General features: G+C 38.6%; 3 protein-coding genes across 5 annotated transcripts in view; 2 read left to right on the forward strand and 1 right to left on the reverse strand.

Annotated features, from left to right (window-relative positions):
• LOC150083041 (CCR4-NOT transcription complex subunit 3-like) overlaps positions 1-35,457 on the reverse strand; it is a 592,625-nt gene extending 557,168 nt beyond the window's left edge. For all 3 annotated transcript variants that reach the window (XM_090377751.1, XM_090377752.1, XM_090377750.1), the window contains exon 1: positions 35,090-35,457. In XM_090377751.1, coding sequence (XP_090233877.1) covers positions 35,090-35,114 — 25 coding nt within the window. In that variant the 5' untranslated portion in view covers positions 35,115-35,457. The remainder of the gene's footprint in view (positions 1-35,089) is intronic.
• Positions 35,458-89,923: 54,466 nt separating this feature from the next.
• Positions 89,924-418,770, forward strand: LOC150083042 (uncharacterized). The gene is made up of 13 exons (XM_090376992.1): positions 89,924-90,199; positions 130,150-130,254; positions 155,157-155,228; positions 177,641-177,723; positions 200,459-200,520; positions 210,987-211,084; positions 238,158-238,268; positions 271,507-271,563; positions 277,008-277,070; positions 291,173-291,432; positions 345,821-346,012; positions 401,007-401,166; positions 418,593-418,770. Exons 2-13 carry the CDS (start codon positions 130,153-130,155, stop codon positions 418,668-418,670), a joined length of 1,338 nt encoding a protein of 445 aa, XP_090233118.1. The 5' UTR covers positions 89,924-90,199; positions 130,150-130,152; the 3' UTR covers positions 418,671-418,770.
• Positions 418,771-464,284: 45,514 nt separating this feature from the next.
• On the forward strand, positions 464,285-505,337 carry LOC150083043 (uncharacterized). Its single transcript, XM_090378369.1, has 6 exons — positions 464,285-464,350; positions 464,459-464,573; positions 481,275-481,310; positions 481,535-481,675; positions 495,125-495,267; positions 505,191-505,337. Exons 1-6 carry the CDS (start codon positions 464,285-464,287, stop codon positions 505,335-505,337), a joined length of 648 nt encoding a protein of 215 aa, XP_090234495.1.
• The last annotated feature ends 61,730 nt before the right edge of the window (positions 505,338-567,067 follow it).

The raw sequence follows: 567,067 nt of genomic DNA on the forward strand, positions 1-567,067 counted from the left end.
TTTCCATAGTGTCATCATCTACCAAGTTGTAGATATGGGATAACAAGCTAATTGGTCTATAATTTCCAATTTCCGATTTATCTCCTTTCTTAAGGAGCAAAACTATGATTGCATTATTCCACTGCTTAGGCATCACACGTTTTCTAATGCACTTTGTGAAGAGCCTTGACAGTTTTTGTGTTATGTCTCTTCCTCCCAATTTTAACAACTCTACAGTAACTTCATCTTCCCCCAGGGCTTTCCGATTCGTCATTTTCTTCAATGCATGTTCTACCTCATCAGGAAGAATATCGGGTATGTCGTATGTGTTGCTACTTTGCAATCCATCTTCCCCACTGCTGGTATCATTCCCTCGCTCCTTGTATAATTCTCTATAGTAGTCTTCTGCTATTTGAATTATGCCTTCTCTGCTGTTTATAAGTACACCATCGCTATTCTTCAGTTTCAGTATCATTTGTCTTTCTGTATTACTGCTCATGGCTGCTGATTTAAGTCCTTTGGTTTCCCTTAATGCTTGTTCTACTTTTCTTGTGTTAAATCTTCTTATGTCCTCTCTGAGTCTCTTTCTAATGGCTTTGCATAACTCAGTATACTCAATTTTATCCCTGTCAGTGTTTTTCTTGCTCTTCATTTGTCGTCTTTGGTTCATCATGACAAGTGTTTCTTGACTAATTTTTTCTTCTTTGGATTTCTGTTTCCCTATAGGTTTCTTGGGCTTTATCACTTTCAGAAAGTTGTAATATTCCTCGTCGATATCTTGGTCCTGAGCAGTCTGCAGAAGCTCAAACTTGTTCTTAAGTTCCAGTACATACTGCTTTTTCTCCTCCTCTGCTATTTCAAAGACCTTTGTATTATTTACTCGAGTCAGTTTTTTCCTTTCCTCTACACGTTCGTTGCCACCTAAGTGACGTAACAGGGCTTACCATCGAGAAGGTGTGCATGAGTGGATTTTAGGGAGGCAGGCCAACCGGACTTTTCCTAAATCTTCTGTAATAGAGAGATATTGGATCCATCATTGTTTTAGGCTGAGTGTCTGATAACACACAGGATACCTGTTCCCCTCTAAGCCCCTTTTCCAATAGACTCCATTTCCAATAGACTCCATTATATAAAGGGTTCCATTTGCACCTGTCCCTCCAGGAACCTAACCCCAACGTAAATCGAAGGCTACCTGTATATGATATCAAATTTATTTTTTGACATTCAGTTCCTTTGTGACCATATCATAGAATCCAATCAAACTGATCAGACAAGACATCCCTTTAACAAAAACCCATGCTGTGTCTTAACTATTACTCCTGTCTTGTCTAGATGATCCTGCAATGCTTCTTTAACCAGTGACTCCATTATTTTTCCCGGAACACAAGTTAAACTAACAGGCCTATAGTTACTTGTGTCACCTTTTGAACCCACTTTGTGAATTGGTGATACATTTGCACACCTCCAGTCCATGAGGACCTCCTCTGAATCCAAAGATGCTCTCATAATTATAGCTAAAGGTTTGCTTACTTCCCTCACTGCCTCCTTTAATATAACTGGATAGATCCCAAGCACCCCAGGTGCCTACCGTATGTTTAACTTCAACAATTTCTCCTCCACTTTGCTTTCAGTTATTACAAAAATCACTTAGCTCCCTGTTAGAGTTCGATAAACTTCTGGAATTCCCCTCATTGAATAACTCCTCATGTGTGAATGTAGATGCAAAATACTCATTCAATTTATCAGTTATCTGAGCATGATCATCAATATTCAACAAATCTATGTTAAGTGGTTCAATCTGATTCATCCCTTTCCTTCTAGAGTTTACAGTAATGAACTCTTTGCTGTTTTTCTTTGCATCCTTTGCCAAAGATGTATCATAATCTGCCTTTTCGTCTGCCTAACCTCCTTTGTGACTTGACTACAGACAAGCTTATATCCGCCATAGGCTTCTGTGTAACCTGATAATTTATATGCATCCCATACATTTTTCTTCTCTGCCACAAGCCTCATTAATTCATCTGACATCCATTCAGATCTGAACCTTGAACAGTGGTTCTTAGTTGGAATGAAAAGCCTAGTAGGCTCAAAGAATAATTATAATTATTATTAGCCTAATGGTGCAAGGAAGCCGGCTTATGCTGCACCAGGCAAAAAAAAAAATCTGAACTACCCTGTGAGAGAGAAAGAGAGAGAGTGAGAGAGAGAGAAGTAAAAGGGAATCACCAAGAAAGAGAAGAATGATGATATCCAGCTCAGGATCCTGGGTGTGCCAAACCCATACCACCAGATGTGAGCCCCTGGGGTTAAAGTACCTGAAGGCTTCCCATTTAGAATTTAACGTTGGTAACATCAGTTGATCCCACTATACAGAATTTAAAACCTGTCTGAGACCCCTGTAGTCACCTTTACGAAAGCAAAATTCCTTCCCTTTAGCTTTGATGGTAGTTACATCTTTAAGTAATTCCCATATCAGTACATTGTGATCACTGTCACCCAACGGTTCCTTTATCTGCAAATTCTTAATGCATGAATGTTCTTGCATTATGTGAATTTTTTAAGGGAACCAGCATAAAATAATTCGAAGCACTTTACGTTTGTTTGTTTGTTTGTTATTTGGTTTTTAGCAGCATTAGCAACTAAGGCCATATTGCTCTGGGGATCATTCCCTGACCCTTCCGCATCCTCTAACTCCGGTCTAATCAAGAAGTGTGTGCTACGCACTGCTGCTCCTGCCCACCTGGCTACGGAGGTGCCAAAGCACTTTACATACAGTAGACCAAGGAAGGTTCATGTTTCTTGACACACCTCTGGCACTACTGACTGGTAGTGTTTCGCATTCTGACCTGGAGGCCATTGCAACCGCCACTTCATCCACTCCGATGCTTGATTGTCCCCTGCCCAGAATTACACCCAACTCCCTGGTCGCTTCAAATTTCTTTATTAGTTTTCAAAGCCTCACTGACGTCAAAGATACTTTAAGTTTCCGATATTCACGTAGTGCTGCATTATCGTTACTATTATTCTGGTAGAACAGTTTTACTGAAAGAACACATCCTTTTTTGTAAGAGCCATAGTGGTTATTGACAGTGGTGTTGGACTTTCTGCTTTTATCTAACAGAATATCGTTTGTGTAAGAAGCATGTCTTTAAGTAAATGACAACTTTTACATATGTGCTGCGCCGTTTTCCCCCATGGTGGTGGAAGTTAACTAATTTTTTTTCTTCTACAAAGTGCTTCCCTATACCCTAAATGACATACCCACCGATTTTCACAGCGCAATCCTAACCATTTTGACACTAGGGTCTCCTGAACAGGTAAAATTATTTTATAACCACCCAGTACACACACACACACACACACACACACATGTATATATTTACATTACATACAGGGTGTCCATAAATGATGTTTCCAATTTTGATATTTTTTTTATTCAGAATTACTTCAAGCTGCACTCAAAAAACACATATCAGATGAAAGATCAATTCAACAAATTTTATGAAGGTACATAAATTCATTGGTAAAGTTCAATGCGGGCACCATGAGTAACTCGAACAATATCTTAGCAATATTCAATCTCCTGCCACAATGCTATGCATCATTTCGTGATCAATTTTACCAAGGGCCTCTATGATCAGTGTCTTCAGGTCCTGTAGTGGAGGGATGTACACACTGTGCTTCACATTCACATAACCCCACAAAAAGAAATCCATCGGCATCAGATCAGGATTCATGAAATGTTAACACATAGAACGCTCTCTCCTGCCCAGTTGCTATTCTGGCAAATAGAGTGCTACGTAGAAGGTAGAATGCAAAACTGGCAGTCGAGCGCAAATTGTAATAAAACTTATTAACCTTTCAGCTGGCACGTGTTTCGTGAGTGTAAATTGAAGTAATTCTGAATAAAAAAACTATCAAAATCGGAAATATCATTTACGGAGTGTGTGTGTGTGTGTGTGTGTGTGTGTGTGTTAAATGTAACCTCTTAATATGATGAAGAAGTAACTTTCATATCCATGATGGGTTAAAACCTGGAGTAGTAGTGGAAAGATAAAAATAATAAATTGGATATGACAGATGCACCAGAGCATGCAAAGCAGCAGTAAAGGATGCATAAGAGTGTGTGTGTGTGTGTGTGTGTGTGTGTGTGTGTGTGTGTGTGTGTGTGTGTGTGTGTGTGTGTGTGTGTGTGTGTGTGTGTGTGTGTATTTTAATAGATATGAAAGTTAAACAAGATGTCAAAAGCTATAAGAAAAAGGATAGCAGAAATATGAGAAAATGTAGGTGTTAAAAGGCAAAAAGAATGTGAATATCCTATAAGTTATGATGAATTAGGTAAAGTTATAGGCTGAATTGTAAAGCCAATTAGAGAGGAATGACCTGTAAAGTAAAAATGATAAATAAATAAATAAAATTGATAAAAAATAAAAGTAATGGTGGCTAGCATCAGATAAGGGTGGATAAATTTGGCTATAATTCAAAAGAGGGTAGAACAAATATGCAATTAAGTCTGATGTTAGCAAAAACAAATATTGATACATGATCAGGTATTTCTTCAGGGGACTACTGATCATGCATCAAGGACTGCATTTCTATACTTGTCCATAACTGTTGTAAGAGAATAAATTTAATAATAAATTGAGTGGGATCAAAAGCATTATATCTCTCACAAAGTATGGACAAGGTAGTCCCAATGCAGTGCATGTTGTATAAAATAATTAAGGTAAATTAAAATTACAGTAGAACCCTGTTAATCCAGACTTAATGGGACCACACTCAGTCCGGATTAACTGGAAGCTATCTTTAATGTACCAGTTTTTATTTAAAGTTACTAAATAACAAAATTTTAACTAAATTGGTTTTTATATTAAATTAATAAAATATCTTAAGGTAAAAATGATAAAAAGTAAAAGAATATGGTAAGTAAACAAAATACTGTATAAAGCAATAAAGTTTTAATGCAGAACATTAATACTACACAAAATTAAACAAAACTATTTTCGAGAAGTTTACTTGAAACAATCCTCAATGTTTTTTTGCTTTAATTTTGAAACTCTCTTTCAGGCCACACGATCTCGCAGACGCTTCAAGGTCAGAAGCAGATATGTCATCCTGTCTCTCAAAATAAATCAGTGGCTTCTCCAGCATCACGGTTGCTTTGGTGTGACTTGTGCTAGTTGTTTCCTCATACACTTCACCATCTGAGTTGTTTGCTTTATTAGCTTGAAATGATGATGATGAGCATACTTACACGATGTCTTCCTCAGTGAGGATCTGATGTTCTAGATCATTATCACACATTATCCATGGGGCAATGTCTTCATTTGTTCCGTCTGAACAACCCCCTAAACGTTGAAATAACTGAACAAAATCATTATCATCTTTGTCACCATCAGGATCTGAAGAAATATCCATTTCCTCCTAATGTTCCATTGGAACAACAAGCCAAAGTTTTTTCCAGCATTTGATAAGGGTAGTCTTGTCAGTTTCATCCGAAGCTACAGCAGAAAAATAATTGACATTTTTAAGTAGTTCGTTTAAGAAGGCCATAAAGTTTGATTTTTCTTCAAGCACCTCTTGTTGTTCTAACACTGAGATAATCAGCTTTTTTCTGTACAGTCACTTCATAGCCTCTATAACTCCTTGATCCATAGGATGTAATAGTGCAGTAACGTTGGGTGGCAAAAATTTTACAAGGATGTTGACAGATCTCAGTTGTTCTGCTGGATGGGTTGGAGCGTTATCAATGAATAAAACTGCTTTTTCTTCCAGTCCTTGATCCCTTAAATATATTATATTTTTTAACTAAAGGAACAAATGAGATGAAAAACTAATCTTTAAAAAGAGCTGAGCTCATCCAAGCTGATTGTTGTGATGTATACTTAGCTGGGAGGACATTTAAGGTCATATTTTTTTCACAGATTTTCCTATGACTAACAGCGGTAACTTTATATTCCCAGACGCGTTACTGAACAAAAGCAATGTCACTCTTTCCTTACTCGATTGATGTCCTTTAGCTGAAGAGTCAAGTTTTGAGGCAAGTGTTTTTTTGAGTAACATTTTGAAAAATAAACCAGTCTCGTCAGCATTAAAAATTTGTGATGGAACTAAACTTTCTTCACTAATAAACTTGAGAAACTGTACTTTAAACTCTTCACTTGCAACACAATCGCCAGAAAGACTTTCATCTGTAATTCCAAGCTGTCGGATTCCATGACGCTCCTTCCACCTTGATAACCACCCCAAACTCGCAGCAAAAAATGGGGCACCTCCGAACTTTTCATTAAGGCTAAGAAGCCCTTGATTGAAGGATTGGGCCTGAAAGGAGAACCCCTTAGTCTCATTCTTGACAAAACCAAATGTATAAGGCCTCATAAAAATTTTCATTTTTTGCCTGCTTAATGGTAGCTCTATTTCCTAAGCTGTCTTTGGCCACCAATTTTGCACAAAAGTTTGATTGCTTTTCTATTTTTTTTTCCCAATTGGAAACAGCTTGTTTTGCCACCCCTATATCGAGAGCGATCTTTTTTAAACTTTCCCCCCATATCAATGTGAAAAAGCATGTTCAGTTTTTGTTCCATCGACATGGTAACACTCTTTTTGCTGCCATCTTCTGTTAAACCAAAACCACAAAAAAATAAATAAAAACAAGTAAAAACACAAAAAACACACTAAAGAACTGAGGTAAGGTGTACATGTGGACAATGCTAGCGGCAGCTGTCAACTGAATAGGCCAGCACTCGAGATTACCTTATGATCGTCTGCGATCATACCACGTGGTCCAGTCTGATTTCTGGAGGTCACAACCATAATACAATAAAAACAATTAGCAGTCCCCTGTTTATTGGACTTTTCTGTTAGTGTAATTTATTATAAACGGATAGTAAAGTCTATCTTACTGAATTTGCGATAATACTGCCGGCTGGAATTCTGTGAGTTTTTACGTTATGGTGAAATGTGTTTCCCCTTCCTTCCATGAAATCTTCAATCATATCAAAAATATAAATAACTTTTCAGAATGTTCTCTTCATTCCCATTTTTTAAGTTTCATAACTTGTTACTCTGTTCTCACTTGTGCGTAATGTGTTAGCTGCAATTTGTGCATGCAGTGTTCTTTGTTATTTATTGCTCATCTTTTTTACTGTTTTAAATTTTAAACTCCCAAATGTCAGTGAACAGAAATATATATTTTTTTTTTATAGCTAGAATTTTTCCTGGCAGAAAATCCAGTCCAGATCAACGAGGTCTGGATTAACTGGGTTCTACTGTAGTTGTATATTGTAAGAAAATTAACTGAGTACAAATTCAGGTGGCAAATGCAAATAGAAGTTTGGTGGATATAATTGCTAGAATTTAGTATGTAGAACATATAGAGTATATACAGTATATAGAATATATACTGTATATACTACATACTGTAGAATATACAGTACATATTCTATGTAGAATATATATATAAAATAACTCGAAGGTAAGGTATATGTAGGTCGGTATAGTGTAGAACCATGGTAGCCTGTGATACGTCATAACCCATCACGTGCGTGTGTGTGTGTGCGTGTACACACAATGTTGCAAAATACGTTAATGAGAAGCAACAAAATCTCGCAAATCCAACTCAAGGCGACCAAGAAATTAGTAACATGCATTCAACTGATCAAAATTCTCAAATAGCAGATAAAAATGTTCACGATATCAGTATAAAGATAAAATTAAAATATAATAAATAAGAGAAAATATAATGAAGATTATATTAAATTTGGTTTTTAACTTCTTGGAGATGATGAGTATCCACTCCCAAAATGTGTCATTTGTGGAGAAGTGCTCGTGAATAGCAGCTTGAAAGCTTCTCTTTTGTCTTAACATTTACAATCAAATCAAAATTTGTACTAAATTCTAGAAATTATATCCACTAAACTTTATTTACATTTGCTATCTAAATTTGTACTCAGTTAATTTTCTTATGGTATACAACTAATTTTAATTTACCTTAATTATTTTAAACAACATACACTGCGGTGGGACTACCTTGTCCATACTTTGTGAGAGTTATAATGCTTTCGATCCCACTCACTTTATTATTAAATTTCTTCTCTTACACAGTTATGGACAAGTATAGAAACGCAGTTCTTGATGCATCATCAGGTGTAGTCCGCTGAAGAAATATCCTGATCATGAATCAATATTTATTTTTGACAACAGACTTAATTGCATATTTGCTCTACCCCCTTTTGAATTATAGTCAAATTTAACCACCCTTATCTGATGCTAGCTACCATTACTTTTATTTTTTTATCAATTCTATTTATTTATCAATTTTAATTTACAGGTCACTCCTTTCTAACTGGCTTTACAATTCAGCCTATAATTTTACCCACTTCTTGATTAGACCGGGGTTCGAGCACATGACCACCAAATACGTAGGATGCGGAAAGGTCAAGGAATGACCACTGCATATCTCGAAGCAATATGGCCTTAGATGCTAATGCTCCTAAAAATTAAATAACATAATTTTACCTAATTCATCAAAACTTATAGGATATTCACATTCTTTTTCCCTTTTAACACCTACATTTTCTCATATTTCTGCTATCCTTTTTCTTCTAGCTTTTGACATCTTGTGTAACTTTCACATCTTCACTCCAAACTTTCATATCTATTAAAAACATACATATATACATACAATGTTGCAAAATATGTTAATGAGTAGCAACAAAAGCTCGCAAATCCAACTCAAGGTGACCAAGAAATTAGTAAAATGCATTCAACTGATCAAAATTCTCAAATAGAGGATAAAAATGTTCCAGATATCAGTATAAAAGATGAACATTAAAATATAATAAGAGAATATATAATGAAGATTACATTAAATTTGGTTTTTCATTTCTTGGAGATGATGAGTATCCACTCCCAAAAATATGTCATTTGTGGAGAAGTGCTTGTGAATAGCAGCTTGAAACCTTCTCTTTTGTCTCGACATTTACAATCAAAACATTAAAACTATGTTTATAAACCTATTGACCTTTTTAAATGGAAATTTCTCATTCTGGTAACATAAATTGGCTACCATACCACAATCAGTAGATTTACCTGTTTGCAATTTCTTTTTATGGAGTTTCTTAAAATCCAAAGTCTATAAAAACTGTCCATGCAAGCTTGGACAATTGAAAGAAAAAAAATTGTAATGAAATCGAAAGAACACAACCAGACTCATTAAACAGAGCAATGCATAATACAAGAATAAAAAACAGTTTCCATTTGTGGTGATAGCTATTTAAGGCATTTTTTTCAAACATCAGCAGATTTCTTGTAATCTGCCTTTGCTTGCCTAACCTCTTTAGTGACTTGATTACAGATTAGCTTGTATCATCATCAGTTGGTTCCACGGTATAGAATTTAAAACTATCTGAGACTACCACAGTCACCTTTACGAGAGCAAATACCCTTCCCATCACTCCTGATGGTAGTTACACCTTTAAGTAAATTCCACATCAATACACGGGATCCCTAGCACCTAATGGTTCCTTTATCTGCAGATTCTTAATGCACAAATAATCACTGCTGTAATCAGATCAAGTATTACTCCCTCTGGTTGCCTCTCGAATATGCTGCTGTATAAAACAGTCATCGAGTAAATCCACAAAAGTCTTGCTAGTGTGCGAGTGACCAACCCACAAGTTCCAGTCAATATCTGGAAAGTTAAAATCCCCATTATAATTTACTGGCCTACTCTTATTTCTCTGTACAGCTGTTCATTGTATTCATCAGTCATTAGGCCTACAACACACTCCTACTCTAATTTTTGCTTTCTCAGTGCTTATGTCACCCCAAACTGACTAACATTGCACTGGCCACCAATATATGAACTGAATGCAATGCCTTAGATTTCATGTGTTTGTCTAGTTTTGATTTGTGTCAGTGATTTAGTACTCCTTGGATTATTAATTTTATAGCTGTTTTTTGACCATCTTCAACTGTGTAAAATATTAAGGTGGATACATGAATGTACGGTGAGTTTGGAGAGATACGTTTTGTTCAGAATGGTGAGGGGGTTGCCCAGTTTCAAGTGATTTTGAAACTGCATTTTGGCAATAAAAATACAGCTTTTCTCCCATAGACAGTACATGGTAGCAAAGATTACATGTTACAAACATGGCTCCCATATTCTACCTTACTACAGTCTGAATGTAGTACATAACCATTGTGTTTAAAACATAGAAGCCATTACTTCTTCCCCGTCGTGAATATTTTTGGTGCCAAACCCTGAGGACTGAAGTAATTTGGCCATTGCCATGCTGTCTAGAGCGCTTACTGGCTGAATAGATATGGGAAAAGGTTTAAATATGATTCTTATCATATTTAAACCTTTAATATGATAGGAATTTATGAGTGGCCCTTACTGCAGTGAATACAGCGTGGGTTAATAGTAAGGCTTTGGTGTTAAATTGAATATAGAAGGAGACCTCGTTATTCAAGGATAATTGAGTCGAGAAAATTCCACTTAAAATGGGGACCAAATTTTCGTAACATGTATTATGTACTCATACATAGTAAAAAATGGATTGAAGGAACTGAAAAATGAGACAATTATTATGTTAGACATTTTTTATTATAGGTTGAAACAATATGTTTTATTATATATGTTGAATAAGGTTAAGTAAACTTTATTGAAGTTATACTATTTTCCAGTTTACCGAATAAAGACTGAATCCACAGAGTTGGGTTTTTTTTTTTTTTTTTTTGGTGTATTTTTTCAGATAAAATTGTGTCATAGACCTTAGTTATGTCTTCAACTTCACGCTTAACTTTTCCTGCACGATCATGAACAGGGTTGTTCCCACAAAAATATTCAAGTGCTTGGTCAATTTTCTCAAAGGCTTCCAAATTTTGAAAATTTGATAATTTTCAATCATCATCAACGTCATCATTTTCAGCTTCGTCTTCTGTGGGTAGTTGGTCTAATTCTGCTAGCTCTTCATTTGTAAGTGGTCTTGCACTAGATTTAAGCAATTGTGCAATATCCCCATTATAAACTTCGTGGAATCCCACTTATTTTAAGACTTACAATTTCATTTTGTAATCCGGTCACATTGCATTCTTTGTATTGATGAACAGCATCAGGGTATAAATTTTTCCATGAGCTATTCATTAATCTACACAATTTCTTTCCAAGCTTCTGCAATCATTTTTATACTGTGTAGAATATTAAAACTTTTCCAAAAACCCTCCACATTATTTTCACTGCTTGTATTGGTGTCAGAAATTAATCCTCATAACTGCAGGGACTCTAATAATGAATATTTGGATATGGGGACCCCCTGTATATAAAATATGGGCTAGGCTGTGCGTCATAGCTGGCATTCTATTGGTCCTATGGAGGTGACACATGGTTGTTAGCCAACCCAGAAAAATTACTTATTTTATGCATATTTTTGCAATGCCACTGGGCAGCTCAGTTTCAAGATATGAATATCAACATTTTTGAAAAATTTTGTACCTTCCCTTCAATTATGTCCCATCTTCAATAAGTCAGCCACAGTCAAACTTCTATCTCATATAGACTATCGGGTAGGTTTTGGGTATACTTATTTTGACAGTTGCGACAAGGTGAAGATACAGAAGAGGATTGTGGAATTTTCTGAGTTACAAAAACTGAAGATTCAATATTAAATAAAGAAACTTTAATTTTACAGGATATATCAAGTGGATTATTATATTTTCTTGTTGTGTTTGTTGATTATTTGATAACACATACACAAACATCAATATAGAAACCAAAGCAGTAGGTCTTTGAAACAAGATGATAAAGACATTAAAAATTTTTCCTCAGGTGATCATGAGGCTAGGCCAGTATAGACGATGTTCCCTCCATTGCTGCCTCTGCACCCAGTCACTCTTTTGCCAAAAAAAAAAAAAAACTTAGTTGCATTGGCTAGACTGGAACAACAGACCTGTGAAGATGGATGGATTTAAATCTCTCGCTCTCTCTCTACTACATGTAAAAATCCTGGTAGTGACCAAGATGCAGATTATGTTGAAGGTGATAACCCTAGTACCAATGTAAATAATGTAAATATTGAAAGTCAGAAAGTTGTTTTGCCGATGGAAGATAACTTGGGTGCAGAGGTATCTAAGACAAATGTTGACCCTCAACCAGTGATTGAAGTTAATCAGCAATTCACTGGTTCATCTGTGCATATGGCAATGACAAAAATAAAAAGGCTCTCATGACTTTATGGCTGCTGAGTATAATAAAGTTATGCAGACCGCTTCTAATGGCATACATAACCTTTGGCTGGATTTTGAAACAATAACAACAATGTTAATTGAGAATGAAAAATTAAAAGCTTTGGAGAAAGAACTAAAGATATAAGCTAATCATTTTATTATTAGCCATATGGTGCAAGAAAGCCTGAGACTTATGCTGCACCAACCAAAAAAAATTCCCCGAGAGAGAGAGAGAGAGAGAGAGAGAGAGAGAGAGAGAGGAATCACCAAGAAAGAGAAGAATGATGATATCCAGCTCAGGACCCTGGGTGTGCCAAGCCCATACTCACCAGATGTGAGCCACATTGTGGCTGGTAGAGCTGACCTTGCCTTACCAATACAATCTTCTTTTGCTGACAAGGTTAAATATGGAGAAAGTGCTCAGTCTTCACAAGTTAGTGAGGATAGACGTTACCCCAGTGTAAGGTCATACCAGGTTGGTTGATAGTAAAGTTTCAGAGCCCCACAAGGATGTTTCTCAAACTCTGAACAGAATATTGCTATATTCGGACCAACTGATAATTCTAAATTAACTTCTGGTTCAGAAATCGAGGATGCAATCACTAAATCCTTAAGAGTATAAAGATGTCAAAATTAAAAACATTAGAATTTTTAGGAACAAAGGGATTTCTAGTTTAAACTGTAAATAAAGAAGATTTGGAGAGGATTAGACAGTCTTCTACTATCTCTGCTGAGGAACAGTATTCTGACAGGCTCAAATTATCAGACCCTACAATACTAGTATGACGTGCCAAAAGAAATGTCAAAAGAAGAGATTCTTGAGGATATTTTCAATAAAAACTGAAGAGACTATGGTTTCACCATGGAAGAGGTTCAAAAAGAGGTTAATTTGAGATTTAGTTCTGGGAATAAAATGGAAGTTGTAAATTGGATCATCAGTTTCTCACCTAGACCTCTTAAACATATCAAGGAAAACGACAAACTGTATTTGGGATTTTCTTCAAACAAATTCAGGAGTTGTACTATTGTAACCAAGTGTTTTAGGTGTCTAGCCTTTGAGTATCAGACACAATACCGAACACACAAGGATCTATTGAATGGGCACACCGTCTGCTGAATTTAACTGACTGCCCGGCTAAATGTTAAATTATGCAATTAATGTTTGCTCTGAATCACTTAAGTCACATTTATAAAAAACAGAAAATTTTATAATATTGCAAAGTATTACACTTCCCCACCCAGCAACTTCATAATGCCACCCAGTCGGCAAAATTTTCTGGGAAGAACACTGTGACACCTCATATTGAGGTTGGGATGTGAATCCTGAAATTTGTAATAACGACCACAGAGCCATTTCATTTAAAATTACTACAGCTGTTCAGGGACAGACAAACATTAACTTTCTTCAAGACCTACGAAGATTCTCTAGCAAAACTATTAAATGGTCAAAATTTAAGGAATTTTTGAACAATAGCCTTTCCGAAGAAAGATTGATTCAATTGAATGGACTTGCTTCTCTTGAATATGCCAACTATCTACAAAATACCCTTTTTAGAGCTTTGGAATATTCTGCTAAAAGAAAGATTAGAAAACCAGTTTCCACTCCCTGCGAACCTCCAAACTTTCAGAGCTTAGAAGAGTGAATGTCACTCAGAAAAATTATCAGCATCACAGATACAGTAGACTTTCGTAGTAGTCTACTGTACAGTAGACTTTCGAAATAATGGCAGCTTTGGGAATTCAAAGTGCTGTTATTTAAATTTTTCCATTATCTAGAAAGTTTTATTTTTAATTTATTTAATGCAGAAATAATGAAACCAAATAAGAAATAGAGGGATTAAGAATGCAATTTTATTAACTGCACATGAAAAAACAAACATATTGATGATCCAATGTTATATTCTGCAGTTAATACACTTCTACTTACACCCCGTTCTATTTTCTTTATTATATCAAGTTTAGTTTGCGCAGTAGCACAGTGATGTCACCTTCCTCCCCACACCCTGTGGTAAAGGCCCAGGTTCGAATCCCGTCAATGACACAAGGAACTTTTCTAGGCTTTTTTCACTGCATGACTGAGTTAGTGGGTCTTAGGCATAGATAGCAAGGTTTTTCCCCCCAGAAACTGGGGTTTTTGGTCCACCAAAACAGGCAAATCGACCAGAGAACATGTGCAATTTACAGACACAATACACAAGGGTATATGAATTAACTTTAAGGATGACCCTAATGTAATAGGTTGGATTATATCAAGTTTGTCACTAAACTTTTAACGTTGTTGTTCTTTTCTTCTCTGTATGAGGTTTACTAACTTTACAAGCCACAGTGGGGAGGGTTAATTTAAAATAAATGTAATGAAACGTGATATCAGTACACAATTCACTTTGAAAATGGCGAACGTAAACAAATACAGGAATCACGTGACTTGGTATTTCCTTTCCCAGCATTGCAAGACATCTGTGCTGTACGTATACATCTGATCTCAATGTGCCGTTATTTGGGGTGCCATTATTTTGACAGTCTACTGTACTTATGCAAAATGCTTTTAGTGCAGCACAGAGTATTTTTGAGCAATTGCTAAAGCGAAGAGCCTTTCGTGGCAGAAAATTATTTCTGAAGTTGGTAGTACTGAGCCGTGGGGTTTAATATATATGTAGGGACAAGATAGTATCTCCGGAAATTTATAGTACTGTTACACGTGGATCGAGCTCGTCTATGAATTATCATTCAACGGTAAAGGCTATTACTGATATGCTCATGCCTGAAGATCCTGAGTAGGAGTGATAATGTTACTTTTCTGGGTCCTGAAGATGTTGAACTCTTTAACAACATTGAGTTAGAGGAAGCAATATCTAGAATCAGTTTAAATAAATGTCCTAGTCTGGACCTTGTGGAGAATATGGCTATTAAAAGGTTGTATCAGCTGTTTCCCCAACTTGGGAAAACTATTTGAATTGCCTTTAGCTCAGAGAATCCAACAACTAACTACTAATGGTACAACTTCAACTTCCCAATATGGTTTTAAGAAGGGCTCCTCAGTGGAGGATGCATTAACACCTTTGTAAATCGTTGCAAGACTCCTACAGGAAAGTATGACATGGCCATTTTCATCGACTTTGAGGGAGCTATCGGCTCACTTTGGTGGCAGAGGACCCTCAGGTTGCTTCGACAGCCAAATTATAACAGGTACCTGTACTGTGTGATCAGATCATACTTTGGTAATCAACAAATGTTTACTCTAGATTTCTTTCCAGAGGGTGCCTATTTTGCACCCTTGGGCCCCTATTTTGGAACTTGTTCTGGAATCAATGGTGCAGGAACATCCAAATTGTACTAAAATTGCTTATGCAGACAACCTTGTTCTCTGCATTTCTTGTATTTCAAGGTGGTTCTTGGAAAACAGAGGAAGAGAAATATTAGATGATCTACAGGAATGGGCTTCAACAAATAAATTAATTTCGGAAACAAAAAAAAATGATATTTAATTATCTTCTAATTATCTCAGCAGTTATCACCACCTTTAACACCAACTTTCCACACAAGTTTGACTAACCTCCTGTAACTTGAAGGCCACAGTAATCCTAGTATTTCCTCAATATTTTCAAATTACGTTATATACCACTGTGTCACGTTTTCAAGTTATTCAAATTTTATGCCACACAAAGGAGCCTTGCCTCACATTCTGCTAAAAGTCAGTTATAAGTGAATATTCAATCATTCACCTCTGAAGTGAAACTGTAGAGTTACATATCCAGCTGAACCAGCTTAGCCAGATATGTATAACTTCAATGTTGAAGTTCATCCATCCAGTACAAATAGAAATTGGATTAAATTAACAGTGTTCATATCGAAAAGACATGTATGTCCTTTCGATATGAACTGTGATGAAATACAGAAACTCTGTAAAAAGACCTGATGTGTAATTGATGAATATATATGCAGTTTTAATAAATGTTTTGTAGTATGTGTTGTGTGTGTGTCAGGCCTCCTTGACACCAGGGAGCAGCCATCACCTGGACAACTGCTGCCCAGTGCCCGTCCTCGGCATGTGGAGAACTGTTTCCTGTCTTTTATTGCATCCATTGGAGGTAGTGCAAAACTAGTGGATATGTTGACCCCATACTTAGGTTACCCAGTCCTGAATGCTGCACTATCTTAGCACCTCTTAGTATTGAAATATATGGGGCATTGTTCTACTATCTAGTGCAAGAAAAGCACTGCAGATGCATCCACTGGATGGTAGTACAATACCAATGGATACACTATCTTCCATAGGATGACCAACTCATGGAAGAAAAAAAAAAAAAAAACTACAACTAGTGGTATTTACATGTACTTAGGTTAGTATTCCTAACCCCATTAAAGATGACCTTAACTAAGTTAGCAGTTCAGAAACAATTAAATTTGCGTACAGCAATATTAAATATTTACAAACATAAAATTTTTAATCTCATAATATATAGCATATATATCTGAAACAGATTATTCTGGATTTGAACTAACACAATTTGAACAAACAAAAAAAGTCTGTCCTAATAAGTGTTTTACAAGGAATAAATTTAACCCAGTTAAAAGGTATATATAAACATTATCTCTTTTAAAGACTTTTCTGTGTAATATCTTTACAATTATAAAGCAATTGTGTAATGGGAGCAAACAGTCTCATCACAAAAGCAAGAGTTAAATCGATCCGATTTCCCTCAAGTTAGACCAGTTCTGAAGGGCAAAAATTTGATTGAGGGCAGTTAATATTCCTAAAAACAGTATCAGCAGTCCAAAAAAAACTCTTCAGGAAAACATTTGCAAAATATTGATTTCTGCATGAGTGCTTACTATGTTTTAAAAACAGATTCTGGTCTGGAAGGACCAGAAAAATATTCTGACACCGTTGACAGCACAACAAATCTAATTCAGAAAACAGGGGAGGGCCTAGAAGGAATGGCTACTGTCAAAAGAAGCCCTCTCTTTGCTTTTGCTCTCACCACAAAAGTCAACCCAAAAGTTCCCTTAAAAATTACTTATTAATAAAACTGTACCTAGCAATATACTAAAACTGTATACATCAAAGAACTGTTAAATATGTTGATGGGTGAAATTGGGAAGGGCGTTATTTTTTTTTTTTTTTTGGCTGATGCTATATAAGCTTGCTTTCTTGCATCATATGCCTTACAATGTTAATGTAACCATCAGTACACAAAGTATGCAACTACATTGAATCTAACTCAGATGCATGCCAATAGTATCCAAACATGGTTTTTTAATTGGAAATAGTTCTCAGTAGAGTAAATCTTTTCCTAAAGGCCAAGTCTGAGAATCTTTGCAAAGCCCTAAAACAAATCTCACCCTGAATCAAGAGATTTACATTGTCCTCACAGATGTTAGGAGCAACACTATAGATTTCACTTCTAAACTCTTCATACATGGTACAATACAACACATTTCCAATCCTCTTGTTCACCACAGAAGCACTCAAGATTATTCTCCAAACCTAACTTGAATAATTTGTCTTTTAACAAACCGTGGCTCATCAGCATGAATGAAGTTTTCACAGATGGATAAAACCAAAGCATCTGTTTTTTATTGACCACGAAGAGAGCATCTCCAATAAATTGTCAAGTGGTTTGACCAGTTTTGCTGGTCGCCCATCTGTTTTTCCAAAAAGTCAGTCCAAAGTTTAAGTTTTCCCTGTTTGATAAGAACAGCAGGATCACTCACTCACTATGTTCAATATCCTGGCTGAAAGACCTTTCTTTAAATTGTATAACATCCTTTATATGCTATGTACAGATCCAATGGGATTAAGCCAGAAATGACCTGAAGGGCATTAGTGGACATAATTCTGCAGGAACAATAAGTAACAAGTATCAATCTTCTGAAGGGAAAGAAGTTTTGCATTCACCTTTACATGGGTTACTCTGGGAACCAAATTCCTACAGCATATGACACAATTGGCAAAAAATTAGTTTTATAGTAGAGGGCAAGGATTTTTGGCTTAATTCCCCATTCATTTCTTGAAAGATGAATAACAATTGTGGCGAATTTTTTAAATTTGTCAGTCAGACTCAACATGCAGGATAAATGAGAATCTGCCGTCTACTGTCAGGCCTATATATTTTGTGAGATACATACAGAAGTCGGATGTTATTGATTTTAATTGTAGGAGGCCGGTGATAATCCTATCTGTGGTTAAACATCATAATTTTTGTTTTTGTTTCCGAAATTAATTTATTGAAGCCCATTCCGGTAGCTCATCTAATATTTCTCTTCCTCTGTTTTCCAAGACCCACCTTTAAATTTTTCGAGAAATGCAGAGAACAAGGTCATTTGCATAAGCACAGAAAACATGTTGTATGAACTCACAAGTCTTCTATACTGTTAGAAACAGGTCTGTCTCCATATGCTAAGGACAGGCACTGGGCAGCAGTTGTCCAGGTGATGGCTGCTCCCTGGTAGCAAGGAGGTCTGACACAACACATACTACAGAACATCACTAACACTACATATATATTCATTAACCACATGTCAGGCCCATTTTCCAGAGTTTCTGTATTTCATCAGTGACACTAAATGGAGACAGACATTAGTTTGAGAGCCACCACAGACAGGCAACACATACATACATATCCTTTTGGTATACATTGTACTCCCCAAATTCAAATTCAGCATTCCTACAAGTATCTGCTGGTGATGTCACCAGCAGATGCTTGATATATATATTATTAAACTGTAATAACAATGAATGTGTTTTCTAATTTGCACAGTTGTCATTTCATTTTCAAAATGGGTAGTTGTTTTTGTCCAATCCTGTACAAAGAAATACCCACAATCCCAAATTTCAGACAACCAGGATTCTACTATATTATTTTGTGTAACATTACTAGAATCAATTATATATTTTGTATGTATAAAAATTAAAATCTAATAAACATTCATGAAGTAAACAATCAATGTAAGGCATCCTTAAACCAGAGTGGTGCTCAGTCACAAGATTGGTGACCCTCGAAAAGAACTATCCCACATTAACTGTTAATTAGTGATTAAAAATCTGAAAATTTTCTACTTCTGAAATATAGACACTTTTACTGCAATCATTCCTGAAGCAATTCTTTATAAGATTTCCCAGACTTACTAAGTACGAGAACCTGTCAGGTGACCAACCATTTTTTTCAGCTTTTAGCATGGCAAGTGACCTTCCACAAAGTTTCAAATTGTGTTTTAGTTCCACATTACTTGTTTTTACTCTCCCATTGGTTAAATAAACAGTCTTACCCCATTTGTTTTTTTTTCACATAGTAAAGATGGGAATGCAAAACCTGATATTTCCAAATGGCCACTACATTAAGGGAAGCAATATGCATAGTTTCAAATTTCACAGGTTGCAAAGCATGCCAAATTTGAAAATGAAAGTGAATAATAACATCTAATATACATATATAAATTTAATTTTTTAAACATACTTGTATAATCAGGAACGCACACATTTAAAATTACAAGAAAATGGGATGTTTTTATTATAGATTCATAGTCATTTATATTAATATAAAATATTCATATGAATGAATATTTACATTCATGTTCCTGAAACTATTTTTTTTAATTTATCAGAATTAATATTTTTTTGTTTTCTCTGAAAAAAAAAAAAAGTGTAAAAAAAAATAGCGATCTTTAAAGATCCGATTTTTTTTTTATATCCGATTTTATATAATTATGGCAAGGGTGTGCTTACTTCCTTTGCTGCCTCCTTTAATATAACTGGATAGATCCCATCCACCCCAGGTGCCTTTCTTGTGTTTATCTTCAACAATTTCTCCTCCACTTTACTCTCAGTTATTACAAGATTCTCTAGCTTACTGCCAGAGTTGAATACACCTCTGGTATTCCCCTCGCAGAATAACTCCTCGTGTGTGAATGTCGATGCAAAATATTCATTTAGTTTGTTAGCTACCTGAGCAGGATCATCAACAGTTGAACCATCGATATCAAGTGGACCAATCTGATTCATCCCCTTCCTTCTAGAGTTTACATAAGTAAAGAACTCTGCTGTTTTTCTTTGCATCCCTTGCCAAAGATGTCTCGTAATCTGCCTTCGCCTGCCTAACCTCCTTTGTAACTTGATTACGGATCAACTTGTATCTATCATAGGCTTTTGTGTCACGTGTTAATTTGTATGTATACCATGCATTTTTCTTCTCTGTCATATGTCTCATTAGTTCATCTGACATCCATTTAGGCCTAAACCTTGAACAATATTTCTTAGTTGGTATGTAAAGCCTAGTAGTTTCCAAGATAAGTTCTTTGAATGCTTCCCATTTTGAATTTGCTGTTGGTAACATCATCAGTTGGTCCCACTGCATAGAATTTAAATACTGTCTCAATCCATCGTAGTCGTCTTTACGAAAGCAATAACCCTTCCCTTTACCCCTAATGGTAGTTACCTCTTTGAGTAAATCCCACTTCAGCACACACTGCCACCTAGTGGTTCATTTATCTGCAGATTCTTAATGCATGAAGAATCACTACTGATAATCAAATCAAGAGTATTACTCCCTCTAGTTGCCTCCCGAACATGCTGATGTAGAAAAACAATCATCCAATAAATCCACAAAAGCCTTGCTAGTGTGTGAGTAACCAGCCCCCAAATTCCAGTCAATATCTGGGAAATTAAAATCCCCCATTATAAGACTCTCTGATTTACTGGCCCACTATTTCCCTGTACAGTTTCTTATTATACTCATCTGAGTCATTAGGCCTATAGCACACTCCTACTCTCAATTTTGATCTCCCAATGCTTATGTCACACCAAACTGACTCGACACTGCACTGTCCAGCGATGTCGACTGGCTTCATTTCCTTGGATTTTATGTGCTTCTTAACTAATAGCATAACCCCTCCTCCCTTCCTATCCTGTCTATCCTTTCTGTAGACATTGTACTCCCCAAATTCCAGTTCTGCATTCCTTATATCTGTGTGACACCACGTCTCAGAAATCCCAACAATATCTGCCTTTGATGTTTTGAGCAATACCTCAAATTTATTTACTAAACTCCTAGCATTGGTGTACCCACAAGTATACATGCACCTGTTTCTATTCTTAGCTACCCTAACACAACCCATGTGTTTACTTGTATCGCACTGACTCCCAGCAGTTTCTGAAATATCCTGCATCTTGTTTTTCAGGCTTCTGCTCATTCCAATAGAAGCAGTGCGAGAATCTCTTTCACCTCTGCCAGTAACTACTGGCAATCTATTAGTCTTTGTTTCTCCCCAAGCTAGCAGTCTTCCGACCCACCTAATACTGCCTCGATAGCATCAGCAAATATTCTTGCACCCAAAGAAATGAAACTTCATTTCTTTATTTCCAGATCTCGCACTCTCACTCTTGTTGATCGTTTATTGATTCATCATTCATTTTGTTTGTCGAAATTCACATATAATTTAGTTTTGTTAATTAGTAAGGTAATAAAAGTGTAAATTGGTGTTTTGTATCTTCATTTTTGGATATTTCTCCAATTTTCGTTTATTAGAATTGCCATTTTATAGAATCAAAATTCAATTCACAAACATGATCACAATAACCAGTGCTTACTGTAATTATTTTATGGCGTCAGGATAAAAAATAAATGCTGGCTCATTTGGATTGTTGTAATTTCGAATTATTGATGCTCTACTGTACTTATTATCACAAATAATAATTATTACAATACATTAAGAAAGAATGAGATATTGGTAATGTCAATTTTTTCCAGAAATTTAAAATAAAGTTGGTCACAGGTGACCTACCACCATGTTTGCTACAATTGGAGGTGCCGCCGCCACCACCACCGAGTTAACTAAAACTGAATTATGAATGTCTATGACACCTAAAAATAAAATATTTAAATATAGCCATAAAATACATAATGTGGGTATTACTTCTACAGTTAATTCAAAAATTATACAATGCACACTGTACCATATCATACGTAAAATACTATACTAAGCAGAAGAGCTTCTGATTTTTAACTTACATTTCCCTTAATTTTATCCGCTTTCCAAATAATAATTTTTTTTAACATTATTAATCAAAATTTCAGTTAAACAAAGCTATTATAAGAACACAAGTGACTTAAGCTGATTTTCTTCACTTGTAAAAAAAAAAAAAAAAAAGACAGAGGAAGTGGCCTTAATTTAATTTCATCCAAGGATTTCTTTAAGGATGTAAGATAACTTCTTTTATATTATTTAAATAATATAAAATCACAAATAATTACATAATACCACATTCAATCACAATCACAAATAATTACATAATACCACATTCAATCACATAATTAAACATTCCTTTACTAATTCATTACCTTTATCCAAATTTTTGTTCAAAATTAAAATCACCATATAATAATAATACAAAAGAAATAAAATAATAAAGCAAATACATATTTAATGAACATAATATTTGTTTTATAAAAATTAATCAGAAAAAAACTTATAATTATAACTTAAATAATATAGTATAATGCAATGTAAATTGCATTATACTATATTATTTCTTCATATCTGCTATAAAGCGGTGCACGCGTTCTTAAAAATCTCTGATTTATGGTATTTCACACATTAAAAACAACAGGGCTTAAGGAATAGGGAAAGAGCACTCAAAAAAAAAAAAAAAAGTTCATTCTGATAAGTAAAACACTAAAAAAAAGTTAGAAAACCAATTAAATTGCTAACACACCCATGGGCTCATATCTGGTGAGTATGGGCTTAGCACATCCAGGGTCCTGAGCTCGATATCATCATTCTTCTCTCTCTTGGTGATTCCTTCTACTCTCACTCTCTCTGGAATTTTTTTTTTTTTGGCTGGTGCAGCATAAGCCTGAGGCTTCCTTGCACCATATAGCTAATAATAATATCTTAAATTTCTAATAAATAATTACAGTAAAATAGCATTGTAATAGATACATACTAATTGATATTTCTGTTCACTGACTTTTTTTTTTATTGTAAAATTTAAACAGTAAAAAAGATAAGCAATCAATAACAACGAACACAGCACGCAAAAATTTCACAAGTGAGATATGAATTAACAAGTTTACGAAGCTTAAAAAACAGGAAAGAAGAGATTTTGAAAATTTGTTTTTTTATATGACTGAAGACTTTGTGGAAGGGGAAACACATTTCACCGTAATAACGTAAAAACCCACAGAATTCCAGCTATCGGTATTATTGCAAATGCAATAAGATTGAGTTTACTCTCCATTTATAATTAAATTGCACTAACAGAAAAATCCAATAAACCGTAAACTGCAAACTGTTTATTGTTTTATGGTAATGACCTCAAGAAATGTGCTCCTCTGCTCGTGCTATCACGCCTCACGAAATTTCTGTTTGAACAGAAAAATGTGAGCTCCTGTTATCTTGCGAATGTGAAAGAAAAATGTGAGCAAAATCACCTGTTATCGTGTGAATACACCGAATGACAACAGTGTGTCTCCGACAGTAATACAGTAAATGGGAATAGCTCTCACACATTTGACAATTTTTAAGTTTCATAAACTTGTATGTATTTCTGTGCGGGTCATTACATCCAACTTGGTGCTGGGTTTTGCGTTCACCTAGTGTTACTCATAGACAAAATTGCACACGAGCTAACGCAAAAAACGTGTTATACTCACACTTTCCTAATATATCAGTCGCGTTGGAGCAAATTCACGTTGCTAAAATGCCCATTATAGCAGAACTCACTGTATATATTTTTTTCAATTTTTTAATTAAATTATTTTCTTAAATTATTTAATTTTCTTTATTTTTCTAATTAATCAATCTGAAAGTCTGCTTCAAATTTCTGTAATAAAATTACCTGCTGTTGGAAATACATGTTCACTCTCAGTAGACAATAAATTCAAATTCGTTATTTATGTTCCAGGCACAACTAAGATCTGGATTTTTTTAGTCTTCTATTCATTATTCCTTCCAATATTTTGAATTCTCGATATGGCATTGTTAAATCTGCCTTAAGTTGTCACTCAAGTTATCATTTTCTTTCGTTCCTAGAACTTCACCTTCAGCAGAACATTTTGCAACTAAGGGCAAAAATCACTGCACTGGTTCCTCAGAAAAATCAAAGAGTGTTTTGAGCAAACCAGCAAAAAAAAAAAATAATCATTATCTTTGACTGATAGGTTCTTCAAAGACTTCAATAAGCATATGAGATGCTCGTCTCCAGTGACGGCTCATGACTGATGTATGGGGGTGATGCTTCTTAAAGTTACATTAAATTGCCTAGGTTATAAGACATATAGACATAGATGGTAATAATAATAAGCAAGTTAAAAATAATCTACAAACATTAACTGGACACTTACCATTAACAGATTGGGCAATCTAAAAATTTTATTTAAAAATAAAATCCATTCTTCGGTTTGGTTTTTATTTGTTGAAAATAGATCAATAACTTTTTCATTCAAGTTTGGTTCACTGTTCAACTCTGCACTACTCACTCCATAGTTCCTTTAACTCGTTTTATCACCTCCATAAAATGCGTACTGGCAACTAGGCACTGGTAATATACTTTCTTTTGTTAGTTTTTGGCACATCAGCTTCTGTGGCCATAATGCACCTCCCAAGGTTTTTGCATTTTACTGTGATCCAAGCATGAGGCGGGATTCAAACCCACAACCTTTGGGTTGCCAGGCAGGCACTTTACCCACCTGGCTAGCCCGGTCGGCAACTAGTCACTGAATGAACCACTGGGCCAAAATGTGGAACTGTGTAGCACATAATTCCACCTACGGTTAAACTTCAAAGTTGAAAACAATTTCATGTCTTTATTCATTAATTATTGGAAATAGAGGATGAATATACTATATGCAGGAGCTGTTAATAAAAATATTCATAGCATTGCATTGTTCTTCACAAAATTCCATATAACTCCGTTGACCGTATATTTAGATTTAAAATGGTTTAGATTTAAAGGTGCTGCAGTTCCACAGTTTCTACCAATGGGCCACCCCTGCTTGTCTCTGTGCTGTCCAATCCTTGTTTAAAAGAGTTTCATACACTTCTTTTGCTAATTCAGTATATACTTCTCTTTTTTTTTTTTTTTTCACAGAAAAGTAATCACTTAAGCAGTCAGGTTTCATTTCTATCACTTAACATATCACTTTTAATTTCAGGGGAAGAATTTCTAAAATATATTCCAAAACAGCAATAAATGATTCATTCCATTTATTGCCCATAGGTCAATCAAGCCTTTATTGTGCAATTTTCATGTTTCAAAAGACCTCACATCATAGCAATGAGCAAATTCTATCTTGTTTTTATGGCTAAGATTTTCCCTTCAGACTTTTTTTTAAATATTTTGCAAGTCTATCAGATTATAAGAGGGTCCCCCCACCCCCAAACACCTGTATCTAACACTTTCAGGGTCATCATAACCATTGTATTTCACCAAATCTTCGTATTGTTTCTAGTACAGAACATCAGAAACTGTCAGGTGTATACCATGACTTCTGCATATCACATTTTCTAGAGGATTCTCAAGTCTACTTTTTCTCCATCTGTTGCTGATACCACAATGTCTCTTTTGAAGATCATCCCAAAACTACTGCATACAACTTTTTTGTATTTCAGTGCAGCATCACATCTTCCTGAAATGAAAGTTAAGTCCTAAATTAAATAATTCTGCATTTTCAGTGTGGACAATAATATTAATATATCTTCTATTCCTTAGACTAGTCCAGTTGTCAAGCATAAGATGACATTGAGAATCAGCTGGGGTAAAATTTCATGAAGTTTTCTTTCTTCAACAAAATTTAATATTAAGCACGGGTCACTTACTTTTTTCAGAACACTCAAGAACTCTGGTTTAAAATTTTTTGAGGACCTTTTGTTAAAATTGAAATGAACCACATGTATTCTTTCTCAAGTCTGTATTCTTTCTCTCTTACCATTCCACTAGTATTAGATCTCTTCCATGATATTTATTTTTGGCAGTAATTCCACCGTGCTGAGCCTTCAATTTTACATTTTTTTAACATGCTTCCACACTTCTTATCAGTACCTATCATAGCTAAGTGGTCAAGCATGAGTACAAAAGTGCACTTATTTTGAGTGACAGCGGTTCAAGCCTGCTAACTACTAAATACAGTATAGTATTCTCTCTATCTTGTGAACTCTTCAATTTATGTAGTTGTCCCAAGGTATAAACAGAAAATTTATTTTAAGCTAGGATAAACTAATTTATTCAAATAATAAATGAACATATGATATATCATATATCCAACATACCTTCTAATTATCACAAAAAAATTTACAACAGTATTGCAATAGTAAGTTGTAATACACTACTCAACTAAAGCCATTAAAATATTATGCAAATGTCTATGCAAATGACAAGCAATGTTGCTTATAGATATAATTTTGAAATGTTATATCTAGATATATTATGTATTTCTTCGTTTATACATGTGGTGTATTTAACACACATTGTATACTATCTCATTTAATTATTACTATTTTTAGTTATTTTATTATTTATTTATTAACTGTTAATTTTATTTTTTATATAATTATCACTTTGTATTCCTAACCTTTTTGTCCAACCTATTTTGCTTATTAAAATAAACACTAAATTTTTATTTCAAACTAATATATTTTTGTTTATTACATTTTAGAAATAGAAACAAACATACACAGTGCATATACAGTGCTCAAAATAAAAGTTGCAGTTGTGTTCCCGAGATTCAAGGCAAAAATATTCTGAAATTCACACAAAAAGTTTTTTCAGAAATTTTTGGTAGCAAAGCCCTTTTAGTACGGTTTAGCTACCAAACCGTACTAAAAGTTCCCAGAATTTCATGCTTGTATTTAAATGGTTTGCACTACAGCCATAAGGCTTCATGGGGCACTGACACTGAACTTGGTGCATATACATGTCAAGTGGGAATTAGCTCGACCACTTCACTTGTGTCACAGCTGACTGATTGTGGAATGTCACAATTTGAACAGTGTGCTAATATAAAGTTCTTTAAACCTGGGAAAAGCGCTACAGAGACACCACAAGCATTGCAGAAAGTTGCTGGAGATAATTCTTTTAAAAAAAAAGTTTACAAGCAGTTTAATAGATTTAAAAACAGACATGGAACACTGGATGATGAAACTTGCAATGGAAGTCCTTTGACATCATGAAACAATGAAAATGTGAAGGTGTAGGAACTTGTGCAAAATGATGGGTGAATGATTGGTGCTGAGACATTGTGAAATTGGACTGTCTATAGGCTTAGAACACTCAATTCTGATGCAAGGTATAAGGATGCACTCATGCATGCAAGTTTGTTACATACTTGCTGTCAACCAACTAAATAAACTGCAAGAAAGCAATCAAGTGATTTGTTTGAAAAATTTAGCTCCCTAAGAAAAGTGGTCACTGGGGATGAGAACTGGGTGTTTGCCTACGACCAAGGTGGAATCATCCGAATGACACAAAAATGTCCCCACTGCCAAAGAAGTCTCATGCAACACAATCCAATATCAAAATCGTGCTAATCATGCTGAGCAAAGTGGACAAGAATTTGTGACTAGCGGAAGAAGCAATTACTGCTGCTTACTATTTTGAGGTTTTCACATGTTTATGCGAGAATGTGAGGTAAACACGACCTCAAAAATGGAGGGGGTAGCTGGATCATGCACACAATGACAATGTGCCCAGTCACATAGTGATGGCATTTCAGCAATTCTTGGCTGTCAAAAAATATCAGTTATGCAGCAGCCTCCATACTCTCCCAACCTAGAAACAGTCTGATTTCTGGATTTTCCCTAAACTGAAAATGGCAGTTTGGGGTCGTCATTTTGCTACAGTGAATAACATCACAGACAGCATCAAAGCAGCCTTAGGTGCATGTACATGTGTGTGTGTGTTATTCATACATTAAGGCATGTGGAGTAGATGGGATCAATCCAATTATATTAATGGAGGCAGGAAGGAAGGTAAGCAAACCCTTAGCCATAATTATGAGAGCATCTTTGAATCGAAAGAAGGTAGACTAGGGATATGGAAATGTATCCCCAATTCACAAATACGGATTAAAGGGTGACAAGAGTAATTACAGACCTGTTAGCTTAACTTCTTTTCCATGAAAAATAAGGGAGTCACTATTTAAAGAAGTAATGTATGACCAATTTCACTGGATAATATATGACAAAGGAACTAGATGCAAAAAAATAATTTTTATATCATATACTTGGTTTTCAGGAAATATATATTTTTTTTGATACTTTTGCACATAAAAGATTGCTGTACAAATTGGTGCACCATGGCATTAAAGGAAAGTAACTGCTATAGATAAAGGGATTGGTTGAGTGAGTGAAGACAGAGTGGTTAGTTATCGATGGACACTGCTCTATGTGGACTAATGTTATTAGGGGCATCTCACAGCATTCAATGATGGGCCCACTGTTTTTTTTTTTCTATATTAATTAATGATACTGATAAGAGTACAGCAGGCATAACGTCTAAGTTTGCAGATAATACAAAATATCATCTGCAAACTTAGACACTGCAAAGATATACTGCTGCAACATGATCTAAAAAAATTAGGCAGTTGGGCTGAGAAATGGCAACATTGATAAATGGAAGGTACTGCACATGGGCAGTAATCCCTGAGTAACATATCAACAATGGTGCTACACCCAAGGTAATGGACAATGTAAAGGGCCTGAGACATGCTGCTAGGACAGCTCATGATTTTTTTTATCATAGTTATATAAATAGAAATTTTGCTAGCAGGGGTAAGGAGGTGTTTATCCCATTGTATAATGCAATGGTCAGGCGACATCTTTGGGTACTGCATACAGATCTAGAGACCTCATTTTAAGAAGGATGTACTGCTGCTGGAACAGATGCAGAGAAGAGCAACAAGATTGGCGAGGGGAACAAAGGGGTGCTCTTCCCAAGGAAGGAAAAAACATTGATCACAAACATCGATCACTGTTTCAGCAGATACATTCTTGGAGGCCTCCAAGAGAAAACTTACTTTGCAGCTGGAATCAAAGCAATTCAGCATTGGTGACAAGTGTATTGACTCCTAAGGGGACTGTGCTGAAAAGTAACACGTTATCAGAATCCTCAAATAAACCCATTATACTCAAGCCAAAAAACTTTTCAAACATTCCTCAAACTTAGAAATAAGGGGAGCAGAGTTAAAAGTAGTTTGGACAAACAAGACTTAGTGGTTACAATTCACTCAGACATGAACTTTACCATGCAATGTAAACAAATGACTAGGAAGGCATATTGTATCCTGTCTATGATATATAGGAGGACATTCAAAAATAGGAAAAATGTTGCCACTATCCATTCATAAGAAAATGGTGAGAGTGGTTTTGGAATATTGCATCTGGAGGCTACACTTGAAGGAAACAGAGCTAGAAAGAATTCAGAGGTTGCTGACAGGTGCTAATTGAATGTATGGCTTAGCAGGCATGAACTGCAATTCTTGACAAGTAAGCATCTTGAGGGGATGACACCTACCTGATGGTGGTACATAAGGCCCTAAAGGGAATCAGTAAACTGAACAAGATATATTTTCAATGAGAGAAAAAAGAACCGGGGGGGGGGGGGGGGGCAAATAAAATTCAGTCATTGGCATGTATGACCACAAATAAGTTATGGATTCAAGACCATATACTACCACATATGCCCTAGGCAGAGAGTTTGGTAAAGCTGGTTAGCCACTTTCTGCCAACAGAGATGGTATTTTTCATGGTAGCATACAGGCTCAAACCCACAATCCCCTTACTAGACCATGGCCAGCCCAGTTTGGCAAGTGGGGAACAGAAATCTAGGAGTTACTTATAAGTTAGTGGGGGGGAAAGAGTTAAAAGAGGTTTGGGAAAAATAAAACATATGTCACAATTCAGTCAGATATGATAATTTTACATTTACACTGCTTGAAAAATAATTTTCAAAGCAACGTGTTCAACACAACATAGACATCCAGCAATTTTCATGAATGACTATTTTCATTATGTTAATACATTTATCATGTTTAGACAGAAATGTGTTTAGTTTAAGATATATGCTTAGTTTAATAAAATCTTAAGTGTTTTCATTCTTTTTCTAAATGAAAAAGGTTCAAAAGACGAGCATATACTTTAAAGGTGTATGTTTTCAACTTGTGGCTTTGGAAAAATAGCTTCCATGAAGGATTTCGCTTAGGATTCTCTCTGATGCTATTCCATTAAGTGCAATAACTGGGAGGGGGGGGGGGTTACTTAAAGTAGTGAATCCAGAATTTTTTTCTAGTCAGGGGGAAGGGGCAGGATTAGCTGCTTTGTCACCAGTTTGACTTTGAGAAAATTACTTAGCTTTTTGTTTATTCATTTAAATCAAGTCTCTTTTGGAGGGAGCTAAAGCAGCCTTGTATTTATTTGTATGTTTACATATGTGAGGAGTACTAAGTTTAGTAGTTGTTGGGGAGGGACTGTTACTCAGTCTGCAAAGAGGTAAAGGAGGCAAAAAAAAACATGAAATAAAAAAATTAACACTTTACCTTCCTTAGACTATTCATTTTCTTTATATTATTTCACAGTTTGCTTCCTTTCACTGTTCAAAGCAATCTCATCTCCATGGACTTATTAACGTTCATGTATTATTATTTTTTGGCTGTTTCCTTGCTATAATGCACAGAATGGTATGGCAGAAAGCTTTGTTTGTTTACTTACATATTATTTTTCATTGTTCTTAGTCCCTTAACTATCATTAATGGCTAAATGATGCAAGGAAGCGGAATTTTTTTCCACAGTATATATCCAGTCTTGCTGTCTTTTTGTATAAATGGATGACGACATCCTTTTACCTATTTAGGTCCTATATATATATATATATATATATATATATATATATATATATATATATATATATATATATCATAGACACCATGTGCCCGTTGTGACACACAACAGGCACTAACTAGCATGGAAATCAGATGAAAAACAGAATTTTAAAAATATGCAAGAGTTAGCAAATGCAACAATGAACAACTAGACACTGAGTTGTGAGAAATATCTTATCTTCAACAGGTTCATGTTAAATGTGAAATAAATAAACATATACCTGCATAAGGAATTTCTTCTATGAAGAAAACAAACTGCAAACATTGGTCTCTATCAGTCCTCTTCCAAAGCCACAATTCAAGAAAACTGAGGCTTACAATCAATTTTCTCCTTTTTGGGACTTTAAACAAAAGGTTTTATGGGGGGGGGGTGTTCAAAAAAGATTTCTATTTACCCAAAAGTAGTTATAATAGAAAGATGGGGGGGGTGATTCCTTAAAATCTCTACAGTAACCACGCAAATTTTGGTTTCAATCTGACAATTCATTTTTTTTTCTTTGATGTGCTGAATGAAGTAGTGTCACAATGAAATACAGATCACTGATTTGGTTCCTCTTTCTGCAAGGGGGAAAACACCCGAAACAATCCATGAACAAACGGTCGCTGTTTATTGAGAAGACTGCCAGTTTACATTTTTGCACATTGATATAAATAATTCAAATGTAGAAGAACCTCAGTGCATGACGAAAAAGATCTAACCAGGATGCCCAGAAACAATTGTAACAGAAGAGTGTTGCAAAAATTTGAAACATAAATCCTGGAAGGTTGCTGTATTAGCAAGAAATTAGCTGCAGAGCTGCAAACTAGTATAAGGCCTATGGAGAACATCATCCATCAACAGTAGCTGCATATGAGTAAGGTGTCTGCTAGATGGGTTCCCAGACTTTTAACCCTTTACCAAAAGAAGGAAATGGCACAATGTACACATCAAGAGGCATATGATGCAAGAAAGCAAGCTTAAATAGCATTAGCCAAAAAAAAAAAAAAAAACCCTATCCATTTCGCCCATCCATTCGCTCCAAAAATCTGTACAGTTCTTCCTTGAATTTATTTCGGCTATCAATATCCAAAAATAGACAAAGTTTGTTCCAGCAATCAACCACCCGCTAGCTAAAGGCAAATTTCCACAGAAAGTTGTCGATATGTTAGGAAAAACTGAAATATTGCTGCATTCTGCTTATTCCCCCAACCTTGCCCTGTGATTTCTTCCTATTTCCTACATGAAGTCTATTCTTCATGGAAAGCATTTTGCTACTGATAATGAGGTGAATTCTGCTGCCAAGTTGTTGCTTGAAGGGCAGTCAGAACACTTCTACAAAACTGTGTGTATTGAGAGACACAGAAATGTGTCATTTTGTCTGGAGACTATGTTGAAAAAGTAATACAAGGTGTTTGTTTCAACCTTCTGTCAAACACTACCGGGTGAATACAAATCATTTTTGAACACTCCCTTCATAAAAGGGAAAGCTTAAATGGAAGTACTGTGGCATTAAAACATGCATGGCACTTAATAGATTAGGTACATACCAGAAGAAGAGCATTAAAAGTAGGTTACCACTATAAGTGAGTGTTATAATGGGGGAGGCTACTGTATATAAATTATATGACCAAAGGTATTTGTACACCTATGTAAGATTAGCATTAGTAGAGGCATATGATGCAAGAAAGCCAGCTTATATAGAATAAGCCAAAAAAAAAAAAAAAAAAATACACCCTTACTGTTTCAGCCAACCATTCAATCCAAAAGTTTGTCTAGTTCAGCCTTGAATTTATTTAAGCTGTCAACTTCTACAACAGATGAAAATTTTATCTGTCGTGGAAGTCGTCTTTAGCCAGCAAGCAACCACCCGCTAGCTAAAGACAAATTTCTACACATCTATTCTAGAACTGTCTTTCCTCGATTTAAATTTGTGACCTCTCAGGTGTGGAATCTGAGCAAGAGGAAAACTCCCATTAGCATTGAGCTTGCTCAAACCATTCAAGACCTTATTATTTTTGAAATAGATCCCATCAGATTCCTCACACATACTGTACCCAAAGTTCTACACTTATGCATGGGCCTTCCAAGTGGAAATGCAAACACATACCAAATATAAATAAATATTATAGGTCTACCTGTGCAGCAGTAGTACATTAGAATTCACAACTATTATTATGATCACCATTGGTCCTATTAAGGGTGGTGGAATGAAACTTGCAATTTCAACATGGGATGGTGGTTGCATGCCACATCAGTAACATTTATGTGGTGTAACTGATCTCATCTTCCCAAAACCCACTGTGGTAGATGTTATTCAAAGATGGAAAACTCTAGATGTTACCTCAAGGAAAAATGTATGGATGGCCTCACAAAGAACATACTCAACAAACAATAAAGAGGATAGTTCACACATGTCATTTTTAGAAAACAGCAGAGAGCATGTTCAAAAGGTCACAGAAACATCTGTTAGCATGTCACCACCAACAGAGAACTGCACAGCTTGGAGTTCAATAGCAGGCAAGTACCTGCACTTAAGCCCAAATGAAAGTTACAGATGCAAGAAAAACAGTTTGGTGTGGTATTTTGCTAACGTTAATGGACTCTAAAACAGTGGAAGATGGTGCTAGTGAATGATGAATCTTGCTAAACAATATTCTGTTCTGATGATATGTGTGAGTAAGATTTCCTGGACAGCATTTCCTGTTAAAGTGTAACATCTCAACCATGAAGTTTTGTGGAAGTGGTATGGGACTATTTTGGACTTTAGTCCATTGGTTGCAGTGCTTGGAACCATCAAATCCATGATCTAATTGGATGTTCTGGATAAACAGACTAACTACAATGTGGAAGTACTACACAAATGGACCCTATCAGATTCCTGATTGGCAGTCCTCTAGCAGTTGAAGATAATACCTGTCCAAAATAGAGAAACAAGCTAAGACAACTAAAGTTAAAAAAATTACTTTAATGCAAAGTATGTGAAAATCACTGATAATACAAAAACTTGGGCCTATTTTTTTTTTTATCAGTTAACCAAAAAGGACCACATGTTATTATGAAAGGGGAAAAAAAAAAAACATATTACATTACACAGGTGACAACAAACTAAAGTAAATTCAGTAATTTGGGATAAACACTTTATATATATATATATATATATATATATATATATATATACACAGAGAAAGGGGGGGAGGGAATAAATTTAACTGATTTGATGAAATTGAGACTGAAAAGAATCACATTCAAAGATGCTTTAAATTGTAACTATAAATGCGTGCATGGCTTCAGTGGAATGCCCCGGATGAATTACTAGGTAAAATATGGTTTAAATACGAACTCGTATAGGCAATACTAACAAGAAATTAAACTTTTTAAATATCTTAAATGACCGCTGTTAACAAATATGACACGAAAACTGATGCGAACATTCAGACACTTATTTTTATTTCACCTTTCAGTATCCCTTTACAATTTATAAATCCATTTATTTAAAAGCTAATAACATGTCTACTGTAAATCGAAAGTGTCGATTTTCACTATTTGACATTATTTAAAAAACGCGGGGAATACGAAAATTATTTAAATGTGTATATTTACACTACATCTAAATATAGAAAAAAAGTATCTACATATCGAGATGCACAAATTCTTACAATGGTATAAAATAGTGACGTTTTTAAACCAGGCCAAACAAATCATGCACATAAAACTTCATTAAAAAATCTTCAATAACAAGATCATAAATTTTAATTGTTTGCAATATTTTTAAATTCCCATGGGCCGAATTTTAACAACAGGTACAATAAACTGCAATTTAAATGACAGAAAACTCACATAAGTTCATATAAGCACACAGATTGCACGATAAAAAATTTCCCTGCCGAAGGAACACAGTGACAGCTGAGGGGTCAAATATCTTTATTACACACACACACGCACACATATATACATACATACACTGATCTGCAAGCTCGGATAGTGCATCCTGCGCCAAGACACGCGAAGCACTTAACGCTAGGTAATATCTTACCTTGAAGTTTTCTCCTGTCTGCCATGACTATGAACAAATATGGGACAGCCTCTGAAGCATAGTAAATGACAAAAACCGAACACTCCGAAGTGGCCAATGCGTAAAAAAAAATATTACAAAAGATTTGAAACAGCTTTGTTTGCAATCAAGATGGCTACCGCCCGCTAAATATTGTGAACTTTTTGGAGTTATGTACCAATGCGCTATCTGCAGCTCTTGTGAATCCTTCAGATATAAATATATTTGCTTGCTTTATTATGAAGTACATTTAACTGCAATGCATGCTTCTCAGTACTATCAACACATTTAGGATATCCGAGAGACGTGCACACAAGCCACACGAAATTAGCCAGCGCGGAAGTAAAAAGCTGTATAGGGGCAAGAGAATGCCGGGATACCTTAGAATCCTGTGATACTAAACCGAATTACTTCTTCAGATGTAATCATTAATTTCACTTTATTGTAAAAGATTCAATTTTAAATTAATACTGTATTGTTGCATTAAACATGTATTTCATTCTGAAAGAAGGGTTTTATTTTTTCTTTAAAAAATCAAATGATTGTAGAGGGAACGTTCAGTACCACCAGTTCTCTAAAACACTTCACTGCAAACAATTTCGAACTCCTTGCAACATCTCTTACTTAAATAAGCGAACATTGGAAATATTCAAAAAATGTAATCGTACGAAATGGATAATACAAATCACAAAACAAATAAAGACACATCCAAGTCTTTCCTTTTTTTATAACACCGAAAAATTTTCCTACTCAAGATTATGCCACCTGCCGACCAAGAGAGCTAGCTATTCTTGGCTAGCTAGTTATGGGTTAAATGACTCTTACAGAATATTTTATAATGTTGATTTATAATAATATTGTTATTTGTGATAAAATCATATTTACCGAGGTTTATATCTAAGTAAATAGTGGCAATATAATAAGATGTATGGTCATGGTCACACATACTAAGGTAGCATTCTGGCGATATAAGATAGCGAGGATACTACCTCAGTATGTGGGTGTGACACTAACCAGAGTAGTGAGATTTCTACAGTCCACTACTCTGTGGACAGTAACATTTTCTTGCTACTTACGATGTAGACTGTGTACTATTCTGTGAAAAATATACAGGGCATTTCAATTAAAATGCACCGGGGTCTATTGCATATTCTAGGTTTAGACTATTTTGTCGTCAGATTCTTTTTCTCACATTTGTCAGAAATTTTTGAATCTGAAATTGGACTACGATACCGTTTACATTTTACGATTTCTACATTTGAATTTTGAATTATCAACTGCTTTTTTCTCAATGGAAAGGTTGTTCCCGTCCTTGGTTTAGTATATAAACATTATGGATGTATTTCTGAAACGAGTGTAAACCGATTTTATTTGAAGAAAAAACCAAAATACCGCAGTTGCTTTTCGCGTTTAGCTATGTCGAACAGCAAGCTGTAGGGAAAAAAATAGGAAATAACGACCCAGAAAGACAATTCAAAAAAATTCCGGGTCGAAGAGCAGCAATTTCCTGAAATAGAAGTTTAAAAAAAAGTACAAATGAACAATAATAAATTTATTATCAGGATATAAAAAGGGGATATATATATATATATATATATATATATATTTTTTTTTTTTTTTTTTTTTTAATGAAAACCTGAAACAAGAGAGGTTTAGAACCTACAGGGTGTCTCAAAAATATTGGTACAAACGTTTAGGGGAGGTAGATAACATCTAAAGGAATGTGAATCGCATAGGAACCCATAACCGGAAACGACACGGGAAAGTAGTAGCAGAGGCACAAGAAGTAAAAATGACACAAGACAGTAATTAGTGGCAAACATTTATTTCACATAATATTAACAATGTAGTACGAGATGGATGCATTTCATGAAGTTACAACAGATGTTCGAAGGTTCCACCATGAGACGCGATGCATTCGTGACACCGACGCAGCATGGATTGGCGGATACGGTCGAACACACCTGGAGTTTCTTTGACAGCATCAGCAGCGCAGACGAGTCTCGCCACGAGATCCATTTCCGTCTCCACAGGCGATTCATACACGATAGATTTGAGCCCCCCCCCCCCACAAAAAGAAATCAAAGCTCAATAAATCAGGTGAGCGTGGGGGCCAGGCAACAGGTCCACGCCCAAAACGCCTGTTCAAATGGTCACGAACACACCTTCCATAATGGGCAGGCGCCCCTTCATGTTGAAACCAAATGTTGCGTCTCACATTTGCTGGAACATCGTCAAGTAACCATAGTAAAACTTGTTCAAGAAAGATCCGATATTTAGAGTAGTTCATGCCGGATGGTAACAAGTATGGGCCGACTAAGCAGTCACCGACCATACCTGCACACACGTTTATTGCGAAGCGATGTTGGGGCGCACACCATGTGGGTTGTCTTGAGCCCACACATGAGCATTGTGCTGATTGAATAAGCCTTCCCGAGTGAAACAAGCCTCATCGGTGAACAAAACATAGGCTGGAAAATCCAAATCTTGAACATTTTCTTGGAGAAACAACTGTGCAAAAGCCACATGTGTAGGATAATCTTGGGGGAGCCATAACTGAACCCTTTGGAGACGAAAGGTGTGTAAGGAATCATCGTGCCAGACACGCTGTACACTCCTACGAGACACTCCTAAGGCAGAGGCAACGGCACGTGTGCTGGTAGTAGGATTATTCTGGACGGCAATCAACACACTTTCTATCATGGCTGGATTTCGCATCGAAAGTGGTCTGCCGCACTACTTCTGTTACCTCTAAATGATCCATAATCGCACAAATTTTGATGCACACGCGCAAAGAAACGCTGGTCGGGTACAAGTATGTCTGTCTGGGAAGCGTTCTCCGTAAATTCCTTGAGCGGTTCGTCCATTGCCCTCTGCTAATCCATACACTAGGTGCATGTCTGCCAGCTCACATTTCGTATATCGATGCATGTTCTTCATGCGCCGACTACTGCTTGAATGAGTAAACCAGAAATTTTCCCTCTTGCGAACTGATGAACAGCGCCGTCTACCGACTTACGGTGACGTTTCCGATTATGGGTTCCTAGGCGATTCACGTTCCTTTAGATGTTACCTACCTCACCTAAACATTGTTCCAATATTTTTGAGAGACCCTGTATAGTACTTAGTACCGTGCTTGGGTTGGAGGTTGAGAAGATGATAGAAGATATTTGTTCACATAAGACTTGAACTTCTGTAGACTGAAATTTTCAGGAAATACGTATGACGAACGGTTTTTCCAGAAAACGGGAGTTGAATGAATAAACGAGAAAGATTAAATTTGGTTCTGTGAGTTTCAAGTTGGGCAGTAAATGGATGTTGGCTGGTGGCTGCACATGTTCAGACTGTTCTTAAAGAGAGAGCGGATATAATAGAAGCCAATTGAGAAGAACAGTGCCCATGAAAGTATCTGTAGAAAAGGCAAGAAACAGTACATCTATGAGACAACGAGTGGAGAGATTCTGTTAGAGAAGAGTCATTAATTAACCTAATTGCCCTCTTCTGAATGGAATCTAGAAGCGTGAGAGAGGTTTTGGGGGCACTACCCCAATGTGAGAACAATATTCCATGATAGGGCGGATTTGCGATTTGTACAGAGTGAACAGCTGTTTGAAAGAAAAGTAACTCCGAGAGCGAAAGAGACAACCAAGTTTTCGACCAGCTGGGTCGATGTGACTAGAAAAAGAAAGCTAGCTGGAGTTGTGAACATTAAAATTACCTCACTGTTAGGAAAGTTGGACTTGAGAAAGTCAAGTTGCAAAGAGAGGAAGTCAAAGTGCTCCAGGTGATTAGTGGAATTGGGAGAACGGTAGAGACAACAGATGAATTTGACGCAATGAGGTAGAGAGATTTTAAGCCAGAAAAGATCAAAGAGAGGAGATTCCAAATTGCCAAGTCTCTGACAGGGAATATCAGAACGGACATATGCACAAGTACCACCTTTGCGGCGAAAGGAATCATACAGCGAATAATTTGGGCAACTGAAATGAACAGTAGTTGAAATCAAACAATAACTTAAATTCTGTCAGTACATGGGGTTTGGCAGACTGCAAGTCGAAATGGACATCGTTGAGATTAGAATTGAGACCTCTTATATTTGTGAAATGAACAAGTGTTTGGGAGGTTTAGATCTCTTCGCAGATAAGATTACTCTATTAGTTTGACATTTCATGATTTATTCAATAGTAAGAAAATGTGGGTGGGACATGCTGTATGAAGGAACGAAATTTTTGGATATGGCGTACAAATGGTAAAAATGTACCCAGATCCTTGACATAATGTGGCCTTGACAATGCCCCCCGTATACACACTACTCGGACTCCCTACAGTCACTATCTGGCAGAGTAGAGTTAGCAAAATTATACGGTAGCTGATTCGGAAGCGGCCTAAAGAGTTACCAATAGATTCGGTCCGGTGTACTAACTAGCGGATGGCCTGCAAACATCGTTTTAGAGCTGTACCCTCGAAATGTAAGGAAGATTGGATCTTGCCATAATGTTCATCATAACTTCAAAAGTCATCAGTCATACTACAAGATGAAAGGGTTGACTGGAATTTAGCTCTGGAGACAAAACATGGGTTCCACCACTTAAAGCCTTGAATAAACAAAGTTTGGGGTATTGCACCGGTTAATAAGAGTCATCTACCCCCCCCCCCCCCCAGTATTGGCTGGTATCACAGAGGAGCGGCATTCCTCCATGTGGTGTGGGCACCACACCTGGACCCCTGCTTACGTTGGTTCACCCCTGGGTGGTCATCCCACAGTGTGCTTGTGCATGGAAGATAAATGAAACAAGAATGAATATTTCGGTGCCTAACTTCGCGATTTTAGCTATTTGTTATTAAGGATCACTTATCAGTCACGTTCAACAACACTCAGGACCGGATTTAATCTTGTGGTGATCCTAAGCTATAACATGTATGAGGCCCTTCTCTCTTACAGTTCCCATGTTACAATATTAAAAAAGGAATTTGTAAGATGGAGGGAGGCGCTAAGCTGTAGTTCATTTAGTTTATATGTAAATCCGGCCCTGACAACACCGTATGGCTGCTGTTGTTATTTCCATAAATGAAAGGTAATAATGCAACTAATAACAATAAGATTCAAATAATTTTAATCTTATAACAAAATAGCAAATATAAAAACAAATAATTTAAAACATTCAATTTATACGAGGAGGTGATCATTTAATTCGCGGACTGGTGTAAAATCTTATCTTAATTGTCATCATCTGAATCTTGTGTGGATTTCTCATGGAAATTTGAACTTTACATACTTTCGCCACCGTTGTACCCACGCATTAAAAGCTTCTTGCAAGCTTTCGAAAGAATGGGATTTACTTCGGTTGTGGCTATGCGAGCATCATTGCGTCGGACCTAAAACGCTTGCCTTTCGGAGCTTTCTTCAGACGTGGAAACAGGAAGGTGCTTAGTTCGATGAATAAGAGGGATGTGGCAAAACCTCGCCACCTATGGACAATATTAGCTGTATGGAAGCTGGCATTGTCTCGATGGAGAAACCACTTCACACCGGAAAGTTCGGTCACACCAGAATATGGCCGTCCTACCAAGACACTCATTGCCCTATGCTTCATTGATCGCAGTTGTTATTTGTTATTATTATTAACCGTATGGTGCAAGGAAGCCTGAGGTTTATGCTGCACCAGCGAAAAAAAATTTCTGAACTACCGAGAGAGAGAGAGAGAGAGAGAGAGATAAAAGGGAATCACCAAGGAAGATAATAGAAGAATGATGATATCCAGCTCAGGACCCTGGATGTGCCAAGCCCATATTAACCAGATGTGAGCCCCTGTGGTTAAAACTGTTTCCGATGCAATTAAGCCTCGTCTAACATAATAACGAATCACATATCGCTATTCAATCAGCATGTCTGACATGATACTTACTTCTAAACGATCGTCAGTGATAAGTGGCTAAAATAACTCTCTTCATGCAACACTAGCTTGACAAGTACTGACATCTGCACACAGAGTCTGCTCAATAGCGATCAGGGAGAGCGCCTCCAGTGGCAGTTATCTATCTAGTTATCTATTGTTCGATTCCTCTTCGGAAGAGCTTTCGAGTTGTATTAATTTTGTGTGTAGATTTAGCGAAGCTTGAGTTAGATAAGATTTTAATTTTTCAACTTTAGCCACGGAAGGCTGGATATTTCAGTAACGGCTTATTCCACGCACCACTCATCCCATCAATTGCCTCCAGCTATGGCCAGCGAAGGTCAAACATCCACAGCAACGGAACCCACAGCTATTGCCAGCAGTGACCAAGACACCAGAAACCACACCCTGCTACAACAGGTGAGTACATCAAGGTCCAAAAGGTCAGTAACTGTTAATTGTTATGCTAATGCCGTATCTAATGGATTAGGCTTGACGCTAGCGAAAACCCCTCTCTCGCGATCAACAATAGTACACACGCTGTCGAACAACGCTCCTACAAATGAAACAACCGTTATTACTTCCAGGGAAAATGGAATAGTGATCTTTGGCACCAAGGAAAACACCACCTTAAGAACAGTACCTTAAAGCGATCGCTGAGAAAGTACCACTGAAAAATATTACTCATGCCTCCCGTGTGGCGGGAATTCTACACGAAGGATGGCTGTATTTCAGCCATCCCTCGTGGGAGCAAACTATACTACAAAACGGAATAGACATCGTTCTTCATCACCTGGAAGCGGCACCAATTGCACCAACGAAAGTTGCAATATCAAGCGTCCCACTGAAATTCCTCAGAAGAATTTCATCCAAATACGGATCCGTAACAGGAAAAATACGCACACTATCTACACCAGCTACGAAACCGCAATTTTCGAATATAAAAGCTTTCGAAGGCAAGTACTTAAGCACTTCGCCAAACGCAGCAAACAATATCCCTAAACTCATCAACGCCGATTTAAACGGAACCATTTACACCTTCTATACCTCCATTTCTTAACAATGTTTCTTCTGCCACGAATATGGCCACATCAGGAATAATTGCCCGCATATCTCCAGCCTTTCAGAAAGTAATAACCAAATGCAGGCATGACTAACCAGGACTAGGCCAGATGCACAGAGCGAGCTGATGGTTGGAGGAAATGGGCAGACTGAAGTATAGATACAAGTTGATCTGTAACCAAGTAACAAACGACGTTAGACAGGCGAAGGCAGATTACGAGAAATCTTTGGCAAGGGATGCAAAGAAAAACAAAAAAGAGTTCTATACTTATGTAAACACTAGAAGGAAGGCGATGAATCAGGTTGGTCCACTTGATATCGATGGGTCAACTGTTGATGATCCTGCTCAGGTAGCTAACAAACTAAATGAATATTTTGCATCGACATTCACACATGAGGAGTTATTCAGCGAGGGGAATGCCAGAGGTGTATTCAACTCTGGCAGTAAGCTGGAGAATCTTGTAATAACTGAGAGTAAAGTGGAGGAGAAATTGTTGAGGATAAACACAAGAAAGGCAACTGGGGTGGAGGGGATCTATCCAGTTATATTAAAGGAGGCAGCAAAGGAAGTAAGCAAACCCTTGCCATAATTATGAGAGCTTCCTTGGACTCAGGGGAGGTACCCACAGACTGCAGATGTGCAAATGTGACCCCAATTCACAAAGGAGGATCAAAGGCTGACACAGGTAATTATAGACCTGTGAGTTTAACTTCTGTTCCCGGAAAATTAATGGAGGCACTGGTTAAAGAAGCACTGCAGGATCATCTAGACAAGACTTCAGTTATAGCTCGGACACAGCATGGTTTAATTAAGGTGAAGTCTTGCCTGTCCAATTTGATTGGATACTATGATGCAGTCACAAAAGAACTGGATGCAGGGAATAACTTTGATATTATATACTTGGATCTTAGAAAGGCTTTTGATACTGTTGCACATGGACTGCTGCACAAATTGGAGCAGTGTGGCATTGGAGGCAAATTGCTGCTATTGATAAAGGGGTGGTTGAGGGGGAGAAGACAAAAAAGTATTGTCAATGATATACAGGAATTTTTCCAGCAGGGATAAGGAAGTGATTTTTCCCTTGTATAAGGCAATGGTCAGACCACACCTAGAGTACTGTATACAGGCCTAGAGGCCTCATTTAAAGAAGGATGTAGAGCTGCTGGAACGAGTACAGAGAAGGGGAACAAGATTAGTCAATGGAACAAAGGTGGTGCTCTTACGAAGAAAGGCTTAAGTTTTGCAAATTACAATGTCTGGAGACTAGGCACCAGCGAGGTGATCTGATAGCGGTGTATAAAGCCTTGAATGGTTTGAGCATGCTCAATGCTGATGGGATTTTTCCTCTTGCTCAGAATAATCACCTGAGAGGGCATAAATTCAAATTGAGGAAAGACTGATGTAGGATAGATGTGCGGAAATTTGCCTTTAGCCAGCGGGTAGTTTGTTGGTGGAACAGACTTCCATCCCTTTTTGTGGAAGTTGATAGCCTAAATAAGTTTAAGTCTCAGCTGGACAGGTATTTCGAACGAACAGAGGGGTGAAATGGAAGTGGTTATTTTTTATTTATTATTTATTTTTTTTTTTAATTTTTTGGCTGATGCTGCATAAGCTTGCTTTCTTGCATCAAATGCCTCTACTTAATGCTAATGCTAATGCTAACTATCCAACAGTGAGATGCTTCGTGTACCAAACTTGTCAGAAAAAGAAAATTCGACAACCACAGAAGACCAGGACGCATTCTCTTCAGAAGGCCCACCAACAGAAACAAGAGGCCTTTCTCTGAATCAACCCCCAAGGCGGACCATGTCCAAAGTCACAAAACATAAGAAGACAACCCACACGGCGGCAGTGAAAGAGCCCGCTAACAAAAATAACAGGATCGACGAAAAGAAGTACAGAACGCCACAGAAGTCAAACGGTCAGATCCCAAATAAGCCCATCATGCCATCAAGTATGGAAATAAATAAGCAGGTAGAAACCACCCACGATGCAAATGAAGAAGAACTTGAATTTCTGAAAGAAGAAGAAGAAGAGAAAAACCGTGATTCCCATTATTCAGATGCTTCAGAGGATGAGGATGGGGAAAGCAACTTTCCCTTCACTAAAGGTCCTTTAACTGTGGGAAAACTATGCTCCTTTCAAAGGGAAGTCCGCGGGGCTCTCCACAAACGCTGGTGACAACTCTGAAGTTCACAACTAACACACCAGAGCTCATCTCACAAATTAAAAATCTGCGATCTAAACTAAAAGGGAAAAAGGACAGGGCAGACGTGAACAGATCTAAGCGTCTGTACTACATGAATAATGGGCTGGAACAACAATACCATCAATCAGGATGCTAACCGCTCTCAAAATTTGCAAAACCTTTACCATTATTCCTGTAGAAAATGAGGATTTTTACCATGTTGTCACTTAAGGAAAGAAGATGCTCCTCTCATTGCGCAATAAACTGGCCCTTGACCAGGAAGAAAGACATCATGCCGACCTAGTACTCCTGCAAGAAACAAATATTAAAGCAGACACAAGGCCATCTTTGAAATGGGGAGACTGGCCATATGTATTCCATCATTCTCCAACCCAACAACACCATGGAGCAGGAGTGAGTATCGGCATTCATCGTAAGTCTGCCTGTAAACTCAATTTAGGCCACCCTGGATAGACCCCAAAAGGAAACTCTGCATATCTTTAACACCTATATGCCACAGCAGGACCAACATGCTATTCAAATAACCAGCATCATACACAGCCATATCTCTTCAATAGATTAGAAACACATAATTCTTGCTGGCGATTTCAACTGCGCTATTTACCCATAAATATACAGAACGCGATGTACTGAGCATCGCACAATGTTAATCAACAACCTGCAGGCTTTGGTAAACAACAATGAACTGGTCGATGCATTTAGACACAACCACCCAGAAGAAAAGTCCTACACCTGGATATCAACAAATACAGCATCAGAAAGACTCCCTTACCAAGCCCGATTGGACAGATACTACATCCCAAAACACACCATCCCCCTGGTCAGAAGCATCACACATATTCAACCTCTTATATCCAAGATCACTCCTTTGTCAAACTGCAACCCTCCTTCTCACCCAATTACTTCAAAAGTGGAGGTGCTTATTGGACATTTAACAATAGCCTTCTTGAAGACAGAGAATAAATCTTTAAACTACAAGACCTGATATCCAACCTTGTCCAATCCAAAGACAGATTGGAACCTATGAACGCATGGTGGCCTAGATTTAAAAGTCAACTGAGATCATTTTCACAAATCTACAGCCGTCAAAAGGGCCAACAAAAGCGCATTGACCTCTACCAACTTGAGCAAAGACTAAAGCAATTACCATCTGATAGTCTGGCCAGTCAGTCAACACTACAGGCCATTCAAACTCACTTGGAACACACAGCAAAAGACGCCCTACTGATATCAAGACACGACCATATAACTCTTTCGGACGCTCCAACCAAATACATCTTCGCTTTAGAACGCAGGCGACACAAAGCAAACACCATCAATGCCATTCAGCTCCAAGACGAAAACATTACTGAAAACCCGGAGTAAATCTTCTGTGAAGTAACCAGATCTTATCAAGAAATATACAGTTCTCAAGAAACCTTTACAAAGGCAACCGAAGAAATCCTTTCGGGACTCAAAAAAAAATCCACTCAACAGTCTAACACAGCTTAGAGAAACCAATCACCCTAAAAGAACTTACAGTAGCGTGCAAAGCACTTCCTAAAAACAAATCTCCAGGTCTAGACGGACTAACTTCCGAATTCTTCCAAACCTTCTGGAATCAACCCGGAGTGCTTCTCTTACAAATGCTTGAAGAAGCACAATCCCACGGCCTACCAGATTCTGTCACTACTTCTGTCGCACGACTGATACCCAAGAAAGAACATCGCACAAACCTCCAAAACTGGCGCCCAATATCCTTAATGAACACAGATTGCAAAATATTTTCAAAGGCCATCGCCAATAGACTAAAATCCACCCTTCCTAATATCATCGGTCATCAACAGACATACTCAGCACCAGGAAGATCAATATACAACAATCTTCATCTGATCCGTGACCTTCTCTCCGTTGGAAACAGCCAACAGGAATTTTTAGCACTAATTAGCTTGACCAGGAAAAGTCATTCGACAGAGTTGCACACTGCTATCTGATTGAAATGCTGAAAGCATTTGGATACGGACGCTACATCATCCGAAATATCCATCTGCCTACAAGGATGCCAAATTCTGCTTGAAAGTCAATAACCAGCTCTGCAACCTTCCCTACTCCAGAGGGATAAAACAGGGCTGCCCACTTTCTGGGAAACTGTACACAATAGCCATTGAACCTTTCCTCAATAAAATTGCCACCAATCTACAATCCCGACGAACACTGCTACCAGTGCCTCACCTTAAAATAACCTACTCAGCCTACGCTGATGACGTCACAATTGTAATTCGCTACGATAGTGAGTTTAAAAACATCCAAAACGCTCACGATCTCTATGCCCAAGCATCACGTCCAAATTGAACCACTTTAAGACCAGCGGTCTCTGGGCTGGCAACTGGAAAACCAGAACTGACTTCCCCCCATCCAATGCACATGGTCTGGTGAGGGACAGAAATATCTAGGTGTGAATCTAGGCAATACCCTCCTTTTCTCCCAGAAGAACTGGCCCGAATTGCTGAGCAATTTCAACAGGGTATACTCGGGAAATGGAGAAAAGTGTGCGCTACATCTTCGTTGAGAGGGAGAGTTCTTGTGGTCAACCAGCTGGCGGCAAGCGTTCTCTGGCACACCCTCAAAGTTCTCACTCTGCCTAGTGACTTCCTCCACCAAATCCAAGCATCTACCGGAAGCTTCCTTTGGAACAAAACCAATTGGATGTCATTCTCTAAACTCTGCCAGCCGCTCACTCATGGGGGTTCAGGGGCTGGTCTCTCTTGAACACAAAAATCACAGCCTTCAAGATCACCCTTCTTTTAAAGACATTGCAAATGAAAAACTCATATTCTGCCACCACCGTTAAACTACTAGCAACATCCACAATAGGGCTCTCACTGTCAACAATCTTAAGAATGGACATGGTGCCAACACCCCTAAAACTGTCTTTTTTCTACAAAGACGCATTGCACCGCTAAATGCAAAGCAGAAACACAGACGTCTGAAATCAGCGATTGCACAAGCTGTTCCAGACGTCACCACAGCTAAAGGGATTGGAGATGTCGCCGGATCCTCACCAGCACCTACATTCATCATCGCAACACCAGAAAACACGGTACCTCTGTCCCCTGCACCCTCCAAAAAAGTCTATCAATTAATCATATCTCGCCATACAGCCACGATCTTCCCATCATCTTCCTACCAGGCTGTCCCTGTACCCCTCTCCACAAGCCACCATCCAACTTTCAGTGGAACCTTCTGTACAGAAGGTTCCACTGAAACCTTCTGTACAGAAGGTTTCAGTGGAACCTTCTATAATTCCCGCTCTCTCTGTCAAAACTGTCCAAACATGCGCCGCCACCGGCCAACATCCATTTACTGTCCAACTTCAAACTCACAGAACCAACTTTTCATCTTCCTCATTTATTCATTCAATTGCCGTTTTCTGGAACAACCTTCCTTCATACGTATTTCCTGAAAATTACAGTCTACAGAAGTTCAAGTCGAATGTCAACAAATATCTTGTTTCTTCTCAACCTCCAATCCAAGCACGGTACTAAGTACTATAAGTTCTAATACCTCTCGTGTTTGGGGTTTACATTAAAAAAAAAAAAAAATTATTATAATTGTCCTTCCACCTGAATTTTCCAATGTATTTTTATTGTTGCATTATTTTATTATTATTGGCTGAATTAGTAGCAGTGGCATGTGATGAAAGAAAGAAAGTGTATGAGCTTATGCGCTATCAGCCAAAAAAAAAAAAAAAAAAAATCACACCATTCCCTCGAAATGCATGTCCAGTTCCTCCTTAAATTTATTCAACCTATCAACTTTCACAAAGACTATGGAAGTTTGTTCCAGCAATTACAACCCGCTGGCTAAAGGCAAATTTCCGCACATCTATTCTACATCTGCCTATTCTTAATTTGAATTTATGCCCCATTAAGTTCGTAATCTGAACAAATGGAAGGACCCCATAAAATATAACCGTGCTCAACCCATTCAAAGCCTTATACACCTCAATAAGATCACCTTGCAGGCGCCTCGTCTCCAGCCACTGCAATTTGCAGAACTTAAATCTCTCTTGGTAAGAGGATCCCTTCATTCCCCTCACCAATCTTGTTGCCCTTCTCTGTACACGCTCAAGCAAATCTATATCCTTCCTAAAATGAGGCCTCCAAACCTGTATGCAGTACAAAAGGCGTGGCCTGACCATTGCCTTATACAGAGGGACAATCACCTCCTTTTCCATGCTAGCAAAATTCCTATATATCATTGACAAAACCCAATGACCTGCCCTGGCAGCCTGTCTGCATTCTCATAAAACTTCATATCTGACTGCGCAATTACTCCCAGGTCTTTTTTCATTTTCTACCATGTTAAGTGTAGTACCGCACAGTTGGTACGTTTCTCTGGGGTTACTTCTACCCATATGGAGTACTTTGCATTTGTCAAGGTTAAACTTCAGTTGCCACTTCTTAGCCCATCTGTCCAAATTTTCTAGATCCTATTGCAGTAGCACACTGCGATTACTGTCATTAACAACCCTGCCAACCCTTGTATCATCTGAAAACTTTGACACTAAGCCTGATATACCTTAATCAATATTACTGATAAATAGACAAAAGAACAATGGACCCAACACCGAACCCTGTGGGACTCCACTAATAACATTAGTCCACGAAGAGCAGCACCCTTTGATTACCTCCCTCTGTCTTCTCCCACTCAACCATCCTTTTATCCATTGTAGCAACTTACCCTTAATACCATTCTGCTCCAATTTGTACAATAGTCTTCCATGCGCAACAGTGTTAAAAGCTTTCCTGAAATCCAAATATATGATATCAAAATTATTTTTTGCATTTGCACATCTCCAGTCAATGGGGACCTCCCCTGAGTCCAAGAATGCTCTCCTAATTATTGCTAAGGGTTTGCTTAGTTGCTTTGCCGCCTCCTTTAATATAACTGGATAGATCCCATCCACACCAGGTGCTTTTCTTATGTTTAACTTCAACAATTTCTCCTCCACTTTGCTTTCAGTTATTACAAAATCATTAAGTATCCGGCTACAATTTGATAACCTTCTGCCATTTTCAAACCTTAATAATTTCTCATGTGTGAATGTAGATGCAAAATACTCATTCAGTTTGTTTGCTATCTGAGCAGGATCATCAACAGTCGAACCATCGATATCAAGTGGACCAATCAGATTCATCCCCTTCCTTTTAGAGTTTATATAAGTATAATTTATTTTCTTTATTTATTATATGCAACCAACATACCGTAAATGGGTTTCATGTTGTGTATACTTTTCTGAAATGAAATAAAAAAAAATCTGGTGCTGTGGAAGAGGTAGTATAAATTAATTTAAAAAATATTACGCAAATTATTAAAAGGGATTGACAGAAGATCCGAGAAGTGATTTTTTTTATTTTACCTGATGCTGCATATGCTTACTTCTTTACATCATTTGCCAGAAATAATTCCTGGCAGGCCCTAATATGACAAGTTTCTTTGTTTTTTTTAATGACTCGAAAATGAGAATTGTTGTTGTCATGAGGTTTTAGGAGGATAAGCGACTAAGGGCATATTGTTCCGTGTGTGTAACGTCTGTAAATGAGGAGTATTCTGTGGCATTTTCTGTTTGCTGACGAAAAACCAACTAATTCAGCAACGTTATGAAAGGGGCCCATTAAAATTCCCTCCCCTCATCGACGGGACTCGAACTCAAGCATTTTCCACCCGGTATGGGGAGGATGGCGATTCTACCAACTGCACTACCCACCAGGGAGAAAGTGAGAGTTCTGGTCTCCAGTTTAAGTGTCCATATTGCCATTCAGTCACAATCGCATCTTTCAGTCACTGCTCACTGCTGCAAACCTCTGCAACTAACTCATATTATTGGAGATAAAGCCAAATTATCAGGATTTTTAATTACCTAAAACTTGGATAATCACTTCTAGAGCTACTTTTCGACATGGGCACATTATAGCCTTAGCTGCTTATTATTATTATTATGATTATTATCCATATGGTGCAAGGAAGCCTGAGGCATATGCACCAGACAAAAAAAAAATAAAAATTTCTGAATTACCCCGAGAGAGAGAGAGAGAGAGAGAGAGAGAGAGAGAGAGAGAGAGAGAGAGAGAGAGAGAGAGAGAGAGAAGAAGGGAATCACCAAGAAAGAGAGGAATGATGATATCCAGCTCAGAATCCTGGGTGTGCCAAGTGCATACTCACCATATGTCAGCCCCTGAATGCGCTATAAAACGACCAACCAACCAATCATTCCATATGTTAATCAATACTACAATGTAACAGGCCCAATTTAGCTATACTAGCCAGTGCACAATAAATTCTCGATCCAGCTTTTTTTTTTCTTTTTAATTCTATATACATTTGCGTGCGTATGCACACACACACACACACATATATAAAAATATCAATATCAGGGTATTCGGCTGAATTGTTCATTGTGCAGGACGCAACCCTACAGAAGTAAAGAAATGTAAAGAAAGTGAAAGTATAAGAACGGAAGATGCCGAAAGAATTTCAAAAATATTAATAATCTTATCAGTGAATACCCCCAGGGGCTCACATCTGGTGAGTATGAGATTGGCACACCCAGGGTCCTGAGCTGGATATCATCATTCCTCTCTTTCTTGGTACCATAATTCCTTTCTACTTCTCTCTCTCTCTCTTTCTCAGGGTAATTCAGAATTTTTTTTTTTTTTTTTTTTCTGCCTGGTGCAGCATAAGCCTCAGGCCTCCTTGCACCATACAGCTAATAATAGTGATAATAATAATAATAATAAAACTGTACATATAAACAATATATTCATGATCAATTTAAGTCTCCATTAAGCTGAACCACTCCCTTGGCCGAAGCCCATCCATGGCTATTGACTTAACAGGATACGATTCTTAGTTTTTATAACTCATATAATTTTGAATAAAATAAAAAATAAAAACAAATTATGATATTATGGTCCCCTATAAATGATTCAATCTACCCATATATTTACATTTTCTGTAAATTGCATGTGTTCTCTGGTCCATTTGCTAGACGAGAACACCCAAGTTTCCTGGGGAAAAAAACTTGTTATGTACACCTGAGACCACCAAACTCAACCACGGAGTGAAAAAAGCCACTAAAGTTCATCGCGTCATCGACGGGATTCGAACTCAGGCCTTTTCAACTGGATGTGTGAAGACGGTGACGATACCACTGTGCTACACGCGCAGACTTGAAAAAAATAACCATCAAATCAACTGAAATCAAACAATGTTAGTAAATTTCAACCGCTTAGCCTGGGATGAGAAACAATTTGATTTTGATCATACCCGCCAATTTCAATTTACCCCAGGGGCTCACATCTGGTGAGTATGGGCTTGGCATACACAGGGTCCTGAGTGTTGGATATCACCAATCTTCTCGTTCTTGGTGATTCTTCTCTCTCTCTCTCTCTCTCTCTCTCTCTCTCTCTCTCTCTCAGGGTCGGTGACTCGGGAATTTTTTTTGGCTGGTGCAGTATAAGCCCCAAGCTTCCTTGCACTAAATGGCTAATAATAATAATTATCTTGGTTTCTATCCTTGGCACTGTGAGCAGATTTAAAGAGAGAGAGAGAGAGAGAGAGAGAGAGAGAGAGAGAGAGAGAGAGAGAGAGAGAGATAATCTTTAATGCCCTTCACGGCCAAAAAGCCAGGGGTTTACATTTGTACAACTTCCCGAAACTTCCGGGAAAATAGAACAATTAATTTACAAAAACAGGTAATTTTACAAAAGAAAACATATTTTATACAAAGGAGAGAACTCCTTACGAGAGTTAGGTCTGATTGAGCTGACTTAACATCGAGATAAGAGCACCAGCTCAATCAGACAGGAACAGATGCAAGGTACACATGTCAATGCAGATTAGTCCTACTAGACATAATTTTTTTCCTGTAAGTCCGGTCAATAGCGAATTTGTTCAGGTCGGCGTCAAGTGCCTGGGTTTGCTTGAACATCTGCTGAGGAAGGAACCTGTCCGAGAGATGGAGTCGCGCTGAATGCGAGTAGAGCTCGGGATTTGCCCTAAGGGCAGCAGGGGGGATTCTCCAGCCACAGGTATCCCAGAATGAAGGTGTTGCGATTATGCCTGTTATCATCTTGACTGTTGCTAGGAGGCGTTGGTCTTCGACTAAGGTGGGAAGCCGTGGAATCCCGAGAGAGTTGGCAAGCTGCGTGGTGTGAATCAGAGCTGGAAGGTTGTGCTTCCTGTTGGCCCACTTTAGGAGCCAGAATTCTGTGGCAAAGAGTGGTTTCTTTATTGATGGTGCCGCTGACGCCCAAATTTCAGCAGCATAGAGTAAAGGTGGAAAGATGATTGCTCTTATGTACCTCACGGTTGTCTTTTTATCTCTGATATGAAGGAGATGCTGTTTTGCTATCCACCGGAGTCTTGAAGCACGTGTGAGGAGCATGTCTATGTGGGCGTTGAATCGAAGTTTGGAGTCGAATACAACGCCCAGATCACGATGGCTGGATGCAATTGGGATGAGGATGTTGCCGACCGAAGGCTGGAGAGAAGAAGGAGTTTGCTTCAATGAATACACCATGAATTCGGACTTAGCAGGATTGATCTTGAGCCCGAACTGGCAGAGGTAAGATGTGACTGCAGTGAGAGTGTTGTTAATTTCCGTTTTTACCAGATCAAGGTCTTGACTAGGGATGATGGGAGTCAGTATCTTGATATCATCTGCATAGCTCAGTAGACATCGAGAATGTGCAACCAGTGGGAAGATAATAGATGAGAACAGAAGGCCGGAAAGGACCCCTCCTTGTGGGACTCCTGCGGTGACGGATCTAGTAAGGGTGCGATCTCCTGTATGAAGCTTTATAACTCTGTTATTCAGAAGAGAGGAGAGAAAGCATAATATGTTCCCTGTGATCTGGAAGTGGCATTCCAGGAGAGTGAGTAGTTGGTTTACTTGGACGGCATCAAATGCAGCCTCAATGTCTAAGTAAGTCACAGCTAGTTCGTGCCTTTTCTCGAATGCTGACAAGATAGTATTCGTTGTGGCTAGCAGATTTGTGATCGTTGATCTGTTTGGAAGGGAGTAGTGAATTTGGGCTGGATTACTGGGCATGATCTGCTTGGTGAGGATCGGGAGTAAGGTCTTCTCCAGGAGCTTCAGCAGGCTGGAGGAGTTGGAGATGGGTCGAAAATGTTTAGGTTTCGATGGCGACTGAACTTTGGCTAAAGGTTTGATAAGATAGTTTTCCCATTGCTGTGGGAAAATCTGGTTCGAGAGTAACTGGTTGAAAATAATTAAAAGTGGCTGAATAATGTACGGACTTAGGCATTTGAGCATGAATTGGGGAACTCCATCATCACCAGCGGTTGACGAGGCAGGTAGAGAATTGATGGCGACGATCAGCTGTTGTTTTGTGATCTGAATGGTGCTCAACACTTCTTGCTGGGTGGGCTCTGTTAGTAGAGCCAGATCTGAGTTTGGCATAGGATTACGATTAAATCTTGTGACGAAATCGAGCCACAATTCAGGATCAAATTGCAGAGGAAAATGAAGGTTCACTTTCTTGTATGGAATTTTTCCTTTAGCCAGATCTCGGTTAACATATAATTTGATTGCCTCAGATTTCATGCGATTAAATTGAGCCCGTGCCCTAGAATAAACGATGCGATCATTGACATTTTGCGACTGTTTCCATGTGCGATGGAGCTGTTGCTTCAGCTGGAAACTCATTTTGAGTTCTGAATTCCACCAAAGTCTTGTATATGGACTGATTGTGATTTTTTTAGAGGCGGCATATTTGGCAACCGTGTTGATCCAGTTTGTGAGAATGTTCACAGCTATTTCTGGGTCACAAGTCTCTAAGGCCACCCAGGGAATGAGAGAGGCGGCTCTGATGCACTTATCTACGTCAGGTAAGTTGGGGCTAGTGATGTCAACCTTTTTTGTTGTCCTTCTGGTTTCTAATTTGGGGGCTGGCAGATATGCAGTCACATGTATTGGGACATGATCAGAGTCGAATGACGTTTCTGCAATGTAATCAAGGGTGCAAGGGATAGAGTCTAGAACTAGATCTAAGAGGTTATTCCCCCTGGTTGGAGCTTCATTAATAAGTTGTAGATCAGCACATCTCAAGTGTGCCAGAAGATCCTTTTTCATATTAGATAGCTGAGGAGGTAAATTGAAATCACCACAAACTACGTGAGAGGCTGTGGGATGCAGCTGATTGATTATCCAGTTGGAAACTTCAAGGATGATTTGCGGGGAAGGCGTTGGAGGTATGTACACCACACAGAGGTCAAACGTCACGAAGTTGTATCTTAACGTAACGAGGATTGCTTCATAGTTAGGGGAGTTACTGGATTTATTATCCAATAGCTTGAAAGTGGATTTCTTGTAAAATATTGCGACGCCTCCACCCTTGCGTGCAATCCGAGATGTGAATACGACCCCATAATCAGCTGGGGCAGCTGCTGCTAGGAATTCTTCATCGTCATTGAGCCAGGTTTCGGTGATGGCGAGCAGGTCAAAATATCCGGGGAGCAGAATTTGCTCCATAGTGTCAAGCTTGTTCCTAAGACTACGCACATTCTGATAAAATATGGTGCAGGCAGGTACTGTAGGTACTTTGATACGGACAGGTGGTCTCTGACATCGCACGACTCGATTCAGCGGGGTGTGTCTAGGACTGATGAGCACAGGGATCGGCATATTGGTGTTCCGTGTCTGTGGTTCTAGTTGCGGTAACGAGATCTGGGATTGCTATGAATCAGGGTACCATTGGTGGGAGTCCTTTCCATTACTTCTATATCGCTGCCCTTTATGCCCGAGATATGGCATAACAAGAGCTCCAGCAGGCCAGATTTCAGGATTGAAGAGTGCTTCAAAATCTGCATCAGCCACATCGATCTTAAAGGAGGCGTAGGTGGGATATTTTGTGGATAGCTTGGTGACTCTACCATTCATTTTGAAAGCAGCAAGAAGGTGTTCCACATCATCAGCTGTGGTAGCAGGGGAGAGCCTACTAATGAAGACATTACGGATCCGCTTGCTCATCATTCCAGTGTTCGCAATTTGCATCTTGCTGAAGTGCAAATTGGTTCCAATAACTTTAAGATTGGGGCTCAGTTCCTTAACAGTTGGATTACGGGTCAGTGTTTGTTCTTTTGTTCGTTGGCTTGCAATCATTGCATACGTTGTAGTGTCTCTATGGGTCTTTACATTAGATGCAATCGTAGTCCCTGCATAATGGTTACCTCTCACGTTGTTTGAAGCGGAACTACAATTGCGATGTACTTCAGCAGCCAAAGCATTATCCGGTTTTGAGCGCGAGGACCCCATATGTGAGTTTTGTGATCGGGAATAGGTGCGATTTGGCAGATTCTGCTCCTGATGAATTCTTTGGGGTCTTCTGTGAGGCAGTATTTCCTGAGTATCCGTTGGCATCTGCTGTGATTTCAATATATATTGGTCTAGTGCTACGTTCAGGGCACACAACTTCAGACTCACATGTTGTAAGAATGGGGGCTGGAGAGGGGTCAAGTGGTAATAAAGATGGGGTGGTTTGGGTAGGAGCTCTCGGTTTCGCGTGAAAGTGTTCGTCCGGAGGCTGCTGCTCATGATGGTTAGTTTGAACAGCAAGATCACAAACCGATTGCTTCAGGTCCTCAAAATTTTTCCGCAACACCTCCAATGTTTTGTGTATGCATTCATTGTGTTCTCGTAGTCGCTTGTTTTCTAGCAGTAGGTCTGCGAGGATATTATGAATTGGCGACAGCTTTATACATAGAGTTGTCTCAATATTTGTGAGGAGCGAGACCAGGAGTGGACTGTGTTCGAGTGATGTTTGATTAATTATTGCGGAGATCTCTGTTGATAGGGTGTTATACTGTTGGGAGCTACTAGATTTTTGCATGATGAGATCTGAATGGTCATTTTGTTCTTCCTGTAATGAGTCGGGTGTCAATTCCACATGTGCATCTGGCGATGTCAATTTTTCCGTGTCTACCTCAGGTTCGGGTTGGGTCCTGTGCTCAGGTGAATCCGAAATTTGGTTAACGTCGTTAAAAGTTTCACCAGTTGTTCCGAGTGAATGCATATAATTTTCTCCCTTACAGGGGGGACACTGCCAAACTTTCCGTCGCTGCTTTCCGAGCCTCTTTAGGTCCAACGCGAGACATTCGCTTCCGTATGTCTTGAGACAGGAAGTACATTTTATAGCTACGTCCGGAACAATTCCACAAATTACACAGCTTTCATTATTTGGGTGATCTTGCTTTAAAGGCATTTTCAGATTTTAGGCGCAGATAAAAGGATTACGAGTAGTGGGCTGGAAAAGAGTTTACAATTGTGTTTAGTAGTTGCCTTAACTACGTATCGTATTCCAAGTGATACGTTTACCGATTAGATACAAAATAAGTCAAAAATTACGGCTTATTTTAGTTGGCTAGACTTGTTACTGTTGGATGTAGAAATCCGCTTGTCCGAGGCGTGGATAATTGCTAGGAGGCAGTAAACGACGTGTGTTGCCATGGTCACTTGACCGCAAGTACAAACCCACAGCGCATTTGCCTGACCTTGACCTGTAGCCGGAAGCGATAGGTATCTCTGGTCAGCCGTGAGTAGCAAAAACAGCAAATTTTGCAGTATAAGAAAACTATAAATAATAAATACCTGGATGTCCAGGTCGCCACACAATGGATATCCTCTTGTTCAGCATCAAATTAGGAATACACCAACATAAAAATCATCATATAAACCTGAGCATAATTCTGTTAATTTAACTGATTAACCGGAGCAACAAAGACACACAGCCATACAACTGAACAACTCTCTCTGCCATGTTGCTTCCTAAATACTGGACTTACATAATCATTGAAATAAGAGAATAGACGTCTGTCGGCGAATAAAACCCAGAGTCTCTCTTTCTGCAGTATGACATTCCTTAGATCAAGATAGCAATGATATTCTAACATGACGTGTTACCCACACCGGGTGGAAAAGGACCGGGTTCGAATCCCGTCGATGACGCGAGGAACTTTAATGGGCTTTTTTCAATCCGTGGTTGAGTTAGTCGGTCTCAGGGGTAGATAGCAAGGTTTTTCCCCCAGAAACTGGGGTTTTTCGTCCAGCAAAAGAGGCAAATCGAATAGAGAACACACGCAATTTACAGACATAAAATAAAAAAAAAAAAAAACACACATGGGTAGATGAAATCAATTTGAGTTCATGACCCTAATAAATATATTTTTTTTTAAATTTAACATGACGTGTTAACAAGTCTTCTATCGGAGTAGGCTCGTGAGACGGACGTGCTTCTCGTAATTCTGTGGAATATCGCGTTTTCTATTATTTCGGATTTAATTATCCCACCTACGTTTGTGTGGTTGTATTTAACTTCTTTTTTGAGTTTTAATAATTATTACATAATTCAATTATTTGTGATATTTTATTACTAAAACAGTGCTGGTGTTATTTCCAACAGTGAAGTGAAAGTCTGTCATCATTGGAATCATTGTTGTTTTACACTGGTGTGCAAAACTTAAGGAGCAACACTATTTCTAAAGGTAACAATCACAAAATCTTTACTTAAGGTACTCTTTACTGATGAGAGTAGATTCAGTCTCAGCAGCGATTCTGGACGTCAGCTAATCTGGCGAGAGGTTGGCACACGATATCACCACGCAAACATCACTGAAAGGGATCGATATGGAGGTCGAGGTGTTATCGTCTGGGGTGGCGTTATCTTGGATGGACGTACACAACTCCAGATACTGGAAGGCGGTACTGTAACCGGTGCACGCTATTGTACTAGTGTGACATAGTGTGACATAGTGTTTTTTGACAAGCGGCACCGGTGCTTTCGCACAACTCCGCATTTGAATCTCTTGTGAAGTAAGACAGTACAGTACTGTCAAGGCCAGATATCATATGTTAGTGTATGTTCATGTTTGCTTAGTGCGGGTTATGTTGTTCATCTGGCCGCTTAGCCTAGGGTCTGTGGAACACCACAGACTGCTAGTTACCGTCACTGGCACTGGGAGCCGGACCAGGTATGTGGAAAGAGAACTCTGGCTGGCCGACCCTGGGGTTAGCCTGAGCTTCCCAGGGAGGGCCGAGAAAAAAAAAAAATAAATAAAATAAAATAAAAAAGAATAATAATAAAATAAAATAAAAATAAAAATAATAAATAATAAATAATATAAAAAAAATAAAAAAAATAAAATAAAAAAAAAAATTTTTTTTTTTGTACTGAGGTAATCCTTCCCCATGCGCGTCTGTTCGGAGGTGCCATTGGCCCCGAATTCGTGTTTATGGATGATAACGCCACATCGCATCGCATTGCAGCTGTTGATATGCTTTTGGAAAGTGAAGACATTGTTTGTAAGGATTGGCCTGCCCGTTTCCCGCCGATCTAAAACCCCATCGAACACATATGGCACGCTCTGGGGAGATGCCTAGCCGCACGTCCACACCCATCAGAAAATGTTCACCAGCTGAAGCATCACCATAGTTAGACGCATTATGGCCTTTGCTGCCCTTGCGCCGTAAAGCCTATATACAAACAAACAAACAACAAACCAGCTGAAGATGGCGTTGACAGAGGAATGGACGATGTTACCGCAAGAACTTATCGACAACATTGTTCTAAATATAGACAGGCAGTGCAAAGCCTGCATTGACATTAGGAGTGGCCATATATCCTACTGAGGGTCACCTTTCCCTTTGCTCCATCTTTGGCAGTGATGTATCTGTATCATGGCAGCCAGTGCTATGTTGCCATTTTTGAATAAAGTCCCTCTGTACCGTTTTGTTTCCGTTGTTGTGTCATTGTTATTTCCTTCATTATTCTGTACCTCATGAGGTTCCTTTGGTATGCTTTTCCCATATCCAGACCACTCCTGTGAGAAGTAGAGTGAAAACCTGTCTGGTCCTTAAATTTTACATCACCAATGTATTATAATCATGGAATGAAATATACATTCCTTGTGCTGCATTGTGAGTAATAATAAGTAGGTATATTATTAGAAGGAAGGAAAAGCTGGTATCTGAAACTTAATCTTGGATTGTCGAGTAGGATACGGTCAAACGGAATTGTGTTTGTCTCCTCTGGGTTTCTGCTGACAGGTATAGTTATTTAATGCGTTGGGTAAATTTCTTTGTTGTTGATCCTACTTGATTAGTGGAATAATGGATATAACTCATAGTAGAAAGGCCGTGAGAGGAGGGGCAAGGAGGATGGACGAGACTGGTGTCTTCCCCCTCTCCCATCTAGGCTTCCTAGAGTGAATCCTGGTGGACAAAGAAGTCTATAGAGTCAAAGCAGTCAAAGGGAAAGACATCTAAATCAGACACTAGTGTGGGACTAATAAGTCATCATATAAGTAGTAATGTATACCACCAGGCCAGGGACAGTGTCATGGGTTAGGTGACTGTGCTGCACAGCAGATTGAAGGGGTGCAGAAAGAAGGTTTAAATTTTATAAGAGACGGTGAGCAAAGTAAATTTGAAAGTAAATTTGAAGAGACTGTTTTGGGGCAAGTGGTGGTATATGAAAAGGCAGCTCAGGCTGGAGAGGAAGGTATAATTGATGTTCATTCATATGCTGATAAAAGCTCGGGAGATACTGATTTCCCAAGTGATGAGTTAGCATTAGACATTGATAGTTTTTTCAGTGAGGGGGTAAGGAAGAGCACAGGAACAAATGTGCGAGAGAATTAATAGTCATTAATATTAATATTAATAGAATCAATAATCAATAATAATCAGCAGCATACAGGAACAGAGGGACAGTTATGGAGACGTATCTACAATTTACGAGTTGATAACCAAATTAAAAAAACAAATTGTGGACTACCAATAAATGAAGGAAATAAGGTTACTAAGGCTGCCTCTAATTATGTCCTTGATCAATGGGTCGACATGGAGGTTATAACGATTGCTCTACTCACCGACAATGAAAGGTTAAAGTCAAAACTGGATGAGCTACAGCTACGAGCTCACTTATTCCATGACATAATTAGAGGTCAGTCTTCTCTAGTTGGCGATGTTGAACAACAGACATATGCTGATAAGGTCAAAGAGCATCAGATTAAAGAAGATTTGGAGGCAGGGAATATAATGATGGCATATTAAGGTTGGAGGGGTGAGGCAAAATGTAAGAAATCAGCAACAAAATAAGATTATACTAAGGGCAGGTGAAGGATACAGTTGAATTCTAGTAATGAGGTTAAAGAAATTGTAGTGAATTACTTAGGCAAGACTTCACAGACATTAAGATACGTAACTTGCGTACATTTAGGAACAAGAACGTTATTGTAAAAACTGAAAGAACAGAAGATTTAGAAAAATATTATTACTTCTGATTCCTTGGCTACTCAAGGGAGTGTGCTACACAAGGGATTAAATACGACAAGCCTAGATTGAATAATCCAACTATTTTGATTTATGACATTGCTAAAGAATTGACTAAAGAGGAGTTCATCAAAGACAGGCATAACAAAAACTTTAAGGAATATGACATCGAGGAAAGGGAAGTGCAGGAGGGGATAACCTTCTGCTTCAGCACTGACAATAAGTCTAAGTTGTCTAACTGGATTGTAGGTCTGACACCAAAGTTATTAAAAATCTTAAGTTATAGTGACAGAATATTTCTAGGGTATAATTCCCACAAGTATAGAAGATTTACTATAGTGGTTAAGCGTTTTAAATGCCTTGGGTATGGCCACTCCTCGCACACGTGCACACACAACACTGTCTCATGTGGGCACTGTGCTTAGGGTGGTCATGTATTCTCAGATCGCAAAAATAAAGAGAAACCTTTGTTTTGTGTGAATTGTAAAAGAAGAGGGCGAGCCTTTGATCATTCCGTGCGAGATATAAATTTTCCTGAATATAGGAAGGCATTAGAGCTATCATGTGCGCGGGAGTATGGTGAATAATTTTAATACATTGAATAATGCTAGAGATATACTTGACGACTCTTGTCTGAAAATTTTGCAAATGAGTGGTCAAAGGTCTCGCTCTGTTATGGATCAATTAAGGGTGGCTGCTCAGGAGGAGAAATTTGATATTTTATGCCTACAGGAACCTTACTCAATGATAATATCAGGTCACCATAGGGCTGTAAGGTTTCCTGTGGAGAGTTGGGTGGTACGTAACAAACAAAATAAGCCAAAATCTGCAATTATAGTTTTAAACAATAGTTTAAATGTTACCATTGTGCCAGTCTTGAGCACACAGACTTCTACTTGTATACATGTTTCTACTGGGTCTGGCCCAAAATCCTTACAGGCCAGAATCCCGACAAGCCAGAATCCAGACAGTATTTGTTATATTGAAAAAATATATAAATATAATTCTATATACAGTGTGTCCGGGCTAGAGGTATCCAAAAATAACAGCTTATAATGTGAGCACCACTCATTATATTTTCTTAAACAAAAGCACAGTCGATAGAAAATCTCTCCAAGTTTTGTTTCGTCACATTTTGCCGCATTTGGGGTGGGGAGAATCCTCACCAATTGATCGAAAATGAAAGGGACACACACCAAATGTCTGGTTAGGAGTGCACAAAAATGGCGTCATCGGTCCATTTTTTTTTTTCATAGATATGACTATGAAAAACAAAAAAAAAAAAAAGCATGGGGCTTTATTAAACACTGTGTGTACAAGAGAAAATTTCGGGATTTGGACGATTTGAAACTGCGTATCGTTGAAGCAGTTGCTATAATAACGCCTCAGATGCTGGAAAACACTTGGCAAGAGCTCGAGTATCGTTTTGACATCTGTCGAGCTACAAAAGGTGCCGATATTGAACTTTACTGACCTGCATAAAAACTTGGTGAGTTACTCAGTATAATAACAAAAAAATTATTTTAATACACCTTATAGATGCTGAGATATATGCGTGTATTTTTGGATACCTCTAGCCCAGACCACTGTATTTATTCGTTTTTTAGTAAGTAAAAATTTACCTTATTAGATTAATTTTGTAGAAAGAATACAAAAAATAACAAAAATTTTAACGACAAATACAACCTCTCTCAATTTTAAGATCATGTGTTCTGTTACAGAAGCAAATAGTTTTAAAATATGATCAGCAAATAAAAACGACTTAATTCCTTTTACTTTATTATATTGCATTTAATTGGCAATTTTTCAAGTCAAGTCGAATTTTGATATTTGTAGAGGGCGTTTTAGCAATAATTATAGGTGCAGCATTTAAATGATAAAGAGAAAAAACTTGAAATAAGAATACTTTCGGAATATGAAAATTTATAGCAATGTATTTTGTCAGCTGCGTAACATTTGTCATAAATATTATTAGCATAACTAAAACTGTAATTATACAGATATTAGCTGTACTTTCACGAATTTCTTTGACAAGTACATTAAACATGCCCCAAGAGCTCACATCTGGTGAGTATGGGCTTGGCACACTGAGGATCCTGAGCTGGATATCATCATATCATCATTCTCCTCTTTCTTGGTGATTTTCTTCTCTCTCTCTCTCTCTCTCTCTCTCTCTCTCTCTCTCTCTCTCTCTCTCTCTCTCTCTCTCTCTCTCTCTCTCTCTCTCAGGGTAACTGTTCCACAGGGGTTCACCTGGACATCTTTCTTCAAATGGAGATTAAGATAATCGACTCTTAATATTATTCAAAATGCAATGTGTACAATAAGGTTTCTGGGCAAGTTTATTCATTAATATTGATGTTCCAGAAAGCGCCTGTGTTTTTTATGATCGACTAGTGGTTTATATATTAGGACAACAATCTCGTGAACTCAATATCTATTCTGAAACATGGAGAATAGATTCGCGTTATCAAAATTGGCGTTGTGTTTATTCACTCTGAAATCCTCCTATAAGTTAGACCTTAGAATGCCGCAAAATTATGGCTCTTTTACTATAAAACTCGTGCTGTGGGTAACGTGTAGCAAGAGAATGGCTAAGAGGTAAGGATGGTTAAACAAAACATGGTTTATTAACTCTAGCATACAAACTCTTATCAAAAGGATAAAAAGATATATCATAAGGTTAATGATACATGTGTACAAACTTGTCTGTGTTCTTCATGTGATCTTCAGTTGGCACTGCTGCCCGTACTCTCTGAAGCCAACAATCATCCCGCAGTTCGAGTATCTGTGCGTATGTGTATGTGTACTATACAGGTTTAACAGTCATAACTTATGGTATTCCATTAATAGAAATGGATCTTGCTAATCTTAAACTCTCATTTCTAAGTGTTGTAAGATTGATGCTACCTTAATGAGTGTTCCTATGAGGAGGGTTGTTTCTCAGTAGACTCTATTAAATAAAGAGTTAGGTATTAACTTCTGAAACTTTCATTCTATTAACTATCGTGTTGTAAATATAGGGTGAAACTTACCAGAATAAACTTTTCAATGTTCAGGAATAGACGTCTAGGAACAGGAGCCAGCAGCAAAAGATTCTCAAGACGTTTTTACGAGATAGCCTCAAGAAAAAGAAGTGTTTCGCTCGGGACAAGACTCTCTTTGTCTCCTTCTCGGTTTCTCTGTGTCTCTCTGTGTATCTTTCTCCGTTATCTCTCTCTCTGTCCTCCTGTGTGTGTGTGTGTGTGTGTGTGTGTGTCCATCCTCTCTTTGTCTCCGATCTGCATATATATATGTCCCCCCCCTTTTAAAGTTTCCAATTCTTCTATTGGTTAGTAAAATTGTAATTTATGAGGAGAAAGAGGAACTTCACATCTGCATGGGGGTGACTTTTCCAGAAGGCCCAGCGGTAGTTATTAGATCTAAAGTCCGTTCGTTCCTACACAAGCAATTTCCAGACAACAATCACTCCATAGTTATAAGATTCAAATTTCACCCTGAAGTATGCTTCTTAATTGTCATTACCGTCTTTTCCCTGACGAAAGTTATACTTTCTCACCGTTTTATAAATATTATATCCATGATGTTCGTCCAATCCGATCGAGTAGCGATCTGTTGTTGTGAATCAGCCGGACTCATAAAGATGGAATAGTGTTTAAACTGCTGTTTACCTAGCGTTGCGCCAACGGGCGTACGCTAAAAAAAGAAACAGCATTCTACATGGAGTGAATATCACACTACAAGTATAGTAGTGACAAAAAATATAAATTGACTTGAAGAAGTAACAGCCCTTAAAGGCAAACGAAAAGTAAAAATTAAGACATTTTTACCTAACTCAGAAATTTTTTTGGCTGGTGCAGCATAAGCCTCAGGCTTCCTTGCACCATATGGCTAATAATAATAATAATCATAAGCTGCTGACTGGTAAAAAAATCAAAGCTATGACACAAGGAGAGACCTACAAATACCTAGGGATGATGCAGGCTCAGCAGTTATGCACAAGGAAATCAAGAAGTGCCTGACTGAAAAAATATCATCAGAGACTCAGACGCTTGCTGAAAGCAAAATTGAATGGAGGGAACACAATTAAAGCCATAAACACGTATGCAGCTTCAGTACTAACATACCGCTTTTGGATCAAAGATTGGACTAACACCGAGCTAGAAGATATAATGCAAAAGATAAGGACAATGATGACCAAGAGCCCCCAACACCACCCGAAATCAGCAGTGGAGAGACTTAACAATAGCTCAGAAGGAGGGAGGAAGGGGCCTGATAGAGTAACAAAAAACAGCGAGAGTTTACATGAAGAATTACTTCGAGAGCAACACAGCACCACTCCAATAGGCCACAAGGAAAATAGATAAGTGGTATACCCCACTCAACCGAAGCGAGAAGCCCCCTCCCCTCCAGATGGCACAAGGAACGAAGCTAGAAAGATGGGCAAAGAAGACAGTCCATGGCAGACACTACAATGAACTCCATCAAGATCGCATCGATAACATTGCTTCCAATGCATGGCTCACATGCAGGATCTCTTCCCCGAGACTGAAGGAGTCATGCTGGCCATCTAAGACCAGGTAATCAAAACCAGAAACTATGTGAACATGGGCATGTGTTGTGTCTTACGTAAGGCGGACCCTTAACGTTAGTTTATCCCCGCGATGGTTCTCTGTGATGATATACGACTCTATACAATGGCCAGAAATGAGTGTAGTGTTATGTTTGCATAATGTGTGTTGTTGCGTTGTTTAGCTGTTTCTGACAGCTTTGCTACCAGGAAGCAGCGATCACCAGGAAGGCTGCTCCCAGTACCTGTCCACGCGACGAGGAGGCAAGCCCAACTATACACGCACTAAACTAAATGTAATATTTCAAGGACCCATAGGAATATGCGCAAGTCATGTGGTTGTAGCAGTCTCCTATAATCACGTACAGTGGTGAATACCACAAAGAATCCCGCATCCACTGCAGAAAGTGTAATAGCAATGAATGCCAGCAGTTCCCATACCCAGAAGCCCAAATTTGGGTACAAGCAGTTTAAAATCCCGGATAAACTATAGAAAATACATCGCAAAGGAGCCTGGAATGTCAAATGACATGTCGACGATGCCACCTGGCCTCAGAAACAATTTAACACATCACCGCAGGGTGCAAGGTTATCACCCAGATTGAGTGCATTCATTAACACAACCAGATAGCCAGGATAATACATCAGAAGCTAGCAAGGAAATACCAGTTGATCAAAGGAAGTGTACCATATTACAAGTATGAACCCCAGGCAGTAGGAACCCCAGGCAGTATGAACCCCAGATCAAAGGAAGTGTACCATATTACAAGTATGAACCCCAAACCACAAGATGTACTGGAACCATGCCATAGTAACAGATACAACCATCCAGCACAACAGACTGGATATAATCCTTTTGGACAAGATGGAAAAGTCTACCTACCTGAGTGACATAGCGGTGCCCAACACTAGCAATGTCCAGAAAACCCATGAGGAAAAAATTAGGAAGTACACGGACCTGAGACACGAGGTCAAGGAGATATGGCATAAGCAAGAAGTAACGACCATCCCAATCATCGTGTTGAGCACGGGTATGGTGCCAAAGACCCTACATAGCAGCATAGCAGCATTAGGTCTCCCAGAGAACAAGGAACTCCAGAAAGTCGCAATCCTAAAACCTGAAGGATAGTCAGAGAGTTTCTCGACCAACAGTAACACCAGACATTACAACCATCCTATGTACAGGGTTGTTAAAATTAAAGTATCCATGTGTAGGGCCCCTGGAGCGAGTTCTAAGGCTCGTAATGAAGAGAAATGTGGACAACAGGTACAATAGAGAATGAGCTCGCCATTTATTGGAAAAAGAAAATTAGTTAAAAAATTTGTCACTATATGGCGCTGTTGCAATACATATCACTTGAACAGCACTACAATTTTTCAGTATGTCCTCCATTTTGGTCACCAACAGTTTCCATTACAAGAACAGCATTTTCTACAGCAGAAGGTAACATGTCAACTGGAATAGCCAGCACATGACGTCTAATGCTGTCCTTCAGATCTGCCAGAGTTTGACATCCTTCCCGATAAACCTGGTTCTTCAAAAAATCCACAACCAGAAGTCGCATAGGGTGAAGTCCTGTGATCGGGGTGGCCAAGATGTCTGGAAACAATGGATGATGACCCGTTTGTTTGTAAAGTGTTTCTAGAGCAATCATTGGACGCAACGATGGATATGGGGTTGCGCACCATCTTGCATGAACATGGTATCCTGAAGGCGCCCACATTGTTGCAGCTCTGGTATTGCGAAATTTGCCACATTTCATAATATCGCTGTTCAGTGACAGAACAGGTGCAGAGTCCAGTCGGTGTTACCTGTTTAAAAAAATATGGCCCAATCATGAATGTGGCCATAAATTCACACCACACTGTCACTTTTGGAGAATACAACGGGACATCTTGGATAACTCGAGGGTTTTCTGTTGCCCAAACGCGAAATTTGTGCGTATTCACTTGTCCATTTAAGCAGAAGTGGGCTTCATCACTCCAAAGGATATTCCCTGGCCAAGAGATATCCACTGTCATTCGCGCCAGAAACTAAAGAATATATGTGAAACAAATATTTGCATCACCATGCTTTAGCTGCTGTAGCTTGCACATCTTGTAAGGATAGTACCACAACACCTGATGCATTACTAGCCTTACAATGGAATACGGCATGTCTACTTCACGAGAAACACTTCCTCCACTACATGGAGATCGACTTGGTAAATCCACAATAGCCACAGCCACATCTTCAAAACGAGAGTTCACTCGTTTTCGACCTATACCTGGTTGAACCCCAAGATGTCCTGTCGCTTCAGGATCGTACCAACATTTTGCGGACAACACAAACAGTCATTAGTCCACGCCTTATGATGCTGGAATTCTCTGATAGCCGCAGCTGCATTGTTGCTGTTCTGATAGTACAGCTTCACTAATAGCGCCTTTTCCTGCAACGTTGTTGGCATTGCTGCTGTAGTGCAGGCAAACGTCTACTGTATGATTCTGAAGAGACTGCTTTGCTTTTATACAGTACAGTAGAGCTGAGTAGTTGGCGCTGTTGCAATAACTTACAATTATGTATATAATCTAATGTAGTTGCATAATCGTAACTAAGATATTTACGTGCCATACAGTGACACAGCGCCATACAATGACAAATTTTGTAACTAATTTTTTTTCCAATAAATGGCAAACGAATTCTTGATTGTACCTATTGTACAAATTTCCCTTCAGTAAGTATTCTTTATTGTCCCTATTATTCAAATTTTTCTTCAGCCTTAGAACTCGCTCCAGAGCTCTCTACATAGGGATACTTTAATTTTAACAACTCTATACTTTTTAGCATACTCGTCACGGAGTGGATTCCCACAAAGGGAGAAATAATATAAGAGCAACAACAACAACAATAATAATAATAATAAATATAATAATAAATGGGCACGATGGCCCAGTGGTTATGACACTGGACTACCAGCCTAAGCGAACGCAGCGCGCATCATGCTGGGAGACCAGTATAATAGTAATAAATTAGAACAATAATAATAAATTAATTAATTTATTGTTAGTAATAAAAAAATTAATAAAATAAATAAACAATGTGAAAGTTGCTCCAAGGCTCCTAACTACCCCAAGGTCGGAGTAGCGGCTAAGGCAAATTGTGGCGCCATCTGGCGTCACTCGCGGGAACTCGCAGGTTCACCTCCAATAATGGATGATGTTGCAGAGGAATATTAAGCATACTGCATCGAGTGTGGCGCAGGATAAAAAAAATTATTATTTTAGGTTTGCCCGTAATTAAATACATTAACCCGTATTTGCGTCTGTAAATTGTGTATGTTCTATGGTTGATTTGCCTGAAGAAAAAACCCCAGTTTACTGGGGAGAAAAACCTTGCTATCTACGCCTGAGACCAACTAACACAGCCACGGAGTGAAAAAAAGCCCATTAAAGTTCCTCGCGTCATCGACGGGATTCGAACCCAGGCCTTTTCCACTCGGTTTGGGGAGGACGGTGACGATACCACTTACCCGCCAGACTGGTGCAAGATAAAGTCATTTGTGTTCAGGCCTTAGGCAGAGGGGTCGGTTCGAAAAATTAGAGACGGTCTCCCGAGGAAGACACTGGAGCGAGTGGCGCCGTCCCCCATATGGCTACCACAAGAGAAGGGCAAGACCAACCAGCCCCACCAACTGGAAGTGCTTCCTGCGCAACTGTGCTAGTGACCACTCAGGCAGGGAAAAAATGCCAACGCATGAAATGGAGCATCGAAATGAATACATACGTCATGCGAGCATACTAAGAAATAACGAAGCTGGAGACTGATATGACAACTTACAGGGCGAGACTACATACCAAGTGGGTGCAACGATTCCCGGATATTCTGGTCACCGAACAGCGAATAGCAGTCCAGAGAAGGACCATGGTCACGAAGAACCTAATAGCCCCTGCAATCTCGGAAAAAATCAAGCAGGACGTGAGCGATCAACTACAAAGGATAAAAATATGGAACCAGAGGAGGAAGAACATACCACCGCCGAACCGGAGGCAAAAGAGCAAGAGGAAATACAATCCACAGTAGCTGAAGTGGAAACAGACAAGGTCATGATATCCAGAATAGAGGACGAGAGGAAGAAGAACCTAACAGAATTCGAAGGAAGGGACCCCACAAAGACTCACGTGATACCTAAGCAGAGGCCAATTAAAATCCTGTGGAGAGTAACAGACCACCTCAATCGGCAAATAATGCCACATTACCTTGACAACAATGGTGCAACACTGGAGGCTATCCACACAGACATATGCCGTGCTGCCATAGCAGCCACCAGGATTAATGGAAAAGAAACGAAAGACCAGCAGAAGAATAACCGAAAACCGAAGGAATCTCCAGCTTGGAAAAGAAGACTTCACCAGAAGATAGAAGAATTAAGAGTCAAGATAGGCCAGTTTACCCAGTACCAACACGGTAATAGAAGTAAGAAATTAATTGGAAAGGTGAAGAGCATCCTCAAGAGAGACACCGTCCTCAGGAAACATGAGACCAGAAGTTCGAGAATAGGAGAATACTTGGACACACTGAAGCAGAACCTACTCGCACTGAGCAAGAGACTATGCAGATACAAAGAGAGCTCCCAGAGGAAATTAAACAACCGAATCTTCGATGAGGAACAGAGAGCCTTCTACATGAAACTGGATGAAGATGAGAAAGCAGGAAACGGACCACCCAAGAAGAAGACGATCGAGGAGTTCTGGGGAAATATCTGTAGCAGTGAAGTAAGACATAGCAGCAGAGCCCCATGGATAGAAGTAGAATGGAAGAAAGCCAAGGACATACAAGGATGAGAAAGTGGGAAATTCGAGAAGAAGAACAAGAAGTAGAACACGATCAAGAACACCGACAACTGGCGAACCCCAAGAATTGATAACATCCACAACTACTAGTACAAAAAGGTAAATAAAAAAGGTAATAAGGTAACTAGTACAAAAAGGTAAATAAAAAAAGGTAAAAAGGTAAAATAAAGATAATAATAATAAATAAAAAAAAAGCTCACCTACACACACACACACACAAGGACCTAGCAGAGCAGTTCGCTCGAATGATAAGGCACCCGGAGACAATCCCGAAGTTTTTCACCGAAGGAGTCACATATCTGAAGCCTAAAGACGAAGATACAAGAAACTCGGTGAAATACATGCTAATCACATGCCTCCCAACGATGTTGAAAATTCTGACTCTACCTACCCACCAGGGAAAATAACTAAGAAGATATCAGCCCACTTAGAGAGTCAGAACATAATGGCAGAACAGCAGAAAGGATGCAAGCGGAGCAGCAAAGCTTGCAAGGAGCAATTAACCATAGATGCCGCAGTTATGGAGCAAGCCTACAAGAAGCACCGCAACATATACACGGCCTAAATCGACTACCGCAAGGCCTTCGACTCCGTACCTCATAGCTGGCTAATAGAAACCCTGAAGATCTACAAGGTCAATCCGAGAGTTACAAATTTCCTACGAGCAACAATGGCGAAATGGAGTACCACCATTAAGGTCGAGAACATCACAACCACGCCAATCCCCATTAAAGAGGAATCTTTCAGGGAGATGCTCTGAGTCCACTGTGGTTCTGTCTAGCACTCAACCCGCTATCCACAATGCTTAACGGCAGCGAGTATGGATATAATCTCAAAGAAGGAAGGAAGGAATAACCTGTACACCTTCACCCACCTGATGTACATGGATGACATCCAGCTCTACGCGGCAACCGAAAAGCAACTCCAGCAACTACTCCGGATCACCGAAGAAGAATTCATCAAGGACACTAGGATGGAATTTGGTCCAGACAAATGCAAGACCGACACACTGCACCAGGGAAAATTAGTTGGTCGAAAGTACCAGCTGCTGACTGGTAAAGAGATCGAAGCTATGACAGAAGGAGCGATCTACAAGTACCTAGGGACGATGCAGGCTGAGCAGTTGGAACACAAGGAAATCAAGAAGTGCTTAACCGAAAAATATCACCAGAGACTCAGAAGCCTGCTGAAAGCAAAATTGAACAGAGGGAACACAGTTAAAGCCATAAACACCTATGCAGCTCCAGTAATAACATACACATTCGGGGTCATAGATTGGACTAAAACCGAGCTAGAAGATATCATGTGAAAGACAAGGAAAATGATGACCAATAGTTGCTAACACCACCCGAAGTCAGCAGTGGAGAGAATAACAATACCTCGGAAAGAGAGAGGGGAAGGGGTCTGACAGACACGACAGAACAGAAAACAGTGATAGTTAATCTGAAGAATTACTTCGAGAACAACACGGCACTACTCCAGCACACTACTCACGGCACAGACCATAAGGAAGATAGATAAGTGGTATACCCACTCAACCTAAGCGAGGAAACCCCTCCCGCATTGTTGCCTGCATTGTTGTAATCCAATCTGTTGCTTCCACACCATTGACGATTACTGTATTCATTATCTCTCCAGATCTTACTTTATTCACACTTAGTTTATAAATTAATCCCCAAGGATCTCAATTGCCCACATTAGTAACTAGATTTCTCCAAGACTTTAATTTACTCTCATAAATAGCCCTATAATAAATTTTCTTTTTATTCCTATAACATGCATAATAAAATTGAGCCTCATTCAGTCCCCAGCGCCTATACCTCTGATATGTCTTCCTACATAAAAAGACTTCTTTCCTTAACCTGGATGATTCTGCATTCCACCAATTAACAACTCGCCTCTTAACTCGTTGTCTTCTTGAGGCACAACTGAGAGCTCTAAGCAATGAAGACTGAACGAAAGCAGCATACTCACAAGCATTTAAAAAATTCAAATTAACCATATTGTCTCCTAAAAAATCTAAAGCCACTGATCGTCCAAAACTAGACCAGTTAATCTTCTTATAAGTAAATCTAGTTAATTCAAAATTATCAAAATCTAAAGTAGTATTCAAATGAGCCAAATTAATATGAAAAACCAAAGATCTATGATCACTATTCGTATAGTGATTCGTATAGTGATGCAGTTCACAAGCCAATGACAGATTCGTCTGGATAACCCATGAGTAACTAAAGTCAAATCAACGTTCGACCTGCCATGAACATTGTTAAAAGTATAAGGCTGATCTGATATATTGACTACACACAAATTATTCATTAAAATAAAGTCCTCCATTAAGCGACCTCTCTAATCAGTCATGCCGCTGAACCATAAGTTAGACTTTGCATCGGAATTCAATGCAATAATTAAATTTCTTCAACCAATTTCACTAAAAACTGTTTCCATATAATGGACAGAGTTAACAATTTCGTGACTTGGAGGCTGCGAAAGGAGGAGGGTGGTCATCCTGCCGAAATGACCAGACCGGGAAACCGGGGAAACTAGGCAAGAAACCGCATGAAATTCGGAACAAGCTCTTAGAACAATGTTACCGCATCCGGGGTAGCCGATGCGCCAGCACTGGGGACCCAGAGTACTGGTGTAAAGTGGACCACTGGCCATAGCAATAAGCTTACTACGCCGAAAAGGGCAATTAACATTGGCGAATGGAATGTTCGAACGGGGCACCACGTTGGACAAAAGGAAATCATTGCCCAAGAACTACTTAGGTGCAAGGTATCAGTCGCGGCATTATCCGAATTAAGGCTCACCGGGTCTGGAACGATGATCATCCAACCACCAGCACCTAACGAAGCGGTTATGCTATTCTACTCTGGTGGTGAGAAACGAGAAGCAGGAGTGGGCTTTATGGTCGATGTTCAGACCACCAGTAGTGTGATCGCTTTCCAACCAATATCGGACCGCCTGGCAGTCCTTACTGTCAAGGGCACCATCAAGACCCATATTATCTCCGCCTATGCACCAACTGAGACTAGCCTGGACCCGACCAAGAATGACTTCTACAACCAGCTCCAACATACACTGGATCCAATTCCACAGACAGAAGTGAACATCCTCACAGGGGACTTTAATGCCCACATTGGCGTGGACAGATCTGGTTGGGAAACAACAATGGGCAAGTTTGGCCATGGGAAGATAAATGACAACGGACTACGTTTGTTGTCCTTTGCCGCATCTAACAACCTGATCATCGGAAACAGTCAGTTCCAGCACCCTCAAAAACATCAACTTACATGGCGAAATCCATCTGGCAAGGACTCAGCAATCCTGGACTACATTCTGATCAACGCCCGATTTCGCTCATCACTCATGGATGTTCGTGCCATGAGGGGACCTGATTGCGGATCTGATCACTGCCTCATCCGGGCTAAGGTGCAGCTCAAATTACGGCAAGCAAAAAGGTCATCTCGGTCAGCCAAGCTGGACTGGAGGAAGCTAATGAATACTGCCAACAAAGGGGCATATCAGATCGCCCTATCCAACGGCTTCGAGAGCTAGCCGTGCCCGAGGATACAAATGAAGAAGAAAAGCAGATCTCTGATGCCATCCTGGTATATGCCAAGCCCCTATGTCCACCTGCCCGACGTCGAACGCAACCATGGATATCAGACGAGTGCCTCGAACTCGTGGACAAACGGAAGCAGGCAAAGTTGGTCGACTTTGAATGGTACCGGCAGCTAAACCGAGAAGTCCGACAGAGGATGACAGCGGAAAGAGAAGCATACTGGAACCAAGTGGCAGACGATCTTGAAGTGGCGGCATCCAAGAACGAGTACAGCACTCTCTACCGCACGCTCAGATGTCTGAGTGGAAAGACCAAATTGACTAGTGACAACATCAAGAATGCTGATGGGACCTTCGTGCGATCACCGTCTGAACGCTTGCAACGGTGGAGTGAATTCTTCGAAGCATTGTATAATCACGACCCACCTCAAGGACCGCCAGAAGCCGCACTATCGATTGATCCCCCTGAAGTCTCCATGGCCGATGTTGAGCCTACAGTAGAAGAAGTGAAAGCAGCCATACAATCCCTAAAGAATGGCAGGGCACCAGGAGTGGACCAAGTCACCACAGAAGCGATCAAAGCTGGGGGAGATGTACTGCTTCGCCGACTACACTCACTGCTCAAAACCATCTGGTGCACTGAACAAATTCCGCTAACATGGAGGAAAGCCATTATCGTACCGATCCACAAGAAAGGTGATAACCGGGATTGCAAGAACTACCGTGGCATCAGCCTCCTTTCCATCATCGGAAAGGTCTTTATGAAGATCATCCAGTCAAGGCTGCAAAAACATCGCGAGCAAACCAGTCGAGAAGAACAGGTGGGATTTAGACCCGGGCGAGGATGCTGTGATCAAATCTTTGCCATCCGTCAGCTGATGGAGGAGAGGATCCGGTGTGGACAGCAAACCGTCATTGTTTTCGTTGACTTTAAGTCTGCTGTCGACTGTGTCCATCGGCCTGCCTTATGGAAACTACTAGAGGTCGAACATGTACCTCGCAAAGTCATCACACTCCTCCAAACTGCATATAATGGTTTATACCAGCCAGGTGCGCATCCAGAACGATTTATCAGTCCGCCAAGGGGATGTAGCCTCCCCGTTGCCTTTCAACATCGTGGTCGACGCCATTATGAGGCAAGCATTCAGAAACAGACGGGGCATACAATATGACAAGGATCACTATGTGACTGACCTGATGTTTGCCGATGATAGTGCTATCTTTGCTGGTAACGACTCTGAAGCCACGGACATCCTCTACGACATTGCCCGCATTGCCCGGCCATACGGTTTGAAGATCAATGCTGATAAGACAAAGGCCCTGACAACAGATGGGTCGCAAGCCACCATCTATCTCGAAGGCGTCCAGATCGAGCAAGTGCAGGACTTTAACTACCTTGGGTCGCTGGTCCAGGAGAAGAAAGTTGCATCCACCATGGAAATCCACAGCAGAATTGGACAGGCGGCCACTGCATTCGCTTCGCTCAAATGGTGTATGTAGAAGAGGACCAACATTTCCTCAAAGACTAAAGTCCGACTCTTCCGGACTTTGATCCTGCCCATTCTCCTTTACGGATCAGAAACATGGATTTGTCTCAAGCTAGATTTAAACAAACTTGAGGTATTCCAAATGCGATGGCTGCGGCAAATTTTGGGCATCTCACTTCGTGACCGCATCACTAATGATACCATCCGCGCCAGATGCCAACAGCAACCAACCATTGCCGACCAAATCCAGAAGCGAAGGCTTAGATGGTTTGGACACGTATGTAGAATGGGCACGAACAGAATACCATCCACACTCCTTTGGAGACAACGACCCACCCAATGGAGCATCCAACGGACCGCGCCTAGGAAAACGTGGGCCAAGCAAGTGGAAAATGACTTGAAGAGCCGACGTCTCGACCTTAACCAGGCCAGGACTGACGCCATGGATCGTAAAGTATGGAAGAACATCACAGAGCAAGTCCGAAACCCTGCGGCACCTACAGCAGCATACTGGTTGCGTGGCCAACCGCCTCCCCCAGCTACCAGCTAAGGACCAAGAAGAAGAAGAAGAAGATGAGTACTATATTTACACATGTTGAGTCCTGACAACACAGCCTGGAGAGGACAATCTGCAACAACTTATTAAAGACCACAATTGCTGTTTTAGGTTTAACATCAACTACACATAACTCTAGCATCAGCAGGAAAACCAACAATTTTATGTCCATGTGCAAAGGAACCAACATACGGCTCCTGCATACACAAAATGACAACACTTTCTTGCACAGCCACCATTCTAATTTCATTAGTAACCGCACGACATCTCTGGGCGTTGAGTTGAACCAACTTAAGCACACTACCTTCATATTTATGTTGAAAACTGCCCTTCACATTAAAAGTACTACAGTTATCCATCATAAGTATGCGTACTTGCAAACTCTAAAGCCTTTTTATACTCAGGACAACTACTACTCCTTAATGAGTGATCATAAGCTCTACCTCTGCACTTGCAGTTCACACAGCATGGATCTTTATTTTTATTTGGGCAATCAACAAAAAGATGGCTACCCTGAGGACAATGACCACATGACACGGTCTTGTGTGTGCAGTGTTGTATAGAGTGGCCACACCCCAAACACTTAAAACATTTAGTCACAACTGTAAAACGCCTGAATTTATGTGACGTATATCCAAAATACAACCTATCATTACACATCAAATTTTCCAACATGTGAGGAGCTACCCCAATCACCAATTATTAAACCTTTAGCATTAGCATTAGCATTAGTAGAGGCATTTGATGCAAGAAAGCAAGCTTATTCAGAATCAGCCAAAAAAAAAAAAAAAAAACCCACTTCCACTTCACCCCTCTGTTCGTTCAAAATACCAGTCCAGCTGAGCCTTAAACTTTTTTAGGCTATCAACCTCCAAGACAAGGGATGGAAGTCTGTTCTACCAACCAACCACCCGCTGGCTAAAGGCAAATTTCCGCACGTCTATCCTACATCTGTCTTTCCTCAATTTGAATTTATGCCCTCTCAGGTGATTATTCTGAGCTAGAGGAAGAATCCCATCAGCATTGAGCATGCTCAAACCATTCAAGGCTTTATACACCTCTATCAGTTCACCTCGCTGGTGCCTAGTCTCCAGACACTGTAATTTGCAAAACTTAAGCCTTTCTTCGTAAGAGCACCCCGTTGTTCCATTCACTAATCTTGTTGCCCTTCTCTGTACTAGTTTCAGCAGCTCTACATCCTTCTTGAAATGAGGCCTCAAGATCTGTATAAGTACTCTAGGTGTGGCCTGACCATTGCCTTATACAAGGGAATAATCACCTCCTTATCCCTGCTGGAAAAATTCCTGTATATCATTGACAATACTCCATGAGCTACTCTTGCAGCCCGTCTGCACTGCTCAGGGAACTTCATATCTGCCTGCACAACCACCCCCAAGTCCCTTTCATTCTCTACCACTGTTAGTGTAGTACCACAGAGTTGATACGTTGCTCTTGGGTTGCTGTTTCCCATGTGTAGTACTTTACATTTATCAATGTTAAACTTCATTTGCCACTTCTCAGCCCATCTGCTCAACCTTTGCAGATCCTGTTGCAGCAGCATAGTGTCAGTAGTGTCCTCGACAACCCTACCAACCTTTGTATCGTCTGCAAACTTGGACATTAAGCTTGATATACCATCATCAATATCATTTATAAATACAGAAAACAATAATGGACCCAACACTGAGCCCTGAGGGACTCCACTAATAACATTAGTCCACGATGAGCAGTGTCCATTGATTACCACTCTCTGTCTTCTCCCCCTCAACCACCCCTTTATCCATAGCAGCAATTTGCCTCCAATGTCACACTGCTCCAATTTGTGTAGCAGTCTTCCATGTGCAACAGAATCAAAAACCTTTCTAAGATCCAAGTATATAATATCAAAGCTATTCCCTGCATCGAGTTCTTTTGTGACTGCATCATAGTATCCAATCAAATTGGTCAGGCAAGACTTCCCCTTAACAAAACCATGCTGTGTCCGAGCTATAACTGAAGTCTTGTCTAAATGATCCTGCAGTGTGCTTCTTTAACCAGTGCCTCCATTAATTTTCCTGGAACAGAAGTTAAGCTCACAGGTCTATAATTACTTGTGTCAGCCTTTGATACTCCTTTGTGAATTGGGGACACATTTGTACATTTCCAGTCTATGAGTACCTCCCCTGAGTCCAAGGAAGCTCTCATAATTATGGCTAAGGGTTTGCTTACTTCCTTTGCTGCCTCTTTTAATATTACTGGATAGATCCCATTCACCCCGGGTGCCTTTCTTGTGTTTATCTTCAACAGTTTCTCCTCCACTTTACGCCCAGTTATTTCAAGATTCTGTAGCTTACTGCTAGAGTTGAATACACCTCTGGCATTCGCTGAATAACTCCTCATGTGTGAATATCGATGCAAAATATTCATTTAGTTTGTTAGCTACCTGAGCAGGATCATCAACAGTTGACCCTTCAATATCAAGTGGACCAATCTGATTCATCCCCTTCCTTCTAGAGTTTACATAAGTAAAGAACTCTTTGCTGTTTTTCTTTGCATCTCTTGCCAAGGATTTCTCGTAATCTGCCTTCGCCTGCCTAACCTCCTTTGTAACTTGGTTGCATATCAACTTGTATCTATCATAGGCTTCTGTGTCATGTGTTAATTTGGAAGTATCCCATGCATTTTTCTTCTCTGTCATATGCCTCATTAGTTCATCTGACATCCATTTTGGCCTAAACCTTGAACTATATTTCTTATTTGGTATGTAAAGCCTAGTAGCTTCCAAGATAAGTTCTTTGAATGCTTCCCATTTTGAAATTGCTGTTGATAACATCATCAGTTGGTCCCACTGTATAGAATTTAAATACTGTCTCAGTCCATCGTAGTCGCCTTTACGGAAGCAATAACCCTTCCCTTTACCCCTAATGGTAGTTACCTCTAAGTAAATCACACTTCAGCACACTGTGATCACTGCCACCTAGTGGTTCATTTATCTGCAGATTCTTAATGCATGAAGAATCACTGCTGATAATCAAATCAAGAGTATTACTCCCTCTAGTTGCCTCCCGAACATGCTGATGTAGAAAACAATCATCCAATAAATCCACCAAAGCCCTGCTAGTGTGTGAGTGACCAGCCCCCAAATTCCAGTCAATATCTGGGAAATTAAAATATCCCATTATAAGACTCTCTGATTTACTGGCCCACTCTATTTCTCCGAACAGTTTCTTATTATACTCATCAGAGTCATTAGGCCTATGGCACACTCCTACTCTCAATTTTGATCTCCCAATGCCTATGTCACACCAGACTCAATACTGCACTGTCCAGCGATGTCGACTGGCTTCACTTCCTTGGTTTTTATGTGTTTCTTCACTAATAGCATAACCCCTCACCCCCTTCCTATCCTGTCTATCCTTTCTGTAGGCGTTGTACTCCCCAAATTCCAGTTCTGCATCCCTTATATCTGTGTGACACCACGTCTCTGATATCCCAACAATATCTGCCTTTGATGTTTTGAGCAATACCTCAAATTCATCAAATTTATTTACTAAACTCCTAGCATTGGTGTACACGCAAGTATACCTGCACCTGTTTCTATTCTTAGCTACCCTAACACAACCCATGTGTTTACTTGTACCGCAATGGCTCCCCGCAGTCTCTGAAATATCATGCATCTTGATTTTCAGGCTTCTGCTCATTCTAATAGAAGCAGTGCGAGAATCTCTTTCACCTCTGCCAGTGGCTACTGTCAATCTATTGGTCTTTGTCTCCCCCCAAGCTAGCAGTTTTCCGACCCACCTAACACTGCCTCGATAGCATCAGCAAATATTCTTGCACCCTTTCTATTTAAGTGTATCCCATCCCTGTAGAAGCAATCTCTCCTGTTAAAAAGTACAGTCCAGGCTGAAAAAAAATTCTACCCCTTGAGCCTTGCACAATCTTTCCAGGGCCGATTTGATCGACAAGGCTCTCATCATATACTCCCTCCTATCGTGTCTGGGCAGAATTGCAGACACTTTCAAATTCAACCCTAATTCTCGGCTTTTGTTCAACAGTTACCTGTACTTGTTAAGTAATTCTGCCGGTCTCCTACTCTTAATATCATTAGTGGCAACGTGTACAACTATATCACCTTTTGTGCCCTTAAAAGATGATATTCGCTCTGCAACGTCATCAACCTTTGCCCCTGGCAGACATACCCTGGTCCTGTTCCACCTATCCTTTTTACAAAGCATGTTCCCCGTTTCCCTGACAATAGAGTCACCAACAACTACTAGTTCCTTCAGGACCAGCGCATTCTGCCTTGGGGGTTGCCTCTGTGTCACGTGATGCCCAAGTGCAAGCTCTGGCGTTGATGTGGGCAGCTGAGAGCTTGATGGGCCTCTCAATTTAGTTTCTTCGAGGGCATCCACCCTGTCCTTCAAGCTCTCATATAGGCCCAGAAGAACGCTGAGTTGTTGCCTGATATCGATACACTCCTTGCATCGCGCACAGACAAAGACAGCATCATGGCAGTATCATGTCCCATACCCGATTGCTCTGCAAACATCAAGCAAACAGTGCATTTTATAAGGCTGTGAGTCAGAGGACAACTGGCCCCTCTCAGTTCTGCTCTGAGCACAGCACTTCCATTAGCTTGAGCGTTTTGCTTTGCTGCTCTGGTCTGAGTCATGATTCTATTAATTTATTAATTAATTATAATTAATTATGTTAAATATAATTAATTATATTACGTTTGTAATCTAAGTCGTTATATGTATTTATTTAAAAGTACAATTTAACTGCTAACGAAGTTCAACTAACGCTATGTAGTACGGTATATAACTATCGTATCACAAAGGTGGGAAAGTTACGAACGGTAAATCTAGGACACTTAAGTATTAATTAACTTTCAAATCTCGCTCTCTCAATTCAGAATAAACTAACGATCCTTACTAGGCACCCACCGGTATTGCACTATCTCCGGTGGGTGTGGGATTTGTGCCCATGGCACTAAAGGTAATAGTAGACCCAGGCTTGGCTGCTTGTGCCTGGGGGCAGGCAGCGGCTGCCTGGGTGTTGGCTGCTCCCTGGAGGCAAGGTGGACATACACAAGCGATAAAAAGCTTGCTGAGTTTTTCCACCACCACAGACGTGCAAGGTGGAGATGGGGCTAAGGCCTAGGAGCCACCCTTGATACAGGTAAAACACACACACGTGTTCATATATAATATAGTATATATATAGGTATAATGAGAATGATAATGCTAATGTATATAAAATTGTATATATATATTCTCTGTAAGTTCTTGTATATAAAATGTAAAGAATTGTGTGTACAAATAAATGGGAAAAAAATGGAAAATGGATCCTTACTAGGTCTATAAGCTACTTACAGAAATAATTCGATGTAAAAAATATTCAATCAAGCGGCTAAATATGGCTAAAGAACTTCTCGTTCAGCGGAGTTGCAAACACGTGGATACCCTTACCGATAATTTTATGCACTTACCGATACTTTATGTACCTTACCGATACTTTTATACAATCTTGCCTTGGAACTGTTACTAAATCTAAAAACAATGCCCTCTCTGACCTCTTGCTCCTCATATCCATAATATTGAAAATTTTTCTTATATAAATCCCTAATAATATCTTCCTGAGTTAATTCCTTAAGTACATCCTACACTAAGATGGAAGGGTTCTGTAACTTTACTTTATCCAGATTAATACCCTTTTGAAAAAATATCTCTGCCTTACTGAGTTTATCCAAATCCATATCATTATCTCTCTGAACTAAGACTCCTTTATTTCGTATAGCTCTTAGATTTCTAATTTTTGTTTCTTGAAACTTTTCCTTTAATGTGTTAACAATAACCTCTTTAACTTCCTGGCTTGACTTATACTGTTCTGAGGACTCCTAAGCCCTGAAAATAACCTTATTATTTAATCTTGCTACTTTGCTCAGCTTCCTGTTATTATCCACCATACAGATATCATTTAATATTACCTGTTCACCAAATTGAGGCTGGCTGAATCCAGCCCTAACCTTGTCCGCATAAGTCCCCTTTTGTTCTGAAACATTAGATAGAAAAGGCTGCCTTCTTACAATGTCATCTAATCAGTAGCGGATTAAGATCGGTTGAGGCCCCGGGCACAGAAGAAAAAATTGGGTCCCTTAAAAAAAAGAGAGAGACAGAGAAAATAAAAATACAATGTTAACCATTTTTTAAAATAAATAAAAAATATTATGTACTATTAATGTTTTATTTCCAATAAAATTTGAATATAATATATGTATAATATAATTAATAATAGCATAATAATAATCACAAAGTTTTGAACTAATAGTTGAACATATTAGTTCAACTAATTTGTTGGGGTTTTGCGTATAAAGTTGGGGTTTTGCGTGGGCCCTTCAAAAGTCGGGGCACATGGCGTACGCCCGATGCGCCGGCCGTTAAATCGGCCTCTGCATCTAATAAACTGGCACGCACCTCCATCTCCCTTGTTTTAAGACGTTCATTGTCAATGACTAATGCTGTTGATATAGTCTCCATGTCAATCCATATGTCAAGTAAGAAATTAGTTGCAGCTTTAGTCACTTTATTATTTTCACTAGTCATGTAGTCAATGACTTTTTTTCTTCAACTTTGTTATAAGCTCAAAAAGAGTAGACACGTCAGGGTACCTCTGCTTTTGGTCCTGTATGTTAGCAACAATTATTTCACTCTCACGCACATTTGTGCCTTGACTTCTCACCGATTCCGAATAAAAACTATCTACATCAGAAACCATATTATCAGGCTGAATATCCGGAAAATCAGTTATCTTAACATTCGACAAATCATTTGTCAAATCTGTTACGACATCATCTTCTTCTAACTGCACCCCCTGCTCAACCATGCAGCCAATTTTAACTACGTTTTCCTCACCACCTACCTGAATATGAGAATCAGCATTGCCAGACGTCCCAGGTTTAGTATTCACACTAACAGTACTCATTGCACAACTACCTCCACTACTTAAAACACTACTTCCTTTAATATTTTTAACTTTAGACAATTTCTCAGAAGCCTTCTTTACAGAATCAGTATTGTACAACGTGGGAACTCTGGAAGGAAGTGGGGGAAAGCTCCAATCTTCCCTTCCTCCCTCCCTCCCTCCTTTACCAAACTTGTTACTATGAATTCTGCCTTCCATTAACTATAATAGTCGGTTCAAAGCAACAATATTATTAACTGAAGATTAGTTAACTACGCCAAAAACTACAACGTAAATAAATAAATCTATCAAGAATTAATGTTACAACACAAGAAAAGAACAGCAATCGAGCTAGCAACCTTCACGCAACACAAAACAATTTAACAACAGCTGCAGTACACCAGCAACTTTATCCTTAATCTTTGTGACAAACAAAATGACTGTACTCAAACATATCTTATACGTTTCACTATAAATATTACTTTTTTTTAAGGTGATGCAGTTTTTTTGTTCGCCACTGTAGATATCTCCCATAATAGGTAATATAATGCAGTCTAATTTATTGATATAGTCTAGTCCAGTGGTCTCTAAAGTGGGGTGCGCAAGATGATTCATGGGGTGCGCAAGATGATTCATGGGGTGCTCAGGATGATCCATGTGGTGCGCGAAATGATCAGCAATAAATCAATATTTATTAATTATGAAAACTTTAGTTTTTCGAAACGTAATTGAAAATAAAAATTATAAATAAATGTTTTTTTGATACTTCAATATGCGGATTTGTTTGATCGTGCGGCTTTATTTGATCATGCCATCGATCATGCACGTTCAAGTACATGCATTTTGTACTTGAACTTCAATTTAATTTTGTTTTGTATGTTTTTTATTTGTGATCTTTTAAAAGTATATATGATTTTAGATATAATGCCTTCCATGTAAATGATTTATAAATAAAAAATATATATTAAACATATATTTAATTTTTTATTCCTGGTTGCGCGCTAGTCCTTTTATGTAAAATAAGGGTGCGGGACCAAAATAGTTTGGAAACCCATGGTCTAGTCTATTGAGTACGACCACCGTGTCTCTTATCTGCTCTTTGAATGACGATGTCGTTATTTTCCCGACGCTTCCGCAAAGCTATGACTTCATTTTTTTTTAGTCAAGGTAAACGCATAATTTTTGAGTTGTTCGCTACTTGAACGAGTAAGTCTTTTTGTGGGACATTCCTGAGACAAAACTCAAAATCTATCACTAATTGTTTCTTAGGTAGTTTACGTGGCGGTAAAAATTAAAATTCAACCCCTTCGCAAAAAGGCGAAACTCTAACATTGGTTTTAGTGAAGTTAAATTCCTAAAAATTTTTAAATTTAACACTTTAACAGAACTTTGCTTTTAATTATTCTGCAAACTTGTAATAAAATATACGCATTTTTTAAACCTAGAGTAAAATTCAGTAATATGCAGTAATGTTCCTTTTTAAAAAAAAAAGAAAAATTACTGAATAATTTTTAATGACTGGGCTAAAGGTGTAGTACGATGACGTAACAGTCTGATTACTGATAGGTTTTCAATCAAATTTATAAAATCCGAAGTATTTTTGATTGAAGTACAGTGGCCAAAAAAAAAAAAAAAAAAAAAAAAAAAAATACGAACCATTCTATTAAGACAGCCACAGACAGAAGACCTGCAAGCAGTTGCAAAGAAAAGAATGTGAAGTGGATGGCGATGTGTTGGCTCGATGAGTATAACGACCTCACCCTGAAATGTTATACTTTCGTTCCGAAGGTGATGGCTACTTTATGGTTTATAACGTAACAGTGCATCGTGCAAGGATGGCTCAGAGAACGCGAGACGTATTTCCACCATCTTCCCTCATTATACACACACTCACCTGATCTCAAACCTATCGAGAACGTGTGGTGTATGCTGGAGAGAGCTGCTCGGCAACGAAGTCCCCTTCTAATAAAGATTCGTATTTTTTTCGCTAGCGTGTGTATTCATAAACGTACAACTTTTTTTAAAGGCTAAATGCACAAGGCATAATTTCATATGGGTTTAAATTAATTATATAGTATCGGTGTAGATACACCATAGTTAACCCATAAAATTAAACTACGGACATAGTGTAAAGGCATCGTTTTAATTATATCTCATACTGTGGCTACCTTCAAAACGAGATAGCAGGTATTGCACTACTTCGAATAAGTAACGCTTCTGTAGTAAAGAAGACTACTGTTACTTACTCTCAGTAGGAACCACCACCCACACAGCACCGTTTCAAGGCTTGTTGGCCTGTCATCGGTGGGTGTGCTGCTACCCTGTTAATGCAACATTCCATTACAGTTGCGAAGTTAATTCCACAATATGAGGGGTGCCAAATAGTGAACAAAATGATACTGAATTTAAAGACTAAATGCACAGGCATAACTCCATATGGCAGTAAAACAATACTTCAAGGAGGGAGCCGTCGTTTAACCATATAATCTACACCGAGATTATATGGTTAAATTAACTATATAATCTCGGTGTAGATACACCATAGTAAACCCATAAAATTAAACTACGGACATAGTGTAAAGGCATCGTTTTAATTATATCTCATACTGTGGCTACCTTCAAAACGAGATAGCAGGTATTGCACTACTTCGAATAAGTAATGCTTCTCTAGTAGAGAAGGCTACTGTTATTTATTCTCAGTGGGCACCATCAACCAGACGGCACCGTTTCAATGCTTGTTGGCCTATTATCGGTGGGTAGCAGGTACTGTGGTAATGCAAACATGCTATCACAGTTGCAAAGTTAATTTAGTCTTTAAATTATATGTGTTAGAGGAAGAATCTCATCAGCATTGAGCCTGCTCAAACTCAAACCATTAAAGGCCTTATACACCTCAATCAGATCGCCTCGCGGGTGCCTAGTCTCCAGACGCTGCAACTTTCAGAATTTAAGCCTTTCTTCGTAAGAGCATCCGTTTGTTCCTCTCACCAATCTTGTTGCCCTTCTCTATACTCGTTCTAGCAACTCTACATCCTTCCTAAAATGAGGCCTCCAGACCTGTACACAGTATTCAAGGTGTGGCCTCACCATTGCCTTATACAAGGTGATAATCACCTCCTTATCCCTGCTAGAAAAATTCCTATATATCATTGACTAACAGGAGCTTACTGTTTGACGAGCACGCAGAGGAACTGTCCTTTCCCGGAATTTGTCTTGGACAATTAAAAACATTCAGAGAGAATTTCGTGTGACTCCGTACATGACGGAAACGAGCGAGCTCATACGAACTAACTGACGGGGTGTTGCTCCAAATCGTCTCCTTTATGCAGCAATAAAGATAATGAGATTGAGAACGAGAGACACTTTGGCGGTGGGTTTCAAATACATAGATAAATATACTAAAGTTACCAGGCATGTTCAATCCAAAGAATACATTAACAGCTGTATGGAAAACAATTTGGCCTTCCTGAGGAAAATTCCAAACTCGATCTACTACTGTGCTCAACATAAGCACTATTTATTCGCAATGATGAGACAGCTCGGTAAACCTACAATGTTCTTGATTCTGAATTCCAATGAAATCGGCTAATGATGCTACTCACGAACTTTGATTTGGTACGTCATATCCGGAAGGACGTCATTAATTTTCCTGAGTTAATTGGTCTTAGTCGTAGATAGCAAGGTTTTTTCCACCTGCAACTTAGGTTTTACGTCCAGCAATACAGACAAATCGATCATGGAACACATGCAATTTACAGAAATAATAGACGGCAGGTGAATTTAAATATTCTGGTGGCCTAATAAATAATAACTAGGGGAATGCCCCTTGCTCGCCCATCCCCGCACACGCTTTTCAATGTAAAATCTAGAGGTATATGGAATAAGTCAAATCTTTTCTATGCAAAAGACTCACCTGTCGAAACGCGCTGGTCGATATCTAATCAGGAAATGACCTATGTAGTTATTTACCTGTGTATTTGTAGTGCACGGCATTCTCAAGGTCGAATAAACATCACGGTAAAATCCAGAACGGTACACACCCTCCAACATGGCGGCAAGCAAAACAGTGGGAAAGCAGTGATTGACAGGTTGTGACTCCCATACTTCGACAAACGGACAGGAACAAAGCAGTGATTGGCAGATGCCACTGCTTTCCCTGCTTACTGTCGTCCAAGGGTGTTTTTCTCCAGATTTGCTGCTGTTTTTAAATCGGGAAGTTGTTTTCCCATTTTAAAACAGCCGAATGGAGGGATAAATACCCTACCTAAGCTAAGCCTCCCCCTCCTCGACGACCCAAAACAATCAGAAAAGGGAGGTGCCCTTCATTTGTCAATTATCGCTGTCTTCCTCGCTTTCATCGAAGTACTGCCAGTGTATACTATACTGGCCAATATCAGTATAATTATTTACCTGTGTGTACATAGGTCACTTAGGAAAAGGATTTTTTTTGCTTCGGGTTCCATAATGCATGAGGAATATTGTTGCATCCGAAAGAGCAGGATTAAAATATTTAACTGAAATATTTACAAACTATACAATTATTTACAAAATACTAAACTACAGTATTTACAAATATACATTATTCATTAATATATAAAAAAACGTTACAGCAGAACATCAAATATTAGAGTGAATCACGTGCACGAGGTTGGTGAACGTTTATGGAGGAAGTTTTCAATAATCAATTGCATTTGTAGTGAAGTAATTGCCTCGCCCTCTTCTCCCATTGGTTCCAATAAATATCACTAGGAGGAAAACTTTTTTAACGTATAGATAGATAATAATACATGCTGAGGCTGAACATCCAAAATCTACAATAGTGGCACTTAACACCTCACGACATAACAATGATTTCGTCCTTATGTATCCCGAATGCTACATGTGTACAAACCTCATCACTTTCTCATACTTTCTATTTGGTATCACTCTACTCTCCTTTGTCTGAAGATATCCAAATTTTCCTGAACTATCTAGATTCTGTCATTGAAAAGCTGTGCCCATCATCAATTATTATAGCTAGAGACTCCAATCCCAAATCTCCATTATAGTTTAGTACCTCCACTGACCACAGAGGACCAGCTGCAGAATTTCGTACTGGCGCATAACCTGCACATCCTAAATAAATCCAACCAACCCAGTACCTTCTTCGCAATAAATGGTGAGTCTTACATCGACCTGACTCTCACAACTGCAAGCATCACTAACAAAAGGTCAAAAGGGGCAGTGATTGAGGATCTTACGTGTAGTGAACACCGTGCAATTTCATTTAAAATTACCACAAATTTACAAAATCTGAGGTTACCTCCTCAATACATGAGAATATTTGCTATAAAGAATATAAAATGGCCACTATTCTCTCAGTCAGTTAAACATGACTTCCGTGATGTAATTTTGGATTATTTAATCAGCTTAATGCTGAAGAACAAGTCTTCTATACAGAGGCGGATTTAACGGCGGGCGCACCGGGCCCTGACTTCTGAAGGGCCCCTCAAAACCCCAACTTTACACTTTTTTCTAATGACAGCAAGTTTGGTTTCATATGTGCAATTTTAATTACGTACAAGTTTACAATCGGCGGTAAAATCTGATAGTATGTTTATATTCACTTATTTTCATTATTTCATTACTACGACGCATACTATACACATACTACGCTGCAGAGTCCCCGCGCGGCTGCGCTACCGCTCATCGGAGCTATAGAATTGCATTTGCTACTTTGTACTTACAAAGGTTCTCCTGCTGTGCAGACTTACGATATACGATAATACGATATTGTATATTGTTGAAATTATATTAAGATAACATTAATTCCTGTTGTTACATCAGCGCCTGGATTTTCGTAGTTTATGAATAATTTTTGAATTTTAATTAATCATTAATTTATTGCACTATAACAAAAATCTCTTCTCTAGTATTCTAATCATTCAGACTATTAAATTTTATATTTTTCTTTTCATTGGTAGGCTACCAATGGTAGCTAGAAAAATGAAACGACATCTATCAGGGGCTGAAAAAAGACGGGAATATAATATAATACATATATTATATTCAAATTTTATTGGAAATAAAACATTAATAGTACATAATATTTTTTATTTATTTAAAAACATGGTTAACATGCATTTTTATTTTCCCTGTCTCCTTTTTTTAAGGGACCAAATATTTTCTTCTGCGCCCGGGGCCTCAACCGACCTTAATCTGCTTCTGCTTCTATATCCAAACTGCCTTACTACAAGAAACTAAATGCTCAATTAAGAGAATGACTCTAAAGAAATCATGCGTTTCCTGGTGGAGTCCCCAGTTAAAATCCGAAATCCAGCAATGTCCAAAACTGTCCTGGACCTGAATTGCTGGAGAATGATGTAATTAAGATGTTCAGAGAAACTTATCATAACAAATGTCTTCTTTGCGGTACCTCCCCCCCCCCCGCTTCTGGAAGAATGCACTATACAAACTGCTAAAAAAAAAACCCAATAAACCTCCATCGGATTCCAAAGCCTTCTGCCCCATTTCTCTTCTATCGAATTTGGAGAAACTCTACGAACGACTACTCGCCCCAAGAATCTATGACCTCTTCCAAGCTCAAAATATCTCTCCACGATTAATTCCTTGAATGCCTCCCACTTAGAATTTGCTGTTGATAACATAATCAGTTAATCCCACTGTACGGAATTTATAAACTGGCTGAAACCACTGTAGTCACCTTTACTGAAGCAAAAACCCTTTCCTTTACCCCTGATGGTAATTATATCTTTAAGTAAATCCCACGTCAGATACACGAGTGGTGGTATATAACACCACCAGATCACTGCCCACTGAGGTGGTATATAACACCACCACCAAGTCATTGCCCACTGAGGGAATCAGAAATATGAATTAGAGGTATATTTGCATTTGCAGAAAAGAGAAGAACGAAGTGGCACAAATAAAATTTTTTGGAGAGATAACAGAAGGTCAAATATGATGAGGTTTGCTTTCAAGCAGTTTTTTGCAGATCATTGGAATGATTGCCGCCGCAGTGGTCGAGGAGGACAATCTGGTGGCTACTTTTTGGCAACAGTTTATGCATTATGATATGTGATAGAATTTTTTTTTTTTGGCGGATGCATAAAAAAAAAAGTCTGCTTTCTTTTGTGAATTAGCATTAAAAATATTAATAGGAAAATCCCCAGGGGCTCACATCTGGTGAGTATGGGTTTGGCACACCCAGGGTCCTCAGCTGGATATCATCATTCTTCTCTTTCTTGGCGATTTCCTTCTATTTCTGACTCTTGTTTTCTCTATCTCTCTCAGGGTAACTCAGATTTTTTTTTTTTTTTTTTGATTGGTGCAACAAAATCCTCAGGTTTCCTTGCACCATATGGCTAATAATAATAATAAAACTGCAAGGGCTGCAATAGCAACCCTGGGAAAGTGTAAACGAATGTATATGCTCGCAGTAGCGGTCACTACTGCAATTTTTGTGAGTCTAAACTTGGATTATCCAACTCCTTAGTTCGGGGATGTAATTTATGTAATAATGAGTCATTGTCCAATGGGATGTGTGGCGCGTAAGCTGAAGCTGATATTATTTTTAAATGCAGAGTTGATGTACAGTGGGATGTTGGGTGCCTAAAGAGAAACTGTGCGTAACTGATTTCAGTAAGTTGTTCATTCTTTTTGTTGATTTCTACAGTATATTTTTTATGAAATAAAAGGGCATGAAATTTTGACAAGGCTGAAATATAATTGAAGTTTTTGGTTTTTCAGCTGTTGAGTTAGGTTGAATTATTAGGGAAGTAGAATATAACTTCCAAAGTTAGAATGATACTTCAGTGATGGCAAACAAGCATAACTACGAATTTTGACTGGTATGGTCAAATATCAAATATGAGTTTTTGTTTTCATCAGTGTAATTACTATTAGTGGAAAATGATGCAGGGAACAAAGCTTATATAACCAACAAAAAAAAAAAAAAAAAAAATCCGTCTTACCTGCCTATCTCCACAATAATTTGTCTAAGTGCTGAAATTTGCAGAACTAAAGTCTTATGGTAAGAGTACCTTTTGTGTCGGTGACTAATCTTGTTCTAATCCATTCCAAGGAAACAGATTCAGAGAACAAGACAAGGTTAGTATCCACATCCTAAAATGATGCTTCTGGAACTGTATGCAGTACTAAAGATGAAGATTATCCATTGCTTTGTGTGGTGGTGGGTCAATCGCCTTGTCTATGCTGGCACTGACAGAACTCCATGAGCTAACCTACTTGCCTATCTAGACTGCTCAGAAAACTTCATGTCAGACTACAATTACCTGGACCTTTTTCTCTCTTCTCTCCTACATTGAGTGCATACCATCCAGTTGCTATGTTATTTATACCATCTGGGTGATATTTTTCTTTGAATTCAAGTATAACATTTTTTCAATGTTATACTTGAATTGCCAATTCTCAGCTCATCTGGCTAATTTATCCAGGTCTTGTTGCAGCTTCATTCCCCAATTTCCATCATTAACCACCTTGCCATCTATCATATCATCTGCAAAATTTGATATTAAATGTGATATGCCTTCATCAATATCATTAAAAAAAAAAAATACTGAAAACAGTAAGGGTTCCCAGCACTGAAGCCTGAGGGATCCATTAATAATATTAATCCAAGAGTTATGCCCATTAACCATTCTCTGCTTTTTTCCACAACCATCATTTTAACTGTAGCAGCGACTTTTCTCTAACACCAACTGCTTCAGTTTATATAGGTCTTTCTTGTGGAACAGTCTCAAAAATTTTCTAAAATCTAAGTTTATGATTTATGTCAGCTTGTTTAACACACTTGAGAAATAATAGACAGCATCCAGAAACCCAAACCTTTTGTCCATATGGGACCTATTCATGTAACTGCTTCAGTCTAATGGTATTGAACATCAGTTAAAATGTTTTCACAATAAATGATTGCCAGGGAACAAGGATTTTCCTCACCATTACCTTCAGTACCTGGACCTCCAGTGAGACTTCTTGTGAGTTCCTGAGAAAATTTCTACCTCTTTTATTCCATACAATAAAATAACTATTAAAGCATTTAATGCTGTATTTTATGAGTTTGTGACCCTGTATATTTCTTTTGAGTTTAATGTACAGTTGGATTTAGCAGACAGCCCTTATCCTCATTTTCTCTAAATTCAGATTCTCCCATGTGCCTTTTCTCATCAGTTTTCTCTAAATTGTGATACAATATTTTCTGTTTTTGTTTTGATTGAGTTATGAGAGGTTAATTTGGTATTTGTGTGTAGTGATAGAATATTATTTTATATTTTTAAATGTTAGTATTATTTGTTTAGATAAAACTTCTTTCCTGATGGGGGGTGAAGTTCTCCAAAATGCATAGCTTTGTAATTGTTATACAATTTTGTAACTAAAAATAATTAAGTATTAATAATTAAAATTAATTTTTTTAATGTTCTAATGTGCTAAATTTTTCCTTATGATTATACACATGTTAATAGTAATGCAACTATAATGATAAATAGCATCTATGTATCATAGATGCTATTTATCAGCGTAAGGAGTTATTTTTTAAGGTAATACCTCCAATTGTTTTTCATGGTCTATGGATATGCCAATTTAAACTCTGTTTAGTATATCAAGTTTTAAAGTATATATATTTATTTTTCACCATAACTCACAACCACTTTGTGTGTGTTTTTCCTGATGCTGAACCAGAGATTGCATCTCCCTCTTGTAAAAGTTTCCATCAGTCTCCAAGAACCATTTATTGTCAGCTGCTGTGATAGCTTTGTCACCAACAAAACATTCCTCCACAGATACTATTCTTTGTAAGGCCAAACAAGTTAAAGATGGCACAATGTCAGAACAGTATGGGAGACTGGGCAGAGCAGTCCACAAAAATTCTGCTGTAGTTTCTTTTGTCAGTATAGGGGCTGGCACTGTTGTTTCAAGAGAAATTTTCCTTTCTTTTCACTTTGCTCTTGCACTTTGTGCCTTCATCTACTGCATATCCATGTAGTAAGCATAATTTGGTTCTGTTCTGTTCCAGAAAATTTTGTCTCAAAAATAACAGGCATCTACTTCATACACATATTAGCATAACTTTCCGTTTTGAGAGACTGCAATAGCCCTACTACCTGAGGTGCAGTGTTACAACTAGCAGATTATTTTCAACTGACATTACATTTCTTATGTGTTTCCACATAAGAAAGTGGAAACACACAATAGCAACATGGAAATTGATGTTCAATCAGTGGATGATGAAACAGCACTAGAATTACATGCCGATAATATACCATGGACACAGGATGCCCAACCTTTCCCAGAAATGAAAAATCAAAAATGAGCAGATAGAAACCTTCTCAGAAAAACAATCAGATCAATTTTCCTCAAATAAACTCAATCAATGGAGGCTCACATCTGGTGAGTATGGGCTTGGCACACCAGGGTCCTGAGCTGGATATAATCATTCTCCTCTTTCTTGTTGATTCATTTCTACTTCTCTCTCTCTGTCAGGGTAATTCAGAAAATTTTTTTTTTCTTTTTGGCTGGTGCAGCATAAGCCTCAGGCTTCCTTATGCCATATAGCTAATAATAATAATGAATAAATTCCTACAATGTAACTAGAGGATCAAGTAGTAATATAGATGATCTGAATGATTTACTCATACAGAGTAATGCAGTAGGTGTATATTTACATAGGCTCCTCCGTAGCCATGTGGGAAGGAGCAGCAGTGCGTAGCACACGCTTCTTGATTAGACCGGGGTTTGAGCCCGTCACCACCAAATACGGAGGATGCAGAAAGGTCAGGGAATGACCACCGCATATCCCGGAGCAATATGGCCTTAGTTGCTAATGCTCCTAAAAACCAAAATAATAACAACAACATACTTACATGGAACATTATGGGGATTCCGGCACTCCTGCTCATGGAGGGGCAGCTATCCAGGGGCTCACATCTGTGAGTATGGGCTGGGCACACTCAGGGTCCTGAGCTAGATATCATCATTCTTCTCTTTCTTGGTGATTCCCTTCTACTTCTCTCTCTTACTGGGTAATTCAGAAATTTTTTTTTTTTTTTTTTTTTTGCCTGGTGCAGCATAAGCCTCAGGCTTCCTTGCACCATATAGCCAATAATAATAAAATACCATACCATCAAGACATCTCCAACTACAAACCTCCTTAGTTGTTGTAGCAGTTTGGATGGCAATGGAAACATTGCTAACCCTTGCATCCATTTATATTTCCCTGAATTATCCTTGCTCTCAGACAGAACTTGACAATCTTATCACACTACCACCTCCTTCCTTTTTACTCGTTGATTTCAACAGTCACCACCCATTGTGGGGATCATCCACCACGGATATGAGAGGCTAATTAATTGAAACATTCCTGGATAACCACAACCTGACTGTTAAATTCTGGCTCTCCAACTCATATTCAACTTCCTACAGGTAACATCAGACGTTGACTTATCCATATGTTCAGCATCTATTTTTCCAAGCATGAAATGAACAGTGCTGAATGATACATTCCACAGTGATTATTTTCCTATCATCAGTTCAATTCAAACACAGGTAGTGTTGTGTCCTAAAGACCATACATCTTGGAATTTTCATAAAGCAGACTGGAAAAACTACTCCACTTGTGTCCTACTTGACAACCAGTATGTAGAGCAAGAAAATATTGATGATGTAACCAATCACATTACCAGACATATATTATCAGTAAACAAAATTTCCATTCCAAAATCTGACCAGGGCAAGCAGGTACACCGAAACCAGTGGTGGAATGAAGATTGCTCCAAAGTGAAACAAAAAAACCATGCTTGGAACCAGTTTTTGCAAATTCTCCACTACTGCTAACCTAATTGTTTTCAAAAAACTCAGAGCCAAAGCAAGACAAATTAGGAAAAAAGCAAAATGTGACTCCTGGATTAACTTTACCTCAACTATTAACAAATTATCTGGAAAAAAAATGCAAGCTCTCAATGGAAAATTTCTACCGTTACAGTCTCCAATAATACAGTGGAATGAGCAGGACCTATCCTCTTCTACTGACATTGCAAATGCTTTAGCAGAATCGTTCTATAATATTTCCACCTCTTCCTCTTATGTGACCTTTCAACACATTAAAACTAATCAAGAATGTCAGAAATTGAATTTTTCAACTAATCTCTCACTTCCATATAACAGCCCTTTACTCTAGCTGAGCTCAAGGAATTCTTGAGCAAATCTCCAAATAGTGCAGCAGGACCTGACAACATTCATTACAGAATGCTGAAACATTTGTTTGAAGCTGATCTATACATACTATTGCTATTTTATAACCACATCTTCTCAGAAAACACATACCCTCACTCATGGTGTCATTCCTACATTTGTGCTATACCAAAACCAGGCAAAGATCCATCTCTGGTTGAGAATTATAGACAGATATCATTGACAAGCTGTTTTGACAAAATCATCGAAAGGATGGTGCACAAGAGGCTCACCTGGATTCTAAACTCCCAAAATCTTTTTTCTGATCACCAATATGGCTTCCGTAAAAACAGGTCCACCCTAGATTTACTTGTAAAAATTGAATCTAACATACGTAATGCCTTCATCAGGAGACAACATCTCGTGATAGTAAATCCGGATATTAAGAAAACATTTGACATCACACGGCATCATGGTATTATCAAAGATATGCATCAGTTAGGGATGATGAGAGGCTATCCCCCTCAAATCATTCAGAACTTTCTAAAGTTACATATCTTTCATGTCCGATATCAAAACAGCCTATCAGCATCTCGCATTCAAGAAGAGGGTGTCCCACAGGGTTTCATACTGAGTCCAACCCTATTTGCAGTTAGGGTCAACAATATATTGGAAGATCTTCCAAAAACTATTGAAGTATACAAGTATGCAGATGAGCTCACCATATCCTTCTAAGCACAGAGTATGAACGCTATCAAAAGACAGTTACAAATTGCTCTAAACAGAATAGAATCTTGGACTTTATGCAATGGATACCACTTTGACGAACAGAAATCCACAACCACTCATTTATGCAAACTACGGTCACGTCATCCTGATCCTGAGCTAAAGATAAAAAATGTGCCAGTTCCTCATGCTAACACTGTGTTTTCTTGGCCTGACACTAGATAGGAAACTGAACTTTCAAGCACATGTGGCCTATCTTCGAACCATCTACTTGAAGAAATTGAATATCCTTCGGTGTGTTATCCATGTCATGGGGTGCTGATCGACATACCTTATCCATCTTTATAGAGCTCTCATCAGGTCCCGTTTGGACTGCGATTCTCCAGTGTATGACTCTGCGAGGAAGAGTGCTGTAGAGTGATTAAATACCATCCAGCACAGTGCTCTGAGAAGCGCCTCCGTAGCCAGGTGGGAAGGAGCAGCAGTGCCTAGTACACGCTTCTTGATTAGACCGGGGTTCGAGCCCGTCACCACCAAATACGGAGGATGCGGAAAGGTCAGGGAATGACCACTGCATATCCCGGAGCAATATGGCCTTAGTTGCTAATGCTCCTAAAAACCAAATAACAACAACAACAACAGTGCTCTGAGTGTTTCTATAGGGCCTTCAGAGCCTCTACATTGAAGCCCATGAACCTCCCTTACATCTTTGGAGGAAAACATTGCTTTTGATGTATACTAGAAAAATACAGTCTTCCCTCTCACCCTAGTTGGAAATATCTGTATAATACTGAATGGGAGTCATTTTACAATAGTAAACGAAATGAAAACAGACTTGCTGCACTTAGACTTAAAGAACTGACTCAAACGTGGAACAGCAGGGAAAGAACACCTTGTCTCCCTTCAATATCACACAGTTACATGAAACTTACTCTGCTTCTAATTCACATCCCTGTAAGATCTATACAGACAGATCAAAAACTTAGACCCAAGTAGGTGCTGCGGCAGTCTTCCCATCATTCACAACTTCTGTCTCATTACCTGTAGAATACAGTATCTTCATTGCTGAGCTTTATGCTATAAACTTGGCTCTGGATCACATTACTGAACTTCTAATTACGCCTGCTTTAATTTACACTGACTTGCTCAGTGCTGTCTCTGCCATAAGTAGTAATACCAACTCCTCTCACCCTGTAATAAAATAAATCCATTCTTAATTACTTGCTTGTAATGAGTCAAACCAAACCGTGACATTCTGCTGGATTCCAGAACATTGTGGAATAACAGGAAATGAAAGAGCAGATCTTGCAGCCAAACAACGCTGATGCTATCGAGGTAGAGTTAAGTGGGTCAGAAAACTGCTAGCTTTGGGGGGGGATACACGGAATAATAGATTAACAGTAGGTGCTGGCAGAGGCGAAAGTGATTCTTGCACTGTTTCTATTGAAATGCAATTGAGCAGCAGAGTCATAGTGGAACAAGTAAATACATGGGCTGTGTTAGGGTAACTAAGAGTAGAGACAGGTGCATGTATACCAATGCTAGGAGTATAGTTAATAAATTGGATGAGCTGGAAGTGCTAGTCAAGACATAAAAAGGCAGATATTGTTGGGATTATTATTATTATTATTATTATTAGCCACATGGTACAAGGAAGCCTGAGGCTTATGCTGCACCAGCCAAAAAAAAAAAAAAAAAAAAAAAAATTTCCCGAGTTACCCTGAGAGAGAGAGAGAGAGAGAGAGAAGTGGAAAGGAATCGCCAAGAATTACAGTGTCTGGAGACTAGGCACCAGCGAGGTGACCTGATAGAGGTGTATAAAGCCTGAATGGTTTGAACATGCTCAATGCTGATGGGATTCTTCCTCTTGCTCAGAATAATCACCTGAGGGGGCATAAATTCAAATTGAGGAAAGACAGATGTAGGATAGATGTGCGGAAATTTGCCTTTAGCCAGCGGGTGGTTGGTTGGTGGAACAGACTTCCATCCCTTGTCGCGGAGGTTGATAGCCTAAATAAGTTTAAGGCTCAGCTGGACAGGTATTTCGAACAAACAGGGGGGTGAAGTGGAAGTGGTTTTTTTTTTTTTTTTTTGGCTGATGCTGCATAAGCTTGCTTTCTTGCATCAAATGCCTCTACTAATGCTAATTACACAGAAAAAAAGCTATATACATTTCAGTCACCTGTAAAAGAAGTGTTGCAAAAAAAAATATATGTATATATTTATTTATTTAAAGAGTATGAATAAATGCAGAACCTTTTGTTCCTGTCTGATTTTTCGATGTACACATTCCTCAGCCATTTTCTGATTACAGATGAGCATATTTTTTTTACAACAAATAAAATTCTCAACTGTCAAAATACTCATCCCTGGGCCAAAGAAGACTCAAATATGATTTTCAATACTCATACCTTTCTCTTTAATGTTTAGTGTAGCTTTTGGAGACAATATTATTGTTCCCTATTTTATTTTATTATTTTTTTTTTATACTAGTAAGGCTTCAGGAATGGCATAGCTACATTTTTTGTGGTACAATTTGCGGGAACTACTGGAAGACAAAGCTACTAATTGAAAGACAAAGTTAAAAGAAGACAAATTCAGTAGAGAACGGATTTATGCACAGCAGTGCCTCACTTTTAGCTGTGCAATATGTTTGAAACACTCCATAAAGTATCAATAAAAAACATCTAAGAAATATTTCTTAGTGACATCACAAAATTTTCAGATACCCCCTCATATAATTAACTGTCAGAGTGATACAAATGTTCAACTTATATATATACAAGGGCAGCTGTAAAACTAATGTCTCCATTTTTTTTTTTTTCTCCCAGTTGTATGATGCTGCATAGAAAATGTAATATCGGAAAATGTAAAATGCATGACCAATCAAATTGGTCAGGCAAGACTTCCCCTTAACAAAACCATTCTGTGTCTGAGCTATAACTGAAGTCTTGTCTAGATGATCCTGCAGTGCTTCTTTAACCAGTGCCTCCATTAATTTTCCTGGAACAGAAGTTAAACTCACAGGTCTATAATTACTTGTGTCGGCCTTTGATCCTCCTTTGTGAATTGGGGTCACATTTGCACATCTCCAGTCTGTGGGTACCTCCCCTGAGTCCAAGGAAACTCTCATAATTATGGCTAAGGGTTTGCTTACTTCCTTTGCTGCCTCCTTTAATATAACTGGATAGATCCCATCCACCCCATGTGCCTTTCTTGTGTTTATCTTCAACAATTTCTCCTCCACTTTACTCTCAGTTATTACAAGATTCTCTAGATTACTGCCAGAGTTGAATACACCTCTGGCATTCCCCTCGCTGAATAACTCCTCGTGTGTGAATGTCGATGTAAAATATTCATTTAGTTTGTTAGGTACCTGAGCAGGATCATCATCAGTTGACCCATCGATATCAAGTGGACCAATCTGATTCATCCCCTTCTTTCTAGAGTTTACATAAGTAAAGAACTCTTTTCTGTTTTTCTTTGCATCCCTTGCCAAAGATTTCTCGTAATCTGCCTTTGCCTGCCTAACCTCCTTTGTAACTTGGTTAAAAAATAACTTGTGTCTATCATAGGCTTCTGCGCCACGTGTGTGGTTTTTAGAAGCATTAGCAACTAAGGCCATATTGCTCCGGGATATGCGGTGGCCATTCCCTGACCTTTCCGCATCCTCCGTATTTGGTGGTGATGGGCTCGAACCCTGGTCTAATCAAGAAGCGTGTGCTATGCACTGCTGCTCCTTCCCACCTGGCTGCGGAGGCCCCTTCTGTGTCACGTGTTAATATATATGTATCCCATGCATTTTTCTTTTCTGTCATATGTCTCATTAGTTCATGTGACATCCATTTAGGCCTAAAACTTTAACAATATTTCTTAGTTGGTATATAAAGCCTAGTAGCTTCCAAGATAATTCTTTGAATGCTTCCCGTTTTGAATTTGCTGTTGGTAACATCTTCAGTTGGTCCCACTGTATAGAATTTAAATACTGTCTCAGACCATCGTAGTCGCCTTTACTAAAGCAAAAACTTTTCCCTTTACCCCTGATGGTAGTTACCTCTGAGTAAATCCCACTTCAGCACACTGTGATCACTGCCACCTAGTGGTTCCTTTATCTGCAGATTCTTAATGCATGAAGAATCACTACTGATAATCAAATCAAGAGTATTACTCCCTCTAGTTGCCTCCCGAACATGCTGATGTAGAAAACAATCATCCAATAAATCCACAAAAGCCTTGCTAGTGTGTGAGTGACCAACCCACAAATTCCAGTCAATATCTGGGAAATTAATACCCCCCATTATAAGACTCTCTGATATACTGGCCCACTCTATTTCCTTGTACAGTTCCTTATTATACTCCTCAGAGTCATTAGGCCTATAGCACACTCCTACTCTCAATTTTGATCTCCCAATGCTTATGTCGCACCAAACTGATTCGACACTGCACTGTCCAGCGATGGCGACTGGCTTCACTTCCTTGGATATTGTTTCTTAACTAATAGCATAACTCATCCTCCCTTCCTATCCTGTCTATCCTTTCTGTAGACGTTGTACTCCCCAAATTCCAGTTCTGCATTCCTTATATTTGTGTGACACCACGTCTCTGATATCCCAACAATATCCGCCTTTGATGCTTTGAACAATACCTCAAATTCATCAAATTTATTTACCAAACTCCTTGCATTGGTGTACACGCAAGTATACATGCATCTGTTTCTATTCTTAGCTACCCTAACAAAATCCATGTGTTTACTTGTATCGCAATGACTCTCAGCAGTCTCTGAAATATCCTGCATCTTGTTTTTCAGGCTTCTGCTCATTCCAATAGAAGCAGTGCAAGAATCTCTTTCACCTCTGCCAGTGGCTACTGTTAATCTATTAGTCTTTGTCGCCCCCCAAACTAGCACTTTTCCGACCCACCTAACACTGCCTCGATAGCATCAGCAAATATTCTTGCACCCTTTCTATTTAAGTGTATCCCATCCCTGTAGAAGCAGTCTCTCCTCTTAACAAGTACAGTCCAGGCTGAAAAAAATTCTACCCCTTGAGCCTTGCACAATCTTTCCAGGGCCAAATTGCCCTCCATTCTCTTATATTGGCATTGTTGAGGCCACATTATGCCAAGGATCTGGATATATTCTTACCATGTGTATGCCCTATCCAAAAATTTCATTACTTCATACAGCATATTTAATTCATAATGATTTCATATTTAAAGAAAGGTCAGTCAATTAATATCTTTAACACTGAAACTAACCTTCTATTGGATATAAATCAAGAGAAGACAAACCTATGGTCAAAGTTTATTACAGTTTGGAAGAATAGATGGCAGAATAGCGATACTGGTAAGACTATTAGGTATTTTATACAGAATGCTTCATTTGCTATTAACAAAGAAATGAAGAAGTGGTTTTATCCATAAATGACAACCTCATTTATATTAACAGGATGTGGGTAGCTGAAGGTTAAGCTTTGTTATAAACTGGTCCTTGTTGCCCTTGCAGTGACAGGGAGGACTGGAAACATGCTACTATTATGCCCATTGTATCAAGATCTATGACTGAAGTTATTTCAATGAACTCAACCCATTAACAAGGATAAGGACAACTTTAAGGCTTTCCAGTGATTCTCCAACCAGGGCTTCAAAAGAAGAGTTATGTCGAGCAATATTGTACAATGAACCTAGAAGTGTTCATGAAATTTTGTGCCATGTTCATGTATTATATTATGTAATATTCACAATAGAAACTTATGTAAATAATACTTCCAAGATTGGGAAAGTTTGATTTTATTTGCATGGATTGCATATACATGTATTTCATAATTTCATAACATTTCATAATATACATGTATTTCATATTTTCGTAACATTTCATAATATTCATGTATTTCATAATTTACATGTATTTCGTAATTTCATAATATACATGTATTTCATAATTTCCTAATATACATGTATATATTTATTTGTACTTATAATAATCTGTTATTATGGCTTGATCCAGGTAAATCAAGTCTCTTTTGGTCCATGATATGGACTACGTTGACTGCCTAACAATTTTGAGACATGGCAGCTTATGCCTGTTTCTTTTTCAGCTTTAGAAGTTAAAAATGGTACTTCCTTGGGTTAGGAATTACTTAAATATAAACTGAGGTACTGCCACTAGTCTTTTTTTTTTTTCCCCCTCAGTTGGGCAGTTTGAGGAATCTTTTTCATCCATCGGTATAGCACTCTCTCTGATGAACATTTTATTGGTGCACTATGCACTAGATAGTAGAGCAAGGCCTGGCTCCATGTGTCTAGGGACAGATGCTGGGAAGCGACTGTCCAGGTGGTGGTCGTTTCTTAGTGGCGAAGTGGCTTGAAACAACACAAACTTATACTGCACACACAAACATACACAAAACTACACTATCAGGTCTGTAGACAGTAGTACTGTTGCAACACAGAATTCTCAAGGTGGAGTTGCAATTAGGTCTAGGGGGCCACTCAAAACAAGAACACATACATGCATGTCACATTGTGTGTATAAATAAATAAATGAATGAATGAATGAAAGTGTCCTTCCTGTACTAGCTGTTCATAGTGGCAACAATGACCCTTTGGGTTTAATTTACAAGCTAATTACCGACAGGATTCATCCTGGTATATTGTCTTCTCAATCAAATACCAGGGAGCCCAAGAGCTGGGAACAATTGATTGAAAAAAATACTAGATGTTATTATTCATCAAGACAATCGCTGCTAACTTCTGCAGTCTGATATCCAAACTCTAATGAGACTTGCTCACTTTGCATATGCATATAGAGGAGAATCAAATGAAAAAGACCTTTCACGATTGAAGAGATTGGTCAGGCCATAAAAACTACCAGAACTTGAAAATGTCCAGGACCAGACTTGATTGAGGGTGATGTTTTTCGGAGGGTCTGGTTGAGGGTCCTGTGATCTTGGCCAATCTATTCAACTTCTGTCTTTGAGCTGGAATGTTTCCCTCAGATCAGAAGGTGGATACTGAAGAATTTGCTCAACAACTGCAACAAACCACAAGACATTCCAAATTCCTATAGGCTGATTGCCCTGCCCTTGGTCCTTGTGCTCAATATGTCACGATTTGATACTGCTTACCAGATCAAGGGACTTGCCTGACAGACACTTTGGGTACAGGAAGGGGGATGGTACAGAGGATGCAGTCAAGGCTATAATCAATGCTCAAACAACAGATAAGAAGTATGCTCTCGGCCTCTTTGTGTACTTCAGAGGGGCCTTTGACACCCTTTGGTGGCAAAACATCCCGGAAATTTTGAGGCATGTGTGCGTGCGCGTGTGAGTGATCGATCCTATCTACAAGTTAGAATCCAGCTATTTTGGTGATCGTAGCAGTATGGTGAAGAACAACCATCAGATGGTCAAGAGATATGCTACAAGAGGCTGCCACTCAGAGGTTCATCCTGGGCCTACTGTGTTGGAATTCAGCATTTGATAAGTGGCTGCAGAAAGAATACTGGGACAGTTTCAAGGTAGCTTATGTTGATGATAAGCTCTTTCATTTTAGCTTGTCACCAACACTGTACTGTCACTGTATGGAAGTAGAGAAACCTCGACACGCATACTTTGATTGCCCATATTACACTGATCTTAGAGTAGTAGTGCAAATTCAAACTGGAATTACTAACTGCCAAAAAAAAAAAAAAATTCATTGCCTTGTCCACGTTTGCAAACAAAGCTTTCCAAAGAGGAATAAATGCATAACATCTGGAATAGGTATCAGAAGCCCTAAATTCTAGATGGTCATGACCTAAAAACACTGCAAGATCAACACTTGTGCAAATTCAAGAGTCCTTTCCTTGGTCCAGTACCTCATCAAACTACAGACAATAGTCACCCCAAGATTCTTTTTCAAAGCACGTAATAACCAACCTACTTGTGACTCAGGAACTGGATTGACAACACCTGGACTGATGCAATATGTCCAGGTGGGATAATGTAATGGAATATGTAATTTTCAATTACTGAGCCATTACTGCCAGTACTACTGTAATTTGCCATTACTGAGCTAAATTCTTAGTGGCTCTTGTTGGAGAGGGATCTTCTCTGCCAAACAGTGGTAGATGAATTTCGTCAACCGGTGAAATACACCACTTTGCTTATTGGAGGCTTGAAGTGGTGAAACCCATGTTTAGTCTCTAGAGCAAAGTTTCCGGCACCCCCCCCCATACTTCTCCTTCAACCCATGCACAGTACTAAGTACTATAGGTTTTGATACCTTTCGTGTTTGGGGGTTTTCATAAAACAGTCTTATGCTGGGATATGTCTAGCAAAGAATCATGCTGGCTCCATCTTGGAGTGGGATTTTTGCCAAACCTATATGCAGTAGGATGTTCTTTTTTTGACTCATCAGAATTGCTGACCTTCTTGATGGGTTGGAGTTTGCAAGCCCAGTCCTGGGTAGAATGTCATCTTGGAAGACAATTGTCAGCAGAATTGCTGGTCCCCTTATGGGATAAGATTTGGACTTCACTGTCCATCTGCACTTTTAATTTTTTCTATTCTTCTGTCTTCTAAATTTCCTTGGAGTACCTTCTACTTTTACTCTAACTATTCTATTCTAGCACCTAACTGCATGTAAATCCAGTTCTTCACCCATGATTCTTTCCTCTCTCTTCTCTCACTTTTGGGTACTGCTGTAACTAGTTATAGCAGGGTCCAGTGCAGAGCTTTGCTGAACCTGGTATGCTTCCATATGTCTAAGGATGAAAGTCAGGGGGTCCTTTGACTTCCATCCTTTTCACAGCCCCTTGGCTGTGAAACATCAGAAGCCAGCCAACAACAGAACAACACAACCATACATCACATTGACACAAACCTACACTTCACTCACATGGCCAACACTGGCTTTATGCTAAGTACAGAAGCTACAGCAATGAATGGGGGGAATCCTGGAGACTGCAAATAAGAATACATGACACATTTGACAATTTTTATCCTTCTTGTACACATTGTATTTCTGATATTCAAATTCTGCATTTACTATGTCCAAGTGACCCTGTGCTGACATCCTTACAATATCTGCATTTGATGACTTATTCAGTACTTCAAATTCATCAAATTTATTTACTGTGCTTCTAGCATTAGTGTACATGCATGTATAAATGTCCCTGTTCTTACTCTTAGTTACCCTAATACAGCCCACGTATTTACTTGTCCATGATGACCCACAGCAATGGTTTAAATCTCCAACAATTTGCTGGCTGCTCCATGTTCCAATAGGAGCAGTGTAAGAATCACTTTCACCTCTGCCTACAGGTATTGTTAATATATTAGTCTGTGTATCCTAAGTTATCTGCTTTCTGACCTCAATGACACTGCCTTGATAGCATCAGTGAATATTCTTATCCCCCCCCCTTTCTATTTGATTGAATCCGATCTTTATAAAGACATTCTCTCCTGTTAACAAGCACAGACCACATGTAGAAAATTTCCAACCCATGAGCATTGCACAGTTTCTCCTGGGCCAAATTGATTGACATGGCCGTGAACGTGTAATCCATCCCTCCTATTGTGTCTGGGCAGAATTGCAGACACTCAATTTTAATCCTAACTGATGACTTTACAATTACATAAAGTACAGGGTAATGTAAAGTCATGAGTCTTCATATCTCATACTCTTAATATAATTAGTGCCAAAGTGTACAACAGTATCATCTTTCATGCCCTTAAAAGATATTTGCTCTACATCATCTATTTTTGTTTCTGGTAGACACACTCTGGACCTATTCCACCTTTAATTTTTTGTGCAATATATTTCTTGCTTCCCTGAGAATAGTCACCGACAAAACTACCTCTGAGAGCAGTGCATTCTGCTTTGGGGATTGCCACAAGTGTAAGCCGAGGTGTTGAGTTGAGTAGCTGAGAATCTGATAGGCTCCTATTGACTGTATGATGTCCTTTTCCAAATAGGTTAGCAAACATTGCATAAAGAGCACATTTCGTAAAGCCATGATTTGTAGAACTGCATCCTTCACTCCTCCCCTTAAGCCATAACACTCCTTCTACTTTGGCCTGTTGCTTTGCTGCTGTATTCTGAGGAATGATTTCCATTTAAATTCAGTTCAGTTTAATTATTCAATTTAGTTTAATCAATATATATTCTGCTGGTGTGAACTAAACAGGATTCTTCTATCTTTTTATATGAAGCCTGGATTAATGAATAATTTTGTTACAGCATGGATTAAGAAGGAAATTAATTCTGCTACCTGAGGGAGGTATTTCCCAATTTAATCGATACAAAACTGAAAGAGTGATTTTCATTGGGTCTCAAATAATGAAACTTTTCAAAGATGATATATTTGAAACAAAGGTACAAGATGCTGAACTAACAACATGGCAATTTTTTAAGGCAGTGATGCATGGATTTCTTAAAAGAAGGAAAGAAAATAATGAATCTCTTAAAAAACATATATGTTAACTTCAATGCACTGTTATAAAGATATGTCTTTAAATTCATTTTCTTCATTTCCATCTCAATTTTTCCGTCAATTTGCAAGATGTAAGTGATGAGCAAGGGAAGTGCTTTCATCAGGACATATCAACAATGGAAAAGAAATACCAAAGTCATTGGGATACTGCCATGATGGGAATACTCTGTTTTCTTAACAGAGAAAGTGAAATGGACTTAAGAAAAACAGTTGCTGTAAACCATTCTAAGGAGATAGAATGTAAATAATCCATTACATGTTTGTTTTAAGGTATTTTAAAATGAATGACTCATTTTCAAGGTAGCATATGTATGATATTTTAAATTGGTTGCTCATTAATTTAAAAAATTCAATTCTTTTCAATGAAGACAATAGTGACAAATCTGCAACTTTTTCTTTGGAGGTAAGATTTTTTTTTTTGGCGGCCAGTATTATTGTTGAACATTGTGGCATGGGAAAGTAACATAGAAGTGGAAATAAGGGCTCAGAGCATTTAAAGATAATAAAAATTAATGTCCTGTTAAAACGAATTAAATGATTTGTTAATAAATTAGTAAAACAATTTTAATTCTTTCAAGCAGCTGTAATAAAATTTTAATGTCATGTTTGTGTTTGGCATTATAAAATATATTATTATTAGAAAAAGAATAGTTTAAATTTTTTTTGCCAGTGTAAGCTCTCTTCCTTTCCAAAATAAAAGGTTAGCAGCTGTGGTGAATTTTTCCACAGTTGATGTGATTATGGTTCGTTTAACATATTCCAGGATTATGTGAGGCTGTCCAGACCAAATTTTGTTTGGTTTTCATCTGTGGTCTTCCATCTTTAAATAACATGAGCTACAATTGTGCACAGAGAAAGGTTATTGATGTGGCACGCAGTCAATGAATCATAGACCCACTGCCAATTTTTTAATCCCCTTTAGTTATAGTCAGGGAAATGGGGAACATATTGTGCAAAAAGGATAGGTGGAACAGGACCATGGTATGTCTGCCGGGGGCAAAGGTTGATAACATTGTAGAGCAGATATGATCTTTTAAGGGGGCGCCTCCGTAGCCAGGTGGGAAGGAGCAGCAGTGCGTAGCACACGCTTCTTGATTAGACCGGGGTTCGAGCCCGTCACCACCAAATACGGAGGATGCGGAAAGGTCAAGGAATGACCACCGCATATCCCGGAGCAATATAGCCTTAGTTGCTAATGCTCCTAAAAAAAAAAACCAAAATAACCAAAAAATAAATCTTTTAAGGGCACAAAGGGTGATATTGTTGTACATGTTAGCACTAATGATATTAAGAGTAGGAGACCGGCGGAATTACTTAACAAAGTACAGGTCAATGTTGAAAAAAAGCCGGAGTTAGGGTTGAATTTGAAAGTGTCTGCAATTCTGCCCAGACACGATAGGAGGGAGTATATGATGAGAGCCTTTGTCTATCAATTCGGCCCTGGAGAGATTGTGCAAAGCTTGAGGGGTAGAATTTTTCTCAGCCTGGTCTATGCTTGTTAATGGGAGAGAGACTGCTTCTAAAGGGATGGGATACACTACAATAGTAAGGGTGCAAGAATATTTGCTGATGCTATTGAGGCAGAGTTAGGTGAGTTGGAAAATTGCTAGCTTGGATGGATACATGGACTAATAGATTAACAGTAGCCGCTGACAGAGGTTAAATTGATTCTTGGACTGCTTCTACTGAAATGCAATTGAGCAGCAGCCTGGAAAGCAAGGCAATGGGGATTTCCGGGACTGCTGGGAGTCATAGTGAAACAAATAAATATATGGGCCGTGTTAGGATAACTAAGAGTAGAAACAGGTGCATGTATACTTGCATGTACACCAAAGCTAGGAGTGTAATTAATAAATTTGACGAACTTGAAGTGCTAGTCAAGACATCAAAGGCAGATATTGTTGGGATATCAGAGACATGTTGTCACACAGACATAAGCAGTGCAGAATTGGAATTTGGGGAGTACAATGTGTACAGTAAGGATAGATAGGACAGGAAGGGAGAGGTTATGCTGTTAGTTAAGAAACACAGAAAATTCTATGGAAGTGCATCTAATTGATGTTAGTGGACAATGCAATGTTGAGTCTGTTTGGTGTGACATAAGCAATGGGAAAGGAAAAATTAGAATAGATGTGTGTTATAGGCCTAATGAATCTGATGAGTATAATGAGCAATTGTGCAGAGAAATAGAGTGCGACAGTAAATCAGAGTGTCTTATAATGGAGGATTTTAATTTCCCAGAGATAGACTAGAATCTGTGGGTTGGTTACTCACACACTAGCAAGGCTTTTGTGGATTTATTGGATGATTGTTTTCTACAGCAGCAACGTTCTACAGCGTTCAGGAAGCAACTAGGGGGAGTAATATTCTTGATCTGATTATCAATAGTGATTCTTCATGCATTAAGAAACTACAGATAATGGAACCACTAGGTGGCAGTGATCACAGTGTGCTGAAGTGGGATTTACTCAGAGGTCACTACAATCAGGGGTAAAGGAAGGATTTTTGCTTTTGTAAAGGCGACTACGGTGGTCTGAGATGGTATTTAAATTCTATATGGTGGGACCAACTGATGATATTACCAACAGTAAATTCAAAATAGGAAGCATTGAAAGAATTAATCTTGGAAGCTACTAGGCTTTTCATACCAACTAAGAAATATTGTTAAAGATTTAAATGGATGTCAGATGAACTAATTAGACATGTGGCAGTGAAGAAAAATGCATGGGATACATATAAATTAACAGGTGACACAGAAGCCTATGATAGATATAAGCTGGTCTGTAACCAAGTCACAAAGCAGGTTAGGCAGGAAAAGGCAGATCACGAGAAATCTTTGGCAAAGGATGCAAATAAAAACAAAGTGTTCTTTACTTATGTAAACTCTAGAAGGAAAGGGATGAATCAGATTGGTCCACTTGACATCGATGGTTCAACTGTTGATGATCCTGCTCAGGTAGCTAACAAACTAAATGAATATTTTGCATCTACATTCACACATGAGGAGTTATTCAGGGAGGGGAATGCCAGAGGTGTATTAAACTTTGGAAAACTGAGAGTAAAGTGGAGGAGAAATTGTTGAAGATAAACATAAAGGCACCTGGGGTGGATGGAATCTATCCAGTTATATTAAAGGAGGCAGCGAAGGAAGTAAGCAAACCCTTAGCCATAATTATGAGAGCTTCCTTGGAGTCAGGGGAGGTACCTATGGACTGGTGTTGTGCAAATGTGATCCCAATCCACAAAGGAGGATCAAAGGGAGACAGGTAATTACAGACCTGTTAGTTTAACTTCTGTTCCAGGGAAATTAATTGAGGCACTGGTTAAAGAACATTGCAGGATCATCTAGACAAGACATCAGTTATAGCTTGGACACAGCATGAGTTTGTTAAGGGGAAGTCTTGTCTGACCAATTTGATTGGATACTATGATGTAGTCACAAAGGAACTGGATGCAAAGAATAATTTTGATATCATATCATATATTTGGTTCTTAGAAAGGCTTTTGATACTGTTGCACATGGAAGACTGCTGCACAGTTTTGGAACAGTGTGGCATTGGAGGCATACTGCTGCTATGGATAAAGGGATTGTTGAGTGGGAGAAGACAGAGTGGTAATCAGTGGACACTGCTCTTTGTGGACTAATGTTATTAATGAAGTCCCCCAGAGTTTAGTGTTGGGTCCATTGTTTTCTGTATTCATCACTGCTATTGATGATGGTATATCAGGCTTAATGTCCAAGTTTGCAGATGAAATGAAGGTTGGTAGGGTTGTTAATAACACTAATGATAGTACACTGCTGTAACAGGATCTAGAAAAGTTGAGCAGATGGGCTGAGAGATGGAAACTGAAGTTTAATCTTGACAAATGTAAAGTACTGCACATGGGAAGCAGTAACCCCAGAGTAACATATCAACTGTGTGGTACTACACTGGCAGAGGTAGAGAGTGAAAAGGACACGGGGGGTAATTGTGCAGTGCAGACGGTCCGCAAGAGTAGCTCATGGTGTCATGTCAGTGATATACAGGAATTTTTCTAGCAGGGATATGGAGGTGATTATCCTCTTGTATAAGGCAATGGTCAGGCCACACCTAGAGTACTGTATACAGGTCTGGAGGCCTCATTTCAAGAAGGATGTAGAGATGCTAGAACGAGTACAGAGAAGGGCAAGAAGATTAGTGAATGGAACAAAGGGTTGCTCTTACGAAGAAAGGCTTATGTTTTGCAAATTAGTGTCTTGAGACTAGGCACCTGCGAGGTGATATGATTGAGGTGTATAAAGCCTTGACTGGGTTTGAGCATGCTAAATGCTGATGGGATTGTTCCTCTTGTTCAGAACAATCGCCTGAGAGGGCGTATATTCAAATTGAGGAAAGACAGTTGTAGGATAGACGTGCGAAGTATGCCTTTAGCCAGCGGGTGGTTGATTGCTGGAACAGACTTCCATCTGTCGTTATAGAAGTTGATAGCTTAAACAGATTCAATGGAGAAATAGACAAACATTTCGAGTGAGTGGATGTGTGAAATGAGAAGATTGTGTGTGTGTGTTTTTTTTTTTTTTGACTGATGCTATATAAGCTTGCTTTCTTGCATCATGTGCTAATGCTAAAACTTAAGTGTATCAAAGTTTTTAATTCTTAATGAGATATTCAAAATTTATAATTTTGAATAGCTTGTTTAGGAGTTACTGCAGTGCTCTTAATCCTCACAGAACAAATTTTGTGTTACCATGAGTTGATTTAGTACTGCAAAAATTCTAACAGATGTTGTTGCCTGAAGGTTAATCTACCATTTATTGATGCAAAAGATGTGATACGCTTATCAAGTATTAGGTAATCTTCAGTGACAATTGTGATGTCTTTAATGCTTGTTCTAGCCAGCATTAAGATCATAACATTTACTAAGTGATTTAAATCTTAAGCAATTTAAATCCTGACATTTACTAAGCAATTTAAATCCCGCTGGATAGAAGAAAGTCCTTTGTTTTCAAAATTTCAGAATAAATAATTTTCAAAACAAATTATTTTAATAAAACAAAACACAATGATTTTTGCATGTACTGTTTAATTGCCATGATGGGCTGCTGTGCATAGCTGTGAGATGCAATGGTGTAGCATGTATTAAACTGTTTTTCAAGTCACGAACTGTGAATCATATACTTGGTATCCACATGAATGCATTACAAATTTTATTGCTGTAAACCATAATATCCAGTCACATGTTTAGCACGTCAAAAACTTTTTGTTGTTTATATTTTAGTTTTTATTCTTCTGGGACTGCTTTATGATATTTATATAAATTTATTTTAAAAGTTTTTTTTTTTTTTTTTTTTTAATATTTATATATAAAAATGGATACAGTTTTTATTGGAAATTTTAGTTTTCAAATTAATAATACAGAAAAGATAATGTATTTAATCTAAACGGTATAAAATAATGAACATGTATTTTTTTCTTGTTAGGTCGATGTTAAACTAAATTTACTTTATATAATGAAACAACAAAATTATTTTAGTAATGCTTTCTAAACATTGTATTATACAAAGTTAAAAGTAGCTTCATTTGGTGCCTTATAACATTTTAACATATTTATATAGAATAAGCTTTCTACTAGAAGACAGTTAGTTCAAACTCAAAGTTAGCACTAGCATTAGTAGAGGCATTTGATGCAAGAAAGCAAGCTTATGCAGCATCAGCCAAAAAAAAAAAAAAAAAAAAAAAAACCACTTCCACTTCACCCCTCTGTTCATTCAAAATACCTGTCCAGCTGAGCCTTAAACTTATTTAGGCTATCAACTTCCACGACAAGGGATGGAAGTCTGTTCCACCAACCAACCACCCGCTGGCTAAAGGCAAATTTCCGCACATCTATTCTACATCTGTCTTTCCTCAATTTGAATTTATGCCCTCCCAAATGATTATTCTGAACAAGAGGAAGAATCTCATCAGCATTCAGCATGCACAAACCATTCAAGGCTTTATACACCTCTATCAGATCACCTCGCTGGTGCCTAGTCTCCAGACACTGTACAGTAAACCCCTGCTATTCGCGGTCGCTGATTTAATATAAAATGAAACCTAAAAAAAATGTAAATTTTAGCATTAGCATTAGTAGAGGCATATGATGCAAGAAAGCAAGCTTATTCAGCATCAGCCAAAAAAAAAAAAAAAAAAAACACACCACTCCCATTTCACCCCTCCGTTCGCTCGAAATACCTGTCCAGTTGAGCCTTAAATTTGTTTAGGCTATCAAATTCAACAACAAGTGATGGAAGTCGGTTCCACCAACCAACCACCAGCTGGCCAATGGCAAATTTCCGCACATCTATCCGACATCCGTCCTTCCTCAATTTGAATTTATGTCCTCTGAGCTGATTATTCTGAGCAAGATGAAGAATCCCATTGGCATTGAGCATGCTCAAACCATTCAAAGCCTTAGACACCTCTATCAGATCACCTCGCCGGTGCCTAGTCTCCAGACTCTCCGTAATTTGCAAAACTTAAGCCTTTTTTCGTAAGAGCAACCCTTTGTTCTATTCACTAATCTTGTTGCTCTTCTCTGTACCCGTTCCAGCAGCTCTACATCCTTCTTGAAATGAGGCCTCCAGACCTGTATACAGTACTCAAGATGTTGCCTAACCATTGCCTTATACAAGGGAATAATCACCTCCTTATCCCTGCTAGAAAAATTCCTGTATATCATTGACAAGACACCATGAGCTACTCTTGCAGCTCGTCTGCACTGCTCAGAGAACTTCATATCTGCCTGCACAATTACCCCCAGGTCCTTTTCATTCTCCACCACTGTAAGTGTAGTACCGCAGAGTTGAAACGTTGCTCTGGGGTTACTGTTTCCCATATGTAGTACTTTACATTTGTCAATGTTAAACTTCATTTGCCACCTCTCAGCCCATCTGTTACAAACCTTTCCAGATCCTGTTGCAGCAGCATAGCGTCAGTGGTGTCCTTAACAACCCTGCCAACCTTTGTATCATCTGCAAACTTGGACATTAAACTTGATATCCCATCATCAATGGCCCCGGGTGCCAAGCGTTCCGTGGCCAAGCGATCTCAGTGCGTTTTTCCAAGCGAATTATCCAAAGAGCTTTTGCCAGTACATATTCTGTTTATTTCTGAATACCGTTTCTTCATTTCATTTTATATTTCAGTAGCTCTTTCGCTCTACAAGTAGTAGGCAAAGGCCCAGAAAGGAAAGACACCTTTCTGTTTCTTTTTCCTCTATTACTAACACAACTAATAGCCGCTTGGTCACCTCGTGGCACAGCTCCTGCCTCCCCGTGGCGGGGCCGGTAACCTGGGTGGTAAAGACAAACCCCCAGGGCCAAAAGGAGCCGACATGGATATAAGTAACTATCCACTGTTAGAGCCCTCGAGCTCAAGGTCAGAAATTCCTGACATTGACCATGACTCCAATCGTCCAAAGCGACTAAGGACGGAAAATCAGAATAAAGACGTGCCGGCATTTCTTATAATGCACTCGTTATCCACGCAACCTGTTGGCAAATTATCGCCTTTTATTATACAGAAATGTTTGGAATCGGTTTGTGGATCTCCTAAAATGGTTAAGCGTCTCCAATCTGGAGACCTTCTAATTGAAACTTCTAAGACAACTCACTCAGAGAAGCTGTTAAAGTTAACATCATTTAACAGTATTCCAGTGACGGTCACGCCCCATAACACCCTTAACACCTCTAGAGGCGTTATCAGCGAATGGGACTTGCTATCTGTGTCAGAAGAAGAGATAATGCAAGAACTCAGGGAACAAAAAGTGACTCAAGCGCGGAGAATAATGACCAAAAAAGATGGCAACCTACTACCAACCAGGTCCATCATTTTGACATTTAGCACTCCGACTCTTCCATCTTCTGTTAAAGCAGGTTATTTAAACTGCAAGATTCGGCCCTACATCCCAAATCCCATTCGCTGCTTTAAGTGCCAAAAGTATGGCCATTCTCAGACGGCATGCCGAGGCGATGCTGTGTGTCCTATTTGTGGCTCTAAGGAGCATTCCCAAGGTGAATGTACAGCTACCACTCCTACTTGCCCTAACTGTAAAGGAAGCCATCCTGCCTTTTCTAAAGCATGTGACCTTTTGAAAACAGGCAAACAAATCCAGAAATATAAGGTAGAGCATAAAGTCACATACCCAGAAGCAAGGAAGCAAATTCTGTTAACCATGCCTAGCCGATCATACGCATCGGTCACTAAAAATAGCCGGTCAATTTCAACTCAAACAGAAGTCTCCATAGAACCAAACATTTCATTTGCCACCTGGGCCAAAACTTTGCTAACGTACAATAAAAAATCTACAGTTAATGAAACTAGCAACACACCAATCAGTATCCCAACTGATGCCATCTCAACCTTGCCCGAACGAACAAAATCTGTTAGTGTTGAAAATAAAAAGACAACGAAACCACGCCATAACAACATGGAAATGGAGGTTCAGTCAGAGGACGAAGACACAGTATTAGAACTACATGCCAATGATACCATGGACACAGGACGCCCAACCTTTCCCAGAAATGAAAAATCAAAACAAAATAGACAGAAACCTCAGAAAAAACAGTCAGATCAATCTTCCTCAAATAAACCCAATCAATGAACAAATTCCTTCAATGGAACTGCAGAGGACTACGCAGTAATATAGATGACCTGAATGATTTACTCATGCGAACTAACCCATTAGGAGTATGCTTACAGGAAACATTTTTATCACCAAAAGTTTCACTCAAATTCAAAAACTATACTATGTTTAGGCGAGACAGGGATTCTGACTCTTCTCGTGGAGGGGTAGGTATTCTTGTGAAAACTACCATGCCATCAAGACATCTCCAACTAGTAACCTCCCTAGAAGTTGTAGCAGTTTGAATAGCAATGGGAATATCATTAACTCTTGCATCTGTTTATATACCACCTAATTATCCTTGTTCCCAGACTGAACTTGACAGCCTTTTAACACAACTACCACCTCCTGTCTGTTTACTCGGTGATTTCAATGGTCACCATCCATTGTGGGGATCCTCCACTATGGATAAGAGAGGCCAATTAATTGAAACATTCCTAGATAATCATAATCTGACTGTATTAAACACTGGCTCTCCAACTCATATTCAATTACCTACAGGTACAACATCTGCCATAGACTTATCTATCTGTTCAGCATCTCTTTTTCCAAGTATGGAATGGTTTGTGTTGAATGATCCATTCCACAGTGACCATTTTCCCATCATCAGCTCAATTCAAACACAGGTTGTATCATGCCCGAAAGCCCATTTATCTTGGAATTTCCACAAAGCAGACTGGAAAAACTACTCTACTTGTGTCCTACTAAACAAACAGTATGTACAGCAACAACATATTGATGACGTAACCGAACACATTACCAGCCATATATTATCAGCAGCCGAAATTTCTATTCCAAGATCCAAACAGAGCAAGCGGGTACACCAAAACCATTGGTGGAATCAAGATTGCACCATAGCTAAAGTAGAAAAAAACCGTGCTTGGAACCAATTTCGCAAATTCCCCACTACCGCCAACCTTATAGTTTTCAAAAAACTAAGAGCCAAAGCAAGACAAATTAGGAAAAAAGCAAAACGTGACTCCTGGATTAAGTTCGCCTCAACTATTAACAAAAATACTGACACTCGGATTATCTGGAAAAAAATACAAGCTCTGAATGGAAAATTTCTACCGTTACAGTCTCCAATAATACAGTGGAATGGGCAGGACCTATCCTCTCCCACTGACATCGCAAATGCTTTAGCAGAATCCTTCTATAATACTTCCGCCTCTACCAATTATGTGACTACTTTTCAGAGAATTAAAACTAATGAAGAACGAAAAAAATTAAATTTTTCCACTAATCTCCCACTCCCATATAACCAGCCTTTTATTATAGCTGAACTCAAAGAATCCTTGAGTAAATCTCCAAATAGTGCAGCAGGACCAGACGGCATTCACTACAGAATGCTTAAACATTTGTGTGAAGCTGATCTGTACACACTATTGCTATTTTATAACAGGATCTTCTCAGAAAACACATATCCTCTCTCATGGCGTCATTCATATATTTGTGCAATACCAAAACCAGGCAAAGATACTTCTCAAGTTCAAAATTACAGACCAATATCATTGACAAGCTGTTTGGGCAAGATCTTCGAAAGAATGGTGCATAAGAGACTCACCTGGATTCTAGACTCCCAAAATCTGCTTTCTGACCACCAATATGGCTTCCGCAAAAACAGGTCCACCCTAGATTTACTTGTCAAAATTGAATCTAACATACGTAACGCCTTCATCAGGAGACAACATTTAGTTATGGTCAACCTGGATATTCAGAAAGCATTCGAAACCACATGGCGTCATGGTGTTATCAAGGATATGCATCAATTAGGGTTGAGAGGCTATCTACCTCAAATTATTCAGAACTTTTTAAAGTTACGTACCTTTCAAGTCAGATATCAAAACTTCCTATCAATATCTCATATTCAAGAAGAGGGTGTCCCACAGGGTTCCATACTGAGTCCAACGCTATTTGCAATTAGGGTCAACAATATATTGGAAGATCTTCCAAAAACTATTGATGTATATATGTATGCAGATGACCTCACGATATCGTGCCAATCACAAAATATGAATTCTATCGAAAGACAGTTACAAATTACTCTAAACAGAATAGAATCGTGGACTTTACGCAATGGATACCATCTTGCTGAACAGAAATCCACTACCACTCATTTCTGCAAACTCCGGTCATTTCATCCTGATCCTGAGTTAAAGATAAAAAATATGTTAGTTCCTTTGGTAAACACTGTCCGCTTTCTTGGCCTGATACTAGATAGAAAACTGAACTTTCAAGCACATGTGGCCTATCTCCGAACCATCTGCTTGAAGAAATTGAATATCCTTCGGTGTGTGTCATCTATGTCATGGGGCGCTGATCGGCATACTCTTATCCATATTTATAGAGCTCTCATCAGGTCCCGCTTGGACTACGGTTCTCCAGTGTATGACTCTGCAAGGAAGAGTACCTTAGAGCGATTAAATACCATCCAGCACAGTGCCCTTCGAGTTTCTCTAGGGGCTTTCAGAACCTCTCCAGTCCAGAGTCTTTACATTGAAGCCCATGAACCTCCCTTACATCTTCGGAGGAAAACATTGCTTTTGATATATGCCGCAAAAATCCGCAGTCTTCCCTCTCACCCGAATTGGAGATGTCTGTACAATACCGAATGGGAGTCATTTTACAACAGTAAACCAAATGAAAACAGACCTGCTGCACTTAGACTTAAAGAACTAACTCAAACGTGGAATATTGAAATCGGCAATATATATCAGGACATAACACCGCCTGATCCACCGTGGACAAATATCCGTGCAATTTATGATGATTATTTCCAACAGTGGGGAAAGAACACCTTGTGTCCCTTCAATATTGCACAATTACATGAAAATCACTCTGCTTCCAATTCACAGGCCTGTAAGATCTATACAGACGGATCAAAAACTGAGACCCAAGTAGGCGCTGCGGCTATCTTTCCATCATTCACCGCTTCTGTCTCATTACCCATAGGATGCAGTATCTTCACTGCTGAGCTTTATGCTATTAACTTGGCTCTAGGTCACATTACTCAACTTCTAATTTCGTCTGCCTTAATATACACTGACTCACTCAGTGCTGTCTCTGCCATAAATAGTAATACCAACTCCTCTCACCCTGTAATAAAACAAATCCATTCTAAATTACTTGTGTGTAAAGAGTCAAACCAAACTGTCACTTTCTGCTGGATTCCAGGTCATTCTGGGATTGCAGGAAATGAAAGAGCAGATCTTGCAGCCAAACAACCAGATAATACTCTTCTGCAAACTTTTCAAATTCCATATACTGATTATAAACATATTATCCGTAAAGCATGTTATAATAGCTGGTCATTAATCTGGAAAGGCCATCCAGGAAATAAATTGTACCAAATAAAACCAGAACCAAAGCTGTGGCACTCCAGCTTCCAGAAAAGCAGACGAGAAGAAACAATTTTAGTAAGGCTCAGGATTGGGCATACTCATCTCACTCACCTCTATCTATTAACTAATGACAGCGCTCCCCAATGTACATCATGTCAAGTACAACTGACCATTCGCCATTTGTTAGTGGACTGTCCCCGATTTCAAAACATCCGCTTAGACACTTTTCAATCAATTACTAATATGCAGAGATCAATAAATTTAATGCAGATTCTCGGAGATGATCCTAATAAAAAAGAACTATTTACTTTCCTAAACCGGATAGGATTATATCATAAAATATAGTTTTTATTGAATATTCACCATTAGAAAGACACAATATGGCCCAAGTAGCCTTTGTGTCGTTAAACACAACAACAACAACAACAACAACCATCATCAATATCATTCATAAACACCGAAAACAACAACGGACCCAACACTGAACCCTGAGGAACTCCACTAATAACATTAGTCCATGTTGAGCAGTGTCCATTGATTACCACTCTCTGTCTTCTCCCCCTCAACCATCCCCTTATCCATAGCAGCAATTTGCCTCCAATGCCACACTGCTCCAATTTGTGCAGCAGTCTTCCATGTGCAACAGTATCAAAAGCCTTTCTAAGATCCAAATATATAATATCAAAGTTATTCCCTGCATCGAGTTCTTTTGTGACTGCATCATAGTATCCAATCAAATTGGTCAGGCAAGACCTGCCCTTAACAATACCATGCTGCGTCTGAGCTATAACTGAATTCTTGTCTAGATGATCCTGCAGTGCTTCTTTAACCAGTGCCTCCATTAATTTACCTGAAACAGAAGTTAAACTAACAGGTCTATAATTACTTGTGTTAGCCTTTGATCCTCCTTTGTGAATTGGGGTTACATTTGCACATCTCCAGTCTATGGGTACCTTCCCTGAGTCCAAAGAAGCTCTCATAATTATGGCTAGGGGTTTGCTTACTTCCTTTGCTGCCTCCTTTAATATAACTGGATAGATCCCATCCACCCCAGGTGCCTTTTTTATGTTTATCCTCAACAATCTCTCCTCCACTTTCCTCTCAGTTATTACAAAATCATCCAGCTCACTGCCAATGTTTACTTTACCTACATCATTCTCCTTCCTGAATAAACTCCTCATGCGTGAATGTAGATGCAAAATACTCGTTTAGATTGTTAGCCACCTGAGCAGGATCCTCAACTGTTGAACCATCCATATCCAGTGGACCAATCTGATTCATCCCTTTCCTTCTTGAGTTTAAGTAGGTAAAGAACTCTTTTCTGTTTTTCTTTGCATCCTTTGCCAAGGATTTTTCGTAGTCTGCCTTTGCCTGCCTAATCTCCTTTGTGACTTGGTTACAGACCAACTTATATCAATCATAGGCTTCCATGTCACCCATTAATTTGTATGTATCCCATGCATTTTTCTTCTCTGCCACATGTCTCATTAGTTCATCTGACAACCATTTAGGCGTAAACCCTGAACAATATTTCTTAGTTGGTATGTAAAGCCTGGTAGCCTCCAAGATTAGTTCCGTGAATGCTTCCCATTTTGAGTTTGCTGTTGGTAACATCATCAGTTGGTCCCACTGTATAGAATTTAAATACTGTCTCAGACCATCATAGTCGCCTTTATGAAAACAAAAACCCTTCCCTTTACCTCTGATGGTAGTTACCTCCTTGAGTAAATCCCACTTCAACACACTGTGATCACTGCCACCTAGTGGTTCATTTATCTGCAGATTCTTAATGCCTGAAGAATCACTACTGATAATCAGATCAAGAGTATTGCTCCCTCTTGTTGCCTCACGAACATGCTGATGTAGAAAACAATCATCCAATAAATCCACAAAAGCCTTGCTAGTGTGCGAGTGACCAACCCACAAATTCCAGTCAATATCTGGGGAAATTAAAATCCCCCATTATAAGACTCTCTGATTTCTTGGCCCACTCTATTTCCCTGTACAATATCTTATTATACTCATCAGAGTCATTAGGCCTATAGCACACTCCTACTCTCAATTTTGATTTCCCTATGCTTATGTCACACCAAACTGACTCGACACTTCCCTGTCCATCGATGTCGACTGGCTTCACTTCCTTGGACTTTGTGTTTCTTAACTAATAGCATAACCCCTCCTCCCCTCCTGTCCTGTCTATCTTTTCTATACACATTGTATTCCCCAAATTCCAGTTCCGCATTCCTTATATCTGTGTGACACCACGTCTCTGATATACCAACAATATCTGCCTTTGATGTTTTGAGCAATACCTCAAATTCATCAAATTTATTTACCAAACTCCTAGCATTGGTGTACACGCAGGTATACATGCACCTGTTTCTATTCTTGGCTACCCTAACACAACCCATGTGTTTACTTGTAACACAATGACTCCCAGCAGTCTCTGAAATATCCTGCATCTTGTTTTTCAGGCTTCTGCTCATTTCAATAGAAGCAGTGCAAGAATCACTTCCACCTCTGCCAGTGGCTACTGTTAATCTATTAGTCCTTGTATCCCCCCCCCCCCAACTAGCAGTTTTCCGACCCACCTAACTCTGCCTCGACAGCATCAGCAAAAATTCTTGCACCCTTTCTATTTAAGTGTATCCCATCCCTGTAGAAGCAGTCTCTCCTGTTAACAAGTACAGTCCAGGCTGAAAAAATTCTACCCCTTGAGCCTTGCACAATCCCTCTAGGGCCGAATTGATCGACAAGGCTCTCATCATATACTCCCTCCTATCGTGTCTGGGCAGAATTGCAGACACTTTCAAATTCAACCCTAATTCACGGCTTTTTTTCAACAGTGACCTGTACTTGCTAAGTAATTCCGCCGGTCTCCTACTCTTAATATCATTTTAAAGCGCCGTGAACGTTTTCCGCCATAAAAAAACATGGGCGTGGCTAAAATTATCTTTCCTGGTCAAAACCGCGCTCAGTGGGTGGAGAGGGGTGACAAAATCGCGAGCGTGGATGTTTCTCGCTAATCCTTGTTTAGTATGTGTTATGCGCTTGCCATGGAAAGTTTTGTTGTTTGCTTTTAATTTATATGTTTATAAATTGAATAAATTTATCAATTTAGAAATTGATATGCTTACAAAAGTGATAAATCTACCGTTTTGCAGTGTAAAACAGACTTTTCCGAGTGTGTGTTAACGGAAGAAAGTGACTTTATTGTGGACAAGTTCTTTCTAACCAGTACAAAAATATGGCTACGAATAACAAGGGAAATGTGAAAAGATCAAAGAAGGTGATGACATTAGTGAATAAAATTGAGTTATTGAACAAAATTTCTAATGGTGAAAGTGTCTTCTCAGTAGCAAAATATAAAATCAATGAGTCAACGGTACGGTCAATCAAAAAATCGGAAGAAAAAATCTGCTGTAGTGTCCGTAAAAATGTGCTAATTGCTTCAAAAATTTGCTCTGTAACTCGTGATGTTAAATTAGAAAAAATGGAAAAAGCTTTAAGCTGTGGATAGAAGACCGAATTCAAAATAAAATTCCGTTAAGTTCACTCATCATTCGTGAAAAGGCAAAACTCCTTTATCAACACTTTAGCGAAACTGGTGATAGCACTGGCAGGATAAGTTTTTTTAGCTAGCAAAGGCGCTGGTTTGAAATTTCTAATAAATATTACATTTAATATTAAATTGTTTCTTATTTTCATTTCGGTGACATATGCTTGCATTTCACTATGTACTGTCTATGTACATAGTCATATTATGAAGATACATATAATACATATAGACAATTTTAGACTAGTTTTTCTTATATATTTCATACTTGGCAACGGAACTCCTTTATTACTATGGGAGCCATAACTCAGTATTCGCGGCATTTCTCAGGAACGTAACCCCCCCCGCGTTTAGTGGGGGTTTACTGTAATTTGCAGAACTTAAGCCTTTCTTCGTAAGAGCACCCCTTTGTTCCCTTCACTAATCTTGTTGCCCTTCTCAGTACTCGTTCCAGCAGCTCTACATTCTTAATTATGATTCTTAATGCATGAAGATTCACTACTGATAATCAAATCAAGAGTATTACTCCCTCTAGTTGCCTCCCGAACATGCTAGCGTGTGAGTGACCAGCCCCCAAATTCCAGTCAATATCTGGGAAATTAAAATCCCTCATTATAAGACTCTCTGATTTACTGGCCCACTATTTCCCTGTACAGTTTCTTATTATACTCATCAGAGTCATTAGGCCTATAGCACAATCCTACTCAATTTTGATCTCCCAATGCTTATGTCACACCAAACTGACTCGACACTGCACTGTCCTGCAATGTCGACTGGCTTCATTTCCTTGGATTTTATGTGCTTCTTAACTAATAGCATAACCCCTCCTCCCTTCCTATCCTGTCTATCCTTTCTGTAGACATTGTACTCCCCAAATTCCAGTTCTGCATTCCTTATATCTGTGACACCACGTCTCAGAAATCCCAACAATATCCGCCTTTGATGTTTTGAGCAATACCTCAAATTCATCAAATTTATTTACTAAACTCCTAGCACTGGTGTACCCACAAGTATACATGCACCTGTTTCTATTCTTAGCTACCCTAAAATAACCCATGTGTTTACTTGTATCGCACTGACTCCCAGCAGTTTCTGAAATATCCTGCATCTTGTTTTTCAGGCTTCTGCTCATTCCAATAGAAGCAGTGCAAGAATCTCTTTCACCTCTGCCAGTGGCTACTGTTAATCTATTAGTCTTTGTCACCCCCCAAGCTAGCAGTTTTCCGACCCACCTAACACTGTCTCGATAGCATCAGCAAATATTCTTGCACCCTTTCTATTTAAGTGTATCCCATCCCTGTAGAACAGTCTCTCCTGTTAACAAGTACAGTCCAGGCTGAAAAAAATTCTACCCCTTTAGCCTTGCACAATCTTTCCAGGGCCGAATTGATCGACAAGGCTCTTATCATATACTCCCTCCTATTGTGTCTGGGCAGAATTGCAGACACTTTCAAATTCAACCCTAATTCACGGCTTTTTTCCAAATTTTTTTCAAGTTGTAGTGAAAGTAACAGTCTACACTCTCCTGCAGTAATGCAGCACACATACAAACAGTGATCAGCTTCTTGATAGACATGTAACATGGCTGGCAAAACTTTGTTCATTGCTGTAATGATCCTTCTCTTCAAGTTATTCACATCAGTTGGTAAGACGTAGGCTTATACATTTGTTCCTTAATTTAATGCACAAAAAAAAAAGTAATGGTGTGATAGTCAAATTGTGAGCAAGCTGGTTAAAGAATTGGACTTGCATATCCTACTCATCAACTTGAAATCATCATCATCATCATCATCAGCCATTTTCAATCCACTGCAGGATGAAGGCCTCTCCAGCAACTTTCCAGTTCCTTCTGTTTTGAGCACTGGCCATCCATTTACTACTCAAAAACTCATGAATTTCATCTATCCATCTCCGCCTTTGTCTTCCAGGTTTTCTTCTACTCCTCTTGGGTACCATTCTGTTATTTTCTTAGTCCATCTGTCATCATGTCTTCGAGCTATGTGTCCTGCCCAAGACCATTTTAGTTCTTTAGTTTTGATAAGAATGTCCTTTACTTGAGTTTGCTGCCTAATCCATGTGTTTCTCTTCTTATCTAACAGTCTGATTCCCAATATAATTCGTTCCATTCTTCGCTGTGTAGTTCTTAGCTTCTCTTCCATTCTTTTGGTGAGTGCCCAAGTTTCACTTCCATAAGTCATGGTGGGGAGTATACATTGATTCATTATTTTACGTTTCAGACAAACTGGGATATTGCTCTTCAGTATGTGACTATATTTCCTGAATGCTATCCATCCAAAATTTATTCTTCTCTTGACTTCCAGCCATTTATCATTATTACAGCTAATAACTTGTCCCAGATAAGTATATGACTCCACCTTTTCAATTACTGCTCCTTCAATCATTATTTCCCTTTCCGTGGCATACTTGTTCATCATTACTTTTGTTTTAGCCATATTCATCTTTAGTCCAAAATCCTTACTAACTGTGCATAACTGATTAAGATTTTCCTCTAATTCTTTGGGATCGTGGCTTATGACCACAATGTCATCTGCAAATCGTAAATGGTTTAGGTACTCTCTGTTCACATTGACTCCTTTCTGCGACCAGTCTAATCTTCTGAAAGCTTCCTCAAGGGCAGCAGTAAACAGCTTCGGAGATATTGTGTCTCCTTGTCGAACTCCTTTCTTGATTTTAAATTTGCTACTGTCTTTGTCTAGTCTAATAAAGGATGTAGCACTCTCATATATTTTCTTCAAAATCATAATATATGGAGTATCTATGCCTTGTCTTTCCAGTGCCCGAAACATTGCCTTATGCTGTATGGAGTCAAATGCCTTTTCATAATCCACAAATGCCAGGCATAATGGTGTTTTATATTCATTTGCTTTCTCCATTAGCTGTGATATTACGTGAAGGTGATCCATAGTTGAGAATCCTGTCCTAAAGCCAGCTTGCTCTTTCGGTTGATTCTCATCAAGTATTCTTTCTAATCTGTTAGTAATGACCCTTGTGAACAACTTGTAGATGTGGGATAACAAGCTAATTGGTCTATAATTTCAAATTTCTGATTTATTTCCTTTCTTATGCAGCAAAACTATGATTGCATTATTCCACTGCTTAGGCATCGCACCTTTTCTAATGCACTTTGTGAAGAGCCTTGCCAGTTTTTGTGTTATGTCTCTTCCTCCCAATTTTAACAACTCTACAGTAACTTCATCTTCCCCAGGGGCTTTCCGATTCTTCATTTTCTTCAATGCATGTTCTACCTCATCAGGAAGAATATCGGGTATGTCGTATGTGTTGCTACTTTGCAATCCATCTTCCCCACTGCTGGTATCATTCCCTCGCTCTTTGTATAATTCTCTATAGTAGTCTTCTGCTATTTGAATTATGCCTTCTCTGCTGTTTATAAGTACACCATCGCTATTCTTCAGTTTCAGTATCATTTGTCTTTCTGTATTACTGCTCATGGCTGCTGATTTAAATCCTTTGTTTTCCCTTAATGCTTGTTCTACTTTTCTTGTGTTAAATCTTCTTATGTCCTCTCTGAGTCTCTTTCTAATGGCTTTGCATAACTCAGTATACTCAATTTTCTCCCTGTCTGTTTTTCTTGCTCTTCATTTGTCGTCTTTGGTTCATCATGACAAGTGTTTCTTGACTAATTTTTTCTTCTTTGGATTTCTGTTTCCCTATAGGTTTCTGTTTCCCTATGGATTTCTATATTTCAAGTTTCCCAACTTGAAATATAGAAATCCAAATAGCTTTAAACATCCTTATGGAAGTGAGGGAATTGTGCCATCTTGTTGGAAGGGCCTATTGTTAATGGGATCATCATGAGTAATTTTCAGAATCAGATATCCTTGTCTCAATTCACAGGATTGGTAATTTTTCTTTCTACAAAGGAGAATGGGCCATACACCTTCTGCAACTTCCAACACAAAAAAAAATTAATTTTGAGATTGACTAAGGCATGTATGTTGTGAAATACTGTATTGGGATTTTTTGCCTCTCCACATTCTTACGTGGTGTGTATTCATGTGCCAATGATGTAGAGAATTGAGCACTCACCACTGAAAGCACAATATTTGATCAGTTTTTCATCTTCTGCCATCTTAGTAAATGTGTATGTACATTGTCTGATCTGCATAAGCCATTATGCTTACACAACATTCCTCACACTATTGTTTGCTATACACCAAGTTCTGTGCTGGCCTCAATACTTTGAATTTTGTGGTCTGTGGATGAAACTGCAGAGTTTGGTAGCTATAGAAGTTTTATGCCAGTCAGATTGATATTTGCTTGATGGAGTTTTGTTGAACCTTGTACAAAATTTCTACAACTCCTATGGCATAGATCATTTCATCCATCCAAAATAGTGCATAGTGCTCATTATACCACTACTTTGCTTATTGGAGGCTTGAAGTGGTGGAACCCACGTTTAGTCTCTAGAGCTAAGTTCCGGTCACCCTTCCCTATCTCTTCCATCATGCAGTGAGGCGCCTCCGTAGCCAGGTGGGAAGGAGCAGCAGTGCGTAGCACACGCTTCTTGATTAGACCGGGGTTCGAGCCCGTCACCACCAAATACGGAGGATGCGGAAAGGTCACGAAATGACCACCGCATATCCCGGAGCAATATGGCCTTAGTTGCTAATGCTCCTAAAAACCAAAAAACAAACAAACAAACAAACCATCATGCAGTATGATTGATGACTTTCGAAGTTATGATGAACATCGTGGCGAGATCCAATATTCCTTACATTTCGAGGGTACAGCGGTGTTCGCAGGCCGGCCGCTAGTTAGTACACTGGACTGAACCTATTGGTAACTCTCTAGGAGGTTTTCGGATCAGCTAGTGTATAATCTTGCTACCTCTACTCTGCCAGATAGTGACTGGAGGGAGTCTGAGTAGTGTGTATGCGGGGAGCATTGTCGAGGCCACGTTATGTCAAGGATCTGGTTATCGGATAGATGGATGTCGGATAGATGTGCGGAAATTTGCCTTTAGCCAGCGGGCAGTTGGTTTGTGGAATAGACTCCCATCGCTTGTTGTTGAAGTTGATAGCCTAAACAAATTTAGGGCTCAGCTGGACAGGTATTTCGAACGAACGGAGGGGTGAAATGGGAGTAGTGGTTGTTTTTTTTTTTTTTTTTTTTTTTGGCCGATGCTGAATAAGCTTGCTTTCTTGCATCATATGCCTCTACTAACTCTACTAATGCTAATGTTCTTATCAAGTGTACGCCATATCCAAAAATTTCATTACTTCATACAGCATGTCGCACCCACTTTTCTTACTATTGAATACACCATGAATTGTCAAACTAATAGAGCAAGCAAGCTTATTTGCGAAAAGATCTAAACCTCCCAAGCACTTCCTAATTCATTTCACAAATACACGTGGTCTCAATTCTACATTTCCACTTGCAGTCTGCCAAACTCCATGTACTTTTTCTGACAGAATCTCAGTTATTGGTTGATTCAACTACTGCTCATCTCAAATGCCCAAATTATTCGCTGTATGATTCCTTTCGCCTCAAAGGTGGTACTTGTGCATATGTCCATTCTGATATTCCCTGTCAGAGACTTGGCAATTTGGAATCTCCTCTCTTTGATCTTCTCTGGCTTAAAATCTCTCTACTTCATTGTGTCAAATTCATCTGTTGTCTCTACCATTCTCCCAACTCAACTAATCACTTGGAACTCTTTGACTTCCTCTCTTTGCAACTTGACTTTCTCCAGTCCAACTTTCCTAACAGTGAGGTAATTTTCCTTGGTGATTTTAATGTTCACAACTCCAGCTGGCTTCCGTTTTCTAGTCACACCGACCCAGCTCGGCGAGATGCTGAGGCTTTTGCAATTTCTAATGACCTTACACAGATTGTTCATTTAAGTACAAGAATACCGGACAATCCTAATCATACAGCCAATACGCTTGATCTTTTTCTCACAAACAACCCTTCTAAGTACATGGTCAAAGTGAGAGGTCCTTTAGGAACTTAAGATCACAACTTGGTGATTGTCTCTTCTCCAATGGGACCATTATCTCATGGCTATTCCCAACCTCGTGTTGTTTGGCATTACAAGAATGCAAAATGGGATGACCTGCAAGACTTCTTTTCCTTGGTCGGATTACTGTTTCAAAACTTCTGATGTCAACGATTGCTCAGATCGTGTCAGTGAAATTATTCTTGCAGGAATGGAATCCTTAATCCCACACTCCACTTTAAAATCTTGTCCTTTATCTAAACCTTGGTTTTCCAATAAATGTGCTAAGGCTGTTCAAGAGAAGAATGTTGCATATCGTAATTGGCTTGTTTCAATTCTTCAGTTTCATTTTCTGTCTATATCAAAGCTCGCAACAATTGTAAGGCAGTTATTAATCAGTCCAAACTAGAGTAGAAAACTTGCTTCTTGCCCTAATGGTAGCTGAGCATTCTGGTCTCTTGCCAAAGCTATTGGTTGCAACTTTTGCCCATCTCTCCACCTCTGTCCAAACCAGATGGTTTTGCTGTCACTTCAACCAAGGATGAAGCTGACCTGCTAGCATCCCATTTTTCTTCCAACTCATGTATTAATGATCTTGGTAAAACACCTCCCACCATTCCCAACACGCTCCATTCAATGCCTCCTGCGGTCTTCCGTCAAAAGGATGTCAGAAGGATTTTGACGAATCTTGATGCTAAGAAAGCTCCAGGTCCCGATGGTATTTCTCCACTTGTTTTCAAAACCTCTGCTCCTGAACTTACTCCTATTCTTTGCCGGCTTTTTTCACTTTCTTATTCCAAAGGTGTTTTTCCTTCTGCCTGGAAATTTGCTCATATCCTGCCAGTTTCTAAAAAGGGTGACAAATCCCTCCTATCCAATTATCGTCCCATTGCAATTACTTCTACTCTTTCTAAAGTAATGGAGAAATCAATTAACTGCCAACTCTTAAACTACCTAGAAACCTTCCGTCTGATCAACGATCGCCACTATGGATTCCATCGGTGTTGATCCACTGGTGATGTTCTGGCTTATGTTACTCATCTGTGGACAAATTCCATGGAAAGGTTCAGTGAAACACAAGTAATTGCTGTTGACATCTCAAAGGCTTTCGATCGTGTTTGGCATAAAGGTCTTCTAAACAAGCTTCCATCTTATGGTTTGCAACTGTTTTTTGTAATTGGTTATCCAGTTTTCTCTCTGATTGCGCACTGTGAGGGTGATGGTAGATGGCTCTCTGTCTTCTAACTTCTCCACTAATGCTGGTGTCCCCCAAGGTTCAGTTCTTTCCCCCACTCTTTTCCTCTTGTGTATTAATGACCTTCCATTGACTGGAAATCCTATCCATAGTTTTGCCGATGATAGCACATTGCATTCCACTTTCCATTTTGAGAAACCTTGTCTTGCTCAATGAGCTTCAACTTTTCGAAAATCTGTTACCAATTCCTTATATGCCAATCTCCAGGTAATTCTCCAGTGGGGCAAAGACAACTTCGTTGATTTCAATCTTTCTAAAACTCAGTCTTGTCTTATATCTCGCAAAAAGGATTCTTCTGCTCCTATGCTTATCTTTAGTGACACTCTGATTTCTAGGCAAAATGATGTATCTCTTTTGGGGGATTACCCTGACTTCTAATCTCTCTTGGCACAAGCACATTACAAATATTGCTTCTTCTGCATCTAAAAAACTTGGTTTTCTCTTTCGCTCTCGGTGTTACTTTTCTTCCAAACAGCTGCTCACTCTGTATAAATCGCAAATCCGCCCTGCCATGGAATATTTTTCCCACAACTGGGGTGGTGTCCCCAAAACGTCTCTCAGGCTTCTTGATTCCATTCAGAAGAGGGCAGTTAGGTTAATTAATGATTCATCTCTTACAGAGTCTCTTCTCTCGCTGTCTCGTACTGTTTCTGCTGCATGCCTCTTCTACAGATACTTCCATGGGCACTGTTCTTCTGAATTGGCTTCTATAATTCCCGCTCTCTCTTTTAAAACAGTCCGAACATGTGCCGCCACCAGTCAACATCCATTTACTGTCCAACTTCAAACTCACCGAACCAACTTTTAATCTTCCTCGTTTATTCATTCATCTGCCGTTTTCTGGTACAATCTCCCTTCATACATATTTCCTGAAACAGAAGTTCAAGTCCAATATCAACAAATATCTTCTTTCGTCTTCTCAACCTCCAACCCAAGCACGGTACTAAGTACTATAGGCTCTAATACCTCTCGTGTTTGGGGTTTACATAAAAAAAAAAAAAAATAGTGTATATTAGCATTTGTGTTTGTAGTAGAGAACTGTTGCAGGTGGACATTTCAGCAATAAAATGAGCTTGAAAATTGAGACTTTTAAATTTACCTCTATTTCCACTGTCGGCAAACTTTGATTATAATGAACATATTTACAAACTTTTAAAGTTACAAAGCTGCATTTGACTAGCACTTCATTTTGAAATGCACGAAAGATGCTTGCTAAGTTAATGTACATCTCAAAAAAATCTGTTAAAATTAATAAAATCTTAAAATTTTCTCAGATTTTCATAAGTTTCAAAATTGCATTTGAGAATAAAAAATAACCACGATCCAAAAGACAAGTTTTTTTTTTTTTTTTTAGCTCTTCATGTATGTTGAAAAATTCATATTTAAAACCAATTGTGATGTTTTTCTTTTCTTTTATATTTCAGAACATGGCAGAGAAAACCTCCCTGTACAAGGATGGAATTATTTTTGAATTTGTCACTTCATATTTGCATATGAATATAACTCCTGAAGAGCTTAAAAATCCCACTGTAGGTTTATATTTTTGATGATATTATAATTACACAAGTTATTTAATGTATGCTGTATGTTACATTTCTTGCTAGTTAAAAAAAAAAGTAATAATTTAGGATTTATAACAAAATAAGTCAGCACATTGGCATAAATTTGGTAAAAAGTAACAAATTTTCATGTAAATGTTCCTAAAATACTCTAAGAAATTTTGAAATGGATCAGAACTCCTTTTCCAAATTTACAGTAATAGTAATATTGCTGTAGGGGGAACTGAAGGGATTGCTTATAAAATTGGAATTGAACTAAAAACCATTGTATGGACCAACAGAATATATGTTGAAAATTTGGTAGCAATCTGCATTTTTCTTGTTGATTAATGTGAAAACATACTTTCATTTGTGCTGATTTTTGTGTATGTAGGGGATGCGAAGCCTGTGACATCTAACCGAACCTGAAATTTTCTTAAGGGCCAACAGAAAATGTTCAGGACAGGACAGGGATTTAAAATTTTACCTTGATCTGACTATTTGTTCTAGAGTAATACACAAAATATATTTTCATGTATATGAATAGATTTCTGTGGTTGAGGGTGGGGATAGGCTATGATTGATCTTTTAAGCTTTGCAGGGATCAATAAAATATACATTGAAAAGGTGATACTGATTAACCGCTTTCTTATTAAGTAATGTCTAAACATCTAATAACATATTTTCATTAAAAGTTAAGTTATACAGCACGTTACATTTCGAGTGAATTTTTTTTCTTTTCTTTTTTTTTGTGATTAATTGTAATGAAAAGTAAATATAGTTACCTTCTTATCAATTAATTACTGAGGTTATAACTTTATAGAACACTAAAGTTCTGTAGGTTTGCATTTTCTGAATTTAGCCATTCAGTTTAAGAATAACTGTATATTTGTAAAATAATAAGAGGAGTTTACCTCAATATAGTATGTAGAACACTTCCGTATGATACTCTCCAGAAATTAAAACGAAAAAATCGAAAAACTTACATTAGAGTAAAAAATAATTAAAAATCAATTTAATGCAATTAAAAAGAATCTAACGAAAATATTCAAAACGATTTTCCTTCCTGAAGCTGAGAATGCTTTTCGACTGTATGTAAGCGTTGTCAGCTTCAGGAAGGAAAATCGTTCTGAATATTTTCGTTAGATTCTTTTTAATATTTTTTATTGCGTTAAATTGATTTTTAATTGTGTTAAATTGGTTTTTAATTATTTTTTACTCTAAGTTTTTCTTTTTAATTTCTGGAGAGTATCATACGGAAGTGTTCTACATACTACATTGAGGTAAACTCCTCTTATTATTTTACAAATATTAATATCAACATAGAACGTATTGAGCATTACAGCTCTGATTCATACTATCTAATGTATAACTGTATAATATTTATTACTCTTTTTTTTTTTTTTGTCTCTCTCTCTCTCTCTCTCTATCCAAAGTTTCTTTCTTTATATATAATGCAGGCAGCTCGCATCCGACACATGCTTTTGAGTTCCTGCCTTTTTGCCATTTGTCTGCAAGAACCACAGTCAAGACTTATATTGTTCAATTCCTCTTCAGAAGAGCTTTCGAGTAATAATAATTTTGTTTGTGTAGATTTAGCAGAGCTTGAGCTAGGTTAGATTTTAATTTTCAAATTTAGCCATGGAAGGCTGGATATTCCAGTAACTGCTTATTCCACCCTCACCTACCTACCCATCCACTCCATCAATTGTCTCCAGCTATGGCCAGCGAAGGTCAAACAACCACAGCTACTGCCAGCAGTGACACTGACATCGGAAGCCACACTCTGCAACAAGTGAATACCTCAAGGTCCAAAAGGTCAGTAACTGTTAATACTTATGCTAATGCCATATCTGATGGATTATACTTGCCGGCAGTGAAAACCCCTCTCTCGCGACCAACAAAATAGCACATACGCGGTCGAAGAGCACTCCAACAAATGAAGCAACAGCTATTACTTACTGGGAAAATTTAATACTAATCTTTGCTACCAAGGAAAATACTCCTTTAGAGCAGTACCTTACAGCGATCGTAAAGAAAGTACCACCGAAAAATATTACTCACGCCTCCCGTATGGCGGGAACTGTGCAGGTGCATTTCAGCTACCCCTCGTGGGTGCAAACTATCCTGAAAAACGGAACAGACATTGGTCTTCACCACCTGGAAGCAGTGCCAATTGCCTTAGCATCAATGAAAGTTATGATATCAAATGTCCCACCTGAAATTCCTCATCAGTTTCTGAGATGAATTTTATCCAAATATGGATCTGTTACCAGGAAAATACGCACACTCTCTGCAGCAACCACGAAACCGGAATTTTCACATATAAAAAGCTTCCACAGGCAATCACTTATGCACTTCGCCAACAATGATACAACAAATATTTCAAAACTCATCAATGCCAATTTAAGCGGAATCACTTATGCATTCTATACTTCTGTTTCCTCTGCAATGAAGAGAGCCACATCAGGAAAAACTGCCCGCATATCTCTACCTCCTCTGAAAGGAATACCGAAATTCAGGTGGCACCACCATGGGCAGGCCAGATCCACAAGGTGAGCTGACTGTTGGAAACAATTGGATATAGAAGAAACCATCAAACAATCTGAGATACTTACCACACCAAGCATGTCAGAAAAAGAAAATTCAAAGATCACAGAGGACCAGGACATACCCCTTTCAGAAGACCCATCAACCGAAACAAAAGGTTTTCTCAGAATCAACCCTCAAGGCAGTCCATATCCAAAGTCACAAAACAGAAGACAACGGATACCCTGTAGGGAAAACAGCAAACCGCTAACCAAAACAACAGGAATGATGAAAATAAATACAGAATACCACAGAAGTCAAACGGTCAGTTCCCAAATAAGCCCATCATACCATCAAGTATGGAAAAAAATAAGCAGGTAGAAACCACTAACGACTCAAATGAAGAACTTGAATCTCTGGGGGCCAGAGAAGAGAACAACCGTGATTCAGAGGATGAGGAGGGGGATAGCGATTTTCCGTACACTAAAGGCCTTCTAACTGTGGAAAAATTACACTCCTTTCTACGAGAAGTACATGGCTCCCCACAGAAGCTGGTGATAGCCCTGAAGTTCACCACTAACCTACCCGAGCTTATCTCACAACTTAAGGAACTGTATTTTAAACTACAAGGAAAAAAGGACAGGGCAGATGTGAATAGATCCAAGCACCTGTACTATTTGATTAATGGGTTCAAACATCAATCAGGATGCTAACCATCCCAAAACTTGCAACACCTTTACCTTTATTCCTGCAGATAATGCTGACACTTAGCATACTATCACTTAATGCATGAGGATGCGCCTCTGCATTGCGCAATAAGCTAGCCCTTCACCAGGTCCAATGACATCATGCCGACCTAATCTTCCTACAAGAAACATTAAAGCAGACACAAGGCCATCCTTGAAATGAGCAGATTAGTCTTATGTATTCCATCATTTTCCAACACAACAACATCATGGAGCAGGAGTGAGTATCGGCCTTCATAAGTCTGCCTGTAAGCTCAATGTGATAGCAGAGATCGCTGGCTATGCAATTTATGCCCTCCTGAATACACCCCAGAAGGAAACCCTGCACCTTTTTAACATCTACATGCCACAGCAGGACAGACTTGCTATTCAAATAACCAACTTCATACAAAGTCATCTCTCTACTATAGATCAGGAACACATCTTTCTTGCTGGTGACTACAACTTCACACTTGATCCAGAAATGGACACAGTGCGATGCACTGAGCACTGCACAACATTAATCAACAACCTGCAGGCCTTGATAAACAACAATGAACTGGTTGACATATTTAGACACCAGCACCCAGAAGAAAAGTCCTACACGTGGAGATCAGCAAATACAGCATCTGGAAGACTACCTTACCAAGCCTGACTGGACAGATACTGCATCTCAAAACACACCAGCCCCCTGGTCAGAAGCATCACACATTTGCCATCTTATATCTTAGATCACTCCTTTATGAAAGTACAGCTCTCTTTCTCACCCAATCACTTCAAAAATGGAGGTGCTTATTGGATGTTCAATAATAGCCTTCAAGACAGGGAATACATCTCTAAGCTACAAGACCTGATATCCAATCTTGCCCAATCCAAAGACAGATTGGAGCCCATGAACACATGGTGGCCTAGATTTAAAAGTCAACTGAAATCATTCTCGCAAACCTACAGCCATCAGAAAAGTCAACAAAAGCATAATAACCTCTATGAACTTGAGCAAAGACTGATAAATCTCCCATCTGATAGTCAGGCCCATCAGTCAACACTATAAGCCATACAAACCCACTTAGAACACTCTGCAAAAAGGTGCCCTACTCAGATTGAGGTACACCCACATAAATCTATGTGATGCCTCCGACCAAATACATTTTCTTAGTAGAACGCAGACATCCCAATGCAACCACCATTACTGCCATTCAGCTGCAAGATGGAAACATCACTGAAGACCCAGAGGAAATCTTCTCTGAAGTAACAAGATTTTATAGAGAAATTTACAGTTCTCAAGAAATGTCTACAAAGGCAACCGAGGAAATCCTTTCAGGACTTACCTAGTCCCATGGACTACCAGGCTTGGTCACCACCTCTGTTGCTCGACTGATTCCTAAGAAAGGGGATCGCACCAACCTACAAAACTGGTGCCCAATTTCCTTAATGAATACAGACTAAAATTATTTTCAAAGCCATCACCAATAGATTAAAACCCACTCTTCCTGATATCATCAATCACCAACAAACATACTCAGTATCTGGAAGATCAATTCATGACAATCTACATCTGATCCTTGACCTCCTCTCCACTGTGAACAGCCAAAGAATTCTTAGCACTAATTAGCCTTGACCAGGAAAAGGCTTTTGACAGTGTTGAACACAGCTACCTTTTTCAAACCTTGAAAGCTTTCAGTTATTATTATTATTATTATTAGCCACATGGTGCAAGGAAGCCATGGACCCTACATCATTGGAACAATCCATCTGCTATACAAGGAAGTTAAATTCTGCCTGAAACTGAACAACCAGCTCACCCACCACTTTCTGAATTAGAAAGAATACAGAAAGTGGTGGGTGAGCTGGTTGTTCAGTTTCAGGAGAGATAAAACAAGGCTGCCTGCTCTCTAGGCAACTCTACACAATTGCCATAGAACCATGACTTAATAAAATTGCCACCAGTCTACAATCCCGACAAATGTTGCTACCAGAATCCCATCTAAAGATAACCTACTCAGCATACACAGATGACGGCACAATTGCAATACATCACGAGAGCGAATTTGAAGACATTGAAAAGGCTCATGATCTCTACGCTCAAGCATCAAGCACAAAACTCAACCACTGTAAGACCAATGGCCTGGCAACTGGAAAACCAGTTGCCAGGCCGCTCCACTCACCAGCATCGCTCAAACTACTGCCCTTCTATAAAGACACACTGCACTGCTGGAAAAAGCTAAACCTTCACCATATTCTTGAGAGAACATCCCTTCCCAAAATACTTTCAGAACCACTCTTCTACAATAAAAGAATAATAGACCCTGCAAATGATGATATTCTCTTCTTTCCTATGTGGAAAGGATCAGATGACTTGCCCATTAAGACCATAAATGCAAAGCAGCAACACACATCTAAAATCAGTGATCGCACATCACTACAGCTAAAGGGATTGGAAGTGTGACGGGATCCTCACCTACACCAACCTTCGTCATCACATCACAAGAAGACATGGTACCTCTGTCTCCTGAACCCTCCAAAAAAAAGTCTATCAACTAATCAAGTCTCACCATACAGCCACGATTTTCCTGTCATCCAATTGTCAAGCTATCCCTCCACTCACCACAAACCACCATCTAACTTTCAGTGGAACCTTTTGTACAGGACGAAATGTTCCAAATCGAACGCAGACATCCAGTGGAGACTGTGGCACAACATCCTTCCTACCCCAGTCAAGCTAAAAATCTTCGGAGTACGCACCTCAACCTACTGTCTGTTCTGTGCCACTCCAGGTACCCTGGAACACATATACCTGCCGTGCCCTGTGAACAAGGACCTGATCAGATATGCTTTGAATGCAGCAAAGCTTCCCTGCAACCACACACCACTTGCAACTTCTTATTCATTGCTGCTAAGGCCGTCATTTACAACTTCTACTTAAAGCACACAAGAAACAGTGACGACATGCATCTTGTCAACACATTGGCACATCTCAGTGGAGCCTACGGAGGAAGTTGCAGAACAGACTTCTCCTTGAATTCCACCATAAAAGATCAAGATCTGAAACTCTAAATCACCTTAACAGTGAATGGAACAGCAGCGGGCACCTATTCAGCATCACAAGAATCCATCACTTTCAACGTGTGGCATTTAATATGAGACTGATCCAATGCTAATAAGCTCTCTGAATTCCTGAAATGTAGAAATGTTTTTTTTTTTCCCCCCTCTCTATCCAAAGTTTCTTGTTTCTATATATATATATATATATATATATATATATATTTAAATAATGGCTTAAAGTTTAACATAAGATAAAATAAGAAAATAAATAAATAAATATTTAAATAAATATTAAGCTATCATTAGAGGCAGCAAAATGCACATCCTCCACATGAAGCCCTGATATATCCGATAATTCAAAAATAATTCAAAATTAAACGAAATTAGAACATAAGCCAGTAGTATCGCAAAAATGTAGAGCGAAATATTAACATAAAAATAACGTAAAATAAAATGAACAAACAGGAAAGGGAAAGTAAAGGTAATAAGACATAAACAGTGGCCGATTATACCCTATATAATTTAGCACTTTAAATCCAATTAATAGAATCGATGTCAAATTTAAAGTAATGCCAATTATAATATGATTTAGCGGTACCCCCCCTTGAAGGTACCAGTTCTGAAAAACCTGAAATATCACCAAAAAGGGGGGTTAAAAGAACTACTAAAAGCAAACAAAATATCAAAATAATAGACTAACCATTATGCCCCATATCGACAGAGGACCACGAGGCCAATAATGGTCATGAATCGATCGGAGGAGGAATGGGTGGTTAGGTTCTTCGATCTTTTCGTCTTTGCGATGATTTGTATGGTGATTGAAATGCAGCGATATTTTGATATTTTGTTTGCTTTTAGTAGTTCTTTTAACCCCTTTTTTGGTGATATTTCACGTTTTTCGGAACTGGTACCTTCAAGAGGGGGGTTACCCCTAAATCATATTATAATTGGCATTACTTTAAATTTGACATCGATTCTATTAATTGGATTTAAAGTGCTAAATTATATAGGGTATAATCGGCCACTGTTTATGTCTTATTACCTTTACTTTCCCTTTCCTGTTTGTTCATTTTATTTTACATTATTTTTATGTTAATATTTCGCTCTACATTTTTGCGATACTACTGGCTTATGTTTTAATTTCATTTAATTTTGAATTATTTTTGAATTATTGGATATATATATTTATTTATTATTTTTGTTTTCACTTGTACATAAAATGTAAATAGATTTTGTTGAAAAATGTATCTATTTTTCATGTTTAAATTTAAAAAAAAAAAAAAAAACTTTCAAGCAACTTGATGGTCCTCCATGGGGGGGGGGGAATGCCTACCTACCATAAATGCAAAGCAGTAAAACAGGCGATTAAAATCAGCTATCATACAAGTTCTTCCATATATCACTACAGCTAAAGGGATTGGGACTGTGACCGGATCCTCGCCTGTGCCAACCTTTGTCCTCACATCACCAGAAGACACAGTACCTCTGTCTCCTGCACTCTCCAAAAAAGTCTATCAACTTATCATGTGTCACCATACAGCCACAATTTTCTCATCATCCACCTGCCAAGCTGTCGTACTCCTCTCCACTCACCACCATCTAATTTTCAGTGGAACCTTCCGCACAGAACTAAATGTTCCAAATCGGATCCAGACATCCAGTGGAGACTGTGGCACAGTATCCTTCCTACCCCAGTCAAGCTACAAATCTTCGGGTTATGCACCTGAAACTACTGCCTCTTCTGTACCACTCCAGGTACCCTGGAACACACACATACCTGGCATGTCCTGTGAACAAGGAACTGATCAAATACACTTTGGATGCAGCAAAGCTTGCCTGCAACCATGCCCACACTCCGGAGGACTACTGGTACCTGCTCCACTCAGTTGCAAGTGCTGTCTGAGCAGACAGCACACAGCACTTGCAACTTCTTATTCATCGCCAAGACTGTCATTTACAACTTCTACTTGAAGCACACAAGAGCAGTGACGATGTGCCTCCTTTTGACACGTCAACCCAAAATCTCAATTGGAGTATACGGAGGAATTTGCAGTGCAGAGCAGACTTCTACTCGAATTCCACTGTAAAAGACCAGAAACTCTGTAGTATCTTAACAGCAAATAGAACAGTGGCAGTCACCTCTTCACCATCACTGAAGGGTCCATCACCTTCAACATGTGATATTTAATATGAGACTGATACAATGCAAAGAAAACTGTCCTTAATTCCCGAAGTTGAAATGTCGAAACATTTTTTTTTCTCTCCAAAGTTTTTATTTTTCCTTTTTTTGCTTTTGTACATAGAATGTGAATAGTTTTTGTTGAAAATGTATCTACTGTTCATGTTTAATTAAAAAAAAGAAAATACCATCAAAGATTCGAAACCCAAATGACCTAAACAGTGAATGGAACAGCGGCAGTCACCTCTTCACCATCACCGAAGAGTCCATCACCTTCAACGTGTGACCTTTAGAATGAGACTGATCAATTGCCAAGAAATTCTTCTCAATTCCCGAAGTTGAAATGTGTTTTTTCTCGAAAATTTTCTTTATCTCTTTTGTATATAGAATGTAAATAGATTTTAAAATTGTATCCATCATTCGTGTTTAAATAAATAAATAAATAAAAAAATCTATCTATCTATTGTGACATCACATCGGACATGTCATTTGAGCTCCTGCCTTTTCCCCTTTTTTGCTGTCTGTCTGCGAGAACCCCAGTCAAGGATTGTATTGTTCGATTCCTCTTCAGAAGAGCTTTTGGCTAGTAATTATTTTGATTGTGTAAATTTAATGGAGTTTTTACTGGGTTAGATTTTAATTATCAACTAAGCCATGGAAAGTTGGCTGTTCTAGTAACAGCTTATTCCACCCTCCTCCCACTCACCACTGCAATTGCCAGCAGCTATGGCCAGTGAAGGACAAACAACTACAGCAATGGAAATTACAGCCACTGCAAGCAGTGACCCCCTAACACTGGATGCCACACCCTGCGTCAACAGGAGGATACCTCAAAGTCCAAAAGGTCAATGGCTCCAGTAGTCCTTGTGTCGTTAAGCCCAATCCAACAACAACCAAAAGGTCAGTAACTGTTAATGCTTATGCCAATTCTGTGTCTAATGGATTATACTTGCCACCTGCAAAAACCATGCTCTTACAACACTCAATAGCATATACACTGTCAAACAATGCTCCAACAAATGAAGCAGATGCTATTACTTCCCAGGAAAATGGGATAGTAATCTTTGCTACCAAGGAAAATACCCCTTTAGAGCAGTACCTTACAGCGATCGCAGAGGAAGTACAGTCAGTCCTCGTATAGCACGATAGTTGTGTTCCTAGAAATCCTCGTGCAATGCAAAATCGTGCAATATAAACAACAGGCCCTGTGGGAAAAATAGGGTTATGTGCCGACCACCTAAGATTGAACACACATTTGTAATCAAAACATTACCAAACACAATAAATAATCATAATAAAATATTACGTAATAAAATTACATAATAAAATTTCTAATTCTTTTGCTTCAATCGTAAGCAAACTTGTTTTTTGTTTGGTTTTCTGTCCAAACAGATGACAGCCGTTCCATCTCTTCCAATTCTTTGTGTCTTAATCTAATGGATTTTAATTACACTTTGAGTTGTTCCTGCTATGAAAGTTGTTTTTATTTTCTCTACATTCTTTGTAATTCTCGGCGTTGCCTCATTTAGTTCGGTAGCACGTGAAATATCACATGGTCATTCATTTCGCTCAAAGCGTTTCACAATTTCATATTTTTTCTCTATCGACAGAGGTGGCCTGGCTATAAGCCTTACCGGGGAAACCCTGGTGGGCTGGAGGCCGGTGTGATTTTGGCCATAAACCATAGTATGAGGTCACTACAAATTTTCCCGGATAAGAATTTTTGGCCCAGTCCGCCTCTGTTTATCGATATTGCTTTTCTTTTTCTCTCTGAATCTGCAGCGTCTTCACCAGGACGCTTCCTTTTCACACCTTTTAAGTATTTTACTCATTTTTAGGGAATAAAGCACAATTACAAAATGAGGAGGCACGCTTGATACACAATCAAAGCTGCGCGCACGTGTAGCAACTGAATAAACAACACCATAAAGGCAGAGATACACTATTAACACCTCACATTTTACTAAAGCACATTTCTAGGGGTTACTACCATAAAACAATAAAAACAATTTCCAGTTGCGTTTCTGCTAGTGGAATCTGTTATAAACTGGTAGTAAACTCTATCTAATTGCATTTGCGATTATACCGATAGCTGGAATTGTGTGGGTTTTTACGTTATTATGGTGAAATGTGTTTCCCCTTCACTGATATAAAACATAAATACATTTTCAGAATCTTCTCTTCATTCCTATCGTGTTGCGTTCAGTTGGGGTGATTCTGCGTTCGACTGCCAATTTTTGTAAACACAAAGGCGAATCGTGCATAAACGAATTCAGTTCGTGTTATATAAGATACCGTTCCCCCATTTATAAATCGTGTATGATTGAATTTGTGTAGTGTAAACATGTGTTATACGAGGACTGACTGTACCACCTATAAATATTACTCATGCCTCCCGTGTAGCGGGTACTGTGTAGGTGTATTTCAGTCACCCCCCCCGTGGTCAAACTATCCTGCAAAACAGAATATACATTGATCATCATTACCCTTAAGCGGCACTCATTGCCTTAGTACCAACAAAAGTTACGATATCAAACATCCCACCTGAGATTTCTCATCAGCAGTTTCTCAGAGGAATTTTATCGAAATACGGATCTGTTACCGGGAAACAGCTGGCACACTTGCACTACAACATGGAGATTTGACTTGATAAATCCACGACAGCCATAGCTGCATCTTCAACATGAGAGGAGTCTACTCAATTTCGACCTCTACCTGGTTGAACACCAAGAGGTCCTATTGCTTCAAATTTCACAATCATTTTGCGGACAGCACAAACAGTCATAGGTCCACCCATTATGATATTACTATCAGAACAGCAACAATAAAATTGATAGTAACAGCTTCTCTAATAGCGCCTTTTCCTGCAATGTTGTTGGCATTGCTACTGTAGTGCAGGCAAAAATCTACTGTATGATTTTGAAGAGCTGCTTTGCTTTTATACAGTACAGTAGAGCTGAGTAGTGGCGCTGTGGCAATAACTTATGATTATGCAAATAACTTACGTTATTTGTCTAATCATAACTAATGATAATTACGCACCATACAGTGATAATTTTGTAACTATTTTTTTTTTTTTTCCAATAAATGACGAGCGCATTCTTTATTGAACCTGTTGTCCAAATTTCTCTTCAGTATGAGCCTTAGAACTCGCTACATAGGAATACTTTAATTTTAACAACCCTGTACTTTGTTAAAATTAATTTCTCTTTGGCTTGTTCCATATGTGTGTTAATTCCAAGGCCCACTGTGAGAAATCTGGATTTAAAAGAAAAATTCAGTACTGAAAATGAACTTTAATAATGAACTCTTGAAAAAATGTCTGAAGTTGTGAAATCAGTGACAATATGTGTAACTAATTTTTTGATGTTTTTTTTTAGAAAATTCTAAAACCATGGGTATTAAACGTGCTTAGAACATAGAATTAGCAGTGGCCGCCATAGTTTTTAATAGGGTATCACAGTGGTGTCCAACCTATGGCCCCCCAAATAATTTTTATACGGCCCACATGAAAAGTGAACTAAAACAGCATTTTAGAGAGTTGCACCACTGCGAGTTCAGGTCTGCAAGGACTCTGTCGGACGTGTACATGTAGTCCAGTGCAGTCATATATACGCTAGATACAGTTTTGTTGTTTTTGGCGCCTCCATAGCCAGGTGGGAAGGAGCAGCAGTGCATAGCACACGCTTCTTGATTAGACTGGGGTTCGAGCCCGTCACCACCAAATACAGAGGATGCGGAAAGGTCAGGGAATGACCACTGCATATCCCAAAGCAATATGGCCTAGGCTAATCTAATGTTCCTAAAAACCAAATAACAAACATACAGTTTTGTACATATCAGTCTTTTCATATTGTGAAATTCTAATATTTTGATATGACTTGTTCATTGTATTGAATTATTATTAATTTGTATTAAATTAAAAAATCATCCTTAAAAATGTTCCAAAAGAGGACAGTCAATTTGGAGTGTCGTGTTTATAATCAAAGGTTGACTGAAGACTATTTCTTCATTGAGTACGACGAAAAAACAGTGTGTTTGGAGTGTAAGGAGACTGTGTCAGGTTTTAAAGAATATAATTTAAAATGACACTATGATACCAAGCATAAATCTTGTGATCAATATAAAGGAGTTGCAAAAAGAAAAGTGTTCAAAGTTACAAAATGAAGTAAGAAAATAACAAAACAGACTGAAAACGTATATCGGTCAAGAAATTTATCTGCTGTAAGTGCTAGTTATCAAGTTGCACATTTGATTGCTTTTGAAAGTAAACTGTTCGGTGATGGTGAATTTGTTAAACATTTATTGTTAAAAATTGTGTGAAGAAATTTGTCCGGAGAAGTGAACAATGATACAAGACATTAGTTTGTCTCGACAAAAAATTATGCAAAGAGTAGAAGATATTGGAAAGAATTTGTTTGACAATTTTTGGAAAACGTAAAACAAATGAAATATTTTGACGATGTAAATGACATAGCCCAACTCCTTATTTTCATACGTGGAATTAATAATTTTGTACCAGTTGAAGATTTAGCTGATCTACAGAGTATGCACAGAACAACTACAGGTGAAAATCTTTTTTAAAATTTTTGCTAATCTATTGAAAAGTTAGGATTAAATATTAAAAACCCAGTAGGAGTCACAACTGACGACACAAAAATGATTGGTAAAAACATTGGGCTTATCGGTAGAATAACCAAGAAAATGATAGATATCAGAGCTGAACCTCTGATTAGAATTCACTGTTGTGCATCAGGAAGCTCTTTGGGAAAGTATTTGATCTCCAACACGTTGTGAATGTGGTTATTTCAATTGTAAATTTTATAAGATCACATGGCCTTAATCACCGTAGTTTCAACAGTTTCTTTCAGAAATTGAAGCTGATTACGAAGATGTAATTTTACATAGTACAGTGAGATGACTTAGTTATGTGGACATTTGTTTATGTAAGGGTGGCTCCTAGAACGTCAGTTAAACTCTGCCTAGTATCTCTGTGAAGTATAGTACCACACTATAAAATGGCCAGAAATGTGAATGACGTGGTTGTGTGCATATTATGTGTGTGTTCTGTTCTGGCCGCTTGGCTACCCACAAGCATTAGTCACCTGGACAGATGATTCTGGGTACTCGTCCACACCATGGGAAGGTGAGCCAGTCCATGTAAAGCATGTACTGTCTCAAAAGAGACTCTGACCCACCTAGTGTTGCCAGAAGGAAGGCCAGGATCCTCTGGGGCCCCATTCCAGAGGGGGAGGGAAAACGACCACCCATGGTGCTGGATATGGAAAAGAAATTAATAAAAATGAAATAATAAATGAAGTAAAATAAAATAAAACATGTATAATAAAAATAATACAAAAAAAATAATAAATAAAATAAAAATAAATAAGTAAAATGAAAAGAAAGAAGGTAGTGGTGCTGCTAATAAAAAATAAACAAATAAATAAGTAAACAAATAAAAATAAAAGAAAGCAGTGGTGCTCCTAAAAAAAATTAAAATAATAAACAAATACATAAAAGAAAGTAGTGATGCTGCTAAAAAAAAAAAAAAAAAAAAAAAAGAGAGAGAGAGAGAGAGAGAGAGAGAGAGAAAGAAAAGCACTTAATTTTGTCTGCGGGCCGAGGAAAAATTTTACTTCTTGAGGATTTGAGTTTGTAACCATTTTAAAGGAGATCTAACCAGCTATGCATCAGCAGGACCATTGTGCTGCATCCTGTTGAGATCTGTCGACACTGAATGCCGTCGAAGAAATATGCCTTGAGCCGAGAGCCTGAAGAAGCAGATATGACTCTGAGCTTTGAAGCAGAGATGACTCCTGCCCTGGTTGAAAATTAGTAAGTGCATGAAGAAGTCTGAGATCGTCATACAGGAGCAATGATACAAGATGTGATCCCAACTCTCTGGTGATCCACACGAACAGAGGTCTCTTTGTGATAAATTGAACAACCTAAAAAGACTAGTTCATCGATCCATGCTGTCAACAGGTAGGACATGAATATGTCCATACAGAACCACAATTGAACACGTTTATCCAGGAGAAATGAAACTTGTATAAATTTTGTTGTTGTTACCCCAACGGGAGCTGTATTCCATCGAGACTGCGAGATGTTAACCAAGTTACATCATTTCTTTAAACTGCATCATGAAATTGATATTTTTATGACAGAAAAAGGGAAACCAATAAAACAACTATCAAATATGGAGTAGACGACCTTGCATTTCTTACAGACGTTTCTAGTCATTTAAATGCCCTTAATTTAAAACTACAATGGAAGAGAAAATTGGTCTCTGATTTGTATAATAATGTAAAATCATATCAGAATAAGTTATTATTTAAATTCCAAATTGGGCAAGACGATCTAGTTTATTTTGAATGTTGTACCAAGTAAAAGAGAAGCACATATTTCCAAAGAATCGTTGCCTCTCGATATTACAATTACTTTTTGATGAGTATGAAAGTCAATTTGCTGATATAAGATCCCATGAAAAAGACATAAGCTTGTTTGAGAATCCATTTACTTCTGTAGCTGGAAACTACAGTCCCAGTTGCAACTTGAAATTATTGATCTTCAAGCCAAAACATGGTTCAAAAATAAGTATGTGGGCTGCAAAAATAAACTACAAGGCTGTCCCATCTGAAGAATTTCTGCTAATAAAAGAAAATGCCGTGAAAATGGCTGCTTCGTTAGGATCAATGTATGTTTGCGAGAAAATTTTTTTGGCCATGAAATCAAATAAATATTTAAAAAGAAACAATAACAGATGAGTAGCTTCATTCCATATTGAGAATTGGCATCACAAATTTTCAACCAAATTTTGATCAATTATCCAAAAATATCTGGCCTCAGTCATCTCTTTAAATGTTAAGTTTTGTTTGGCAAATGTTATTGTGTATTGTACGTAATAAAATTTTTGAATAATTTCAATTTTAGTGTATCGCTATATTTATTTATTCACCTTAATATTGAAAAGCAGTGATCCTTTTCAAGTTGTAAATTTTCTAAAGTGACCGTTTAAAAGCAAAATTAAGTCATATTTTTATAATTTTAATAAAATCTAAAAAAGAAATCACTGACATAGATTTGTTGCACATAAAAGTGTTGGAATTTTCATTTTTTATATATAGCCTGAAAATAAAAAAAAACTGTAACATGAAAATAAACTTCCTTTTACATGTAACAGGATATGGAAAATGTAACACATTAATTTTTCTCGAATCACTCAGTGCGGCCCGCAAAACAAATCTAACTTTGAATATGTCCCCTGTATGTATGTTGCATTGTAATGCTTTTTTGACACAAAGTATAATCTGTTTGTGTTAAGGATAAAGGATAATAGTTTCTACCTTCCTTTTTATTTCTTTTTTTTTTTTTTTTTTTTTTTTTGTTTGGGTTAAAAAAAAAAAAAAAAAAGAGTCATATTTGAAGGTTATTTAGGAAACCACAAATTCAAATTACTGAGTCTTAGGATTTTAGGTCTGTATTATGTTTGAGGCATCCAGAGGCCATAGAACAACTAGGTATAGTGTAGACAAATATTCTTGTCCATCTTTCAACATAAGTAAGGGGTTGCACTTAATTGCTCTGAATCTATTATTTTGTTGCTGTTCACTGAAAACACATTGCACTATTTCTCTAAGTGTGCTTTCAGTGTTTTTTTTTTTTTTTTTGCTTAGTTTAGAGGGGAACCTCTAGCATTAAAGTTTCACTTTAGTGTTAGAAACTTCTCAGATGGAAAATTTTGACATAAGACAACACACTACACATGAAGACAGCAAAGGCCAGGCATCCTACAGAGATACTGGCCTGTGCCATCCTTATCTGTCTTATGGTTAATGTTTTATCAAAAAGAAAATTTAAACTTGAGTCTGGGCAGTGGCACAGACTTTAAATAAAACAGCAATATACTTTTCCATTAGAGTAGCGCATTTTATTTAGAGTAATGCAATATCAAGTCAACTCATGGTAATATGCCCCCACAATATGAGATCAATGCACCTAAGTAACAAACTTAGTTTTCTTAATGCTACCTAAGAAAAACAGCTTTAGTTTGCAATAATCAAACTGTGGAAAAAAAAAAAAAAAAAAAAAAAAGCAGGCTTAAAACGTAACTTTTATAGACGTGTGCATTTGCTTCAGCAAACAGTAGTTCCAAAATTAGATTGATTTTTCTGATATGACATTTTATAATTAACATGTAATGATAAACTTGAGTAATTTTTCAAAATGCAATAACACAGACTTCAAGACTATTGATGTAGGACTACACTTCCTGATATTGAAATCACTGTGAAGGAGTTTGTGTGTAGCAATAGCAAATTGCAAATCATATTTGAATAGAATATGCAAGGATATTTATTCAAAAATACATGAAAATAGCATTAGCATTAGTAAGAGGCATTTGATGCAAGAAAGCAAGCTTATGCAGCATCAGCCAAAAAAAAAAAAAAAAAACCACTTCCACTTCACCCCTCTGTTCGTTCAAAATACCTGTCCAGCTGAGCCTTAAACTTATTTAGGATATCAACCTCCACGACAAGGGATGGAAGTCTGTTCCACCAACCAACCACCCGCTGGCTAAAGGCAAATTTCCACACGTCTATCCTACATCTGTCTTTCCTCAATTTGAATTTATGCCCTCTCAGGTGATTATTCTGAGCTAGAGGAAGAATCCCATCAGCATTGAGCATGCTCAAACCATTCAAGGCTTTATACACCTCTATCAGTTCACCTCGCTGGTGCCTAGTCTCCAGACACTGTAATTTGCAAAACTTAAGCCTTTCTTCGTAAGAGCACCCGTTGTTCTATTCACTAATTTTGTTGCCCTTCTCTGTACTCGTTCCAGCAGCTCTACATCCTTCTTGAAATGAGGCCTCCAGACCTGTATACAGTACTCTAGGTGTGGCCTGACCATTGCCTTATACAAGGGAATAATCACCTCCTTATCCCTGCTGGAAAAATTCCTGTATATCATTGACAAGACACCATGAGCTACTCTTGCAGCCCGTCTGCACTGTTCAGAGAACTTCATATCTGTCTGCACAACCACCCCCAAATCCCTTTCATTCTCTATCACTGTCAGTGTAGTACCACAGAGTTGATATGTTGCTCTGGGGTTGCTGTTTCCCATGTGTAGTACTTTACATTTGTCAATGTTAAACTTCATTTGCCACCTCGCAGCCCATCTGCTCAACCTTTCCAGATCCTGTTGCAGCAGCATAGTGTCAGTAGTGTCCTTGACAACCCTGCCAACCTTTGTATCGTCTGCAACTTGGACATTAAGCTTGATATACCATCATCAATGTCATTTATAAATACAGAAAACAATAATGGACCCAACACTGAGCCCTGAGGAACTCCACTAATAACATTAGTCCATGATGAGCAGTGTCCATTGATTACCACTCTCTGTCTTCTCCCCCTCAACCACCCCTTTATCCATAGCAGCAATTTGCCTCCAATGTCACACTGCTCCAATTTGTGTAGCAGTCTTCCATGTGCAACAGTATCAAAAGCCTTTCTAAGATCCAAGTATATAATATCAAAGCTATTCCCTGCATCGAGTTCTTTTGTGACTGCATCATAGTATCCAATCAAATTGGTCAGGCAAGACTTCCCCTTAACAAAACCATGCTGTGTCCGAGCTATAACTGAAGTCTTGTCTAAATGATCCTGCAGTGCTTCTTTAACCAGTGCCTCCATTAATTTTCCTGGAACAGAAGTTAAGCTCACAGGTCTATAATTACTTGTGTCAGCCTTTGATCCTCCTTTGTGAATTGGGGTCACATTTGCACATTTCCAGTCTATGGGTACCTCCTCTGAGTCCAAGGAAGCTCTCATAATTATGGCTAAGGGTTTGCTTACTTCCTTTGCTGCCTCCTTTAATATAATTGGATAGATCCCATCCACCCCGGGTGCCTTTCTTGTGTTTATCTTCAACAGTTTCTCCTCCACTTTACGCCCAGTTATTTCAAGATTCTGTAGCTTACTGCTAGAGTTGAATACACCTCTGGCATTCCCATCACTGAATAACTCCTCATGTGTGAATGTCAATGCAAAATATTCATTTAGTTTGTTAGCTACCTGAGCAGGATCATCAACAGTTGACCCATCAATATCAAGTGGACCAATCTGATTCATCCCCTTCCTTCTAGAGTTTACATAAGTAAAGAACTCTTTGCTGTTTTTCTTTGCATCCCTTGCCAAGGATTTCTCGTAATCTGCCTTCGCCTGCCTAACCTCCTTTGTAACTTGGTTGCATATCAACTTGTATCTGTCATAGGCTTCTGGGTCATGTGTTAATTTGTAAGTATCCCATGCATTTTTCTTCTCTGCCATATGCCTCATTAGTTCATCTGACATCCATTTTGGCCTAAACCTTGAACAATATTTCTTAGTTGGTATGTAAAGCCTAGTAGCTTCCAAGATAAGTTCTTTGAATGCTTCCCATTTTGAATTTGCTGTTGGTAACATCATCAGTTGGTCCCACTGTATAGAATTTAAATACTGTCTCAGTCCATTGTAGTCGCCTTTACGGAAGCAATAACCCTTCCCTTTACCGCTAATGGTAGTTAGCTCTTTGAGTAAATCCCACTTCAGCACACTGTGATCACTGCCACCTAGTGGTTCATTTATCTGCAGATTCGTAATGCATGAAGAATCACTGCTGATAATCAAATCAAGAGTATTACTCCCTCTAGTTGCCTCCCGAACATGCTGATGTAGAAAACAATCATCCAAGAAATCCACCAAAGCCCTGCTAGTGTGTGAGTGACCAGCCCCCAAATTCCAGTCAATATCTGGGAAATTAAAATATCCCATTATAAGACTCTCTGATTTGCTGGCCCACTCTATTTCCCTGTACAATTTCTTATTATACTCATCAGAGTCATTAGGCCTATAGCACACTCCTACTCTCAATTTTGATCTCCCAATGCTTATGTCACACCAAACTGACTCAACACTGCACTGTCCAGCAATGTCGACTGGCTTCACTTCCTTGGTTTTTATGTGTTTCTTAACTAATAGCATAACCCCCCCCCCCTTCCTATCCTGTCTATCCTTTCTGTAGACGTTGTACTCCCCAAATTCCAGTTCTGCATCCCTTATATCTGTGTGAAACCATGTCTCTGATATCCCAACAATATCTGCCTTTGATGTTTTGAGCAATACCTCAAATTCATCAAATTTGTTTACTAAACTCCTAGCATTGGTGTACACGCAAGTATACCTGCACCCGTTTCTATTCTTAGCTACCCTAACACAACCCATGTGTTTACTTGTACCGCAATGGCTCCCAGCAGTCTCTGAAATATCATGCATCTTGTTTTTCAGGCTTCTGCTCATTCTAATAAAAGCAGTGCAAGAATCTCTTTCACCTCTGCCAGTTGATACTGTCAATCTATTGGTCTTTGTCTCCCCCCAACACAGTGTCACACTGTGTATCCACTGTATGACAAACTCCTTCACATTAAAATAGTAACTTTGGTTAATTTCACTCTGCTAACACCACCTCTATTAAAAAGTTCTTCACTGAATATTATTCAGCTAACTTTCACCCTAACTTATTCACTGAAAAATTCTTAACTTTTACTTTTCAACATTATGTATGAATTTTCAGAATGTTATGTTTTTAAATATTTTTAACACTTAACTTACTGACTAACCAACTTTCTAATTTGCTCAACATCAGTATACACTTCTGCCTCTCTCTCTTTCTCAAGGGAACTGCCCTCTCTCCTTGGAGTTATCTCAAAAGATACTTTCAAAATAGTAATTTAGGAACTGCCAAACAACTATCTTTGGTACTGAGGGGGTTTTCCTTTATTAATATTCAAAATCTTTAGTCCATATACATAATTGACATCCTTTTAAATATATCTATCACATTTGTTGCTTTTGCCTCTATTTGAGAGAGTGCATGAAGTGTGCCATAATTTGTGGAATGTTAAAAAAAACATTCTGAAAATCCATAAATAATGTTGAAAAATAAAGGTTTATAATTCTTAATTAAAAGTGAACACTTACTTTTGTGTGAGCTTTGAATTAGAACAAACCTCAATTTTATCAAAGTTTATTCCATCTGTATAAACTAACCACAACATAAGCAAAGAACAGATAAAACTGTTTGCAAGTCTGTAAACAAAAATCAAGTATCGTTGCAAATAGTCCAGAGTTCAGTCAATGTACCAGTGTCATGCAGTTATTAATTTCATGTGTGCCTTTACTTTTACAGCACACACACTTATTGATGTCTTAAAAATGCTTATATGCCTTACGCACAGCATTTACCTGCCTTCTGAAAGCTTATTTTGTACTGGTACATCACTTCAAGCACTGTTTGAATCAGAAGTACTGAACATATTAATGAAATGCACTATACTGTTATCTGTTCTGCCATCTGGAAGCAGTAGAATGTTAAGCCAATACCCAAAGCTCTTTGTCCGAAATCTTACAAAGATTACTGAACTGATCTCAACTGGATACAACCTATTAAAAGTCTTTGAAAAATCCATGCTTAATCAAATTACAGCACACAGCTTCAACCACCGACCAAACTACCTTCATTCTCTGTCACCAGGGTAATTGTCCACTACTGATCTACAGCTCACGCTGCTTGATATAGAAAAAAACCCGAATGACAGAGCGTAGATATTCTCTTCTTGGATATCAAATCTACTTCCAGCAACATTTGTCAGCCCCACACTACTGCACATCATCAAAAAAACATTTCAGGTTCTGGCGATTTCATAATCCCTGGGACATTTTGAGGGTTTAGTGTCAAACAATATTAACTACAATATCATTTTTAGTTGATGTTTATGTAATTAACTAAAAAAGAAGTCATTTGACATTTTTTAGGTTTACTGGAAATTACTTACAGCCTAAGCTAACTTGTACAGTACTAGAGAGATACAGTTCTATGACATAATATGCATTGTTATTTGTATAAAGTAAAACTAAAGTTATTGCAAAAAGAAAATGCTTTGTAGTTAACATTTTATGGCACTAAACCCTTGATTTTTTACCATCTTAAAAGAATAATTAAAAGAATGTTCTGTGTTTCTCATGAACATAACCATAGCCTGTCATTAAGTGAGGTTTCTCAGTTTTAAAATGACACCTGTGTCATTTTAAAATTTACGAAGCCTTCAGACAACTGTTTTCCTGCACTGGACCCATCCTGCCTCATCAAGAGTAAACCAAACTTCCACGCCCTCCGCTGTTGCATGTAGTTAAAAGTGCTAAAATCACTAAAACCACTATACAACAATATCTGCCTTCATCAACTGAAATGGTTACATGTTATCCAAACAATATATATATACCTCCCAGCAGGTCCGCAACGCCCCGTCATGGCACATGATCAGTATTAACTTCCCATACATTGGAACCGGAAGTGGCTCGGGCACGAACCATTCTAAACCATTCGTTCCTCCCTAAGATTAGAGGCTCAAAGAATGGATGAATACGGCAGCCCTTATCCCTGTTAATACTGCATCATCTGGATGAGCATATCCACAAGCTCTCCAGCCACTTCCAGTTCCAGAAACCACGGGCTCTATCAACAACCACTGCTCCTTTGGCTGAAATACCATGCCCAGTCTTCCAAGCATGTTCAGCTATGGCTGAACCTCCATAATCGGCTATCTTGATGGCTCTATCATGTTCACCCAGGTGATGGCGTAATCTACGCTTTGTTTCTCCAACAAAGCATAGATTATGTGATCTGGCTTAGATTTTTCGAAAATTTAATGAAGTATCACTTTAACTTCAAGGGAAATTAATTATAGTGATAGACTGCAATTTAATGAGAAAACAATTTCATGGTATGTAAGAGTTAGCTGAAATCAATGAATCTCTCACCGAGAATGATGTTAAGAATTATTCAGATCATTTGTGTTCTTTAAAAGGTGAAATGAAAAATAGATTTTCAGATTTATTTTATTTTGAAGTGAAGCAATGAATGTGATTTTGGGTCTGCTAGTGAAGAAATTCATGAACTCATTGAATTAAAATGTAACAAAGAATGCAAATATAAATTCAAAAAGTTTGGAATGGCTGAGTTGTGGGGATCAAAAGCAACTAAACTTTTTTATCCAACAATTGGTCTGAAATGGCCAAAGTTCTTTGTTTTCCAACATCTTGTATGGTTGAAAGTGGTTTTAGTTCAGAAAATAAAATATTAACAAAGGAAAGAAACAGAATTGATATCTGTTCAAGAGGAGACAGAATTAAACTTATTAACATCATACTGAACATTGAACTTTTAGCTAAGAATCATCAGGCTCAGGGATCCCATTGAATAAAAAGAGTAAGATAAAGTATTTTTTGTTTAAAATTTCATGTGGAGGTGATTACAAAGCCCTTTAGGGCGTGATAATTAAAAAAAGGTTGAGGAACACTGATATATATATATATACTATCATTGAATCATATTAAATATTAACATAAGTTAAATTATAATAAAGTGAATAAATAAATAAATAATTAAGCATTCATTAGAGGCAGCGACATGCAATTCCTCCATATGAAGCTGAAATACATCCAATATTTTAAATTAAATAAAATAAAACATAAGCCAGTACTATGGCAAAAACCGTAGAGCGAAAATTAACATAAAAATAACCCAAATAAACAAACGAACGAAAAGAAAGAATAGACATAAATAGTAGCCCGGAAACCCTTATATAATTTCGAGTTTTAAATTCAATTAACAAAAACTGTACAAATTTTAGGATAATGCCAATTACATATAAATTTAGTGGTACCCCCCCCCCCCCCCGAGAGGTACCAGTTCCGAAAGACGTGAAATATCACCAAAAGAGGGTTAAAGGAACTACCAAACGATAACAAAATCAAAATAAATTAAAATAAAATAGACTGACCATCAATGCCCCATATCGACAGAGGACCACGAGGCCAATAATGGTCATGGAATTGCTGCATTTCAATCGCTATACAAATCGTCGCCATGGTGAAAAGATCGAAGTACCAAATCACCCTCCCTCCTCCGATCGATCCACCAATGCAGAGGATTTGTACGGCGGTGGTCCTTATGCAGCGAAAAGTAAACTATAGAACAGACAGCACTCTAGAGCAGAGCCACACCACTGACATACTGTAAGCTGAATCAGCTTATATAAAAGAAAAAAAGGAAAATAGATGGCAATACAAGTGTTGCTAAATTAGCATATCGACCCATTACTATTGAATTATATTAAATGTTGACGAAAGTTAAATTATAATAATTAATTATTTATTCATTTTATTATAATTTAACTTTCGTCAACATTTAATATAATTCAATAGTAATGGGTCGATATGCTAATTTAGCAACGCTTGTATCGCCATCTATTTTCCTTTTTTTCTTTTATATAAGCTGATTCAGCTTACAGTATGTCAGTGGTGTGGCTCTGCTCTAGAGTGCTGTCTGTTCTATAGTTTACTTTTCGCTGCATAAGGACCACCGCCGTGCAAATCCTCTGCATTGGTGGATCGATCGGAGGAGGGAGGGTGAATTGGTACTTCGATCTTTTCACCATGGCGACGATTTGTATAGCGATTGAAATGCAGCGATTCCATGACCATTATTGGCCTCGTGGTCCTCTGTCGATATGGTTCATTGATGGTCAGTCTATTTTATTTTAATTTATTTTGATTTTGTTATCGTTTGGTAGTTCCTTTAACCCTCTTTTGGTGATATTTCACGTCTTTCGGAACTGGTACCTCTCGGGGGGGGGGGGGGGTACCGCTAAATTTATATGTAATTGGCATTATCCTAAAATTTGTACAGTTTTTGTTAATTGGATTTAAAACTCGAAATTATATAAGGGTTTCCGGGCTACTATTTATGTCTATTCTTTCTTTTCGTTCGTTTGTTTATTTGGGTTATTTTTATGTTAATTTTCGCTCTACAGTTTTTGCCATACTACTGGCTTATGTTTTATTTTATTTAATTTAAAATATTGGATATATATATATATAATTAATGGTTTAAAAAGTTAAAATGCAATAACATAAAATAAGAAAATAAATAAATATTAAGCTATCATTAGAGGTAGCAAAATGCACATCCTCCACATGATGCCCAGTACATAACAGATAATTCATATAAAAATAATACATAAGCCAGTAGCATGGCAAAATTTAGAGTAAAAGTTAACATAAATTAAATCAACAGGGAAGGGGAAAGTAAAGGTAACAGGACAGAAACTGTAGCCTCATGCTACTGGCTTATGTATTAGTTTTATTTTTATATGAATTTTCTGTTATATATATATAATTTAATCATTTTAAATAATTTCTTAATTTTCATCTTATTGCAGTTAGTTAATTTTTCAAATTATATTTGTATATATTTATATTCTGTGTCTTATATATATTTATATTGTTTTTTTTTTTGTTTTGTTTTTTAGAAGTCATGCTTGATATCGATATTTTCAAGTATTCTTAGGGATTTTGATTTCAATATCGAATGTTTATGCACAGTAAGTACTTTTTAAGTAAGGACAGTTTTTTTTTTTTTTTTTTATATATATATATATATATATATATATATATATATATAGTATAATTGAAAAAGTCAAAAAAACTTTAAAGGCAAGTAGAACACAATTTATGTTTTTGCAAAAAATATAAAAACACATAAGGAACAAATATCAAACCGTTTGCAGTTTTCTTATGATGTGTATCTTTAAAGAAATAGAGGGTTGTTAATGAATCTGTTCCGCTTGACCAGATTCATGATTCGTATGATGCCAAATAAGTACATCACTAGTAGTGATTTGGCTTCATACTGTACAGTTAAGCATCTCCTCTCTGCAATCCTAAGAGCTGGCACAGGTTCTTAGGTTTGTGTTCTAAAACCTCCATATTGATGCTTACATTATCATATTGAAACCTCATGAAATATTTATTAGTAGTGACAAATGATATAAGGAAGCAAGTTTATATAGCATCAGCCAAATAAGAAAATTGTAATAATTTTTCCTAAAATTTATTTAAATTACCTACTTCCACAATGTCAGAAGTTCCAACAATCAACTATCCTCAGGCTAGAATCAGATTTCCACACATCTATCCTGCAATCATCATTCCTCAAATTCCCCTTATGTGTGCTGTCTGAGCAAGATTAAAGGTGCTATCAACATTTAGCTTACTCAATGTGTTCAAACTCTTAAAAGACCTTAAGATCTCCTCACATATACCTAATTTCCAGATGCTTCAATTTGGAAAATTAATGTTTTCTTTTGTTCCCCCTCCCCTATTATTGCCCTTTTCTGCACCCATCTAACAAGACCACATTCTTCACTTTCTTTCTAAAATGAGGTTTCCAGAGCCTCAATATATGGCCTAACCAATGCCTTATGCAGCAGAATAATCTCCTCCATATCTCTGCTGGCAAAATTCTGTATATATATATATCATTGACAAAATCCTATGTGACCCCTGTTGTAGCAACCCATCTGCACTGCTTAGATAATTTTGTGTCTGAGTGCACAATTACTCCTTGTTTTTTTATGTTCTTTACTATTTGAGTGCGCGTGCTGCCATAGCAAGTAATACAGAAGAGCAGTGCCCATTGATAACAAAGCTCTGTTTACTCCCATTCAACCATCATTTTATCCATAGCAGTAACTTTCGCTTAATGTTCCACTGCTCCAATTGTATAGAGCTTATGTGCAACAGTATCAAAAGCTTTTCTGAAATCTTAAGTACATGATAGCAGAATTTATATTTTGCTTCCAGTTAATATGTGTCCTAACCAGCTTGATCAGACCAGATCGTCTTTAAAATCCCACCTTACTGTGATTGTCATATAACATTATTCCTGTCTAGATCATTCTGCATTACTTATTTAACCAGTAACTACATTATTTTCTCTGGAATAGAAGAGAAGCTAACAGTTCTTGAATTACTTATGTCATCCTTTGAACTCCTTTATTTTTTATTTTTTTTTATTTATTTATTTTTTTATGAAAACCCCAAACACAAAAGTTATCAAAACCTATAGTACATAGTACCGTGCATGGGTTGAAGGAGAAGTATGGGGGGAGGGGGATGCCGGAAACTTTGCTCTAGAGACTAAACATGGGTTTCACCACTTCAAGCCTCCAATAAGCAAAGTGGTGGTATTTCACCGGTTGATGAAAGTCATCTACCACCTGGGGAAACATTTGCACATCTCCATTCCATAACACCTCCCCGAGTCAAAGCCTCTCTCATTATCATGGCTGAAAGTTTCCTTCTCTTTTTCTGCCACCTTTAATATAATTGAATAGATTCCATTCACCTAGGCTGCCTTTTTATGTTCGGCTTCAACAGTTTCACTTTTCTTGCAATTATCGCAAAATCATTCACTCCCTACTAGAATCTAATGCATTTCTGGCATCCCCATCCCTAAAAAAGACCTTGTGTAAATGTAGATGCAAAATATCTATTTGTTTATGAGCAGCCTGAGTAGGCTTGTCAATAGTTAAACCATTCATATCTTGTGGACCAACGTGATTCATTCATCCCCTTCTTTCTGATATCTGCTTTTTAATCCACTGTTTGCCAGAGACTTGTTATAATCTTCCTTAGTATGTCTGTCCTTCTTTGTGAAATCATTGTAGACTACTTTATATCTATCGAAGGCATCACTTGAAAATTTATGTGCATCCTGTGCATTTTTATTTTCTGCCAAAAGTCTCATCAGTTCATCTGACATTTATTTAGGTCTAAGTGCCTTGAACAGTATCTCTTACTTGGTATAATAAACCTAGTGATTTCATTGGTTATTTCCTGATGCTTCCCATTTAGAATTGCTGTGGATAATGTCATCAGATGTTGCCACTGAACACAACTTTGTTTGTCTGGGACCACGTCACCTTGATGAAAGCAAAAGCCCCATCCTTTACTCTTTGACGGTAGTTACGACTACTGTCAAAGTAAATCCCATATCAGTACACTGGGATCACTGCCGCCAAGTGAATCTTTTACATGCAGATTCTTAATGCATGCAGGCAAGGGTAGCATGGTTTTTCTCCCAGAAACTTGGGTTTTTCGTCCAGCAAACAGAAAATTGACCTCAGAACACATACAACTTGAAGTGGTGGAATCCATGTTTAGTCTCTGGAGCTAAGTTCCGGTCAACCCTTCCCTATCTCTTCCATCATGCAGTATGATTGATGACTTTTGAGGTTATGATGAACGTCGTGGCGAGATCCAATATTCCTTACATTTCAAGGGTACAGCTCTAAAACGGTGTTCGTAGGCCGGCCGCTAGTTAGTACACCGGACTGAACCTATTGGTAACTCTCTAGGAAGCTTCCGGATCAGCTAGTGTATAATCTTGCTACCACTACTCTGCCAGATAGTGACTGGAGGGAGTCCGAGTAGTGTGTATGCGGGGAGCATTGTCGAGGCCACGTTATGTCAAGGAGCTAGGTATATTCTTACCACATGTACGCCATATCCAAAAATTTCATTACTTCACACAGCATGTCCCACCTACATTTTCTCACTAGTGAATACACCATGAATTATCAAACTAATAGAGCAAGCTTATCTGCGAAAAGATCTAAACTGCCCAAGGACTTCCTAATTCATTTCACAAATATACGTGGTCTCAATTCTAATCTCAACAATGTCCATTTTCCACTTGCACTCTGCCAAACCCCATGTACTTTTTCTGACAGAATCTCAATTATCGGTTGATTCATCTACTGCTCATCTCAGATGCCCAAATTATTTGCTGTATGATTCCTTTCGCCTCAAAGGTGGTACTTGTGCATATGCCCTTTCTGATATTCCATGTCAGAGACTTGGCAATTTGGAATCTCCTCTCTTTGATCTTCTCTGGCTTAAAATCTCTCTACCTCATTGTGTCAAATTCATCTGTTGTCTCTACCGTTCTCCCAACTCCACTAATCACTTGGAGCTCTTTGACTTCCTCTCTTTGCAACTTGACTTTCTCCAGTCCAACTTTCCTAACAGTGAAGTGATTTTCCTTGGTGATTTTAATGTTCACAACTCCAGCTGGCTTCCGTTTTCTAGTCACACCGACCCAGCAGGTCGAGATGCTGAGGCTTTCGGAATTACTAATGACCTAGCACAGATTGTTCATGTACCTACAAGAATACCGGACAATCCTAATCATACAGCCAATATGCTTGATCTTTTTCTCACAAACAACCCTTCTAAGTACACGGTCGAAGTGAGAGGTCCTTTAGACACTTCAGATCACAACTTGGTGATTGTCTCTTCTCCAATGGAACCTTTATCTCATGGCTATTCCCAACTACGTGTTGTTTGGCATTACAAGAATGCAAAATGGGATGACCTGCGAGACTTCTTTTCTTCTTTTCCTTGGTCGGATTACTGTTTCAAAACTTCTGATGTCAGTGAAATTATTCTTGCAGGAATGGAATCCCTTATCCCACACTCCACTTTAAAATCTCGTCCTTTATCTAAACCTTGGTTTGCCAATAAAAATGCTAAGGCTGTCCAAGAGAAGAATGTTGCATATCGTAATTGGCTTGTTTCTAATTCTTCAGTTTCATTTTCTGCCTTCAAACTAGTCCAAACTAGAGTTTGAACAGGCTAAGAGTAGAAAACTTGCTTCTTGCCCTAATGGTAGCCGAGCATTCTGGTCTCTTGCCAAAGCTATTGGCCGCAACTTTTACCTATCTTTGCTCCCACCTCTGTCCAAACCAGATGGTTCTGTTGCCACTTCAGCCAAGGATAAAGCTGAACTGCTAGCATCCCATTTTTCTTCCAGCTCATGTATTAATGATCTTGGTAAAACACCTCCCACCATTCCCAACACGCTCCATTCAATGCCTCCTGTGGTCTTCCGTCAAAAGGATATCAGAAGGATTTTGATGAATCTTGATGCTAAGAAAGCTCCAGGTCCTGATGGTATCTCTCCACTTGTTCTCAAAACCTGTGCTCCTGAACTTACTCCTATTCTTTGCCGCCTTTTTTCACTTTCTTATTCCAAAGGTGTTTTTCCTTCTGCTTGGAAATTTGCTCATATCCTGCCAGTTCCTAAAAAGGGTGACAAATCCCTCCCATCCAATTATCGTCCCATTACTTCTACTCTTTCTAAAGTAATGGAGAAATCAATTAACCGTCAACTCTTAAACTACCTAGAAACCTTCCGTCTGATCAACGATCACCAGTATGGATTCCGTCAGTGTCGATCCACTGGAGATATTCTGGCTTATGTTACCCATTTATGGACTAATTCAATGGAAAGGTTCGGTGAAACACAAGTAGCTGCTCTTGACATCTCAAAGGCTTTTGATCGTGTTTGTCATAAAGGTCTTCTAAACAAGCTTCCATCTTATGGTTTGCCAACTATTTTTAGTAATTGGTTATCCAGTTTTCTCTCTGATCGCTCACCGAGGGTGAATGTAGATGGCTCTCTGTCTTCTAACTTCTCCACTAATGCCCATGTCCCCCAAGGTTCAGTTCTTTCCCCCACTCTTTTCCTCTTGTATATCAATGACCTTCTTCCATTGACTGGAAATCCTATCCATAGTTTTGCCGATGATAGCACATTGCATTCCACTTTCCATTTTGAGAAACCTTGTCCTGCTCAATCAGTTTCAACTTCTCAAAAATCTGCTACCAATTCCTTAAATGCCCATCTTCAGGTAATTCTCCAGTGGGGCCAAGACAACTTAGTTGATTTCAACCCTTCTAAAACTCAGTCTTGTCTTATATCTCGCAAAAAGGATTCTTCTGCTCCTATGCTTATCTTTAGTGACGCTCCGATTTCTAGGCAAAATGATATATCTCTTTTGGGGATTACCCTGACTTCTAATCTCTCTTGGCATAAGCACATTACAAATATTGCTTCCTCTGCATCTAAAAAACTTGGTTTTCTCTTTCGCTCTTGGCGTTACTTTTCTTCCAAACAGCTGCTCACTCTGTATAAATTGCAAATCCGCCCTGCCATGGAATATTGTTCCCATAGCTGGGGTGGTGCCACCAAAACCTCTCTCAGGCTTCTTGATTCCATTCAGAAGAGGGCAGTTAGGTTAATTAGTGATTCATCTCTAACAGAGTCTCTCCACTCGCTTTCTCATAGACGCACTGTTTCTGCTACATGCCTCTTCTACAGATACTTCCATGGGCACTGTTCTTCTGAACTGGCTTCTATAATTCCTGCTCTCTCTTTCAAAACAGTCCGAACACGTGCCGCCACTAGCCAACATCCATTTACTGTCCAACTTCAAACCCACAGAACCAACTTTTCATCTTCCTCATTTATTCATTAAACTGCCGTTTTCCGGAACAACCTTCCTTCATGCGTATTTCCTGAGAATTACAATCTACAGAAGTTCAAGTCCAATGTCAACAAATATCTTCTTTCGTCTTCTTAACCTCAAACCGAAGCACGGTACTAAGTACTATAGGTTCTAATACCTCTCGTGTTTGGGGTTCACATAAAAACAAAAAATTTATAGATAATATATACAGAGTAATATGGCCATAGTCACTGATGCTTCTAAAAACCTACAACAACAAAAATCTTAATGCATGAAGAATCATTGCTGATAATCATGTGAAGACTATTGCTTCCTCTTGTTACCTCTGTAACATACTGTTGTAGTGAATAGCCATCAATTAAGTCTGTAAAAGTCTTGCTAGTGTGTCAGTAACCAACCAGAAAGTTCCAGTGAATATCTGAAAGTTAAAATCCCCTATTATAAGAAAATTTGATTTACTGGCCCACTCTGTTTGTCTTTATAGTTTGTTTTGCTCATCACAGTTATTAGGCCTATAGCACACTCCTGCCGTCATTTTTGTTTTCCTGGTATAGCCACCTCACTATTTGTGGATTCTTTATTTGCAGCTTTACTTATTCCCAGTCACATTTTACAAGCATAAAATGTCAATGCTAATGCACCATGACTTACAGTCGCAACCAAATGTGGGTATGACTAATGTTGATTAAGTGTGAAATCGTTAGTCTGCATGGTGTATTTGTAGCAAGATTGATCTTGTTGATCAAGATTGATCAAGATTATCATTTGACAGCTTAATTTTCTATGAAAATGTGAGTTTTAGCAAAAAAAAGGAATTGTTAAAAGAAAGAAGAATATAATGACTTTATCAAACAAATTGAGTTGTTAGGTAAACTCTTAAAAGGAGAGAGTTTAGTTTCAGTTGCAAACATTATAAAATCCATGAATCCACTGTCCAATTCATTAAAAAAAATCAGAAGAAAAGATATGATGCAGTGTTTCTGAGAGTGCACCTATTTCAGCAAAAATATGTACCATGACATGCGATGTTAAAATTGAAAAAATGGAAATGCATTAAATATTTGGATCGAAGATCAAATGCTGAAAAAAGTTCCATTAAGTTTGTTTATGAAATGAAAAGGCAAAAAACTATACAAATACAGTAAACCCCCGCTATTCGCAGGGGTTACGTTCCTGCGAAATGCCGCGAATACTGAGTTTAGGCTCCTATAGTAATAAAGGGGTTCCGTTCCAAAGTATGAAATATATAAGAAAAAATAGTCTAAAATTTTGTCTATGTATGTATTATATGTACCTTCATAATATGACTATGTACAAAGACAGTACATAGTGAAATGCAAGCATGTGGCATAGAAATGAAAATAAGAAACAATTTAATATTAAATGTAATATTTATTAGAAATTTCAAACAAATCTTTCAAACTAGCGCCTTTGCTAGCTAAAAAACTTATCCCGCCAGTGCTATCACCCGTTTCGCTAAAGTGTTGATAAAAGAGTTTTGCCTTTTCACGAATGATGAGTGAACTTAACGGAATTTTATTTTGAGTTCGGCCTTCTATCTGCAGATTTAAAGCTTTTCCATTTTTTCTAATTTAATATCACGAATTACAGAGCAAATTTTTGAAGCAATTAGCGCGTTTTCACGGACACTACGGCAGATTTTTTCTTCCGATTTCTTGATTGATTGTACCGTTGACTCATTGATTTTATAATGTTTTGCCACTGAGAAGACACCTTCACCATTAGAAATTTTATCTATTAACTCAATTTTATTCGCTAATGTCATCACCTTCTTTGATCTTTTCATATTTCCCTTGTTATTCTTAGCCACATTTTTGTACAGGAAGAAAGTGACTTTATTGTGGACAATAAAGTCACTTTCTTCCATTAACACACTCGAAAAAGTGTTTTACACTGCAAAACGGTAGATTTATCACTTTTGTAAGCATATAAATTTATAAATTGATAAATTTATTTAATTTATAAGCATATTTAACCCCGGGGGCTCACATCTGGTGAGTATGGGCTTGGCACACCCAGGGTCCTGAGCTGGATATCATCATTCTTCCCTTTCTTGGTGATTCCCTTCTACTTTTGACTCTCTCTCTCTCTCTCTCTCTCTCTCTCTCTCTCTCTCTCTCTCTCAGGGCTACTCGGGAACTTTTTTTTTTCCTGGTGCAGCATAAGCCTCAGGCTTCCTTGCATCATATGGATAATAATAATAATAATAATAATAATAATATAAATTAAAAGCAAACGACAAAACCTTCCATGAAAAGCGCATAACACATACTGAACAAGGATTAGCGAGAAACATCCACGCTCGCCATTTTGTCACCCCTCGCCCCCACCCACTGAGCGCTGTTTTGACCGGGAAAGATAATTTTAGCCATGCCCATGTTTTTTTATGGCGGAAAATGTTCACGGCGCTTAAAAATTCACATTTTTTTAGGTTTCATTTTATATTAAATCAGTGACCGCGAAACCGCAAATAGCGGGGGTTTACTGTACTTCAATGTATCTTGTGAAAGCTCTAGTGGCACAAGTTTTTTAGCCAGAAAATTCTGGTTCAAAAATTAAAAAAGTGTTTAAACCTCTATAACGTGAATCTCGTGGGTGAATCTGTGTTGGCAGATTTTGTGGCTGCAGAACGTGTTCTGGACAAATTAAAAAAAAAAAAGTTAATTATAGATAAAGGATATCTCCCCAAGCAAGTGTTTAATGTGGATGAAAGTGGCTTTTTTTGGAAGAGAATGTCTTCCAGAACTTACCTAGCAAAATGTGAAAAATCTGCTCCTGGATTTAAGGATGCCAAGGACAGGTTCACTGTGTTGTTTTGTGTTAATGCAAGTGACACATGATCAAACCAATGATTATTTACAAATTACTGAATCCTTGCATTAAAGGAGAAGAATAAACAACTCCCAATGTATTGGAAAGGCACATCAAAAGGCTTCCTTTTTTACAGAACTGTTCTGTGATTGCTTTCTGCATGAAGTAAAACTTTACTTAGCTTCGAAATCATTGCCATTTAAAGTTCTAATAATTGATAATGGTTCAGGACATCCAGAGAATCTCATGTTTGAACATCTGGCTGTTGAAATTTTATTCTTGCCACCAAATACAGCACTTTTGCAACCACTGGACCAAGGTATGATTGTGGCTTTTAAAACCTATTATATCAGAAGAACATTCATTGGCTTGTTAACTAATTAGAGAAGGATTCACGCTAAACCAGAGTTGGAAAAATCATATAATTGCTGATTGCCTGATCAACGTAAAGGAGTCACTTGAAGGAGTAAAGGAATCTACCATTAATGCATGCTGGCAGAAATTTTGTCCAGAAGTGGCTAATGATAGATGAATCACCAATATGGATGACGTGGTAGCAGAGATTATAATGATTGCTAAAGGAATAGAAGACAAGGATTTGAAGACACAGAGACAGCAGACATTCAGGAACTAATTGAGACTCATGCTGAAGAGCTCACCATAGAAGTTGGATGAAATGATGGCAGTGTCCAGTGAGAACCAAAATCATCTTGAAGATGAAGTGCTTGACGTTGTTAGACTCTGATTTAACATCAAATTGTTAAATGAAATTTTCACATTATCCAGACAACTTTCCGATAAAGTGTTTGAGTGGATACAAATATGGAGAGAAGCATCAAGTTTAAGAGAGAACTTGATCACTTGCATCTTATAAAGAAGTTCACAAGGAATTTGAAAAGAAAAAGAAATAATTATCCATCAAAATTTTATTCGTCTCTTCAACACTACGTGCTAGTAACCAGTGGAATGCTTAGTTGATGATCGTGTATTGTTTGACAATTTCAATAAATTATATTTGACTTGAAAAATTTGTGTTTTTATTAGGAACCACACATACATTAAGTGGAAGTTATAGTGATCATGTTTGCAAATTGAATTTTGATTCTAATAAACAGCAATTCTAATAAGTGAAAATTGACAAATATTATCCAGAGGCTATAAAAATTAAGATATAAAGCACAAATTTACACTTTATTATCAAAGGTTTATTACCAATTAAATGATACGTGAATATCGGAAGAATAGTATCCACAGGTTTGCAAAATAAAAATAAATTTATACTTACATGCATAGCAAAGTTACATATTAACCATAACACTTTGTAATATGATTATAATTTAAAATAGTCACTTATTTTAGATTGCTTTAAATTATCACTACAAAGTCTATTTATAGATTTTTCAATATTGTATAAAAGTCTATATTCATGATCACTGCACCAGTTTCTTCCAGTACTCTCCTCAGGATGGCTGTAGCTATAGAAATGAAGAGCAGATTTCAGTGAAGGGGAAACACATTTCACCATAATAATGTGAAAACACAGAATTCCAGCTATCGGTATTATCGAAAATGCAATAAGATCAAGTTTACACCTGTTTATTGCACTAACAGAATTGCATTAACAGAAAAGCCTAATAAACTGGAAACTGCAAATTGTCTTTATTGTTTTACAGTTGTGACCTCCAGAAATGTACTTTAGAAAAATACCACAGAGATGTCACAAATGATTCTTATAACCGAAGATGCAATTCCAATAAACAATTCAAATGCAGTGCATTTTATTGATTTGAATCGGTCCTTCGAAATTTGATTCTATAAAGTGGCTGATTGCAATAACGAGTGATCCTTATAATCGGTGCTTACAGTACAGTATATCCAAACTTTTTTTACAACACAGGACATTTCAAGTTAGGCTGCAGACTATCCTTATACAAGTTTACACTGAAGAAAGAGGTATGCCTTGGGGGTCTGTGCTTAGCACTACCCTTTTTGCTATTAAAATAAATACCATAACTGAACATACACCAAGAACCATTGATGCTGCTTTATATGTTGACGACTTCAATACTTTTTGCCTGTTCAAAATCTAGTTTCGACTGATTATTAACTGCTTTACAATTGTTACGAGCTTTGGTGTAGGCAGAAAATGAAATTCTCAGAATAGATGAAATATAGAATGGCAGCTACAAAGGCACAAACGAGTGGCTTCTGGGTTTCCACACAAAAAACTGCATGTATACACCTTTGTAGAAAATGAAACCTACACCTGATCCTGAACTGAAACTTGATAGAAATATTATCCCAGTAGTACCATTCTTCTCTTGAACAGCCTTAGTACATTTATTGGAAAACCCGGGTTTAGATAAAGGACGAGATTTTAAAGTGGAGTGTTAGGGCTTCTCTTGGATAAGAAGCTAGCAGTCCTTGAACACATTAAACAACTCAAGACTTTCATGCCTCAAGAAATTAAACATAATGGCCTTTCTGCAACAACTTAGAGCAGATCGATATACACTTCTTAAACTTTATTTAGCAACATATAGGTTAGTGCAAAGGCATCATTTTAATGTAGCCATCTACCAAAGTAGTTAAATTAATTAATTAAATTGGCATCATTTTGGTTATATCTCATATTGTGAGATATAACAACGAGTTGCCATGGTATTGTACTCGAATAAGTAATACTTCACCAGTGGACAAGACTACTGTTACTTATTCTCAGCAGATGGTAGATGACTTTCATCAACCGGTCAAATACCACCACTTTGTTTATTGGAGGCTTGAAGTGGTGAAACCAATGTTTAGTCTCTAGAGCAAAGTTTTCGGCATCCCCCTCCCCCCATACTTCTCCTTCAACCCATGCACGGTACTAAGTACTATAGGTTTTGATACCTTTCGTGTTTGGGGGTTTCATAAAAAAAAAAAAAAAAAAAAAAGATACCATCACCCAGATGGCACTGTTTCAAAGCTTGTTGGCTTCTCCTTGGTGGGTGGGCAGGTATACCCTGGTGTTGCAATACTGACAACCCAGTTATGAAGTATAACTCCCCAATGTGAGAGTGGAGAAGCCTACCGTTACTTATTCTCAGTGGATACCACCACCCAGACGGCACCGTTTCAAAGTTCGTTGGCTTCTTCTCGGTGGGTGGGCAGGTACCCTGGTGTTGCAATAGTGATAACCCAGTTATGAAGTATAATTACACAATATGAGAGATATCTTATGGTGTGCAGTGATATAGACTATAAAATATTGCACCACCAGAGTACCTGCCCACCCACCAAGGAGAAACCAACAAGCTTTGAAACAGGGCCGTCTGGATGGTATCCACTGAGAATAAGTAACAGTAGTCTTCTCCACTGGAGAAGTGTTATTTATTTGAAGTAGTATAATACCACTTATAGTATTGGTACAATAACACTTGTAGGTAGAAGGAATTTGTTTTGTAGAGACGGGATACGCTTAAACAAAGGTGGTGCAAATGTTTTTACCATAAAGGTTCAGGGAAACTGTTAGTTAGTGGGGGAGGGGGATGTGGGTAATACTGACACACGTTTATCTGATAATATTGGTCAAAGTAACTCTTGCACATAACTCAAGAGTTCTTATCTGTTACCCCAACTGGACATATTATCTAGATGTTCTGAGGGCAGAAACATTTCAAATGAGCGGGTAGCTAATGCCAGGGAAGAGAGCCTAAAAAATTTCAAGGGTTGTGTTAGGGTTGTTAAATATACAAGAACAGTAAGTCTTAATTGTTTATATAGTAATGTTAGAAGGGTCGTCAATAAAATGAGCGAATTCGAACTGCTGGTTAAAACAAGTAACGCGGACATAAGGACATAATAGGGCTTACAGAGACGTGGTGCCACCCGGAAATTGAGGATGATGAGTTTCAGTACGGCTTGTATAATGTATTTAGGAAGGATAGGGTAGATAGAAGGGGTGGTGGGGTAATGCTTCCTATCAGAAGCAGCCTGAGTGCGACGATAGCTTTCCCAGATTCAGATGTTTCACATGCTAGTATAGAATCTGTATGGTGTGAGATAGTTGGAAACAAAGGTATAATGCGAGTAGGAGTAATCTACAGACCAGGTGATTGGGAAGATTATGACAAAAGCCTCTATATGCAAATGGAATGGGCAAGTAAGTGTCAATGTCTTATTATGTATGTCTGCCAGGGGCAAAAGTTGATGACGTTGTAGAGCGGATATCATCTTTTAAGGGCACAAAAGGTGATATAGTTGTACACGTTGGCACTAATGACATTAAGAGTAGGAGACCGGCGGAATTACTTGACAAGTACAGGTCACTGATGAAAAAAAGCCGTGAATTAGGGTTGAAATTGAAAGTGTCTGCAATTCTGCCCAGACACGATAGGAGGGAGTATATGATGAGAGCCCTGTCAATCAATTCGGCCCTGGAAAGATTGTGCAGGGCTCAAGGGGTAGAATTTTTTTCAGCCTGGTCTGTACTTGTTAACAGGAGAGACTGCTTCTACAGGGATGGGATACACTTAAATAGAAAGGGTGCAAGAATGTTTGCTGATGCTATCGAGGCAATGTTAGGTGGGTCGGAAAACTGCTAGATTGGGGGGATACAAGGACTAATAGATTAACAGTAGCCACTGGCAGAGGTGAAAGTGATTCTTGCACTGCTTCTATTGGAATGAGCCGCAGCCTGGAAAATAAGATGCAGGATATTTCAGAGACTGCTGGGAATCATTGGGGTACAAGTAAACACATGGGTTGTGTTAGGGTAGCTAAGAAAAAGAACAGGTGCATGTATACTTGTGTGTACACCAATGCTAGGAGTTTAGTAAATAAATTTGATGAATTTGAGGTATTGCTCAAAACATCAAAGGCAGATATTGTGGGGATTTCAGAGACGTGGTGTCACACAGATATAAGAAATGCAGAACTGGAATTTGGGGAGTACAATGTCTACAGAAAGGATAGACAGGATAGGAAGGGAGGAGGGGTTATGCTATTAGTTAAAAAACACATAAAATCCAAGGAAGTGAAGCCAGTCGACATCGCTGGACAGTGCAGTGTCGAGTCAGTTTGGTGTGACATAAGCATTGGGAGATCAAAATTGAGAGTAGGAGTGTGCTATAGTCCTAATGACTCTGATGAGTATAATAAGAAACTGTTCGGAGAAATAGAGTGGGCCAGTAAATCAGAGAGTCTTATAATGGGGGATTTTAATTTCCCAGATATTGACTGGAATTTGGGGGCTGGTCACTCACACAGTAGCAAGGCTTTTGTGGATTTATTGGATGATTGTTTTCTACATCAGCATGTTCGGGAGGCAACTAGAGGGAGTAATACTCTTGATTTGATTATCAGTAGTGATTCTTCATGCATTAAGAATCTGCAGATAAATGAACCACTTGGTGGCAGTGATCACAGTGTGCTGAAGTGGGAGTTACTCAAAGAGGTAACTACCATTAGGGGTAAAGGGAAGGGGTATTGCTTTCGTAAAGGCGACTACAATGGACTGAGACAATATTTAAATTCTATACAGTGGGATCAACTGATGATATTGCCAACAGCAAGTTCAAAATGGGAAGCATTCAAAGAACTTATCGTGGAAGCTACTAGGCTTTACATACCAACTAAGAAATATTGTTCAAGGTTTAGGCCTAAATGGTTGTCAGATGAACTAATGAGGCATATGGCAGAGAAGAAAAATGCATGGGATACATACAAATTAACACGTGACACGGACGCCTATGATAGATACAAGTTGATCTGTAACCAAGTTACAAAGGAGGTTAGGCAGGCGAAGGCAGATTACGAGAGATCCTTGGCAAGGGATGCGAAGAAAAACAGCAAAGAGTTCTTTACTTATGTAAACTCTAGAAGGAAGGGGATGAATCAGATTGGTCCACTTGAGATCGATGGGTCAACTGTTGATGACCCTGCTCGGGTAGCTAACAAACTAAATGAATATTTTGCATCGACATTCACACATGAGGAGTTATTCAGCGAGGGGAATGCCAGAGGTGTATTCAAATCTAGCAGTAAGCTAGAGAATCTTGTAATAACTGAGAGCAAAGTGGAGGAGAAATTGTTGAAGATAAACACAAGAAAGGCACCTGGGGTGGATGGGATCTATCCAGTTATATTAAAGGAGGCAGCAAAGGAGGTAAGCAAACCCTTAGCCATAATTATGAGAGCTTCCTTGGACTCAGGGGAGGTACCCATTGACTGGAGATGTGCAAATGTGACCCCAATTCACAAAGGGGGATCAAAGGCTGACACAAGTAATTATAGACCTGTGAGTTTAACTTCTGTTCCCGGAAAATTAATGGAGGCACTGGTGAAAGAAGCACTGCAGGATCATCTAGACAAGACTTCAGTTATAGCTAGGACACAGCATGGTTTTGTTAAGGGGAAGTCTTGCCTGACCAATTTGATTGGATACTATGATGCAGTCACAAAAGAACTGGATGCAGGGAATAACTTTGATATTATATACTTGGATCTTAGAAAGGCTTTTGATACTGTTGCACATGGAAGACTGCTACACAAATTGGAGCAGTGTGGCATTGGAGGCAAGTTGCTGCTATGGATAAAGGGGTGGTTGAGGGGGAGAAGACAGAGAGTGGTAATCAATGGACACTGCTCATCGTGGACTAATGTTATTAGTGGAGTCCCTCAGGGTTCAGTATTGGGGCCTTTATTGTTTTCTGTATTTATAAATGATATTGATGATGGTATATCAGGCTTAATGTCCAAGTTTGCAGACGATACGAAGGTTGGCAGGGTTGTCAAGGACACTACTGACACTATGCTGCTGCAACAGGATTTGGAAAGGTTGAGCAGATGGGCTTCGAGGTGGCAAATGAAGTTTAACATTGACAAATGTAAAGTACTACATATGGGAAACGGCAACCCCAGAGCAACGTATCAACTCTGTGGTACTACACTGACAGTGGTAGAGAATGAAAGGGACCTGGGGGTGGTGGTGCAGGCAGATATGAAGTTCTCTGAGCAGTGCAGACGAGCTGCAAGAGTAGCTCATGGTGTATTGTCAATGATATATAGGAATTTTTCTAGCAGGGATAAGGAGGTGATTATTCCCTTGTATAAGGCAATGGTCAGGCCACACCTAGAGTACTGTATACAGGCCTGGAGGCCTCATTTCAGGAAGGATGTAGAGCTGCTGGAACGAGTACAGAGAAGGGCAACTAGATTGGTGAATGGGACAAAGGGGTTCTCTTACGAAGAAAGGCTTAAGTTTTGCAAATTACAGTGTCTGGAAACTAGGCACCAGCGGGGTGATCTGATAGAGGTGTACAAAGCCTTGAATGGTTTGAGCATGCTCAATGCTGATGGGATTCTTCCTCTAGCTCAGAAAAATCACCTGAGAGGGCATAAATTCAAATTGAGGAAAGACAGATGTAGGATAGATGTGCGGAATTTGCCTTTAGCCAGCGGGTGGTTGGTGGGTGGAACAGACTTCCATCCCTTGTCGTGGAAGTTGATAGTCTAAATAAGTTTAAGGCTCAGCTGGACAGGTATTTCGAACGAACAGAGGGGTGAAGTGGAAGTGGTTATTTTTATTTATTTATGTTACTTTTTTTTTTTTTTTTTCTTTTTTTTTTTTGGCTGATGCTGCATAAGCTTGCTTTCTTGCATCAAATGCCTCTACTAATGCTAATGCTAATGCTAATGATTTCAATTTGCCTCTAATTGATTGGAGTAAATGGGAAGGAAACTCGATATAGGGAACAAAATTTTTAAATCAACTAAATGACTGTTATTTGTATCAACATGTCAGGGAAAGTACTAGAGAAAAGAATATCCTAGACCTCATCACCCATGAATCAGATGACATAACAGGGCTTGACATTAGAGGAACCAATATCAGGAAGTGATCACGGAGTTCTACGGTGGATGATGATGAGAGAGGTAGCAGCAGTAAAAGGCAAAGGAATGGGTTTTAATTTCAGAAAAGGAAATTACGATACCTTAAGGTACTACATGGCCTCTATTAACTGGGTAGATATCGCGCAGAGAACAAATACATTTGAACTGTGGTATGCTTTTAAAACATTAATCACAGATGCCTTGAATGTGTATTTACCATTAAAAAAATACTCCACAAGGAGGGTTCCAAGTTGGATGAATAGTGAAGTTGCCACATTACTTGAGCAGAAAAAGGTGGCATAGAAAGGTTACAGAGCAATAAAAAGTATTGAAGCCTATAACAGCTACAAGATGATCTGTAATAGAGCCACAGAAAAGGTTCGACAGGTAAAGGCAGTTTATGAGAAATCACTAGCAAACAGAGCAAATGGGGGTGGGGGGGATAAGGAATTCTTCACATATATAAATACCAAGAAGAGCAGGACAAACCAGATCGGACCTTTACATACGGGAAAGGGGATAGTAATAAATACACCAGCTGCTGTTGCAGATGAACTCAACAGTTATTTTGCATCGATATTTACAAATGAAAAACCTTTTGTGGCAATGGGAAATTGTGGGAGCGAAGTTGAAAAATATGTAATTAATGATATTGAAATTTCACAAGATTATTTAATGAAAAAACTTTCGAGTCTACAGGCCAGTAAGGCTCCTGGAGTTGAAGGAATATACCCTATAATCTTAAGGGAGGCGGCAAGTGAGTGCATTGAACCATTGAAGCTAATTATGCGAGCATCACTAGACTCTGGGGAGATTCCCTTGGATTGGAAAAGTGCAATGTATCTTCCATACATAAGGGTGGCTCTAAGAGTGAAGTGGGAAATTATCGACCGGTTAGTCTGACTTCAGTGGTATGGAAAATCATGGAGGCAGTGATCAAGGGTGGAATTCAGGATCATTTGGATCGAACTGAAATTCTCAAGGATACTCAGCATGGTTTTGTAAAGGGAAAATCATGTTTAACAAATCTGCTTCACTATTTTGAAAGGGTCACTCACGAGCTGGATCTAGGGGATAATTTCAGCATTGTTTATTTAGATTTCAGCAAAGCTTTTGACTCAGTCCCACATGAACGGTTGCTTTATAAGCTGGAACAGGTTGGAATCACTGGGAAAATCCTTAGATGGATAGCAGGATGGCTTCAGGGCAGGAGGCAGAGGGTTGTGATAAATGGCTATTCCTCAGATTGGGTTGATGTAAGAAGTGGGTTTCCCAAGGATCAGTATCAGGAACACTGTTGTTTTTAATTTTCATAAACGACATCGATGAAGGGATGGAGGGCATGATGTCTAAATTTGCAGATGTTAAAATTGGTAGAGTAGTTAATGATCACTGTCAAGCTGTGCTTCTTCAGAGAGACCTAGATAGATTTCAGGAATGGTCAGAAAAATGGCAGCTATGCTTTAATCCAACAATGTGTAAGGTATTACACCTGGGAAACAGTAATCCCAAAATAACTTATTCACTTGGTGGAGTTCAACTAAACCCAGTACTGGAGGAAAGGGACTTGGGTGTTACGATATGGTCAGACATGAAATTCTCTGAGCATTGTAAACAGGTTGCAAGGAAGGCCCATGGTGTCCTATCGAAGATCTATCGAACTTTTGCAAGTAGAGATAGTAATGTGATAATCCCATTATATAAGGCTTTTGTTAGACCACACTTGGAATACTGTGTTCAAGTATGGAGACCGCACCTAAAGAAAGACATCGAGCTTCTTGAAAGGGTGCAAAGACGGCTAACTCGCCTGGTGAGATCGGCAAAAGGGCGTCCTTATGAAGAAAGACTTTGAATATGTGGGTTACAGAGTTTGGAAACTAGACACCTTAGAGGAGATTTTATTGAGGCTCTGAGAGGCATCAGTAAAATGAATGAAGAAGAAATTTTCAAGATTATAAATGATTCTAGAACTATTGGACATAAATTCAAGTTACGGGGGGGGGGGATGTTTAGATTGGACTGCAGGAAGTTTTATTTTAGCCAACGAGTTATAAATTACTGGAATAAGTTGCCTACATGGGTGGTAGAGGCTGACAGTTTGGGGAAATTCAAAGGTCATCTGGATAGTACCTTCGGGTCAGGGAAGTGCATAGGATGATAGGTTTAATTTCCTTTTCTTTTTTTTATCATTGTTTTATTCGGGGTTTTTTTTTTTTTTTTTTTTTTCTGGTGCAGCCTAAGCCATAGGCTTTGTTGCACCATGTGGCTAATACTAATACTAAATACTTTTTTTTTTACCATGGCAACTTGTTGTGAAGGTATTCACAATATGAGATATAACCAAAACGATGCCAATTTAATTAATTAATTTAACTACTTTGGTAGATGGCTACGTGGCGCCTCCATAGCTAGGTGGGCAGGAGCAGCAGTGCATAGCACACGCTTCTTGATTAGACCAGGGTTCAAGCCCGTGACCACCAAATACAGAGGATGTGGATAGGTCAGGGAATGACCATCGCATATCCCCGGAGCAATATGGCCTCAGTTGCTAATGCTCCTAAAAACCAAACAACAAACAAACAAACAAGTGCGTAGATGGCTACATTAAAATGATGCTTTTGCACTAACCTATATGTTAGTCATTCTACCATGTGAGGCCTTTGCCCTTAAATATTTTATAGACTTTATTGAGCAATAATTTGTTCCAAGCTAGATTATAGAGCAGTTGTTTACGGCTCAGTGAAAGTGCACTGAGATGGTTAGACACGATACACCATAGTGCACTCTGTATAGCACTTGGACCTTTCTGGCACACCCAGTTCTACAACTGTTGATATTAAAATTGCTAAGAAAAATATTATGTGTAAGTTCTGAATGTCCTACACAAAATCTTTATGCAGAAACCCATGCTTAGATGGCAGAACTTGTTACTACGCTATGCCATCTAGGTAAAATCTATCATCAAATGTCCAAATAGAGACTTTCTGTTTTCATCTAAATGGAAATTCATATACCAAGCCCATCCAGGAATGAATCACCCTGCTGACATTATCTGATAGATTTACTGTTAAGCCAAGCTCTTAATTATGAGAGCATGACTACTACGATTGCACAGCTAATTCCATCGCGGAGTATAATTCAAGTCATATATGACATGTGTTTTCTATCCTAGAGTAAAACAACTCTATTGAGAACAAACTACCAGTAGCCACATGCAGCATAAAAAGATAAAAAGTCCAGTATGCACATCACAATTTCATAATATATTAATGGATTAAAAATATTCTTCTGTAGGAGCTGTGATTCACTTTGAAGATCACACCCTCATACAACTCCCTAAAGAAATACAGTATTTTTACTGCCAATTTTATGGCTGTAAACCAAATTGAATTTAAACAGATAACAAACAGCATAATTTTCACTGACTCGCTTAGTTCTCTTACTGCCTTGCAGAATGCTAATACCACAGCACACCCAGTTCTACAACTATTGATATTAAAATTGCTAAGAAAAATGTGTAAGTAACTGGATATTTGGCAATTGAGATGGGGGTAGAGTGAAACTGGCGAGATTACATGGATATTTATACCAAGGGTAGAGTTTGCTATTGATAATAAAATAGACTGATGTTTTTTATCCTTTAATGGAGTTGTCTTATTTAATCACTGGACATGGCTCTCATCATCATCATGAACTAGGTCCGGCTTACCTGTTCCATTGTAGCTCTTGGAAGGTGGTCTTGATCTCGCCATCATTGTCTTGGCTGACCCACATCTCTCTTGCCAGTAGGTTTGTGGTTAAAGGCTAATTTTGGGATCCGGTCTGGGTTCATTCTTGGTATGTGGCTGATTCATTTTTTCTGTTACCGTTTTATGTCATTTGCTACATTGTCTACTTTTAATTTCTCACGAATATCTAAATTTCTTTATTGGTCTAGTCTTGTAACGCCTAATAATGGTCTTAAAAATCTCACTTGTGCTGCTGCTAGTTTGTGTGCATCTTTCTTATTTATGACCCAAGTCTCACAACTGTAGAAGAGAGCTGATTTTGAAGTGATGTTGTGCAGTTGTAATTTGTTTTCTGAAGTGGCGTTTAATCGTTATGTTCATCTTATTATATTTTTGTAGTTTAGTGTGGATGTCTTTCCCTTCATTTGATATTAAATTTCCCAAATATGTGAAATCAGATATTTGTTCTATTATTTTGTCATCAATAACAGTTTTGACTGTATGTTTTTTTTTCCACGTAATCCCATTGATTTTGTTTTTGAGGTGGAGATTTTCATCTCGTACTTTTTTACCAGTTTTATTCAGTTTATTTGCTGCTATCTGTAGTTCATCTTCGGATTTTGCAATTATAACTTGATCATCAGCTTATAATATAGTTTGGATTTTATTCCTGTTGTTCAACTGTATCCCATTGTTAATTGTTTGTTTCCATTCTTTAATAATTTTATTGATGTAGATATTAAATAAAGTTGGTGATAGTCCACATCCTTGTTTGACTCCTTTAATGGTGTTAATTGGGTCTGATAGTTGGCCATTAGAATATCTTATGCAGATTTTGACTTTTTATATAGGCTTTGCATTGCTTTCCGGAGTTGGGTTGGGATAGGATATTTTCTTCATGTAGAATCTGCCAAAGTTTTTCCCGGTTTACATTGTCATATGTTTTTTTCATAATCAGTAAACAGCAGAAATGTTGGTAGGTCGAATTCTCCTCTTTTCCCCAAAATTTGTTGTAATGAGAAAATGGCATCTATTGTGCTTCTCCCTTTTCTGAACCCACATTGTTCTTCTTCTAAGCTTTGTTCACTGTATTTATTAAGTTTATTCTTTAGTTTATTAGAGTATAGATTTGAAGCAGTGTTATCCCTCTGTAGTTGTTAGAGTTATTTCTGGAGCCTTTGCTCTCTGAATCACAAATTATTTTATTTTGGTCTTGTCAATGAACCAACATGCCAATATGGAATTTTTGAGACATGGTATCATGTTCTCTATGATTATGTATTGTGTTCTGATTTCAGAGTTAATTTGATGCATGTAATTGATAATATTGCAATAGGTAATGAGAGCACATATTTACAAAGTCAAGTATCTTATTTATCTTATTTAAGAGAAGAAAATCAGTTTAGCGATGATTTCTGCATCTAGATTGTAAATTGTTTTGATTGATTAGTTAACGTACTACTTGTTGTGTGTCCTGGTGAGGGATGATTTTTTTTTAATATTATTATCATTATATTTAATTTATTTTATTTTTTTATTATTGTTATTATTAGTATTTTTTTTTACTAGGGGACTTTGCCCTTTGCTCGCCCACCCCCACACATGCTTTTCTACATAAAATGTAGAGGTATGCATAGTAAGTTAAATCTTTTCTACGTAAAAGGCACCTGTCGAAACGCACTGATCAGTATCTAATCAGGAAATGATCCATGTAATTATTTACCTATGCATTTGTAGTGCACAGCATTCTCAAGGTCGAATAAATATCACTATGAATTATTTACCTGTGTTTACATAGGTCACTTAAGAAAAGGCCTTTTGCTTTGGGCTCCATGATGCATGAGGAATATTGTTGCATCTGAAAGAGCAGGACTAAAATATTTAACTGATATATTTACAAATATACAATATTCATTAATATACAAAAAAACGTTACAATGGAACACCAAATGTTAAATAGTGAGGCACAAGGTTGGTGAACATTTGGAGGCAGTTGTCAATAATTAATTGCATTTGTAGTGATGTAATTGCCTCTCCCTCTTCTCGCATTGGTTTGAATAAATATCACTTTTTAATATATATATATATACATTATTATTATTTATTTTTTTAAATTAGTATTTATTTTATATATATATATATATATATATTTATTTTAATTGTTTTTATTTAATTATCTATTATATATTTTTAATTATAATCTAGCCTCCACTTCAAGCTTGCGATGCTGTTGAACATGCTGAAATCTTTGAGGACTCTATTACTCTAATCAGTTTTTTCATTATTACGTGAGTATACAAATTATAGCTTGCTAAGGTAAACTGAAGTGGAAGCTATTCTGCAACCATCTTTTATCAATTCATCCTTTTGTGTTCATTTGAGAAAGAGTAAACATGCCATCATAATTAAGTTTACTTAACCTTTTAAAACCTTAGACTTATACTTACTTCGATTAGGTCATTATTTTCAGATGCTACAATTTATAGACACCCTCCCCATTTTTCTTGGAAAGAATATACTTTTTTTTAATCCTCTTTTTATTCTTCTCTGCACCCAATTGGATAATCATCTCTTTGCCCCTTCTGGAAAAGCTCCTGTCTATATTGTTAAGAAAACTGGGTAACTTGGGAATTTTTTTTTTAGCTGGTGCAGCATAAGCCTCAGGCTTCCTTGCACTATATGGCTAGTAATAATAATAATAAAAAAAAAAAATAAATTTATGTCACACAGTACAGTTACTATGTCTTTTTACTAGGTCACTTGTAACTTGGTCTCTTTATCACTTATCTTGAGTTTGCTACTAATATGTTTTAGCATTAGTAGAGGCATATGATGCAAGAAAGAAAACTTATGCAGCATCAGCCAAAAAAAAAAAAAAAAAAAAACCTTCCACTTCACCCTTTCATTCGTTCGAAATACCTGTCCAGCTGACCCTTAAATTTATTTAGACTATCAACTTCCACGACAAGATATGGAAGTCTGTTCCACCAACCAACTACCCGCTGGCTAAAGGCAATTTTCTGCACGTCTATCCTACATCTGTCTTTCCTCAATTTGAATTTATGCCCTCTCAGGTGATTATTCTGAGCAAGAGGAAGAATCCCATCAGCATTGAGCATGCTAAAACCATTCAAGGTTTGAGAAAACTCTATCACATCACCTTGCTGGTGCCTAGTCTCCAGACACTGTAATTTGCAAAACTTAAGCCTTTCTTCGTAAGAGAACCCCTTTGTTCCATTCACTAATCTTGTTGCCCTTCTCTGTACTCGAGAAGGGCAACAAGATTAGTGAATGGAACCATGAGCTACTCTTGCAGCCCGTCATGAGCTACTCTTGCAGCCTGTCTGCACTGCTCAGAGAACTTCATATCTGCCTGCACAATTACCCCCAGGTCCTTTTCATTCTCTACCACTGTCAGTGTAGTACCACAGAGTTAATAAGTTGCTCTAGGATTGCTGTTTCCCATATGTAGTACTTTACATTTGTCAATGTTAAACTTCATTTGCCACCTCTCAGCCCATCTGCTCAACCTTTCCAGATTCTGTCACAGCAGCATAGTGTCAGTAGTGTCCTTAACAACCCTGCCAACCTTTGTATCATCTGCAAACTTGGACATTAAGCCTGTTATACCATCATCAATATCATTTATAAATACCGGAAACAATAATGGACCCAACACTGAATCCTGAAGGACTCCATTAATAACATTAGTCCACGATGAGCAGTGTCCATTGATTACCACTCTCTGTCTTCTGCCCCTCAACCACCCCTTTATCCATAGCAGGAATTTGCATCCAATGCCACACTGCTCCAATTTGTGCAGCAGTCTTCCATGTGCAACAGTATCAAATGTCTTTCTAAGATCCAAGTATATAATATCAAAGTTATTCCCTGCATCCAGTTCTTTTGTGACTGCATCATAGTATCCAAACAAATTGGTCAGGCAAGACTTTCCCTTAACAAAACCATGCTGTGTCCGAGCTTTAACTGAAGTCTTGTCTAGATGATCCTGCAGTGCTTCTTTAACCAGTGCCTCCATTAATTTTCCTGGAACAGAAGTTAAACTCACAAGTCTATAATTACTTGTGTCGGCCTTTGATCCTCCTTTTTGAATTGGGGTCACATTTGCACATCTCCAGTCTGTGGGTAACTCCCCTGAGTCCAAGGAAGCTCTCATAATTATGGCTAAGGGTTTGCTTATTTCCTTTGCTGCCTCCTTTAATATAACTGGATAGAACCCATCCACCCCAGGTGCCTTTCTTGTGTTTATCTTCAACAATTTCTCCTCCACTTTACTCTCAGTTATTACAAGATTCTCTAGCTTACTGCCAGAGTTGAATACACCTCTGGCATTCCCCTCACTGAATAACTCCTCATGTGTGAATGTCGATGCAAAATATTCATTTAGTTTGTTAGCTACCTGAGCAGGAACATCAACAGTTGACCCATCGATATCAAGTGGACCAATCTGATTCATCCCCTTCCTTCTAGGGCATTTCGGTAGCCAGGTGGGAAGGAGCAGCAGTGTGTAGCACACGCTTCTTGATTAGACCGGGGTTCGAGCCCATGACCACCAAATACGGAGGATGCGGAAAGGTCAGGGAATGACAACCGTATATCCCCGGAGCAATATGGCCTTAGTTGCTAATGCTCCTAAAAAAAAAAAAAAAAACCCAAACCAAACCCTTCCTTCTAGAGTTTACATAAGTAAAGAACTCTTTGCTGTTTTTCTTTGCATCCCTTGCCAACTTGTATCTATTATAGGCTTCTGTGTCACTTGTTAATTTATATGTATCCCATGCATTTTTCTTCTCTGTCATATGTCTCATTAGTTCATCTGACATCCATTTAGGCCTAAACCTTGAACAATATTTCTTAGTTGGTATGTAAAGCCTAGTAGCTTCCTTGATAAGTTCTTTGAATGCTTCCCATTTTGAATTTTCTGTTGGTAACATCTTCAGTTGGTCCCACTGTATAGAATTTAAATACTGTCTCAGACCATCGTAGTCGCCTTTACGAAAGCAATAACCCTTCCTTTTACTCCTGATGGTAGTTACCTCTTTGAGTAAATCCTGCTTCAGCACACTGTGATCACTGCCACCTAGTGGTTCCTTTATCTGCAGATTCTTAATGCATGAAGAATCACTACTGATAATCAAATCAAGAGTATTACTCCCTCTAGTTGCCTCCCGAACATGATGTTGTAGAAAACAATCATCCAGTAAATCCACAAAAGCCTTGCTAGTGTGTGAGTGACCAACCCACAAATTCCAGTCAATATCTGGGAAATTAAAATCCCCCATTATAAGACTCTCTGATGTATTGGCCCTCTCTATTTCCCTGTATAGTTTCTTATTATACTCATCAGAGTCATTAGGCCTATAGCACACTCCTACTCTCAATTTTAATCTCCCAACGCGTATGTCACACCAAACTGACTCGACACTGCACTGTCCAGCGATGTCAACTGGCTTCACTTCCTTGGATTTTATGTGTTTCTTAACTAATAGCATAACCCCTCCTCCCTTCCTATCCTGTCTATACTTTCTGTAGACATTGTACTCCCCAAATTCCAGTTCTGCATTCCTTATGTCTGTGTGACACCATGTCTCTGATATCCCAACAATATCCACCTTTGATGCTTTGAGCAATACCTCAAATTCATCAAATTTATTTACCAAACTCCTAGCATTGGTGTGCATGCAAGTATACATGCACCTGTTTCTATTCTTAGCTACCCTAACACAACCCATGTGTTTACTCGTACCACAATGACTCCCAGCAGTCTGAAATATCCTCCATCTTGTTTTTCAGGATTCTGCTCATTCCAATAGAAGCAGTGCAAGAATCACTTTCACCTCTGCCAGTGGCTACTGTTAATCTATTAGTCTTTGTTCCCTCCCCAAGCTAGCAGTTTTCCGACCCACCTAACACTGCTTCGATAGCATCAGCAAATATTCTTGCACCCTTTCTATTTAAGTGTATCCCATCCCTGTAAAAGCAGTCTCTCCTGTTAACAAGTACAGTGCAGGCTGAAAAAAATCTAGCCCTTGAGCCTTGCACAATCTTTCCAGGGCCGAATTGATTGACAAGGCTCTCATCATATACTCCCTCCTATCATGTCTGGGCAGAATTGCAGATACTTTCAAATTCAACCCTAATTCACGGCTTTTTTTTCAACAGTGACCTGTGCTTGTTAAGTAATTCTGCCGGTCTCCTACTCTTGATATCATTAGTGCCAATGTGCACAGCTATATCACCTTTTGTGCCCTCAAAAGATGATATCAGCTCTACAACGTCATCAACCTTTGACCGTAGCAGACATACCCTGGTCCTGTTCCACCTATCCTTTTTACAAAGCATGTTCCCCGTTTCCCTGACAATAGAAATTGAAAGTGTCTGCAATTCTGCCCAGACATGATAGGAGGGAGTATATGATGAGAGCCTTGATGAGAGCCACAGGAACTAGTAGTCACCAACAACTACTAGTTCCTGTGGGACCAGCGCATTCTGCCTTGGGGGTTGCCGCTGTGTTGTGTGATGAACAAGTGCAAGCTCTGGTGTTGATGTGGGCAGCTGAGAGCTTGATGGGCCCCTCAATTTAGTTCCTTCGAGAGCATCCACCCTGTCCTTCAAGTTCTCATATAGGCCCATAACAACGCTGAGTTGGTGCCTGAGTTCGTTACACTCCTTGCATCGCGCACACACAAAAACATCCCCCATGGCAATATCATGTCCCGTATACCTGACTGCTCCACAAACATCATGCAAGCAGTGCATTTTAAACGTATGTTACTACGTATGTTATTCTGGGATCATTGCTGTCCAAGTGTACACTTACATTTATCAATATCAAATCTCAGTTTTCTTATACCAGTTCATTTATCTAGTTTATCAAGTTCTCATTGAAGTAGCCTACCCTGTTGATGTTATTAACCAAATTGTGTGTAGCCAACCGGGTTAGCCAGGTGAGTCAAGTGCCTGCCCAGCAACCCAAAGGTCATGGGTTCGAATCCTGCCTCGTGCATGGATCAGAGTAAATGCAAAAACTTTGGGAGGTGCATTACTGCCACAGAAGCTGATGTGCCAACAACTAACAAAAAAAAAAAAAAAAAAAAAAATCCAAATTGTCTCAGTTTGGTGTGTCCTCAGCAAACTTAGACATTCAGCTTGAAATAAAGCTGATTTTCCAGTTCATGAACATCTGAATTAACAACTTTTGATCTTACAGAATAAATTTCTGACACTGAACATTAAATTTATACTGATTTCTTAAATCTTAAAAATATTTTTGCAACTTTGTGACATGTCATCTTTTGAAAGTAAAATGGGTAAGAATGATATATTTTCAGCTGTTTATGTACTGTATTTAATATATTTAATAATTTAGCATTCTATGAATGTAGTTAAGTTTAGCATACTATTTAAAGTATACCTTGGGTGAAATGTACTGTCACATCCACTGAAGAAAACAAAAACTTCCAACAGTATCTTCCTTTATATAAAAGCAATTTCTGTCCAGAATAGTTAATTTATTTTCTGGGGAAACTAAAGCAAAAGTTTTTTGTTACCTTCATCACACAAAAACAGTTTGAATTTGTCATTACAACTTCATCTCTAAAATCCCATCTCAACCTAGTCTGTTGAAGGCTGGTAAAGTGAGCCTAGTGTCAGGTAACAAGGCTACTAAAAAATTTCAATTATTGTTGTTAGGATATATATGTTACATAAATCTTTTGGTTATTTCAGTTATCTTGAAATTTTGAGAATGAACTCTTTTCCTTTTTTGGAGCATGTTACTACAGGAAAATTGCTATTTTTTTTTTTTTTTTTTTCCAAACTGTTATTAGAACATGTGTGTTTGTAAATCAAGAGGTCACTGTATCATTAATAAATTTTAAAAATTTGGAAGCGGTTCAACACTAAACCTTGTGGTACTCCACTCATAACATTAGTCCGTGAAGAGCAATGGTCATTTATACCCACTCTTAATCATACTCCAATAAGCTACCTTTTATCTACAGTAGTAACTTGCTTCTAATGCCTCATTGTTCCAGTTTTTAGAACAGTTATTCTTGTGGAAGTATTAAATCCAATCATGTGAAGTGAAGGTAATTCTTTGCATCCAGTTCCTTTGTAGCATCCTCGCAGTAGCGAATCACATTAGTCAGGAATCCTTTAGCAAATTGCACAGTGATTGCCTTACAGCTATATTGTTGTAAAAACTAAAGTGGATTTTTAGTGCAGATTTCACTGTAATACGTCACTATGCAAGATGTGAAAGACTGTAAAGAGAGGGAGAGGACTTGTACAGCAAATGTTTGATTAACCTATTAATAGCCATGAAAGACAGCATTGGTATTTCAGTAATTTTTAATTAGGCCGTAGGATGCAAAATTTAGGTTACAGTTCACATCACTGTTCAATTGTGACCCTACTGTAGCATCACAGACAACTTATTCTTTAATATAAAATGAATCTAGATAGTCTGGTAAACCCAAATATGATTTTTGTGTCAATTCCTTTTTGGACAGGTCATGGTATAATTATACTTAGTAATTCATAATTCATGCATCCCAACACAAAAGAGCTAATTTTATCTCATTTTGGTAACCATATGCAATGCTTAAAAAACCACATCAGTGTGAACACTATACCTGTGCATGTAGAACAGTGGCTACACTTATATCACTGAAGTTACACTTATTCATCCATTCCAATTTGTATGTAACAAAGCCATCATGACATATTCCCTATCTAAATGTGTGTTTATAATCAAACAGTACTTACAACCTTGATTGTGATACCACTGATATGGAGATTATTTGGAGATTACTGCTACCCAAATGAAAAACTTGCATTTATCAGGGTAAATCTCATTTGCCACTTTTCAGCCCATTTGCCTAATTATGTAGGTCTTGTGGTAGCAGCATACTCCGATTACTTTAATATTTTAGCCACCCATTCCATTTTTGTTTTATCAGCACACTTGATATTCTTTTATCAGTAGTGTTAATAAATACTGAAAACAGTAAAGGGACCACACTGAGCCCTGCAGAACATCACTGATAACATTGGTCAATAATAGTAGAAGCCATTAATAACCACTCTGTCTCCTGCCACTCATCCATAGCAGTTACTTGCCTTTAATCCTATACTACTGTACAGAAGCATTCATGTAGAAGAGTAACAAAAGCTTTACTGAACTTTTCTGACCCGCCTAACACTGCCTCAATAGCATCAGAAAATATTCTTGCACCATTTCACTGTGTTAATAAGCACAGACCATGCTGCAAAAAAAATTCTGCCGCATGAGCCTTGCACAATCTCTCCAGGGCCAAATTGATTGATAAGGCTCTCATCATGTACTCTCTCTGTCATGTCTGGGTAAAATTTCTGACAATTTCAAATTTAACCCTTAATCACGACTTTTTTTCAACATTGACCTGTTCTTGTTAAGCAGTTCCACTGATCTCCTACTCTTAATGTCATTAGTGCCAATGTGTAGAACAGTATCACCTTTTGTTCCCTTAAAAGATGATATCTGGTCAACAACCATTTAGAAAGAAATGCAGTTATACAGCAATCACCTCATGGATTTGTATCCACTCAGACTTGGTAGTGTAGGAACTGGATGGCAAAAATAATTTTGACATATTATATTTAAATTTTAGAAAAGCTTTTGATACTGTTTCCCATTAAAGCCTGCTATACGAGCTGGAGCTTTGTGGCATTGGGGGGGGGGGGGGTAAATAGTCCTGTGGATAAAAGGATAGTTGAGTGGGAGAAGACAGAGTGGTTATCAATGGGCACTGCTCTTCTTGGTTTAACATTATTAGTGGATTCTCTCAAGGTTCAGTGGTGGGGTTTCTTACTGTTTTAACTGCTAACCACACTTCATATGATTAGCAGTAATCCTAGAATTATATACTAACTATGTGTTCCCATACAGAAGGTATTAGAGAACAGAAAAATACAACTAGTGGTTATTGTGGAGTCAGACACGAAGTTTTCTGAACTGTGTAGGTGGACTGCTGGACAGCTCTCACAGGTTTGCCAATGATATGTATATATATATATATATATATGTATATGAATTTTTCCATCAGAAATAAGACAGTAGTTATTCTGCTTTATAAGGCAATGTCAAGGCCACATCTTGAGTATTGCATACAAGTCTGGAAGCTTAATTTTAGGAAAGATGTCGATCTGTTAGAAGGGTGAAGAGAAGAGCACCAAATTTAGTGGAGGAATAAATGGGTTCTTTTTAATCATAAAAGAGTTTAATTCTGGAAATTTCTGTGTCTGGAAACTATTCACCTACAAGGAGATCTTAAGGTGTTTCAGTCTCTGAATACATTGACTAAGCTAAATGTTGATGGTGTGGAAGTGCATAGTTTGAATAAATTTAAGGAAGAATTAGAAGGGATTAAAAGGGTTTTTTTTTTGATAAGGCTGGTTTTTTCTTTTCTTTTTTTTCTTTTTTTTTTGTAGTTGTTGGCACATCAGCTTCTGTGGCCATAATGCACCTCCCAAGGTTTTTGCAGTACTTTGATCCAAGCCCGAGGCGGGATTCGAACCTGCGACCTTTGGTTTGCTAGGCAGGTACTTTACCCACCCGGCTAGCCCGGTAGGCAATGAGGCTGTAGAAGCTTGATTTCTACATTGTCAATACTGACACTAAAAGGAATAAATATTTTGCATCTACTGCATATTCTTAAAACTTCTTCATTTGTGAAGAAGTTTTAAGAATATGAATACTGGAAGCATATCAAATTCTGATGAGAGCTAAATGAACTCAGAGGAAAGTGGAAAGGAAAATTGCTGTTGCTAAAAGTAAATAAGATACCTGGAGCTGATGGACTATATCCAACTATATTAAAAGAAGTAGCAAAAGAGGTGTGCAAATTTTTAACCATAGTTATGAGGGCCTCCTTTGATTTTGGAGAGGTTCCCACAGATTGGAGATGTGCAAATGTCTCTCTTTCTCACAAAAGGGAATCAAAGGGTTAAGCATGTAATTACAAAACTAAGTTTTTATTCTATTTTAAGGAAAATAATGGAACCACTAGGTAAAGAAGTAATTCAAGACAATGTAGACTGGAATGCAGTTATGGCAGTCACAGCATAGATCTGTTAAGGGGCAGTGTTATCTGACTAATCTGATTAGTTTCTTTGATATAGTAACTAATGAAACTGGATGCAAAAAAATAATTTTGACATTACATACTTCATTTCTGAAGAGCTTTTGTTATTGTTCCACAGGACAGACTGTTGTACAGATTGAAGCAGTGTGGCATTAGGGATGTTATCACAGCATTTGCCAAACTTCTTTAGTCACAGAACACTTACCTTATAGTACACTGGTGTTCAAAGAAAGTGCATCACCCCTTAAAATTGTAATAGTCATCCAAATAATGTAAGTATATGGCATTATTTCTTACAGATTGCATCAGATAAGATTGACACGCGTCAGCTGTTACTTTCAGCTATATAAGCACTCTTTGCAAGAGTTGCAGTTATTCCTTGCTTGTGTCAAGGTGGTGAGTTACGTGGAGTTTACACCACGAAGTAAGAATGCTATTGTTGCTTTATGTGAGGAAGGATGTTCTTCCCATCATATTGCTTATAGTGTATCTTGTAATCAGTCGATAGTGAGTAGATTTCTTTCCAAACTCAAGAATACTGGTTCTGCTGATAGAAAAAAGGAATAGAGTGCAAACAGGATGCCAAAATAGGACCGGGTTTTGAAGCGCTTATTAACCGTAAAGCTTCTTCGTCTGAGCTGAAAAGAGAATGGGAAGAACACACAGGAGTGATAACAAGTGAGGTAACAGTCAGAAAACGCCTTTTCAAAAATAGACTTGTAGCCCATTGTCCTAAGAAGAAGCCCCTCCTCACACAAAAAATGAAAAAGGCCTGATTAATTTGGTATAAGGAGCATGTCAAATGGATCCCCAAGCAGTGGAAGTCAGTTATTTTCTCGGATGAGAAGAAATTCAATCTGCATGGCTCTGATGGGAGACAAACGATTCGCCGTAGACGTAGTGAAGAATACCATCCAGACTGTATGGTGTCTACAGTGAAATTCCCTACCAGCCAAATGATATGGAGGTGTATTTCATATCGCGGAGTAGATCACTGCAGTTTATGAAAGGTTCCATAAATGCCAATGGATACCTGGCTATATTGGAACGCAAATTGCTGCCAACCATTAGAGACCATTTCAACCTGCAAAGTAACTGCATCTTTCAGGTAAAAAGTGTAAGTAGGCACTATTGTAGTTACTTTAGCTTCATTTCTGCATTAGAGGTTCGATAGTGATGTGTTTACATTTGTTACAGGTGAAAAAATGGTTGGAAGAATTGTCCATTACAACTCCTACCTGGCCAGGAAACAGCCAGGACCTGAATCCTATAGAGAACTGTTGGCATCGTGTGAAATCTGCAGTTGCCAGAAAGAAACCAAAGACCCTTTGTGAACTTCAGGAAGCCATAATTTGTATTGGGAACCACGAATATCAGTTGATTATCTTCAGAAATTGTTCTTGTCAATGCCTCAACAGTGTGCTGCTGTCATTAGGGCCAGAGGCGGTTCAACTAAATATTAGTTTGCACCTGGTGAACTTTTCATTTTGTTTTCCATTTAAAATGATAAACTGAAGCAAATTGAGGGCTTCTGATAACATTTCAGCCATAATTGTTGTGTTTACCAAAAGTGTTGTGTAAAGGTTGCAAATGCTCATTTTGGAATATTTTGAGAGCACCTGTCAAATATTACTTAGCTTTGCCTTAACTGTTAATAAATATCTTTTGTTTATGTTTCCATTTGTGATGCCAGTCATTAATGTAACATACCGTCGTGAAACAATGTTAGAAATGTGAAGTTCCTAGGTTATGCACTTTTTTTGAACAGCAGTATATATTTACAGAACACTTATTCTTTTGTGGCTGTTTAGTTTTTGAAATAAAATATATTTAATTAATACTCAAATATATTTTATTTTTGTAAACAAAATCAAAATATAAACATAAAATATTTCAGTTTCTATCTACTGTATAAAGTACAGTAGACTTCCGATTTTCCGTAATAGATGGTAAAAAAAATTTCCCGTATAATCGATTTCCTGTTTAATCCAAAAATACAGTAAATCCCCAACATTTGTAAGAGATACGTTCTAGGACTTCTTACGTAAGTCGAGTTTTATGTAACTGGGGAATGACTAATAAAATATTGCTATTATATCCCTGATATACCAAAATTACAAAAACCACATAATATTGTTAGAAGAATGAAGAAAAATAGTAATATAGTTTTAATTAGTTCAATTAAAAACTTTATCTGGGGATGGCGTTGAAGTAGCCGGAGAGGCACACAAGAAAAGAAAACATAAAAGGAAACAAAAACACGTTTTTGTACTGTAAAAACTGATTTGTATTTCATAGCCTTGGTTATATAGTTGACTTCATTGGTGCCGATTGCTTCACCGCTTCTCATATTCTGTCTTTCTCATTTATTGTGTTCACAATTGCCACTGACAAATCTGAATTCTGTGTGATACTTGATGTTTAACCATTTTCGTACATCCTTATTTTCATTTTCTGATCCAATTCAATCGCTTTCTTTTTTTGATAGATTTACTAGTACTGCTGTCACTTATTCTGTTAGTCGGCACCATGATAACAATCAAAATTAATTTTTCTGAAAAGAACTTCACAGGGTTAAGGCGAAAACTCACTATTATCACCCCACGCAAGCTCACATTTTACTAAAGCACATTTCCGGAGGTCATTGCCATAAAACAATAAAAACAATTTGCACTTTCTAGTTTATTGGGCTTTTCTGTTAGTGCATCTAATTAAAATCAAGTAGTAAGCTCGATCTTATTGCATTTGCAATAATACTGATAGCTGGAAATTCTGTGGGTTTTTACGTTATTATGGTGAAATGTGTTTCCCTTTCACTGCAATCTTCAGTCATATAAATAACGTAAGTCTGAAGCTACCTAAGTCGGGGACTTACTGTATCGAAAAATGCTCAGCAACCTACGTAAAAAGTATGGCGATAGATGAAAAACTTACCACGCACTACTCGTGTGTTGGATACGCATTTATTTTTTACGATGTTGATTTTAAATCTAATAGCTTGTCTTTATTTTTTACAATGTCGTGTATGGTTTGGTCACCAATTATAATGGTTCTTTAGACATTTAATTAACGGATGCACCGTTTTCAAACTTTTGAATAACTTGAAGATTTTGTTTAATTGAAAGCACAACTCTTGTGTTTGCCCACCATTTTTGCAATTTCTAAACAAAAAAAATAAAAATAGTTACTATAAAAAAAAAAATTCCGACATTCCTGACATAAATAACGAAACAAAATTTGTCCTTTTGCGGAGCGATGGAACACAACAATCGATGCGACGCACTAAAACAAACTAAACATTTGGTCTCTCTCTTTTTCTTTTCCTTTTTTTTTTTCCTTTTTTTTTTCTTTTTTTTTTGAGCAGTGGGTGTGAAGGCAGTGGGGGTTGCAAGATAATAGGTACACTAATCTCCCAATGACGACTTATAACGCTGTTTCTTGTCACTTATTTACAACTTGCAAAACATCTAGTTATTACCTGAATTTTATGATTTGTGGTTTTTTTTTTTTTTTTTATTTGGAGTCTTGAAGTGTTAATCTGCTTTCCAGGTTAATCCGATCCCAGTAAATCAAGAGTCTGCTGTATTATAAAAATCCATTAAAAATTAACAACCGTGTTCTACATAAAACAGTTATATGCATACAAACATGTGGAGTGAATACGTCATATCCAGTACGTGATCTGTCGGTAACCAGAAAAAATGTTAAATTATACGCATACAAAAAGTATTGTGTGTATCAAATATGCAAAATTTAAATTAAAAAAAGATTTTTAATTAATTACAATGTTTTCATGCAACACATGTTCACATGCATGGAACACAGTTTGGGAAAGGCTGAGTTATGACCACCGCATATCCCGGAGCAATATGGCCTTAGTTGCTAATGCTCCTAAAAACCAAAACAACAAGCCACACCTTGAGTACTGTATCCAGGTCTGGAGGCCTCATTTTAAGAAGAATGTAGAGCTGTTGGAACGAGTACAGAGAAGGGCAACAAGATTAGTGAATGGAACAAAGGGTTGCTCTTACGAAGAAAGGCTTAAGTTTTGCAAATTACAGTGTCTGGAGACTAGGCACCTGTGAGGTGATCTGATTGAGGTGCATAAAGCCTTGAATGGTTTGAGCATGCTCAGTGTGGATGGGATCCTTTCTCTTGCTCAGAATAATCGCTTGAGAGGGCATAAATTCAAATTGAGGAAAGACGGCTGTAGGATAGATGTGCGGAAGTTTGCCGTTAGTCAGCAGGTGGTTGATTGGCGGAACAATCTTCCATCTGTCGTAGAAGTTGATAGCTTAAACAGATTCAAGGCCAAACATTTGGAGTGAGTGAATGGGTAAAATAAGAAGGGGCCGTGTTTTTTTTTTTTTTTTTTTTTTTTTGGCTGGTGCTATATAAGCTTGCTTTCTTGCATCATGTGCCCTTGCTAATGTTAATGTACATACTAATGTTATTACTTTGAATAAAAGGATGGTTGAGTGATGGGGTCAGAGTGTGGTTATTAATGACTACTGTCGTGGACTAATATTATTGGTGGAGTTTTCAAGGTTTAGTGCTGTGTCCTTTATTGTTTTCAATATTTATCATTGATATTGATGAAGACACATCAAGTTTAACCCATTTGCTGTCGCTCATATATGTGAGGATCCTTTCTGTGTGCCTTTAGCGTAACTTATAATATTTTTTCTAGATTTTTATTCGATATCATTCTTCAGTAAGCCTGGACTCAAATCCTGGCAAAATGTTTTATATTTTTTGTTGACTTTTTTTTTTTTTACACCATGGCTGAATTATGCAGGGCAAAAACCATGCAACCCTTGACCACTGTCATGGGTTGCATGGTTTTTACCTTGTGGAAACTCAGATTTTTCATCTGGAAAAATAGGCAAAGAGACCATGGAAAATACATGCAAATTTACAGACACAATGCACTGATGCATTGTAACCTTGGTTGCATTGTCAAAAAAGAAACAAGCACACCAACATTTTGAATAAAGTCACCGGTTTTTACAAGAAAACCTTTCTAGTTAATGTCAGTTATGTTATATTACATAATAAACTTCACTTTATATTTCACTTTAGCTCTTTATGATAATCTGCAATGCAGCCGAAACAAAGCACTGGCTTCTCTGGACGCTTCTCGCAACAGAGTGGTGTAATTTTTCTTTTGCGAGACTGATGGCATGGATTACATAATTTCTGCATTACATGTCCCTTCATATTTAGAGGGAATTTCACAATTGCATGCAGAATGTTCTTTGACATTGTAATGTGATAGCAGCTTGAGTAGTAGGGCATCCCAAACCTTGCAAAGCAAGCTCTCTTATGACAGCCAGGCAAAAGTCATATAAATTTATTTTTCTTCCTTGAGTACTTAGTGAAGAGATGAAAGGTGTTCAGAAGCATAGTTTGAAAAATATGAATTGCCAGTTTTTTGTACCATCGAACTGTCTTTCTTTCACATGATAGAAAGCCATCATTTGGTCTTTATGATCTACTCCAGATGTATTTGTTATATTCAGTAACGACTTTGGGCTTAATTTTTGTTTGACATCTCTTGTTTCTGACTTCTATCATTTTGCACTTGAATTCAGTAGAAGTTATTAGAATATCTCTCTTGTCTTTCCATCTTGAAACAGCTACGCCATTTGCCATACTTCCATCCATTTTTAGCTTTGCTGTTTGACATTTTTTGGAATTTTTTTCTGTCAGCATGCAATGTGCGATACGTTTTGGCCTCGTAATTGTATTGCAAGAGAATAGGAGTTGTAAAAATTATCCATCCATATACAAAGAATGTCCAACATGCAGTTTCTCTTCCATAAGTTTCAAAACTATATTTGCGGCATGCCTTTTTCCTCCCATTTCACCCACTGCTCTTGTGTATTAAACACTTCAATACTAGACCATTTGGCTCAGTCAGCATGTACAGTTTTATGCCATACATGTTTCTATTTTGTATATATTGTCTGAAAGGTAGAGGGCCTTTCCAGTGGATCATAGATTTGTCTAGCAACAGCTCCTTACCCAGCTAATAAATTTTTAGCATAGTACTGTTCCAATAAAGTGGTTCTGTAAAGGCCAGATTTTATAAAGATGGTTGCAGTTTGAGATTTTTGGCAAAGTGCAGGCATCTGATTATTACTAAAAATGTGTTTCTCCTCATGAATGGTAAAAAGTGCTTTATTGCAAATAGTAGGTTTTTTCCACAGCAGGCTTGAATTTTTAGTGCATAAATTATCTCCATGTGAAGAGTCCCAAGAAAATTTTTATATTCTTCATTCTAACATTAACGTATTATTCAGATACGTTAATGCTAGAATGTTACAAACAACAGGTGCCGGTGTCACTTGGAGTGATGATTCTTCACAGATGAAATCCCTTCTATTTACTAAACAGTGGTGTCCCAGCAGTGCAAAATAATTCAATTAGTTATTTTGGGTGCTTGCAACTGATAAATTTTTCCAGTTGCTTGTGAATGAAACCAATGCTTATGCAGCCACTGTAAGATGTGAAGCAGGTATGAAAACTGGCTCATGAATAAATGCATGGAAAGATTAGCATTAGTAGAGGCACATGATGCAAGAAAGCAAGCTTATGCAGCATCACCAAAAAAAAAAAAAAAAATGCTCCCATTTCACCCCTCTGTTTGTTCCAAGTACCAGCCCAGCTCAGCCTTAAATTTATTTAGGCTATCAACTTCCACAACAAAGGATGGAAGTCTGTTCCACCCGCTGGCTAAAGGCAAACTTCTGCACATCTATCCTAAATCTGTCTTTCCTTAATTTGAATTTATGCCCTCTCAAATGATTATTCTGAGCAAGAGGAACAATTCCATCAGCATTGAGCATGCTCAAACCATTCAAGACTTTATACACCTCAATCAGATCACCTCGCTGGAGATTATGCACCTGTGAGGTGATCTGATTGAGGTGTATAAAGCCTTGAATGGTTTGAGCATGTTCAATGCTGATGGAATTGTTCCTCTTGCTCAGAATAATCATTTGAGAGGGCATAAATTCAAATTAAGGAAAGACAGATGTAGGATAGATGTGCAGAAGTTTGTGTTTATCCAAGCGGGTGGTTGGTTGGTGGAACAGACTTCCATCCTTTGTTGTGGAAGTTGATAGCCTAAATAAATTTAAGACTGAGCTGGACAGGTACTTGGAACGAATGGAGGGGTGAAATGGGAGCGTGTTTTTTTTTTTTTTTTTGCTGATGCTGCATAAGCTTGCTTTCTTACATCATATGCAAGAAAGCTAATGCTAATCTTTCCATGCATTTATTCGTGAGCCAGTTTTCATACCTGCTTCACATCTTACAGTGGCTGCATAAGCATTGGTTTCATTCACAAGCGACTGAAAAAATTAATCAGTTGCAAGCAGCCCAGAATAACTAATTGAATTATTTTGCACTGCTGGGACACCGCTGTTTAGTAAATGGAAGGGATTTCATCTGTGAAGAATCATCACTCCAAGTGACGCCGGCACCTGTTGTTCGTAGCATTCGAACATTAACGTATCTGAATGAGATTCAGAATCTGCATCACTTCAATAGAATTCTATTTCAGTATCAGATGACATATAAAGAACTGATTCAACATACTGTCCATCTCCATTCCTTATCAGTCATGATGTCTCAGGCTGTGGGTCCATTATTACAGCCCTTTAGGATAAAATTTTATAGGGAAACACTTTTTACACAAAATATTATCAGTAGACACACACTAAGGATGATGTTTGTTTTTCACAAATTAAGAACTAAAATTCAGCAAACTAATCTTACAAGAGGAAAATTGTAAAAAAAAAAAATTTACATTTTTTTTTCTTATGGAAAATACTAAACTAGATAAAATATCTTCAACGCAAGCAAAAACAGATTTTATAGCACTCTCCAGGACAGCGTGATTGACACTAAGCAAATTCCCAGCCATGATGCTTTAAATAGCCCATGATCCGATTAGTGTTCAGATATCCATCAGTTGTGCATTTCCTTTTACAGCACTCATTTATTGCCCACAATTGAATGGATGCATACTTGTGTTAACACTTCCAGTTCATTTTTGATGCACACACATGGATTCTCTCAGAGAATGTGTTAGTGTGTAAGTTTGCTGATGATACAAAGGTGGGCAGGGTGGTTAATGACAGGAATAAATGGATGCTACTGCAACAAGACTAAGAGAAACTAGGCAAATGTGCTGAGAAGTGGCAATTGAGGTTTATCTTTGATAATTGCAAGGAATTACATTGGAAAGCAGTAATCCTAGAATGACATACAACCAGATGCTACCACAATCAATTTAATAGAGAACAAAAATTCAATTATTAAAATGCACTGTTTGCTTGATGTTTGCGGAGCAGTCGGGTACGGGACATGATACTGCCAAGAGGGATGTCTTTGTGTGTGCACGATGTAAGGAGTGCAAGGAAATCAGGCGACAACTCAGCGTTGTTATGGGCCTTTATGAGAGCTTGAAGGACAGGGTGGATGCCCTCGAAGGTAATAAATTGAGGGGCCCATCAAGCTCTCAGCTGCCCACATCAACGCCAGAGCTTGCACTTGGTCATCAGGCAACACAGAAGCAGCCCCCTAGGCAGAATGCGCTGGTCCCACAGGAACTAGTAGTTGTTGGTGACTCTATTGTCAGGGAAACGGGGAACATACTTTGTAAAAAGGATAGGTGGAATAGGACCAGGGTATGTCTGCCAGGGGCAAAGGTTGATGACGTTGTAGAGCGGATATCATCTTTTAAGGGCACAAAAGGTGATATAGTTGTACACGTTGGCACTAATGATATTAAGAGTAGGAGACCGGCGGAATTACTTAGCAAGTACAGGTCACTGTTGAAAAAAAGCCGTGAATTAGGGTTGAACTTGAAAGTGTCTGCAATTCTGCCCAGACACGATAGGAGGGAGTATATGATGAGAGCCTTGTCGATCAATTCGGCCCTGGAGGGATTGTGCAAGGCTCAAGGGGTAGAATTTTTTTCAGCCTGGACTGTACTTGTTAACAGGAGAGATTGCTTCTACAGGGATGGGATACACTTAAATAGAAAGGGTGCAAGAATTTTTGCTGATGCTGTCGAGGCAGTGTTAGGTGGGTCGGAAAACTGCTAGTTGGGGGGGATACAAGGACTAATAGATCAACAGTAGCCAGTGGCAGAGGTGGAAGTGATTCTTGCACTGCTTCTATTGAAATGAGCAGAAGTCTGAAAAACAAGATGCAGGATATTTCAGAGACTGCTGGTAGTCATTGCGGTACAAGTAAACACATGGGTTGTGTTAGAGTAGCTAAGAATAGAAACAGGTGCATGTATACCTGCGTGTACACCAATGCTAGGAGTTTGGTAAATAAATTTGATGAATTTGAGGTATTGCTCAAAACATCAAAGGCAGATATTGTTGGGATATCAGAGACGTGGTGTCACAAAGATATAAGTAATGCGGAACTGGAATTTGGGGAATACAATGTGTATAGAAAGGATAGACAGGACAGGAGGGGAGGAGGGGTTATGCTATTAATTAAGAAACACATAAAGTCCAAGGAAGTGAAGCCAGTCGACATCGATGGACAGGGCAGTGTCGAGTCAGTTTGGTGTGACATAAGCATAGGGAAATCAAAATTGAGAGTAGGAGTGTGCTATAGGCCTAATGACTCTGATGAGTATAATAAGATATTGTACAGGGAAATAGAGTGGGCCAGTAAATCAGAGAGTCTTATAATGGGGGACTTTAATTTCCCAGATATTGACTGGAATTTGTGGGTTGGTCACTCGCACACTAGCAAGGCTTTTGTGGATTTATTGGATGATTGTTTTCTACATCAGCATGTTCGTGAGGCAACAAGAGGGAGCAATACTCTTGATCTGATTATCAGTAGTGATTCTTCATGCATTAAGAACCTGCAGATAAATGAACCACTAGGTGGCAGTGATCACAGTGTGTTGAAGTGGGATTTACTCAAGGAGGTAACTACCATCAGAGGTAAAGGGAAGGGTTTTTGTTTTCGTAAAGGCGACTATGATGGTCTGAGACAGTATTTAAATTCTATACAGTGGGACCAACTGATGATGTTACCAACAGCAAACTCAAAATGGGAAGCATTCAAGGAACTAATCTTGGAGGCTACCAGGCTTTACATACCAACTAAGAAATATTGTTCAAGGTTTAGGCCTAAATGGTTGTCAGATGAACTAATGAGACATGTGGCAGAGAAGAAAAATGCATGGGATACATACAAATTAATGAGTGACATGGAAGCCTATGATAGATATAAGTTGGTCTGTAACCAAGTCACAAAGGAGATTAGGCAGGCAAAGGCAGACTATGAAAAATCCTTGGCAAAGGATGCAAAGAAAAACAGAAAAGAGTTCTTTACATACTTGAACTCGAAAAGGAAAGGGATGAATCAGATTGGTCCACTGGATATTGATGGTTCAACAGTTGAGGATCCTGCTCAGGTGGCTAACAATCTAAACGAGTATTTTGCATCTACATTCACGCATGAGGAGTTATTCAGGAAGGAGAATGATGTAGGTAAAGTAAACATTGGCAGTGAGCTGGATGATTTTGTAATAACTGAGAGGAAAGTGGAGGAGAGATTGTTGAGGATAAACATAAAAAAGGCACCTGGGGTGGATGGGATCTATCCAGTTATATTAAAGGAGGCAGCAAAGGAAGTATGCAAACCCCTAGCCATAATTATGAGAGCTTCTTTGGACTCAGGGGAGGTACCCATAGACTGGAGATGTGCAAATGTAACCCCAATTCACAAAGGAGGATCAAAGGCTGACACAAGTAATTATAGACCTGTTAGTTTAACTTCTGTTCCAGGTAAATTAATGGAGGCACTGGTTAAAGAAGCACTGCAGGATCATCTAGACAAGAATTCAGTTATAGCTCAGACGCAGCATGGTTTTGTTAAGGGCAGGTCTTGCCTGACCAATTTGATTGGATACTATGATGTAGTCACAAAAGAACTGGATGCAGGGAATAACTTTGATATTATATATTTGGATCTTAGAAAGGCTTTTGATACTGTTGCACATGGAAGACTGCTGCACAAATTGGAGCAGTGTGGCATTGGAGGCAAATTGCTGCTATGGATAAGGGGATGGTTGAGTGGCAGAAGACAGAGAGTGGTAATCAATGGACACTGCTCAACGTGGACTAATGTTATTAGTGGAGTTCCTCAAGGTTCAGTTTTGGGTCCGTTGTTGTTTTCGGTGTTTATGAATGATATTGATGATGGGATATCAAGTTTAATGTCCAAGTTTGCAGATGATACAAAGGTTGGCAGGGTCGTTAAGGACAATACTGACGCTATGCTGCTGCAACAGGATCTGGAAAGGTTGAACAGATGGGCTGAGAGGTGGCAAATGAGGTTTAACATCGACAAATGTAAAGTGCTGCATATGGGAAACAGTAACCCCAGAGCAACGTATCAACTCTGCTGTACTACACTGACAGTGGTGGAGAATGAAAAGGACCTGGGTGTAATTGTGCAGGCAGATATGAAGTTCTCTGAGCAGTGCAGACGAGCTGCAAGAGTAGCTCATGGTGTTTTGTCAATGATATACAGGAATTTTTCTAGCAGGGATAAGGAGGTGATTATTCCCTTGTATAAGGCAATGGTAAGGCCACATCTTGAGTACTGTATACAGGTCTGGAGGCCTCATTTCAAGAAGGATGTAGAGCTGCTGGAACGGGTACAGAGAAGGGCAACAAGATTAGTAAATGGAACAAAGGGTTGCTCTTACGAAGAAAGGCTTAAGTTTTGCAAATTACAGAGTTTGGAGACTAGGCACCGGCGAGGTGATCTGATAGAGGTGTATAAGGCTTTGAATGGTTTGAGCATGCTCAATGCCAATGGGATTCTTCATCTTTCTCAGAATAATCACCTCAGAGGGCATAAATTCAAATTGAGGAAGGACGGATGTCGGATAGATGTGCGGAAATTTGCCTTTGGCCAGCGGGTGGTTGGTTGGTGGAACCGACTTCCATCACTTGTTGTTGAAGTTGATAGCCTAAACAAATTTAAAGCTCAACTGGACAGGTATTTCGAACGAACGGAGGGGTGAAATGGGAGTGGGTTTTTTTTTTTTTTTTTTTTTTTGGCTGATGCTGAATAAGCTTGCTTTCTTGCATCATATGCCTCTGCTAATGCTAATGCTAATGCTAAAATGACCTAGGGTTAATTGAACAGACTAATGAAGTTCACCAAACAGTGCAGACAGGCAGCTAGGATAGTTTTTTTGTTTTTTTTTCAACGATATACAGGAATTTTGACATCAGGTACAAGGTATTATCTTATTGTATAAGGTAACAGGTAGGCTACATTCTGACTACAGCATACAGGTCTGAAAGTGCTATTTTAAGGAAGGATGTGGATCTGTTGGAACAGGTTCAAAGAAGAAGGTACAAAAAGATATTCTTACCAAGAAAGACTAATATTAACTGTAATTTGTAGTATTTGGAAACTAGGTACCTGCAAGTAAAAAAGCTTTATTGAAGTGTTCAAGACTAAAGGGATTAAACTAAATGTACTCATCATCCTTATTGTTGGATGATGCACATAATTGAACATAAATTTAAATTGAAAAAGTAAATCATGATAGATATGCAAAAATTTGTTGTAAGACAAAGAGTATTTGATTCTTGGAATAAACTTCTATCTGGTTTGTAGAAGTGGATAGTTTGAATAAATTTAAGGAAGGATTAAATAAATTATTAAAGGAGTTGGACAAATAATGTGGGTAGTTTATTTGGCTGATACTGTATAAGTTTGCTTCCTTGCATCATATGACACTACTAATTTTAATAAAAGACTGCTGTAAGCCAGTGAACAGCTTTCTACATGAAAGTAAGGATGAGATATTTCTAAACATGTTATGCTTTGCTGCTGTGCTCTCTGTTTTCTGAAACTTGAAGAGCATAATCCTAGTAGGTTTGAACAGACCTCATAGATGTGTGAATATTTGCCTTTATTCAAACACTCTAAAATATTGGAATGAACTTTCACATTATCTTACAGTAGATTATCTAAAATTAAAGAAAGATTGGACAAATACTTAAAAGAAATTTGGAAATGGAGTGATGATGGCATGGCTTATTTATTTATTAATTCTTTTGTTCATTCTTTTTGAATAAATGTATTTTATTACTACTAGTAGTTAGATTTAAAAAGCTGCAAAAGATATTTAATTTACATACCCAAGAAATAACAGAAGTTATTTCTTTTTTTTTTTTTTTTTTTTTTTTGTAATGAGTTTCTACAAAATAACTTATCACAAAGAAATATCTGTTTGAGTAGTGTATAAGGACTTTTTTTTTAATACTGGTTTGTCACACTCTTGGGTTTTTCATTGTAATTTTTTACTTTTTCATGAAAAATTTTTCTGTGGCAAACTGTAGTGTTTGTGCATGGGCCCAGTGATTTACTGTATGTAGCACTGGTTGATTGGCAGTAGTTTTGGTGATCTCATAGGTGTGTTTCTTAGGGAGGGGTGTTTGAATTCTAGGACAAATTGTTGTATTGGCCCTTGGTTTGTATAGAAATCAGTGATGTTTAGTTTGTGCATAAAATCAAAATTTAGTTTATGGGTAAATATAGCAAAAACATAAATAAATAAAAGAGCTGCCTACCAGAATTGCTTATCTTAAACATGCATGTTCATGCCAGCTAATATATGGCATTGATATATGTAGTTATAGCTGGCATGAATATGTTGGTTATAAATTATTATTTTTCATTTGTGCATGTCATTTCATTAGTCATGTTTGTTTTTTGTTTTGTAAATTTCTTTTTCTCTTTTTTTTTTTTTTTTTTTCTGTTGATGATATATAATCTTTTTCCCCCCCCTCCTCTCTTCAAGAAATTATGTAGCAAATTTGAGTGGCTTTCCAGACTTCAGCATACAAGATTTGATGGAGCCAAGTAAGTGGTCCTCTTAACCAAATGTATACAGTAAAAGCTTTGTTATCTGGCACACATGGGGTTGGTCCAATTATCTAAATCTTGTGGTTATCATGACATCCTATCAACCTAGGTAAAACCAATGGATAACAATAACATAACTAAAATTATGGTTTACCAGTGTAAAATTTAAGCTTATTTTATACTTTTAGATTTGAGTGTATTATTAATTTAAATTTGAGCTAAAATCATGCCCTAAAAAGACAAAGTAAAGAGCTTCAAGTAGCAAGAACGTTGCTTGGGGGACAGCAGCCCTCTTTCTCCTGTGAATGAGAACTTTATAATGTATGGTACTTGTTGAATGTTTGTGAAGCCATCTACAGTGGGGAAAGTGTATGAGGATATTAAGCACAAATTCAGCATTCTGATGGGCAAATATGAGAGCTTAAAGAACACATGTTAATGCCCCTGAAGGAATTAAATAAGAGTCTCATCAAGCACTCAACTGCTAAGAAAAATTTTATAGCTAACTTGTGCATCAGGTAGCACAGCAGCATCCCCAAAGGCAGGAAACACTGGTCCAAAGTAAATAGCTACAGTCAGCGACTCAATTGTTTGGAAAACAGGAGGTATATTGTGGGAGGGGGAATTGGACAGAGGTATTTCTGCAGGGGCAAAAGTTGATGGAAACAGTTTTCATCTTTTTACAAACACGAAAGGTGATACTGTTTTATGTGGTGGTGCTAATGATATTAAGAATAGGTATAGTGTAATAGTGAGAATGAGTCAGGATTAAGGTTGCAAGTGCCTAGTATTTTGTCCAGACATGACTGGAGGGAATATGTGATGAGAGCCTTGTCAATCAGTTCAGCCCTGGAGAGATTGTATGAGCCTCATGTAATAGAAATTTTCTCAGTATGGTCTGTGCTCATAGACAAGAAAGCTTAAATACAAGGGTGCAAAAAAATATTTGCTGATGCTATCAAAACAGTGATGGGTAAGAAAGCTGATAGTTTGTTGGGATATACAGACTGATTGTTTAAGAGTAGCTGCAAGCAGAGGTGAAATTGTTTTTCGTGCTGCTTCTAAAGTGCCTTTATAACCCTAACACAACGCAAATATTTGTGTTGTGTTAGGGTTATAAAGGCACACAAACAAGCATGAAAATGTATGCCTTTATAGTAAATGTTAGGAGTTTAGTAAATAAATTTGATGAATTGGAAGTATTGGTTAAATCGTTTAATGTGGGCTTCTCAGGTTTATCAGAAACATGGTGCCATTCAAACATAGGGAATGAGGAATAACCTCAAACCTGCCTCATGTCAATATTGAGCTCCTGCAAAGTCAGTCATGTATGTTGTTGGTTTGTGTGCTTAGTGATATGTTCTGTTATATGATGGACCTTGTAGCACCAGCCAGCAAAAGTCATCTGGAAATCCGTTTGGCTTTGTAGATGCTCAACAGAGCAGGGCCATCAGAGTTTTTGGGCTTTTCCCTATATTCCTTGGGCTGCAGTGACAGTGTCTAGTAAAGGAAATGAGAGCAATATATAATAGGATATAATAGGAAGAGGATAGACAAGTTTACTAATAAAAATAAATAAATAAAAAAATACGAAAAAAAATTGCACAAGCTGCAGTATGAAATGGAGTCAAATAGGAATGATATCTTGGGGATGCGGGGAAGGTAGAAACAAATTTAATCTATTGGGGTACAGGGTTAGGGGCTGGTAGGGAGGCATCTTCTATCAGGGAAGATTTGGTACCATGTTTGCATATACTGTCTGACAGTGTCATATGACCTGTTCGTTTAACAGTCACTGTTATGCAGGTATAATGTAAATGCTAATAAGTAGTATGATACTCCTTTTAGTATTCTAAGTGTTGCCTCATGAAGCTCATCTATACCATTGCAGCCGTGCCATTCAGGAAAGGATGCAACTAATCCAGGTAGCACTGGAGCTTAGACAACCATGTCTTCTCTCCATCCCAACCATATCACAGCTGTAGTGGCAGCTAGGGTAGTCTAAGTAACAAGAAGAGAGGTGGTGTTTGTGTTTTTATTATTATTATATATATATTTTTTTTGCGTGGGGGGGCACGTTATTCCTATTAAGGTCAGTAGGTTTTTTGTTTTCCAAGAGTTACCATTCATCGGACAGGGGGAAGAGTTTGTTTCCATATAAGATTAGTTTAGGATTTGTGTCTAGAGATTTACATATTAAGATAGACCTAGTTGCCCCATCACCAGGGCAACTTCTCCACCGTGGCATGCTAATGTTCCAGCTTGTAACTTCTCTCTTGCATCTCGGGGAGGGCAACACTCCAGAGTGCTAATCAATGGACACTGCTCATCGTGGACTAATGTTATTAGTGGAGTCCCTCAGGGTTCAGTATTGGGTCCATTATTGTTTTCTGTATTTATAAATGATATTAATGATGGTATATCAAGCTTAATGTCCATGTTTGCAGACGATACGAAGGGTGGCAGGGTTGTCAAGGACACCACTGACACTATGCTGCTGCAACAGGATCTGGAAAGGCTGAGCAGATGGGCTGAGAGGTGGCAAATGAAGTTTAACATTGACAAATGTAAAGTACTACATATGGGAAACAGCAATATATCAACTCTGTGGTACTACACTGACAGTGGTAGAGAATGAAAGGGACCTGGGGTGGTTGTGCAGGCAGATATGAAGTTCTCTGAGCAGTGCAGACGCGCTGCAAGATTAGCTCATGGTGTATTGTCAATGATATATAGGAATTTTTCTAGCAGGGATAAGGAGGTGATATTCCCTTGTATAAGGCAATGGTCAGGCCACACCTAGAGTACTGTATACAGGCCTGGAGGCCTCATTTCAAGAAGGATGTAGAGCTGCTGGGACGAGTACAGAGAAAGGCAACAAGATTAGTGAATGGAACAAAGGGGTGCTCTTACGAAGAAAGGCTTAAGTTTTGCAAATTACAGTATCTGGAGACTAGGCACCAGTGAGGTGATCTGATAGAGGTGTATAAAGCCTTGAATGGTTTGAGCATGCTGAATGCTGATGGGATTCTTCCTCTTGCTCAGAATAATCACCTGAGAGGGCATAAATTCAAATTGAGGAAAGACAGATGTAGGATAGACGTGCGGAAATTTGCCTTTAGCCAGCGGGTGGTTAGTTGGTGGAACAGACTTCCATCCCTTGTCGTGGAAGTTGATAGCCTAAATAAGTTTAAGGCTCAGCTGGACAGGTATTTCGAACGAACAGAGGGGTGAAGTGGAAGTGGTTATTTTTTATTTCTTTATTTATTTATTTTTTTTTTTTGGCTGATGCTGCATAAGCTTGCTTTCTTGCATCAAATGCCTCTGCTAATGCTAATACCTGCAGCTGTACTAAGCACACTGAGCTAAACATTTTGAATTCTTGTCAGTTGACACCAATGGTTTGAAGTCAGAGCTGTCTTGTAGTTCTTTCCAGATATTACAATATACAATAAGCTTGCCCCTGAATGCAGCATAATTTACTGCACAGTTGCATGCTATAGAGCTAGCCTTGGAAAACTGCCCCCACCAGAAATGTGTTATATAAAATTGTTTCGGTTTACTGCAGGCTTTATCATCGATGAGGAACTTGTTCAGTCCTGTTTTGGGTACAGCAGAGGATACTTTATCGTTGGTATCGGATTTCTCCTTCACTTCTGCTGGATCCCCAGTCACATTGGGATCAAGGGAAATATTTTGGTTGACATTGTAACAAAATCGGCAGTTCTCACAAATAAATGTGCTCTCTCAGTCCCTTATACAGACAGCAGGCATATAATATGTCATATACTAAATTCCTACTGGTAAGATTTGTGTCACGGAGAGGCTACCAACAAATTATATCAGATTAAGCCTCTAATAAAACTAATAAACAGGCACTTATTTTTCCACAAAATAACTTTTATATGCATTTCAGCCATCTCTGAGTCAGATGCTGTATTCCAATCCTGTAAAAGTCCTTACTCTTGCTCTGGCATGCTTTGCAAACACTGTGTGTGAACTGGTCATCATCCACAAAATGGGTTCCACGTAGTGCATCTTTCAGCGGGCTGAAGAGGTGATAGTCGGAAGGTGCAAGATCTGGGCTATGAGAGGGATGAGGAAGAACAGTGCACCCCAGTTTTGCAATGGCCTCCATCGTACACGGACTGGTATGGGGATTGTCACGGAGGAGAACAGCCTCATTAAGGTTTTTGTCCTGTTGAACTCTACGGATGCAGGCTTTCAACTTTTTTATACTTTTCAGATATCAATCTGAGTTGATTATGGTGCCACACTCCAAGAAGTCCACAAGCAAGACTCCATCTTTGTCCCAAAACACTCTCAGCATGACTTTACTGACAGAAGACTGTCTTTTGAATTTCTTCTTGTGCACTGAATTTTGTGGCGCCTCCGTAGCCAGGTGGGAAGGAGCAGCAGTGCATAGCACACGCTTCTTGATTAGACCGGGGTTCGAGCCCGTCGCCACCAAATATGAAGGATGCGGAAAGGTCAGGGAATGACCACCGCATATCCCGGAGCAATATGGCCTTAGTTGCTAATGCTCCTAAAAAACCAAACAACAAACAAACAACAAGCACTGAATTTTGATGGTTCCACTCCATCAACTGTCTCTTCATTTCAGGGTCATAATGGTTGACCCACGTTTCGTCACTTGTGACTACGTGTGAAGGAAAAACCTCTCCTTCGCTCTTGTAGTGCTGGAGAAGTTCCGTACAGATGACTTTCCAGGCTTCATGTGTCAGCATTTTCAGGACCCACCAGGTGCAAACCTTGTAGCCTAGTTCTTTTATGATAATTATCACAGCAGGATTCCCTATACAGGTAGTTCCCAACTTTACAAGTTAATTCGTTCCTAGCGCTGGGTGCTCATAAAGTGAAAACTTGTATAGCAGGAATTTATTTCTCATAGACGTAATGTTAAAAACAGGGGTTACATTCTCAACAATGAAATTTGACCATAGTTATGTTAAATAACAGTCAACAAAACAATAGCTTTTGCTTGAACAATGATTTATTTATCCAAAGGAATGAAAACATAGCCTTTAATATCAAGCAAATTATAATAATAAAGAAATTATTTATGTCATACAGATGTTAAAGAATGTTTATTCTTCATCATCATCCACTAAATGCACACTTGTCGATGGTTCATCGCTCATTGCTGGCTCAGCATTTGTTGTTAGTTTGTTGGAAGCACAAGGAGTTGTCTTTGGAAATGCTTCGAGTAGTTTGTTTCCAAGACAGTCTTCTCTTTTCTTTGTAAGTTTCATGATAGCATGCATAAGGATTCTTTCTCTTGCTCAGATTAAGAACCCGAGGAGGCATAGATTCAAACAGTTGTAGAATAGATGTGTGGAAATTTGCCTTTAGCCAGCGGGTAGTTGATTGGTGGAGCAGACTTCCATCTCATGTTTTGGAAATTGAAATAAATTTAAGGCTGAGCTGGACAGACATTTGGAATGAATGGAGGAGTGAAATGGGAGTTTTTTTTTTGGCTGATGCTGCATAAGCTTGCTTTCTTGCATCGTATGCCTCTGCTAATGCTAAGCATTTTTTAAAATCTGTAGAAACTTTTCTAGTGCGCTCAATTTGAATCTTGTGACTTGAAAATCTCAATTGCTTTTTTTGTGTTGAAAAACTTTGTCAAGTCCCTTGAGAATGAAGAAATGAACAGGAGTTTCAGCTGTTTAACCTTCTTCCTCAGCTTCTTTACATTTTGCCATTTCAATGAGTTCTTCATTTGTGAGCTCTCTCTAGTGTGTACTTGAAGCAGATCAGTGACCTCATTTGTACAAACCTCAAGCTGCAATTGGTTAGCAATATTTACAACTGCTTCTGTTTTATTTTGTATGATCTCTGCTGGTTCTTAAAATCCTTCAACATTATCAATAAACTGATGACATAGTTTATTCCAAACACACCGTGTTCTTCTCTGTAATTTTGTCCCATGCTCATTTTTGTTATTTTGATTGCATCTAAAATGTGTAATTCTTTCCAAAATTCTTTAAGAGTTGGGCCTCCCTCCTTATCTCTGCCTGAACAAACAAATGAATGCACGCACAGTAGTACTGCACTGTATAGCTATGCATGTGGTTTGAAATGCTGTATTTATTAATGTTTAGCATTTATTTATTGCAATTAATGTTCATATTTTCAATTTTTTTGATACTTGAAAAAAAAAAAAAACTTGAAAACACTGCAATTCGTAAAGTGGGAACTGCCTGTACCTACTGTGTTACACAATTTGAGTGTTGTGATGCCGTGGTCCTGTATGATCATCGCATTGATCCGGCTCTTGTTATCTAATGTTACTGGCCAGTCACTTTGGGGCTTGTCAACAATGTCACTTTCTCCACTCTTATGGACAAGATCGCTCCTACACACCATACCTCTGTTTATCTACGAGCCAAGATAAGAAAATTTTCTGCACTCATTGGTAGGGTTACCCGGAGGGACTGGGGCCTGAAAAGGAAAACGCTCTCCCTCTTTTACAAGGCCATCTTCATCCCGGTACTGGCCTACGCAGCGGGTGTATGGTATAAAAAGGCAACTACAGTAGTGAATAGATGCAAGCTGGAAACAATTTACCACTCAATTCTCTTAACAATCACTAGAGCATATTGTACAGTCAGGACCAAGTGCTCCAGGTCCTCGCAGGTACTCTTTCCCCTGGACCTGGAAATTGTCCGCTGTGGGCTGCTTTTTCAACTGTCAAAAGGGAGAACAACCGCTTGCATTGGCTTCGCTACAGACCCAACAAGCAGCAAGAACCTGGAAAAGGCATGACTCATGACATTCCTGAAACAATCCTGGCAGGACAGATGGTCAGCCTCGAAAAAAGGCACAGTTACCAAAAAATTCATCCCTGAGATTAAACTGGTATATCCGCATCCTCCGGCCTGGTTTTCACCTGGACTACACGCTACGTATCTCCTGACTGGACATGGCTCTTTCAGGGAAAAACTCTTTGACTTTGGAATCTCGGAAACACTGCAATGCTCCTGCCGGCAAGAGGAATCGTGGGAGTACCTCATACACGACTGTGGAATCTTTGAAGACCTATGATGCCAGCTGGTCACAAGGATCTACACCGAAACCAAGAACACCTAATAATACAGGAAGAAGAATACTACAGGGCATTCACCCAATTTGCTCAGGACCTCTTTTCACGACAAAGATCCCTGCCGCCTCCATAACAACTAGTGATCTCCCAACTCTGGCCAACACCCCCAACACTAAATGGCGACAGAATTGCACAGCCATATGACAACAGTACCCTACAAAGACAATATCAGGAACAGATAACCATGGTGAAGCAAAACAAAGTATTCCAAACCCAAAACTCCTGGAAGGCTCTGTCCCATGACTCACAAACAGAACTGGACAAGACAACTGCAGCATTCCACCTGATTGGCAGTCTCTGGACCCCCGTACCAGACACTCACTAATTGCAAACTCAACCACTGAACGTTGACATGCAAACTGGAACTGTCAATGGACTCCAACAAACTTAACAGAACAAGGACTCTCAAAGGAGTGGGTCCCTGTCTTCAACATGACACTGAACTGAAACCACGAAACGTGACCAACAAACCAATAAACAGAGCCATCAGATCAGACTTGCACTGGATTGGACTGCCTTCCAACTCACCAGATTGGATAGAAGAATCTGGAGACCTAATATGACTCCCTCTTGCAGCTATGCTGACAAGCTGCCCACTGGTGATCCAATACCAATGCTCCTTTGCATGGTACTTTCTTTCCACCACCTGGGGGGAGGGGGACAGACTCTGTCTTCCCCCCATTTTCTTCCTCATGGTGGGGCATGGGCCTGTCTCACTGATCTTCCCAGGGGTCACCTTCCCTATCGACCTCCTATTTTGACTTTCACCCCCCAGTCTTCAGTCTCCCCCCACCCTACTCTGTCTAAATCAACAGCTAATGTCCCACACAACCAAAATTTAAAGCATCCAAATTAATGCGCAAACTCTCTTGGCCTCTCAACCCTAACAGCGGCTCATCCCTTTTTTATTTATTATTTATTTATTTTTTTACAAATAGGTCCTAGCCACTGAAATCTCAGGAAATTAGGTGGCAGGACCTGCCAGAGTAAATATCTAAATATTAATGTACCTGGTCTGCCTCCACGAGGCATAGTGTGGACAACGTTGGGCCCCAGCAGGGGTCTAGCGGCTAAATGGCCAGAAGAACAACGGTACACAACATTACACATCTCAAGATCCATACACTTTTAAATCTCTGGCCTTTACAGTAAACTGTTACACCCACAATGAAAGCAACGTGGAGATGGGGGGAATCCCTGGTGCCGTTAGACACGAACACACTATACTGTTTCTCCACTCTTAAAGTGTTTTATCCAACATCTAACTGTACTCGCATCTACAGTATTATCACCATAAACATTTTTGAGAGGCATATGGATTTCAATAGGTGTCACTTCTTCCTTGGTAAGAAATTCAGTCACCGCTCTTTACGTGATACATATGTCTGTGATGTCCACCATTTTGAACTATCCGTGTGCTGCACTCACGAGACCGATCACAGCATCACTCAGTATGTTGAAACTAGAGACACTTAGTGACATGCGAAATGATGTATGCCGCCACAGCAAAAAATTAGGAGGCATTTTGTACTGGTCCTCGAGCACCTCCGTAGCCGGGTGGGCAGGAGCAGCAGTGCATAGCACATGCTTGTTGATTAGACCGGGGTTCGAGCCCGTCACCACCAAATACGGAGGATGCGGAAAGGTCAGGGAATGACCACCGCATATCCCGGAGCAAAATGGCCTTAGTTGCTAATGCTCCTAAAAACCAAATAACAAACAAACAACAATAACCAGACCTCGTACATATTTTATCAATGAACAGCATTTATGTTTTAGTGCTGTTAATTTTATGAGCTTCATACACTCAATCAGATTTTATTGGACATATATATCAAGTTTTTACAGCCTGCTACTTTATATAATCTTATTTAGAGCTTTTTTTTTTTTTTTTCCTTTTCTTTTTTTTCTTTTTTTTACTCTTATAACTCTTTTATATTATATTAGGAATATATTCTGTAATTAATTGTATAATTTTGTATTATATATTTATATTTTATACCACTTGACTTGATACAATCTAGCCTAAGATGCTAATATGCCATAAAAACCTTAAAAAAAAACAACCAAAGCGTAATTAAATAATAACAACTGAATAAATCTAACACTCCATTATTTGGTAGAAGACTGAATAAGAGTGTTAGATGCAATGATTTGCTTAGTTGGGTGATTAATGGAGATGTTACAGAAGTGTTGGTTATTTTATAGTGCTGTGTATCCAAACTCTCAGCTTGGTTTTATTTTGAAATTTTGATAATGTTTGAAAGCATATGGCTGGCAGAAAAGATAAAGCAGTTTCAGCAAGAAAATGTGACTATGCAAGGAACATTTCTGGAAATGTGTTCAAAATTGAAAATGGAAATTTTCAATCACATTTTCTTGCTTGAGATTGCTTTATCTTTTCTGCCAGTCATATGCCTTCGAACATTATCAAAATTTCTAAATGAAACCAAGGAAACAAAATGTGAGATAAACATAAATTCCTTAAAAATTAGATAAAAGCCAAATTTTTTCAAATGAGGTTCATTCCATTTCATCCATAACCACAAGACTTTGGCAAAGATTAAGAATTTTAGTATGTGCTAATCTCTGGTAGCTTTCTTTTTATGTAAACTTAAATAAGAGCTGTAGATTTGTTTAAAATATACCCCACACACACCAAACCTGAAATGTGATATACAGTATGATCTCAGTAATTTTTCACTGGTGGGATCCTCATGATTTTAATAAATTAACCAACATGACGAATTAAAATAAAAAGCAATTATATTGTATAAATCAATAGAAGAGCCACTGGAAAAAAAATAAATAAATAACAAACTAAGTAACATGACGTAAAAAAAAAAGTAAAGTGCAGCCATTATCAACCCACTGCAGGGTGGAAGCCTCCTCAACAATTCATGTTGAGGGAAATGGACCATAATCTGCCACGCTGGTCCAGTGCGGGTTGGCAGATCGACCGTATTCAGCAGTCAGGGGCTTGAACCCCGGTCTACTCAAAGAGCGTGTGCTACTGCACTCCCGCTCCTGCCCACTCGGCTACGGAGGCCCAACATGACGTATTGGCAAATAAAGTATCAAAATTATACTACAGGTTTATCATTAAGTTAAATAGATTTAGATAAAAGATATTAAGGTATAAGAATTAGAATGGATAGGGCATTTATTTACTTTATTTACTAAATCAATACTAAATAATTATTTTGTGCAAAACATTTAATTATTGTTAATATTTAAAAAGTTATTAAAAATTGTCAGAATACTCTACTGTTTGTTATATTTTCACTTGAATATTGTAACAATATAACCTTCCTTTTTTGTGTATATTTATGTACAGAACCAAAAAGAACAAGACGTCTGTTGACCTGTATGTTGAACTTCTACAGATTTGCAGGGATAAAGTTTAAGAAATACCATTTAATTGAACTGAAATATGTGAGTTAAAGATAAATTTAGTGTATCTTTTTTTTTTTAGTATAACGCTACTTTTACTATAAAATATATGCTACTGTGCTTTCCTTTCATGTATATGAATAAAACACTATGTATCCTGCAATGACACACACACACACACACACACACAAAGGTTGGGTAATAGGGACAGGCGCATTAACAAATTGATACAAATCCATGAAATAAATTTTGTTTTGAAAATTCTATGCAAAATTAGCAAATTGTAAGCATTAATCATAAAAATTGCAGTTTAATGAATAATATGTTATATATTATTATGCAGATTGACACTACAAATTCTGGCCTTCCACCCTGTTAGATGCAATCCTACCTGTACTCTAAACATCTATACCTTATCGTTGCGAAGTTCCCACCCAAAAGGAAAGCACAATAAAATAGTGAAAATTATGCTTTAAGGTGGGCCCCTAGTGCCATTGTTTACAGGAACTCAATCTAGTGTTGACAAATTGTTTAAATAAATACATATAACGACTTAGATTACAAACGTAATATAATTAATAACATAACATAATTAATTAATAAATTAATAGAATCATGACTCAGACCAGAGCAGCAAAGCAAAAGGCTCAAGCTAATGGAAGTGCTGTGGCTCAGAGCAGAACTGAGGGGGGGCAGTTGTCCTCTGACTGACAGCCTTATAAAATGCACTGTTTGCTTGATGTTTGCAGAGCAATCGGGTACGGGACATGATACTGCCAAGGGGGATGTCTTTGTGTGTGCGTATCGATATCAGGCAACAACTCGGCGTTCTTGTGGGCCTATATGAGGGCTTGAAGGACAGGGTGGATGCCCTCGAAGAAACTAAATTGAGGGGCCCATCAAGCTCTCAGCTGCCCACATCAACGCCAGAGCTTGCACTTGGGCATCGCGTGACACAGAGACAACCCCTAAGGCAGAATGCGCTGGTCCCGAAGGAACTAGTAGTTGTTGGTGACTCTATTGTCAGGGAAACGGGGAACATGCTTTGTAAAAAAGATAGGTGGAACAGGACCAGGGTATGTCTGCCAGGGGCAAAGGTTGATGACGTTGTAGAGCGAATATCATCTTTTAAGGGCACAAAAGGTGATATAGTTGTACACGTTGGCACTAATAATATTAAGAGTAGGAGACCGGCAGAATTACTTAACAAGTACAGGTCACTGTTGAACAAAAGCCGAGAATTAGGGTTGAATTTGAAAGTGTCTGCAATTCTGCCCAGACACGATAGGAGGGAGTATATGATTGAGAGCCTTGTCGATCAATTCGGCCCTGGAAAGATTGTGCAAGGCTCAAGGGGTAGAATTTTTTTCAGCCTGGACTGTACTTGTTAACAGGAGAGATTGCTTCTACAGGGATGGGATACACTTAAATAGAAAGGGTGCAAGAATATTTGCTGATGCTATCGAGGCAGTGTTAGGTGGGTCGGAAAACTGCTAGCTTGGGGGGAGACAAAGACCAATAGATTGACAGTAGCCACTGGCAGAGGTGAAAGAGATTCTTGCACTGCTTCTATTAGAATGAGCAGAAGCCTGAAAAACAAGATGCATGGTATTTCAGAGACTGCTGGGAGCCATTGCGGTACAAGTAAACACATGGGTTGTGTTAGGGTAGCTAAGAATAGAAACAGGTGCAGGTATACTTGCGTGTACAACAATGCTAGGAGTTTAGTAAATAAATTTGATGAATTTGAGGTATTGCTCAAAACATTGAAGGCAGATATTGTTGGGATATCAGAGACGTGGTGTCACACAGAAATAAGGGATGCAGAACTGCAATTTGGGGAGTACAACGTCTACAGAAAGGATAGACAGGATTGGAGGGGGGGAGGGGTTATGCTATTAGTTAAGAAACACATAAAAACCAAGGAAGTGAAGCCAGTCGACATCGCTGGACAGTGCAGTGTGGAGTCAGTTTGGTGTGACATAAACATTGGGAGATCAAAATTGAGAGTAGGAGTATGCTATAGGCCTAATGACTCTGATCAGTATAATAAGAAACTGTACAGGGAAATAGAGTGGGCCAGTAAATCAGAGTGTCTTATAATGGGAGATTTTAATTTCCCAGATATTGACTGGAATTTGGGGGCTGGTTACTCACACACTAGCAGGGCTTTTGTGGATTTATTGGATGATTGTTTTCTACATCAGCATGTTCGGGAGGCAACTAGAGAGAGTAATACTCTTGATTTGATTATCAGCAGTGATTCTTCGTGCATTAAGAATCTGCAGATAAATGAACCACTAGGTGGCAGTGATCACAGTGTGCTGAAGTGGGATTTACTCAAAGAGGTAACTACCATTAGGGGTAAAGGGAAGGATTATTGCTTCCGTAAAGGTGACTACGATGGACTGAGACAGCATTTAAATTCTATACAGTGGGACCAACTGATGATGTTACCAACAGCAAATTCAAAATGGGAAGCATTCAAAGAACTTATCTTGGAAGCTACTAGGCTTTACATACCAACTAAGAAATATTGTTCAAGGTTTAGGCCAAAATGGATGTCAGATGAACTAATGAGGCATATGGCAGAGAAGAAAAATGCATGGGATACTTACAAATTAACACATGACACAGAAGCCTATGATAGATACAAGTTGATATGCAACCAAGTTACAAAGGAGGTTAGGCAGGTGAAGGCAGATTATGAGAAATCCTTGGCAAGGGATGCAAAGAAAAACAGCAAAGAGTTCTTTACTTATGTAAACTCTAGAAGGAAGGGGATGAATCAGATTGGTCCACTTGATATTGATGGGTCAAGTGTTGATGATCCTGCTCAGGTAGCTAACAAACTAAATGAATATTTTGCATCGACATTCACACATGAGGAGTTATTCAGCGAGGGGAATTGCAGAGGTGTATTCAACTCTAGCAGTAAGCTACAGAATCTTGAAATAACTGGGAGTAAAGTGGAGGAGAAACTGTTGAAGATAAACACGAGAAAGGCACCCGGGGTGGATGGGATCTATCCAGTTATATTAAAGGAGGCAGCAAAGGAAGTAAGCAAACCCTTAGCCATAATTATGAGAGCTTCCTTGGACTCAGGGGAGGTACCCATAGACTGGAAATGTGCAAATGTGACCCCAATTCACAAAGGAGGATCAAAGGCTGACACAAGTAATTATAGACCTGTGAGCTTAACTTCTGTTCCAGGAAAATTAATGGAGGCACTGGTTAAAGAAGCACTGCAGGATCATTTAGACAAGACTTCAGTTATAGCTCAGACACAGCATGGTTTTGTTAAGGGGAAGTCTTGCCTGACCAACTTGATTGGATACTATGATGCAGTCACAAAAGAACTGGATGCAGGGAATAACTTTGATATTATATACTTGGATCTTAGAAAGGCTTTTGATACTGTTGCACATGGAAGACTGCTACACAAATTGGAGCAGTGTGACATTGGAGGCAAATTGCTGCTGTGGATAAAGGGGTGGCTGAGGGGGAGAAGACAGAGAGTGGTAATCAATGGACACTGCTCATCATGGACTAATGTTATTAGTGGAGTCCCTCAGGGCTCAGTCCCTTATTGTTTTCTGTATTCATAAATGATATTGATGATGGTATATCAAGCTTAATGTCGAAGTTTGCAGACGATACAAAGGTAGGCAGGGTTGTCAAGGACACTACTGACACTATGCTGCTGCAACAGGATCTGGAAAGGTTGAGCAGATGGGCTGCGAGGTGGCAAATGAAGTTTAACATTGACAAATGTAAAGTACTACACATGGGAAAAAGCAACCCCCCGAGCAACGTATCCACTCTGTGGTACTACACTGACAGTGGTAGAGAATGAAAGGGACCTGGGAGTGGTTGTGCAGGCAGATATGAAGTTCTCTGAGCAGTGCAGACGGGTGCAAGAGTAGCTCATGGTGTATTGTCAATGATATATAGGAATTTTTCTAGCAGGGATAAGGAAGTGATTATTCCCTTGTATAAGGCAATGGTCAGGCCACACCTAGAGTACTGTATACAGGTCTGGAGGCCTCATTTCAAGAAGGATGTAGAGCTGCTGGAACGAGTACAGAGAAGGGCAACAAGATTAGTGAATGGAACAAAGGGGTGCTCTTACGAAGAAAGGCTTAAGTTTTGCAAATTACAGTGTTTGGAGACTAGGCACCAGCGAGGTGATCTGATAGAGGTGTATAAAGCCTTGAATGGTTTAAGCATGCTCAATGCTGATGGGATTCTTCCTCTAGCTCAGAAAAATCACCTGAGAGGGCATAAATTGAAATTGAGGAAAGACAGATGTAGGATAGACGTGCGGAAATTTGCCTTTAGCCAGCGGGTGGTTGGTTGGTGGAACAGACTTCCATCCCTTGTGGTGGAGGTTGATAGCCTAAATAAGTTTAAGGCTCAGCTGGACAGGTATTTTGAACGAACAGAGGGGTGAAGTGGAAGTGGGTTTTTTTTTTTTTTGCTGATGCTGCATAAGCTTGCTTTCTTGCATCAAATGTCTCTACTAATGCTAATGCTAATGCTAAAATTTTTCACAATCTTTGATCTACTGCTGTCTTGTTATTAATATCTAACAATTGTACAAGACAATAGAGGAAGTCATTTAGCTTTTTTTTTTTTTTTTTCATTGTAAAGCCTTCTTTATAGAGGTGTTTCACAAAGGAGAGAGAGAATTTCTAAATTAGAACAGTTTTATGAAATAAAAAAAAAGTTAAACTGATTGTTACTATCAGCAATTATTATAGTGCTCATGCTACTATTTAATTAAAATTAGAATAGTTTTATGAAATTTAAAAAAAAAAAAATTAAAATGGTTATTATTATAGCTTATGCCACTATTCACCTATATCAGCGTTTCCCAAACTGGGGTCCGCATACCCCTGGGGGTCCGTAGACCAGTTCCTGAGGGTCTGCAAAACAGATCCTCTGGAACTGGTGAAATTTTCTTCTATGTATAGCAAATTGATGATAAAGTTATTATATATTTAGGTAAAAATAAGTATAAAGTTGAGTTGTTTTAAACATAAAACTTTGAATTTTCTTTTCAGAAAACCCAGTGTTCATATGCATATATATATATAGGGGTTTGCAAACCTTTTGATTTTTGAAGGGGTCCTCAAACTTTTTTTTTGATTTTTGAAAGGGTGTGTAGTTTGGGAACCACTGACCTATATAAAACAAAAGTGGGAAATACTGTTATGTAGTGTATTTCAGTGAAGTTCCCACCCAAATTTACCCGAAGCCCTCATTTACTGATGGTGTTCAGCTTCTCACCATCTCGCCTCAATTAGAGATGAAATAAAAAATAGTGTCATGGAACTTTAATTGCACACACAAAAACAAACATTTTCCTCTGAGAGGGGAAGGGAAAATTGGCTACCATATTTGTCAGTTACAATATATTTAGTTACATATTTTGGTAAACAACAGCATGTGACATTCTTTTCAAGACTATGAAATTCCTTTTAGAATGAAAAACTGCTGAAGGCATGATGCAAAATGTGTGTGGTCTCAGGAAAATTTGCATATTTTTATAGTTTGTTACTGGCTACAATTAGTTTACACTGTATGATATTACCCTACTGTGAAATTCACTTGTGCTGATTAGAGCCAAAGAATTATATCCTTAAGTTTTATCTAGGATATAATCCAGCCATATTACACTATTTTCAATGGAATATGATTTTTAAGTTGTTGGTTTCGAATTTCCAGAAATGCATTTTGAATGCACCAGACATGCATTGTGTTAGGGATGCCTGTTAGACAAAAAACAAGCTTTTTTTTTTTTTTCCTATAATAGGCATAGAAAAGTAAATTTAAAACTTTTGATTGTGATTGTTGGTTAAATTTTTCACAGCTCTATTTCTGAGTTTTTAAAGGAAGGATTTCAAGTCGCCAACCACTTTCAATTCTGCTTAGTATATTACTGCTGGGAGTTGAATGATGGTAGTGGTAGCAGTGATATACTAAGCAGAGTAAAATGGTGGTTGAAAGGAACTTTTAACAGTTACAGTGAAACTTCCCTTTAACGTACAGCCATAAGGAACGAGAATGTGTCCGTTAGAGAGAAGTGTCCACTAACAAGAAGTCTGAGGGAGAAAAAAAAAAAGAAAGAAAAATCGTTAAACGTTTAATGTAAAATTAAATTAAATTATATACAGATTTTGCACAATACTTTTGTAAATAATATACATACAATTGTGCTATGCATATTATGACTTTATCTTAAGAAAAATACATACAGTAATCACTTATTTTCTTCTGCACCTTCTTCCGGCTGATAATTTTGTTTTCAACATTTGTTTGGAGTGAAGAAACCATCGAAAGTCCTTCAGTATCTTCTTCAGCGGCGAAAAACATTTTTAAACGATTGATTTGTACGAGCGCTTCTTCTATTTTCATCGGTGGTTCGTTGTTAATATGTTCTTCGACAGAATGACCTCCTTCCATTTCTTCATCCTCATGAGGAACTTCTTGAAAAGTATCGATGATAATGTCGTTGATATCTAGAGCACCATCTTCTGTAGTGAGGTTCGAGTCTATATCTTTGTAGCCAGGGTCACTTGTAGCAGAAGTATCGTACATTATCAATAGATGTTGAAGTTCTTGTTGTTCTTCTTGGTGCTCCACATTGCTGTTCACAACTTCAATTTTTGCGTTTGAGAAGCCAGACTTTACAAAACAGTTCACGTCAGTTTGTTTTCTAATTGCTTTTACTGAAGAGGAAATCCAATTATAGAACACAGTTGGCAAACCATAAGATGGAAGCTTGTTTAGAAGACCTTTTGCCAAACACGATCAAAAGCCTTTGAGATGTCTAGAGCAACTGCTTGTGTTTCACCGAACTTTTCCATTGAATTTGTCCATAAATGGGTAACATAAGCCAGAATATCACCAGTGGATAGACACTGACGGAATCCATACCTGCAATTGTTGCTCAAATGGAAGGTTTCTAGGTAGTTTGAATTGACGGTTAATTGATTTCAACATTACTTTTGAAAGAATAGAAGTAACTGAAATGGGATGATAATTGGATGGGAGGGATTTGGGGCACATCTTTTAGGGGCACAAAAGGTGATATAGTTGAATCACATCTAGGATGCTGAGTTTCTTTGCAAGGTCACTCGCACATGTTACATCATTCATGTGTGCAATGAGATGTCTTAAAACACGTTTTCTGTAGTGAAGTTTAAAATTTTTTATTATCCCTTGATCCAAGGGCTGACACTCTGGAGATGTGTTTGGTGGCAGAAGAACGATTTGAATGTTGGACAATTCAATGTGCGGGTGAGATGCAGCATTATCCATTAAAAGAATAATTTTTCTGTTTTGATGAATCATGTTTTGGTTAAAGTGACTTATCCATTCGCTCATGATATCTCGTGTCATCCACGCTTTTTTATTAGACTTCCAGTCAACATTCAAAAGATTCAACGTTATGCCCTTGAAACAACGAGGATTTTGTGGTTTTCCTATAACAAGAGGTTGTTCAAAGTCTCCCAGCATATTTGTACACAATAGTACAGTCAAGCGTTCCTTAGAAATTTTTCCGCCCTGGCACTTTTCGTTTTTTAGACTCATTGTTTTTTCAGGAAGAGCTTTAAAAAACAACCCGGTTTGATCACAGTTGTAAATATCCTTAGATTCAAAATCAAGACATAAATCTTCCAATTTTACGGTCCACTCTGTTACAACCCCAGTATCAACAGATCCACCTTCACCACTTACGGTTTTCCAAGAAATTTTATGCTGAGTTTTGAACTTGTCTAGCCATCCCACAGAAGCTTTGAACTCATTTACTTCCATAGATTTCGCAAACTCCAAAGCCTTTTCCCTAATAATAGGCCCATTAATGGAAATTTTTTTTTTAGCACGTGCACGAAGGCGCCTTCGTAGCCAGGTGGGAAGGAGCAGCAGTACGTAGTACACTCTTCTTGATTAGACCGGGGTTCGAGCCCGTCACCACCAATTACGGAGGATGCGGAAAGGTCAGGGAATGACCACCGCATATCCCGGAGCAATATGGCCTTAGTTGCTAATGCTCCTAAAAACCAAATAACAAAAAACAACAAACAAACAACAAGCACGTGCACGACAAAACCACTCATACGTAACACTGTCAATTTGAAGTCCAACAGTTTTCGGGAATGATTATTGAACCTGATCATTTACGTGTTGCCAAAATTGTTTGAGCAGTTCATTTTTTTTTTCTTTAGGATGTCGCTTACCTGCATCTTCCCGATTTTGAATTTTGCAGCGAGATTGCGAACACTATTTTTTTGCCGATCATTCGCATTAATAAGTTCGACTTTATCTTTTAAAGTTAAATGTTTATGAGAAGACATTGTACACTTCACACGACACTGAACAAAACTAAAAACTGAAACTCAAAAGACGAAAGGCCGACAAAATCCCCCCCCCTGCACACACCAAATTCATCAGAAGTTTTACACGTGTCTTAAAATTCTTGAAAAAGGGTTTAGAACTGCAACGTAAACCTTGATAAAATTCAGAGAATCGGAAATAGAAAATAAACACACGATTGAGGCAATATGTGGAAGAAATGTTCCTAGAAAAAGGGCTGTGAGCTCGCCTGCTGTCCGTTATGGGGAGATAAAATTAAGTGCTAATCTAAATGAAACAGTGCAGATTGCCTGTCCGTGTCCGTTACAGAGAATGTCCGCTAGACAGAAGCTGAAAACACATTAAAACCAATAGAGGAGAGTTGGGGAATTTGAAAATGTCCATTGTAGAGAGATGTCCGTTAAAGAGAGGTGTCTGTTAGGAGAAGTTTCACTGTATTTCTTTCTGAAAATAACTGCATATTGAATGTTGATACATTTTATTCTAATTAAGCTTTGTCACTTTGTGGCACTAAACAGAGATCAGAGAAGGAGATTGTTTGTGCTTAGAGTTGCTACTTCTTTAGCAGCCGTGACTTGAAAATGATGTTTATGGGAGGTTAGGGAAAGTAGTTGTTTAATATTTAAAATTTTTTTTCATGAAAAATACACATTTTCTAGGTTTCTTTGTAATGAAAAAATTAATTTGTTAAATGTTATTTATTAGGAAAAAAATTACAAGGACTTTCTTGTGATAATTATTTACTTGTACAGATTTGTAATTTAGCATCAAATTCACTTTAAAATGTGATGTCCATAACTTGGTTAGCTTATAATGAGATGTTTAAGTTGTCTCCCGAAACCCACATTACACTGACGTTGCACTTTAGTTGTTTTTTTTTTTTTTTATATATAAAAAATATGATTATCAGTATAATACCTAATTTTTATAGTACAGGTGACCCCTGCCGAGTGCAGGGGTCACCACGCATGGCGATTCTGCGTTTGGCAGAGTACTGTTGTTATGGAAAAATGGGGGTTAGGTTCTGAAACTTTATGTAGGAAATTAAAACCATAATCTGTGTTACAAATGATACAATTTATTTTTAAAAGCACTTAATTTCACTTTATAATTTAAAGTTGTTGTTGTTGTTGTTATTTGGTTTTTAGGAGCATTAGCAACTAAGGCTATATTGCTCCGGGATATGCGGTGGTCATTCCCTGACCTTTTCATGTCCTTCGTATTTGGTGGCGACGGCTCGAACCCTGGTCTAATCAAGAAGCATGTGCTATGCACTGCTGCTCCTTCCCACCTGGCTACGGAGGTGCCGGTATAATTTAAAGTGTATTATATCTAAAAACATCATAAAATATATGGAAGTAATATTTTTCTATGCTAATTTTTGCTGGAATGGGGGTTTCAAAAATGAATGGTGAGACTGATTTCCTCTATAATTTCTCATCTCTAGTTCCATTGATCCAGTTGAGTGTGACAGTGAGTTCATGCCCCTAACATAAATGCAAAGGGCTCCTATGTTAAAAGAAAACACGATGAAAGAAAACTAAACCCCAAAAAAATCAAAACTAAATTATGGAAACAACAGAACTGCATTCTGAAAAGTAAAACATTGAAATAAAACTTTTAATTGACCAGGACTTACCAACACATGAAGAAATGTTCAGTTGATGAAACTGCTACAGAAGGTGAACATGCTTTTGAAGTTGACTTACAAAATCTGTAATTTTTGTCAGTTGCGGTTTTTCATGATCTTCCTCATGTCAGTATAAGAAACCATAATATCATCAATGCCTCTCTTAATTTTCACACTCCTATGAAAGTCTAAATCTTCCTGCATAATCTTCTCTTTCAGGAACTTTGCTGCTTTTAGAATCTCTGATATACCCTTGTTTGTTAGCTCAGTTTCTTCTTCACAAACACCATTATTGGAGTCCAATAGTTCTAACTCCTCATTTTTTAATTCCTCTTGATGGGAATGAATATGTTCTAAAATTTCTTCCTGCTCTAAATCACTAAATCCTGCACATCCGATAATGTTTGAAAGTTTAATAGTTTTCTCAACGTCTGTCTCAATAATATTTTCTGATATATTTTTCTCGAATTCTGTCTGCATAATATTTTCTCACATAATTTTCTCAATTTCTGTCTGAATAATATGTGTGTCACTTCCTGTTTCAGGGAGCAACTTTTTCCAACAGTTCTTGAAAGTTGACTTCTTCATTTCAGTCCATGACTGCTTGATTATTTCAATACCTGTTAGCATTGTGAATTAAGCCCAATGTTGGGCTGAATTCACAATACTAACAGGTATTGAAAATCTTATCCAAGCTTCTTAAATAATAAGATTTAAAAGTCGAAATGATCCCTTGGTCCGGGTGCTGTAAAATTGATGTTCTGTTCAGAGGAAGAAACAAAAATTTTACATTTGGATTGCAATTGAGAAATGACACTGGGTGGTTTAGAGCATTGTCTAAGAAGCACCTTGAATGATAAATTCCTATTTTTCAGATATCTTTAAACTTCAGATATGAAACAATGCTCTAACCAGTTACTAAACAGTGGGCCAGTCATCCACACTTTTCTATTCAATCGGCATTAAACAGGAAGAGAAAATTTATTTTTGTATTAAAAAAACCCTTGGGTTTTCTGAATGATACACTAAATAAAGGCTTGGGTATTTATAATCACCAGAAATGTTACTACAAAACAGGAGAGTGATTCTGTCCTTTGACACTTTGAATTGCAACTCGTTCTTCTCTGGATAAATATCTCCTGTCCGGAATTTTTTTCCAGTAGAGTCCAGTTTCATCAGAGTTAAAAATATGATCTGCCCTGTATCCTCCCCCTTCTATTACATTTTTCAATTCCGGTAAAAAATTTTCCACTGCCTCCACATCAGCAGAAGCAATCTCATTAACAACTTTAATATTGTGCAGATATCAAATCTATCAAATCATCTCTTGGATGCACTGAAACTTGATTCGCCATTTGTAGTAGCAGTGTGAGACTTTGTTGATGGTAAATATTTTTTATTTTTTTATGAAAACCACAAACCCAAGAGGTATTAGAACCTATAGTACTTAGTACCATGCTTGGTTTGGAGATTGTGAAGGAAAAAGAAGATATTTGTTGACATTAGATTTGAACTTCTGTACACAGTAATTTTCGGGAAATATATCTATGAAGGAAGGTTGTTCCAGAAAATGGCAGTTGAATGAATAAATGAGAAAGATGAAAAGTTGGTTCTGTGAGTTTGGAGTTGGACTGTAAATGTATGTTGGCTGGTGGCGGCATGTGTTCGGACTGTTTTGAAAGAGAGAGTGGGAATTGTAGAAGCTGATTCAGAAGAACAGTGCCCATGGAAGTATCTGTAGAAAAGGCATGCAGCAGAAACAGTACGTCTATGAGACAGCAAGTGGAGAGACTCTGTTAGAGAAGAGTCATTAATTAACTAACTGCCCTCGTCTGAACGGAATCTAGAAGCCTGAGAGAGGTTTTGGGAGCACTGCCCCAGATGTGAGAACAATATTCCATGGCAGGGAGGATTTATGATTTGTACAGAGTGAACAGCTGTTTGGAAGAAAAGTAACGGCAAGAGTGAAAGAAGAAACCAAGTTTTTCAGATGCAGAGGAAGCAATATTTGTAATTTGCTTGTACCAAGAGAGATTAGAAGTCAAGGCAATCCCCAAAAGAGATATATCATCTTTCCTAGAAATCAGAGTGCCACCAAAGATAAGCATAGGAGCAGAAGAATCCTTTTTGTGAGAATTTTAGAAGGATTGAAATCAACTAAGTTGTATTTGCCCCACTGGAGAATTACCTAGAGATCGGCATTTAAGCAATTGGTAGCGGAGATTTGAAAAGTTGAAGCTGATTGAGCAGGGCAAGGTTTCTGAAACTGGAGAGTGGAATGCAATGTGCTATCATCGGCAAACCTATGGATAGGATTTCCAGTCAATGGAAGAAGGTCATTAATATACAAGAGGAAAAGAGTGGGAGAAAGAACTGAACCTTGGGTTAACACCACCATTAGGGGAGAAGTTAGAAGACTGAGAGCCATCTACAATCACCCTCAGTGAGAAATCAGAGAGAAAATTGGATAACCAATTATAGAAAACAGTTGGCAAACCATAAGATGGAAGCTTGTTTAGAAGACCTTTTGCCAAACACGATCAAAAGCCTTTGAGATGTCTAGAGCAACTGCTTGTGTTTCACCGAACTTTTCCATTGAATTTGTCCATAAATGGGTAACATAAGCCAGAATATCACCAGTGGATAGACACTGACGGAATCCATACCTGCAATTGTTGCTCAAATGGAAGGTTTCTAGGTAGTTTGAATTGACAGTTAATTGATTTCAACATTACTTTTGAAAGAATAGAAGTAACTGAAATGGGATGATAATTGGATGGGAGGGATTTGGGGCACATCTTTTAGGGGCACAAAAGGTGATATAGTTGTACACGTTGGCACTAATGATATTAAGAGTAGGAGACCGGCAGAATTACTTAACAAGTACAGGTCACTGATGGAAAAAAGCCGTGAATTAGGGTTGAAGTTGAAAGTGTCTGCAATTCTGCCCAGACACGATAGGAGGGAGTATATGATGAGAGCCTTGTCGATCAATTCGGCCCTGGAAAGATTGTGCAAGGCTCAAGGGATAGAAATTTTTTCAGCCTGGACTGTACTTGTTAACAGGAGAGACTGCTTCTACAGGGATGGGATACACTTAAATAGAAAGGGTGCAAGAATATTTGCTGATGCTATCGAGGCAGTGTTAGGTGGGTCGGAAAACTGATAGCTTTGGGGGGATACAAGGACTAATAGTTTAACAGTAGCCGTAGGCAGAGGTGAAGATGATTCTTGCACAACTTCTATTGGAATAAGTAGCGACCTGGAGCGAGGGGTGTTGGGGGTTTCAGGGACGGATGGCAGTCATCGTGAAACAGGTGGGTATATGGGATGTGTAAGAGTAATTAAGAATAAGAATAGGTGCATGTATCCTTGCATGTATACCAATGCTAGAAGTATAGTAAATAAATTTGATGAATTTGAAGTGTTGGTCAAGACATCAAAGGCGGATATTGTTGGGATAGCAGAGACGTGGTGTCACACACAGATATAAGGAATGCCGAACTGGAATTTGGGGAGTACAATGTGTACAGAAAGGATAGACAGGATAGGAAGGGAGGAGGTGTTATGCTGTTAATAAAGAAAAACATAAAATCAAAAGAAGTGCATCCAGTTGATATAGATGAACAGTGCACTGTTGAGTCAGTTTGGTGTGACATAAGCACTGCGAAAGCAAAAATAAGAGTAGGAGTGTGTTATAGGCCTAATGACTTGAATGAGTACAATGAACAATTGTACAGAGAAATAGAGTGGGCTAGTAAATCGGAATGTCTTATAATGGGGGATTTTAACTTCCCAGATATTGACTGGAACTTGTGGGTTGGGCACTCGCACACTAGTCAGACTTTTGTGGATTTATTGGATGATTGTTTTCTGGAGCAGCATGTTCGAGAGGCAACCAGAGAAAGTAATACTCTTGATCTGGTTATCAGTAGTGATCATTCATGTATTAGGAATTTGCAGATAAAAGAACCACTAGGTGGCAGTGATCACAGTGTACTGATGTGGGATTTACTTAAAGATTTAAGTACTATCGGGGGTAAAGGAAAGGGTTCTTGCTTCCGTAAAGGCGAGTACAGTGGTCTCCGACAGTTTTTAAATTCTGTACAGTGGGATCAACTGACGTTGTTACCAACAGTAAATTCTAAGTGGGAAGCATTCAAGGAATTAATCATGGAAGCTACTAAAAGGTTCATACCTATTAACCCGCAAACATAAATATTTATGTTTATAAATATTTATAAATATTTATAAACATAAATATGCGGTAAATATTTACCCAGATCAAATTACAATTCATAAATTCTATAATTTTTACACTAATTACAGAGCTGAAACTCGCTGTAGTTGGAGCCAGAACTTTTTTCTTGAATTTTCCCACTTAAATTTTCAAAACCTTCTATTGAATTTCACGCAAATGACAAAAATGTGACATCAAGTATGCAATTTTTTAGGCCTTTTTCAATTAATTTTTTTACCCCCGCCCTAACCAGCCTAGAGCTTATGAAACCCGACACTTGATTCGTTTCTTGGTGTAAAGCGCGCGAATTTCTTTTTACGGAGAGGAGCAGTTCTGATAAACAACTCCGCATGAATACGAGCGAAGCGTGGGAAGTATATAAACAGCTACATCGTACGGCTACGTCGAGACGGTAAGGGAGAAGTGTAAATAAACAAAAGATGAACAGGAGCTACTGTTTTTGAGATAAGAGGCAATAAAGCCATACAGTATCAATAACAGTTTATGGAAGGTGAACAGATCGTATTTCCTTTCTTCAACGTGTATTGCTCCTACGAACAAAAGATCAAGGAAATTCATCTGTTGGAATCGGGAAAAATTGGTGTAAAACTGATAACACTGCAATGCGCATTTGATAAAAAAAAAAAAAAAAAAAAAGTTTGCTTTATTGTAATTGTTTTTAGTAAACAATATCAGAACAGCAGTTTCCTGGGTTTGATCTTCTAACCAAATTTCGAGAAAATATTTCTATTTATAGCTGCGTTATAAACTTCGAAACTGGTGCATCAAAAGAAAGAAAAACAAAATCATCCGCTATGAATTTCTTTCTTTCTTGAAATGTGTATTGTTCATATTTGTGAACTGCAATATTTGTAACAATACAAAGCTAACAGATTACAACTAACGGCTGCTCAAAAAGTATCGTTAGAAGATATTTGCTTGTTACGCTTTGATGTCATCGCAAAGGGAGAAATTCTGTTTTAGTACAGAAGCCGAATAAATTCACTATCCACGGTCATAATGCTGTTCTGAACTGCAAAAAACAGATAAACTCCGCTGACAAATAGACTTACTCCCCATCACTTTTATTGTTTTACTGTGGTTTTTGGCAGATGAGTCGGTGACTGCTAAATGCAGTGCGATTTCTTGTATTCTCTCTCTCTCTCCATTTCGGGATCTCTGACCGTGTGGTCATCACGTAATATAAACAGAAAATTTGTTTGTCGGAATGCTGCCCATCAATTATCAACTCTTTTACCGACCTTCTAATGTATGTTCAAATAATCCACTTTGCGAAATTCGAAAGTGCTACATCAATTAGGAACAAAAACGGTTTCCCCCAACATAATGAATTACTTTATATGTATAATAATGATTTTACTGACTGGAAGAAACTGTCCACAATAAAACAATTGTACAAGGCGAAAACATGCGGTCACTCAAAGGATAAGCAATACAGCGATGTTTGAAATTTATAATGCAGTTCACTAGCTAATATTTCCAGAGGAATTATTCTGGATTTTTTATCAAATGAGCACCAGACCAAAATCGGACTAATTAGTAATTCCGCATCCTAGGATGAACTGACTAATTAGAACTCCAGGATCTGTGATGAAACGTCATGCACACCAATATTGTTTGCTACAGCAATAATGTAAAGAAACGAAGCAAACTATTGTAACAGAGCTATAATGCAAAATAATGTTAGAAAGTAAAAATGCAAAATATTGTTCTCTAAAACAATTGCAGTTTCGGCATCCTAGGATGAAGCTGACTTAGAGCTGCAATGCTGTTTTTTTTTTATTTATTATTATTATTTATTTTTTGTTTTTGTATGGGCGGCTCCTAGAACAAAAGTTCATCTCGGCCTCGTTGCTCTGTTCAGTTTTTATGCATTGTCAGGGTAAGGCCAGTGTGTGTTGTGAAAAAAAAAAAAAAAAATCATCCCGCTTAGGAATATCCCATGTTGGATGAAGACAGATGAAAAGGAAGGCAAGAGAGAGAGAAAAAAATTTTTCATCCTGCACGGGAGAAAGTGACAGGAAAGAAAAACTGTTTGTGAGCTTATGTGTGTGTTCTGTATTGTGATGTTGTATTTGGGCATTCTGGCTACCTGGAAGCAGCAATCACCTGGCTGCCTCCAGGTACTCGTCCCTAGCAGGAGGGCAAGATCTCCCCTACTAACTGCACGCTCTCCTCCCTGGGGAACTGCTAGTAGTAGTAGTAGTGGCATGTGATGCAAGAAAGCAAGTGTATGAGCCTTATGCAGCATCAGCCAAAAAAAAAAAAAAAAAGTTTCCCAGGGAGGAAAGAAAAACTTGTATAAGATGAACAGAGGGAAGGAGAAAAGAGGAGAAGCACTATCCCGGCCCAGGGAAGCCCCAATCCAGGATGGATTGCTAGAACAACACAAGAAAAAAAAAAATAAGAGGCAATAAATTTAAAAATTAAATTAAATTAACATAAATAAATAATAATAAATAATATAAATGAAAGTTAGCGCTCTGGAAGTTTGACAATCTCTTGGCCTTCTCCCCACCAAAAGGGTATTTTTTATTTCTCTCTCTCTCTCTCTCCAGGGTCGGACTAGAAAGGGTGGACTCCCTCCCCTAAGGAGTTTTTTTCCGTCAAGTGAAAGAAGGGAATTGGAAATTTCATGAAAATGAACCCTGTTTTTCTTCATTCGGTGAACGGCTACTCTGTCAGCGCAAGAGAAGTGAAATTACATTTGCAGCTCAGAATGGAATTCAAACATTGAAACACATGACATTTTATGGTGAATTTTTCGGGTGTTGTGTGATAATGAAAATTCAATTTTTCTCTGGAAATTTTTTGATGATATCAAATGCATATCAAGGAAATATTGAAGTATTCAATAACAATTACTTACAATTTCCCAATCCCTCACTACGAGTAATGGATTGTTCTCACAATCTGTTACTACTGCGCATTTTTTTTTTTTTTTTTTTTTCGTTTGTACACCAGGTGAGATGCATGTGAAGTTCCTTCGATATCAGTTTTCGAAGTTTATAACGCAGCTATGAATAGAAATATTTTCTTGAAATTTCGTAAGAAGATCAAATATACATCCATGAAACTGCTGTTCCGATTTAGTCCTCTAGAAACAATTACAATAAAGCGAACTTTTTTTTTTATGAAATGCGCATTGTAGTGATCAGTTTTACGACAGTCTTTTCTTTCCGTTTCCAGTATAGCTTCCAGTAGATGAATTTCCTTGATTTTTTTTAGTAGATATTGAAGAAAGGAAATGCAATATTTTAGTTTTTCAAAACCAATTCGTTGCGATTCTTTCGTACAACAATTACGAAAAGCAATAAAGCTACTGTTGTGAGTGAGCCATGCAAATTAGTGTTCGCAAATAATGATGCTCAACTGTTTGTTTTCCACGAAAGTTGTTTACAGTTTCATTTTCTCCTTGGATCACCTTGGTAACGTTAATGACGCAAGCTTGACCAGTGAATTATCTCTCTGCGTGCATTGATTCGTTTTAGCCAGAGGCGCTGAGCTGACGCGCAAATTTTTGAACTAATGAAGTAACGCGTTTTATTTTCAAAGCTTGGATCTTGTTTTGCCGACATCAAAATTTAATAAATTGAAATGTGATCGTACATTTTTGCTGTTTTAGAGTGAATTAATAGTTTTTGCTGAGCGCTAAAGGTAGGAAATCAAAGAATATACTTCTGTTTATGTATATTGAGAGTTTCAATTTGGAAAATTGAGTAGAAATTATGAAAATTATTAGTTTTCTTCGGGGGGAGCAACTTTCGAGTTAGGGTTAAAAATTATACAAAAACAGGGAGGCCTCTGGCTGGGTTAAGAAATATTGTTCAAGGTTTAGGCCTAAATGGTTGTCAAATGAACTAATGAGACTTGTAACAGAGAAGAAAAATGCATGGGATGCATATAAATTATCAATCGACTCAGAAGCCTATGGCAGATATAAGTTAATCTGTAATCAGGTCACAAAGGAGGTTCGGCAGGCGAAGGCAGATTACGAGAAATCCTTGGCAAAAGATGCTAAGAAAAACACCAAGGATTTCTTTACTTATATAAACTCTAAAAGGAAGGGAATGAATCTGATTGGTTCACTTGACATCGATGGTTCGACTGTTGATGTTCCTGCTCAGATAGCAAACAAACTGAATGAGTATTTTGCATCTACATTCACACGTGAGGAATTATTAAGGTTTGAAAATGGCAGGTTATCAAATTGTAGCAAGATACTTAATGATTTTGTAATAACTGAGAGCAAAGTGGAAGAGAAATTGTTGAAGTTAAACGTAAGAAAAGCACCTGGGGTGGATGGGATCTATCCAGTTATATTAAAGGAGGCGGCAAAGCAACTAAGCAAACCCTTAGCCATAATTATGAGAGCATCCTTGGATTCAGGGGAAGTTCCCACGGACTGGAGATGTGCAAATGTATCTCCAATTCACAAAGGGGGATCGAAGGGTAACACGAGTAAATACACACCAGTTAGTTTAACTTCTGTTCCGGGTAAAATAATGGAGTCACTGGTTAAAGATGCATTGCAGGATCATCTAGACAAGACTGCAGCAATAATTCAGACACAGCATGGGTTTGTTAAGGGAAAGTCTTGTCTGACAAATTTGATAGGATATTATGATGTGGTTACAAAGGAACTGGATGCGAAAAATAATTTTGATATCATATATTTGGATTTCAGGAAAGCTTTTGACACTGTTGCGCATGGAAGACTATTGTACAAATTGGAGCAGAATGGTATTAAGGGTAAGTTGCTACAATGGATAAAAGGATGGTTAAGTGCTAGAAGACAGAGGGTGGTAATCAATCGGTGCTGCTCTTCTTGGACTAATGTTATTAGTGGAGTCCCACAGGGTTCGGTGTTAGGTCCACTGTTGTTTTGTATATTTATCAATTTATCAATGATATTGATGAAGGTATATCAGGCTTAATGTCGAAGTTTTCAGATGATACAAAGGTTGGCAGGGTTGTTAATGACAGTAATGGCAGTGTGCTACTGCAACAGGATCTAGATAATTTGGGCAGATGGGCTAAGAAGTGGCAACTGAAGTTTAACCTTGACAAATGCAAAGTACTACATATGGGTAGAAGTAACCCCAGAGAAACGTACCAACTGTGTGGTACTACACTTAAGGTGGTAGAAAATGAAAAAGACCTGGGAGTAATTGTGCAGGCAGATATGAAGTTTTCTGAGCAATGCAGACAGGCTGCCAGGGCAGGTCATGGGGTTTTGTCAATGATATATAGGAATTTTGCTAGCAGGGAAAAGGAGGTGATTATCCCTCTGTATAAGGCAATGGTTAGGCCACGGCTTGAGTACTGCGTACAGGTCTGGAGGCCTCATTTTAGAAAGGATGTAGATTTACTTGAGCATGTACAGAGAAGGGCAACAAGATTGGTGAGGGGAATGAAGGGATCCTCTTACCAAGAGAGGCTTAAGTTCTGCAAATTGCAGTGGCTGGAGACTAGGCACCTGCGCGGTGATCTGATTGAGGTATATAAGGCCTTGGATGGGTTGAGCATGCTGAATTCTGATGGGATCCTTCCACTTGTTCAGATTACGAACCTAAGGGGGCATAAATTCAAATTAAGAAAAGACAGATGTAGAATAGATGTGCGGAAATTTGCCTTTAGCCAGCGGGTGGTTAATTGCTGGAACAAACTTCCATCTGTCGTTGTGGAAGTTGATAGGTTGAATAAATTTAAGGAGTAACTGGACAGGCATTTGGAGGGAATGGTGTGTTTTTTTTTTTTGGCTGATGCTGCATAAGCTCATATATTTGCTTTCTTGCATCACATGCCACTACTACTACTTTCTGTTAATTACTGACATTCCTTGAGATTTTGCAAATTCCACAAGTCTTTCATTTTTACACCAATTCCAAAATTTCCTGAAGGTTCCATTTTTGTGCTGATTCCAACCTTAACATTGAAGTCACCCATAATGATGGTGTAGCGAGTTTTCTGCTCATCTAGAAGTCTCTCATTTTCGGTGTCTAATTCTTCAACTACTACTTCAACTACTTTTTCATCATTATGGCTCGATGTTGGTACATATATCATTATAACCTTTAGTTTGTACCTCTTAGAAATCTTAAGTAGTAGTATTAACATCCTTGGTGATATACTTTTGAATTCCAAAATATATACCTATACATACCAAAATATATACATATATACCTTTGTGTGTACTAATGCTAGGAGGTTAATAAACATGTGTAATGGATTTGAAGTACTGGTTAATTCGTATGTGGACATTGTAGGGATATTGGAGACATGGTGCCTTTCAGATATAAGTGATGCAGATTTGAATATGTTTAGTTCAATGTATACTGAAAAGGTAGACAGGATAGAAGGGAAGGGAGTTATTCTCTTAATTAAGAAGCACATAGAATCTAAGGTAGTGCACCCAGTATATGGAGGTGGCCAGTGCAATGTTCATCCACTCTGATGTGACATAAGCACTGGGAAAACAAAAATAAGCATAGTGAAAACAAAAATAAACATAATGATAGCGATGAGTATAATGAACAACTAAACAGTGGGCCAGTAAATCAGAATATCTTATAATGGGGATGTTGACTGGACCTTGTGGGTTGCTTACTCACAAACTAGCAAGACTTTTTGTAGATTTATTGGCTGATTGTTTCTACACCAGCTACAGCAATTTTGCCTGTAGGGATAAGGAGGTAATTTTTGCTCTGTAAAAGGCAGTGGTAAGGCTGTATCTTGAGCATTGCATACCACCTGGATACCTCATTTTAGTGATATGGATCTGTTGAAAGGTGCAGAGAAGGGCAATGAGATTAGTGAGGTAAACAAGAGAGAACTCTTAACAATTGCAGTGTCTTGAAATGACATCTGCATTGAGATCTGTTTCGATGTTTATTGCTTTGAATGGATTGAGTAAGCTAAATACTGATGCATCCATCCTCTTTCTCAGACACATGAGGGGACATAAATTTAAATTGAGGAGGGATGGTTGCAGGATAAATGTGTGTGGAAGCTTGCTTTCAGCCACCAGGTGGTTGGAAGAAACCTCCATTTGATATTGTGGAAATGGGTAGTTAGAATAAATTTAAGGAAGAACTAGACAAATTATTATTTGGCTGGTGATGTTTGAAGTGTTTTTTTTTTTGCTGTATAATCTTGCTTTCTTGTATCGTTTGCCACTACTAATGCTATTACTAAAAGTGAATGCTAATTATTTCTTATAATTTTTCAGTTGGTTTCATGTTACATAAAGTAAGTAAATTGTATTCGGCTGCAAATTCATAAAATTTTTCTAATTTTGATTTTGAACCTTATGGATAATACAGGCTGGCCTCAATTAACACGATTAATTCGTCCCGTGAGCGCATCGCGCAAAACAGAAACTCGTTAATCGAATATAATAATCAATAGGAAAAATCATAATTGGTCCTTGAATGTCCTTTATTTTCTGTGTAGAATGTCCCTTATTTTCTAGAGTAGCTTTATATTCCTATTTACGAAACTTAGTTTAAAGTAACTTAGATAGAGATTTTGTAGGTATTACTTAGTATCGGAAAGGGTATCAAATCCACGTGTTTACCGTTCGTAAATTGTCGCCATTGTTACACGATACAAAATCTCTCGAACTAGATAGCATAAGCTTAATATAGTATAGTATAGTACATAATATTGTCAATTAATCTTGTTGAACTTCATTGTTAATTAAATTATACTTTTAACTATACATATAATGACTTAGGTTACGTAACATAAATAATTAGTAAAAAATAAATAATTAATACTTAACTTGATACGGAAGTTATATAAAAGGGATTTCGTAGATAACACTCAATACTGAAACATAAATATAGAGTTATAACTGTGTTGGGATACAAGTTTACGGTTTTATTGTACTGAAATTGAAATTTTATTGAAATTAAATCGAAATCATGACTCAGACCAGAGCAGCAAAGCAAAAGGCTCAAGCAAATGGGAGTGCTGTGGCTCAGGGGAGAACTGAGGGGGGCAGTTGCCCTCTGAATCACAGCCTATTAAAATGCACTACTTGCTTGATGTTTGTGGAGCAGTCGGGTACGGGACGTGATACTGCCATGGGGGATGTCTTTGTGTGTGCGCGCGCGATACAAGGAGTGTAAGGAAATCAGACGACAACTCAGCGTTGTTATGGGCTTATGAGAGCTTGAAGGACAGGGTGGATGCCATCGAAGGATTAAAAGTGAGGGGCCCATCAAGCTCTCAGCTGCCCACACCAATGCCAGAACTTGCACTTGGTTATCACGCAACACAGCGGCAGCCCCCAAGGCAGAATGTGCTGGTCCCAAAGGAACTAGTAGTTGTTGGTGACTCTATTGTCATGGAAACGGGAAACATGCTTTGTAAAAAGTATAGGTGGAACAGGACAAGGGTATGTCTGCCAAGGGCAAAGGTTAATGACGTTGTAGAACAGATATCATCTTTTAAGTGCACAAAAGGTGATATAGTTGTACACGTTGGCACTAATAATATTAAGAGTAGGAGACCGGCGGAATTACTTAACAAGTACAGGTCACTGTTGAAAAAAAGCCGTGAATTAGGGTTGAATTTGAAAGTGTCTGCAATTCTGCCCAGACACAATAGGATGGAGTATATGATGAGAGCCCTCTCGATCAATTCGGCCCTGGAAAGATTGTGCAAGGCTCAAGGGGTAGATTTTTTTCAGCCTGGTCTGTACTTGTTAACAGGAGAGACTGTTTCTACATGGATGGGATACACTTAAATAGAAAGGGTGCAAGAATGTTTGCTGATGCTATCGAGGCAGTGTTAGGTGGGTCGGAAAACTGCTAGATTGGGGCGGATACAAGGACTAAAAGATTAACAGTAGCCACTGGTAGAGGTGAAAGTGATTCTTGCACTGCTTCTATTGGAATGAGCCGCAGCCTGAAAAATAAGATGCAGGATATTTCAGAGACTGCTGGGAATCATTGGGGTACAAGTAAACACATGGGTTGTGTTAGGGTAGCTAAGAATAGAAACGGGTGCAGGTATACTTGCGTGTACACCAATGCTAGGAGTTTAGTAAACAAATTTGATGAATTTGAGGTATTGCTCAAAACATCAAAGGCAGATATTGTGGGGATTTCGGAGATGTGGTGTCACACAGATATGAGGAATGCAGAACTGGAATTTGGGGAGTACAATGTCTACAGAAAGGATAGACAGGATAGGAAGGGAGGAGGGGTTATGCTATTAGTTAAGAAATACATAAAATCCAAGGAATTGAAGCCAGTCGATATCACTGGACAGTGCAGTGTCGAGTCAGTTTGGTGTGACATAAGCACTGGGAGATCAAAATTGAGAGTAGGAGTGTGCTATAGGCCTAATGACTCTGATGAGTATAATAAGAAACTGTACAGGGAAATAGAGTGGGCCAGTAAATCAGAGAGTCTTATAATGGGGATTTTAATTTCCCAGATATTGACTGGAATTTGGGGGCTGGTCACTCACACACTAGCAAGGCTTTTGGGGATTTATTGGATGATTGTTTTCTACATCAGCATGTTCGGGAGGCAACTAGAGGGAATAATACTCTTGATTTGATTATCAGTAGTGATTCTTCATGCATTAAGAATCTGCAGGTAAATGAACCACTAGGTGGCAGTGATCACAGTGTGCTGAAGTGGGATTTACTCAAAGACGTAACTACCATTAGGGGTAAAGGGAAGGGTTATTGCTTTCGTAAAGGTGACTACGATGGGCTGAGACAGTATTTAAATTCTATACAGTGGGACCAACTGATGATGTTACCAACAGCAAATTCAAAATGGGAAGCATTCAAAGAACTTATCTTGGAAGCTACTAGGCTTTACATACCAACTAAGAAAAAATATTGTTCAAGGTTTAGGCCTAAATGGATGTCAGATGAACTAATGAGACATATGGCAGAGAAGAAAAATGCATGGGATACATATAAATTAACATGTGACACAGGAGCCTATGATAGATACAAGTTGATCTGTAACCAAGTTACAAAGGAGGTTAGGCAGGCGAAGGCAGATTACGAGAAATCTTTGGCAAGGTATGCAAAGAAAAACAGCAAAGAGTTCTTTACTTATGTAATCTCTAGAAGAAAGGGGATGAATCAGATTGGTCAACTGTTGATGATCCTGCTCAGGTAGCTAACAAACTAGATGAATATTTTGCATCGACATTCACAAATGAGGAGTTATTCAGCGAGGGGAATGCCAGAGGTGTATTCAACTCTGGCAGTAAGCTAGAGAATCTTGTAATAACCGAGAGTAAAGTGGAGGAGAAATTGTTGAAGATAAACTCAAGAAAGGCACCTGGGGTAGTAGTAGTATTAGTGGCATGTGATGCAAGAAAGCAAGTGTATGAGCTTATGCAGCATCAGCCAAATAAAAAAAAAAATCACACAATTCCCTCCAAATGCCTGTCCAGTTCCTCCTTAAATTTATTCAACCTATCAACTTCCACAACAACAGATGGAAGTTTGTTCCAGCAATTAACCACCCGCTGGCTAAAGGCAAATTTCCACACATCTATTCTACATCTGTCTTTTTTTAATTTGAATTTATGCCCCCTTAGATTTGTAATCTGAACAAGTGGAACGATCCCATCAGAATTCAGCATGCTCAACCCATTCAAGGCCTTATATACCTCAAGCCATAATTATGAGAGCTTCCTCATAATTAACGCTTAACCATAATTATGAGAGCTTCCTCATAATTAACGCTTAGCCATAATTATGAGAGCTTCCTTGGACTCGGGGGAAGTACCCATGGACTGGAGATGTGCAAATGTGACCCCAATTCAAAAAGGAGGATCAAAGGCCAACACAAGTAATTATAGACTTGTGAGTTTAACTTCTGTTCCAGGAAAATTAATGGAGGCACTGGTTAAAGAAGCACTGCAGGATCATCTAGACAAGACTTCAGTTAAAGCTCGGACACAGCATGGTTTTGTTAAGGGAAAGTCTTGCCTGACCAATTTGTTTGGATACTATGATGCAGTCACAAAAGAACTGGATGCAGGGAATAACTTTGATATTATATACTCGGATCTTAGAAAGACTTTTGATACTGTTGCACATGGAAGACTGCTGCACAAATTGGAGCAGTGTAGCATTGGAGGCAAATTGCTGCTACGGATAAAGGGGTGGTTGATGGGGAGAAGAGAGAGAGTGGTAATCAATGGACACTGCTCATCGTGGACTAATGTTATTAGTGGAATCCCTCAGGTACAGTGATAGAGAATGAAAGGGAACTGCGGGTGGTTGCGCAGGCAGATATGAAGTTCTCTGAGCAATGCAGACTGGCTGCAAGAGTAGCTCATGGTGTATTGTCAATGATATATAAGAATTTTTCTAGCAGGGATAAGGAGGTGATTATTCCCTTGTATAAAGCGATGGTCAGGCCACACTTAGGGTACTGTATACAGGTCTGGAGGCCTCATTTCAAGAAGGATGTAGAGCTGCTGGAACGAGTACAGAGAAGGGCAACAAGATTAGTGAATGGAACAAAGGGGTGCTCTTACGAAGAAAGGCTTAAGTTTTGCAAATTACAGTCTGGAGACTAGGCACCAGCAAGGTGATCTGATAGAGGTGGATAAAGGCTTGAATGGTTTGAGCATGCTCAATGCTGATGGGATTCTTCGTCTTGCTCAGAATAATCACCTGAGAGGGCATAAATTCAAATTGAAGAAAGACAGATGTAGGATAGACGTGCAGAAATTTGCCTTTAGCCAGCAGGTGGTTGGTTGGTGGAACAGACTTCCATCCCTTGTTGTGAAAGTTGATAGCCTAAATAAGTTTAAGGCTCAGCTGGACAGATATTTCGAACGAACAGAGGGGTGAAGTGGAAGTGGTTATTTTTTATTTATTTATTTATTTATTTTTTTTTTTTGGCTGATGCTGCATAAACTTGCTTTCTTGCATCAAATGCCTCTACTAATGCTAATAAAGAATTTTAAAAGTACCTTTTAAATAACTTTTAAACTGTATACAATGTAAAAGATAATGAAAATAATTATGGAATTAAATGTTTATTGCATAAAACAGTGGTTCCCAAACTGTGTGCCGTGGAATATTTTAAAATTTCGAGGGAAACACAGCGATACTCGACATCTGTTGGACACTGCTCAAACTACTAGCTCGAGGTAGTTCACAGTGTCAGAATTTCTTATTAAGTTGTTTGGACCTAACTACTAAACGAAATACTGTTAGGTATTTCTTTTGGTCTGGGTGCACCTTGAAAAAATTACTGAGACACTAAGGGTGCCCTGAACCGAGAAAGGTTGGGAACCTCTGACATAAAATACACAATGAAGAAATGACTGTTGCGGAAATATTTGAACAGTGTTGACTTTCTCTTTTCATCAATCAATTTCCGATAGCCGACAACAATCTTCTCTGGGCCCTGGCGAAATTAATATCGCAGAGAACCTCAAACCTTTTGTTTGAGATTCTCTGCGATACGAAAGATTTCATGTAATTATTTTACCGTTATCTCCTTCGCGGTAACATTTTCATCTGGCTCATTTAAAAATTTGCATTTTTATGCAAGTGTGCATTGACTTTATTAGTAGGAGACAAACAAGTAACATGTCTTCTTCCGATGGTTGATGGAACACACAGAGGCGGGCAGAAGGCAAACGTTTGTTTATTGACCGTACGATTCGCGGTAAGCTTAACGCACAATTCAAATCTTTTTCAACTATCGCATAAAAAAAAAAAAAAGATCACGTTAACTGGAAATTTGCATCGTGTAAAGGGAAAAGTTTTAAATTTCAATTTAATGAAAACCAACATGATGTCTATATTGTTAATGTAATATTTTAACTTTTTTCAGCAATCATGGTCTGATAGGTTCAAAGAAAATGTTGTTGCTGTGGATGAAATGAAAGAAGAAATAAACAAAATAACAGCTGTTCTCACTGAAAGCCAGCATGAAATTGTTGTGGTAAGTGCAAATTAGAATTTTATACTCTGTTCATTATTTTTAGTATCAAATTGTTGGCATTGGGTACTAAAACCAGGAAAAACTTGTAGTGGCCTCATACTTGTGCTTATGGCTAAAATCATCGGCCTCCAGCCCATGATTTTAGCCATAAGTTTTAGCCTGTGGTTTCCCCAGTACACCTCTGTTTTCAACAGATCACGGATCCCCATGAAATGCTATTACATGTGGATCTGTGATATATGAAATAGCATTTCAGACTTCTGTATATGAAATTTGCGATGTGACTTAACTGTAGCTTTACTGTTGGTTATCCACTTATCATGTAACCCATTGGACAATAGAGTGTACTGAGGTAAAGTGGCAATAGAGCCCATGATATCAATGTTTATGGAGTAGATTTTTTAGGCAGGTGGAAAAAAGCAGCTTAATTGTGAGAGCAGTAATCCAGTACTTAGAGTACAGTGAATAAATAGGTTTTACCTGAGAAGAAGGCATTTCATTTGAAGTATTACTTTCCATCCAAATCATTTTTGCAATTCCAGCTGACATGCAGTAACTGCAGTCAGAATATTGATTAATGGAATGTATTCATCAAGTTGCATCAAGAACACTGAGAAGAGTGATAATATTTACACAAGCCTACCTTGCTTGTGCATATCTTTTTAGTGCTCTTGATGTTACTTAATGAAGAATATGTGACTGTTTTGATTAAATTCTGTATTTATTTTTAATAAAATTGTCTCTTGGCCCTACTAGCAGAATTCCTCTACGTCAGGGATGACTAGTATATTACACATATGCTGAACTTGTCATGGCAGGAAATCTTGTTAGTACACGAAGAAGAAAAAGACAATGTAAAAAAGTTACAAATTTATGATATATTTATTTAAAATAAATCTTCTGTATCTCAAATAGATTGAATGCAGAGGTCACACTGGTTTCAGCTAAATTCAAGCAGAAACATCAGTTGGTCTAGACAGGGTCACTTACAGTGAGGTGTTGCTACTTTGCTTTGTTTGAACCATTTTTTGAGTAACATAATAAATCAGTGGGTTGAAACAAGCAAGTCAGTTGCATTGGTTTTATTAAATAAAGTAAAGTAATTAGATTATTAATTACAGTGGCAAGTATTACTTGATAAGTATTAGTAATGGCAAAAATGCAAGGAACAAGCTTATACATCATCAGGAAAAAAAAAAAAAAAGAGAAATCAATACCCAAATTACTTGAAATGAAAGCATGTCACCTGTGTAGGGTTTATGATCTATTTATTAATACAGTAAACCCTCGCTAATTCGGATTAATTAGCGATAATCTGGATTAGTGAAGCAAAAGATAGCCCTAAAAGAAAAAAACTTAGAACACAAATAAATCAAAAATTTAATGATATAGCTATTACTGATGAAAATAGGTGTGCACATCTAGAGAAAACCAGAAGGGAGGAGGAGTTGCAATTTTTTTCAATCAACAGGTATTTTTTTATTCTCCACTCAGTATCGAGGCAGTTCTAGTTACACTAAAACCTAAAAGCAACAGCCAGAACAATTCTCTCGACATAGTTGCAGTGTATATCCCACCAGTTCCAGACGCACAAGTAGTTGATGAACTGGCACCTCCGTAGCCAGGTGAGCAGGAGCAGCAGTGCGTAGCACACGCTTCTTGATTAGACCAGGGTTCGAGCCCGTGACCACCAAATACGGAGGATGCGGAAAGGTCAGGGAATGACCACCACATATCCCCGGAGCAATATGGCCTTAGTTGCTATTGCTCCTAAAAACCAAAAAACAAACAACACACAGTTGATGAACTCCTGAATTGGCTGCTTAACCATCCCTATTCACCACTGAAACACATTGCGTGTGGGTATTTCAATTTTCCAAATAAACAGTCAGCATCTAGGAGTATTACGTCTTAAACTGATTAGCACACCACCCATGAGTGGCGAAAGCATATTAGACCTTGTGTTCGTGTCAGCAAATTGTGTGGCTAATCAAAACCCTAAAAGGCAACATAGTCTGATGATAACCCCATCATTCTCTCTGTGCTAATAGAAATGCCCATCACTTCGGGTAAAAGGAAAGTCACAACCGAAAAAATTACAGCACTCAAATACTGCAATCCTGAAAACTGTGTTTATGCGGCTCAAGCAATCCCATGGGATGTCCTTGAGGAATGTGACCACGGGATTCACCTGATGACGAGATGGATAGTCACTGTCTCTCTCTCTATGCTGTAACGAAGAAACTAACTATTACAGAGCATTCAAAGGCCTCGTGTAATCCAAAAGTCTCTGAAAGCTTCCACGTCAAATGGAACATGCACAAAAAGTGGAAAACTCTGGCTCACCCTTGGTCAGAACTGCCTTCTCCCAAGCTAGGGCTCTTTTTATTAGGAACAAAAGGGAGGCAATTAAACGTCACCTAAAGACTACCATAAATAAGGGGAAGTCCTTCCATAGAAGCCAATCAGAGGACACCATTGACTCACTCCATCTGAGCAGTTGGCTCGGCTATATAGTTTCGCTGCTCAGCCAGAATTCACTACACCAATGGAATTCCCAACCAGTTGAATTTAAGGGGTCTGTTGAAAAAGTTCAACAGACCCCTTAAATACTCTGCAGAAGCTCAAGAGAAGACAGTCAGCATCTAGGTATATTACTTAGGCATTTGAGCACCGTTCAGAAATGACCATTATATATATCGATATTCAGGCAGCATCTGATTTCATATCTGTTCACTCATGTGCTCTGGTTTATTCAGACAGTGCTTGAGAACAGGACTATTATTGTTCGCGATGACAATCTGCGCTATTATAGCTCCCACAAGGCGTGGTCATGTTTGGAATCTTGTTCTCAGCTGTTCTTGTGCCAAACTGATATCATCACCTTTGCTAATGACATAAAACTGTTTACTCCCATAAGCTCCGGAGACACTACTGACTACATCAATGCCTTAATCTTTTAGAAAATCTGGAACCTTGAAGCCTTCCTCTCCAGTTTCGGTCTTCACATCAATTCTGAGAAGTCAAAACAATTGACTTTCTCTCTCAAACGGAACACAACAATAGTGCAATCTGTGTTAAGAGCATCCGTGATTTCTGCTGTCCAACAATATACAGCAACAGATCTGGGTGTTATTTTTGATTAAAAGCTCTTCTTTCTACCTCATATAAGACCACCTGCAAATAAAGTTCTGTCAACTCTGGTGGATGATTAAACAACAACTTATGCACGTCCATTACTAGGCTGTTGGGTGCAGATACATTAAGATGTATATCCGGTCATACTCTATGGTGCTGAAGTCTAGATTTTGCTGCTACAATTCATCTTAGACAGAATTCTGGCTATCGAGGTGGGCCATATGGAAATTTCGGCTTTCCCCTGCACCAAGGATAGGTGAAAAAGGACCACCCAGATGGCGGCAGCTCTCAGCATCAGACGTCTTCCTGCCATTATTCACAAGAGAAGACTCATCTTTGCCATCAAAATGATGGTTGGCATTATTTCAGAACCAGATTTCTGGGCTAACTGCAGATGGAGGATCCTGGTCCTAAGCCTTAGGGCCAATCCATCAGGCCACTCCAAACAGGTTAAAGTCATCTGATCAATTCTTAAATTCTGCAGGACATACACTCCTTGAGTTTGCAGTCGATAAGAAATATAGGCAAAATGTACTCAATCAACTTCTTTCTCAGGACCACATCACATGACATTAGAACCTGTTCCCGAGGACCTATTCATCACTGCCATGGATCCATTACTCCACTGTTCAAACTTTTCTTGAGTCATAATGCTGTTTTTTTTTTTTTTTTTTTTTTGTCTTTCTCAAATTTGTTTATTATGTTGTGTTATTTCTTTTATGTAAACCTCTGGCATGTAGCTGTGAAGAGAGTTGTGTACAGCAATGTGCCTTTTGTATACAATAAAGAATTCTTCTTATATGAATAATTGTCATCTAGATATGGTTCACCCCTTTCCTTTAGTGTTAAATTCCTTGCTACTTTTCTTTGCATTCTTAGCCTTAGCAATTATAATCCTCTCATGGACTTGATTTTTGACTATTTTATAATGTAGGCTTCTGTGTCCCTTCAATTTCTAATAATCCAGTGCATTTTTTCCCCCTCTGCCACTAGCTCATCAGTTCATCTGACTTCCATTTTGGTTTAAATTTTGAACAATATCTTTTAATTGGTATTAAATCAGATATGAAGTTTTCTGAGCAGTGCAGACAGGCAGCAAGAGTAGCTCATGTGGTCTTGTCAATGATATATACAGGTGCCTCCGTAGCCAGGTGGGAAGGAGCAGCAGTGTATAACACACGCTTCTTGATTAGACCGGGGTTCGAGCCTGTCATCACCAAATACGGAGAGCGGAAAGGTCAGGAAATGACCACCGCATATTCTCGGAGCAATATGGTCTTAGTTGCTAATGCTCCTAAAAACCAAATAACCAACCAACCGTCAATGATATATAGGAATTTTGCTAGCAGGAATAAGGATATGATTATTCCCTTTTAGAAGGCAGTGGTCAGGCCACACCTTAAGTACTGCGTACAGTCTGGAGGCCTCATTTTAGGATAGATGTAGAGCTGCTGGAATGAGTACAGAGAAGGGCAACAAGATTGGTGAGTGGAACAAAAGGTTGCTCTTATCGAGAAAGGCTTAAGTTCTACAAATTGTAGCATCTGGACTCTGGGCATCTGCAAGGTGATCTGATTGAGGTGTATAAGGCCTTGAATGGTATGAGCAAGCTCAATACTGATGGGATTCTTCCTCTTGCTCATATTCTACACCTGAGGGGGCATAAATTCAAATTGAGGAAAGACAGTTGTAGAATAGATATGTGGAAATTTTCTTCTTGCCAGCAGGTGGTTGATTGCTGGAACAAACTTCCATCTGTTATTGTGGAAGTTGACAGCCTTAAATAAATTCAAGGCTAAATTAGATAAACTTTTGGAGTGAATGGATAGGTGAAATGGGAAAGTTTTTTTTGTTGTTGTTCTTGTTATATAAGCTTGTTTTCTTGCATCATATGCCTCTGTTAATGCTAAAATGCTTTGTGGCCTATGATTACCTCTCTAAGCACTTTCTATTTCCCCGCTTACATTTATTACTACAAGAGTTGGTATCATTGAAGAGAGTTTAAAAATTAAGATCATTGCGATCACCTTATATCTCTAACTAAATCCCATATCATTACAGTTTATCAGTACTAATGAGTGGATCTTTATTCAAAGATTCTTAATCCATGAAAGAGTTAGCATTAGTATTAGCTAAAGGTGACAAATAATGTTAGAAGCAAGCTGATACAGCATCAGCAAAAAAAAAAAAAAAAAAACCCAGACATCTCTAATTTCACCTGTTTATTCCCTCCAATAGTTTGTCTATTTCTTTCTTTAATTTATTTTTTTTTCTCACACATCTCTTCTGCAACCATCCTTCCTCAATTTGAACTTGTGCCTCCTCGTGCTCTCTCGAGCAAGAGGAAGAATCCCACAGCATTGAGCTTATTCAATCCATTCAAAACCTTAAACACCTCAATCAGACCACCTTGCAGGTGCCTAGTCTGCAGATGCTGCAATTTGCAGAACTGAAGATTTTGGTAAGAGCATTCCACCCCCTTTGTATCCCTCGCCAATCTCGCCTTTCTCTGTACTCGTTCCATCAGCTTCACATCCTTCCTAAAATGAGGCCTCCAGACCTGTATGCAGTATTGAAGATTGCCTTATACAGTGGAATAATCACCTCCGTATCCCTGCTAGCAAAATTCCTATATCATTGACAAAACCCCATGAGCTGTCCTGGCAGCCTGTCTATTGCTCAAACAACTTCATATTTGACTGCACAGTTATCCCCAGGTCTTTTTCATTTTCCACTATCCTGAGTGTAGTATCACACAGTTTGAATGTTAATTTGGATTACTGCTACCCATATGCAGTACCTAGCATTTGCAAATGTTAAACTTTGACTGTTGTTTCTCAGCCCATCTACCTAATTTTTCTAGATCTTGTTGCATTATCATACCTTAATTGCTTTCATTAACCACCGTGCCAACATTTATATCATCTAAACATTACAACATTTTTACTTAAACATACTTAGACATGAATCGGAATTTGGGGAGTACAATGGTTCGACTATTGATGATCCTGCTCAAGTAGCTAATAAACTGAATGAATATTTTGCAGCAACGTTCACACATGAAGAATTATTCAAGGAGGGGAATGCCAGAAGTTAAACTCTAACAGAGAGTTAAGTGATTTTGTAATAACTGAGAGCAAAGTGGAGGAGAAATTGTTGACGTTAAACATAAAAAAGGCACCTGGGGTGGATGGAATCTATCCAGTTGTATTGAAGGAGAGAGTGAAGGAAGTTAGCAAACCCTTAGCCTCCGTAGCCGAGTGGGCAGGAGCGGGAGTGCAGTAGCACACGCTCTTTGAGTAGACCGGGGTTCAAGCCCCTGACTGCTGAATACGGTCGATCTGCCAACCCGCACTGGACCAGCGTGGCAGATTATGGTCCATTTCCCTCAGCATGAATTGTTGAGGAGGCTTCTATCCTGCAGTGGGTTGATAATGGCTGCACTTTACTTTTTTTTTTAGCCATAATTATGAAAGCATCCTTAGATTCAGGGGAGGAGGTCCCCATAGACTGGAGATGTGGAAATGTATCCCCAATTTACAAAGGTGCTTCGAAGGATGACACAAATAATTATAGACCTGTTAGTTTAACTTCTGTTCCGGGGAAAATAGTGAAGTCACTGGTTAAAGGGGTGCTACAGGATCACCTAGAGAAGACTGCAGTAATAGTTCAGACACAGCATGGGTTTGTTAAGGGGAAGTCTTGTCTGACCAATTTAATTGGATACTATGATGTCGTCACAAAGGAACTGGATGCAAAAAATAATGATATCATATACTTGGATTTCAGGAAAGCTTTTGATACTGTTGCAAATGGAAGACTGCTGTACAAATTGGAGCAGTATGGCATTAAGGGCAAGTTGCTGCAATGGATAAAGAGATGGCAGAGAATGGTAATAAATGGACAATGCTCTACGTGGACTAATTTTATTAGTGGAGTCCCCCAGGGTCTGGTGCTGTGCCCATTGTTGTTTTGTGTATTTATCAATGATATCGATGAAGGTATATCAGGCTTAAGGTCCAAGTTTGCAGATCATACAAAGGTTGGCAGGGTTGTTAATGACATTAAAGACAGTATGCTGCTGCAACAGGATCTAGAAAAGTTAGGCAGATGGGCTGAGAAGTGGCAACTGAAGTTTAACATTGACAAACGTCAAGTACTGCATGTGGGTAGCAGTAACCCAAGAGAAACGTACCAACTGTATGGTACTACACTCAGGAAGGGGGGAAATGAAAAAGACTTGGGGGTAATCGTGCAATCAGATATGAAGTTTTCTGAGCAGTGCAGACAGGCTGCCAGAGCAGGCCATGGAATTTTGTCATTGATATATAGGAATTTTGCTAGCAGAGACAAGCAGGTGATTATCCCTTTGTATAAGGCAATGGTCAGGCCACACCTTGAGTATTATGTACAGGTCTGCAGGCCTCATTTTAGGAAGGATGTGGAGTTGCTAGAACGAGTATGGAGAAGGCGAACAAGGTTGGTGAGAGGAACAAAGGGGTGCGCTTACAAAGAAAGGCTTAAGTTCTGCAAGCTGCAGTGCCTTGAGACTAGGCACCTGCGAGGTGATCTGATTGAGGTGTATAAGGCCTTGAATGGTTTGAGCAGGCTCTATGCTGACAGGATACTTCTCCTTACTTACTCAGACTAAGAACCTGAGGGGCATAGATTCAAATTGAGGAAAGACAGTTGTAGAATAGATGTACGGAAATTTGTCTTTAGCCAGCAGGTAGATGATTGCTGGAACAGACTTCCATCTGTTGTTGTGGAAGTTGATAGCCTTAAATAAATTGAAGGTCGAACTAGACAAACATTTGGAGTGACCAGATGGGCAAAACGAGAAGGTTTTTTTTTTTTTGGCTAATGCTGTATAAGCCTGCTTTCTTGCATCATATGCCTCTGCTAATGCTAATAACACAGTACTTTTACGACACAGTTTCGCTCTAACACAATTGATAAATTGCAGAAATCCTTGCACAACATGGTACTTGCATAACATGGTTAGAGAATTGTGGCAAACCTCTCGCAACACGGTATTTTTGAGCTTTTGTGCAGGGGAAACCATGCTGTTATGTTGGATGTAATTTTTCGTTTTCATTCTTTCTTGTTAATTCCCACTGTTGATTTGCTGGTCATTATGCAAAAAAAAAAAAAAAAAAGGGGAAATTCCTGTATTTTATTTTATTGTGAAATTCCCATGTTGAGTTCTGTGCTATTGATCTTATGCTTGTTTGAGACCATAAAAAATTGTGACTTCGAAGCCTGCAGTTCATGACTTTTAAGGCCTTTTTTGTAAGGGTATTTTGGTTTTTATTTGATCGTTTATAAATTTTTCAGGATATGTATTACTAAACTTTGTTCTTAAGAACTCTACTGGAATAATTTCTTTGTTGTGAATTAAATTCCAGCCCTAAATTATGCCTAAGGAACTTAGTCATAATTTGGGTAACTGCTGATTTATTTAAAGAATGGTTTCTAAATTGTTTTGTGCCAGCTCTGGGAAACTATTTAAAGTGGAAAAATCTAGTTTTTTTAAAAGTTTTATTACTTTTGGATAATGCACCAGGCCATCCAAAAGATTTAAGTCATCCAAAATGTTGAAGTAATGTTTCTACCACCTAATACAACTCCTTTAATTCAGCCATTAGATCAAAGCATTATATGAGGTGTGATAATAAAGTTTCGAGAATAATTCATTTAAAAATTTTATTTTGAAAATTATACAGATGTGAGGCCATCTTTAAATTAGTGCCCTTCAGACTGTACACATGCGTTCCAGCATAGGATCCATTGATCGTAACATTTTTGGTATCTGTTTTAATACCCACATTACATTACGCTGAAATTCAGAAACTGACTGAAAATGCACCATTCAATAAATTCATAGTATCCAGTATCAGTATAGACTTAGTAAGTTTCTGTTCTCTTTGACTGATTAGAGCTAGAAATCTTTTATAAAATTCTTTCAAACCCTTGATAACAGTTATGTCCATTGGTTGTAAAATTGATGTCACACTAGGAGGCAGAAACATCAGTTTAATGTTGGACAAATTTTGAATCTGGGGATGTGCAGGACAGTTATCAACTAACAAAAAAATATTTTTCTTCTTTTTGAATAGCTCCTTACCAGTCATTTAGGTGTTGACAAAAAATATACAAAGTCATCCAAGCTTTCTTGTTTGCAATGTAATCCACAGGAAGTTTCCTTACATTTTTGAAACATTTTTGATCACCAAGGTTTTAACGATTTTCTGATGACAAACAGTTTTTTTTATCAGTTCCTGTCATATTTGCGCATACAAGCACCATCAAGCAAGCCTCTGATTTTTTTCCACCAACTCATTCCCCCCCCCTTGAATTTAAATGTATTGTCAGGTGTCAAATTACAAAAAAAGTCCTGCTTTGTGGGCATTGCAGATGTCTTCGTCATTGAAATCTTTCCTGATTTCTGCCCACACACTGTCAATCCATTCATTTGCCATAATTGGATCTGCAGATTGAGATTCTCCAATAATTCTTACATAAACGATGTTAAGTCAGATTTTAAATCGATCTAGCCAACCTTTGTTATATACAAAATCTTTGTGTCCAAATTTCCTGTCCAAGATCAATAGACCATCTATTGAAAATCCATCACTTCTTTGTGTAAAGTATGTTTATGGTCAAATGGCACCAGGGGTTCCCCCCATCTTTGTGTAATTTTCATTGTGGTTGATACAGTTTGCTGTAAAGGCCAGAAATTTAAAAGTGTATGGATCTTGAGTTGTGTAATGTCATCTACTGTTGTTCTTCTGGCCGTTTAGCCGCCAGACCCCTGCTGAGGCCCAATGTTGCCCACACTTCACCCCGTGGAGGCAGACCAGGTACCCAGTAGTTTGATTTTTACTCTGGCAGGTCCTGCCACTTAGTTTCCTGGGATTTTGGTGGCTAGGACCAAAAAAACACACTTGGGGGGGGACTGAAGACGGGGTAGAGAGAGAGAGAAGTATGGGGTTAATAGGGAAGACAACTGCAGTTTGGTGTCAGTGGGGGCATGCCCATGCCCCACCAGGAGGAAACTTGTGGAGGAGACAGGGAAGACCGGCTCCCCCCACCGAGGAGAGGGAAAGAAAGGCGAGCCAGGCAAGATCACCAATCAGGCTTGTGCAGAAAACTCTGTTGTCACTTTGTAATGTGGAGGTCAATCTTGAGACAGTGTCCTGACTGTAGATTCTAGGAGTCCAGTTTGTTGTGGGATTGAAAGTAATTATGGGACGTCCCATCCATGGAATGTTCTTGTTTTGCTCTCTCTGTAGTCGGATGGTCTTCTACGTGATTTCCGTTCAGAGGTCCTGAGTGGCAGATGATTCCTTTTTCTGAGAGTCAGTTTGTGTGATGGTTAATGGTCATGGGACAGGTCCCATCCATGGGGTGTACTTGTCTACATTCCTTTATTCTCCTTGGAGTAGAGTAGTCCTCCATAGTCTAACCATGATCTGTGCCAGGTGGATTTTCAGTAGGTGCTGTTGTAGTTGTGGGTGCAGGAAATGTCCGTCTTCTCACGAAGAGGTCTTGTGCGAACAGGGTGAAGGCATTGTAGGTGTCTTTTTCAATTAGTATTAGGTGCTCCTGGTCTTGTAACTTTATTTGAGTGGCGGTTATAATTCAACAGCAGAGATCCTCGTAAAATTGGCAGTCATACGTCAGTTGCCTCCACGTTTCCTGCTGGCTGCAATGACATAAGGGAGTGTCACTTAGTCTAAATCCATGGAGTTTATCTCTTATGGTGCCATGTCCGGTCAACAGATAGGTGATGAGAAGTCCAGGAGAAAGCCAAGATGTGGGTAGTTTGGGAATACCAGTTTGATGTTAGGAATGAATTTTTTGGTGATTTCGCCCTTGCTAGAAATCTGCCAGCGGATTTGCCAGATCTGATTGAGATGTGCGGAGAGACGCTTATGTTCCATTTTATGGTCACTTTCAGGATCCATGATGAAGTCTAAGTGGGTGGCTCCTTATCCTGTGGAGAGTTGATAAGATACACCACTGTAAGCAATCTCCAGGTCAAGGGGAAGGTCCCCTGTTAGGGCCAGGAGTGCATGTGTGCTTACCATGCTACAGGCTCTCGAAATCGTGAGCAGTATGTGCCACTGTGTGGTTTCCAGTTTTATTCTGTTGACGGCTGTGTTGGCCTTTCAATAGCAGATGCCAGGAGCATACGAAATGGCAGGCAGGAAGACGGTTTTGTAAAATAGTTTGAGAGTTCTTCACAGGCCACAGTCCCTGCAGGAGATCCTTGCAAACAAGGCTGAGTATCCTCTAATCTTTTGTAAGTCAGGTTGCTGACTCTTACCTTGTCTGGCTTATGTTACCCATTTATGGACTAATTCAATGGAAAGGTTCGGTGAAACACAAGTAGTTGCCCTTGACATCTCAAAGGCTTTTGATCGTGTTTGGCATAAAGGTCTTCTCAACAAGCTTCCATCTTATGGTTTGCTAACTGTTTTTTGTAATTGGTTATCCACTTTTCTCTCTGATCGCTCACTGAGGGTGATGGTAGATGGCTCTCTGTCTTCTAACTTCTCCACTAATGCCGGTGTCCCCCAAGGTTCAGTTCTTTCTCCCACTCTTTTCCTCTTGTATATCAATGACCTTCTTCCATTGACTGGAAATCCTATCCATAGTTTTGCCGATGATAGCACATTGCATTCAACTTTCCATTTTGAGAAACCTTGTCCAGCTCAATCAGCTTCAACTTCTCGAAAATCTGCTACCAATTCCTTAAATGCCGATCTTCAGGTAATTCTCCAGTGGGGCAAAGACAACTTAGTTGATTTCAACCCTTCTAAAACTCAGTCTTGTCTTATATCTCACAAAAAGGATTCTTCTGCTCCTATGCTTATCTTTAGTGACACTCCGATTTCTAGGCAAAAGGATATATCTCTTTTGGGGATTACCCTGACTTCTAATCTCTCTTGGCACAAGCACATTACAAATATTGCTTCCTCTGCATCTAAAAAACTTGGTTTTCTCTTTCGCTCTCGGCGTTACTTTTCTTCCAAACAGCTGCTCACTCTGTATAAATCGCAAATCTGCCCTGCCATGGAATATTGTTCCCACATCTGGGGTGGTGCCCCCGAAATCTCTCTCAGGCTTCTTGATTCCATTCCGAAGAGGGCAGTTAGGTTAATTAATGATTCATCTCTAACAGAGTCTCTCCACTCGCTGTCTCATAGACGCACTGTTTCTGCTGCATGCCTCTTCTACAGATACTTCCATGGGCACTGTTCTTCTGAATTGGCTTCTATAGTTCCCGCTCTCTCTTTCAAAACTGTCCGAACACGTGCCGCCACCAGCCAACATCCATTTACTGTCCAACTTCAAACCCACAGAACCAACTTTTCATCTTCCTCATTTATTCATTCAACTGCCATTTTCTGGAACAACCTTCCTTCATACGTATTTCCTGAAAATTACAATCTACAGAAGTTCAAGTCCAATGTCAACAAATATCTTCTTTCGTCTTCTCAACCTCCAACCCAAGCACGGTACTAAGTACTATAGGTTCTAATACCTCTCGTGTTTGGGGTTCAAATAAAAAAAAAAAAAAAGGTAAGAGGTTGCTGTCCAGTATAACACTGAGGTGTTTTAATTCTTTTGTAAGCTTTATGATGGTTCCATGTATGTGGATTCGTGGAGGTCTTCTTATGTCTAGGGTCCCTTTTAGTAGAATCGAGCTGGTTTCGGTTGAGGATATGTGGAGGTTATTGTTGTCGGCTCACTCCTGCAGGATATTGATGGCGCAGGATATATCACAGATGCTTCTAGCATAGCTCTGGAATCCTCCCTCAGTACCAAGACCAGGTCGTCCCGCACATGGGATCTGCCCGAGGGTACTGTGCTAGAGAAGTCGCTCGTCCTCAGAACTGTGTTGGAAGACCTTTTGAAGGACCAGTGTAGTAGAGTCTCAGCTAGCCTCAGGGGACAGATTGTCACCTTATGGACCAAGCTGGAGACAATCCTAAACAAGGAACACGTGGAGCATGAAAAGATCAAAGCGAAGATGGAGGCCTACTTAGAAGAGAGAGGAAAAACAAATGCCACAGCCTTCTCTCTCTTATTCAGACGCACTGAGGACTACAATAACAACTACTGCAATTGATACCGCGGGGACCGAGCAGAATAAGAGAGAAACGCTTCTACCAACGCCAAATTTGGTCATCCTAAGACCAAGAAACCTGGAAGAAATAAAAACTAGTGATGAAATCAAAACCAAAATAATAACAAACCTAAAAGAAGACCTAAAGCAGACAAGAGTAAAGGGAATTAGGAAAACGAGAAGTGTGGGTATAGTCATAGAGACAGAGACCAAAGAAGAAGCACGGGAATTAATGGAAAACCCAAAGATTGCACTCCTTGGACTGAGTGCGGAGCCACCCAAAAGTAGGGGCCCATCTATAGTAATTTATGATGTAAACAAAGATATTACCGCATCAGAACTGACAGAGGAAATATATCAAAGAAATTTCCAGGGGATATATCCGGAAGGGAAATCGCAACAGTTAATAACTCCTAAATACGCCATCAAATCAAGGGATGGTTTCAGCAATAACTGGATAGTAGAACTAGTGCCGGAAGCCTGGCAAGTAATAAGAAATCAATCAAGAATCTGCATAGACTGGGGATCCTGTTGCTTCAGGGAGCATGTGGCTGTTCCCAAGTGTTACAAATGCTGCAAGTTCGGCCACACCTCCCACACTTGTGCACAGGACGTCAAGACGTGGTCACTGCTCTGAAAAGGGGCATGACTACAACACTTGTCCAAACAAGAACCAAGACCCTGTATGCGCAAACTGTAAGTCACAGAAACTAGACCATAATCACTCCATCAGAGACCCGAAATGCCCGATCTATCTGAAAGCCAAGAGTGTCTACCAAGGAAGAATTAACTATGGGGACACAAATTAAAAACTTTAATTCCACAATGATAAAGATCTTCCAGACAAATGCACAACGGGCCAGAGCGGTGGCTGACCAGGTCACAGTAAAAGCAGAGGAGGAAAACGCAGACATTATACTACTCCAGGAGCCATATGTACATAAAAAGCTGGTCAGGGGCTATCCACTGCACTTCAAAATTATTCAGACAGATGAGGATACCCCGTGGGCGGCCATATTAATCAGAACATCACGGCCACCAGGATCACGCAGTTCTGCGCGACTTGGGCCGCATGCGCACACCTTATCACAGCCCTGGGCGCCTTCTACGTGGTGGTGCTATACTGCCGACCAGGAGAAGAAATAACCTTCACAATAAACTACTTACAGCGACTTTTGGATACACCAAAAAATTATCATCGGCGTGGATGTCAACTGTCGTTCACCAGCATGGCATAGTACTACACCAGACAGAAGAGGTACCAGAAACGGCCAACTTCTGGAGGACTTCCTCATTGGCTCCCAATTTACTGTTCTAAACCAGCCACATCATCTGCCAACCTATTGTAATACCCTGTGGGAGGCCACGATCGACATCTCTCTGGCAACAAGAAATCTTGCTGGGTTCGTGACTGATTGGAGGGTCAAAGATTCGTGGACCACTTCGGACCACCGGGTCATAACCTACAAGATAACAAGAGTTCTAACAAGAACACCACTAGCCAAGCAGATGACAAACAGATATGCTATCACCAGTGCCAACTGGGAGCTCTTCAGAAACCTACTGAATGAAGCGGTGGAACACAATCCAGGAAGTTTAGACCCGCAAGCCGACCCGGACGTACTGCAAGATAAGACAACTAAAATAATCACAGATACAAGCAACGAAGCTATCAAAAAGAAGAACCCGAAACCTGGAGCCAACCCCTGGTGGACTCCGGAAATCAGTGCCCTCCGCAAAGTGGTAACCAAAAGAAGAAAGGAGTTTCAACGAGCGCGCAGAACGTGGCCAGAAGCCGAAGTAGAAGACCTCGAGCAACATTATAGGGAAGCCAGAAACCGATACATGGACACCATCAGGAAAAGTAAGGAAGGAACGAACTTGGGAACGCTTAATGACAACAACTGGAAATGATGACCCTTGGGGAACAGTCTACAGGGTTATTACCAACAAACTCCCTAGGGGGGAGGTAATGACTACCACACGAACCCCACAAGGTCAAATGGGAACAATCGGTGGACAACATCTTGAATGCCATATTCAAGGAACCGGCGGTCCCAACTCTACAGGAACAAAATCATCTCTGTCAAGAAAACCTGAACTACAGTACACAAATCATGGAGCCCCCCTTCACCATGGAGGAGCTCAGTACTGCTGCCGCCCGGATAAGAAAGAGAAAATGTCCCGGCCTAGACATGATAGAACCCGACATACTTAAAAAAGTAATAGAATATACACCACAACTTCTATTGACCCTGTTCAACAGATGCCTAGAGGTAGGGAAATTCCCAACAAAATGGAAAACGGCCAACATCAAACTTATCATCAAGAGTCCGACTAAGAAATCAGAGTGCCCGAAATCCTACAGGCCCATCGCGCTTCTTTCAGTAGTTAGCAAATTATTTGAAAGGCTACTGCACAAACGAATCCTCCAACACTACGAAGCAGCTGGCCTCCTAGCTGGGAATCAGTTTGGATTTAAACCGGGATCCTCCACAACAGAAGCCCTCAGAAACATAACTAACAAGGTCAAAGAATGTGACAACAAATATTTCCTCGTAATATCGATCGATTTTTGCCGGGGCATTCGACTCACTCTGGTGGCCGAGCGTCTTGGGCAGACTCAGGAAAGCTAAAGTACCCATCAACCTCTATAAAGTCACAGAAACCTATCTCTCACAAAGAAAAATTGAGATAAACACTCCATACAAAAAGATCGGAAGAACAGTACACAGAGGATGTCCACAGCGATCTGTATTGGGCCCACTCCTCTGGAACTTGGTATTTGATGAGTTCTTGAGAATGGACCTAGGCGCAGTGGGGGGTGCAGGCCTTCGCAGATGACCTGATTTTGACAGTGCAAGCAAACTCCAAAGCCCAATTGGAAATCCTAGCTAATCAGGCCCTGGAGATACTCCAACAGTGGGCCAAGAAGAATTTCTTAACAATTTCACCGACAAAGACATTGTCGGCGCTGCTCAAAGGAACCCTGCAACTGAGACGACCACCTCAGATTAAGATTGATGGGACAACTATCAAGTTTGCTAGTCAACTAAAACACCTGGGTGTCATACTAGACAATAACTTATCCTTCCAACCACATCTCAAATTCCTAAGACAAAAGATCAGAAACTACTCTGCCATGGTAGCTAGGGTCACAAGGCGAGACTGGGGTCTCAAAAAGCGTACCCTAGCCTTATACTACAAGACAACCTTTCTCCCAATAATTACATACGCTTCAGCAATCTGGTATGACAAAACTGCCTTGGTCGTAAACAAGAGAACCCTGGATGCAATTCAACGCACTATCCTCCTCACTATCACCCACGCCTGCAGAACGGTGAGTAACCCAGCGCTTCAGGTGATAGCAGCAGTACTTCCACTTGATCTTGAAATCGCAAGAACAGGACTCCTCTACTACTTATCTAAGGGAATAACCACCACTTTCTTGGAATTTACAATAGACCCAACAAACAACCATAAGGCAGAAAAGATCCGACTTCAGTCTCACCTGCTGCAGGTGTGGCAGGACAGGTGGGCAAAAACAACCAAAGGAGCAATCACCCACAAGTTCTTTCCGGGGTTGCAAACAACATACTTGCTAACTGGACACGGCCCCTTTAACGCAAAGTTAATGGACTTCGCTCTTGTAGAGGACCCATGCTGTACATGTGGAGAGATCGAAACCTGGGAACACCTCGTGTACGACTGTCCGCAATACGAGGATCTCAGGTGCATTCTAATCACGACTATTATAAGATACCTCCCCAGAGGGCAAGAGTTTCACCTACTGGATTCAGAGGAGGAATACAGAGCCCTGACCAACTTCGCTCAAGAACTCTTCTCAAGAAGGAGAACACTATATGCAATGCACCAGGAGTGAAAGACGATCAGCCAGATAACAAATCAAAACATCCTTTAGGACACACTCCGGAATGAAAATTATGTGCAAGCTACTAGCTGTCTACTAAGAAACCCTGCCTATGTACCAACAAATATGAGACCTAGGTGAAACTGACAAATATACTGAATGAAGATAGAGAATCAAAAACAAAGACATTCAACTTGGACGGGACACTATCCCACGAGTGACTCTACTACCGGACTTATGACTACACTATGACTGATGCAGCCTCACTGCCATGTAGCCAAATGGCGATCTCTACCAGCTCCCTTGCCTGGTACCTTTTTTCCTATCCCTGGCAGGGGGGAGGAGGAGATGGTCTTCCTGTTTCCTCCCTCCCCTACCACCCCATATATTTCGCCTGGTGAGGCATGGGCATGCCTTACTGACCACCTGGGGTTGCCTTCCCTATCGACCCCATACTTATTTCTTTACCCCCCGTCTTCAGTCTCTGACTAATACGCCAGCGTAAACCCCACATAACTAATCAAAATTAACGATTTCTAAACTGAAAACTGAACCATATTAACCTCTCCTGGCTTTTCTAAACTTAAGTGCCCCTGTTTTTTTTTTTTTTTTTTTTTTATATTTTATTTTATTTTATTTTATTTATTTTTTTTTAAAGGTCCTAGCCACCGAAATCTCGGGAAATTAGGTAGCAGGACCTGCCAGAGTGCATATAAGCTACTGGGTTCCTGGTCTGCCTCCACGGGGCGTAAGTGGGGCAACGTTGGGCCCCAATTGGGGTTTAGCGGCTAAATGACCAGAAGAACAACGGTACATGACACTAAACGACCCAAGACCCACACACTTTTAAATCTCTGGCATTTACAGCATACTGTAACACACCACAATGTAAACTATGCAGAGATGGGGGAAACCCCTGGTGCCGCTTGACCCTAAACACACTTACACTTACATGGGATGCAACATGGTCCAGGTTTAGAAAGCTGTCGAGGGCAATGTTCCAATGGAGTGGACCGACCTAAGACTGAACCCTGCAGGGCAGCTTTTGAAGATCTGTCTGATTATGGAGTAGCACAGGGCCCCCTACAACAACCGATCTGTTGGTGAGATATGTCTTTATACATTGGAAGAGGTTGGCCAGGATGTTGGCCTTCCGGAGTCAGCCGAGGACACGTGGCCACCATAAGGTGTCAAATGCTCTGGCGAAGTCTATAGCTATTACTAGTGAGTATTTGTTGTTGGTTACCTTGGCAGCTCTGGTAATGTTTTCTAGGACGTCCTGGGTGGAGCCATCCCATCTGAAGCCAAACTGGTTTGATGACAGCAGCCGAGTAGCGTATTTCAATCCTGTCTGAGCAGGTGTTTGAATAGCTTGCTTAATGGTCGATTGGTCAATATAACTCCGGAAGGTCCTGTTGTTTGTTTGGATTTTTTAAGATGAAACGCAGCCTAGCAGTCTTTCAGGCTTGCGGGAAGTAACCCTCGTTGAGGCAATGGTTGAAGAGGGAGAGTATCTCCTCTGGAATGGCTGTGACAGCCCTCTTGATTATCTCAGGTTCCAAGAGGTCGGCACCTGGTGATTTCTTATTTCGCAGCTTCTTAGCAACGTTGTCAAGTTCAGTTTTGGTGAGTGGTTCTTCTTTGTTGGTAGTGCTGTTGATGTCATTTTCCTGGCATAGTAGTGCTTGTTCCAGTGAGGTATTCCCTGAACATACTGTCCAAGATGTTATTTGTGGTCTCCTGCTGCGTTTTCGTGTAGGTCCCTTGCTGTGTCTTGGTTGCAGGGTGACTTCGTCCCTGGGGAGTTTGTTGTCACTCTATAGATGCCCACGGGTTCATAATTTCCAGACGTGGAGACTAGTTGCTCCCAAGAACGCTGTTTCTGGTGTCAGATGTGAGCCATGTATTGGTTTCTTGCTTTGCGGTATTAGTCACGAAGTTAGTCTATTTCTGCTGCTGACCAAGATTGTTGCACTCTCTAGAAAAGCTTTCTTGTTCTGTTTGTTTTGTGTTGGAGTTGTTGTAGTTCCAGGGACCACCAAGGGACAGCATCGGGAGTAGGGTTTCTCGCCTTGATGGAGTGGATTGTGACCACAGTGATCAGGTCCACCACAGCGGTTTAATGTTGGCCCAGGTTCAGTCCCTCCGTTCAGAGGGTTTGGTCAGCTTCTGTCAGGGTGGTCTGGAAAAGTGGCCAGTCCGCTTTTTTGAATAGCATATCTGTGTTGGGGCTGTCGAAGAGGTTTTTGTCTAGCTATGGTATGATGGAGCTCGAAGGTTATGGCCCTGTGGTCTGATGTAGTCCAGCATTCCCTGACTTTCTACGCAGAAAGGTGTCCAACCAGAGATCTTGTGGCTAATATTATGTTGATTGTGGATTCCCACATCGTGCTGGAGAAGGTAATAGGGTTGTTTGGCTGGTTAAGAATGGTAAAGAATGGTAAATTCTTGTTCTTGCTCAGAATTATTCTTGCTCAGAATAATCACCTCAGAGGGCATAAATTCAAATTGAGTAAGGACGGATGTCGGATAGATGTGCGGAAATTTGCCTTTGGCCAGCGGGTGGTTGGTTGGTGGAACCGACTTCCATCATTTGTTGTTGAAGTTGATAGCCTAAACAAATTTAAGGCTCAACTGGACAGGTATTTCGAATGAACGGAGGGGTGAAATGGGAGTGGTGTGTTTTTTTGTTTTTTTTTTGGCTGATGCTGAATAAGCTTGCTTTCTTGCATCATATGCCTCTACTAATGCTAATGCTAAATGTGCTATTTGTGAAAAAGTCTCTAGGCGTCCATTGATGGCACCTCGCCATTCTGGAGTTTGGTTGAACAACGCCTGGGATTGACAGTTTACACCCGCTCCCACTACGATCCTGGTGTTCTGGAATTCAATGAGAATGCTCCGCAAATACCTAGTAGCAGGGAGGATTCCCCCCCCCCTCAGGGTGTCAATACAACAAAATGGTGTAGAGTTCACCAAGTAGAGTTATGATGTGGGCACAGGCAGTCAAGATATACAGAAGTTGAATTTTGATGACTAATGTTTGGATTTCTACCTAGGATGTGCACACAAGGAATCTCTTTGTTGTCAAGCACAATTTTATAGGCAAGAGGATATCTTCTCACCATTTTGCAGTGGACATATGGTTCCTGAATAAGGATGATGTCTAGGTTCTCTTCGTTAGCTTTTTTGGTGAGTTGACCAGTTACGGCCTTTGATCGCTGCGCATTTAACCGTGCAAAGTTGACCCTGTTGTTGTTGTGTTTGTTATTTGGTTTTTAGGAGAGCATTAGCAACTAAGGCCATATTGCTCTGGGGATATGCGGTGGTCATTCCCTGACCTTTCCGCATCCTCCGTATTTTTGGTGGTCACAGGCTCGAACCCCGGTCTAATCAAGAAATGTGTGCTACACACTGCCACTCCTACTCACCTGGTTACGGAGGCGCGACCCCGTTGAGGTTATAGGGTTTAAGGCGTATGGTCATAATCGATCCTCATTTGGTACACACTCTTGGCTTTACAGTAGACAGGGCATGTATTGTCCATGAGTAAGTGATCCGCTGGCAGCTTCTGAGACTTGCAATTTGCGCAAGTTGGCGGTTCATCTTTTTTAGGGCATGTGGCAAACTCATGGCCCTTCTCCATGCAATGGCCGCAAGCGGCCACAGTTTGAGCACAGGTGTGAGTCGTGTGTTCAAAACAACAACACTAGTATCATTTGGGGACAGACATGTGCTCTTTGAAGCAGTGGCTGTGCCAGTGTATAAAGATTCTAGTTGTTTGGCTAATGGTTTTCCATGCCTCTGGTGTGAGTTCCACAACACAGTTTGTATGGCCTCCTCTCCTAGACTTAGTTTGGAATTTTGGAGTTATCAAGGTAGCTGGTTTACTTCCAGATACTCATGCTGAAGGTTCCTAGTGTACAGTTCCTCCTGCAGTGCATCTAGTGTTAAATCTTTGTTAGTGTTGAAAATGACAATGCTGGGGCCCATTCTCTTGGGAGGCGTAGCTTCCAAGCTGAGTGTGTGAATCTTCGAGTTGTTCAGGATTTGATTGGCATCCTCCTTCATCTGTGTTTCTATAATAACACCTGTGTTCCTTGTATTTCGAATGGATTTAATTTTTGTCGTCTTTAGACCTTGCAAGAAGTTCTTTATAACAGTTGTTTGATGTCTGGTCTGGTGAACCTCCGTGGAGGTTGGTTTGAGTATGACCAGATGTGGTGTCGGCAGAAGGGTCTTGCGTTTTGTTACAGTTGTAACGCGTGGCTGTTAGATATGGTATCCAGAGCAGAGGTCCTCAGCACTTGAGCGTATTTGGGTGTGCACTGTGGCATTTGTTTTGCCCCACATTTGGCATAGGCCTGGAGTTTGGCATTTGCCCTCTCACTCTCAAGGTGGGTTTCTGCCAGGAGTGTGTCTAGTTTGTTCCATAGTGTCACTATCTGTGCCCTTAGTCTGGTGGTGACCCTATTTGTCTGCTCTTTGAAGAGAGTTTCAGGGCTGTTTTTAGGAACAGGGACTTTTCATATATTGTGCTTTCTGGTAAGGTAGGATCCACGGGTGGCTCCTGCACTTTGTCGTCACTGGTCTCTTTTGTCACTGTCACTATGGGGTTTTCTTGCATCTCCTTTAACTTGGTTTGGGAACGTGTTTGCCGTCCTGACTTTGGTATCATTGCCGTCCTGGTTTTTGCCAGTCTGAGAGGTCCTAGAACTGGCATCCATTCCTTCATCCTGTTGGTTAAGTATAGCAATACATTCATTGCTTTGCGTCTGTTGTAGTGGGTCATTGATTTTATCCATTTTCCCCTCCATTTCAACAAATGTTTGGATAAACGGACTCTGCCGGATTATCGAGGTTGCTCTCTCCCAGTGGAGTAATGCTCAAGAAATTAGGGCAAATGATGCCCGCCACAAGTTCGTAGCTGAATTTGGAAGCTGTAGGCAGGCCTTTAAAATTTTGGGCTTTCACTGGAAGTTTGGGGGGGGGGGAACTCCCCGGTGAGAAAATAGCCCTAGAGAGACCGGGCTACTTTCTTTGGGGGTGGTTTTCTGTTCTGCAGATGACGATGCTGAAGTTTGTTTTTTTCACTACACGTTAGGATGCAATGATATGATCTGTCCATGTTAAGTCTATGGCAGAGGGGGGAAATAACTAAAAACATATCTCTTAGCTGTTTAAGACAATAAGATGACAAATTGTTGGGGCACTCTTTCAGTCCAATAAAGACACTATTGGGGCACCCTCCCCAGTCAAGTATAAAGTACAAGCGTGGCCTGTTGACCCACGTAGTAATTGGTGCCTCTCTATGGCCCTGCTACCAGCCACGCGGTGACCAGTATAGTCTTTCAATCACTAAAAACATATCTCTTAGCTGTTTAAGACAATAAGATGACAAATTGTTGGAGCACTCTTTTAGTCCAATAAAGACACTATTGGGGCACCCTCCCCAGTCAAGTACAAAGTACCAGCGTGGCCTCCACGTAGTAATTGGTGCCTCTCTATGGCCCCACTACCAGCCACATGGTGACCAGTATAGTCTGGCAAACAAAGGACACATATACGCCGATAGTTCTCTAAAATCCCAGGGAAATGTTAAAAGGATTCTTCAAGTGAAGTTCTTTCAGTGGGTACACTTTTTTAATTAGATTGCATATTCTAAACTACTAATTAAACAAAGAAATCAGCAGCACGAAATTGAGTGTCAGCTCACAATGGTGGCCATGTTGGCGATCCAATGTGATTGCAAGCTTTATAGACTTAACAGTGAATTGAAGGGAAAATAGAGAAATATACTTCTCTGAATGTACCTTCGATGGCCTCACTAAGATATGAATACTATTCGCAAAAACAACTATAAATTTCAGTGATAAAGAAAATATTCACACAGTAGCAAAATTCACCACAAATTGATAACAGCACTACCGAAGCGGCACCAGGGGTTTCCCCCGTCTCCACGTTGCTTGCATTGTGATGGGTGTGCCGGTGTGCTGGAAATGCCAGAGGTGGACACAGCTGTCCTAAAAATTAACAACTGTGGTTGTCCGGGCCTCAACCTTCATGAGGGTATCTTTATCAAGCAATTCCACAAGCTACGTCCAACGCTTCTTCCGACTCTATTCATCAACGAGTAAGAGTAATATACAGACCAGGTGATTGTGAAGATTATGACAAAAGCCATGCAAATGGAATGGGCAAGTAAGCGTCAATGCCTTATTATGGGTGATTTCAATTTGCCTCTAATTGATTGGAGTAAATGGGAAGGAAACTCGACATGGGGAACAAGATTTTTAAATCAACTAGATGACTGTTATTTGTATCAACATGTCAGGGAAAATACTAGAGAAAAGAATATCCTAGACCTCATCATCACACATGAATCAGATGACATAACAGGGCTGACAGTAGAGGAACCAGTAGCAGGAAGTGATCACGGAGTTCTACGATGGATAATGACGAGAGAGGTAGCAGAAGTAAAAGGCAAAGGAATGGGTTTTAATTTCAGAAAAGGAAATTACGATGCCTTAAGGTACTACATGGCCTCTATTAACTGGGTAGATATCGCGCAGAGAACAAATACATTTGAACTGTGGTACGCTTTTAAAACATTAATCACAGATGCCTTGAATGCGTATATACCATTAAAAAAATACTCCACGAGAAGGGTTCCAAGTTGGATGAATAGTGAAGTTGCCACATTACTTGAGCAGAAAAAGGTGGCATGGAAAGGTTACAGAGCAATAAAAAGTACTGAAGCATATAACAGCTACAAGGTGATGGGTAATAGAGCCACAGAAAGGTAGGTTCGACAGGCAAAGGCAGTTTATGAGAAATCACTAGCAAACAGTGCAAAGAGGGGGGATAAAGAATTCTTCATATATATAAATGCCAAGAAGAGCAGGACAAACCAGATCGGACCTTTACATATGGGAAAGGGGATAGTAATAAATACACCAGCTGCCATTGCAGATGAACTCAACAGTTATTTTGCATCGATATTTACAAATGAAAAGCCTTTTGTGGCAATGAGAAATTGTGGGAGCGAAGTTAAAAAATATGTAATTAATGATATTGAAATTTCGCAAGATTATTTAATGAAAAAACTTTCGAGCCTACAGACCAGTAAGGCTCCTGGAGTTGATGGAATATGCCCTATAATCTTAAGGGAGGCGGCAAGCGAGTGCATTGAACCATTGAGGCTAATTATGCGAGCGTCACTAGACTCTCGGGAGATTCCCTTGGATTGGAAAAGTGCAAATGTATCTCCCATACATAAGGGTGGCTCTAAAAGTGAAGTTGGAAATTATCGACCTGCCAGTCTGACTTCAGTAGTAGGGAAAATCATAGAGGCAATGATCAGGGGTGGAATTCAGGATCATTTGGATCGAATTGAAATTCTCAAGAATACTCAGCATGGTTTTGTAAAGGGAAAATCATGTTTAACAAATCTAGTTCGCTATTTCGAAAGGGTCACTCACGAGCTGGATTTAGGGAATAATTTCGACATTGTTTATTTAGATTTCAGCAAAGCTTTTGACTAAGTCCCACATGAGCGGTTGCTTTATAAGCTGGAACAGGTTGGAATCACCGGGAAAATCCTTAGATGGATAGAAGGATGGCTTCAGGGCAGGAGGCAGAGGGTTGTGATAAATGGCTATTCCTCAGATTGGGTTGATGTAAGAAGTGGGGTTCCCCAAGTATCAGAATTAGGACCAATGTTGTTTTTAATTTTCATAAACAACATTGATGAAGGGATAGAGGGCGTGATGTCTAAATTTGCAGATGTTAAAATTGGTAGAGTAGTTAATGATCACTGTCAAGCTGTGCTTCTTCAGAGAGACCTAGATAGACTTCAGGAATGGTCAGAAAAATGGCAGCTATGCTTTAATCCAACAAAGTGTAAGGTATTACACCTGGGAAGCAGTAATCCCAAAAAAACTTGTTCACTTGGTGGAGTTCAACTAAACCCAGTACTGGAGGAAAGGACTTGGGTGTTACGATACGGTCAGACATGAAATTCTCTGAGCATTGTAAACAGGTTGCAAGGAAGGCCCATGGTGTCCTATCGATGATCTATCGAACTTTTGCAAGTAGAGATAGGGACGTGATAATTCCATTATATAAGGCTTATGTTAGACCACACTTGGAATACTGTGTTCAAGTATGGAGACCGCACCTAAAGAAAGACATCGAGCGTCTTGAAAGGGTGCAAAGACGGGTAACTCGCCTGGTGAGATTGGCAAAAGGGCATCCTTATGAAGAAAGACTTTGAATATGTGGGTTGCAGAGTTTGGAAACTAGACACCTTAGAGGAGATTTGATTGATGTGTTTAAGGCTCTGAGAGGCATCAGTAAAATGAATGAGGACGAAATTTTCAAGATTCTAAATGATGCTAGAACTAGGGGACATAAATTCAAGTTACGGGGGGAAATCTTTAGATTGGACTGCAGGAAGTTTTATTTTAGCCAGCGAGTTATAAATTAGTGGAATAAGTTGCCTTCATGGGTGGTAGAGGCCGACAGGTTGGGGAAATTCAAAGGTCATCTGGATAGTACTTTCGGGTAAGGGAAGCGCATAGGATGATAGGTTTAATTTCTTTTTTTTTTATTAATTATTATTATTTAGTTTATTTATTTATTTATTATTATTATTTTTTTAATCATTGTTTTTTTTTTTTTTTTTTTTTTTTTGGCTGGTGCAGCATAAGCCATAGGCTTTCTTGCACCATGTGGCCATTACTAATACTAATGTCTGAATGAAAGCACATTCCCTGTTATCTGGAAGACTGCTCTTCTTAAACTAATTCCTAAACCTTCAAACACCCAAAGTGGCAAGTCCTTCCGTCCTATTGCTCTGTTATCGCATTTGGCCAAAACACTTGAAAGGCTGATTGCTATAAGACTCACTTCACTGTTCACGAACACCTCTCTTGTATCAGACGATCAATATGGTTTCCGAACTAGACGAGGAACTGAAGAAGCTGTCATTGAATTCCTTTCTCGAGTTAGCTCTGCAATTTCTAAATACGTTCTTGCTATTTTTGTTGATTTTTCTACGGCGTTTGATCTGTTATGGTGGTCTAGTTTGCTCGCTTACGTGCTGCCGATTGTCCTCTTCCTCTCTATAACCTTTTAAGAAGTTATTTTGAAAACCTTACAGTTTCTGTTATTTCTGGATCCAACTCCATCTCCCGCTCTGTCACTAGGGGCTGTCACCAAGGCTCTGTTCTTGGACCACTTGTCTGGAACATCATTCTTGACGAATGGCTCTTTAAAACTATTCCTTATACTTCCAAATTGGCCTATGCAGACGATCTATCTCACCCTGCTGATCCAGGGCAATTCCCGTGCCTCCCTTGAAAGCACTGCCAACTTAGTCATGTCAGATCTCTCTCAATGGTCCACACCACAAATAAGTTATCCATATCCTCATCGAAAACTAAAATGATGCTGGTTAAGGGTTCGCTTAATATTTCACGGCCACCTGTTGTAAAACTTCAAAACAAATCACTTTCCATGGTTTCTTCTCTAAAATTTCTTGGTCTGATCATTGATAGTAAACATACATTTACTAAACACTTGGAAGATCTCTCAGAGAAAGTCAAAAAACTTACCTTCTCACTTCTGCATCTCTCTAAACAACCTTGGGGTCTTAATTCTCGTTCTCTACGGTTATATTACAAAGCTGTGTTTCTACCAATTTGTTCCTGTGGCGTGGCCGCCTGGTTCTGGCATGTTAAGAAGGTTTCAGTACGGACTAAACTTCACAGCATTCAATGTAAAATGCTTTTAACAATGTGCAGGGCCTGTAGGACTGTGTCTACTCCTGCTTTGCAGATCCTTAACGGCCGTCTGCCCCTCGATCTCTTTCTTCTGTATCGAGGCCTGTGCTTCTACATTAGGCCCGCTGTCCCTGTCACCTTTCTTGGCATTACCGTCGATGTCACTGTGGATCCCAAGGTAGAGAAAAGACGCTGTTGGAATATTTTGATGCAGAGCTGGCAAGACAGATGGTCCGCTACCTCTAAGGGTCTTGTTACTTTAAAGTTCATCCCTAACGTCACCTTTGCCACATTAGACTCTACTCAGAAATGGTTTCATCCTGGTCTGTACACTCTCTACTTTCTCTCTGGTCATGGCTCCCTTAATGCCAAACTTGCAACTTTCAACCTTGCTGAATTACCTCTCTGTTCTTGTGGTGACCCAGAAGACTGGGAACATATTTTATACCACTGCCATCAATACCAAGATCTTCGACAGAACCTTCTTCTCTCTACCAGTATCACTGTCCCCAGAAATGAGCCGGACTTCCTGAGCACCACAGAAAACTTCCAGTCCCTGCAAGAATTTGCTCGTCATGCTTTTGATCGCCGGAGACGTCTTCACACTCAACTACGGAATACCTCCTAGCCTTCCTAGTGGAGACCCCTGCTGGCACTGGATTTTGGCCAGTGCGGGATCATATATATATATATATATTATATATATTTTTTCTTTATCTTCAATTTTATATTTTATTTATTTACTTTTATTTATATATATATATATTTTTTTTCTTAATTTAATTTTATTTTATTATTACTTTTTTTTTTTTTTTCATTTTTAATTTGTATTTATTTATTTATTCATTTTTGCTGGTTCCCTGGGTTTGGCCTGCCCGATGGACAGGATTTTATTATCTAGTTTCTATTATTTTCTTAGATAGGTATATATATATATTTTTTTTTTTCTTCTTATTATTATTATTTATTTATTTATTTATTTTTATTTATTTATTTTTTCTCTGATATTAGGGCAGTAAGAGTTGGTAAACCAGGGAGGTCGCGATACATGCGTAGTTCTGGCCTACCTCCCCGTGGTGTAGACAGACACTGAGCAGGCTTTCCAGGTGATCGCCTGCCTGGTGACAAAACGGCCAGAAACAACTAAACAACACAACAACACACACACACTGCACGAACATAACATTACACACATTTCTGGCACTTTTACAGTGCTTTCTGTAATCATCACAGTGTACAAAGGCGGAGATGAATTGACGTTCAGGTGCCGTCCTACATAAGATACTATACATGTACATGTGTAGTGTTGTGTACTGTTTTTCATCTGGTCATTTAGCCGTAATGCTTCATCAACATCTGTAAACTTGCACTTGCATTTTCTAATTTTTTTTTTTTTTTTAACGGTTATGTTCTTTTCCAGTGCCGACATGTAAACGTGTTTATCCCTCCACAATGTCATTCTGTTGAAGAGGACAAAGAAACTTTTTGTACATTTCAACATTTTTTGCACCACGTTCTAACTCACAAATAATTTCAACTTTTTCGCAAATCGAGAGAGACTTTGTTTGGTTAGTAGTCATGTTTCCAAAGGAAGGGGTTGTCTCTAACCGATTTTACTTTAAGAATGATAAGGTGATCTGCATACAAAGTTCTTAGAAGTCCCATTTCCAAAATTCTTAGGTCTTGAAATAAATTTATGGTTCAGTAAATGCAGCAATGAGCAATGCACTATTGTATAGCCTCTTCCTTGGAGGGACAAGGTAATAAATCGGCCGCTAATCCGATGCAGGTGATCATAAAGCTAAGTCGCCCTTTTCATTTCCATCTATTCCAAGAATTAGGTTTTTTCGATTACCCAAGCAATTAGGAATGTTTGTATAGTTACCAAAATTTGTACAGTATATGCATGTAGTATGCTCGTTATAACAGTGAGCAATTATATGAGAATATGCATAAATTAAAATCATTATGGCTTTTTGCTCATTACAGCCATGACATCGTTATTTCTCTGCTTGTTATAACCAAGTTTGACTCTGTGTGTGTGTGTGTATATATATATATATATAAGTAATAAAATAATAGTATTATAAAATGGGAAAATTTTTAACAAATAGTTTTTATTAAACTCGTATATAATACAAGCTCAATACTAAACTAATCTGTTTGCAGGTGGCATTTCAATATTCTCGCCGAACTCCATCATCAGACCATAAATGCTATGGGGGAATATAAGAACATCTCCACAACATGAAAATTACTATGAAGTTAATTAAGAAATTGCATGTTGTGTAATTTCTTAATTTCATAGAAGTAAGAAGTGTGAAGTAAGGTCCCCCTGTATTCAGAAAGGAAAACAGAATTGCACATGATTTTAATAATATGTATGGTCATGGTTCTTTGCTTAATAAAAAAAACAAAAAAAAAACTGATTTTCAAACAGCTGATGGTTTAATTCCTCAGAGTGGGAAACATAAGAAATTGCTCTTGTGAAAATTAAATTTTGATTTTATATTTTTTGTTGATGATTTTATGATTTTGTTGTTGCTTCAGATGATTTTATTTATTTATTTTTTTGTTGCTTCAGATGATTTTATGACTTTGACGATGATTTTATATATATATTTTTTGCTGTCCAGCAGTATTCAGAGAAGAAAAAACTACTGGAATTTCAATTGTATTTCACAATGTGGGGGGGGGGGAGAAGAAGTAAGCAGGAAGCTAACCTTGAATGTCACATTTATTTTTCACCATAATCACTGAAAACATTTATATATTCTATCCAACCACTTCATCAAATTTTAGAAAATCGCTGCATGAAAAGACCCCTCCTAACAAATGAAAATTTTTAGGGATGAGATCAGGGTTGTAAGGAAGGTGATGGTGAAGTTCCTTCCCTAAATTATGAATAGTCTTTTGGTCTGCATGTTCTCTATATGGTCTTGAGTTGTCGTGTAACTACATAAGCTTGCTTTCTTGCATCATATGCATCTACTAATGCTAACAGCAAAAATCCATATCCCAAGTTGAGTCCCCCAGCTTCTTTCAGAAGTGTGCAATACAATACAGTATACAACACTCATGTTATATCCAGGCATTTTTTCTCTTTATGTTCTCCACTGATACCACCACCTTAAACTTTTTTATAGCAGTGAATCAAATGCATAAAGTTGCATTGGTGTGTTTCGATTTTTCGTCCCATGATTGCATTTCTGGTAATATGGAATTTTAAATGATTTATGTTACTTGTTACAACAGCGACCAACCTCTTCTTTTACTGCTTACTATTTTTTTTTTTACATACTGATGCTCTCATACAAGTAAGTAGCTACTGGAATGCTTCTATCAAATTACCATTAGTAGTGGCATATAATGCAAGAAAGCAAAAGCTTATACAGCATCAGCCAAAAAAATCCATTCCGTTTTTTTCTGAAAGTTTGTCCAGTTCTTCCTTGAATCTATTTAAACTATCAACTTCCACAACGACAGAGAAGTTGGTTCCCAAAATCAACCACTTGCTGGCTAAAGACAAATTTCCGTACATATATATTCTGCAACTGTCTTTCCTCAATTTGATTATGCTTGCTGAAGTGCATAATCTGAGCAGGAGGAAGAAATTCATCAGCATTGAGCTTGCTGAAGCCATTCAAAGCCTTATACACTTCAACCCGATCACCTCACAGGTGCCTAGTCTCCAGATGCTGCAATTTGCAGAACTTAAGGCTTTCTTGGTAAGAGCACTCCTTTGTTCCCCTCACCAATCTAATTGCCATTGTCTGTATTTGTTCCAGCAGCTCTACATCCTTCCTAAAATGAGGCCTCCAAATTCAAGTACTATGCAGTTCTCAAGGTGTGCCCTGACTATTGCCTTATACAAAGGGATAATCACTTCCTTATCCCTACTAGCAAAGTTCCTGTATATCATTAACAAGACCCCCATGAGCTGCTCTGGGAACCTGTCTGCACTGCCCTGAAAACTTCATATCTGACCCAGGTCCTTTTCATTCTTAACTACCCTGAGTGTACCGCACAGTTGGTACATTACTCTAAGGTTACTGCTACCCATGAGCAGTAATTTGCATTTGTCAATGTTAAACTTTTGTTGCCACCCCTCAGCCCATCTGCCCAACTTTTTTAGATCCTGTTGCAGCAGCAGCAGCATACTATCATTAACAACCTTGCCAACCATTGTTGTCACCTGCAAACATTAAGCCTGATATACCATCATCATTGATACATATTGAAAACAACAATTGGCCCAACACCAAACCCTGGGGGAATCCACTAATAATATTAGTCCACAACGAGCAGTGTCCATTGATTACCAGTCTCTGTCTTCTCCCACTCAACCATGCTTTTATCCATAGCAGCAACTTTCTCGTAATGGAATGCTGCTCCAATTTGTACAGCAGCCTTTTATGTGCCACAGAATCAAAAGCTTTCCTGAAATCCAGGTATATGATATTAAAATTATTTTTTTGTATCCAGTTCCTTTGTAACTACATTGTAGTTTCTAATCAAATTGGTCAGGCAAGATTTCCCCTTAACAAACCATGAACTAGAATGCAGTGTTCTCTAGATTATCCTGCATTGCTTCTTTAACCATTGACTCCATTACTTTCCCCAGAACAGAAGTTAAATTAAATGGTCTATAATTACTTGTGTCCCCCTTTGATCCTCCCTTTTTGTGAAATGGGGGATACATTTAGATTTGTCCAGTCCATGGGGATCTCCCCTGAGTCCAAATATGCTCTCATAATTATGGCTAAGGGTTTGCTTATTTCCTTTGCTGCCTCCCTTAATATAACTGGACCGATCGCATTCAACCCAGGTGCCTTTCTTATGTTTAACTTCAACAATTTCTTCTCCCCATTTCTTCTCAGTAATTACAAAGTAATAACTAGCTCCCTATTAGAGTTTGATAAACTTCTGGCCTCCACTTCTCTAAAGAATTCCTCATGTGTGAATGTAGATACAAAATACTCATTCAGATTTGTCAGTTACCTGAGCACATCAACAGTTGAGCCCTTGATATTAAATGGACCAATCTGATTCATTCCCTTCCTTCTAGAGTTTATATAAGTAAAGAAGTGTTTGCTGGTTTTTTTTTTTTTTTTTTTTTTTTGCCCCTTTGTGAAAGATTTCTCATAATCTGCCTTAACCTGCCTAAATCTCCTTTTTGACTTGATTACAAAATAGCTTATATCTACCATAGGCTCCTGACAATTTATATGCATTCCATGCATTTTTCTTCTCCGCCAAGAGTCATATTAGTTCATCTGATATTTCTTGGTTGGTATGAAAAGCCTAGTAGTTTCCAAGATTAACTTATTTAACTTGACAGAAAGTGTTAAAAAAGGGAAATGCACATTTATGCTTTTTCATTATTTAACCCTTTTTACGAGTGAGTTGCTTAAACGTGTTTGAGCTATGGTTAGTTTTTGATAGTGGCAGTCTCTGTACATAGAGGTAAAAAAAAAGTAAAGTGCAGCCATTATCAACCCACTGCAGGATGGAAGCCTCCTCAACAATTCATGCTGAGGGAAATGGACCATAATCTACCACGCTGGTCCACTGCGGGTTGGCAGATCGACCGTATTCAGCAGGCTTGAACCCCGGTCTACTCAAAGAGCGTGTGCTACTGCACTCCCGCCCACTCGGCTACGGAGGCGCACTACATAGAGGTATTAATGCATGAAATTTTCAAATTTTGTAAAAAGAAACATGACTGCTTTTAAATATTAATTTCTTCTTATTTTGACTTAGAGTAAAATTACTGCCAAAAATTCAACCAGAATTTTGTATTTAAAAAAAAAACGCTCCAGAATTCCAGAGAATTTTTTCAGCCAGCCTTCGAACAGCAATATCCAGTAGATTTGATAGTCTTATAATTTTCATGGCTGTTTTCATGTTGCCATCCATAAAATTTGTCTACTGGTGAAATTGCAGATGGCAATTTCACCAGTAGACAATAGGAGATGGCAGTATATAATATACGAATTTCAAGACAGTTCACTTATAAAAAGACAAATTATTTGAAATTAACATGGAAAAACTGTGATCTATCTATGCACTTGTAAAGAGTTTAATTATAAAATATAAACTTAACCTAGAACTGTTTTTTTATAAATTGGACATTGCTTGCAGTCTCTCTCTCTCTCTCTCTCTCTCTCTCTCTCTCTCTCTCTGTGTAGCATGTGCACAGTGTAAGTTATAAGTTTATAATATCATTTAAAACTTACAATTTTGTCATTTGGAAAAAGTGTGTTATTAATTACATTTAAAATTTCAATATTATTATTTTTATAGCTTGAAGAACAATGGAACCATTATAATTTAGAAGCTGAACGTCTGAAAAAGGAGCAGGTGAGAAATTTTTTTATGTTATTTTTGTCTTATATCTGTATTCCTGACAGGAACTATAATTATTTGAAAAACTATACTCGTTCATTTTATTTGTTCTGTTTAGGGGAACGATATCGAATATATCATGAACCGAATTTGCTTATGCATGATTCGTCTTTGTGTTTACAAGTTGAACGTGGAATCAACCCAACACGATAGGAATGAAGAAAAGATTTTGAAAATGTATTTGTTTTTCATATCAGTGAAGGGGAAACACATTCCACCATAATAACGTAAAAACCCACACAATTCCAGCTATCATATTATCGCAAATGCAGTTAAATCGAGTTTACTACCAGTTTATAACAGATTCCACTAGCAGAAACGCAAATGGAAATTGTTTTTATTGTTTTATGGTAGTAACCCCCAGAAATGTGCTTTAGTAAAATGTGAGTTGTTAATAGTGTCTCTACCTTTATTGTGTTGTTTATTCAGTTGCTACACTCATGCATCTTTGTTTATGTATATCAAGCATGCCTCCTCATTTTGTAATTGTGCTTTATTCCCTAAAAATGAGTAAAATACTTAAAAGGTGTGAAAAGAAAGCGCCCTGATGAAGACACTACAGATTCAGAGAGAAAAAGAAAAGCAATATCGATAGACAGAGGCAGACTGGGTCAAAAATTCTTACCCGGGAAAATTTGTAGCAGCCTCATACTAGCGTTTATGGCCAAAATCACACCCGCCTTCATAGTCGTCTGGCTTCCGGCCCGCTGGGTTTCTCCAGTAAGGCTTATTGCTAGTCAGCCTCTGTCGATAGAGAAAAAAATATGAAATTGTGAAATGTTTTGAGCAAAATGAACGAACGTGTGATATAGCATGTGCTACAGGCCTAAATGAGGCAATGCCGAGAAATAGAAATAATGCAGAGAAAATGAAAACTTTCATAGCAGGAACAACTCAAAGTGTTTTTTTTTTTTTTTTTTTGGCTGATGTTATATAAGCTTTCTACCTTGCACCATGTGCCTTTGCTAATGCTAAAAATCCATTTGATCAAGACACAAAGAATTGGAAGAGATGGAATGGCTGTCATCTGTTTGGATAGAAAATCAAACAAAGAACAAGTTTGCTTACGATAGAAGCAAAAACATTAGCAATATTTTATTACGTATTAGTCGTAATAAAATATGTAAGTATTTTATTATGATTATTTATTGTGTTTGGTAATGATTTGGTTACAAATGTGTGTTCAATCCTTGGTGGTTGGCACCTAACTCTGTTTTTCCCATAGGGCCTGTTGTTTATATTGCACAATTTTGCATTGCACGAGAGTTCCTAAGAACACAACTATCGTGCTATATGAGGACTGACTGTACCTTGTGGTAATTTACAGAGCTACTTTGCACCACACTGTTATTACTTTGCCCACATTGTTGAAAATGTGAAATACTTTATCTTCTTGCCTCAATGGGATTTGGTAGTAACCAGAGTTACGATAAAGCTTAGAAAATACTCTTGCAGTTTGGACACGCAAGAATAGGTTATCTGCAGGTAAATTTTAAAAGAAAATTTATTGGTAAAGTTACCTTGTTGTTTCCTCTAAGATCCCAAATAAGCCTGGATTCTTATGTTTCTTGATCAGAATAAATGGGATATAGGCTCTGTTATCCCAGCCTCCTGATATTCCTGCAAAAGTTTCTTCAACCTGTTCTGATATATTAGAGATGTTTTTATTCCCCTGATAAAGATATGCAATAGACTAAAATTTGTTGCATAAAATTATTATATGAACTATTACTACCTCCTTTTAAAGCCAAGATGCCTTCACTGAAACACTGGGAGTAACTGGCATAACAGAACGGTTAGAAATCTGCCATCTTCCCTGCTCAAAACCAGGCCCATGGTTTTTTTTAGCAATACAGGGGGTCCCCAGTACCCGAGTATTCATTATTTGAGTCCCCGCAGTTACGAGGATTTGAAAATTAAAGAATTAAAGCTTTTTTTCCTTGAGAAAATTGACCAAGCACTTGAATATTTTTTTGTGAGAAAAATCTTTTTCATGATCATGCAACAAATGTTAAGCGCGAAGTTAAAGATAACCAAATGCTACGACACAATTTTATCTGAAAAAATATAACAAAAAAAACCAAAACTCTGGATTCATTCTTTATTCTTACAACTGAAAAATATTGTAACTTCAATAAACTTTACTTAACCTTACATTGTGTAACATATAATAAAAAAATGTCTAATAAAATAATTTTCTCATTTTTCAGTTCCTTCATCCATTTTTTACTATGTAAAAGTACATAATAAACATTACTATATACACCGAAAACATTATGACCAGTGAATCGTTATGCAAATTGAAGCAGCTGCAGGTGAACTATGGCATGGGCCCGAAAACAGTATAAAAAACACCTGATACTGAGCTCCATTAATCAGTATTACTCTTGTTCTTCAAATGGGAAAGGCAGCTGAGTTTAGTGAGTTTGACAAAGGCCAAATTGTAATGACCAGACGACTGGGTCAGAGCATATCCGAAACGGTACGGCTGGTGGCGTGCTCACAGTTAGCCGTGATTAGTACCTAGCTAAAGTGGTCCGAGGAGGGAAAACCCATGAACCGCCTGCGAGGTGTTGGACTACCACGGCTCATCGATGCTCGAGGTGTGCGAAGGCTCTCCCAGATGGTACGTGACAACAGAAGGGCGACTGTGGTGCAACTCGCCGGTAATTGGAATGCTGGTAACGGGAGTAATGTGTCATAACACACAATACAGCTAACCCTGCTGAAAAATGGGGCTGCATAGCCGCAGACTGCTCCAAGTGCCCATCTAACCATGGTTCACTGGCAACAGCGCGCCTACAATGGGCACGCGAGCATTGAAACTGGACCTTGAGTGATTGGAAGAAGGTCATCTGGTCCAATGAATCATGTTCCTGTTGCACCATGTGGAAGGCCGGGTACATGTTTGTTTACCTGGGGAAGTGATGGTACCTGGATGCAGCGTGGGACGAAAACAAGCTGGTGGCAGCAGTGTCATGCTTTGGGCGATGTTCTGCTGGGATACCCTGGGTCCAGTCATCCATGTGCTGGCCACTCTGATGTCTACCACCTACCTAAACATCATTGCTGACCAGGTACACCCTTTCATGGCAATGGTCTTTTCCTCCGGCGGTGCAGTCTTTCAGCAGGATAATGTCCAATGCCACACTGCCCAGATTGTTTGAGACTGGTTCGTGGAACATGAGGAAGACTTCCAGCTATTGCCCTGGCCTCCAAATTCCCCAGACATCAATCCCATCAAGCATCTGTGGTTTGTGTTGGAACAGCAACTCCGATCTGTGGCATCTCAACCACTGACCTTAAAAGATCTGCTGGTTACGTGTTGGTACCAGATACCACAAGACACATTTACAAATCTTATAGCATCCATGCGTCGCCAGGTACGAGCTGTTTTGGCTGCATGTGGAGGACCAACATCATGTTAGGTAGATGGTCATAATGTTTTGGCTCATCGGTGTAATATCGGTTTAGATACACCATATCTACTGATCATTCACAACGAGGTGCCCATGAATTGCACTACCTCGAATAAATAATGCTTCACTTGCAATACCTGGGTACCTGCCCACCCACTGACAAAAACACAACTAGCTTTCAAACGGTGCCCACCGAGTATAAGTAACAATAGTCTTCTATATTAGTGAAGCGTTACTTATTAGAGGTAGTGTAATACATGGGCAACTTGTTGTGAAGGATGAGCACAATATGAGATACAAATGAAATGATACTTTTCACACTAATATCATAGTTTTTCTTTAAGAGTTGTCTATGGCATTCGCACTGATGCCACATTTAGAAATCTTGTAGAAATCTTCTAATTGGTCCCCATTTTAAGTGGATTCGTTTTACGTGAAATATTCTGGAACCAATTATCCTCGGATAACGAGGATCATCTGTATATTAAATGAACAATCTAAAATCTAATTGTCATTATTGTCTCCTGCAGACAATAACATGAATAACAATGATATCAGATGAGTTTATTATTAACTTATATTAGTACTAGTGTAGGAAGCAAGCTTACATAGCATCAGTAAATATGTCTAATTCTTCCTTGAATTTATTCCAGCTGCTCACTTCCACAACACCAGATGGTATGAAAATCCAAATCTTTAACTTTAATTTTGTTGTTCTTATAATCGTACACAACTATTCTGGCATAAGTAACAAAATTGTAACAAAAAATGATTCCAGGATAATAATATGACAGGTATCAATAACTAGGGCCCTAACAAAATAACTTATCACTGCCTTTTATCGTACTGCAAATTGTCACACTTCTGGGAAGGGTTGATCTCCAAACATTACCCTTCTGATTATATAAAAGCTCTAAAAATTTTCCTGCTTAGTACTGAATGTTTTGCTCCTGTCAAGGAGTTTGTCAACAGTTCTGCTTCCCACCCTTATGGGTAACATTGCTAAAATCTTTAGCCAGTGGGTGGTTGATAGTTGGAACAAACTTCTATCTGTTCTTGTGGAGGTCAACAATTTAAATAAGTTCAAGGCAGAACTAGACAAACATTTGGAGTGAATGGATGGGTGAAATAGGAATTTTTTTATTTATTTTTTGGCTGATGCTATATAAACTTGCTTTCTTGTATCATATGCCTTTGCTAATGCTAATACCTTGGGGTGAAAGTTACTGGATATACCTATATGACTTATCGAATGGTCGAGATGAATGAACATGCTGATGATCCATATAATTTCGATGTTAGGTAAGTATGCTAGTTCGGGACACACTTCCATCACGTGTTCTTTACTTCCATGTTCAACTTCAGTAAGTTCCTTTGGAGTATTAGAATGAGGCATTGGACAGATTAGGACTTAGCAAGGATAATCGGTTCTGATCCTTACTCGCTGGCAAATTCAGAGACTGCTAAAATTTAGCCAGGAGCCCCTTTTTTGATTGTTGATTAAACCACGGTTGCTGACTGCATCTTATACCAAAAAGGAAAATTTTCTGGAATTTCCTAATTGATTGTAGGAAATGCGAACAACAGACTAGGCTGAGTATCGAGCACTTAGTATATTCTTTTCTTGTAGTCCCTATTTGAAATATGTGTAGAGGATGATAATCCCATACAGCTATATCTTTGTTAGTTTTTATAATAAATTTTTAAAATCATGATGGTCATTTGTGACGACTCTGCACACTGATGCCATTTTGAAATGTTTCGGTACTTCTATTTTATTTATCCATAAATTCCTCCATTTTTATAACCCTTTGGCAAAACTGTGCTAATTAAGAATCTCAGAAAATTTATATTTTTATTTTTTAATTCTTAATTATAGCTAAATTCTCTTCCAGATTGTGACTTTTTTTTAATGTAGAGGTCTGAATCTCAGCTTATTTTTGGTCTATATTTTTAATATTTTATGGCAATTTATTTCAGAGTCATATGAATAATGAATACCAGATGTTAAAGAATTCTATTTCTGTCCTTCTAAAAGACTTGGTAAGTAATTGTTTAAAATGAATACAGGTTAAACCTTGTTATAATGAAATTCTTGGAACACTGTATAAAGCAAAGAATGCAAATTATAAGTTACTTTTATTTTAAAATAGTCATACAAATGCAAATAATCTTTACAAAATTTTATTTTTTGATCAAGGAGTCCATTATTTTCAATTGTATCATATTTTAGTAGTGCCATTAAAAATTAAATTTTTGATACCATTTAACTGCTAAAAAATATTTCTTGGAATCAGTAGTAGAGGACAAATATGCACAAACTTTTTTTCGGGCTGTTTAAAGCTTCAGAGAGTGAAATTTCTTCGTCAGGTGGGTCCACAACATTTTCATCATTATCTTCACTCTCAAATCTCTTGTAGGCATTACATGAAGATGCCTGTAAATTTTCAATAATTTCCTGGTGCACCAACTTGCTCGCAGTCAATACATTGTCATCTGCTTCTGTGTAATCTACATAATTAACTGTATTTGGAACTCCCATAGCTGCAACTATAGAGTCCCAAATTTCTCTAACTTCATGTTCCCCTTCTGTTCCAATATTCTATGTTACAGTTGCCTGTATTTTGAGATCTTAAAAAAAGCATTCTGATTGCAAAAACAACTTTTGCTGAGTCTGAAGTTATGTCTGCCAGCATAAAATCTATGTGTTGTGAGTTAATTGGAAGCAGAGGTATAATGAGAGTGGGAGTAATTTACAGACTGGAAGATTGTGAAGAATATGACCAGAGTCTTTACATGCAGATGGAATGGGTAAGCAAGCGCGAATGTCTTACTATGGGTGACTTTAATCTGCACCAGATTGATTGGAATAAGTGGGATGAAAACTCACATTGAGGAAAAGTTTTTCTAAATAAACTAGATTATTATTTGTACCAGCATATCAGAGATAATACTAGGGGTGAGAATATTCTCGACTCATTATTGCACATGAATTAGATGACATCACGGTTAAAATACAGGAAATATTTTCAGGTGATCACGCAGTCACCTGCAATATTGCAGGAGGAAGAGGATGCCGAAATGGATGAATGTGGAGCTGGCCAGTCAAATAAAGCAGAAAAAGATAGCATGGAACTGTTATAGAATGATGAAAAATACTGGTCTACAATAGCTACAAGTTGATTTGTAATAGTACCACAGATGAGGTTAGAGAGGCCAAGGCTACATATGAGAAAGCACTGACTAAGAGAGTAAAGAATGGGGACAAGGAATTTTTCAACATATGTGAATACAAGGAAGTAAAAAGTGGATCAAATCAGACCCTTATACAATGGGTGTGGGCTCTTGTGGGAAGCACAGTTAGTACAATCGCCATCCTCCCCACTGTGGGTGGAAAAGACCTGATTTCGAGTCCCGTCAATGACGTGAGGAATTTCAATGGGCATTTATCACAATGTGACTGAGGTAGTCGGTTTTAGGCAAGGGTAGCACAATTTTTTTCTCCTGAAAACTCTGATTTTTCATCCAGCAAACACAAAATACAAGAAACACGCATTTTACAGACAGTATACACAGAGCAATATAGCCTTAGTTTAGTTGCTGATGCTTCTAAAAACCCACTACAACAACAACAAAAACAACTGGGTGTGAGATGGTCTTAGACAACCCAACTGATTGTTGGAGATGAATTGAATTGAAAGACTCTTCATACTGAGAAGAGGCTGTGCAAGTGAAGCTGAGTCATACAAAATTAGTGATTTCAAAATTACAGAAGATGGTTTATCAGAAAAAAAATTTGAAGCATAAAGGCAAGTAAGTCTTCTGGATTTGATGCCACATACCCAGTAATTTCAAGAGAGCCTGCCAGGAAGTATATTGAAACATTGAAGTTAATTATGAGGGCACCTTTGGACTTGGGAGAGATTCCTTTGGGACTGGAGAAGTGCCAGTGCACCAATACTTAAAAGCGGTTCTAAGAGCAAAGTTGGTAACTGTCACCAGTTAGTGTGATTTCAATAGTAGGGAAAATCGTAGAAGCAATGATTAAGCGTGCAATCCATGAATATTTCAATAGATATAGCATTCTGAATAACACAAAACATGGTTTTGTTAAGGGGAAAACCATGTTTAAGTAACTTAGGAAGCTATTTTGACAGTTATTCATGAGCTGGATGTAGGGAACAATTTCAACATAGTTTATTTAGATTTTAGCAAGGCATTTGACTCAGTTCTTCATGAGACATTACTATGTAAACTGGAACATGTTGAGATTACTGGAAAAATTTCTAAGATGGATTGTTGGGTGGCTGCAGGGCAGAAGATTGTGATTAATGGAAAAAAAATTCTTCAGATTGATGTAAAGTCAAAAGTGGGATCCTCCAAGTATCGGTTCTTGGACCACTTTTGTTTGTGATTTCCATAAATGACATCAATGATGGGATAGAAGGCTTGATGTCAAAATTTTCAGAAGATGTAAAGATTGGTAGAGTAGTTAATGATCAGTACTAAGCTCCTTCAGGATGACTTGAACAGGCTGAAAGAATGGTCAGAAAAGTGGCAGCTGTGTTTTGATGTGGACAACTCCAAAATAAATTATAAACTTGGTGGGAAATAAAAGCAGTAGAGGAAGATAAGGATCTGGCAGTTATAATATGGACAGATATCAAGTTTTCTGAGCAGTGTAAACAGGCATCCAGGAAAGAGCCCATGATATCCTATTGATTTATGAAACATTATCCTGTAGAGATATGAATCATAGTACCACTGTATAAGGCAATTGTAAGACCACAATTGGAATGTTATGGTCAAGTGTGGAGACCCCCATCTGAAAAAAAGGTATTGAGCTTCTTGAAAGGGTCCAAAGATGGGAAATTTGCACAGTGAGATTGGCAAATGGCAACCATACAAGGAAAGATTCTGATTATATGTGAGCTATATAGAGCTTGGCAACCAGGCACCATAGAGGTGATCTGGTTGAGGATTTTGGCTTTGAGAAGGGTTAGTAAAATGAATTGAGGTAGAATTTTCACTGTTACAGAGAATTCCAGAAATCAGGGGCATAAATTCAAATTACAGGAAAAAAAGGTTTAGAAAAGATTGTAGGTTTTCGTTTAGCCAGCAAGTTGATGATTGCTGGGACAGGTTGCTTTCACATTTAGTTGAGGCTGACAGTTTTAAAATAAATTAAATTCAAAGATCAACTGGACAGTTATCTATGCAAGGAGGGAAGCAAATAATTTGAATTTTCTTATCTACTGTTTTCTTTTTTTTTGCCAGTGCAGCAAAAGCCTCTGTCTTCCTGCAATATATAGCTATTACTATTACTTTCACTATTTGAAAGAATTGTCTTGCAACTCTACAATGGACATTGTCAGAAAGTCATGCTAAAATGTGCTCTGATTTAAATAGTAATGTTATGAATAATAATGCAATATAACTAATAATAGATACGTGGATTGTATTCAAGAAGTTAAGCTCTATCCGAGGATATAATTTTTGTCGCAAGTCGGGTAATTATATAGATACCAGAAGTGAAAATATATATTAACAGTTGGAATATTATGTAACTGTTTACAGCAACAATGGCTACCTATGCTATTGCATAGGGAGCTGGCAGTTACTCTTTGTGCGTCGGTATTTGATATTTGTAAGTTTCTTCCAACTGGGGACTTGCTGGATCTTATAGGGAAGTTTAAGATTGATACTAACATGTGTTCTTCAGGTCTCCTAGGCCAGTGGTGTGCAAACTTATTTCACTCATGATCCCCTTTATTAAAAATAAAATTGATGCAACCCCTCAATATAAACCCAAGGTAGGATCACCAGATGTTTAGAGAAAAAAAAATGCCATTTTATAAATTATATAGTAGAAAATTTTATTTGAGTACTGAGAAAAGAATAAAAGAATTGTTTCCTTTTTAATTTACGCATTGATATAATTGTTTAATATTTCAGTTGAATACAGCAAAAACAACAAATCAAATTCCTATTCTTCAATTAAGATTACAATTCAATAAAAAATGAACAATTAAAAAACAAAACAATGAGAAGGATGAATCTGGATAACCAATAATATTTGGTGCAATATTTGAAATTGTTAATCTCATGTCATCTTCTGGATCACTGTTTTGTTTTTATAGCTGTTAATTTCGAGAAACTAACCTTACATAATTATATAGATCCGAAAGGTAGCAATGTTTACAGCAGCATTTTTGATAATTCTGAGTACTCATCTCGAAGAGAAAGCCAAAATTTTTCACAAGTCATTTCAAGATGCTTGATCTATTTCTCACAAATAACCCTTCTAAGTACACGGTCGAAGTGAGAGGTCCTTTAGGCACCTCAGATCAGAACTTGGTGGTTGTCTCTTCTTCAATGGAGCCTTTATCTCATGGCTATTACCAACCTCGTGTTGTTTGGCATTACAAGAATGCAAAACGGGATGACCTGCAAGATTTCTTCTTTTCCTAGGTCAGATTACTGTTTCAAAACTTCTGATGTCAACGTTTGCTCAAATCGTGTCAGTGAAATTATTTTTGTAGGAATGGAATGCTTTATTCTACACTCCACTTTAAAATCTTGTCCTTTATCTAAACCTTTATTTTTCCAATGAATATGCTAAGGCTGTTCAAGAGAAAAAATGTTGCATATCGTAATTGGCTTGTTTCCAATTCTTCAGTTTCATTTTCTGCCTACACCAAAGCTCGCAACAAATGTAAATCAGTTATTAATCAGTCCAAACTAGATTTTGAACAGGCTAAGAGTAGAAAATTTGCTTCTTGCCATAATGGTAGCTGAACATTCTGACCTCTGGGCAAAGCTGTTGGCCACAACTTTTGCCCACCTCTGTCAAAACCAGATGGTTCTGTTAGCACTTCAGCCAAGGATAAAGCTGACGTGTTAACATGCCATTTTTCTTCCAACTCATGTATCAATGATATTGGTAAAACACATCCCACCATTCCCAACACGCTCCATTCAATGCCACCTGTGGTCTTCCGTCAAAAGGATGTCAGAAGGATTTTGGTGAATCTTGATTCTAAGAAAGCTCCAGATCCTGATGGTATATCTCCACTTGTTCTCAAAACCTGTGCTCCTGAACTTACTCCTGTTCTTTGCTGCCTTTTTTCACTTTCTTATTCCAAAGGTGTTTTCCTTCTGCTTGGGAATTTGCTCTTATCCAGCCCGTTCCTAAAAAGGGTGACAAATCCCTCCCATCCAATTATCGTCCCATTGCAATTACTTCTACTCTTTCTAAAGTAATGGAAAAATCAATTAACTACCAACTCAAACTACCTAGAAACCTTCTGTCTGATGAACGATTGCCTGTATGGATTCCATCAGTGTCGATCCACTGGTGATATTCTGGCTTATGTTAACAAATTTTCCATTGACAAATTCAATGGAAAAGGTCGGTGAAACGCAAGCAATTGCTCTTGACAGCTCAAAAGGCTTTCGATCGTGTTTGGCATAAAGGTCTTCTAAGCAAGCTTCCATCTTATGGTTTGCCAACTGTGTTTAGTAATTGGTTATCCAGTTTTCTCTCTGATCGCTCATTGAGGGTATTGGTAAATGGCTCTCTGTCTTCTAACTTCTCCACTAATGCTGGTGTCCCCGAAGGTTTATTTCTCTCTGCCACTCTTTTCCTCTTGTATATTAATGATTGGAAATCCTATCATAGTTTTTCCTGATGATAGTATAGTGCATTCCACTTTCCATTTTGAGAAAAGAAAAGTGAAATGCACTTGCCCTGCCCAATCAGATTCAACGTCTCGAATATTTGCTACCAATTCCATAAATGCTGAATCTCCACGTGATTCTCCAGTGGGGCAAAGACAATTTAGTTGATTTCAGTCCTTCTAAAACTCAGTCTTGTCTTATATCTCACAAAAAGGATTCTTCTGCTCCTATGCTTTTCTTTGGTGACACTCCAATTTCTGGGCAAAATGATATATCTCTTTTGGGGATTACCCTGACTTCTAATCTCTCTTGGCACAAGCACATTACAAATATTGCTTCCTCTGCATCTAAAAAACTTGGTTTCCTCTTTCACTCTTGGCATTACTTTTCTTCCAAACAGCTGTTCGCTCTGTACAAATCGCAAATCCGCCCTGCCATGGAATATTGTTCCCACATCTGGGGTGGTGCCCCCAAAACCTCTCTCAGGCTTCTAGATTCCATTCAGAAGAGGGCAGTTAGGTTAATTAATTATTCATCTCTAACAGGGTCTCTCCACTCGCTCTTTCATAGACGTACTGTTTCTGCTGCATGCCTTTTCTACAGATACTTCCATAGGCACTGTTCTTCTGAATCGGCTTCTATAATTTCCACTCTCTCTTTCAAAACAGTCCGAACACATGCTGCCACAAGTTAACATACATTTACTGTCCAACTCCAAAATCACAGAACCAACTTTTCATCTTCCTCATTTATTCTTTCAACTGCCATTTTCTGGAACAACCTTCCTTTATACGTATTTCCCGAAAATTACAGTCTGCAGAAGTTTAACTCTAAAGTCAACAACTAACTTCTCTTGTCTTCTCAACCTCCAACCCAAAATGTGGTACTAAATACTATATGTTCTAATACCTCTCGTGTTTGGGGTTTTCATAAAAAAAAAAAAAAAAAACCTTTATTTTCATCTGTTAATGTAGCAGCACCATCAGTACAAATCTCAACACAGTTGTTCTATGTTAAATTATTTGTTAGAGAGAAAATATTTATAAGTTTTAGAGAGAAAATATTTATAAGTTCAAAAATCTTCTAGCCTGTTTTTATTCCTTCCAAAGCTTTGTAAAACAGAAAATCCTCTAAAATATCTCTCCTGTATCAGTATCTCACATATAGTAACTGACATATCAACATCAAAACAAGTTCGCATCAGCATTAGCAGAGATATATGATGCAGGAAAGCAAGCTTATTTAGCATCAGCCAAAAAACCTCCCATTTCACCCCTACATTTGTTCCAATTGCCTGTCCAGTTCAGCCTTATAATTTATTTAGGCTATCAACTCCCACAACAAAAAGTAGAAGTCTGTTCCACCAATCAACTACCCACTGGCTAAAGGCAAATTTCTGCACATCTATTTTACAGCTGTCTTTCTTCAATTTGAATCTATACCCCCCCCCTCAGTTTCTGAGCAAGTGGAAGAATCCCATCAGCATTGAGCCTGTTCAATCCATTCAAGGCCTTATATGCCTCAATCAGATCACATCCCAGTTGCCTACTCTCCAAACGCTGCAATTTGCAGAACTGAAGCCTTTTTTGGTAAGGGCACTCCTTTGTTTCCCCTCACCAATCTTGTTGCCCTTCTTTGCAACCTTCCTAAAATGAGGCCTCTAGACATCTACACAGTATTCTAGGTGTGGCCTAACCATTGCCTTGTACAACAGAATAATCACCTCCCTGTTCCTGCTAACAAAATTCCTATATATCATTGTCAAGACTCCATGATCTGCCCTGGCAGCTGATCTGCACTGTTCATATTTGACTTCATAAAGTTAAATTGTGCAGTTAAACTTCATATTTCACTTCACAGTTACCCCAGGTCTTTTTCACTTTCCATTTCCCTGAGTGTAGTACCACACAGTTCGTATGTTTCTCTTGGGTTATTGCTACCCATATGCAGTACTTTGCATTTGTCAATGATATACTTCAGTTGCCACTTCTCAGCCCATTTGCCCAACTTATCTAGATCCAGTTGGAGTAGCATACTGTCTTTACTTTTGTTAACAACCCTGCCAACCTTTGTATGATCTGCAGACTTGGACATTAAGCTTGATATATATTTTTTTTTTATGTGAACCCCAAACACGGGAAGTATTAGAACCCATAGTACTTAGTACCGTGCTTGGGTTGGAGGTTGAGAAGACAAAAGAAGATATTTGTTGACATTGGACTTGAACTTCTGTAGATTGTAATTGTAGATTGTAGACAACTAAGTTGTCTTTGCCCCACTGGAGAATTACCTGAAGATCGGCATTTAAGGGATTGTAGCAGATTTTCGAGAAGTTGAAGCTGATTGAGTAGGACAAGGTTTCTCAAAATGGAAAGTGGAATGCAATGTGCTATCATCGGCAAAACTATAGATAGGATTTCCAGTCAATGGAAGAAAGTCATTAATATACAAGAGGAAAAGAGTGGGGGAAAGAACTGAACCTTGGGGGACACTGGCATTAGTGGAGAAATTAGAAGACAGAGAGCCTCCACCGTGAGTGATCAGAGAGAAAACTGGATAGCCAATTACTAAAAACAGTTGGCATACCATAAGCTGGAAGCTTGTTTAGAAGATCTTTATGCCAAACATGATCAAAAGCCTTTGAGATGTCAAGAGCAACTACTTGTGTTTCACAGAACCTTTCCATCGAATTAGTCCATAAATGAGTAACATAAGCCAGGATATCACCAGTGGATTGACACTGACGGAATCCATACTGGCGATCGTTGATCAGACGGAAGGTTTCTATGTAGTTTAAGAGTTGGTGGTTAATTGATTTCTCCATTACTTTAGAAAGAGTAGAAGTAATTGCAATGGGACGATAATTGGATGGGAGGGATTTGTCACCCTTTTTAGGAACTGACTGGATATGAGCAAATTTCCAAGCAGAAGGAAAAACACCTTTGGAATAAGAAAGTGAAAAAAGGCGGCAAAGAATAGGAGTAAGTTCAGGAGCACAATTTTTGAAAACAAGTGGAGAAATACCCTCAGGACCTGGAGCTTTCTTAGCATCCAGAATCGTCAAAATCCTTCTGACAGAAGACCACAGGAGGCATTGAATGGAGCATGTTCGGAATGGTGGGAGTTGTTTTACCAAGATCATTAATACATGAATGTTGGAATTAAAATGGGATGCTAGCAGGTCAGCTTTAATCCTTGGCTGATATGACAATAGAACCATCTGGTTTCGGCAGAGATGATGGTCTTCCGTCCTTTTGACGTAAGACCACAGAAGACTTTGAATGGAGCGTGTTGGGAATGGTGGGAGGTGTTTTACCAAGATCATTAATACATGAGCTGGAAGAAAAATGGGATGCTAGCAGGTCAGCTTTATCCTTGGCTGAAGTGAAAAGAACCATCTGGTTTGAACAGAGGTGGGAGCAGAGATGGGCAAAAGTTGCGGCCAATAGCTTTGGCAAGAGACCAGAATGCTCGGCTACCATTAGGGCAAGAAGCAAGTTTTCTACTCGTAGCCTGTTCAAACTCTAGTTTGGACTGATTAATAACTGCTTTACAATTGTTGCGAGCTTTTCTGTAGGCATAACATGAAACTGAAGAATTAGAAACAAGCCAATTACGATATGCAACATTCTTCTCTTGAACAGCCTTAACACATTTATTGGAAAACCAGGGTTTAGATAAAAGACGAGATTTTAAAGAGGAGTGTGGGATAAAGGATTCCATTCCTGCATGAATAATTTCACTGACACGATCTGAGCAAACGTTGACATCAGAAGTTTTGAAATAGTAATCCGACCAAGGAAAAGAAGAAAAAAAAGTCTCGCAGGTGATCCCATTTTGCATTCTTGTAATGCCAAACAACACGAGGTTGGGAATAGCCATGAGATAAAGGTTTCATTGGAGAAGAGACAATCACCAAGTTGTGATCTGAAGTGCCCAAAGAACCTCTCACTTCGACAGTGTACTTAGAAGGGTTGTTTGTGAGAAAAAAATCAAGCGTATTGGCTGTATGATTAGGATTGTCCTAATCATACAGCCAATACAGGTAAATGAACAATCTGTGCTAGGTCATTAGTAATTGCAAAAGCCTCAGCATCTCGGCCAGCTGGGTCGGTGTGACTAGAAAACGGAAGCCAGCTGCAGTTGTGAACATTAAAATCACCAAGGAAAATTACCTCACTGTTAGGAAAGTTGGACTGGAGAAAGTCAAGTTGCAAAGAGAGGAAGTCAAAAGAGCTTCAAGTGATTAGTTGAGTTGGGAGAAGGGTAGAGACAACAGATGAATTTGACACAATGAGGTAGAGAGAGATTTTAAGCCACAGAAGATCAAAGAGAGGAGATTCCAAATTGCCAAGTCTGACAGGGAATATCAGAACGGACATATGCACAAGTACCACCTTTGAGGTGAAAGGAATCATACAGCGAATAATTTGGGCATTTGAGATGAGCAGTAGTTGAATCAACCGATAACTGAGATTCTGTTAGAAAAAGTACATGGGGTTTGGCAGACTGCAAGTGGAAATGGACATCGTTGAGATTAGAATTGAGACCATGCATATTTGTGAAATGAATTAGGAAGTGCTTGGGAGGCTTAGATCTTTTTGCAGATAAGCTTGCTCTATTAGTTTGACAATTCATGGTGTATTCAATAGTAAGAAAAAGTGGGTGGGACATGCTGTATGAAGTAATGAAATTTTTGGATATGGCATACACGTGGTAAGAATATACCCAGATCCTTGACATAACGTGGCCTCGACAATGCTCCCCGCATACACACTACTCGGACTCCCTCCAGTCACTATCTGGCAGAGTAGAGGTAGCAAGATTATACACTAGCTGATCCGGAAGCCTCCTAGAGAGTTACCAATAGGTTCGGTCTGTTGTACCAACTGGCGGCCAGCCTGCGATCACCATTTTAGAGCTGTACCCTCGAAATGTAAGGAATATTGGATCTCGCCACGACGTTCATCATAACCTCAAAAATCATCAATCATACTGTATGATGGAAGAGATAGGGAAGGGTTAACCAGAATTTAGCTCTAGAGACTAAACATGGGTTCCACAACTTCAAGCCTCCAATAAGTAAAGTGGTGGTATTTCAACGGTTGGTGAGAATCATCTACCACCTAGTACTGCCTGGTAACATAGAGGGACGGCGTTCCTCCATGTGGTGTGGGCGCCACACCTGGGTGGTCACCCACCATGTACTTGTGCATGGAGGTTATACCCAGGATTACTAACAGTCCCACAATCGTGAAGGTGCAAGCATAGGATTTGGCTGTCACAGACCATCCGGACTTCGACGAAATTGGGTCCACTTGACTTGAGTGTCACCCGAATATCAGTTCCGTCAGCGTTTTAGATTCCCAGGTGGCAAGTACAGCTTGTCCGGCATATCTGAGAGAATGTCTGTGACAACCTCAAGGACCAATATACCATCATCAGTATCATTTATAAATACAGAAAACAACAATGGACCCAACACTGCATCCTGAGGGACTCCACTAATAACATTAGTTCACGATGAGCAGTGTCCATTGATTACTACTCTGTCATCTCCCACTCAACCATCCCTTTATCCATTGTAGCAAATTATCCTTAATGCCATTAACTTTCCAATTTGTACAGCAGTCTTCCATGTGCAACTGTATTAAAAGCTTTCCTGAAATCCAAGTATATTATATCAAAATTACTTTTGGTGTTCAGTTCCTTTTTGTCCACATCAGTGTCCAATCAAATTGTTCAGACAAGACCCCCTTTAACAAACCCATGCTGTGTCTTAACTATTACTGCAGTCTTATCTAGACGATCCTGCAATGCTTCTTTAAATAGTGACTCCATTATTTTTCCCAGAACACAAGTTAACTAACAGGTCTATAGTTACTTGTGTCACCTTTTGAATCCCCTTTGGAATTGGTGATACATTTGCACACCTCCAGTCAATGGGGGACCTCCCCCTGAGTCCAAGAACGCTCTCATAATTATGGCTAAGGGTTTGCTTACTTCCTTTGCTGCCTCTTTTAATATAACTGGAAAGATCCCGTCCATCCAGGTGCCTTCCTTATGTTTAACTTCAACAATTTCTCCTCCACTTTGCTCTCAGTTATTACAAAATCAGTTAGCTCCCTGTTAGAGTTTGATAAACTTCTGGTATTCCATTCATTGAATAACTCCTCGTGTGTATGTAGATGCAAAATACTCATTCAGTTTATCAGTAACCTGAGCATGATCATCAATAGTCAAACCATTTATGTTAAGTGGTCCAATCTGATTCATCCCTTTCCTTCTACAGTTTACATAAATAAAGAAGTTTTTCTTTGCATCCTTTGCCAAAGTTTCTCGTAATCTGCCTTCACCTGCCTAACCTCCTTTGTAACTTGGTTGCAGATCAACTCATATCTGTGTCATAGGCTTCTGTGTCACATGTTAATTTATATGCATCCCATATTTTTCTTCTCTGCCACGAGCCTCATTAATTCATCTGGCATTCATTTAGGCTTAAACCTTGAACAGAATTTCTTAGTTGGTATGCCTAGCAAAAAGCCTGGTACCCTCCAAGTTAAAAAGTCCCTGAAGGCTTCCCATTTAGAATTCACCATTGGTAACATCATCAGTTGATCCCACTGTATAGAATTTAAAAACTGTCTGAGATCACTGTAGTCACCTTTACAAAATCCAAAACCCTTCCCCTTAACCCTGATGGTAGATACATCTTTAAGTAAATCCCAGATCAGTACACTGATCACTGTCTTGTCGCAATGAACAGTAAATTAAGAAACTGTATGGATCCTCAGCATGATTTGATGTGCCCTGTCTGTCAATTTCATAACAAAACTTCAATAGCTCATAAGCAAAATGAATCAGAATCATGGTAGTCACTGAAGACTGTAACAATGATATATTTTTTAAAATTTAATGTTTTTTTTTTCCCCCATTCCAAAAATGAGATATAAAAGGTTATTTCTGCAGAGGATAATGTCTGCAGCAATATCTTTAAGTAATCACAGTCAACTGATTGATTTAATAGAAAATAGAAACAGAAATCCAGTCAGCAAAATTCTAAATTAGGCATTGTTTGAAAGCATGCTAGGCCAATATGATTGGCAGGGATATATATAGTTCTGCATGCCTGCCTTACCATTATCTATCCTGGGTAGCATCCTGTTTGATGGAACTTAATGGGGATTCATATTTCTCAACAATATGGGATTGCTTGATGCCAAAAGCAGGCATGCAGGACCATATCAGTACCTATGACATTTTACAGTCTGTATATAGTTTCTTCTAAACTTTTCACCATCCCTTGATTTTTATTTTAAAAAAGTTAAAGATTTGCTATTGAATAGAACTTATCCCAGTTAGAAGCTGACAAGTAACAGTATTTTTTCCTGCTGATATTAGGTTGCCTTTCAAACAAGTTCTTTTTTCTTACTTTTCTACCAAATAATAATGAGCTGTAGAACATGTAGTTTTCTACCCATTTCCAACCGCTAAGGAAAACTTTGTTCTCATTGTTATAACCGTTTTGGGTTAATTGAACATAAGTGTGCGCGTTGGAGTGGAATGGGTTTGTCTTTCCTTCTTCCTTTCAAAGTGTGAAGTTCTCTAAACAGCTTATCCTAGTTGAACATTATTCTGCACATGTAGCAAATATGTGATAGATTTGCTCTCCAAGCTTTTAATGTTAGATTGGTTGCATTTCACTTTAGAAGCAATAACTACTGCTTTTGCCCCTCAATGCAAAGCATTAATGGAGTAGCATTTTATTCTGACAGAAAGCAAGTCAGAATGAGCCAGCTAGTTCTGTTTTTCAGTGCATTTTGATAAAAAAAAAAGTGTTTCCTAATTGTTGTAGATTGCTTCTGGCTTTTGTTGTAATAAAAATATTGTTAAAATGTTTAACAGTTCTGAATGTGTATAAAATGCCGAGCATGTCCAACTAATAACAGCCTAAATTTTATTTATAGCACTCGAACACAAGCATGTCTTGATGATTAAGACCTTTGCACACTTCTGTAAGTTAAACATATTCTTCAGGAATTAATTTTAGTATGTAAATATCTTTTAGATTAAACCACGCACATCATCAGTCATCTCTGATATTGTGGAGTTATACTTCATAACTGGGTTGTCACTATTGCAACAACATGGTACCTGCCTGCCCACCAATGAGAATCCAATAAGCTTCGAAATGGTGCCGTCGGGGTGATGATATCCACCGAGAATAAGTAACATTAGTCTTTTCCATAGGTGAAGCGTTACTTATTTGAGGTAGTGCAATACCATGGCAACTGGTTGTGAAAGTATTCACAATATGAGATATAATTAAAACAATGCATTAAAACCCTTGGTAGTAGAAATGTGTGTGCATTATCCATGCATAAGTAAACTCCTTAATATTTGGAGTTGTTTTTAAGTAGTTACACTGTCATTGTAACTGTTCTAAAATTGATTTATTTTTGTAGAGTGAAAAAAAAGTGCAAATATCGAATCTCAGAGGAAATAAAGTGGAATTTGACCATTTAACAGTTAAGAGCGATCATTTACGATCACAAAATGATCAGCTTAAAGCAAAAATTGAAATTGAAGAAAAGAAATATGATGATTTAGTTTCTCGTTGTACATCATATAAAATGAACTGTGAGCTTCAGAGCAGGATGTTAAAAGAGATGACTGAGTGCTTAGGAATTTTACAAGATATAAGGGCTGAAATGTGTCAGTTGAAGTACGTACGTATCTGGTTTTATATTCATTTTTATTTTGTATTAAATATTAGATAATCAGCATTAATAAGCTTGAAAACTGTAGCATTCTGTTAATTTTATCATTGCAGTTTCTTTGTTTTATGTTTTCCAGTGTTTGAACGTCGCTACAAAAAAAAACAGTAGAGTAGTAGCCCATGCCATATATAAATAAATAAAATATACAGAAATGCCTGGTCAAGCCCTCTGTTGCAAATATACCATATCATATGGTATGGTATATTTGTAACATCATATGTTATAATAGAACTGTACTGCTGCTCATAGTGTATTTTACATTACTGCAGTACAGTAATGTAAAATACACTATGAGCCTCTGAACAAAGTGGTAAAAAAAGATAATTGAGCATTTAAGAATCCTAAACGGGATCAGTGCCGAAATGTGTCACTTATAGTAAGCATACTTTGTTTTAAATGTTATAAAAATTAGCATTCATGAGCTTTTAAAATTTTGAAAATTTCATTTAGTTTTTATCATTTGTGCCATTATCTCTGTTTTTTTATTTCTGTCCATAGCATTAAAAATTTAAAAAAAAAAAAAAAAAAAATGTAGAGAATAGCCTTGTGCATGCAATTCTAACTCCGTGAAATAGTGGGCTAAACTCTGTATGCCACGAATACTACATTATGTGATACAATAAGCGTGTACATCTGTTACAGTAAAAAATTGTTAATGTCAGATGATTTGATATACTTCATATTCAAGGTGAACAATAGGCCTGACTAGGAGGGTAAGATTTTTATATTTTTAAAGTTGCGGCAATTGAAAATATCAATTAAAAATATGAAATATATTAAAATATCAATTAAAAATTCTAGCCTATTGTCATAATTTAGTCCCTATAAGTAGCACAATCTAGTTCATTTAAAAATATCCACCCCACCCTGCCCCCACATTTTTCACTGCTTACCATCATATCAAAAAAAAAAAAAAAAAAAAAAAAATGGAAATAATTTTATAAAAACAAACTAGTCAATAAAGCAAGATGGAACTTTCAAGAAAAATTGAAGTCCTCTGTGTAGTACAGACTGTTTTATTTTAGAAATCAATATACATTAAAAAGAAGGCTTCAGAAAGATGACCAAAAAAATAGAGACTAATAAAGACAAACATCCAGATGTAGAAGGCAAATTGTTTGAACTGTTTTTACAAATATTAGGAACTGCTAATTTTGAACGCTCCGCAGTTGCTGAACATTATTGGGTTGAGCAGCACAACCTTGATCCCCAACGGGATATTGAAATCGACTGTTCATGTGATTACCGCCACTGCTCATGGCTTGAAGCACTACACATAGCCACCAATAATAGTACAATGAATTGGACGAGGGGAGTACACTTACACCCTATTATAGAATGTACTGTATTGCAGTGTGATGAGCACTGGCGATTATCACGTGTACGTAATTCTGCTTTACCGACACCAGACTCGTGATACATGATCGTGCCCAGCTGACTTGTGCTATTGTAATCATCAATATGTACTGAAGTAAACCATTCAAAGACTAGCTGATAAAGAGGCACTTTGCTTCGAAAGCTACTATCTATGTATTTTAACACTTTTATTATATATATTTTAACTCTTATCTTATTGTATGTTAATGCTTTTATCTTATTTTATTTCTGTTTTATCTTATGTATATATCATTTTTTATTTCAATAAATTTATTTTAACCAGTTAGTCGGTCGTCGCAAGAAACTTTGATGATATTGATGATATTTTACAAATATGTTATACAACGTTGGAACTTTAAAATTTGAGAGGTAACAACATTCCTATATCTGTTCTAGGTCTTCCATTTTTAGATTCTCCTGAAGTTACTATAAATATATAAATTTGTTCAGAGGAAAATTTAAAGCAGTGAAAGAGTCAGACTTATTTAATTGAAAGTTTTGTGGTTTCAGATGACTATAATATATTATTTAAAATAAAGGGGCTGAAGGACATTATTATTATGTACATAGAGTTTGGAAATGACAATATTGCACTGTGTGTTGGATTATCATAATTTAGCATATTTAATAAATAGATAATAAACCAATACATTAAACTACCTTACATTTCAGAGTTGGCCACTTTCCAGGGTATACTTATCTTGGAAAGGTTAATATAGTTGTAGTTAATATACAAATATGACTATACAATTTAAAGCCACTGTATATAATACACTAAGGAAATAAATTGGAACACCACAAAAGTGAACCAATTTTGATCAGTGTTGGTAATGTTAAGGTGGACTGTCAGAAAGAATGAATGAATACATTTTTGAGTGATTACAAAAAGTTTTATTTGAGAGATCAATGAAAAATGTTTACATTATAGAAAATTAATATCAGATGTGGTCCCACATGCTTGAATACAAGTGCTGACTCTGGCATGCATAGCACATAGTCATTTTATAGTATATCATTTCAAGTCTGTTCCACTTGAGCTCTCAATTGGGGAATTGAAAGTGCAAGTACCAAATTGAGGTCAAATGCTTTCCAGTCAGGTCCCAGACATGTTCAACTGGGAAAAGATCTGGTGATCTCTCTCTCTCTCAAGTCATGGGAGGAGCTTCAGTTATTAAAGAATCATTATGGTAACGTTGTGGTATGTGGACTGGCATTTCTCTATTGGAATGTTATATTATCCATATTCTCCAAAAATTATGACCACTGGGTTTATGGTTTATAACATTTTCTGTATAATAGACTGTCATACCGTCTTCTATGAATTTAAGATTTTTTGTATCATACCTGATGTCTCTCCAAGCCATTACACAGATTGTGCTGCGTGTTTTCTCCCTTATACAGTTTTTTTTCCCTCTCTCCTCCCCCTCCCCTGGACCGAGGAACCATGTGTAGCACCAACAAGACATTCATGATAATGAGGAGGAGGAAAAGGAGGCAAACATTTCACTAGAACTTGAGATCAGTCCTGCTGGGCAGAAGTAGCAGATTTCTTCACCAAAAACATCCATTCAATACACTGCATTTCATCAGTACCCCAGGAAAGCCCTGTTCCTGATTTTGAATATATGTGCCTTCCTCTTCCCATTGTGTCCAACTCATCCAGTAACATATCTGTTGTTCTTGGAGTGGGGATTTAATGGTACAGTTACTATGGCCAAACCATGTCTGCTACTGTGGATCAACACGTGGAACAAAACAGGTCTAGAGGTGAAGACATAAGCCTATCATTTTCAGTTAAGTAAGAATCTCTGATAAATTAGCATCATCTCCAATAATATGACTTACAAAAGTTCTCAACTTAAGCAGTGATTAGAAAAATGCAATTCTGGATAAATGGTAATGAGCACACTCAATGAGAATATGCTTAATTAGAAGTTGGATCTCCACAACTTTAGATTCTATTTTATTTGAAGAAGCCTGTTATATTTCTGGTATGCCAAATTTGAGTCAATAAGTATCAGTCTTATATTTGGCTTGTAATCAGTATAAGGAACTAGGATGGAATCAAAGCCAGCAGAGAGTTTGTTTCCTGGTATTCCGACATGACTGTCAAGTTTTGAAGGTGTCCAGCAAAACTTGACAGTCAGTTTATTTTCAATAAGTTAACAGGATCTGATTTCTGTCAAAAGTGGATGGAAAGTCTGATGTATTTTGTAGTGTTATTGCTACAATTAAAGAGTCTGTATCTGAATAAATAAATATGATCTGTGAATTTAGAAGATTGTTTAGAAGAGTCAAAGTTATCTTTCATCTGTAAACACATTCAAGTGATAACAAGACTGAGACAGTGGATGTAGGAAGCATTACTAGTACTCTTACAGATGTGTCACATTTTTGACATCTGTATATATATATATGAAGAGCTTGTCCATTGGACAAGGTGTGAGCTTCATATAACTGTCTGAAATTTTGGATTGAAAGAGTGCATTTTCACCACTATTATTAGTGGCATATGATGAAAGAAAGCAAGCAAGCTTATAAAGCATCAGGAAAAAAATAAAAAAAAACTTCCCACACCACCTGCCCATCCCCACCAATAATTTTACTAGTTCTTCCTTGAATTTATTCAAACTACCTACTTAGTAATTAGTATTATTAATGGCCGCATGGTGCAAGAAAGCCTATGGCTTATGCTGCACCAGTTAAAGAAAAAAAAAAAAAAAGAAAAAAACCCCCGAATAAAACAATGATAAAAAAAAAATAATAATACTAATTAATAAAAGAAAAGGAAATTAAACCTATCATACTATGTGCTTTCCTGACCCGAAGTTACTATCCAAATGACCTTTGAATTTCCCCAAACTTTCAGCCTCTACCACCCATGTAGGCAACTTATTCCAATAATTTTTAACTTGCTGGCTAAAATAAAACTTCCGCAGTCCAATCTAAACATTTCCCCCCGTTACTTGAATTTATGTCCCCTAGTTCTAGCATCATTTATAATCTTGAATATTTCGTCCTCATTCATTTTACTGATGCCTCTCAGAGCCTTAAACACCTCAATAAAATCTCCTCGAAGGTGTCTAGTTTCCAAACTCTGCAACCTACATATTCGAAGTCTTTCTTCATAAGGACGCCCTTCTCATCAGGTGCCGATCTCATCAGGCGAGTTACCCATCTTTGCACCCTTTCAAGAAGCTCAATGTCTTTCTTTAGGTGTGGTCTCCATACTTGAACACAGTATTCCAAGTGTGGTCTAACAAAAGCCTTATATAATGGGATTATCACGTCTCTATCTCTACTTGCAAAAGTTCGATAGATCATCGATAGGACACCATGGGCCATCCTTGCAACCTGTTTACAATGCTCAGAGAATTTCATGTCTGACCGTATCGTAACACCCAAGTCCCTTTCTTCCAGTACTGGGTTTAGTTGAACTGCACTAAGTGAATAAGTTATTTTGGGATTACTGTTTCCCAGGTGTAATAACTTACACTTTGTTGGATTAAAGCATAGCTGACATTTTTCTGACCATTCCTGAAGTCTATCTAGGTCTCTCTGAAGAAGCTTAGGTTGACAGTGATCATTAACTACTCTACCAATTTTAACATCATGTGCAAATTTAGACATCACGCCCTTCATCGATGTTGTTTATGAAAATTAAAAACAACAGTGGTCTTGATACTCATCCTTGGGAAACCCACTTCTTACATCAACCCAATCTGAGGAATAGCCATTTATCACAACCCTCTGCCTCCTGCCCTGAAGCCATCCTGCTATCCATCTAAGGATTTTCCCAGTGATTCCAACCTGTTCCAGCTTATAAAGCAACTGTTCATGTGGGACTGAGTCAAAAGCTTTGCTGAAATCTAAATTATTCCCTAGATCCAGCTCGTGAGTGACCCTTTCAAAATAGCGAACCAGATTTGTTAAACACGATTTTCCCTTTACAAAACCATGCTGAGTATCCTTGAGAAATTCAATTCGATCCAAATGATCCTGAATTCCACCCTTGATCATTCCCTCTATGATTTTCCCTACCACTGAAGTCAGACTGACAGGTCGATAATTTCCCACTTCACTCTTAGAGTCACCCTTATGTATGGGAGATACATTGGCACTTTTCCAATCCAAGGGAATCTCCCCAGAGTTGGTTTTTTTTTTTTTTTTTTTTATGTTAACCCCAAACACGAGAGGTATTAGAACATATAGTACCTCATACCGTGCTTGGGTTAGAGGTTGAGAAGACGAAAGAAGATATTTGTTGACATTGGACTTGAACTTCTGTAGACTGTAATTTTCAGGAAATACGTATGAAGGAAGGTTGTTCCAGAAAACGGCAGTTGAATGAATAAACGAAGAAGATGAAAAGTTGGTTCTGTGAGTTTGAAGTTGGACAGTAAATGGATGTTGGCTGGTGGCGGCACGTGTTCGGACTGTTTTGAAAGTGAGAGCGGTAATTATAGAAGCCAATTCAGAAGAACAGTGCCCATGTAAGTGTCTGTAGAAGAGGCATGCAGCAGAAACAGTACATCTATGAGACAGTGAGTGGAGAAACTCTGTTAGAGATGAATCATTAATTAACCTAACTGCCCTCTTCTGAATGGAATCAAGAAGCCTGAGAGAGGTTTTGGATGCACCATCCCAGATGTGGGAACAATATTCCATGGCAGGGCAGATTTGCGATTTATACAGAGTGAGCAGCTGTTTGGAAGAAAAGTAACGCCGAGAGCGAAAGAGAAAACCAAGTTTTTTAGATGCAGAGCAAGCAATATTTGTAATGTGCTTGTGCCAATAGAGATTACAAGTCAGGGTAATCCCCAAAAGAGATATATCATTTTGCCTAGAAATCGGAGTATCACTAAAGATAAACATAGGAGCAGAAGAATCCTTTTTGCGATATATATAAGACAAGACTGAGTTTTCGAAGGGTTGAAAGCACATAAGTTGTCTTTGTCCCACTGGAGAATTACCTGAAGATTGGCATTTAAGGAATTGGTAGCAGATTTTTGAGAAGTTGAAGCTGACTGAACAGGGCAAGGTTTCTCAAAATGGAAAGTGGAATGCAATGTGCTATCCCCTCGACGTGGACACCTGTATGTGGTGAGGGTACCTCCCAGTGATGCTGCTGGTTTTCCAGATTAGCATCACTGGGATCTAACGCCCATACCTTGGTTCCAGGGTTACATTATTGGAATCCAGCATGTGCAGCCGTGCGCCGCGAGCCGTGGATTTTGGAAAGGGGGATCCTGGTGGTTGAGGGGCCCAGCCTTAATACACCACTTTGGCCCCTGCTTCGACAAGACGGGAGGTCCCGGACTGGCCCGACTGGGATCAATCGGCGGGTGGTATTTTACTGCTAGGGTCAACTGCGTTCCAATAAGTCTCCCTCCCTTTGGTCCTGGGACAGGATAAAGACTTATTGGTAACTTGGGTATGGTGCTCCTAAGCGAACTCGGCGTCCCATTCGTCTACGCAGTACCTGCTAGTTCACGAGTGGGCGTCCCCTCGTAGGGCTCCGTGGTGGGTGAGGTACTTAGGCATCAGACATTTTCTCTTTACTCTTATGAGTAATTTAAATTCTATTTCTTCGGGGGCCCCAACAAGGCTCCTACCTAACCGATCAGATGAGAATGACACCAATTCTGCCAAAAGAGCCAGAACTGAGGATAAACCACCATCTATAACACCGCTTTTCCTCATTCTCCATTCCACTGGAGAGCAGTCAATCGGGAAGCCTTCTTCATCCAAAAAGGATTAGAAGGGTTGGCAGGATCACCAAAATCCGTAAAATGGCTGCGTTCTGGCGATCTTTTACTCGAAGCTTCAAACACAAAGCAAGCAGAAAGAATGTTAAACGTGACATCCATAGGGGGAATACCGATCAATGTAACACCCCCCACAAAACTTTGAACTCTTCACATGGTGTCATTTCAGAGTGGGATCTTCTTCATGTCTCTGAAGAGGAGATCTGCTCTGAACTAAAAGACCAAGGAGTGACAGCTGTCAAGAGAATATCAATGCGAAAGGAAGGGAATCTCGTCCCTACCCGAGTTCTCATCCTAACATTTAACACCCCACGGCCTCCTAGGAAGTTTAAATACCCTTCCATTAAGGCATGGTATTTAAACTTCCCAGTGAGGATCTATATTCCAACCCACTGAGGTGTTTTAAATGCCAAAAATACGGCCACTCACAAACGGCTTGCCGTGGTAACCCTGCCTGTGCTTGATGTGGTGCGAAAGACCACGAGAGCAAGGAATGTTCAGCTTCCAAACCGATCTGTGTAAATTGCCAACAAGATCATCCTGCCTACTCCGGAGCATGCCAGTGGTGGAAGGATGAAAAAGAGATCCAAAAATTGAAAACGGAGCTGAATATCTCCTACCCAGAGGCTAGAAAACGCATTCAACCAATAAATAGCTGGAAGCCTTCATATGCCCAGAAGGTTTCTGCAAAGTGCACTATCGGTACGCAAACTGAGATGACTGTACCACCAAAAGAGTCATTCACACCGATTGCCCGCTATTTATTGAGTTCACAAAAGCCCACCAAAAAAACTCAGTCAGCTGCCACTCCTATATCCGTACCTCCTAATACTCCACCACTACCAAAACCAAGTGGTAAAGAGCTAACAGTAATAACAGAAACAATGGATTTCGAGGACAAGGAGGTACCAGATGATTCAGTCTTGGAACTCTTTGCGGAGGAAGAAATGGACATGGGACAACGTCCATTCTTCCCCAAAAAAGATAAATCCAAGGTTGACAAAAGTAAGCCCTTAGCACCTCAGAAGCCGCCTGATGGACCCACCAAGCCAAAATAATGGCTAAATTCCTACAATGGAATTGTCGTGGATTCCGGTGAAATACTGATGACATCAAGGCCCTCCTGCAAAAGCACGAGACAGTTTGCTTTTGCTTGCAGGAGACTTATCTAAGGGCAAACGATGATCCCACAATGCATAACATCACAATTTTTCGTAAGGATAGAATTGCGGATGGTCCTGCTCATGGAGAAGTGGCTATCCTTGTGGGCAACCAGACCCCAGTTCAGCCCTTGCTAATTACAACTAGCATAGAAGCTGTTGCAATTCGCCTTACAGTGGGATTTTTATTAACGGTCTGCTCTATTTATTTGCCACCTGGGACTGACATCTCCCAGGAAGACCTTGATGATCTTGTAACGCAGTTGCCTCCCCCTTTCTTACTGCTCGGGGATTTTAATGGACATAATACCCTGTGCGGTAGTGCTAACATCAACGGAAGGGGATGAGTCATAGAGCGTATGCTAAATGACAGTGACCTTTCCCTTTTAAATACTGGAACAAACACCTTCCACATGCCTACCCGTACTTTTTCTGCCATTGAACTCTCTATCTCCTCCCCCTCTCTGTACTCCCTTCACTCACTTGGAAAGTGGAGGAGAACCCATACGGAAATGATCACTTCCCTGTGATAACCTCTTTACATAGTGGGAGACTGTGTCTTCCTTTCAGGTTACCACAGTGGAAGATTGATCAGGCTGACTGGACTGCCTTCCAACATCAGGCAAATTTTGACCTCACTATCGTCAGTCAGGAGCCTATCAATGATGCAGTAACATACATCACAGAAATTATCGTCCAAGCAGCTGCGAATGCTGTTCCAAAAACATCTGCCGGTTTCCACCATTTCCCAAACCTTGGTGGAATTCACAATGCACAGCAGCAAAAAAGGCTCAAAACAAAGCGTGGGGGATATTCCGCCGATATCCTACCACGACCAACCTTATAGCCTTAAAACGTGCACGAGCTAAAGCACGTATATTCGTCGTCAGAGTCAAAAGGAATCTTGGATCTGTTTTACTTCATCAATTACTCAGTCAACTAGTACTAAGTTGGTCTGGGATAAAATCCAGAAAATGAAGGGAAAATATACATCCCACCCTTCTTCAATCCTAGATTATAATGGATGCACTATTGCAGATCCAACTGCAATACCAAATTCTCTTGGGGAAACATTCTCTAACATATCTGCAACATCTTCGTATTCCCCAGAGTTCCTAGTCCGGAAACACAAAATTGAAAAACAGGCTCTTAATTTAAAGTCTAAGAGCTTTTATCCCTATAATGAGGTATTCACTATGGAGGAAATGAAAAGAGCCCTCACTCTTTCCAAAGCAAGTGCTGTCGGACCAGATGGCATCCATTATGAAATGATTAAGCATCTTTCACTAAAATCTATGGATTATCTACTCCTTCTATATAACAGAATCTTTGTTGAAGGGCAGTTTCCGGATTCCTGGTGCAAGGCAATCGTTCTTGCCTTTGCTAAGCCAGAAAGGGATCCAAAAGTCACTACTAACTATCGTCCTATTACTCTGACAAGCTGTCTGTGCAAAATCCTGGAGAGAATGGTAAATTTTCGTTTCATCTGGTATTTAGAATCAAATGGCCTTCTCTCCAACATCCAGTGCAGCTTCCGAAGGAACCAGTCCACTTTGGACCATCTTATTAGACTGGAAACATCCATCCGGGATGCTTTCCTAAAACGTGAACATTTAGTGTCTGTATAATTTTTGACATGGAAAAAGCATATGACACAACTTGGAGATTTGGCATCTTAAAAGATTTGCATAGCCTTGGTCTTAGAGGGCAACTCCCCATTTTTATTAAAAACTTTTTAGCCAATCGATCTTTCCAAGTTCGTGTGGGATCCTCACTCTCTCTTTTCTTCACCCAAGAGGAGGGAGTACCACAAGGATCAGTTTTAAGTGTCACACTTTTTGCCATCAAAGTAAATTCCATCACAGAACAACTTCCTCCAACCGTAAACAGTGCCCTCTATGTTGATGACTTTAGCATGTTTTGTCAGTCATGCAACATGAGGTTTATTGAAAGACAACTGCAAAAAGCCATCGATCGCCTTAATTCCTGGACATTTGCTAATGGCTTCGGGTTCTCGCCGGAGAAGACCGTCTGTGTATATTTTTGTCGTAAGCGTAATCTTCCTCCTGAACCTGAATTAAGTCTCGGACAAAATGCTATTCCAGTAGCGGCGGACACAAAATTCTTGGGACTCGTTTTCGATAAAAAGCTGACCTTTCTGGATCACACCCGTCAACTCCACACAAAGTGCACAAGATGTCTGAATATTCTGCGCTCTCTTTCCTCAACATCTTGGGATGCGGATCGATGCATCCTACTGCGCATCTACTGTGCACTTGTACGATCCAGACTAGATTACGGGTCCTGGTATACAATTCAGCTAGAGACAGTGTACTTTGATGGCTGGATCCTGTCCATCATCAGGCTCTCCGTATCGCTACTGGAGCATTTCGAACATCTCCTGTCCAGAGCTTATACGTCGAAGCAAACCAACCACCGTTATCACTTCGACGTAAGCAGTTGTCTCTAAAGTACGCCTTAAAACTGAAATCCCTGCCAGACCATCCTACGTGGCCATTCGTTTTTGAGCCACGATGGGAAAATTTGTACAACACCCGTAAGACTGCCAATCGTCCTTTTGGTATTAGTCTCCAAGAGCTACTCGAAGAACTTAATATCAAGGTAGACAAGGTTGCCCAAACACCAAAGCAACCCCTTCAACCCTGGCATGCTCATGTTCCAACATGTGACTTCTCCCTTAGAAATTGGGGAAAGTCGGACACTCCATCTTCTGTCTACCTGCAGCTTTATTCAGCACACCGAACTGAACATTCTGACTTCGCGCCAGTTTACACAGATGGTTTGAAGTCGGAATCATTTGTAGGATCTGCTGCTGTCTTTACAGACAGGACTACATCGGAACAGATTCCCTCTGAATGCAGCATATTTACTGCAGAGATGCACGCTATAGAGTTACCCTTGGATCACATTAGTAAATGCCAATAATAACGGTTCATTTTATATTCTAACTCTCTCTCTCTCTCTCTCTCTCTCTCAGCATTTTACAGGCTTTAATAACTGTGAGATATAATTCTCATCCAGTTCTGTCTAGCATTCAGCAGAAGATTCACTTCCTCCATGAATGTGAATATGATATCCACTTCTGCTGGATTCCCAGCCACATTGGGATTAGTGGAAATGATTTGGCTGACACCGCAGCCAAATCAGCAATTCCCAATAATAATCTCTGCCTGTACTCCCCTATACAGACTACAGGCAAATAATATGCATGAAGATACACTCCCAATGGCAGGATTCGTGGAATAGACAGAATGTTAATAAATTATACCGTATAAAGCCTGTAATTGAACCGTGGCAGTCTAGTCTGCGCAGGAATCGTAAGGAGGAAGTTGTTCTTGCCCGGACCCGCATGGGACATAGTCATTTGACCCATTCGTTTTTGCTGAGGGCTGATAATCCTCCTATGTGTGAGTCCTGTGACACAATTTTATCAATCAGACACATTTTAATTGATTGTCCAGTTTTTAGCAATATCCGTTTTACCGCTTTTAATCATCTGACTGAGCCGTATACACTCAGTCAGATTTTATCCGACAATGACAATGTGTCTGCTGTTTTTAGCTATTTTAAATCAATAAATGTTTTTACTTGTATTTAAAATTTACATGTTGTTCTTTCTTTATTGATTTATCTTTTTTACATTTTATAACTTTGTTATTTTATATCTTGACATGGTGACCTAACTAATTAGGTCAGTGAAATTAAAATTTTTTCTATATGACCTGGTTTTGGCACATTATAGTCTTAGTTGCTAATGTGCCAATAAAACCCAAAAACCAACCAACCACCCGCAATGTGCTATCATCGGCAAAACTATGGATAGGATTTCCAGTCAATGGAAGAAGGTCATTAATATACAAGGAAAAGAGTGGGGGGAAGAACTGAACCTTGGGGGACACCGGCATTAGTGGAGAAGTTAAAAGACAGAGAGCAATCTACCATCACCCTCAGTGAGCAATCAGAGAGAAAACTGGATAACCAATTACTAAAAACAATTGGTAAACAATAAGATGCAAGCTTGTTTAGAAGAACTTTATGCCAAACACGATCGAAAGCCTTTGAGATGTCAAGAGCAACTACTTGTGTTTCCCCGAACCTTTCCATTGAATTAGTCCATAAATGGGTAACATAAGCCAGAACATTACCAGTGGATCGACACTGACGGAATCCATACTGGTGATCGTTGATCAGACAGAAGGTTTCTAGGTAGTTTAAGAGTTGGGGGTTAATTGATTTCTCCATTACTTTAGAAAGAGTAGAAGTAATTGCAGTGGGACGATAATTGAATGGGAGGGATTTGTCACCCTTTTTTGGAACTGGCTGGATATGAGCAAATTTCCAAGCAGAAGGAAAAACACCTTTGAAATAAGAAAGTGAAAAAAGGCGGCAAAGAATATTAGTAAGTTCAGGAGCACAGGTTTTGAGAACAAGTGGAGAAATACCATCGAGACCTGGAGCCTTCTTAGCATCAAGATTTGTCAAAATCCTTCTGACATCCTTTTGACGGAAGACCACAGGAGGCATTGAATGGAGCAAGTTGGGAATGGTGGGAGGTGTTTTACTAAGGTCATTAATATATGAGTTGGAAGAAAAATGGGATGCTAGCAGGTCACCTTTATCTTTGGCTGAAGTGACAACAGAACCATCTGGTTTGGACAGAGGTGGGAGCAGAGATGGGCAAAAGTTGCGGCCAACAGCTTTCGCAAGGGACCAGAATGCTCGGCTATCATTAGGGCAAGAAGCAAGTTTTCTACTCTTAGCCTGTTCAAACTCTAGTTTGGACCGATTAATAACTGCTTTATAATTGTTGCGAGCTTTGGTGTAGGCAGAAAATGAAACTGAACAATTAGAAACAAGCCAATTACGATATGCAACATTCTTCTCTTGAACAGCCTTAGCACATTTATTGGAAAACCAAGGTTTAGATAAAGGACGAGATTTTAAAGTGGAGTGTGGGATTAAGGATTCCATTCCTGCAAGAATAATTTCACTGACACGATCTGAGCAAACATTGACATCAGAAATTTTGAAACAGTAATCCGACCAAGGAAAAGAAGAAAAGAAATCTCCCAGGTCATCCCATTTTGCATTCTTGTAATGCCAAACAACACAAGGTTATGAATAACCATGAGATAAAGGCTTCATTGTAGAAGAGACAATCGCCAAGTTGTGATCTGAAGTGCCTAAAGGACCTCTCACTTCGACCGTGTACTTAGAAGGGTTGTTTGTGAGAAAAAGATCAAGTGTGTTGGCTGTATGATTAGGATTGTCAGGTATTCTTGTAGGTAAATGAACAATCTGTGCAAGGTCATTAGTAATTGCAAAAGCCTCAGCATCTCGACCTGCTGGGTCGGTGTGACTAGAAAACGGAAGCCAGCTGGAGTTGTTGAACATTAAAATCACCAAGGAAAATTACCTCACTGTTAGTTAAATTGGACTGGAGAAAGTCAAGTTGCAAAGAGAGGAAGTCAAAAAGCTCCAAGTGATTAGTGGAGTTGGGAGAACGGTAGAGGGAACAGATGAATTTTACATAATGAGGTAGAGAGATTTTAAGCCAAAGAAGATCAAAGAGAGTAGATTCCAAATTGCCAAGTCTCACCAAGTACCACCTTTGAGGCGAAAGGAATCATACAGCGAATAATTTGGGCATCTGAGATGAGCAGTAGTTGAATCATCCGATAACTGAGATTCTGTCAGAAAAAGTACATGGGGTTTGACAGACTACAAGTGGAAATGGAAATAGTCTAGTGATGAGGAAATCATCTAGGAAAGAGTCTAGTGGTGCTCGCATAATTAGCCTCAATGGTTCAATGCACTCACTTGCTGCCCCCCTTTAGATTATAGGGTATATTCCATCAACCACACAAGCCTTAATGGCCTGTAGGCTTGAAAGTTCTCAGGTGGACAGGTATTTCGAACGAACAGAGGGGTGAAGTGGAAGTGGTTATTTTTTTTTTATTATTTTTTTTTTGGCTGATGCTGAATAAGCTTGCTTTCTTGCATCAAATGCCTCTACTAATGCTAATGCTAAAAAAGTTTTTTTTAGCATTAGCATGTTTTTTTTGATGCTGAATAAGCTTGCTTTCTTGCATCAAATGCCTCTACTAATGCTAATGCTAAAAAAGTTTTTTCATTAAATAATCTTGCAAAATTTCAATATCATTAATTACATATTTTTCAACTTCGCTCCCACAATTTCCCATTGCCAGAAAAGGTGCCCAGAACCTTCACCCTGGTTTTCGCCTGGCCTCCATGTGACCTTTATCATCACTGGCCATGGATCCTTCCAACTAAAACTGACCGCCATGGGAATCGAGAATGATCCACGTTGCCACTGCGGCGAAGAGGACTCCTGGGGGCACCTCATGTATGAGTGCTCCCACTACGACAACATTAGGCTTAAATTCCTCACCAAAATACAGAGAAACCCTCACAATCAAGAATCCACTCTGCTACTCGAGGAAGATACCTATAAGGCATTAACCACCTACGCGCAAGAAACATTTGCACTTAGGCGAGCTAAGATTGCAGAACTCAGAGCCCAAGAACTAAACCGGGCCCGCGTGGGATAACGCTCCATTCCCCCGGAAAAACGCAGACATAATCATGCAAACCCAAATATGGTAGGATCTATTGCAGGCACCATCCAAGGTGCGGGACGCTGGCACTCCTCGGAGTGCGGGATTTAAAAGTCATCGCAAACCTGAAATGGGTAGGATATACTGCTAGCACCAAGCTAGGTGCGGGATTGCTGGCACTATGCCATTGGCAATTACACAGGGGCACCTTTCCCCTGTGACTTTTAAACCCACACTCTTTCCTATACTTTGCCTAAATTAGGGTGGATTTATTCTCCCCTGTCAACCCACCCAAATTCATTCCCCCTCTAATAATCTCTTCTTCTATGCCCCTCTTTCTCTCTCTCTCTCTTTTTTTTTTTTTTTTTTTTTTAATCTATTACTTTTTTTACTTATTTTATTTTATTAATTTTATTTATTTATTTATTTATTATTATTATTTTTTATTTATTTATTTATTTTTTTTTTGGTCTCAGTCAGGAAGCTCAGGCAACCCTGGCGGAGGCCAGCCAGAGTATAACGGGCAGCCTGGCTCACCTCCCAGTGGTGGTGGCGGGCAACGTGGGGTTCCCTTAGGGGCCTTGCGGTTAAGCAGCCAGAGACAGAACAACAGACCACAGCACAACTCTGTCACAAACCAGACACCACACTTTTTCTGGTTTTTACAGAGATTCTGTAAATTCTTCACAAAGTAACATGGTGCAGATGTGGGAAACCACCGGTGGCACCTTCCACAAAACACTATGCCACAAAAGGTTTTCATTTGTAAATATCAATGCAAAATAACTGTTGAGTTCATCTGCAACGGCAGCTGGTGTATTTAATACTGTCCCCTTTCCCTTACGTAAAGGTCCGATCTGGTTTGTCCTGCTCTTCTTGGCATTTATATATGTGAAGAATTCCTTATCCCCCCACCCCCATTTGCTCTGTTTGCTAGTGATTTCTCATAAACTTCCTTTGCCTGTCGAACCTTTTCTGTGGCTCTGTTACAGATCATCTTGTAGCTGTTATAGGCTTCCATACTTTTTATTGCTCTGTAACCTTTCCATGCCACGTTTTTCTGCTCACGTAATGTGGCAACTTCACTATTCATCCAACTTGGAACCCTCTTCGTGGAGTATTTTTTTAATGGTAAATACGCATTCAAGGCATCTGTGATTAAGGTTTTAAAAGCATACCACAGTTCAAATGTATTCATTCTCTGCACGATATCTACCCAGTTAATAGAGGCCATATAGTACCTTAAGGCATCATAATTTCCTTTTCTGAAATTAAGACCCATTCCTTTGCCTTTTACTGCTGCTACCTCTCTCATCATCATCATCCACCGTAGAACTCCATGATCACTTCCTGCTATTGGTTCCTCTACTGTCAGCCCTGTTATGTCATCTGATTCATGAGTGATGATGAGGTCTAGGATATTCTTTTATCTAATACTTTCCCTGACATGTTGATACAAATAAGTCATCTAGTTGATTTAAAAATTTTGTTCCTCATGTTAAGTTTCCTTCCCATTTACTCCAATCAATTAGAGGCAAATTGAAATCACCCATAATAAGACATTGAGGCTTACTTGCCCATTCCATTTGCATGTAGAGGCTTTCGTCATAATCTTCACAATCACCTGGTCTGTAGATTACTGCTACTCCTGAATCTGGGAAAGCTATCATCACACTCAGGCTGCTTCTGATAAGAAACATTACCCCACCACCCCTTCTATCTACCCTATCCTTCCTAAATACATTATACAAGCCATACTGAAACTCATCTTCCCCAATTTCTGGGTGTCACCACGTCTCTGTAAGCCCTATTATGTCCGCATTACTTGTTTTAACCAGCAGTTCGAATTCGCTCATTTTATTGACGACACTTCTAACGTTACTATATAAACAATTAAGGCTTACTGTTCTTGTATATTTAACAACCCTTGAAGTTTTTTAGGCTCTCTTCCCTGGCATTAGCCACACGCTCACTTGAAACGTTTCTGCCCCCAGAACATCTAGATAATATGTCCAGTTGGGGTAACAGATAAGAAATCTTGAGGTATGTGCAAGAGTTACTTGGACCAATATTATCAGAAAAACGCGTGTCAGTATTACCCACATCCCCCCCCTAACTAGCAGTTTCCCCGAACCTTTAAGGTATCTTCAATAATACTGGCAAAAACTTTTGCACCACCTTTGTTTAAGTGTATCCCGTCTCTACAAAACAAATTCCTTCTACCTACAAGTGTGGACCATGCTGATAGAAATTTCCCCCCTAAAGCTTTGAAGAGTCCTTCAAGTCTTGAGTTAATCCACAAGGCTTTTAACATATAATCCCACCTATCGTGTCTATGCAGAATTGCAGACACATAGACATTGTGGCCTAGCTCGTGGCATTTCCTCAGCATGGTCCTGTATTTTTCCAATAAATCGTTAGATCGTGTACGGTTAATGTCATTAGTCCCCACATGAATAATAATACAGTAAACCCCCGCTATTCGCGGGGGTTACGTTCCTGAGAAATGCCGCGAATACTGAGTTATGGCTCCCATAGTAATAAAGGGGTTCCGTTCCAAAGTATGAAATATATAAGAAAAACTAGTCTAAAATTTTGTCTATGTATTATATGTACCCTCATAATATGACTATGTACATAGACAGTACATAGTGAAATGCAAGCATATGGCATCGAAATGAAAATAAGAAACAATTTAATATTAAATGTAATATTTGTTAGAAATTTCAGACAAATCTTTCAAACCAGCGTCTTTGCTAGCTAAAAAACCTATCCTGCCAGTGCTATCACCAGTTTCGCTAAAGCGTTGATAAGGAGTTTTGCTTTTTCACGAATGATGAGTGAATTTAACGGAATTTTATTTTGAGTTCGGTCTTCTATCCACAGATTTAAAGCTTTTCCATTTTTTCTAATTTAACATCACGAGTTACAGAGCAAATTTTTGAAGCAATTAGCGCGTTTTCACGGACACTACGGCAGATTTTTTCTTCCGATTTCTTGATTGATCATACCGTTGACTCATTGATTTTATAATGTTTTGCCACTGAGGAGACACTTTCACCATTAGAAATTTTGTCTAATAACTCAATTTTATTCGCTAATGTCATCACCTTCTTTGATATTTTCACATTTCTCTTGTTATTCGTAGTCATATTTTTGTAGGGGTTAGAAAGAACTTGGCCACAATAAAGTCACTTTCTTCCGTTAACACACTCGAAAAAGTCTGTTTTACACTGAAAAACGGTAGATTTATCACTTTTGTAAGCATATCAATTTATAAATTGATAAATTTATTCAATTTATAAGCATATAAATTAAAAGCAAACGACGAAACCTTCCATAACAAGCGCATAACACATATTGAACAAGGATTAGCGAGAAACATTCACGCTCGCGATTTTGTCACCCCTCTCCCCCCACCCACTGAGCGCTGTTTTGACCGGGAAAGATAATTTTAGCCACGCTCATGTTTTTTTATGGCGGAAAATATTCACGGCGCTTTAAAATTCACATTTTTTAGGTTTCATTTTATATTAAATCGGCGATCGCGAATACGCGAAACCGCGAATACAGATACCGCGAATAGCGGGGGTTTACTGTATTCTCTTTACCCCACTTAAAATCTGACAATCTGTTGGTGACATCATTAATAGTTGCTCCCGGCAGAGATACCCTGGTTTTACTCCACCTATCCTTATTACAAAAATTATTCCCCGTTTCCCTGACAATGGAGTCCCCTAATAAAACAATGTCCTTTTTAACCAGAGTAGTTTGCACTTGGTTTTTCTGTTTTGAGCCCAAATCAGGTATGAATCACTTGGTAGATTTCTGGAGTCTTGAGTCCCTGACGAGCTCCCAGATGCATTATTTTCGAGGGCAAGCACCCATTTTTTCAGTGGCTCAAATTGTTCCATCAGTGCACCAAATTGTAATTTAAGATCAGTGCACTCCTTACATCGATCACAAAGAAAAGAATCCCCAGGTGAACAATGATTAGTCACCAGGTCGACCTTGGAAAACATTCCACAGGTTCCGCAATGGATTAAATCATGACTCACCCATAAATCGCCATCGGCTATTTCCGTGTGAGTCACGATACCCTGTGACGAGTTTAAGGCAGATCCCATAACTACCATTATAAAATGAGCTAAATATCAATGAAAATTAACTTTAAAAAATTATATCTATAATATTATAAAAATCAAACTGTTACAGGAAAACCTATAACAAAATAATCCAACAATATCTAAATAAATCAAATATTTAAAAGCACTAATCAACAGTAATCCAATCCACTTAACTGAGGAGCCCACGAAGTGAGTCTGCTCACCTCGAATTGTATTTTCACAACAACAGATAGAAGTTTCTTCCAACAATCAACCAACTGCTAGCTGAAGGGAAACTTCCACACATCTATCCTGCAACCATCCATATTTAATTTGAATTTGTGCTGCTCCCTCATGTGTGTGCATAGTCTCAGCAAGAGGAAGAATTCCATCAGTATTGAGCTTGCTTGATTCATTCAAGCCTTAAACACCTCAGTCAAATCACCTGCATTTTGCAGAAATGAAGCCTTTCTTGGTAAGACTACCATTTCTTTCCTTTTGTGCAGTCAAATATGAAGTTTTCTGAGCAATGCAGACAGGCTGCCAGGCCAGGTCATGGGGTTTTGTCAGTGATATATAGGAATTTTGCTAGCAGGGAAAAGGAGGTGATTGTCCCTCTGCATAAGGCAATGGTCAGGCCACGCCTTGAGTACTGCGTACAGGTCTGGAGGCCTCATTTTAGGAAGGATGTAGATTTGCTTGAGCGTGTACAGAGAAGGGCAACAAGATTGGTGAGGGGAATGAAGGGATCCTTTTACCAAGAGAGGCTTAAGTTCTGCAAATTGCAGTGGCTGGAGACTAGCCACCTGCACGGTGATCTGATTGAGGTGTATAAGACCTTGAATGGGTTGGGCACGCTTTCTGAAGGGATTCTTCCACTTGTTCAGATTATGAACCTGGGGGGGGGGCATAAATTCAAATTAAGATGTAGAATAGAGGTGCAGAAATTTGCCTTTAGTCAGTGGGTGGTTAATTGCTGGAACAACTTCCATCTGTCGTTATGGAAGTTGATAGGTTAAATAAATTTAAGGAGGAACTGGACAGGCATTTGGAGGGAATGGTGTGATTTTTTTTTTTTTTTTTTTTTTGGCTGATGCTGCATAAGCTCATACACTTGCTTTCTTGCATCACATGCCACTACTACTATCTTGGCAGCCAGTGCTATGTTGCCATTTTTGAATAAAGTCCCTCTGTATTGTTTTGTTTCCGTTGTTGTGTCTGTGTTGTTTCCTTCATTTCTGTACCTCACAAAGTTCTTTTTGTGTGCTTTTCGCATATGCAAAATTTCCCAAGTTTTAGAGGATACGGCCGTTGAAGGACTTCCTCTAGCTCCCAATGTCATTAAGATGTTTAATTTTTCCCCGATCACACCTTGTGATGTTGAGAGGTCCTTCTCTGCTTACAAGCGAATATTAGCAGATGATAGAAGGAGATCAACTCCAAAACATTTGGAGTGGATACAGGTATTGCAGTGCAATGGAAAGTACTTAGGAACTTAAGTGTTAGTAGCCTAGTACCTTAGCCTATACATTTTGGTTTTTGTATGTTTTAAAAAAAATTATTTTAATGTTTATATTTCAAAAAAAAAAAAAAAAAACTTGCAAATTGTGATATTTTCATTATATTACTTGTTAGAAATTTGTACAACTTTAAAAAAATAAAAAAAGTACATATTATCATTTATACAGTACATAAATTATTTAAAATAACTAAATGCACAAGGCATGGCCCCGGGTGCCAAGCATTTCCGTGGCCAAGCGATTCTCGTGCGATTGAAAAGCGTTTTTCTCTAAGCGACTAGGTTCTCTTTTGTTTTCTCCCTTGCTTATTAAACTTTTCCGTTAAGTAGCCCTTCTTTCATAAAAGCACTAAGAAAAGAGCCCAGAAGAAGGAAAGAACCTTTTTCTTTAATTCGTCTTGCTAACTGTACTAACCTATACGCTTCGCCACAAGCGGCACTGCTCCTGCCTCCCCGTGGTGGGGCCGGTAATCTGGCCAGTAAAAATATACCCCCAGGGTTAAAAGGAGCTAATATGGATACAAGTAATTATCCACCGTTAGAGCCATCAAGCTGCTCAAGGTCAGATTTTCCTGACAATGACCGTGACACCAACCAGCCCAAAAGGCTTAGAAGGGAACCTCAATGCCATGATGAATTACCAAATTTCTTGGTGATTCATTCTTTATCCTCCCAACCTGTAGGCAAATTATCACCATTCTTAATTCAAAAATATTTGGAATCAATTACTGGATCACCAAAAATGGTGAAAAGACTACAATCCGGAGATCTCCTCATTGAAACTGCCACCGCTAAACACTCTGAGCACCTCTTAAACACAAAATCATTTTGTGGGCTCACAGTATCAATTACTCCACACAGAATCTTAAATTCATCAAAGGGTGTAATCAGTGAGTGGGACCTAATTACAGTCTCCGAAGAAGAGCTACGTCAAGAACTTAGTAGTCAAAACGTTACAAATGTGAAATGGATTATGACTAAAAAAGATGGAAATCTCACTCCAACGAGATCCATCATCTTAACATTCAGTACGCCAGACTTACCAGCCTCAATTAAAGCTGGCTATTTGAATTGTCGTATTAGACCATATATATCCCGAATCCCGTTCGCTGCTTCAAATGCCAGAAATACGGGCATTCGCAGCAGGCATGTAGAGGGGAGGCATATGTCCCATCTGCGGCTCTAAAGATCACACTCAAGCGGATTTCTCTGTCAAAACCCCTGTTTGTCCAAACTGCAAAGAAAGCCACCCAGCTTTTTCCAAAACATGTGAGCTATGGATTACAGGAAAGAAAATTCAAAAGTACAAAATAGAAAATAAAGTCACCTTTCCTGAGGCATGTAGACAAGTTATGTCGACCCTGCCTAGTAGTCGTTCCTATGCAGCTCGCACTCGGAACTTCATTTCTACTGCAGCTCAAACAGATGTATCAGTTCCACCTAACATCTCTCTAGCGAACTAGCTCAAATCTACACTTTCAACCTCAGAGAAAGAAAATACTCCAAAAAGAACTAGCGAAGCCACAAATACTCCAATCAGCATTCTTACTCATACCCCATCAGTCCCAGTTGGAAAAGAACAATTAAAATCTGAATCAGTCTCTAAAAAAACGGAATCTCCCTCCAAACGCATGGATGTAGATGAGCTGCTAGACAATGAGGAACCTATTCTAGAACTCCATGCAGATGACACCATGGATGCCCCCACATTCTCAAAAAAGGACCGGAAAAAATGTCCCACGCACAGAAAACAGTCAGATGAATCACCCTCAGGTAAACCTAAATAATGAATAAGATCATACAATGGAATTGCAGAGGACTAAACACTCATTCTGATGACTTAAGAGATTTAATAGCTCAATTTAATCCCATAGGTGTATGCTTACAGGAAACATTCTTGTCACCCCAAGTTTTGCCAAAATTTTCAAGTTATACCATTTACAGACGAGATAGGAACTCAGTATCACCTGCACGTGGAGGAGTTGCTATTCTTGTTAACGCTAACATACCATCCAGGCCGATCCAATTGAGAACTACGCTAGAAGCTGTGGCAGCTCGCCTTGCAGTTGGTATGTCATTTACCATTGTTTCAATTTATATTCCGGCATCTGCACCACTTCTGCTTTCAGAACTTGATAACCTTATTGCACAACTCCCAACTCCAATTTGTCTTTTTGGTGACTTTAATGGACACCGTCCATTGTGGGGATTGGCCACAATGGATATAAGAGGCAAATTGATAGAGGAATTCATGCATAATAGTGATCTTAATTTATTAGATTCTGGATCTCCTACCTACATCCACTTAGCAACCGGATCTGCTTCCGCACTAGACTTGTCAATTTGTTCGCCATCCATATTTCGAATCGTGACATGGTCGGTATTAACTGATCCCTTCAACAGTGATCACTTTCCAATTATTTGCTCACTACAAACAGGGATAACTTCAAATCCTGACCAACGATCCACTTCGCAGTTTAAAAAGGCAAACTGGGGTGGCTATTCTGCCCAGATACACTTAGACAGATTTTATGTTCAAAGACAACATATTGATGATGTAAACACTTACATAACCAATCAGATTCTGACTGCAGCTAAGGCTGCCAGTCCAAAATCCACACCATATCGAAAACACAGAAATCACTGGTGGAATACAGATTGTTTAATTGCCAAACAGGAAAAAAACCGCGCCTGGAATCATTTCCGCAAGTATCCTACCACTAGTAACCTAATTGCTTTTAAAAGACTAAAAGCAAAAGCTAGACAAGTTAGGCGGAAAGCGAAACGGGATTCATGGATTGCTTTTGCCTCCACCATTACCAAAGACACGGACACACAAGTCATCTGGAAAAGAATACAGGCACTAAATGGCAAATTTGCTCAGCTGCCCTCTCCGATACTTCATTGGAAAGGGAAAGACATTTCTACTCCGGAAGAAGTTTCAAATGCATTAGCAGAATCATTTGCAAAAATCTCAGCTTCTGCCACCTATGCCTCCACCTTCCAGAACATCAAAGCAGGTACAGAACGGTATAAAATTAACTTCTCCACACGCCGCTCATTCCCGTACAACCAACCATTTACGTTAATAGAACTTCAAGAATCATTAAACAGATCTTCCAATAGTGCTGCAGGTCCAGATGGAGTTCATTACATTATGTTAAAGCATTTACTTGGAGAAGACTTGAGAACCCTATTAATTTTTTACAATCGGATCTTCTCTGAAAATGCCTATCCAACTTCATGGCACCATTCGTTCATTATCGCTTTACCAAAACCAAGAAAAAATCATTCCTGTGTTAAAAACTACAGGCCAATATCTCTTACGAGCTGCATGGGAAAAATTTTCGAAAGAATGGTTCATACTAGGCTCACTTACATCCTGGAGTCAGAAAATCTCCTTCCAGATCACCAGTATGGCTTTCGAAAAAATAGATCAACCCTAGATGTGCTCATTAAAGCCGAGTCTCATATCCGAAATGCCTTTGTCATGAAACAACATCTAGTCATGGTCAATTTATATCTTGAAAAGGCATTTGATACTACATGGCAGCATGGTATTATGGACCTTTACCATCTGGGGCTTAGGAGTAATTTGCCAAAAATAATTCAGAATTTCCTGCAATTGCGCTCTTTTCAAATCCGATACAAAAACATCCTCTCTACATCTCACATTCAGGAAGAGGGAGTCCCGCAGGGATCAAAACTCAGTGCAACACTGTTTTCAATCCGAGTTAGCAGCATGACATGAGATATCCCAAAAACTGTCCAAACTTATATGTATGCAGATGATCTTACCATTTCCTGTCAATCTCAAAGTATGAATACCATTGACCGGCAGCTACAACTTGCCATAACCAAAATAGAATCCTGGACTTCACAGAATGGTTACTGACTGTCAGAAAAGAAATGCACTGTCACTCACTTTTGCAAGAAGTGAGCTCTCCATCCCGAACCTGAACTACAAATACACAATACTCCAATCCCGCTTGTTAATACCGTTAAATTTCTTGGACTAATATTAGACCGCAAACTAAATTTCCAAGCTCACATCACTTATTCGAGAACTTCTTGCTTAAAGCATTTGAATATACTTTGTTCGGTCTAATCTATGTCATGGGGAGCCGATCAGTGTACTTTGCTGCATCTCTATATAAGTTTAATCCGTTCACAGTTAGATTATGGTTGTCCAGTGTATGACTCTGCCAGGAGCACTACTTTAAAACGGCTAAATATGATCCATCACAGTGCTCTGACTGCGCTGGGAGCTTTCAGGACTTCTCCAATCCAAAGTCTATATATTGAAGCTCATGATCCCCCATTACACCTGCGTAGAAAAACACTACTGCTTCACTATGCTGCTAAGATCCAGAGTCTACCATCGCACCCAAGTTGGGAGTATCTCTATAATACTCGTTGAGAAGCCTTCTATGAGAGCAAGCCAAATGAAAATAGACCCGCCTCTCTCAGGATCAAAGAGCTTGTTCAGACTTGGAATATCAATTTAAATGAAATCGTCCAAGACACAACTACACCTGTTGCTCCTTGGACTTATGTGTCTGTCTCTCAAGATCTTCTTTTATCTTCCTCCAGTGAGAGAAAAATATACCATCCTGCAATATCAGACAGTTACATTCAGCTCATGCTATGAACAACCATGCCTGTAAAATTTATACGGTTCAAAAACTGAGAGTATGGTAGGTGCTGCGGCAGTTTTTCCTTTATGTACAAGTTCAGCCACACTACCGCTTGCTTGCAGCGTCTTCACAGCTGAATTATATGCCATTAAGTTAGCACTTAGTAAGATAATTGAGCTTTCCATCTCATCTGCCATAATTTACACAGATTCTCTTAGTGCTCTCTCTCTGCCATAAGGAAGAATTCCTCCATTTCTCACCCTACATTGAAACAGATTCATTTCCAGCTATTCGCTTGCAGTGTGTCCAATCAGGCAATCAGTTTTTGCTGGATCCCTGGCCATTCAGGCATTCCGGGAAATGAAAGTGCTGACTTTGCCGCTAAACATCCTCAATCCAATCTCTCACAACATCCTCAGGTTCCTTTCTCTGATTTTAAGTCTGTCATATGCAAAGCCTGCTACGATAAATAGTCACAGACCTGGAAAAGTGACACTACCAATAAACTTTACCAGATAAAAGAAGATCCAAAGCTGTGGCTGTCTGGCTTCCGAAGAAACAGACGAGAGGAAGTGGTACTGGCAAGACTCAGAATTGGACACAGTCACCATACTCATCTCTTCCTATTATTGGGTGAAAGCCCACCACAGTGCCCATCCTGTCAGAAGCAACTTACAGTCCGTCATTTCCTGGTTGATTGTCCCTTACATTCAACCATCCGGTCAAACACTTTTCAGTCACTCTCTACATTGAATATATCGCCTGATTTATCTCGCATCTTAGGAAATGAAGCAAATATTGAAGAACTTTTATTATATCTAAAACATTGGTTTGTACAGAAGCATATAATTTAATCTCTATAACAATATGCTATTTGTCATTAACGACGAAGAGACACAATTTGGCCTTAGTAGCCCTTGTGTCGTTAAACCGAACTACAACAACAACAGCAGCACAAGGCATAATACGTTAAGAGTTTATTATCTATATAATATCGGTGTATAGATACACCACAGTACCACCGTGAATAAGTAACAATAGTCTTCTCTATTAGTGAAGCGTTACTTATTCGAGGTAGTGCAATATCATGGCAACTCGTTGTGAAGGCAGATCACAATATGAGAACCAAAGCAAATGATGCCTACAGCAACTACTTTGTAGTTTCTTAAGAGTTGTCTATGGTGTATCTATACGCCGATATTATATGGATAATAAATTATTTAGTAATATTTAAGGTCATATTCGGTTAAATTTAATGACATATTTTGACATTTTTAGGGTCATAAAAATCTGAACCCTATTAATTAGTGCCTAAAATGAAGAAAGCTACAACAAAAAAAAAATTAAAATTTAGAGGAAAAATTAAACGTTAAGGAGTTAGAAAATAGCGAAAAAGGTTATGACATTGGCCAAGAAATACAGCATTCAACGAATTAGGGAAAATGTTGAGAAAATTAAAAGTTCAGTTATCTGTTCTACCTAATTGGGGCTGTAAAAAGCACTACAAAAGTAAGAAATCCGTTAATAGAGAAAACTGAACAATTACTTTCTTTCTTTCTGGGTAGATCTTAATCAAAAGAGAATGCCTCTTAGTTCAGATAATTTGTAAGTAATCACTTACAAGAAGAAGCCGATCCATCCAATGCAGATGTCTTTAAGGGTTGGTTTGAAAATTTAAAAAAAAAACGTCAAAGTCTAGTCTTCACAATCTAAAATTAATGGGCGAAGCAGCCAGTGCAGATATGGAAGCTACTTCTTTGTATCTGAAAACTTTAAAGTATGTTATTGCGACCGAGGGCTATCTAACAAGTCAATTGTTTAATGCTGTTGAGACTGGCTTATTTTAGAAGCCAATGTCAAGCCGAACATTAATTTCAAAAGAAGAGAAAACTGCCCCAGGTTTCAAAGCTGCAAAAGATAGGTTAACACCTTTGTTATGTGGCATTGCAGAGGGTGACTTTAAGTGTAAACTGCTTCTAATTTATACATCACAAAATCCTTGTGCTTTTAAAGGAATATCAAAAAGCTCCTTACCAGCTCATTGGAAATCCAGCAAAAAAGCCTGGATGACAGCTAAAATCTTCGAGGATTGGTTTTTAAATTGCTTTTGCATTGAAACAAAAAGATATTGCCTGAAGAGGAACATAGCTTTCAAAATCTTGCTCATTCTTGACAATGCACCCAGTCATCCTGCACATTTGTCTAATCTGCACCCAAATGTGAAAGTTACCTTTCTTCCAGAGAATATAAGTTCATTAATTCAGCTGATGGACCAAGGTGTTAGTTTTAGCTTCCTTTAAACTTTATTACCTAAGAAGATCATTTTTACAATTGATAGAAGCTACTGGTGGAATAGGCAGTCTTTCGAGATTACTGGCAGAATTAACATTCTTGATGCTGTAAAAAATACTGAATTTGCATAGGGTGAAGTTAAGAACTCAACAATGAATGCAGTGTTGGAAAAAGAAGCCACAGTAGAAATGCCAGAGGTAGTTGAGATTGTGAGAATTGGCAAAATGATTAGCAGAGAGGGATTTGAAGAACTGAAACCAGCAGATATCACAGAAGTCCTTGAATCTCATAGAGAACAATTATCAGTGGACGATATTTTTTTGTGATGAAGAAGATAACAAAAATGATAAAAACAGAGGAGATGCACACAATAATTTGACCACGAAGAGACTAGCTTAGTTTTTAAGACTTGCAAATCAGCTTAGCCAAAGAAGCTCTGGATGTGGATCCTAATTTGGAGAAGAGATTACATTTTTGCAGAGCTTTATCATTAGCTTTAGTTCCTTATGAAGAAATTTATAGAGAAAAACATCATGCTTCTAAGCAAACAATTTTAACTAATTTTTTTCAAAAAGTGCCAGATACTGTTGAAAGCTTATTACATAAAAACAGTGACAAAGCAGTGAATTTAGATTAAAAATCTAGAGGCAAGTATTAGCAAGATTAACTTTATGGACATGTTTCTAATTTTTTTTCTTTTTTTCTTACCGAATGAAGGCAATTTTTTTCAATTTATTTTATTTATTTATTTTTTATGTAGAGGCACAGAACCCTCATTATGTCATATAAGCTACGTTTTGCATTGCACGGTGTTTTCTCGGAACATAGCCCCCTCACAAATCAACGGATGACTGTATATACAGATTGTCTCAAAAATACACGGCATAACTTCAGGAATGAGTTCCTCATATGTAGACAATAAAAATATTTTATATCAACATAGTTCCGGAAATGCTTGGTTCCCAAGTTATTAACCGGAATGTCTTATCTTCCGCAGGTGATTTCCTTCATTACAAGGTACTGTGGACATGTGTTTTTGTAATGGGCGGCACCTAGAACGTTAGTTCATCTCCGCCTCGTATCTCTGTGAAGAACAGTATCACTGTAGAAGGGCCAGAAATAAGTAGTGTATGTTTGTGTGTGTGTTCTGTTGTTGTGTCTGACCGCTTGGCTACCCAGAATCATCAGTCACCTGGATAGATGATTCTGGGTACTCGTCCACACCACGGGAAGGTGGGCCAGTCTCAGTGGAGCTCGCACTGTCTCAATTCGAGACTCTGACCCACTTGATGTTGGCAAAAGATGGGCCAGATTCCTCTGGGGGCCCATTCCAGCGGAGAGAAAAAAAAAAAAGAATTTTCCCGTGGTGTTAAAAAAAAAAAAAATATATATATATATAAAATAAATAAAATAAAAAAATAAATAATAATAAAAAAAATTTTTAGGGAATGTTACTCCCTATTGAGCAGCTCCACCAGACAAAGGAGTAGATTATTCGTAGCCGTATAACTAATTCTTCTTCTTGTGAAAACATTAGATGCAAACTGCTGAAGAGCAACATAAGAATTCTTGTCTCCCACCAGCAAAGTTTCATGCCCATGAGAGAGTGTAGAAACTGATGAACGAAGAACATCTCTAAAGTCATTATACAGCGGACATTCAAATAAAATGTGGCTCCAATTTTCATTTTCCCCGCATTGACAAGCTTCCGTTCTAGAAAGACCAAAACGACATAGTTTTTCGTTAAGAGATCCATGTCCCGTTAAGAGGAAGGATGTATATAAGTCTAAAGAGAACCAAACAGGTTTCTGCTTTACACAAAAGGTCACCTCAGGGAAAAAAGTCCTAGTAACAGATCCGACAGATGACGTATCCCAGCGGGTCTGCCACAGATTTATCATTTCATTCCACAAACGATTACGTTCTTGCTTAATATCTGAATTAATATTCAGAACCAAACCCATAAATTCAGTTGATAGTTGGTTTTTTAACCTATAACAAAGACCTCTGTAAGCTACATGAAGGTCCAATGGCAATACACCTGCAAGAACCTGCAGTGCAGAAGTTGAAACAGTTCGACAAGCCCTTAACATACATAATAATATTGTGCGTTGCATAGTAGCCAACTTCAATCGAAATTTAACAGTTCTAAGCCTGTGAAACCATACACCTGCAGCATAAGTAGCCATAGGAAGGAATACGGCGTTATAATAGATTCTCATGGTATGTCTAGAAAGTCCCCAGTCTGAACGGCCGACCGGGCTAGCCGAGTGGGTAAAGTACCTGCCCGGCAACCCAAAGGTCGCGGGTTCGATTCCCGCCTCGGGCTTGGATCAAAGTACTGCAAAAACCTTGGGAGGTGCAATATGGCCACAGAAGCCGATGCGCCAACAACTACCAAATCAAAAAAAAAAAAAAAAACCAGTCTGAACGAGAAATTTTTACAATAGCACCAGTGAATCTTCTGATCTTTGTTGTTACATTATTTAAATGAGAGACAGAATTAAGCTTTGAGTCGATTGTAATCCCAAGTAATTTAGTTTCAGAGACAAATGGAATCCTGTTATTATTAATCTTCACTAAAGGGGGTCGTTGAGGGTTTAAATGTGATCCAAAGATCATCATTTTAGTCTTAGACGAACTTATTGTCAATTTATTATCCACTGTCCATTGGAATAAATTTTGTAAGACATCATTGGCATTACTTTTGATAGCAGATCTAGATGAACCATGAATTAAGATAGTAAGATTCTGTCATTACAAGGTACTGTGTGTGTGTGTGTGTGTGTGTGTATATACTGTGTCGGGGTGGTACCTAGGCATGTGCCCATCTCCACCTAAAACATTTTAACAGAAAAACTGTAAAGTGGGCCTGAATTATAGCTAAGAAATAGAATATTCAAAAGAAGAAAATTTTGAGATGGATTCAATTTTGAACAATGATCTAAAACTAATAACTGAATTTTGTATAGGAAAGGTTAAAATTGTATTAAAGAAGTGTTTGTGTGTATAGTGTGTTGTTAATGTCAGGTCAGCATGTATGGACTGAGGAAAACCCACATCAACAGCGGTTCAGCCTCAACATCTGGGCGGGTGTTTTGGTGATAAGTTATTCGGGCCCCATGTACTTCCAAACAAACTCACAGGGCAGGTGTACAGAAACTTTCTGGAAAACAACATGCCTGATTTCTTGGACGACATGCCACTGATCATTCGTCATGCACGATGGCACTCCCACACACATCAGCCACCTAGCCCACAATTACCTGAATTGAAGGTTTCCTGGTCTGTGGATAGGTAGAGGTAGATCAACTGCCTGGCCTCCACGCTCACTGATTTAAACCCATTATAGATTTCTTCTTGCGGGGCCATTTAAAGTCATTGGTGTATTTGACTCTGGTAGCTGATGTGGAAACTCTCCGCAATTAAATTGTGGCAGGTTGTGAGACAATACGAAACATTCCAGGAATTTGGCATCGTCTTCATGAGTCCGTGAGATGTCGATGTAAGGCCTTTATTCAGGCAGAAGGTGGACATTTTGAACAATTACTATAAGGTGATGTGAACAGGTAAGTGTCATAGACAGATTCAGAACTCGGAACACAAGCATTTCTGGAACTACGTTGATATAAAATATTTTTATTGTCTACATATGAGGAACTCATTCCTGAAGTTATGCAGTGTATTTTTGAGACACCCTGTATATACACACGTCTGGAGGAAAAGTTGCTGAATCTACATTGATTTGCTGATTTAAAAAATACCATTGAAAGATATACTGAAATTTTAATAACTTAATGAATAACCAATTTCAAATATCATACAATAATATACTATCTTAAAAATGAGTTATTTGTTTAAAAATACTTTAATCAAACATAATGTACTACATACATACATTCTATTTCCTTATGTTTGCCACTCAGAGTTTGTTAGAATCCATCTCTTAAGAAACCAGCAATAATCTCCCATCATGACAGTATCCCTGCAATTGCTTTTCCACTATGGATATTTACTGATGAAAGCATTCCCTCTTGCTACTCATATCTCCCAAGTTTTGAGATAAAAACTGAGATGGGAATGAAGAAAATGAATTTTCAAAGACATTCAGCAGCCCAATCTTCCAATCATACGTCATGCAGTATGATTGATGTATTTTGAGATTATGATGGGCATCATTGCAAAGTCCAATCTTTCTTACATTTCGAGGGTACAACTGCAGTGAAGTTTATACTAGAAATCCATAATTATCTTCTTTCCTTCTTCCAAAGAATCTGTACACAACTGCTTTGGTTGCCAACTTGCTAGTTCAGTATCCGATAACTTTGTTTCGAATACATCATCTTTGAGGAGTTTCTTTTATCTGAGGTCCAGTGAACATTCCTTCCTTCTTTCGGTTAAATCAGTGCATCTGTTAAATCTCTTTCAGTGCATCCGTTAAATTGGGAAACACTTCCCTTAGCAGAATCCACTTCCTGCTTAATCTAGAACCCTAACCAAATTCTTCATTAAACTAAGCCTAATATGCAAAGGGGAAGAACCCTTTCTAGTTCAACCAGTGAAACATATATTACTTCTCCCTGGTAAGTTGATCAGTGATTCAGTTACCTTAAGATCACCACAGACGTTCCAAGCAAAGTTGTGGTATATTAATACGCTCAGGATTAATACACACTGCCAGCAGAAGTGAAAGTGATTCTTGCACTACTACTTTTGGAACAACCAGCAGCCATGAAAACAAGGTGTTGGGGATTCAAGGACTGCTGGGTGTCATCATGAAACAAATAAATATATTGGCTGTGTTAGGATAACTAAGAGTAAGAATAGGTGCATGCATACTTGGTCCTCGAAGCTGTCACTGACATTCTCTCAGGTATACCAAGCTGGGCTTGCTACCTGGGAGTCTAAAACACTGATGGAACTGATATACGGGTGACACTCAAGTCAAGTGGACATAATTTCAGCAAAGTTTGGTCAGTCTGTAATAGCCAAATCCTTCGCTTACACCTTCATGATGGTGAGACTGTTAGTAACTCTGGGTATAACTCCTATGTTTAAGTCCTGATATACAGCACCTAGCATACTGGAGGTGACCACCTAGGTGTGAACTAATGTAAGCAGGGGTTGGGGAAATTCTGAGTGGTAGATGATTCTCATCAACTGGTGCAATACCACCACCACTTTGCTTATTGTAGGTTTGAAGTGGTGGAGCCCATGTTTAGTCTCCAGAGAAAAGCATTGGCAAATCAACACCCCCCACTTCCGTCATGCAGTATGATTGATGTATTTTGAGATTATGAGGGGCATCATTGCAAGGTCCAATCTTCCTTACATTTCAAGGGTACAATTCTAAAATAGTTATCGCAGGCCAGCCACTAGATAGACCACTGGAGCGAACCTATTGGTAACTCTCTAGGAGGCTTCTGGATCAGCTAGTGTATAATCATGCTGTCTCCACTCTGCCAGATGGTGAGTGGAGTGAGTTCCAGTAGTGGGTATGCAGGGGACATTGTTGAGGCCACCTTATGTCAAGGAGTTCAGTATATTCTTGCCATGGGTACACCATGTCTAAAAATTTCATGGCTTCATACAGCATGGCCTCCCCACCTTTTTTTTACTACCATCACATTGTCAAACTAATAAAGCAGACTTATATGAACCTCCCAAACATTTGTTCATTTCCCAAATATGCTTGGTCTCAGTTCCCATCTCAATGATGTCCATTTCCACTTACAGTCTACCAAACCAAATTTTAATTTTTCTAACAGAATCCCAGTTATCATTTGATTCAACCACTGCTTATCTCAGTTGTCCTAATTATATGCTGTAGGATTCATTTCACTTCAAAGTGGTACTTGTGCACATGTCCATTCTGATATTCTCTGTCAGAGACTTAGTAATTTGGAATCTCCTCTTTTCATATTCTCTGGCTTAAAATTTCTAAGGATGAAATACTTTATTGCACACTCCACCTTAAAATCTCATCCTTTATCTAAACTTAGATTTTCCAATGAATGTGCTAAGGCTAGAGAAGAATGTTGCATATCATCATTGGCTTGTATCCAAATCTCCTGGTTCCTCAGTATCCTGGATTCAATGCCTCCCGTCTTCCATCAAAAGGAAGTCAAGGATTTTGTACAGCCTTGATGCTAAGAAAGCTCCAAGACCTGATGGTATTTCTCCACTTGTTTTCAAAACCTGTGCTACTAAACTTTCTCCTTCTGTCTCCTCTTTTCAGTTTCTTATGCCAAAGGTGTTTTCCCCTTATACTTGGAAATTTCTCATATCCAGCCAGTTCCTAAAAAGGGTGACAAATCCCTCCCATCCAATTATTGTTCCATTGCACTTACTTCTAATCTTTCTAAAGTAATGGAGAAATCAATTAACCATGACTTGATTGTTAGGGAAATGGGAAATATATTGTGCAAAAAGGACAGGTGGAATAGGACCAGGGTATGTCTGCTAGGGCCAGAAATTTAACATATTGAGCAGATATCATATTTTAAGGGCAAAGGTTATATTATTATTATTTGTACTAATGACATTCAGAGTAGGAGATCTACTGATTCACTTAACAAGTACAGGGCAATGTTCAGGAAAAGTCGTGAGTTAGGGTTAAATTTGAAATTTGAAAGTGTCTGCAATTCTGCCCAGGCAAAATAGGAGGGAGTTTATAATATGAGAGCCTTGTCAATCATTTTGGCTCTGGATAGATTGTGCAATGCTCGTGGGGTAGAATTTTTCTCAGTGTGGTCTCTACTTGTTAAAAGAACTGTAGCCACACACACTAGACTGCATCTACAAGAATGGGATACAAAAATAGAGATGGTGCAAGAAGATTTGCTGATGCTATCGAGGCAGTGTTAGGGTGGGTTGGAAAACTGCTAGCTTGGGGGTGGATTCACAGACTAGTAGATTAAAAGTGGCCGCAGGCAGAGGCCATTCTTTCACTGTTTATAGTAGAACGTGTCACAGCCTGGAAAGCAAGGTGTTGGGGATTTTCAAGGCCTGCTGTGAGTCGTCATGAAACAGGTAATTATATCGGCTGTGTTAGATAACTAAGAGTAAAAACAGGTGCATGTACACCAATACTACCGGCATAGTAATTAAATCTGATGCAGTTCAAGTACTTGTCAAGTCATCAAATGCAGACACAGTTAGGATATCAGAGACGTGGCATTGCTCAGATATAAGGGATGCAGAAGTTGAATATGGGGAGTACAATGCGAACCAAAAGGACAGACAGCATGGGGGGGGTAAGGCAGGGTTATATTCGTAGTTAAGAAGCAAATAAAATCTAAGGCAGTGCATCCAATTAACATGGGTGGCCAGTGCAATATTGACTCAGTTTGGTGTGACATAAGCACTGGGAAAGCAAAAATAAAGTAGGAGTGTTACCGGCTTAATGACTCTAATGAGTATGTTGATCAATGGGAGAGAGAAATAGAGTGGGTCAGTAAATTAGAATGTCTTATAATGGAGGATTTTAACTTTTGAGATATTGACTGGAACTTGCGGTTTGGTCACGGACACTGGCAACACTTTTGTAGATTTATTGGATGACTGTTTTCTGCAGCAGCATGTTAGAGGGGCAAGAAGAGAGAGAGTAATATTCTTAATCTGGTTATCAGCACTAATTAGTCATGCATTAAGAATCACCTTAGTTGTTTTTGCGCCAATAAACACCAAATCAAATCAAGCATTAAGAATCTGTAGTAAAAGAACCACTAGTGGCAGTGATCACAGCTGATCGATGTGGAATTTACTTAAAGTTGTAACTACCATCGAGGATTAAGGGAAGGATTTTTTCTTTTGTAAAGGCTAATGCGCCAATAAAACCAAAACAAAAACAATCTTTTGTAAAGGCAACTACAGCAGTTTCAGATGTTTAAATTCTATGTAGTGCAACCTACTGATGATGTTACCATCAGCAAATTCTAAATGAGAAGCAGTCTGAGAAATAGTTATAGGAGCTACTAGGATTTTCATACCAACTAAGAAATAACATCCAAGGCTTAGACCTAAACCAATGTCAAATGAACTTAATTAGACTTGTGGCAGAGAAGAAAAATGCATATAAATTATCAGGTGATATAGAGGCTTATGGTAGATGTAAACTAGTCAGTAATCAAGTCAAGAAGGAGGTTAGGCAAGTTAAGACAGATTACAAGAAATCTTTGGCAAAAGACAAAGAAAAACAGCAAAGACTTCTTTAATTATGAAAACAATAGGAAGGTGATGAATCAAATGATCCTGCTCAGATTACTGACAAGATAACAGGAGACACTGCTTCTACAGGGATGGGATACACTTAAATAGAAAGGGTGCAAGAATATTTGCTGATGCTATCGAAGCAGTGTTAGGTGGGTCGGAAAACTGCTAGTTTGGGGGCCGACAAAGACTAATAGATTAACAGTAGCCACTGGCAGAGGTGAAAGTGATTCTTGCACTGCTTCTATTGGAATGAGCAGAAGCCTGGAAAACAAGATGCAGGATATTTCGGAGACGGCTGGGAGTCATTGTGGTACAAGTAAACACATAGGTTGTGTTAGGGTAGCTAAGAATAGGAACAGGTGCATGGCATGTATACTTGCGTGTACACCAATGCTAGGAGTTTGGTAAATAAATTTGATGAATTTGAGGTATTGCTCAAAACATCAAAGGCAGATATTGTTGGGATATCAGAGACGTGGTGTCACACAGATATAAGGAACACAGAACTGGAATTTGGGAAGTACAATGTGTACAGAAAGGATAGGAAGGGAGGAGGGGTTATGCTATTAATTAAGAAACACAAAATCCAAGGAAGTGAAGCCAGTCGACATTGCTGGACAGTGTAGTGTCGAGTCAGTTTGGTGTGACATAAGCATTGGGAGATCAAAATTGAGAGTAGGAGTGTGCTATAGGCCAAGAGGGTCTTATGATGGGGGATTTTAATTTCCCAGATATTGACTGGAATTTGTGGGTTGGTCACTCACACACTAGCAAGGCTTTTGTGGATTTATTGGATGATTGTTTCCTACATCAGCATGTTCGGGAGGCAACTAGAGGGAGTAATACTCTTGATTTGATGATCAGTAGTGATTCTTCATGCTTCTTCTAGGAACCACTAGGTGGCAGTGATGACAGTCTGCTGAAGTGGGATTTACTCAAAGAGGTAACTACCATCAGGGGTAAAGGGAAGGGTTTTTGCTTTCGTAAAGGCGACTACGATGGTCTGAGACAGTATTTAAATTCTATACAGTGGGACCAACTAATGATGTTACCAACAGCAAATTCAAAATGGGAAGCATTCAAAGAACTTATCTTGGAAGCTACTAGGCTTTACATACCAACAAAGAAATATTATTCAAGGTTTAGGCCTAAATGGATGTCAGATGAACTAATGAGACATATGGCAGAGAAGAAAAATGCATGGGATACATATAAATTAACACGTGACACAGAAGCCTATGATAGATACAAGTTGATCTGTAACCAAGTTACAAAGGAGGTTAGGCAGGCAAAGACAGATTACGAGAAATCTTTGGCAAGGGATGCAAAGAAAACCAGCAAAGAGTTCTTTACTTATGTAATCTCTAGAAGGAAGGGGATGAATCAGATTGGTACACTTGCTATCGATGGTTCAACTGTTGATGATCCTGCTCAGGTAGCTAACAAACTAAATGAATATTTTGCATCGGCATTCACACACAAGGAGTTATTCAGCTAGTGGAATGCCAGAGGTGTATTCAACTCTGGCAGTGAGCTAGATAATCTTGTAATAACTGAGAGTAAAGTGGAGGAGAAATTGTTGAAGATAAACAAAAGACAGACACCTGGGGTGGATGTGATCTATCCAGTTATATTAAAGGAGGCAGCAAAGGAAGTAAGCAAACCCTTAGCCATAATTATAAATAAATTTTCTGTTTATACTCCGGGACGACCAAACAGTCAGAGGAGTTATGAGATCTTCCTTGGACTCGGGGGAGGTACCCATTGACTGGAGATGTGCAAATGTGACCCCAATTCACAAAGGAGGATCAAAGGCTGACACAAGTAATTATAGATCTGTGAGTTTAACTTCTGTTCCAAGAAAATTAATGGAGGGACTGGTTAAAGAAGCCCTGCAGGATCATCTAGACAACACTTCACTTATATAGCTCGGACACAGCATGGTTTTGTTAAGGGAAAGTCTTGCCTGACCACTTTGGTTGGATACTATGATGCAGTCACAAAAGAACTGGATGCAGGGAATAACTTTGATATTACATACTTGGCTCTTAGAAAGGCTTTTGATACTGTTGCACATGGACCGCTGCACAAATTGGAGCAGTGTGGCATTGGAGGCCAATTGCTGCTATGGGTAAAGCTGTGGTTGAGGGGGAGAAGACAGAGAGTGGTAATCAATTGACACTGCTCATTGTGGACTAATGTTATTAGTGGAGTCCCTCAGGGTTCAGTGTTGAGTCCATTATTGTTTTCTGTATTTATAAATAATATTGATGATGGTATATCAAGCTTAATGTTGAAGTTTGCAGACGATACAAAGGTTGGCAGGGTTGTTAAGGACACTACTAATGCTATGCTGCTGCAACAGGATCTGGAAAGGTTGAGCAGATGGGCTGAGAGGTGGCAAATGAAGTTTAACATTGAAAAATGTAAAGTACTACATATGGGAAACAGCAACCCCAGGGCAACGTATCAATTCTGTGGTACTACACTGACAGTGGTAGAGAATGAAAAGGACCTGGTGGTAATTGTGCAGGCAGATATGAAGTTCTCTGAGCAGTGCAGACGAGCTGCAAGAGTAGCTTATGGTGTCTTGTCAATGATATACAGGAATTTTTCTAGCAGGGATAAGGAGGTGATTATTCCCTTGTATAAGGCTGGTTTTGGTGCATTATAGCCTTAGTTGCTAATGCGCCAATAAAACCCAACAACCCACCAACCCTTGTATAAGGCAATGGTCAGGCCACACCTTCAGTACTGTATACAGGTCTGGAGGCCTCATTTCAAGAAAGATGTAGAGCTGCTGGAACAAGTACAGAGAACGGCAACAAGATTAGTGAATTGAACAAATGGTTGCTCTTATGAAGAAAGGCTTAAATTCTGCAAATTACAGTGTCTGGAGACAGGCACCCGACGAGGTGATCTGATAGAGGTGTCATCATCATCATCAGCCATTTTCAATCCACTGCAGGATGAAGGCCTCTCCAGCAACTTTCCAGTTCCTTCTGTTTTGAGCACTGGCCATCCATTTACTACCCAAAAACTCATGAATTTCATCTATCCATCTCCGCCTTTGTCTTCCAGGTTTTCTTCTAGTTCCTCTTGGGTACCATTCTGTTATTTTCTTAGTCCATCTGTCATCATGTCTTTGAGCTATGTGTGCTGCCCAAGACCATTTTAGTTCTTTAGTTTTGATAAGAATGTCCTTTACTTGAGTTTGCTGCCTAATCCATGTGTTTCTCTTCTTATCTAACAGTCTGATTCCCAATATAATTCGTTCCATTCTTCGCTGTGTAGTTCTCAGCTTCTCTTCCATTCTTTTGGTGAGTGCCCAAGTTTCACTTCCATAAGTCATGGTGGGGAGTATACATTGATTCATTATTTTACGTTTCAGACAAACTGGGATATTGCTCTTCAGTATGTGACTATATTTCCTGAATGCTATCCATCCAAAATTTATTCTTCTCTTGACTTCCAGCCATTTATCATTATTACAGCTAATAATTTGTCCCAGATAAGTATATGACTCCACCTTTTCAATTACTGCTCCTTCAATCATTATTTCCCTTTCCGTGGCATACTTGTTCATCATTACTTTTGTTTTAGCCATATTCATCTTTAGTCCAAAATCCTTACTAACTGTGCATAACTGATTAAGATTTTCCTCTAATTCTTTGGGATCGTGGCTTATGACCACAATGTCATCTGCAAATCGTAAATGGTTTAGGTACTCTCCGTTCACATTGACTCCTTTCTGCGACCAGTCTAATCTTCTGAAAGCTTCCTCAAGGGCAGCAGTAAACAGCTTCGGAGATATTGTGTCTCCTTGTCGAACTCCTTTCTCGATTTTAAATTTGCTACTGTCTTTGTCTAGTCTAATAAAGGATGTAGCACTCTCATATATTTTCTTCAAAATCATAATATATGGAGTATCTATGCCTTGTCTTTCCAGTGCCTGAAACATTGCCTTATGCTGTATAGAGTCAAATGCCTTTTCATAATCCACAAATGCCAGGCATAATGGTGTTTTATATTCATTCGCTTTCTCCATTAGCTGTGATATTACGTGAAGGTGATCCATAGTTGAGAATCCTGTCCTAAAGCCAGCTTGCTCTTTCGGTTGATTCTCATCAAGTATTCTTTCTAATCTGTTAGTAATGACCCTTGTGAACAACTTGTAGATATGGGATAACAAGCTAATTGGTCTATAATTTCCAATTTCTGATTTATCTCCTTTCTTATGCAGCAAAACTATGATTGCATTATTCCACTGCTTAGGCATCACACCTTTTCTAATGCACTTTGTGAAGACCCTTGACAGTTTTTGTGTTATGACTCTTCCTCCCAATTTTAACAACTCTACAGTAACTTCACCTTCCCCCGGGGCTTTCCGATTCTTCATTTTCTTCAATGCATGTTCTACCTCATCAGGAAGAATATCGGGTATGTCGTATGTGTTGCTACTTTGCAATCCATCTTCCCCACTGCTGGTATCATTCCCTCGCTCCTTGTATAATTCTCTATAGTAGTCTTCTGCTATTTGAATTATGCCTTCTCTGCTGTTTATAAGTACACCATCGCTATTCTTCAGTTTCAGTATCATTTGTCTTTCTGTATTACTGCTCATGGCTGCTGATTTAAATCCTTTGTTTTCCCTTAATGCTTGTTCTACTTTTCTTGTGTTAAATCTTCTTATGTCCTCTCTGAGTCTCTTTCTAATGGCTTTGCATAACTCAGTATACTCAATTTTCTCCCTGTCAGTGTTTTTCTTGACAGGTTCATCATGACAAGTGTTTCTTGACTAATTTTTTCTTCTTTGGATTTCTGTTTCCCTATAGGTTTCTTGGGCTTTATCACTTTCAGAAAGTTGTAATATTCCTCGTCGATATCTTGATCCTGAGCAGTCTGCAGAAGCTCAAACTTGTTCTTAAGTTCCAGTACATACTGCTTTTTCTCCTCCTCTGTTATTTCAAAGACCTTTGTATTATTTACTCGAGTCAGTTTTTTCCTTTCCTTTCCTACATCTATATCAAGTGTACATCTTACCATTCTGTGATCACTTCCAACATTTACCTTATTCAGGATGGTAACATCATTCACAATATATCTTCTGTTAGTGAGGATGAAGTCGATTTCATTAGTTGTTAATCCATTTGGACTCTTCCATGTCCACTTTCTGTTCACCCTTTTCTTGAAAAAAGTGTTCATTACTGACATTCCTTGAGATTCTGCAAATTCCACAAGTCTTTCACCTCTTATTTCTTTCACCAATTCCAAAATTTCCTATAGTTCCTCTTTCTGCGCTGTTTTGCCTTTTTCCAACCTTAGCATTGAAGTCCCCCATAATAATAGTGTAGTGGGTTTTCTGCTCATCTAGAAGACTCTCAATTTCAGTGTACATTTCATCAACCTCTTCATCATCATGGCTCGATGTTGGTGCATAAATCATTATAATCTTTAGCTTGTACCTCTTAGAAATCTTGAGTATTATTCTTGACACCCTTGGTGATGTACTTTTGAATTCCAAAATGTTGTTTTTAAAATCTTTATGGACCAGAAACCCAACTCCACCTTCACTCCTTTCACTGTTTCCATTAGTGTACAGCAGATTTCCACTTGATAAACTTATAAGTGATTCATTTCTTCTTCTTGTTTCAGCCAAACCGATGATATTCCAATTCACATTTTCTAATTCCTTTTCCACCGATGGGTGATCGTACGTTATAACAGGCCAAGTTCAATTTCCGTGCATGGCAGCCTGGTCGTACCCAGAGATTCTTAGCACCCTCTGCTTCCACTCTGATCCTCTCGCTGCCGTAAGAGGGAGAGTGAAAGCTGCTGGGGACTGAGGGCCATTTGTATTGTTGTGCTCTCATTGCTGGAGGGTTTGGTCTTTTCCTCTTCACGCTGACCAGGCATCTTGAAGAGAACCACTCTACACGTTCGTTGCCACCTAAGTGACGTAACAGGGCTTACCATCGAGAAGGTGTGCATGAGTGGATTTTAGGGAGGCAGGCCTACCGGACTTCTCCTAAATCTTCTGTAATAGAGAGATATTGGATCCATCAGTGTTTTAGGCTGAGTGTCTGATAACACACAGGATACCTGTTCCCCTCTAAGCCCCTATAGAGGTGTATAAGGTCTTGAATGGTTTGAGCATGATAGAGGTGTATAAGGTCTTGAATGGTTTGAGCATGCTCAATGCTGACGGGATTCTTTCTCTTGCTCAGAATAATCACTTGAGAGGGCATAAATTCAGATTGAGGAAAGACAGGTGTAGGATAGACGTGTGTAAATTTGCCTTTAGCCAGCGGGTAGTTGGTTGATGGAACAGACTCCCATCCCTTGTTGTGGAAGTTAATAGCTTAAATAAATTTAAGGCCCAGCTGGACAGGTATTCCGAAGAAACGGAGGGGTGAAGTGGAAGTGGCTTTTTTTTTTTTTTTTTTTTTTTTTTTTTTTGGCTGATGCTGCATAAGCTTGCTTTCTTGCATCATGTGCCTCTACTAATGCTAAGATGAATAAGTATTTTGTATCTACATTTGCGCATGAGGAATTCTATAGGGGAGTGGATGTGAGAAGTTTATTGAACTCTACCATTCAAGTAAATGATTTTGTAATAACTGAGAGGAAAGTGGAAGAGAAATTGCTAAAATTAAATGTAAGAAAGTTGCCTTGTGTGGATGGGATCCATCCAATTATATTAGTGGAGGGCAATGGAGGTAAACAACCAACCAACCCTTGTATAAGGGTTGATTGGTTGGTTGCAAATCCAAGGATCATCTTGTATCCCAGATCATTCGCAGGATTGAGCATACAAATGCACAAATGTATCCCCAATTCACAAAGGGGGACAAAGAGTGACATGAGTAATTAGACTTCTATTCCAGGGAAAATAATGGAGTTACTGGTTAACAAAGCAATGCAGGTCCATCTAGATAGGAGTGCAATTATACTTTATTCACAGCATGAGTTTATCAAAGGGCGATCTTGTCTGACTAAATTGATTGGATACTATGATGCAGTAACGAGGGAACTGGATGCAAAAATTAATTCTGATATCATATACTTGAATTTTAGGAAAGCTTTTGATACTGCTGCACATAATAGACTGCTGTATAAATTGGAGCAGTGTGGCATTACGGGCATGTTGCTGTTATGGATAATTGAGTGGGAAAAGACAGTTGTTATCCACAGAGTTTCCCAGGGTTTGATGTGCCCATTGTTACTTTCTGTATATATTAATGATATTGATGAAGGTATATCAGCCTTAATGTCTAACTTTTGCAGCAAGATCTAGAAAAATGTACTGCAACAAGATCTAGAAAAATTAGGTATTTGGTCTGAGAAATGGTAATTGAGGTTTGACATTGAATGCAATGTACTGATTTGTATACAGTAGACCCAAATTAACATTTGGGTCTACTGTATATGTATGGTGGAAAATGAAAAAGACATGGATGTAATTGTGCAGTCAGGTATGAAGTTCTCTGAGCAGTGTAGACAAGCTGTCTGGACAGCACATGGACTTTTGTCAATGTATACAGAAATTTTGTTAGCAGGGATAAGGAGGTGATTTTTCCAGTTTAAGGCAATCGTCAGGCCACAACTTGAGTATTACACACAGCTCTGGAGGCTTCATTTTAGGAATGATGTAGAGCTGCTGGAGTGGTTACAGAGAAGGGCAACAAAATTGGTGAAGGGATGAAAGGGGGTTCTCTTACTAAAGAAGGCTTCTGTTCCACAAATTACGGCATCTGGAGACTAGGCTCCTGCGAGGTGATCTGATTGAGGTGTTTAAAGTTTTGAATGGACTAAGCAAGCCCAATGCTGATGGGACTATTCCTTTTGCTTAGATTATGCACATGAGGGGGCATAAATTCAAATTGAGGAAGGATGGTTGCAGAATAGATGTGTGGAAGTGTGCCTTTTGCCAGTAGGTTGTGATTGTTGGAACAAACTCCCATCTGAAGTTGTGGAAGTGGATAGCTTGAATAAATTCAAAATATAACTAGACAAACTGTTGGATGGGATGGGGTTTTTTTGATAATGCTGTATAAGCTTGCTTTCTTGCATCATTTGCTAATACTAATACTAAAGCATTCTAAATGCACTGTTCCCAGTCGATACAACATCTGAGAATGCAACATAGGAGCAGTCTTAGCTGCAGTTATAATAATGACTAGACAGGACAGTGCGAGAAGAACTGGAACTTGCTTTTCCCTGGCCATGACCTGACCTGATTGAACCACAGGGCACTAAAAAATCCTGCGAAACTCATCGTAATATTCTGTTAAAATTATGTATAACCTGTTTCTAAAATATGGTGCCTCCGTGAAACCTGGAAAAATTCAGTGTTGAAATAATCCCATAAAGGAGCTGGCAAACCTCCTTACCTTAACGTTTCTGACATTGGTAGTTAATGCTACCAATGTCAGAAACCTTGACACAATTCAAATAATTATTTTGCTGGGAACAATAAGAGCATGCTTTACTGTCTCAATGCAGGTCCTAGCAGGTGCAATATCCCTGTACCTTGAAATTGTGTACAGGGGACTGCTAATACACTACAAAGGGATTTCAGCTAGCACACTAAATATTATTCTCAATCTTACTAATGACCCTAAAAGGGAAAGAAAACTTATTAGGTGTCAGCTGCTTCACCTTTGGTGGAGTTTTCCCATTGGCTCCCTTGAAGCCTGTATGTAACGTTTCTTATTACAGGACATGGCTAAGTGCAAAGCTAGTTTGGATCTGACTTAAAAAATCAGCAATCTGGGTTTGTTTGCTTTTGCCTTGAAAGACCTTTTTAAAATTCATGGTATGGTGCTAAGCATTTTTGAAGCTCCCTTTTGAACTTTGTTCTCCTTTCAATCGAATGATCTACATTCAAAAATTAAGATTCTAGTTGTTCGGTTAAGTTTATGCCTTCCCGTATTTTTCAGTGTAAAATTTGAAACTTCACAATTTTCATCTGCACTATCATCCGTTGAATTGATTTGGTTTACCTCCAATGCCATTTCCACCAAATCTGTTTTGCTAGCCTCATTTTTCTACCAGTAGTTCTTGAACGTCTTCAGTAGTCATATCATCAAAACCTCCTCCTACTGGCTTAGCTAGTTCTACTATCGCACCAATTCCATTTTCTGCAGGTTTGACCATATTTCCTGAATAAACTGACTCTGACCATACATTTTTCCAAACACACGTGCTGACAGTTTTACTTCTTTGAGCTATAAAGCTACAATTCTGATATAGTCCACAATTGAGAAATGTATCCATGCCTCTATTACTTCAATAGATTCAGAATCAATTTTTTCCAAAATCTATTGTAACGATTTTCTGAGATAAGGAATTTTACAGGTAGGTACACTGGTGTTCAGAGAAAATGCATCACCCCTTAAAATTGTAATTATCATCCGAATAACGTAAGTATATGGCAATATTTCTTACAGATTGCATCAGATAAGATTGACACACATAGGTGATGATGATGTAATATTACATCAGCTGTTATATAAGCTATATAAGCATGCTCTGCAAGAGTTGCAGTAATTCCTTGCTTGTGTCAGGATGGCGAGTTACGTGCAGTTGACACTATGAAAAAGAGTGCTATTGTTGCTTTACGTGAGGAAGAATGTTCTTCCTGTCATATTGCTTATAGAGTGTCTTGTAATCAGTTGACAGTGAATAGATTTCTTTCCAAACTCAAGAATACTGGTTCTGCTGACAGGAAAAAAGGAGCCGGACACAAACAAGCCTCTACGCCAAAACATAAATGCATTTTGAAGCGCTTATGCCATGCCTTAAAAACCGTAAAGCTTCTTCATCTAAGTGAAAAGAGAATGGGAAGAACATTGAGTGGTGACAAGTGCAGTAACAGTCAGAAGACGCCTCTTCAAAAATGGACTTGTAGCCTATAGTCATAAGAAGAAGGCCCTCCTCACACAAAAAACAGGAAAAAGGCCCGATTAATTTGGTGTAAGGAGCATGTCAAATGGACCCCTGAGCAGTGAAAGTCAGTTATTTTCTCGGATGAGAAGAAATTCAACCTGCATGGCTCTGATGGGAGACAAACGATTCTCTGTAGATGTGTTGAAGAATACCATCCAGACTGTATGGTGTCTACAGTGAAATTCCGTACTAGCCAAATGATATGGGGCTGCATTTCGTATCACCTGCAGTTTATAAAAGGTTCCGTAAATGCCAGTGGATACCTAGCTTATATTAGAAGGCAAATTGCTGCCAACTATTAGAGACCATTTCAACCTGCCAAGTAACCGTATCTTTCAGGACGACTCTGCTCCTTGTTATTGGCTGAAAAGTGTAAGTAGGCACTTCTGTAGTTACTTTAGCTTCATTTCTTCATTAGAGGTTTGACAGTATTATGTTTATATTTGTTACAGGTGGAAAATGGAAGAATGGTCTATTACAACTCCTAGCTGGCCAGGAAACAGCCAGGACCTGAATCCTATAGAGAACTGTTGGCATTGTGTGGAATCTGCAGTTTCCAGTAAGAAACCAAAGACCATTCTTGAACTTCAGGAATCCATAATTCGTGTTTTAAACCACAAACTATCAGTTGATTATCTTCAGAAATTGATCTTGTCAATGCCTCAACAGTGTGCTGCTGTCATTAGGGCCAGAGGCATTTCAACTAAATATTAGTTTGCACCTGGTGAACTTTTCATTTTGTTTTCCATTTAAAATGATAAAATGAAGCAAATCTGAGGGCTTCTGATAACATTATTTCAGCCATAATTGTATTTACCAAAACTGTTGTATAAAGGAAGGTTGCAAATGCTCATTTTGGAATATTTTGAGAGCATCTGTCAAATATATTACTTAGCTTTGCCTTAACTATTAATAAATCATCCTTCTCTTTCTTGGTGATTCCCTTCTACTTCTCTCTCACTCTCAGGGTAGCTTGGTTTTTTTTTTTTTTTTTTTTGGCTGGTGCAGCAAAAACCTCGGGCTTCCTTGTACCATATGGCTAATAATATAATAATAATAAATATTTTTTGTTTATACAGTGAAACTTCTCCTAACGGACACCTCTCGTTAACGGACATCTCTCTACAACGGACATTTTCAAATTCCCCAACTCACCTCCATTGGTTTTAACGTGTTTTCAGCTTCTGTCTAGCGGACATTCTCTGCAACGGACGCGGACAGGCAATCTGCACTGTTTCGTTTAGATTAGCACTTAATTTGATCTCCCCATAATGGACTGTGGGAGAGCTGACGGGCCTTTTCTAGGAACCTTTCTTCCACGTATTGTCTCAATCGTGTGTTTATTTTCTATTTCCGATTTTCTGAATTTTATCAAGGTTTACATTGCGATTCTAAACCCTTTTTCGAGAATTTTAAGGCACGTGTAAAACTTCTGATGAATTCGGTGTATGCAGAGGGGGGGGGAATTTGGTCGGCCTTTCGTCTTTTCAGTTTCCAGTTTTGTTCAGTGTCGTGTGAAGTGCACAATGTCTTCTCGTAAACATTTAACTTTAAAAGATAAAGTTGAACTCATTAATGCGTATGATCGGCAAAAAAATAGTGTTCGCACTCTCGCTGCAAAATTCAAAATTGGGAAGACGCAGGTAAGCGACATCCTAAAGAAAAAAAAATGAACTGCTCAAGCAATTTTGGCAACACGGAAATGATCAGGTTCAAAAATCATTCCCGAAAACTGTTGGACTTCAAATTGACAATGTTACTCATGAGTGGTTTTGTCGCGAACGTGCTAAAAAAATTCCCATTAATGGGCCTATTATTAGGGAAAAGGCTTTGGAGGTTCCGAAATCTATGGGAGTAAATGAGTTCAAAGCTTCTGTGGGATGGCTAGACAAGTTCAAAACTCGGCATAAAATTTCTTGGAAAACCGTAAGTGGTGAGGGTGTATCTGTTGATACTGGGGTTGTAACAGAGTGGACCGTCAAATTGGAAGATTTATGTCGTGATTTTGAAGCTAAGGATATTTACAACTGTGACGAAACAGGGTTGTTTTTAAAGCTCTTCCTGAAAAAACAGAGTCTAAAAAACGAAAAGTGCCAGGGCGGAAAAATTTCTAAAGAACGCTTGACTGTACTATTTTGTTCAAATATGCTGGGAGACTTTGAACAACCTCTTTTTATAGGAAAACCACAAAATCCTCGTTGTTTCAAGGGCAAAAAGTTGAATCTTTTGAATGTTGACTGGAAGTCTAATAAAAAAGCGTGGATGATACGAGATATCATCAGCGAATGGATAAGTCACTTTAACCAAAACATGATTCGTCAAAACAGAAAAATTATTCTTTTCATGGATAATGCTGCATCTCACCCGCACATTGAATAGTCCAACATTCAAATTGTTTTTCTGCCACCAAACACATCTGCAGAGTGTCAGCCCTTGGATAAAGGGATAATAAAACATTTTAAACTTCATACAGAAAACGTGTTTTAAGACATCTCATTGCAAACATGAATGATGTAACATGTGCGAGTGACCTTGCAAAGAAAATTAGCATCCTAATTGCGATTCAGTGGATTTCCTCTTCAGTAAACGCAATTAGAAAACAAACTGTCGTGAACTGTTTTGTTAAGTCTGGCTTCTCAAACGCAAAAATTGAAGTTGTGAACGGCAATGTGGAGCACCAAGAAGAACAAGAACTTCAACATCTATGGATAATGTATGATACTTCCGCTACAAGTGACCCTGGCTACAAAGATATAGACTCGAACCTCACTACAGAAGATGGTGCTATAGATATCAACAACATCATCGATATTTTTCAAGAGTTCCTCATGAGGATGAAGAAATGGAAGGTCATTCTGTCGAAGAACATATTAACGATGAAAATAGAAGCACTCATACAAATCAATCATTTAAAAATGTTTTTTGGAGCTGAAGAAGATACTGAAGGACTTTCGATGGTTTCTTCACTCCAAACAAATGTTGAAAACAAAATTATCAGCCGGAAGAAGGTGCAGAAGAAAATAAGTGATTACTGTATGTATTTTTCATAAGATAAAGTCATAATATGCAAAGCACAATTGTATGTATATTATTTACAAAAATATTGTGCAAAATCTGTATATAATTTAATTTAATTTTACATTAAACGTTTAACGATTTTTCTTTATCTCTTGTGTATGTAATTGTATATTATTTACAAAAATATTGTTCAAAATCTGTATATATTTTAATTTAATTTTACATTAAACGTTTAACGATTTTTCTTTCTTTCTTTTTTTTTCTCCCTCAGACTTCTTGTTAGCGGACACTTCTCTCTAACGGACACATTTTCGTTCCCCATGGCTGTCCATTAAAGGGAAGTTTCACTGTATTTCTATTTGTGATGCTAGTCATTAATGTAACATACCATTGCGAAAAAGGGTTAGAAATGTGGAATTCCTAGGTGATGCACTCTTTGAACACCAGTGTATAATGCCTTGATCTAATGGTTGAATTAAAGAAGTATTAAGTGGTAGGAACATTACTTCAACATTTAGATGACTTAAATCTTTTGGATGGCCTGCCACATAATCCAATAGTAATAAATCTTTGAAATCTAGATATTTCTGCTTTACAGCTGGCACAAAACAATTTAGAAACCATTCTTTAAATAAATCAGCAGGTACCCAGGCTTTTTTTTATTTTATTTTTATTTACACCATTCATTGCACGAGGATTAGAGGATCTATAAACTAGCATAGGTTTATCATGTAATCTCCTGATGCATTAATGTATTTAAGTAATGTTATGCAATCTTTTGATGCCTTAAAACCTGATGCAGTTTTCTCTTTTTTTGAAATAAATGTTCTGTTGGGCATTTTTTTTTTTCACCAAAGACTTGTCTCATCAGCACTGAAAACTTGTAGTGTATCCGTGCTCTTCAATAATTTTTGATATTCCTCTGCATACTTCTTGGCAGCTTCATTATCAGCTGATGCACTTTCCTCTTGAAATTTTATGTAACTAGAGGCAGTTTTTAAATCGCTCAAACCAATCTTTTGTTGTTAAAACTCAGTTTTAACAACAAAAGATTCTCCATTTTCTTTTAAATGGTTATAAATTTGTAGTGCCCTTTATTTAATTACATTGTCGTGTAATGGGATCCATTTTTCACTGCTATTATCAATCCAAATACTGAGTGCTTTTTCTATTTTCTCAATTATTGGTCCTCAGGGAAGAGCTATCATATTTTCAGAAATTAAAGATCCTGTAGCAACAGTAGTTCTAATTTTCTCTATTCATTTTTTCTTTATGGTCCAGATTGTTGCTTCATTTAAATTTAAACTTTTTGCAACATATGATACCTTTCCCCTTTTTTAAGACCATTCAAAATTTGTATCTTTGATTCCAGAGAAAGTTTCTTTTGAGCAGTGCTTTTTTACTTTCCTTGAGGATAATTTAGGGCTGGAATTTAATTCACAGCAAAGAACAAAGTTTAGTAACACGTACCCGGAAAAATTTATAAATGATCAAATAAAAACCAAAATAACCTTTACAAAAACCTTAAAAGCCACAAACTGCTTGCTTCGAAGTCAGTTTTTATGGTCTCAAACAAGCACAAGTTTAAAAGCAAAGAACCTGACATGGAGATTTGCCTCTTGTTTTTTTTTCTTACCCACTAGCAAATCAACAGCGGGGATTCACAAAAAAAATTGATAGATGTTGAAAAACTACATCTAACATAATAGCAGGGTTCCCCTCCACACAAAAGTTCAAAAATTATGTGTTATGCAAAGTTTGTCACAATTCTCTAATCGTGTTATATAAGTACAGTGTTGTGCGAGGATTGCCGCAATTTATCAATCATGTTAGAGTGTAAATGTGTCACACAGGGGTTCATCATCATCAGCCATTATCAATCCACTACAGGATGAAGACCTCTCCAGAAACTTTCCAGTTCCTTCTGTTTTGTGCAATGGCCATCCATTTACTACCCACAAACTCAAAAATTTCATCTGTCCATCTTCGTCATTGTCTTCCATGTTTTCTTCTAGCTCCTCTTGGGTACCATTCTGTTATTCTCTTAGTCCATCTGTCATCATATCTTCGAGCTATGTCTTGCCCAAGACCATTTTAGTTCTTTAGTTTTGATAAGAATGTCCTTTACTTGAGCTTGCTGACTGATCCATGTGTTTCTCTTCTTATCTAAAGGCGACTCCGTAGCCAGGTGGGAAGGAGCAGAAGTGCGTAGCACACGCTTCTTGATTTAGACCGGGGTTCGAGCCCGTCACCACCAAATACGGAGGATGCTGAAAGGTCAGGGAGTGACCACCGCATATCCCGGAGCAATATGGCCTTAGTTGCTAATGCTCCTAAAAAAAAAATAAAAAAAAAAATCTTCTTATCTAACAGTCTGATTCCCAATATAATTCATTCCATTCTTCACTGTGTCGTTCTCAGCTTCTCTTCCATTCTTTTGGTGAGTGCCCAAGTTTCATTTCCAGAAGTCATGGTGGGTAGTATACATTGGTTCATTATTTTGTTTCAGACAAATTTGGATATTGCTCCTTAGTATGTCACTATATTTCCTGAATGCTATCCATCCAAAATTTATTCTTCTCTTGACTTTCAGACATTCATCATTATTACACTAATGGCTTGTCCCAGATAAGTATATGACTCCACCTTTTCATTCTGCTCCTTCAATCATTATATCCCTTTCTATGGCATACTTGTTCATCATTACTTTTGTTTTAATCATATTCACCTTTAGTCCAAAATCCTTACTAACTCTGCATAACTGATTAAGATTTTCCTCTAATTCTTTGGAATTGTGGCTTATGACCACAGTGTCATCTGTAAATGGTTTAGGTACTCTCCATACACATTGACTCCTTTCTGCGACCAGTCTAATCTTCTGAAAGCTTTTCTCAAGGGCAGCAGTAAACAACTTTGGAGATATTGTGTCTCCTTGTCGAACTCCTTTCTCAATTTTATATTTGCTGCTGTCTTTGTCTCGTCTAATAAAGGAGGCAGCATTCTCATATATTTTCTTCAAAATCATAAAATACCTTGTCTTTCCAGTGCCCGAAATATTGCCTTATGCTGTATGGAGTCAAATGCCTTTTCATAATCCACAAATGCCAGGCATAGTGGTGTTTTATATTCTTTTGCTTTCTCTATTAGCTGTGACATTACATGACAATGATCCATAGTTGAGAATCCTGTCCTAAAGCCAGCTTGCTCTTTCGGTTGATTCTCATCAAGTATTCTTTCTAATCTGTTAGTAATGACCCTTGTGAACAACTTATAGATGTGGGATAACAAGCTAATTGGTCTTAATTTCCAATTTCTGATCTATCTCCTTTCTTATGCAGCAAAACTATGGTTGCATTATTCTTGCCAGTTTTTGTGCCATGTCTCTTCCTCCCAATTTTAACAACTCTACAGTAACTTCATTTTTCCACAGGGCATTCTGATTCTTAATTTTCTTCAATGCATGTTCTACCCCATCAGGAAGGTTATCGGGCATGTCATATGTGATACTAATTTGAGATCCATCTTCCCCACTGCTAGCATCATTCCCTCACTCCTTGTGTAATTCTCTATATTAGTCTTCTGCTATTTGAATTATGCCTTCTCTGCTATTTATAAGTACACCATTGCCATTCTTCAGTTTCAGTATCATTTGTTTTTCTGTATTACTGCTCATGGCTGCTGATTTAAGTCCTTTGTTTTCCCTTAATGCTTGTTCTACTTTTCTTGTGTTAAATCTTCTTATGTCCTCTCTGAGTCTCTTTCTAATGGCTTTGCATAACTCAGTATACTCAATTTTCTCCCTGTTAGTGTTTTTCTTGCTCTTCATTTGTCGTCTTTGGTTCATCATGACAAGTGTTTCTTGACTAATTTTTTCTTCTTTGGATTTCTGTTTCCCTATAGGTTTCTTGGGCTTTATCACTTTCAGAAAGTTGTAATATTCCTCGTCGATATCTTGGTCCTGAGCAGTCTGCAGAAGCTCAAACTTGTTCTTAAGTTCCAGTACATACTGCTTTTTCTCCTCTTCTGTTGTCTCAAAGACCTTCATATTATTTACTCGAGTCAGTTTTTCCCATTTCTTTTTCTACATCTATATGAAGTTTGCATCTTACCATTCTATGATCACTTCCAACATTTACCTTGTTGAGGACAGTAATATCATTCACGATATATCTTCTGTTAGTGAGGATGAAGTCGATTTCATTAGTTAACCATTTGGACTCTTCCATGTCCACTTTCTGTTCACCCTTTTCTTGAAAAAAAAGTGTTCATTACTGACAATCCTCGACATTCTGCAAAAAATCCACAAGTCTTTCACCTCTTTCATTTCTTTCACCAATTCCAAAATTTCCTATAGTTCCCCTTTCTGTGCTGTTTTGTCTCTTTCCAACCTTAGCATTGAAGTCCCCCATAATGATAGTGTAGTGAGTTTTCTGCTCATCTAGAAGACTCAATTTCGGTGCATTCCTTCAACCTCTTCATCATCATCACTGCTCAATGTTGATGCATAAATCATTATAACCTTTATCTTGTACCTCTTTGAAATCCTGAGTAGTAGTCTTGACACCCTTGGTGATGTACCTTTTGAATTCCAAAATGTTGTTTTTTATATCTTTATGGACCAGAAAGCCAACTCCACCTTCACTCCTTTCACTGTTTCTATTGGTGTACAGCAGATTTCTACCTGATAAACTTATAAGTGATTCATTTCTTCTTCTTGTTTCAGCCAAACGAAATTCAAAGCAGTGGTTAACAAAAAGACTTAACAATTATAGAGACTAATATGAATGTCCCTGAGCTGTTCAGACGTCATTTGATTCACAGATGATACACACAAAGGAATGTAAATTTAAATTGAAAAAGAATGATAGCAGAATAGATGTGTGAAAATATTCTTTCAGCCAGATAGTGATTGATTGTTGGTATAGACCTCTGTTTTGTGTTGTGGAAGTGGGTAATCTAAATAAATTTAAGGGAGGAAGGAAGGATTAGATAACTTATTAGAGTAGATGGATAGTTGCTGTGGACAGTTTTTTTTTTTTTTTTGGCTTAGTACTGCTGTATAAGCCTGCATCATTTGTCATTACTGATACTAATAATAGCATTAGGAGAAACTGATTTAATATTGTCTTTGATATACCAAAACTGTCAACATCACCAAAGTGATGTTGACAGTTTTGGTATATCAATTAATCCTTGTCATGTCTGTGAATGACAAGGATTGAGTAAACTAAACAACAAGGGCATCATCTGTACTCCACAGGTGACTGGTGATGACATTGATTTAAATTGAGAATGGATAAAGGCAGGACAGTTGTGAAAATTTGTTTTAAACAATGTCAATGGCTGTTAGATAAACGTCCGTCTTGATTTGCAGGCAAAGTATCTGATCTTCTAGAGGGATTTGACAGATATTTAGAAGAATAAGCAAGTACAGTAGTAGTATTATGTTTTCTGTTCTTTGTGCTGGTGATGTGGATAAGGGAAAAATGTGAAATTAAAGCTTACAGTAGCATGGATCTTTTGTAATCTTTTGTATAAAAGGTTGATTATCTGTGACTCCCAAAATTTTGCACGCTATAGTTTAGTTTATTAGGACTATTTGTATTTCCCAATTCCAGTTGCGAATTTTATTAAAATTTTGTATATATTTGTATTTGGGGACAATTGCAGAAAATTTGTCTTTTTCTATTAGTGAGGATTTTTCTGTTGTGAAGGAAGATACACAGAAGAGAAAAGATGATGAGAAACATTTGCAAAAATTAAATCATGATAGGGAGCAGAGGCAGCATGCAGTAGAGATGATAAAGGGCCAGAATGTCAAGGAAAGATTGCATTATAAACGAAGAATGCATTGTGTTGCTGAAATGATAGATTTACTTGAAAGGTATGTGTAAATTGAAATTTTTTTTTATACCTCAGTAAACAATTACTCCTGTATTTATTGAAGTTTTAACCTTTTTCTGTTAGATGGTAAAAAAAAATTCCCAGATAATCGATTTCATGGTTAATCCAAAAATATGGCAAGTCCCCAACATACGTAAGAGTTACGTTCCAGGACTACTTACATAAGTTGAGTTTTTTACATAACTGTGGAATGAATAATAAAATATTGCTACTATATCCCTGATATACCAAAATTACAAAAACCACATAATATCCTCAGAAGAATGAAGAAAATAGTTATATATTTTTAATTAGTTAAATTAAAAACTTTATCTGGGGACAGCGGTGAAGTAACCAATGGCAGATAAGAAAACATAAAAGGAAGAAAAAATGCATATTATTGTACTTTGTAAAATAATAAGAGAAGTTTATGGAGAAGTTTCAGTATAATACGTCGAACACTTCTGTATGATACTCTCCAGAAATTAAAACGAAAAAATCGAAAATCTTTCATTACAGTAAAAAATAAATAAAAAATAATTAAAAATCAATTGAACACAATTAAATGAACAATTAAAAATTAAATTAATTAAAAGAAATTTAACAAAAAAATTGCAAAAACAATTTTCCTTCCTGAAGCTGACAACACTTTTCGACCGTATGTTGTGATCACAGGAACAAAAATTACCAAATATAGGCAAGCATGAAACTTAAATAGGGATTATTTGTCTTTGTGTATGCATGTAAAAGCCCATGAATTGGAGATTAGAAATGGCCGGCGAACATTAACAGAATTCCCATGTAATTTAATTTCGACAGTTTCTGCAATTAATAGTCTGGTTTAATTACCTTGGACACTAAGTATTTTGGCCTCATTAAATAAAAAAGTATGTTTTTCGTTATCGGCATAAAAGACTAATTCTGATGCTGCTGCTGCTGAACGAGAAGCATGTGTTGAAGCCACGTGTTGATTTACACAAAAATTCAGAGGAAAACACACAGAACCTTGGTACAACGAGTTGCAATCCCCATAAGAAATGTCGTATACCAGGTCATTTATTTGTGCTGCGAACGAGGAAAGGACTGAGCAGTTTTTCAGTATAGTGTGTAGTTTCCGTATTGGTCTGGCCACAATTTTAAATTCGGTGTCTTTAGAGAATCTTTAAGCTGTTTGTGCCACTGTTCAACATATGGGACAGAAATAAAGTATTTTTTAATATTACAATTGTTGATTGATGTAATATTTTGTATCCTATCCCTAGCTTGTACCCTTGGTTTATTGTAGCAAGGGGATAACCCCTATTTAACAATCTACTGGTTAATATTTGTATTTGAGCCCAAGCAGATTCCGTCATTGAATATTTATAGACATTTAGAAATTGATTAAAGATAATAGATCTCTTGTAGGAGAACGGGTGATAGCTCTTATAATGCAGAACCATACAGGTGTTTGTAGGTTTTTGATAGATGTTAAATTTGATTTTATTCGAGTCCCGAGTAAGCATGAAATTTAGAAAATTTAATGACTTTGTATCGGTACCGTCCCTTTCCAATGTAAATATTGCGGGGTCTACTTCAAGATAAGAGGAGGAATCTGAAACAACTGGATCTAACTTATTAATATAATCATGTTTATCGAGTATTACAACTGTATCTCCTATATCTGCCCTCTGTATTAATGTCTTTATTTTCCCAAAGTTCACATAAAGCTGAACTGTCATGTGTATTCAATTTAGGAAGTCGCGTTTCTTTTATGTTATTCACCACTTGGTTAACTTGTTGAAGTAGTATTCTGTTCTTCTGAGGAACATTATGAAGTCCAAATTCAATATCAATTAGTCAGTTTTTTAGGTAGTTTACAAGGTGTCCAATACAATGCTTCCCTTTATTTTTTATAACGTCGCGTATGGTTTGGTCACCATCATTATAATGGTTCTTTAGAGATTTAACAGATGCACAGTTTTCAAACTTTTGAATAACTTTAAGTTTTTGTTTAATTGAAAGCACAACTCTTGCATTCGCCTGTCATTTTCTAAACAAAAAAAAAAAAAAAAAAAAAAGTTACTATAAAAAAAAATTCCAATATCCCTGACATAAATTAACGAAACAAAATGTCCTATTGTCGTGCGATGGAACACAACAATTGACGCGATGCACTAAAACAAACTAAACATTTGTCTCTCTCTCTTTTTTTTTTTTTTTTTTTTTTTTGAGCAGTGGGTGTGAAGACAGCGAGGGTTGCAAGATAATAGGTACACTAATCTCCCAATGATGACTTATAATGCTGCTTCAGAACATTTGTTTATACCTAATTACTTGAATTTTATGATTGATGGTGGTTGTTTTTTTTTTTTTTTTTGTTTGTTTGTTTTTTTTAATTTGGAGCCGTGAAGTATCCCAGTTAATATGCTTCCTGGTCAATCCGATCTCAGTAAATCGAGTCTGCCGTATTTAGCAGCTTATTTTATAATTGTGATTATCCTCATTTTAGAATTGTGATTTCTTTTAAAGAATGTCATTCATCAACTATCGACTGTCTGATTACCAGGAAAAGTCATAAACGTAATTTTTCACTTAAAAAGGACAGTGAAAACTCAGCTGGTAAGTTCCATTCAAAAGTAGGCAGTTGAGTTAATTAATGATTCATCTCTAACTCTCTCTGTCTCATAGACATTCTGTTTCTGCTGCATGTCTTTTCTATAGATATTTTCATGGGCACTGTTCTTCTGAATTGTCTTCTATAATTCTCTCTCTCTCTCTCTCTCTCCACCCCCCCCCAATGCAGTCCAAACATTGCCATAACCAGTCAACATCCAACTGTTACTGTCAAACTTCAAACTTACAGAACCAACTTTTCTTTTTCCTCATTTATTCATTCAGCTTCTGTTTTCCGAAGCAACCTTCCTTCATACTTATTTCCTGAAAATTGCAATCTACAGAAGTTCGAGTCTAATGTCAACAACAAGTATCTTCTTTAATCTTTTCAACCTTCAACCCATGTATGGTACTAAGTACTATAGGTTCTAATACCTCTCATGTTTGGATTTCCATAAAAAAACACCCCCCCCCCCCAAAAAAAAGAAGGTTGGTGAAAAACAGATGTTTTATTTACCTTAAAACAAACTGGATATTTGTGAAAATAGGTGAAATTCAATGATTTTTTTAAGGAGTATTATGATCTTGGATCTTTAAAATTTAGGATATAAAAGCACAATCAGCATTAAGTTTTCAGTGATAAAAAATGTGAAAAGAGGTACAGTAGACTCTCGATTTTCCGGGATAGATGGTAAAAGACAAATCCCGGATAATCAATTTTCCTGGTTAATCCAAAAATACATAAGTCCCCAACATATGTAAGAGATAAGTTCCAGGATTTCTTACTTTGTCGAGTTTTATGTAACTCGGGAATTGCTACTATATTATTATTGACAAATCTGAATTCAACGCGATACTTGTTAATGTTTGACCATTTTCATACATTCTTATTAGTTTAATTTTCTGATCCAAATCGATCACTTTCCTTTTGTTGGTAGCTGTACTAGTACCGCTTTCACTTGTTCTCTTAGTCGGCACCATAATAACAGTCAAAATGAAATTTTCTGTAAAGAATTTCACAGGATTAAGGCGAAAACTCACTATTATCACCCTGCACAAGCTCACATTTTACTAAAGCACATTTCTGGAGGTCAACAAAAAACAATAGAAACAATTTGCACTTTCCGTTTTATTGGGTGTTTCTGTTAGCGCAATCTATTATAAATGGATAGTAATCTTGATCTTATTGCATTTGCAATAATACCAATAGCTGGAATTCTGTGGGTTTTTACGTTATGATGGTGAAGTGTGTGTCCCCTTCACTGAAATCTTCAGTCATAAAAAAAAAAAAAAAACCCATAAATAATTGTAAGAATCTTCTCTTTTTTTTTTTCCTATTTTTTTGCTTGTTACTCTGATCTCACTTGTGCAATTTGTGCATGCAGTGATCGTGGTTATTAATTGCTTATTATTATTTGTTGTTGTTTTCAATTTTACAAACCTCAAAATAAAAAAAATAAAAAAATTGAGTGAAAACAAATTTACGTAAATCCGTAGTTGCGTAAGTCGGGGACTTACAGTATTGAAAAATGTTCAGCAATCTACGTAAAAAATATGGCGATAAATAAAATACTTACCATGTACTACTTGTATGTCCAATACGATGCTTCCCTTTATATTTTGCGATGTCAATTTTTAATCTAATAGCTTCCCTTTATTCTTTACAATGTTGCATGTGGTTTAGTCACCAACCTTATAATGGTTCATTAGAGATTTAATGGATTCACCGTTTTCAAACTTTTGAATAATTTCAAGTATATGTTTTAACTGAAAGTGCAACTCTTTTGTGTTTACCTATCATTTTCGAGATTTCTATACAAAAAAAAATTTCAACATCCGTGACATAAATAACAAAACAAAATTTGTCTTTTTGCAGTGCGATGGAACAACAATCGATGAAACAAACTAACCATTTGGTCTCTTTTTTTTTTTTTTTTTTAGCGGTGGGGGTTGCAAGATAATAGGCACATTAATCTCCCAATGACAACTTATACCGCCACTTCTTGTCGCTTATTTACGACTTGCAAAATATCTGTTTATACCTATTTTAATTATTACTTGAATTTTATGATTTCTGGTTGTGTTTTTTTTATTTTTTATTTGGAGTCTTGAAGTGTCCCAGTAAATCGAGAGTCTGCTGTATTTTAAAATTAAGCTAAAGGAAATAAAGTTAAAAAGTTTAGTGTATACATTTGCGTGACCAAGAAGGTTAACTTTACATCATAACATTTCAGGCAATTATAGGAGTAATGCTCATCCAGCCAGTAAATTCAAGCAACTGGCATCTCCCAATCTCCATAGATGCCAAATAACTGGGTGTGTATTGTATGTACTTAGAAATCAGAATGCAAAGTTCACAGTGCAGTGTGGTATAAAAATATGGTGTTAAATAAAAGGAAATTATTCTGTGTTTAGTGGGGATTTTAAATGTGTTTGGCCAATTTTATCTCCTAAACAGAGACCATAATGGTGATGTAGTTGAAGTGATTATTATTAATTCAAGGGTGTTTGTTTTAGATTGCAATCAGCATCCCATGTGATGAATTTAATATATAGGTGTGGGACCATTTATCTGGCTACCCAGTAACCTGAGGGTTGCTGGATAGGGGGTTTTTCCAGAATTCGGGTAGCCAGTCCTAAAATGCACAAAATACACAAGAAGAAATGCAAGAAAATAAAATATGAATATTTATTGAGCCAAGTTTATTCATATCAATTACATGGCATCATCAGAAGAAATATCTTCAGAAATATGTTGACAGTTTTCGGAAGATGTAGTTGATGGGATAGAAACACCAGAAGTTGAAGGCTGGGATTCAGGCGTAGATGCTGCACTGTAAAGTTTACTTTGGAAGCCAGTTTCTGAAATATATTCTTTAAACTAAGTTGTTTTAGATATTTTGGTCTTTCTTTTAGAAGAAATTCTTGAATTTTATAAAGAGACATTATGTGATGCTGTGTAGCAAAACTCCTCTGTTCCATTCTACAAATCAGTTCTTCCATAAAGCTTAGCATTCTTTCAATACCGATTCTCCCCCCCCCCCCTTCAACAGTTGTTGTTTTGGTGTTTATTGGCGCATTGACAAGGGAGATCATAGTGCGCCAGTTCATTTGTTATAGTATGTTCTCTGTATATAAATGTTTTTCAAATGTAAGAAGGTTAAATATTTCTGTGGTATTATATTATTATTTACAGCAGATGATATACATTGATTGTTTGTATAAATCTAAAAATATCTGATACATGTTCCTCGTCACCTAAAAGATCTTTAAGGGTGATGTTTTGGTTTCCTTTATATAATGATGAAAAAATTCGATGTCGATCATTTTCATATGTTGGGCATTCTATAAGTATGTTTAACCGTTTGGATAGTATTGCATACAGTCAGTCCTCATATAGCACGGTAGTTGTGTTCCTAGAAACCCTTGTGCAATGCAAAATCGTGCAATATGAACAACAGGCCCTATGGGAAAAATAGGGTTATGTGCCGACCACCCAAGATTGAACACACATTTGTAACCAAAACATTACCAAACACAATAAATAATCGGAATAATACTTGCGTATTTTATTACGACTATTACATAATAAAATGTTGCTACTGCTTTTGCTTCTATCGTAAGCAAACTTGTTTTTGTTTGATTTTCTATCCAAACAGATGACAGCCGTTGCATCTCTTCCAATTCTTGTATCTTAATCTAAAGAATTTTAATTATACTTTGAGTTGTTCCTGCTATGAAAGTTGTTTTTATTTTCTCTGCATTCTTTGTAATTCTCGGCGTTGCCTCATTTAGGTCTGTAGCACATGCAATATCACGTAGTATTTCATTTCGCTCAAAGCGTTTCACAATTTCATATTTTTTCTCTATCGTTAGAGGCGGACTGGCCATAAGCCTTACTGGGAAACCCCGGTGGGCCTGAGTGATTTTGGCCATAAACGCTAGTATGAGGCCACTAAATTTTCCCGGGTAAGAATTTTTGAGCCAGTCCGCCTCTGTTTATTGATATTGCTTTTCTTTTTCTGTCTGAATCTGCAGTGTCTTCACCAGGACGCTTCCTTTTCACACCTTTTAAGTATTTTACTCATTTTTAGGGAATAAAGCACAATTACAAAACGAGGAGGCACGCTTGATACACATAAACAAAGCTGAGCGCGTGTAGCAACTGAATAAACAACACCGTAAAGGCAGAGATAGACTATTAACCCACCGTAAAGATACACTATTAACACCTCACATTTTACTAAAGCACATTTCTAGGGGTTACTACCATAAAACAATAAAAACAATTTCCAGTTGCGTTTCTGCTAGTGGAATTGTTATAAACTGGTAGTAAACTCGATCTAATTGCATTTGCGAAAATTCCGATAGCTGGAATTGTGTGGGTTTTTACGTTATTATGGTTAAATGTGTTTCCCCTTCACTGATATAAGAAACATAAATACATTTTCAGAATCTTCTCTTAATTCCTATCGTGTTGCGTTCGGTTGGGGTGATTCTGTGTTCGACTGCCATTTCTTGTAAACACAAAGGCAAATCATGCATAAGCGAATTCGGTTCGTGTTATATAAGATATCGTTCCCCTATTTATAAATCGTGTATGATCGAATTCGTGTAGTGTAAACACGTGTTATACGAGGACTGACTGTATTTGGCATCTTGGGGGTTCTTCTGCACGTAATAGATAACCATTTGTGAAATGCCTGTGTCCTAACCGCAATCTGGTCAGAACAATTGCAATATTGCCACTTCTCTTCTTGATTTCCTTATGCTTGTTTTCCAGTGCTCAATTTTTGGTTTTATTTCATATAATTTATTCCATGTTTGTTTTTGCTAGAGTTCTTGTCATTGGTTTAAACACCAATTTTTAATGATTGGCTTGTAGTCATTATGTGTAACTGCGAAATATTGTTCTTGAAGGTTAGTGGTTGATTTTGCAATTCTTCCCGCTTCATTTCCTTTTATCCCTTTGTGTCCTGGTATCCAGCAGAAAAGTATCTCTTGTTTTTTATTTGTGAAATCTGTTAGTATCTGTTTAATTTGCCAGAGTACTGGATGGGTTATATTGTTTGTGTTTTGTATGGCTTGGATTACACTTATTAAATCAGAGTATATTACTGTTCTCAAGTGGTAGGTGGTTCTGAAATGCTCCAGGGCTATCTGAACTCTTTTGGGAGTTGGCGTGACAGTGTAACATCTGGGAATACTGCTGATGCTCCTACATTGTTCTCTGATTTTGATCCATCTGTATATATTGGTATATTGTATTCTATGTGCTGCATGAAGTTGCTGTCTGGCAAAGTATTTTTATTCCAGTTTTGTGTGAAGAGTTCATAAGCTGTGGGATGGTTTATCCATGGTGGAACTATATGTGCTAGGTTTGCAACATTATCTATTTTGAGATCGTGTATTACCAGTAGCTCCTGTAGTCTGATGCCTAGAGGCTGGTTTGCTCTTTTGCGGTTCCTATATATGTTTTCCCATTTTGGTGAGAATAAAGTTGTCCAAGTCGGATGTTCTCTTTTGGGTCTTATCCTGTAAGCATACAGCAGTGCCAACTATTGTCTCCTCAGGAACAGTGGTGATTCATTAGCCTCTGTATAGAGACTATATGTAAGGGATGTGCGGAAAGCTCCTGTTGCTATTCGTATGCACTATGGTGAATCGGGCCTAACCATTTGAGGGCGCTCTTTTTTTGCTGATGCATAAACCAGTGCTCCATAATCTATTTTTGACCTTACTAGTGCTTTGTACGGGTTGAGCAGTGTATAACAGTCTGCCCCCCCAAGATGCTGTTGTTAAGACTTTAAGAATATTAAGTTGTTTCATACATTTTATTCATAGTTGTTTTATATGTTCTACAAAGGTCAACTTGTTGTCTAGAATGAGTCCAAGAAATTTTACACTTTGTTTAACTGGTATTATGTTACCTTGTTAGCATTGGCATAATTTATGTATTGCAGTTCAGGTTCAGGGTGTAAATTTCATTTTCTACAGAAATGTATGCAGACTGTTTTTTGTTTTGATATTCTGGGCCCAATGACTGATGTTAATTGCGCATTGTAGTTGTCTTTCTATTGTTCCCATGTTCTGTGCTTGATATGAAATACTGAAGTCATCTACATATAGTGCATTTATTTTTATGGAGAATTGTATGGCACTCAGGACAGACTTGGAGAACTCCTTCTTGTTTATATGATTTTGACATTGTGTTTTGTACTCTAACTTGAAATTTTGGATGAATAGTGGTAAATGTTCTGAGTCCTGCATCGTGGATGTCTTGTAATATACTGTCTCCCCATGCTGTGTCATGCCTTTTCTATATCACAAAATAGCAACCATTTCTATATCACAAAATACAGCAACCATATGCTTTGAGGTTATAAATGCATCTCTTATATCTACTTCTATTGGTACAAGGTGATCTAATGTGGATCGATTATGTCTAAACCTACACTGCATACTGGTGAACCAGTTAGCTGTCTCAAGATACCAGACTAATCTTTTGCTGGTTATCTTCTCTAGCACTTTGCTTAAGCAGCTAGTGAGGGCTATTGGTTGATAGTTGTTTGGGTTCTTCTGGTCTTTATGGGGTTTTTGGAAAGATAATACTATTGCATGATGCCATGCTCCAGGATATTGGTTTTATAGAAAAATGCAGTTATACAGTTGAAGGAGGTTTTCTGCCTCTTACTGCTTTAGGTGTTTAAGCATATCATAGTGTATATTGTTTGGTCCAACTGCACTTGGTTTTGTTTATGATACTGCTTGGCATAATTTATGTATTGCAGTTGGTTGGATATATAGGGTTCAATCCTTTTGGTATTAAAATTAAATCTTTTTTTTTTTCTGTTTTCTCCTTATAGGTCAAAACTTCTGTAGTGTGGGATCGTTTTGATGATACTTTAGCAAACGTTTCTCCTAATATATTAGCTGTCTCTGATGGTTCGGTAATGCTTTCTCCATTCCAGTGTAACACTAGTGATGGTTGGTTTTTATACTTCCCATTCATTTTTCCTATTTTATTCCATATTATTTTTGTGTTTGTTGTTCTATTTATTGAGGAAGTAAACTGGATCCAGGAAGTTTTTCTGGCTTGTTTCTGTGTATACCTAGCTAGTGCTCGTGCTTGTTTAAATTTTATCAGATTATCCGTTGTACAATATCTCCGGAACTTATTCCAAGCTTTGTTTTGTTGCCTTCTTGTTTTTATGCAATATTTGTTCCACCAGGATTTTGGATGCAACAGAAAATGAGTTGAAGTTGTGAGTATTGTTTGTTCGGCTGCTTGTATTAAGGTATCTGTAACATGCTTGAGCTTCATCGACTGATGTTTCTTGGATGATTTGTGGATTAAATATTGCCAGTTCATTAAATTTTTCCCAGTTGCCCTTTTCTATTTTCCAGTGAGGTGGTCTGTTGGGATGGCAAGGAGGGTTTCTGGTCAGTATGGTGATTACTGGGTAGTGGTCATTGCTGTATGGGTTTTCTATTACTTTCCACTTTAATTCCGGTAGAAAGGTGTATACTATATAGTTCTACTGCTGAGGTTGTTTTTTTTTTTTTTTTTGGTAGTTGTTGGCACATCGGCTTCTGTGGCCATAATGCACCTCCCAAGGTTTTTTTCAGTACTTTCATCCAAGCCTGAGGCGGGATTCGAACCTGCGACCATTGGGTTGCTAGGCAGGCACTTTATCCACCTGGCTAGCCCAGTCGGCGCTGAGGTTACACGACTAGTAAAGTGAAAATATGAATGTTTGCCATTATGCCGTTATTGAGTAGAGAAAGGTTATGATGGTCTATTATTCTTTCTATTTTTCGTCCTCGTCTGTTGATGTCAGTGTTTCCCCACAGATGACTATGCCCATTCAGGTCTCCCATTATACAGAAAGGTGATGGGAGTTGGGAGATTAATTGGTCTATTTCTTCAAATGTTATATCTGGTCTTGGTGGAAGGTACACTAAACAGATGGTTACCCTAAATATCAGTGTTACTCTTACTGCTATTGCTTCTATATTGCTGTTTAAAGGAATGTGTTCAGTTGGGATGTGGTTATAGACCAAAATGGCTACTCCTCCATGTGTTGACCTTTCTCTTATTCTGTCTTTCCTATACATTCTATAATTTTTTACTGAAAGGGTGTCTTGTTGTCTAAGGTATGTCTCTTGTAGACAAAAGCATATTGGGATATGGTGTGTTATTAGATACTGGACATCATTGTAATTGGCTCGTAGTCCTCTACCATTCCACTGGACGAAGTGATCCATTATTTCGTTTTCCTAGGGCTTCTGGGTTGTTTCCGAAGTGGAGCATTCTTATGCTTTGTCTTATCTTTTTTAGGATAGTTTGGCCGGTCCATGTCCATATCTACTTCTGTGAAAATATCTAGTACTGGTTCTTCAGAAGTGTTTATTTTTTTTATTTCCATCTGTTTGGTTGCTTTGGTGTTTGTAAATTGAGGTCAGTCTTCATTGTGATGCTGATTTATGCATATCTGTTCTGTGTGAATAGAAATTGGGGTCATCATCATCATTATCAGCCATTTTCAATCCACTGCAGGATGAAGGCCTCTCCAGTTCCTTCTGTTTTGAGCACTGGCCATCCATTTACTACCCAAAAACTCATGAATTTCATCTATCCATCTCTGCCTTTGTCTTCCAGGTTTTCTTCTAGCTCCTCTTGGGTACTATTCTGTTATTTTCTTAATCCATCTGTCATCATGTCTTCGAGCTGTGTGTCCTGCCCAAGACCATTTTAGTTCTTTAGTTTTGATAAGAATGTCCTTTACTTGAGTTTGCTGCCTGATCCATGTGTTTCTCTTCTTATCTACAGTCTGATTCCCAATATAATTCGTTCCATTCTTCGCTGTGTAGTTCTCAGCTTCTCTTCCATTCTTTTGGTGAGTGCCCAAGTTTCACTTCCATAAGTCATGGTGGGGAGTATACATTGATTCATTGTTTTACGTTTCAGACAAACTGGGATATTGCTCTTCAGTATGTGACTATATTTCCTGAATGCTATCCATCCAAAATTTATTCTTCTCTTGACTTCCAGCCATTTATCATTATTACAGCTAATAAATTGTTTCAGATAAGTATATGACTCCACCTTTTCAATTACTGCTCCTTCAATCATTATTTTCCTTTCTGGGGCATACTTGTTCATCATTACTTTTGTTTTAGCCATATTCATATTTAGTCCAAAATCCTTACTAGCTGTGCATAACTGATTAAGATTTTCCTCTAATTCTTTGGGATCGTGGCTTATGACCACAATGTCATCTGCAAATCGTAAATGGTTTAGGTACTCTCCGTTCACATTGACTCCTTTCTGCGACCAGTCTAATCTTCTGAAAGCTTCCTCAAGGGCAGCAGTAAACAGCTTCGGAGATATTGCGTCTCCTTGTCGAACTCCTTTCTCGATTTTAAATTTCCTACTTTTTTTCTTTTTTTTTTTGGTAGTTGTTGGCGCATAGGCTTCTGTGGCCATTTGGCACCTCCCAAGGCTTTTGCAGTACTTTGATCCAAGCCCAAGGCGGGAATCGAACCCACGACCTTTGGGTTGCCAGGCAGGCACTTTACCCACCCGGCTAGCCCAGTCGGCAAATTTCCTACTGTCTTTGTCTAGTCTAATAAAGGAGGTAGCACTCTCATATATTTTCTTCAAAATCATAATATGTGGGGTATCAATGCCTTGTCTGTCCAGTGCCCGAAACATTGCCTTATGCTGTATGGAGTCAAATGCCTTTTCATAATCCACAAATGCCAGGCATAATGGTGTTTTTTATTAATTTGCTTTCTCCATTACTGTGATATTACGTGAAGGTGATCCATAGTTGAGAATCCTGTTCTAAAGCCAGCTTGCTCTTTCGGTTGATTCTCATCAAGTATTCTTTCTAATCTGTTAGTAATGACCCTTGTGAACAACTTGTAGGTGTGGGATAACAAGCTAATTGGTCTATAATTTCCAATTTCTGATTTATCTCCTTTCTTATGCAGCTAAACTATGATTGCATTATTCCACTGCTTAGGCGTCACACCTTTTCTAATGCACTTTGTGAAGAGCCTTGCCAGTTTTTGTGTTATGTGTCTTCCTCGCAATTTTAACAAATCTACAGTAACTTCATCTTCCCCCGGCGCTTTTCCGATTCTTCATTTTCTTCAATGCATGTTCTACCTCATCAGGAAGAATATCGGGTATGTCGTGTCGTATGTGGTGCTACTTTGCAATCCATCTTCCCCACTGCTGGTATCATTCCCTCGCTCCTTGTATAATTCTCTATAGTAATCTTCTGCTATTTGAATTATGCCTTCTCTGCTGTTTATAAGTACACCATCGCTATTCTTCAGTTTCAGTATCATTTGTCTTTCTGTATTACTGCTCATGGCTGCTGATTTAAATCCTTTGTTTTCCCTTAATGCTTGTTCTACTTTTCTTGTGTTAAATCTTCTTATGTCCTCTCTGAGTCTCTTTTTAATGGCTTTGCATAACTCAGTATACTCAATTTTCTCCCTGTCAGTGTTTTTCTTGACAGGTTCATCATGACAAGTGTTTCTTGACTAATTTTTTCTTCTTTGGATTTCTGTTTCCCTATAGGTTTCTTGGGCTTTATCACTTTCAGAAAGTTGTAATATTCCTCGTCGATATCTTGGTCCTGAGCAGTCTGCAGAAGCTCAAACTTGTTCTTAAGTTCCAGTACATACTGTTTTTTATCCTCCTCTGTTATCTCAAAGACCTTTGTATTATTTACTCGAGTCAGTTTTTTCCTTTCCTACATCTATATCAAGTGTACATCTTACCATTCTGTGATCACTTCCAACATTTACCTTATTCAGGACGGTGACATCATTCACAATATATCTTCTGTTAGTGAGGATGAAGTCGATTTCATTAGTTGTTAATCCATTTGGACTCTTCCATGTCCACTTTCTGTTCACCCTTTTCTTGAAAAAAGTGTTCATTTACTGACAGTCCTTGAGATTCTGCAAATTCCACAAGTCTTTCACCTCTTTTATTTCTTTCACCAATTCCAAAATTTCCTATAGTTCCTCTTTCTGCGCTGTTTTGCCTTTTTCCAACCGTAGCATTGAAGTCCCCCATAATAATAGTGTAGTAATTTTTCTGCTCTTCTAGAAGACTGAATTTCGGTGTACATTTCTTCAACCTCTTCATCATCATGGCTCGATGTTGGTGCATAAATCATTATAATCTTTAGCTTGTACCTCTTAGAAATCTTGAGTATTAGTCTTGACACCCTTGGTGATGTACTTTTGAATTCCAAAATGTTGTTTTTAAAATCTTTATGGACCAGAAACCCAACTCCACCTTCACTCCTTTCACTGTTTCCATTGGTGTACAGCAGATTTCCACTTGATAAACTTATAAGTGATTCATTTCTTCTTGTTTCAGCCAAACTGACAATATTCCAATTCACATTGATGAGTGATCGTACGTTATAACAGGCCAAGTTCAGTTTCCGCGCATGGCAGCCTGGTCATACCAAGAGATTCTTAGCACCCTCTGCTTCCACTCTGATCCTCTCGCTGCCGTAAGAGGGAGAGTGAAAGCTGCTGGGGACTGAGGGCCATTTGTATTGTTGTGCTCTCATATGCTGGAGGGTTTGGTCTTTTCCTCTTCAATTTCAAGACCAGGCGTCTTGAAATTGGGGTATTCACTGTTTTCTCCTGTTTTTGTGCCTTCAATCCAGTACGTAGTTCTTTTGGCAACATGTAAATTTCAGTTTGGACTTCTACTGATTTATATTGGATTACTGCTTGTGCATATGTTAGCTTGTTTGTTGTAGGCCATGGCTGTATTATTCTCCTTGCTTCTTGATACGTTGTGTTCTGTTTGGTATTTCTGAATTTGTTTCTTTTGTTTCCATTTTTTGCATGTTTTTGAGTGGGCTGGGTTTGCAGTTTGTACATTTCAAGATGTTAAGCAGAGCAAACTGTAGTCTCATGTTCTTTAGAATCACATTTTGCACAGGTTGCTGACTGAGTTTCTGCATGCCATTTGCGAAAGTCCAAATTTCTGACATTTTTAACAACGCAGTGGATTTGATATGTATTGTAATACTTGGCAGTTCAGATATCCTGCTTTGACTGTTGTTGGAGGTTTTGGCGCATTAAAGGTTATGATAAGGGTTCTTGATAGAATTATATTTCCATCCCTTCAGATATTAATTCTCTTCACTCCTGTTACTCCTTGGCTTCTTAATTCTTCTGTGAGCTCTTCCTCTGATACATTTAAGAGGTCCCACTCTGAGATCACCCCTCTGGAAGAATTTAGCGTGTTGTGTGGTGTTACAACTACTGGCATTCTTCCAAAAATTGTTGTTGATAGCAACTTCTGGGAATGTTTGGGATTTTCTGTTTCCACTAGTGTGTCTCCGGATCTCAGGTGTTGAACTGACTTGGAAGATCCTACTAGACCCTCTGTTTTCTGAATAACGAACGGAGACATACGTCCTAATGTCTGATTTCCTATTGCATGTATGACAATGTATGTTGGTATTTTTGGTGGGTCCATATCTGTCTTCTGTCTCTTTGATTTTGTGTTTTCTGTATCACTACTTAGTAGGGCTTTCTCTTGAATCCCTGTAGTACTAGTAGTTATTTTACTACTCATGTTTGCTCTTTTGGCCCTGGGAGTGTTACTTTCCTCTCCCAGGTTACCAGACCCGCCATGTGGAGGCAAGAGCAGTGCCACTTAGTGACCAAGCGGCTGTGTAAGTTAGATTAGTAAAAGTGAAAATAAGAGAAAAATAAGAATGGTGAGTTTCATTACTGTGTCTTCACTTACTGATTGTAAGACAAAGAGCTGTTTCACAAAAATAAAAGGAATTTCACGATGAAAATTAAAGAAACTGGTATATTTTTCCGAATGCTCTATAAATCGCTGAGAATCGCTTAGTCACTAATAAATTGCTTGGCACCTGGGGCCCTTCAACAGCATCATCATCCTCATCATCACTGTCTTGTTAGGCTGAGGGCAACTGGAGCATCATCAATATGTAGGCACTCTTCCACTGCATCATAATCCAACAGCTGGGCCTCAGGACATGACAAACCTTTAGCAAAATTCATCAAGTCATTGACAATTTTTTTGTCTCTTGACACCCTAAGTCTAATAAAATCATGTTCTTGTTCATGATCATCATCATCGACTGATTCTTATCATAAATTATGGCAACCATGTTTTAGAAAAGTGTCATCATCAACCCTATTCCAGACTTTTGCATCAATCCAGATTGCATCCTTGATATTAAAATCTTTTTGAAATGTCTTTATTCCAACACCCTTGTTCCATTTTGTGAGCATTCAATGCATGAATTCATTCTTATAGATTGCCTTGAATGACCTCAGCATCCCTTGACCCATTGGGTGGATCAAGGACATAGAGTTAGTTGGCAGATATATGGCAAACACATTATCTTTGATAAGAAACTGTGCATCAAGATGTGCCGCACAGTTATCAAGAATTAATATTATCTTGTTGTCACTGGGAAGCTCTGCAGATGTACAATGTGCTTTAACCTCTGGTACAAAATGGGTTTCAAACCAATCAAGTAAAATTGGTTTGGTAATCCACGCTCATTTGTTTGCCTTGTAAATAACTAGAAAGACACTTACTCCTTTAAAAGCTCTTGGATTTTTGCTTTTACCAATAACAAGCAGTTTCATTTTATGTGACCCCACGGCATCTGCACAACTTAAAACTGTTATCCTGTCTTTTGAGTCTTTAAACCCACTGGGTGCTGATTCTTCGGGTGCAGCAACAGTTTTTGTAGGAATATACCTCCAATATAAAGGTCTCCTCAGCATTATACACCTGCTCTGCAGTAAACTGGTTATCATCAATTAATTTTGCAAACTCACCCAAATATGCCTCTGCAGCATCATAATCATCTGATGCTTTTTCACCAGACTGCTTTTTTTTTTTTTATTTATTTATTATGAAAACCTCAAACACGAGAGGTATTAGAACCTATAGTACTTAGTACTGTGTTTGGGTTGGAGGTTGAGAAGACGAGAGAAGATATTTGTTGACTTTAGACTTGAACTTCTGTAGGCTGTAATTTTCAGGAAACATATACGATGGAAGGTTGTTCCAGAAAACGGCAGTTGAATAAATGAATAAACGAGGAAGAGAAAAGGTTGGTTCTGTGAGTTTGAAGTTGGACAGTAAATGGATGTTGGCTGGTGGTCGCACGTGTTCGGACTGTTTTGAAAGAGAGAGCGGGAATTATAGAAGCCAATTCAGAAGAACAGTGCCCATGGAAGTATCTGTAGAAAAAGCATGCAGCAGAAACAGTGTGTCTATGAGACAGCAAGTGGAGAGAGAGACTGTTAGAGAGGAGTCATCAATTAGCCTAACTGCCCTCTTCTGAACGGAATCTAGAAGCCTGAGAGAGGTTTTGGGAGCACCGCCCCAGATGTGGGAACAATATTCCATGGTAAGGCGGATTTGCAATTTGTACAGAGTGAACAGCTGTTTGGAAGAAAAGTAATGCCGAGAGCGAAAGAGAAAATCAGGTTTTTTAGATGCAGAAGAAGCAATATTTGTAATGTGCTTGTGGCAAGAGAGATTAGAAGTCAGGGTAATCCCAAAAGAGATATATCAACTTGCCTAGAAATCAGAGTGTCACCAAAGGTAGGCATAGGAGCAGAAGGATTCTTTTTTGCAAGATATAAGACAAGACTGAGTTTCAGAAGGATTGAAATCAACTAAGTTCTCTTTGCCCCACTGGAGAATTACCTGGAGATCGGCATTTAAGGAATTGGAAGCAGATGCATATATTCGAGAAGTTGAAGCTGATTGAGCAGGGCAAGATTTCTCAAACTGGAAAGTGGAATTCAATGTGCTATCATCGGTAAAACTATGGATAGGATTTCCAGTTCAATGGAAGAAGGTCATTAATATACAAGAGGAAAAGAGTGCGGGAATGAACTGAACCCTGTGGGACACCAGCATTAGTGGAAAAGTTAGAAGACAGAGAGCCATCTACCATCACCCTCAGTGAGCGATCAGAGAGAAAACTGGATAACCAATTACAAAATCAGTTGGCAAACCGTAAAATGGAAGCTTGTTTAGAAGACCTTTATGCCAAACATGATCGAAAGCTTTAGAGGTATCAATAGCAACTGTCTGTGTTTCACCGAACTTTTCCATTGGATTAGTCCATAAATGGGTAACATAAGCTAGAATATCACCAGTGGATCAACACTGATGGAATCCGTACTGGCGATTGTTGATCAGACGGAGGTTTCTAGGTAGTTTAAGAGTTGGCGGTTAATTGTTTTCTCCATTACTTTAGAAAGAGTAGAAGTAATTGCAATGGGAGGCATTTGTCACCCTTTTTTAGGAACTGGTTGGATATGAGCAAATTTCCAACTAGAAGGAAAAACACCTTTGGAATAAGAAAGTGAAAAAAAGGGGACAAAGAACAGGCGTAAGTTCAGGAACACAGGTTTCGAGAACAAGTAGAAAAATACCATCAGGACATGGAACTTTCTGAGAGTCTAGATTTTTCAAAATCCTTCTGACATCCTTTTGATGGAAGACCACAGGAGGCATTGAATGGAGTGTTTTGGGAATGGTGGGAGGTGTTTTATCAAGATCATTAATACGAGTTGGAAGAAAGATGGGATGCTAGCAGTTCAGCTTTATTCTTGGCCAAAGTGACAACAGAACCATCTGGTTTTGACAGAGGTGGGAGCAGACATCAGCAAAAGTTGCGGCCAATAGCTTTGGCAACAGACTGGAATGCTCGGCTACCATTATTGCAAGAAGCAAGTTTTATACTCTTAGTCTGTTTAAAATCTAGTTTGGGCTGTTTAATAACTGCTTTATAATTGTTGCGAGCTTTGTTGTAGGCAGAAATTGAAACTGAAGAATTGGAAACAAGCAAATTACGATATGCAACTTTCTTCTTCTTAACGGCCTAGCACATTTATTGGAAAACCAAGGTTTAGATAAAGGATGAGATTTTAAAGTGGAGTGTGCGATAAAGGATTCCATTCCTATAAGAATAATTTCACTGACACTATCTGAGCAAACATTGAAATCAGAAATTTTGAAACAGTAGTCCGACCAAGAAAGGAAGAAAAGAAATCTTGCAAGTCATCTCATTTTGCATTCTTGTAATGCCAAACAACACAATGTTTGTTAATAGTCATGAGATGAAAGCTCCACTGAAGAAGAGACAATCACAAGTTGTGATCTGAGGTGCCTAAAGGACCACTCACTTTCACCGTGTACTTAGAAGGGTTGTTTGTGAGAAAAAGACCAAGTGTGTTGGCTGTATGGCTAGGAGTGTCTGGTATTCTTGTAGGTAAATGAACAATCTAGTAGGTAAATGAACATTAGGTTCGAGAGTAGCCTGTGCGGCTGCAGCTATTTTGCAGCTCCTGGAGAAGAGAAGTTTTTTCTGATTTATTTTCTGTTTTATTAGCTTAAATTGGCATATCAACTTATTTTCTAGAGTAGTTTTATATTCATAGTTACGATACTTAGTTTAAAGTTTAACTTGATAGAGATTTTGTGGGTATTACTTAGTATCGGTAACGGTATCAAATCCACGTGTTACAAATTGCAGCTCCGTTGAACGAGAGGTTTTTAACCGTATTTAGCAGATTTATTAACCAATTGTTACATCAAATTATTGTCTTTAAGTAACTATAGACCTAGTCAGCATCCTTAGTTTATTCTAAATTGAGACAGCGAGATTTGGAAGTTAATCAATACTTAAGAGTCCGTAGAAGCACCGTTCATAATTACCGCCATTGTAACAGAATACAGCATATCAGGAATTCGATAGCATTAGCTTTGTATAGTATAGTGCATAATATAATATTGTCAGTTAATCAGTAATCTATTAATCTTGTTAAACTTCATTGTCAATTAAATTGTACTTTTAACTATTGTACTTTTGACTTAGAGTACAAACATAACAAATAATTAATACATAAACTGATACGGAAGTTATATAAAGGGAACTCGTAGATAACACTCGATACTGAAAAATAAATATAGCATTATAACTGTGTTAGGATACAAGTTTAAGGTTTTAATTTTGTTCTGAAATTGTAATTTTATTGACATTAAATCGAAATCATGACTCAAACCAGAGCAGCAAAGCAAAAGGCTCAAGCTAATGGGAGTGCTGTGGCTCAGGGGAGAACTGAGGGGGGGGCAGTTGTCCTCTGAATCACAGCCTTTTAAGATGCACTGTTTGCTTGATGTTTGGGGAGCAATTGGGTACGGGACATGATACTGCCATGGGGGATGTCTTTGTGTGTGCACGATGCAAGGAGTGCAAGGAATTTAGGCGACAACTCAGCGTTGTTATGGACCTATATGAGACCTTGAAGGACAGGGTCGATGCCCTCGAAGGAACTAAATAGAGGGCCCCATCAAGCACTGAGGTGCCCACATCAACGCCAGCGCTTGCACTTGGTCGTCGCACAACACAGCGGCAACCCCCCAAGGCAGAATGCGCTGGTCCCACAGGAACTAGTAGTTGTTGGTGACTCTTGTCAGGGAAACGGGGAACATGCTTTGTAAAAAGGATAGGTGGAACAGGGCCAGGGTATGTCTACCAGGGGCAAAGGTTGATGACGTTGTAGAGCGGATATCATCTTTTAAGTGCACAAAAGGTGATATAGTTGTACACGTTGGCACTAATGATATTAAGAGTAGGAGACCAGCGGAATTACTTAACAAGTACAGGTCACTGTTGAAAAAAAGCCGTGAAGTAGGGTTGAATTGAAAGTGTCTGCAATTCTGCCCAGACACGATAGGAGGGAGTATATGATGAGAGCCTTGTCGATCAATTCGGCCCTGGAAAGATTGTGAAAGGCTCAAGGGGTAGAATTTTTTTCAGCCTGGACTGTACTTGTTAACAGGAGAGATTGCTTCTAAAGGGATGGGATACACTTAAATAGAAAGGGTGCAAGAATGTTTGCTGATGCTATCGAGGCAGTGTTAGGTGGGTCGGAAAACTGCTAGCTTGGGGGGAGACAAAGACAAATAGATTAACAGTAGCCACTGGCAGAGGTGAAAGAGATTCTTGCACTGCTTCTATTGGGATGAGCAGAAGCCTGAAAAACAATATGCAGGATATTTCAGAGACTGCTGGAAGCCATTGCGGTACAAGTAAACACATGGGTTGTGTTAGGGTAGCTAAGAATAGAAACAGGTGCATGTATACTTGCGTGTACACCAATGCTAGGAGTTTAGTAAATAAATTTGATGAATTTGAGTTTTGCTCAAAACATCAAAGGCAGATATTGTTGGGATATCAGAGACGTGGTGTCACACAGATATAAGGAATGCAGAACTGGAATTTGGGGAGTACAACGTCTACAGAAAGGATAGACAGGATAGGAAGGGAGGAGAAGTTATGCTATTAGTTAAAAAACACATAAAATCCAAGGAAGTGAAGCCAGTTGACATCGATTGACAGGGAAGTGTCGAGTCAGTTTGGTGTGACATAAGCATGGGTAAATCAAAATTGAGAGTAGGAATGTGCTATAGGCCTAATGACTCTGATGAGTATAATAAGATACTGTACAGGAAAATAGAATGGGCCAGTAAATCAGAGAGTCTTATAATGGGGGATTTTAATTTCCCAGATATTAACTGGAATTTGTGGGTTGGTCACTCACACACTAGCAAGGCTTTTGTGGATTTATTGGATGATTGTTTTCTACACCAGCATGTTCAGGAGGCAACTAGAAGGAGTAATACTCTTGATCTGATTATCAGTAGTGATTCTTCATGCATTAAGAATCTGCAGATAAAGGAACCACTAGGTGGCAGTGATCACAGTGTGCTGAAGTGGGATTTACTCAAGGAGGTAACTACCATCAGAGGTAAAGGGAAGGGTTTTTGCTTTCGTAAAGACGACTATGATGGGCTGAGACAGTATTTAAATTCTATACAGTGGGACCAACTGATGATGTTACCAACAGCAAATTCAAAATGGGAAGCATTCAAGGAACTAATCTTGGAAGCTACCAGGCTTTACATACCAACCAAGAAATATTGTTCAAGGTTCAGGCCTAAATGGTTGTCAGATGAACTAATGAGACATATGGCAGAGAAGAAAAATGCATGGGATACATAGAAATTAATGGGTGACATGGAAGCCTATGATAGATATAAGTTGGTCTGTAACCAAGTCACAATGGAGATTAGGCAGGCAAAGGCAGATTATGAGAAATCCTTGGCAAAGGATGCAAAGAAAAACAGAAAAGAGTTCTTTACCTATTTAAACTCAAGAAGGAAAGGGATGAATCAGATTGGTCCACTGGATGTTGATGGTTCAACAGTTGAGGATCCTGCTCAGGTGGCTAACAATCTAAACGAGTATTTTGCATCTACATTCACACATGAGGAGTTATTCAGGAAGGGGAATGTCGTAGGTGAAGTAAACATTGGCAGTGAGCTAGATGATTTTCTAATAACTGAGAGGAAAGTGTAGGAGAAATTGTTGAGGATAAACATAAAAAAGGCACCCGGGGTGGATGGGATCTATCCAGTTATATTAAAGGAGGCAGCAAAGGAAGTAAGCAAACCCCTGGCCATAATTATGAGAGCTTCTTTGGACTCAGGGGAGGTACCCATAGACTGCAGATGTGCAAATGTAACCCCAGTTCACAAAGGAGGATCAAAGGCTGACACAAGTAATTATAGACCTGTCAGTTTAACTTTGGTTCCAGGAAAATTAATGGAGGCACTGGTTAAAGAAGCACTGCAGGATCATCTGGACTAGACTTCAGTTATAGCTCGGACACAGCGTGGTTTTGTTAAGGGAAAGTCTTGCCTGACCAATTTGATTGGATACTATGATGTGGTCACAAAGGAACTGGATGCAGGGAATAACTTTGATATCATATATTTGGATCTTAGAAAGGCTTTTGATACTATTGCACATGGAAGACTGCTGCACAAATTGGAGTAGTGTGGAATTGGAGGCAAATTGCTGCTGTGGATAAAGGGATGGTTGAGTGGCAGAAGACAGAGTGGTAATCAATGGACACTGCTCAACGTGGACCAATGTTATTAGTGGAGTTCCTCAGGGTTCAGTGTTGGGTCCATTGTTGTTTTCTGTATTTATAAATGATATAGATAATGGTATATCAAGCTTAATGTCCAAGTTTGCAGACGATACAAAGGTTGGCAGGGTTGTTAAGGACACTACTGATGCTATGCTGCTGCAACAGGATCTGGAAAGGTTGAGCAGATGGGCTGAGAGGTGGCAAATGAAGTTTAACATTGACAAATGTAAAGTACTACATATGGGAAACAGTAACCCCAGATCAACGTATCAACAATGTGGTACTACGCTGACAGTGGTAGAGAATGAAAAGGACCTGGGTTTAATTGTGCAGGCAGATATGAAGTTCTCTGAGCAGTGCAGACGAGCTGCAAGAGTAGCTCATGGTGTCTTGTCAATGATATACAGGAATTTTTCTAGCAGGGATAGGGATGTGATTATTCCCTTGTATAAGGCATTAGTCACGCCACACCCTGAGTACTGTATACAGGTCTGGAGGCCTCATTTCAAGAAGGATGTAGAGCTGCTGGAACGAGTACAGAGAAAGGCAACAAGATTAGTGAATGGAACAAAGGGTTGCTCTTACGAAGAAAGGCTTAAGTTTTGCAAATTACAGAGTCTGGAGACTAGGCATCGGCCAGGTGATCTGATAAAGGTGTATAAGGCTTTGAATGGCTTGAGCATGCTCAATGTCGATGGGATTCTTCCTCTTGTTCAGAATAATCACCTGAGAGGGCATAAATTCAAATTGTGGAAGGACGGATGTCGGATAGATGTGCGGAAATTTGCCTTTAGCCAGCGGGCAATTGGTTTGTGGAATAGACTTCCATCACTTGTTGTTGAAGTTGATAGCCTAAACAAATTTAAGGCTCAGCTGGACAGGTATTTCGGACAAACGGAGGAGTGAAATGGGAGTAGTGGTTGTGCTTTTTTTTTTTTTTTTTTTTTTTTTGGCTGATGCTGAATAAGCTTGCTTTCTTGCATCATATGCCTCTACTAATGCTAATCTGTGCAAGGTCATTAATAATTGCAAAAGCCTCAGAATGTTGGCCAGCTGGAGTTCTGAACATTAAAATCACCAAGGAAAATTACCTCACTGTTAGGAAAGTTGGACTTGAGAAAGTCAAGTTGCAAAGAGAGGAAGTCGAAGAGCTCCAAGTGATTAGTGGTTTTGGGAGAACGGTAGAGACAACAGATGAATTTGACACAATGAGGTAGAGAGATTTTAAGCCAGAGAAGATCGAAAAGAGGAAATTCCAAATTACCAAGTCTCTGACAGGGAATATCGGCACAGACATATGCCCAAGTATCACCTTTGAGGCGAAAGGAATCATACAACGAATAATTTGGGTAACTGAGATGAGCAGTAGTTGAATCAACCAATAACTGAGATTTCGTCAGAAAAAGTACATGGGGTTTGGCAGCCTGCAAGTGGATATGGACATCGTTGAGATTAAAATGCTAAGATATGAAGATCATTACGTTTCTTAAATTTTGAATACCAGCCTGATGTATACTCATAGGGTGTTGTTAGGCCTAACTGCTCATGGAAAAGTTTTGACTGGGCATGATAATAGAACGATTGAGCGGGCATTTTTCACTTCGGCACTGTTGGATCCATTCCATTAACACTTTGTGTATTTCTACACAAAGAAATTTCCTGAGTTCCATTAACTAAGGTAAATCCCTATCACCATAAAATTTTAAGTTTTTCTTTCTGTTTCATCAAATCATAGGTGGTAGATGAACCAATACGATACTCATTACACAAAAACTTGACTGATGCACCTTTGTCCAGACGTTTTAGTAACTCCACCTTATCCTTAATGTTTAGAGACATACGCTTCCTTTTGGTCCCCTCGATGTGGGCACCTGTACGCGGTTAGGGGACGTCCCAGTAACGCTGATGGATTTCCAGACTAGCATCACTGGGATCTAACGCCTATACCTTGGTTCGAGGGTTTCATCGTTGGAATCCGGCATGTGCAGCCGTGTGCCACGACCCATGGAATACGAAAAAGGGGATTCTGGAGGTTGAGGCCTTAATACACCACTTTGGCCCCTGCTTCAACAAGATGGGTGGTCCCGGACCGGCCCGACTGGGATCAATCGGCAGGTGGTACTTACTGCTAGGGTCAACTGCGTTCCAATAAGCCTCCCTCCCTTTGGTCCTAAGACAGGATCAAGGCTTATTGGAAATGTGGGTATGGTGCCTCTAAGCTAACTTGGCGTCCCATTCTTGTATGCAGTACCTGCTAGTTCACGTGTGGACGTCCCCTCGTAGGGCTCCGTGGTGGGTGAGGTACTTAGGGCATCAGAAATTTTTATTTTACTCCTATAAGTATTATAAATTCCAATTCTTCTGGGGCCCCCAACAAGGCCCCTACCTAGAAGGGCCAGGACTGAGGATACACTACCACCATCAGTGACACCACTTTTCCTCATTCTCCCTTCCACCAGAGAGCAGTCAATTGGAAAGATGTCACCCTTCTTTATCCAGAAAGGATTAGAAGGGTTGGCAGGTTCACCAAAATCTGTTAAACGAATGCGTTCTGGCGACCTTCTGGTCGAAGCTACAACTATTAAACGGGGGGGGGGAATCCTGAAAGCCACATCAATAGGGGGAATACCTATCATCATAACCCCTCATAAAACTTGGAACTCTTCACGAGGTGTCATTTCAGAGTGGGACCTTCTTCATGTTTCTGAAGAAGAGATCTGCTCTGAATTGAAAGAACAAGGAGTGATGGCTGTCAAAAGAATATCAATGAGAAAGGATGGGAATCTCATCCCTACCCGAGTTCTCATCCTAACATTTAACACCCCGCAGCCTCCAAGTTCCATCAAGGCAGGCTATCTAAACTGCCCATTGAGGATTTATATTCCAAACCCACTGCAGTGTTTTAGATGCCAAAAATACAGCCACTCACAAACATCTTGTCGTGGTAACCCTGCCTGTGCTCGATATGGTGTTAAAGACCACGAGAGCAAAGAATGTTCAGCTCCAAAACTGATCTGTGTCAATTGCCAAGAATAGCACCCCGCCTACTCTAGAACATGCCAGTGGTGGAAGGATGAAAAAGAGATCCAAAAGTTAAAAACAGAGCTGAATATCTCCTACCCAGAGGCCAGAAAACGTATCCAACCAATAAATAGCGGGAAACCTTCATATGCCCATAAGGTTTCTGCTAAGTGCACTATCGGGACACAAGCTGAGATGACTATACCACCAAAAGAATCATTCACTCCGATTGCACGCTATTTATTGAGTTCACAAAAGCCCACCAAAAAAACGCAGTCAGCTGCCACTCCTATATCCGTACCTCCTAGTGCTCCACCACTACCAAAACCAAGTGGTAAAGAGCCTCCAGTAATAACAGAAACAATGGATGTGGAGAACAAGTAGGTACCGGATGAATGTCTTGGAATTCTTTGCAGAGAGAGGAAGAAATGGACACGGGACAGTGTCCATTCTTCCCCAAAAAAGATAAATCTAAGACTGACAAAAGTAAGCCCTCAGCACCTTGGAAGCCGCCTGATGGACCCACCAAGCCAAAATAATGGCTAAATTCCTACAATGGAATTGTTGTGGATTCTGGCGAAATACAGATGACATCAAGGCCCTCCTGCAACAGCACGAGACAGTTTGCTTTTGCTTGCAGGAGACTTATCTAAAGGCAAATGATAACTCCACTATGCATAACATAGCATAACATTTTTTCGTAATTACAGAATTACAGATGGTCCTGCTCATGGAGGAGTGGATATCCTTGTGGGCAACCAGATCCCAGTTCAGCCCTTGCTAATTACAACTAGCATAGAGGCTGTTGGAATTCGCCTTACAGTGGGATTTTTATTAACCATCTGCTCTATTTATTTGCCACCTGGGACTGACATCTCCCAGGAAGACCTTGATGATCTTGTAACGCAGTTGCCTCCCCCTTTCTTACTTCTCGGGGATTTTAATGGACATAATACCCTGTGGGGTAGTGCCAACATCAATGGAAGGGGACGAGTCATAGAGCATATGCTAAATGACAATGACCTTTTCCTTCTAAATACTGGAACAAATACTTTCTTCCACATGCCTACCCGTACGTTTTCTGCCATTGATCTCTCTATCTGCTCCCCTTCTCTACTCCCTTCACTCACTTGGAAAGTGGAGGAGAATCCATACGGAAGTGATCACTTCCCTGTGATAACCTTGTTACACAGTGGGAGACCGTGTCTTCCTTTCAGGTTACTACAGTGGAAGATTGATCAGGCTGACTGGACTGCCTTCCAACATCAGGCAAATTTTTACCTCAGTACCGTCAGTCAGGAGCCTATCAATGATGCAGTTACGTACATCACAGAAATTATCGTCCAAGCAGCTGCGAATGCTGTTCCTAAAACATCTGCCCGGTTTCCACCATTTCCCAAACTTTGGTGGAATTCACAATGTACAGCAGCAAAAAAGGCTCAAAACAAAGTGTGGGGGATATTCCGCCGATATCCTACCACGACCAACCTTATAGCCTTTAAATGCGCACACGCCAAAGCACGCTACATCCACCGTCAGAGTCAAAAGGCGTGGATCCGTTTTACTTCAATTACTCAGTCCACTAGTACTAAGTTGGTCTGGGATAAAATCCCAAAAATGAAGGGAAAATATACATCCCACCCTTCTTTAATCCTAGATTATAATGGATGCACTATTGCAGATCCAACTGCAATAGCCAATTCTCTTGGGGAAACATTCTCTAACATATCTGCAACATCTTCGTATTCCCCAGAGTTCCTGGTCCTGAAATATAAAATTGAAAAGCAGGCGCTTAATTTTAAGTCTAAGAGCCTTTATCCCTACAACAGGACATTCACTATACAGGAACTGAAAAGAGCCCTCACTCTTTCCAAATCAAGTGCTGTTGGACCAGATGGCATCCATTATGAAATGATTAAGCTTCTTTCACCAAAATCTATGGATTATCTGCTCCTTCTATATAACAGAATCTTTTTTGAAGGGCAGTTTCTGGATTCCTGGTGCAAGGCAATCGTTCTTGCCTTTGCTAAGCCAGGAAAGGATCCAAAAGTCACTACTAATTATTGTCCTATTGCTCTGACTAGCTGTCCGTGCAAAATCCTGGAGAGAATGGTTAATTTTCGTTTAATATGGTATTTAGAATCAAATGACCTTCTCTCCATGCTTTCCTAAAATGTGAACACTTGGTGTTCAGTGTTCTTTGACATGGAGAAAGCGTATGACACAACTTGGAGATTTGGCATCTTAAACGATTTGCATAGCCTTGGTCTTAGAGGGCATCTCCCCAATTTTATTAAAAACTTTTTAGCCAATCAATCTTTCCAAGTTAATGTGGGATCCTCAATCTCTCGTTCCTTTAGCCAAGAGGAGGGAGTACCACAGGGATCAGTTTTAAGTGTCACGCTTTTCGCCATCAAAGTAAATTCCATCACAGAACAACTTCCTCCAACTGTAAACAATGCCCTCTATGTTGATGACTTTAGCATATTTTGTCAGTCATGCAACATGAGGGTTATTGAAAGACAACTGCAAAAAGCCATTGATCGCCTTAATTCCTGGCCACTTGCCAATGGCTTCAGGTTCTCGCTGGAGAAGACCATTTTGTGTACACTTTTGTTGTAAGCGTATTCTTCATCCTGAACCTGAATGAAGTCTAGGACAAAATGCTATTCCAGTAGCGGCGGATACAAAATTTTTGGGACTTGTATTTGATAAAAAGCTGACCTTTCTGGATCACATCCGTCAACTCCGCACAAGAGGCCTGAATATTCTGTGCTCCCTTTCCCCTACATCTTGGGATGCAGATCGAAGCACCCTACTACGTATCTACCGTGCACTTGTACGATCCAGACTAGATTATGGGTCCCTGGTATACAATTCGGCCATAGACAGTGTACTTTGATGGCTGGATCCTGTCCATCATCAGGCTCTCCGTATCGCTATTGGAGCATATTGAACATCTCCTGTCCAGAGCTTATACGTCGAAGCAAACCAACCACCGTTATCACTTCGACATAAGAAGTTGTCTCTAAAGTACGCCTTAAAACTGAAATCCCTGCCAGACCATCCTACATAGAAATTCGTTTTTGAGCCACGATGGGAAAATTTGTACAACACCCGTAAGACTGCCAATCGTCCTTTTGGTATTCGTCTCCAAGAGTTACTCGAAGAACTTAATATCAAGGTAGACAAGGTTGCCCAAACACCAAAGCAACCCCTTCCACCCTGGCATGCTCATGTTCCAACATGTGACTTCTCCCTTAGAAATTGGGGAAAGTCGGACACTCCATCTTCTGTCTACCTGCAGCTTTATTCAGCACACCGAACTGAACATTCTGACTTCGCGCCAGTTTACACAGACGGCTCGAAGTCGGAATCATATGTGGGATCTGCTGCTGTCTTTACAGACACCACTACATCGGAGCAGATTCCCTCTGAATGCAGCATATTTACTCCAGAGCCGCACGCTGTAGAGTTAGCCTTGGATCACATTAGTAAATGCCACTACCAACAGTTCATTTTATATTCCGACTCTCTCAGCGTGTTACAGGCTTTAATAACTGTGAGATATAATTCTCATCCAGTTCTGTCTTGCATTCAGCAGAAGATTCGCTTCCTCCATGAACGGGACTATGATATCCACTTCTGCTGGATTCCCAGCCACATTGGGATTAGGGGAAATGATTTGGCTGACACCGCAGCCAAATCAGCAATTCCCAATAATAATCGCTGCCTGTCAGTCCCCTATACAGACTACAGGCAAATAATACACCAGAAGGTACACTCCCAATGGCAGTATTCGTGGAATAGACCGACTACGAATAAATTATATCGTATAAAGCCTGTAATTGAGCCATGGCAGTCTAGTCTGTGCAGAAATCGTAAGGAGGAAGTTGTTCTTGCCCGGACACCCATAGGACATAGTTATTTGACCCATTCGTTTTTGCTGAGGGCTGATGACCCTCCTATGTGTGAGTCCTGTGGCACAATTTTATCGATTAGACACATTTTTGTTGACTGTCCAGATTTTAGCAATATCTGCTTTACCGCTTTTAACCATCTGACTGAGCCGTATACACTCAGTCAGATTTTATCTGACAATGACAATGTGTCTGCTGTTTTTAGCTATTTTAAATCAAATGTTTTTACTTGTATTTAAAATTTACATGTTATTGTTATTTCTTTATTGATTTATCTTTTTTTCATTTTATAACTTTGTTATTTTATATCTTGACATGGTGACCTAAGTAATGAGGTCAGTGAAATTAAAAGTTTTATATATAACCTGGTTTTGGCGCATTATAGCCTTAGTTGCTAAAGCACCAATAAAACCCAACAACCAAACAACCAGCCAACCTTCCTTTTGGTAGTCTTATCACCCTGTGATATCCGAACAATATCTGTTTTTGATGTCTTGCCCAGCACTTCAAATTCATCAAATTTATTTACTATAATGCTAACATTGTTGTACATGCCAAGTATACATACACCTATTCTTACTCTTAGTTACCCTAACACACCTCATGTATTTTACTTGTTGAAAACTTGTTTCAATGGCTGAAACTTGTTGTTTCAGCCATTGAAATCCCCAGTACCTCACTTTCCAGCCTGCTGCTCATTCCAATAGAAGCAGTGCAAGAATCACTTTCACTTTTGCCTGTATCTACCGTTAATCTATTAGTCTGTGAATCCCCCCCCCAAGCTAGCAGTTTTTTGACACACCTAACACTGCCTCGATAGCATCAGCAAATATTCTTGCACCTTTCTATTTAAGTGTATCCCCATCCCTGTATAAACAATCTCTCCTGTTAACAAGCAGGCCTTCTTCTCTGCAGGCCTTCTTGACATAATGACTATAAGTGAACAGAGTTAAAAACTATAGTACATAAGAATTTTTACAAAATAACTTTTATATTAATATTCTTAGGACTTTTAAAGCAGTTTCTTTTTCTTTCAGTCGTGTTCGATATTGCCAATGCGTACATCATCAGTTGGTTGTTTCCTAATAGCGGATGAATATTTTTAGTTCGTATTAAATGGGCAGCAATTGCAAATTCTCAGACTCACAACTTCGCAGACAACGAATTTTTTTTCAGTTATATATAAAATTTCCATTTGGCACCCCCTTAGAAGGTTGTGCCTGGGTACGTGCCTCTGTTACCCTGCCCTCACTACGGCTCTGTATACATGACTAAGTTAATATAAAAATTATTAAAAACACTAAGATTGTGAGCAAAAATACTGATAATATCGGCATTTAGTCAAAACCTCATATGTTGAATTCGTGACAAAATTGATTTTGTTTGTAATGAGTTTCATTTTTGGCCCCACATTGCCATGCAAAACCTTGGACGTAATCAACCAATCAAAACAAGTGTTTGAAGACAATGCAGAAACCTTGCATGTCGTTGGCTGCATATTGTGTCCATCAAAACCTCATATGTTATGGTTCTCCTGAAAAGTAATTTTCAACATACAAGGTTTTGATAGAACGGCAACGATATAAGCTTTTTAAATATGTCACTTTATTGGTTTCTGGTTTTCGGAACTTCCGGATACTGGGTAATCGGATAAATGGAATGGTTCCACAATGTATTTTCAAATTCAATCTCTTGTTCTGTGGAGATATCTGTATAAAAAAGTTGTATAAAAAGATGACAAAAAAAAGTAGGCTAACTATCCACCACCACATGCAAATACATAAAGTTCTAAGAGCGAAGTCGGTAACTATAAATCATTTAGTCTGACTTCAGTGGTAGGGAAAATCTTAGAGGCAATGAATAAGAAAGCAATTCAAGGGCATTTTGATATAAATGGCATTTTGAAGAAACACAACATAGTTTTGTTAAGGGAAAATCTTTTTATCTAACTTAGTAAGCTATTTTTACACAGTTACTCAAGAGCTGGATGTAGGGAACAATTTCGATATGCTTATTTGAATTTTAGCAAATCCAAATTCAAATAGACTCAGTCCCTCTTGAGAGGCTACTGTATAAGCTGGAATATGTTGGGATTACAGGAAAGATTCTAAGATGGATTGTTGGGTGGCTGCAGAGCAGAATGTAGATGGTTGTGATTAATGAATATTCTTCAGATTGGTATATATCAGAAGTGGAATCCTCCAAGAATCAGTTCTTGGACCGCTGTGTTTTTGATTTTTATAAATGACAACAATGAAGGGATAGAAGGTGTGATGTCAAAATTTGCAGATGGCATAAAGATTGGGAGGGTTTGTTAATGATCAATGCCAAACGGCACCCCTTCACGATGACTTGAACAGGCTTCGAGAATGGTCAGAAAAGTGGCAGCTAATTTTAATGCAGCAAAATGTAAGGTCTTATACTTAGGGAATAGAAACCCAAAAATAAATTATATATTTGGTGGGGTCAAATTAAGAACAGTAGAGGAAGAAAGGGATTTGGCAGTTACAATATGGATGGATATGGAGTTCTGAGCAGTGTAAACAGGCAGCCAGGAAAGCACATGGATAACCGAAGGGGGTGATTCTCCAATGCATCACAGTCTAAAGAAATGTGCAACTTGTGAAATGTTTGCAGAACTTTCTGGGACTGGACATGATGTTGCTAAGGGGGATGCCTTTGTGTGTGCACTCGATGTAAGCAGTGTTAAGAAGTTAAGTGCAAACTCAGCATTGTTATGGACCTTTATGAGAGCTTGAAGGACAGGGTAGGTGCCCTCGAAGGACTTAAACTGGGAGATTCATCAAGCTCTCAGCTGCCCACAATGTCAGAGCTTGCACTTGATCATCAGGCAACACAGTGGTAACATTCAGGGTAGAATGCACTGGTCCCACAGGAGCTATAGAGCAGATATCTTTTAAGGGCACAAAGGGTGATATTATTATACACATTGGCACTAATGACATTAAGAGCAGGAGATCTCTGGACTTAGCAAGTAGGGTTAAATTTGAAAGTATCTGCAATTTGGCCCAGACATGATTGGAGGGAGTATATGATGCGAGCCTTGTCAATCAATTTGGCCCTGGAGAGATTGTGCAAAGCTCATCTGCTCATCATGGGGTAGAATTTTTCTCAGCGTGGTGTGCTTGTTAACAGGAGAGATTGTTTATACAGGGATGGGATACACTTAAATAGAAAGGTGCAAGAATATTTGCTGATGCTATCGAGGCAGTGTTAGGTGTGTCGAAAAACTGCTAGCTTGGGGGGGGGGATTCACAGACTAATAGATTAACGGTAGATACAGGCAAAAGTGAAAGTGATTCTTGCACTGCTTCTATTGGAATGAGCAGCAGGCTGGAAAGTGAGGTACTGGGGATTTCAATGGCTGCTGGGAGTCATCATGGAACAAGTAAAATACATGAGTTGTGTTAGGGTAACTAAGAGTAAGAATAGGTGTATGTATACTTGGCATGTACAACAATGTTAGCATTATAGTAAATAAGTTTGATGAATTTGAAGTGCTGGGCAAGACATCAAAAACAGATATTGTTCGGATATCACAGACGTGGTGCCAGATATAAGCAGTGCAGAATTGGAATTTGGGGAGTACAATGTGGACAGGACAGTAAGGGAGGAGGGGTTATGCTGTTGGTTAAGGGATAAAATCTAAAGAACTACATCCAATTGATGCACTTCCTTCGATTCAATTGCCTAATGAATCTGATAAGTATAATTGAGCAGTTGTGCAGAGAAATAGAGTGGGCCAGTAAATCAGGATGTCTTATAATGGGGGAGGGGGGATTTTAACTTTGCAGATATTGACTGGAACTTGTGAGTTAGTTACTTGCACACTAGGAAGACATTTGTGGATTTATTGGATGACTGTTTTCTATAGCAACATGTTCGAGAGTCAACAAGATGGAGTAATACTCTTGATCTGATTATCAGCAGTGATTCTTCATGTGTTAAGAATCTGCAGATAAAGGAACCACTAGATGACAGTGATCACAGTTTACTGATATGGGATTTACTTAAAGATGTAACTACTATCAGGGTTAAGGGGAAGGGTTTTTGCTTTTGTAAAGGTGACTAGAGTGGTCTCAAAGTTTTTAAATTCTATACAGTGGGATCAACTGATGATGTCACCAATGTTGAATTCTAAATGGGAAGCCTTTAGGGACTTAATCTTGGAGGGTACTAGGCTTTTTGCTAGGCATACCAACTAAGAAATTCTGTTCAAGGTTTAGGCCAATGAATTAATGAGGCTCGTGGCAGAGAAGAAAAATGCATGGGATGCATATAAATTATCAGGCGACACAAGTCTATGGCAGATATAAGCTAGTCTGTAATGAAGTCACAAGGGAGGTTAGGCAGGCAAAGGCAGATTACGAGAAATCTTTGGCAAAGGATGGCAAAGAGTTCTTCACTTATGTAAACTCTAGAACGAAAGGGATGAATCAGATTGGTCCACTTAACAAAGATGGGTTTACTATTGATGATCATACTCAGGTAGCTGATAAACTGAATGAGTATTTTGCATCTACATTCACACATGAGGAGTCATTCAAGGAGGGGAATGCCAGAAATTTATCAAACTCTAACAGGGAGCTAAGTGATTTTGTAATAACTGAGAGCAGAGTGGAGGAGAAATTGTTGAAGTTAAACATAAGGCACCTAGGGTGGATGGGATCTATCCAGTTATATTAAAGGAGGCAGCAAAGGAAGTAAGTAAACCCTTAGCCATAATTATGAAAGCTTCCTTGGACTCAGGGGAGGTCCCCATACACTGGAGATGTGCAAATGTGTCCCCAATTCACAAAGGGAGAATAAAGGGTGACATGGGTAATTACAGACCTGTTAGTCTAACTTCTGTTCCAGGGAAAATAATGGAGTCACTGGTTAAGGAAGCAATGCAGGATCATCTAGACAAGACTGCAGTTATAGTTCAGACACAGCATGAGTTTGTTAAGGGGAAGTCTTGTCTGACAAATTTTATTGGATTCTATGATGTGGTCTCAAAGGAACTGGATGTAAAGAATAATTTCGATATCATATACTTGGATTTTAGGAAATCTTTTGATACTGTGGCACATGGAAGATTACAAATTGGAACAGTATGTCATTAAGGGCAAGTTGCTACAATGGATAAAAGGATAGTTGAGTGGGAGAAGAAGACAGAGAGTGGTTATCAATGGACACTGCTCTTTATGGACTATTGTTATTAGTGGAGTTCCCCAGGGTTTGGTGTTGGGCCCATTGTTGTTTTGTACATTTATCAATGATATTGATGAAGGTATATCAGGGTTAATGTCTAAGTTTGCAGACAATATGAAAGTTGGCAGGGTTGTTAATGACAGTAGTGATAGTACACTACTGCAACAGGATCTGGAAAAGTTGAGCAGATGGGCTGAGTGGCAACTGAAGTTTAACATCGACAAATATAAAGTACTGCATATGGGTAGCTGTAACCCCAGAGTAGCATATCAATTGGGTGGTACAACATTCAAGGTAATGGAGAATGAAAGGAACCTCGTGGTAGGGCCGGATTTAAACTTGTTGTGGCCCGAAGGAATAACATGTATGAAGCCCTTCTCTCTTGCAGTTTGCCGGTGACAATATTAAAAAAGTATTTTTATAAGATGGAGCGAAGCCCCAAGCTGTATCTTGTTTAGCTTATATGTAAATTTGCCCTGCCTGGGGGTAATAGTGTAGTCAGATATGAAGTTTTCTGAGCAAAAAAGGTTGCAAGAGTGTACCTCATGATGTCTTCTCAATGACATACAGCAGGCATGGCCAACAAGTCGATTGCAATCTACCAGTCGATCGCAGATTTAATTTCGGTTGATTACAACAAATTTTAAATATGCATTCATCCCTCGATTTGTGCACCTTGTGCAATGAAATTTTTGAAATGTGCAATGAAATTAATATTTCATCAGAGATAATTTTAATTCTGTTATTTAGCTATACATTTTATATACTGTATTTAGTATGCTAATCCCTCTATAATTCTTTGTATCATTTCTATTTCCTTTTTTAAATATCGAAATAATTTTTGCTATCTTCCATTCTTCTGGTATTTTATATTGTTCCCAACATTTATTAAATAAATTTAGTATCCTGTCTTTTAAAAAACTTCCTCCATACTTGATCAGTTCTGCATTTATACCATCCATTCCTACTGCTTTCAGTGCCTTTTCCAATTCTTCCTTCGTTATCAGATCTATGTCATATGATACAAGGAAGTCTGAGGCTTATGCTGCACCAGCCAAAAAATTTTGAGTACCCAGGGAGAGAAAAAGTAGGAGGGAATCACCAAAAAAAGAAGAATGATGATATCCAGATCAGGACGCTGGGGTAAATAACTGTAATAACACAACTAGTGAGTCTTTCCTTAAGCTTTCAATCATGGAATAAAAGATTCCATGAGGATCTACAGCAACGTTTCTTGACAGACTGAATAATCTTAGTTCAAACATTAACTGTTTCTCTGTTTGTGCTTTAAAGATTTAAAATAAGGTTCATAACTAGTTACAGCCAAAATGGTCTTAAAAGATACCCCTAGGGTTGGCATTGTCAGTTGGTTCAGAAAATTTTTGCCCTCTCTGTTGTAATATTACGGTTGTGGTGGCAGGGTATTTGCTGTTGATTTTATTTTATCCGACTAACTCTGCATTAGCGGATCTATTAATTATTATGTATATACATACTGAGTCCATACTGCTTTTTTTTTTTCTTCTTTTTTTTCTTTCTTATGAATTGATCTTTGGCTGTTGCCATTTTATTTGCGCTACGCTAAGCCTCATTCCATCAACTCTTAGGGTGATGGCAAAGTTTAATAGTAGATTTTGGTATGGGATATTTAGCAGCTGTTATAATGTGATGAATCACATAATCAACTGTAGAGATAATTGCTTATATTCTGACCAGTTGTCTCAGTTGAATTTCAAATCATTCTCATTTCAATCTGAGTTGACAAGTTGGTGGACAACTTATATATTATCAGAAAATGGTCACTATTTTGGAGGTTGTCAAAAACTGCCTAGTCAATAAGTGAAGATAAGGCAGGAGAACATGTGAATAAGCTGATTGTCGAGCTGAATCTGATATACAGGTGAATTTGTATGAGCACTGTTGTTGAGGAGAGATGAGGTTTGTTTGTCAAATTGTTTTTTTTTATTTTTTTTTATTTAACTGTCCTCTTCTTTCTTGATTCGGTGGGTGGTGGTGCGATTTGTCTGGTTAATTCCGATAATGAATGAGACTCTTAGGGGAACGAGAGTAACCACATGTAAGAGAAGATTTTACAGCTCCAGCAAACAGATAAGCCTTAGCTATATTTTTGCCATTTTATTGACTTAATTTATTTTCTAGAAGTAGCTTTATAGTCCTAGTCACACTCTAGTTTATTTTGAATTTAGATAGCGATTTTGCAAGTTTTTACTTGGTGTCCATAGAGCCTTGTACTGTTCGAAACTTGCTGCCATTGTAGTAGTAGTAGTGGCATGTGATGCAAGAAAGCAAGTTTATGAGCTTATGCAGCATCAGCCAAAAAAAAAAAACACACCATTCCCTCCAAATGCCTGTCCAGTTACTCCTTAAATTTATTCAACCTATCAACTTCCACAACGACAGATGGAAGTTTGTTCCAGCAATTAACCACCCGCTGGCTAAAGGCAAATTTCCGCACATCTATTCTACATCTGTCTTTTCTTAATTTGAATTGTTATAGTATATTAGATCAATACAGAATCACGTAACATATCCCGAACTTGATAGCATGTGGTATAACGTAAAACTAGATAACATAATACGTAGCACTGTATAAGGAAATATGTTAGCTTATTATGGTATTATCAATCAATAAAATTTATTAATCTTATTAAATTTCATTGTTAATTAAATTGTACTTAAATGGAATCATGACACAGACTAGAACAGCAAAGCAACAAACACAAAGTAGCAGGAGTGCTGTGGCTTGGGGGAGAACTGAAAGGGGTGATTATTCAATGCATCACAGTATAAAAAAAAAGTGTGAAGTGTCTGCAGAGCTTTCTGGAACAGGACATGATCCTGCCAAGGGGGATGTCTTTGTGTGTGCTAGGTGTGGAGAGTATTAAGAAAATAGGTGCCAACTCAGCATTCTGATGGACATCTATGAGAGTTTCAGATGTAGGATAGATGCCCTCGAATAAATTAATGTGAAGGGTCCATCAAGCTCTTAGCTGTCCAACTCAATGCTCACTCTTGTACATCAGGCAGAAAGCGCTGGTCCCACACGAGCTAGTTATTCTCGGTATGTCTGCCAGGGGCAAAAGTTGATGACGTTGTAGAGCAGATATCATCTTTTAAGGGCGCCCCCAATAGCCAGGTGGGCAGGAGCAGCAGTGTGTAGCACACACTTCTTGATTAGACCGGGGTTCGAACCCACGACCACCAAATATGGAGGATGCGGAAAGGTCAGGAAATGACCACTGCATATCCCCGGAGCAATATGGCCTTAGTTGCTAGTGCTCCTAAAAACCAAACAACATCATCATCTTTTAAGGGCAGAAAAGATGATATTGTTGTACACGTTGGCAGTAATGACCTTAAATGTAAGAGATCAGCAGATTTACTTAAACGTACAGGTCAACGTTGAAAAAAAGTCGTCAGTTAGGGTTAAATTTGACAGTGTCTGCAATTCTGCCCAGACATGATAGGAGGAAGTATATGATGAAAGCCTTGTCAATCAGTTTGGCCCTGGAGAGATTGTGCAAGGATCATTGGAGTAGAATTTTTTTCAGCACAGTCTCTGTTTGTTAACAGGAGAGGTTGTTTCTACAGCGATGGGATACATTTAAATAGAAAGGTTGCAAGAATATTTGCTGATGCTATCGAGACAGTATTATGTGGGTCCGAAAACTAAAGGTGCTGGGAGTCATCATGGAACAAGTAAATACATGGACCGTGTTAGGGTAACTAAGAGTAAGAACATATGTATGTATACTTGCATGTACACCAATGCTGGAAATATAGTAAATGAATCTGATGAATTTGAAGTGCTGGTCAATACATCAGAGACAGATATTATTATTAGACATATAGTGCAAGGAAGCCTGAGGCTTATGCTGCACCAGCCAAAAAATTTCCGAGTTACCCTGAGAGGAGAGAGAGAGAGAGAGAGAGAGGGGGAAGGGAAGGGAATCACCAATTGTTCAGATATCAGAGACATGGTGTCACACAGATATAAGAAATGCAGAATTGGAATTTGGAGAGTAGAATGTGTATAGAAATGATAGACAGGTTAGGAAGGGAGGAGGGGTTATGCTATTAGTTAAGAAACACATAAAATCTAAGGAAGTGCATCCAGTTGACATTGGTGGACAGTGCAATGTTGAATCAGTTTGGTGTAACATAAGCAGTGGGAAAAGGGAAAATGAGAGTAGGAGTGTGTTATAAGCCTAATTACTCTGATGAATCCAACGAAAAATTGTGCAGAGAAATAGAGTAGGCAAGTAAATCAGAATGTCTTGTAATGGGGGATTTTAACTTTCCAGATATTGACTGGAACTTGTGAGTAGGTGGCACCTCCGTGCCAGGAGTAGCAGTGTGTAGCACATGCTTCTTGATTAGACCGGGGTTGAAGCCCGTGACCACCAAATACGGAGGATGCGGAAAGGTCAGGGAATGACCACCGCATATCCCCGGAGCAATATGGCCTTAGTTGCTAATGCTCCTAAAAACCAAAATAACAAACAAACTTGTGAGTAGGGCACTTGCACGCTAGCAAGACTTTTGTGGATTTATTGGATGATTATCTTCTACAGCAGCATGTTCGAGAGGCAACTAGAGGGAGTAATACTCACGATATGATTATCAGCAGTGATTCTTCATGTATTAATAATCTGCAGATAAAGGAACCTCTAGTTGACGGTGACCACAGTGTGCTGATGTGGGATTTACTTAAAGATGTAACTACCATCAAGGGGTAAAGGGAAGGGTTTTTGCTTTCATAAAGATGACTACAATCATCTGAGACATTTTTTAAATTCTATACAGTGGGATCAACTGATGATGTTAACAACAGCAAATTCTAAATGGATGTCAGATGAACTAATGAGGCTTGTGGCAGAGAAGAAAAATGCATGGGATGCATATACATTATCAAACAACACAGAAGCCTATAGTAGATATAAGCTAGTCTATAATTAAGACACAAAGGAGGTTAGGAAAGCGAAGGCTGATTACGAAAAATCCTTGGCAAAGGATGCAAAGATTTCTTTACTTACGTAAACTCTAGAAGGAAGGGGATGAATCAGATTGGTCCACTTGGTATCATTGGTTTGACTGTTGATGACCCTGCTCAGATAGCTGACAAACTGAATGAGTATTTTGCATCTACATTCACACATAAGGAATTCTGTAAGGGAGGGGAGGGCAGACATTTACTGAACCCTAACAGGGAGCTAAATGATTTTGTAATTACAGAGAGCAAAGTGGAGGAGAAATTGCTGAAGTTAAACACAAAATAGACCAGTTAGTCTAACTTCTGTTCTGTGAAAAATAATGGAGTCACTGGTTAAAGAAGCATTGCAGGATCATCTAGACACGACTGCATGCATAGTTCAGACACAGCATGGAATTGTTAAGGAGAGGTCTTGTCTGACCAGTTTGATTGGATACTATGATGTGGTCACAAAGGAACTGGATGCAAAAAATAATTTTGATAATCATATACTAGGATTTCAGGAAAGCTTTTGATACTGTTGCACATGGAAGACTGCTCTACAAATTGGAGTGGTATGGATTAAGGGCAAGTTGCTACAATGGATAAATGGCTGATTGATTGGGAGATAACAGAGAATGGTAATCAATGGACACCTATGTGGACTAATGTTATTAGTGAAGTCCCCCAGGGTGGTATGCCCATTGTTGTTTTGTGTATTGATGAAGGTGATATACCTTCATCAGTCTTAATGTTCAAGTTTGCAGATGATACAACAGTTGGCAGGATTGTTAATGACAGTATGCTACTGCAACAGGATCTAGAAAAGTTTGGCAGATCTGCTGAGAAGTTGCAACTGAAGTTTAGCATTGACAAATACAAAATACTGCATATAGGTAGCAGTAACCCAAGAGAAACATACCAACTGTGCAACTGTGTGGTGCTACACTCAGGTATATAGTTCTCTGAGCATTACAGATGAGCTTCCAGAGCAGGTTATTCAGTCTTGTCAATGATATATAGGAATTTTGCTGGCAGAAACAAGGAGGTGATTATCCCTTTGTTAAAGGCAATGGTCTTGCCACACCTTGAGTACTGCATACAGGTCTGGAGGCTTCATTTAAGAAGGATGTAGAGTTGCTATAACGAGAACAAAGAAGAGCAACAAGATTGGTGAGAGGAACAAAGGGGTGTTCTTATGAAGAAAGGCTAAGTTATGCAAATTAGCATTGGCATATGATGCAAGAAAGCAAGCTTATATAGCATTAGCCAAAAAAAAAAAAAAAACCCTTATTTCACCCATCCACTTGCACCAAAAAAATTGCAGCATCTGGAGACTAGGCATCTGCGAGGTGATCTGATTGAGGTGTATAAGGCCTTGAATGGTTTGATCAGGCTCAATGATGATAGGATTCTTCCGCTTGCTCAGAGTATGAACCTGAGATGGCATAGATTCAAATTGAAGAAAGACAGTTGTAGAATAGATGTGCGGAAGTTTGCCTTTAGCCAGCAGGTAGTTGATTGCTGGAACAGACTTCCATCTGTTTTTGCGGAAGTGATAACTTAAAATAAATTTAAGGCTAAGCTAGACAAACATTTGGAGTGACTGGACAGATGAAACAGGAAGTTCCCTTTTCAGGAACAGGAAGAAAAGGGGGAAAGGGAACAGGAAGTGTCATGCTTTTCGCAATCAAAATAAACTCTGTCGCAGAGCAACTTCCACCCACCGTAAACAATGCCCTCTATGTTGACGACTTGGCTATATTTTGTCATTCATGCAATATGAGGGTCATTGAAAGGCAACTGCAGAAAACCATTGATCATCTTACAGCTTGGTCTTTGGCTAATGGGTTCAGATTTTTATCACAGAAGACTGTTTGTGTACACTTCTGTCGCAAACGTAATCTTCATCATGACCCGGAATTAAGGCTTGGGCAAAATAACATCCCAGTTGTAGCAGAATTCAAATTCCTTGAACTTATTTTCGACAAAAAGCTGACATTTTTACAACATATTCGTCAGCTGAGGACAAGATGTGTCAAAGGGCTTAACATCCTTCGTGCCCTTTCGTCAACTTCATGGGGCGCAGATCGTTCTACCCTTCTTCGTCTTTACCGAGCACTTGTCCGTTCCAAACTCTACTATGGGTCTCAGGTTTACGGTTCTGCTAGAGATAGTGCACTTCGGTGGTTAGATCCAATCCTACAACACCCGTCGGACTGCCAACAAACCTTTTGGTATTCGCATTCAAGGGCTGCTGAACTTGACGGTAGACAACGTTGCCCAGTCACCAAGGCAATTCTTTCCACCCTGGCATGCTTATTTTCCAACTTGCGACTTCTCCCTTAAGATCTGGGAGAAGGCTACTACACCGCCATCTGTCTACCAGCAACTCTTTGCATCACATAGACAGCAGTATTCTGACTTTATGCCAGTCTACACAGATGGCTCAAAGTTAAAATGTTATGTGGGATCTGCTGTTGTGTTCCCTCACAAAACATTATCCTATAACATCACACAAGAAACTAGCATTTATACTGCAGAGTTGCATGCAATACAAACAGCCCTAGATCACATTAAAAATCGCGACTACCAGAGGTATACAATTTATTGCAATTCATCGAGCGTGTTACAGGCTCTGGTATCGGTGAGTTTTAACCATCATCCGATCCTGTCCAGGATCCGGCAGATTCTTTTTTCTCTCATGAAATTAGAATTCGATATTCGCTTTTGCTGGATCCCAAGCCACATTGGGATCTGGGGAAATGAATCGGCTGATGCCGCTGCCAAATCAGCCATTTCCCTGGATAATCATTGCCTGTCAGTCCCCTATATAATACGTTCTAAATTACTTTCCCAATGGCAAGATTCTTGGCACGGACAGGCCACAAATAAACTACATCACATTAAGCCTGTAATTATGCAATGGCAGTCCAGTCTACGCAGGGTCCGAAGAGAGGAAGTTGTTCTTGCTCGGCTCCGCATAGGTCATAGTCATCTAACCCATTCCTACTTGCAGACGGCGGATGACCCACCTATGTGCGAGATGTGTAACACTATTTTAACCGTCCTTCATATTTTAATAGAATGTCCTGTTTTTATAGAAGCACGACGCTTGTGTTTTACAGCTTTTAATAATTTGACTGAGCCATTTACACTCAGTCAGATAATAGGTGACAGAGACAATATGTCCGACGTCTTTAACTTTTTACAATCTTTTAATTTTTATACAGAGATCTAAGTGTTATACTTTTTATGCTTTTAATTTGTACCTTTTTTACATAAAAATTAATTGCTTGACGTGGTAGCCTTGGCTACCAAAATGTTTAGTAGCACTTTAAATTCGACTTGGCGCATTATGGCCTTAGCTGCCAGTACGCCATAAAAAAATCAAATCAAAATCAAAAGCAGATTAGATTGTTGTAGATTGCTGTTTCAAAGAGTTCATTCCACCTCATACTACAGATGCTCAATTGGATTAATCTGATGACTGTGGAGGTCATTTGCAGTAGGCTGAATTAGCATTAGTAGAGGCATATGATGCAAGAAAGCAAGCTTAGACAGCATCAGCCAAAAAAAAGAAAGAAAAAAACACTTCCACTTCACCCCTCTGTTCGTTCGAAATACCTGTCCAGCTGAGCTTTAAATTTATTTAGGCTATCAACTTCCACAACAAGGGATGGAAGTCTGTTCCACCAACCAACTACCAGCTGGCTAAAGGCAAATTTCCCCACATCTATCCTACATCTGTCTTTCCTCAATCTGAATTTATGCCCTCTCAGGTGATTATTCTGAGCAAGAGGAAGAATCCCATCAGCATTGAGCATGCTCAAACCATACAAGGCTTTATACACCTCTATCAGATCACCTCGCCGGTGCCTAGTCTCCAGACACTGTAATTTGCAGAACTTAAGCCTTTCTTCGTAAGAGCAACCATTTGTTCCATTCACCAATCTTGTTGCCCTTCTCTGTACTCGTTCCAGCAGCTCTACATCCTTCTTGAAATGAAGCCTCCAGACCTGTATACAGTACTGAAGGTGTGGCCTGACCACTGCCTTATACAAGGGAATAATCACCTCCTTATCCCTGCTAGAAAAATTCCTGTATATCATTGACAAGACACTATGAGCTACTCTTGCAGCTCATGGTGTCTTATCTGCACTGCTCAGAGAACTTCATATCTGCCTGCACAATTACCCCCAGGTCCTTTTCATTCTCTACCACTGTCAGTGTAGTACCACAGAGTTGATACGTTGCTCTGGGGTTGCTGTTTCCCATATGTAGTACTTTACATTTGTCAATGTTAAACTTCATTTGCCACCTCTCAGCCCATCTGCTCAACCTTTCCAGATCCTATTGCAGCAGCATAGTGTCAGTAGTGTCTTTAACAACCCTGCCAACTTTTGTATCGTCTGCAAACTTGGACATTAAGCTTGATATACCATCATCAATATTATTTATAAATACAGAAAACAATAATGGACCCAACACTGAACCCTGAGGGACTCCACTGATAACATTAGTCCACAATGAGCAGTGTCCATTGATTACCACTCTCTGTCTTCTCCCCTCAACCACCCCTTTATCCATAGCAGCAGTTTGCTTCCAATGCTACACTGCTCCAATTTGTGCAGCAGTCTTCCATGTGCAACAGTATCAAAAGCCTTTCTAAGATCCAAGTATATAATATCAAAGTTATTCCCTGCATCCAGTTCTTTTGTGACTGCATCATAGTATCCAATCAAATTGGTGAGGCAAGACTTCCCCTTAACAAAACCACACTGTGTCCAAGCTATAACTGAAATGTTGTCTAGATGATCCTTCAGTGCTTCTTTAGCCAGTGCCTCCATTAATTTTCCTGGAATAGAAGTTAAACTCACAGGTCTATAATTACTTGTGTCAGCCTTTGATCCTCCTTTGTGAATTGGGGTCACATTTGCACATCTCCAGTCTATGGGTACCTCCCCTGAGTCCAAGGAAGCTCTCATAATTATGGCTAAGGGTTTGCTTACTTCTTGCCTCCTTTAATATAACTGGATAGATCACATCCACCCCAGGTGCCTTTCTTGTATTTATCTTCAACAATTTCTCCTCCACTTTACTCTCAGTTATTACAAGATTATCTAGCTTACTGCCAGAGTTGAATACACCTCTGGCATTCCCCTCGCTAAATAACTCCTCGTGTGTGAATGTCGATGCAAAATATTCATTTAATTTGTTAGCTACCTCAGCAGGATCATCAACAGTCGAACCATCGATATCAAGTGGACCAATCTGATTCATCCCCTTCCTTCTAGAGTTGACATAAGTAAAGAACTCTTTGCTGTTCTTCTTTGCATCCTTCGCCAAAGATTTCTCGTAATCTGCCTTCGCCTGCCTAACCTCCTTTGTAACTTGGTTGCAGATCAACTTATATCTGTGGCATAGGCTTCTCTGTCACATGTTAATTTATATGCATCCCATGCATTTTTTTTCTCTGCCATATGTTTCATTAGTTCAACTGACATCCATTTAGGCCTAAACCTTGAACAATATTTCTTAGTTGGTAAGTAAAGCCTACTAGTTTCCAAGATAAGTTCTTTGACTGTTTCCCATTTTGAATTTGCTGTTGGTAACATCATCAGTTGGTCCCACTTTATAGAATTTAAATACTGTCTCAGACCATCATAGTCACCTGTACGAAAGCAAAAACCCTTCCCTTTACCCCTGATGGTAGTTACCTCTTTGAGTAAATCCCACTTCAGCAGACTGATCACTGCCACCTAGTGGTTCCTTTATCTGCAGATTCTTAATGCATGAAGAATCACTACTGATAATCAAATCAAGAGTATTACTCCCTCTAGTTGCCTCCCGAACATGCTGATGTTTGGGTGGCAATAAATCATCCAATCCAATCATCCAATAAATCCACAAAAGCCTTGCTAGTGTGTGAGTGACCAACCCACAAATTCCATTCAATATCTGGGAAATTAAAAGCTGAAAAAATTCTACCTCTTGAGCCTTGCACAATCTTTCCAGGGCCAAATTGATCAGCAAGGCTCTCATCATATACTCCCTCCTATCATGTCTGGGCAGAATTGCAGACACTTGCAAATTCAACCCTAATTCACGACTTTTTTTCATCATTGACCCATACTTGTTAAGTAATTCTGCCGGTCTCCTACTCTTAATATCATTAGTGCAAACGTGTACAACTATATCACCTTTTGTGCCCTTAAAAGATGATATCCGCTCTACAACGTCATCAACCTTTGCCCCTGGCAGACATACCCTGGTCCTGTTCCACCTATCCTTTTTACAAAGCATGTTCCCCGTTTCCCTGACAATAGAGTCACCAACAACTTCTAGTTCCTGTGGGACCAGCACATTCTGCCTTGGGGGTTGCCGCTGTATTGCGTGATGAACAAGTGCAAGCTGTGAAGTTGATGTGGGCAGCTGAGAGCTTGATGGGCCCCTTGATTTAGATCCTTCGAGGGCATCCACCCTTTCCTTAAAGCTCTCATATAGGCCAATAACAACACTGAGTTGTTGCCTGATTTTGTTACACTCCTTGCATCGCGCACATACAAAGACAACCCCCATGGCAATATCATGTCCCGTACCCGATTGTCCACAAACATCATGCAAGCAGTGCATTTTAAAAGGCTGTGATTCAGAATGCAACTCTCACCCTCAGTTCTCCCCTGAGCCACAGAACTCCCATTAGCTTGAGCCTTTTGCTTTGCTGCTCTGGTCTGAGTCATGATTTCGATTTAATTTCAATAAAATTTCAATTTCAGTACAAAATTATAACCCTAAACTTGTATCCCAACACAGTTATAACGCTGTATATATTTTTCAGTATCGAGTATTATCTACGAGTTCCGTTTATATAACTTCCATATCAAGTTATGTATTAATTAATTATGTTACGTTTGTAATCTAAGTCGTTATATGTATTTAGTTAAAAGTACGATTTAATTGACAATGAGTTTAACAAAATTAATAGATTTTACTGATTAATTGATAATGTTATATTATATACTGTACTATAATTCACACTCTTGTTCCTGGAACTAGTTTTGTTCATTCTGGCTTTGTAAGAAACAATTCAAGATAACTTGTGTCATCCAAATGTTAGTCTACTTGTATGCAGGGCCCAAAGTATACCATGAAAATGATCCCATACCATTACACCATCACCAGTAGTTTACATTCCGACAACATATGGCAGGATGGGTCCATGGTCTGTCGATCAGTGCAAAATAGTGGGACTGGAAGTCATTAGATCAGGCAATGTTTTTCCAGTCGTCCAGTGTTTGAGCTCCTAACCCCACTGTAACTGTACCTTCTTGTGTTTTGTTGACAGTAGTGGAACCTGGTTTGGTTGTTCGCTTGTGATATTCCATCCATAACAGGATACAATGAGTTGTGTGTGTGTCCTGAAATGTCTGTTTTTTTACCAAAGAAGCATATCAGAGCACAAGTTGCAACCAAGTACCACTGTTGTATTTGGTTTATGTTTGACTGCTGCCGTTCTCTTACCCTGCTCAAGTCTTGGCAGTCTTTTTGCTCGTACCTGCATACCTGATGCCAACTACTACGTTGAAAATCACTTAAATCTTTCGTCTTGCCCATTCTTACACTAAATTTTACACATACAATACTACTATGTATTTATTTCTCTTCTTCAAGAGGAGTGTTTCCATTTACAATAGCCGACCGGGATAGCCGAGTGGGTAAAGTACCTGCCTGGCAACCCAAAGGTCGCTAGTTCGATTCCCGCCTCGGGCTTGGATCAAAGTACTGCAAAATCTTTGGGAGGTGCAATATGGCCACAGAAGCCAATGCGCCAACAACTACCAAATCAAAATCAAAAATCAACCATTTACAATGGGTTTCCTCAGCCTACAAGTTATTTCTTGTTAGGAATTTTTTCCCGCCATAAAGTGCGGTTCAGGGTGTCTTTGTCGGTTAAGGCTCGGGCTGTTATGCACTCCCATATTCCATCCATCCATGTCTTCCTAGGTCTTCCTCTTCTCTTTCTTCCAGGAGGTATCCATTCCAGAATAGCCTTTGGATATCTGTTTTCTTGCATCCATTTTATATGTCCATACTATGTTAGACGCTTTTCTTTGATGGTGTCAATAATGGTCTTTTTCACTTCCATTTTTTTCCTTTATGTCTTCATTCTGTTTTCTGTCTCTTCTAGAAGTTCCTGCTGAGCATCTCCAAAAATCCATTTCTGTGAAGAGCAATTTGTTTTCCACTCTCCTGTTCAATGTCCAGGTTTCCGCTCCATACAATACAAGACTTTGTACAATCGTTTGAAATATAAATTTCTTTGTTTTATATAGGATATTTTTACTCCACAGAACAGAGTTTAACATGCCAATAGCCTTTCTGCTATCTGCAATTCTCTTATTGATCTCTGTTTGGGATGATCCGTTACTTTGTAAGATTGATCCCAAATATTTGAATTTATCGACTTGTTTGATTTTTAGACCCCATCGTTTATATTCCTCAAACAATTGACGACATGCATACTTTGCATCTTCTAAGTCTTGTGCTATCACCACCTAATCATCTGCAAAAAGTAAATTGTGAATATAGGTGTTCTTATTAATCGGCAATCCCATTTTATTGCATTTTTTTGACCAGGATCTTAGGCAGATGTCGATATATATTTTGAAAAAGTATTGGTGACATGCAACAGGAATTCAGGTGACAAAGCTGATTGCACTTTAATTCTGCATCTATTATTCCTGTAAGTTGCCTTAATAATGTTAATCAGTTGTCCATCAATATTTGCCTCTTTCAGTGCTTCCCATAAGTTTCCTTGGAACACTGTCATATGCCTTTTCAAGGTCATTGAAAATCATAAAGATTTTTTTTCCTTTTGATTGGCATTTTTCAAGGATCTGTCGTACTGCTGAGATATGGTCTATACATGACCTCCTGGCTGAAAAACCACTTTGTTCTTCTGATACCTCGATTAGGGCTTCTAAATGGTTCCTGATCCATTTTCCAAGGATCTTTAACAACGTGTTCAGGATGCATATTCCGCTGTAATTTTAACAGCTTTTCCGATCGCCCGTCTTATAAATTGATGTAATATATCCTGTTATTTCTTTTGGTATTTCTTCTCCTCTCAGTATACTATTTAACAGTTTTTGTATCAGAACAGCCACTCCTCTTCCTCCATATTTCAGAAGTTCCATGTAAACTCCTCCAGGTACAGGTGATTTGCCAGTCCTTCCTTCCTTTAGCAGGAGTTCCATTTCCCTAACAGAAACTTTTAAGCCCGAGTCTTCAACACAAAAATCCTCTATCGTCTTGAACTCTTCCCGGTCTTTTAAAAGTCCTTCATAGTTCTCCGTCCAGTCTTTCAAAGGTATTAATTGCAAACCAGCATTGTGTTTATTTTCTCAAGTCTTTAAGGCCCTTCCACGATTTCACTGATTGCTTGAAGCCCAATTTGCTATTAATAGTTGCGCATTTCCTTTCCTATTCTTCATTTTTCGCTTCTACTACCAACCGATTGGCTATTTTCTTCTTTTCAACATAAATGTTCCTATATGCATCATTCCTATCACCTAGCCATTTCTGATATGAAAGTTTCTTTTCCTCTACAGCAGCTCTTATTTTCTCTGTAACCCAGGTCTTTTTTTTTTGGTCCTTGGCTCTTCTTTTTGCCCAGGATTTCATGAACTATTTTTTTAACAGTATTTTTTAAATACTCGTAGATTTCTTCAGTATTACCTTTTATCTCTATGTTAATTGCAGCATCCAGTCTCTTGGTGAAGTTGTTTCTAATGCTGTCGTCCTGGAGTAGGTCAACGTTAAATTGATCCACTTGTAGCATTTCTCCTTCCCTGCATTGTTGGTTGTCCACACATATTTTCTTAATCCAGTTCCACCTCAGTGTTGTTTTAACAAGAAAATGGTCAGATCCACATTCGGCTCCTCTATAAACTCTGACATCTTTCAATACATATGTCCCTGAATGTTTTGAAATAATGTAATCTATAACTGATCTAATTTGTCTTGTCTCCTGTGACCAAGTATATTTATGGATGTCCTTGTGTTGGAAAAATGTGTTGTTTATTCTCAAGTCAAACTGTTCATAAAGATTGCATAGTCTATCTCCGTTGTCATTCCTCTCTTTCTCTCCAAATCTTCCAATAACTTTGCTATTTTGTTCAGTTCCTACTCTTGCATTGAAATCTCCCATTAGAAATATCTCTTTGTTCTTAGGGATTTTTTTCTATTAATTCTCTCAGATCCTCCCAAAATTGATCCCTCAAGGTATCGGTGGTGTCATTAGTCGGGGAATATATTCCCAAAATACATATTTCTCTCCCATACATTGTCAGTTCCAATGAGATCATTCTTTTATTAATAAATTACCAGTTTTTGATGTGTCTGAATTTCTTTTTAACAGCAATAGAAACTCCTGCTCTTGCAATTTTACTCTTATCGTCTCCCTCTCAAAATGGTAGTATTCTCCCATTATTTCCTCTCTACATACCTTTTTCTTTGTCTCTGATAACACGATGATATCTAACTTGAATTTTTGAAGTTCATCCGGAAGAAAGCTTCTTTTAGTTGAAAGGCCTCGAATATTCCAGCATCCCAAAATTATAGTCCTTTTCCGTTTGCCGAGTCATTTCTGAAAGTGCAGTCCGTTTTCATTTTCACTTGTAGGTCATTTAGCATTTGTGTATTTTTTACACTGAACGAGGAGCTAGCTCGTTGCAGCAACCCCCAACCTGGAGGACCAGGGTATCTCTCTTAGTCTGGCCCCTACCCTTTGACCTGTCTGGCTTGGGAGGCCCTACCAGCAACTAAGCTACTGCCGACTTAGCTTTTTGGGTCATCGCACGCAAGCGTCCCACTGCGACAAGGTGAAGAATACCATCAGGGGAGCACATATTTATTTGCCTGGTTTATATTGCATGATATGAATGTGTGATTGCTGTTACTGTTGTTGTTTTGTCATTTGTTATTTAGGAGCATTAGCAACTAAGGCCATATTGCTAATGATATCAGGCCATATTACTAATGATATCAAGTGTAGGAGACCAGCAGAATTACTTAACAAGTACAGGTCAATGTTCTAAAAAGCTGTGAATTAGGGTTGAATTAGAAAGTGTCTGCAATTCTGCCCAGACACGATAGGAGGGATTATATTATGAGAGCCTTGTCGATCAATTCGGCCCTGGAAAGATTGTGCAAGGCTCGAGGGGTAGAATTTTTTTTCAGCCTGGACTGTACTTGTTAACAGGAGAGACTGCTTCTATATACTTATAGAAGTAGATTCTATATACTGCTTCTATATACTTATAGATACACTTAAATAGAAAGGGTGCAAGAATATTTGCTGATGCTATCGAGGCAGCGTTAGGTGGGTCGGAAAACTGCTAGCTTGGGGGATACAAAGACTAATAGATTAACAGTAGCCACTGGCAGAGGTGAAAGAGATTCTTGCACTGCTTCTATTAGAATGAGCAGAAGCCTGAAAAACAAGATGCATGATATTTCAGAGACTGCTGGGAGCCATTGCGGTACAAGTAAACACATGGGTTGTGTTAGGGTAGCTAAGAATAGAAACGGGTGCAGGTATACTTGCGTGTACACCAATGCTAGGAGTTTAGTAAACAAATTTGATGAATTTGAGGTATTGCTCAAAGCATCAAAGGCGGATATTGTTGTGATATCAGAGACGTGGTGTCACACAGATATAAGGAATACAGAACTGGAATTTGGGCATACAACATCGACAGAAATGATAGAGACGGGATAGGAAGGGAGGAGGGGTTATGCTATTAGTTAAGAAACACATAGAATCCAAGGAAGTGAAGCCAGTTAACATCGCTGGACAGTGCAGTGTCGAGTCAGTTTGGTGTGACATAAGCATTGGGAGATAAAAATTGAGAGTAGGAATTTGCTATAGGCCTAATGACTCTGATGAGTATAATAAGAAACTGTACAGGGAAATAGAGTGGGCCAGTACATCAGAGAGTCTTATAATGGGGGATTTTAATTTCCCATATATTGACTGGAATTTGTGGGTTGGTCACTCGCACACTAGCAGGGCTTTCGTGGATTTATTGGATGATTGTTTTCTACATTAGCATGTTCGGGAGGCAACTAGAGGGAGTAATACTCTTGATTTGATTATCAGTAGTAATTCTTCATGCATTAAGAATCTGCAGATAAAGGAACCACTAGGTGGCAGTGATAACAGTGTGCTGAAGTGGGATTTACTCAGAGGTAACTCCAATCAGGGGTAAAGAGAAGGGTGATTGCTTTCATAAAGGCGACTACGATGGTCTGAGACAGTATTTAAATTCTATGCAGTGGGACCAACTGAAGATGCTACCAACAGCAAATTCAACATAGGAAGCATTCAAAGAACTTATCTTGGAAGTTACTAGGCTTTACATACCAACTAAGAAATATTGTTCAAGGTTTAGGCCTGAATGGATGCCAGATGAACTAATGAGACATATGACGGAGAAGAAAACTGCATGGGATACATATAAATTAACGCATGACACAGAAGCCTATGATAGATACAAGCTGATCTGTAACCAAGTTACAAAGAAGGTTAGGCAGGCAAAGGCAGATTACGAGAAATCTTTGGCAAGGGATGCAAAGAAAAACAGCAAAGAGTTCTTTACTTATGTAAACTCTAGAAGGAAGGGGATGAATCAGATTGGTACGCTTGATATCGATGGGTCAACTGTTGATGATCCTGCTCAGGTAGCTAGCAAACTAAATGAATATTTTGCATCGATATTAACACATGAGGAGTTATTCAGCTAGGGGAATACCAGAGGTGTATTCAACTCTGGCAGTAAGCTAGAGAATCTTGTAATAACTGAGAGTAAAGTGGAGGAGAAATTGTTGAAGATAGTCAAGGAGAAAGGCACCTGGGGTGGATGGGATCTATCCAGTTATATTAAAAGAGGCAGCAAAGGAAGTAAGCAAACCCTTAGCCATAATTGTGAGAGCTTCCTTGGACTCAGGGGAGGTACCCACAGACTGGAGATGTGCAAATGTGACCCCAATTCACAAAGAAGGATCAAAGGCCGACACAAGTAATTAGACTTGTGAGTTTAATTTCTGTTCCAGGAAAATTAATGGAGGCACTGGTTAAAGAAGCACTGCAGGATCATCTAGAAAAGGCTTCAGTTATAGCTCGGACACAGCATGGTTTTGTTAAGGGGAAGTCTTGCCTGACCAATTTGATTGGATACTATATGCAGTCACAAAAGAACTGGATGCAGGGAATAACTTTGATATTATATACTTGGATCTTAGAAAGGCTTTTGATACTGTTGCACATGGAAGACTGCTGCACAAATTGGAGCAGTGTTGCATTGGAGGCAAATTGCTGCTATGGATAAAGGGGTTGAATGAGTGGGAGAAGACAGAGTGGTAATCAATGGACACTGCTCATCGTGGACTAATGTTATTAGTGTAGTCCCTCAGGGTTCAGTGGGTCCATTATTGTTTTCTAGGCACCTCCGTAGCCAGGTGGGAAGGAGCAGCAGTGTATAACACACGCTTCTTGATTAAACCGGGGTTCGAGCCCGTCACCACCAAATACAGAGGATGCGGAAAGATCAGGAAATGACCACCGCATATTCTCTGAGCAATATGGCCTTAGTTGCTAATGCTCCCAAAAAAAAACAAATAACAATATTGTTTTCTGTATTTATAAATGATATTGATGATGGTATATCAAGCTTAATGTCCAAGTTTGCAGACGATACAAAGGTTGGCAGGGTTGTCAAGGGCCCTACTGACACTGTGCTGCTGCAACAGGATCTGGGAAGGTTGAGCTGAGAGGTGCCAATGAAGTTTAACATTGACAAATGTAAAATACTACATATGGGAAACAGCAACCCCAGAGCAACGTATGAACTCGGTGGTACTACACTGACAGTGGTAGAGAATGAAAAGGACCTGGGGGTAATTGTGCAGGCAGATATGAAGTTCTCTGAGCAGTGCAGACGGGCTGCAAGAGTAGCTCATGGTGTCTTGTCAATGATAAATAGATATTTTTCTAGCAGGGGTAAGGAGGTGATTATTCCCTTGTATAAGGCAATGATCAGGCCACACCTTGAGTACTGTATACAGTACTCAAGGTGTGGCCTGGAACGAGTACAGAGAAGGGCACCAAGATTAGTGAATGGAGTTTTGCTTAAGTTTTGCAAATTACAGTGTCTGGAGACTAGGTACCAGTGAGCTGATCTGATAGAGGTGTATAAAGTCTTGAATGGTTTTAGCATGCTCAATGCTGATGGGATTCTTCCTCTTGCTCAGAATAATCACCTGAGAGGGCATAAATTCAAATTGAGCAAGACAGATGTAGGATAGAAGTGCGGAAATTTGCCTTTAGCTAGCGGGTAGTTGGTTGGTGGAACAGACTTCCATCCCTTGTTGTGGAAGTTGATAGCTTAAATAAATTTAAGGCTCAGCTGGACAGGTATTTCGAACGAACGGAGGGGTGAAGTGGAAGTGGGGTTTTTTTTTTGGCTGATTCTGCCTAAGCTTGCTTTCTTGCATCATGTGCCTCTACTAATGCTAATGCTCCAGGGATATGAGGTGGTCATTCCCTGACCTCTCCGTATTTGTTGGTCACGGACTCGAACCCCGGTCTAATCAAGAAGTGTGTGCTATGCACTGCTGCTCCTGCCCATCTGGCTATGGAGGCGCCCTTGCTGTTACTAAAGGGGGTGTTCCTTTTCATTAAAAGGGTGGGTGTGCTTCATACAGTGCCCATTGACTGTATGTCATAATGGATTTGTCATGAGTAAATTGGAATGGATGAATTTGTGTAAATGTAACCAAACAACCACTGTTCTGCATTCGGAGGAATACAGGGGTACCACCAGTGGTTTGTTTAGAATTGCATATGGTCACCAAAAGAAGAGAAATTAACTCATTTGTTTCGCGTTGCACAGATTTCGAATCACTATGTATATACTTTAAATGTCAGCTAAATGGGTAGTTGTTTTCTGGATAGTAACTTGGATTTAAATGTTAATTTGGTTCTCTATATTAATTTGGATTTTATGTGAAATGTCTTGGAAAAGTTTCTGGCTCATCGCAATATAAAATTTTTTCAGTACTTATGAAAAAGACATTTATAAATGGAAAAATAAAAAAACTTACCTCATTTAATGCTGTAGAGAACTTAAAGCTGAAGGTGGATATGATCTAAACTTGGAAGTTGTGAATAAAAAAGAAAAGGAGAAAGCAGAAATAATGTTGGCAATTAAAGAAAAAGAAAGGCAACAGATTTTATTTCAAGAATATGTTCAGCAACTTCATCAAACTTTTTACAAACAGGTAAGAAATTATTCTTTTTTTAAAAAGTTATTATTATATGATCTTTATAATATAAAAATTATCCCACTTTATGTTCTGTTATAACTACTGTGTACAGGTTATCATGATGGCACAAATCAGTCCTGAAATATCAGCCTTCAATTCACTTCATTAATTTCATACTGCTCAGTCTCGCTCACTGCCTCTCTTCATTATGAATGATCTTTTGTTACTAAAGAGCGATGCAAAGTACTTGTTTATTTTATTAGCAACATCAGCCAGGTTATCTATGACTTTCCCACACCCATTAGTATTAATAGTGGAAAATCATTCAAAAAAGCAAGCTTGAAAGAAAGGAAGCAGCATTAGACAAAAAAAAAAAAAAAAAAAAAAAACATTTTGCCCATCCATTCCTTCTCCAATAGTTTGTCCAGTTCTTCTTTGAATTTATTCAAACTACCCATTTCCACAAAAACAGATGGATGCTTGTTCCACCAGTCAAGCAACCATCATTCCTCAATTTGAATTTATGCCCCCTCATGTTCATAGTCTAAGCAAGAGGAAGAATCCCATCAGTACTGAGTTTGCTCAAGCCATTCAGAGCCTTAAACACTTCAATCAGATCAACTTGCAGACACTTCATCTCCAGATACTGCAATTCGCAAAACTGAAGGCTTTCTTGGTAAGAGGACCCCTTTGTTTCCCCTCGCCAATCTTGTTGCACGTCCCTTCTCCATACCTGTTCCAGCAGCTTTATATCCTTCCTAAAATGAGGCCTCCAGACCTTTATACAGTATTCAAGATGTGGCCTGAAACAAGGGTACTGCTTGCTAATTCTGGCTGAGCTGCAGAATTTAATATTAAGCCAAGCTAAATCGCATAGTAACTGTGCAGTTGACTCATGCACATGGTGTAACATTGGCAGTCAGTCAAGTTTATGCCTGTTCATTTTTACCATTGTAACAATGGACATGACACATGAGGAAAAGTATGCTGCTCTCAAATTCTGTTTCCATCTCAAGAAAACATCAACTGAAGCATATGAAATGTTAAAAGAGGCTTTTGGTGAATCTATGCCTACATATGGCGCAGCTCATATGGTTTAGAATGTTGAAGGATGGACATGACTCAATCACAAAAATTGGTGGTTTTGGAGTTCCAACCACAGAAACCATAAACATTGCTTCTGTAATTGAGAAAACATCATCTTATAAATAAGGCAACTTACATCAGTTCACATCAGTGAGAACACATTACATACCATTCCATTTACTTTTTAGGAATGTCAGGATACAAAGTTATAACATCTTTATTATACAAACACTTGGAAGAAACCACAGATTATATATCTCCCTCTAAAACATCTATACTATCAATGAAAGGGTGGGTTATTCATAGTATTCCTTACAGAGACTTATTGCAGACTATTATCAGTAGGCCAATTCATCATCCATAAAACTGACTCAGATCACCATAATTTTATTGCGATAACTGATTTTACCCAATGTGCAATAGTTCTGCATTACTGGCAGAAAGGACTGCTGGATGATGTACTCATACTAGGTTATGTAAAAAAAAGTTAAATGTAACAGTGGTTAGAATCTGCACACCTTTTCAGCATCAGGTTTAAAATTAATAGATGTAGTGCCTACACACATACTATTTTTGAGGTCACCCCTGAACACCTCCCTTTCTCTTCTACCCTCCTTCCATGACCAAAGATTAGCATTAGTAGAGACATGTGATGCAAGAAAGCAAGCTTATATAGCATCAGCTTAAAAAAAAAAAAAAATACACTCTTACTGTTTCAGCCAACCATTCACTCCAAAAGTTTGTCTAGTTCAGCCTTGAATTTATTTAAGCTGTCGACTTCCACGACAGATGAAAGTTTGTTCCAGCAAGCAACCACCCGCTGGCTAAAGACAAATTTCTGCACATCTATTCTAGAACTGTCTTTCCTCAATTTGAATTTGTGACCTCTCAGGTGTGGAATCTGAGCAAGAGGAAAACTCCCATCAGCATTGAGCTTGCTCAAACCATTCAAGACCTTATTATTTTTGAAATATATTCTATCAGATTCCTCACATATACTGTGCCCAAAGTTCTACAGTTATGCACGGGACTTCCAAGGGTAAATGCAAACACATACCAAATATAAATCTCATAGGTCTACCTGTGCAGCAGTAGTACATTAGAATTCACAACTCTTATTATGATCACAACTGGTCCTATTAAGGGTTGTGGAATGAAACTTGCAATTTCAACATGGGATGGTGGTTGCATGCGGTGTAACTGATCTCATCTTCCCAAAACCCACTGTGTTAGATGTTATTCAAAGATGGAAAACTCTAGATGTTACCTCAAGGAAAAATGTATGGATGGCCTCACAAACCTCACAGAGAACATATTCAACAAACCATAAAGAGGATAGTTCACACATGTCATTTTTAGAAAACAGCACAGAGCATGTTCAAAAGGTCACAGAAAAATCTGTTAGCATGTCAACCACCAACAGAGAACTGCACAGCTTGGAGTTCAATAGCAGACAAGTACCTGCACTTAAGCTCAAATGAAAGTTACTGATACAACCAAAACAGTTTGGTGTGGTATTTTGCTAACGTTAATGGACTCTAAAACAGTGGAAGATGGTGCTAGTGAATGATGAATCTTGCTAAACAATGTTTTGTTCTGATGATACGTGTGAGTAAGATTTCCTGGACAGCGTTTCCTGTTAAAGTGTAACATCTCAACCATGAAGTTTTGTGGAAGTGATATGGCACTATTTTGGGCTTTAGTCCATTGGTTGCAGTGCTTGAAACCATCACATCCATAATCTAATTGGATGTTCTGGATAAACATGGACTAACTACAATGTGGAAGTACTACACAAATGGACCTATCAGATTCCTCATTGGCAGTCCTCTAGCAGTTGAAGATAATACCTGTCCAAAATAGATAATACCTGTCCAAAATAAGACAACTAAAGTTAAAAAAATTACTTTAATGCAAAGTATGCAAAAATCACTGATAAATACAAAAACTTGTGCCGCAGTTAATCAAAAAGGACCACATGTTATGAAAGAGAAAAAAAAAAAAAAAACATATTACATTGCACAGGTGACAACAAACTAAAGTCAATTCAGTAATTTGGGATAAACACTTTATATATATATGTACAGTGGATTCTGGTTATTTGGGCCACCAGTTAATCGGGGCAGCCATTTATTTGGAGCAAATCTTAAAAAACAGAAACTAATTGCGAAAATAGCCAGGGTTTACTTCGCTTAATTGGGACAGCATGCCGTTTAATCGGGGCAAGAGACTGCAGCACTGGAGATTACCCTACGATTGTCTCCGATGGTACCACATGGTTCGGTCGAAATTCTGGAGGTCACAACCATAAAACAAAAACAATTGGCAGTTACCTGTTTATTGGGCTTTTCTGTTAGTGAACTTTATCATAAATGGTAAACTCGATCTTACTGAATTTGCGATAATAGCTGGAATTATTATGGTGAAATGTGTTTAAACTTCCATGAAATCTTCAATCATATAAAAAAATTAATTTTCAGATCTTCTCTTCATTCCTATTTTTAAAGCTTTGTAACTCGTTACTCCGTTCTCACTTGTGCGTATCGTGTTACTTGCAATTTGTGTATGTATTCTTTGTTATTGATTGCTTATCTTTTTACTGTTTTAAATTTTAACCCCCACCCACAAATGTCAGTGAACAGAAATGTCAGTATGTACATATTACAGTACGTATTAATTATTCCGATTATCACGTATATTCTTCCGATTTTCACGTATCATTTAATTTTTTAATTGGTAAGGTAATAAAGGGTAAATTTGTGCTTAATATATCTTTGCTTTTATGGCCTGTGGACAATATTCCTCCTATTTTCGCTAATTAAGCAAAGATATATTAAGCACAAATTTACCCTTTATTACCTTACCAATTAAAAAATTAAATGATACGTGAAAATCGGAAGAATATACGTGATAATCGGAATAATTAATACGTACTGTAATATGTACATACTGACATTTCTGTTCACTGACATTTGTGGGTGGGGGTTAAAATTCAATTCACAAACGTGATCACAATGACCGACGTTTACTACACATCGTACAGAATGGTACTTTACTATAGTGAGTTCGTCGTAACGTGATTTGATTGTAAAGGGGGGGGTACATTGTATTTTTAACTATTTATGTGAAACTTCGGATAATTGGGGCAGCCGCTTAATCGGGCCAAAATGCACTAGTTCCGATGTACCCCAAATAACCGGAATGGACTTTATATATATACAGGGTGATTCACTACCAGTGCGACAAACTTGCAGGAGGTGTAGGGGGCACAAAGATGAATCAGAATCACATAGCATTGCAGGGTCCGAAATGCCTTCATCATGCGGTAGAGGACGTTGAACGGGAGGTCGCGCGAACAGCGATCCCGCTGGAAGTCAGCATTTGCAAACCGTTTCTGTTGAAGAAACCAAGTAGCAAAAGTCCTCCGGAGTGGATAATCCGCAGGCTCCAATGATTGGACGCATTGCAGATGGTATGAACTCATTTGGTTTGTTGACAGTATCCTCCATACAGTGGATTGGGAAATACCCAATCGTTGGCCTATCACTCGAGTACTCGTACTCGAATTGCCTTCTGCAAGACGTAGGACATTCTCCTCATTGTCTGGCGTCCTCGTTCTTTCTCGATTCATGGTACCTCTTGTGAAACAACCAGTCTCACGTAACCTTTTGTGCACACGTGCAAAAATCGTATGATGAGGAAGCACGCCTGTGCGGGAAACGTTCCTGGTACAAGCGCAGAGTGGCGCGCCCGTTACAGTCCGCAGCTCCATACGCGAGGTGCGTGTCGGCCAGTTCAACGTTTGAATACTCGTCCATCCTACTGTCTCGGGAACCGGTTCGCAAATGCTGACTTCCAATGGGATCGCTGTTCACGCGACCTCCCGTTCAACGTCCTCTACTGCATGACAAAGGCATTTCAGACCCTGCAATGCTATGTGATTCCGATTCATCTTGGTGCCCCCTACACCTCCTGCAAGTTTGTCGCACTGGTAGTGAATCACCCAGTATATAGAGAGGGGGGGAAATAAATTTCTGATTTGATGAATTTGTGATACTGAAAAGACTCACATTCAAATATGCTTTAAATTGTAACCATCAAATGCGTGCATGACTTCAGTGGAATGCCCTGAATTACTAGGTAAAATATCGTTTAAATATGAACTCGTATATCCAACATTAACAAGAAATTAAACTTTTTAAATATCTTAAATGACTGCTGTTAACAAATGACATGTAAACTGATGTGAACATTGAGGCACTTATTTTTACTTCACCTTTTAGTGTCCCTTTACAAGTTATAAATCCATTTATTTAAAAACTAATTACATGTCTACTGTAAATCAAAACTGTCGATTTTAACTATTTGACATTATTTAAATGTGTATATTTACACTACATCTAAATATAGAAAAAAAGTATCTACATATCGAGATGCACAAGTTCTTACAATGGTATAAAATTTCATTAAAAAATCTTCAATAACAAGATCATAAATTTTAATTGTTTGCAATATTTTTAAATTCCCATGAGCCGAATTTTTACAACAGGTACAATAAACTGCAATTTAAATGACAGAAAACTTGCATAAGTTCTCATATAAGCACACAGATTGTGCAATAAAAAATTTCCCTGCCAAAGGAACACAGTGACAGCTGAGGGGTCAAATATCTTTATTACACGCACATATACATACATACATACACTGATCTGCAAGCCCAGATAGTGCATCCTGTGCCAAGACACATGAAGCACTTAACACTAGGTAATATCTTACCTTGAAGTTTTCTTCTGTCTTCCATGACTATGAACAAATATGGGACAGCCTCTAAAGCATAGTAAATGACAAAAACCGAACACTCTGAAGTGGCCAGTGCGTAAAAAAAAATTTTGAAAAAGCTTTGTTTGCAATCAAGATGGCTACCACCCGCTAAATAGTGTGAACTTTTTGGAGTTATGTACCAATGCACTATCTGCTGCCCTTGTGAATCTTTCAGATATAAATATATTTGCTTGCTTTATTATGAAGTACATTTAACTGCAATGCATGCTTTTCAGTACTATCAACGCATTTAGGATATCCAAGAGACGTGCACACAAGCCACACGAAATTGGCCAGCACGGAAGTAAAAAAAAAAAAGAAAAAAAAAAGGCACTGTTTATTCTCCATACACACACTGCCATGAGGCTTGGGCTCACATAACTGCCAATATATCACCCCTAGCATATCAGTATCTACTTTACTATAGTCGTGTTTTATTTAGTTGAGAAAGGCCTAGTGTTTGTTTTTAGGATTTTATGTGATATTTAGTGCATTGCACTTATTGTTTTCGTGGATACTGTTATCACTCTCATCAAATTTCAATCTGAAGTATGCAAATTCAGGAGGAGATGGAAAAGTTTCTAGCCTCTCATAGAAGGAATGCTGGAACAAACTGTCCCCCCCCCCAAAGTCAACATGCTTTCTGGCACAATCCACTAGCTCTTGTGCACCTCCGTAGCCAGGTGGGAAGGAGCAGCAGTGCGTAGCACACGCTTCTAGACTGGGGTTTGAGCCCGTTACCACCAAATACAGAGGACACGGAAAGGTCAGGGAATGACCTCTGCATATCCCAGAGCAATATGGCCTTAGTTGCTAATGCTCCTAAAAACCAAATAACAAACATAACAAACTAGCTCTTGTAGCCCACCCAAATAAAATTCAGAAAATTTTGACTGAAACTGGTTGCTGATTACATCTGTTGTGGTATTGTCACTTTCAAATTTCTGTCCTTTCAAGTCCTTTTTGAGATTTGGAAATGGAAAATAATCGGATGGAGCCAAATCCAGTGAGTAGTGAGGATGCTGTAATAACTCAAACTCAGTCATTGTGTGACTGTGGGTTTGAATCACAAATGCTGTGTGTGGTGGTGCATTGTCTTAATGCAAGATGACTCTTGTGACCAATTTCCCATGCCTCTTGAGCTTCATTAGCTTCAAAATGCTACACAATTTATCTTATGATAACACCTCACTCTTTGCCACCTCTGAGCTGCTCAGTGCTTTAGGTTGTTGTTGTTTAAGGGTTTTAAGACACAAGGGAGTGCTTTAGGAACTCACCTCAAAGAAACCTGAAGCCCCAGAACATTCACCACAATGTTGTGAGTTGCTCATGGGTGACGTTGAATGTGCTTCAGTATTTTTCTGCTGTCTTGAATGGCATCCACATTTACAGGTGTTGAGACAGGTCTCACACTGCAGGCATCTTCGGTACTGTTGCATCCACACTTAAATTCTGCAACCCAGTGTTTGACCATGGCATATGAAGGAAAAGATTCCCCTGATGTTTGCTGTGTGTCTTCCTGAATTTCTTTCAGTGACATTAAATGAAGGTGCTAAGCTAAATGACTTCATGGCACTTGATTCTCTCAACAGATGCCATCTTCATTCACCTCCCGCACTTCAATGCCCTCTGTAAAGGAGAAGAATATAGTTACAAACCTGAAATTTTTTGTGAACGCACAAGAAAAGTCACAGCACAGATCAAAAATATTTTCTTACAAAAAAACATTTGCATTCTATATTGGGTGAAAAACTTTTCAACTACCCCTCGTAAATAAAAGAAAATGACATTTGTTATAATTCAGCATGGTTTATGTTACTGCTTTTTTGCCTTATCACAGTTTATGCATATACATTGCAAGTGATTAAGTAACATCCCAATCGTTCTTGAACTCTGACACTGAGTGTCGAGTTACTGCTGTTGTTTTCTACAGTTTCTTTAATTGTTGGTGTTATTATTCCATGGAAGAAAGTTACTTGACATATTTTCTAATTTTTGATTTTAATGGATTTCAAGAAAGATTACAACAGTTTAATTTTTCTCAAAGAAATAGTGAACAATCAGATTAAACTATTTTCTATTGCTTGATTTTAATATTTTCTTTCTGTCCACTTCTACCATCTTATTTATCTGCTCTGCATCAATAAACAATGCTGAACAGCCATTATTGTTATCAATTAAGCTGTGTTAGCAACATCCACTATATTTTTAAAACTTTTAGCCATTTTTTTAAAGTCTTATCTATAATATTAGTATCTTAATAAAACAGTAGAACTTCTCTATTACAAACTTCTATTTAATAAAGTTCTCTATACAGGCAACTCTTGGTTTACGAATGTTCGCTATAACAAATGACAATTCATATGATTAAAGAGGCCTGTGCGCTCTGGATTCATTATTACTATTGTGGATTATTGTGGACACAGAGCGAAATGGGGACAGAATAAATAATGACAAGTTTAATATTAATTGGAAAAAACATATATATTAAATCAGATACATACAAAAGCTTTCGGTTAGTTTGTTAACCTTCATCAGTCAAACTGACAGTAAAGAGTGTAGAACTTGAGAACGTGTACTGCCAGTCATGTATATGAACTGCGTGACGTGATGGTTAATTGTTGGATGTTGAAGCCTGTGGCTGTGACACAGGTGAATGTTGCCAACATTTGTCATTCATCAAAATGGTTGCTTCAATGATAGCGTGGACACGACATCCACTGCTCTTGTTGACTGAGGTATTAGAGCATGTGATGTTCAACAACTCCAACCAGGTGCATTGCTGGTAGTGGCGGGACCTATCTACAATCACGACATTGCGGTGTGGGTCAATGTCGTGATGGGTTGACCAGATGTGTTCGGCAATTGCAGAGTGTTCTATGTCTGCTAAGCAGATGGATCTTTCGTGTTCTAAAAGACGTTTTCCGAGCAGTCTCCCAGTTTTCCCAATGTAGCAGCTAGTGCAATCACGGCAAGAGATGCGGTAGACTAGACCGCTTTGTAGTAAGATGGGAACTGGTGTTTTCACTTTAGAGATGAGGGATCGTAACTTTCTGACTGGGAGTTGTATGCATTTAATCCCATGTGATTTTAGGACCCTAGAAACCTGTTGTAATAGGTTTGGGTAGTATGGGATAAATGCACTTGCGGTTGAGTCATTACCTTGGATGTTCCTATTAAAATGCACTACTTGCTTGATGTTTGTGGATCAGTCGGGTACGGGACATGATACTGCCATGGGGGATGTCTTTGTGTGTGCGCGCAATGCAAGGAGTGTAAGGAAATCAGGCGACAACTCAGCGTTGTTATGGGCCTATATGAGAGCTTGAAGGACAGGGTGGATGCCCTCGAAGGATTAAAAGTGAGGGGCCCATCAAGCTCTCAGCTGCCCACACCAATGCCAGAGCTCGAACTTGGTCATCACGCAACACAGCGGCAGCCCCCAAGGCAGAATACGCTGGTCCCAAAGGAACTAGTAGTTGTTGGTGACTCTATTGTCAGGGAAACAGAAAACATGCTTTGTAAAAAGGATAGGTGGAACAGGACCAGGGTATGTCTGCCAGGGGCAAAGGTTGATGCATTGTAGAGCGAATATCATCTTTTAAGGGCACAAAAGGTGATATAGTTGTACACGTTGGCATTAATGATATTAAGAGTAGGAGACCGGCGGAATTACTTAACAAGTACAGGTAACTGTTGAAAAAAAGCCGTGAATTAGGGTTGAATTTGAAAGTGTCTGCAATTCTGCCCAGACACGATAGGAGGAGTATATGATGAGAGCCCTGTTGATCAATTCGGCCCTGGAAAGATTGTGCAAGGCTCAAGGGGTAGAATTTTTTTCAGCCTGGTCTGTACTTGTTAACAGGAGAAACTGCTTCTACAGGGATGGGATACACTTAAATAGAAAGGGTGCAAGAATGTTTGCTGATGCTATCGAGGCAGTGTTAGGTGGGTCGGAAAACTGCTAGATTGGGGGGGATACAAGGACTAATAGATTAACAGTAGGCACTGGCAGAGGTGAAAGTGATTCTTGCACTGCTTCTATTGGAATGAGCCGCAGCCTGAAAAATAAGATGCAGGATATTTCAGAGACTGCTGGGAATCATTGGGGTACAAGTAAACACATGGGTTGTGTTAGGGTAGCTAAGAAAATGAACAGGTGCATGTTTACTTGGGTGTACACCAATGCTAAGAGTTTAGTAAATAAATTTGATGAATTTGAGGTATTGCTCAAAACATCAAAGGCAGATATTGTGGGGATATCAGAGACGTGTCACACAGATATAAGGAATGCAGAACTGGAATTTGCGGAGTACAATGTCTACAGAAAGGATAGGAAGGGAGGAGGGGTTATGCTATTAGTTAAGAAATACATAAAATCCAGGGAAGTGAAGCCAGTCGACATTGCTGGACAGTGCAGTGTCGAGTCAGTTTGGTGTGACATAAGGATTGGGAGATCAAAATTGAGAGTAGGAGTGTGCTATAGGCCTAATGACTCTGATGAATATAATAAGAAACTGTACAGGGAAATAGAGTGGGCCAGTAAATCAGAGAGTCTTATAATGGGGGATTTTAATTTCCCAGATATTGACTGGAATTTGGGGGCTGGTCACTCACACACTAGCAAGGCTTTTGGGGATTTATTGGATGATTGTTTTCTACATCTGCATGTTTGGGAGGCAACTAGAGGGAGTAATACTCTTGATTTCATTATCAGTAGTGATTCTTCATGCATTAAGAATCTGCAGATAAATGAACCACTAGGTGGCAGTGATCAGTGTGCTGAAGTGGGATTTACTCAAAGAGGTAACTACCATTAGGGGTAAAGGGAAGGGTTATTGCTTTCGTAAAGGCGACTACGATGGACTGAGACAGTATTTAAATTCTATACAGTGGGACCAATTGATGATGTTACCAACAACAAATTCAAAATGGGAAGCATTCAAAGAACTTATCTTGGAAGCTACTAGGCTTTACATACCAACTAAGAAATATTGTTCAAGGTTTAGGCCTAAGTGGATGTCAGATGAACTAATGAAACATATGGCAGAGAAGAAAAGTGCATGGGATACATACAAATTAACACGTGGCACAGAAGCGTATGACAGATACAAGTTGATCTGTAACCAAGTTACAAAGGTGGTTAGGCAGGCGAAGGCAGATTACGAGAAATCTTTGGCAAGGGATGCAAAGAAAAACAGCAAAGAGTTCTGTACTTATGTAAACTCTAGAAGGAAGGAGATGAATCAGATTGGTACACTTGATATCAATGGGTCAACTGTTGATGATCCTGCTCAGGTAGCTAACAAACTAAATGAATATTTTGCATCGATATTCACACATGAGGAGTTATGCGAGGGGAATGCCAGAGTTGTATTCAGCTCTGGCAGTAAGTTAGAGAATCTTGTAATAAGTGAGAGTAAAGTGGAGGAGAAATTGTTGAAGATAAATACAAGTAAGGCACCTGGAGTGGATGGGATCTATCCAGTTATATTAAAGGAGGCAGCAAAGGAAGTAAGCAAACCCTTAGCCATAATTATGAGGGCATCCTTGGACTCAGGGGAAGTACCCATGGACTGGAGATGTGCAAATGTGACCCCAATTCACAAAGGAGAATCAAAGGGCGACACAAGTAATTATAGACCTGTTAGTTTAACTTTTGTTCCCAGAAAATTAATGGAGGCACTGGTTAAAGAAGCACTGCAGGATCATCTAGACAAGGCATCAGACATAGCATGGTTTTGTTAAGGGGAAGACTTGCCTGACCAATTTGATTGGATACTATGATGCAGTCACAAAAGAACTGGATGCAGGGAATAACTTTGATATTATATACTTGGATCTTAGAAAGGCTTTTGATACTGTTGCACATGGAAGACTGCTGCACAAATTGGAGCAGTGTGGCATTGGAGGCAAATTGCTGCTATGGATAAAGGGGTGGTTGAGGGGGAGAAGACAGAAAGTGGTAATTAATTGACACTGCTCATCGTGGACTAATGTTATTAGTGGAGTCCCTCAGGGTTCAGTGTTGGGTCCATTATTAATCTGTTTTCTGTATTTATAAATGATACTGATGATGGTATATCAAGGTTATTGTCCAAGTTTGCAGACGATACAAAGGTTGGCAGGGTTGTTAAGGACACTACTGACACTATGCTGCTGCAACAGGATCTGGAAAGGTTGAGCAGATGGGCTGAGAGATGGCAAATGAAGTTTAACATTGACAAATGTAAAGTACTACGTATGGGAAACAGCGACCCCAGAACAACGTATCAACTCTGTGGTACTACACTGACAGTGGTAGAGAATGAAAGGGACCTGGGGGTGGTTGTGCAGGCAGATATGAAGTTTTCTGAGCAGTGCAGACAGGCTGCAAGAGTAGCTCATGGTGTATTGCCGATGATATATAGGAATTTTTCTAGCAGGGATAAGGAGGTGATTATTCCCTTGTATAAGGCAATGGTCAGGCCACACCTAGAGTACTGGATACAGGTCTGGAGGCCTCATTTCAAGAAGGATGTAGAGATGCTGGAATGAGTACAGAGAAGGGCAACAAGATTAGTGAATGGAACCAAGGGGTGCTCTTACGAAGAAAGGCTTAAGTTTTGCAAATTAGTGTCTGGAGACTAGGCAGCAGCGAGTTGATCTGATAGAGGTGTATAAAGCCTTGAATGGTTTGAGTATGCTCAATGCTGATGGGATTCTTCGTCTTGCTCAGAATAATCACCTGAGAGGGCATAAATTCAAATTGAGAAAAGACAGATGTAGGATAGACGTGCGGAAATTTGCCTTTAGCCAGCGGGTGGTTGGTTTGTGGAACAGACTTCCATCCCTTGTCGTGGAGGTTGATAGCCTAAATAAGTTTAAGGCTCAGCTGGACAGGTATTTCGAACGAACAGAGGGGTGAAGTGGTTATTATTTTTTTTTTTTTTTTGGCTGATGCTGCATAAGCTTGCTTTCTTGCATCAAATGCCTCTACTAATGCTAATGTTCCTCTTGGTGGGATAGCCACACCTTGCAAGATCCACCTTGACTTTAGCAATCTTAGTGCGCTTCTCATCTACAGAACTAGAGTGGGTCCAGGCATGGGTTAGCAAGGTTCATGCAGTGGCAAGAAGATGGCTGCGTGCGTGTGCTGACCCATGTGATTTTAGGACACAATGTCGTGATTGTAGATAGGTCCAGCCACTACCAGCGACGTGCCTGGTTGGAGTCATTGAATATCACATACTCTAATACCTCGATCAACAAGAGCAGTGGATGTCGTGTCCACCCTATCATTGAAGCAACCATTTGATGAATGACAAACGTTGGCAATGTTCACCTGCGTCACAGCCACAGGGTTCAACATCCAACAATTAACCATCACTTCACCACAGTTCATATACATCACTGGCAGTACACGCCCTCATGTTCCACACCCTTAACTGTCAGTTTGGCTGATGAAGGTTAACAAACTAACCAAAAGCTTTTGTATATATGTGTTTTTCAATTAATATTAAACTTGTCATTATTTATTCTGTCTCCATTTGGCTCTGTGTCCGCAATAACCCACAATAGTAATAGTCACAATTCATTCAAAATTTCTTGAAGTCGCCAATAGATAGAGTTCCTTATAAAATGAAATGCCAAACGTATAGTGAACATAATTGTAAGATATTAAAAAATGTATATATTACAATAATTATAATTATACTGAACTGTTCTTGGTTAATAAAAATAATCTAGCCAGCAAAAAAAAACATTGGTTTACATGTCATGCCGCATAGAATGAAATCAGTGATTCCCCCTATTATAATATAATAGGATCATCACTTGCTTTGCCTGGGTTATCTTCGATGATCAACCATTAGTTCACTTAGGGCCTGGGAAAGGGAAGCTTCTCCATCGCAAAGATACCTGAGCTGGATAATAGCAGCACTGAACACAGCAAAAAATGTGCCCGACAAATCTTTCTTGGACTCGCATTTTGAGGAATTAACAACCGATGAAATAATTAAAATAGAGAGACATCGAAATTCTGAAATAACAGAAGAACCTGATATTCCACAACCTCCCAGTACATTTACAAGGCAAAAAATAGCAGCTTTTAAATTAATTTCGGAGGGGTTGGTAATCTTTGAAGAAGAAGATGCAAATATGGAAAGAATTGCAAAAGGGAAAAGAGGTGTTTACGACCTTCTAGCATGCTACAGTAAGATTTTTGAAATAAAAAAGAAACTAACTGTGAAAAAGGAATAACTTTTAATCTTCTATAAAAAAGTGGAAAACCCAGCTGTTTCTTCATTATTGGACACCCTTCCATCTACCTCATCTTCTCCTAGTGTCACTTCCTGTTTTATAACTCTGTTTTTAATTAAAATTAAAAAGTATATCTTGTTTTTTTTTTATAATTTTATTTTCCATAATTGCGTACATTATAATAAAATGTATTGTATAGACCATTCAATGTTTAAAAATGGCTGCTAACGTATACAATAAGTATCGTAAAAGCTCAACAAAACGTATAACAAGCATCTTGGAACAGAACTTGTTCGTAAACCAGGAGTTGCCTGTATTATGAATTTTTTCACAAAATGTTGCACCTTTAAACAAAATTACATGTAAAATTGACTGCATATAGCAAATCTATAAGGAATTTTTAAAAAAAAATTTAATTCTAAAAAAGGGAGCTCCACTTTCCCATCACTCCATCTATCCACCCTCAGAAGTGATGGATTGGAAATAATACTGCATACTAAAGATTAACTGGGTTTTCTAATAAATTTCGGGTAAATGTGGTCATAAACTTTGCAATAAATAGGCCAGATTTGTGAATTGATATTTAGTTTCAGTTACACACTAAGTAATTTTTACTTTTCCAGAAACATGTACAAGAGAAAGTGTTTAAGTGTAAATGATAAAGTCAAGATTTTTCAGAAAAAGAATATTGCCAAGAAATATCTTTTTTCCATAGATGCAAGGTTTATCTATGATTTTAAAAAATCGAGAATCGATTGAAGGAGATGGACACAGACAAAAAGGGAATTAAGTTGTGTGTGTATAAGAGGATGTTAATAAAGCTATTCTAAAATGGGTGAAAATAATATGCCAATAATTAAGCAACAAGCTCTGAAATTTGCACAGTGTCTTGGATATATAAAATTTAATGCTGGCACTGGAGTGGCTAGATAAATTTAAGAAGCACCACAGAATTGTGGAGAAAGTGTAAGTGAAGAAGATTATAACAGTTGGAGGAACAGCACCACCTTAAAGACCTTGAAAGAATAACAACCTAAGGACATTTTCAATGCTAACGAAATGGATTTATTCTTTAAATGTTTGCCTAATAGCACACTTGCTTTTAAGTATGATACATTTTTTGGCAGAAAAAAAAAAAAAAATCGCTGTGCTAATTGGAAGCATATGACAGAAAGTGAAAGTCATTGGAAAATCAAAAACCCAAGGTGTTTTAGAGAAACAAAATCATTGGAAGTTGATTTTGTTAACTAGACAAACATATGACTAAAGAAAAATCACATTAATTATTGATAACTGTCCACCACATCCTGCCAAACTTAAAAGTTTGTGAATTTTTTGTTCTTACCACCAGACGTAATGTCAAAACTCTAGCCAATGGAGCAAGTAATTGAAAGAGAATATTAATGAAGATTATCAATGCATTACAAGAACACTGAAACCTGGAAGCTACAATAAACCTTAGAGATTGCATCTCTGAATTGGCAAAAGTTTGGACAAACAATGCGAGCAAATACGCTATTCAAAAATTGTGATTTGCATTGACCACAGAAGTTGAATAACACTGGAACGAACAAGATGAACTGCCACTTTCACAATTTAGAAACCTTTGGACATTATTAGAATCGTCTGAAAAATCAAGTCACAACACTGGATGGTTGTGTCTGGGCTACAAGAGAGCATCCAAATAAAGATGAAATACTACTGAACAGTGCAAACATTATCACAAGGAAATCAATAATGATCCTGAAGATGCATCAGAACAGCCCATAGAAAAGCCACCTCATGAAGAAATGATTTACCTGGGTCCACAACTTGTGAAAATGTTCCTAATAGCATTTTTAGTGCTCTGAATAAATGTGAGGTATTTTTGAGAGAAGACAATTTTAATTTGTAATACTTGCCCATGGTAATTGAAATAAATGTACATTTATTTTATAATTAGGTTTTTATTTCGTTTTTATTTTCTAATTAGTGACAACTTCCAATAAAAAAATATATTCTCTGTATAATGAAATTTCTCTATTTATTTGGCTGTATTGTGATATATTTAAGCCTTTTAGTTTGTATATTTTATTAAATAAAGTTTCTGCCAAGTCAGTCGGTGTTTGTAAGAATTTATATGCATCTTATTCCTGATCTTAGAGGGTTCTTTACTCATATACTAAGTGGCCATTTTGTAAATTTCTCTAAGCGACCATATATGTTCATGTGTAAGTCAAGAAAAATGGGTGTTTTCAAAATGAAAAGGTGCAGGGTTGCATTATAAAGTCATGTCAGGTCAGGTCTCTACCTATGAAGAAAAAATTTGTTAATAACTTAATTTTTTTATAGTATGGGAAAAATCCATCTTGTTCTCAGTTCTTTACAGAGTGAGTGTGATACATAGATTATTGCATATCTAATCACTACTAATTTTTGTTGCTCAAATCAGATGACAGTCATGCATTTCTTAATTTTTATAGTAGCTACATTTGTTGTTGTTGTTTAGTAGTCAGAAATTGATATTAAATGCCTTTCTTTTTATCAGAAGTGTAGTTTTGCATACAGCCATATTGTTATATACCAAAATATATAAAATCAGGCAGCAGCTAATGCTCTCAAAACACAATTTTCTAATATTGACTTATACAATAGTCAATGCATTTTCTGCCTTCCCAAGTCCCATAACTAAGGGTTGACTTATACTTAAGTATCTACAGTATCTTAATTTGAAATGCTTAATTTTTCACTGTGAAATGGTTGCCAGTGGCCATTATAACCAGCTATTGATTAGGAATGTTCTTGCAGCAATTTAGAGACTTACACATTCACAGCTCTTCAGCATAAAATTAATATCATATATTGTAATAGCTAAATACCCTCATCCTCAAATTCTGAGCATTGATCTTCAATCCAGCATACATCACATCCACGTAGAGGTCATTACTGTTAGATATGTTGAGGAATGTTATATCGACCAATATCCACACATCTATTTTGCAACAGTCATTCTTTAATGTTCCCTTGCTAGTGTGTGTCATCTCAGAAAGGGTAAAGATGCTATCAGTATTTAGTTTAACATAACCCTTCAATTAGGTTTCCAGAAGAGAACCACATTCTTTATTGGTAAAAATAATCTTTTGTGTCCCCAATTGATCTTGCTGCTCCTCTCTGCACTATTGAGATATTTCTCAAAATTTTCAAGGGCATCTAGAAAAACTAGTAATAATTGGGTTCAAGAAAGGTAAATTATGAGTAAAATTTTCTTAATTTTTTATTCTTTAAATTTATTTATTAAAATATTTTACTTTTAGAGCCAAGAAGCAGGTGAAGACCTTTTGCTGAAGCAGTATAATATGGCACAAAGAATTAAAGAGCTAAGAAGCAACTAATTTAGTTTTTCGGTTTATGCATCGTTTCATGTACTATTGAATAAATTACAATAACAATTATTAGTATATGTAATGATGTGTTGCTTTTATATACTGTTTAAACACACACTGATGAGAATTAAAGTTGTACTATTTTGAAGGGTGTATGGGAATTCTTCATCATATACATGTGATATTCCATGACAGTCCAAATGAATACATTGCAGTTAATGGAGGAAGCAAAAGCCAAACAAAAGTTAGTTCAGCATATTCTTTATTTAATACTAACACTGATATAGTCACTTATTTAGAATGCAATTGTAATATGCTGATTGAACTTTTAATTTTAACTCCTCCCCTTTCACCAAGCCAAAACTGACTTACCTTCCTTTCATATTATCACAGCAAGATGATGCTGTCATAATAGTGAATGGCAGGTCCTTAGATTATCACATGCTCATCAGATCTAACAAAGTAGAAGTGTTGAAATTTATCCCTGCACTTAGGAACAAATTCGAATTAGGGTAACAACCTGCAAACAGTACATATAATCATTTAGTTATTAATTTAGTCAATATTCTGTAAAGAAAAATTGGGCCAAGAATGAATCTGGCTATGATGCTGCACTAAACCAGCCACATTTTAAGACAGTTGCTATCAAGGCATGTTGGTTAAAATTAATTACTGGGTATTGGCATTACCACTAATTTCATTAGACCTGGATGTTTTTTTATTGTTTCTCTTGCTGAACTTCCAAAACATTTTCATTTTTATTATATCCATGTCCTGAGACTTTTTTACATCTTAATACTGACACAGCTGATTTTCGTTTGAACATACACCATTTTTTTTTTTTTTTTTTTTTTTTTAACAGCAATTCAGTTTTAACAAAAAAAATTATAGTAACATAAAACCATCTCTGGTAAATTGCAGCAATTCCCTCGGGACAAACACCAATAAATTGATCTGTTTTTGTTTTTACCTTGTGGTGTGGTAGCATTCTAGTTTGTCATTGTCTGCATTCATGTTTTTAACTGAGCTCCCCCCCCCCATTGAGGGGGGAGCTCAATTCCTGAATGTGAAAAACAAGGGGTATGCAAATATTCTTTTTCTGTTTGTCATTTACCTCCATGGCAGCTTAATCAGCATGATAAATCATAATCTGGCACCCATTTGGAGAGGTCTGGGTTTGATTCTTGTTGCCAGCTGGCAGGATTTCGAAAGTTCTCTTAGACTGAGGTGCTAACTAGGTGATCTCAGCTAGTTAGAGCCTCAGTCTAAGAAAGAGGGAGTGGTCCCCCCCCAAGTTACTCCAGGTTTTTCAACCATCATAACATGCAAATCAGCTCATGAACACACTTCTCTGGTGCCATTATTAATGCTATTTGCTTCCCCCCATCCTTTCCTTCCTTAGCCATTATAGTAAAAGGTGTGCTTCGGAGAATTTATTTGCATTCTAAGCATTCATGATGATTTTTGCAGATCTCTCCCTTTTATAAACCAAAACACTGCATATTAGATTTTAAAATTGAAAGATAGAGAGAAAGTATTATACTGACTGGGAGAGGTTCAATGAGAAGTACCTGTGGCTCACACTAGTATTACAGAATTCCAACTCATCACCAACAGATTAAATATGAATGCCATGTATGCCTGCCATAACAACTAAATGTTAACACTCCTCTTGCTGTGTGGGGCGCATTATAGCCTCAGTTGCTGATGCGCCAATAAAATACAAACAAACTTGCTGTGTGGCCTCAGGTGACATGTACTCATAAAGTTCTGGCAGCAGCTATTTTTCCTTATAGTTACAAAATCATTTTATTAAATAGCTACTTTGTTAAATGCACTTAAAAAGAAAGCATAAAGAAAGGAACACACCTCTTTCTTTAATATTATTTATTTCCACTAATTGTACTAGCTGCTATACTGCACTAACTCATACTGCTTATGCCTCAACCTGAGTGGAAACACCCAAGAACCAGACTGAACAGGCAGTGACTCCCATTTCTCAAGATATCCTTCAAAATACTTAGAATGAAATCAGCTACCATCATGGCATTCTACATACTACCAAAAGTAGCCCATGTGGTGGTTTACTGAAGTGTGAGTATGTGATAAATTCTTTGAGTCGTTTTATTAAGTGCAGCAAACTTTTATAATACCTATTAAAATAAACTTTAATAAATCAGGCGAATAATTTATAGACACCCTTTATATATTAGCTGAAACTAGATATTGTTTTTGCTGCTATGCACTGATTTAGAGGAATGATGTGCATTATGGCAGGTATGCAAAAACAAAATGTTTTCAATTCGTAGTTTGTGCACAAAATTTTGCCATCTGTTTAATAAATACTTTTAATGAATTATTACCATTAGCTTATTATATTGAGCAGAGTGAAAAAATTAAATGGTATGCTTGTTTAACAACTGTTGTCGCTTATTCTCAGTGGATACCACCACCCAGAGAATAAGCAACAAGTGTCTTCTCCCCTGGTGAAGCATTGCTTATTCAAGGTAGTGCAATATTAGGAAACTCATTTTGAAGGTATTTATATTATGAGATATGATAAAAACCATGCTATTTTCCACATTTCAGTGATTCAATTAGGTATAACAATGATATTATTGCCCCAACCATTACATCAAGTGAATTTCTTGTGGGTTGAGACTATAGCCCTTCCAAATTCTTTCAGTCTATACCATCTGTCCCCCTCTCATATTGTGAAGTATACTTCATAACTGGGTTGTTGCTTATTGCAACACCAGGGTACCTACCCACCCACCCACCCACCGAGACAAGGCCAATCGAAACAGTTCCGAGCATGATGCTGCCTGGAGTTAACTGGAGAATAGGTAACAACAGTCTTCCCTACTGGGGAAGCATTATCTATCCGAGGAGTTTAAGTGGTGTTGAGTTTAAGGAATTACTGTCCCTTTCTTTTTTCAATGCCTCTTCTTCCTCTCCTACTATTACTTTCCTAGTTCTAATAGGGACAAGTGGATAATAGAGCTATTATCCCACACATACAAACAGCCTTGAAAAAGCAGTCTGGGTGGTAGTATCCACTGAGAATAAGCAACAGCAATCTTCTCCACTGGTTATTGTACTCATAAATTCTCCATCATTGCACAAGAGGAGGATGTGTATATGCTGAATGTCCAAATAAGGATCAGGAACCATGTTGTGTCAATTGCAAACAGGAAGAGAGGGACTTTCACCATTCGGTTAGAGACATTAGATGTCCAGAATGCCAAAGAACAATTGAACTAGTAAGAGTTAGGACAGTTAATGAGTAGTGCACACACACACACTCAGGGTATGGTAGAGGTGCTGAACAAAATATGACATCACTGATAATATCATTCTATGTTAGCTGGAAGTTTCTACAATACAGAAATACAAATAATGTTGTATTTAGTGTCAATTCAGATAAATGGTCAACATTCAAGGTTGGCGGCAGATGAGATTAGGTGGACAGGTGAGGAAAATCTAGTTGATTTAGTGTCAATTCAGGAATCTTACAAAATATTGGGATACCCTTTATATTCATGAGTTATACAGCCAGTACAGGATGATCAAAACACAGGTACTTAGCTGTTGTGATTATTTGCAGATTATGTAATAAATGTGTTTTAACTGCACCAGAAACTGTTAATTTTGATCGTATATTGTCCTCCATAAATGGACTTTAGTTATGCTAAGGGCTAGTTAAGGGCTTATGCTAAGGGGAAGTTTCTACAATACAAATAATGTTGTATTTAGTGTCAATTCAGATAAATGGTCAACATTCAAGGTTGGCGGCAGATGAGATTAGGTGGACAGGTGAGGAAAATCTAGTTGATTTAGTGTCAATTCAGGAATCTTACAAAATATTGGGATACCCTTTATATTCATGAGTTATACAGCCAGTACAGGATGATCAAAACACAGGTACTTAGCTGTTGTGATTATTTGCAGATTATGTAATAAATGTGTTTTAACTGCACCAGAAACTGTTAATTTTGATCGTATATTGTCCTCCATAAATGGACTTTAGTTATGCTAAGGGCTAATAATGTTATTACTACTGATGCCAATGCAAAATCATAGAACTTGTACAGTTATTAGAGGTCTTGTTACTCAATAAATTTATGTGATAAATAAACCTAATCAGTTATCTTCATTTTGTGGTGCCATATATTGATATCACTGTAGTTGTTATTTGGTTTTTAGGAGCATTAGCAACTAAGGCCATATTGCTCCGGGGATATGCGGTGGCCATTCCCTGACCTTTCTACATCCTCCGTATTTGGTGGTCACGGGCTCGAACCCCGGTCTAATCAAGAAGCGTGTGCTACGCACTGCTGCTCCTGCCCACGGAAGTGCCATCACTGTAGTGACTGTAGGATTTTGACATCAGATTTATAGTTGGCAGGTAATACTGGAATGGATATCTAGTGATCATTGTTCCATTCCTTTGATGTAGAAAGTTATTCAACTATTCTTGGATAGTCAATATTGACTACCAGACTTCATTAGATTTTCCCTTGTTTGATGCTTCTGTTTCCTTTGATTTTTTTAGATAATTATCAACAACAGTTAACAGATGAAATGGGATGGCTCCAGCCAATACCTGGAGGACAATGGTGGAAACAGTTCTGCATACACTTTCAATATACTGAAGAGCGTAGTACATTGTACTGAGTTTAGTTTTTACCAAAACTTGCCAAAAGCAGCTCTTTGGAACCAGATTCCCATAAATACATAGTCATGAGAAGAAAGACTGCTATATAATATAAGTGCAATGTTTTCTGCAACAAACCCAGTCTGTTTTTCAATCTCTAACATTAGAACTAGAGAATTTCTCGACCTTGTCACTTAGGTATCTTAAATGTGGATCTATAATTCTTCAAAACAGTATTCGCGGCATTCCTGAGAAATGCCGCGAATACTGAGTTATGGCTCCCATAGTAATAAAAGGTTCCGTTCCAAAGTATGAAATTTATAAGAAAAAAAAAATTTGTCTAAAATTTTGTCTATGTATGTATTATATGTACCTTCATAATATGACTATATACATAGACAGTACATAGTGAAATAGAAGCATAAGGTATTGAAATGAAAATAAACAATTTAATATTAAATGTAATATTTATTAGAAATTTCAAACAAATCTTTTTAGCTAGCACCTTTGCTAGCTAAAAAAAACTTATCCCGCCAGTGCTATCACCAGTTTCCTCTAAAGTGTTGATAAAGGTGTTTTGCCTTTTCATGAATGATGAGTGAACTTAACAGAATTTTATTTTGAGTTTGGTCTTGTATCCACAGATTTAAAGGTTTTTTCCATTAATTTAACATCACGAGTTATAGAGCAAAATTTTTGAAGCAAATATCGCGTTTTCACAGACACTACGATGGATTTTTTCTTCAGATTTCTTGATTGATCGTATCGTTGACTCATTGATTTTATAATGTTTTGCCACTAACGAGACACTTTCATCATTAGAAATTTTGTCTAATAACTCCGTTTTACTCACTAATGTCATCACCTTCTTTGATCTTTTCACAATTCCCTTGTTATTTCTAGCCATATTTTTGTAGGTGTTAGAAAAGAATTTGTCCACAATAAATTCACTTTCTTTTAACTGTTAACACACTCGAAAAAGTCTGTTTACACTAACACACTGCAAAACGGTAGATTTTTCACTTTTGTAAGCATATCAATTTATAAATTGAAAAATTTATTCAATTTATAATCATATAAAAGCAAATGACGAAATCTTCTGTGACAAGTGCATAACATATACTGAACATGGAGTAGCGGCAAATGTCCACACTCGCGATTTTGTCACCTCTCTCCTCCCACCCCCTGAGTGCTGTTTTGACTGGAAAAGATAGTTTTAGCCACGCCCATGTTTTTTTATGGCGGAAAATGTTCATGGCGCTTTAAAATTCACATTTTTTTTAGGTTTCATTTTATATTAAATCAGCAACCAGGAATACAGATACCGCAAATAGCAGGGTTTACTGTATTTAGTCTCAAGGACCATTGATAATTGTATTCCATTTAATTTTATTTGTGGAGGTTGATTTAGGTTCATTTTTGTTATAAACAGCATCATTTTGGTCTTGAGAGGACTAAGAGTTTAGTTTAGAATTTTGAGCCCAAAAATTTAAATCTGCTAATGTGCTAATGATTTTGCTCCAAGTTTAATCAAGATCATCCTGCTACAATGATTGCGATATTGTCTACAAAAGAGGACACCCTGTTTATTTGAGATGGAAATATTTAGACTTCACTATCACACATCTTTCAAAAAAGTATATACAATTCCATAGAACAATGAGCACATTGCAGCTGTGCAAGGGTTGCCCCCACCATGCTTAAGTTTATATTTAATAAGAGTCCTCAATATACATTTAAGTCCACTAAAGCATCTTCACATGATTTTCCAGGTGTAAACCCATACTTCTTTGAGGATATCAGTTCATGTTGTATTAGTAAGTCAGTAACACACATTGCCATCAACCTCTCAAGAATTTTGCCAATATTGGCTAGAAAAGCTATAGGGTGATACGACTTAGGTTCCAATAGAGGTTTTCTTAAAAGTTTCAGTATAACAACCTTCCAGTCAGCAGGAAAAAGACCCTCAGCAAGATTTTTATTATACAAAAGGAGTATATGAGCTAACAGCTTATAAAACCTAACTATAAATTCATTTTCAATCAAATCCATTCCAGGACTCTTTGCCAGGTTAAGTTTCTTTAGCACTCCAGCAATTTCTTCCATCGTAAGCATGGCTGAAACCTTCAATTATATGTTAAAATCATCATATAATTAATTTTCTCTTCTTATATTTGCTTGGTAGTGTGTATTTAGCATAGGGTCATCTCTTGGAAAAAGCTTAGACAATACAGCTACAATGGCGTCTTCCCAATCTGTGGTCTCCTGAGAATCCATAATATGAACTGTATTAAACACGTCCTAACTCCTCAGTTTCTCTCTGGATATTTTATGTAACTATCCCCCATTTCTTTAACAACTGTTTGCGACACATTTGTGAACAGCTATAGTTCCTCTGTAATTAATTTTTAAGAACAGATAGTTATCATGCACCCAATTTACCTCTTGAGGGGCACCAATTACGATGATGTTGGCATTGTCGTCTAGCCTGATATACAGATCTTTGCAGCACAGTTAAATCTCAGGACCACAAAGGTTTGGTCTACTGATTTTCTTCTTAGTGGACTTGTATGCCACTCTTATAATTGATTCCTGTATGAATTTAACTTCCTACACAAGGGGTGCTAATAATGCATTTTCTAATAATGCAAAGCCAACTGAGTGTAATATAAGGCTTAAGATGTTGAGAAACCTTCAAAAAAGATTACAGGCCTTGGTTGTTTTTTGTGCACTGTCACTGTTTTCATTCCACTAGTACCTTGCAAGTTTGTTTGGCTGTAGAAGATTGTGGTATTGATTCCGTGATGTGCTAAGTAAGAAACGGGTTGAATAAGTGGCCCAATCAGCCTTTGAGAATTTACAAATGGGTTTTTTGTTTTGTTTTGTTTAGATTCTATTTATGATTGGAAATAGGCTATAAATGTATAGATAGTCTGACTCTTCACTCTATACATGGTAAAAGAGCAGAGGACAGATAGGTCAATAGCAGAAGTGGAACCTGTAGAAAGATGAGCATAAATGTTGATCCAGTAAAGACAAAGGTTTTGGCACTTGATGTAAGGTCTTCTAGTTCTTTAAGCATAAAATAAGTATTTCTGTCTTTTCTATATATTGCAGGGTTTTTTTTTTTTTTTTTTTTGAGGGGATACCTGTGAAGTTAAATTAGTTTCTTGTAGTCGTGGGATTTGCATCTGTTGATTAGGTTGTATACTTCATCAGTTCAGTGTCGTATGTTACATTATTTGGGTTTGGTTTGAGTTTTATTTTCATCTGTGTGTGTGCTGATTAGTTTTATCTTTTTGGGGAAGAAAGTACACTGTGTCCATGTCCTTCTGCATGGAGATCTACAATTGGTTCATTTATGTTTCCATCTTCAATATCCATGCATGTGGAGGGAGAGCTTCTTTTTCTAATGGACTTAGATGTTACTGTTATTGGTTTGTCTGTTCTATGAGCAGCTGCAGGCAGATCTGGGTATTATTCCCTTGTTCTACTATGTGTTCTTCAGTTGGCTTCCAGTGACTAATAAGCACAGTTTTGACCCATTCTGCAGTGGAGGTAGGGAGGAATTGATATACCAATTTGAACAGCTATTGGGCAACTTGTGTGGAGCATTTGTGAATAGGTGCACTTCAGTACAGACTGCATGGTGCTTCCCCATCTTGGTCCATTACTTTCTGTTCTTGCTTTCCTGTTTTGCTTGTCTTAGATGTTCAAGTCACCCACAAATACCAATCAGTTAAAAGACAAACAGGCAATAATAACATCCAAGTGATTTTCTTCTCAAAGCCATCCAAAAAAATCACCTTTCATGAACACAGGATCAAATTGTGAAGTGGGGAAGTTCCCTTCGGGAAACTTCCCCACTTCATTAAGGGAACTGAAAATATAGGGATGAAACCCTTTCAGATAATACAGTACTCAAGATCTGTTAAAGAGGACATGTATACCAAAAAAACATTGTTCCTCAAAGAACAAAGCATCAGCCCTTCAGAAACAATCAGAAGGCATAACAAGGAGTAAACAGATACGCATCTAGTGCAATTGCCACCATCTATGCTGACATTAATTATCTGAGCAACCTCATCTCAGTGTGTCATTAATTCTACAGAAATTTAAAGTCAACCAAGAAGACTTTAAATCTTCTTGGTGCAAATATACTATTTTTAAAAAAGACAGAATCCATCAAAGTACAAAACTGCTGTGAAGTATATTTGCAGTCAGTTTATGGTGGAGTTGTAACCCCATCACTCTGCACATACCCACCAAACAGATGCCACTTAACATGTCCCTAACGATGGTAGCCATCCAGACTAGTGAAGGTACTTGGTTGTAAGATTTTAGGCACATCAGCAACTCAGGCCATATTGCATGTTTGCTGGACAAAAAAACCAGAGTTTTGGGGGAAGAAAAAACCCTCTCCTGAGGCCCATAAAAATTCTTTGCATCATTGAGAGGATTTGAACTCGCTGTTCCCCATTGTGGGGAGGACAGTAATTTTAGCAGTTATGCTACCATGAGGGCTTAGGTATACTTACTTATCCATTTTCATTTGTTCCAGCTTCTTGCTGGGTCAAGGACACCAGTCGTCTCCATTTAGCTCTATCTTCCCAATATTTCTCTCAGCTACCCCATCTTCTCTCAACATTGTTCTTCACCTCTGCTTCGTCATTTACCCTCCATTTTAATTTCTAAAATCCTCTTTGGCGGTCTGATCCTCCAGTCTCTTTACATGTCTAAACCATTTTTTCTTACTGTTCTCCTCAATAGCTAAGTTACTTATTCTGTCTATCCTGGTCTTTCCATACACATCTCTCCAACTTCATTTCCATCTCTTGTATTCTGATATTACCCACAATTACAATCCATAAGTTACTATTGGTACATAAGCTCAACAGTAGTAGCATATTGCACTCAGTACCTCCATTCTCCAAACTAATCTTTTAAACACTTAAAAAACATTCATCCTTAGTCTGCTTTTCTACTATACTCCCAAAGTGCCTGAAACTACCCACTTCTATCTTCTTTCCTTCAATAAAGATGTTAATCTCCTCCTCCTCCCACAAAATGAAAAAAATATTTTTTTCTGTCATTCAGTTCCTCAGTATAGATTATTTTCATACTCTCTATCAACAACATGATTGAAAAATTAGATCCATGGTTGATCTACATTTTTTTATACTTTCCATATTTCTTTCCTAAAATTTCCCTATGTGTGGGTGATCCATCTATTCCTGTCCCTTTTTCAATATATAGGCATAATTAATCCCCTTTTTCAGTCTCTCAATATCCTTTTCTCCTCCCATACTAATTTCATTTCTCTGTGCATCAATGGCACATTATCCTATAGACAAAAAAGACATCTGCCTAGGGCCCTAAATCACTGCTAATTTTTTTTAAGTGAATTTTATCGGAAACTGAACTTTCTATCCCTGTCAAAGTCAATGAACTTTTACTCTAAGGTTAATTTTAAAATTACATGTTTTTCAAAAATAGTTCTATCGATTTTGATGAAATTTTATATTTAGTTTTGTTGTTACAATTAAATGAAATTTAAGATGTTCTTTAGATGGGGGGGGGCATGGTGGTATAACATGCCACTGCTGTGCATCCACTGGAGGCCAGCTTATCTTGCCATTTCTATTTTAACTTCACCTTCTTTCACTGCTGGCAGTGATAGGAGGTGAACTATTTCCCATTCTCTCTTCTTCCATTGTATCTCCTTTTTCTCTTAAAAATTTGATACCCTCGTAACAGTCTTTTCACCTTATTTCTTTCTCATCTGTAATTAGTTCCCCTCCCCCATCCTTGTCTATTCTTCAGTAATCCATATGACATTTTCCTATCATTAATAACCTGCAGATTTTGCAAAAAAAACTAACCATTCTCTTTGCATCACTTTTTGCTTTTTTATATTCTCTCTTCGATCAACCATTGGGTTTGTACATCTTTCTTCAGGCCTCAGTTTCTCTATTTGTTTTTCCTATATTCTCATTTTTCAGCCTACAATTAATCTTTCTCACTTGTCTCCTTTTATTTCTCTATTTCATTGATGCAAGTACTCCTATAAATAGTCTTAATATTGTCCATTACTCTCATCAGTGGTCGCTACTAATCAATATGTAGTCAATTATTGACTTCTGCCCATCACAGCTATACCTTGTATTACCTGTGACTAGTTTGCTTTTGGAACTGGCCATTAAGTCCAACATTCTTTTGCTTTCTTCATTTCTACCTCTTCCTAACTTGTCCATATCCTATTCTAACTAACTGTGCCAACTTGTTCATTAGAATCCCACATAACAATTTTATTTTCCCTTAAATACTCATCCATATCTCCCTTTTCCTTACTTTCACATCTTTTTTTGTGGTGCATATACCTGCTGTAGCTATGTACACTAAAACACCACCTAAAAGTTTGTATTCACATTATTTGATTTTTCATAATTTCCAAAGTTTTTGCTAAAATATCTGGCATGTATAAAAATCATAAAACTTAAGAAATTTTGAGAATATTCCAGAAAGGTGTAGAAGAGTCCTGAATGTGGAAGGAGATTGTAGATGATTCTGGAGAGTGTTGCAATCATATAAATTGAGGAGAAAGCTGTAACTTATGAAATCTAACACCCATCATTTAAAAAAAAAATGTATTTTGTGTACATTTTGTGCGTTTCGTGATAAACGTGGAAATAAATAAGTGATGTTATAACTAAAAAGTTATTCAATGAAAAATATTGGCAAAAAACTAGGTGTTGCAGTTTAAAGGAGTACAAACTATTACCATTCCACGATTCAAGGAGAATGGCAGTTTAAAGGACAAATGAGGATCGGGACAACCACAAAAAATGGAAGCACAAGCAAGACAACACAGATTTCTAAATGCAATCGATGACTTACTGCACTTGAAATCCAAGCTGAGTTCCATAGGAACAGGAACTCTCAGGAAGTAACTTCAATCAACTGTTAAACTTCGTCTTAAACAAGCAGGATGTCATGATTGTGAAGCAGCTGAAAACCCTTATTAAAGTTGAAAGAAATGGCTAGCTTGGGAAAAGAGCCATCAACATTGCATAATTGAAGAGTGTAAAAATGTACTGTGGATGGATGAATCTAAATTTGAAATTTTTGGATCCAAGCTCATAGTTTGTGAGACAATCAACTGAAGGAAAAATATGGTGCCACACTGTTTACTGTCACAGTCAAGTACGGTACTTGTTTCATCATGATCTGGAGTGGGTGAAATCTTCAGAATGGAAGGAACTTTAGAAAAGAAGACTATAAAAACATTCTTGAACATAATGCAATATCCTCTGGACTTCGATTCCATGGAAGAAATGTTATATTACAAGACAGTGACCCGAAGCACAGCTCTGAGCTGTGCAAGAACATTCTAGCAACTTAACAACAGGAGGTGGTATTGAAAATTATGGTGTGGTGACTCCAATTCCCTGGCTTAAACCCAATAGAACTTTTATGGGATCATCTGAATTTAAGGAAAAACTTGCAGTTCACTTGAAATAATGTTAATTAAGACCCTATTATAAAATGAATCGCCAAAATGCCACATCTGTGTAAGGCAATAAAAATCTCGTGGAGGATATTTTTAATAAAAATTCAATATAGTTAAAATTAAATTAATTATTTTGAATTTTTTTTTTTTTTTTTGCTGTAAATTTTTCAATGCTTAATAAAAAAAAAAAAATCTTAAAATAGTTTGTGGTGTGTTTTTTTTTTTTTTTAGTACACCTTACATTGTCATAACTAATTTCAAAATAAAATAATGAGAGCTGTTGTCATATGGTGTGATTCCAAACAGACCAGATACATCACACTTTGTGCTTTGCATATACAGCAAATTATGAAATACATACAATAAAATGATCTGAACAGTCTTTTGACACCTTACTTCATTTTGGGAAATTTACACAACCATTGGCTTTGTGGGAAAACAAACAATGTGGTTGTCTCTACATTGCTTGTAGAGACAAATTAATTGAATTCCTAGATGACATCACAATAGTTCTAATTCACTGCTTGGCAAAATTAACAGAACAAAATGTTTTTCATGAATATTTTATTGTGAACAGTGTTGCCGAAGTGAATATATGAAGTAATAGGCATCCTAGCATGCAAATTCCTAGTATCCAAAAGAAATTGATCTACCCCCTTACAGAGTTGCAAATTATTCATGCCTATAAAAATGCAAGTTGCAATCACATCACATCACATCACTTCATTTCTGTTTTGTGGCTTGCTCAGTGGGGTAGCCACATCTCCTGTACTCGGGATGACAAGTCATCATTGTTTAGATGATTTTTTTTTTATGTCAGGCCGCTGTCCAGTGGCACGTTGACTTAATGTGTTATGCAGTGTCATCTTGGCACTATGTAAGCAGAATCAGGAGACAAGAACCATTACAAGAGGAGCTGGCCAAGGTCGTGCGAGGATTATGTCAACCAGAACAGACTGCTATCTGGCTCTAACATCAGGGGGAGATCCCCTGATGTTAGGTGTGCAAATGTATCACCAGTTCACAAAGGGGGTTCAAAAGGTGACAGGTCAACTTGTTTTCAGGGGAATATAATGGAATCACTGGTTAAAGAAGTATTGCAAGATCATCTAGACAAAACTGCAGTAATAGTAAAGACAGCATGGGTTTGTCAAAGGGAGGTCTTGTCTGACCAATTTGATTGGATACTATGATGTGGTCACAATGGAACCGAATGCCAAAAATAATTTTGATATATATTGGATTTCAGGAAAGCTTTTGCTACTGTTGCACATGGAAGACTGGCGCCTCCGTAGCCAGGTGGGAAGGAGCAGCAGTGCATAGCACACGCTTCTTGATTAGACCGGGGTTCGAGCCCGTCACCACCAAATATGGAGGATGCGGAAAGGTCAGGGAATGACCACCGCATATCCCGGAGCAATATGGCCTTAGTTGCTAATGCTCCTAAAAACCAAACAACAACAACATGGAAGACTGCTGTACAAATTGAAAGTGTGGCATTAAGGGTAAGTTGCTACAATGGATAAAAGGATGGTTGAGTGGGAGATGACAGAGTGGTAATCAATGGACACTGCTCTTCATGGACAAATGTTATTAGTGGAGTTCCCTGGGGTTCGGTGTTGGGCCCATTGTTGTTTTTTATATTTATTGATGATATTGATGGAGGTATATCAGGTTTAATGTCCAAGTTTGCAGATGATACAAAGGTTGCTAACAACAGTATGCTTCAACTGGATCTAGATAAGTTGGGGAAATGGGCTGAGAAGTGGCAAGTGAAGTTTAACATTGACAAATGTAAAGTACTGCATCTGGGAAACAGTAATCCCAAAGTAATGTATCAACTATGTGGTAACTACACTGACAATGGTAGAGAGTGAGAAGGACCTGTAGGTAATTATGCAGTCAAAATATGAAGTTTGCTGAGCAGTGCAGACAGGTTGCCAGGGCCGATCGTGGAGTCTTGTCAATGATATATAGGAATTTTGCTAGTAGGGACAGGGAGGTGATTATCCCATTATACAAAGCAATGGTCAGGCCACACCTAGAGTACTGTGTACAGGTCTGGAGGCCTCATTTTAAGAAGGATGTAGAGTTGCTAGAACGAGTACAAAGAAGGGCAATAAGATTGGTGAGGGGAACAAACTGCCTCTTACCAAGAAAGGCTTAAGTTCTGCAAATTGCAGCACCTGGAGAGTAGGCACCTGCAAGGTGATCTGATTGAGGTGTATAAGGCCTTGAATGAATTAAGCAAACTGAATGCTGATGGGATTCTTGCTTAGATTAAGAACCTGAGGGCACAGTTTCGTAGAGGAAATTTGTTAGAGAAATTTGCCTTTAGCCAGCAGGTAGTTGATTGGTGGAACAGACTCCCATCTTTTGTTGTGGAAGTTGATAGCCTAAATAAATTTAAGTCTGAGCTGGACAGGCATTTGGAACAAATGGAGGGGTGAAATTGGAAGGGGTTTTTTTTTTTTTTGGCTGATACTTTCTTGCATCGTATGCCTCTACTAATGCTAACAGCAAGACCCTATGATGTCCTGTCATCAACTGTCTCTTGAGGTTGCTGCAGCTACAGGTGAAGGCATTTCCAACTAGAATGTGTTAAGTTGGCTCAATTCAAGTGGATTTGTGGTTTGTTTCCTATTAATGCTAAATCACTGAAGAGCTAGTTGAAACTGGTGCCATGACTTAGAGCCCTGATAAATGGGGTACAGTTCTGTTTCTGATGAGTTATATTTTAGCCTGCAAACAGATTCTGGACATTATTTCATCTGAAGATGAATGTGATACCATCCCTCCAACATCACAGAAAAGAATAAGTGGTGAAGGCAGTTTCTTGTGTGGGCCGAAATAATGATCAATAGCCACACCTATCAGTGTTTTTGATAGGGATACTGCAAATGCACAGAGGTACCGAGAACAGATCCTTGAACTCTGTGTGATTTTAGGGGTGCAGTTGGCCAAGATTCTATTTTCATGCACGGCAACACCACTGCACATAAAAGTCAAGTGGTGGAGGAATATCTTGAAACTATATCTAACAACTGCCATGACCAGCACGGTAACAAACTTAAATCCAATTGAACAGATGTGAGATACCCTTGGGCATTGCATGCCAACAGCTAACTCCTCAGTCCAGTCATTTGGTGAGCTAAGGTCACATCTGGTGAGTATGGGCTTGGCACACCCAGGGCTGATATCATCATTCTTCTCTTTCTTGATGATTCCCTTATACTTCTCTCTCTCTTTTTTTCATTGTAACTCAAATTTTTTTTGGCTGGTGCAGCATAAGCCTCAGGCTTCCTTGCACCATATGGCTAATAATAATGTCTGCACTGGTGGAAGAATGGGATTTGTTGCGAAGAATCTTATCGACATTCATTGAGCATGGTTCACTGCTGTCAGGCAGTTTAGCTGTTGGTAATATGCACTACTAATGTCATGTGACCTTTTTGGTAATTCTTATACAACCCCTATAAATGTCCCTTATACCTGCATGAAGTTTTTTGCTGTCTCATTTTATCATTATTCTATGGTACACAACCATACCATATTTTGTCATGTTTCATTGCAAGCTGCATGAGTTACACCATGTTTTATTGTGTATTCTGTTCTCCAATCCCTTTCCAGTAACTATGTGGAAAGCAACCTGTAATCCACAATAATTAAACTGCCAGATAAAATTCCACCCCATCTTCACTGAAACTCATAATGGAAAGAAGATTGTGCAAAAATATTAAACATTAGATTTGGTAACTAATGAACAAAATGTTACCTAGTAACGCAGTTGCATATGTTAAGAGAAAATATACTGCATGCTGCTGACTGCTCTCCCAAGAACATTCACGAAATTGACAGTTCACCCAAAAACTGAAAAGACGATTATCTCACAGGGATAAACAAAAAAACAGAGCCTGGTGCAATTTCCATTGCAGCCTTAAAACTGGCAAAGCTCCAGAACAAACAGGCCCATGAAAAGGCAAGATCCATTAGAAGCTACAGATGCGCTTCTAATAATAAGGCCAATAGAATCAAAATAAAATTAGAGAATAAGATCTTATTCACCAATTTTCCCGAATCACAAAAATAACTGAAAAGCATAAGTTAAACTTCTCGATGAAGTTTAACATTAAGGTCTATTGGCATTTGGTAACTTATATTGTGGGACCAGACAGTGTCCAGTACATGCTGTCTGGTAACTGCCAAAGAGTTCTACAAACGCTCCTAACTTTATACATTAATATCTATTTAGAAATTTCCTTTCCAGAGCAATGCCACCAGAATATCATTCTATCTTTCGTTAAACTTGGAAAAGATCCTACCAATCTAATGCATCACTGAGAGGTCCCCTCACCATATACCCGCAACGAGGGGCCAGAACAACCGCTGGCTGGCCGGTCGGCCGGCCGTATCCTCATGTTCTGCTATCAGCTGAACATGGTTCTCATACACCCAGGTTTTATCCTTTTTTTTATGCAGCATTATGAGATTTAAACATTTAATAGTTCTAGGAAGGACACACCGTTTATCCTATGGATTTTTTTAGGTGAATAGCGTATACCTTCTAGTTTTTGAAAGACAAACAAAAATCAAACTACATTTACTGAAAATTAAAAAAAAAAAAATAAAATATTAGAATTTAGTACATATACCGTATATATAAGGAAGTAAATATGCCGTGTGTGTGTGTGTGTATATATATATACATATATACACACACACATATGGGTATACACTAGGGCTCACACAATATCGGTGAAAATCTTAATTTATAAGACAGGTATTCCAAAAACAAACATTTTTCTCAATAAATTTTGATGAAAATTAAGTGTAATAAAGTAAGGAAAAACAAATAATTTCTTGAATTCATGTTTTAAACCAAAGTTCTATTACAATAATAAATATTCTGACAAAAAATATTAAAAATACAGTTATTTTATGAACAAAAATATATACATATTGATACTACAAATTGTATTTATGTATAAGCATCCACACTTATCCGAATAAAGTGAGCTCTTAAGAAACATAAGCAATCAATAGTGTTAGCGTTTAAACTGGATTAAATTTTGGTACGTAATTTGATCAGCGGCAGAAAATGATCTTTCGGATTCTATGCTGGATGTTATTGTACTGAGATAGTCGTAGACGAGTTTCAGGTTTAGCACTCCCCTTATTCCCTCATCTTCAAAAAATCTTGTTTTCCCTTTTAATAACCATATTTTCCAGACTTTGAACTTTTTTAGCGAAAAGTCTTTCATTAATTGCCGATTCAAGTTTATTTTTTAATGACTGCATCTCATTCGAGTCGGACAGTTTCTTGTTTTGGAAAGAATTTATGGAACGGAACACGTATTCTAAGGTTGAATTCTGTTCATTTTCTGAAGGAGAAAGACGTGTTATTAAGCGAAGTATAATTTTCGCTACAGTATCTTTACTGAGTCTGGGAAATAATTCACTATAATCTTGTGTCCCGCTTTGCAAATATTGAAGAACCTGTGATATACGTAGTTTCAATGCTGTATGCAATTCTCTAGCTATTTCAGAATTTTGATTGCCAAGAGCTTGCATCATAGCACATCCACTGCTAACTTTATAGGCATTAGTGTAGATAAAGCGGTAGACATTATATTAATAATAATCTAAATCAATTAAAGCTTTATGCACACAATATCTCAACTCAAAAAATCGTTCAAGCATGGACAGTAAACGGTTCCAACGAGTCTTGGAACCTAAGGTTATGTAGTAGTAGTAGTAGTGGCATGTGATGCAAGAAAGCAAATGTATGAGCTTATGCAGCATCAACCAAAAAGAAAAAAAAACACACCATTCCCTCCAAATGCCTGTCCAGTTCCTCCTTAAATTTATTCAACCTATCAACTTCCACAACGACAGATGGAAGTTTGTTCCAGCAATTAACCACCCACTGGCTAAAGGCAAATTTCCGCACATCTATTCTACATCTATCCTTTCTTAATTTGAATTTATGCCCCCTTAGGTTCGTAATCGGAACAAGTGGAAGGATCCCATCAGAATTCAGCGTGCTGAACCCTGAACCCATTCAAGGCCTTATACACCTCAATAAGATCACCGCGCAGGTGCCTAGTCTCCAGCCACTGCAATTTGCAGAACTTAAGCCTCTCTTGATAAGAGGATCCCTTCATTCCCCTCACCAATCTTGTTGCCCTTCTCTGTACACTAATCTAAACGAACCTTTTGTAAATATTTATCATTTTTGGTTGGTGAGCTTCTAACTACTATTCTTATTTTCGTTTGTGATAAGTATGTCACGACTCGCCGTCACACGTTATAAAAGTACCTCATTCAGAGAAAAATATTTTTAGATTGTTATAATCTTTGAAATTATTCATTAACATGCATCTTTTGTGTGCTACAAAGTGTCTAGTAAACCAGATCACAGTTTCATGACGTTTTCAGGGTTCTGTTACATTTGTATTGTGTATAACAATCGGGCAGTTGCAAATTCAGTAATATCAATTATGTATTGTCGATTTTGTAACCTTTACGTGAAAAAATAAACAATTATTTTTTGAATTAGTACCGAAAAAACGATATTTTTGTATCAATACCGGAAAAAAAACATGGGTTTGTTAAGGGGAAGTCTTGTCTGACCAATTTGATTGGATACTATTATGTGGTCACAAAGGAACTAGGTGCAAAGAATAATTTTGATATCATATATATCTTAGAAAGGCTTTTGATACTGTTGCACATGGAAGACTGCTGCACAAATTGGAGCAGTTTGGCATTGGCTGCTATAGATAAAGGGATGGTTGAGTGGGAAAAGACAGAGTGGTAATCAATGGACACTGCTCTTCGTGGACTAATGTTATTAGTGGAGAAGCCGAGGGTTCAGCGTTGGGTTGTTTCCTGTATTTATTAATGATGTTGATTATGGTATATCAGGTTTAATGTCCAAGTTTGCAGACGATACGAAGGTCGGCACGGTTGTTAATGACACAAATGACAGTATGCTAAATCAATAGGATCTAGAAAAGTTCAGAGGTGGCAACTGCAGTTTAACATTGACAAATGTAAAGTACTGCATATGGGAAGCAGCACCCCAGAGTAACGTATGAACTGTGTGGTACTACACTGACAGTGGTAGATAGTGAAAAGGACCTGGGGGTAATTGTATAGGCAGATATGAAGCTTTCTGAGCAGTGCAGACTGTCTGCAAGAGTAGCTCATGGCGTCTTGTCAATGATATACAGGAATTTTTCTAGCAGGGATAAGGCGGTGGCAGTGATTATCTCCTTGTATAAGGCAATGGTCAGGCCACACCTTGAGTACTGTATACAGGTCTGGAGGCCTCATTTTAAAAAGGACGTAAAGCTGTTGGAACGAGTATAGAGAAGGGCAACAAGATTAGTGAATAGAACAAAGGATTGCTCTTACGAAGAAAGGCTTAAATTTTGCAAATTAGTGTCTGGAGACTAGACACCTGCAAAGTGATCCGATTGAGTTTTATAAAGCCTTGAATGATTTGAACATGCTCAATGCTGATGGGATTCTTCCTCTTTCTCAGAATAATCGCCTGAGAGGGCATAAATTCAAATTGAGGATAGATGTATGGAAGTTTGCCTTTAGCCAGTGGGTGGTCGATTGCTGGAACAAACTTCCATCTGTCGTTGTAGAAGTTGATAGCTTAAATAGATTCAAGGCAGAACTAGACAAACATTTGGAGCTAGTGGATGGGTTTTAATGAGAAGGGAGTGTTTTTTTTTGACTGATGCTATATACTGCAGTATGATTGATGACTTTTGAGGTTATGATGAACATCGTGGCGAGATCCAATATTCCTTACATTTCGAGGGTACAACTCTAAAACTGTGTTCGCAGGCCGGCCGCTAATTAGTACACCTGACCGAACCTATTGCTAACTCTCCAGGAGGTTTCCGGATCAGCTAGTGTATAATCTTGCTACCTCTACTCTGCCAGATAGTGACTAGAGGGAGTCCGAGTAGTGTGTATGCGGGGAGCATTGTCGAGGCCACGTTATGTCAAGGATCTGGGTATATTCTTACCACATGTACGCCATGTCCAAAAATTTCATTACTTCATACAGCATGTCCCATCCACTTTATCTTACTATTGAATACACCATGAATTGTCAAGCTAATAGAGCAAGCTTATCTGCAAAAAGATCTAAACCTCCCAAGCACTTCCTAATTCATTTCACAAATATACGTGGTCTCGATTTTAATCTCAACGATGTCCATTTCCACTTGCAGTCTGCCAAACCCCATGGACTTTTTCTGACAGTTTTTCTGAATCTCAGTTATCGGTTGATTCAACTACTGCTCATCTCAGTTGCCCAAATTATTCGCTGTATGATTCCTTTCGCCGCAAAGGTGGTACTTGTGCATATGTCCGTTCCGATATTCCCTGTCAGAGACTTGGCAATTTGGAATCTCCTCTCTTTGATCTTCTCTGGCTCAAAATCTCTCTACCTCATTGTGTCAAATTCATCTGTTGTCTCTACCGTTCTCCCAACTCCACTAATCTCTTCAAGCTCTTTGACTTCCTCTCTTTGAAACTTGACTTTCTCCAGTCCAACTTTCCTAACAGTGAGGTAATTTTCCTTGGTGATTTCAATGTTCACAACTCCAGCTGGCTTCCGTTTTCTAGTCACACCGACCCAGCAGTTCGAGATGCTGAGGCTTTTGCAATTACTAATGACCTAGCACAGATTGTTCATTTACCTACAAGAATACCGGACAATTCTAATCATACAGCCAATACGCTTGATCTTTTTCTCACAAACAACCCTTCGAAGTACAGGGTCAAAGTGAGAGGTCCTTTAGGCACTTCAGATCACAACTTGGTGATTGTCTCTTCTCCAATGGAACCTTTATCTCATGGCTATTCCCAACCTCGTGTTGTTTGGCATTACAAGAATGCAAAATGGGATGACCTGCGAGACTTCTTTTCTTCTTTTCCTTGGTCGGATTACTGTTTCAAAACGTCTGATGTCAACGTTTGCTCAGATCGTGTCAGTGAAATTATTCTTGCAGGAATGGAATCCTTTATCCCACACTCCACTTTAAAATGTCATCCTTTATCTAAACCTTGGTTTTCCAATAAATGTGCTAAGGCTGTTCAAGAGAAGAATTTTGCATATCGTAATTGGCTTGTTTCTAATTCTTCAGTTTCATTTTCTGCCTACACCAAAGCTCGCAATAATTGTAAAGCAGTTATTAATCAGCCCAAACTAGAGTTTGAACAGGCTAAGAGTCGAAAGCTTGCTTCTTGCCCTAATGGTAGCTGAGCATTCTGGTCTCTTGCCAAAGCTATTGGCCACAACTTTTGCCCATCTCTGCTCCAACCTCTGTCCAAACCAGATGGTTCTATTGTCACTTCAGCCAAGGATAAAGCTGACCTGCTAGCATCCCAGTTTTCTTCCAGCTCAAGTATTAATGATCTTGGTAAAACACCTCCCACCATTCCCAACACGTTCCATTCAATGCTTCCTGTGGTCTTCCGTCAAAAGGATATCAGAAGGATTTTGATGAATCATGATGCTAAGAAAGCTCCAGGCCTTGATGGTATTTCTCCACTTGTTCTCAAAACCTGTGCTCCTGAACTTACTCCTATTCTTTGCCGCCTTTTTTCACTTTCTTATTCCAAAGGTGTTTTTCCTTCTGCTTGGAAATTTGCTCATATCCAGCCAGTCCCTAAAAAGGGTGACAAATCCCTCCCATCCAATTATCGACCCATTGCAATTACTTCTACTCTTCTAAATTAATGGAGAAATCAATTAACCGCCAACTCTTAAACTACCTAGAAACCTTCCTTCCGATCAACGGTCGCCAGTATGGATTCCGTCAGTGTCGATCCACTGGTGATATTCTGGCTTATGTTACCCATTTATGGACTAATTCAATGGAAAGGTTCGGTGAAACCAAGTAGTTGCTCTTGACATCTCAAAGGCTTTTGATCGTGTTTGGCATAAAGGTCTTCTAAACAAGCTTCCATCTTATGGTTTGCCAACTGTTTTTAGTAATTGGTTATCCAGTTTTCTCTGTGATCGCTCACTGAGGGTGATGGCTCTCTGTCTTCTAACTTTTCCACTAATGCTGGTGTTCCACAAGTTTCAGTTCTTTCCCCCACTCTTTTTCTCTTGTATATTAATGACCTTCTTCCATTGACTGGAAATCCTATCCATAGTTTTGCTGATGATAGCACATTGCAATCCAATTTCCATTTTGAGAAATCTTGTCCTGCTCACTCAGTTTGAACTTCTCGAAAATTTGCTACCAATTCCTTAAATGCCGATCTTCAGGTAATTCTCCAGTGGGGCAAAGACAACTTAGTTGATTTCAATCCTTCTAAAACTCAGTCTTGTCTTATATCTCGCAAAAAGGATTCTTCTGCTACTATGCTTATCTTTAGTGACACTACGATTTCTAGGCAAAATGATATATCTCTTTTGGGGGTTACCTTGACTTCTAATCTCTCTTGGCACAAGCACATTACAAATATTGCTTCCTCTGCATCAAAAAAACTTGGTTTTCTCTTTCGCTCTCGGCGTTACTTTTCTTCCAAAAAGCTGCTCACTCTGTATAAATCGCAAATCCGCCCTGCCATGGAATATTGTTCCCACATCTGGGGTGGTGCCCCCAAAACCTCTCTCAGGCTTCTAGATTCCATTCAGAAGAGGGCAGTTAGGTTAATTAATTATTCATCTCTAACAGGGTCTCTCCACTCGCTTTATCATAGGCGTACTGTTTCTGCTGCATGCCTCTTCTACAGATACTTCCATGGGCACTGTTCTTCTGAATTGGCTTCTGTAATTCCCGCTCTCTCTTTCAACACAGTCCGAACACGTGCCGCCACCAGCCAACATCCATTTACTGTCCAACTTCAAACCCACAGAACCAACTTTTCATCTTCCTCATTTATTCATTCAACTGCCGTTTTCTGGAACAACCTTCCTTCATACGTATTTCCTGAATATTACAATCTACAGAAGTTCAAGTCCAATGTCAACAAATATCTTGTTTCGTCTTCTCATCCTCCAACCCAAACACGGTACTAAGTCCAATAGTTGTAATACCTCTCGTGTTTGGGGTTCACATAAAAAAAAATATATATATAAGCTTGCTTTCTTGCATCATGTGTCTTTGATAAAGTGAACAGCTAAAATTACTGGTATTCGGTTGTTGTTATTTGGTTTTTAGGAGCATTAGCAACTGAGGCTATATTTCTCCGGGGATATGTGGTGGTCATTCCCTGACCTTTCCGCATCCTCCTTATTGGTGATCACGGGCTCGAACCTCGGTCTAATCAAGAAGTGTGTGCTACGCACTGCTGCTGCTCCTTCCCACCTGGCTACGGAGGCGCCTATTGTAAGTCCTAGTATACATACACCATATACCTTCTGGTATTCGATTAATAAGCCTGATATGCACGGTATACTCTGCTTTTCGTAACATTCTCGAAGCTATTTATAGCGACCCTGTTATTATTAGCTATATGGCGCAAGGAAGCCTGAGGCTTATGCTGCACCAGCAAAAAAAAAAAAAAAAAAAAAAAAAATTCTGAATTACCCCGAGAGAGGGAGAGAATCACCAAGAAAAAGTAGAATGATGATATACAAACACATACAAACATTTGTACAAACACAAGAAAAAAAAAAAAAAAAAACACGGCACTGGTGCCCACATCAGCTGTCACTGGCCACTGATAATGTCAACATTATAAGAATTCTCAGCACCACAAAAAAGTTTGCCAGTGATGCTGTTTTAATTGTTTCAGCACATGAATTGAAAGATTTGTGGTGAAATATAATTCTTTGAAATGGTTTAGCAAATATTTTAATTATTTGTATAAACCAATGGCAGAGGTCTTTCTGATCACCATCTATAAGTGAAATCCCTAAATCCATGCAACTGTTATACAGTCCATCAATCTTCACTTCTGAGTCTTAATTCAAATTGCATAGAATGCAAATTAATCATTATACCTTACAATCAAGTCAAATCTAGTTTTCAATAAATGCATTGCAATTTCTGAAATGTTGAAAAAGTGGAGCCTAAATTTCCTTCTCTATCATTGCAACTACCTCTTCACATTCACTACAAAACTTTTTTTCCAGATTAATTTTTGTTTCTCTAATTCAGGTTCAATTGAATTGCCAACGTTTTTTGCATCATCCAGAAGGCATTTAAATTTATTATCTGTTCTTCAGGTTTTCGCATTAGCAGGAGGGAAAAAAAAAAAAAAAAAAAAAACCACTCATCCCTCCATTCATTCCTGTCCAGCTCAGCCTTAAATTTATTTAGGCTATTAGCTTCCACAACAAAAGATGAAGCCTGTTCCACCAATCAACTACCCGCTGGCTAAAGACAAATTTCCGCACATCTATTCTACAATTATCTTTCCTCAATTTCAAACTGTGCCTCCTCAGGTTCTTAGTCTGAGGAAGATGAAGAATGCCATCAGCATTCAGCTTGCTCAACCCATTCAAGGCTTTTGTGGATTTATTGGATGATTGTTTTCTGCAGCAGCATGTTCGAGAGGCAACCAGAGAAAGTAATACTCTTGATCTGGTTATCAGCAGTGATCATTCGTGTATTAAGAATTTGCAGATAAAGGAACCACTAGGTGGCAGTGATCACAGTGTGCTGAAGTGGGATTTACTCAAAGAGGTAACTACCGTCAGGGGTAAAGGAAAGGGTTTTTGCTTCCGTAAAGGGGAGTACACTGGTCTCAGACAGTTTTTAAATTCTGTACAGTGGGATCAACTGACGATGTTACAAACAGTAAATTCTAAGTGGGAAGCATTCAAGGAATTAATCGTGGAAGCTACTAGACTTTTCATACCGATGAAGAAATATTGTTCAAGGTTTAGGCCTAAATGGTTATCAAATGAACTAATGAGACTCGTGACAGAGAAGAAAAATGCATGGGATGCATATAAATTAACAGGTGACACAGAAGCCTGTAGCAGATATAAGCTAGTCTGTAATCAGGTCACAAAGGAGGTTCGGCAGGCAAAGGCGGATTACGAGAAATCTTTGGCAAAAGATACTAAGAAAAACAGCAAGGATTTCTTTACTTATATAAACTCTAAAAGGAAGGGAATGAATATGATTGGTCCACGTGACATCGATGGTTTGACTGTTGATGATCCTGCTCAGATAGCAAACAAACTGAATGAGTATTTTGCATCTACATTCACACGTGAGGAATTATTACAGTTTGAAAATGGAAGAAGGTTATCAAATTGTAGCAGTGTGCTTAATGATTTTGTAATAACTGAGAGCAAAGTGGAGGAGAAATTGTTGAAGTTAAACATAAGAAAGGCACCTGGGGTGGATGGGATCTATCCAGTTATATTAAAGGAGGCGGCAAAGCAACTAAGCAAACCCTTAGCCATAATTATGAGAGCATCCTTGGATTCAGGGGAGGTTCCCACGGACTGGAGATGTGCAAATGTATCCCCAATTCACAAAGGAGGTTCGAAGGGTGACACGAGTAATTACAGACCAGTTAGTTTAACTTCTGTTCCAGGTAAAATAATGGAGTCACTGGTTAAAGATGCATTGCAGGATCATCTAGACAAGACTGCAGCAATAATTCAGACACAGCATGGGTTTGTTAAGGGAAAGTCTTGTCTGACAAATTTGATTGGTTATTATGATGTGGTCACAAAGGAACTGGATGCAAAAAATAATTTTGATATCATATACTTGGATTTCAGGAAAGCTTTTGACACTGTTGCGCATGGAAGACTACTGTACAAATTGGAGCAGAATGGTATTAAGGGTAAGTTGCTACAATGCATAAAAGGATGGTTAAGTGGGAGAAGACAGAGGGTGGTAATCAATGGGTGCTGCTCTTCGTGGACTAATGTTATTAGTGGAGTCCCACAGGGTTCGGTGTTGGGTCCACTGTTGTTTTGTATATTTATCAATGATATTGATGAAGGTATATCAAGCTTAATGTCGAAGTTTGCAGATGACACGAAGGTTGGCAGGGTTGTTAATGACAGTCATGGCAGTGTGCTACTGCAACAGGATCTAGATAATTTGGGCAGATGGTCTAAGAAGTGGCAACTGAAGTTTAACCTTGACAAATGCAAAGTACTGCATATGGGTAGAAGTAACCCCAGAGAAACGTACCAACTGTGTGGTACTACACTTAAGGTGGTAGAAAATGAAAAAGACCTGGGAATAATTGTGCAGTCAGATATGAAGTTTTTTGAGCAATGCAGACAGGCTGCTAGGGCAGGTCACGGGGTTTTGTCAATGATATATAGGAATTTTGCTAGCAGGGAAAAGGAGGTGATTGTCCCTCTGTATAAGGCAATGGTCAGGCCACGCCTTGAGTACTGCGTACAGGTCTGGAGGCCTCATTTTAGGAAGGATGTAGATTTGCTTGAGCGTGTACAGAGAAGAGCAACACGATTGGTGAGGGGAATGAAGGGATCCTCTTACCAAGAGAGGCTTAAGTTCTGCAAATTGCAGTGGCTGGAGACTAGGCACCTGCGCGGTGATCTGATTGAGGTCTATAAGGCCTTGAATGGGTTGAGCACGCTGAATTCTGATGGGATCCTCCCACTTGTTCAGAATACGAACCTACGGGGACATAAGTTCAAATTAAGAAAGGATAGATGTAGAATAGATGTGCGGAAATTTGCCTTTAGCCAGCGGGTGGTTAATTGCTGGAACAAACTTCCATCTGTCGTTGTGGAAGTTGATAGGTTAAATAAATTTAAGGAGGAACTGGACAGGCATTTGGAGGGTATGGTGTGATTTTTTTTTTTTTTTTTTTTTGGCTGATGCTGCATAAGCTCCTACACTTGCTTTCTTGCATCAAGTGCCACTACTACTACTACTACTACTACACCGCAATCAGATCACCTCGCAGGTGCCAACTCTCCAGGCGCTGCAATTTGCAGAACTTAAGCCTTTCTTGGTAAGAGCACCCCTTTGTTCCCCTCACCAATCTTGTTTCCCTTCTTTGTACTCGTTCTAGCAACTCTACATCCTTCCTTTTGATAGCAGGGAAACTATCTGCGATATATTCAAATCTACCTCTTAGAGGGCTTTGCTTAGTAATGTCTGTTTGGCTCAATGTCATACCAACCAAACATGCGGTATATAAATTTGCTTTAATAGTTGTTAACAGTCAAAAATTTGTGCTCTAATTTTCTATATAGAATGGCATTTGCTCTTCTTGATTGATAGGAATATTTTTTTTATTATTTTTTTTTTCTGTTGCTTTTCCGAATTTTTACGCCCACACAAACTTTTCCACACTAAGCAAATGCCACATTAGGGCTAGCACTGGTACTACTGTACTTATAAAGCAATCACACTTTGTTTGTATGGGATGGCATATACATTTGTTTCCTGTTTGAAAAATGTTCTAAGCTTAGACTTGTAAACAATGATTATATGCCTATAGTACTGTACACACTTGAAAGGCGAATACCTGCAAATGATCGTCTGTACTCAAGTGTATGTGCAGCTTTCCATGACAAATGTGATAAGGACAACTCTAACACTGATTTTTACTGAGTACTGCATCTTCACCCATCACATGGCAGGTTTAGATTTCTGATATCATTTAAACGATATCTATAATGTGATTTTTGCAAAATCCAAAACAGCCAATCCGCTGATGGTTATCAACAGTTTCAAATACTCTGTCAGTGGTTCCCAAACTGTGCTCCGTGGATCCCAAGGGATCCGAAAACAGTTCCCAGGTAATCCATGGATAATTTCTGTAATGACTACTTTGAATTTTACTTTTTTTTAAACAAAATCTAAATATCTTTACAGATTGGACGTCGCACCCCACATGAGAATTGTACAGGACTTTCTAAGATGAAAAAACAACACCATTCTTCACACTAGTAGCCAATAAGTAAGATTGATTGTATACTCAAATAGTGACAGTTTATTGTTAGTTCTTTTTTGTCAGTCTGAAAAAGATAGATTGTAAGCATATAATAAATCAGTTCTGAGTTATAAATTTTTAATTTTGGATATCTATCGTCCGGACACCCCAAGTTATATGGGTTTCGCAAGCAAAAAAGTTTGGGAAACACTGCTCTATGTTATTCTGCAAGTTCAGGAACATATATACATTGTATTTAACACTGGATTATCACTTTTTAATTTTGTTTGATAAACAGTAATCATTGCCAGCACAATGAGGATAACTTCAGTTCTCGTTACATGCGCAGTGCATATGTAATGAGAAGTGTTTTTTTTTTTTTTTTTTGTAAATACGCACTAAAATAAAATAAATAAATTTAAAAAAAATGGCAGCCGTATCACAAGACATGTTGCCTATAACATTTTATCGTTGTTGTTACCATTTACGTTAATAAAATCTAAAATCAAATTTCACGATAGTCCATAACTACTAAAATTCGGGGCGCAGAAATTTCAAGGCAAAAAACCAAGATACCAACATAAAATATATTTATAAACTTATTAACAGAAATAGCAGCATACAGTGATGGGTATTAACATCCCACACGTTATAACATCCTATGTGGTTGGTCCTGGCCAATTTCTCATTAACCTAATGCTATTTTCTGAACAATCGATATAACAACTCTTCCAGTATAACGACCGTTTTTCTTTTTCCGCTTATATTATATACAGCTTCGCCTGTACATAGTGTACAAGTAACATAGTTATATGTAAAGCTATATTAAATGACTTTATATGTAACAAAAAAAAAAAAAAAAAAAATATATATATATATATATATATATATATATATACACACACACACACACACGCACACACACTGTAACAAGTATATTGAAACAAAATATCCTCCACGAGATTTCCTTATACAGATGCAGGGCCGCTGCGACCATATGTGCCACAAGTAAGCGAAATCCAATTTGCCGCCCCAAAATATTTGGATTAAAAAATAAAATAAGACCTAAATAATTATTATTAATTTATTGAAAAAGAAAAGAATTACAACATCTCACATATATAATATAATTAAACAAAAATAACAAAATCATTCTGAAATTCTGGAAATAAACTTGAAAAATTCTAAATCACAGCAATCGTACTCTATCACAGTGATAAAATAAAAGGAAAATTATAATGTTAAAAAAAATTATACAAATCTATGTTTCCTTGCTTTAAGAGATGCGAATTTATTCATTATTTCAATTATGTTTATTTGTTCCAAATGATCACTTGCCATTGAAATTATTGCCAAATTAGAGAGTCGTTATTGACATATTGTCGATCGTAAAATAATTTTTCATTAATTTTAATTTTGAAAAACTCCGTTCACCTGAGCCAACTGAAACTGGAAAAATTGTCGGAAAAATTGACATTAGCATTAATAGTGGCATATAATGCAAGAAAGCAAATTTATACAGCATCAGCAAAAAAAAAAAAAAAAAAAAAACCCACATTTCCCATTCACTCCAAAAGTTTGTCAAATTCTTGCTTGAATTCATTTAAGTTATCAACTTCCACAACAGATGGAAGTTTGTTCTACAACTGTCTTTCCTCAATTTGAATTTATGCTCTCGCAAGTGCATCTGAGCAGATCATCCCATCAACATTGAGCCTGCTCAACCCATTCAAGGCCTTATACACCTCAATGAGATCACCTCGCAAGAGCCTAGTCTCTAGAAGCTGCAATTTACAGAACTTTGGCCTTCTTGGTAAGAGCACCCCTTTGTTCCTCTCATTTGCATAAATTTTTAATGACATTTGAAAAAGTATCTGTAAAATTGTTTTTAAAAATATATTGTTACACTTAAAACGGAGTAAATACTGTCTTTAATATAAATTTGAAGTACTCTAATTCTTCAAATAATGCTAAACTATCAATATCAAACTCGTTATGATCAATGTCACTTAATTTATTGGGCGCATTTTAGCCACAGGAACTCTTGCGCCAAGAACTCATAAATCAATCAAATCAAACTTAATTTATTACGTAAATCTTTGCAAAGATTTAAAAAAAAAAAAAAAGTAAAGATTTAAAACATCGTTATATTACCATTTTTTAAATTTCAGTAATATAAAATATTTTAAATATTTCTAGATGTTCTTTCATATTTATAAACCTTTCAATTAACGAGAAAATTGTGTCCATAATTTGAAAGAAAAAAATAATTTTGAAATTTTGTTGCGGATCCTGAATAGCTTCTTTCAATCTTTTCCTTACAGTGTTAACTTCTAAAAACTACTAAGCGGCAATGCCAGTGATAGTAGCCACATTATTAGTCGAATCGAGAATTTTTTGGAATGCTTACTCTGTTCTATTTTCTTGAAAATATTCCGTGATTTCCCATTGGTAGGGGTGTAAGGCAAGGATGTTTTATTTACCCCGTACTATTTGATTTATACGCAGAAGAGTTCAAAGAAGAGCAGAAAGGAGAAGTAAAAGTAGGAAGGGGGCAGATAAAGACAATAAGATTTGCAGATGACTAGATATTGATTGCTAATGATGAATTACAGAGCTCCTTGGACAACTTGAACAGCACAATAAAGGAGTAAAATATGAAGATTAACAGCAATAAAACCAAGGTAATGTTAATTTCAAAGTGGCCAGGAAGAAGAATCAATACAACATTAGAAGAAATAACATTGGAACAGATCGTGAGAAACAGATACCTGGGAAGCATAATGACAGAAATTGAGAAAAACCTGGAAGAAATAAAAACAAGAATTGCAATGGGAAAGAAGCATTTAGTAATAGAAAAGAACTATTGAGAAGAAATTTCAAGGAAGAATTAAGAAAGCAAATGATGAAAACATTAATAATGACTTGTACTATATGGCTCCTAGACATGGATATTGGGAAAAAGGAGATTAAACGCCTAGAAGCTTTCGAGATGTAGAGAATGGAGAGAGGAAGAGAATGGAGACGGTGATATGGGTGGACAGAGTGAGAATGAAATTTTGCGGAAAGCAGAAGAGAGAACGTTTGTAAAGAATTAAGAATGAAACAAAATAACTTTAAAGGACATGTATTGAGAACATAAGGCATGCTGAGGAAAGGGATTGAGGGATAGATGCGTGGGAAAAGAACTGTTTGGAGAAGGAGAATTGGAATGATGGATTGGACGGTAAGAGGAAATTATGCAGGAATTAAAAGTATAACACAAGATAGAGAAGCATGGCATCAATGAAGCCCTAAACCTGCCTGAGGCGAGAGAACTTGAAGCAAAAGAAGATTTTATAACTGCAAAATATAAATTTGAAACACAGATCCGGATAAGCAAATTAATGTGCCTGCAATTTCATATACTATATTTATTTCAAATGAATTATTTGCCAGCCGTGTTGAATACTGGTAAACAATGGAAGTCGCGCTGATCATCTGATTGTAATAAACCAATCAGATGACCAGCGCGACTGGTATGTTGGATAGGTTTTAAAAGTAACACTTAATTCGTGCTTAGCAGCAGCAGCAACAATAATTGACTCAATAGCCTCAAACAATGCGTTCCCAGTGAAGTCTCTCGTAATCCGTTCTTATATGTTGTTGTTTTTGGTTTTTAGGAGCATTAGCAACTAAGGCCATATTGCTCCGGGAATATGCGGTGGTCATTCCCTGACCTTTCCGCATCCTCCGTATTTGGTGGTGACGGGCTCGAACCCCGGTCTAATCAAGAAGCGTTCTTATATGGAAATTTTCTTCGTTCAACTGAAACAATTATAAAATGTAATTATCCAGGGAAATTAAAAAAAAAAAAACCCGCTAAATATAAAATTTCTCTATAAAGAATTTCGTTAAACAGAGATCCGACTTGTATATGTCAAAAACTTTTTTGGCGCCCTCCTGAACTGCCGCCCGTAAGCGACACTTACCTCGCCTATCCACTTGCAGCGGCCTGCACCGATGTGGCATTTTGGCCATTAATTTTATAATCGTGTCTTGACTACTATTTATTTATTTATTTTCGCCTCTACTTGCGGCAACAAAAGGGCAAATAACGCGAAAATTCCTCCCAACTGTCTCGGCCGTATACCCAAAATACCCAAGCTGGCTCTCCCCAGGATTGCTGGCCACGTACCTCCTAACTGACCACGGCGCCATCAGATTCAAACTGATGACCTTTGGACTGAGCAACACTGCCCTCTGCCATTGTGGCTTAGTGGAAACGTGGGAGCATTTAATGTACCACTGCAATCTTTATGAAGACCTCCGATGCCGACTAATTACAGAATTACATTATGTACCAGAGAATCAAGAGGAACACTTACTGGAGGAGGAGCACAGCTGCAAAGCACTGGCAAACTTTGCACAAGATCTTTTTGACAGAAGGCATACTCTTCCGCCCCCACAGCCACAATAGCGATTCTCAGGCCCACAATATATGACTGCAAACAACCATATAAGGTGCACGGACAGTCACCATCAAGACAATCCACAAAGGGATTGCATCCCAGGAAAAAACAACAAATGACCATGACTCCAGACAGAGACATAAGTAACCACAGACTGGACTAAATACCCACAACTATGGACCTGACTAAGGCACCTGTCCTGCTGCCAAGTGACAACCACAGACAGGAACCTATACCCGGATTGGACAACTAGGACCCAACAAAGACTGGCTCAAGCAGACATGCAGCTGCCAGGTCATACGCCTACCTGTGCCGGCTCCCTTGCCGGGCACACTTTCCTCCCTCCCCTGGCAGAGGGGAAGGCGACAGCCTTCTCGTTGCCTCTCCCCTGCCATCCCACATCTTTCTCTCTGGTGGGGCATGGGCATGCCCCACTGGCACATACTGGGGTCGTCTACTCTACTGACCCCAGTCTTTCCTAGCTATTCCCCCTAGCCTTCAGTCTCCTCCCCTCTCTATGTGTATGCCAGCGCAAGACCCACACCAAAATTCTAGCTTCTTTAAATTATTTCGCCCTCTCCTTGGCCATTAAAATTTCAAACGCAACCCCTTTAAACCAGGAAACATGTATGTGATCAACATACAACGTGCAAATTTTTTTTTTTTAGGTCCTTGCCATTGAAATCTCAGGAAAATAGGTGGCAGGACCTGCCAGAGTAAATGCAAATTACTAGGTACCTGGTCTTCCTCCACGGGGCGAAAGTGGGGCAACGTCGGGCCTTAGCAGGGGCCTGGATGCTAAATGGCCAGAAGAACAACGGTACATGACACCACACATTTCAAGATCCATACACTTTTAAATCTCTGGCCTTTACAGTGAACTGTATCACCACACAAAGTAAACTACGCGGAGATGGGGGAAACCCCTGGTGCTGTTTGATCATAGATACACTTTACACTTTACTTGCGGCTGATGTTAAATTATTTTTCTGTGTACCTACAAGCCACAGAGTAATAAGATACAGAGTGTCAACTAGCTGAATTACTCCCAGCGCCAACAATGTCGGACCTATAAACTAACCGGTCAATCAAAACCCAGAGAGTACTAACGCGCATGCCCAATACTAATAAAGTTATTACTAGATTTGAAAAAATTAATATTCGTTAAGCGTAGCGAGTTCATTTTTAATTGCATTTTTGGTTACTATTATTATAATTATTTGTATATTATTATCATCATATATATTTTTTTTTTTTTTTTGTATTTGTCTACTGACATTATGAATAAGAAGAAGTGTTTTTCATGTAATAATTCGGAGTGCGATTGTACCGATTTCCAAAGGAACATTTAAGGTAATTTATCATAATTGATAGAATCAGGAAATATTTAATGAAATGTAAAAAACATAAAATAATAATAAAATAATAAAAAAATAATTGATTCCAAACTTTTTCTATTAATTATTATCAATAGTGTATTGATATTAAGCGAAGTAATAGTTTATCGAATAATTAAGCGTACATTTACAAAGTAAAGTCAGACTTTTATCTCAGTCAGCACTGGTTTATGTATGTTGTCTGTTAAATGTATTGCTGCTAAGCTGTTACAAATGTATTGCTGCTAAGCTGTTACATAGTTGTCACATTTCTCTTGTCATTTAGAAGATATATGTAATGTAACATTTCCACACTGTCACCATCTTGCATGTGAAGTCTTAACCACAGTGTATGTATTCTCTGGGAAATCTATTGCTGCTCGGCTGTTATGTATTGTGTCACATTTCTCTTGTCATTAAGAAGAAATATATAATGCAACATTCCTACAGTGTCATCATATACCATGTAAAGTGTGAACCTTTTATTCCGCTCAGTGCAAGTTTACGTATGTGTTCTCTACGAGATCTGTTGCTGCTAGGCTGTTATGTAAGTGTCACATTTCTATTGCCATTAAGAAATATATAATGCAGCATTCCCACAGATGACCATCATAGTGTCCACAGTGTATGTATTCTCTGGGAGATGTAATGCTGTTTGGCTATATGATATCAAATTTATTTTGATATCATATACTTGGATTTCAGGAAAGCTTTTGATACTGCTGCACATGGAAGACTACTGTACAAATTGGAGTAGTATTGTATTAAGGGCAAGTTGCTACTATGGATAAAAGGGTGATTTTGATTGGGAGAAGACAGTGTTAATCAATGGATGCTGCTCTTTGTGGACTAATGTTATTAGTGGAGTCCCCCAGGGGTCTGTGTTGGGCCACTTTTGTTTTTTATATTTATCAATGATATTCATGAAGGTATTTCAAGCTTAATGTCCAAGTATGCAGATGACACAAAGGTTGGTAGGGTTGTTAATGACAGTAATGGCAGTGTGCTACTGCAACGGGATCTAGAAAAGTCAAGCAGACGGGCTGAGAAGTGACAACTGAAGTATAATATTAAAAAATTCAGAGTACTGCATTTGGGGTAGTAGTAACACCAGAGAAACATATCAGCTGTGTGGTACTACACTTAGGGTGGTAGAAACTGGAAAAGACCTGGGAGTCATTGTGCAGTCAGATATGAGGTTTTCTGAGCAGTTCAGACTGGGTATTGTCAGTGATATTCAGAAATTTTGCTAGCATGGATAAGGAGGTGATTATCTCCTTGTATAAGGCAATAGCCAGACCACACCTTGAGTACTGTATACAAGTCTGGAGGCCCCCATTTTAGGAAGGATGTAGAGTTACTTGAGGAAGTTGTTGTTGTTATTTGGTTTTTAGGAGCATTAGCAACTAAGGCCATATTGCTCCGGGATATGCGGTGGTCATTCCCTGACCTTTCCGCATCCTCCGTATTTGGTGGTGACGGGCTCGAACCACGGTCTAATCAAGAAGTGTGTGCTACGCACTGCTGCTCCTTCCCACCTGGCTACGGAGGCGCCTACTTGAGGAAGTACAGAGAAGGGCAAAAAGATTGGTGAGGGGAGCGAAGTGGTGCTCTTACCAAGAACGGCTTAAGTTCTGCAAATTGCAGCATCTGGAGACTAGACACCTGCAAGGTGATCGGATTGAGGTGTATAATGGGTTGAACAGGCCCAAAACCCATGTGACTCACTCCTTTTTTTTTTGTTGTTGTTTTAGTGGGCTCTCCCTGCCTGTAGCCTTGGCTACCTCAGGGTTTGCCCCACCAGTGCTTCACCCTCCCTACTGCCCAGCACGCCAGCCGACCGGGCTAGCCGAGTGGGTAAAGTACCTGCCCGGCAACCCCAAAGGTCGCGGGTTCGATTCCCGCCTCGGGCTTGGATCAAAGTACTGCAAAAACCTTGGGAGGTGCAATATGGCCACAGAAGCCGATGCGCCAACAACTACCAAATCAAAAAAAAAAAAAAAAAACCAGCACGCCTCCTCGTGGCGCCAGATGGTAAACTAGAGGTTTCTGTGTGAAAAACACAGGCCCCTAGGCTAAGAGGCCGGATGAACAACACAACCAACACTAACACTACACGAAAAATCACTAACCTACATTAATCCGGCCTTTACAGAGTTTGTATTCATCACATTGCTAGACATGGAGTTGGGGGAAACCCTCAGAGCCACATTACAATTAACACTATACATTATGTCCAGCCATTATGTTCTTGCTCTTAAAGTGGTCAGATATCTTCTTGGTTATGCAGCTGGTCGTGAAAAAAGAACAATTCTCGTTCGAGCAGTGCTGACGTCCTACAACGTGTTCCTCCAATATCTGTAATATTTCAGTGCCACAGTAACCCTATGGCTTAAGTTTAATACCTTCCGACGCGGATTTAAGTCACCAATCCAGATCTTTAAGTGATTCCGGACAGAAGATACAAGGTAAAAAGATATTTATGATTTTAATATTAGCTATATCAAAAGCCAACAGTGCTCTACGTGCCTTTTGTGTCCCGTCCCTTAATCATTAGCTTCTCTCAAGGTCGTCCGTGCGAGCTTCCCCTCACTGCGTGGGCTGTTTGTTTTGAAGCTGAAAGAACCCCCACTCTTCGTCCTTGGGAGTCCCGACCTAACAGAGTGAATTCCTTACTAGAATTATCAACCATTCACTAACTAACAGCCCTATTCGGCAACATGAAAAAAGTGGCAAAGCGCCTATCGGGCATAAACACAACAGTGATCCCACAATGCAACCACCGCGACATACCCGAAAGTAAGGGTAAGGCCGCCCAAGAAAACAAATCTTCCGATAGCCACGATTTTTCAAGGGCATCTCCCCGCAAGAGCGAAGTCTCGGAATGCACAATCAATCGTATGAAACACACGAGAATGAGTCGCAAACTCAAATCTGTCCGCAGCGAAACCAAATCAAAACGCAAGATTGCAATAACCCCCCAACTCCTGAAAGAAAACAACTTGGATTGTAGTAGTCAAACCAAATATATTAAAGCAGCACCGACAGCGAACAGCAGAACGTCAGCCACACCCAAACTACCCAGCTTAATGACGATACGGAAAGAAATAACACTGCTAAAAACTCATGTAGCAAAGAAGGAAAAAGAATTCGCGGGACAGATTTTGAAGGTGCAGGAGGATGATTGGAAAAGAAAAACAATAGCAATCGAGGAAGCATCTACAAAATTGTGTGAAGTCCTCGGGACAATCGCTCGCACCCTTCAGGAAATAAGTGCTGAACGGTGTCTTTGCACTAATGACCGCTGCATAGTCACAAAACGGGATGCAGCCACGCAAACGACACCCCTTGAGTCTGCCGAACTGCTTACACAAAAAGAAAAGATGCACAATAAGAATCCCTTTAGGGTGGCTAAAGAAAATGAAAGCGCCCTTGAAACTCTTCTAATCAAATCAGATTACTGCAAGTTCCTTAAATCACTTGAGAATCGGGATCAGAAGAAGAAAAGCGACAAACGTCCACAGGAAGTAAACAAAACCACCGGTGTAGTGAACCACACTAATAAGTTGACTCTGTTTCACGAAAGAAATGATCATGTTGTACCACACGACAGACATGACCAAGCTACTGAACCGAGAATCGCTGACCAGAGATGTGTTTCGAGAAGCAAGAGCCCCGCCCCATTTTCTCCCCCACTAGAAGGCAACCAAAGAATTCCAACAACATTAGTCAACAAGCGATTATCAAAGACTCACCCTAGTAAACAGACGCTCGCAGAGAAATATGACATCTCTGTCGCTTTGCCCAGAACCAAGATATTTGTCTCCCGGTTTGGACACTCAACAAGCCCCGATTCCATAAAGAGAATGTTTCTTGTGGAACACAATGTCCGCATCGAAGTAAAACAGCTTAAAACTAGGCAAACTGGCTACGCTTCATTTCTAGTAAGATGTTCACCCACTGCCTACGAAAAAGTTCTGGATCCCGACTTCTGGCCTCCAGGCATACTTATCAGACCTTTCTCGGACGAAAAAAGGCCATCCCCTCAGCAATCCCTGCTTACTCGTCCTCTACAATAGCAATCATCTATTCCAAAAAACCTCCATACATGCCACACAATCAGGGTCTTCTCGCAAAATGTGCGCAGCATTGTTAACAAATTGGCCCCTCTGCAATCTCTCCTCCTGCTCGACGAATATGATTTCATCTGTATCCAGGAAACTTGGCTTAACCATGGAAGACAACTCACCCACTTGGCCACTCCTCACCATTACAAAAATGTTTGCAACGGCATTGACCTCAAACGTGGAGGTGGCGTTTCCATCATTTACAAAGACATCCATCACCTTGTGTGTGCACAACTCAGCGACTCCCCTGCATTTGAAGCCATTTCTGCAATTTTTACAGTTAAAGAAGTGAGAACTCAAGTTGTAGCGGTATATTTACCTCCTGACCATAATCCCGACACAAGGGATGAGCTAACTACCTGGATTATAACCCACCTCAAGCCTCACATGCTCACCTTTGTTTTAGGAGATTTCAACATGCCTTCCCCAAGACACGAAGCTGCTTTGAAGGACGTCGTACGCTCCTTCTCATCTCTAGGCCTTAGACTAACCCATACGCAACCTACAAGACGACATCAAAACCTAGACCTCTTATTTCATAACCTTGACCATCTTACTCTCACAACGCCGATTTTTAAGTTTGCATCAGATCACCTCCCAATTTCCTTTGATAGTGAATGTCTATGTTCTCCCCGACAACTTGAACAGCATGACCATAAAGAATCCCAACTCAAGATCTTCTCATTAAAATATATGCAACCTCAAATCATCCTACAAAGACTAAAAGCTACAGACTGGAAAAAAATCGCTGCTAGCCATCCTGATCAAACGCTTACCAATTTAGCAAACTTGTTAAAAGACATCGCCTGTGAAGGGGCCTCCAAATCTGTACGCCTGTCTCCCAGGACCAAGAACTGGTTTACCAGCGACGCAAAACTCGCCTTCATCATGAAACAGAAACTATACAGGAAATGGCAAAAAACACGGGATCTAGCCGACTACCAACTCTATAAAAAACATCGGGCACGCTTCCTACGCATTCGGAGGAAGGCGCAGAATGACTGGATTGCACACAGAATGAAACTTGGGAAAAGAATCTTCACCAACAAGAATCAACAGTCCCCCATGTCCACTGACACCTTCCTTGCATGGGCTAACTCGCTCGCAACTAAGCCCCTATCTGCCCCAAACCCCTTTATTCGGGTTAATCCACCAGCTAACCAGACATCACTGGATAAAATAGCCATCACAAAGGAACGCCTTACTGAGGTCATCAACAGTCTTCCCAACAAGTCTACCACTGGCCCGGATGGATTCCCTATTTTCATGGTTAAACTGTGCAGTGTATATATCATTGATCTCTTGCTTGATGCATTCAATTCCGTCCTCGTAACAGGAGTTTACCCTGCTATCTGGAACACATATTATGTTTCTCCAGTTCCAAAAAAGTCTAACCCAAAATTGCCTAATGACTACAGACCAATTTCTGTAGGATGCACTTTTCTCAAAATCTTGGAAAGAGCCATACTTCCTGCTCTCATCCATCACATGTTCGGCCACAAACCTCCATACCTCCATAGTGTACTACCTGGACGTTCCACGATCACCAACCTCTTGGACACACTGTTCAGAATTGAAAGTACCTTAAGCAACAAAGAGCAACTGGATATTGTGTTTCTCGACATTAAGGCGGCCTTTGACAATCTGTCCACCCATGCATTATGTACCATACTGTGCAACTATTTCAAAATCTCTGGCAACATCTTAGTTCTCCTTAGGAAACTCCTTCAGTCCAGGATCCTATGGATCAGAAATCAAAACCATAATCACCACATTCTCTGCTCCAGAGGGCTCCCCCAAGGGGGCGTTCTCTCTGCCGCCCTCTTCGCCGCATCTTTAGAACCCTTCCTATCAAACCGTACTAATTTTACCACCTACGCAGATGATATTAAGTTCTTCGTCATCACAAAATGCCCCCAGTCTCTCCAGTCTATTACTGTGAGCTCCAACCGACAGCTACATGAACTGGAAAACTACCTTCATGCGATTGGGCTCTCCATTAATAAAGAGAAAACTGCACAACTCTCTATCACTAAGAAGAAAAATACCAACGAGGTGGACATCATTATTGCGAATTCTCCAGTTAAAAAAGTCACCCAACATAAAGATTTGGGTATCATCTGGGACAAAGACCTCACCTTCTTGCCTCACTTTAATGCCACTCGAACGAAAACATATTCGGCTTTATGGGCAGTAAAACAAGAGATCTCCAACTTCCATAACCCGGACCTTATCATCAAATACATTCTTCGTTGTATTTTCCCAATTCCATTATATGCCTCGACTATATGGTCCTCAGCACCCTCATCATACCAAGCCAGGTTCCTCTCCCTGGAATTCTGGATCTTGAAATGGCTAAATAGGGTTGCTGGGCTAACACCTACAATCTCAAAATCTGTTCTGGTCATCATCATCATCAGCAGCCATTTTCAATCCACTGCAGGATGAAGGCCTCTCCAGCAACTTTCCAGTTCCTTCTGTTTTGAGCACTGGCCATCCATTTACTGCTCAAAAACTCATGAATTTCACGCCTTTGTCTTCCAGGTTTTCTTCTAGCTCCTCTTGGGTACCATTCTGTTATTTTCTTAGTCCATCTGTCATCATGTCTTCGAGCTATGTGTCCTGCCCAAGACCATTTTAGTTCTTTAGTTTTGATAAGAATGTCCTTTACTTGAGTTTGCTGCCTAATCCATGTGTTTCTCTTCTTATCTAACATTCTAATTCCCAATATAATTCGTTCCATTCTTCGCTGTGTAGTTCTTAGCTTCTCTTCCATTCTTTTGGTGAGTGCCCAAGTTTCACTTCCATAAGTCATGGTGGGGAGTATACATTGATTCATTATTTTACGTTTCAGACAAACTGGGATATTGCTCTTCAGTATGTGACTATATTTCCTGAATGCTATCCATCCAAAATTTATTCTTCTCTTGACTTCCAGCCATTTATCATTATTACAGCTAATAACTTGTCCCAGATAAGTATATGACTCCACCTTTTCAATTACTGCTCCTTCAATCATTATTTCCCTTTCCGTGGCATACTTGTTCATCATTACTTTTGTTTTAGCCATATTCATCTTTAGTCCAAAATCCTTACTAACTGCGCATAACTGATTAAGATTTTCCTCTAATTCTTTGGGATCGTGGCTTATGACCACAATGTCATCTGCAAATCGTAAATGGTTTAGGTACTCTCCGTTCACATTGACTCCTTTCTGCGACCAGTCTAATCTTCTGAAAGCTTCCTCAAGGGCAGCAGTAAACAGCTTCGGAGATATTGTGTCTCCTTGTCGAACTCCTTTCTCGATTTTAAATTTGCTACTGTCTTTGTCTAGTCTAATAAAGGATGTAGCACTCTCATATATTTTCTTCAAAATCATAATATATGGAGTATCTATGCCTTGTCTTTCCAGTGCCCGAAACATTGCCTTATGCTGTATGGAGTCAAATGCCTTTTCATAATCCACAAATGCCAGGCATAATGGTGTTTTATATTCATTTGCTTTCTCCATTAGCTGTGATATTACGTGAAGGTGATCCATAGTTGAGAATCCTGTCCTAAAGCCAGCTTGCTCTTTCGGTTGATTCTCATCAAGTATTCTTTCTAATCTGTTAGTAATGACCCTTGTGAACAACTTGTAGATATGGGATAACAAGCTAATTGGTCTATAATTTCCAATTTCTGATTTATCTCCTTTCTTATGCAGCAAAACTATGATTGCATTATTCCACTGCTTAGGCATCACACCTTTTCTAATGCACTTTGTGAACAGCCTTGCCAGTTTTTGTGTTATGTCTCTTCCTCCCAATTTTAACAACTCTACAGTAACTTCATCTTCCCCCGGGGCTTTCCGATTCTTCATTTTCTTCAATGCATGTTCTACCTCATCAGGAAGAATATCGGGTATGTCGTATGTGTTGCTACTTTGCAATCCATCTTCCCCACTGCTGGTATCATTCCCTCGCTCCTTGTATAATTCTCTATAGTAGTCTTCTGCTATTTGAATTACGCCTTCTCTGCTGTTTATAAGTACACCATTGCTATTCTTCAGTTTCAGTATCATTTGTCTTTCTGTATTACTGCTCATGGCTGCTGATTTAAATCCTTTGTTTTCCCTTAATGCTTGTTCTACTTTTCTTGTGTTAAATCTTCTTATGTCCTCTCTGAGTCTCTTTCTAATGGCTTTGCATAACTCAGTATACTCAATTTTCTCCCTGTTAGTGTTTTTCTTGCTCTTCATTTGTCGTCTTTGGTTCATCATGACAAGTGTTTCTTGACTAATTTTTTCTTCTTTGGATTTCTGTTTCCCTATAGGTTTCTTGGGCTTTATCACTTTCAGAAAGTTGTAATATTCCTCGTCGATATCTTGGTCCTGAGCAGTCTGCAGAAGCTCAAACTTGTTCTTAAGTTCCAGTACATACTGCTTTTTCTCCTCCTCTGTTATTTCAAAGACCTTTGTATTATTTACTCGAGTCAGTTTTTTCCTTTCCTTTCCTATGTCTATATCAAGTGTACATCTTACCATTCTGTGATCACTTCCAACATTTACCTTATTCAAGACGGTAACATCATTCACAATATATCTTCTGTTAGTGAGGATGAAGTCGATTTCATTAGTTGTTAATCCATTTGGACTCTTCCATGTCCACTTTCTGTTCACCCTTTTCTTGAAAAAAGTGTTCATTACTGACATTCCTTGAGATTCTGCAAATTCCACAAGTCTTTCACCTCTTTTATTTCTTTCACCAATTCCAAAATTTCCTATAGTTCCTCTTTCTGCACTGTTTTGCCTTTTTCCAACCTTAGCATTGAAGTCCCCCATAATAATAGTGTAGTGGGTTTTCTGCTCATCTAGAAGACTCTCAATTTCAGTGTACATGTCTTCAACCTCTTCATCATCATGGCTCGATGTTGGTGCATAAATCATTACAATCTTTAGCTTGTACCTCTTAGAAATCTTGAGTATTAGTCTTGACACCCTTGGTGATGTACTTTTGAATTCCAAAATGTTGTTTTTAAACTCTTTATGGACCAGAAACCCAACTCCACCTTCACTCTTTTCACTGTTTCCATTGGTGTACAGCAGATTTCCACTTGATAAACTTATAAGTGATTCATTTCTTCTTCTTGTTTCTTCTTCTTGTTCTGGTCACCAATCTTAATACGCTTCCTTGGAGGTATCACATCATCTCTAGGAACCTTCTTACCCTCTCTCAGCTTCTATCCGGAAAACTGAAGTCACCCGATATTTGGGATATCATCGCCAGACCGTCCGACAGTAGAAGATGCCAGTCCAACACCTCCCCATACAGGTCGAAGCTGCGTAGCATGTCCTCCTTGGACAACATGTTTCCACACAACTCCTTCCAAATATTTAACAGATTAGCCATAGACGCTGAGAAACTTTGCAAGGACAGAACCTACAGATCTTCCATTCTTGCAGACATGTATGCCTTAGTCAAGCTCTAGGTGGACTCTCTGTGATACCGCAATATCCACGCTTCGATGTATCCGGATGCACTTTTATTTGTTGTAACTTTATGTTTTTGTACTTGTTGTAACTTTATGTTTTTGTATTTCTTATAACTTTATGTTTTTGTATCTTCACCAGTGGCTGTTTAAGGCCGTATATTGTATCTGGCTCTGTATGCAATGCATATGTCTGTATTTTATGTTTTTTTCTCTGTATATAACTCATGTCCTCTAGCTGCATAGCTGTAAAAGGACAGTTCTTCGGAAATAAATTGATATTAATAATAATAATAATAATAATAATGTTGTACATTGTTGGGAGACAGGTGGTAGGCCAGTCTGGACTGTGCATATAAGTCTTTCTTTTAATTTTATGACTTGAATCAACATTTTTTTTATATATTACAGGCCAATTCATTTGATAGTGTTATTATATCTATATTTACAGGAGACTACATGTAATTCTAATATATATCTTTCATATGTAATGAGAAACTTCATAAATACATATGGAGTTTCTCATTACATATGAAAGATATGTGTAATGCGAAACTTCATAAATAAAAGGACTTTGAATTATAGTGTCATGTTTGTCTTTTTTTTTTTTTTTTTTTTTGTTGTTGTAATGCTAACTCAAATAAACAGTGATCTAAATGAAAGAATGCTAAATTATTGCTGGGTTAAAGAAAATAACCCAGCAATAAAACAGTCAAAATTTAGTCACAGATAAAAAAAAAAAAAAAAAAATATTAGTGGCTGTAGTTAACAGCCAAATGATGCACAGTTCATTTCATAGAATGGCAGACATAAAATAATACATAAATAAAGGAAAAGAATTAAATAAAAATTAAAACCAAAATCAAAAGGAGTTAAATTCATTAAATGGAAACCAAAAACTAGTGTTCATTAGTTCAAGTGACCAGATGTAGAATTATGGAGTTAAATAAGATCAAATAAGTAATGATTTAAAATAATGGCCAGACATTGGCGGCGACAAGGAAATTAATGAGTCATGTGCCAGTTGCAATAAACATTAATAAATAAAGAATTTTGTATACACACTGGTGGGTTTCAGTACAGTGCAACAGGTGCACTGGGCTTACTGTAGAATTAATAAATAAAATTCTTTATTTATTAATCTTTATTGCAATGGGCACACATGACTAATATTAATCTCCTCCTATGCTGCATTTTAGCCATTATATTATTAAAACCATTCAAAATATTTATAAACAGTTATTAAAATATTATATATCATAATAATTATAATGTGAAAAAATAACAAAAATTACCATGTGTATAATGGTAAATTATAAAATACCATTATACTTCATAAATTAAAGTATAAGAATATATAAAAAATTGGGGTAGTGTAGAAGGAAAAAAAAAGAAAAAAAAAAGAAAAAAAAAAGCAGATTGATTTGAACACAGGAAAAAGAAAAAAAAAAGCAGATTGATTTGAACACAGGAAAAAGAAAACAGCTTCTTTTAATGTTACCACACATTTGTTATAATAACTTTTTAGATTATTCGATATCCATAATTATGGTTTAATTTCATAGTGCCCTTTTTTGTTTGGCAACAATAATTAATTATGAATATTCTATATTAATATTCGGTGAATCGATATATTGTCCATTGCAATTACAAAATTATAGAAAGTGTTCCACGAACTCTTCGCAATGTTCCGGCTTGTTGCTTAGGTCTGATTTTGGTGGCGCCACTTTCTATGCGTTTTAACGTGTAACCGGAATTAACATTATCGTCTATGGGAGTTGACACTCTGTATCTTATTACTCTGTGCTACAAGCTATCACCAGTTAAAAAAAAAAAAAAAAGATCGATTGTCTGATTCAGAACGTAATCTAGCTTTATGGTATTTTCTGTGAGAAAATTATTTCAGTGATACTTTTTTTCTGCCATACCCAACGCTATCCAGGAATACATAAATCTCCTAACTAGATGGATACCAGTGTTTAAAAAAACGTCACGTAACTGAAGGCTACTAATTAAAAACCATTGCCGCAACACCTGATTACACCATCACTTTCTATCAGAAACTGATATTTGAAACATTATTGATGTGAGGAAAGTTATATATGCTACTCTGAAGGGACATCCACCCGATAAGTTATCATAAGTACCGAGCTTTGTTAAATGATAATAAAGTTCATACAGGCTGGTATCGCTGTACTAACTCCGCCCCCTTTTGTGATGAATACTGTAAGGGTCATGTTACAAATTGATAAAGGAAACACTCGAATTCTGGGAGGATTTCTCTTCTTTACAACAATAAAAGAGTGAAACTAAAATTTGATTCTTTAATTATAGGTTGAACAATTTTTATTAAAATTGTGGAAAATGTTACTGCCAGGAGTTCTGACGCTTGGAGCTATACTGGCTCTCTTCACCGGTGGTGAAGCTGAAATACCGAAGGTTGGACAACGTGAGTTTGATTTCATTTTTCTAACGCGCTGGTTTATTTTGTTATAACGGAAATACACAGTCTAAGTATATTTCACAAAAAGTGAACTTGGGATTTTACCTTGAAATATGATACTCAAATACGGTTGTTGTTTTTTTTGTTTTGTTTTGTTTTTCATTATTACCTAAACACGAAAAGTATTCGTACTTCTATTACGATTGGGAAGGTAAAAGCTACCTGGTTGCACAGCAATTACTGTTGATTGTAATTTTTAGGAAATATACATTGAGCGATCACTGAATTATAACCACCTAAGTAATACTATATTGGACCACCGTTCACACGTATAACAGCCGCTGTTCGCTAGACATTGACTCTGCTAGATGTCTGAAGACGTCCATAGGGATCTGCAGCCAAGCTGACTGTAAAGCTTTGCAGTGTCGAAATAGACGACGGTTGTGTATCCACACTTCTCACTTACGTTCCAAAACATCCCACAGGTGTTCAATTTGATTGAGGCCAATTTAAAGGCCAATCAAGATGGGTGATATCTTCAATGTATCCCCAGAACCAATTTTGCACATTGCACAATGACACGGCGTATTATCATATCGCCAGATCCCGTTTCTTAAGAGAAAAATGCAGTATATTTCACTAGTAAAACGTTAGCCATACGCACCAGTGGTCCTAGTTCTTGCCAGCAAAACATGCTCCATATTAATCAACCACCATCACCATGCACGATAGGGCAATGTTGCTTGCGCCACACACGAAGTAGTCCGTCGGCGTGCATCAGTATTTGGACTAATTCAACCAGCACACTCGTTTCACGTCCTCCAGTGTCCAACCAGCAAGTTAACACCGCAGCATTCGCCATCGACGATAATCAGCGAGGAGACAGTGTCTCTTGGATCGTTTGCTGTGGAAACCCGTGCGTCTGTGTGTTGCGCATTGTCATTTGGGGTATTACGATGTCACCTGTCACACAGTAACCTACCGTTCAGTCCGTACAACGCGCTACATCCTTCGCTCACCACGAACATCCACCTTGCATAATCGTTTACAGTTCTGTTGGCAGGAGGTGGTTTGACCGTTCAACACCATTCTTTGTAGACCATGAGCAATCGACAAGGCGTGCCGTTTGCTATATGGAAGCACTCGATGCACGAGCTACCACATTCATACCCTTTTGAAATTCTGTGATATGTTTACTACATCCTATAACTGACACTTTGTCACCTTAACTTGCACGACCAGATTGGTACTTGAGGTTGTCACAGACATTCCCTCAGATATGCCATACAAGCTGTATTTGCTACCTGGGAGTTTAAAACACTGATGGAACTGATATTCGGGTGCTCAAGTCAAATGGACCCAATTTCGGCGAAGTCCGGACGGTCTGTGACAGCCAAATCCTCTGCTTCCACCTTCACAATGGTGGGACTAAAGTGTAAAGTGCGTTAGTTGTCTGACGACACCAGAGGTTTCCCCATCTCCACGTTGTATTCTTTGTGAGTGACACAGAACTCTGCGGAGGCCAGAGATCCAAAAAGTGTGGGGAGTGGTGTCTGTTGTGTAGTGTTATGTTCCGTTGTCTCTCTGACCACCCAGCCGCTGTGCCTCACTTCATTTATGGTTTGTGTTCTTTTTCTCATATGCTTACACTTTTATTCATTCTTCTAGCTCTCATCTCATTTATTCGACTCTTACTTTCTGCACTGCACTCTCTGGGCACCTCAACTTACTGTTATTCTTCAGTTGTGGTGCAGGCCTAGCCACAAGTTTTTTTTTTTTTTTTTTTTTTTGTAAGCCAGGGGAGAATGCAGTGATAGTGTTGATGTGGTTAGTAAATGTTTGTTAGTACAGTATATATAAAGTGATGTAAGTTATTTTTAACTTTGTATTCTTTCGGCCAATTACATTTGCTCTTCCACTCATTCCCATTCACTCTCTCTTTCCCTCATGCTAGGTCACTCTTTCTTTCAACAAAACTGCCATTTATTCCCTTTTACCATAATTCCTAGTTCACTCAGTGCCCTGCCTATTCGTTCTCATTCTACAGTGCATCCCTTTGCTACTAGCTTACTGATATTTATCAGCTAATCTGCTTCCCTGGCTGCCTGTACATCTCCCTCCCCTACGTGGTTACTTATTTCGCATGGGGCCCCAGATTCCTACACATGGCAGGGTAGTCCTGGGGAGGTTTGTCATGTCAGGTTTCTGTCAGAGTGAAGAATACTGCTATCCTGACAGTTTTTAAGTCATCGTCTGGGCGTGGTGGGAAACTTGGGCAATTTTAACTATTGATTAATTGCTGGGGAGGGGGGGCTGAATTGCCAATCTTTGGGTAGTTCTGCACATTTCGAGTACTTTATGTGTGAAAGATGTAAAGGCTTTATAATTTGACTGCTCTATGATGAACAGATGTTCTTCTCCCCTGGGAAGAGGGCAAATCTGTGCTTTTAGCTCTGTTCTGGGGATGTCATATATTATACATTCATATAGAATGTGTGCCCAGTCTTCACTCTCGCCACAGGTGCAGTTTGGGTCATCAGTCAGGCCTAAGGAGGTTAGTTTCGCCTTTAGAGAGCCGTGACCTGTCAATATAAATGTTTCAAAAAGTCTAGGGGTGGCTTTGGGCTAACAATTGCCACCCATGGTAGAAACCGTTTGGTAACCAGACCTCTGGTTTCCTGCTCCCACTTTGTTTGCCAGCCATAGCTCATGGAGCTTTGTGGCTATTTTTTTTTTTTTTTTTTTTTTTTCCATCATTGAAGGTGTTGGTTGTATCAAGGGCTATCCCCAGAAATTCTGTGGGTATGCCCTTTCTAAATTTATAATATAAGCCTCTTTTGGCTACTTCCAGGTAAAGTGGGAGAGCTCCGGCCAGCAACTGTAGCGCAGGTGTGCTTACTGTGCGACATGCTCTGGTAATAGTGAGTAGATTGTCCTTTGTATTGTTTCTAATTTATTCCTATTTCTTACTATGACCCCTCTGCCTTTTGTTCTCTGAGAAGAGCAAGTAGTTAAAGCCGTTTACTGTACAGTATACTTGTTCGAGTTTCACGAGGTCAAGCTAAATGGGATTATCCACGCATACAATATGGAATTTATTTATAGCGCGTTTACAAATTCCCCACTTGATCAGTGTACGTATATTTTTCGAAAACATTTAAGTCAGCCTGCAAAATAAACAAAATCTCTTGCGATTCTCTAACAACTATAGTTGTGGAATCCTGAAAATTTTTATTGCCCTATTCTGGAATTTTGCGCTGAACTACAACCGTGTCATATTCCGACGTTGAATATATGAACAGAGACCGAGCAGACGCTGGCAGAAGCACTAGAAATGCTAATCTCCTTCATCAGAACCACTACAGGGGACCCCACTTGACCAATTCTTAAAACTGCGCGACATCCTTGAGAAATATATGGCTAAGAAGACAAACAGAATCACTGCTGTCACTCGCACAGGCATTATTAAAATATGGTTGAAAATGGAGGGCACTGGTTACCATCTGCATACAGATAACGAGAAAATGTCGGCCAAATTGGACTTACTCACACAAGAACGGGAAAACAAAATGCTACAATGCCCCGTTCTTTTGCCGAAGCGTTGAGGATTGCCACTTCCTCGCCCAACGAAGAGGTCCCTGTGCAAAACAATACTATTAGGAAATCTGACAAAAGAACAGCTAAATCGCACGTTATCTTAGTAAAGCCCACAGAGGACGCGCAACTAACAACTAGCGAGCAGTTAAGGATGTTTTAACCAGTAATCTCAAGGAGCAGATTAAAACCTTAAAGATCAAAAGCATAAGAAAAACAAGGATGCCTGGTGTTATCACTGAAACGGATACTAGGGAGGAGGCACTCACTATACTAAACAGTTCAGAAATCCCCAACATAGGACTGAAGGCGGAAACGCCAAAATGAAAAGGAACTTCCATTATCCTCTTCGGTCTGGACAAGAGTACTACTCCTCAAGCGCTAAAGGAGGAGATATACCACAAAAACCTTAGCGCGCATACAGCAGAGGACGATGTTGATGCTGACATTATACCGAAGCATATCACGAAGTCTAAGTCAGTTGCTACAGTTAACTGGGTAGTCGAACTTTCCCCCAGAGCATGGAAGGTTATTAGCCAACATGAGAGGATTTACATCGGAAGGTTATTAGCCAACATGAGAGGATTTACATCGGAAGGGGAAGCCACCGATTCAAGGAGTACGTTCCAGTTCCCTGCAATTTGGGCACACATCGCACACCTGCAACCAACGGATCCCACAACTTGTAGTCACTGTGCGCAGCACGGACATGAATTTAAAGACTGTCCCAAAAGGGAAGAACCAGCAGCTTGCGCAAACTGCAAACGTTCTAAAATACCCCACCTGCACTCCGTCAGGGATACAAACTGCCCTGTATATATAAAATTTAAGGGAATTTACCAAGATAGAACCAATTATGGATAGACGGTCCACCCAACCACCACCAACACAGAAGAAGCTGAATTTCTTGCAGATTAATGCACAGCGTGCCAGACCGGTGGTTGAACAAATTAAATTAAAAACAGAGGAAGAAAATATTGACATAATTATGCTCCAGGAGCCTTATGCCTACAAGGGTAAGGTCACAGGTTAAGGTACTACAGATGCACCGCGGGCCGCAATCCTAGTCAGTAACACTGAAATCTCTGTAACTGAAGTAGCTCCACTTTGTACATCCCTTAGTGCCTGTGCTCAGATTCTTACTGCCATGGGATCCTTACATTTGCTCTCACTCTATAGCAGATCTGGTGAAGACATCTCAATTGCGATCGCCATAATACAAACAGCACTTGACCTTCTCCCAGGGGGTAAGCTACTCATAGCCATGGACCCGAATTGTCGCTCTCCCTTGTGGCATAGTCAAACACCTGATCGTACGGGCACTCGAAATGGGGAGGAACTTGAAAACTTCATCCTTGCCTTCATGTAGACATGTATGGTATCTTATGTAGGACGGCACCTGAACGTCAATTCATCTCCGCCTTTGTACACTGTGATGATTACAGAAAGCACTGTAAAAGGCCAGAAATGTGTGTAATATTATGTTCGTGCAGTGTGTGTGTGTTGTTTCTGGTCGTTTTGTCACCAGGCAGGCGATCACCTGGAAAGCCTGCTCAGTGTCCGTCTACACCACGGGGAGGTAGGCCACAACTACGCATGTATCGCGACCACCCTCCGAACGCTCTGGTTTACCAGCTATTACTGCCCTAATATCAGAGCAAAAAAAAAAAAAAAAAAAAAAAAAACAACAAAATAATAAATAAATTTAAAAAATAATAAAAATAAAAAAAATAAATAAAATAATAATAAAAAAAAAACCAAACTACAAGTACTCAACCAGCCTAGAAATCTCCCCACATACAGTAGCACCCTCTGGGAAAGTACTATCGACATCACCCTGACCACGCCGACTATTTCTCGAAAGTTCAGCAAGTGGAAGGTTAATGAAGCATGAACCACTTCTGACCACAGAGCGATCACCTATTCTCTTGGCCGCTCTGTGGATCGCGTTCCCCAATACCAAAAGATGTAGTGCGATTTTGCACAAAGAAAGCTGACTGGCCACGTTTTCAAGCCGAACTTGTAAGAAGACTTCATGAAGACTCTTCACAACTGAATCACACATCACCTCTGAGGACTGTGCAGTTTCCCTCTCCAAGATCATCAAAGAGGCCTGTGCTATGGCAATTCCCAAGAGAAGGCCCTTAAAATACGCAGTCCCTTGCTGGAATGCTGAACTACGAGACATGAGGAAGAGAGTCCACCAAGTTCGTAAAACTTTTCAGAGAGCCCGTGCTCACCTCACAACCCCTTGGAGGGCGAAGCCGCAAGAGAAACTTACCGATTATTAAGGTACAGTTACACTACCATGATTAGACGCGGCAAAAAAGCCTCCTGGCAGAATTTGGTCTCCATCACAGGAAATGATAACCCCTGGAAAGTTGTCTATTGTATCGTTTTGAACAAACTCCCTAGAGGTGAAGTCCTCAGTAGAACTGTAAAGCCTGATGGTTCTTCCACCTTCACTTGGGAGGACTCTGTCCACAATATGCTAAATGCCCTCTTTCCAACAGATGATGCACAGTTAACTGAAGAGCAACTACAGATTGTCACCGCTAACGATTGTTACACAACAGAAAATACTGAAGGACCTTTTTACAAATGACGATCTAAAAGCTGCACTGGACAAAACTAAAGAAAATAAAACTCCTGGCAATGACCTCCTCGAGGTGGATGTTATCAAGAAATTTGCAACCTACTTCCCTAACACCATGCTCGTAACTTTCAACAGATGCCTAATGGAAGGCCACTTTCCTGCTATCTGGAAGGATGCATGCCTTAAATTCATCTTGAAGAACCCAGACAAACCACCTGAAGAGCCAAAATCTTACAGGCCAATTGCTCTCTTGCCAGTCTTCGGCACACTTCTGGAAAGGCTTCTGCTCAACAGGTTGTCAAAATTATATACTCTAAAGAAAACCTCGTTTCTCCACTTCAGTACGGTTTCAAAGCTGGCTGCAGCACTGAAGATGCTCTTCTTAAATTAATATCTACTGCTTCAAGCACTCAAGCCAAGTATGCACTTACCATTACAGTTTGCTGGAGCATTTGATCGGCTGTGGTGGCCAAGTATTCTCAGAAGATTCAGCCAAGCCAAAGCACCAGTCAACCTTTACAGCTGTGTCAAGGAGTACCTGAAACACCACCCTGTCCATGTTAGTACCAGGTACAAATCTGTCACTAGCCAGGTCTCCCGAGGCTGTCCCCAGAGCTCGGTCCTGGGGCCTTTCTTTTGGTCCATTGTCCTGGACGAATTCCTTGGGATGGACTTGAGGATGACCCATTGCGTTTGCTGACGATTTGGTTTTGGTGGTGCATGGCCACACAAGAGCTGATTTAGAGGAGCGCGCAAATTGTGCACTAGGCTCCGTAATTGGACGACCATTCACCGACTAAAGACCTCGGGAGAGAAAACAAAATCTATATTGCTCAAGGGAACGCTCCAACTACGAACACCACCGGTTATCAAAATTGACAACACCTCCATAAGATTGTACCCAGAAATCAAGTATTTAGGAATTCACTTGAAATATATGTCTGAGAAAATAAAAAAAAAAAAATACTCGGCCATGATCATCCGTATAAGCCGTACAGACTGAGGCCTTAAGCGCCAGGCTCTAGCCCTCATCTATAATGCCATATTTGTCCCAATAGCTTTCTATGGAGCCTCAGTATGGTGTATTAGGGCCTCCCTCGACCGAACTCGCCGTAAACAAGACTCAATACAGCGTTCTATGCCGTAACAAGGGCGTGCCGTACAGTAAGCACCCTAGCTCTACAGGTGCTAGCTGGATGTATAACCCTACACCTAGAGGTAATAAGAAGAGGATTGTATCAACGGTTGAAGAGTATTTCCACCGAAACAGCAGGCATCACTCTTAACCTTGATAACAACCAACCTCAAACAGGAAAGAAAGAGAATCTCTGAAATTATGCACAGGACCTCGCAAAAGATACGGGACACCACCAACAAAGGATTATAACCAAAAAGTTCATTCCCTCTGTGAACCTCATCAGTACAAAGCCTCGTCCCTGGTACTCACCAGGCCTCCATACTACATTTCTATTGACAGGCCACAGACCCTATAAAGGGAAGCTCAGATCCCTAGGTATTGAAGATGATCTACTGTGTCACTGCGGGGCTGAAGAAAAGTGGGATCATGTGACGTATCATTGCCATGAATATGACGAGTTCTGGCAAAGATTTGCTACAAAAATCAAAGATAATCCTCGGCAATGTGAGCACCTGATTATAATGGACGAGCAGGGCTGCACCGCCTTTACTGAGATTGCATAGTCTGTCTTCACTGCTAGACGGGTTAGTCACCCAAACACCACCCACTGAAGATCAAAACAAGAAACTTCCTGGATATGACAGTCCTCTCAGAGAGAGAGAGAGAGAGAGAGAGAGAGAGAGAGAGAGAGAGAGAGAAAACTCCTTCGTTCGGTCGTCCCAGGAGTGACACAACCTCGTTGATGCAAAATGGGATGGCCCGCGAGAATTCTTTTCTTTGGTCGGATTGCTGTTTCAAAACTTCTGATGTCAATGTTTGCTCAAATCGTGTCAGTGAAATTATTTTTGTAGGAATTTAATATCTCGTCCTTTATCTAAACCTTAGGTTTTCCAATAAATGTGCTAAAGTTGTTCAAGAGAAGAATGTTGCATATTGTAATTGGCTTGTTTCCAATTCTTCAGTTTCATTTTCTGCCTACACCAAAGCTCGCAACAATTGTAAAGCAGTTATTAATCAGCCCAAACTAGATTTTGAACAGACTAAGAGTATAAAACTTGCTTCTTGCCCTAATGGTAGCCGAGCATTCTGGTCTCTTGCCAAAGTTATTGGCTGCAACTTTTGCCCATCTCTGCCAAAACCAGATGGTTCTATTGTCACATCAGCCAAGGATTAAAGCTGACCTGCTAGCATCCCATTTTAATTCCAACACTCATGTATTAATGATCTTGGTAAAACAACTCCCACCATTCCGAACACGCTCCATTTAATGCCTCCTGTGGTCTTCCGTCAGAAGGATTTTGACGAATCTTGATGCTAAGAAAGCTCTAGGTCCTGATGGTATTTCTCCACTTGTGCTCAAAACCTGTGTTCCTGAACTTACTCCAGCTCTTTGCCGCCTTTTTTCACTTTCTTATTCCAAAGGTGGTTTTCCTTCTGCTTGGAAATTTGCTCATATCCAGCCAGTTCCTAAAAAGGGATGACAAATCCCTCCCATCCAATTATCGTCCCATTGCAATTATTTCTACTCTTTCAAAAGTAATGGAGAAATCAATTAACCGCCAATTCTTAAACTACCTAGAAACCTTCCGTGTGATCAACGATCGTCAGTATCAATCCACTGGTGATATTCTGGCTTATGCTACCCATTTATGGACAAATTCAATGGAAAAGGTTCGGTGAAACACAAGCAGTTGCTTTTGACATCTCAAAGGTTTCCGATCGTGTTTGGCATAAAGTTCTTCTAAACAAGTTTCCATCTTATGGTTTGCCAACAGTTTTTTGTAATTGGTTATCCAAGTTTTCTCTCTGCTCGGTCACTGAGGGTGATGGTAGATGGCTCTCTGTCTTCTAACTTCTCCACTATTGCTTGTGTTCCCCTAGGTTTTCTTTCCCCCACCCTTTTCCTCTTGAATATTAACGACTTTCTTCCATTGACTGAAAATCGTATCCATAGTTTTGCTGATGATAGCACATTGCATTCCACTTTCTGTTTTGAGAAACCTTGCCCTGCTCAATCAGCTTCAACTTCTCGAATATCCGCTACCAATTTCTTAAATGCCGATCTCCAAGGTAATTCTTCAGTGGGGCAAAGACAAATTAGTTGATTTATATCCTTCTAAAACTCAGTCTCGTCTTATTTCTTGCAAAAAGGATTATTCTGCTCCTATGCTTAACGTTGGTGATACAAAAATTTCTAGGAAAGATGATATATCTTTTGGGATTACCCTGTCTTCTAATCTCTCTTGGCACAAGCACATTACAAATATTACTTCCTCTGCAACTAAAAAACTTAGTTTTCTCTTTTACTCTCGGCATTACTTTTCTTCCAAACAACTGTTCACTCTGTATAAATCACAAATCCGCCTTACCATGGAATATTGTTCCCACATCTGGGGCGGTGCCCCCAAAACCTCTCTCAGGCTTCTAGATTCCATTCAGAAGAGGGCAGTGAATGACTCTCTCCACTCGATGTCTCATAGACGTACTATTTCTGCTGAATGCCTTTTGTACAGATTCTTCCATGGGCACTGTTCTTCTGAATTGGCTTCTATAATTCCCGCTCTCTCTCTTTAAAAACAGTACGAGCACGTGCCACCAACATCCATTTACTGTCCAACTTCGAACTCACAGAACCAAGTTTTCATTTTCCTCGTTTATTCATTCAGCTGCCGTTTTCTGAAACAACCTTCCTTCATACGTATTTCCTGAAAATTACAGTCTACAGAAGTTCAAGTCCAATGTCAACAAATATCTTCTTTTATCTTCTGAACCTCCAACCCAAGCACGGTACTAGTACTATAGGTTCTAATACCTCTCGTGTTTGGGGTTCACATAAAGAAAAAAAAAAAAAAAAAAAAATGCAAATTACCACTGCTCTTCGGCATTTTATATTGCGATCTATGTGGTATAGTCCATTACCGGTGGGGTGGTCATAGTTCAGTGATCACACTGTATATGAACGTGTTTTCGGGCTATTAAAAAAAAAAAAAAAAATTGGAATTAGGGATTCTAATTCAGAAGAACTAAACCAGCGGAAATACTCGTCGAAACGCCGTGCGATTGGGAGTAAAGTAACTTCTTAAGTGCGGGGTCGCTAATTAACACGAGTGTCCTCTTTTGGATACAGTCTTACAGTGTAAACCGGCACCGTCTGTGAAACTCCTGAGGAATATCTCACTAAAATAACAATCGCAGGTTAACTGTTAATCAATGATTAAAAATCTGAAATTTTTTCTACCTTCGTAAATATAGTAAAATTGGTGTGGTTTTTGAGGTGATTTTTATGATTTTCTCAGGGTAACTGAGCACGGGAACTTGTCAGGTTTCCTGCTATCCCGTTTGCGACTATGGGGGGGGGGGGGCGCAGATGCTACGAAGTTTCGAATTTCTCAATTATTGCCCATCACAGGGTTTGACAAGTTATCAGTATAGATCTAATGTACAATTCGATGTATACTGGTGTGTGTGTGTTATGGGTGTTTAATGGCGCATAAGATATCGCCCCCTACCCCATCGAGATGGGGTAGGGGCGATAGCTTATGCGACGTACATTGATTGAATTTTGATGTAATTCCATTTCAAGCGTCTCCGCAATTAATAATTTGGTGTAATCAAGTTGGATACTCATTATTTTTGCTTCGTTGAACAGAAAGGTGTGGCCTTTATTGATCACAAGTTCCGAAGCAGAGGAGCGGGACGAAATGCCCTTGGATCCTGTGCAAAACTTGTGTAAGGTGTATTGTTGTCATGCGGCACCAAGGGTTTCCCCCATCTCCGCGTTGCTTTCTTTGTGGGTGTACCAGTTTGCTGGGAATGCCAGAGGTTTAAAAGTGTGTGGGTATTGTACCTGTATAATGTCGTGCACCTTGTTCATCTGGTCATTTAGCCGCTGTACTCCTGCTGGAGCCCAGCATTGCTCCACCTTCACCCCGTGAAGGCAAACCAGAAATCCAGTAGACTTAAGTTACTCTGGCAGGTCCTGCCGCGTAATTTCCTGAGATTTCGGCAGCTAGGACCTAAAAAAAAAAAAAAAACTTATGTACACATATAAGAACATACATATATATGCACATATACACAACAGTGATACATATATAGAAATATATACGCATCCATGCAGTCGTAATTACTTTGGATGTTTGCATACAGCACGTGTGCATGCATTCATATGGCAGGAGCAGGGCAGTGCGTGGGATAATTAGGCCGAGACTGGGCGAAGATTATTTTTGGGCTAGATTAAATTTGGTATGTAAGGCGTTCGCGTCGTGTATAGGTAGTGGGGGAGGGGAGGCAGAAGGTTGGGGGGTAAAGGCAGAAGTATGGGGGCGACAGAGGAGATTCCCCCAAGTGGTCAGTGTGGCATGCCCATGCCTCACCAGAAGGAAAGGTGGGACAGCAGGGGGGGGCAAGGCGACTGGTCATCTCGTCTCCCTGCCAGGAAGGGGTGTTAAAGAAGAGTCAGGCTCCGGGCTAGCCGAGTGGGTAAAGTACCTGCCCGGCAACCCAAAGGTCGCGGGTTCGATTCCCGCCTCGGGCTTGGATCAAAGTACTGCAAAAACCTTGGGAGGTGCAATATGGCCACAGAAGCCGATGCGCCAACAACTACCAAATCAAAAAAAAAAAAAAAAAAAAAGAGTCAGGCTAGTGCTTGGCTCAGGCCGCCAGAATGGCTGCTATTCGTCCTTCATTCAGTTTTTTTGTCTATTTTCATGGTTGCTCGGTAGGTCGTCTTTGGTGTTATGCACATCTTGGCTTCTAGCCATTATGTGGCTATGGCTAATGTGTGTGTGTGTGCAAAACTTATGTAGGGTGTTTTTGTAAAAGGCAATGTGAATCCTGCCATGTTGTATATTTTTTTTCGGACAGAAACGGGATCTTCCAAGATGATAATGCGCCGTGTCATCGGGCCCGCACTATATACGAGTGGTTCGAGGGTGGGGTGATTTTGATTGTCCTCCGAATTCTCCTTACCTCAATCCAATTGAACAGCTGCAATGTTTTCAAACAGGAAGTGAGGCGTATGGACACGCAACCGTCATTTATTCCAACTCTGTGGAAAGCCTTGCAGACAGCATAACTGCAAATCCCTACGGGCGTCTTCAGACATCCAGTGGAGTCAATGCCTAATTGAATAGCAGCTGTTATCCGTGCAGACGGTGGCCCAACACGCTATTAGGCAAGTGTTCACAATTCGATCACTGAGTATATATTCCATCTGCCCCAACGATACTGTTCTATTAGCTTGTAGATGTTCAGAATATTGAGGAGGTTGGTTATATGGAAGGAATTGAGGTTCGAAAGTGGATGGATCACTGTTCAGTGTCAGTCTTAATTTTGTAGAATGGCAGAGAGTAAGTTGATGCCACTGAGACTTGGGCAAAAGTTTTTCCCAAGGCATTTGCTATATCCAGAGGAGCGGAGAGTTCCGGCCCATTCCCGTTCTAGGAAAGAACAGGGGAAGTTATTGGTTGCAACTTGCCAAATTTTCATCCATATCAATCTGGAGTCAGTGTTTCTATTAACATTAGATGCAAACCAAGTCCAGTATTTCTTCTTGCCTTGTCTTCGAGTGAAAGGTGCTTTTGCCCTCAGCTTCTTATAGTTAATAAGATTAACTGTGGTTAGGGGTCGACGAAATAAATTCTACGCTTTTATTTTATCCATTCTTCGCTTTCGTGCATTTTTCATTCTACCAATAATTAAAAAGCCATCGGGCTAGGGGATTTGATAATGGAATTGAGCATTTAGCTGCAGATAACAAGCACGATGTGATATACTTCGTGACTTCATCTATGGTTTGGGTTGTAGTCGTATAATTTTCTTGTCCAGCCTGATAAATAGCTGAAATGACTTTTAAATCAATTAGCTTAAGAGAATGGAAAATGGATACTGTATCGGGGAACAAATCGAGAAATAAATTGCAGATGTTTGTCCAAATAGCAACTGGCATATGAGTATGCACGCCAGTATTAACAATGGAAAGGTTTTTCTTATTCTGAAAGGCTTCAACCAGTCGGCCATGTCTACCTAATTTAAGGGATCCCAGAAGGAGTGGTGACTGAAATACCCTAGCAGATAGAGAGGGGAAGGTAGCTCTCCAAGAATTTTTGTAAGAATAGGTATGATTTAGTGGGAGATAGACTGAAATTAGTGTTAACGCAATCTGGGTAATAAGACGACCAGCAACAGCTTTAATTTGGATTTGAATAGCGATTTGGTTGGTCGGGATCTGTGAGCTGACCAAGAAATCCACACCACCACAAGTAGCATCCGATGTATTTCGGTCTCGTCGATAGATAGACTAGTTCTTTATGGAAGCAGAAATTTGAAAAGTTAAACAGATTTCCTGCAGACAGAAACCAACTGGAAAGTAGCGATTAATTAAGTCTTAAATATCGTCACTGTTGCAACGAAAGCTTCTACAGTTCCATTGAAAAATAAAAGGCATTACTAGAATTTAGTAGAAGCTGTATCTTACTGCTTTTTCACTGTGGCTGGCTTATGGCGTTCAAACTTCGGTTTGTCTCTTTTTTTTTTTTTTTTTTGAGAAGAAATCGGTGTCCATATCTTCTTGCATGTATATTTATAGAATCGAATCTTCTTGATGATAAGTCATCTGTATCCACAGATGTGCCTTGAATATTCTTTGTCGAATTCCAACTTAAACTATGTGGTGTAGTAGCAATCACTGGAGGAGATGTAAGAGGAACATTACTTGGCTGGCCAAGTGCTTAGGAACGTTGGACTGTTGCTGAGAGAGCGCAGTCCGAGCCCTGTCGGAGATTGATATGTTTGAAGGATATTGATATGTTCAAACAGTGGCACTGTTTGATGTTTTTGTGCAATATTGGCATAGGTACGTTTGGGCAAACTTTTAGTTACCTTGCTTCCTGGTAACTTATTTATTTTGTTTTTAACATTATATTCTACAATTTTTTTTTTTTTTTCCAGTTTCCATCTTGTCACATGCCTTAGAAAACGCCTTTACAGTTGGGACAGGTCATTTCTGTCACCAAACAATCACTTTGAATGTGATCGGAGGATCCACAGTTGGGAGAAACCGGGTTTCCTCTGTACGTTGTTCAGAGCCGCCTCAAAATTTTTGAGAGGCCCTATTCAAGAATTACTTTTGGGGCCCTAGGGTCATGTGCAAAACTTATTCGGAGTATTTATTATTATTATTATTTTTTTAATTTTTCAAATTTTACAGTAACTAAGACAATTAAATAATTTTATATTATACTGAATCAAAATTTTAAATAAGAATAATATTTAATACATTAATGAACAATATTGTGTTGCCCATTTGAGAGCGGGGCCCTGTTCGACAGAATGGCCATGCTTTTGGCACTACTAACATCAAGGGACTGAAAGCGTAGGGACGAATACGGTAAAGTAAATAACCTGCTTTTACGATGAGAGTAGGTTTGTGATATTTAAAGGTAAGAATAATACCTTAGAATTAATCATAATTCGTTGGACTCCAATTCCATTTTGTTACTGAAGCTCAGTTAAATATTTCTTCCTCCGTGATATTCAACAGATCCCAGCTAGATATAACATCCTTAGACCTATTTAGCGTTGCACGGGGTGATACTTTTACTGGAATTCAGCAAAATTCTAACTTGCAGGAATTTCTCCGAATGCCTGTGGTTTATAGTTTCCACTAATAGGTCTCCTGGTTGCAGTCATTTATCCGGTTTAGATCCTGCAATATTTTCCTGTTGTTTCTGTATAAGGAAGGGAGATAATTTACTTAGAGGATGATCTGAAACTGAGTACAATATGAAAAATGCTTGAAAATCTGTTGCTGAGGAAATTGTTTTTAATCTCTTGGATTGAGATTTATGATGGTCGGATTCTGTCTCCGGCTGAGAGCTTTTGCGCTCTAAAGGTGGAAACGCATTGTGATCTATATCTGCTCCCTTTAGCCCTTGGTAGATTAACTTTTCTGCCAAGGTTTCCGGCGCCCCACCAAGCGCAAGAGCAATACCACTAGTGACAAATCGCTGATAAGTCAGGTTTAGTTAATAAAGAAATTAATAAATATACTAAGAAAAGAAAGGTGGATTTTATTCCTGCGTTCTTGAAACCTTTTAAATAGAGAACCACTTACAGTGAGCTGAAGAGAGAAAGGCACTAGAAATAAAACAGAACTAAATCATTCAGAAAGATTTGTGTCGCTCAAGAAAATCGCGTGGCACTCGGGACCAACTGGCATAACATTATTTTTATTTATTTTTTTTTTAGAAAAGTGAAACTGCATTGATATCAGATCTGTCGTTTCTAATTCGTGTCAAAGTATGAGTGATTTGGGCTGCATGCTTTGAATAAGAATATGGTTTGCTGTGTTCTATTATAGAGAGGACAGTCAACTATGATATGATTTTTCAGATACTCATGCGTTTGTTCTATTAACTGCGGAAATCAAAGCTTAAGAAAAGGGTTTTTGCTTGCCTTAATTTTGACGACGTTTATATTTTTAAACAGATAAAACAAAACTTGATGATGTGTAGTTTTTAGAACATAATACTGAATACTGTAGTATGAAAAATTCCTAAATAAGGAGTGTTAACGTTATATTTTACTTTCATATAAGTACAGCATAACAATATTACTTTAGACTAAGGCGCATTTAGGGCTAGAGCCTCAAGCTGCGAACAAATTTAGACTATGTATATAAAGTGCTTAGCATCATAATACACAGCCATTTCTGAATAAACAGAAAATTTTTAAGGTGGCATCGTTTTAGGTTATATCTCATATTGTGAATGCCTTCACAACGAGTTGCCATGATACTGCACTACTTCGAATAAGTAACGCTTCACCTAAGGAGAAGACTAGTGTTACTTATTCTCAGATAGGTACCACCACCCAGACAGCACTGTTTCAGGGCTATTTGGCCCTTCGTCAGTGAGTGGGTAGGTACCCAAGTGATGCAATGATGGCAAAAACAGTTATGAAGTATAACTCCACAATATGAGAGATGCCTGATGGTCACCATCAGGCATCTCTCATATTGTGGAGTTATACTTCATAACTGTTTTTGCCATCATTGCATCACTTGGGTACCTACCCACTCACTGACGAAGGGCCAAATAGCCCTGAAACAGTGCTGTCTGGGTGGTGGTACCTATCTGAGAATAAGTAACACTAGTCTTCTCCTTAGGTGAAGCGTTACTTATTCGAAGTAGTGCAATATCATGGCAACTCGTTGTGAAGGCATTCACAATATGAGATATAACCTAAAACGATGCCACCTTAAAAATTTTCTGTTTATTCAGAAATGGCTGTGTATTATGATGCTAAGCACTTTATATACATAGTCAATATTACTTTAATAATAGGAAAAATGATCCATTCTATTTTATTTTTCTAGCTCTACTCTGCGAGGGATGTGTTGCAGTAATGAAAGGTAAATACTGATATTGATATACAAATGTTGCCTTGTAAATGTACATCATCTCATGGACTAGATCAGAGGCATATTCTAATTGAAACACTTTAATAATAAATACGTTGTAACCTAGTTATTAATGTATTAAAAGCTTCTTTTTTTTTTAAAGTAATTATGCAAGTATACCGTTGATGTTAAACAGATTAGCTGTTCTTTAGTTGACTGCTTATTCTATGTTTTAGAACTCCATAATAGACTCCGTGATTCATCTGGCAGCAAACGTCGTGTAGCGTCTACTTTGAACAACCTATGTGAGCTCAACAACTTCGTGGTCTACACTTTTAGTCCTCCAAAGATGATAAAGGCATGCAAATATATTCTCGGTAAGTATTACGAATTATTTGTTTATGAAGGATCAGTAATAATCAACCCCGGTCATGGCAAAATAATGCTTTTTTATTTTTACGGAGGTATGAAGGTCGTGTCTTTTTATTAATACGGAGCTGTTGTTATGGGATTTAAGGCGCATCAGCAGCTAAGACCATATCGCGTGTGTTCTGTGGTCGGTTTGTTGTTTGCTGGACGAAACACCAGAGTTTCGGAAAAAAATAACTATGCAACGCTCTACCGAAATCGACTAACTCAGCCAAGTTTTGAAAAAGACCCATAAAAATTCCTCGTGTCATTGACAGAATTCGAACTCGGGTCTTTTCCACCCGGTGTGGGGTAGACGGTGATTATATCAACTGTGCTACCCACGAGAGAAAATATGGAACACAACTTTGAAATAATACGAGACTAAAGCTACAAATCAGTGGACACCACAAATACCAATCTAAATTGTAGTACAAATATGTTTTGTTGCAACAAATCAAGAAATTAAAATATACATTTAAAAGTTCAAAACATCAAAGGCACCGTGATCCCACATCCTGAAAAGTATTTCGTATCTTATCATCTCTAAGTTGTGCTTCACATCGCTATTCCTGCATCAAACTAGACAAAAGTGAAACAAGTCGAAAATTTCTGTACGTTTAAATGGCGATGTTTAGTATTTATCTTTCCTTTGGATTAAATCTCCAACTGTATTATAGAGTTTGCTATTGTACTCCTCTCTGTGCTCGAATTTTGTAGCTTATACCGATGCATTAGAAAAATACACAATTATTATTATTGGATAATGCCTGGTGGATCCCAGCTGTTTAATTTTCTCAAAAAGGTTTCTTCTTTTTTTTACCGTAGTGGTCTATCGTCATAAAGACAAGTATTGTGACCATAAAATAACACAATTTATAGACACAATATAATGACGCCTCTTAGTCTTACTTGCTTAACCCGACATCACGATCTTTGTCGTACATGACCTTTCTCTATTCTTTGGTGAGCCGGATTTCAGTCTTTCAAATCACTGCTCCAACTAAAAATCCGGATGTGAAGTCCACTTCTTACAGGTATCTTTAACTTCATCTTCAGTGTCCTTCAACATGATTACTTCCTCCAGAAATTTCTTGAATGACCTCTTGCAAATTTCTGGGATACAGACTGAATCAAGAAACTAATGAGAAGTATGGCAAGACAGGCTACAAAACTAGCTACGCAGTTTCTCCATCTGTGAATAAAAATCTACATTATCGAGGATCAACAAGGAACATTCTTTGGCGCAATCATCAGACTTCAGTCTCGCAGCGCTGAATTCCAGGATCAAAGTGATGTAAAAAAAAAAAAAAAAAAAAAAAATTCAGTCAAGGAATACCTGCTGGATAAATATGCGGACGCTGGAATTTTCCACAAAGTGAAATTGCCCCTTGTGTCGCGGCCTGAAAGGTCTCATATTTTTAATGTCCGAGTGTTCTGAAGGACAGAATGCCAAATGAATGCTGAAGGAGAAAATACCATCTGTCTTTCATCGTGCCTTCTAGGTAAACGCCATAACCATCTGTAAATTTCAAATTCATGTGTTTTGTAAGCGCTTCAAGTAGCTGCCTGAATAATAGTTTCCTCAAGGGTTTGATCACAAGTCGTCTGTATGTTTTATATACTTGTAATTACCACCAGTGCTATAGTCGCAAAATTAGCAGGAAGTGGACTCTACGAATGTTACGAAAAGCAGAGAATATACTGTGCATATCAGGCTCTTATTAATCGAATTCCAAGGGTATACGGCGTATTAATAAAATAATGTGTGTGTATTAATAAAACTAAGTACTGGCTAAAAATAAAATTCTAATAAATATTTTAATAATATTTGTTTTTTCAAGTCTTTCAAATCTAAAACCAGAAGGTATATGCTATTCACCTAAAAAAAATCCAGAGAATATACGGCGTATACCCTCCACTACAGCCCTGATTACCGCTCTTTGCGCCTTAGAATATCATATAGCCTTTTTAGCTATCCGCCCCACCTCGATACTCAATCACATGCTTCATGTTCTTTGACTCTATTTGTAAGCTATACAGTACATACAGCAACGAATACAGGCTAATAAAACGGAAAAGATACGCGAAACATCTCTAGATGTAGTCAAAGTGATTGTTATCAAATTTTTTTCATCGTATCACTGCGTGTTGAGGTTTTAGTATTTACTGAAATTTTACTGTCCATCTATAATAAATTGTTCACCAGGCTTCTGTTCGTTAAAGCCGAATTGAGGTCTAACTGCACTACCATTATTGTTATCAAACTGTTGCATTCTTATATTACTAAGTTTGGAACTACAATATGCTAATCGTGTAATGCTGTATAGCAAGAGATAGGTATGGGTATGTTGAGGGTCTAAAGGCTCCTGGGATTTCTCCAATCTCCGCGTATGTTCTATGTATCGAGTGACAGTATCCTGTCAAAGCCAGAGATTTTAAAAGTGTATGGACCATGTGTTATGTAGTGTGTTGTGCCCATTGTTCATCCGTTCTGTTAGCCGCCGGGCCCCTGGTGGGACCCAACGTTGCCATACCCAGCCACAGGAAGGCCCACCGGGTGCACCATTAAGACAAATCTACTCTGGCAGATCCTGCCACCTACTTTCCTGATATTTCAGTGGCTAGGACCTAAGAAGTAAAATATGAACGCGGTCTATTCTGCAATAACTTTAGAAATTTCTCTAGATGGAGTTATGCGCTGGAAATATCAAGCTTGGAGACCTAACAGGTCGGGCAAGAATTTTGGTGTTACAGTATTTAAATTTGGACGTGTGGGGCAGACGCGGTGTGAAGTGAAAGATGGTTAAAGTGTAAAGTGTAAAGTGTGTTTAGGGTCAAACGGCACCAGGGGTTTCCCCCATCTCCGCGTTGCTTTCATTGTGAGTGAACCAGTTCGCTGGGAAATGCCAGAGATTTAAAAGTGTATGGATATTGTATATGTGTAATGTCATGTACCGTTGTTCATCTGGTCGTTTAGCCGCTGGACCCCTACTGAGGCCCAACGTTGCCCCACTTTCGCCCCGTGGAGGCAGACCAGGAAACACCAGTAGACTAAGATTTACTCTGGCAGGTCCTGCCGCTTAATTTCCTGAGATTTCGGCGGCTAGGACCTAAAAAAAAAAAAAAAAAAAAAAAATATATATATAAAAATAAAAAATAAAAAAATAATAAAATAAAAAGAGGAAATGAAAGTTAAAAAATAAACTAAGATATATATATATATATTTTTTTTATTTTTTTTTATTTTGGTAAATTCTATGGGGAATAACGCTAAATTTTTGAAACGCCGAGTGTATGGGCAAAAAACGTAATTTGGAGATGATTAAATCAATTCCGATGTGTAGGGCATTCGCTTGCGTATGTGCAGGTAGAGTGGGTGGGGAGACTGAAGTCTGGGGGGGGGAAAGACAGAAGTATGGAGTCGAGAGAGGAGGCAACTCCAAGTCACAGTGGGGCATGCCCATGCCCCACCAGAAGGGAAAGTGGGAATGGTGAGAGGGGGATGAGACAGTAAGACCGTCTCCCCCCCCACCGGGGATATGGGTATTAAAGATGAAGGAGGCTAGGGTGCCCTCTTAAATTCGCCAAATGGCGTTTGGCAGCTGTGCTGCGTTAAGTCTCTTTTCTTCAATATTGAGCCGGTTTCAGTCCAGTCGCTCATGGGGTAAGCGCCGTCCTTGTGTTTTTCACTCACTTGTCTCAAGGTTTTTCTCTGTAGTAACTCTGTTGGATAGTATTTTATGGTCTTGTACAGTTTAACTTGTGGTGATCTTTCTTCAGACACGATTTATGGTAATTAGCAGTTTTCTCCTCTCGAAGAGGTCCTGCGCATATTGAGAAAGTGCTCTGTATTCCTCTTCTGTGTCAATGAAGTGGGATTCCAGTCCTTTCGGAAGGTAGTGTATCTTTGTGATCAGGATGCCTCTGAGATCTTCGTATTCTGGGCAGTCGTAGACCAAGTGGTTCCAGTTCTCGATCTCCCCACATGTGCAGTTTGGGTCCTCAACAAGGCAGAACCCGAGCAGCTTCTCCTTAAAGGGACCATGACCAGTAAGGAGCGAAGTCAAATGCTTCCCCGGAAAGTACCAGGCTGGTTGCTTGGGATATATTTTGCTGAGGTTGGGAAGGAATTTTCTTGTGATTTCTCCTTTTGTTGTATCGGTCCATCTTTGTTGCCACTCCCGAAGTAGGTAAGCCTGTAATCGGACTTTTTCTGTTTTTGTACTACTCGCTGGGTCAATTATGAAATCCTGGAAGGTGGCAGCAACCCCCCTGGCATGCAGGAAGAGCAAGCCAGCTTTTACAGTCTCCAAATCGAGGGGGAGCGCTCCAGCAAGCACCTGCAACGCTGGTGTGCTTACTGTTCTGCATGCTCGTGTGGTTGTTAGTAAAATGGTCCTTTGTATCGTATCCAGAGTTCTCCTATTGACTGCAAGCGTCGTTTTGCTGTACCACACTGCAGCAGCATAAGTTATCGCAGGGATGAAGGTTGCCTTATAATACAACATTAGTGCTGTTTTTTTTAATCCCCAGTCTTTTCTCGTAACCCTCGCCACCAGTGCCGAGTAACGTCTTATCTTCGTCCTTATATATTGTAGGTGAGGTTGAAAGGATAAGTTTTTGTCTAGGATAACTCCTAGATATTTCATTTGGTTGGCAAGTTTAATGGTCACACCTTCTATTTTAATTTGGGGTGGGCGCCGTATTTGCAGGGTTCCTTTTAGTAGAATAGTTGTGGTTTTCGTCGGTGAAATTTTTAACTGGTTTCTTGTAGCCCAATTTTGTATTTTCTGCAGAGCTTGGTTTGCGGTAGTTTCCAGTTGGGCTCTTGAGTCAGCCTCAATGGTAAGAATAAGGTCGTCTGCAAAGGCCTGGGCTCCGATCAGCCCCAGGTCCAGGTTCAGGAGCTCATCGAGAACCATATTCCAAAGGAGTGGCCCCAAGACAGACCCCTGCGGGCAGCCCCTGTATACAGATCTTGTGACTTTTTGGTAGTTGGCATTTATTTCTACTTTCCTGCAAGATAGGTAGTCCTCCATTACCTTGTATAGGTTGATAGGGACTGCAGCCACCCTTAGTCTGGCTAGGACGCTCGGCCACCCAAGTGAGTCGAACGCCCCAGCAAAATCAATTGAAATGACTAGCAGGTATTTTTTTCTGCATTCCTGTGCCTTCCGAAGCAGGTTTCCAAGTGCATCCACTGTGGAGGAACCCGGCTTAAATCCGAACTGATTCCTAGCCGCCAGGTTTGTCCTCTCATAGTGGTTTTTGATTCGCTTGTGCAGCAGTCTTTCATATAGTTTGCTGACCACTGAGAGCAGTGCAATAGGTCTATATGACTCTGGGCAGTCCGGTTTTTTGTTAGGATTTTTAAGTAACAACTTGGTGTTTGCTGTTTTCCATGCTGTGGGGAATTTGCCTGTTTCCAGGCACCTGTTGTAGAGAGTAAGTAGTAAGTGCGGTGCAAATTCTGCAGTTTTCTTCAAGATCTCTGGTTCGATCATGTCCAGTCCTGGGCATTTGCGATTTCTGATCTTGGTGGCAGCCTCACTGAGCTCTTCCAGGGTGAAGGGGGGTTCAATTGTCGAGGTGTTATAGATTGCGTTCTCCTTGCAAATTTCGTGTTGTTCTTGCATGGTTAATATTGCTGGTTCCTTGAAGATTTTGTCCAGTATGTTGCCCATTGACTGCTCCCAAGTGGTCATTAGGTTTCCCTCCGGTGTCCTGGTAGTACTAATGACCTCGCCCCTGGGAAGCTTATTGGTTATCACCTTGTAGACTATGCCCCAGGGGTCGGTGTTTCCAGAAGTAGACACTAGGCGCTCCCAAGAACCCTTCTTACTTTTTTTTATGGTGTCTGTGTATCGGTTCCTAGCTTCTCTGTAATGTTGTCTCAAGACCTCCACCTCATCTTCGGGCCAGGTTCTGCGAGCTCTCTGGAAGTCTTTTCTTGTTTTTTGCATTTGTCGTCGTAGTACTGCAATTTCTGGTGTCCACCAGGGTACTGTGCCAGGTTTTGGGTTTTTTTTTTTTATCACTCGATCACTGATGTTTAGTAATAATTTTGTAGTTTCCCTCTGAAGGTCATCCGGGTCGCTCCGGGGGTTTATGTTTTCCAGATTGTGTTTAATTGCCGTGGTGAGCAACTCTCTATATAGTGTCCAGTCTGCATTTGCGACTGCATATCTCATTTGTGGTTGGTTTGTTTGAGTTATTCTTGTTAGTTGGCTTTCAACTGAAAAGGTTATTGCCCGGTGGTCTGAGGTGGTCCATGCTTCCTCCACCCTCCAATTAGTCACATGTCCGGCCATACTCCTGGTGGCCAGGGAGACATCAATTGTGGCCTCCCAGAGGGTGCTCGAAAATGTTGGCAGATGGTGGGGTCGATTTAGAACAGTTAGATAGGATCCTGCAAGGTAGTCTTCTAAGAGTTGTCCATTTCGAGTTCCTCGCCTGTCTGGGGTGAGGCTGTGCCATGCCGGGGAGCGACAGTTGACATCAGCTCCAATGATGACTCTTTGATTTGGTAGGGTGTCCTGTAGGCATCGGAGGTAGTCGATTGCAAAGCCTATATCTTGTCCCGGTCTGCAGTAGAGTGCCACGACATATAGAGATCCTAATGCTGTGCCAAGTTGTGCACAAGCAGCCCATGGAGTACACAGCTGTGTGATTTTAGTTGCGCTGATGTTGATGTTTCTTACCAGAACGGCAGCCCATGGGGTGTCACCTTATAATTGTGTGGGTACCCTGCGACCCGCTTTAGATGTGTATACGGTTCCTGGACTATAATGACATCCAAGTTTTCGTCTTCGGCTTTGGTCCGTAACTGGTCAACCACTGATAAATAAATAATAATAAATCTGGCCCGCTGTGCGTTAATTTGGATTATTTTCAGCATATTTGTGTTATAATTTTTAATTCTCGTTCCCATAGTTGATCCTGCTTTGGTATAAGGTCTTGGTTCGTTGGTATGTAGGGCATTTCGGGTCCCTAAGTGAGTGCTTGTGGTCTAATTTCATAGTCTTGCAGTTAACGCAGGTGGGTTCCTTATCTTTGTGGGGGCAGGCGTTAAAATCGTGGCCCTTTTCAGAACAGTGGCCACATGTTGGGGTGGTTTGCGCACATGTGTGTGTCGTGTGGCCAAACTTACAGCAACGGTAGCATTTCGGTATGATTACTCGTTCGTGATAGCGGTAGCTTCCCCATTCAATGAAAACCCTTGTTTGGTCTTTCAGGACCTTCCAGGCCTCCGGGGTAAGCTCAACTACCCAATTTTTATTTATTCCGTTTCTCGCTTGTATGAAGTATTTGGGTATTACTGTTTCTTGTGGGTCCTTTCCCGGGATTTTGCTCTGTAAGTTCCTGTGGTACAGCTCAGACGCTAGTTGGTTAGGTGTGACATCCTTGCCCACGTCATAAATTATTATCGCCGGACCTTTTCTTTTTGGTGGCTCAGCTGTTAGGCCCAGGGCAGCAATCTTGGGGTTTTCAATTATCTCTTGCATCTCTCGCTTTGACTCGGTTTCGATCACGAGTCCTACGCTCCTTAGTTTGCGTATTCCTCTTATTCTTGTTTGCTGGAAGTCGTCCTTCATAGTGCTTATTAGTTTGTTTTTGATTTCGTCACTTGTACCAATTTCCTCGGTGTTTTTGGGTCTTAATATTACAAGGTTAGGCGTTGGGAGTAGCGTTTTTTTCTCTGGTTGTTCCTTAGCTGGTATATTTATTATAGTTGGTGGGTTCCTCAGCGCATTTGCGTAGGTAGGGGCGCGCTGTTGCATTTGTGTGCCCCTACATTCCAGGTAGGCCTCTAATTTGGCCGCGTTTTTTTCTGCCTGGCTGTTGACCTTGTGGAGGATTGTTTCTAGTTTAGTCCAGATTCCCACAATCTCGCCTCTGAGGGCCGCAGTGATTCTGTTCGTTGACTCTTTTAGTTTGTTTTCGAGCTCTACCCGAAGGGCCAGTACCTGGTCTAGCACAGAGCCTTCCGGCAGCCTGGAGTCAATGTTTGGGGATTCAGGCTGTTTGCTTGCTTCTTCGTTGTTTTCTGTTCGTACATCCTCTTTATCTTGTTGTTCTTTATGTTCGCCTTGAGATCTTGTCTCCCTTCCCAACTTCGGGGTGGCGTATTTCTTGTACTTCTTTTTGGGCGTTGGCTGTGGCAGTGCAACGTTGCAGTCTCCACTTTGCTCTGTTATTTGCAATTCGTCGTTTTGATCTTGTTTGTGATGTCCTCTTGTTAGTTTTTCTTCGTCCATAGTTTGTTCTGTGATTTTCTGATTTGAATTACTCATTTTGTCCCAGTTGGTGTCTGACTTCGGATCATCGAGGCTGTTGCGGATTAACGAGTTCAGGACCTCTCCGTCTGGAAGAGCCTTTGCGATGATAGCAAATGATGCCAACCGTGAGTCCGTGGCGAAATTTGTTGCCTGACAACGTTCAGTTCAAGTTTTTAACTTCCCCGTTACAATTTGGTGGGGGGGGGGACGCCCGAGAGTGAAACTAGTCTTTGAGAGATCAAACTAATTTCTGTTGGGGTTTTCTATGACGGAGGTTATAATGGTGAACACAGTTTTTACACTAATGGTGTAGTTACGATGATTTAATCCGTCCATGAGAGTCTATGGCAGGTGGGGGGGGGAAACACTAGAATCATTGTTCCTTGCATTTAAGTCCACAATAAAGTTTCAATTTTTGATTGGGACACCTCCCCAGTCAAGTGCAAATACTCTGTATAGTGCCTTTAGATGGACATTCGCAATTAGTGAAATGCGGCAGTCAAGGTCACAACTGAAGGAATACAGTAGATGTATTTACTCACTAAGTCCTGCGCCGGAGGGGAATGCGACACATTCTTGTCACACCAGGGGGTATACATTCCATTGTCACACGAGCCTCCCAAGTCAAGTGCAGGGTATTTGCGTGGCAACCACAGTGTAATTGGTGCCTCTCTATAGCCCTGCTGTCAGCCGCATGGTGACCAGTACGGCGCACATGGTCTGGCAACAACAAAACAGAAAGCGCACATGGTCTGGCAACAAAGGATACAGATAGAAAACGCAAAAACCTGCAAAGTTCCCAGTAAAAGAGCAAAAGTTTCTCACCCTGAGATCCACTGTAGTAATTCTTCTAATTAGTACACTTTTCATTAACTAACAGGCACTGTAAACACATATTCAGAGACGAAACCCAGGAGCGCGGAAAACTTGCGTCCACACTGGACGACGGCCAAACTACTCTCTGAAAGATGGTTAGGGAGATTGAAGGCTGGGGGCAGGAAAAGGAAGTAATGGGCCGATAGAGTAGATGGTCCCTGCTAAAGTGGAGCAGTTCCGTGCGCCACCAGAAGGAAAATGGGAGAGGCAGGGGTAAGGGGAACAAGTTCCTCTCCCTCCCGCCGGGGAAAGGGGTTAAAAGATACCTCGCTAGTGCGGGGTAGAGGGCGCCAAATGGCCTTCTATACGTCGCAATGTTAACTTGATAGTGTCATGTCCAGCATTTGGGTCCAAAAGATGGGCCCTACTCCTCTTATGGTGTGTCATTTTCTTAAGGGGTGTAAAATGGTTCTTCGTCTTGTAAACAGCAGCTGGGCAAAGTGGGTGAAGGCCCTGTAGTTGTCTTGCTCCTGTAAAATGACGTGCTCTTCATTCCTGAGTAGTGAGTGGATAGTCGTGTACAGTTGTCCACCAGGTCCTCGAAGAGGTCGCACTCGTGTACAGTTGTCCACCAGGTCCTCGAAGAGGTCGCACTCATGAAGGAGGTGCTCCCAGGATTCTTCTTGTCCACAGGCACAGAATGGTGTGTCTGTGTGAGAGCAGCGTTTCCTGGTTGGTTTATTAATCAAAAGTTTTGTTGACAATGTGTTACACACAGACCCGGATGTGCGACGCAGCATTTTAAGGGCGCATTCGACCAGTTATATTTTAAAATTGCTTCATTGTTGATTTAATTACAGTCGTAATTACACCTGTGTTTAATGAACTTTTTTTATAGCGAATTTTTTGAATTCCTTTTGGTAATTACATTTAAAATTTCTGTAGAATGAAGAAAATTTCATATAACGAACGTGCTTTAGAAAGCGCAAGTTAATGGTTAAAGGGATTACCGTTCCACAATGTAAGTGTTAAACGTAAAACGCATGTAGCCACCTATCCCACATACCGAGAAGTCGGCGCCTCCGTAGGCAGGTGGGAAAGCGCAGCAGTGCGTAGCACACGCTTCTTGATTAGACCGGGGTTCGAGCCCGTGATCCCCAAATACGGAAGATGCGGAAAGGTCAGGGAATGACCACCGCATATCCCGGAGCAATATGGCCTTAGCTGCTAATGCTCCTAAAACCCAAATAACAACAAACCGAGAAGTCATGCTAGTCATCTGCTTTCTATAGCAGTCAAAAGATTACGGCGTATTCCCGACACAGATAACAGCTTCTGGTCAACTTGTGTTCATTGTTTAAAATAAAAAAAAAAATACAGTATATTAAAAGAATGCCATGCACGAACACTGAACTTGGCCTATTACAATGCAAGATCGCTCATCGGTGAAGAGAGAATATTAGAGCTGGAAAAGGAATTAGAAACTGTGAATTGGAATATCATCGGCTTGGCTGAAACAACAAAAAGAATGAATCATTTAAGTTTATCAAGTCGAATTTTGCTGTACACCAATGAAAACAGTGGACAGAGTGAAAGTGGAATTGGCTTTTTGGTCCACAAAGATATAAAAAACAACATTTTGGAATTCAAAAGTACATCACCAAGGGTGTCAAGGCTACTTTCCAGAATTTCTAAAAGGTATAAACTAAAGGTTATAATGATTTATGCGCCAACATTGAGCCACGATGATGAAGAGGTTGAAGAAACGCACACTGAAATTGAGAGACTTCTAGATGAACAGAAAATTCACTACACCATTATTATGGGGGACTTCAGGACTAAGGTTGGAAATAGACAAAACAGTGCAGAAAGGGAAACTATAGGAAATTTTGGAATTGGTGAAAGAGGTGAAAGACTTGTGGAATTTGCAGAATCTCGAGGAATGTCAGTAATGAACACTTTTTTTTCCTCACAAAAAGGGTAAACAGAAAGCGCACATGGAAAAGCCCAAATTAACACCTAATGAAATTGACTTCATCCTCACTAACAGAAGATATATTGTGAACAATGTTACCGTTCTGAACAAGGTAAATATTGGAAGTGATCACAGAATGGTAATATGAACACTTGATATAGATGTAAGAAAAGAAAGGAAAAAACTGACTCAAGTAAATAATACGAAGGTTTTTGAGATAACACAAGAGGAGAAAAAGCAGTATATACTGGAACTTAAGTACAAGTTTGAGTTTCTACAGAACATTCAGAACCAAGGTATTGACGAGGAATACAACAAATTTCTGAAGGTGATAAAGCCCGAGAAACTTATAGGTAAAAAGAAATCCAATGAAGAAAAAAATAGTCAAGAAACACTTGACATGATGAACCGAAGACGACAAATGAAGAGCAAGATAAACACTGACAAGGACAAGATTGAGTATACTGAGTTATTAGGAAGACACTCAGAGAGGACATAAGATTTAACACAAGAAAAGTAGAACAAGCATCAAGGAAAAATAAGGGACTTAAATCAGTAAAAAAATCTTGCTATCTACGCCTGAAACCGACTAACTCAGCCACGGAGTGAAAAAAGCCCATAAAAGTTCCTCGCGTCATCGACGGGATTCGAATCCGGGCCTTTTCCACCCGGTGTGGAGAAGGACGGTGACGATACCACTGTGCTATCCGCGCAGACTATGGTGTTATAGGCAATACCTCGTATCAGGATCAAGATGTTGCTTCTGACAATAATCGCACACAGTGACGGATTAAATTCTCATTACTAAATCCTTTTCCTTTCTCCCAGTGATTCGTTTAGTACCTCGTCAAACAAATCCTCTCCTAACCAATATACATATTTAAACCAACTACAACCTTCCCACCCAAGCTGCAAGCACTTTCAGTATTCGTTCAGTGATTTTAACCAAGTTAATAATACAAAGGGTACTAGGAAAGTTTTGCAATATGACGCAACAATGAATCACAGGAAGCTGCTTGTTGCTGCATGTTGAGACATGTTCATACGTGCATAGTAGCCGCCGCGCCAAGTCGATGGGCTCAGTTATTCATTAGTAGTGAGAGTGTAAAGTGCTTGCGATGGCATCGTGGTCACGAAAAGAGATAAGGACAGTTTTGCGGTATAATTTCGTGCGTGGTTTAACCATAGACCAGTGCTTAGAAGAAATGACTCTTGCACTAGATTATGACTGACCACATCGTACAACGATATTCAGGTGGTATAGAGAATTCCAAAGGGGAAATTTCACTCTGGAGGATTCTGAGAGGCCGGGAAGGCCACGAACGTCAGTTACGGAGGAAAATGTTACTGCTGTGAGGAAAATGCTTGACGAAAACAGGCGAGTGACCTACCAACAGATAGAGGATACTTTGGGTTTAAATGCACCAGCAATTCGTTCGATTCTGCAAGATCATTTGCACGTGAAGAAACTTTGTTCTCTCTGGGTGCCGCATCAACTGACTGAAGAGCAGATGACACGACGTGTGACTTGGTGCCGGGAGATGTTAAAAAAGTTTGATAAGGGACAATCTCGGTATGTGAACAACATCGTGACAGGTGACGAGACTTGGCTGTACTATTACGATCTGCCGACCAAGGCTCAAAACAAAGTTTGGGTCTTTGATGATGACGACACACCCGTAATTGTCAGAAAATCCCGAATCTGTAAAGAAGAAAATGATAGCTGTATTTCTCAAATCGAGTGGAATTGTGGAACGTGTCGTTTTGGACACGCAGAAGACAGTCACAGCTAAGTGGTATACTGAACAATGCCTGCCTAAAGTCATTGGATCTATGAAGAACCCGCGGCCAAAGTCAAGAATGGACACCTGGTACCTCCATCACGAAAATGCTCCAGCTCACCGCGCCAAAGCCTGCACCGAATATTTGACCACGACAGGACTGAAACTTCTCGAGCACCCTCCCTACAGTCCAGACCTTGCTCCCTACGACTTTGTACTGTTCCCGCATGTGAAAATGAAGCTAAAAGGGAGCCGGTTTTCCAGTGATGAGGACCTTCTACGGGCTTGGGACAACGAGTGTGCTTTACTCCCTAGTGAAACTTGGCAGAACTGGTTTAAAGATTGGTTTCGGAGGATGGAGAGGTGTATTGAATGTAGAGGAAATTAATTTGAAAAAATTAAATAAACAAAGCTGTATTGCAAAACTTTCCTAGTACCCTTATATGTAGCTGTTCCCACATATTTTTTTTATTTTTAATAGCTTTATCCAACTGAGCATATAAATTTTAATTTCTGAGAGGAAATTCATAAAATATTTATGCACGGAAAATCGTATTATTTCAGGAAATCATCGCAGTGACTTAGAAAACAGTCTTATAAAGTTCTACAAAAAATACAAGACCGATAGCAATCGAGCCTTGCAAGAAGAATTTTGCAAAAAGACAACAGATGCTTGTGAAGGAATGGAACTGCCACCGGAGAAGAAAGTAAGTACTGTAGTGTCAATGAAATTGGAGTTAATTTTTCTATAACTGGTATGATATGGATTAAAAGGAACGGTATGTTTATTATTATTTAATTAATAATTAAATAAAATTAATTACTTAAATTATATCATTTTCTTGCTATTTTGATTCGATTTCATTTGAATTTTTATGGCGCATGGGCAACTTATGCCACGAGTGGCCAAGTCCAAAGAAATACAGTACTTTAAAATCAGTAGTAACCGACAAGTAGGTTACCATGTAAAAATGTATAAAAACCAAAAACAGGTAAATGTCAATAAAAACATGTAAGAAATAAGAGTGTATACGACGACTATTAAACATGGAATTACCATTTTAAAAAATAGAAAACTTTCTGCGATGTTGTCTTCGTTACCTAAAATCTGAATGAGGAAGGCTCAGTGAGATGATTAAAAGCACTCAAAAAGAAATGGCAGGCATTGGCAGACTTCAATAAACACGCGTTTAATGGTTAAAGTGGTTCAGTGCTCGTAGCAGGAGGGCATATCTCCATGCGATGGACCACGAGTTGGCCAAATTACGGGAAAAGCTCCAATTAATTTGAAAACTTTATCTCAAGATCCAGAGAAAGATCCTGTAGATGTCATTGAGAAACTAACTCTGAAATCATTTATTGAGCTTTCCTTCTGCCTATGCAAGGACATGGAAGAATTCCTAATCCAAGAGAAGAAAGGTATTGGTATGAAGGTTGTAAACGAAGTACTCTCACACTGATTTATCCTCGAAAGTGCCCTACAGCAGTGCTTCTCAAACTATCTGTAGTGAAGGACCAGCTTTTTTTTTTTTTTTTTCCAATCCGTCGTGGACCGGTAATTTTGTAAAATACAAATCTCGCTGACTCATAACGGACGAATCGTTGGGGACTGTTAACTTCCGTGACCAATTTCTAATTCGTCGCGGACCGGCACCGGTCCGCAGACCACACTTTGAGTTGCACTGCCCTACAGGATGTTGGCATTGAGAATGCGCGCTTAGAGGAGAAGGTAACTGACTTAGAGAAGTTGCCGGACGTGAATGGCAAGCAACTGAAGGAATTAAGTTAAATGGTGAAAAAAAAATACGGTGTCGCTGTAGAGATTTAAAAAATGTTTCCCCAAGAGCATTTAGCTATAGTAGTTGAATTTAAAATAGCACATCCATTATACAGTATTCCAGGATCGATGGAGGATGTGTATTTTTCCTTCATTTTTGGATTTCGTTCCAGACCGGCTTACGGTTGGTAGAATATGTGGTAATAGAGGAAATAAACCGGAAATAAGTAAATCTGATTCCTTTTGGCTTTCCCAAGAATTTTTCCTGGGTAAGTACGGACCCTGTAAAGAGTTCTTGGGCTGAATCGCCCGGTACCTCTTCCTCCTTGACATCCATAATTTATTTTTATGTATATATTTTTCTGCACAAGGGTGCTTTAGTTTTTTGCAGTTTCCCTTTATCGCTGGATCTTGGCAGAGTGGTGCAGTAGGAGGTACTGACATCGAAGTGGCAGCTGACTGGTCTTTCTGTGCGGGTTTTTGCGAGCTCAATGAATAGCGTGCGATGGTGGTAAATGATTCTTTAGTGGAACAGTCATTTCAGTTTGTGTTTTGATGGAACATCTCCCTGCAATTGTCATACGGTTTACTGCTTTCCTTTCCTCCTGGTATATGTTCAGCTCTGCCTATATTCTTTATATCTGCTTTATTCTTTCCACCGTTAGTATGCATGCCATTTGCGAGTGTTCATAATTGCATTGCCTAGCAGGGACAGTCGCGCAGGTTTGTAGACTGCGCTGTACAAAGGCACCTAATCAAGTTGGGGGGGCATGAAAAGTTTAAACGCTTACAACTTTTAAAAATTAAAAATGAGAATGACGATTCTCGCTTTTGTTTGTACTTTACTATAAAAATTATTAAAAAAGTTACCAGCCCATTGCATCATCATCATCTAAAACTGTAGATTTTATTTTAAAATTTAGAAAATCTTGTATATTAATTTAATTATTTTTTTATTTTTATGTATTATATACAATAAAATATTAATATCGTTGAAGTGTAGATTTAATATAAATTTCCTTAATATGTCATTTAATATACTTCTTTTAACGAGTCCGCTGTATTAGACTGTGTGGGTGTTATTCAGTGGACCCCGTAGAAGACTAATCCAATTTAGAAGCCCTGCCACAAGGGGAGAGAAGCTTATATTAAATAAGGAGATTATTTAGTAAGAACCAAAAAAGCACTACCGTATATTCATTGTAATCACTCTAAGGAATCTCAATTTAAGCACAGCGATATCTCTTAGTCACAAAAAAGCTCGATACTCGGGGCCTTTATAAAAATGTACCCATAATGCCCCGATTTTATCATCAGTATATATTTCTCTCCTTCAATTATTCTAATACCCGGGGGGCATTTAAAAGATGAATAGCACAGCAATTTTTCCAGTACAAAAAGGGAGTTTACTTTAAATAGCTGCATTAACTCGATTCCAGGTCAGTAAGTATCTAAAAGAAACATTTAAAATCTGGCGACTGCATTTAACCTTTTCCAATGAAACTTGTGGTACGATTTCTGGACAAAGGAATAACTCAGTCATTATTACGATTTTTTTTTTTTTTTTTTTTTCTTGCAGCCAAATGACACGGATTGATTTCACAAAAGGCCTGTAACGGAAAACTCATTTAGAAGACAGCTATCACAGTTCAGAGATAACAGCGTCTTGCATGAACCACAAAAAGAGAAAGATAACATTTAAGATTTTATTCAGATTACTCTAAAAGTTTCGTGAAAAACTTCTCTTTGCTCAGAATGAGAATGAACACAGAGGACTGATGTGTGGAACGGTTTCAATATTTACAGAGAAAAATCCACAATTGAGTCGTTTTTACAATTAATTGAGGAAATCACGAAAATCTGAAAGAACAGGGTGTGTACTATTCAGCAGTATTTTTTAACAGTATAAATACTGCAGCAAACGACTAGGGATAAGGAGTTTTTCATGCATGTAAATACAAAGAAGATCGGACCACGAATCAGATCAGATCCTTGTGCAATGGGTGTGGAAAAGCGATACATAGCTAATGTTGCTGATGAATTGAATGGGTACTTCACATTGATTTTTACTGATGAAAGTAAAGTGAGTAAAGGCTGTGCGAGGGAGGATAAGATACATGAAATTAGGGATTTCGAAATTAGAGTTTATAAAAAAAAACTCTAGACCCCAAAGGCAAGTACGGCTCCTGGCGTTGATGGCTTATATCTAGTAATTTTGAGCGAAGCGACTAAAAAAAAAAAAAAGAAAAAAGCTATTATTTTAAAGCCGCCCGAATAATTAAATTCATCTACCGTGCATTGTGTATTTATGTCTGTAAGAAAGAAGCAACTAGAGAATGCACTGAACCATTAAGGTTAATTATGAGGGCACTGGACTCTGGAGAGATTTCTTTGGACTGGAGAAGTGCCAATGTATCGCCAATACACAAAGGCCAATACACGAAAAGTCTAAGAGCGAAGTGAGTAACTACAGACGGGGCAGTCTCACTTCAGTGGTTATAAAAAAATCTTCGAGGCAATGATTTAGAGGGCAATCCAGGAACATTTATATAGAAATGGCATTCAGAAGAACATATAACAACTGGTTTTGTTAAAGGAAAACAATGTTTAACTAACATGGTTAGCTGTTTTGACACAGTTACTCGTGAGCTGGATGTAGAAAATAATTTCAACATAGTTTAATTGGATTTTAGAAAGACATTTAACTCAATCCCTGATGGGAGGTTATTATACAGGCTGAAACTAGTGGAGATCACGGTATTTTAAGATTCTAATTTTAGCAGGAGGGAGAGAGTTGTGATACATGGATATTATTCTGATTGGTACAACGTCAGTGGTGTTCGTACAGAGCCCGGTTCTTTGTAATTTTCATAAACGACATTGACGAGGGAATATAGAGGACGTGATGTCAAAATTTGCAGAATATGTAAAGATTGGGACAGTGGATGACTTCAGGATGACTTAAACAGGCTTCAAGAATCGTCATAAAGGTGTCAGCTATATTTTAATGCAGCAAAATTCAAGGTTTTACACAATTGGGAAAAAGCAATCCCCAAATAAATTATACGTTTGGTTGGTTTAAATTAAAAATTAACAGAGGAGACCATTGAGTCATGATACGGGCGTATATGAAGTTCTGTGAGCAGTGTAGACAGGCGGCTAGGAAAGCGTACGGTGTTCTTCTATCAATATCCTTTAGACCTAGCGAGATTATAATCCCACTATATAAAGCAATTGTAAAACAGCACTTGGAATACTGTGTCCAGGTGTGGAGACTTCACCTAAAATGATGTCGAGCTTCTTGAAAAGGTCCAAAGGGCGGCAACCTGCATGTATATGATATCTGTAAAATGACGACCGTATGAGGAAAGACTTCGATTATGTCAAAGCTTGGCAACAAGGCATTTTAGAAGGGACTTGATTAAGGTTTATAAGGTTCTGAGAGGCGATAGTAAAATGAATGTAAGCGAAAAATTTTCACCATCATAATAAAGTATTCTAGAACTAAGGATCACAAATTCAAATTACAGTGAAGAGAATTGCAAGAAGTTTTCTTTTAGTCAGCGAGTTGTTAATTACTGGAACGGGTTGCCTCCACATATAGTTAAGGCTGACAGCTTGGAGGAATTCAAACGTCAACCGGATTTGGCAGAAAAATAACAAGTAGGAATACGGAAGTAGGTGTTGATTCCCACATTTAAAAAGGCAAGGTTATTATTGTTCAGCATATGCTCGGCAATGCGGCTCGTTCATTAATTTCTGTACTACCTCACAGAGTATTGGCTATTAAAGACTTCAAGAAGAGTGGAGAGGACAATTGCAAAATAGGCTGCCTGGAAGATATTTGTCTTAGGAAGCAGATATATAGAGTAGATTGTAAGGACGAAAGCCACTGCTACTAAGTTTGTGTTCAATTGAAACACATGTGAAAGGGGTATGGTTGTCCACAAGGATTGCGACTCCTCCATTAGCCAGGCCATTCACATTCCTGTAACATAACAGTAAAGTTCCGCAGGATGGGGTGGGTCATAATTTTCCTTTAAATACGTTTCCTGCAAACAGATCCATGTTTATGCAGAAGCGTTTTGACATCTTCCATATTTCGTCGGAATCCACGACAGTTCCACTATAAGAACGTGGTCATTATTACGCGGAATGGATCCAATAGAAGGCTTCCGAAGTGATGCTGATTTGATTTACACGTTGTTGGGGTGTTTTTTTTTTTTTTTTTTTTTGGAATTTAGAGGATGCCCAGTATCCATTTCTTATTCAGAATAAAAATCCGAAATAGAACTATTCGCACTTTCGTTTACCTGTATTGCATCCCGTGTCCCACTAATAACGGGCTGGCATTTAGCTAAGGAGATTTTTCTTTAGATGCTGCTTCCTTTGTTGGCATTGAGAGGGAGTAGCGACAGCCTTTTCTTGATGTGCTTGTGTCAACATTGAACAGGAATATTAGTTTCCGTAATTCACATATCTTAGAGAAGTCGGCATGATCTCTTTTACAGTTTAAATATTCAGCGAAATTAGCAGTACACTCTGATTTGCTAAGTTCTTTAGACCTGCGGTGACGACAGATTGCATCATCTTGACACGTTGCGTGCGAATGTCCATATTTCTGACGCTTCTAACGTCTGGTTAGGTTTGGTATATACGGAATTCGAGACGCCTGGTCAGCGTGAAGAAGAAAAGACCAAACCCTCCAGCATATGACAGTACGACAAAACAAATGGCCCTCAGTCCCCAGCAGCTTTCACTCTCCCTCTTACGGCAGCGAGAGGATCACAGTGGAAGCAGAGGATGCTAAGAATCTCTGGGTACGACCAGGCTGCCATGCACAGAAACTGAACTTGGCCTGTTATAACATTACTCATCGGTGAAGACAGGATATTAGAGCTGGAAAAGGAATTAGAAAATGTGAATTGGAATATCATTGGTTTGGTTGAAACAAAAAGAAGAAATGAATCACTTATAAGTTTATCAAATGGAAATCTGCTGCACACCAATGGAAACAGTGAAAGGAGTGAAGGTGGAGTTGGGTTTCTGGTCCATAAAGATTTTAAAAACAACATTTTGGAATTCAAAAGTACATCACCAAGGGTGTCAAGACTAATACTCAAGATTTCTAAGAGGTACAAGCTAAAGATTATAATGATTTATGCACCAACATCGAGCCATGATGATGAAGAGGTTGAAGAAATGTACACCAAAATTGAGTCTTCTAGATGAGCAGAAAACCCACTACACTATTATTATGGGAGACTTCAATGCTAAGGTTGGAAAAAGACAAAACAGCGCAGAAAGGGGAGCTATAGGAAATTTTGGAATTGGTGAAAGAAATGAAAGACTTGTGGAATTTGCAGAATCTCGAGGACTGTCAGTAATGAACCCTCTTTTCAAGAAAAGGGTGAACAGAAAGTGGACATGGAAGAGTCCAAATGGATTAACTACTAATGAAATCGACTTCATCCTCACTAACAGAAGATATATTGTGAATGATGTTACCGTCATGAATAAGGTAAATGTTGGACGTGATCACAGAATGGTAAGATGTACACTTGATATAGATGTAGGAAAGGAAAAAAAACTGACTTGAGTAAATAATACAAAGGTCTTTGAGATAACACAAGAGAAAAAAATGCAGTATGTACTGGAACTTAAGAACAAGTTTGAGCTTCTGCAGGCTGCTCAGGACCAAGATATCGACGAGAAATATTACAACTTTCTGAAAGTGATAAAGCCCAAGAAACCTACAGAGGAAAAGAAATCCAAAGAAGAAAAAATTAGTAAAGAAACACTTGTTATGATGAACCAAAGACGACAAATGAAAAGCAAGAAAAACACTGACAGGGAGAAAATTGAGTATACTGAGGTATGCAAAGCCATCAGAAAGAGACTCAGAGAGGACATAAGAAAATTTAACACAAGAATATTAGAAAAAGCATTAAAGGAAAACAAAGGATTTAAATCAGCAGCCATAAGCAGTAATACAGAAAGACAAATGATACTGAAACTGAAGAATAGCAATGGTGTACTTATGAATAGCAGAGAGGCATAATTCAAACAGCAGAAGACTACTATAAAGAGTTATACAAGGAGCGAGGGAATGATACTAGCAGTGGGGAAGATGGATCGCAAATTAGTAACACATACAACATACCTGATATCCTTCCTGATGAGGTAGAACATGCATTGAAGAAAATGAAGAATCAGAAAGCTCTGGGGAAAGATGAAGTTACTGTAGAGTTGTTAAAATTGGGAGGAAGAGACATGACACAAACTGGCAAGGCTCTTCACAAAGTGCATTAAAAAAGGTGTGACGCCTAAGCAGTGGAATAATGCAATCATAGTTTTGCTGCATAAGAAAGGAGATATATCAGAAATTGGAAATTATAGACCAATTAGCTTGTTATCCCACATCTACAAGTTGTTCACAATGGTCATTACTAACAGATTAGAAAGAATACGTGATGAGAATCAACCGAAAGAGCAAGCTGGCTTTAGGACAGGATTCTCAACTATGGATCACCTTCATGTAATATCACAGCTAATGGAGAAAGCAAATGAATATAAAACACCATTATGCCTGGCATTTGTGGATTATGAAAAGGCATTTGACTCCATACAGCATAAGGCAACGTTTCGGGCACTGGAAAGACAAGGCATTGATACCCCATATATTATGATTTTGAAGAAAATATACGAGTGTGCTACCTCCTTTATTAGACTAGACAAAGACAGTAGGAAATTTAAAATTGAGAAAGGAGTTCGACAAGGAGACACAATATCTCCGAAGCTGTTTATTGCTGCCCTTGAGGAAGCTTTCAGAAGATTAGCCTGGTCGCAGAAAGGAGTCAATGTGAACGGAGAGTACCTAAACCATTTACGATTTGCAGATGACATTGTGGTCATAAGCCACGATCCCAAAGAATTAGAGGAAAATCTTAATCAGTTATGCACAGCTAGTAAGGATTTTGGACTAAAGATGAATATGGCTAAAACAAAAGTAATGATGAATAAGTATGCCCCAGAAAGGAAAATAATTGAAGGAGCAGTAATTGAAAAGGTGGAGTCATATACTTATCTGAGACAGGTTATTAGCTCTAATAATGATAAATGGCTAGAAGTCAAGAGAAGAATAAATTTTGGATGGATAAGCATTCAGGAAATATAGTCACATACTGAAGAGCAATATCCCAGTTTGTCTGAAACGTAAAATAATGAACCAATGTTTACTCCCCACCATGACTTATGGAAGTGAAACTTGGGCGCTCACCAAAAGAATGGAAGAGAAGCTGAGAACTACACAGCGAGGAATAGAACGAATCATATTGGGAATCAGACTGTTAGATAAGAAGAGAAACACATGGATTAGGCAGAAAACTCAAGTAAATGACATTCTTATCAAAACTAAAGAACTAAAATGGTCTTGGGCAGGACATATAGCTCGAAGACATGATGACAGATGGACTAAGAAAATAACAGAATGGTATCCAAGAGGAGCTAGACGAAAACCTGGAAGACAAAGGCGGAGATGGATAGATGAAATTCATGAGTTTGTGGATAGTAAATGGATGGCCAGTGCTCAAAACAGAAGGAACTGGAAAATTGCTGGAGAGGCCTTCATCCTGCAGTGGATTGAAAATGGCTGATGATGATGATATACGGAATATTCAACAAGCAATCTTGTTTTGTTTGTGACAGAAAGAGTGCTAAATCTAAGTGTGATGCTCCTTGTAGAAATAAGGTTGTCATATTTTCTAGTCAACACGTTTTGCCTATACAATTCGTTGGTCCCTAAGCTCTTGCATTATTTCCTCCTTTGAGACAGTTAGTAAACCCCACTCCATTACTGGAAGAACATTAAGGTCGTTTATTTTTAACAACTGTTATGACTCTCTTGGGTTGGATGTTTTTATCAGATCACCCGACAGTAGCCTTTTATCGATTTTTGGAGAATTTGCAATTGTCTTAATACGTTTCTGTACGAATAATGACGAAAGCTTGCTTAGAGGCGGAGTTTCCAATGAATGAAGTGTTAAGAAGGATAGGATATCCTTCTTAAAGGAAAAAGAATCCTATATTTTTTATCCCAGTAGGGTTGAGAAGTGTCGTGGTCTTTTTCACTGGTCTTCAGATGAAGCCTGCTGGCTCTGTCGATGGAAAAAGCTGCTAAGTCCATTTTATACTCCTTTTGGCCCTGAGGGTTGTTTCCACTATGATTACCAGTCTCGTCATGGGGCTGCAGGAGTAATGCCACGAATGGTCAAGCAGTGTTGGTTTAGTTGTGTTAGCTAAAACGAAAAATGAAATTAAAGTGGTGTCTTTTCTTTTCTAAATTCGGTTGCTACTTGACAACAGTTTGCTGAACTTTATAAATTAGATGAACTAACTTCAAAATGAAAAGTGATTCTGTTCTAGGGGAAAACACTTTGGAGATCGCTTCAGAAAATGCACTGAGATGTTGGCCAAGGATTTTTAAGAGAGAAGATGCAATTTACCGAGAATTATATTATTGAAAACTGTTTGAACGATTCCCTTAAGTTATCAGTATTACTGATACAAAATATTAGGAAAGTAATAAAGTCATGAAGCCGACTTCAAAACTTAAAAATTGTGCAAATTATTTCTGTGCAAACTGAAGTATGGTCCTTAGATTCACGTTATATTTGAATATAATATAGGTGTTCAGGGAAATCTTCATGCTTCCTACATAAAATTATATTTTCGTTATTATAGACACATACGATCCTTCTTGATGTTGTTGTTTTGTGTGTTAGCTTATAGAGAGGATAACATGTTATCATCCCTACAATTTCTGGTTTCTCATGTCATTCTCTTATTATGTAGGAACTTCCGATAGGCCTGTCAGCAGAAGAAGCCAATGAACAACTACAGGATATTGGAAAGGAAAGTAATCTGGATGATGTTCGAATTGAATCAACTCTTGAAAAGCCTCCCAGACATACCACACCGAATCCCAAAGAGGAACTTTGATCGTAAAATGGAAGTTAACGCTGTATTTCGAAACAAAGTAATTTCTTAAAATAAACATATAAATAAAATTGTATCGTTGATTTCGTATATTCGATGAAGTAACCTTGGCAGAGAAAGAAGTGGGGAGAGCTTATACGAGTACAAGTCGATAAGTAAAACAAGAAAACTCGCATGACATGTCGACAATCACAGATTTCTATAATTATAGACAATGTTCTCTCCATCGTGCATTATTAGATATTACGTTATATAAATATCATAAAATAACGCAGTGCATTATTATTGGACTTGCGTTTGATGCTTTTTATTTTAATCGTGTAAGCTTCTCGGGACGATTCATTCTGCACATTTTTTTTTTTTTTTAACTATTTTCTTCTTTCTTCCTCTCAGATTTGGACTACCTATTTATTTTCCTTTTATCTTGTATTTTTCATCATTAACTCTGATAATTCACTGATCAACACATAAAATGTTACCAAAACACCCAATCTTGACTAATTTTATGCTGCTGAACACCAAAAATCACATTAAAATTTGTCAAATGCAGTTAGTCTACATTATTCTATGGCTCTTGGCAAAAGGCATGGCAATACAACAGTTTCAGTACCACAACCTCTCATCACGTGATCGGCAACTGTGGCCTTGCTCTGCATCACGTGATAAGCTGGAGCCACAAATGCATATGAATTAAAATATTAATATGCCCCGGAATTGTGTGAATAGTTCGGATTACTTCTGCTACATATGTGGAGAAGTCAAGTAAGCTTCAAGAAAGTGTCCCTTAACTCGAGCCATAAAAAAAGGCCTACTTGTACTTTGGGTGTAAGGCAGGTGACCAGAACAAGAACTAAGCTCCACACATATGTTCCACTACCTGTTCATCAAAACTCAACGCACCGAAGGTACGTTTATGCCCTTCGCAGTGCCCATGATATGGAAGGAGCCAACAAATCACGTTACTTCTGCACGGTGCCTCCTACTAGAAAAGGGATGACAATGAAGAAAAAGCGGACAGTGATGTATCCAAATATACCATATGCAATTCGTCCGGTGCCTCACGGTGAAGTACTACCTATTCCTGAACCACCCCACCGTTTTTCTGTACACTTTGATGACGATGAAGACACTGATGACCATCAACTTGATATACACGAAGATGTAGAGCAGCCGTCAACGTCAAGGGATCCACCATTTTGTCCACATCTTTATCCTTTTGAACCACATAAGATCGCAGAAAGTGGGCTTAATAACCTCATCACGAATCTCGAACTACTAAAGAATAAGGCAGAGCTTTGACTTCGAGGCTACAACAGTGGAATCTTCTAGGTCATTGTGTGCAAGTCTCATAGTCTTCCCCTGTGTGTGTGTACATGTGAGTTCAAATGAATGTGGATGAGTGTAAACAGGTAAGTATTGCTGTCAGTTACTGTACGTGTTTTGTGCTGGATGGTTAATGAGTCTACTTAGCCTGCAAAAAAAAAAAAAAGCCCATAAAATGTGAGTGCTGTCCTACTCTGTTACTGAACTGAGTGAAATAAATGTGTGCAAATGGCAATTAATGAGAATGCCCCATTAATGTAACACTTACCCTGAATATGTAATAAAAAAAAATAACTTAATCTTGCAGGTCAAATTGCGTAAATCTGAATGAATGCCACAGTAACCTGTGTAAGCTATGCGGTGATTGACCGTGAATAGTAATATTAGGTGGCATCTGCGTCCTGTCTCTGAATGATGAAAAATGTAAGATAACAAATCTGTGAGTGAGAGCTGTGCTTCGTATATTTCCAGTCTGCCCTTAAATATGTAAAAAGTGTCCATTGTGTTTTATGTGTAAGTATGACAGGTGTGCTGTTGGGTTGAGTCCATGCAGAGTGTGTGTGTGTGTGTGTGTGATGTCCCGGCAGGGCTCCCTCCCAATCTTGACAGAAGTGTGGGGGAAAACCAGTAGAAAGCCCCTCCTATTCTGCTGACGTCATGCAACATGACTTCGGATTAGCTGACACCGGCTGCAGTTGATCTGGCCGGTGTGGGATCACAAAACAGAAACGCATCTTCCACAGTGAGTTCTTCCCTCCCCCCACAACACATAGGGCGCTCCGGCTCCATGACCGTTCTTCCCTATGATCTCTGCTTTCCTTTCGCCACCTCCCATTCCACTCTTCGCCTGGTGGACCGTACCACCACAAACCTTTTACTACTCTTGACAGATCTGCCCTTTTTTCCTTTAATATCTATCATCAACTCCCTTTCTTTCCCCAAACACTTGAACTGTCACCCTGCGCTCTTCTTACAAAAAAGAAAGAGTTTTTTTTTTTTTTTTTTAATTTGATCTCCGTTCAGGAAGCTCAGGCGACCCTGACGGAGACCAGCCACAGAATAATGGGCAGCCAGACTACCTCCTAGCGGTGTATGCAGGCAACATGGGTCTCACCAGGGGCCCTGCGGCCAAATACTATAATACAACAACAGAACCCAAAACCTTTCTGGCATTTACAGTAGTACAGTACTGTATTTCTTCACAGTGTACATATGACGTAGATGTGGGAAACCACAGGTGACGCCTGACCCTACCACTATACACTATGTAAGGAAGATACTTCGGCATTTATCACACTGCGTGCTGACCCAAACTGCCTTCCGTTCTTGTTACTGTTATTTGGTTTTTTTAGGAGCATTAGCAACTAAGGCCACATTGCTCCGGGGATATGCGGTGGTCAACACCCGCATATTCCGCTCCTCCGTATTTGGAGGTCACAGGCTCGAACCCCGGTCTAATCAAGAAGCGTGTACTACGCACTGCTGCTCCTGCCAACCTGGCTACGGAGGCGCCTTCCGTTCTTGTAATCTCGTTAATTAAGGAAGAAACAGAAAAATTAGAGAAATCGGAGTATATGTTTTCGGTTCCGAAGTAATTTTTTATTCGAGCTGTTGTAGCTGTTTTTAGTAATTAACTTTGCATCGAAATTCACTGAAGTGCCTCGCCATTCGTGTCACTCAGTATGCAAATGATGACTTTCGGTGGATAAACACGGTGACTACGATTGCTGTGTTTCCAAACCACGCGGGTTTGGAAACAAAGCGTTTCCAAACCACCCGAGACGGGGTCTCAGTGCGAACCCCGTCTCGACGGCAGGATTATAGAAAACAAGCTAACCGGCAACAGAAATTAAACACCCTCCTAATTCTCACGATCACGTTCTCTGCTCCCAACCGTACTACAGTAGTTGGAGTCTTCACACACCCTTCAGCTCTTTTGCCTGACTTGTAGTTCTCAAGCACCCCCCCCCTCCCTTTTTTTTAATGTAAAACATTTGTGTGATGCATTCTTGTTCTGGTATGGAATGCACGGCTAGCTTATTGAGCTAGCCATGGCTAGCACATTTCTTGCAAAAATGATTCAAATAACGCTATTAGGAACAGGAACATCAAATAATTCCATTAACTAATATTAAAGCTACATTAGCTAGTATTAACTAATACAAAGAGCGACCAACCACCAAGATTATGCTTATAAAGCATCGGGAGATGGGTAAATGGCGTAAGAGGAAATGATATTAGTTATATCCTGATTAAGGAAAGATTCAAGAATATGGTAATAAAACCAAAGCCATATCCAAGGGTTGGCTGTGGAACGAACCACAGTTTGCTGATGAGCATTACCGATGCTCATCAGCAAATTAATAACATTTCTTTAGATACAAAAGAAAAGAAACGTTAAGAAAACGCTAGACACCGAAATGCTCAAGAACAAAAATACAGCTATGATATTCAAAGCAAAGGTCAAAGCAAAACTAGTTAGCAGAAAAAGTGCAGGGGACCACAACATCAGGGAGCAATGGATTAAGTATAAAAACAAAATGTAACTCTATAAAAAACTGTATGCATTTCCAGCCTGAACTTGCAAATATGTTTATAATCGACAAATAAGTATTAACGATATCCCGGTGTTAGTCATAAGTACCTGTAAATAATTATACTTATTTTCATGTGACAATTGTAACCTTTACCTGCGTATGTCATCTTCTCTCAATATATAGAAACTTTCTCCGCTAATTCATATTTTGAAAGTATATGTGAATCTCAACTGAGATGGATGCATTTTAATTTTGTATCATGCCCATCCCCTTGCCTTCTGGTTGTGCAGAGACAAAACCTTACGGTTAGTGGCATAGTGTTTTGTGGAAGGCGCCACCGGTGGTTTCCCACGTGTGCGCCATGGTACTTTGTGAACAAGTACAGAAGCTCTATAAAAGCCAGAAGAGTAGGTCTGGTTTGTGTCGGAGTAACGTTATATTTTGTTGTTGTGTTTCCGGCTTCTTGGCCGCAGGATCCCTAGTGGGACCCCGCGTTGCTTGCCACCACCACTGGGAGGTGAGCCAGGCTGCCTGTAATACTCTGGCTGATCTCCAACAGGGTCGTCTGAGCTTCCTGAGAGAACCAAAAAGAAAAAAATAATTTTTTGTTTTATTGCAAAACATACTGAGCGCAGAACATGTTTTTATGTTTTTCAATATACCAATACCATACATGCATAAAACAATGAATATGAATTATATACATGTATTAACAAGACGGATACAATAGAGTACATTGGGTTGCTAATTATTTGTTGAAGGCAGCTGCTGTTTGTATTTCATCTGATTGGAAATCTTACTCCTGTAGGCTTGAGAGTTGAGAAATCGTTTAGAAATGTGCATTCAGAAACATTCTGTCCATTTGCTAGTCTGGAGAAGTTAAATTTTAATTTTCATTGGTTTCTTGAATTATTCTGTGGAGAGTTATTATTATTATGTTGGCTATATTTGGTGAATCGCTTGCAGAAGTTATCAAGTTTGCAAGGAGCATAACTCCACACTCTTTGATGATCTGTTGCAGAAGCTTCGTGTTTAAGTTGTCATAAAGCTATTGCCTGGATATATGGCATGGGGAAAATCAAGTTTGCTATTGAGCAATCTTAGAACCCAATACTCTAGCTGAAGGAATTTATTGATTGTTACTTGAGAGCTCCAGACGAGATTTCGGAAGCATATAACAATATGGGAAAGATGCATCTTTGAACATGATTTGTTACTTTTTTTAAAGTTTTATCTCGGATCATGCTGTTTCCTGTTTCGATCAGCTATATGCTTTTTGAATTTTTCAGCAAAAATATAAATAGTGGAAATTAAAAGAAAAATTGTTTTGTCAAAAAAAACTAGTGCTAGGTCTTTGTGGGCATAGACATTAGAATTAAGACATCAGCAATTTTAATTTCTATTTTAATAACTGTCAATGCAAACGCATTGACAGTTAGACATCTTAAGAATCAAATATCTGAAAGAGCTGTCTAACTATCAGTGCAAACGCACTGATAGTTAGACAGCTCTTTCAGATACTTGATTCTTAAAATCTGCATTCGCAACATGACTAACTCTGCGAAGATCATCACAGGCTTTTGAAGTAATAAATAGCTTTAAATCATTGGCATATGTCAGCAAATTTGGATTTTCTTGCAGGAGTAGTTGTCGAGACGTTGAAAATATAGTACAGGACAGGAGAGTATACCTTACTGAAGAAGGTCTGTTATGATTGTGGTGAGAATACCATCGGTACTAGAGGAGAAGAGAAGATATCTGTGATTGAGGCTATACTGCATATAGAAGATTACCACTGTGTGTTCATAAGAAAATTAATGTTTAGTAGCTCGACAGTTTTCTTGTGATGTTGTCGAAAGCACCTTTGATGTCTAAATAAAAGACATCGCATCTTGAAACGTAGTGTGGGTCGCACAATGGTGTCGGGTAGACTTTTTGCCGTGGAGTGCCCTCTGAAACCAAATTGCATGTTTTCAGGTGCATTAGCGAAGACTGTATTTTGAAGTTATGGCAGCACGATTTTATCAATAATTTTAGTTATTACTGACGAAACAGCAATTGGTCGATAGCTTATATGGTTATTACTGCTAGCTTGTTTAAGAATCGGAATAATCTTGAAGGTTTTTCATTGTCTTAGAAGGACAATTTAATAATAAAATTAGGAATGCCAGGGCCTTCACTACTATTAAGGAGTATATTCATATGTTGAAATTAGCGGACCCCAGAGTTTCCCCCCATTAGTCGCTCGGAAACGTCTTGTGGTGAGGCCAACGCAAAATCTGGCCATGCAAGGCCACCAGAATCAACTTGTGTCACCAAAAAATTCACCCTGTCGAAAATATTCCCGCAAACGCCCACTTGGTTCAAACCAGGACTTCACACATCATATGTATTGACAGGCCATCGCGCTTTCAAAGAAAAGCTGGCCCAGATGGGATTGGAAGAAGACCCGAGATGCGTGTGTGGTGAAGCGGAGAGTTGGACACACGTCATGTATAACTGCCCGAATTATGAAGACCTGCAAAGTAGGCTAATGACTACAACAAAGTACTTTCCAAAAAATATGGAATCTCACTTGCTGGACTCGAGTGAAGAATATGGAGCACTAACAAACTTTGCTCAGCAGCTCTTCACCAGGCGAAGAACACTCATCGCCTTACACAGAGTGACATAAAAATGGTGATATAGAACAACGCAAAAAAAATGCCTACGTTCTCACTGACCCTCCCAAGGTGAACCCAGACAAGACAACAACCAGAAAACTGGACTAGACAAAACCGCAATGACTAAATGGAAGCGACAAATGGTCTCTTTCCCCGTGCACCACTGAGTGCTCCGTGGTGTGGTGACTCCTGAAAGGACTACCTAAATACAATGACTGGAACGGACATCCTCTGAACCTTGAACGGTTGTCCTGAAAGCCGAGGAAGGCCATCTGGCAAACGGGGCTGGACATCTGTTCCAGCCTGCTTTTTTCCCCTTTCCCAGGCGAAGGGGGGCGACGCTTTCGCTGTCTACTCCCCCTCCCACCATCCTCTTTTCCTTCTGGTGCGACATGAGCATGCCCACTGAAAACGAGCGACTGTCTTCCTTATCAGTGCCTTTCTTCTACTTCTACCCCCAGTCTTCAGCCTCCCCTTCCAAAACTTTTCCTACACAGCGTATTACCCCACAGGTCCAAATATAACACACCAAAATCACTGCTCGAACTATTAGACCTCTAGAGAAACTCATTGAGCGAAAACCCCACTCTATGTTTAAACAAATTGTATTTTTAAGCAAACGGCGAACAATTTTTTTTTTTTTTTTTAAGGTCCTAGCCACTGATATCTTAGGAAAGTAGGTGGCAGGACCTGCCAGAGTACAAATAGTCTTATTGGTACACCCGGCCATCGTCTCCGTCGCTGGGTATGGTAACGTCGGGCCCCATTAGGGGCCCGGCGGCTGACAGGCCGGTTGAACAATGGGCACAACATACTACATGACCCACACACTGCCAAACCTCTGGCACTGACAGGGCACTATCACTCGATACAGAGAACGTACGCGGAGATGGGAGAAATTCCAGAAGCTGTTAGACCCTCAACATACACAATAAACTTCCATCTTGCCACACTTACAGAGGTCAAGTCCCTGTAAGTGCAATCGGGAAAAATAGAAAGGGTATATATACAAGTTAGGTGAAGTATGGGTAATGGATGGGATTGGGTAAATAGAGTAGAAAACAGAAGGATCACAGAGGAACCCATCATGAAATAGACGTTAAGGAGTAATTGGTTAAGTTGGTTAATCGGCAGGGCTTGACTGCTTTTCATGTTGCACGCGATCTACTTGTTTGTTTGTAAGGACTGAATTCTTGAAAACCGAGCTGCAGATCCTCAGCGAAGATGACAAAATCGCTTGTTTCCATATTGCATTTTATCCATTTTACAACTTAATGTCTTAAGGTAGCGTTTGTTGTAGTAGTAGGTGCTTTTTTGTGTTTTAGTCTGAACATTGCCTAATTTCTGCACAACTGATTCTTTTAATTTGAAATAATGCCCATATTTTTTTATATTTTGTGTGCTAATGAAGTGCTATATTTCTTCCACTGTCAGTTGTATTATTATTTAAGTGTGGTTTTAAATGGGAAACAAGGGTTTGTAATGAGAAGATAGACTTACCAGTTTGGTTGCTGACTCCGTTTTTAGTTTATTCAGCCATTGCATTAGAAGAATGGTGGCGTCCTGTATAGGTATATTTGTGGGAGAATCCACAAAGAATAAGATAAATAATTTATTTAAAAGAGATTTTTTTAAAGATAAAACTACCGTCAAGAGCAAGGGAACGGATTTCGCTTTCGCAAACGTGATTGCGATGGTCTTATACAGTTTATAAATTATTTTCACTGGGACCAACAGATGATGTTACCAAATGCAAATTCTAAATGGGAAGTAATCAAAGAAGCTACAAACTAAGCTTTTTACATCAAATAAAAAGACATTGTCGAGGTTTAGACTCAAATGGATGTCAGACAGACTAATGTGTTTAGTGACACAGAAGAAAAAATGTATGGGATGATTATAAAAATTATCAGGGGACACAGAAGACTTTGGCAAGTAAAAATGTGTTTTTATACGTTGTCGGACTATTATTAATATTCACATAAATAGCTTCGAGTTCGAGCCAATTAAACTTCTTGGCATTTATCACATTTCTAAAGATCAGTCGATGAGTTCTAATTCAAAATTACTTCTCTCTCCTGTTTATAACACGGAAGGCATGAAAAGGCGAGTGGCGTTCTGAAGGATTGTAGTGAATAAAGTTGTAATTGAAGATACTTCTATAACAGCCTTTGTGAAGTATTTCATTGTGATAAATGGGTTATCTTGATACTTGCTAATTAAAGTCTTAAATGAGATTAGAATGGGCACTTATTAAAGAAGCTGCTTAAATAAAAGATCACTAATGGCCTTTAAAGTTTGTTGTGCGGAGTTTTCGGAATGACATTTAGTACGAATTACATTTGTTCGAAGTTAACAATTATACGAATGTTTTACATTCGGCGATGCTTAATTTTAAACAGAGGTTAATGAGAAGTACATAAATATAGATTTTTAAAACAAATAAGTTTTCTTATAAATTAAAAAGGTGAAAATCACGAAGCGGTAATGGCCGATAGCAGATTGTATAAAATACATGGTAAGTAATGTAGTTTGGAGCATTAAAAATTTCTCTTATTATCTTTCGCGGATTCGAAATACTGCTGCTGCTTGAAAATTACTGCAATGATTTCGTTTTAGACAGCCTTTCCCCCATTTCGATATCCTGGAGAAAACTTTCAGGGATGCATGTTTCAGTAACCACACGTAGAAAGAAAATAGAAAGCTGACAGATTGATTTTCAAAAACTTGGATGTTAAAAGCAATTTTTTTATTGGATTTTAGGAGAAATTTTGGAGTACACAGGGCGAGTCCAAATTACATAACAAATACTGAAAGGCTATACCTAAAACAGTACTGAACATAAACATAAACCCAAATTTTTTACGCAATTAGTGGATATTTAACACACAAAGGTTATATCGGATGCTCAGATACCACGACGGTATACATACACGATCATCTTTTCTCGATAGAGGGGTACACAAGCCAGCGGTAATTTTACGTGATTTCATTTGTCTCCTTTCGCACGGAGAGTTTCTAATTAAAAAAAAGGGGGGAAGAGAGAGAGCGAGCGATAACGTTTTTATTCTTACCACAAATATGAATGATAAAAAAAGATTTGTATACACATCTTTAGTAACCACACCAGCCAGGTAGGCGATTAGTGCGAGATAGGAACTTTGTGGCGGTGGTCTAGAGCCTCCTAATCTACGATTAGGCACCATACCAACTCGCATGACCAAACATTGCACATTTTACATCATAGAAAACTGTACATGATTCGAGATTCGAAAGCAGGCCTTCCCCACACTGAATGGAAGAACAGTGATCGTGACCGTTCTGCTAACCGCGAAGACATCAAATTTTGTTAGTTTCATAGATCAGAGCCATAACAGCGGGGCAAATAGCCACCTCTCCACCTCTTGTATCTGCTCTCGCTCCCTTAAGCAGGGGGCGAGAGCAGATACAAGAGGTGGAGAGGTGGCTATTTGCTACAAAAATGGATGCCAATCCACAAAGGAGAGGATGCCAGTTCAAAAAACTTTGAAACACCCTGTGGGACCTTCACAAAACAACCAAGCAAAATACACCTGTGTACAGTTTATCTCCCTCCGGATCATAAAAGAATCCAGAGGTGAGCTTTTTAGTTGGCTGGCTGTGAATTTAAATCCAAATGCAGACACAATAATTGCTGGAGATCTTAATATGCCATTGACAAAGAAACAAAACATGAACTTCACACAGTGCTTCAAGCTATTAACTTAATACTCCAGCTAAAAATGGGGATCCAGGCCTTAGACCTCCTTTACTATGATGCTTTAGAATTAAGCTATTAGCAATCACAGTAAGTTCAATTCTTATCACAACCCATTATCTACTGAGGTATCTTTGAAAATGGATAAGCGTTTGCAGGAAGATAACCCAAAAATGAAGGAGCTCGGTGAAATATATAAAACCCTAAATAATATTGTACTTAAGTCTCACTGAATATAACTGGAATAACCTGCGGTCAAAATCAATAAATGAGCCACCACTCTGATGGCAACACAAATTTCAAACTGCTGCGGAGGGTGCTTCAAAGAACTGGGTTTTCAGATAGGGTGAATGCATGGTTCAGCCTCCTCAATTAAAAAAAAATTAGTTTCCTTAAAAAATAAAAATATTTCCGAAAATAGCAAAAAAAAAAAAAAAAACTTCCTCCTAGTAGATCACACGCTTCAAGAAGGAATGAGCCAACTTCGTTAATTAAAGAAGTAGGAACATAATAGAGCTCTCTCTGAAAGTAAAGGAACGCGATAAGAACTTCTGATCATAGAACTAATAAAGGTAATACAGACAGGTATGTCTTTAATGACTGGGCTACTTCAACATTCAGCACAACTCTCATGCAAAATCACCTCTTTTCAGACGAAACTCGAAACAGATTCCTGGAGTCGTCAGTTGGTTGCAGTAGGGTTTTAGGCGGATCATCAACTTAGGCCACACGCCGTATATAACATGGCTGCAAACTGTGTGTTCTGTAGTCAATTTGCTGAACAAAAAGAGGTTTCCGGGAGGTAAAACCATGCCAACCTCAGCGGAGAATGACTAACTCAGCCAAGTTGTGAAAAAGACGCATAAAAATTCCTAGCGTCATTGACACCCGGTGTGTGTGGGGGGGGGGCGGTGACTATACTCACGAGGACGAGTTGCCAGACGCCATTAAAAAGAGGAAAAGCATTCTGAGAGGCATCCCGAATTCATCTGCTAGGGGAGGGGATGAGATTAGTTACTAGGTAGAACCTTAAAAATGCCATAAATCAGCTACCAAAGAAGACCACTATAGCTGCGGATAAATTTTCAATTTTATCATTAAAATAAGTAGTCCCTTCGTAATAGATGTGTTTCTACATCACACACACACACACACACACACACCTAAAAGTTTGGAATCACGTTTTCATTTCATTTTTGCTAATTTTCAAAGTTTTTATTAAAATAGGACCAACTTCTGTACCAATTTTTATTGGAAAATCTTATATTATGTATAAAAATCAAAATACTTAAATAATATTGAAGGAATTTATACAATATTCGAGAATAGTTCAGAAAGATGTAGAAGATCCTGAATATGGTAGAACGTTATAGGTAATTCTAGAATATTCTAGGAAGTGGGAGTAGTTTTTCAATATTATAGAAGATTGTAGATTCTACGGTGTTTCGCAATAATATAAATTGAGGAGTAAGAGCTGTAACTTAAAAATCGAACACCCTCATCCATTAAAAAAAAAAAGAGTATTTGGTGTAAGTTTTGTATGTTTCGTGATAAACATGGCAAGGAAAAAACTAGGTGTTTCATTTAAAGGAGTACAAACTACTCATCACTGCACGATTCAACAAGACTGGCAGTGTAAAGGACAAACCACGATCAGGACCACCGCGCGTTACAACGCAAGCACAAGTAAGACCATAACACTGATTTCTAAAGGCAAACGACGACTTCCTGTACTATAAATCCGACCTAAGTTCAATAGGAATAGAGAAACTTCCATGTCTATATCCACTGTGAAACTTCGTTTTAAACAAGCAGGTCGTCATGGTCGTGTAGCGGCCGAAAAACCCCTTATTAAAATTGAAAGAAACGGTTGGCTTGGACTAAGAGCCATCAACATTGCACAATTGAAGAGTGGAAAAAACGTACTGTGGACGGATGAATCCAAATTTGTAATTTTTGGATCCAAATGTAGAGTTTATATGAAACAATCAACTGAAGGAAAAATGGCGCCACATTGCTTAGTGCCAGCAGTCAAGCACGGTAGCAGTTTCATCATATTCTAAGGGTTCTTCTGTTTTTCTTGAGTGGATGACATCGTCAGAAATTGAAGAAATTTTAAGAAAAGAAGGCTATAAAAACATTCTTGGGCACAATGCAATATCCTCTGGACTTCGACTTTGTGGAAGAAATGTTATATTACAACAAAACAATGACTCAAAGCACACCTCTAAGGTGTGCAGGGACTTTCTAGCAACTAAACAACAGGAAGTATTGCAAATTATGGTGTGGCAACCCCAATTGCCTGACAAACCCAATAGAACCTAATGGGATCTTCTAAACCATGAAGTCTACCCAACTAAATTTATGGGAAAACTTGTCCCTTGGAACAACGTTAGTTAAGCCACTATTATAAAATTAATGCCGACGTCTGTATTAGGCAATAATAAAATCTCGTGAGGGATATTTTGATGAAAAATCAACATAGCTGTTAATATTAATCATTTCAATATTTTATGCTGTAAATTTTTCAATACTTAATAAAAAATTCTTAAAATATTTTGTAGCGTGTTGTTTTTTTATATTAAACCTTACATCATCGTAGCCAATTTCAAAAAAAATGAATGAAAACTGGTGTCATACGCTGTGCTTCCAATCTTTTAGGCGCAAGTGCGTATATATATCAAGAACTTTTAAAAAGTGGAGTACTTCTACAAATATAAAGCAACTGTTTTGTTAAAACAGTCCCTGAAGTTAAGAAACCTAACCGAATCAAGAGCGAAAAGCCAAGTGCGGTCATTTGTATCCAATAAAATTTTTTTTCTAGAGACGATTCTCTAACTCCGAATCATCTTCTTTTCCCACATAGACCTCTTCATCTACATCTAGGTATTACGGATACAAAACACAATAAGCAGCCAGCCATCATCTTTCTCGACTTCTCTGCTGCAATATGATAATATTTCTATACAAGTGCTCACCATAATCTTAGAGCACTTTAATATTAGAAGAAGCCTACTACATATATTATGCTGCATGCTGAAAGAGAGAAAAATTACAGCTAGACACCAGGTCTTACAAGCCTTTTTCAAAATCTCAAAGAGTGTTCGTAAAGTGGCGTGCTCTCTGCCACCCTCTTCGCTGCTGCTCTGGAACCTTTATTAGCTAATAACAACTTTACGACATATGCAGACAACTTACTTTTTTTTATATAATCCTAGCAGACAGGACATCGAAAGGCAAAAAAAAATATATACCGATAAGTCAACAGGATATTACAGAGCCTATCTTGATTGCATCTTAATCCAATCAGATCAGACCAGCTCACGATCTCTAACAGGAAAATCAAACTAATATCCCAACTAAGACAGGGGTGCTCCAGTTTGGAAGTGACCTCTCATTTGCATCTAGGGGTAATTTGTTATGTCTGACTTTTGTACCCCACTTCCACATGAAAGTCAAAACATCTTCCACTCTGTGGGCCACCAGGCAGAAGCTAGTAGAAATTCGAAATCCAGCGCTCCAGACTAAATACAATCATGCAATGCGTTGTCCTCATAACCTTATACGCTTCGCACATTTGGTTTTTTGCCTCTTAGTTGTCATCTTGGTCGTTTTCGGGCTTGAATATTGGTTTCTCAGATGGCTCAATAGAGTGGCTGAAAGTCCTTTCATTTCGTGAGCCACGCTGTACCCTAACCTCAAACCTTGGAGGCTTCAAGTTATCACAAGGAATTTGCTGACGCTTGCTCAACTGCTCACTGGGAAATTAATGTGCCAAAGACCGACAACATAATTTTAAGCCCATGGCGAAGCTCTCTATTGGTTTCAACTTACCTCTCCGCCGCTCATCCAACATTCTTGACTGTCTTCGCCGATGTTTCCCAGAAAACACACTCGAGATATTTAATCCACTGAAGATTGACATAAAAGCTTTGCAAAGATGCCGCATAAAAAAACACCAGTTTTTGGGATTCTTTTCTTCTCGCCCAATTAAGCAAGTATAACAGTCCTTTGCATGTCTACAGGATACTTCGAGCTATCCCCAAGTCTAAACTATAGGAATAACAGACAGCAGGTCTCGGCCAACTCTAATGTCCATATCGACAGAGACTTTTGCATAATGTTAACTGTCTTCCATCTAAGTCATCAGGTTGGTCCTGCTAATACACCACCCAACACTACTTTCCATTTAAATAAACGTCTCTTATTAGAAAATTAAAAAATACTAAGAATATAAGCTCTTGTTACAGATAAAACTCGTGTAAATATTTCATCAGGTAGGGTCCACATGTACTGCAATGTAATCCATGTGCACGTGGTAACTCGCACCTAAGTATGTACTTTATCACCCTCCTAGCATGTGGCTGTCCAGGGATGAATCCTACAGGATTAATAAACTGATAGTAATAATAATAGTAATCAAATTATTTTTGCAAGGGGGACAGATATACTACACTAACACAATCAGCCCCCCTTGCATTAGGAAGCAGAAAGTCCTGCGTATCATTAAATGCTTTTTTGAATGGGGAAGTTATTTGCATTGCTCATTCACTAAAGGCATTAAGACCTGCTGTATTTCCGTGACCATTTTCTCCTTACATTCGTCTGGAATTGTCCGGAAAATCAGGACATTCCTTTATTCACTGGTTAAATTTTATTATCCTGGCTTGCATTCCTTAAGCGCCATCTCTTAACATTGTCAAAGAATGCTGCTGGCTATTCAAAGGTATTCTGCGCGTCACCAGTCGATTAATAATTTGCATTAATAATTGAATGTTATTTGAGCAATTTTATTCTTACACTAATTCGTTATCCAGTACCGCAAGATGCAATACTCACCAACTCCTCGAACATAATATTTCGTAATCTTGAATATTAGAAATTTCCTTTGATTTCTAGAATTCCTTTTAGGCATATTTCCACTTTTGTATGCGCATTTAGATTTATCAGTTATCATCTCGACATCCCATTAAACTTCGTGCCTGGCAGTGAGCCAGAAATCAAGTAAATGCCTACAGACATGGGCTGCCGTGTTATCCTTTATTCGATTCTCTAAGCCCCGCAGCAACTACTCTCGTTAACAACGCTAACTTTCCTCAACCGATAAAATAATTCCCAGGAGAGACTAAAGGGAGGGTTGTACTGGTGTTCGCTTCACATCCTTGTGCATAGGATAACCTTTAATTTACACCATGATCGGACCATCCCTTTGGTCCAGCAAACTGTTAATACTGGAATTATTGCCAGTTTGGAAAAATCTTCCATTAGTCTTTCAAAGCAGAAATTTTAATATTCCTTTCTGGAAGGCAATAATTTAAACTTACTCAGAAATATTTCGAAGCGCAAAGGAATTTTTCGTGAGAGGAAATCGCAGAACTGTAGGTCTAGCGACCAAGTGGGACTGCTTCAGTTTCGAGTGAAATATTTCACGCCATTAAAAGTAAGAGGCTCCATTCTTTTCACGGAATACGTTTGCTAACTCCTATGAATTCCTTTTGACTTCCATGGAAGTGGACATAAGTCCACTTCCATAGTGGACTTATGTCCACTTCCATGGAATAGGCAAAGAAAGGGTGTTATTTCATAGCGTGGGTTTAATTCACATACGATAAAATGTGATAATGCCTTTACTCTCTTCTGCTTTTATGTGGCCTTCCGAGAGTATAAACGGAAAATCTCTTTTTTTCTTTCTAAATATTTGGAGACAGAGCAGTTATTAATGTACAAGACCTAAACTTTCATGTCAAGTCGACAAATCAGCCCACCTCATTTTCTTTCTTAACAGAAGAAGCCAAAGTTAGTATATTTTAACTTTACAACAAGCCAATACTAAAAGTTACATCGTATAATGACTTGAGCATCATCTTTGATTCAAGCTTAAGTTTCAATCAACACTACACTTACACAGCACAGAAAACCAAACAGTTATCTGGATCACTAAACAACAAACAGCAGTAAAATAATCATCATAAACAGCGCTGCAGCTACCCTAATCTAACATATGGCTGCGAAATCTAGTGGGATGCTCTATAATCCACAGTCAACAAATTCCTTGCCATAGAACACTGGATCTTTAGAGGACTCAATCGAAAACTCGTCTTTACCTTCAACATCTCCAGAAAAAAAAATCTATGAAATGGCCTCGAGATTGAACCACTGGAACGGAGAATCATCCTGCTGGTAAAGCTCGTTTCTCAGGTAATCAACAGATATCAACCAGATCATCGCCGAAATACTTGGTCAGGGTTCAGTGTAAAATTAAAGAAGCTGTCTACCTTTAAGGGTAAATCTCACAAGAATCCAAGAGATGGACAGGCAGTCCTCAACTCAGCACTACAACTCATAAATCCAGTTCAAAAGTGACTTCCCGCAGAGTATCCAAACGATAAAAACTACAGAGAAGAAATCCTCTGCCTACTTATAAAACAGTTCTCCCGATGAAGCACAGCCCAACTGAACAACCAGTCAGAACTCTAAATATACTCTAACTGACTTCTCGAAAGGGAAGGCAGAGTATATTTTATCAATCTGGTAATATCAATAAAACGGCTTTTCGGTTGTACTCTGAGGATACTTATCTGGCATTACCTGTCCAAATTTGGAAGACAAATATAGATTCCTTCGCGCTAGCACGTATCTTTATTTCTTAATTATAATAATAAACGAGAACAACCTTTTAACGTCATTTTGGCAATAAAGTGGAGGAACTTCCTACCAAATTATGCGACATGTAGCGCAATCGACTATGGCATCATCATCATTAGTGGTGACTGATTGGTAATTGCAATTACACATAATAGTTGATAGCAATTAACCGTAATTAGAATTGTTTCAGAAATGGAATTGCGCAATCTATGTTCATTAAAGTGATACAAATCCTACTTGAACTTGTATAAACATCTATAACCACATCTGTGTACGGAAATTTTAAATATTAATCAGGTAAAAGAATAAGGAACAAATCCTTCGCCAATGGGTTCTCTGTGTTTAATGTCAGCACACAAAAAAAGTTCCCAAGATATGGGGGACAATTAATAAAGGTCTCCAAATCTTTTCGAAATACCCGATTTATAACGAACCCATAAAAGATGGCGGTATTAAAAATATATTAAAAGGACATTTAAAAAAATACATGAAAAGTAATACATCAATAATACGTAATAATCCAATATGTATAAAGGGCGATTTAGAATTTACATATAGTTTGGAGCAACATCACTGCATCCTGGAATAATATGGTATTAGTATGACCTGATAAATTCTCCACAAGTTTTCTAATTTCAAGCATTAATCCCCAGACTGGCGAGAGGTTAAATATTTAACGAAGAAGCCACAGCGCTCGTGGACCATTTAATCAAAGGTTGTTATGTATGGCCAGTTTCAAATTGAGATGCTGCCTCATGCGGATGATAACGTTTATGTTAAATAAGAACCGTAATCGTCCTCTTGTACAACTTCTGTCTGAAGTTGGTTGCTTCTGTTTAACCTTCATTTTTCACAATCTCATTTTAATGGACAGTTTAAACAAGGCTACGTTCATTTAAATAACAAAAGAGACACTGAGGTTATTTCATTTACACCTACTATTAGATAGGTCAAAGTTTTCTAATTTTCGCAGTTCGTGCAGATGTGGTCCTACTTCTCAGGGGTATAGCGTCTGCGGCTATCTTAGAAGCAAGCAGTAGCTTAACTTATTATGGCAGGAATGACAAACTAAAAGCGAAACTTCCTTGGCTTTTTTTGTACTGTTATTTTATTTATTTATTTTTAGTTTCGTGGCACTCGATTCTTAAAAAAAAAAGTAACATCCTGTGTTTTTATGGGCACCAGATGTGGGAAGAGCATTCTATAGTAAAATTGGCTACAGATTTAAAAATGCAACAACTGCTGAAAATAAAAAATAAAAAAAAAATCAGAGAAAGGAAAGAGAAGTCATTGTTTTCAGGATGCTAAAAAAGTTATACATTGTGTAATCAGAAGTGTCCACACCTGGTGATGGAATATGAGTGTCAAATCCACTCGGCGGTGAGAGTAATTCAGTATTCAAGCTGGAGGCAGTCGACTGAGAAATCAATGGAAAAACCAACTTCTCGATGTCATCCTAGATACCAACCTCTCATTCAAACCACACCTCAAGTATCTCCAAACCAAAATTCGTAATTATGCAGCACTTGTTTCCAGGATTATCCGCCGCGGTGGGGCCCTCAACCGCAGAACAATATCACAGCTTTACAGAAGAAACTCTTCTATAAAGCTGTGTTTATTCTCATCATAACGTATTGCTTCTAAAATATGGTATGACAACGCCATTCACTGCCTTAAACAAGAAAATATTGGAAACGATCCAACGCTCTAATCCCACTTGTCTCCACTCGTGCCTGCTGCACGGTGAGCATCCATGCTCTCCAGGTCTGGGCAGGTGCCTGGAGATTGTAAGACATGGCTAATTATACCATCTCTCTAAGTGAACCTCTCATTCCACCCCAGAATTCACAACCAATCCTGCAAACGGAAGTAAAGCTGAAAAACAGCGACTGCTTACTTATCTGCAGCAGGAATGACAAATAGATGGGCAAATTTGACTAAGGGCGAAATCACCCGAAATTTCTCCTTCATATTGACAAGTTCCCCCATGGTTCTCACCGGCGCTGTTCGCTACGTTCTTGCTGACCAGACATAGGTCCATTAAGACAAAGTTGACCTCGCTAGGCATTATTGATGACCCAACATATGCCTGTGGGGCCTCTAAAACCTCATGTATGAATCATGCAGGAGCCATCATGAATGTCCCTTTTATGAGGATCTCTGCTTGGCTCTCATCTCTACAATAGATTTTTAAGAAGTACCTTCCTAAAAATCAAGAGTTCAACCTACTTGACAACATTCAGGAATACACGGCATTTACTAGCTTTGCCCGGGAGCTGTTCACTAGACTAAGAAACTCTCAAATAGCAACGCAAGTAACGGACAACAATCGGACCTGAGTCAAGAGGAACCTCGATTAACACGAAACATGGGCAGACTAATTTACCTCCTGTGACCTTCTGCAATACAAGACTAGATGAGAAGTAGTGCCTGAACCGCAGGTGAAAACCTCAACCTGATTATCAACTTTCCTAAGTGTCTGAACCGCACGAGAACATTAAGAATTTTTTCATTTCGAGGCTGCACCCCCTAACAACTCCTGAACAAGTAGCTAACGTCCTCCTCCAAGACCTCTATGTCAGTGCGGAAGTCACTAAGCTACCTACCAAGAGCAATAATTATGCTTCATTCAAGTTGTCCTGTGAAGCAACGTCCATCGAAGCTATCAGTAACCCCTCTTCCTGGCCTATCAGTGTTATTGTCCGACCGTTCTACCCAAGCAGCAGCGTCAAAAGGAGAAACATCGCGGAGCACGCATCAGACACTCGACTGAATGGAAGCTGACTCAAGATCCAGGCTCTACAGTGGTCGCACCCCTTATGCCATCCACAAAACAAGACAGTCGGTTCTACCATCGCAGTAGACAAGTACCCCATTTTATCCCATAGCCCAAATTCTCCGAGCAAGCAAGACAAACTACGCTGGCCGATCACAATGAGACACCCACGACCTCATGTGGTATTTCCTCTTTCGAGCTCCAAAAATTTAATTCAAGTGCTCCGCTCTGACACCGTAAGTGTAATGTATCAAAACGTTAGGAGCTTGCGAAATAAAATGTACTACGGAGAAAATCCTGCTAGCAGGTGAATTCGATATCTTAGCTATATCCAAAACATGGCTTGAGCATGAACAACAGAACATAGTGATACTACACCAGCAGACTATGGGAAGGAGTTTACCTCCAGGAGGAATAGAAGGGGATGTGGTGTTGCTATGTTCTTCAAAGACGCGGCCTTCAAATTGATCAACACTATCTCCAGTGATTCACCAAATTTCGAAGCCCTAACCATCACACTGCTCAGAAACGCATCCACAATAGATATCTGCGTAATGTATATCCCGCCGGTACCCATAATGGTCTCCATGAGAATGGTTCGCGGTGAGTTCCACAGCTTAGGTTATCTCTCTGAGAAATACTAAATACCTGTATTTACTAAATGTCTTGGACAATTGATCTCATAAATCTTTATTCAACTGAAAATGGCATCGCATCTTAGGTCTCTCCGTGATCTTTCCTTCTCAAACTTCATTCATGCAAGCAAGTTCTCTATGGAAATTTGTGGAGTTTGAAGGTTGCCAGCGAGCAGCTCTTACTTCTGAGTAGCAATTACAGATAGTATTCGTTTGCGCGCGCGCGCACACACACTTTTACTATCCTCCTCCCCTACGGTGACTTGGAGTTTGATTCTCTTCCGCATCCGTTAAGAAACTATTCAAAGGAGTGACTTCATACAGACACCAAATCTGAACGCAAATCTAATTAGTGTATAAAAGCCTTTGAATAAATACGGGACAAATTATGAACGCCTTGTATATGAAAATAAATACAGGTTAACGTACGCGTTCCAATACTAACAGTCTTGATTACAGTAATTGCAGTACTATAATCCCCAACACGCATCATGATCTTATTAACTCTTCTCTTCAGTTTCTCTTGAAAATTAGCTTCTGCTCAAACTCCGTCTTTTTTTTTTATTTATTGGCATTTGAAATAAGCTATTTGGTCTCACAGACATTCAAATTCCCTGAATAAATTACGCCAGATGTTTGCAATAGCCTTCATTTATGAATAGTTGATGATAACGAAGTTTTATTCTGCTTGCCTTTGCACGCTTTTTACAGAATAATTTGCACATCAAAATGAAAGTTAATGTTTTAAATGATTACAGTTTTCTTCAGATCAATAAAAACGGGAAAGTTGACTATACGAGACTACGAGTTTTACTTTAGCAGCGATTTACAAAGCTTGAATATAAACAATTTAAATAAGTTCTAGATAGAACTAATGGCGTTGTCCATATTCCCATTCTTTCAACGTAATGACAAATGAAAATTATTTTAATCAAGTTTCAAGATTAATAAAAAATAACTCTATCAGAATACCCAAATATCCCACTTCAAAAGATACGCACTTGTAATTTGATTTGAAACTGCAAATTTTTATCCACCTGTGTTTACGCAAGCGGGTAGAACTTACAATTTGAATGGTGTCCCCCACCCTTTTAACCTAACAATGTAATGTAACGGAAGTTTAGTATTAGTATTTAGTATTTAGTATTAGTAACGGCCGCATGGTGCAAGAAAGCCTATGGCTTATGCTGCACCAGCCAAAAAAAAAATAAAAAATAAAAAATAAATAAATAAAAAAATAAATCCGAACAAAACAATGATAAAAACAAAAAAATAAAAATAAATAACTAAATAATAATAATTAATAAAATAAAAAATAATAAAAAGGAAATTAAACCTATCATCCTATGTGCTTCCCTTACCCGAAAGTACTATCCAGATGACCTTTGAATTTCCCCAAACTCTCGGCCTCTACCACCCATGAAGGCAACTTATTCCAGTAATTTATAACTCGCTGGCTAAAATAGAACTTCCTGCAATCCAATCTAAACATTTCCCCCCGTAACTTGAATTTATGTCCCCTAGTTCTAGCATCATTTATAATCTTGAAAATTTTGTCCTCATTCATTTTACTGATGCCTCTCAGAGCCTTAAACACCTCAATCAAATCTCCTCTAAGGTGTCTAGTTTCCAAACTCTGCAACCCACATATTCGAAGTCTTTCTTCATAAGGACGCCCTTTTGCCGATCTCACCAGGCGAGTTACCCTTCTTTGCACCCTTTCAAGAAGCTCGATGTCTTTCTTTAGGTGCGGTCTCCATACTTGAACACAGTATTCCAAGTGTGGTCTAACATAAGCCTTATATAATGGGATTATCACGTCCCTATCTCTACTTGCAAAAGTTCGATAGATCATTGATAGGACACCATGGGCCTTCCTTGCAACCTGTTTACAATGCTCAGAGAATTTCATGTCTGACCGTATCGTAACACCCAAGTCCCTTTCCTCCAGTACTGGCTTTAGTTGAACTCCACCAAGTGAATAAGTTTTTTTGGGATTACTGTTTCCCAGGTGTAATACCTTACACTTTGTTGGATTAAAGCACAGCTGCCATTTTTCTGACCATTCCTGAAGTCTATCTAGGTCTCTCTGAAGAAGCTCAGCTTGACAGTGATCATTAACTACTCTCCCAATTTTAACATCATCTGCAAATTTAGACATCACGCCCTCTATCCCTTCATCAATGTCGTTTATGAAAATTAAAAACAACAGTGGTCCTAATACTGATCCTTGGGGAACCCCACTTCTTACATCGACCCAATCTGAGGAATAGCCATTTATCACAACCCTCTGCCTCCTGCCCTGAAGCCATCCTTCTATCCATCTAAGGATTTTCCCAGTGATTCCAACCTGTTCCAGCTTATAAAGCAACCGCTCATGTGGGACTGAGTCAAAAGCTTTGCTGAAACCTAAATAAACAATGTCGAAATTATTCCCTAAATCCAGCTCGTGAGTGACCCTTTCGAAATAGCGAACCAGATTTGTTAAACATGATTTTCCCTTTACGAAACCATGCTGAGTATCCTTGAGAATTTCAATTCGATCCAAATGATCCTGAATTCCACCCTTGATCATTGCCTCCATGATTTTCCCTACTACTGAAGTCAGACTGACAGGTCGATAATTTCCAACTTCACTTTTAGAGCCACCCTTATGTATGGGAGATACATTTGCACTTTTCCAATCCAAGGGAATCTCCCCAGAGTCTAATGATGCTCGCATAATTAGCCTCAATGGTTCAATGCACTCGCTTGCCGCCTCTCTTAAGATTATAGGGTATATTCCATCAACTCCAGTTTAGCAATGACGTCACAGTACCGGTGAGAAATAATGAAATTAAAACGATAGCATACGGGGCCACGGTGGTCCTGTGGCAACGTTACCGGCTTGCTGAATAGCTAATCGAGGTTCGATTCTAGCACTACCCTTATGGGAATTTTCCCAGGGGCATTGAGCATTGAGTTTGGCGGTCTCAAACCGTGGTCGTGAGGTTTTTCACCGGGATTGACTCCGGTTTTCCCCTCACAACAGACAAACCGCCCTTCGCGACGAAGGGGTACACGCAATTTTGATAGGGCTAGGGACGCGAGTAGACTAAACTCCGCAGCGGGACTTTACTCTTGAGGGAAGGGGGTTAGTGGGACAACCGCGCCACCCACCATCATAAGGTGGCTTGCAGGCCGAGAGCAGTGGCCATTGCTGTGGAGGTAACTGAGACTTCCATGTGGCCATTTAAGTAACCAAAACTCGGCTGCATATAGTGACTTTAGCGTAGTTTTGGTCGCAGAACCCCAAATTTCTGCTCCACAGAGGATGAGTTGGAAGATAACAGTGTGGATGTACCTCTTGGTAGTGCCTGGGTTTATACGTACAGAAGGTGCTGGTTCGCCATCCATCGATTTCGGCTCATTTTAAGGCGTAGATGTTGAAGCTGGTAGTTGAAGTGTAACCTTGCGTCGAAGATCACCACGAGATCACGATGTTTTGCTACACTTTTGATGAATTTCCCGTCGGATCGCGCTTCAGTGAAAAGACCATGCAAGCGGACTTGTCTGGATTAATATTCAGCCCAAAGAATTTGAGGTAGTTTCCTAATTGTGTAAGCTTTTGCACATTATCCGAAGGCTTTATTGTGGTTAACATCTTCAAATCGTCCGCATACGATATCATGTCGGTCCTGTTGTTTATTACAGGGGCAATGATGGCAGTAAACAGGAGGCCTGATAAAACATCCCCCTTACAGTACACCTGTATTGATGTTGCGTTGATAAGTCCGGCCACCCACAGTTAGCATAATGGTCCTGTTGGTTAGTAGCGCGGCCAGGAACTTCAGCAGTTCGCCTTCAATATTTTAGGATTAGAGATGTTTCAGGAGTGCTGAAATGCTGACACTGTCAAACGCCGCTTTCAAATCCAGGTAGATTATCGCTACTTCATATCATTCTTCGAATGCAGTGATATGGTTGGTTTTCATTTGGAAGTTACTGATCGTTGATCTGTCAGGTAGTGCATAATATATCTGAGAAGGTTTCTGAGGTAGAATGTGACTAGTCAGTGTTGTGAGCATTGTCTTCTCTAGCGGTTTGAGGAGGCATGAGGACTGAGCGATTGGTCAAGTGCTCGGCTGTGGTGGGGGTATTGATCTTTGGTAGCGGCCTTGGTAGCGAAGAAGTTCCACACAGCTTCCAAATACAGGTAGATTATCACTACTTTGAATGTCATTGAATATTGAGAATAGTGGATTGATAATTAACGGGCTCAAAAACATTTAATCATGAGCTGAGGGATTTTGTCCGCTCCTATAGTTTTTGTTACCACCATGTTGTTGATTGCAGTAGTAAGCTGATGCTTTGTGATTGCTATCTTAAAGAGCATGTTCCTTTGTACGCGCGAACACAGAAAATTTCGTTTTTCTGTGCATATTAGCAAGCATGATATTCAGTGCTTCAGCTACAGTGTATGGACAGCCCATGTGGTATACACTGAGTGGACAGAAATCATGGGATACCTACCTAGTAACGGGTAGATCTATCTTTCGCCCGGATAAGGGCAGTCACACGGCGAAGCATTGAGTCCATTAGTTCACGAAAGCATTCCACAGGTATTTCCACCCAAGCTTGCTGCACGCTGTCCATGATTTCGTCGCATTCCTGGCGGAGGATTCCAAAGATCGAACGGATCTTTCCACGCATCCCAAAGATGCACTATACTATAGGGTTCACGTCTGGTGAACGGGGGAGCCCACATGGTGGTAAAATTTGCGGAATGATCTTCGAACCATGTTCTAGTCACCACGGCTCTATGGGGAGGTCCATTGTCCTGCTGGAAGAGTCCATTGCCCTGTGGGTGCACGATGACCAAGAAGGGATGCAGATGGTCTGCAATGATGAATACGTAACCTGGACTGTTCAGAGATGATACACGTACCAGAGGTCCCAACGTGTGCCAGTTCAACACGCCCTAGACCATTACCAACCGTCCACCTGCCAGAACAGTTCCTTGTTGACATGACGGGTGCATAGCTTTGTGCGGTTCCGCCAGATACGTACCCTCCCGTCCACTCGAAATACAGTGTAACTAAAACGGGACTCATCGGACCAAGAGACCCGTCTCCAATCATCCAAGGTCGATGTTATTTCGCCCAGTTGAAGCGCAGAGTCCTGTATCGTGGTGTTAGCAATGGGACTCTGGTGGGTCAGCGGTTCTAGCCTACGGTGGCTAATGATCGCCTGATGGTCTTGGTGGAGACATTTCTGGCACTTCCCTCGTTGAAATCGGCGGTGACTTGTGCCATTGTCACTCTCCAGTTGGCTAAAACAATGCTAGACAGACGTCGATGGCCAGGTTCATCCACCACCTTTCTCCGCCCACAACGCTGTCCACGATGTTATGTTATTCCGGAAGTGGCGTATTCCTGTACACTCTTGACACTGTCGAATGGGGATAGTGCAATTTCTGCACCACCTGCGCGATAGAGTAACCCACGCGTCGGGCATCCACTATCATCTCTCTTTCAAAGTCAGTTAACTCTGTTTAACAGTCAGTTTAACATTGACAAATGTAAAGTACTACATATGGGAAACAGTAACCCCAGAGCAACATATCAACTCTGCGGTACTACACTGACAGTGGTAGAGAATGAAAAGGACCTGGGGGTAATTGTGCAGGCAGATATGAAGTTCTCTGAGCAGTGCAGACGAGCTGCAAGAGTAGCTCATGGTGTCTTGTCAATGATATACAGTAATTTTTCTAGCAGGGATAAGGAGGTGATTATTCCCTTGTATAAGGCAAAGGTTAGGACACATCTTGAGTACTGTATACAGGTCTGGAGGCCTCATTTCAAGAAGGATGTAGAGCTGCTGGAACGGGTACAGAGAAGGGCAACAAGATTAGTGAATGGAACAAAGGGTTGCTCTTACGAAGAAAGGCTTAAGTTTTGCAAATTACAGGGTCTGGAGACTAGGCACCGGCGAGGTGATCTGATAGAGGTGTATAAGGCTTTGAATGGTTTGAGCATGCTCAATGCCAATGGGATTCTTCATCTTTCTCAGAATAATCACCTCAGAGGGCATAAATTCAAATTGAGGAAGGACGGATGTCGGATAGATGTGCGGAAATTTGCCTTTGGCCAGCGGGTGGTTGGTTGGTGGAACCGACTTCCATCACTTGTTGTTGAAGTTGATAGCCTAAACAAATTTAAGGCTCAACTGGACAGGTATTTCGAGCGAACGGAGGGGTGAAATGGGAGTGGTGTGTTTTTTTTTTTTTTTTTTTTTTTTTTTGGCTGATGCTGAACAAGCTTGCTTTCTTGCATCATATGCCTCTACTAATGCTAATGCTAACTCACGACGTTTATCCATACGGTCACGAATTACCGTGATGCAGTGTACCTATATATACCTTCCAAGCGGTGGGTTCGTCCACTAGCGAGAGCGGTGACAGCGTCTCGTTGCCCAGGAACCGGGTATCCCATGAATTCTGTCCTTTCAGTATAGGACAAATCTCTCTGTAAGAGAGATTTGTCGGAGCTAAATATAAATTTCCTTAAAATCCATCCATCTTGAGGGGTTTTTTTTGATTACTTGTTTCTCCTGTTCCAGACATTACGATGAAAAAAACTTAAATTTAACTTTGCGGATCATGCCAATTCATTTAGAAATACTATATATGAAGCATTTCAAAAATTCTTTCTATATTTTCCTTGCTAACGAAAGTCAAACAGGAAACATGCTGCTGGTTGATTTTCCGTGCCTGCGTGAAACAATTTTTCACTGAAAACTTTTGTCATTTTCCATTAGACGAAGCTCCCATTTCAAGAAGTTATTGGCAAAAACAAAATCATTATATTGATAGCATTTGCATTCTTAGCTTTCGCTTTCAAATAAAGATTTTTAATAAATTTGACCTACCAACGCTATTAACTGTGGGTGGAAAATGTAATTACATTTTGTTCGGATTTCGAAATAGAAAGATTAATATGAAACATATTGGAAAAGACTGGCGCACGCTGATCCACCTGCTTAGGAAATATCCTAGAAATTCTCTTTCAATTATTAACTTGCTTCTTTAAGTTAATCTGTCCCTTCTTGATGGTTGAACATTCCTTGCTCCAAGAAGACTGAAATATAGTGCAGTAATCAATTGAAGTGAACCAAAATATATTGGAATATATTTCTGGTTCACTTCTAATACTCTGCGCTCGAATGCCCAAGACTCAGTTTCGCTAATGTTTCTTCTAATCTTCATTTCGCCGCCTCAGTTTTGTATATACTTATATAAACGTCGAATTAATTTAATATTATTTGTACAATCAAGGAGTTGGGACGAATCGGTTTTTAGTAATAACCATGTCCTTACAAGAAATGACAGTTTAAAATATTGTCAAAGATTCAACATTTTCTCTGCAATAAGAAAACTTTGCCTCTCTGCTACTGAAAAGCAGTACCTTCACGTCTTGCTTGAATACCGTGAGGAAATGCAATATAGCAAGTAATTCGTTGCGCGATATATCTTGGCAATACATCACCCGTGCAACATATCATGAAGCAGTGCATATTGCACGTCGTGTTCGGTTACAAGACACGACAGTTTATTAAGTGTCCTCAACAAATGCTCGACGAAAAACTGCAATTTTTAACTTCGCGAATGTGGATATAAATTCGTGTTGAGTCCTACTGAGTCTTTCAAACCAGAAACTTTATATATTTTCCACAGAATTCATATTCCTTCCTTTTTATGCAAGGCTACAGAGAAAAGAAAGCCCCCTCCCCTATAGAAAATAAAACTACTTTGTTTGGAGCTGAAAGTGTACCGATGGCCACTGAGGACAGCCATTTTTCTAAGTATCGTCCCAGTCCATCCTATACATGCACGCGCACGCTTTAAAATCTCCATTTTAACCGATATCCTATTAAATATTTGTATTTTTCCTCTTTATATTTAAATTGTCTTCGAATCAGTGAAATCATAATCTCTGCCTTTCGACAACTCGTAACCTTCCTCAACGATCAATAGTCACGCGATTGTCTTTCATAGTCACAGCAACTTTGACCAGGGTTCTTGTTTAACTTCTACTTTCTTATATTCATAGTTCGTTGCATAACTGGCGATCTTATTTTTTGCTACACTAATAGAGCAGACAAAAGTTGATTTCAATACACCCCTTTCTGACTGCAGTAAGATTTGAAATGTTCCTCTGCATGTTTTTTATTTTGGAGAAGATTCACTACAATGTAGTCTTGGTATTAACTCAATTTTGAGAAGGATTTCAGGCAAGTTTATCTCGAGTCAGTGGAAGAATCGATAATATATTTTTGTCACTTTTTCAACTACAGGTTTGTAATTTCTTTAAATGCAATATACGAATCACCAGAAAACTGCGGAAGATGAAAAACTCAGCAATCTGGGCGGGAATCATTCAAAAACGTCTCTTTGGTGAAGTGCCTTTAATATTATATGGCTTGATCGTCTTAAATACACCTTTAATGCAGCTAACTCAAATAAACTTCACCTGCCTTTTGTGGCTTTTATTAAGGTAGGCCTGCCTTTTGTCTTTTTTTTTTATCTGTTGTCTAATTATTTACTGTGTAGTAAATAATTAGACAACACGTAGATTATTATATTTATTTCATTCTCTAGTCTTGTACTGACTGTATACTGCGACATACATACTATTTTCTTGTGGTTTTTTCCCCCTTAAGTTATACAGAAAATCTATTGCCAGTGTTCGGAGAAGCTTTAAGGATCACTGACTAATAATGCTGGTGTTCGATTCGTTAACGCTGTGACATTCAAATATGTAACATTTGACATTTTTCAAGGTAAGTTAATATACTCATCATCATTGACACTCATCTACAAGTGCTTCCTGGGCCCAGCCCACACGCATCTACTCTTAATTCTCTATATCGATACCTTGGCCACACAACCCGCCTGGCACACTCAACACAGGTGGTGTGTTACCCCTCCTGCGCCGGGGAGGAGGATCTCTATCTATTTTCTCATAAAAAGTGCCCTGTTCTCCTACATGTATACTCAATTCCACCATCATGTTCTAAAATATTAAAAACAGCTATTTAAAAATATTTTGAAAAGTATTTACAAATACTTTATACATACTCGTATACACAATCAATAAATAATCTGTATATACACGTCTTTTCTACATATTTTCACGCACGCATCAGAGACTCCATCTCTTCCACCACCGTAACTTATTATACAACTTCACATTCCTATATATCTATTTACTTATTTACAAAATACAGAGACGCCATACCTTCAACAAATTACTATACAATCTCCATTTACACTTTTGACGTTTATAAAACCAAAAACTATTTACAGGAACACGACATGGCGAATAAAATACGTCTATAAATAAAATTAGGAATTATACATTCCTTTCCTCAATAATATCACATTATTAACAAATTCCAAGAAAGAAAAAAGCTCGTGCAGCTCAAAAATGCCTCAGTTGCTATATTTGTTTAAAACTTAATTTTACCTTCTTTGTATAAAGCACAATTAAACAATGGATGATCTACGTTCTCATTTCCATCACATCTACATTCAAGACTCTGCACAATACCTAACCCAGCGAACCGTTCTCTAAGGCATTGTCCCATAATAATAGAAGTGGAAAAAACTCCTAATCTCGACCACTTTCTATTCGCTCCGTAATATCTACCTAAGACAAGAAGGCCAAGGTCACTCTGCCATTAATAGCACAATTCCAACGCTTCTGCCACTTTTTTTCTTACTTATCTCTTTAGATTTGCTTTTCTATAAATCTTTTTCAATATCAGGGTAAGACTGCACCACATGGAAACCTATGGGGTGCGATCTTACTTTGATCTATCCATTTTGGTCGCAAATTCTTAAGTTTGTTTCATTAGGACCAAATCAATTGGTTCATATCCAGCGACTCCCCCTCCACCCAGTAGTGTCATTGAACACTGTCCTGCACGCCAAACTAACCTCAAGAAGGGCAAATATCAGCATTCGTCTCCCAGCAATATTTGCTTGTGGTTTTGATGTGGTCGTGGTGATGATGACCTCCATACCCCACAAGCATACACAACAATGGGTACAAACAAACACTTACATAGGTCAAGGGATTTCTCCTTGACCCCCAACTGCATCCTCTTAATTTCCCGAATACACTATTCGAACCTTTTCTCTTAAACAACGAGCATGGAGCACATCCTTTCATCTAATACACCCTCGAGATAATTGATCAAGGGAAGGATATATTAAACCGGACATGAATGCAGCTCTGCAGCGGGAGTCTTCCACTACTAAACTTGCTCTTTAAGACTATCATCTTCATTTTTTCTGAGAATCTGTCCATTTCTCAATTATCCTCAGTGAACCGCCTCCTCAAGCTCCTTTCTCAGATATTAGTATATATAAAGTTCCAGCTCATCGGCATATGCCGTGGGTTTTCCACTATCCCATTCGTTATTCAATATTTCTAGTACGTAATTTCCCGCAAAAGGTCCGATGACTGAGCCTTAAGAGGCACCACGAGTCCGCACATAGCCGTGGGTTTTCCACTATCCCATTCGTTATTCAATATTTCTAGTACGTAATTTCCCGCAAAAGGTCCGATGACTGAGCCTTAAGAGGCACCACGAGTCCGCACATATTTCATCTCTGTATACTTTGTTAACAAAACCACAGATCTATCCTTTATATGTTAATGCTCGACTCATTAACACAGTGACAGTCAAATATGAAACATCTGACGAATTGTTCAAGACAAGTCAGTTAACAAACTCAGTGGAAATTATTAAAACGAATATAATATTGCAAAAAATAAGTCTATTTCATGAACAGACAGTGGGAGTAGTTCCATCTGCTCTGATTTTCTCGCTGTAGAACCCAGAATTTTGCTAATAATTCTATTAATTAGCTAAATGACATGGAAATTAGTGGCAACATACGCGAGGTTGTTACAACCTACCCAAGAGGGGCCGGGAATTGCCCCGTCGACGTCTGTACCTGATGCTAATATTTGTAAAAGCGCACTGTAACGTATCCTCTGCGATTCAATTTCCTGGATCACCTATGGTACGAAGCTTATTCCGGTACGCTTGCCCTCCTCCTTCCTTTGTCATTCCTAAAAAAAAGGTGGCCATTGCTAGATTGCTCTGTCTCGGAAATGGCCTAAAGCTTGTATATCTGAGCATGTTTGTCCTTGCTAATGGACAGACTTATGGTGCATCTGCAATTGAGTTGCAAGTGTTTTGATACTCAAAGTTAAGTCGGTATCAGTTATTGTATTATCAGAGAAGTTCATGATGTATCTCCAGGAAAGTGTACAACGCAGCATCAAGAAGCGTTGCCGAAATACTTCACTTTTGACCTCAAATCTGGTGAAAATTATCTGCTGGCATTTCTTCAAAAATTTGGATAAAATATTTATTAGGTTCCTGCGGATTTTGAAATAAAATTCAAGTATGTACAGAAGGGCACTGATTGAAAATCTGTAAGACGCAGATTTGTCATCTAATAACTACGTCCAGCTCGAACCTTTTGTTGAGTGCTTTCTGAACGTGAAGTCTGGAGAAATGTTTTGACCATTGACTGGTTTTAATGAACTTCCTGCAAGAAACGCGATCTATGCCCGAAATCGAGTTCGATTCTTCATAGATAAATAAACAAATTTTCTGTTTATATTCTGGGACAACCACCCGGTCAGAGGTGTTTACAAAATAGAGAGAATACAAGAAACAACACCGTGTTTAGCAGTCAAGGGCTCGAACCCAGAGTACTCAAGGCACGTGTACGTATGTACCCTCGTGCCTGACTCGGCTATGGAGGCCTTCTATGACTTCGTTAAAAATCTTTAGTAGTGAACAACCAATCGAAATTGGTCTATAACCTTTTGATTTATAATTTTGGGGTCAGGTGTCACAAATATGTTGCTCTGATAATTTCTCTGAAAATATGAAGTAATACATCAGTAATATACATACTACAAATTTTAAAAAATGGGAATCCGTCCAGCAGCTTTGATAAGGGTTTCTTTAAGAGCGATACATTACTTAATTCCGCTCTTGGAAAAATTCTCATCCAATTTGGATGACTCTTGGCTGAATCTTCTTTGAGTTGTTCAAAAGTCTGCATTATCCATTCCTGAAAGATCTCATTAAGTTATTTTGAAGTCATTCGCTCTGTGGCTTTTGGATCATCCGTCATTTCGCTCGATTTCTGAAAGTTGACATGAAAAGAAGTCTTACAAAGTTCGTTTCATTACCAACTCATTATTCAAAGTCTTTCGATATCCATTGGAAACGAACTTTGCTACCAATGGATAATAAAATACTATTTTAATTCTTTTACGATAATCCGTCATTGTAAGATTTTATTTTAAATTTCATTAATTTACTTTTATGATTTTAAAGACACTACGAACAGAAGGAAAATAATCAGAGAATATAAAGAAATCCATACTAATGTACCAGAAAGCTACAATAAACTATATCATAAAGTAACAGGAAACAAAATAAGACAACCTTCATGATGAAACTGGGTGAGACATGGTCCAGAAAGAAATGGGAAGACAGCTTGAAGTATGATGACAGAGGAGCAGAGAAGTATTACGAGTATTATAGAAAGAGCAAAAGACCTACAAGGTTCACAGATACTAAAGATGACAATTTTACTTTTGAATTTGACCTATAAAAATCTTTCTTTATTTGTAAGAAAAACTAAAATATTGAGCACTGATAAGTGAATAAGCATGCAAATAGATCTTAGAAAATTAAGGCTTTTCGTCGAAATAAAACAGAAATATAGTCACAGCAATATTTATGTCTCAAGTTCGTGAAAAGCCTTAATTTTGAGATGTAACGATTACGAACTAAAATTTAAGTATTTTTGTTGTAAAAATAGCCGAAGTAACCAGGCAAGACTTACTTGATGTGCACATTACTACTCTACAGTATACAACCACGAAAAAACAGGAGAAAAAAATAAACGCACTAGCAAATATTTTCACAAACTGAAAGTTAGAATTAAAATAAAAATTTGAGAATGTTTGTTTTGGCAGTTTGTTGTACTGTCTCACTGTACTAACGTTTCAAAACGGAGAGAACACAGCGAGACGAGTCATATCACGTGATGATAAAGCATTCCTTTATCAAAATTGAAACTTGGCGCCTCACAATCTGCTTTGCATGAGAACAAAGAAAGTCTGCAAGTGGTAGGCGATGCTCTCTGGAACTTCTGACAGCAGTATACTACGGATGCTTTGGAAACAGCAATTCCTGTTTCCAAAGCATCTTGCGATGAATCTCCGCAGGTGGACAACGCGATGCTATTCAAAACTGTGTAATACCATGTCCACTATGAACGGTAGAGGAATCCGACACGTGATAATTTATGATCCCGCACAGGTCACGCAGCTAATCACCCTCTCTCAAACACGTCACACGACTGGCTGACACTGAGTACACTGCACCGATGACGCTGATCCTTGGTGTGGAGAAATATTATCGAGCATCTCTCTCGGAACTCTGATTCCTTTGAACCTACCCTATATTACACGCTATTTCACTTATACCTAATCATAGTCTCGAAATGTGTTTTCAAAGTGCAGTAAACTACCATGTGTGGGCGCGGAGGGATAGGCACAAACAGGAGCTGAACAAGGTAGCTGTCAAGATTAATACTCCAAGGATTTCTCCTCTAGAACAACGGTAGTGGAGGAGGATGTTCGTGCATTTGGTTTGTGCGTAAGTTTTATACAGATAGTGAAAATGCTGCTGCATATAGAGGTGGAAAATACTTGGTTAGATAAAAGTAAAACTTAACCAGAATAAGTAGATAAAACACAGCAATAATCAATTGATTTCTTCACAATGCCACTCTGCTCGGTTCCGGCATATCACAATAAGCTGACAGTTTTGTGAGTATCCTCCCCAAATATCTCCCTATGAATATCTCTTCTATAAGAAAAACACGTTGATTGGTGTTGATGTTTTCTGTTAAGGAGCGCAGCTTTTTTCAGTGTTATTTAACAGGAACTTCCAATATGTTCACAAAAATTTATTATTACTACAATTATAACATATCTCATAAGAAGATATACAGTATATTTATTTCAATATAAGTTCAAATTAGAATTATCTAAATTATTACGAATTTGTTTTAAAAGTTAAAAAATGAATTTATATTTAAAACTATTTTGAAATATTTAATACACACGGGGCTTTGTCTTCCATAATCGGTACAATATCTCAGGAAAAAGGCAGATGAGATTTCGTACAGTGGAATTAATGGCGTATAATTTGATACGGTGCAAAGGTCAATTTAAATAGAATCCATTTATCTCATAAATAATGTGAAGCCCTTAAGTGCCTGTGAGATAAGACTGATCGGTGATGGCTGTTCAAATATTCATGATTCGCGCAATGATATTCAGTGAGGCGATCTATCTTCATTAAGAATTTGAGTCTTGCATTCTAACCTAACGTATTAATTCGAGTTGTTTTATTAGACCACACAGGCGCAGCGAAATTCAAACTTAGAAATAAAGAAAATAATCGTGCGTTAGTAAGTGCATATAAGCACTGGATTTTCGTCTAACAGTTGACACGGTTTATAAGCTGCAAATTTTCATAACGAGAGAGATATTTTACAAGTCTCTATGGAGTATATCTTTCATAAATGGCTAAGAACATGGTCAACGCCTACATCACCATTTAATAACAAGAACATTACAAATACCCGTGCAAAGCTTTATTGCTGAAAATGAGTTGTCACTAGTAACCAAAAGGTAAAACCTAAAATATCAAGAAAAATACATCGTGTACTTAATGGAATTCTATTAACTCTTTTTTGCGGAAGACAGTTATTATAAGAGTCAATTATAATGCATATGAAAAGAAGGAAGCTATGTTTTCCATCACGAGATGGAAAACATAGCTTCCTTTATAGAGATTTAAAAGCGTATGGGGAGTGCAGTGTCGTATAGTGTTTTGTCTGACCGTTTAGCCGTTGGGCCCCTGGTGGGACCTATTGTTGCCACACTTAGCCACGAGGAGGCAGTCAGGCACCCACTAGATTGTTATAGTACTCTGGCAGGCCCTGCCGCCTAGTTTCCGAAGTTTTCAGTGTCAAGGGTCTAATAAAAAAAATTGGGGACGTTGAAAGTTAAGTTATAGCCAAGAAATTTAGGTCGAGGTGAAGTTAAAGAATTTTGCGTTTTAGAATGTACAATTTAATTAGAATATTACACTGTCGCAGACATTGGCACAATGGAGAATTCTAAGAGGAGTTGGATAGTCCTCGATTCAACTTTCTACTACATCGCAGAGTACTCAACTAAGAAAATCTGACTGGCAACTCCCTCCATCCTCAGGAAAATCGTAAAACTGACTAGAGAACCAAGAATCCAACGACCAGCTAAACCCAATCTGGAAGAACAGTATTGCCCATAAAATGGAATTCACGGCCCATGGCACCTCAAAAAATGTTCACATATTATCGTGTCCTGATATAGAAGTCAAGTTATCGCCCTCAAAGGAGCAGAGATCAGTCCAGCCGTAAATCGCGATTCCTGTTTATACACCACCAGACACTGTGTCCTGAGGGAGAGGAAACCTTTACTATAATCAGTATCGCAATAGACTACGTCTCTACTAGCGTCTTTGTGATAGTTATAATCTTTCGAGACGTAAACACGTGCAGAACCATGTTAAAAAGATTTTTGGTCCACTGGTCTTTGTTCTAGGACGGCATTAGCTGCAATAAATCAGATGGGTTCCTATGGTGAGGAGGAGCACACAAACCACGAGCCTTCTCGTACAGAATTCCCGCCCTTTTCTGAATCCTTCTCTCTCTCTCTCTCTCTCTCTCTCTCTCTCTCTACCTACCTACCTACCTAGTATTGTCCAAAGCAGCAACGTTTTCGAGAGAGAGAGAGCGCGAGCGAGCTGGCAATCACACCTCTATATGGCGTCTTTCTGTTAGGACTAAATAGCGGTAATTAATGTTGTTACTCTTGATCAACCTTTAACTTGCCTTTGAGACTCCTGTAACTGTTCACAGAAAGGGATTAATATTTCTAAATGATTTAAGATAAACATCCTAACTCATGTTATTATGTTGTTTGCAATGTGACTATATAGACATGGCGATTTTTCTAAGCTAGTTGAAGATGGAGAAATTAATGAATGGTTTTTGGAACCCATTTAAAAAAAAGATACAATTCGATTTTATTAAATCACAATATTATTCTGTTAAATAACAGTCATTTTTATAAGCAGCGATTCACTCCAAAGAAATCCACCGTGTCATAAAAAACTGCAGTCACATTTCGGATGTTCATACAGACACATTGTTTTTTAGTCATGTATAATATTATGTATAATATTTGACATATATAATATCATGTCTATGGTAATAATTAATTCATTACTGCTTTTTCATTTAAATTAATATATATATATATATATATATATATATATATATACACATATAAATCACATATTTATCTACTCATAACGAATATATTTTCAATATTAAATCAGTTTGCATTGTTAAAAACTACCGACTGAAGATTTCAGTACCTAAAAACATCCCACCAGTCAACTGCTGTAACCTGAAGACTAAGGACAAATGAAATGATGATGACACAAGGAAATTATGAATCTTTTACGAAGGTAAGCGGATATAAATTATCTATGTGCACTTCAGAGCAATCATGTATGTTAGAGAGTTTACAACTAATCGTTTTAATAATATTGTCATTAGCCATATTTATCGGTTACGTGAGTTGAACCACAATTAGCAAAAATGCCTTTAACAATGTCAGGTATTCTCAGGAATTATTTTGTTTGAATTTGTGACTGCAACTGCACTTAAAACTCTGTCATAACCTCATTCAAACGTCAGTTCTCGAAAACGACAAAATTAATATAATATTACCGGAATTTTTATGTTTCAAAACAGAATCAAGTTATGCAGATTACGTTTATTTATTTTTAAGAAAATGTACACAACAGATCACATGCTCCAATAATGAAGTACAATACGATTTATGCATTATGGCAAAAAACACGTTCTGCACGTGTTTTCTGCATTAGCCTGAAAAATATAAAATTATATTTTATATTTTTAGATCAATTTAAAATTTAAAATGATCTAAAAATATCAAAATATAATTACTTTCAAAAGATTCTGATTTTATAACAACAACCGAAAGATAAGTTTCCATTTCCTGATCTTATTTAAACGTAATTAGTTTTTTTAATGATGATTTCGTGATGGCTTAAAAGACGATTAGGAAAAACATGAAAGCTTTACGAGTATGTACTTTAATTTCTTCGTTATTTCATCCATGAAATAGTAAGGATTATATCCGGAAGGGGGTGTCATACAGTAATAAGAATAGAAAAATTCAAAGGATAATTAAGAAGATTCTTCGGGAAAAATGATTCTGGATTAATTAACCCAATTATTGACAAAGGAAGATAAAGAGAAGGGTAACATTATGTGAATCGAACAACTGCTGATTATAGAGGAACAAAAGAGCCTTAAGAGATTTTTTTTCGCGTTCCGAGAAACAGAGAAGGTTACTAGAATTGGATTTAATACAGATACAACGTTATTAAGAATGCTATCAGCATGGACACGCATGCAGTTGTATTTTGCAAATAGCTTGAACTGTGTTTTTTTTTTTTTTTTTCTACAGACCACTTGCCCATTTTAGCATAAGGAAGCACACCACCACCCACAAGAGAAATTAGGGTAAAATTCGCAAGGATCGAGAATCGGGCATGCGAAAAGTTCGACAGGTAGGGAAACTTTTTTGACAGATGTAGCTAGGCCATGATCCTTCAAGACATCGCAATGTCATCAGTGTTGTCTCATTAATGGTTTTATAGTACCAAAGGTTGTATAACAGATAACGCTCTATTTCTGGTTGCTACAAAGGAGAGAGAAATGCTAACGAGCTGGAATCCAAGTTACTTTCTTCAGAGATCGACGGATCCATGTGTTCTAAGAAGTCGTTTTAGCGAAATACTTAGTATTTTCCATATAGTGCAATTTTGCTGTACCAGCCAAAAACGGAAATACAAAATAAACGTTCTGGGATAATGATCAGGTCTAGAATATTCTTACTCCTAATAATTTTTCTAATATGCTGATGCAAATAATAATCGTCTATCTAATTAAAAAAAAAAAATTTCCCCTATGGTGAGTTTCTCTCCCACTTACGCTAATCCAAAATGGGGCTCGCCATACCCTTAAAAATCCGGTCTCTAGCCATACTCGCACTCTCATTTTAACTTTGCATCCGACTCCTTCAACACCACACAGATTCTATGCAGGTATGAGTAAGTTCGGAAATCTGGCAAACCTTAGGCATGACCCCCTTCACCCCATATATCTTGCCAATTCTTCTGAAATACATTACACGTATCAGAGTGAAACTCATCATCACCTTTACGGCGTGGCAGCATATTTCTGTTAGCCTTATGATGCCAGCGTTGGAGGGAGTTAAAATTCGCTAATTTTACTGACATTGCTGTAGACACGTATAGTTTATAACCTTAACACCCCCCCCCTGAAGTTATTTATCCCTGTTTCCCTAACATTAACTTCCGGTTCGTTTGAAACGTCATTATCCTCAGGCAGATCTTATCCATATCGGATTTTACGGCTATATACAGGAACTCTTGATATGTATAAAAGAAATACTTTGACCCAGACATTAAAAAATGGGATGAAAAATTGTTCTAATATCCTTTGAAATGTGTATATATATATATATATATATATATATATATATATATATATATATACACACACATATATATATATATATATATATATATATATATATATACACACACATATGTATGGTTGCATAACTATTTGTACGTGGCATTAATTTCATGCCTTATACGATTACACACCGGTGGGTTCATTTGGTGTTGAAATGCGAAATTAACAAGATTACTTAAGGCTCTGTATTTTCATTAGCTAAATGAAGCGATTCGTTCTCAACAAATGTGGTCAGATGTGTGTCTGCAGGGCCGTACCAAGGCATGCGAGAAATCTCGGGGCGCTCGGCTCTGGCTATTTCCACTCAAGTTATAGGGGACGCAGTGTGAACTATTTGCCCCGGGTGCTCAATTAAACACGCACGGCCTGTGTGCGCGCGTATCATTAGAATAAATATGATTAAAATAAAAAACGCATCTGCAAGTGCACTGACAGCTGACAAATTCGTGCTAACAAATTATTAAATTTTTAAAAATAAAATACATATAAAATGCACACTGGTTGAATAAAATGCACACTGGTTGAATACACGGGTTGAATGATCATCCTATGAAAAAATTGAACTCACTGGAGTAACCATGTAAAAACAAATCAGTTTATAGGAAGTGCTTTCTGGTGTTAGCTTTAGTGCACTCCACTTGTGTGATCCCTTGTTGGGTTTGCAGGTTTAGCTTCTATGGTCATCTGTAATTCGAAGTTCACGAACGCAGTATGAAAATGTAATGTCTGAGGTCTCAATAACAAGACAGCAGTTGTCTTAAGTAAGACAACTGAGGGTTCGAAGTGTAAGATCCCAAACTCTAGAAAAAAATAATAAAATTTCTGTCTTTGGAATAAATTATTTTTAAACAGATAGGGTTAGGCTAATGGCTGGTGTATCCGATGTTTTCACAGGTGTTTCTTTGAGGTAGATCGCGGATTAGCGCTGTCAATTGGGGGAGAGGGGGGCAGTTCGGACTAAGAAGAGAACAATTGAAGTGTGTCAGTTGGAGACCGTTCTGTTTACTTGTAATATAAGGGGCGTAGCACACGGGTAATGGCCATAGGATACGTTGGGAAGGAATACTTCTGGAGAAGGATGGCTCGGCCATACAAGACACATTAAGGGCAAAGACTGAGACCTCAGCGAATAAGAAAATAGATGCTGAAAGAGAAATTGTTGGTGATTGGTCTAGAAAAAGAAGGGACTGTTGGAACAAAAAGGAAAAACGCGAAGAGAGAGAGAGAGAGAGATTTTTGAGGGGATTGGAAGAAAGTCCTGGTCGAGTTCGGAGGTCTGGAGAGAGAGAGAGGTGTGGATATTAAAAATTATGTAAAGTGCGGTAGTTTTAGTAAAGGAGTGTGTGATTGTTAGAAGTACAGTGATGGAAAAGTTTAAGAAAGAAAATGTTACGAGAAGTGCAAGTGTTTAGGGGTAAAGTGTGAAGAAGCAAAGACGGTTGCTAGAAAGTGTGAAGAAAGTCTAAATGGATTAATTTATATTGTATCGTTCATGGTTTGAGGAGAGACGTCAAAGTATGTGAGGACTGTATGCCCAGGTCTAAAGGAATGTATAAAGGGTGTGTATATATACATATTAATACGATAGTATGAATCAGAGCTGAAATACTCAATATGTTCTACGTTGATAATAATATTAGTAAATTAATAAGAGGAGTTTACCTCAATATAGTACGTGGAACACTTCCGTATGATACCCTCCAGAAATTAAAACGGAAAAAACGAAAAAATCGACAACTTACCGGTACATTAAAGTAAAATATAAATAATTAAATAATCAATTTAACACAATTCAAAATCAATTCAAAACAATTAAAATTCAAATTAACGCAATTAAAAGAATCTAACGAAAATATTCAAAACGATTTTCCTTCCTGAAGCTGACAATGCTTTTCGACCGACTGTCGTGATCACAGGAATGAAAATTGAATGAGAATTTTCATTCCTGTGATCACGACAGTCGGTCGAAAAGCATTGTCAGTTCAGGAAGGAAAATCGTTTTGAATATTTTCGTTAGATTCTTTTAATTGCGTTAATTTGAATGTTAATTGTTTTGAATTGATTTTGAATTGTGTTAAATTGATTATTTAATTATTTATATTTTACTTTAATTATTTATATTTTACTTTAATGTACCGGTAAGTTGTCGATTTTTTCGTTTTTTCCGTTTTAATTTCTGGAGGGTATCATACGGAAGTGTCCCACGTACTATATTGAGGTAAACTCCTCTTATTAATTTACTAATACATATTAATACAAAAGAAATAAAATATCTAATATCTAAATGATATAAACGACTGAAAAGTAAAATTGTCAGGACGAATTAATGCCATCAGATTTGATTAAACATTACATACGCCTGCAAAAATATAAGAACTGTTTTTTTTTTTTTTTTTTTTTTTTAACAATACATTCTAAGATATGTGTGTAACCATAACCTATAAGGCTTCTAATAGTCACTATAATTAGCGAAGTCATACTAAATCAAATATTAACAAAATAACAAATCAAAAGTATCATTATGTCATTACCGCATAAGACTTGCATTGAAAGGCACGTCAACAGGGGCTAGCGCCTCTCAATATATGCCATCAGTAACAACATGAGCCATCCGTTTCTGCGAGTTATATGCCAGTCTCGTCTCACCTTATTAATATATACTAAATATAGTATATACATAATAGCTTTAAGATCAAATTTAGATTAAGTTAAGAATAGCATAATTTGCTAAACGTGCAAAATACGACACTCGCAATAAAAATACGAACAGCTGACTGGCAAAATATAACTGCTAGCCTTACAGATAGCTTTACTTTTACATAAGAATATTTACACGAAAGTTTCTGTAGCTTAATGGGCAGGAAAAAGCAAAGTAAAGGCATAAGCCCAAGAAATAGGCGAAAGGAAAAGGCAACAGGAATAGTAGTAGTAGCGCTTCAATTTCCCTCGAATTACTCCAATAAATTTTGAAGCATAAGATTTATGAGGTAGATAGAAAATAGATAAAAGTAGAGGCAAAGACAGCAAACTACTTCGGAAAATTACCGGGGTGTAAATCCCCGTCCCTTAGTAGGGTTCCTGGTAATTCGTTGTGTAAAGAATCTTGTACCATTACAACTAAGATTAAACGACTTAAATGCATAAATGAACATCATAGTAATTGCTGGTATCAAGTACCGAAAAACGATCTTTCAGGAAAATGCTAAAATTTTACCGATACATCAGAGCTACAGCTTGAAAGAAAGTTCCCTCTACTGACATATGCGATTACAGAAATAGCATCCACCAATTAGAAGCGATATGAACAAAGGCGACCTCTGGACAAGATCAAATGAAAAAAAAATTTAATCCTTCCCACAGAACAACTATGGGTACAACTTTTTCAGAGTGTAAGACACAGATCAACAGTTCTATGAGAAGTACCTGATATTTACTTATATACATAAGCTCAGTATAAGGCATCTCTTTAGTGAAACCCCAAATTCCTAACTATATCTTGTGGGAAAATATTGACATATCATAATTTTATAGCCATGAAAATCGCTCTACTTAGATACTTAAATATAAATTTAAGAGGGAAGCCATTTTTACATAGCGTGTTGATAAAATCGGTCAGTGATACTAAAATATTAACTCGACTATTACATATTCTTAATCCTTGAGATATAATTATATTGCTATGAATTCTACGTGAGATTTACAGTCTCAAATTTAAAATCCGTACGCTTGTCGTAAACCTTCAAGCATCAACCTTCCCAGCCTTAATTTTAATATCAATATCTAAAAATGTGGTAGCGATAAAACTATCAATTATTGGTGCGTTCAAGCTCCAGATCCGAAGGATAAAAAATAGCCATTTCTTGCAGAAAATTTGGCTCATTAATTGCGATAAAGTCATCAATATATCTATAAAGTATGACACTGTTATTAAACTTACTTTCAAAGTGGTGCAAATATAGATTGGCCACAATACATGAACTACACGCACCCATAGCTATACCCGTATGTTGCCTATAAACCGCACTTCCAACGACGATAAAACTATTAAATTATCCCAGTAATACTTATCGCAAGGGATAACCCTATAATATGCATTCAAATATCCATTCAAAACCTTATAATATTCATTGAAAACCTTAAACCTTTCTTAAATTTTCATGCGATATACTATTAAACAGATTTTTGAAGTCATAAGTACCAATATGTCTAATGTTTGTGGTATTGGTACTAAGATAATCCAAAACCTTTCCATTATTTAATATAATCTTAGTGGCTCCTACCTTACCCAATACAATCTTTAACAAAGATTCTAGCTTTTTATGTGGTACTTCCACGTAACTATCTCTACAAGAAGTTATAAACCCAAATGCAACGAGGGACTTATGAAATTTAGGGATCCAATGCACGTATGGAAACTTAGTGTTATAGCAGTTAAGTTTTTAACCTTTTTCTCATAGCATTAGTCTTTTGCTGGTAATATTACTGTTAGTATCCACTATCTTGTACGTGGTGCTCTTGTTAAGGCAATATAAAACCTTTTACAGATAATCCCATAGTTGTTGGCTGCTTTCTCAATCGTGGTTATAATAAATATTGATTGCAAATCTAATAACTGCTGCTTAATTAACTTTAAATCAAACATCCTGTCCCTATCATGCCATTTGAACTTACAATGAACCTGTTTAATCAATGCCTCGTATACAAGTCCACATACGGAAAGCGTCCACTGGTATGCCGTATTTGTATACTAATTTTAGGCCAAATTGTGTTAGATCCATGTGGATTTGCTTACAAAATTGCTTAACACTAACCCTAAAACAGGACCTAAATTTAAAACCAGGCTAACAACCTCCTAAATTTTACCATTCTCTGTAATATAATTCTTTCTCATTCTTTATCATTCTCTGTAATATAACTTAATCTTAAATTTGATCTTAACGCTATTATATTTAGTATATATTAATAAGGTGAGATTGGCATATAACTCGCAGAAACGGATGGCTCATGTTGTTACTGATGGCATATATTGAGAGGCGCTAGTTCCAGTTGACGTGCCTTTCAATGTAGGCCTTATGCAGTAATGACATTATGATACTTTTGATTTATTATTTTGTTAATATTTTATTTAGTATGACTTCGCTAATTATAGTGAAAATAATTCTATGTTATGGTCACAATTCTGAATATTGTCTCTTTATTCAAGAGAAATCCACACAGCCCAAAGAAAAATACATTGAGATATATCCTGGTTGGGAGAAAATAAAAGAAAACTTCATAATCGGGAATCATCTGGTACAAGAAAGGTTAAAAATAAAATAGTCGAGCAGTCAGATAGCTTGTGGGCTTTGGAGGATTGAGGTATAAGTTGTTCTTCTTGAAAAATTATAACAATTACCTATGGGTTGCAAAGTACAAGGGGCAAATAAACGTATAGATATAGAAATAAATAATTAAATAAAATAATAAAACAGAAAGAAAGATAGTTCCCACAGAATGCACATTCAAAATCAAAAAAAGTGTAAACTTCCCCAAGCTGCTTACCGTCCCCCCTCGGACAAATACAGAAAGTATAAAGGATTCTAATCAATGTACGTGATCCCATGGCCAGAGCTGGTGTGAGGTAGATCATGCTCCAATCCAATGATGCCTCAACGTAAACAGAATCCTTTTGTAGAACGTGTGGCATTGCCCAAATTCTTTTGTTCAGCACGCAGACCACCAATTTCTAAATCCAAGAACATCAGTTACCCAAACGGTTGATACAGCGATAGGTGGATTGGGAAGAACAAGGCCTAAATCTGTTCTTGCCAGTTCTACAACTGTTTCTGATATTCTAAAAAAAAATATCGCTGCTATGATTCAAATTGGAGATTTGTCTTTTTATTGGCACTCAAGATGCGAACAATAACGTTCTTGTTCTCATTTCGAGTACAAAGATAACCTTTTGTGAAAACAATGAAAATAGCAGATTAAACTAGGTCATTCGGAAAAAGAGGGGGAGGAGAGAGAAAACTGTGTGTGTGTAAGAGAGAAAAAGAGAGAATTAAATTATGTAATTTTTATAAGAGTTGTAATGGAAGATATGAGTGCTATTTCTGGTACAGCGTCTTTAGGAGTGGAATATTGATTAATCGTATTACATCTCGATGGAACACAACGAAATAGCTTAAAATCGTTCGTGACAAAGAATTCCGATTAGGCACCCACAAAGAAACATTTTTCTTCAGAAAAATGTCACAAAAGTTATCTTCCTGATGCAAAGATGGAATTCAGGCTTTATCTTCAACACCAACTGCATTATCCAACATCATTCGCAGACGTAACAATTAATCTTAAGAGTAATATATTGATTACTTCAAAAAGCAACACGCATCTCCATTTATGCAGTCGAGAAAAATGACGGCTTTTCTATTCTTGTTTCAATGTCGCGTGCCATCACATAACGGCGTTCGTGGAATCCATTTTGCAGAACTCTCGTACCACTTGAAAGGGCAGGTGCTCCCGTGAGAACATTGCGGTTATAGAAATGTAAGCTAGTTGTGGGAAATGCCTGGAATTGGTTTATTCTTTATTGTTTGTCAATGAGTATTTTTTTTTATTCAACAGAAGGAGGGGTGGAGAATTAATGCAATACAGTGCTATCGAACCTTCTTTCATTGGCGCATTTAAGTTATTCTTTTAAAAAACAAAGATTAACGATAGCAGCACAACCGGAAAACCTGAAAAAGTTCCTAGACTATTCAGAAGAGGACAGTCAGCTTAATTAATGGCCAGTCTCCACTCTACGCAAGGATGGACAGGTAGCTACAAGAGGTTTCCCAATATTGTTTTGTTTGTTTTAACTATATGGGCGGATCACTGAAGTTCAACTGAAATATATCAGTAGAAAAATCATATATATATATATATGAAACTTAAAGCAAATTATTTCAATATATAATTATACATATAAAACTGATATCTTTGATTGCATTATTTTCTATAATCGATATTTCATAATATACCGGATATAATGGATTATTCTCTGATATGGACATTTCAAAAAGTAATCAGAATTCCAAAATAACGACTGTATTGTATTTAGCCTCAAATATACCAATAGACAGACAAAGATCTTTATTTTTTACACAAAAATTTAAAAAGCCAACTATTCTTACCTTTTAAAATACCCAGGAAAAAAAACTGCCCTACCCCGAAAGTGCGTGGAACCAATGGCATATCATCCTATGTTGCAGTTAGTGCAGCTGCACGAGGAGATCTCAGGTCGTTATAATTTAAACTGGCTTGATTCACTAACTAGCCTCCTGAGACGAAGCCCGCATGCTAATCTATAAAGACAGAATAAGAAATATAACACAACTCAAAATTATAACAAGTCAATTCAAAATCACAGTTCAAAAAATTCAAAAAATCATGGAGATTTTTTTATACTTAAGGGAAATATTTCCGGTAGTGGAGAAGGCGTTTACTGTATATGTAAATGTAACGATTTAGAGCCCCATGGTACAATACAGATTAGGGGAACAACGTTCTCACGTGGCTGAGGGTAATGAGTTACAACAAACAGCGCACTGTCCAGTACTTCGGGAAAGCGACGAGTTTAACTAATTAGCGACAAATGGCAGCAATTGACTTGAGCACTGAACAAAGCCACTTGTATAGACCATATCTTAAGGAAAAAAATCCAAAATACTTTATCTATGCAGATGAATCCGTCGAAGTAACGCGCATAGGCTGGTAGAACATCACTTTATGGTTGCCTGGTAACGAGAAAAGAGGATACTTGCAGTTTTAATAATCCAGTGATGGTAAAAAAATTCAGGAGCAAGCGATAAACACCAGCACACAGTGTACGCCACCTAATGGCTGTCTGTGACCTGGGAAAACGATGGAGTCAGTTTTCTATCACTGTTATTCCTAGTCTCTGTCAATATTTTGTTTTCAATATAAGTCTCCATCGTCACAGCCTCAAGCTGGTACCACAATTCAAAAACTGGGCAGACCCAATGTTTATAAGAACATTTAACTATTATTTTAAGAGTGGACGTCTTACTTTTATTCTGATTTGGGAGGTGCTATCTTTAAAACACTACTTTCAATGAGTTCTATTATGAAGATTTGAATTAATTCTTGAAACTCTCATCACTTTATCATTTTGATTTCCTTTCTCCTTAGCAACTTTCACTTCCTTCTTATGTTGCGCCTTCTTCTCCTCAGAAGATAAAGTCCCTTTACAATTATTAGGAACCTTGGAACACAGTTTCACTAAAGCCATTTCATTAGCCTGTTTTAAAATAAAAATTCCTATTTCATTTGCGCCCAGTTTCAGAGACATCACCAGCAGTATTTCGTAAAACCTGGCTTTGTAATAACAACTTTAGCCCTACAGTCAGTATAAAGAATACAACTAAAGAAAATGAATGACCTGCATATCGCATACATATCCATAACAGATTAGGAAGCACAAATAAACTAGAATTTTTATTTGGAAAATAGCATCCCTATACACACACAGAGTTTGCTTTGCATTAGCAACAGCTACCTAATACCTCACAGGAGCATTTCACCCGTAAATACACCCGTACACGTCTTGGCATGAACTCCACAAGGGGTTGCAGAGTGCCCTCAGTAGTGCTGCCCAATGTGTCCAGATGATTGGTAGTACTATCGAATGTCCTTTTCTAATAGGTCAAAACACGCATTAACAACACAAGGAGGTGTTGTTAATGCAAAATGGGAAGACAGAGAATTCATTGCCATATTCCTGAAACCAGTTAGCAACCGGCTAGGCTTTGTGCATGGTGCATTGTCTTATTGATAAATCCGCTGTTGTCTAGATACGCTGTCATCATGAAGGGGTCTGCATGGTCGACGGCTATAGACAGGAAAGAATTCACATTGAGCCGGTAATTAGTGAACCCAGACTATGCCACGAAAACACTCCCAAAACCATATCATAAACTAGAATGGACGCATCAGCATCCAGTGCCATAGCCTCATGTTGCTTTCTCCAAATGAGGATACTCCATTATCATGATAGAGTTAGGAATAGGGTTCATCAGACCAGTTAAGATTTCCACATGTGGGTGATCCAGTGTTGATGCTAATGTGCCCGTACAAGGTACAGTTTGTAATGTCCGGAGCATAGTCCATGTGGATATAGGTCTTGCATTCCTACGTTGTACTGGGTGGTTAGCTGGGCCATTGTACGGCGTCGCTGGTTTTCTTCACTGAGACACGACGCTCACCGCGGGTGTGGTCCACACGTTCTGTGACCTCTGCCTGGTTGTTCGAGTGCTGTTGAGCTAGTCAGACTGGCCCACCTTCCCGTGGTGTGGACGAGTACCCAGAATCATCTGTCCAGGTGACTGATGCTTCTGGGTAGCCAAGTGGCCAGAACAGAACAACAGAACACACACATAATACACACAAACCGACGTCACACACATATCTGGCTCATTTGTAGTGATACTGTTCTTCACAGAGATACGAGGCGGAGTTGAACTAACGTTCTAGGAGCCGCCCATTACAAAAACACATGTCCACATGTTGAGCTAGTCACGAATAGAAATGTGCTAGTGAAGTCCAAGCACTTTGAGCTACGAAAACCGGTTGTGAGAGGGTGTCCTCAAGGCTCCGTCTTGGGACCCCTTATTTGGAACCTAGTCTTACAGAATTGATTGGTTCGCACATTCCCTAATTGTAAGGTGCTGGCATTTGCAGATGATCTGACAATTATAATTGCAGGACGATCTCGCTCACTCTTAGAACAGAAAGCTAGTAGTGTGTTTACGAGGTTCTTGGGCTCAATGCTTTAAGCTTGCTATTAGTCCTTACAAAACTAAAATGATGTTATTTAAAACAGCTTTAGATATAAATCGACCTCCTCAGATCAAGTTGAATGGTGTACAGTTACCTATGGTCCTTGATACCAAATACCTGGGAATTACTGTGGACAGTAAGTTATCATTTCAGCAGCACTTATTATATTTAAGCAATAAAATCAGGAAATTTTCTGGTGCTATCATTAGAATTTCAAAATCTGACTGGGGCTTATCACATAAAACACTGTTTTGTATTACAAGGCAGTATTCCTTCCTATAACTACGTACGCTGCAGGAGCCTGGTTCCATAGAGTTAAAATAGCTACGTTTCGGGCTAAACTAAATTCCATACAACGCATCATGCTTCTTGGTATTCTAAGAGTGTGCAGAACGGTGTCCACTGCCGCGTTGCAGGTGCTGGCCGGAGCCTACCCTTGGATCTACATTTGTTGTATCGTGGTTTTTGCTACCGTATTAAGAGGGAAATTCCTACAGAACTTTTTGGTATAGAGATAAATATTCGCTCTGACTGCAGAGGCGAAAAGAAAAGATGTATGAATGAAATAATCAATTTATGGCAGACAAGATGGGATACCATAACTACTGGAAGAGTGACCAACTTGTTTATCCCGAACGTGACTTTTCTGAATGATAAAAAGGTTCGCAATTGGTTTACATCTAGTTTACAGTCGTCATTTTTGTTAACAGGGCACGGGTCAATGAATGAGAAATTATATGCATTAGGACTAAGCAACACGGACCTTTGTTTTTGCGTGGCCAGGGAAGGCTGGCAGCATATACTATATGATTGTCGAATATATGACAATGCCAGGACAGCGATACGTGAAATTCTTGAGAGTATAGCCACAGGAGAAGAAGCTATATTTTTAAGAGACTGTAGTAAGTTTGAGATGCTCCAGATATTTGCTAAAGAAGTGTGTGAACTAAGGTAAAGTATGATTCCAGTGATATGAGGTTGATCAAATCCATTTGGCTGGAGGCATCGAAGTGTTTTTATGCTGCCGTTCTTAACGGTTGCACAACTGGAAGGTCTTTTCTTTATCTCTCTCTCTCTCTCTCTCTCTCTCTCTCTCTCTCTCTCTCTCTCTCTCTCCCCCCCTTGGTTTTTTCCCCCTTTCGCTTTTTGGTATATATATATATATATATATATATATATATATATCTGATAATTAAAATAAATATGATATTTAAATAAAATCATCAGCCAGTAGTACGGCAATAATTATCAGATATAATTAGGCATCATGTGGAGGATGTGCATTTGCTGCCTCTAATGATAGCCACATAGCCATATTTATTTATTTTTATTACTTTTACCTAACTTTTACCTCACATATATATATATATATATATATATATATATATATATATATATATATATATATATATATAAAACAATCAAGCCAGGTCAAATTATGGCCCAGGAACACGGAAATTCTTGAAGCAGGGCTTCACAACACTGGAAACTACCATAATATAAGCCGAAGCTCACTTTTCCAACCGTGTAAGAACACTCCCATGCTCAAACTGCATATACGAATACATAATTTATACTCAAAAAGTTCGAACGGAGTTGCACTCCAAATAGACTGGAAGAAACAATTTAAAAAATTGCTCTTCATATCAGACGAGATCCAAGGACGATTCACTGATGCTGCTACAATATTTTGAAAACACATTCACAACCATCAATTCAGGTTCTGCTAAACAGCGTGTTTCTGCCTATAATCAACAAAGGTATACACATCAAACGGTATGAATCATGATATGAGGTGACATTTGTTATGACAAAGATCCATCACCGGTTTTTTGGTGGTTTCTCTCACAGGTTGACGAGAAGCTGAAACTGTTCATAGACCTATCAATTTTCTTTAGCGCAGTGCTCCGTCTCATACCTTTAATGCTATCCAGAATAGTTTCTTTACAATATCAACTATTCAGCATCCATTCACTGCCCAACTCGAAACTCATAGCACTCTTCCTTATTTATACCTTCTACTTCTGTTCTCTGTAACTGCCTTACTTTACACGTATTTCTCTAAAATGATATCTATAGAAATTCGAGTCTAATGTCAACAACTACCGTCTGTCTTTTCAACACCTTCAACCCATGCATGTTACGAGGTATTAAGTACCATAGGGTCTAATAACTATCGTGCTTGGGGTTTTCATAAAAAAAAGTAATAATACGAGGAAATATTACAGTTCTTAAATTTCTCAATTCGTTTTCCTATCCTTTAGTAGCCGAAATTCCAAATATGTAACTATCTTTTCAAACGTGAAGAGATTTTACTTCTACGTTTTCTCTTGCAAATCCTCGGACAAAAAAGTGTGTGTACCTAGCAATCTCTTTTTTCTTCTGTACGGAGAATCATAGACTGACTTGGCCTCTCCTCTAAGGAGTATATTTCCACCGTGAGCAGTATCTGTAGGCTTACATCGAACACGAAGTGAATTTGAATGTCAAATAACCTCAGGATCTCTTTCACAACTGAGATGTTATTTTTATATCTAGCAGGGAATAGCTATTCAAACAGTTTTTATTTGCGCTCCTTCGCCTTCTCTGATACAGTAGGAGATGGTCGGCGAACCGCTAAGAAAAGTCGCTGGTTCCTTTATCAAAAGAAAGTCTCCATCATGTGAAACGTAACTATGGTAATGGCTCGTAAGACCAAGAATGGTTTGTAACTTCTAGATTACATCTGTTTCAATAAGAAGACTCCCAAATGAGATTCTATCTGCAACCGCATAAGTATGCCGAGAGGGAAGTCTTCGTTCATTATGCGTTTGTCCTTATCATAATGATGGAAGATAGCAAAGCCAGGTCACAATACAATTACAGGTTCTTTTGCACAATCGAATCGAACGAATCACGGCCATGTGATTAACTTGTGTGTGTGTGTGTGAAATCGAAGATATTATCCTAAAAACCTTGGCAGAACTCAAACCAAATGAAATACCACCATGAAAGGTTATAAAAATATAAAAATAAAAATTAAAAACTTTGGTTGGTAAATCACTGAATATAACGCGATCGAAGGTAATAAAATTCGGCGTTACTGAAACACCAGAAGAATGGAAAAATTCTTCTGGTGTTTTAGTGACGTCTCAGTTAGCATTATATGAAATTATGCTAACTGATGTATACTAACTTTAAAATGAGTCAAAGAAGACTTAATTATCAATAAAATGGTAAAAATAATTTATTTAAAAGAAAACATTGGCAGGTTACTACAAAGCTTTAAAGTTTTAATGTGATTATGACTAAAATAAATTAAAATTGTTTTTATTTATAAATATTTTATCAACATAAGATAAAATAAGCTACCTATGATACTGGCCTGTAAAGAAAGGTTTAAAAGACAAATACTCGATTAGTGATACAGGGGATTACGTCAGTTGGATGAAAAGACAACTGGTGGCTACAATTGGGTGTACCACACAGAGATCAGAGGTAATGTATGCAGGTTCGTTATGGTTCAAGCGCGTTAAATTTTTATTTGTTAGATTAACTGAATGTTTTTCTTTTTTCTGTGATTACTAAAAATTAAAGTAAATATTATTTAGGTTCTAACTGATTAACTAATAATATATAAATGTAATTGTTTTATATATTATTTATAATGATTTGTACTGTTTTTAGCTGTTTATACTGATTTACCTGTTTTTAGGCGCGGTCTCATATATCTTTATTTATTTATATTTACACACACACACACTTAAGGCCTATTGTTTTTACCATGTCCTTCAGTCAGCTGGTACAGACGGACGGATTTTCATGATTTTATATTACGTATTAATATTATGATATTTTATATTATACGTATTTATATCATGATAGTTTATTTGTCGAGGAGCCACTCCAAATTTAATTAAAATCAGACAAATAGAAATCCAGCAATTATTATTTCTTTTTTCCGTATGAAAAAAAATTAATTCTTATTGGAAATTCAGAATACAGAGATACCAAAAACTTCACGGCCATAAGGGCAGGGCCGATTATGAATCCTCTGACTGGAGGATTCATAATCTGAGAAATAACAGACTTAAAAATGAACTAAAACAGAATAAAAGTAACATAATGCTTTAAGTATTTAAAAATCATGAACAAAAATTAACAACAAATAAAAATCCCTCATAGAAGTAATATCTGACTGAGCTGGCTTAATATCGAGATAAAGCGTTCATTCTCAATCAGACAGAAAAAACAGTCTTGATGGAACAGTTGAATTATGACAGGTGAGATCTGTTATTGGGAACGTTTTTCCTGTAACCCCGATCAACAGTGAATTTGTTCAGGCAGCGAGCCCTTGCTGAACCCGCTTTCCCGCGTTAGCAAGGCTCTTAGAGAAACAACGGGGGGGGGGGAGCATCCACCAGCCGAAATTCTCCAAGAAGGTGTTGAATTTAAGCCCGTTATAATCTTGACCGTTGCTAGGAGGCATTGGGCGTCAATTAAAGAGGGGAGCCGTGGAATCCCCAGCGTGTTGGTTAGGTCGGTGGTGAGAAGATGAGCTGGAAGGTTGTTTCCTATTGGCCCACTTCAGCAGATAGCGGTTTAATTGTTGTAGGTACCGCTGAGGCCCAGATTTCAGCTACACAGAATAAGGGTGTAAAGCAGACTATTCTAATGTATCTCAAAGTTGTCATTTTATCAGTGACATATAGGAGGTGTTATTTCGCTATCCATCGGTGTCCTGGAGCACGTGTGAGTAGCATCTCTAAATGGAGTTTAGAGCCGAACCCGCTCTCCCCCCTTTGATTATGATTACAATTGGGATCAGGATACTGCTGATGGGTGACTGGATCGATGATAAATTTTGCTGCAGTGAATATATCACGAATTCGGATTTGGCGGGATTGATTTTTATCCCGAACTGGCAGAGGTAAGATGCAATTGTGGATAATTGATTTCCGTTTTTGTTAGGTCCAGGTTTTTACGCAGGTTAATGGGGGCAAGACTTTATATCATGAGCATAGCTTAGCAGGCATGGATTATGTGTAACCAGTAGGGAGACAGCTGAAAACAGGCCAGAGAGGACCCCCTCTCCCTGACGGACACCAGCGGTGACGGACCTTGCAAAGGTGCGATGCCCTATATGAAGTTTAACTATCCTGTCTCGCAGGGGACAGGATAGTTAAATCCTATCCTATCCTATCCACTATCAGATCAGATTACAACTCATCTGATCTGATAGTGGCATCCTCGGAGGGTGAGAAGTTGGTTTCTTTGAAAAGCATTGAAGGCGGTCTCAATGTACAAATAGTTAGTTCTTTCTTGATCAGATGCTAGACAAGATAGCAATCTTGTCTAGCATTCATCAGAAGGATGGTAATAGTCGATCTGGATGCTTCATCAGGCTAGAAGAGTTGGAGATGGTCATGTAGTGTTTAAGTTGCGATAGCGACTGTACTTTGGTTATTGGTCTCAAAGTAACCGTTCTATTGCTGTGGGAAAGTCTAGTTTGAGAGAAGCTGATTAAAAATTATTACAAGTGGCTGTATAAAGTATAGACTGAGGGATTTAAGCATGAATTGGGGAACATCGTCGTCTGCGGTCGACAAGGTGGTAAAGAACTGATTACCGTCATCAGCAATGACGGTAATCAATTGATTCGTGATGATTATGGCATTCATCACACTTCATTCTGGATAGTCTAGATAGGAAAAGCCAGGTCATTGTTTGGAGCGGGGTTATGATGAAATCTGGTGAGGAATTCGAGCCACAATTCTTGGTCAACTTGCTGAGGAAAACCTAGATTCCCTTGTTTTTAAAAAATAGCGATACGAGAGGAGAGGTGAATAATAAGTATTATACAGTTGTAATTAAACTAAATGACTAAGTTTACAGAACGTAATACTGCAGAGCTATAAGCGTTCTATAAAGTTATAATCTTAGTAATTAATTGATAAGGAGATAACTTTATTTATTTTTCACTTCTATTCATCACAGAAAAAGAAAAAAGTCGAACGCGCCAGCAGTGTAATGCACTGCGTACGTTAACTAATCCTATGTGATATATACTGTATATGAAAAAAAAAAGGAAATTATCATTGCGAGTTTCTGTTCATCCGATTTTAATGAAATTTGAGATGTCTCGACAAACCTTTTTAAAATGCCTAAATATAAAATTTAATGAAAATTCATCCACTACGAGTCGAGTTACTTCATGCGGGCGAGTGGACAGACATAGTAAGATAATAGACACATTATGCACATTTATTAACGCCCCCCCCCAAAAAAAAGGAGATTAATATTACTGACATTACTTGTTGTATACAAGTAACATCAGTGTATACGTATGGTTTTTACTCTTACCAGTGAACGCATTTTTTAAAATACAAGATTTAAATTAAGTTATCTGTTTTTGTAAGATGATTAAAAAATCGTATGCTGAAATTCATACTGCAGAACAAACATTCTTAGAACGTTACCCAGGCGAAAAGCAGTCATTCTAAGCAGCTAATTAACACTAACGTGGTCAGCTCTACTAAAAGATAAAAAAATTCATATGTTAAAACAAAAAAGAAAAAGGAAGCTTTTCCGTTGTGTGTTTTATGGGTTAAAAACACAGCGAATTAGAATATATTAAAGCTTCTATTAAAGTGATTTAATAGAAAGCTGGGTAACGGGAACTGGTTTTAATTTAAAACCGTTAATGTTAACTTAAAGTGAATTTATATTCTCATTTAAAGAATTTAAATATTTTGACACGTTTCTAATAAAGGGAAAACTTTCTTCACTGAGAATCTCTAAGGAACAGGGTTCTTTCAGTAATTATGGAGGCCTTAAAATATCTTTTTCGTCGTTTAGTTATCAATATGACGGGCGAGCAGTTTCGGCAACTTTCAAAGTCTCTTACTACTTAGGAAATGTTTAATTAGTTTTCTCACCTTAGCATAAACAGAACCTTTCCAGCGGGTGTCGATTCTTCCAGGAAACATTGATGAATATCTGAAGCCACGAAAGCGTTTACAGATTCAGCGTCACTCAAGACTCATTAAAATGTATGAAGGAGGTCGCACTGCTGTAAAACTTGAGGGTATTTCCTGAAATCGGGCTTCCATCCACCGCTCGTGCATCTTCCAAGAGACACACCTGCACTTTTCTGAATTTAAAATTTCTTTTTTGACTCGCGCAGTACGATGCGATAATGGGTTGTCGGTTTTGTTTGTAAGTTGACTCTAGATATATAAACACACCACGTAAGGATTAAAGGATGTATTTTTAAACCAAGGACTTCGTCAGTATTCTTTTCAATGGTGATTCGTATTGTAGCAAAGATTATTTTCTCGATTAGTTTGAATTTAGTCCTAGCAAATGTTAAACATATTCAAGGATTAAGCAGCAAAAGAATAAATTTATTGTATTTTGACCACGACATAAGCAGGTATGCGGATCCAACTCCCCCAGAAAAAACTTCCATAAAAAATGGACAACTTTAGAAGTTTTAGAGCATGCAAACAAATGCAAGGTAGAATGTTTTCCTTTTGTGCCATCTAATCTATACCTCACTTAGTGCCAATTCATTAGTTTACTTTAAGAAGTTCAATCGTCTTTTAATCTACATTTCAATCCGATTCAGTCATTGGCCAGAAAAATTCCCATTAACTTTTTCTAGGTGATTTGGCCCGGTCTCACACAGACAGTAGATCTCTTGAGATTTATTTGGAGGATTTCATCTTGGAAACAGGCACGACAACATCCATACATTATTTGGCCGTACATCTTTTGTGTACGGCCAAAGTAGCTAGCCTTCCGTGCTGTGCCGCCCCCTGCCCTCCCCCAGAGCTTAAAGATGAACGGTTTTCGTTGCGTTGTTTGATTTTGCGCCAACATAACTAACCCTGAGGCGTCATTGTATTATGTCCAAAACTACACGTGTTCCACGGACGGTTTAATTGTTCTCCTGGATGAAATATCCGAAATACTTTGAGAGAAACCCACTGAACCCAGAAAGATGCCAATTAACTCAGCTACAGTGTCAAAGAAGCTAATAAAAGTTCCTTTTGGGCGGTATAGGATTCATACTTTTTCTACAGGATTTCCAACGATCTTAACCACTTCCTGGCTGCGAGGGCTAGAAAAGAAGCAATTACAGATGAAAGAAGGATGGGGATGGACTAGTGCTTCTGTTGAAGACTGGGTCGGACTTTCCCAATCTTCATTATGGAAGATAGGAAAGTCCAACGGAATATTATGGAATGCAATTTGCATTACTCTCCTGATAACCCCAACCTGGTTGCCAGTGATGTCTTCAATCTTCTGCTTTTCCTTAGGTAGTTTTCTCATGGTTGAAAATCAACCAGTACCCATTTTTACAAATTGCTTTGATTCCTCTCGCTAAATAATGAAAACAGAGTGTCTGAAAAGTGACGAGACAAGAATTCTAAAAACACCAAATGTTCAGAAAACGAATTTATTATGAAAATCATAGTGGTCCCCAAAGGACTACACACACGCGTTACACCCACCTTTTAATCGTTGAAAGCATTCTTGAAATTCTTCCAAAGTTATTTCCTTCAAGGTGGTCGTTTTGGATTATATGAAGTGGCATATCTTACATTTTTAACTTCGAAGAAAGAAAGGAATCAGCCGAATCCAAATTTTATTAATGGGAGGGGTTTGATCTCAACAACCCCTTTTCCCGAAAGAAATCTTAAAACAATTAACACTGAATGCGCAGGTGCACTGTCGTGCAACAAAATTCGGTTCTTTTCATGCAAGTCCCGCTCTGAATTCTTTCCAACGGTCGTATTTAGAAGTGATGGAATGATTGTTGAAAAGAATTGGACGAATCAGATCAGATTCAAGAAAACAAAACTGGTTTTGGTTGCACGGCAATGCACCCGTGCATTCCACATGTCAACTGTTGGACAGACAACTTGAGTAGCTGAGACCCGCTAATTTTGGTAAAATCAGATAATTTCATAAAATCGGAAAATTAGGAGGTCTCGATTACTCAAGTTGTCTGTCCAACTGTCTAATAATGTTTCGAGACATTAGGACCTCCACATATTTTTTTACTCTATGCCACGTCAACTGTTCGAAGATTTCTTTCGCAAAAATGGGATTACTGAGGTCAACCACACATTCACTAGATTTGGATCCGGCCGACTTCTTTCTCTTTACGAATTTGAAATTAAGATGAAAGGAAAAGATTTCATACCATCCAAAAAATGGGACCAATCATCTCAAGAATGCTTTCAACGATTAGAAGAGAGGTTTGTCAATGTCTCGAGGGGAGTATTTTCAATGATTTTCATAATTTATCCGCTAATAACAGCGAATAGCGCTGTGGAGGGGGGAGACGGAGGAGTGGTTCTACACCGGTCTTCGTAGACTAATTCGTCACACTGGTCTTTGTACGACTTCATGTCATTCAGAAAGTGATGAACACTATGCAAAGACATTTACAAGACTTTCATTCTCGAAATATTTCCGATCTAATGCTCGTTCGGTTGCCTTCCCTCGCGTCATTTCAGGTTTTGGGGAAATCTGTAATCTATCTTGACAAATCCAATAGAATATCGCGCTCATGGGCACTTGTGAAAGAGGTGACTAACAGAGAGACTTACGTTGCTGTCGTGTTTGTCACCCAATAAGCCGATATGCAATACACGTGTAATTGTGTTATGACGCATAAAATACAGCTTGGGCTTTACGATAAACTATTTATTCTTAAAAGTAGGAATTTCGTGACACTCGCGTTGCATTTTTGAAATCAGCGTGATGAAGGCATTTCTACTGGATGGATTTAAGAAATAATCACACACATTTTTGCACAGTTAACAGAACTCATATCACCCTGCACTGCTTCCTGTAAATCTCCAAAGGCTAACAGTTCGATCATTTAGAGAAATGATCGATGAAAATAATGGAAAAAATACGACCGCTTTTTCAACTCGTGGGCACATTTATTTATTTACAGACTTCTCACCCACAGGGCACGCAGATCCTAGATAATAGTGAGAACGCTGAGAATTACAGAGAATCAATATAGAACAGTATTAATCAATACAAAAGTAGAATTAAAATATATACAAAATTTAGATTAAGAAAATCGAGTAAGGAGCAAATTCATATACACAGACGGATTAAGTGTAAAATCAGTGTTGTGATTATTCAATACCTGAAGGAAACGGTACAGAGGACTTCCAAGTGAGTGTTGAGTACGAGGGAGAGGCAGTGATTGGGGTACAGTGAAAGGTATTTGTTCAAGAAGAGATGGAGAATCGATAACAGAGTTTATGGTATTGTAGACAAAAAGACGGCCTCCGTAGCCGAGTGGGCAGGAGCGGGAGTGCAGTAGCACACGCTCTTTGAGTAGACCGGGGTTCAAGCCCCTGACTGCTGAATACGGTCGATCTGCCAACCCGCACTGGACCAGCGTGGCAGATTATGGTCCATTTCCCTCAGCATGAATTGTTGAGGAGGCTTCCATCCTGCAGTGGGTTGATAATGGCTGCACTTTTAGACAAAAAGAAACCCATGGAGTTGTCGTCTATAGTGAAGAGGAATGCATCTGAAGCGACCACAAATAGCTGCATAGTTTCGAAGGCTAAAGGCAAGTTTATTTGGAAAGCACATGAATTTTAATGAATTTAATTGTAATTCTCTCAAGTCTGTGAGAAAGATATTCCTGTTGTGGGGACCAAATAATATCACTATAATCAAAAATGGGAATTATAAGCTGCCTGTTTGTATGTAGAGAATAATTATAACTTTGTCACTCTTGAATATAGAGGAAGAAGGCTTAATTAATCCAAGAAGTTTGGAAATCTGAGATATTTCATGATCAATATGGAAAGAGGGATGAAGGTCAGATCGAAATAGGGCGCCTAAGTCCTTGGGAATGTATCAGTACTTGCAATTATAGAGTTTCTAATATAATAATCAGTAAAGACAGATGGTCTAACTGCACGATTCGAACTAAAGTGACATAATTACATTTTAATGGATTTATAAACAAGTTATTTTTATTGAGCCAGAGTGAGAGAGAATCAAAACAGGATGACTGAAGCTTATCGCTGTCAATTGAAGAATAAATAACTTTGTAAAGTTTAATATCATTTGCATAGAGTTACCACTCAGCATTAAGACTGAAATGAGGTTGACATCATTAATGTAAACAATAAAGAAGAGTGACCCAAGGGCGAGTATTGAGGAACACCTTGCGAAACAGTAAACGGAGTTGAAGTACCATCAATTATTACCGGACAGTTTATGATTTCTAAGCAGTGACTCAAACAAATCCAGTAAAGGGGATCGTAGACCATAAGATGAAAGCTTAAAGAGCAGAAGATCGATGTGGACAGAGTCAAATGCATGAGAAACATCAAGGAAAAGGGAATCAATTTGATTTCCTTTGTCCAAATTAATTTGCAGGAAACGAGAGAACAAGACCAGATTTGAAACAGTTGATTTCATGGGAAGAAAAATATAGTGATTATTGATAAAAGCATGAAGGTAGGAACTAAGATATTTATAAAGTAGAAGTTCAAAACTTTTAGCAATTGTATTCAGTACAGTAAAAAGTCGGTACTTATTAGACATGGCTTATCACCCTGCTTTTTATACATCGGTATGATATAGGCCTTTTTGCACGCCGAAAGGTAACAACCATCAAGAAGACAGTAATTACAGAGATGAGATAAGTTGAGTAAGAATTGGAGCTAGAGACGAACTACTTTTCTTGAGGAAAAGAGTAGGGAGGGTATCAGGAGCAGTGAAATACTTAAGCCGAGAAATGGCTGACTGGACAGCATCAGTAGTAAGAACTAAACTATCAAAACAGTCATTAGTATTATATTCAAGAGGATAACAGGGAATAGAGCGCTGCTGTTGAGGAGAACAAGGTTTAGAAAAATGGGTGGAAAAAAGATCAGAAAAGGCAATAGGACAGTTGATTGAGATATTCGAATCATTAGTTAACATAGGAATTCTGGAAGGTCTCGATAGCCGTTTGAGATAGCGCTACAATGGTCTCGAATTGAAATTCCGAGTAAGTTCAGCTTCAACTGAGTGATCTTCACTCAGTGTGACTCAGATAGTGTGACAATATTGAGATTTCGTGACTTAATATGGCGTCTAAGGGAATAGAAGGAAAGTAGCTAAGGTTAGTTTTCAGTTTTATATACCTTTTGTGGAGGTAATTTTTGCGACGAATTAAATACACGAGCTTGTTCGACATCCAGTGAGGGAAGTTACATGATTAGCGGTAGAGAATTTAATGGGAACGAATTCAAATTGCAGAAAGGAGGATTAAGTTTAGATGATCAATGTAACGATCAATCGATTCAAAATTTTGGATGGGAATCCAATCAATATTCCCCAGAAACCGATTTAACGAAGTCCAGTCAGTGTGCTTAAAGCTAAAAAATTATCTGTCAAAAAAAGGTTCAGAAATAAAAGAAAAGAAATCAATGACTATAGGGAAGTGATCTGATTAGAAGAAATTATCACCCTTAGAAATTATGAAGAGAGTTGATTCATGGGTAGAAACTAAATCAAGGTAGGAAGAGTTGCGGGTGGGAAAGGTACATATTTGAGTTAGAGCATTACTAAGTAAAATGCTGCAGAATTACTTAGCCAGTAAATTTGGAGAACGATTCGGGTCAAAGGCAGTTGGGATATTAAAATCACACAGAATAAGTGACATAGCTTTTGGAGACTTCAAAAAGATTGCTGCATTTTTAATATTCTCAAATTGCAGAATGGTGGCTAAAGAAACTGAGGTGTAAGGTAAAAAAAGCATAAGCAGAAGCAGC

This window comes from Mastigoproctus giganteus, chromosome 7, assembly GCF_048544385.1.
Source record: "Mastigoproctus giganteus isolate SK-2022 chromosome 7, ASM4854438v1, whole genome shotgun sequence".
In the NCBI taxonomy this organism is placed as follows: Eukaryota; Metazoa; Arthropoda; class Arachnida; order Uropygi; family Thelyphonidae; genus Mastigoproctus; species Mastigoproctus giganteus.

Excerpts from the sequence above, each read along its gene's own strand:
- LOC150083042 (XM_090376992.1), top strand. The coding sequence starts at position 130,153 with ATGGCAGAGAAAACCTCCCTGTACAAGGATGGAATTATTTTTGAATTT. Across the intron at positions 271,564-277,007 it reads AACGTCTGAAAAAGGAGCAG|AGTCATATGAATAATGAATA; the intron begins GTGAGAAATTTT and ends AATTTATTTCAG. Across the intron at positions 291,433-345,820 it reads GCTGAAATGTGTCAGTTGAA|TGAGGATTTTTCTGTTGTGA; the intron begins GTACGTACGTAT and ends TTTTTCTATTAG.
- LOC150083043 (XM_090378369.1), top strand. The coding sequence starts at position 464,285 with ATGATAATAAAGTTCATACAGGCTGGTATCGCTGTACTAACTCCGCCC. Across the intron at positions 464,574-481,274 it reads AATACCGAAGGTTGGACAAC|CTCTACTCTGCGAGGGATGT; the intron begins GTGAGTTTGATT and ends TTATTTTTCTAG. Across the intron at positions 481,676-495,124 it reads GGCATGCAAATATATTCTCG|GAAATCATCGCAGTGACTTA; the intron begins GTAAGTATTACG and ends GTATTATTTCAG.